Source organism: Larimichthys crocea, chromosome VIII (assembly GCF_000972845.2).
Source record: "Larimichthys crocea isolate SSNF chromosome VIII, L_crocea_2.0, whole genome shotgun sequence".
Taxonomy (NCBI): Eukaryota; Metazoa; Chordata; class Actinopteri; family Sciaenidae; genus Larimichthys; species Larimichthys crocea.
In genome coordinates, this window is record NC_040018.1 from 8,644,025 (window position 1) to 9,190,646 (window position 546,622).

Consider the following 546,622-nt stretch of genomic DNA (forward strand, 5'->3'; position numbering starts at 1 on the left):
GGAGGCAGTTATATCATTAGTATCTGGGATCAACTGAGAACTTACTGATCATTGCTTGTCCCCTAATTTACTCTGAAACCCCAATGGGCATGTCTGGCACGTTGCGGCTGCGGCACTGTTTTGGTCCAACCCCACTGGGAGTGTTTTAGAAGCAGAGTGGTTTGCCGGCCAGACTTTGTTTACTTGCTCAGATTTGGTCGTTTGCCCTTGGTTCATGTTCTTCCAAATATGCTTCTATGTGTGTGTCGATGTGACTTATACTCTGCTTTGTTGTTAAACTGTATCTCTTTTGGCTAGTTTTACGACCAGCAGTTTGCACAGGGCGTTTTTTTTGGGGGGGGGTTTGAAAATCAACCGGATTCTCTATGCTGTTTCTGCGTCAGGCTTCCGGCTCAAGCTGCTCTATGCAGATTGACGCTGGCTGCTTGCGGTGTCCATCAAAAAAAGAAGAGCCACTTCTGGGACGCTTTTCAACTGGACCTTGGCGGAGCACACAAGACTGTTTCACCTGATTAGTGAGTGTGTTTGTTAATGTGTAATGTGTACTCTCTTCCTGGATGTGAAATTATGAATCTGGGCACTAGAAGAGGTTTCTTCCCATTCTTCTTCTCTTTAGTGATCTGGGTCTGGAGATCTTCCAGCTGGGACTTCATGATGCTCTATTTCTACTCCCACTCCTGCTCCTTTTGAGTCTTCTCGAGACCTTCTGTGGCCTAAATGACGGATGACTTGTCTTTCTGCCACTTGATGCGATAACTCTGCACAACCTTCTGCAGAGCAGCCACATTGGTGTTCTCCTGTTTCTGTCCTAGAAAGTTTTGGGTATTTCAGTCTTTTCCAGTGAGGTTCTTTGCTGTACACAAAGGCACTCATTCTTTTTTCAGGGTTGATGTAATGCCCCTACTCTCTGCTCTGTCTTCCTCCAGTATGGCTGGATGGGATGTTTGGGATTGTTCCATAGTCTTGTTTTGCTTCCTGTTCCTTTTCCAGAGTCTTCTTGACGCATTTTGTGGCCTGAATGAGGGATGACTTGTCTTTCTGCCACTCGATGCGATCACTGGTTGTGTGCGTTCAAAATTTCACTGCCAGTACAGCTGCAGATGCTCATTTATCTGGACGGAGATCAGCAGAGGCCTGCTTAAAAACAGGGCAGGACCTCATCATTCTATAATCCTTAAATGCCCTATCATGCTACAATTAGTTTCCCAGCGAATCAAATCACTCAACTCATCTCTCCTCCAATCGTAGGGACAGCTCTCAGTAGGGTGGGTCGAGTTAAGCGGACAGTACTAAGAGTTTTCGTTTAACTCATCTGTCTGTCAAATACTGTCATCTAGAAGGACTCCCCTATTCCTGTCATCTCTATTACACCTCTGCCTCCACAGTTTCCACTGTTTTGATGTATCCAGTCTCGACCTTTTAATACATGTCAAGCTCGCAAATACTTCCTGTGCCCACAATGTCTCTTGGTCTCAGTCGGCGTCTCAACTTCCTTGATGTTCCCCTCTGTCACCCCCATCTCCCTCTGCTGCCAGTTTCGACTTAGTTAACGTTCCCCGGAGATGATGGCAATGAGGGTTGATAGAACATAAGGCGACAGGATGAAGCAGTGTGTGTGTGTGTGTGTGTGTGTGTGTGTGTGTGTCGGGGGGTACAGTGTTAACTTACTAAGCTGTGGCCAGTCAGGCAGTGTGCGGTGCGGTGGCCTGAGCTCAGCAGGAGCTGTCCTCAGTATGACTCGTCTTCTTTCATTCTTTCATCTGGGAGCGTCCTTCACCTCAGGGGACAGCTGGGAGAAAGATGAAAGAGACAGGCTGGAAAAAGGCTGACGGTGGCTGAGGTGGGGTGGGGGTATGGTAGGGACAGGGGACTTTACAGAGTCAAGTAAGTGAACTAACAGGATACCAGGGCTTTTTTTTTTTTTTTTTTACCATCAATTATTATTACATAGCACTCACCAAAGTAATTACTCAGATATCTGGGAACATGGTGACATTGCTACAATGATGTCCAACAGTGCAAAAAATGATCAGTCAGACTTTAAACAAGCCAAAAATGTAAGACAGATTATTTAAGCAACTTTCTCTGGAGGTAACATCGTAAATGGGGACACCAGAAATGTTTGTAATAGTCCCTCAGTGTACGAGAAAAGCTGAATCATGAAGTTGATCTGTGATGGATGGACAGTTTGAATAATATGTTTTACCACTCTCCTTCATTTTCTCGTCCAAATAGGTTTTGCCAAACAGATTTATTTTAAAAACCTGTCTAATCTCCAGACAGCTCGTGTTTTCTTCTCTCCTTTTTGAATTCTTTACAGCAGTGTCACCAAACTCCTGACTTAGTGAGTACGACCCAAGCTGTAATAAACAAGAATGCTTCCTTGACATTGTGCATGGCATACTGATTATGATTAAACTGTGATTAAAGACAAGGTGTTGTTAAAAAAGAGAAACTTTAGGCTTTAGACTGGACAACAGCCACTAACTATACTACTTCTGACACAATGACAGTGATAGCGATTGTTTTTTTTGGAGCCAGAAGTGACCATATTTGGCTGAAAGTGTGGAGTTGGTGGGTAGTTTTCAGGCAGGAAAATAAAATGGTGCCTGATCACAAATGTTACTGTATTGCAGCTGAACAGTAAACTGAAATATGATTCTAAACATATTTTAGTTTGACAAAACAGGCCCAGTTGACCTGGACAAAACCTACTAAGAATGACTTGTCAATTATTAGGTAGCCAAGCCTGAAAGCCGATCCTAGTTTACCGTCTATTCCACTCTAAATGGGCCCGAAATTTCCAAAATGAGCATCATGCTGTATAAAACTAGTGGTTGCGAGCATAAACTTCAGAGAAACGTGTTTACTGAGGTAATAAATCAATAGAGGTGGGGTCATTTCCTCATAAGACTCTATACAATCTAACTTTACTATTGCGGCCAATGGAGCTGCCCCCTACTGACCATTAAAAAGAAAGCAGGTTTAGGACACTTCTTCACTTCAGAGATCCAGAAGGTTTTTCTGTACTGTCAGTGGTTCAGGCATAGTACTGAGTGTAGATCACTCACATTATGCAGAACTGATTGCCCAAATACACAATGTAACTTAAGTTACATGTACAAAGTGGAAGACAATGCAGTTAAAGAGTAAAAACACAGTCATGAGTCATGGTTACACATATCAAGCAAGTTACAAGTGTAATCATCTGTACTGACTCTACTGAAGTAGACCTGTTTTTACATCTGTTAGAGCACAGACTAAACAAATAATATACAGAATATTAATTTAAACAGAGGTGCAGGTAGGCATATTTTTTAATCTAACTTAGTAGGTCGGCTAATTGTCTCTTGCCATGAAAAGTGCCTTTGAGTACCTTTTAAAGAGCTATATAAAATAAATGTATTATTATTATCATTATTGCCTCCACCCTGAAATAAAAGTGGTATAATTTTTCTCATGGAACTCTCAGAAAGAAAGCAAATAATTATTTTCACTCCCTATTGCTTTAATTTCAGCTGTGTTTGGAAATTAAGATTCATTTGGTATCACTTTCTACATTACTGACTGCTTTTATTTGCTTACTGAAATAATGTTTGTTCATGGCAAGTTGCACTTCTATTTAACAAGAAAAAACACTCCATACCCCATAAAGACCATTCACTGAGACTGTTTCATTGGATTCATACCCACAGCCGTACAGTCCCAGTCTAGGTCAGCCAGGCTCATATATCTTACTGTGTATTTACAACGCTTTCTGCATCACTCTCCTTGTCCCTGCCCAGGTAGCTGTTTTCCACCAAATGAACAATCTTTATAGACGTGTGGACGCCATAACAGGCCTGATTTCCAGCACCGGCGTGGGCTGTGTAAGTCTCTGGGAATTGTCAGGCTTCCCGCTCGACAAATCGGCCCTAACATATGATGTTTGGGGTGCAATTTTTATTCCTGTTTGACTGGCCAACTACCCGGAGGTAATGGGATGTTGGGCGGCGGAAAAAGGAAAACTGCTAGTGGGAAATGTATTCTCACTGCTTGTGTGTGTGCATTTGTGTGAAGTCTGATTGATCGATGCAGCGTCCGCTCTCCATTTATATCCCGCTTATTCGGAATTGGTTAAGTTTAGGAAAAATGAATCTGAAAAAAAAAAAAAAAAACAGAGTGAGAAAGAGAGCATGAGGAAAGAGATATGGTGGCAGATTACGGTGAGGCGAGCTCGTACATCTAAACTGGGGCTGGGGTGTCCGTGATGGAGGGGCTGTGAATTGTCTGTGAACGTTAAGTTATCTAAATGAAAATCAATAAAGTGTGTGTGCCAGTGTCTTACTAGTGAGAAGTGTCCGAGGACGACGGCCAACAGAGCGAAGAGGTGGGCAAGGAGGTGCATGAGTGTGTTTGTGTGTGTTAAGGGCATAATTCAACATATCCAAGGCAGGCCTTAATCATCCAACTTCAGCTATGTAGTGTGGGAAATGCCCTGTTCTATTACATCATAACGTACTGAAATGTATATGGATGCTGGGTGCCCTTAAGGAAGTTGTTACGTGCATGTGTTTGTGTGCATGAATTTGCATATATGTGTTTGCATATCTGAACGGAAGCTCACTTCAATCCTTCTCACACGCTTGGCCACTGGAGAAATATTTAGCTGGTCATGGTTGAGCACCCTCCCACCTGTCAGCATCTGTAGAATTATTTCATCCCACTGGCAATTAGCCCAACGCTGGCTGGTGTAACGAGTGTCACCACCACCAAAGCCCACTGCTCACTGCGCTTTTTGCTCAGTGAATGAGCTTCAGGAAATCTACAGATTCTGTAGTTTAAGGAGAGGAATTCATAATCTGCCGTAGACACACTTTTGTCTGAAACAACAGAGAAAAAATAGTAGACAGTCTGAACTAATGAAAACTCAAGGACCAAAACCACCTCAGACCATGCTTCCTACACTACCCTGCCTCTGGGTAGCTACCAGTGTGTACCAACTGGCCCTAGAGGTATAATTTTTGTGCTTTCTTCTAACATTACGATTTTTTAGGACTTTGTGAACCAATGTGTTCCTAATGACTCCATATCATTTACTTACTTTTTAATAAATACCAAAATCACCCAGTGTCAGACACTGTCAGGGCAGCACCATGCCATTTTGAAGGTGATATGTAACATCATATGCAAATTAAGAAAATAATATCTGTTTTGTTTTTTGTCAGATGACCTGAATTACATAACTATTAATGTTTAGGAAGAAATGATATGGAAATAATATTTTGCTTATTGTCTTGTGATATGGGGTTTTATATATCCAATTGACTTTGTTTGACTTCAGATTTGCTTTAGATCCTAAAGCAAATCAGAACATGGGGCAATAATCAAACAGAAAGTACAGTGTCTACAAAAGTGTATTACTTTTCATTTAATAATAATTCAAATAAATGCTCCTTCTGTGAATCAAATTTTCTCAACAAATTGGTATTTACAGAGAAATGTTTAATATATTTTCATAAGTAGTTCAAAGCAGGTAAAAAAAACAAACAAAGATATTGGCTTAAAACATAAAGGCAGCACTTCAATAAGAGGTGAGTGACAGCCAGTTTTTGTGGACTCAGGTCATTCATAACTCATGACCTCATTCATCAGCTGAAATATTAACGTAGAAATTAAACAGTATGGAATAAAATGTGTGCTCAGCATAAATGCAGTAAATACTTTAGTATCCAAGTGATAGGGAAATGATCCACTGTTCACTGACTGGAAGTAGTGAAATATGAAATATATTCCACAATCTCATCAGAGGAAGTGTTCTAGTTGAAGTTATTGTAGTTTAAATAGCTCTACAGATATAGTTTACATAAAAATATGACTCTCTCCAGCTTTAGATGTGCTCACATATCCGCCGCATACAGATGCCCATAGAGGAAGACGTAGTTGGCGAGAGGCAACCTGAGGGGTGGAAAAGTGGGAGTAGACAGAGTGGGACAGTGTATTAGGGAGACGATCTAATGTTAGCCCTCCTATTCTCATCCCCCCTGCTTCCCCTGCCTTAGTACCACCGCTACTGCTGTGGAGCGAGCGACAGAGGGAGAAAGGAAATTTCTCCATTGCAGAGGCAGTCAGGCAGGAGACAGGAGAGAGGGAGAATAAATCAGCCCCAGTCTGGTCTCTGGTGACCACCCGCGGCAAGGGAATAGTGTAGAAAGACAGAGGGAGAGAGAGAGAGAGAGGGGGGATGGGGGAGAGTGTCAGCAGGGGCTTGGACTACAGAGGAATAATGTCCTTTTACTGTATGTCCCTCTCCACCTGGCCCCAGTGTACTGTCTAACTCTACCTTCACTCATTTAATGTCAAACAATCCCACCCCTTCAATGAACCCAGTCATGTCCGCACACACACACACACACCTCCACCTCCTGTGACGAATTAGAATTGCCTCGACTCCATCGCCCAGCAAAACAGTGTCTGATTTGGCAAATGGTCAAAGTGCCCATTATCTGGCAACAGAGAGAGAGGCCATATCGAGAGGAGCCCGAGGAGGAGATCAGGGAAGGAGGAGAAGGACAAAAGGGAAAGTAGGGGACGAGCGACAAATTAGCCCATTCAGAAGTTAGAAAGTGCACTAACTAACCAGAGGAAAGGGAGTATTATTATGAGAAACAATCATACGGCCAATGTCATGGAGGATGGAAACATTTTAGAATGTGTTCAGGAACTATAGTAACGGTTGCCAGCGCACATCATACATCCAAAGACGTGTACACAGACAGACATCATCATTGCAGCATAAATACAGTTCTAGTCAACAAAAACACGCTTCAGAATAATATATGTAATTTACATTTATATGCGTTTCAGCTCACTAATATACATGTATATTATTACTGCAGTGCTTTCTCAAACAACCTCAATGTAGTGATGCAATCCACGACGTGCGGTTACAGTATAAAGTAGAAATGGATAGGAGGGGATTGCAAAGAGAGAGATGTGTATATATAGTGTTTGTTGTGAAAATTAAAATAATATGTGCTTTAATCTGATCTAAATGCCCAATGGTGTTTTTCTGTTATTTACTCAGACAGAAGGCCCAGCTTTGAACCCGTGTAAGACCTGGTGGTGACAAGTTTGGAAATAGTCGTGAAAGTTTAATTGATGGAGATGTTTAACACATTCTGTGTGTGGTACTTCTTATTTCTCTCTCTCTCTCTCTCTCTCTCTCTCTCTCTCTGTCACACACACACTCTGTCCTGCCACGTTTACATTCACAGTTTAAACCCAGGCCTCCTCTCTCCCTGAGCTGTGTTTCATCTTAAGTGAGTTTATTGAAGGCAAGTCAGTGTTTTTCCCTGAAAGAAAAGAAGGAAAGAGAGGCAAACTGAGACAGATAGTGAGAGTGTGTGTGAGAGAGCGAGAGAGAGAGAGAGAGAGAGAGAGACAGAGAGAGAGAATACTTGCCTATAGCTAGCCCATAGGACACATTTAGTAATCCTTCCAATGATGTCCAGGGCCCAGTGATGGTTACCAGACCTGCAAATACCCCTACAAACACACACACACTCACACACAATCCATTTTTATTGTATTTGGGTCTGCAGCGTTGTATTTCCTGCCCTCTCTTAGTGCCACACACACACTGCACTCAAAAACAAAAATCCATATTATCGACCGTCCAGTGTCACCACAATTATTCTTTTGAAACAGCCATTGAAAACAAATTACATCTGCACTGCGTTTTCATCCGATTGCTCTGGGTGAGCAATGCTCAACGGCTGGGTCGGCCCTGCCTTCGTCGACCCTCACACCCCTCCCTATAGGTTTGCTGTCTATAGCATGGTGTCGCTAACGACTGGTTTCTGTGTGTGTGTTTGTGTGTGTATGTGTGTGCAGTAATATGGTAAGGGGTCTGGGTAAAAAAGAACTAAGAAGTAGTTAAGGGTAGATTTAAATGGGAGAATCCAAAAACAAGGGAATATTTGTGTTCATATTCTTTAAATCTATTTGATAAAATAGCATCACGGTCATTAACAGTCTGCTGTACTGTAACTAAACACTGTTTCAAGTAAAAGACCTTTATTATTTGTCATTTAAAGGTCCAGTGTGTCAGATTTATACATCAGGGACTGATTATTATATGCATAACTATGTTTTCACTAGTGTATAATCACCTGAAAATAAGCATCATTCTTTTTTTGTATCCTTGGAACGAGCCTTTTATGTCAACAGACACTGTGTGTACTCTTTCGTGGAATCTACCATGTTGAACTGCCAAGTTTCTACAGTAGCCCAGAAAGGACAACCTAAAAATTGGCAACTGTCTCGAACGTTTTCCGCAAGTTTCACGGCCATCGCAGTTTCTCCTTACCACCCTAGGAAGTAGAGGGTGAGGCAAGGGGGTTGCAATCAGCAACTTAATGTATCACTAAATCCTCTATACGCCTTCAAGTAAAAGTACAAAGGTAATATCAGCTAAATGTACTTAAAGTATCAAAATGAAGATGGTCCCTGTCAGTGTTACGTTATTACCTCGACCAAGGTGGAAACATGTGTAGGCATGGGCCTAGGAAGAACTCATTACATTACCAGTATTTGTTTTTTCACTTATGTGAAAATTGTTGTCGTTGCATGTCAAGACTGAATTATTATCCTTGGTGGGGAAGGTCTTCTAGTTGCATAATACATTATTGGTTTATCATTACTGCTGCAAAGAAGTTACACTTTAATGTTATATCTGGCTGAGGTGATGCTAGTCAAGCCTATTGTGTATACATAATTTTATCTAACTTCACATGATTTGCCTAGTTTAATTTATTGTATATCGATCCAGTGTAGTTTAGAAGCTCGTTCTTAAGATGGGAGTTAAGTAAAGATGTCAAATAGAAGTAAATGGAAACACTTTGTAGTTAATGTACTTTGTTACTTTACGCCACTGGACGTTGATAAATTGCAATATTTTGTTGATTAACTGATTTGATGAAAAACAAAATAATTATCGGCAATTATTTGAATAATATAGTATCCTCTGGTTTAAGTATTTTTTAACACATTAACACATATTGGTTTTGGTTTCTTAATGTGAACATTTGCTTCTTATCCTTGTCTTTGTTTCCTTGTTACATTATTCAAAACGTTTTGATGGTCGGACGAGACATCAATTAAATACATCGTTGGAAAATTAGAAGATCATTTCACAATGGTGTGATGTTTCATAGGCCAAACTATTCATCAATGAATCAAGAAAATAATTTGCAGTTCCAACCCTGACGTGCATAAATTAAGATTTATTTTTATATTTTATTTGACATCTGATCTCTGTCCAGTGAAATGATTGCTTGTCTGTCTTGTTAAATAATCATATTCTGGCACTATCATTGTCATTGATTATTCTGTGAAAGCCATACTGAGGGGGCGGCATGATTGCCACACCACCATCCCACCACCATTACATCTAACTGTGTTACTCCATCTAACAGTATTAGCCCACTGCTCTGCAGCACACAAGCTGCTTCCAATAGCCTCAGTCCAGTGGTGCCATGTGACAATGGGAGAAAACAACAACTAATATCCAGCCGGCACAGTTGGTAATTAATCCTGGCTCGGCTTCCCTCGGCCAAGGAGTACAGCAAAGGCTAGAAGGCAGGATCCCTTTGTTAAGCTCTGACCACACAAGTCACCTCACCGGCCCTCCCGAAGCGGGGAAACGCCAACTTTGGAGTATTAAGAAAACCAATAGCCTTGTTGACATGAACACGGAGGCCTAACCCCCGCAGCCTCCTCATATGAAGCATTGATTTTTCTGTCCGGCTGCGGCACTAAACCCATTCATTCTCTATGGCCGAGCCCAAGACTTGCGCAGATGTGAGTGCCCTACACACACACACACACACACACAGACACACACACACAGACAACACACACAGGGGCCTGGCTAAATTCTCCTTTCATCCTCTCAGTCTTACCTTGGGGGGTGGAAAGTTGAGGCTTAAAGTCACCCCTCCTCCTTCTGGTTTGACCGTCATTCTAGCACTGAACCTAAACACACCTCCACACACAGGTACATGGGTAAACATGCACAATATGACCTGCCCTATGTTGAGAAACCAAAGGGGAGGTGAGGTCAAACATGTTAGGGTGCACCTGCGGGGGGGGGGTCAACCTCTTGATCTTTGGGGATTAAGGTCACCGATTCACACCGCAGGAGTCGGCAGGCATCTAAGCAAACACAATAGCACTGCCCACTGCTGGCGAAACGCGCCCCGTTGCATTTCACACATTCTGACGCAGGTTACACAAATCACCTCAGTTTAGCGGAGAGTTATTTCTTTTCATTCTGTTGTTGACTCTTGTTTCCTTGCTCTCTCTTTCCATCTTTATTCTCTCTTGTGAAGATTAATTATGTCTCTCTGCTTCTTTTAGCCTCTGCATCCTCCATCCCTTTCTTTGTCTGCAGTAAAAAAAAAAAAAAGTATCCATCTTCTTTCTAAGCTCGATTAACCGGCTGCACAAACACCACTAAACTCAGTTGGACAGACAGCTGTGACCTGAACGTGTGATGAAGACGGAAACACATAAAATCCATGAAAAGTGCTCGAACAGAGCAGAGAAGGAGAGGAGAACTCATCATTTACTCAATTAGCATTGGCACATTAGTAAAAGCACAATATCACGGCAGTGCAATTTGGCTCGGCTTCCCCTCAGGACACGCTGTGAGACATTTCGGAGACATGAGCATAGGGTGAGCTAACGAAGAAAAAAGACGAAGGCAAAGGAAATTAAAAGAGCAGCACATTTTCAAAGCGTCGGTCGCGCCCGACATCATTAAACATTTATGGAAGTCTCCCCTCTGTGTGATGAGCAGTTTGGTTGCAGGGGAAGATATGTTGCAGAACAAGTGGTGGTGGTGGGGGCGAACAAAATAAAAGTCATACTTTTATTTTGTTTGCCTTCTTTCTGCCTTTGTTTCTTACAGATCACAGACAGACTTCTCTGTAGTCTTTGGTTTAGTATCCTCTCCGACTTAAATAGTAAAATTAGATTAAGGGGAGAATTCACTAATTGAGCTATGAGAGCAGGAACAAGCCATCACCTGTAAATGACACAGTGGCCTATTTTGCACAGAAATCCCTAACATCCTTTAAATCCCATTAAGATGCAGTGAAAGTGCAAGTCTCTGCCAAGAGAAGTCAAGCTATTTTTAGAGCTATTTCCAAATAAAAATCATTAGCTAAAAATAAATATATCTACACCGGGCTGGATATCTGGATACTTATTTTCTTTATAAGGACAATACACATGAATTAAATGTTAGCCAGCTGAAAACTTTCAACTGTAGTCCTTTGGTGAGATGTTCTAAAACCAATGAAGTGACATGTGATCGAAATACAAACACACTCACATACATTACAATCACTGCCTCTACTGTTCAGCACACACAGTCCGCTCAAATACAACAGTTTTATTTTTAATTCATTAATTTCCTTGACCCGCTTAATCACTTTTACAATGGCCTGTGGCCTATCCCAGCAGGCACTCAGTAAAAGGCAGACTAAGCAGGTTTTTCCATTCATTTGAACAGAGGTACTGCAGGGGGTAGAAGTTAAGCCAGATTCATTCTTTTGGAGAAACACAACTTCACATCACGCTGAGGTGGACTGGTCAAGCTGCTCCACGATCAACCTGCAATGTCACTGAAACTGGGCACTATCCAGGTCCATGGACTAAACTATGATATGATCCTAGTTGTGTCCTCAACTTGTCCATTTCATGTACACAGCTTCTCCACGCCCATCTCTGGCTTGCAGTCTTTGCTGCAAAATAAGGACACAAAGAAGTTTCCTTTGCTTTGTGTGGGATGGTTTGAAAGAGAGAGGGAGAGAGAGGGAGCAATGGTTGAGCGACACAGACAGTGAATGAGTGAGTGAGCGAGGGAGAGAAATAAAAATGTATTTTCTAATTGTTTCATAGCAGTTACGTTTATCACAAACACCCAACCTGCAGCAATTTGCAGCCTATTTCAATTGCTGAAAGAAATCTGAGATGTGAGTGGCGATTCAGATGTCTGATTCTGAATCAAGGCTAAGTTGGTCAGGTTATTCCAGAGCCTCATTTGGGCCATCAACCACCATGCGTTATTTACTTAGAATGGCTGCATTAGAAATTACCATTTGACAAAATGCACCTAAAAAAGGCAAAACATTGATGTGATTCCTCTCTAGAGCTGAAAAATGTATATAAAAAAAACTTAAACCTAAAAACCTTAAATTATATAGTGTACAGTACATGTAGTGTAGGATTCATTCTTCTGGATGAAGCTTTCTTCATCCATGGTAGCCACATTGAAACCGTTTGGTCGACACTCATTGAGATATCTGAATGACATATGCTACAGAGCATTCAAAATCTCCATTCGTCTTCAGACTTGCTAAATTTACACCATTAATTATTTTTCTTTGATCGTTTATCTGACTAATCCTTGCTGTTTTCCTCTCTTCTTCCCCTTACTTAGTTTTTTTTACATTCTCTCTGTTGTCACTCCATCCATCTATTTGCATTTTCCTTTAATACTGAGCCAAAATCTCCTCGCACCAAATCAACCTTGGATCCACATCAAACTTCATCTGATTCCACATGCACGTATACAGACACACACACAATGTTTAATACTGTACATGCACACAAGTGAACACATGGTATTTGTATAGGCTTACACACCCTAAGGCTTATGCACACATGGTGTTACACATGCACACTGCATGGACACTCCTACACAACAATCATATCATCAAAATCATACAATCATAAAAATGTATCACCACAGCCAAACCACATATATGCATGTAAGCACACCCATGCTGTATATATGTAGCATGTTTAGGTCCAGCAAGTGGATCCAAACAGCAAAAATAAGACACTTGTGCTCTAAAAGATTACATACACATCTGCTGCTGGTCCCAATCCATACTGATCCCAAAGCATGTGTCAAATTTTCATGCATACTTTGATCATCCTCTTCACAATCAGCTCGTGGACAGCTACAGAATCTTTATCAATTCTACGATCAAACCAACTTATGTCATTCAGATCAGAAGAAGGTGACACTTACAGGATGGAATGTGATTTTAAATTAAAAGGATGACTTTGGTTTAAGAAAACTTTTGTTTTATTGCCAAAGCTGTGGCCATCAATTATATTGGTTATGATAACACTGCACTCACAGAGCTAATTGGTGAGATCAGGGAACACAGTGACATTGCTACAACATGTTGACGTGCTTAAAACCTCTTGGATTTTCTGGACGATTGTGTTCCTTTGGACCGTGTTTTTAGCAATGTTGCAAGGTTCCCAGATCACAGCAATTAACTTGTTGAGTTTAATGTTATCATTGCTGTCAGCAAGGAAGGCCAAAACTACGATAATAAGACCTAAGTTGTAGTAATTGGAATTATCGCTTAAAGACCAGCGTGACTTTAACCTATTACTGTACTACCAAACTCACTCAGTTTGAAGAGATGCCATTTTCTTCCTCGTCAAGTCCTTTGTGCTGAAGGTGTGCATTAACAGTGAAGAGGAAAACTCACTTGTTCCACTCGACTCCTTTTTTGCATTCCTCTGTTTATTGGTGTTGTCCACACGAAACTCTTTTTACCCCCAGCCTTACACGTTTTTATCACAACGAGGCCTGGGACCTGTGTGCCGTGTTAGATTCCAGTGTTGCAAACAGCAAGAACGTGACACGGATCTTGATCACAGAATCACTTTGGGGACGTGTGCCTCGTGGAAGCAGGCGGCATTCATTTATTTTATTCTCCCTTCTCTTTTTCAACATTATGCGTTGGCCGGTGCAAATTGCAGATAGGGGGAGTTTCGGGAAAAGGCAGTGGTTTGTTGCTGCCCTGGGATATTTATCCCTGGAAAAATTTCACTGTGACTTGTGTGATCTCTCCTTAACTCTGACAGAGAGAAAGAGAGAATGCTGAGGGGAAAAACAGAAATTGTAATCACAGAATGCTTGAGGGAAATGCAAGCCGTTCGAGGGGGAAAAAAAGTCCCATTACGACCAGAGACTTTTCTTTGTGAAAAACTGAAAAGAAACTAGCATTGCACTTTAAGTAATCAGACCATGTACCACTGAGACCATAGGAACAATGTGTTAATGCAGCTTAATCTATAATGCCAAGGGGATACACACTGCACGCAGTTTGACTAGATGTGTCTTTTCCAGGCTCTGTGTAGCTAGTACGCTCTGTACATTATGGAAACAGGGATTTGGAATTAAGCTCATTCCATGAACATGGAATGCACCATGATTTACAACAAAGCAATACACAGTTGTGTCATCAGTATAAAAAAGTGCATATATAAAAGAAAGGATCAGATCATCTGAAGAAAAACTCCACAGATTAAAAAAAGCTCCATTGAGTCAAGGGCAGAGAATTATTTTGGGTGTAATTTATACACAGAGGTTCACAGTAGTTAAAATGGTCACATTTAAATGGAAACCACACCTGGATGGGGTCCGGAGGGAGTCTCTGTACACCCTCTAAGTCGTGTGTCTCATGTTCATGGTGTGTAGGAAAGGAAACATTCTGTGTAGGCAACTGCTCACTCAATATCAATATATAATTTCCAATATTATGGGAATTATCTTCCATCAGAGCAACTAATCACATTATGAGTGATAGTTGTCAATTGATCATGCGTCTCTACATTATACTGTTTTTTAAGAACTTCTAAGAGGACATGCAGAGCTTTGATTCTGAGCTGAGGGTGACTTGATGCTGTGTAATATTGGAATGTGCTCAAAGAAATGACTGACTGTACCTAAAACTGTAAACTTTAGATAGTTCTGAGTCACAAACTGATTCAGAAAAAAAACAGGATTTGGATTTTGACAGAAAACCTCCTCTGTGAATAATGCTGCTCGTCAATGTGCACTTTGATACAGAATGAATCAGTGAGGTTCTGTAAGAGGATGGAGAGACAGAGACCAGTAATGTTTTGGAGCCATGTTTGTGTCTGCAGAATAGTGTAGCATGAGAGCACAACACTGATTTGTGGTATGCTCAGATATGATATGAAATTATATATTCCACCACTGTTTTTACATCTTGATTCCATCTCTCAGTACAGCTCCATTAGTAAATTAAATAGTTTTTTTTTTGTGTGTCTGGGTGTTTTATTTTGAAAATTGACTGGCTTCTCTATGTACCTGTCTTGCTTAACAAGCTCTGTAGTCAAAAACGGGCCACAAAACAGTTAAAACAGCATTGTCTAGAATGGCAGCGATAAACTCCAGCCTGTGGAATCAGGCTGTCTGCGTTAAAGCTGCACTAGGCAATAATTATTTGTTTTAAATTAGTATTCGATAAAATGGCGTGATGATGAAATGTGGAAACAGAAGAACAGTAACAGAAACTGCTTCTATAGCCTCGATATCTTCATTTTAAGCCTGTTTTAGCTCATTGTTTTGTTTTCCAGCTCACATAGTCCAGTTTCATTGGTCCTGTTTCGTTTGCAGTGATAAAGCCACTGAACACTACCTTTCACACTGGATGTCAGACAAAGTTACCAACTAAGGCGGTGCTCATTTAGAAGTTAGAGGAGATCAAAAAATAGAATGGATATTTTGACTTTTACATTATTATAGACAGCTGCATGACGCAAATGAACGCTTATATAACTCCATGTCTGCTCAGCTTGTTCCACCTTCTCAAGTGGCCAAAAAAGCCACTGGAGAACCAAATATTTCTCTCAGCAGCAGGTTAACACTAAAACAGCTAAAAAGACGAGTAACATTATCAGGAGGACAGAAACATGACTCCAAATAACACACATCCCTGTCTGTGGGCAGATTTGGTAACTGTGTCGGTGTATCTGTGTGTGTGTGTGTGTTTGTGTGTGACAGAGCAGACGGCAAGCAGCCAGTCCACAGACTTGCAGACAGGGTGTAGGAGGTGACTGATGACCACCATCACATCACTATCAGCTCTTCATAAGACTCAATAACACACACACACACACACACACACACAGTAAACAGAGAAGATGGCGCTCTAGAGAATGTCCCACCAAGAGACGGAGAAGTACATCTTGACCTGTAAAATCACATTTTAACACCAAATATGCTTCAGACAGCTTCATCACAGTCAATCATTTCAACAGTCAGTTCAACCGATACATTAGTTTGTTTTAGGCCGATTTAGTCTTAATTTACATTTCAGGTAACCATGAACAATTTTTCCATTGTTCTTGAGGTGTTTTGTTTGCATGAATCAAACTCTGTGGTGAAAAAAACAACAACAAAAAAACGCAATCGAGGAAACAAATCATTCTGTGCGCAGAGGTCGTTTTCATCTTCATTTCCTACTTCCCTTCGTGGCATTAAAGCTGCTCAGTCTTGACTGTCAGCAAACTGCTCTTTCAAAAAGCCCTCTGAGTGAATTACAATTTTCTTTTCTTTTCCTGTCTTTTCTCTTGTTTTTTTTTTTTTGCTCTCCTTTTTTTTCTGATGGGCCACTGAACCCTTTCCTTGGCTGTGTATGCACCAGCAAACATGCTGATACGATCTTAAAGGTCATGTTCTTTTCACGTTGACAGAGGCCTTCCAAAACTCTGACGAGGGGGTCCCTCTAAAGGATAGCGCTGTTACACCGCAGCAGCTGCAGCGGCGGTGGTAGCAACTCCAAACTGATTAATGCTCTACATCAAAAGCCCTTTTTTCCTATTCAACCTGCATTTCCAGGGTTAGTCATGCTGAACCACGATGGCCCATCAGCCCCGACGCTCTGTGCTTCCCAATCTTATTCATTGAGATGTAAAAGGATAAACTGATTATCACTGATGAGCAGCACCCGGGCTCACTTCTGGAGCTGCTACACCATCCAATCATGTAAAATGGGGTAAAAGCTATAGGTAGGTGGCCTTCTGATTGAGACTATATCATGTACAGTGCACGGTAACAGTCTGCAGAGTGCAGCAAACAACACACAAGTTGTTTCAGGCGATTGCTGCGAGTTAACACAACAATTAAATCACTTTTTTGTTGAGTGTAGGAATTGCCTCTCAGGTAGTGGATGCAGGCAATGTGTGTGTGTGAATCTTGAACTGTCTTTCTGTATTTGTGTGTGTGTATGTTTGTGTCAATGTTGGACTACTCTCTCTCGACAGCTCCTCTCTTCCCTGCCTTGTTTTTAAAAGGCAACCATAATGGCCGGTAAGGACAGCCTTAAGAGGTGCTGGCAGCTTGAAGCTTGACGCAACCAAAGGTCATTGATTCCCCCCCCCCCTTCCTCAACGCGTGCTCTCTCTTTTTTTTTTTTTAAACAATGCATCGAGATTTTGGCATTTTGTGAACACACACAGGACAGCTCGCCGACAAGCCGACCTTGACAGCGAATTGGATAAATAAACCTTCAATTTAGCCGCTCTCCTCCTCTCCTTCCCCAGTGTAGACTCGCCAGGCTCAGGCAGCGAGTCCCACCGGGAGCCTTCACCTATCCATATCGTTCAGCCCACGCTCGGCTCGGCTCGGCTCTCCCTCCCTTCTCTCCTAGGCCTGTCTAGCGGAGCTGCCCTCAGCGCTGTGACAAACACAGCCTTAAAGATAAGCTAATAGCCCCCTTGCGCTCCAGTCAAAGTCAATCCTCGCGCCACGTCGGAAATTTAATGCCAATTCCATCTCTCAACCCCGTCCATCCCATTTCCACAGGCAATGCCGGCTGTACCCTCCCGCCTCTGTCTCTGCCTGCCTTCATCAAACCCTTTTTCGTCAGACACAAACACATAGGGCAATGCGGGCGCGCGGCTGACACGCATGCAAACACACACTTCTCCATACCTATCAGATGGGCTTCACCATCCCCGGGGGAGAAGCAGGGAGTGAGAGCACTACTCCATAACGGGTAATGACATGGCATTTAATGATACTGTCCAAAATGATCCGGGCCTCTGCCGACAGCTACGGCTGCTCTGCATGGAGGCCGCGCAGCCGTGGAGAGCCAGATAAGCTTGGCTGGGCCTGCTCCTGTATGTGTGTGTGTGTGTGCGTGTGTGCTGGTGTGTTTCCTAACACGGCAGAGGCAATACTGTATCTTTCACTCGTCCTGTCGCCTGATAGGATGTGACATATGCCTCCGCCGCACACTGCCGTCATTCCTCCCATCGCCTCATCTCTCCACCCCCTATCTCCTCCTTTCTCCTTTCATTTGTTCTCCTCTGCTCATTCCTTCTCTTTTCTTATTCTTTACACAGCGCAAAAAAAAAAAAAGAGGTTTCCCTTCAAAATAAAGTGTGTTTTTGTGTGCAGCGCTATAGTAGAAATGGGTGATCGTCACAGGGCTAATAACAACCAGTCTGAACACAACAATGCTCCGCTTATGTGGTGTTGAGAATGTAATATACGAGTGAAGGAGGAAGGGAACATGTCATGAGGTCAAGAAAGAGACCCTGTGACAAAGTTGCATTGTTAATAAGGAAATAAAAAACATTTCTTGCCATCGGCCACTCTTAACACATGCTTTCTTTTGATAAAGACGTCACATGGACGATCCTTTGCTGTGGCGCGATGGTCACTGCCGCTTCACTTCTCATTTCCAGCCCTCAGTGACAGCCAGAAAGCTGCAGCAGGCACCATCGCATCTGATCCGCCACTTGAAAGGGATCCGATTCACAAGACAAAGTGCGTATGTTTCGACTTAGGAGTGAGTTTACGCCAAGGGGCACTGGAGTGTGTGTGGAGGGGTGAAAAATGGTGGTGAAAGCAAGAGAATATGATGACAAAAATATCATTAAGGCCTGCAGTTGTTAATCCATAAGCACCGCTGCTGCTGATGGTTCGCGTGAATCACTTCGATCACAGAGCGTCAGCTGGGTGATAGGACAAAGATAAAACAATCCATGAACATTATGGATTTGATGGAATGATTTTAAACACATTACATATTGAAGTGCAAACGTTTTTTAACAGAACACAGACAGGGCTGTGTTTAAGTGCCTTACTTCCTTTGTTGAGTTATGAGGATTGATTTTGACCTCAGAAAACCATGCTGTGAACTTAAAGTTGATTTCCAAGGGTCACCTCCCATGGTAAAAGCAAAAGAACTGGCAAAAACACCCTTGTTGAGATCTTCATTGTGCCTTTGTGTGACTTCATTCGCTTGCTTTATTGCAAAATCACATAAGGGTTCAGCTGCCCTGCATGGTCCCAGTGTTGTTAACCCTTTAAACAATATTGAAACCAATCAGACTCATTTATGGAAGACCCACAAACCCAAACTGTGCCTGTGATCAAACAGGCTCGGAGCTGACTGCTGGCCCACACAGTACAGCAGCTCAAGGTGACAGTGTTCTAGTGCAGAGATGCAGTGATACCTGCAGATACCTTCCATGTTCTCAGTGCTTTATGTTTACTGGCTTTCGTCCACTCAGACCAACATGTTTCTGTTCTTTCTGCTGTTAATGCCTTCACAGACTCTCCACAATCCATGTATGAACAGACTGCATGCACATCCTCTGATATGACACAGGATTTAATAGTAACTGATCCTCAATGCTTTGGTGGGCTTCCAAACAATCCAACGATCATACAGTGTAGATCATACATTGAACAGCAGCCAGCTGTTTTACTTAAAGCAGATGTGTGTGGCCAGACAATTGCTTTTTTTTCTCTGCCTTTAACAATTGTGTTGGAAAAGATAACTACAGCACTGATATCATTTGCGTTTCTTCTGTGATGTTCTTTGCTGCTCTTTGTTTTCTCTATCAAAATCATTTCCACCCACATTTTAAATGTAAGGTCATGACAGGCACTCTTTGCAGTGGTCGCAGACACAGAAATGGATGTCGTGTATCAATAAATGATTGTTTCACCACACACTACAGAAACAGATCGGATCTGAGTTGAATTTGCATACCTGTGCATAGGCCTGGCGCTTTCCCTAAAGTGTGTGCATAGACCTTATGCATGTGTGTCACCCACTTGACTGTCTCTGACAGCCATAATGACACCTCGGGGTGTTGAAAGTAAAACACAACCTCCAGCTAAAGCCTGTCTCGCTGTGATAATGAGTGGCTTGCTCTTAGCGCACTGACAGACGGAGGAGAAATCCATGTAGGCAACTCAATCATCTAATTAGATTGAACCTACAATGCCAGGTAATAAGTGTTTAGGTAGAGCTAACAGCTACCTTTCTACACCTCAGCTGCATTCATCCTCGAGCAGGTTAAGTGCAGCTTTCTTAAGAGGGAAAAGAGCGAAGAAAGAGGGCACATACTGGAGTGTGTGTGTGTGTGTGTGTGTGTGTCTGTGTGTGTGTGCGTGTGTGTGTGTGTGCCTGCACAATAGGCACGCTGGTGTGTGAGTCTGTCTCAAAGAATTGGCAATACTCCACATGACATTGATCAGAAGGTCCTATGTAAATACAAGCATTAACAAGATTTGTGTTTGCTTGCCTGTGTGTGTGTGCATGTATGTGTGTGTGTCTGTGTGCATTCATGGCTGCATGTCAGGTGTGTGTATCTCCAGAGTATATGAAGCCCTGAGGGTAGCCCAGGGGCTCGCCTCCAGCATCTGTTCTTACACCGACAAGAGCAAGACACACTAAGACTGTACCCTGCAGCCAAGCTATCAAAACACACACACACACACACACACACACACACACACACACACATACACAGTGTGGGAGCCCACTAACCTTTTCAAAAATCATGCATGACGTTGCAAACAATTACAAAGAGACAACCTGGCATGGAATGCCAAGATACTGCAACAGTCTTCTCTGTCTTACAAGCCCACTGCTTTTCAAAGACTGTAGGGCAAATTTGTGAGGGAAAAGGATGTAATGTGGTAAGGTTCTTCTTCATCATCCCTCTTCTTCCTAAATGCGATAAATGAACACTGGCCACAATATTACCGAGGTGAAGCCAGTTTTCATCAGAATTTTTGCTGCAACTGGAAGAATGCTCAACAATTTGACCAGGATTTGATCACAAGGATGATTAAATTCAGAACCACATTATTCAGCAGTCATACCAAAAAAAGCCCCTTTGTGATTGTGTTGATTTTTTTTTCGTTTTGTTTTTTGTTTTTAAAGGTGCGTGGCCGCCAGCCACATATTAACATCAACCAAGCTTCTCCAAATGACCAGTTTGAAATTGGACGATCTAGTTGGGGAACTTTCAGATAGTTTTAAAAAGAAAACAATGGTCAAAATTTAAGAAGCAGACGAGATATCCTGACATAATGGCTCAATCTCCAAAGGACTGGATCTTATATTTCCCATCCAATCACATCTTTTTTTCCGACCCCTCCTCCTTCCCACCCACAGTTTGATGTAGAATTTCTGTTATGAATTTGTCTCCAAGCCTTTCATCACCTGCTCCTCATCATTCAATCAGTCCATGGGATACAAAAGCCCACCTCAACCTCGTCAAAACTCTGCAAGATCATTTAGTCTCCCTCAAATGCTACTACTGTTGTAATCTTTCGAAAAAACCTAACCAGAACTAAGCAGTCCTTTATGAGCATGGTATAAAGTACCAAGGGTACCTGGTCTCACTACAGGCCAAAAGAGTTACAGAAGTGCTAGCCAAACTTCATTTCTCCTACTGGAATTTCTTACTTTTTACACACTGTACAACCAACCCAGCATCTAACAGCAGACAGGCAAAGTTAGAAAAGTGAACGCTGTAGAGAAAGGGGCATCTGACTCCCACCAAAATGCTGTGGACCAAAACAGAGGTAAAAGGAAGGTCCATCCAACAGCTAAAACCGCTTATGCTTTGCAGGGTTGCAAGGGGGGAGGGGGTTCTGCAGTGGAGAACGACAGGCGGGGTATGAACTGGACAGGTTGACAATTCATCAAAAGCCTGACACATAGAGACAAACGTTCACACTTATGGTTAATTTTAGACTCACCAATTAACCTGCATGTCTTTGCCGGATAAAACCCACACATTCACAGAGAACGTGCAAACTCCAAATATGGCAGTTGCCTTCTTCAGGAGGCAAGAGACGTGGATCTCAGAAGTTGCTCTGTGGCTGCCGGATGTGTATTGTGCAAGATTTATTAATAAAGATCACAGTCGCATTAAAAAGACAGCTTTCATGTGCGTCATGAAAGTTTGTTTTACAAGCAAAAGATAAATCCTGACTCCGCTTAAAGGCTTTATATGAGAGAGCCAAAGTAAAATCGAGGTGAAGTTAAATGTGTCACACAAAGTCAGAATATATTATGATACACATTGTCAATTGTTTGTCCGATCAGTGAAATTAAACATGTTGACTTTGGCGGTTCATGGTTTGGAACGTTCCTTACATCAGTTGTGCATATCTTGAATCAGTCAGCAAGACACACACATACATACGCTTAATTTCCATGTATCACTTTGGTAAAATACTAAACCAGATGTGTGTAAAAAAAAAAAAGCAAGGCAACTCACATTCATGTAGTGTAATTGGTTTAATTATGATGGATAGTTAGACATCTAATCTCAGGGAACACCTTCAGATCTAGTGCGTTTAAAGTTTTACCATTTGGTAAGATGGTTCTCTTGCCCCTCAGAAGCCACAGCTGGTGCCTGTCCACCAGCCTGGATTAAAGCATAGGAATGTGCAGGGGGTAGAGATTGCCAGGATTTTGCAAAAATTGGTGAATGCCCCTGGTCCGTACTGACTCGAATCCAGAGATTTGCAGCTAAGAATTAATATGTCTGCTCAACCAAACATCTTCTCCATCAACAGCAGAGCAGACCTGAGTGTTTAACTTTCATAGATCATGAAATTAAGCTGTTGGCCTTGTTATTAGTCGGACCTGCACGTATCACATGCTACACACACCTTTTCAAAGAGACAATGAAATTCAACCGACTTGTGGAAATCAAATAAAGAGCAAATTTAAAATAGTTGGAGATTTTCAGAATGATACAGGCCTGTCATGATGGCAGTCGTGACAGGCCTTCCCGTCGATTTCCTGACCGATCTCTAACCGTTGATCCTCTTGTGCTCAGGTCCACCATCATCTTCACCTCCTGCCACCTGCTTGCCTGCTCTCCATCAACCATCTCCAGACAATCCACACTCTGTGCCTCCTCCATCCGTTCCAACCACTGCTTCACCTCAGCCATTCCCTCCACCTCGTCATCGGACCCTCTCCTTCCCCTTTTCTCTCACATCACAGTAAATCCCCTTCTCTAACCAACTGTTGTCCGAGCCTGCATTTTGGGTCAGTACCTGTGCAACCATGACACAGGCCCACATATCTGTAATCTGACTGTCTGCCTCAAGGCTTCTGGATCACCAAGTTATGACGAACTGAAAACTGATGTCACTGATGTCAAAGAAAGTTCAGTTTTGATAAAGCCAGTACAGACTATCAGTGATTGAGCACACAGTTGAACCCAGCAGCCTCCTGCGTCACAGGTGGAGCTTTTGTAACGTTTTGCACAATGTGCATTATGATCGATGTCCAAGATGCTGATCCTGAGACCCCCCATGATGCCTGTCGGTCACAATCGGCAGGATTCCCATGACTGGCGGGGGACACATTTCAACATCAGTGCTATTTTAGGCTTTGCAATAGACTCCTTGGGTAATGTGCCATTTTTCTGTCTGTCTTGGTCATCTCTGTGCTGACAGGATGCTGTGGGTCACTTGCCACTATTTGCTGATCTAGAATGGGGAAACAAAAATTGCAGGGTGCCAGTTGTAACAACTATTCATGTCGCAGCGCATAGAAGAGTAATCCATATTTATTTTTTAGGCTATTTGATGTAATTCAGGGTGTCCAAGCTCTTCAGGAGCCACAGAGCTGGAGCCTGTTCACTACTGACTATAAAACTGTTTATTTAGCAGCTCTTTATTCAGAATTCAGAAAGTGCCTGTTTATGTTTTCCATAAAGACGTGTTTATTTTGGGATCTTGTGGTAAGGGTACATTATTCAGTGTCAGCAGGAAGATCCAGGAGGGTCTCATTTTTTTTATTCCTTGAAACGTGACACTTAACACTTAAGGTGCTTTTAATAATGTAAGTTAACAGGTAATAAGATGCTTAATAACTATAAGCAATCCATATGTTAAGAAAACTTAATATCACTTATAGAAACTGTTTATAGCAGATATAAGGGAACAATGCTACTACTAATAATGCAAGAATGAGACTAATATATCTTTGATTGTACACTTTAAATCCAGGTCTCTGCAGTAAGGACTTTTAGTACATAAGGCTCCCAGGGCTTCCATGCAGCTACCAGATCTATGCAAGGATCAATGCCCCATAAATACTTTGTTATGCACTTATTAATAGTTAGCTATGCCTTTTGCAGCTCCCACATTTGGAAAGAGCATGTCATGTTATCTAGATTGGTATTCATAAATATTTTATACTCTAGTATAAAGTCATAATAACACATTAATGTTTATAAGCATCTTTGAAGGCCTTTATTACTTATTAACTAATGCTTATCACGTTGAAAGACGTAGCAGCCAGCTAATATTACTTACTGGTCCAACAGCAGTCAGCCCTCGCCAACCGCTAAAAGTCAGCCCCAGGTTTACTCTTGGTTGGCAGATTTTTCCTTGGTCACGCTCTTATTTTCTCTTCTTAGCTTTCTCTGCCAGCATCCTCTTCAGTCTTTTCACCTCTGTGATTATGTCCATACAGGCTGCATATGAGCATTACCGGGCCTGAAAACCTCCTCTTCTTCCTGCTGATCTAACACTCCCCCTGCTCTGAGCTCACAGTGTTTGTAGCCCAGCGTACAGTTGCTGCAGAGCATCCAGCAGACATATAGAGGAAAACCAGAAAACATTTTCTCCATAAAATAAGAAAAATATGAATAAAATAAGTGGAATATGCGGTGGTGTGTCTCCCTAGTGGGAGATCATACTGTGTTACATGCAGTGCAAGAACTGGTGAACAGAGACACCGTCCACCTGCTTATGTGGTCGCAAAATGATTTCAAAGCTGTCCCTCTGGTCATGTCATGCAAAAGTTGTGTTTAATGCTTGTTCTGCTTCTTCGTGGATCTAAAATCTCCCCCCAAAAAATCACGCAAGTATAAAGAAGCACAATGTTCCAGTTTTTTTTTTAGTAGTTTTAGTTTTTTTATAGTGCAAAACTGAACAAAATGAGTCACAAAGACTGGATCAACTCTACTTCCCATCTCTCCTTTCCTTGCCTCTTGTCTCCTTCTTGCAGATTCCTCCTGCTCCTCCTGCTCCTCCTCCACCCCTCTCTACTCTGATGTTTATATCAGATGGACAAATAACTGTAGTAGGATTGTATTAGAAATGCAAGCAGCAGGCCTGGGCGTCACAAATCAGCCTGCCATTCTCCTCTCTCTCTCTCTCTCTCCCTCTGTCCCGTGTCCCCCTCTCTCTTTCGAGTTGCCATCACTCATGAGGCGGAGCAGATATATTACAGCCAGAATTACTGGGTGGCTGACACAAATGAGTGGGGCCTGGGAACCTGCAATAAGCTAATTACAGCCCTGGCCTCTGTTCTTAAAACTGGGGCAGTTCTGCTCTACGCACACCACTGTTGTTACAATACCACTCCTCTACTGCAACCAAGATACATCAGATAGTGTGTGTGTGTGTGTGTGTGTGTGTGTGTGTGTGTGTGTGTGTGTGTGTGTGTGTGTGTAGGGGGGTAGTGAGCTTATCGAGCTAAAATATATTCCTTATTATGAGAAGTCAGTGTTGGCTGATGTCGTGCTGGAACATCACCTTAGGGATCCAGGTTGAGGATAGCTAGAGAAAGCTCATTTGTGTGTGTGTGTGTGCATGTGTGCATGCATGCATGTAGGAGCAATTGACTTATAGACCTTTAACCTTGCACCCAGGGTTCAGAAATCAATAGCACATTTGTATCACTTTGCATCCAGATTCATAAAACGGATGTTTTGTTGTCTGTTTTCATGAATATGTAAAGTCTGACAATCCCGCACCTCTTGCCGCCGCCACACTAAAATCATGTTACAACACAAAGGGAGGCGATTAATAATTCATCCGACTTCAATTAACCCTGTTGTAAGAAGTAATCTTTCTGCAAGTTTGATTTAATAAATGAACAAACAAACAATACACGGCCGCGTATGAGAGATAAACGCTTGTTTGAATTATGCCAGCATCTGCGTGATCATTGTTCAAGCCAAGAGCAGATCAATCATCAGTCACAATTTTCAGAAAGACATCTCAGTCATGTTCTTCATGACTAGGAAAAGACGCTGACAGGAGAAAAAAAGAGAAGCGACTGTGACTGCGTGATGATAAGATGATCACAGCTTTACTAACACTCGAGTTGGCAGTGAAATATTTGGATCAAAATTAGTGGCAGCAAAGACGATTCATCCATCTCACGGTTTTAATCTAGTGCCAAAGTCCAGTGTACGTATAATTAATGTGTCCCATATGTAGTGAGGAGGAAAGTCAGGGTGCTGAGGTGAAGGTGGTGGATGGGTACCTGTTTGCTTTTTATATTTACTCTAACATCACCAATGTGTTCTAGTTGTCGATGCTTCCCTGACCTTACCCAGCAAACGCTGAGTTGTCGTGTGATGTCAACAATATTTTATTATGATAAACAAAACGGAAAATTACAATCGTCATACATAAATACAGCTGCTTATAGATAATATAACAATTTAAAAAACTGACACTGCAGTCAGCTAACTCCAGGATGTCAAACAGCCTCTGACAAACACTGTTTGACCTCTGCAGGAGGCTGTGAATCACAGAAACACAGAACAGGACACACTCCAGACTCGACGTCAACTCTGTTTTTTTTCTCTGTTTCTGCCTGCTGCATTTCAATCTCTCAGCAAATACATGCATAAATATCAGGTAGTGTCTGTCTGGATGTTTTTTCTATGTGCAGAGGATGCCACTTTAACACCTCTGCTCACAACTGTTTCAGAGCCAGCCAACAGATGATCAGACTGGTTGTAAACAAAGTAAACCAGATTATAGAAAGCAGTGGTTTCTGGCTTGTCACCTGTTAAAACAAAATAGTCCCTTCCTTGCAACCCCTCGTCACGGGTTGCATATGTCAATTAAAGAATTCATTTATTTATGGATTTATTAGCTTTTGGAGTCTTGAAAAGCCTATAATAACTGCTGTGCACCTGGATAAGAGACTGGACTTGAGGTGCAACACTGAGGCTGTCTACAGGAGGGGACAGAGCAGACTGTACTTCTTGAGCTCCTTCAGTGTGCACAGCAGGATGTTGCAGATGTTTTACACGTTGTTGCAAGTGCAATATTCTTTGCAGCCATCTGTTGGGGCTTCAAGTGCACCTGAACTGTTGGTAATACATCCTATTTGTTTGTTTAAAACCTATATGATCATCTGACTTCTTATGTTTGTTTGTTTTTTTGTCCAGCAAGAGTTTCATTCACAGTTTAATGCCAAATTTAAAAAAATTACAAACAGCTTCTGCAGGATTGGACTCATGTCACAGTGCTATAATGGACCTCAAATAAACAACAGGTCAACAACATTCTTTTAAAGTGAATCAGTCTTTCCTTGTTTAGGCAGAATTACCATAGACCATACTTAAAGTTATGGATACATAATTCCTAAACCTAAAACCAAACCTCACTTTGCCAAACTAGCAAACTAAACAAACCACTAAAATATTATAACAAATAAAACGGCACTGGACAGTCAGACAACACCACAATGAATAATAATCATAATCATAATAATAACATATCCCTTTTCTCACTTCTTCTTCGATTCCTCCCTGTCAGCGCTTCAGAGTTCAGCCAGAGTTAGTTTCACTGCCCCTTTTCTTAATTGGCGTTAAAGATGCCCAGGGCCTCAGCAACACACACACACACACACACACACACACACACACACACACACACACACACACACACATACAGTGACTCTCTGCTGTTTTACAGTGGCAGAGGAGAGTGGCTGACGTGTGGGAAAATTCGCCTTGGGTGTTAGAGAAAGCAGGAAAAAAGCCTCTGAAGCAGTCCTTTGCCGGATGAAAACTGCAATGATAGCGAATATTCTGCTCTTAATTACTGCCTGTTTACTCTGCCCTCCCCCCAGCCTTTAACCACCCCCACCAGCAACCACCCCATATCCTCACCCCCTTTTTTTTTTTTTTTTTTACGTTCTCACCCCTCACCTCCTTCCTACGATGCACACACACACACACACACATCTGCAGCGGAACCTGCAACTCTTACAAAAGGGATAAAACAAAAAAAGCTTTGACGGTTGAAAGTTTCCCCAAAACACAAAAGAGGGGCGAAGTGAGTGGGTGGAGGTGCAGGTAGGAGATTATAGAAGGGTGTGCAGCTAACTGGTTTTCTCTTTGATGTGAGTCCATTAACAATACAGTCATTAATATTTTACATCTCATCCCCAATAATCAGCTCTGGGAGGGAGCTGAATATCTAAATCTCAGTTCTTTAAAATGGACTTTTGCAATGAATAATTGCCTTGTTTGTGATTGGCAATTTGCACTAGCCACCATCACCTTAATCCCTCTGCTCCCTCAAGACAGCACACACACACACACACACGCACACACACACATACACACACTTGCACAAATCAATCTGGTGGCTCCCTATTGCTGCTCTCTGGAGAGAGGCTCATCTTGGAAGCCACAGCAGGGTTCACAGGTTCACTATTGACCCAGTCCATGGACTCAGACTGAGAGTATGAGTCCTTCTCTTACACACACACACACACACACACACACACACACACACACACACTGTGTAGATGTGCACGGAGGAGTTTCAAAAGGAGTTTCAATGGTCTGATAAGGAGGAGTGTTTGTTAGCCTGGACAGAGTACTGCTTAAGCTCACTGCTTGGGGACTGAGGGACCTGTGTTTGAATGTCAGTTGAAGCTCCACCTGACTAAACTGAGATGACATTACTGACGTATGACTGCAGCAACAGACCCATCGTGATGGCAGCAGGTCGCACCCAAAAGTCTGCGCCAGCATTTGAAAGCTGCAAATGATAGTTGCACACAAACTGTGTGAATAAATGTCCAACTCATCCTCATCAAGAAGCGTTCATCATGTCTGCTTAAAATTTTATATAATGTGCCTGTACAACTGAAGTCTTAAAGTTATGCATAATTAAGAGTGTGGCTGCTTTGATTGACAGGTGGGTGCCGTCACAGGTGGCTTATTTGAGCATTCAAGATTCATTCAGCCCACCTCAGGTCCACCCACACTCCACGTCTTTACCCATTTTTGGATTAGAACTGCCAAGACAGCCAGAGACACACACACACACACACACACACACACACACACACACACACACACACACACACACACACACACACTGAGCTTCACAACGGCTCTTCAGAAACCTGTGGGTGACATCATTTTTACTTTCTATAGACGTTCTATATGCGTAACAACTGGCACTGCTGAATGGAGCCAAGATATTTTTATTGTACGTTAGTGTGCTGAGATAACTAATGAGCGAGTAGATCAGTTAGCAATTTGGTCCAAATTACAAAAAAAGTAATTATGATATTGAAAAAAAAAAGGTTTTAAGAAAGAAAAAATAATTTAATAATAAAAGTAAGTGTGCATGTACAAACTATCATAGTGTCCAATGAGATTGTCTTGACCAAGAAAACATAGATGCACATTTGTACTCTGAGCTCTTACTGTATTTTTTTTTTCATTATTATTTTATTTTTATTTATTTATTTTTTACATGTAGCTGCTCATTTCACATGATCAGGTCCCTCCGTCCTGTGATCTGTGACCATCTCTTATTAATGGAATGTGAGAAATAACAGTTTAAACTGTTGATTTGCACAGGGGTAGTATTGTGACCTCAAGCAATTAAAGTTTTGTGAAACAGTTTGCACCAAAATGACTTTTTGTTTACTGCCTGAGACTTTTTACAGCTTTGAAAAATTACGAGGACAAATATTAAAAAGTGCATAAAGAAGAAAACTTAACATCTGATTTGTTTCACACTGGATGAACTGATTTTTAGAGACCTGATATATGTATGTATGTGTTTCAGGTTTCAGATTTGTTTGGGAGCATTCCGGGTCAGGTGCTGAATGACCACAGACACGTGAGGATATTTCTTTACATTTGTTCACTGGACCGTGAACTTTGCCCAAATAAAATGATGAGGACGATTGTAACAGTCACACGGTTTAGACATAGAAGTGGTTGTTAACTGTTGCAATGACCACAGAACTGTGGCTATGATTACAGCCTTTGAACGATCTGTATGAAAAGTTTAAGTAAACTAAAAAGTTAAAGTAAGTGGGCCCAACTGGTGTCTACTGTTGTCTGAATATACAGGCTATGTAGGACTGTTGCTAAAGCATCCTGACATTTAGGGGTTAAAGAGAAGATGTCAATATCACAATACTATAGATTTATATCTATTTATTCATTTAATTTAAGTATACGATATACATAAACACCAGGATACAGAAACATTTCCAGATATGATAAATCAAAAAATCCATGCAAAAATGTAAGAAAAATCCCCAGAATATAACATGGAATAAAACACAACGTATGCCTGTGATTGTTTGCCTACATCTCTAATGTCCATTCAGTTTGTGTCTGACTTTAGCTTTGCAATCATCTTTAGTTTGACCTGATTAGACATCCACCTCCTGCTCAGCAGGAAACAGTAAATGATTTTTCACATGCAACATTTGATTGATGGCGACACTGAGTATTGTTTCTGCTGCCGGCTCACACGTTCATGTCACATGCTGGGAAGTTGTGGGAATGTAGCCAAGGGAGTGTCCTGAGGAGTCTGATTTGTTTGCTGGTATTGATTCACAAACACAACTCACGCAAGAAAGATCTTTTTTTTTTTCCAAAAATAAAATGTCTGTAATGTCAGGTTTAATGGAAAAATACACACATTTGAAGATTTGTTTTTTTTTTTTTAATCTAGTATGCTGTATGTTTTAATATGTTTTTTTTATATTTTATACAAAAATATAAGAATTAATATCTATTTCCCCTGTTTCTCTGGAGACTAAACCAACATGTGTGGTCATTTAGTGTGGTTTTTCTGTTAAAGCTTCAGTTTCTCCTGTGAGTTTTGGATGGTGGGTGGGTGCGGGTGGGGTTAGAAATATTTCCCTGTCCCCTGGTGTGCGCGATGCTGTATTAAAGCCATATTTCGCATCACACTTGGCAGATATATGGGGTGTCTTAAACAATATGAACTATGTGTTAAGAAATAAATTGCTTACACCACTAGAATTCTTACAGGAACACTTCAATCCAGACCCCAAGACCATCCAGATCATTATTTCTTGCACATTTTCCCCAGTGCAAGCAGACATGGGTACTGATTGTAATAAAACACACTGTGTGGATGTGGGGGGTGGAGAGGGGGAAGGAAGGGGGAGGCTACCGTGACAGTGACAGCGCTGTATGCCATTCATATTCTTAATTTACGCTCCAGGATTTCGATGTTCTGTGCAGTGGCTGTATTCAGCGTGCTGGTTTTGAAGTCAACGTCGCTTTATTTTATTTTTTTTAAAATGGATAATTTTAGGAGTTTTAGCCATCATTCCACTCTCCATCTGTCTTTCTGCATGCGAGCGTGTGTGTGTGTGTAGGAGAGAGAGAGTGACTGAGTGAGTACCTCATCTCATGAGTTGAGTCACGAGTTCCTGAGATGGGATGCACAGAGGCCAATTTTGGGGTTTCGAGTGTGTGTAGGTGTGTGTGTGTGTGTTTGTCTGTGAGGGGATACTTGCCGGAAGAGAGCAGCATGCTTCCTTGGTGTTAACATGCCTGACGCATAAATCTGCTCAACGATCTAGGGATAGCAGCAGAACCTGGGAGACACACACCCAATGTACACAGTTACACTTAACACATCCGCTCCCTCTCTGCTCTGCTTGTTTAGGCTCTTCTCCGGCTTTGAAATGTACAAGACAGCTGTAGCGTTCGTTTAAATATAAATTTAACTAGATTGTCTGTGGAAATCGACAAGATCGCTGCAAAGTATGTGCTGCACAGCGGGGGGGAATATTTGTCATTTGATTTCAGCTCCTGAGCATTCAACTGAAATATGACTCATCACCATCTTGCTACTATATCTGAAAGTGTCTAATTTTACCACAGCGGTCAGTGGGGAAATTAGACAAGAGAAACTCACCAGAAGTGCACCATTTGCATTTTTACGTTTGAGAGCCCAAGGACGATTATTTATATAGTCTACAGTATAGCTCAGTTACTATACTCAAACGTCATCCCAAAGTGAGCCACATGCCGTCTTTACACACTGCAGTGGTATTCTAAATTTACCCTGAGATGTTTTGTAGAGACTGTATCACCTGAGAATAAGTTCTAAGCAGGACAGGAAATAAAATGTGCAGCCTGCTAGCCTTGTTTTTCTAAATGCTATTTAAATTCCTGTCTTTTCTCCTCTTGAGCACTCCACACGCTGTGCATCCGTTTTCAAATGCAACATACTTGGATCGTTGTGAAAAAGCCAAATGTTAGGTTTGCTTTGGCTTCTGTTTCTGTATTAATAATATTAATGGGCCTACTCATTACCAAAGCAAACTGTACAGTCTCTGAGTGCTTTCACACCTGTGGTTTGAGCACAAATTGAAAACATAATGTATCACTTTTTCTTTCTTGGTCTGAACTGAATGAACCAGACTGGCTTTTTACAAATAATATAAGCACTCTACGTATGGATTCACAGTATATTGCCTGCACAGTTTTGGCATGTATACATGGCATGGATTGTACTGCATAAATATATATGGTCTATGTTATGTTGGAATCATGCTATAATCATATTTATACTACCACAAAACCCTGTGATTAGTGTATTTTGCTTTTATACCACAAACTAAGACCCACTCCTCACAGACCTACTTTTATGAGTTTAATTCATAAGTTTCACAAGACACTAAAACAACAAACACATTAACCATCTTAAGAGACACACTCTACACACACTGTGTATGGATTTGTAATGAACTGTATGCAGCAGGAGCGTATAGAAAACAATACACCAACAGATATTAAGGGGTCTGCCTGTACCCTCGGATGAAGCCCCAGTAGCCATTTTGTTCAGATTCAGATTTAATTTAAGTAATCTTTTATGATCAAGGTTTTATTAACCAACAATGCCCACACATAAGTATCATAAACACATGAGGCAAAATAATTTGGGAAACAATGCAAGTGTGAGTTCAGTTGCATTTTCTATCGGAATACTCGTTTCACAGTGAATTGAAGTTGAAGTGTCCCACAACATATGAATGCAGCACAACACAACAGGTGTCAGCAATCTGCCATGCAGTGCAAATAATGATCTTTGGACTAAATAAGAAATAGCAATGGATATGAACAGCAGTTACTAGTTGCATGAACTACACTTATCACTCCACAGTGTGATGATGGCACATTCTTAATAAATCAGAGGGTCGATTGAGTTCAATTAACCACAGCCCCTCTGACAAGACATCCATCTCTTTGACTGTCTTCCTAAATCTCTAAATGTGTCACACCACATCCTAAATTTTGTCTAAGTGATGTATTTGTCTCATATGCCAGGATTCCACTTTTTGTGCAAAGATGATGAGGCTCATAAAAGATGATGAAGGGACACTGGCAGAAGGTGTTTCCACGAGACTATGGCTTTCCATTCTTCACTGCCAAAGTTAAACAAGCTTTAGATCACCAGCTGTATTCATCTGCGCTGAAGGAAACTGGTAAAAACCCTGCTCCACCCGTCAGATCCCAATCCCCCCAGAGATATAACACTCGTGTCTGTCTAATATCTATGACTGCAGCCGCCCACTCTTACTCCCCAAACAGCATTGACTGATGTCGAACACCATCCAACACCCCCAGCACATGTCCCAAAGATTTTTCCACCCTGACACTGAGCCCAAATCCCCAAGCAGCGCTATTATGCTCGCTGTCAAACGCCAACAACCCGTCTTGTTTTCAGCTGTTTGTTTCGATTTTAGCCATCAAAGCCAGAGTGATGCTTTGTTGCGTCTAACCAGGGTTTGTCATGTTCAGGTGATGGATAAGGAAGAAGTTGCCTGGGGCTACAGGTGGTCTTGACCATGAAGCATAAAGGAAAATGCAGAAAATGCCTGTTGTTGAAATGTCATGATTTTCTTGAATTGGAATGTTGTATGTTCAAAGTGAATCTGAAGGATAACATTGAAAAGAAAATGCCTATTGCAGGTCTCTTGAGATTAAAAAGCTCTGCTAAAAATTAATATGTCTATCGGTGAACCTCGCTGAAACTAAAGAATGAAATAGCCTCTGATAAAAAGAAAAAAGAAAACAACAACTTGGATTTAGTTGTCATAATTTTCCATTTTCCAGTTCAATCATTCAGGAATTTACTAAGAAATATGGAATAGATTGAGAAATGACTTCATTGTGCAGTTATAGTTGTCTAGCTATTTTCATACCAATTCCATTGGTCATGCCTTTTGTCAACTTGAGTAATATGATCAAATTAATTGGAAAAATGGGAACAAAGATATAAAACTGCTTGTCCAAAATGTAACAGTGTAGACTTTACTATTTCTCTCATCGGGGTTATCTACAAACAAATTTGTCAAAGAGAGCCTGTGTTATAAACTGGAGGCATGGAGCTTAAAAAGACGTGGCCATTTATCATGCAGGGAGGCTATATTTAAAGACTCATTTCAATGCAAGCAGTTATCATGTAGTGATTTTGCCTCCTTTGAATATCTTTGCACTGTGCTGAAAGGCACACCAAATCCTGCCGTCTGAGACTTCTAAGGTCCTATACGAATTTTGTTGACAACTTTGTTGAAATTCTTTGTTATCTCGACAGATTTTGACCATCTTGTCATAACTGGGACATTTAAGAAAACTGCAAAGGATGTCTATGGTCAATTTGAAATCTTTGATCTGTTGTTGTGTGTGGGCCCATTGCCCCACACACAATCAAGGACTCTCACTGAATTTGGTAAAGGTGTTGATATTTCTAGCGCTGTTGCCAGGAACATGAGGCTTTCTGACCATTTCTGTGTTTTCTTAGATAAACCAGTTTTTTGCAATGTCCAAACCAGATCATTCTGTCAAAGAAATGTACTGCAAGCTTAATATTAGACCGTGTTGATTAGATCCCTGTAAAACTCTAAAAGTAATTGATGCCATTGCACCTGAAAAGATAAAAACAGCCAAGCTGTCACAAATCAGAGGAAAGCTGAGTGCAAATCGAGAGACTGCGATATCTTTAAAGAGAGGCACAATTACAATTTGGAAATTAATAAGGCATGACAATCCCTTTTTCTAACATCATCAACAGACATAACACTTCTTGTGCCTTGTTCGCCACCATTAAAAAGCAAACTAATCCCCCCAATGTGATTAGCCCCTGATTTCCTATCTCTCAATAAGTATAGTGAGTTTGCACCAGAATACTGCTGCATTGCACCGGAGCAATTTGGCGAGATTGTCAACATTCAGTGGTATCAGTATTAAAACTCTGGTGGATATTGTGAGGCATCTAAATCCATCCACCTGCTGTTTTGACACCCTGCCAACTACCTTTTTCAAAAATGTTTTCAGTTGCTTGGAAATGGATGCACTGAAAATTGTCAATGGCTTCTCCTATCAGGCATTTTTCCAAAATCACTGAAAACTGCAGTTGTTAAGCCTCTTCCTAAAAAAAGGCAATCTGGATCCTTCAGTATTGAAATATTGGCTTCAGGCAACATCACAGCACTAAGACTGCACTGATAAAGGTGTTAGATGATATTCGTCTGAATACTGATTCAGGTAAAACATCAGATTGGGTGCTGCTTGATCTTAGTGCAGCATTTGATACTGTGGACCATAAAGTACTTCTTGACAGACCTGAAAAGGTAGATGGGATTATCTGGCACACTCCTCAGTTGGTTCAGATCATATCTCAAAGGCAGAGGCGATAGTTTTTCTTACTTGTGACTATAAATCTGACCGTATCACCATGAAATGAGATAGTCTCCCAGGGTTCGATTCTTGGGCCAATGCTATTGAACCTGTACATACTTCCTCTAGGTCAAAACATACATGACGATAATGTTGCTGATCACAGCTATGCAGATGACACTCTGATACACTAAGAATAATCCTAACATGGTGAAAGACAGACAGTTGTTGTATTTGGCAACAAGTAGCTGAGGATAGGCTGGTCCAGTACCCCGCCTCTTGCCCAAAGTCAGCCGGGCTCCAGCCCCACCGTGACCCCGATGAGGATCAGCGGTTACAGATAGTGGATGGATTGATGGAGCTGAGAATAAACGTTAGTGCTCAGCTTGATTCCAGAGCTGAGAAGCCACATGAAGGTAATAACTAAATCAGCATTTTATACATCTGTCCTTCTGAAAAAGACAACCAGAACCCTTCAGCTCATTCCGAATGTTGCTGCCAGAGCTACCGAGAACCAAACGCGCTAACCACATCACTCTTGTTTTTATTCTGGTTTTTATAGGCTCATTGTCTTTAAATGTCATTTTTTGCCTGTGTAAGGAACTTTGAACTGCCTTTGTGTTTGAAATGCGCTATATAAATAAAGCTGCCTTGGTTTGCCTTCTGGAGCTTGACCCATCCCAGCAACTAAAAGTCAGGATATGTCAGCCTGAGCACATTGATTTTAACTCCTCTGTCTCTTGTGAGTCCCCCAACTTTAGTGAAATACTAATAACTAGATTCCCACTTTTAATGTCACCACCTTGACAGCAACACCAATTGAGTAGCAGGTTATGAGACAGGACAGGGAGAGGGCATTACGAGAGAGCATTGGGTTTATACTGAACTTAAGGAAGAAGCGGTTATGATGATGTAAAATGCATACAAGCTGTGGTTGTGAGAGCCTTGTGGGTCTTTTTTGGCTTTGGATTAAAAAGTGCATTTTAATAATGCAATCATAAATCACAAATCTTTGATTAACTGTTGAAATCAGTAAGGTTATAATTGCAATAGCAAGTGCTCATTTATCTTAGAATATGGATAATCCCAGAAATGCATTTCACATTTTCAGAATGACCACTGAATGACACCCTTAATGAGACATGGCATTGAGTTACAGACGCTAATGTTTCATCTAACACCCACAGTAATGTGAACTTTGGAGGTGTAGTTACAGGCAAGACAGACTTTTTGGCCACATTACAACAGTAACCATTCCAAAAAAAACCCCACCTTTTTCCAACAGCAATACATTTTCATCATTTTCTCCTTCTCAATCACAAAACTGTGACTCCCTTTAATTCTACACCCATATGACATTATGAGAAAAACAAAAGGAGAGAAGGAAGAAGAGGGGAACTAAGAGAAAGACGCGACAGAGGCCTCAGTGACATACTGTCTCCAGACCCGCGGCTCTATTTCTTTCAAACCCTGCCAAACTTTTGAAGAGGCACCCTTTTTCTCAGCTTATAAATCGCCTCCCTATTCGCTCTATCACACACTCCTACACACATGTACTGTACCTAGACACTCAGTTTGCACACACCTCTCCAGGCTGCAGAGATTTTGGCAGATCCCCCCTCTGACAGACAGGCAGGAAGATCAGAGCGAGGTGAATGATGGAGAGGGAGGGAGAGGGAAGAGGGATGGAGGGGTGAGGGATAACAATCAAATGAATGACAGAATACAGGTGTTTGGGTTTGCTAGACAACCTCTCGGCTGCCTCCAGTCCCTCCGGCAGCCGATGGTATCTGACTACTCCAGCGTTATTGGCCGCCAGTCTCAAGAAGCCAGACAGCAAGTCTTTGGCTGGGAGTGGAGAAATTATAAACTGAGGGGGCGGAGGAGGAGGAGAAGAAAGAGATGGAGGAGAAGGAGGAGGAGGAAAGAGGAGGCCAGGTGGAGAAAGAGGTGTTTGAGTGAGAGAGAGAGAGAGAGAGAGAGAGAGAGTGCTTCTCTTCGGGAACATCCCTCCCTCCGTTTGCTAACATTTGGCTGAACTTTCAGATGGGATCCTCCCTCATGACTTCTCCTCTGTAAGGTCAGACACACAGAGAGAGAGAGAATACTGGAACTACAAAGTATAGTGAAGGAGGTGGCTAAGAAAGGTATCATTCAAAACAAGAGAAGAGGGGAAGGACAGGGGTGAGCCCAGTATGGTGTTATGAACTGAAAGGGATGTTTGGTGTGGTGGTAGGTAAGGGAATTCAGGTCAGGGAAAGAATTGGCAGGTTTTCGATTTTTCTGTCAAAGTAGGCAGCAGGTAGAAACTGGAGAATGAAGGTTTTGCCAAAAAGGTTTTGTTGGAAAAAAGAAAAGCAACTTTGCAAAGGTCTTTGGAATGCTTATTGACTTAAATATCTGGCCAGAAGAGTGAGCTTACTCCATCTGAGTGAAAAGTATCACACTGCCACGAGCAATATAAAAACGCTCCTTTTGTATTGCTGGAAGTGGAATAAATTTAGATGTTATCTTAAACTTAAAAGGACGTGAAAGAAGAGAGGCGGGCAGGTTTTCAGCTGGCTTTGGGCTCAACAGTTTTATTTCTGGACCTGGCAACACCGCTCAGGTGTTGCCACACGGGAGTGGCTCTGACATATTTATTAGCGTATAATGTCAACTTTCTTTTAAATGCACAGAACTCCAAGAATGTGCTACTTTGCTGTTAAATATTGTAGTTACAGTAGTGCAAGCCAAGACTAATGCATGCACTATATGAAAAGTCCTAAAGTGTGTATCATTTTCCTACATTTGTATAATTCGGGTGAACAACGTGGCGACAAATTATTGGATTGGGGGAGGCAGTAGGACGGAAGACCTTTCACGCCACCAGCAAGTGTGGCCATTGGTACAAACATTTCACCTTTAGATAAGTCGTACAACCTAGTTAAGAAAACTTTGATTGTATTAAAGTTACATAAACCTGGATGGTTACATGAGTTACAAGCACTTACAGTGTATATGAATTATAGGCCAAAGGAGGGAAGTCAGAGAAGTCTTTGTTGATTCTTTCCTGTTGTTGTAGCACATGAAGTCATCACCTTGTACTGTACGCCATTATGTAGATAAGGAGGAAACTGTTTAACTGTACACAGATAGGCGGACAAAAGCATCCTGCATAACGAGAACAGGAACATTTAGCTTGAAGAAATCAATTTGGATAAAACATTGACCCCAGTAAAGATTAGAGACATAAACAGGAGGGAAGCAGGATACACATAATCCCTTTTTCATTCCATTTTTCTTTGCCTCTGTATTTCCTTTCTCTCGACTGAATGCTAATTCTTTTCTGCAGCACGCCAAAGCTCACAATGGATAATCTGTATGGTAATAGAACTGCTTGAGCCCAACTTAACACATAAATGTGTCAGAAACTCAGTCGGAATACAAAAAAAAAAAGAGAGAGGAGGAGAACATGAAAATGAATCCCCCGGTCTCAAAAACCCTGCCATGATATTCAGAGGTATTAATTTCTAATTCCACATTTTCCATGTTCAGATGTTCAGGAAAGAGGACTAATAGCTGAAATTATATTTGGTAATAATTCATGCGGAGTGGACTCCCTTCGAGCACTGGAGGGACCCGGCTCTAATTCATCAGAAGGAATCAGATAACAGCTCTGTGATATCCGTGTTTTAAAACATCTGCCGCTTGCTCAATGTTTCATCAGGGAACATGTTTTTCAAAAAAAAAAAAATATGACCAAACGAATAGGTGTCGACACATTCCATGGCACTGAGGATAGCAGCGCGTCCATTTCTCACACGTCTATGCAGACAAGTTGTTTGTAGATAATGTGACATATCATTTCTAAAGTGTTTCACAGATCACTCCAATGTCACATTTACCAAGACAAATAGAAGAGTGCATCAGTCGCCAACAGCTGGGTACACACACAGGGTAGAAAACGTGTCGCCATGGCGATATCATTCTGCCTGGACATTTAACCTTGCATCTCTAATACATCTTTACCACACATATAAACATCTGTTGGCTCTGGCTGCAGCGGCTAACATGACACATGGACTTCCAGTGAGAACTGGCAGCTAGTAACAGTGACAACAGCAATATACATCAGGTTAACTCCTGGGTGAAGTAAAAAAAAATGAGCTGCGTCCCAGACAATAAAGAGGCAGCATGGGTTAAAGGTATAGCCGCTCCTGCTGCACGTGTTGAGAGCACAAAAGCTGCCTTCCCTTTAAAACTGTTTCTCTTTCACCAATTTCTCAGCAAAACAATGCACTATCTTATTAAACCTCGGGGCTCTGATCAGACCACTCATTTCTAATAGGTAATTCTGCACTTAGAGGTTTCCTTTTTTTACGGCGTTGAACATTTTCTACCTTTTACTTGTCGTGTTTATGGCACAATGTGTTGATCTCCCTATAGCGGTCAAAGTAGTCTGTTTTCTGTCCCCATGTGCATGGACAATTGGAAACCCTTCAGTACTGTGAGACTGTACAATACTAATGGCGGGTATGTCACTTTATATAGCATCATTACAGCCTAATGTGATGAGTATGGTGAAGCTGGACAGTACCAGTGAAAAGTGTAATGAAATTCAGGTAAAGCGTATGAGAACAGGACCTCAGTGTGACTGCAGCACTGGGGAAACATGACAATATGTATTGTTATTGTTAAAGCAAAGTCCGTCGGGGCAGTAATAAAGTCAGGACAATTATATAGCTACAGGGGAAAAATGCAACACAATTTCATGTTGCATCTACAGTTTAGGTGCTTTATGGGAACATAATAATCAACGGCACCGTCATCAAAGAGAGGAAGATTTAAATAACAGAAAATTCAAGGGAATGTGTCGACGCTGGTAGATTACAATGTTTCGCCAGATCGCTGAGCCAAAGCTGCCATGAAACCGGGGATGACTGGCTTCCACTTGTGTCTGAAAGAAGAGAAAAGAATGGGAACAAGATCCTACAGAACTATACTCCACCAAAACAAGAAACTATATCCTGAACTGGCAGAAATTAATTATGCACTTTGATCATTATGGCTAATAGGAATTAAAGGAAAATAATGAGGGGGGAATTTAATACGGGGGGACTTGTTTTGATTGTAGTCTACATTTAGAAGTGCTGCGTGTGTAAAGCTTTGAGGTTTGTATAGCCTCTAATATTAAAAGAGAGAGGGGAGGAGAGAGGGGAGATAAAGATGGGGGGGCACCACCTCCTCCCCCACCACCTTCACAGCCCCGCTTTGTTAATTAGCCCATGCCACATCAGCGTTTTTAAATGAAACCTTTTGGATATGCCTCATCACAGGGAGATCTTGTCTGCTTATAAAAAAAAATCTAACTGTGAAAAACTCCTGTCCTCAGTCGGATTTATGTCCTGATAGCGTGTGCGTTCTTCAGTCCGGATACCTGTACCTGTGTACTTTTGTACATGAGGGTTCAGGTCTGCAGATCCATGTATGACTGGTGTCTTATTTTGGTGGATATGTGTGTGTGTGTGTGTGAGACACTGAATAGGCCCGTGCCTCCCTGCTTGTGTATACAGGCGGTAGATGTGTCTCACTTCTTAAGCGGGCCGCTAATCACACAAATTATTGCTTCCAATTAGCGCTGTGGTAGTAATTAATTCCCCCACTATCACATCGTTTAGCGCGCTTTCACACCATGGCACCTGTTTTCCTCAATCCTGCCACCCCTGTTTGTTTATTCCGTCGACATTATTTGCATTCAAAGGTTTAATGAACAGTCTAAGCCACGTGCCACTGGCGTAGGGATGTTTTGAAGGCACCAAGGGTCATGGACAATAGGGCTTACAAAGCAGTGGTGGGAAAGACTCCCACAGAGCGAATTCCTTACACTAACACTGACTGCGCCCTCCCTTCCTCCTCCACCTCTCTAATATGGATTAATAAAGTGATAACGCTCTTTGTTAATTAATATGAGCGTGCAGTACTAATTACTTTGCTGTACGACAAGCAAGCTGTTGAACCCGTAAAAGGAATGGTGTCAGATCGGGCTGGCGATGCTACAATGCTGGAGCTGTGTTCTGACTAGTAATGGAGTACAGAGGGCAGACAGAGAGAGAGAGAGAGAGAGAGGAGAGAGAGGTTTGTGAATAATCACAATGCAATCAAGTAGCTGTGATATTCATAAGAGCTGTTGAATATGCAGAAAAGAAGATAGGCCATGCCAGTCAACAGTCAGTGGCAGGCCCACACACACTCACACAGAGTACAAATCTGTGGAGCAGAGAGCAAAGGCGAGCACATAATAGATCTGCTTGTGCTTTACAGCTGCTGGCCAGAATGGAATCACCAGCTCTCAGCAGCTTTATTTGCTAAAATGTGACATGTCTTGCAGTTTTGACTCTGGAAATAGGCCAAAGCTGTCTATGCATAAATAGCATTTATGATTTTTTCAATGCTTAAATGTATACCAACACATAGTGCCATCTGCAAAACCGTGTAGGCTAATGGAGGTCAAGATTTACATTTGGTTGCCCTGATGACACTCATTCTGATGAAAACGCTTTGGACGGCGGCGTTAAACTTTCGGCGATCATATTTATCAACTGACATATGATTGCTGAAAGGCATTTTGCCATAGTTTATGGAGTGGACTGTAAATATGTAGCCTGCAGAGACATTGCCCTGTTACACTTCACTTTATGTATTCTAAAATACAGAAAACAAGTTATAAGGTTGAAGACGCAGCTGAGGACGCTGATGTCATGTCCTCTCAGTGTTTAAGGATCTTGGTGTTTTAATTTACCTAATTTATTTGTTTTGCCTTTATTCAACCGGATAAATCAGTCGACAACCAATGACATGGCAAAGTAGCAGCGACGGGAGGCAAGTCGATACAAGACATTAAAACATAGGAACAGCTAGTGCACCAACACATTAGACAAATGAAAACATCACGAAATATATAGAGTATATACAACACAGAATTATGGACTGTGTTTTCAGTGAAGCGGATTCAAAAACAGGTAAACTTGTAATGAGTTGTCTATAACGTGCAGGGAATTTCAACACTTTTCACTGTACAAAGTAATAAATAAATCGAGGCTTTGGGTTATTTACACTACAATATAAACCCTGGCAGCGTAGAGAAGGCGTAGGATCAGCTCTGATACCTGAAAAAGATTTACAGAAAGTAAAACCAAACATAATTAATAATCTATGAAAATCCAAACAGTTTGAAAATAAACAGATCTTTTTTTGGCTTGGCTTTGACCTGACTCATGTCCTCATTGTATCTAAAACTCCGGTTGGAAAGAAAGTTATCTCCTCCATGAAATGAATCTGCTTATTCACATGTAAAGAAGATATTAGGTATGATCCAAGAAGCCCATCTGAGGAGTGAGACAGCGTACTATAGCTGCAATATTTGTTCCTTAAAGCTCACCTACAACCTACTGTTTTATCTCATCTTCCTCTGTTTTGCCCATTATATTTCCAATCAATATCAACCACTGTGGACACAAAAACAGATTGTCTTCTTAATTGAAGAGAAAGAGATTCCTTTGGCAAAGAAAAGTTTGATTCTCTGTTCTTTGGGAGTCCTCTTTGCAGTCCTAATGTAGCCTTTAGTGGTAAATGTCAGTAAATGTGAGCGAGAACATGTAACTTTTCCTTGTATTACATGAAGTGAGAGGCTCGCTCCTCAGCGAGATTGTTGCTTTCATAACACCAAGATCTGTTTCCTTGCACACTCTTCCCCCTACTGGTGTAAATCCATAATCATTGGAGTCAACCATATGTTGTGTATTCATTAACATATTGATATCTGTTATCTATAATTCATGGAAACATGTTTTGAAATTGATATTCAAAATAACATGCTGTGTTTTGATTCTGCCAGGGTGTGCAGGGAGCACATGTTTCAGCTGTTTAGCTGCGTGCACAGAAGAGCCACATTATTTTTTCCAGTGCTCGTACATTTGAATGACTGTTTCACACTTTCCACATTCAGGGTTTGTGCCGCCGTCTGGTATTGTGTTTGAATAACATTCACGCAGAAAGGGTCAGCTGAAGTCAGTGAGCCTTTTTCGGTGGTATTCATTACACATTTTTAGTTTGGAGTGAGTGAGGGACAGACGGATGAAAACATTACCTCCACGGAGATTTTTGACAATTAGAGCAAACTTAGACAGATGCTCCCACAGAAATGCACCTCACAGCACAATGCCTTTGTTTGCTAGGCTGTGTGTCTGTTCCTGCGCTATTAGAACGATTCTTTCTGGAAGAAAGTGAGGCTGCGATGGGGGGGATACAAGAGTGTGTCCTTGCTTCATGCTTCTCCAAATTAAGAAAAAGAAAAGAAATACAGTTAAAGCATCTGAAAAGCTGACAAAGCCGTCATATCTTTTCTGAAAATGTAACAAATTACAGACTGCCAGCTGAGAGGTAAAATCGTGTTTTTATCGGGGGAAACACTCGAGAAATTATCCTCTTCTTTTTTTTCACACCATCGGTGTTTCATAAATATCTTACTGTAGTAGGTCACACTAGCCGTAAGAAACAAGTTGCATCTCCCCGCTGCAGGCGGCTGCAGAGAGAAGGAGGAGGAGGAGGTGGAGGAGGAGGGGGGGGGGAGGTGCCACTGTACTGCACGTAGAAGCAGAGGCAGGAACGCTCCTCTAAAGTAGGTTTGATGAGAATTAACGGCACTAGAAGACGGTGATTTTTTGACAATGGCTATTAAGAATTAATCAGGCCCGTGCTCAATAATTTATCGTGCTTCCCAAAGTCCCCCATTAATTTTTGATCCTCTCCATCCCTGTCCGTTATTTGCATGAAATCAAACGAAATCTCTAAATAATGTGCCGCTTGAGTGACAGCAAAGTCTTTATCACTAAGATATCTTGATGTTTAAAGCAGGCCGTGAACTGTTGCACTCAAGGAATTGCGAGTTAATATCAGGACTGTTTAACCTTCCCGAAATATCATGTTGTGAAGTCAGATGATGACATATTAACTGTTTAATTCACAGATTTTTTCAAAATAAGTGAATATTCTGTAAGTAGGATGCAAGAATGGCACAATCAAATCTGATGGATGAAATTTTCTCTTTTTTTATGTAGTAAAATTGATACTACTGGGTTGAGCTTCTTTATTATGCATTTATAGGACATTTCTGACACAAATAAAAGCTACATTGTAGTAAATGTATCATCTCAGAGGAGACTCTTTGTCTTATGAAAACGACATGCATATTTGTGCATATTTATGTGTATTTTTTTTAAGTTTGTTAAGCATGTTGTATGTTCTTGAAAACCACAAAGACACACACCTGTATGTGATAACATCGAGGTTCGCTGTATGCAGTGTTACATATTGACAAACACATCTCAAGTTGCTGCTTTTTAATAAGCTCCAAAGCCTGTCTGGAAAATGCTGCATGCTCATTGTAATTATTCCATAACCACCACCACTGGATTCCTTTGATTTACGTAGTAAATGCGTTTTTTAATAAAAGTGCAAGAGGAGAGAAGGGGAGAAAGGAGAGCAACAAAAAGACATAAGAGGAGGGATGAGATGGGAGGAGAGAAGACGAGATGTTGACTCTCAGTAGTAGTCAAAGATAAATAACGGTTTTCCTTTCTCCACAAAATACTATACGAGAAAAAAAAGAAAGAAAGAAACTCACCGTCCAACAGTGGAAGTAGGCTAAGCCATCACGGCTGTCTTTTATCAGAGACAAAACTAATACCCTTGATTCAAAGTAACAGCAGAGTGGTCATTAGGGTATTATATGTAGCCTAAAGCAATGGTGTCAGCTTCCCTATGTTAATGGGCCCATGCCCTGGAAAAATTAGCATGGAGCTCTCTGGGGCACAGAGGAGATCACCTTGCTCTCTGGCTCTCCACTGTTGTTCTCATTAAATATAAAGAGTGGTGCTCATCGCCATTTTTAAACCTGTGACACCTTCGTTTGCCGAGTGATTGCGAGGGATGACGCCAAATTGCAACTTATGGAAACGTTTTAACTGATTTATTTGGAGTACCGTCACATAAGTGAATGTGCATCCCTCTTATGTACTAATGTTTAAAGTAACTATTCTATTTTACTTCTATTTTATGCTAAAATATTCTCATATTTGTAACTTTAGAAACTAAAAATCAATTTAAATATGAATTATTGTTATAAACAAATGACACAACTGTAGATCAAATAGTTCAAACAGTTGTTGTCAGTAGTCATTGTTATTAGTTATTGCCATGACTCCTGACCTGACTATGAATCTATTATTGCTGCAATATTTTACATAACATTAGTCAGAAGGGTTGACGTGGGCTGCAGTGCAGCAGCGGTGCAGCAAACGTCCAAAAAGTCTTTAATCGTTCAATTTACACTCTATATTTAAAAAAAAAAAAAAAGTTTTATTTCTTTGTTAGATTGATAAGCATTGCTATATTGCATATGTCCAAACATTTGATCTTATATTACATATCATGTGACTTTATTATAATTAGACAAAAGAAGCATGTTTGATTCAGCATGCAACATTAAACATAATGGACATTTTGCCAATCCATACTGAATTATTGGTGATTCAAGTGTTACTGTAAGATAAAACACTGAGGCACTAATATTGTCTCTGCATGTGCTGTTTGTTTTCATGGTGCCAGCAGCAACGAGGACCCCGGCATTGCTGTGTTTCCTGGCTGAGATATTGCCTGTCCTTGGTCTGTAGATTCTGTGTGGAAGAGTGGAGTTCAGTGCCTGTGTGTGTGTGTGTGTGTGTGTGTGTGTGTGTGTGTGTGTGGTGAAAAGTGTGTGTTTGTGAATGTCTGTGCAGGAAACCATGTGAATATGAGTGAATATAGATCAGTCTCCCAGAGGCTAAGTGAGATGGCTGCTGTAATATCCCCCAATTACACACAGATCAGCCTCTGACCAACCACCCACTCCTGTCACTGGTCATCACATAGCGTGTGTGTGTGTGTGTGTGTGTGTGTGTGTGTGTGTGTGTCAGAGAGAGCAGTTTGGGGATAGAAGGTGTAAATGTATGCACTCTCAGTTAGCGTGTTAAAACCAAACCATGGAAACCTAAATGTAAGATGGCAGCACTGATAGAGCTCTCCATAGTAATCAGTCCATTACAAGAAAAAGGTGTGTGTGTGTGTGTGTGTGTGTGTGTGTGTGTGTGTGTGTTTACGTGTGGATCTGAGGCAGCAACTGAAGCTTAGCATGAGTGTGTTTGCGTGTGCATATATCTATCTGTGGTCTGTATGTTCTTATAATAAATAAGAATAAATAAACTAAATAACTGTACGTGCTGTATTGTATGCATCAAATGCACTAGTATGGCAGTAACTCTACATGTTCCACAGTGATGGGGGTTGGATTTAGCATTAAACTAAGATCTGTGAGACACAGCAGATTCATTCACACTACTCCACAACATAAAATAGACAAAAGAAAAAAGACTGCGACTGACTGAGCTAAATTCTCTTTTCTCTTCTGTCGACGTCGTCTGCCACAAAACATGTTTACACACTGTTAATCTATTTTTGCCAGATGCTTTGGATGAAACATATTTACTGCTTGCAATAGGGTAGCAACATTGTGCACGGTTCAGATTGTGACAGTGTTACACAGGAGGCTGGATGGATAAAACAAATGAATCCATTGTGAATCTTCCACTGACCTAAATTTTAAATTTACTCTCATCGCAGTTTTTTTTTTTTAATAAATAAATTGTGTGGATCCTTAATAGGAACGACAGAGAATAGCTACAGCAACCAAACATTTATCCAAGATACGAGCCCCGAAATATAGTCCAGACAAAAATGCAAAGCCAGCACAAGAGGGAAAAATCCCGCTGTTATTACGATAAATACGACAATGTTTATTAAAAGTTTAGATTGTATCGTGTGGCTCGTCCTCAAGCAGGAAGTTCAAGTGGATGGTTTGCAGGTTTATATCACGTGCTCGATTTTTTTAGTTTAACATCAGTCGTCGACACGTCACTGTGTCAATGATGTTTCTGTTAGTGCCTTTATGAGTGTGTGTGTGTGTGTGTGTGTGTGTGTGTGTGCTGTCCTCTTGATCTGACCTGTAGGCACATTACCTTATTTCTGCTGAACTCACAAAGAGCTCTTTGAGATGCTGTGGTGATTATAGTGGAAACACACACACACACACACACACACACACACACACAGGAGCAGAAGCTGCAGATCAGTCTGGGGACTAGCCACTGCCGGCAGTGTCTAATTGCTCTCAGAGGAGAAAGAGATGCTCGCAAGAAAACTGGTGCAGATCTACCTCCACTCTTCTTCTTCTTCTTCTTCTTCTTCTTCTTCTTCTTCTTTTTTCATCTGGTGTATTCAGTGCTGTTTTTTCCTTTTCTCTCTCACCCCCCCCCCAGTGTTTCACTTCCTCCCGCGCTGCCCCTCACTTTCTGAGCGGCGACTCCATCATTCAGTCTGATTGCAGAGTTAAAGAGAAAGAGTTGGAGATGGAGAGAGTTACAGAAAGAGAGCGAGAGAGAGAGAGAGAGAGAGAGAAGAGGCCCTTTATTAAACCTGCTGCTAATTGAGATAGCACGAAAATAATGGGGAGTGACACTTTAATGAAGACATGCTACGTGTTACCACTTCTTCCTTCCTTCCCCTCTGCTACAGAGAGGAGGAGGAGGCGGAGGAGGAGGTGCAATGAAGAGAATAAAGAACTGGGGAGGGACGAGGAGAGCATAAAGAAAGATCGAAGGAGGGTAAGAGCTTCAACTGTTTTATTGCAAAAAGGAGAAAAAAAGAGTAAAGACAGAATTGATACCGGCTCGGATCTCATGCTGTAATATGTTTTCAGTGGCACGTCAAAAGTAAGAGTTAAAGGGAGTTATGGGCAGGGATATTGTTCTATCACGTTAAAACACAATTATGTTTCATCAGGGCGATTGCTCCGCACACTGGCAATAGACTGCTCTTTGTACTTTGCTTGGGTGCAACATTTTCTGTGTATCTGCCCCCACCCCCCCCAAAAAAAGGAACACGAAGAAAAACTGTCGAGCAAAGTGAAGCCAAAACAGAGAGCACGATTAGAGAGGATGTTCCCGGGTTGATATTCCTTCTATTCGGTTACCGCTCTCAGAATCTGACACGAGATGACAATCATTGGATTTGGTTTTGGAAGGTGATGATCGGCATTATGAAGAAAACAGCGCTTCGTAATATGTCAATGCAACAGACATCAGGAGAACAATGAAATCGGCTTTTTGGGGGGACACTTTAGAGCTAATAACAAATCACAGACGTTCTGTATTTGTTATGTGTCACACGTCTGATGAGATTAAAAAGTGCGTTATGTGTTTTTAATGCACTTATGTTGGATGCACTGTGGTTCGAGCGGTGTTATTCAAATCTATCTGTTCAAATATTACGCCATGGTTTGACAAAAGCGTTGGAATTTTTAGCCGCAGAAACCATCTGTAAAATACATTTTGAGTTAGATTATGTGCATCTGTGTGTGGGTGTGTGTGTGTGTGTGTGTGTGTGTGTGTGTGTGTTTGAATCCAAGCACCATGTTACTCAAAAGTTTCAAATACCGCAGATGGGAGTAATGTCCTGCTGAGATTGAAAAGTATGACTCAAGGATGACTGTCTGCGCTCACCCCAATCTACAAGCCAACATCCCTACACACACACACACACACAAATATGCACACACAAGCCATGCCTCCCTCCTGTACCGTAGATGAATATGAAATCAGAAACAGGTATAAATATTTATGAAATGCATTATTCTTTGGCTTTTTTTTGCTAAAGCAGAGGTGAGCATGATTTGGCCCTGTCTCTCTCTGTTTTGCACCCTCTTCACAAAGGCCGGGCAATACAGAGACACAGGAAAACCGCAGCTGTAAACCACACACACTCTCACACACACACACACACGGAGCAGCAGCAGTGAAGGAATACATAACCAAGAGCTTAACTGAAACACTGTATCTGTATGTGTATAAAGGTGCATCTGTTACGTCCGCCTGTAAAGTAGCTTCCTGGGAGACCTGCCAATTCAAACAGTTTTAAGCACTCAGCCACACACACACACACACACACACACAGATAAATACACACACACACACACACACACACACACACACAGATAAATACACACACCTAAGTACATATCAACACACAGTGTACACATCCACACACTGATGATAAAAACAAGGATTTAATGAATTTTTCCGGGAGAAAATGCTCCACGAGTATATAAAGGACAAAAGGGTGATGAGATATGGATCATTTCAGGCTTTGTAGAAAAATGTATCAGCGGTGGCTGAAATTTATGGATGATGATGGATTATAAAAAAAACTATAGCCATAAATAATCAATGCAAAAAAAGGCATACAAGTGCAAAAACTAAACCTTAACTTCTAAAACCAGTTTTGCAGAAGAACCTTGTTTCTACCATACATTTAAAAATATATATAATATATATGTTTTAGATTAGTCAAACAGACCTGCAACTATTATTGAACATGAGGTGACTTTTTACTGTAGCAGTCACAGGAAAATGCAATGTACATATGTCAAACTCAAAACTCAAACTTTATTTATATGTACAGCACCTTTCATGCAAACATGCAGCCCAAAGTGCTTCACAAAGCAAATGAAAACAGAAATAGACAACAATGAATAGAATCCAGCAGAATAGATAAATAAAATTACACCATGTAATTATAAAATGTTAAGCTTAACCTATAAGGTAAATAAGGATGATCAAGACTTAAAAAGCTGAGCAGTGAATGGCGAGCTACTTTAACAAAAAAACAGGCTAAAGAGATATGTCTTAAGTTTTAAAAAAAAGAAAATGTCTATAGAGGTGTGGTCCTCCACATTCACAGGCAGACTGGTGCAGAGATGGGGCCATAGTAACTAAATGTTTTTGTGAAGGTCCTCTGCACGACCAAGAGTCCAGCTGCTGAGAATCTAAGGGACCTGCTTTATCTTATGTCTAAAAAAAAGGTCACTGACATTCAGCGATTTAAAAACTAATAGGAGAATCTTAAAATCAATTGTAAAACTAATGAGCAACCAGTGCATGGATTTTAAAATAGGAGTTATATATGGTCTTTGTCTGTAAATCAGTTTAACTGAACTTTTTCTTCTTTGTTCTTCTTCTTATCGACACTTCTAACGAGAGGTGGAGAGTGCAGTTTTGATATGGTATTAAGTGTGTTTCTGTTTCCATTCATGGATAAGTCTGGGAGTGGAAATGAAGGTCATGTGCGTGTGCCCGTTTACACAACAATTGAAATTAATAAAACAGAACCATGAGTACGTACAGCCTCATAAATCTGATGAACAGAATGCATATACACATCCCTGTCTTAATGCGTACGCACAGATTTAGTCGCGAATCAATACGTCTTATACATCTGGTTCCGCATTCTTCAGCAGACCAGTTTTTAGATATTGCATTGTGTAATGGAACAAGCAGGAGCACCTTTTATTGAGCTGCTCTGCAGGTAGCAGGTGGCACATCTCCAAGGTAACCAACTTTACTGTGCCCTGCTCATATGTGAAAATGTACATGGGCAGCGAATTCACAACACAATTGCTCATCACTTAATGTAAAAATGCCAGTTATAGAATGATCTGTACTCTTCTGTACTTGGCTCAGGCATGTTGTATTGCACCGTTCCTTTATGGATCTGCATCTTGATGTGTTTGCTTGAACTGCATTCACTCATAAGTTGTGAAACTAAAGACGATGAGTGACACTTTGCCTGTGATCCACACGTGAACGCAAGGTGCTACACATGTAGTAACCACGGAAACAAGCACAGATATGAATATTGACTAGTGCTAGGTGAGGAGAATTAATAAAATATCTAAATAATAGTTGACGACACATAGCAGCACCAACCACAGACTGTTATGGTTAGTTAGCTAAATTAGAATAGTCATAACTTTATGGTCTAGTTTATGTTAAGCTTAGCTTAGCTTAGGCGGGTTTGTGAATGAGATGACTGCAACACTTTCACTGGATTATACATCCCCACCTGCTTGCTTGCGTCTTATTGAAAATGAATTATGAGCCATGTTAATCGTTCCCCGTCTAAAAAGACCATTACTCATAACGTTCATAAAGCCAATGGAGGAAACTCTGGACGCAATCATGCACACTTAGACACCACCACTCACTCCACTAATGTCTTTTTCATTTATTTATTTTCTTGCTTTTGCCTTTGATTGTGGATCTATCGCAGTGTGTCTGATCCCTCAACAGGCATCTTCAAAAGCCTGCTCAACATGCCACCCTACACGCTGCCAGTCAGCGGGCACGGTTGTCTCGCTCCCCTTTGGTTGTGACAATAACATTTAGGATCACGCTTATGAAAAGCTTTTCACCATGTTGAGCATCCAGCAGTTTCAGGTTGATGAAGACTGTCAGGTGGTTTACTATGCCACAAATGTCCGTAAAAAAAACTCCACATACACACTAATACAAATCATCCCACAGCCGGGTGGGTAAAATCGGCCTCTGTAAACCGCAGAGAAAATAAAGTTATTACGTCCCTCTCTCTCCCAGCCTCTATGTCTCTCTCTTCTAATTCCTATGTCCTCCAGTGTGATGGTAAAAAATGAGGCTCCTTACGCAGCGAGCTGCAGCTTTTTTTTTTTTTGATTGAAGTGAGTGATTTTCCCCAGCCGCACACCTGCGTAAAACAGATGATAATGCTGTTGGAGTCATTTACTGTGACTTTACTAAGATGAATATGAGCGGCGCTTTCTCATCATGCAAATGTGGCTGCGCAAAAAAAAAAAAAAACTCTCTCCCTCTTCTCTGGGGAGAACTATTTTTTTGCAGCATTACAAAGAAAGATTACCCGTAACCGAGTGATTCAACTCTTCATTGGTGAATGTAAACTCTGCCTTTACTATTGCCGTGACTGTTATTATTATTTGTTTTAGGTATAACACTATGTTTAATATGATATTGAGCATTGCGAGGCCTAGCTGTGGGCTGCAGTGCCACTATGCAGCCATGGTTAGATTGATAGGAACACATCATCATTATTGGACAGTCTCCACTGTCACATAGCCTCTAGCTTAAATGTCTCTGTCTTTCTCTCTGTCTATCTGTTCTGCCAGTCTTTTCTTTCTCTCTCCCTCTCTCCCTCTAATAGCCCTTCATTTCGTCTGCCCATTGCCCCTGCAGGCCACATGTAATACTCTGAGTGACCCGACTGGTTGGGAATACACCAAATTTGTCACAGACACACACACACACACACACGTACACACACACATATACCAATACAGAAAATAAGGCGGTTAGCCACATAGGTCTTCTCCTGACACTAAATGTCACCTGTCAACCAAGACTGGTGGAGACAGGAAAGAGAGAGGCTTCAGTAAACAATGCGACAGCCAACACGACTGCAGAATGCACACTCTGCTGCTGATACACAATACCGAAATAGAGCCAACAATGGCGCCGCTCATCACATGGAGGGATAAGCGCTGAAACAGATTCAGCAATCACAAATTGATCATCATGATGTAAACAACCACTGATGGAAATGAAAAGCAACTTGCAGGAGCTCTAACATCTCTAAAACAACAGGGTTTGGTAGTAGGTACTGGGTAAATCAGTTTTTTTTTATTACTGAAAACAGATGCCTGCTGCTTTTGGAAATAAAGCTTTGGATATAGATGTCTGATTGAAGCACTCTTTGCAGGGCCTTCAGGTCTTGTTCGGTGCTGTTTCTGTATCAGACACTGATGTTCCCTTCCAGGATGCTCTCGATGGCACAGGATTAGAAATTATTTGAGGGAAACTTGGAATTTCCTTTCTCACAGTCAGTATATATTGGCCCTCAGTGATGTGGACAGCTTTCCACTCTCTCCACAAAGAACAGGACAGAAAGGTGCAATTCCTCCTCTCCGAGGGGTAGGGTGGGGTTCACTGAGGGCGTTACTCTCTGTTTCAGAAGCACCCTGATCACACACAGTTACGCATCCACCTGTCTGATCCGGTGAGCACTGAGCAGCTCCACTGGAACTGTTGGAGTTAAGGACCTTGCTCAAAAGCACCTCTGTGGTGGTAATGCCTATTTTCACTATGGCCAACCATATTTGTCCTACAGGGTGAGTTACCCGACAACCTTCTGGCCACACTTACTTCTCACCTTTAGGCCCCCAACTATATGATCATCATCATTATCATTTCATGGTAGGAATCAGATTCATGATTATAGAAATGGTGCAAGTAAGTTGAGAAAGGGAAAGAGTTTAATTGGCTATGGAGAACAAAGTGTCAACAGCACGAAGCTAATAATAACCAAGAAGAGGAAAGAAATGATGTGTTGAGCACATGGGCCATTAGGCAGGAAGAACTACTTCTGTTTCTGATTTCTATATCTGATTTTCTCTCTGGGCCCGTAAAGTTTGGAGCGAGTACTGATCCAATATCATCACACAAGTTCTTCTATCAGCACACACTTTAGGCAAAATGCGATTACAATGCTGCAAGACAAACCACACCAGGGATATGGCTGTTCCATCACGGCTGCTATCTTGTTTCATCATTGTCATAAGCGCATTTCTCATCTGCCATTTGAAAACATATTACCCTTACATGATATCGTGCGTTTGATAGCAAGAAGCTCGACTTCCCTGTTTTGATATTTATGAATAGTTGCATCGGGGGATTGGACATTGTTCCCCCTCATGCAAGCATCTCGGTGTGTGTGTGTGTGGGTGTGTGTGTGTGTGTGCATGGTGAGAGATGGAACAGTGTGTGTCATAGGTAACTGACCTGGGACTCCCCCATGTTTAATCTGAGAGCAAAACAGAACTCATCTGTAGGCTGAATACTGAGTGTGTGTACATTCTTGCTTCTCGCTCACTCTCTCTCTCTCTCTCACACACACACACACACACATAGACACACTTATATGACTATGCCAGTGTCAGGAGAATGAAAGTAATGTTTGCCTCTGGAAAAGCCTTTACAAAATGAACAAGGCCGGGTCTTCTAATAAATTACCCCGTGGGATATGAGCTTTCTATTTCCCAGACGGTCCTGCTCCACCTCTAAAACTACTTAATGCTCTCAGCTTTGACTCATACATTGTTCCCACAGTTTAAACTCTTGCTGTTGCCTTAAGATATGCTGTAGGTGTACATTCACTCAGTGTATTAGCCTCATTGGTTTCATACAGCGACCTCTGGACTAGACTTCCACAATAAATGTGAAAAATATCCGCGACCCCGGCTCTTTTCATGAAGTCATACTGTTGGCGGAGTGGTTTAAGATAAAGCGTGTTAACCCTCAGTGATTTGCCTTAATCTAGACCATGATGAATAATGTAATGCAAAAGTTCTACAAGTTGCAGCCGTGATTTACACACATGAAAGGCACGGCATATATTTGAGCTGAGTCTTTCATGCAGTTTCCTCTTGAAGCAGATGCTAATTAGTAATGAGCAACAGGTCCTTTTGTGCGTCCATGAAGGGAGAGCTCTTGCACCAGCTCTAGTCCATCCTGGAAGAAAGGAAAAATAGAATATTGGCATACAGGACACAACAAATCGAAAATCAAACTCAAAACATGCGATTGCTTAGTGTGTTTTGCAATCATAGCTTGAAAGATCAGGGTTCAGTTCTTTTTTAAGATAATTTTTTTTTGGCCTTTTATGCCTTTATTGATAGTACAGCTGAAGATAGACAGGAAGCAGCGGGCAGCTGCAGCGAGGACTATAGCCTTCACACACGGGGCGGCCGCCTAACCCACAACACTACCGACCACCCCAGGGTTCAGTTCTTGGTTGTAGTACATCAGACTTGGCTGTGTGTTAGAACAAACAAAAACTGCAGTTCTTTGAACGTCCACTTGAGGCTGGCTACAGAGCAAGTCCCCATGTTCAAATGTCCAACTTCACAGCAGAAATAAACATGTTTACAGCCTGGTACAAAAAACTGTTTTGGTCTCTATAGCTAATTTCACTGTTCCTCACAACTGTACTGAGGGCGAATTTTCATAGAACTCACCTGTTTAAGTGATATTAAGGCCTAAAGTTATGCAGAATTAAGAGTGTGGGTGACTGATTTATGCTCTTTGCTAATGTTTGAGGCTGCAACTTTACCTGTCAAAGTTCGCCTAAGTTGAACTGAAATGTTTTATCTGCTCTTTCGCTCCTGAACTGGAGGTGAGCTTGTGCATATGTTACCGTGTCTTAAGAGAGAGCAGATGTAGTGATTGGCTAAGGGTGAGAGGACAGTGTCAACACTACTTTCATGTAAAGTGACATCAAAATGTGTGAATTATAAAAAAAAATGGACTTTGGAAAAAGAGCATTTAAAAATAAAACGTTCATTATTGTAAATAGATAAAGGTTACTAACATGCAGAGAGCAGCAGGGGTGACAGATGGTTGGAAATTGTACGTAGTGTATTTTCACACACAATCTGGCAACTTGGGTGACATCGGACAAACATATTTGTGGATCCATGTATGACAATTTATCATAATAAAGTTTAAGAGTCGTGCAAATTAACTAGGAAAAACAATCAAACGCCTTGAAAAGTGTTTAGCTTCGTCTCATCCTTTAAATCACTGGACAAATGAAGCATTTTATGGTGGACTGGTGGTTGCATGGTGTTCCTGTGTTTGGGAAAACTACAGTTAAGTCTGTCCATTGATGTACGTGAGTAACGCACACCTGACAACACAACAGAGGGAAAGGTCAACCACCACTAGTGTCGTACTCCTCTGGCTGAAGCCTCTTCTCAGGTGTGAGGTGGTTTCTGCCTTGTGTTTCATGGTGTTTTCCAGTTCAGCCACCACCAGTGCTAACTAGGCAAGGTTCAACTTTGAGATCTTCTGACTACTCATTTGTGATTAACTCTGTCTTTCCTCTGCTTAAGGAAATCCTGCCTGTCATTCCCTTGCCACATCAAGCTCTGTCCCATCCTAGCAGCTGCTCTTGAAGTTTTCTGCCACCACCGATTTGCACCATTTTTCAGTCACCCTGCTCCTGATTTGTACTATCACCTGTGTTTTCAATGAATTGTTTGAACTGATTGTGGTCCTGGGGTTGGGGTCTGCTACCCTTGATTATAACAAAAGTAAGCACAGCTGATGGATGAAGAGTACAGCGGTGAAGAAATTAAAAACGATGCTCAGCATGTAGCAGCTTCACAATCACTATGATGTTCCTGTGAAAGGTGTAGATATTTCTACATTTATCTGCCCAAAGTCTTCTCAGATGGAGGTCTGTGGATCCTGCTGTGAGTCTGTTCGAGGCTCTGTAACATCCCCGAGCACCGCTGCTTCTGATCATCTGTATGCCAGAGTTTATTTACTGTTAAATAACAGACAAATGTTAGTTGAAACAGTGCACGTGTATTAATCTGAGTGCACAGTTGATGGGGATAGATAAGGGTCTTGATGTTAAGGAGCGGAAGTTAAAAAAAAAGACTTTTCATCTCTCTATTGCTCTTTATCTCTCTCTGTCTCTGTCTCTCTCTCCCTCTCTCCCACCTCCAGTCTGTCGTTCTCCCTGTGATCATTAGGAGGTTTTAATTAAAGACTAGAGGATTATTCTAGTGGCCTGCAGTCTTTCACCTTCTCTCATCATCATTCCCACTCCTTCACTCCCATTTCCCCCCTCTCTCTGTGGTTCTTCAGGTTATGGGTGTGTGTGTGTAGGTGTGTGTGTGTGTGTGTGTTAGTGTTTGTGTCAGGGAGCTGCGTTTGTTGAAGAGTGGTGATCAAAGCCTTCCACCTACAGTGCCAGTGATCTCTTTCTTTCTCCCCCTCTCTCGTTCTGTCAGTAGCAGATGTCTTAAGTCTCCTACATGCCGGGGAGTCGTGTGAATTATTATCAATATTAAACACGGAGTGGATGCAGTGTTGGGTTTGTTAAAATGTTAATTCCTCAACTCAGACGTACTAAAGAGACTTTGTTCAAACATTCACAGTGCTCACAGTCTTTCTCAATATTTCATTTGATGATTTTTTTTTTTGTTCATGATCAAATACCACACGTGCCTGTTTCTATGTTTTATACATCAAATATTGCGTAGAATAGATTGTACTGCAGGGGCCAGCAGTTTCACTATGGTTTTAATTATTTTTCTTTTAGTCATTTGTATCATTTATTCACAAATAAAACATTTTCATTTTTATTTCTTTGGAAGTTAAATTTTTACACCAACAATTTCACTGATTTTGGTAAAACTGGATCAGATTTTATGGAGAAAATGTTTTCTGGTTTATCCTCTGATGTCCTGCTCTGCCTAAACTCTGATTGACAGTTTCCTGATGGAGAGTAAAGTAAACTGCTATGAACTATGCCTGCTGTTAGATAATGTTAGCTCACTTTGTTAGCTGCCCACATTGTGAGCTCAGAGTGTGTTTGTACCACAGGTATTTTGGAAAGACGAGGTTTTCAAGCCCAGTGTGCTGGGGAATGCTGATGGGGAGCAGAGCCGGTATCATACCAGAGGCATGAGGTTCAGCAGCCTCTCTTGAGGTGAAGAGACCAAAGAGGACATTGACGGAAGGATCTAAAAGGCATGAGTGAGATCTTTAGGAACCCCTAAATTCAACCGGACATGACTGTGACACACTGTGACTCTTTGCTCTGCTCCATGGAGAACACACGACTGGTGTATTTTTGATGGATGTTGTGACCAGCAGCACAGAGCGGTTCAGACATAGAAACAGCATAGGGAACCCGTTCAATATTCAACCCACTGACGACCGATGTACAAACCAAATGAAAGTCAGTTTCCATAAGTGGCCAGATTGAATTGGACGCATAATTAACTTATTATTAGAGCACCCAGGTGTTATTCGGCCCGCCTTAGGTCTGCTGATGATCCGTGTTTTTGCGGAAGAAGCAGTGCATCCAACGTGGCGGCGAATCCTATGGGTGACGTCATTCATGCTTTGTCCATTCTTTAAAAACAGACAAAAGGGAAACAAAGTCTGGTGGGCAAAAATGCTCAGCTTCTGAAACGCTCCTAGTTGGAGTACGAATCAAAACAGTGATGCAGGATTAGAGTTATTATAAAATAAATTTAGTTTGTTAACTTGAAAAGAAGCTTCTCTGTCACTCCATGGAGTGAAATACTTCAAACTGCTTTCTGACCAGTTAATCAGTTGACTTGTTGATCATAGAAGATGAAGAGAAGACACATCTACAGTTCATATCCTGCAAATTATGAGTTTCCAATAGCTTCTGATTACACAACAGTGTAATCTCAATGAGAGAACAGTAGTCATATTCTGAGTGTTTCATGGATTTGTGCATCATGTGCTCTAACATCATGAACTCAGACAGAAAACACAGCTTTAGCAGCTGTACCGGAGGGTTTGTGTAATTGTGTTGAAGGTGTATAGAAGCTGCGTACAGAGACTGTCAGCCGGGTGACTGATCCTAGCGGCGCACACACCACAGGGAGCGGACACACACTCCTGTTAAACACACCTGAGATAATCACTTCATATGTTACAGGGTAGCGACAGACATCCGACTGCAGACTTCACCGCACTTCTGAGGACTTCATCTAATTCAGTCCAGTTTATTATGTGAAAAAGGAGATCTTACCCTAAATCCAAGTTGTTACATCAGAACAAAAAATGTCCAGATCATAACGCCCTCACAGGAAAAGAGCGTGAACACACAGCACACACTTTAATCCTTTACTGTGTCACATCAGATGTCCTAAAAAAGTGGTTTATTTTTGTCAAAATCCCAAAGCCCTCAAGCACTCCATCCATCTTGAACTTCCACCCTCCATCAATTACATCGTCCACGGCGTCAGAGGACGAGTACAGCAGACACCTAATCACACACCTTTAAAGTATTGTCCTGTCTGCTTGCTTTGTCCCCGCAAAGAAAAGGAAAAAAAAAAGAGGACAGAAAGAAAACAGAGAACAATAGGACAAAGAGAAATGAGGAGGTGTAAGTTAGGTGGTGGTGGGTGCTGTCAGATGCTCTCTCGGGTTGGTATGGCAACAAAGTGAAAGTCATCATTGCGTAGGGTCAAAAGGTGATAATAAACGTCTTGTCATGTGCAGTAACGAGCTAATAAAAAAGAAGTTAAGTGTCACTTCAAGCTGATAGTTATTTACATTTAAAATGTCAGTAATTAGCTCAGTATTCATCCACCCATCACTTCCTGTTTCTGTGTGTGACTTTGTGTGTCTGGGAGACGAGACGGCGTCAGACAAGCGAGTTTGTGTCCGCGTTCGCTTTAGTATGCGCACATGTGTTTCATGTCTCCACACATGGTTGCACCACACCCTCGCACACTTCCATGGCCAGGAGGTGTTTGTTTCTCTTTTAAATGGGCGACACGCCATATGTGTGGTCATTAGTCTAAAGACCGTCCTTCAGCCGCACCAGAGGACAACGTGTCAATGAGTAGATTAACTAGCCACCGGTGTTCCCCGGCTTTACTAAAGGACCTTGAATTATAGCAACTTTCACTTTGTTTCACTCCCATCAATTTTATGGAAAATATCACACAAATCACAAATGCCATGACGGATGCGTGGCTTAAGGGGGAAAAAAACAGCCCAGCATTTGTTTTGAACATGCAAGAAAAAAAAGAAAAAAAAGAGACGGCGGCGTGGTGACGTGTTATTGCCAGGAAGAGAGGAAATAATTGGAAACGGAGTTGGCCGAACACAGAATCAATTTGTATGTTTGCCTTAACTCATGTTGCAGTTGAACACAGAGAAAGGCACTGCTCTTTGCTCCACTTAAGGTTTTTAACCCCTATTAGACTGAGGCCCGTCTGACACCGTGTCCTACTGTAGCTACAGTAAATTGCCAATTTGGAACCTTATGTCTGCCCCAGTCCTCTCTGTGTCCATTACAGAAGAGTCCTTGGTCCGGGTGCCTACATCTCTGTCACACACACACACACTTACATTCACTTTCACAAACACACAAACACAAAAGCAAACACAATCACGCTTGCATTTTATTGCCAAAAGCATAAAGATACACACATATTGTACAAAGACAGGAGATCTCACACTCTCAGGCAACATGCATTCATATATTTACACCTGCAGTGGATGTTTGTGCAGGTGATGTTGGCATGTCAACACAACGGAAATGTGAAGTGATTTGACCGTGGAACCAGGTGATTAAAATACACGCAGCTACAAATGAAACCCTATGCATATAGTGGGGGGAATTGCTCTATGAAGTGTAAGACTGTCAACTCTCTGATGAAATGTCTCAAAATGAAATAAAATATTCAGATTTAGAGATCATCAAATTAATGACAATTTTTCTGATGTCTTTAAGTCATCTAGTTCTTTCTCCGTTGTTGATCAGGGCAAGATGGAGCACTGAATTAGTCTTTTGATTTCTATTTTAGAAATCTGAATTTGATTATGTAACTTGTGTGTTCAGGGTGTTTTTGTTTTATTTTTAGATTTCTTGTAGCATAATTTAGCCATCCACTGTGAATCCCATGATGCCTTGGGTTGAGTCTGTCAACCAATCTATTCTGATCTGTCGTCCAATCAGAGGTTAACAGTAGGGTGAATCTTCATGGGATGTTGGTGGGGAATAAACATTAATGTGTCAACCCAATACGCAATGGAATAACATGAGATTGACCCTACAATACGACCCAGCTGCAGTGATGATGGTAATGAGCTCATCACATGTTGGCATGACCACAGTATTATCAGACCCTGGTCTCCAGAGTCTGGACATGAAACCTCTGATGTCACGGTCCAGCACTTTGTACACCCATCATCCACCTCACCGTGCAAGCGTAATTTGTAGGAGACAGGGTTCCTTATCCTTAAGCATACAGTGTTCGCATGCATAATAATAAAACTTCCACCACATCATCATCTGCCACAGTAGCATCACACACATACAGACAATAAAGACACATGCACAACTAATATGCACAAAAATCATTCAGTGGTCACCCTCACAAATATGAAAACAACCATTTTGTGTAAGCACCAACATAAGAACTGAAAATACACCCTTATATTCCAACCCAGGTGCACATGTCACAAACACCCTAGCACACACACACATACACACACGTGGAGGATGTGGTATCCACCAGACACAGGGCCTTACCTGGGTCCTGCTAGCCCCGGGCCTGTCACTGTGTATGGACCGACCCATTTATCATGTAATCTGGTGTGGAGAATGGACGGGGCACTATCAGCAATCTGCTATTGATCCACGCCTGGGGCCCCAGCTATTGTTCATCTGTAGCCCTCGACTGGCACCCAGCATTAATGAAAGAAACTAAACAATGCATAGCAATCAGACACCCCCCCAAATCACACAGTCTTCCCTCTCTGTGTCTTAAGAGAAAGAGGACAGCAGCTGGTGGGGGGTGAAAGAAGAGAAACAGCAGAAAAAGAAAGAAGTTTTTTTTTTTCTCAGTTTAGAAGAAAACTTTTGTTATTATGTTTCTCTTTGAGAAGGTGTGAGCAGGGGGAGAAAAACACATTTATCATGTCAGAGATGGCTCATATCATCCCTGACCCTGAGCACCAGACAACGCAGTTGATATTGAAGCCGCCTATTGAATAATGCTCAACGCCATCCTCTGCCTAGGAAATAGAGACGTATGGTAAATCGGTACGATTGAGGGCTCCCAACACCTTTGCAAGTAGATTATTTTACACGTTTTTTACTCTGAATATTGACAAAATACTGATGAAGTTTGGGGTGTTTAGTATCTTAGAGAGACACTGGTCATTTGATGTTCCCCCTGTGTGCTTCGAATGCAGACTTGGCAGGGGTCAAGGAATGTATTTCATTGAGCATGCATGGGGTTTTTCTCAACCAGACAGCTGGCAGGAGCTTCATTTATTTAAAATATGCTCAAGCTCAGCAAATATAAAAGAAATTGTGGTGGTGTTTCTATTTTTGATTCAGTTGTCAGCTTGTCTTAGAAGTCTTACAAAGACCTTGATGGATGAGATTCAAACTCCCGTTCAAATAACAAAACAGGGCGCTGTCAGTGTCCTCCAAAACAACCTACATGATTATTTCAAAAGTGACATGTGACACTGATTTGTCAATTCTCGGGTCTAGTTAAAGGTCCAGTATGTTTTTTTAGTGTATAATCACCTTCAAATATGAATTGTTATGTTTTTGTTATGTTAATGAGCCTTTTGTATCAGCATATATCTTCCATGAAGTCTGCCATGTTGAACCAGCAGCCCAAGGACAAACTAAATAGTTGCTCTACACAGGCCCTTTCATGTTTTTTGCATGTTTTGAGGCCACTGTAGTTTCTCCACCCTTAGAAAGAGAGGTTGAAGTGAGGGGTTGTAATCATCACTTAATGTTATTAAATCCTACACTCTGGTCCTCTAAGGGACTGCAGGGGTTAAGGTTATGTTCTGGACTGAGTGAAAATGAGTAAAGGCTCATTTGTAATAAGCAAGAATATCACCTTGTGTGGAAAAAATATCCTGTCCCAAATAAGTTAACATTTTTAAATGTGTCACTTTTCAGCCTTTAATGTCAAATAAATGTTTTACTGTGACATTTTACATGTAGATTTAAGAAGAAAAAAAGGGAAAGAAAAATGTAGGATATCACGAGAAATATCTACAATTTAAGCTGCTACTTATGTATGAACTTAGTATGATGATATTGTGTCTCAGTATTTGAATTTGATCATTGTTTTTTAAGCAATTTGGTTTTTATAACTCCTTCAAGGTGGTAAATACCTGGAAATAATGCCTGAAATGAGACACAAGGGCTAAATAAAGAGGCTACAGCAGTCAGCGTGGGTTATTTATTCCGAACATTTACTAAAAGAAGATAAAGGAGGGGGACTCACAGTTGTACCATGGCTGGAAAGCCAACCACCCACTGTTGGAGCACTGGGAGTTCTACCTGTGAAAAATATAACACAGACCAAAAGTCCACACTTCAAATAAAAACAGCACAATTATAAAAGGTTCCACCATGAACCACAGCACCACCAACTGCACACATACCACACCTATAATGGGAGGCCACCACCACTAGAAACAAGGAGACAGAGTTAAAACCCTGAACTATGCAGGCTTCCTTTTACAGTTTTATTATCAATATTTAACATATGTAACAGTATTATTTATTTTATGTATGTAGTTATATTTTTTTAAGTCTAAAATGCCTAATTTAAGATTATATAAAGGCAATAAAAGCAGTAAATCTTCACATTTTGTCAACCAGGAAACACACTGCAGCCCGTGTGGTTATACCAGATCTCAGGGCTCCAGCACCTGCCAAATCCCACTTTAACCCCTGGATATTTCTTTTAAGCTTCTGACCCAGAGCCACAAGTGTACAGATCAGCAGTCTCAGCTACACCGAGGGAGCACACAAAGCCCCACAGCCTCCGAGTGTGGAGACAGCCTGCAGTCTTCACAACCACTACCCATGAGCCGACTTATTATTAGTTTGTGGCTCTCATCTGATTGGTTAATGCCCCCTGCATGTGTCCTAGTGTTCCCTGCTACATCTTGTTGACATTTGTTACACTTTGTGTTATCCTGAGCACCAGACAGACATACCAACAACACACATTAATATTTAAGAACACCTGTGTATGTCTATCTAAATCCCTGTAGACTGACATGCACATAAACACACAGCATGCCAGAGAGCTATGTCCTTTCAAATGAATAAAAAGGATGTTACACCTGCAAGATATAAAAGTAGACCTGATCTGGACCAATCAGGGTCCAGGGTGTAAGAATCTGGGCCATTTTCCAGAGCTTTTGTTTCCAGGCAGAAGAGATGCTGATCTATCCGTGGAGGCTCCATTGTCATGTTGCAGTAGGAAGTATGCCAGCTACCAAAGCACAGGACCCACAGGACTCAGGGAAGTTCATCTGTCGCTCCTGTCATGAAATAGTAACATACAACCTGCACTAAAATATACACAAACACACATAAATACACACTGTCACAAAGACCAACCCTTCATGTACACACATAAGATCCATTTATAAAACCAACAAAGAAAGAAGACAGATTGTTGTTGGTTTAAAGGCTCTGAAAAGTAGTTTTTTTCATCCAGCTTCTTAGGAGAAGTGATGTGGCTCGACATGAACACACAGTTTTTTTTTACCAGTTAGTTAAGTTAAAACAGTTCTGGTGACTTCACGTTAGTGATTTTTGTACTTCTGCTTTTCCATTGTGCTTTCACTGGTTTGGAGTGTGTGTGCGGCTCGGCTCGAAAAAAAGCGGTGATGTCACGTTGATATAAATGTGATGACAGTTGGTGGGTCATTTGGCTTCTCTCAGTCAGATCCGATCTCGCTGAAGCAGATTAGTTGAGCATTTGTTAAACATTTATAAATAATTTCCAACTCACACTCCATAATCATCTTCCAAACACACCATCCCGGTTTATTTAAACTGCAAAAAATTTCCCATCTCACCCTCTGCTCTGTCATTGCCGCTGCTGCCCTAAATCAGTATTACTGCCTGTTCTTTCAGCCCCACCACTGGCACCTGCACCTGCATGCTCCAGGGAAGTTTTGTGTACTTGCTCATCACTCCCCAAAATCTGTGTGTGTATATATAGGGAGTGATTAGGTTGGAACCTAAATGCCAAACTCTAACTATTCGCTGTAATAAACCAATCTAAACGTGAGATGTCTGACTAAACTTTGGTGCTTATTTAGCCATAAAGATTGAATGCCTAGTTTCCAGAGAGATTTCACTGTATGCATGTATGTTGTCACTTTCCTTTCCTTCTTTGGCTTTAGTCGAAAATTAAACGTTATTGTTTACTATCAAATGCATTTTTCATTGGAAAGGTATTTACCATTCTTGACATTATAATGGAATCTCAAAGTTTATTACTTGCTTTTTTTCAAGCTTTCAACACATGCATTAGCATTAACATTATTTAGCTGACATATGTGAGAAAGTTATTAAGTAAGTTAATTTCATTTGATAACACATCATTTTCTAATTATTTTATTATTAATATTGTTATATATTTGAATATATAATTGTTTTTTATATCAATAACACGTCAAATAACTTAACTTACTTAACGTATTGTAAGAAGATTCACTCGTAGTAATAATTGAGCTGACTCTGCAGCTTTTCTCTTCAGCTTCTTTCATCTCTTTCACCTCATTGTTTTGGTTTCACGACCCGCAACCTAAGTGCTTTGGTTCAGTCTCATCACTCTCATCAACCTTGTTTGGAAGCACAGCAGGCAGCTGTTGTCAGTGACAAAGCTCAGCCCCCCGCCGCGAGCCCTGAAACAGACGCACAGAGTTAGTGAGTAGTGGAGCATTTAGCGGCTTGAAGAGCCACATATTTCCCTCAGGAGCTGATAGAGGCCAAAACAGAGCTGAAAGGAGAGTGAATATTTGACTCATACATTTGTGTGGTAGACAGAAACACGACTCCAAATGTATGCCCGTGTTGCTCTGTAACCGCTGGATGTTTGAAGAACTAAAAGGTTGTTTTAGGCATTTTATCTTGAATATCAATTTGTTTCCTGGCTCGCTCCTACAATGAATGCTTTGTCATTCCAGAGCTTAGTCTGATTGGTTGGTTGTACACAGATCTCTCTCTCTCTCTCTCTCTCTCTCTCTCTCTCCCTCATAAAGCAGTGTGATTGCCCATAGCATCACCATCTGCCAGCTAGCACGAGGTGAAACACTAAGCACTCTAGTGGGATGAATGAGTGATAGGAGCACGGGTGTTGCAAGTGTGTGCGCCCCCACGTTATCCGCACAGACACACACGCATACTCACCGTTAACCTCGGCGTAAACAGCTCAGTCTTATCATGATCGCTGTTATGTCAGTCTCCCGGCAGACAGACAAACAGACAGAGGTGCAGACAGAAAGAGAGACAGACAATAAGTTAAGCCAGCTAGTCAGGCAGAAAGTCATCCTGAACGACACTGCAATTTTTTTGAAAAACCACAATTTATCTATGGTGACTGATTCCTAAGATTGTGAAGAGTCTGCACTGATCTGTACAAATTAGGCCCAATCTCCATGAACAGTTAGTGTGTTACGGCATCTTGTAGTGTGTATGGATTCAGCATTCGAGTTTCCTCAGTCCTGTATGAACTTTAGATAAATCAGTTCTTTCAAACGTGTTTGGTTTCCAGCTGCAATCTGTAAATTCTGAAAAAAGGCTTGCAGTGGGGGCTGGTTTATTGATCACAATCTGAATGCACTCCTATGACTGTGTATCGATGAATACTCAGTCATTTAGTGTGTGAGTCAATCGGGTAGCATTTTAAAGTCTTGTAGTATTTTTGTTTTTTTTTCTCGGCTAGATAGAGACAAACTGAGGAAAAAGAAAACTACTTTGACGGACTGAGTGACTAAATATATCACTGTCTCAGTCTGGGCTCCGTTTTGGTGTTGGCACACGGGGCAGAGAACATCGCCACTGTCCCAGTTTGGTATCCTGGTAACTCGCCATGTACCCCAGTGTGAGGAGAGACACAGTGGAGGATTTGGATGAGGTTTTAATAGAGGTTTGAGGATGCAAATCTAGCAGCCGTGGTGGCAAAAGTTAGATGTCTCACACAGTCCACTGCTTAGAGCAAGATGACAATTAAGCTCTCTTGTGTCCTTTTACATTTTGGTCATTTGGTGAAGGCACACCCACATAAACCCACCTAAGACCCTTTATTCATGTTTTGCTTTCATTTGTTTTATTCTGATTATTGCTAATTATTAATGTGGGGACAGAAAATACAAAAAATGAATCAGTTATTCCTGCCATATAATTCTCACAGCATTGTTTCTCTTTAGAGCCATCGCAAAGCAGCAGGTATCTGTTTCATCTGCAGCCAATAATTGGAGTGATGTTGCACGGCCACACCATGCTTAGACATGGCAGACAATTTTGTGCAGCCCGGCACCAGCCGTATAGCAAGAATAACAACAGAAACATCTGTGTTTATGTGCACATCAAACATGGCATTTGGATTAATTGCTCTCCATAGTTTCTACTTCAAATCAGCAGTTATGTTAGAGGTGTACACGTTGAAAACGTCACTCTCTGCTAATATCGACTTCAGGACCGACTTTTCCGCAGGGTCATGGCGACAGTATGATCTTCAACATGTCCACAAAACTAAATTCAACTTTAAACTGCTCTTAGTTGTACATTAGAGCTCATGTGAAACTCTGCATGTCCCACACAATAATGAGTTTCCTCTGAGGAAAACTCTCCACCCGGAACCCCAAACTGTCCAAGCAACATGACGGGTGTGATTGTCCATGATTGTCGCACATCCAACGCACCCTCCTCCTGGAATGCATGGTAATATATTGTTTCTGAACTCACCCTGTGCCAGAGTGCCCAGGCGAGCCTGTCCCTGAAATTACCAGAAGTGCATGCTGCTTAGTTCATGAAAATAGAGCTTCTCCTCTTGTAGGCACAGAGCTAATACCGCTATTAACAAACACTCAGAGAGAGAGAGCACTGACAGCTGCAGTGGACCGACAGACCAACAGGACGGACATCTACAGTATTTGAAACATGATGCATCATTAATAACATGTCAAGTAAAACACCATGGAGTAAGTTGCAATCAGCTCATGCTGTGTTAAGTTTGAATGTTGAACATGTGTGAACAGGCTTCGGGAACATTTCTTGTGTACATTGAAACTTGTCCTGTCAACGTGCCTCCCAGTGCGATCTAAGGATTACCATTTTAGATTGATGAACAGAGAATTCAGTGGGTTTCTCTCAAGACTGTAATATTACATCTGAGACCGGCAAAATGTACAGTGTACAGAGGCTGTAAGTGAGAGACAGACAGTTAGTGTGTAAGGTAGGCAGTCAAGCAATAGGATAAGTCAGTCAGAAAGGCAGTCAGGGGCAAAGTCAGACAGACATAGAGTCAGTGGGTAAGGCAGACAGACAGTCTGGGGTAAGTCAGACAGACATGTATCCTCTCCCCGCCTGAGGACTCCAGGGGGAAGGGGCTATGGGAGAGGCAGCAGCCAGCAGATAAGGCTCTCACGTGGGGCTGCTGTCGTGTAATTCCCGCTTTAATACAGCCAGGCCCTGGTTCTCAGCTCAGCCCTGATCTGCACAACCTCTCCTGAGACTCAGCTGTCACAACCCAACCCTGCCACGACTCTGAGCAGCCACACACACACACACACAGAAAGGTGCTTAAGCGTTTGCATGAGTGTGTGTGTGTGTCAGCGAACGGGAGCCAGTTCTGAGCCATGTGTGTCATTTTCCACGAGAAGCTCAGGCAGGCTGAGGCTAAAGCCAGACAAGTTCCTAGAGGCAGAGAGGATCAAGGCACAGCGAGCGTTGCTCAGATCTATGTGCTTACAGTGTATACAACTGTGTGTCGACTCTGTCTCCCTGTCTGGCTTGCGTGTGTGTTCTCATACATCGACATGAAGACACGCCGTCTCTGTTTGCTGCAAAAAGCCAGTCATTTTTACTTGAGTCTTACAAAGTTCTTTGTCTCCGCGCATTCATGAGCCACTGAAGCTGCCGAGCGAACGCGTCTCCTAATGGTGCCGCTCAAGGGTATCTCAGCCAGCACCACACCGGATTTGTACACTGCTACATGTATTTACTGTATTCTGTGCCAGGATATTTTGGTAAATCAGTACATGATGTTAGAATGAAGTCTTATAAACCTACCAGATAAATGACATAAACTTATCATTACTAAGGCAACAATAACAGTGCTTTGAGCATAAATGAAGCAGGCCACTGTTTAGAATGTGTCTGTCAATTAAGTCTCTTTTCTTGCAACATACATCGGCGTATATGAGTCATTTTTTAAAGCTGCTCTCCAGCACCGTATTAATGTGGGAAATTAGCTCTGTCCTCGGATACAATCTTAGAATAGTTTTATAATTTAATATTGAATTATTGAATCTTTAGTTGATGCAGAATGCTGTGGCATGTGTCCTGACAGGGAACCAGGATCAGAAGTTATATTTCTCTCATTTTGGCTTCTTGGCATTGGCTACCTATGAAATCAAGAACAGAATTGAAATGCTTGTATCCTATCATTTAAATCCTGTGTAAAAAAAATTACAGTCTAGACCTGCTCTGTATTGAAAAGTGTCATGAGATAACTTCTATTATGAATTTATGCTATATACATAAAATTGGCCAACCTCCCCACCATGCCTGTAAAACTACGATGGTCCCCACTAGAGATGTAACGATACATTGTGACACGATTAAAAAATCGGTACAAACGCATGACGACTCGCATTGGTTGACAGAAAAAATGAATCGCGATTCTTGGCGAATGCGAGAGAAGTAGGATATGTTCTTTTTTGTCTTTTTTTTTTAAATTAGAAATAGGTTACGTTATCTTAAATAAAGTCACTGGTTGGTGATTCATTTGTTCAACGTCAGGCGTCAAGTCACGTGACTCACGTCACTACGTAGGTACGGAGCACAGAGCGAGGGAAGACATGGCGGCGGTAGAAAATAGCTTTAAAATAGAGGACGCACCGAGCAGTTTGAAATCACCTGTGTGGCGGCATTTTGGATTCCTTATATACACAAATACAACCGTGAGAAACGGACAGACAAAACCAAAACAGCATGTAAATATTGCAAGAGACTGCAACATAAAGCGGCAACACGGGCAACATGCAGCGGCAACACGAGCAACATGCAGCAGCATATCAGCTGCCACCACAGTAAGAAGCAAAGTAACGTTACACCACCTCGTGAGCGAAAACTGCTCATCACACCAGTTAACAGCAATTTACTGTGAGACTGTTTCTAAAGAAAGCAGATACTTGTCATGTGTTTTGTTGTTTAAGATGTAAGTTGCACTTTTTTGCACAGAACACAAACTGTTTGAGAGTTTCTGTAAAGAAAGATTTTTTTCCTACAAATAAAAAGATAATTTTATTTGGTCATAATTTGTCTGTAGCTCATTTTGATTAAAAAAAATCGTATCGTGAACAAAAAATCGTGACTCGAATCGAGTCGTGACTTGAGTGTATCGTTACATCCCTAGTCCCCACTAAACAATTATTTTAACCTTTTATTTGAATTGTTTTACCTTGATTGTACATTGGAAGCTCTACTAAATCATGTTGCTAAAAAATATTCTAACATGTTCTTTTTGTTGCACAAATGGTTATATGTTGTAAGAAAAGAAAATCTAAACAATGTTGGAACAATTTTTGAGCATTTTGGAGCAAATTTGACTCTGCTGTCTGATGAATAGGATTTTCACCCACCGGCAAGTTGTATACATGTTTCATTTGTGATTTATTGTATGTGTTTGTTTGGTGCAGGTAGATGTGAGTGCACCTTCATCTGTATTGCTTGCATGTTCCTTTTTATTATTAATACATCCTACATTGATAATCATATGTGACCATATTTAATGTTACATAGCTCCCTCTGGTATGGAGATATTACAACTGGCCAAGTCATCTATCATACTCTCTGTGTTCTCCCCTGCCCCCACACATACATTCAGACCCAGACCAGATCGTACTGGTCAGCACTCACTGCTGCAGCGCATCGTTTAATTATAAACATATCATGGAACCATCTTTCTGTCACATTCACATACACACATGTTCGTCAAGGAAAGGTCTTCAACAAAAGGAGCTTGCAAATATGTCCACTACTTGAAGTATGTTTCTACAGTATTCCCATGTATAAGACAGAATGTATTGGAGTTACTGAGTTATGAATGTGTTCTTTTCCACTGTAAGAACAGATTGCTAAGAACTGCAGTTATCACTGTTTTGTTTCAGCTCAGGGAGCATGAGCTCAGCAGGAGCACAGACCCAACATATCATAGTGAAGTTCTATTGGTGTGCTTGCTTGTTTTTATCTCACGTTTGTCCTAAAGAATCCAATTGTGTCTTCCAGAGCAGAGAGTTTTTTTATATAAGAGACCCAACATGTATTTACCTAACAACTCAATATCCAGCTCCCATGGTAGAAATCTCTTTGTCACACTCAAACAAAGACCCAATTTACAGTACATCTGCTGTTAACATCTATCAATATTCATCTCGATAGGAAATAAGATATATATGATTTAAATGCAACCAAAAACCATTGAAATTGCAAACACATCTGGAGATGATTTGGGTGGCATCGGATTCCATTCCATCCAGTTCTGTAACCTCACGCTGTGTTTTTTTCAGTAAAGGAATATAAGGTTACAGAATCTCAAGATCTGCTATGGTGTGCTAGTCATAGACGTCATGATGGACAAAGCCAAGCTACCACTCTCTGCTAAAAAGCTTCTCCACAGGCTCTGATTTCCACAACATCTTACAGCGTCAGTTATGTTTCTGTCTTCATGTGGCACATCACCTGCATCTCGCATGTTGTAGCAATTCTTCGAGAGTATTTCACATTGCATTCCTTGACCTGAAAGCACATGTTGGTTGAGTCCACTAGCTCACACAAACCCAGGCCAATAGTGTTTTTATGTACTGCTGTTTTATGTAACCCAGATCCATTGAAGTAAAACCATTATCTCCACCAAGGAGGTTATTTTTGCCGACACTTGTTTGTCTGTCTGACAGAGGATTTCTTGATCATCGTGAAACTTGGTGGAAGGATGTAGCATGGGCCAAGGAAGAAAGCATTATGTTTGGAGTAGATCTGGATGAAGGGGTGAACACACAAATTAATGTTTCACTTTCGTGAACATTAAATAGATGTGCCAGTCTTAACACTGGTGTCTTACTTACTCTTACTCTTACTTCCTTGTGCAAACCTGTCGTAATTAAATGTCAGTGTTGTGTCGTTATAAAAATCATTTTCAGTCAGTGCTCTCTAAGAGCTGTTCTTGTTATTCCATAAGATGGCGAATAAGTTTCATAAAATGAGCTCAGAATGTGGTTTAGACTTTCTTTTCAGAAGTTAAACTGAGTAATATGAAGACATCCTCTCATACCAACTCCGCTCTACTGGGTCGTATTCATAAAAATTACTAAAAACTGCAGTGTCCAGCAGGATGATGTATAGTGCAAAAAAAAAGGAGATAGCTTCTACTTTACAGTGTAAGCGCCTGCAGTGAAGGGAGAGAGAGAGAGGAGAGGAAAGAGAGAACAGTGGGGTGCGGATGGAAGGAAGAAATATCTTTTTTGAACTTTTTTGAGAACTTAGTTTGAAAACTGACAGACTGTTGAGGACAGGGATGGAGACAAGGTGGAAAGGTAACTGGTTGTTGTCACATGTTCCAACTGGGGAGATGCCAGCCACTGTTTGACGCTGGGAAGCGAGAGGTTCAGCGCTTTGCTTAAACGCATTAGTTATGAAGGGAAGAGCATTATTCATTGAGTCTTTGTTAGAGGATCCAAATGTCAAGCTTCTGGTTCAAACTGTCTAATCTGTAGTCTGCCACCACACTACAAAGTTAGACAAGAGAGAAAAGGAAAACCTGAGAGACACAACTAGACACACAGACGGAGCTTCACCACTAGCAGGATTACAGCGGATGGCATCACAGAGCCCTTTCCTCTCCCATCAGCCTCCTGTGCTGCACAGAGGAAAGAGTTGATTTAAATCCTACATCACCTTCCATTGTCTACTCCATCACTAACACTTAAGATTGGATCCACATTCCCTGTTCCCCCCTGCCCTGCCCCACCTTCTGTCTGCTGCATGTCCTCTTACCCAGCAATGATGAGCCTGTTTCCAGTGCTCCACGCTGATGCATTGAGTCACAAAGACATGCACACACTGTGGAAACGTGACAATACAGGACAAATTAGACAGTAGATGTAGTGGATGTGGACACAAATGCATCAGAAGCACTTTGCAATCATAAAATCCTATTTACAGAATGGAGTGTGCATGTGTATGAGAAAGAAGTGGACAAAACACCAGAAACACCATAAGCATTTTGGAAGATGTATGTCCGTTGTGTTATTTATCATGTCAAACATTCCTGACACTTCAGGAATTCAATGTTTAATTTGTCAAGAAAATAGTCAAATTAATTTATACAGCCCAAAATCACTAACATGTAAAGGGTTTACAAACCGGACAACACAACGTTTTAGATAGTCAATCCAGATGAAGCCTGTGTAACTATTTAAGAGGCTAAATGATCACTTTGTGTTTTATGATTACAATTACTACAACAGATATTTGTTTCAAACAAAGAGCTGCAATTTACATAGCATGTCTTTTTTTTTTATTTATTTGACCAGTGACAATAATTACCAAAACGAGTGCGCAACAACTAATTATCAAGAGTCACATTTTGGATTTAACAACATAATAATCAGCTTTGCAAGACGAAGGTGACGTACTTTGTGAATATTTTCTCTGTCATTACCCAGAGACAAACTCTCACTCTGGAAAACACCAACAATTTACACAAAACCTTCAGCTGATTCATGTTGATCAAATGAAATAAAAATCAAAATAACTCGACCCCATAACCTGTTTAGGCTGCACAGTGTTGTGAATACTTACTCTCTGGTATGACAGTTGAAGCAGGACTGTTGTTCTCTGTTTTTGGGAAAAGGTGAACTACATGTAATTAAACTAGTAATTTAATGAGATTGTGCAGTAGCTTGCATCAACATTCATATCTGCAAAGTGATTCAAGTAGTTAAATAACTTTTTTTTTGCCATATCCCTTTGTTAACTACTGAAGTATAAGTAATCCTGAGTCATAAAAGAAAAGTAATATATTTTTGTTTATTGTAAGTGAATAGAAATTGAGCAGGGTACCCTTATTGTTTTATCCTGACCACTGTAAAGGCGTGACCAGGCAATGCATTCATCAGGCAGACAGTATAGACTTGACCTTTGTGTAGTGCATGTGCAAAAGGGAGAGTGGGCGGCCATGCAACTGCGTCATCATAGATACACCTTACAAATCTCAGCCTAAGGGAGAATCACCATGGCAAATACATGAAACATTATATCCCCTCATATCACATCAACACTGACCATTTTGACATAGTAGTTTCAACTGTTTTGCCTAGGCAGCCTTTTAGTGATTTCTCCCTTTGAGAGAGTTTTGCTGTGGGTCATCTTCTTCTTCATTGTGAAGTATTTGGTAGTTTTCAAAGTAGCCTCCACAACAATGGGTGTTCTTCAGTGCTGAGGCATGATGTTACAACAGAGTACTCCTTCTCCTTAATCCAGAACACACAGACACACTTCTCTTTGACAAAGGCCGTTTGTCAAAGTGGCGTTAGTGGCGGTCAGTAAAATACACATTCATTTCATTATTCTCAGAAGAATGAAACATGCTTAGAACTCTCTTCCCACTTTTCACTGCTTTTTATCCGTTTATCAGACAGTGACCTTCAACAAAACCACTTAGCTTAACTGTTAGTTATGTTTCACGTTGCAATTCAGTCGAGTAAAGACATGAGTAAACAGCTTGGTGCACAGAGCCTGATAGTAATAGTGCAAATTGTGACAAAGATTCCCACCACATACTATCTGAGCAGTAGTGTCAAACCTAAAGCAAAAGATGAAATGAAACGAACGAATGAGGTAAAGCTGTTATTTATGGCCATTTGGAAGCCAGCTGTATCAAAGGCCAGTGTACAGACACATATAACCTGCATGAGGAGCACAAAAGCTGGAGCCCAGAGCACCATGAACACCAGCGTGAGTTATACATCCAGATGGGTTTACATTTGGAGAAAGACTAATGTTTCCTTCCACCAGACCCAAAGTGTCTGTGTCGAGCGATTAAACACACATGCTGGTGGGTCTGTACTGTAACAGGCAGCCATCATTCAGTAGTTTGCCCTGACAACTGTTCTGCAGTGTCAGCTGTTTGAGTTGATCCAGATGATGGTTGTTTAAGTTAATAATACCTCAGTGAACACATACTTTAAACTGTTAACTATTAATTTCATATGTTCCACTGCCACCAATCATTTTCCCAAGCATGCAGTGGCATAAATTTAGATTTATGATTGATTTCCTTGCTTCCAGGCAGTCGTTAGCTTTCGATCATGTCAGTGCAAGACAATAAGAGACTTGAAACTAGTATGAAAAGATGATTTTGTAATATGTTTTTCTAAAGCTGTCTTCATTTTGTTGCTGTAAGACCTCACACCATCCTTTTCTGGTTAGCTCTCACTCTCACTCGCAACACAGTGTGTCCAGCTTTGGGTCCATCTAATGAGCTCATAAGGAGTCCCGCTGCAGGTCACATCCATTTAGATCTTTAGCTGGAGGATCAGTAGACCTCATGCAAGAACCACTTGTATGAACAGATTTATTCTTAAGTGGACACATGATTTAAGAGAACTTGCTGCAAATGACCACGTTTCAGTGTATATAGGATTTTCTCTTAGGCAAGAACAAATTTCCCAGGACTTTTGTATGAGTCATGTACACATAGTTTCCCTACAGCTCACTTTGACAGCGCCTGGCCTAGAATGTTTAGATTTTATGACTTTATGGGAATACTTTGGCATGGGAACTTTAGTAGTTTGTAGGAAAATGTTCTCAAACAAAGGATGTTCAGCAGTTACACCCAACTGTGTAACACCGCCTGCTGTATAATATTCTCCTGTCCATCTCCGTAACTGTCACGTTACACTGACAGCTTCCCATCTGAGTCATGGTCCCATTTGCTTTTGGAAACCTAAGATCACCAGCATCATCACATTTAGCTTCACACTGAGGTTCTTCTATTTGGTCTTTAGTAACATTTTTGTGAATGAAAGTTATCTACCAATGTGCAAGTGCTCATGAACAGTGGCCACATTTAAACAAGCAATCCATGAGATGTTTGCACAATTAAGAGAGTCTGTTGAATCTTACTCAGAACCTAACAACAGAACCTATCTTACTCGGACTCTAACAAGCAAACAAACGTTCAATAAGAACACTGCATCAGTTCCAAACAACAGATTCTCAGCAAAACTCAGTGTCATCCTTTTTCTGCATTTGTTTTTCACTATTAGAGGTTTGTTTGGTGCTATTTAACTTTTAACTTTAACTTTAATTGTAACCACTAATTTTGGTTTTCTGACTTGAGAACTGGCTCCACCTACTGCTTATCTTGATGAACCAACTCTGAATATTCGCATAACAGTATTTCTTTTTATTCACGTTTTCTTTTATTTATTAAATTTGGGTTCAAATTTACAGTACATCTGGATGAAGGGAAGTCACCAAACAACAAGTTTTAAACATTGCTTTGTATATTTGTACAGGCTTCAGTAAACTTAACTGAACTTATTCAACTAAAAGCTGCTGCGTCTGTGTTTCTCTATCCTGTACGGTACATGTGTGCCTTCACCAAACCACAAAACAGGCAGCGTTGCCAGATATTCCCTTCCCAGCATTCTCCACTGCAGCCAGGCAAGGTTTTTCACACTGCTCCCACCTCATTCTAAGAGCGGTGGTCTTTCTCAATGCCGGGTCATTATGGTAACATCCTTTTATCATTTGCATATAGACAGTCTCCACAAATACCTGTAGTCACAACAGCACGCTCTCCTCAATTTGCTACTATATTGGGAGTACACACACACACATGCACTGGCAAGACTGTGATTTGTTTGTGACCTCCAAAACTTCTTCTGTTTTCCCTACTTCTGTCTCATAAAAATGAGTCCGATCACACACAGATACAGCAAAACAAGTGTCCAAACACACACACACACACACACACACACACATATCACACACACACACACACACACACTTGTGTTGTGTCCACACAGACCCCAGACAAGGTGAATGAGAATTACCCACAGGACCTTGCCAGAAACCTTCAAGTTGACACCAATGCCCTATGCAGCTTCAGTAGGTGTGTGTTTGTGCGGACCTACGTGTGTGTGTGTGTGTGAGAGAGAGAGAGAGAGAGAAAGAGTGTGTGATGAACGTGCATCCTTTGAAATGTAATAGTGCATTTCAAAATCTGCTACACAAAGCACATTCTAAAACGATGGCTTGTCCATTTAAGCAAACATTGGACTGGGTGCCTACAGGTCAGGAGAGCTTTTTAAAATACATCACCTCTCTCTCTCTCTCTCTCTCTCTCTCACTCTCTCTCTCTCTCCCAGGACAATGCTGGGGGCATCTGAAGGTTGACCCACGTCTGCCCTCGCTCCCTCCATCCTCCGCACTGTCCACCTTTGGAACAGCGGGGTAGGGTCACCATCCTTTTTCTGTTTCATCCAAAGATATTAGCTGTTTGAAAATGATAAATGTGACACTGGGAGAGAATCTGTTTAGGCTTTTATAATCAGAGGAAAATGCTCACCCACCGTCACCCCCACCCTCACCCCCCACACACCCAAACCTTCCACCAAACTTGTTCCAGGCTTGATGACCTTCCAGCAGGTAAAAACAAATTAAACACACAATGCTGTCTTTGAGTCCGATCTGCAATCTGAGGTTGTCTCAAGGACAAGCTGGCTTCAGGCTGCTGTATACACACACACACACACACAGAGACACACACAGATACGCACACATGCACTCTGACAGAGCCTCCAAACCACGCAGTGATGCCCCACAAAGATTCTTTTTTAAGAACTACAGCTGGGTTTCATCCATTTTCTTTCTCTGACTAGTAAAAGGAAATTGTTGGAAATGGCAGCAGTATCAATAATGAGTTATGAATAAAGTAATCAGGTAACAAGGTAAATAAATCAAGCCTGCTTCAAGTGGACAAATTGTAATGAATTATAATGAAAGCTTCTAAACCTAAACTGAAAAACAGGTCATCTGTCACAAAGCACACATGAGTATTTTAAGTTAATCAAAAGGTATCCTGCAGTGTGACAAAGATTCAGCTTCATTCAAATGTCCTTTGACACATGTGAGCAACAGCCAGGGGACAAACAGTCTTGCTTGTTTCAGTTCACTTGTAAAATGTAGTCAATGTCATCCAATACTGTAATATGACTTTAACAAAGTACAATATTCACAAGCTATTTTTTTTTTGTCCATTACCCAGGAGCAGGTGTATCTTCATGGTCGCACAGCTGTCTTTTGTACAGTGTTTGCACGGGACAAAACCAACATTTAAAAGCTGGTTAAACAACATGGCTACGACACAGGTGTGTCTCGGACTGGTCACAGTGAAAGGGCATCGTGAAAAGTGCAGTTTGATCTTGAAAAAAGACGTTAATTAGCCTCTGTCCTGTGGTTATTTCTCATAGGACTCCAAATACCAATTCTTTTCCCAAGAGGGCAAAATCATGACCCACCTTACTCTGCCTCTGATTGGCTTGCCCTAAAATATTTGAACAAAGACATTGGTTAGTACTAGCCAATCAGAAGCAGAGCAGGGCAGGTCATGACTTTGGGCAAAAGAAACATGTCGCATGTTTGTTGAGTGTAAGAAGAGCAGAGCAAAAAATATTAGATTGGATTTTCCCAGAGTGAATGGCGTTGTGAAAGTCTCACTGTGGATCAGTCCGTGGAATACGTCACACTAATCTATTTTGGCTGTAATTCCATTATTATATACCACCACTGAAGAATATCCTACAAACTCAATAACACCCTATACTACATTTCCAATTTCTGATGTAGCAACAACCTACACTAAGGAAAGTGATTTATTTTCCTCAATTTTGCAGTTGGAAACTAAAAACTGTGTTTTTGTTTGTTTGTTTGTTTGTTTGTTTGTTTGTTTGTTTGTGGTTTTTATCTGTGACATAAACAAAGCATGCATTGATCTGACAGATGGATGCATGAGGCACCTTCTTAATTCATCAGGCTAAAGCACATGCCGTTGCATTGTGGGACCAACGATTATTTTAATTGTCATAAATATGACGAGAAATGACGAAGTTCAGGGGACTCGTTGACTGTTACCTAGGAAAAACAATGTTGATTCCGCTTTGGATTACACAAAAAATCCCATATCCAAAAATCTTATGCGTCACAGCAGGATTGTGCACACACACACACACACACACACACACACACTCAGAAAGGAAAAAGCAAACAGTTGTTTGAAGATAAATAGCATTAAGAGCTGGAAATACACACAGTCTGTGTACCTGTTTGCCGTGTTCGCCCGCTGTTGCCAACAAGCCTGTTATTTGTTCTTTTTATTCCCTGCTCTTACTTCATCTGGAAAACTACACTTCAGATCAAAAAGACAAAAGAACCAACAAGCAGCTTTCAGATATTTACATGTGTTGCTGCGTGGGGAAAGGGGTGCGTTAACGGTGAAACTGTGAAATCATGGTACACAGTCATGTAGCGTACATGTACATCACTCACACGCATGAACATGTAAACATGTGTCTGTGCGAGGTAATAATTTATTTTTTGTCACCTGGGGGTTGTTAACACAAGCTGTAAAGCATCTGTGCCCATGTAGATCTGTTTTTGGTCTCAGACAACTTTTCATAAATATCTGGCTCCTTAGCTGTTAATGCTCCACTGCTGTTTGGAAGGGGTCAGAGGTCATTGTTGAGGAGTCAGTGGATGGACAGAGAAAGCTCAAGAAGAAAATTCATATGTGAGATAGCAGACCATCCCTGAACAGACACAGTTTACAATTCATCCGCATTATCATCGTGGTGTGTGAAAGGGGTCACTTATGATGACCTGATGAGTGCCTTCAGCGTTCATTTAGTCTGGTCTGTTGTCCAGAGTCTTCGATGTTCGATGAGGTGACCCCATAGCTGTCCATGGTGGATCCTCAGATGTGGCAAGTGCTGGACTCCGTGTGACTTGAAGACTCTTATAAATTCAAATAAGCCACTGGAATGCTGAATTAGCAGTTTTTATTCTGGTCTGGATGTGAAGGGCATCACCTGTGAGCTTTTCAGTTCTAATAATGGTAACAAGAAACTTTATTAACAGTGGACTTGCATAGATAAAGTGCAAAATAAAAAATCATTTAGCAACCAATAATAGTAATACAGGCTGCTGTGATCAAATCAGGATATTCTTTTAGATATAAGGAGGTTTTAAGAGATTGAAAGAAGGCACTGAGTCCATTTCAGTTGCTTGTATGTTTCCCAAAATGACTGACTTGTGTCCCCATAGAATGCATTCATTTACTTGTGACTCTTCAAATAGGTTTTATTTATTTTATAAAGCATTAACCTACAAGTAATTTGCCTTGTTTTAGATTTAAACCTCAAAGAAATTTTGTTTAAACAAACATAATTTCATCTAGCAGAATATGTTTTCTAATTCCATCATAAGAAAATAATCATCTCATGATTTACCTTCACCAAATTTATTTGATCATGGTTACTTTTTGCCGGTCCATACAGCAGACCCAACCCTTAAAAAATGTATTTTTTGTGTAAATGTAGAATCCAAAATCCTCCTCAGGTCGTTAAATATCGTATACATACATGCAAACAGGGTAAAATACCTGTTTTATCAAGCCATAACTCAGTTTGTTTCCCGTCCTGTTCCTATATGCAACGGTATTAGTGCGGAGGAGGAGGAGGAGGAGGGGGGGTGTCTCCCTGTAATATTAAGCATCACACTGAGGGTTGGAAAGATGATTCCTCATGAAAAGCCACAAAAGAAGAGGTGGGAGTGTGTTTCTGTTTTCCACCCCAACCACCCACCTTCCACCCGCCTCCCACCCCAAGCAAAGACAAAGCGTGTAATAATTACAAGGCCGAGACACAATGTGGTCTCGGTTGTGGCGCGGGGAGAGCTGAGCTGTAGCTATCATACTGGCAGATAAATTCAACGCACAATTATTCATCCGGGGACTATGGCATGTAGATTAATGAGTTTGATAACCCGGAGCTTTGCACTGAGCTCCAGCCCAGCATCGTCATCATCCTCGCCTCACTTTCTCTTTCTTTCTGTCTCTAGCTTGCTACCGCTGATATGGAACAGAATGGAGAGGTGGTCATGAGTAGGTGGATGTGTTTACAAGGACAAATGAGGGAAGTCCTTCAAAGTGAGGACATTTGGTTGGTCCTCACTTCTGCAAGTTCGGTTGGTACCTAACTTATTATTACGCATATCATTCTGTCCTGACCTGATGTGTGCTTTATCAAAGTTATTTTGTGATTTGTGAGTCTCATTTTCGTGTACTCTTTTTTACCTTGAGCTGCCTTCTCTATTTGTTTTTCCGGTTGATGAATATCTACATTTCCCAAAATCTCATTCAGCAACAACTGCAGAGGCAAAAATTCACGAAATTAGGTCATACCTAAAGTCACTCTGTACAAATCAGGTACAGAACTGAGATGAAAGATCAGCAGATGCTAAGTATAGAGAACAATTTTTCAAAGTGAGCTGTGGAACTTCTGCAACTTCACTGTGTGTAAAAGCCAATACACTGTATAACAATTCAGCAAATGGACAAAACAAAGTGTCTTTGCGGTGTTCGCTAACTTTAGTCACCATAAACTAGTCAATGTGGTCAAACCAGACCACATAAAGACAGCAACAAAATCACTGAGTGCTTTATTTGTAAGAGAGAGAATATGTTTTTCTTCTTTGTAAAGTTGGTGTAAACTTCTTTTATTAGACGAACGGTATATCTCTGCTATGTTAGTTAATGTTCTCACTTACTTAGCCGACCAGGCTGGTAACTTCATGAAATAAAAGGCTGAAAGACAGACACCACGCTGGGCTCTGAGGAGGGCTAAATGATGCCTGGGTGCTAAAACAAGCCACCTATAAAGCAAAGCAGCCACACTGCTTCTACGTAACTTGAGGCCTTTATATAATTTAAACAGGTGAGTTAAGTAGAAATTCACAGTTATCATAAACGAGGGAATTAACTATAGAGACCAAAACTGTTCTTTGTACCAGGCTGTAAACTTGTTTAACGTGTTTTAACATGGGGGCTTATGGAGGTTGACTCCTTTTGTAGCCAGCCTCTAGTGGCTGTTTGAGGAACTGCACTTAGCACTTCCCCACTGGCTTCTCTTCACAGCCACAGAGGTTGCTGCTTGGATGCTACATAATAACATCTATATTAAGATTTATGTATTTTTCCTGATGTTTTGTGAATTACCAGGCTGTGTTTTTCTTTTTGTGAGTGTGCATTACTTTTTTGCTCTGTACATGTTAGAGTTCAAGTGTGTGACCATTAGTTTGTGTGCTGTTTGGATTGGAGTGTACATGTGTGTTTACGTGTTAGCTGGTATTTATGGGTGTGTGTGTGTGTGTGTGTGTGTGTGTGTGTGTGTGCAAGTGTGCGTCTACATGTTAATGTGTGTGGGGATTGCGGGAGCATGCTGGTGTTGAAGGGTTTCTGTCCCAGGATGGCCATAATGGATGGAGAGAGAAACTTCCCAGATGGCAGACAGAGGAGGGGACGACCTACACAACAACCAACAACAGGAGAAAAACAAGATAGATACACATGAGGGAGGTGTGTGTAATGTGTGTGTGTGTGTGTGTGTGTGTGTGTGTGTGTGTGTGTGTGTGTGTGTGTGTGTGTGTGGAGGGGGGTTACCAGCTTCAGAAGCCAACAGTAGTTTTTTGGTTGATGGATGAACACCAAGTCTGTTTAAACCTCCTCCAGCCTCAAATACAGAGCACGTCCACTGTAAGCAGCTAAATTTGAAAAATATGGCCTTCCATCCACAAGAAGCCAACTCATATTCCTTTTACACATTTAGCCCCTCCAAAACAAGTTTGCCTTTCGGTGAAACTCCCTAAAAAAATGCTGTGGTGTGGTGTGGACAGGTCAGTCTGTGATATACAGTATATTTCGGCTACAAATGTAGCTGCTTGTACAACACAAGTGTTGTCATTGGCCTGTATTCATGCTGATGTTGGCAGATGACTTCATGTTCATAAAATAGTAATTTCATTAATCTCTCAGTGCAACACTCCAGGAATCTGTGTTATTCTTGGTTTTTATCAACCGCAACCACATCACTGTTTTGTACTTTCTCAATGTCCGAGACAAGAAAGAGAAAGAAATCCTTGTGGAGAACAACTTCATTGACAAATTAAAGTTTGTGACATTGTATAGATTACATCCAGTTAGTTTCAGTTTCACGTTGCAATTATGTGAGCGCACTTAAGACATACCTACTATATTCTGTCATCAACTACTGAATGTAACTGCGTCTCCCTGGACACTCAAGTAAAGTTCTTGGACCAAATGTCAATTAAACATTTGGTTGGTCTCCCCATGGCTCCTTTTGTTTTGGTGTGTTAGTTTTCCTTTCTTCAATTGTGATGATAGCCTTGCACAGATTTCTCTAACTGCTCCGGAAGTCTAAACCATTCAAACCATCCAAAATTCTAATCATTTTTTACACCAGAAATGAACCCAACCATTGTTCAATCTGACCCAGACTGAACCACATCTTTGATCTGACTAAGGGTTGGGCTGTTTGGTTCCAACCAAGGTCTGAGGGAGGTTTCACACCTGTGATTTTGACTAGGATCAAACTGAGAAGTGGTAAAGTCAGAACCAAATGAGGGAGGTGTGAAAGGGCAGGTGATCACAGACAGAAGGAAGTGAGTGAATGAAAGACTGGGGAGCCAAATCCTCTTCACCCAAATGCCCCTCCAGTGACCTTGAATCCTGAGGCGACAAAATTCTAATCGCTGACACACCTAAACCCTTTCTCACAAAAATATGTTTTGAATGTATTTCTGTACCATGCTGTGGAGAAATGAAGATAATTTTATTAAAAGCGGGAGGAGGTCAAGTTAAAAACTACTCCGGTGCTAATGGATTAGAAGGATTCTTTCTTTCTGACAACTGCATTTATACCAAAGAGACACCGGCAAACACACATGAATCAGTATGCATGTACACACACATATGCAGCCACCCTCTAACACACACCTCCTGTCAAACACACACACCATTTAAAGCAGTAAAGTGCAGTCTCATCGGAGTGGCAGGCAGACATCCTGAATAAAATGGAGTGGCATTAATATTAATACCAGTAAAGTGCCTTTATAATCAGACAGTGGCCTGTCAGCTGGCCAAGTGGGGCTGCTCGCATGTTACATACACATACAATCAAGTGAGAGACGCACGCATATATCCACACATATAACATGCAAACAAATACACTCAAACAAATAAACGCACTTTAACCTACACACACTGTATGATTTGAACACACAGGTACATACACACAAACAATGTCATCCAGTGGATCACGGGTCATTGGTGGATTTCTGCAACTTTACTTTCTCAGGTAAGAGACACGCTTTTACTAGAATGTGATTTTTACATGGCGTTCTCTTCACACACCTTCCACCGTGCTATCATTCAAGGATTTTCAAGGATTGCACAAGTATACATGTATACAAAAAGTGAACTCACTACACACTGTCAGCACAAGATGTAAGAAACAGAACAATAAGCAGCATCTTTATATAACTGCTACAGGCTGCATTAGTGGTGTTAAATTACAGGAACATCATGAACAACATGATTAGACACTCAAAGAATGATTTCAAATGCATAAATTATAATAAGTCAAAATACAGGCATGAAGATGCAAATCAACACACGTCAGAAAATAATTTAAAACACAGATAAAAAAATAAATAAGAGAAAGGCGCACAAAGCATACAATAAAGGGTTGGTCAGTACCCGGTCTAGGTGTTTTGCCATAATCTCATGTAATCCAATTTTAGGCTCTCACAGGAGGAGTAAAATAAGCATCTTAAAGCAGGATTCTTATGAAAGGAAATGTCAAAACTGAAGTCCATCACTCTAAGGAAAACATAAAAAAAATCAAGATTTCCAAGGTAAATACTGAATCAGCCTAATAAAACATTACCTCATCACAAAAGTGTCTGAAACAACTTGTAGTCCATCATAACTTTTTAATGTTCTCTATTTATTCTTATTTGTTTCCCCAAGTCATATTTTAGCATTAGTACTGGATGTGACAGGAAACTGGGCGAGTGCCACGTAAGGCAACAGTTTGAGTAGTAGTCTGTCTGAAAGCCAGGTAGACTCATTGATTTAGGCTCTGTTTGTTGATTCAATAGATTTGGTTCATGAAAGTGACTTTAGCAGAAATGTTATTAATTGGAAGTGAGACAAAGTGCAAAACTTAGGACCCATAAATTTAGATTAAGAATTAATTATAAAATAGATACCAGACAAAACTGAAAGTCTTGTCAGGCTGTTTCCCTGCAGATGTGGTCACTGAAACCTCCCAAGGCTCCTGGAATGGTACAGTATGTGTGAAAATGTAATATGTGCTCCTGATATGTTGTAAAAAAGAGAACCCTCTGACACAAGTGAGCCACGGACAAAGCAACAACACATGCATTCCTTCTTGTCTTCAAATCTGTGAGTTGATATGCCTGAATCACAGCATATTCACCACGCGCACACCTCCCACAGTACAGGGAACAGGCCTGGCTCTGAGGTTGTAAATAAAATGCTGGCTGATGTTTCCAAAGAAGCTCCAAAGGGAGACGGGGAGCTCCAAAGCTGGTCGTGTCCATAAAACAGTGAAATAGAGTGAGAGGTGATGGCAGCAGCTATGAGACAGGACGCTCTGAGCATTTCCAGATGGACCTCACCACCACCAGACTAGAACACCCACCACACTGTGGAGAGCAGGAGGACGGGACGCTTTAAAGGTATTCGCTCCTAATAGAAGATGTTTTGTTTGCTATCTGTGAAATTAGAACTATTGCCATGGCAACATTTTGTGGCCAAAACATGAAATGGTAGAAATGGATTTGATGCAAGTTGTTTTAAAAAGCCGGCGTGAAGACAAAACAGACCAGAACTGAAAGGCAACAATCAATCATTTTTACCTTCGTCCAGATCAAACAGACCAAACTACAGGTGTGAAAACAACTTTGTATGACTAAACTTTCCAAACTATAGAGGTGGTAGATTAGAAAACACATTATATTTACTTATAGCCAATCCTAGCATGGCTCTATGGATGGTAATGTCCACCACTTTGGTCCAGACTTTAAAATCTGGACAACTAAGGGACCAAACAGCATGATGCACATGGTGAACATTATGCCATTAGATTTTCTGTAGACTTTTAGTCTTATTTGTTATCAAGTATCATCTTGGAGGGCACTGAAAAATTGTCCGGTGTTGTCACATTGTTGTTGTCACTGTTGAGTGTTTCGTAAAATAAAAATAGGGTGTTTGTCTAAAAAGGTTTGTTGTTGGATTAAGACAATGCTACAACCTCGTAACTTGTCATTTTTCTGAAATATTGCTAAATCCTATGTATGCTTGAAATGAAGTGCTTGTCAAACAGCGTCTTCCATCAACAGCATCAGTCCTGTCTTGCAGCCTTCTTTGGCTCTTTCCAGCCAAACAAGCCGACATGTGTCTTTGATATGCTGCCATCCTGTTAGGTAGAAAACCTTACAAACCAACATCATACAGGTCGATATAGGCAAGAGCTATCGGTTTTGTTTCAGCCATTAAAATCAGCATTGATGTTCACCTTATTATTAAAATGGTGTTTCCTGCTCTTCTCCTCTGTTCTCCTCTCGTGTTGCTCTCAAGACTGCCCTCCTTTGTACGCTAGGTAGGACAGACACCGCTGTGTATTTCAACATTAAATTTAATCATTTAATTTGATATCGTTCCTTATGTTTGGATTTGGCCGTGAACATGCAGACGTATAATGTGAAACGTGCTCTATCTCTTATCATTTTAAGAATATAGCTTAAGCGGTGAAGTCAACTGGTAGATACAAAGGATGTAAGTGTCCTACTTTAAATGAAAGGCAAAGACAAAGGAAAAGAGGAGGGAGGGAGGGAGAGCACAGGAGAAAGAGGAAGTGAGAAGGAGAGTATGTATGGCTGTGTTACTGAGAAAATGTCATTTCCACTATGGTACCATGTGAGCGAGACACTCTTGTCACTCTCTGTCTTTCCGTTACAAGAAGCAGATCACACTTAGACACACACACGCACACGCACACACACCTGAAGACTCATTCATACACTCATGAATAAGGTCTTAAAGAGCAGGTGAATGTCAGCTGTGATGTGTTTCTGCTAAATGTCTCCTCAGGAGGCTGTAAATATTCTATCAGCCTGCCTGTCATTGGCCAGAAGTGAGAAATCATAATGAAGCATGAAGAATAGATCATTCTCTATTCATGTGACAACATTAGCCTCTTTCAAAAGCAAACTCAAATATTTATCAGAATTGAAAAACCATTCAATATCATCAGAGGCCTATGTAAAAAAAATAAAGAGGAAGAAAAAAAAACACATGAAAAGATGGTTTCTAATAATAGTGCTCGGATTGGGTATGGTGGCAGCATTCTGGTTGGCTGGTTTTTATTGCTTGTTATTAGATCCTGGCAAAACAATTATTAATCTTATAATTTTTTTTCCTGCTTTTGTTGGTAACACAAAAGAATTAAAACAGTGCCCTTGGGCTGCTCAGCCCTACTGTAGTGATTAAAAACAGGAAATTGCGATGCATAAACTATTAGACAAAGCCGTAATCAGATCCATTAATTTCCTTCATTTCAAAGGGCTAACAGAATTTCTTAAAGTGATACAGGCTTTAAAATAGAGACGCATCCGGAAAATGTGCAAGAACCGCGCCGGTGCAGAAATGTATCTTTTAATCATATGTGATTTATATCAATACTGATGTAATGCAATGTGCAATATGGTCATAATTACTGATCTATCTATGACCTTGTCCTGATGACATGAGTGTCAACTCAGTTCAGGATGGCAATAATAAGGCTTATATACAGTTTAGTTAGGACACATTGCTTGTCATGTAAGTCTTAACATGTAGTACTTGTAGTGTTCTTTATGTAATCTGATATGTTGCTTTTATGATTTTATGACTTCTTTTTGATAGTTTCAGTTTTTGTTTCTAGAAAACTGAGAAAGATACACTGAAGTCATTTCTTTCAATGGCAGAAAAAGCACATCTGAATCACATGTGATATCAAACATTTTTCAATATACACAGTTAAAATGTTGTATCATATGGTTTTAACAGTAAAAGACAGTAATACCAGAAATATGTGTGTATCAGAAAATGTATGTGATGTGAAAACACCTTTTCAGCTCTGTGCTTTCGCAAATCCTGAGTGTAAAAAAAAATATTTCACAGATTAAACGGGCGTTTCACACGAGGAGCTGTGACTTCAAATGCCATAAAAAGACAACATGTTTTCAGTGTTATGTGTAAGAAAACTTTGATATGTGAACATCACGCAGACATTTTGATTTTTGGATGTGAACATCTGAAAATGACATGCAAAACATAAGAAGAGCCACATGTACTTCTGGATGCATCACACGTGCTCATTTCATGTGAATTATTACATGATTATTAATCTCACGTGAAATGCTGTTCGACTTGTCCATAGTGCATATGATATTTCAGATCTATTTTTTTTATTAGATGACACTTTTTTGTTTTGGCATAAAAGTGCTCCTAAAATAGTAATAGGCAGGATCTGTTGAAGCTTCCTGTGAAACATTTTAAACCTTGTTTTGTTTCTGACGTTCTGGCATTCTGTAATGATTGCAAGCACATTTTGATGAATACACTAACACGCACACTCACACTGAGGAGGAACCACAAACGAGTGAGAATGACAGACAGAAGGAAGCCCTTGAAAACCAGATGAAAAATTAGAACTAGGAATGACCACAATCAATTCTGAAACACTGCACAAAATTAATTAGGTTTCTGCATGGAGAGTGTGTGTGTGTGTGTGTGTGTGTGTGTGTCTGTACATGTGCATCATTTGTCTCTGTGCGTCACCACTGCCACTCCGCTGTTGAGAAGGCAGGAAGGGAGGGAGTGGTGGTGGTGGTGGTGGTGGTGGTTCAGCCCCCTCTCTCACCCCATCTCATCCCTCTTCAGCCCAAATGATTAACTACAAATTACTGATCTCACAACACAACAGTGTGTGTGTTTGTGAGTGAATGTGCGTATGAGAACCATGCATCAATATCAATAACTGTGGCAACCAATGACAAGTTACTCACACGTATTAGTCATACGCAGGGATGCAGACAGCTACAAACTTGTAGACTCAGAGCCACGGCACGAGCACATTTCTGACTGAAATCACTTCATGTCTGCGGAATGGGCCTGATAATTGTTGGGTTAAGGCACAGAGATAATGTAAATACACACATCTTTGTAACTGTAACGTAGAATTCAATTTGGGTGAAGTTACACGAACATGCACTTCTGCAAACTCTCCAGTGCTGACCTTAAGGAGAACAAAGAGCAGGGAGTTCAAAGAAGTGGAAGCGACTCATATTGGCCGCATAAGACGGGAGATTTTGGGACTTTTTTTTTAAATGATCTTGTTGGTTTGCATCTCGTACAGTCCAAACAAGGAGTCACATGCATGCATAAGAACCAGCCCTTTCCGACCAGAGAAAACGACCAAATAGATTTACGTTTATTGTTAGGTGGCAACCTCTAGAGGCCTGAGGAATTACAATGAGTGCAAAGGAGGAAGTCATGTGACCTAAAACGAAGTGTGGCAAAGTCCACGTATAGAAGAGTTTGGAGTGTACAAACACAGACTTTCATCCAGGAGAGCACTGTTTGTTTCCTGTACATGTAACATTAATGTTACTTACTAATTTTAACCCAAACTGTGAACTTTTCCCAAACTCTTTTGGTGCCTAAACCTAACCAAACTGTGATTGTTTAACAGAGTTACATGTTATGTGTCGACAAAGGCCCAGTACATAGACAGTCCGATACGCCTGGTACTCTCCAGCAGTCATATACAGTCGTCCCTCGCTAACGCGGTTCACTTTTCACAGACTCGCTGTTTTGCGGATTTTTTTAGTGTAATTTTGCATGCTTTTTTATGTATGAACGCGCATTGTGTTCTGCGTCCTAAATTGGCTAAGGGAGAACCGCACGTGTTCTGCGTCCTGATTAACTAAGGGAGTACTGTACAAAATGCGTGTAAAAAGGTGTATAAAAGTGTGTGGTTAGGGGGTTTACGGCCTTAAAACATGTATAATTATTGTAAAACTTACTTCGCGGATTTCGTTTATTGCGGGTTATTTTTAGAACGTATCCCCCACGATAAACGAGGAACCGCTGTATATCATTTTTGAAATCACTGACAGTCGACCTATTCAATCGTTTAGGTAGGTGTTGGCAAGAGCACCTAGGTGACATGACACACTCCTGCTGACAGTTCGTTATTCCTGCAGTCGATGGTTGTTGGTTGTGTAATGTCCCAAGAAATGTGTCAGTGAAGAAAAACACAAAGGTTCAAGATCAGCTTTGTGAACGCAGAAAGGAAATGCATTGATTATGTTTGTTGGGCTTCAAGGACGCACACAACACATTTGCGGTCTGTGTTTGTCTACAAGAAAACTTGCAGTAGTGTTATATTTATTTTACTTTGCAAAAGCTAGGTAGCTTTGTGACTGTCATTCAGCAAGGCAGCTACCTTAGCCTGCCAGACACAGTAGCTTGGCAACTAGCCCTGCAAGCGAAGCCACAAGCTCTACGTACTTTGCAAGCACCCTTTTGTTACCCATGCACACACACACACACACACACACACACACACACACACACACACACACACACACTAAACATACCAACATAAGGAGTCACTGACATGCTTTTCTCTCTTTTATTAAACAGATGTCTACACGTGTACGCGCAAACTATTCTCACACTCGCTCTTGTCTTGAACATGTACACACACACACACACACACACACACACACCATACGCACACAAAGGAGAAGGTAGTGTTCTGTGTCTTTCGTTCAGCTATTTTCGCTGTCAGTAAAGATATGCCACTTAAAGTAGTGAACCTTCTGAAGTCCTCATCAGAAGAGAAGTCCACGCTTTCATAGAGCTGAAACGCAATTAAATACGGAAAAAGATACTTTTATCAACACAGCATTTCAACACACACACACACACACACACACATCTGCAGCCTCCAGTCTCCTACCCTGTGAACTTCAATCCATCGCTGTAACTTGTGGACAAAAGGGACCAGAATTTCTTTGGAGTGTGTATGGACACACAAAAAAAAAACACACAAAAAAAAACGATGTCTCGACTTGTCAGGACGCGAGGGGCCAGACGGTTCCAGCGCTCAGGGGGCCTTTATGATCTGATATCTTTTTAATTAATGGTATCCCATTCAGCCACTTGAAGGAACAAAATAAAAAGGGAAAGAGAGAGAAAGAGGGAGAGACTTAAGTTTTGACAGCTCTAATTAATGTGCACGGAGGCAAAAAAGAGCAAAAAAAAAAATAAAGAAGATGAGCTCATCTCATAGCGGACTGGTGAAGGATTCATTAGACAGGCCGGCCCGTCTGAAAGACATCAAACACTCATCTCACTCCCTCCTCTGTGCTGTTTTTTTTTTTTTTCAGTCTTTTCTCTAGATTCATAGACTTCGAGACTTGACTTTTTTTTTTTTGCAAGAAAGTGATGGAACAAAATGGAAGCGGAGGAGATGAAAAGATAGAGAGGAAGAGTACAGCTGAGGATGTAAGAAAAATGAAAGGAGAAGAGAAGAAACAGAGATGGGAGGATAGAGAAGAGGGAGAGATGGAGGTGGAGGAGGAGGCGGAGGGGGGGGGAGTGAGGGACGGAGCCCAGAGCTGCCACTTCACAACAGGGGAGATGAATGACTTTTTACCTCTGGACACTGGGCCTTAATGAAACCTCCAGAGGCCAAACAATGGCATCTCCGATACACACACACACACACACAATCATGCACACTCACAAAAGCAGACACTATATGTAGGTATACACACATGCACACTAGTAGACAAACACTGGAGATCAACACTTCCTACATTCATGAACACACACACACACACTGGAAATGTAAACACACACCTGTGCTTTACTCACACACAAAAAGCACACACATACACAAACATCCACACATGCTCACGTTAACACACTCAAACACAGACAAAGTAATGTGCAAACAATAAATGGGCACAGACAGTATCGGAAAAAAAGTGCACACATGCACTCACTCACAGACCTGCACGTACACACAGAGACAAAACAGATGCACTAGGGCACACACACACACACACTAGCACAGGAGACACAATCACACACACACACACACATGCAGAGCCTCCCTGGGTGAAGCAGGGCATAGCAGCAGTGGTGCTGGTGGTGCAGACATAGTTGGCCACCTCTGGTAAAGCAGGTCAAAGAGACTTGAGTTCCCTTCCCAACATCCCATAATAGCATCAGAGCTGCGGCCCTCCGACCTTCTGCAAGAGAGACACAAAAAGGATCTAGTGGACGTCTGTAGAAGAGATTCTACAGTGTTGTAAATGCTGCAAAGAAAACGTTTCTCCATGCTTCCATGACTTCTTAGCCTCAGTGATGGTGTATGTTTGCATACATATGTGCCGCAGTGCAGGCTTGTTATGAAAGATGCAGATGAGTTGCATTATGGTTAATGCAGGATGCAAAGTTTGAAGATATTGCAACCTCTGCCACTTTGATTTTGAACATTCCTTTTAAAAATATTGACTTGATGAGCACTTGATTACAGATACTCGATTACTGCGGTGCCTCTTTAAATTAAAGGAATATTCTAAAATCTCATTTCTCTCAGTGAACTGGCTGCTGAACTCTGAGGGAATGATGGCCAAAACTATGGCAATAAGACAAACCTGAGACAAAACTGTCCAATAAACTGTCCAATAAGGTGTTGAAATTATTAAATCGTGCATAACCTTAATTTTTCTTCATGTATAGAGCCTTTGATTATTTGCTGTATCTTCTTACTATCAGCCACTCATGACTCACTTTTAATCCAAATACTGCTGACCAATAGTGTCTGCACTCTTCAAACAAAATTTCCTTATTCTTCAATATACCTCACAATGCACTCCCTTGGGTCACTCCAATGCTTCAGCTGAGAAAATAAATTGTCCATGAAAGGCTATATTAAGTTCAAGTGTCTCCAGGTCGCGGCCCTGTCCTGCTCAGTTATGATGATAACCTTTAATCCGCCCGACTGCTTCAGAACTCAGAGGGTTGAAAAGTTTTGGGAGTGCCTTGATTGATTTCTTCCAACTTCCCCTCTTCCTTTTTCCAGACTACATTTGCAGAGTCAATCACCAGCTCGGAGTGATTTATTGGCACTGCTGGCATTTCCGTGGTTTGCCGCCAACTCCCACCCACCTCCACCACCACCACCTCCCAGTCCATCCATCCCTCCCTCTAATACCCTCAATTAATGCATCAAGGCAAGCAATGGGTTATCGTTCCCCTTCCTCCTCCACCCTCCTATCCTGCACTCCGACGTCCCTCCATCCCTCCATCCCTCTCCATCATTCTCAATTAAAGGGAGCTGCATGGGTAGCTCTTATCTGCTCTTATGAATATGCAAGCGCCTCTTATCCATTTGCCAAGCGTTAGGTAAAATGGTTACTGAGGCTCTGCGCACTGCATAAAAATGACTTTCTGTTTGAGGTTTGGATGGTGACGTGGTTCCGACAGGAAACACCTTTGTCCATCTGTGCTATGGAGTGATGCAGTTATAGTTTAATTCCATTGATTCTTATGGCGTTGAAAAGATGCCATTGCCCTTCATCTGTTCATCTGTGCCTGTTTATTTTTGTTTTGAGTCTCTGATATTCTGTTGCACCCGTAATTTAGTACTGCGGTTTGACAGGCAGAGACTTATTATTGGGTTGCACAGTGATTATATTGCAAAATATTGTAATCATGATTATTTGTCTTGATTTACATAAAATCTGTATTTTATTACACTTTCACGACAGGAAATATACTACTTCCCACTTTTTCTCAGTGCATAATTTTCATAAATCAAAGTGTGTCACTGCCCTGTGTTTCAACTTCTCACGTACTAATAAAACAGTCATGTTTTGCAACAATTCATTTTTCAGTTAAACCAATGGGGTTCTAAATTATTTATTTAATTGAAGAAATATGAGAATTTTACCAACCCACAAAGGAACACTTCAGTTAATCTGAAAAAACTCAAAATCACTAAATTAGTGGATTACGTGGCAGCTGTTCTCTCATTATAATCCACATTTGCCAAACATAAAGACACTTTGTGTCCTTTGAATGGAGCTGCAACAGTCAGAGAAACTCGAAAGACGTTGTACTTCCTTTTAGACCAAAGTGAACCACTGTTTCTGAGGGTTTACCATCTGTTCCATTTTACTCATTGTTCCACTTTTTTCCCCCCACAGATGCTTTGTGTACAGTTTATTTGCTGGTTCTTCATGTGAGCATTTCTTTGGTCACATGATGCTTGTTTAAAGGTTGTGAGTGGTCCAACGTAATGAAACTGCTTGATGTACAGTAACACAAGACTTCAAGGAAAATAAAAATGTATAATCTTTTAACTGTACATAATGAATTGAGATTAAAATATAAACAATTCACATCAATACTGAAAGAAAGACGGACTGAAATAAAATAAATACCTTTGGATCGCTTGAAGTTATGACTGCAGTTATGACTTCATTGATGATGATTGTTTTGAAATGCTGCTTTCCCATAATAAAACAGAAATGAGAAAAGACAGACATTAGTTTCAAGCATAAACGTGTGATCTGTTATCTCACTGAGAGGACAAAGTGTTTCTTTGAATCTTTAGTTCACAAAAACAGCAGATGCAGAACAAAACTTGAATAAATCTTATGGTTCAAACAAATTGGTATTTTTTTTACAGTATGTGAGTGAGAGAAGGAAGCATCATGTTAGATCATTCGTTTAGTCCTAGTTTGAGGCACATCTAACAATCAGAGGTACAGAAGAGAATGAAAAATAGTGATTTTCCCTTCAACAAAAGAGAAAGAGGGCTGGGAAATTTACTGAGGACTTTCAGTCATGGGCAACAGCACCATCTATAGGATGTTTGATGGAGTAACAAATAAAAAGAAGAAGAAGAATTAAAATAAAATTACACCTTCCCCAGATCATTAAAATATGTTATTGTGTAGTGGAGAAAGAAAAAAATGGAGACAGATAAGAGTGGGATAATGGGAGAAAGAAGGAAAATAAAGGAAAGGAAAAAGTGAAAAAATCACAGAAGAGAAACTACAAGAGAGGGAAAAAAGAAAAAAAGGGAATGAAAGAAGAGAGTGACGAAAAGAGTGAAAGAAGAACACGGGAGAGGAATGTGAAAGATGAGAGGAGGAAAGGAAGAAAGTGGGGAGGTAGCAACAAATTACGTTAAAAACACTTTTAAAAATGCAAGAAAGGGATGACAGAGGACAAAGGAAGGAAGAATGTGGAAGAAAAATGAGGAAGACCAGTAGCAAGGAACGCAAGCGGAAGTTAAATGGGAAAGCAGAGGGAGGGACGAAAGCGTTGCAGAGACAGAAGAGGAGAAGGGAGGGAGCAAAGTTAATAAGAAGAGAGGAAGGAAGGAAAGAAGTAAGAAAGAAAGCGAATGAAAGAAGATAGGATGAATAGGAAATATTTTAAAATCTCTAAAAAAAAACCGAAAGGAGTGAGGAAGGAAGTAAGGAAGGAATAAAAAAATATTTTTTAAATAACTGTTCAAGAAAAAGATGAAGTTAAAACCATTGTTTGTATAGACAAATGATGAGCTGTATTTATTATCACCTCATGTACTGTAGTTAAGGACTCCAGTAAGTTCGACACCTGACCCCCCCCCTTCTGTCTCATCGGTTTGCCTCATTACCCCACAGACCAAATGGAGGACTGTTCCATGTCAGGGTGAATACGGGGGGGAGGGAATGGATGGAGAGGGCCTGCAGGCTCAGTGTCACTCACATCAGCAGATGTGTCAGTGAATTTGACATATGTCTGATATGTATGTGACACACACATGAACACACACAAACACACACCCCTCAATGCTACTTCATAGCCAAGGGCCCACCGTTGGCTACTCCCTCATTTCACACACTTTAGAGCTGTAGCCTCAGGCAGCCAACAAGCCAACCCCCCTGCTTCAGAACACACACACACACACACACACTCTCACAGTGTGCACAAACACATGATCCCCAATCCCACTAACATGCTGAGTTTAATGAGCACTACACAGATATGTATGGACATGTTTGTGTGTTAGGCCAATGTATTTCCTCTAAATCACACAAATGAGTTGCGATTCCATCAGTATAGATATACATATAGAGCAGTATGGATGGGCATGTTTGTTGTTTACCATCTGAGCCACATGGTTCTCAGATCAGTGGTGAAACAAATCTGAATCAGTTGAGTTTCGTTTTACGCAGCTTTCTGCCAAATGTTAATGAAAATGTAAATACAGAAAAACAGTAGCATCAGTGGGGAAATGTACGTTCATCCTTATGTCGATGATACCTCACTATTTATGTCAGATAACTGCACTGACTTTTATGGTTTTCACCGTGTCAGTTAGTGAGCTTGCATGGGGCTTGGGCCTTTAGACCAGGGGTCTCCACACTACGGCCCGCGGGCCACATCCGGCCCACCTAAACAATTGGAGTGGCCCACTTAACGATCCCAAACAATCCCTCTAAACATGGCCTATTTTTCAAAATTGCATTTTCCTATTATAAAATAAAATAAAATAAGCTTGGCATTCTAATTAAAATCTACCTTATTTACCAACTATTTACAGTACTAGCAAATTTTCATCCCCTCACACAATGGTATATTCCGACGTGACTTTGCTCGTGATCAACTTCTGCGCAATCTGCCTGGGGGATTCAACTCGGTGGGTCGGGGGCAGCCGCACGGTGCGGGAGGATCCCATCATGGGACCTCTCCCCGGCGCTGGCTGGCCTCCGCTGGGCGCATTTCTTCCGCGGCGGTGCACCGCAACTGGCTCTGGGTAAGCTTGGAAAGGCTCGGGGGCGAAGGTGGCTCACAGCTCCGGCTGCGAGCTTTACAGCGCCCTCCTGCCCGGACCTCGCCGCTTTCCGGGGCCGTGGACTTAGTGCTCGCTGCGCCCTCTCCGCGACTGTCGAATCACAATGTATCGCAACTTTCACTTCCTCCCGCAACAAAATCGCAATAAAAATGTAAAAAGCACCGCAACTTTCACCGCAATTTTTTTGAAAACCTCATGCAACATCAGGGATTTTAGGCCGCAACTATTTCAAAAAAGGCCCGTGAAATCCTGGTGGGACTGATATCATTTCTGGTTCTAGACTGACCCCGGCCCCCCATCACAAAAAGGTAAGTTGATGTGGCCCGCACCGAAAAAAGTTTGGGGGCCCCTGATTTAGACAAAACTCTTTATGCTAAGCTAAGCTAACTAGCTTAGGGCTCTAGCTTTACATTTACTGTACAGACATGAAAGTGGTTTTTAATTTAACTCTCAGAAATAAAAGCAACACATTTTCAGATATGTTCAGCTAATAATTTGAGTGCCTTATGCCGAGAAATATCAAGCCATATCTCCACAGAAGTGGAAGCTTTTAAGTTGCTAAAGTGATTTTTTTGCAACATGTTCATTAATTATTATTGCTGCTATTATTTTGTTCTGTCTGTGAATTGATTTGAATTGTTTAAATGATTTTAATGCTTTATACATGTATGGTTTTAATGTAATTTTATTGTTGGGCACTGACACAGACTGTGTGGCGAAGTGTAGTTGCTGCCAAGGCAACAACTAATGGCCATCCCAAATAAACAATACACAACAGAAAAAACCTGGTGTCTGATACTTTAACATGTGTGTTGGCTGGTTTCCACTGATCACTTAAGGACTGAACAAAACTTTGTTAACACTAATCCTGGCTGACCTTTCTGTCCATTGTCTATTTTATCTTTCCATGCAGCTAATAAGCTAATTATAAGTAAACTTTTGAATGGTTACAAAGGGAAAATGTGTGCCCAGTGACTGGGTTCAAGTGCATGGCACAAGCTTCTTTAACAAAGTTTACTTTTATCTTTTGTGCTACTGCACCAAATGTTTGACACGATTTTATGTGCATCAATATCTTTGTATCGATCAATATTTTTCACCTCAAAGCTGTGAAAAAGTTCTGGTGATGCTGAGGCAATCATTTAACTTACTTGAATTCAATGCTCAGCTCAATACACGGTATCTTAATTTGCACAATAAAATCACTCAATCGATTAAACCCCAACCAGCGTTAAATCGATTCTTCTTCTTACATCGTTGATGCCTTAAATTCATACCTGATGTCTTCCAATTTAATGGTAAATAAAAATAACATTTTGTCACACCATTGCCGCTCCTCCCACTGATTACCAGCTTCCAAGTTCACCCCAATTAAACATGAGCTCTGGCTGCCCTTTATGAAACATCACCTTCCCCATGACAAATTAAACATTACTATTAAAGCTAAAGATTAAATTAAAAGAACCTCTCTCTCTCTCTCTCTCTCTCTCTCTCTCTCTCTCTCTCTCAGTTCTTCCAGTCAGCAATAACCTCTCTAATTAGCAGCAGGGTTGAATCTCCAGACTGATTTGGTTCAGGCCAATTTGTCTGTATTATTACCTGGGTGACATTCAGCTCTGCTGCCTTTACATATTTGCATGGTTTATTCTCTAAAAACAGATTTTAGGCTTCAGCAACAGTGTGAACTGATCTTGTATCTTATTATGAAAACCATCTGTACCGGCTGAACCTGTTGTGTCACCTTGAATGAAATTATGAAGACATGTGACAGTAGAATCAACTCATACTGTGTCTACAGATTAAAGCAGCATAGCAAAGGTTTGAAGGCTACCTTCAAGCTTACACAATTCATTTACGAACTCTCTCTCTCTCTCTCTCTCTCTCTTATATATATACTTCCTTCTTTTAAGTAGGCCAATCAAATTTTGTCTTGTCACCACCTCTGTGAAGCGATCATCTTGTTGCCACCAGGCTTGAAAACTGTTCCAGCTGTCATTTTATTGTCAAATCAATGTGATCGACTTAATGCTTACATTACTCTTTTTGACGTCCTATTGTGACAATGATCCTCTCCTGGATGATCCTGACCCAGCACAGATATTCTGCTGACTGGACCTCAGGCAGTCAGTGCAGGAGCGCTTGTGGGTCATCTAGTAATTGGAGGGTTGCTACTTAGATCCCCAGGTCCCTCAGTCCAGTGTTGTTGGGCAGGACACTCAACCCCAAATTGCTCCCGATGGCTGTGCCGTCACTGTGTGTGTGTGTGTGTGGGTGAACTTAGTATCATCGGCCTTTGTATAGGAAGTGCTGTATCGGCAGCCTCTCAGCCATCAGTGTGTGGATGGGTGAATGACATGTGTTGTTATATAGTGCCTTGAAAAAGCACTATATAAATTGTCCACTTTACCATCCTCTGAAAGAAGACCACGAGGGAAGACATCACAAGTCATCATCATTAAGTCTGCAGACCCCAGTTTAAGTTTCAGTATACTCTGATCACCTGAACTGCTCTGTTTTAGACACTGACTCGCTGGTCAAGCTTGTTGGAGATTCCCAGGCCATTTCCTGAACTATACTACCGGAATATAGGTCACACCAATCGCCTTTGCCCCACAGTGCTGTTTTAGCCTGCACTATGCAGGGCCTCGCCTCTGCCTTATTCACAGCCTCTACCTCTTCAGTCTGACTAATACAGCCATCTACTGTATCCTTTTAATTACATGCCAATATGCAATCCTTTTATTAAAATGTACATACCCCAAATGCGTTTTTTTTCTCACATCTGCAGCAGTCCCAAAGTGCCAGGAGCAGACTGACCCCAGGTCTGGTGAGTAACTTGTCCTGGATCCCTCCAGAGCAAGAAAAACAGCGTGGTTCACAAACATTTTAAAAAATCTCTCCACACCAATCAATGCCAAACTATCTTCTTACCTTGATTCATTGTTTGTTGACCACCTTCACTCAGAGATGTTGTGTTGTAGTCCTCACATCTCCAACCATTAAGCTACTTTTGTGGCATAAAATCTCCAGTCCACATTAAAAGATCTGAATAGTATTTCAAAGGTTTCCCCATCTCTTCCTTGACCATAGATGTCATTCTTTCCATTTTTGCATATAGAATACCAACAGTACACAAAGACAGCGTTTTCTTTCCTTGCATTGATGCTCTGGTTGAATCTGCATTGCTTTATGCTTTATTCTTTATGCTTTATACACATTCCACAGAAGTGGGAAATTTGCAACACCTTTAAGTCCATTTAACCCAGATAGAGACATTTCATTTTATAATTTTTCCCCACAGTCTCAGGCATTTGAACTTTGGAGATGCTTGTCCTGTAACTGTGGCTCACCCTGATTCTCCTTTTTTCTCGATCTATGATCAAATACCTGCAATTTAGACCTATTGTCAGTTCATCTTCTCCAGTTCTAACCCCGTGAAACATTTTTATGTCAAAATCTTGGTTTAGCTGTGACTGAGAGGAAGTCCTCATTAAAAGCAACCTATCCCCTCAGCATTAAGGCATTCCTTTAGGATAGGTGCTGCTACTTTCACTTGTCAGTCAAGGCATTTCATCCACCTCCCTCCAACAACTGGACCGCTAGTCAGCCTCTGCCTACATTGTCAACACCTTTCTCGCCAACTGAAGATCTAACAAACCTTTAATTCTCTGGTACGTCATGCATAGAACTGGCTGTGGTGTTTCTTTGCTATCTATTCCTGCTTACCAACCCTTTGATTTGATTTCTGGTCATGGCTGACCTTATTTATCATTCATTTTCATGCCTATTACACAAAATATCAAGCCATAAATTCTAATCATTGCCATACCTCATATAGAGGTACCTTAATTTACTACTCATTTATTAGTCGGTACATCATGTTGCTGGTCGTTGCTCACTTTGTGTTGAATATTCCTGTATAGCTCACGGCAAAACCCTTCGAAATGTCATGATGGGGTCTAATCACCAAACACTTCTCCAGATGTTCCTATTGTGCATACAATAAACAAACAATAATTTAATGAGTCTTTAAGCCTCTCTTTCAAAAAGCAGCCAACACATCTTATTTTAGATGGTTAGCAGGTTAACGTTTGCTAATTAGCTCTAAATACAAACTACAGCAGAGGATGATGGAAATGTCATTGATCCTGCAAGCATTTTGTTATAAACTGAAGCACAGGACAAACTGAGAAACTTTGTTTTTGGAAAATTATATTCCCATTATGAGTTTCATACCAGCAACACGTTTCAAATTCAAATTGGACAGTGGCAACAAAAGACTGTAAAAGTTGTAAAATGCTAAAAGAAAACACACTTGGAGAAACATCTCACGATGAATAAGGGTTAACTGGTAACAGGTTAGCAACATGTAGAGGGGTTGACCATTGTGTGAAAGACTGTCCTGGGAAATAGTGACAAAACAATTTAAGAATAATACTTCCCAACATAAAACTGTAAAGCATCTGTGATGAAAAGATAAATAAATAATGAAAAGATTCACAGACGCAGAGAAATCTCTGTATACAAGGGACAAAGCCAAGAACCAACATTGGATAGCTGTGATCTTCAGCACTGCATCAAAAACAGACATGATTCTGTCGTGGACGTCACTGCATAGACTGAGGAACACTTCCAAAAACCATCGTCTGCGGACACAGTTCATCACAGCATCCACAAATGACAGTTGAAACTCTATCATGCAAAGAGGAAACCATTTATAAACCAGATCCAGAACCATGTTCAATGGGTAAAGGCTCATTTAAGATGAAGGCGAACTGTCCTGTGGTCTAATGCAAAATGATAAATATAGGTTATGTTGACAAATAGACAACATCTTGCTTATTAAGACAACAAGACAATGCCAACCCACGTTCTGCAGATATTCCAACAGCATGGCTCTGGAGTAAACGCGTCTGGGTGTTAAACTGACCTGCTTGCTTTCCAGAGTTGTCACCTATTGAAAATGGAGCATTATGTAATATAAAATACGACAAAGGAAAAGCAAGAACTGTTGAACAACTGAAATCCAACATCAACAACCTACATCAGAATGGAAAAACCATTTAACTTTCAAGATTACAGCAAAGTCTCCTCATTTCCCATGGTGCTTAAAGAGTTGTTAAAAGAAGAGATGATGAGGTGGTAAACATGACCCAGTCCAACTTTTTTTCAAATGTGTTGCTGGCTTCAAATTCAAAATGGGCATATCATTTTCCAAAACCAATAAAAATGTTCTCACTTTCAAGATTTGATACGTCGCCTTTGTGCTATTTTCAATTTAATACGAGGTTTCAACGGTTTTCACATCGCATTTTGTTTCTATTCAGATTTTACACAGCATGTATTTTCACATATTTTCATGTATTCTGCACTGTATGAGGGGATCACCAAAGTCATGAGGATTCATCCTGTGGGCACTGCGGATATCTGTACCAAATGTCATGACAATCCATGAAATAGCTGATAAGATAGTCAAGATATTTCAGGTTGAACCAAAGTGTTGGATCAACACTGCCATCCCCAGAGCTACACCACTAGTGTGCTAAAAATATGATCATCTGTGTGAAGATTATAGCTATTTTTCTCTTTTTTTTATTTAGCATTAAAACCATCTGTCCTTATCATCTAGTACATTCTTGTACTCAGAGGACTGGGTGAAAACAGTTGTTGGGAAATGGTCAGTAAGCTTTGATAAACAGTCCTAACCTGGTCTGAATATGGGCCCCATATTTCCTCAGCTTTTGAACTTGCAACACATAATCATACAGTCTTATTGAACCATTCATTCAAAAATTGTCATCTGGCCTGTAACATAAAAGCCCAGGCCCCTGACCTGCCCACCTATGGCTCCATCCCCGGATTTCACAGCACCTTGAAATATCGAATGCATATTTCACATTTCTGCACAATGACCATCTAAAAAAAACAGCGACACACTTCATCTGAAGCTGTTATTGCTTACTAAATCACAGACGGGCTGTTCAGACAAATTGGTCCGACTAGGATGGGCCGATCTGGGTGGAAGAAATCTTTCAGTGCTCGACAAACTGGCTACACACGGGAATATAGTGAGACACGCACACATAAACGGCCCTGGTTCAAAAGTCTGTATGTGGTGGCTGCAGAGGTGCTGAGATTTTTTTTCCTGAAGCCTAATGGAGTGTTTGCTACTATGTTTACTAGTCTTAAACATGTCATAAACAACGCTAATAGGGTCAGCTCTGCATGTCTGGGGTCAGTGCCAACATCAGAGAGAGCGAGCGAGCAAGGAGGAGAATCACAGCTTGGCGTGATAAAATCTTCCCCACCTCAGAGCTTATGCACTTAGTGTCCTCAGTTTAAGCTATGCACATATCATATATCACGTATAATATAAACTGTGAAGTGGAAAATATTGACTGTATGTCACCTGGTAAATGTCAAATATTGACATTTACAAGGACAATTATGAGAATAGAGGCACGGATATTTCTTACAAGTGTCGCACTGCAATAACATTCAAGGTCAAGGTTCAGGTTGCCATTGGATACACAGCTGTGCCGACTGTAGGCTGGTCCAAAAAAAAAAGGGGGGAGATAAATGCATTTATTTTCACTTTCAAAGGTAATAAATATCCAAACAATGTAAGAATTATCCACATTTCATATTAGAGAAATAAAGTTTAGCGAGGGATCACAAATATCCTCTTTCTTGTGCTGTCATCAACTGTGTGTGTGTGCATGTGCCGTATGCGCACGTTCACCATGAAGAGTGTGCGCGTATATATATATTTTCCTCCAGCTTGCGTAGTGCGTCTAGACATGAATCCAAGTGGCCAGCATGTGCGTCAGTGTGCCTGACTCATTAGGACACATTAACAGTGATTTCATTGGGGCTGACGCCAACGTCTCCGTCTCATCCCAAATGAGAAGGGACGCGATGACAGCGTGCACACACACGGGAGAGGGATAGCTCCTTTGAAAGACAGGAAAAAAATAGTCCATGCTGAAGAAACAAGATTGTGTACGTGTGTGTGTGTGTGTGTGTGTGTGTGTGTGTTTTTCTTTTTTCATCTCTAGATAACAGAATTGCAGTGTGACAAACTCAAAACCCCTCGCTTTCCGCCCAAGGCCACGTTAATTGCATTAATTTGCTCTGACAATTGCACAACAGGAAAAGAAAAGACAAGGGAGTGGGAGTGTGCCTGGGTTTGAGGGTGTGTATGTGTGTGTTTGTTGGAGAACTGCTCTTGTCATTTTTCAGCGATTATTAAATTAGCAACAAGAGTTCTGTCTGGCTATAATCAATCATTACCCTCTCTCCCGTGCCACCCAATATCACCAAAACCATATTTCCCCCACTTGAGGACAAAATGTTTCTTGATTGTGTGGCACACTTGTCTATAAATATATCAGACAGAGCAGTCGCTCCCTGCAGTATTGAGTTTGAGGGTGTGTGTATATGTGTGTGTGGGGTGGAGGGGGGGTTACCTTTGTGTGGAGTATGTGTCCACGGTTCCTTAAAGAGTAAACATGTTTTTCAGAGACAGATCACAGACCTGAGTACATCGAGGCCTCAGCAGTGTTTAGAAACTGTTCAGCACATTAACTATCAGAAATGCACGATGATCAATACCTGCAAATATTAAACACCAAAGAATATTTATAAAATATTATTGAAGACTTGACTTGACTCTCACTTTGGATGAGGACAAACTGCATAATAACCCTTGCATGGAAAGGGGGGGGACTGCAGCAGTTGTTGCATGCACAGAGGAAAAGAAACAGAACTGTGGTATTAAATGTAGAAAAAAGTTAAGTATAAAGTAGGTATGTAAATATTAAGCCATCACATTTCATTGTTCTGTACAATATCAATTTGTTTTGACAGTTTTCTTGAATTTCATAAATGTCAGTGGGTATTTCTGTCCACGTCAGGCAAAAGGACAGCTTTTACAGAAACGTTTTGATAATTACTTCAACGTTTTCTGTAAGTAAACAGTGTGTCAGTGTCACATTGTCGCATACTCGTGTAGTGACAAAGAATTCAAGCACACTAAGCTCAATCTGACAATCTTTTGACTGGAAAGGAAATGCAATTAAAACCTGAGGTTAACTGCACATGTAACTGAGAAGACCAAATAATAGGACTCCAATATTAATTATATAAGAAAATACAATAAGTATACAAGTTAATTAAAAAAACACACACAGACGGATACAATTCATCTATGTCTGCCAAAAAAATACTTTTCTGTCAAAATATCTTTTCGTGGAAATTGTGCATTATGTTCAATGGCAATGTTTTTTTTCCACTTCTTCAGTTCAGAGTGGATTTAAAACCAGAGCCAGGATGTCACACCCAGTGTTCCTCCTGTGGTTAGGTTCAGGGTGCAAATACAGTTTGATTAAAGCTGTTTTAATCAGTATTTTAACGCTGACAATGGATCACATGACTACTTGCGTGTCAAAGTGATAAACCCATAGAGACTCTCTAGCTCCCCTCAGCTCTGTGGAGCGTTTTAACATCTTTCAGCTTGTTGTTTTGGATTTATACGCTGCAATGTAACTGCTGAGTCACTCTTTCTGCTCTGATCAGAGTCATCAGCGATCAGTGTTTTCAGGAAACAAAGCTAGAGAAACTCGCTGTACTACTGCGATGTCAAACATTAGACAACATTAGAGACTAGCTGGTGAACATTTCGTGTAGTGAAGTGTTTAGCAGCTACAGAGCCAAAACAGAGCTAATGAACAGGACAATGAGTATTGGACTTTTATCCGGTGGATAGACACATGACTCCAAATCACTGCTAATGTTGTCCTGCATACCTTCTGTATGTGCAAATAGGGAATTGTTAGCTAACACATTCACTGTCAACTTAATAAGGCGTTAACACATCAAGATTATGTTTACAGCTAGTTATGCCGTCCCCAAGTGACCAAACACAGTTATTGATGGTTTGGTTTGGTTAAGATTCATAAATTATTGTGGCTTGGGCTTTACCAAGACCATGAGCTCCACTTTGACTCTCCAAAACATAACAATGAAAATGTTAATCATATTTCAGTTTCCACATGTGGATGTTGTTGGAAATACAAATTGAATTTATTGTTGGTGGATCAAACGTCCATGTTCCAATTGGGGAATTTACAGAAGCATATATCATGCGGCTAAAAAAAATAAGCTCCAAAAGACATTTCTTTGAAAACATATTTGCTGTTGCAAATTACACAACCCTGTCTCCTAAAAATGTTGTTTATCATGATTCTTCAGAGACAGGATTGCGTAATCCCAGGTAGACTCATAGAAGACAGACACAGGACAATTTATAATAACCGATTCCAAAAAAAATGTAGAAAATCGTTTTAAGGTGGTCCAAAGCTGAGCCTGTTGGACTAAAGCTCGTTTTCTCCGCATGTTATCAATGTGGTCATTTCTGGTGCTTTCAAAATATTGTGAGATTAGGTTTTAGAGATTTTAACTTCCATTTTGATCACATGCAGCGTATTCCATGTCTGAATACTTCAAGACTCAAAGACTCAAGATTCAAACTCATCTTTATAGTTGAGCCCTTACCATGCTTGAGATATTCTTTTTCCTTCACATGAACAGTAATCATTTAGTGCAACTGGTGTATCCCAGCCAGCCGCCGTGGAGCTCCTTCTTCCTGAACCTGTAACATAATGTCACGTCAGAGCCCGTATCAACTTGATCGTTGTGTTCAGGGTCACTGCTGCTGGTGGTGGTGATAGTCAGACAGGGGCCATTGCTTGTTGGGGTGCCGTGGTGCTGTGGTGATTTGTAAGCCGATTTGTTCCTTTATTTCCCCTGGCCATACGCATGCAGTCACAGGGCCTTTATACTCACAAACACACACACACACACACACACACACATAGCAAGCAACACACACAAAGGCCCTCCCAGAGGACAATCTGTTCTGAATTGCATTACAGCCATTTCCCATTCTGTAGGTGGGGACTGGCCCCAGCAGAAATCAAATATTTATCATGTTGTATTAACCCCCACTGCTGCCCTGCACACACACACACACACACACACACACACAAACACACACACACCATTGGTCCTTACACTGCGTCTACACACTGAATTCATTATCCTATTAGGCCATAGCTCAGGCACTGGGGCTAGTGTGTGTGTAAACAGATGCACGTACATGAGAATGTGTCACACACACACACACACACACACACAGAAATTCTCATATTGCCAGGTGCCTGATATTGTCGGGTCAGTTAGCTTTAATGTAGTATATGTTATAAATAATATAAATCACATCTAGTTCTTCCTAGTTGATTTCACATTACTGTCAGTCTCCCGTACATGATCCTTTTTCTTCGAGTTGAGGTGCACAACAAGATTCCAGGAAATGTGCCCGTTCCTCACCTCACCTCATGATGAGAATGGAGGTACCGTCAGCTGCTTCTGTTTTACGGTTTTGGGTTTTTTTTTTCAAGAATGTAATCTTATGATATAATAATATTTGTCTTCTTGTGTTTTATGTTGTTAGTCTGTAATTCATTGTTATTGCTGCCTATCTTGGCAACTCGAAAATGATATTTCCTCCCCTCAGAGATGCTTTCCTGCTTAAATAATGTTTCTTTTTTTTTGTTTTTTAAATGATTTTATTTTTTACTGTGATAGGGGAGACAGATTCAAACAGGTAAAGAAAAGATTGAAGACTTTTCTTTCTACTGTTTTTTATGTACCAAGATTGAAGGTTCTATCTGACAAAGAAATATCATAGTCCCAACAATCAGTAAAATGTCATCAATAAAATGACAGCTCATTTATGAAATAGATCTAAAACTGATATAGAAGAACAGAAATAGGCTCTTACTCTTACTCCAAATGTTCCACAGTTTAACATTGTAAAAAGGTTTTATATTGTGATAATTAAAATACTAAAGTATATTACTACTTTTACTACTGGTGATCATTTTTATTAACTAAATATGCTATAAAACTCCAACTCATATCACTCTGGATAAGTATAGATAGACATAGATAAAAATGTGAATAATAAAAAAAAAATATTTGGAAAAAAAGATGCAAAAGACAAAAGTGAGTGATTCTTCTGACAAATCCAGGACTGAGTTTTGTTAACTTGTGTACTTTAGTTTTGGACATATTCTTATGAACATATTCAAAATGTTAGAACTGTGAATTCAAAGTGGTGCAGTGTACAGACTTGACAAACTCAAACAACAAACTCAAAGGCAAAACTGAGAAATTAATCGACATAATCTGAATATTTCTCTTTATTGAAATTGTTTCCTGGAGATTTTTTTTTACAGTGTATCATCTGCTGTATCCTGGGAATTATCCATAAGTGGAAAAAGTTTGTAGTGAAGTAGTTTGTTCGTTATGAACCTCAGGAGAAGGTAAAGGAGTGGATATATCAGATTTTCAACCAGATGTCCTAATCATAGTCAATCACAATCATCTTTCTCTAACTCTAACCATATTCTTCTTACCATGTATGGATATTATAGGAAGCAGAATTATCAAATATCAATGTTCTTATCTTATAAAGTCAAACAGTCACAATCACAAAACCGCCCCAGCCGTGATCCCAGTTATATTTCTACATATAGTTATATGAAAAAGTCTCATTTTTACATTTTTCTGCCACAAGTGGCAGCACTGAGCACACTGCTGCTGGGACACAGTGGTCTGTGAGTGGGGAAGAAATCCTGCACTATCTTTGATTTCACAGGGTGTGTATTGACTTTAATGGAAGATAAGATACCTGTTTCTGTGGAAATTAATCATATTTTTGTCAGTGTTTCACATGCTGGACATTATTTTTTTTTCCCCCACCGTAAAGGTCAGCAAGCCAGGGGAGTGCCAACCACCACAGTTCATATTTGCAACGTTCTGTAGCAAATGTTATGATCAGCGGAGCGACTGAAATGTCTGGGTTCCTTGATATATGAATAGGCATTAGGCAACTACCAACCCCAATCTCTGCGAGATGACTGATTTGCACAATTTGATGAGGGTTTTTCCTGGAAAATAAAATCAAACCATGACTTTTATGAAAAGACAAATACTGTAATTCTCAACAAAGTGTGTGTATGTCTTGGTTACAGCGATGCAGCTTGGGGTGGACTGACATAACATTTTGTATCACACTGTTCAGTTAGCTCATATGGAGCTGTGGTCTCTAACCTTTCTCCTCGACGGACCCCTTATCTACAGTTGAGTAACCTGACAACCCCTGACTAAGTGACACATTTCATGGATATTTCAGATTATGTTTAATGCATAGCAACACAGCACAGAACGACCGAGAGCCTGTACTAGCAGGCCAAAAAAAGTGAACACAATAACTGCAGGATGTTGTATGAAATACAACTGTCTGTCTGCATCATGTATTTTATGTATTTTTACAATTATGAACAATCATATCATAAATCATATCATTGTTGGTTATTGTTCTTTTAGCTGTTTTAACTACTTTTCTAATGCAGGATGTGACTGTTTAGCAGAGTGGGAAGGCTCTGTGAATGTAGCTTATGTTCAGATCTTCACCTAATTCTGTAAGATTAAGGTTGGGAATTAGTGACATTATTCAAGCAGGGCGTGGATCACTGGAACCGTCAGTCCACTGGGTGATTTCTGTATTCCTCTGTATTCATGATTTCTAAAGTTACAATGGAAAGTTTGTCTGGTTTGGCTGCTGAATACATATGAATGTGTGGATATCTGCAAAAGCGGACATTTATCTTCCTGAGAGAGAGAGAAGCCTGACAGTGATGACTGTGAGGGGAAAAGACAAACACACACACACACACACACACACACACACACACACACACTGCTGTCCTCTCCTGTTCGTCTTTCCCTTCAGCTCACACTCCCTCTCTCTCTCCAGGAGAAAAGTATCAGTGGTGGATACATGACCCAGCCACACATTGTTATAATCAATAAGCTGGTTGTTATGGTGATCAAACTGCATCCGATTTTTTCTCCCCCCTGTGGCAGGTCAAGACTAATGTACCTTGTCACCACATGTGATGATAAAGTGTCTTATTACCCAACACGCAGGAATTTTAAGATTACTATGAATATCTTAAGGAATCAATCTGACTCTGTACAGTCGTTGCAGCTTTTGACCCAGTTGGGTGAATGTTTGTTTGAGCGCACACACACCCATGCATTATCTGTGTGTGTGTGTGTGTGTGTGCATGTGCTTGTGCATGCATATTTGTGCGTGCTTGTGTACTTGTGTTGCTCCCCACAGTCAGAGGGATTTCTGTGCATCTCTGCATGTGACTCTTTGTGTGTTTTCTACGTGCGTTTGTGTAGTTGGAGAACTTTTCCTCCTCTTTGTCCTAAACTCTCCGTACTGGAGGGTAAATAGGCAATTAGAAGCAGTGAAAAACAACAGCAGCGTCTCCCGACAACATTCATCTCGGTCCTGCTGCTACAAAAGCCAACTGGTCGGGCCGTCCACCCCTGTTAGTCGCGAGATGTTAAGGACAGATTTATCGATGTAAATATTTTGACTCCTTGACTTTGGAGATAACTCTGATTTTACGATGTAATATTTTCACCCGTTCTGTTTTTACATTAGGTGAATATTGCACTTAAAACTCCACCATTTAATTATTTGCACCGGCCCAATAAACATGACTTTATAGTGTCCATAAATCAAGCAAACAAAAACACACTTCACACTGTTAATCTCACATATTCCACCATAAAGCACCGTCTATAAAAAAGATGTGTTTTACACCAAATGTGCGTCGCTGAATACCTTAAGTAAATGTAATAAATGTGGCAAGCATGGTGTATAAATCTAACATGCTGCATGTTGTTAATTTGATACATTAGGCAATAATTTGTTATAAATAATTGTTTATTAGCCAGACCATCCTGTACTAAGGCCTAATGATATGTACTTAGCAAGTTTTAAGGGAGGTTCCAATCAGCACACAACTTTCCAGCAGCAGGGACATTTATTAAAAAGAAGATAGAATTATTACCATTTAACTATTCGTGTAATTCAAAACAACCAATCATTAAAAAGGCAGAAATAAATAAAAAAAATGTAATTGCCCCTTTAAACATGGTTCTTAATGCAGTTTTTCAGATGTCTAAAATTTTACGATATCCTCTCAAAACTTAACATATTAGCAGGGAGGCTTTCATGCAGGAGCTGTCCTCCAGGCTTTTTTTTGTTCCCCTTTTTTAAGTATCATATTTTAACAAATGAACTCTTAAGTCCCACTGTGTGTAGGGACCTGTTTTGGTAGTAATGAAATGGAAAACAAATGGAATCTGCCAAGCATGATGTTTGCAAATGTGAACAAGTAGCCCACCTATGGCCCCGCTCTCTGCTATCTGTTCACTTATTTATTAATTCACTTCATTTTATTCACCCGCTCTCTTGATCAATAAGTAATTAATTTCCCTGGCTGAGGGATAACAGGCCCTATAATGTCGCTAATGTCGCACCAGCCTCTGACTTCTCTCTTTTTTTCTTTTTTTGTTTTGTTTGAAAACTTCAAATTTAAATTAGAAGCAAGAGAGGAAAGGCGATAAATAGATGTCCCTCGCCTCGATTTCTCCGAGAAGGGACTGAGTGTTTCTTTGGCTCTGTTCTTCCTTACGGATAGCAGACAACATCTCATGATAATATTGCATTTGTTTTGTTGGAGGGGAGCCAAGGATAGAGGAGTGGGAGAGCAACTTTGAATTGAGTTACTGTACAGTTAAGTTACTGTTAAGGTCCTTTTTTACTTCTTTTACTCACTTTACACTCGTTCAACTTCTTTTTTCTTTTCTTTCATGGGCATGTCGCCTCACCGGCAAAGTCACCTTAACGCATTTAACTCAAAATCTTTAAAAGTGTCTCACAAATGTATAGTCCCAATCATTTAAAACAGCTGGCCGTTGTAGTTTCTGACAAACATTACAAGAGTAGATTTGTTGTGGGACCATTTTCGTCTACAGATTAAAACACATCTGGTTCCCTGTAGCGGGATGCTGTGTGGGGGGATTGAGTCAAAATAAAATATCAATAAAGTGTGTGTTTATCGCAATGAATGAACATCCAGCGCAACAGTGAGCTCTGAGGGAGATAGATCAGTCTTTGGATACACCAAAAAAAGTTTATTGGTCTTGTAGGATTTGTTGACACTGAGAAAAATACAGAAACTGTTAATATTGTTTCATTCATTGCTGTGTATCTTTTGTGTAACTTTAAGTGTAATTACACCGAACACAGAACACCACCATTCGTAGCCAAAAACACCTTGGCTCACACACTGGAACTTCTCCCAGAAATCACCTCCTCTGCAGCCCGGCAGAGCCTGGTCTCCCCCAGTTCCTCCTCAATAACATGATTCATATATTTGATATGGCCCAGATAGATCATGAAGACACATTATTTCCCATTCCTCAAGTGAAAGCATTATTATGCCATGTGGTGGCTGTTGTTGTTGTTGTTGGTGGTGGTGGTGTGTTGGTGTACGAGGAGGACGTGGGGAGAGGGGTCACACTATTTTTCTTTTCCAGGTGAACCGTGGCTGTAAGATTGGCCGGGGCAACAGAAAGAGAAATCACACCAGAGAGGAAGGGAAATCGGATCAGCGAACACAATAAAGCAGCAACTCCAAAGAAAATGACCTGGGAAGCAAGCCACATGCCCACCTCTCAGAGGGTGTGTGTGTGTGTTAGTGGAATATATTTTTAGGGGAAGAAGGACTGCGATACATATAACTACAGGCTGTCGTTTTGTTTGCTCACTCCCGTGGCAAAATGGAGGACATACATCGTCTCTTATTGCCTAAAAAAAAAAAAGAGAAGAAAAAAAGGGGGGCTGGATGGAAGGTGGTGGTGGTGGGGGGGTCCACAATGCAATTCCAGTTGCCCTTGGGTGTGGCGTGGCGCTGGTCACTCAGGGAGTGTGCTGCAGGAGTCACATGGTTCAGATGGATCGCATCAATTTGCCACAAAAACAATATCCCCCCCCCCCCCCTTCTCTCTCTCTCTCCGTCCTTCATACAATCTCCCTTCTTTCTCCCTCTTTCTATACCTTCTCTCCACCTCCAGTCCATCATCACATAATATAAGAGAAGAACCAAATCCACAGCCTGACCTCTCCCTTCATCCCCTCCTTTCTCACCTCTCTCTTTGTTGACTCTGCACACTCGCTCATCCTCTCCTTGTAACCTTTCCTTGTTTTTCCTTTTTTCTGTTTACTTTACTCCTATTCTCTCCATCATTCGCCCCTCTATCTCTGCACAACAATGGGTATTAATGAAATCTATGAATCGATTCATCTGTTCTCCGTATCATGATTCTCCTCTCTAGATTTGATGTCACTTTATTTCCTTTCATTCTCAAAAGGAGAGACGACGATGTCAGCAAAATGAATACTTTAAATAGATGATTGATATCAATTTAAATAAACCACTAATATTACTGTTGTCAGCAATGATATATAAACATTCAATAATAATTTGGTCCAATTCAGATTCTCTCCTGTCTTTGTATCTCTCTGTCTTTGCCTGCTGCACATCTCCAACCTGCCAGAAGGTCACTACTGCCACCATGTGGCACTCTTTGGAAGCGCATGAAAGAAGCACATACTGTAAAACATGGAGATCAACACAAGACAAATTGTAGTTTTGTGTTGACATGATGTACTGAGCATTTCAGCTGAATTAAATTGCTTTTCTATTTGCCATTTTATTGGATAATGACAGTATAGAGGGGCAGGAAAGGTTCAGGAGAGAGGGGATGACATGCAGCAAAGGGCCCAGGCCGGCCTGTGCGGTGACGACTGAGCTGTGATACATGCTACACGCTCTACTAGAACTGTGCAAATAAAGTTATTTCTTCAACAACAACAAAAAGTGCAGTGCAGTTGAAGCTGTGGACACTGCATGACTGTATTTGCAGTATGAAAAACACAGTTGTTGCATCTGAGCCATGGGAGAAAAACAGAAAAACATGAATTATGTGTAATCACATAGATCTTTGCACCAAGCAGACAATATTTTAATCAAAACATGATGACAGCTGCGGGGTTGTGGTTGTTCAAATGTGATGAAACCGCACCTACGCAGTCCTGACAAAGGAAATCAGTGTGAAGACGTTTCATTTTGTGACCTTTAACTACGATTGTTGTTTATTGAGTCACAAATGAATAGCTTGGCGAAATCCTCAAGACTTCCATGCACTGTAGGTATGAAAGCAATTTTTTCTCCTGCAATCATCTTCATATAACCGTGTTTGTATCATGAGAGTACGACTCAGCCTTTGAATACACTTGAGTGATGTTTTTTCTGGCGTCGGAGCAGCAGTGTGAAGTGAGGAAACAGCCCTGATGATGTCATTTAGGGTGATCACAGTGCGGGCTTGGAAACTACAAATTTATAACAGAATGTCTCTTGGTACAAACACTGAGGCATGGAGTTTGGGAGACGTGGCAGGGAGGGACAGGGCAAAGGAGAGTCTAATGAAAACACTTGCATTGTGAGAAGTGGAACCTGTGTTTATGAGCTTTATCCATGCAAGGAACGGATTAGGGATGTCTATCTTTATGGAAGCACACAAATCTCAGGAGTACTATATGTATTATGGAACTAGAGAGTTTCCTGTATTAAAAGTCTTAGTTATTGAAGAAGATAGAGACATGCAGTTGAACTTCCAGCCACAAGTCCAAAACACACACGTAAAGACGGGTAAACGAAACTCAAATAGGACATGCATTTGTCTAAACTTTTTGCTTTTCCTTCTGCACATTTCAGTCTCTACAGTGTGTCCTCTCATTCCCTCATTCACATTCAATCAATCCCCACTCAGCCCTGCAGTTGGAAATAATAACAAACCATGAAATAATAGCTTAAACTGAAGTATTACTTTAATACTTCAATAGAAATAACCTGGTTCCAACATTTTGAAAGGAGCAGGCTCAGTTGCCCAAGGCTACACTGTAATGTGTGAGTGAAAGTATATGGGCTGTCACTTCAGATTAGAGAACAGCCTCTGTGTGCCTTTGACGGAGAGGCAACAGGGGTAATAGGAGGTGGAAGGGATTACAGTTCATAAAAATCACATATGAATGGAGACAGAGCCAACAATGAAAGATGTCATTTTCAGCATAGGCTTGTTTTACACCAATTGGAGCTAAATTACACTGTGTGTGTGTGTGCGTGTGTGTGTGTGTCTGTGTGTGTGTGTGTGTGGGTGTGGGTGGGTGTGTGTGTGTGTGCATACGTGCGTCAATTATGATCATTATTGAATTATTACACATCATCTGAAATATATGTCATCTGGAAGGTTTATCCAATCTATTCATCAAACATGTATGTACAGCAGGGGAAATGACTGCAGTGCTATTCAGAGGTTTTTATGTTTGACTCTCTCTAACATAGAGCTGCACTGCTTTCTGTGCACTTCAACTGAATCAACAAGCACAGAGTATGAGCTTTGATATACAAGCCTCTGTATATGTTCTGAGAATCAAAGATTTGACACACCAGCTGAAATAATCGTTTGATTGCAGAACAGTCAGAGAACATTAGCTCAGCAATTTAAGATGTTTATTTTTTTATTTAAACTATGAAAAGGTCTGTTTCCTGTGTTACCCTTCAATTTTTAGTTCAGGAATCTACATATTCAGAAACATTCAGCCTCAAAGTATTCATGACTTTACCAGTAATGTGGTTGGTGATCGTCGTAAGGTAAAATCGACTATCAAAATAAATGATTTTCATTTAGAAAAGCCTAAATTCTCTGTGTCTTCTGTGTCTTTTTAAGTCCTTCAAAGCATTCTTTGGATATTTCTTCTATGTGCTACAGGATTTAGATGACGGTGATTGTATTGATCATCCCAACATCATCATCATCAGCTCTATCCCAACAGACCACTTAGCGAGGTCGAGACATGATGCTACCCAGATATCCTCATACCCTCGTAAAAACAAGGTCATGAAATATGGAGTATGAGTATGAAATATGCAAATTGTCTGCAAAATCATCTGTCTTTTACACACAAACAGATTGAGTGCTTTTAACTTTGTCAGCTCTGTAGAAACGTCTTTAACATCTCTGTTTGCTTGTATGTTTGAGGTGAGACGTATCATGAATTCTTTGACTTTTAGTCTGACCTCTCAACTCAGACAGTTCATATTTTTTGCAGTATCTTCCCTTTTCATAACTTGTGTATAGTTACAGTATTTATAGAGTGCACAAAATAATTTGCATTCCTGAAGTTAATGAACAAGTAATAGCATTCAATATGTCACAGCTGAGGTTACATTACATTACATTACATTGCATTTAGCAGACGCTTTTATCCAAAGCGACTTACAGAGGAGGACATAAGCTGAGAAAGGTGTAAAGGAGCACAGAGTAGTTGTTAGTTTTGTTAGTTTTGTTAGGCAGGGAAGCATTCTCGAAACAGAAAGGTTTTTACAAGTTTTTTAAAGGTAGAAAGGGATGTTGCTGTTCTAGTAGCCGTTGGTAGGTCATTCCACCATTTGGGGACAACCACAGAGAAGAGTTTAGAGTGACCTTGCTTTGCGAGAGGCGAGGGTACAACTAGACGGTTTGTATGAGCGGAGCGTAACGCCCTGGTCGGGACGTGAGCCTTTAGTAAGACGAGGTCCTCAAGTTTTTCCCAAATTGGCCCTTTAATTTTTAAATTTCAACATTAAACTACCAAGTTGTCCACCGAAATCTCTAAATGTAGCTAACAGCGTGTTCTGATGACAGAATATAATTACCTTGCAACCAGGGGTTTTCTACAAGGCGTCATTCCTGACCCGACAGACGCTTGTTAGGCCGTGTCCAAACCAAATCAAGCATTGTGGCGATTTGCCGCAGGGCTACGGGGCAGTGTGGGAGAGGTGCTTTATTTGTGATGAACATAACCAGTATGAAACTGTAAAGAAAAAAAACTTCTTATTTCACTGATTCATCAGATTTCTTGAAATTCGGACTTCCTCTCTCTCATTGACTGTCTATGTCACTCGACCACAGCTGTCTCTTTTTGACTCTCAAAACAGACACAAACCAAAGGAAACTTCTTGGTGTCACTATTTTGCAGCATAGCCAGACATAGATAATGGGTACATGAAATAATCCAAGCCAGGACATAACTAGCAAAGTATCATGTTTAGTTGATAAACTCTGGTCGATCTGATCATCGTACTAGCCACTACAGCGTGAAGTCAGGTTGCGCTGAATCTGGCTGATTGTGTTTTTGCCGCAGTGCATGATTAGGTCTTAATCCGAAACCTCCAAGAGAGCAGCTGTTTACATCAGTATTCTTGTAATATTGTTTTTAGGAGGAATTGATTGCACTGTGGTTAATTACTGTGATATGTTTTCACTGCCTTGTGTCTTTCCTATAAATAGTGCATTTTAGAGGTTACCTGTGCAAAATAACAAATATTAACAAACAAAAAACACCATCACAGAACACTCCTATCTACCAGAGGCAATATTTCCATTTTACAATAAATGACTTACCCTGACCATTGATCATATCATAGCTTAAGTGTGGCATAGTTAATGGTCATGGTTAAACGAGCGCATGTCTTTGCTTCCTTTTGACTTCTTGTTACTGGCTTCATGTATTCCAGTGATATGCACATAAAAAACTGAATTATTCTCACTAATCACATAAAATAATATGATTTTCATTTTGAAATATTGTTTTCATTCCAGAAATGACTCTGCTTCCTGGTGCACCTTCTCACATTTGTCAGTGTCAGTGTATTAAAATAATAATATGGAGGGTTAGAACAAGAAACGAATTAGGGTTTTACTAAAGTGTAATGGTAATTGTTGTGAAAATGTAGGAGAATTAGATTTAGCAAGTGTTAAGAAATTCAGTCAGTATTTCTTTGGGTGCCAAATCATATTTCAAAAAGCAATTCTTAAAAATATGAATGTGAATAATGGGCACATTTGGAGACTTAATTCATAGATATTCTTTGCACCACACACTTGCTCCTCAGCACTCTTGGAGCTGTCTTTTCCGTGTGCCATCCAGCTACCCAGACCAGCCCTCTGAGAATCACCCAGAGTGAGTCGTCCTTAACAAAGACTCAGTACCCTACACAGCCTCTGTTGCCCTCAGTTATTTGGTTCTTCAGTTCTGACCTCAATACCAGCTTGAGACACCTTTAGGTCATAGGTCATTATGAATTGAGAGTATTGATGGGGAACTTCAACTTCTTGTTACACCCATAGAGGGCGATGGTCCTTAGGTCTTGAGGTAGTCCCAGCCACCTGGAGATCCATGGAAATCAAGACATGGATATAAGGTTGCAATAAAGTGATAATCATCATATTTTATAGAACAGTGGCAGGCTTTTCATGTGCCTACACGGTTTTCAAACAGAGCTTCTAACAAACTGTGGGATAGTTCACTAAGTAGCCTGCAGGCCTAATTAATGGTCATTGTATCTGCATTTTTACTTGTGTACAGTCTCTTGGTTCTCGACAGGATTCCTGACAAGGATGATGCTTTTACGCTCCATTACTCCAGCTCAGAATAACATATATGGTGACTGTCTGGAGATAACTGATAATAAAAAGTATACCCACATGTTTATTAAGAGCAAAACACAGACTGTTAATGAACTGCTATGAATTATAAATGCAACATTCTGGTCAGAAAGACCATATGGAAATAAACAAACTTGCTTTTGTATTGCGCAGACATAGAGTAACCACTAGATGGCAGTATTCAGCTACAGGAAGGGTTACCTGCTTCCACTGAAACACGTGTTCCACAGGATGCGGACCTGTAGTCTGTATGGTGTGGCCTTGTGTAAAGCTCTGTGAACAAGTGAATCATTTAGTAGAAAAGTCTATTTGTTCTGGGAGAGAAATGTAAGGTATACCTGATTTCATCCCATCTCTTCTATGTTTAAGGTGGGGGTGCACTTTAAATTGTGTCAGTGATATTTAGACATTAGGTTTTCCTGTCGAGTTTTCTAAAGGGTAGACATGATAGTTCTGCCCTTTGATAAAGTTTTGTCAAACCAAGGTTTGACTGGACCTGACCAACCCTTTTCAGTCAGTAGCTTGCTCAGTCTATAAAGGCCAGGAGTAAAAAATAAATATTCAAAAATCATTTTTGTCCTTAGACACTGCAGAGTATCACTGAGCTGACTTGAACCAACATGATTAATATGTAAGTGTTTAAAAGGTGTTAAAAGGGTTAACGGGTGTCTGCAATAAAATACAGTACGCATAAAACAGATACATAAAGATCATACATACAGAATTATTATATTATACATAATTAAATCTGTTCTAAGCCTACATGTTTGTACTAATGCTACAGTACAGCCACACCAAGCGTTTTTTATTTTTTTTAAATACAGGCCTGCGTACTAAAATATCATGTTTAATCATATTTAATAGCAGTATGTTTTAAGAAAAGTCTGGAAAAAAATATCTGCTGCATTTAACTGTACTCAGTAAAGTCAGAATCATTTCCTTTTTTTTTATTTTCAAGGTTTTATGTTTTTATTATTTTACAATACTGGACATGAAATACAATTGTGGGACTGTCTCCATGTTACACAAAAAAAAAAATCAATAAAGAGTAATTAGTATAGAATAAAACAGAATAAACTATATAAAATCAGCACTGATGGAACTAAATTCTATCTTCCAAACATATCACGGTGAAAATGAAACCACAATTAACTTGATGTGTATAAATAAAAAAGAGGAATGTGTCTGGAGACAAAATGATCCCAACTTCATGGGCAACAGTGTATGTATAAAACAAAAAGAAGGACTTTGTTATTATAGTTATGCTTTTGTTCATTCATGGAGGGAAGCCTGAGGGACAAAACCGCTCAGTAGTCTGACTATTATTACAAATTTATATCAGTAGCCTTTTTTTAGTGGCTGTAGTGGATATTATTTCCAGTATCCTTATTATATCTGTCATTTTATTTATAAAACTTCACTCAAACTTCTTGAAAGCACAGAGAGTCTGACAAAACAGCGTAACGCCGTATTTTATAGTGGTGTGTCGGTCACGAAACGATCCGGTTCTAAGAGCCGGCTCTTTGAAGTGAACGACGGGAGCCGGCTCCTCGTTGTGAGCCGATTTAAGGAGCAGTTTATTCCAGTATTTTGGTTGATAAATGAATTAAATAGTTAGTACGTTTTATTTATATAGCACGTTTTTACACCGAATGCACTGACCAAAGTGCTTTACAATGTCAAAAATAAAATAAAATAACATTTAAAAATATAAAATAATAATAACAGCAATAATGATAAAAAATAATTAATAAAACCAATTAACAAAACGTGAGGAGCCGTTTGGGAGCCGAAAGAGCCGGCTCCTTTTAGTATGCAGAGCCAAAAGAACCGGCTCTCCAAAAAGAGCCGAAATTCCCATTACTAGTATTTTACGAGCAGCACCTGAAGGCAGCATCGGGGCAACCATGCCCCGATGCTGCCTTCAGGTGCGGCTCGTAAAATACGAACCGCGCAGCCCGCGTTGGGTCACCTGACCCAAACTCCATGTCCACGTGACCGATATTCCATCCCTCGCCATTTTGCAATGTGGGAGAAGAGGGAGGCCACTTTCTTTCTTTCTTTTTTTTTATTTTTATGGCTGACTGAATAAAACACAAAGCAGGTTTATGCGCTGAGGACAAAGAGCGTCGAGTCTCTCCGTGGCAGTGAGTATTCTTGAAGCGACGCTGCGTCACTTATTAACCGAGGAGATCGTTAAAGCGTCCTTGTGCATGCATGTGTGAGGCTGCTAGCACTGTGTCACACTCGTGTCTCACTCTCTCACTCTCTCTGTGTGTGTGTGTGTGAGCTGTGAAGCTAACTGAGGAGCTAGCAGTATGTATGTATGTGTGTGTGTGTGTGTGTGTGTGTGTGTGTGTGTGTGTGTACACTCTCCGTGTCAAAGTGTGTCTCTCCACAGTGTGTGAGTTAAGGGGGAGCTGTGTTCAACTTCATCCTGCTGGAGGAAATATTTTTAGATCCTGACCTAGCAGGTGTTCACTGCAGAGAGGCTACACTGCACACACACACACACACACACACACACTCATTTAACAGCAGCAGTGAAGTCTGATCAGATCTACCACAGAAGGCCAAGTTACATAACTTTTTAGTTACATGACCCTAATTATGTGACTGTAATTTCCAAGCTTGGGATAAATAAAGTATATCTATCTAAGTTGTTCATACATTGTTTAGGTTGGAGATTTCTAACAGAAGGAGTCGGTTACTGTTGTTAATGTCTTTCTTAGGTTTTCTTCCCCTTGATGTGCAGATGCAGAAGTAGGACAAAGAGGAAGGTGAACTTGTGGTCAGAAAGTGAGAACGAGGAGTTGGATTTGCTGACGTTAAAGGATTCCAGCCACACATGTTGGATCACCCCCCCCCCTCGGCTTAGTTTGTAAACAGATGCACATGGTTAGACAGCCTTGTCTGTTGTCAGGGCTTATCATGAGTTATGCTATCACGCTTATGTGGTTATTTTTATTTCTGTTTTCTTCTCCTCTCGCCTCACCAGACCCGTATAAAGTGTAACTTTTCATGCAAAGAGCCAGACTGGCCTTTGCTGAATTCTTACTTTTCAGTGTTGAATGTTGTGCAAAACTGCAAAACTTTAAAATGGCATTCTCAGAATATTTATTACCTGCTGTTTTATTATTTAGCCTACCTTGGTAGGGCAATACAGCAGCAAGTGCTACTGCACCTCTTTGGCCTTTTATGCCTTTAATGATAGGACAGCTGAAGATAGACAGGAAGCAGAGGAGTGACACGCAGTAAATTGCCGTCCGATGCGGGATTCGAACCCGGAGCCAGCTGCAGCGAGGACTATAGCCTCCACACACGGGGCGGCCGCTTAACCCACTACGCTACCGACCGCCCCTGCTCCCATATATTTCAAATGTATGGCAGTAACACTTGTCAGTCGGATGGATTATCTTTGTGCTCAAATCTGTGAGCTGAATCTGAAAGAAATAAACGTTTGTGCATAGAAAGCAGTCTTGGATCTTATCTTGGAGTGTAAACTGAGGTCACTCACAATCATCATGTTTTCTTAGGTGATTGTAGGATTAGATCAGAGTCCTCTTTTATACCGTAACTGTATACTGTACCATATTCAATTTTAGCAGTGATACAGATTCAGGGATGGACACATCCCGTATCTGCGTGTATTGTGTGTGTGTGTGGTGATTTATAGAGCACGGTGTTTGGTGTTAAAAATGTTTTACAAATACATTTTTTTGTTGTGAAAATTGATCCGGCGCAATGGTAAAATACTGTGAGTCAACACAAACTCTCAGTATTTTATTTTTATTAAACACCTTAAAGTGTCAGAAACATGTACAGGCACCTGTTTTGATTACAGTGATCATTTAAGTGTTCAGACTGCATCTGTCAGTTTAATCTAATTGTAAAAGATTTGAGTTTTGATTGGACAAAACAAGTGATCTGGAAGTCAAAGGGAAATAGTGGCTGCCCTGTTACACGTTTTCTAGTACTTTAAAGATGATTATATCAGAAAGGCTCACGTCCCGACCAGGGCGTTACGCTCCACTCATACAAACCGTCTAGTTGTACCCTCGCCTCTCGCAAAGCGAGGTCACTCTAAACTCTTCTCTGTGGTTGTCCCCAAATGGTGGAATGACCTACCAACGGCTACTAGAAAAGCAAAATCCCTTTCGACCTTTAAAAAACTTGTAAAAACCTTTCTGTTTCGAGAATGCTTCCCTGCCTAACAAAACTAACAAAACTAACAACTACTCTGTGCTCCTTTACACCTTTCTCAGCTTATGTCCTCCTCTGTAAGTCGCTTTGGATAAAAGCGTCTGCTAAATGCAATGTAATGTAATGTAATGTAAAAGTGGGTGTGATAGAATTGTTTCGTATGACTAAGGAGGAAGGGTGTCAGCCATTCACCTAGAATACAAAAGAATTTCCGTGAATCACGCCGCCCTTTGCCAGAAGACGACTATCCTACATTAAAAATGTAACTTCTTTGTGCATGAGTTTAAATGTTGCTTCACTGGCACACATACTGATAATCTCTGTAACCGTATCAGTAGTGAGGGATGACATCTGTTCAGGTCTAATGTTCACACGCTCATTTCATTTTCTGCCTTCTGTCTGCCAGGTCATGGAGGAGATCAGCAATGTTGCTGTACTCATCACACACTCGTCCAGTGCCTCCTCTTCCTCCTCCACGCCATCGGCGCTGGGATCCCAAACGCAGCCAGCAGCGGAGGTGGACGCCTCCCACGGCTTTCAGCAGAAACAAGCTGCAGATTCTCTCATCCAGGTCATCGAGAAGCTCAGCAAAATCGTGGAGAAGCGGCCCCAGCGACGCTGTACCATGGCGGGACATAAGAGAGCAATCCAACAGGCCTCTTCTGGAGGAGGAGGAGGAGGAGGAGCGGAGGGGACAAGGGGGAGCAGAGGAGGCTCTCCCTGTAAGAAAATTAAGAGGAACTGTAAGGAGCAGGAGGGCATAGAGGAGGTGAGATTAGATGGCAGCACGGCTGACTGCGCCCTTTCTTCACCTGTGTCAGGTGACAGTAACAACAACATACCGTCAGCGGTGACGGAGGTCTCCAGCGATCCCAACAGCAGCGACCACAAGCGGACGGTGACGTGCTATCAGTGCAGCCTGTGCCCCTATCTCTCCCAGACGCTGCCCCTGCTGAAAGAGCACCTGAAGCAACACAACGAGCAGCACAGCGACCTCATCCTCATGTGCTCCGAGTGTCGCTTCACCTCCAGAGACCAGGGCCAGCTGGAGGCACATGTCAGGCTGCATTTCGACAACAGCGACAACCCGAAGAGGAACTCCGCTCTGTCGGACAGCTTCAGCGAAGGCGCAGACGAGGTTCTCAGAAAGCAGGATGGAGACTGGAGAGGGAGCAGCGGCAGTATAGGAGCTGAGGTGATCAAAAGCTCAGCAGACGGTTCCAAGGAGCTAGCTCAGAAGAAGAAATGGTACAGCTACGAGGAGTACGGGCTGTACCGCTGCCTCATCTGCAGCTATGTGTGCAGCCAGCAGCGAATGCTCAAAACCCACGCCTGGAAGCACGCCGGCCTGGTCGACTGCTCCTACCCCATCTTTGAGGATGAAGACGAGACCCCCGCGAGGAGAGAGGCCCAGGCCACGGCTAACACGGCTGGAACCAGAGAGGAAGTAGTCGTTCTTTCCCCAGTTCTTCAAGATAAAAGCCTGCAAAAGCTGCCCACTGCCTTCAAGCTCCAGCTGTTTTCCGCCCCAGTGGCAGTCGACAACAAACAGGATGTGCTGACTCATCCGGTTTCTAATTTCAATAAAAGTCCAAAAACAGAAGAGGAGGAGGAAAGCGTGTACCCCATCAAAGGTCTGACCTCCGAGGAACCCATGGTGGAGGTGCAGGTGACGACAGAGGCGGAGTCTGAGATGGAGATCGACGGTCACCACCACGATAGTGCCTCCGTCACGGACAGCTTACTGTCATCGGCTCAGAAGATCATCAACAGCAGTCCCAACAGTGCCGGCCACATCAACGTGATCGTAGAACGCCTTCCCTCGGCCGAGGATTCAGTCATGGCGACTAACCCGCTCCTTCTCAGCCCAGACGTAGACCGGGACAAGAGCTTATTGGATACAGAAGAGGACGAACGGAACCACGTGGTAGCAGTGAAGGAGGAGGTGGTCTCAGACTGCAGTGCGACTGACAGCGAGCCAGTAGGAGCTAATATTAAATCCTCCGTTGCTATAAGTAGTGACTCTCCACGGGATGAAAATATTCCCCCAGCTGGTCGAAAGAGGACACATTCAGAGTCCCTACGCCTGCACTCTCTGGCTGCTGAGGCCTTGGTAGCTATGCCTATGAGGACCCCCGAGCTCCCCACCTCCAGCACCAAGGTAAGTCTGAAGAGCATCACAGCCCAGGCACAAACCCAAACGACGACCCAGAAACTGGTAGAGGTGACTACAGCTGGACAGAAGGTTTCTGACATAGGGGCAACAGGAGCTCTGTTGGACTTGGAGCTTCATAGCAAGGGCAGAGAGGAAGATTTGGGCTCACTGGGTCTTGGCGAGGGAGATGAAGAGGGCCCTGCCACCAAAGCCGGCATCAGCCTGTCGCTGCTCACCGTCATTGAGAGACTCCGAGAGCGCTCGGATCAGAACGCCTCGGATGAGGACATCTTGAAAGAGCTTCAGGACAACGCGCAGTTCCAAAACGGAGCTGTGGCCGGCGTGGTCACGGGGAACGGAGCCGGGAGCTACGTGTGCAGCATCCCAGCGATGGACGGCTTGGTCACCTCACCCGACGGCGGCCTGGTGGAATACATCCCCGGCAGCGAGAGGCCATACCGGTGCCGCCTTTGTCGCTACAGCAGCGGCAATAAGGGCTACATTAAACAGCACCTACGGGTGCACAGGCAGAGGCAGCCCTACCAGTGTCCCATCTGTGAGCACATTGCCTCGGACAGTAAGGACCTGGAGAGCCATATGATCCACCACTGCAAGACCAGGATGTACCAGTGCAAGCTGTGCCCAGACGCCTTCCACTACAAGGTGAGGAGACGTCAGCACACACACGTGATTCACAGTAATGTTAGCTTTGACTTTGGACTCTGTGTTGTAGTTAGAACCGGTCGTTTGTTGACATTAGCCGGCTCAGTTTCTGAACTAACATTAGCCAGTGGATCACACTGTTGACACTGTAGGGAAGCGGAGACAGTTGGCACCCAGGAGCGCACATGAAGGAACATCCAACCCAAGTTTAGTACAGTACAGTGCACAGGCTGTTGAGGGCAACCGAGAGAGGCAAATATTTTTTGAAGCTACATTATTAGTTGCTCAACAGTTGGCAATAAAAATCGATTCAAACAAAAACTGTATGTAAAATCCTCCACGATGTTGGAACCTTTCAGGTTCCATTGACTGGTTTTGTAATCTAAACCATGCTTACGTGTCTTCATCATGATAAGATGGACAGAGTCGAGCAGTATATTGTATAAGGACGTGGTTCCTGTATTTTCCAGTGAGCGGTAACACTGGCAGTCCACCACTTTGTTTCCTTAGGTTCACTCGTACCACACCTAACAGCTGGACTCAAGGATCGGAATGTTCACATGAAAATCAGACAAGACAGGACAGACTCTTCTCTTTCTATCTCTTGTTGGCCATGTTGCAAATTGATGAATTTGTTTTCTCCGTCAGTCTAACTTAAAATTCTTGTATTTAATTCACAGGGCAGGTCAAAAACAGATTCACATCTTGTTATTTTATCCACAAACAGTTTTCCACAATCAATCTGTGCATAATTTATGTCAAGATAAACGTTCATACCACAATCTAAAATTATGTTTTTAAAAACTGATTAGTCAATGAGATTAGTTGTTGAACAGAAAACAAATTGGCAGCTATTTAAAGATTATTTTTATAAGTAAAAATGTCAAACGTTATCTGTTCTGAGCTTCTCGAATGTGGATTTGATGCTTTTCTTCTTCGTCTGTGACAGAAAAGTACTTTATGTTTTATTCTGGGAAACGATTATGAGTGTGTTCTGACATTTTTATGGACAAAACGATTTAGCGAGAAAATAATCAGTAGATTAATCAGTAATAAAAAAATAATCTATGATGAGATGAAGATCTTATCCATATCCATCTATCGCATCCGAATAAACTGAAACATAAACAAGTGATTAACATCTTTAACGAACACTCATCACTGCCAGCTCCTCTGTGGGCCCCAGTCACAAACACATGTGAAGGCAACATTCACTGAGCCTTCTCTCTTTTTGTCTCTCAGTAACCCAAACTGTAAAGACGAGTTAAAGCCTACAGAGAGAAGTGAGATCACCTGTGTGCACTGATAGACCTTGTTAGTGAAAGATGAAAGTGCCCGGAAGAGCCCGGCGTAGTTCTGCAGCGACAGGCGAAGGAGAAAACTATCGATTCCACCTCTGTCGTGGGACTCGAACGGAGATCTGCAAGCAAAGACTCTTCATCATTCATCAGTTTCATCACATCACACAGCAGATTTGGGAGTCGGGCTGAGAAAGTTTCTTAATTGTGAGGGCTGCTATGATATCTGCTCCAGAGGTGGCGTTAGTCTGTTAGAGGGTCTGTTAAATGGTTCATTAGTTCACTCTAAATGTCCACACTTTAGATATTCATGCAATACTGTCACAGCATATTCAAAAAGAGGACTGTCTCACTTTTTGTAAACACCTCCACATCCACTGTGCCTTTTTTAAATGTATTTCTTATTTCAAATACATATTTGCTTTGCGGCCTTGGTAGATTTAATTCACCTTGCCTAAAATGAGCAGGTTCACTTACTTTACTGACTGCATGTAGGTAGTTTATGTTTGTTCATAGTAGAAAAACATCAGACTATCTGACTAAAATCTGTTTTGTAATGTCAGCTGCAAATATTGCCATTGTTGTGTCGATATCTCATGGTATGTTTTGTATTTTCTTCTCTTAGAGTCAGTTAAGAAATCATGAAAGGGATCACCACAGCTTCAGCGGTGACGTGGCAGCCCTCGCACCAGTCACTGAAACCGTGGCCATGGTGGAGGAGGCCGAGCGGGTAACAGATGAAGGTAAGACTGGTCAGTTTTTTTTTTTTTTTATGGGCGCGTTGTGCTGAGATAGAAAGATAGATGTAACGTTGTAGATCTGTTTCATTCGTCCATTTGTGTTACAGAATGTGGCGTGCAAAAGATGTACAAGTGCGACGTGTGCGACTACACCAGCTCAACATATGTCGGGGTGAGGAACCACCGACGGATTCATAACTCTGACAAGCCTTATCGGTGAGTAGGCCTGTCACCAATTCAGAGTAATTAAGTGTCCACAGCTCCTGAGCTGATTAAACTAAAGCAACTTATTAAATGTTTGTTCTTAATAGATGGTTACTTGTTTACATATGTTGTTTTTGTTTGTTTGTATACTGGAGTATTGTAACAAAAAATTATTTCCCCCTGGGATTATTAAAGTCAGAATCAGAATGTCTCTCCTTTAAGAGTTTTGGATTTGTTAGTTTTTCTTCAAAAGTTTAAAGTTGCTCCTTTTTATTAGTTTTAGCTGTCACAATGTGTTCTATTGTTTGAATGTTAATGGCAGTTGCAGTAATTATATCTGACGTTTAGAGATAATGACGGCACGTTCAGGAAGCAGACATCAATCTCTGTACTTTTGGACGCGGATTGCCTGTTTCTTATCAGCTGCAAATTAAAATGAAGAACTTTAGACTTCTTTGTTAATGATTATACACACACCCTGCCTTAATGGGCCTTAATATAATAACAGAAGATGAGCTGTACATTACACAGTTTCAGACAGCTAATATTAGATGTGCGGCTTTAAGTGAATGTTGTTTCACTTCTGTGTTTGTGCCCTTTGTAGCTGTGTTAGTGGTCAGTGAATAAAAACTTTTTCAGTTTTCGGTTCCTCTTTCAAACCAAATACTCACCAGACGGTGAGATTGCCCTTACTGTAAGATGTGTGTGAGCTGTGCTTGTCATTTCAGGAAGGTGCATTAGGTGGCAGTACATACCCGCTAATGCTCAGCACACCGGCACAGTCACACTCTCACCCACACTCGGCCTTTGTGTTAAAACAAAGCTGCCCTGAGATGTGAACATAAACCCTTGTTACCGCCAGCTTTCTTAACAGTATGCTGCCACCTGCGTTCTCATGTCAAATGTACATACAAAAACACACACACACACATATATATATAAACAGAAAACAGGTTTCTTCTCTGCTCTGGAAAAGGTCAGGCGCCACCTAATTGCTGTTTTGTGCCGGAATTGTCAGTCATTGTATTAGCCAGGGCAAAAGTGGAGATGGGAAATATTGGATGATCCACATATAAATATTTCAACATTAAGTACGTGCAAAGGGGGTGAAAACAACACATTCAAACCTGGCTAACAGAGATGATTAGGCCTGTGTTGAAAAAATCGATTTTCCGATTCTGAATCGATTTGTATATTAATTCCTTAAGATCGATTCGTACATCCAAAGATCGATTTAGTTAAATTATAATTTTAATACATTTTCCCCCCGTGAACTTTAACCCCACTAGTCGCGTCATTGAATTGAAACAGGCGTGCACCGTGTTTAAACTACACTACGGCGTCTCACACATGCGGGGTGCGTTCAATGGCCGTCGGAATGACTATGATGCGTTCATGAATGTGGGAAAAATGGAAATTCACCGGAAATATAATAAAACTAGACAAAAGAACACTCAAGGAAAACTCTACAACTACCAGCCACTTCTGTACGTTCTCTTAAAATAACTGAGGCGATTGCGGGTTACATTTGCAAAGATATGCGCCCGTATTCCGTTGTGGAAAACGAGGGCTTCAGGCGACCAAAAAAATGGTTTTAATAACACTAACCTGAATCAAGATCGGATCAGATTGGATCGGATTATGATAATCGATTCTAAGTCTTGAGAATCGGAATCGAATCGATTCTTGGAATTTGAATCGATACACAGCCCTAGAGATGATGTCTGCATATGCTTGAATAAAGCTTCATGGCCAAAAGATGTACTTTGAATAGTACAAGTATAATTGAATGAAGCTTTAAGTGCTGTGCAGACAGATAATGACATGGTTACTGTTCTACACTCTCCTCACCCAGTCCTCATGTAAATGGCGTCAAATTAAAGCTGAGTTAGCGCTTCACCCTCATAGTCATCGCTGACATTTAGATTAGCCGGGAGGTGGAAGAAGCAGTACGCCTAACATGGCAGCGACCAGCGCTGCAGATTTTCGACTTCAGAACAGCGTTTCAGAAACGTGTGCGTGACGTCGCTCACTACCGTCATTCTGTCATTGAGTAGCTCAACGTGGCCTCCAAAGCTCAACAGGTTACATCTTGCTCGGCGGTGATAAGACTGTGATAACACACGGAAGAACTACTCCTGTACCATAATCTACTTCTCCACTGTACATGAGTATGAATACATTGTTCCAAAAAGTAACCAGCCAAATACACAAACTTCCATGTCATGCTCTTGCCCTCCAAATGTCCAGAGGATGGTAGCAGTGCTTTAAAATGTCTTTCTTTCTTATGACTTTCTAATATTTTATGTTTTATAGTGTATTATATGACTATATTTTAGCTGCTGCACTATTTTATGTCTTAAATTCTAATGAGATTTTGTTCTATTTAATATGTTTTTTCTTTCATATTTGTATGAGCACAATCAGTGGGGCCGTGTGAGATCTTAAGGACTTGAACTTGAATATTTGCCTCTAAGCAACATAAAAAAAAGCAGCAATATCCAAAGTGCAACAAAGTAGAAAAGCTGTTTTTATCGGCGGCGATTTCCTCCCTGTTTTGTTGTAAATTCCTTATCTCCGCGCGGGCTACAAGAAGTAACACGGTGACCTCAAAAAGGCAGCTTGTTTAACTCGCCGCTTTTTATCTCCGCGTTCTCTCATCTCTCGCCGTCTCCTGTCTCTGTCTGCCAGGTGTTGTAGCTGCGATTTTGCCACCACCAACATGAACAGTCTAAAGAGCCACATGAGGAGGCATCCCCAGGAACACCAGGCCATGCAGCTACTGGAGCAGTACAGGTGAGAGACTTTGAAACATACATCCGTTACTGAGAGGGACGATAAGAGTGATCACCACACCTCCGAGGTGAGAATGAAGGAGCGGTACCTTGCCAAGAGAAATCTGAGGTTATCTCAGTCCAATGCGGGAACCCGGTGTGATCACATTTCTGCTCTCTCACGGTGCCAACAGCCCGGACACTTGAAATGGGCTTCTGATTGCGACAGCAATGTTTGGTGGGTGGAAAAAGTGAAGGGGAGGTAATGTCGTCCTCCTCTAAAATGTTAAATCGACCCCTGAGTGAGGCGCTGATTGCTGATTTCCATTTGACTGAATACTTGTGCCGTATATTATACTGTCATCAGTACCTGGAGGGCCGCAATGCCCGTGCTTCCATACAGTAGAAACAGGCACCAACAATGTCTTTTTCTGTAAAGGGGCTAATTATTTAGCACTGTAGGGTACTTGAGAGAGAGAGATTTAAAGAAGGACGAGGTGTCCTGACTTTCAGGTCACTGTCTTCAGTCTTCTGTCAACTTTATTAGCTCTGATTCAGGTAACTCCTTCAATGTTCCTTCAAAAGAGCTCCCATAGAAATAATAAAAATGAGTCCATATGTATACAGTGGTCCCTAGTTTATCGCGGGGGATACGTTCTAAAAATAACCCGCAATAAACGAAATCCGAGAAGTAAGTTTTACAATTATTCTACATGTTTTAAGGCCGTAAAACCCCTAACCACACACTTTTATACACTTTTCTCAGACAGGCATTAACATTTTGTCACATTTCTCTCTTATTTAAACACTCTCAAAGTTCAAACTTTCGCAGATTTAACAAAAATAAGTACAATACTGTATTAGTAAATGAAACCAAAGATCAAAACCTGTTTTCAAGGCCAAATATTTTTAACAAATTTAATTTTAATGATCAATCTACGAGGTTTGACACATAAGAAATTATTACCAGTAACTCACGCGTATTTCACAGTTCCTCTGACAGTGCTGAACACAATGTGCGTTCATACTGTACAGTACACTGTAAAAAAAAGCATGCAAAATTACACAAAAAAAATTTGCAAAACAGCGAGGCCGCAAAAAGTGAACCGCGTTATAGCGAGGGACAACTGTATATGTATTGTCAGCATATAAAAATGGTGAAAGGACAAAAAAAAAGCCAATAAATGATGCATGTTTTGCTGTAATATTAACAGTTTTAACTACCCACAGTACAGGACACAAGCTTATCACAAGCATATCACATATCCTGATGTGTCTCATATGTTAATTCACTTGTGTTACCATATAACATGTGATGATGTAGAATATAAATGCTCCCTAGGGTACATTCAGACAGGATCAGGTACTGTGGCAAATCGCTGCAGGCTTGTGCTGGGTACATGAAATATACAAAGGCAGAACACAACAGGGAGAGTATCAGAATTCAGCCCATGATTCCACCCGGAGAGTTTTTCCAAAAGTTGGATCCGGCTCAACTTAGACATACAGTACTGCTTCCTGATGATTCATTAGTTACATATCAGCTATGACCCAGTCCGTTGGTCAGTCTTTGCTTTCATACCACTAACGTGTTTGGACCTCGTTAACATGTTGGTTCTGGGTTTGGTTGTTTCACGGAGATCAAACAAGGCATTGTTAGTATCTATATATGATCAAGCTTCAAAAACCCTGGATCCTACACTTCCCATAATGCAATTAGTAGCGTATTCTCATTGAACCCATTAGACCCCAACCTTTTAAACACTACTTATGCCGGCTTTGTTTTTTGTTTTTTTTAAAATCTGCAGTCTCCTCGGCCATGCTGTGATAATCCTGACAATGTGTTCACGGTTATCATAGAGTATTTTCTCTGACTTAACAAGAAGACGCAGGTTTCCACAGCCGGAGTACTTACACCCCCTGACAAGTTAATTATGTTTAATACGGGTGGCATTCCCCTTTTAAAGGTTTGACGTCCACCCAATCTGTTGCTTAAACCTTTAAAATCAAACTTTTTTTTCTCTTAATACGCTTCAGAGACAACTTCATGCATTCACTGGAATATTTCTATTGGATTGACGGCAAAAACTATTTTGAAATAAGTAACATATCATTTTTGTGCTGTTTAGTTTAATGGTTCAAAACTAGAGGCACTGACAGTTGGACTAAGGGATGGAATTAATACTTTGGGAAATGTCGAGGGGCTGAATTCACTGTCAGTGGGTTTTCTTTGCCTCTTCTGTGGTGACTGATAGTCGGACTCTTGGAAGATTCGAGGCATTAAGCATGAAGCGTGAAAAAGTACCACTAAAAGCGCAAATGATGGAAGAAAAGATGGAAACACGCAGGCTGAAATGGATGTGCATCATAGTCCATTTCCAAAATGCACCAATTGCCTTGAATTTCCCAGCATTCTCTGACACTGATTTGAGTCACATCGAACCACCCATCCACTCCAAAAGTGTTTTTGTTTTTCTGGTGCCATCAGACCGGAGTGTCTGAGCAGCATGTCAACCCAGACTAAACATCTGATCACATCTTAAAGACTCATGAATAAAAAAAAAACAAGCTTTTCTTCGGTAGGAGATAAAAATACCATCTGGTGGGCAAAAGTCGCTTTCCAGAATATTGCTCGGTTATCAAGTCATGTCTCACAGAAAAGTCGAAATCTTCAGCACCACACAGCAGCTGAGTGCACCGTTTTAGATATGCGTATTGAGAACTTTATTTTTTTATTCCCTTTTTTTTTTTTGCAGCGACATTTCGGTGTTTTATGATTCACCAGATCTTATCTTGTCCGCTGTTACGGGGGGAAGAGCGTGCTCGAGTTCCTTGGCCTAAATGACATTAGCAACTTTAAGCATTTGAATATTTAATAAAGACACCATCCATAATTCTTTTCATTTTGACAAATGACTTCACCGGTGTGCTCCAAATCCTATTTCCTCTCTCCACTCTTTGTCTCTGCCTCTCAAGCTCGGTGTCCCCTGTGGAGCCTTGAGTCAGGATGATTCCTCTTGATAGAAAGTAGAAGCATTAGTAGAACCTCGGTATGCATATTAAGTCGACCTCATCGCCTCTCCTTTTTTTTTTTTTTGTTTCTCTTTCACCCTCCTCCCCCTCTCTCTTCCAGGTGCTCTCTGTGTGGCTACGTGTGCAGTCACCCGCCGTCACTCAAATCCCACATGTGGAAGCACGCCGGAGACCAGAACTATAACTACGAGCAAGTTAACAAAGCCATTAACGAGGCCATCTCCCAGAGCAGCCGGTAAACGCAGGCACACGGCGCTTTCTGTTCTTTGACTCGCTTTCAGGTTTTTCGTTTCAGCAAACGTCTCCAGTGTATTTACTTGGCAGGAAAACACTTTGTAATACGTACTGTCGAGCTACAATGGCCATTAATACAGCCAAAGCTGCGTAATGCAATCTTTTTAACTTTAATGTGATGTTTACAGTAAAAGTGTTAGTGCCACCAGCTTTATTTAAAGTATTTATCAGTCTTGCAGGTTTTTAAGTGTTGCACTTTCAGTGAACACAAATTGTTGGATTTCATTGGCACTAACAAGCTGTAAAAGATTGTGCTTAAAGAAGCTAAAACTTGTCAGATCAGTTCATATTATTATTTATTTAACTGAGACAATGCATTTAATGCACCGGGTATAGCTAGAAGCTACATTCAGCCAACCTAAATTTTCCATGATTCAGTTTTTTCGCCACAGTCGAAACAAAAATGGGAATAAAGTAGCCCAACACTTCCCTAAGAATGAGCTTTACTCAGGCCTTTGATCCTGTGTCTCCCTCAGAGCTCCTCAGAAGTTGTCTGCGGTCCTGGAGACGGTGGCAGAGCGCCCTCCAGTGGCCCAGCCCTCAAAGGACAAAGCAAAGTGCCCAGTGGAACCGATGCTAACATCAACAACAACAACAATGACGACGGCAGCCTGCCTGGCTGTGGACAGCTCCGGGGGCCTACCCCCCACTCCCATCACAGACCCTTCACAGTGGCCTGTCGAATCCCAAAGCCCCCAGGGGAAGGACCCAGCACAGCTCCAGCTCCAGTCCCAGAGCCAGCCGCGCACAGGCCAGCCCCCCATTCCAGGCCTCGGCATGGAATACTGCGTGCTCCTTTTCTGCTGCTGCATCTGCGGCTTCGAGTCCACCAGTAAAGAGCGACTGATGGAGCACATGAAGGAGCACGAGGGAGACATCATCAGCATCATCCTCAACAAGGAGCAGCAGCAGCAGCAACCAGAAGCCCAGCCAGGCCTCCAAACAGCAGAGTGAGACGTGCCCTTCCCTCCTTCTCTTTATATTAACACTGACCCTGCCCACACGAGTATTTCATTCTGGTTCTTTACCTCAAGGTGATTGCGTTGATAACAAGAATTTCATGTGTTCTGTATGATAAAGAACGTTCTGTAGTTTGCAGAAGAGACACCTTGAGCAGCCGTTAAGAAAAATGCCGTGACAGAAACGTAAGAAAAGGAAAAAAAAAAAATGTTATAAGCCGTTAATATATGCGTCAAGTAACTTGACATTAAAGAGACACGAAATGTGTCCGGAGGGAAGTGAGTCTGATTTCAAGGGACAATCCCCGAGCTCTTACCCAAGTCTGACGCTTCACTTTACAGGCAAGACAAGTTCATACCTCACAAAAACCACACAATCCCTCAGCAGAAATGGAAGAAAGAGAGAGAGAAAAGAAAAAAGAGATTCACAAATTTCCAGTCTGATTTCATATACTGACCATAAGGCAGCTCTTTTATTGCTACTGTAATATTTAATGTATTTAATCTGACACAGTTTGAGGCTCTAGCCTAGTCGAGGAGGTACATGTGCGAACTCACCGATGCCTGAAAGGCATGCATCACAGCTTGAATATGATTTAATATTTATCAGTTTATTTTTATGCATGATAGTTTCCGTTATGCCAATTTAACAAGGCATGTTTTTTCTTTGTTTGTTTGTTTGTATGAGTAATTTTGCTTGTTCGATCTGTATATAAAAAAATGTCTTTGAGGAGAAAGTCGGTTGTCAAAGGAGTGGAAGTTTGACCGGAGCAAAGCAGAAACTGGTTTTTGGATTGGTTTGGTTTGGTTGTAATCTACCAGCGACAGAGGTTTTGGTTTACGGCATGTTGACGAAAAGGAATGATAAAAAGGGAAGTTGGCATGTGTTGGGCTTTTCTTTTAATTGAATGGTGCCTCAAATATTTGGAAGCAGTAATGTTGTTGTTGTATTGAATCCGAATCACCTGTTCTCACGTGATTGTGGTGCTATAGGCTCGCTTTAAGAGTTGTCATGGAAGGTATAGTCCAAATTGTTTTTATAGCCCATGCAATTTCTGTTGTGTATATAGTCACATTTTTTATAATAACCTTTTTTTTGTCAGTGTTTTTAAAATACAAAGTTTCTAGTGTCAAACTCGACTTGAACTGACTGCTGTCCCAGCTAACAAACATGCCTGAAATCCGAAATACATGGATGTAAAAAAAATAAAGTTTGGAAGGCGACGTGTTTTTGAACCCGTGTGATTGACTGAAGGCACAGGTCTTAATATATTTACCGCAGCACTGATGTCTGCACAGTGTAATGACGATAAACCGGATAACGTGGACCCACGAAGGCTTCATGTTTAACGTGATGGATTGTCTCGCTGCGTGGAAATTATTTTTCATAAACTCTTAATATCTCAAACGATGCTGACTGAGCAGGAAAATAAAAACTAGAATGTAAGGGAAATGAGTACTGGCACAAATCTAACTTATCTAGTCACACAGATGCGTGTTCGGAACAACTGACACATGCCTCGCACTTTAACGTCCATTCAAACTGTGCCATTCTTTCGGGATGCAGAGTAACAAAAATTGCTGATGCTTTCGAGTTTGATTATCGGAGAGCTTTTACGGGACAACGTTCCTGATTCTGCTCCAATCTTGCCTAGAAAATCCCATCAAAATTAAAATGAACTGAAAATTAAACATTGATTGAAGATTAGGTTGAATAAGAGATTATTCTTTTAAAGCAGGTTTCGACTCATCTAATGCATCATGCTGTCCTGTCATGCAGAAAACACTGTCAAGTTAATTCATCAGTATGCCATCCCTTAACTCCCATCCGCACAGACAGAGGCTGAGGAAATGAAGATAAAATGGAATATCCATAATTCATGTTACCCCTCCCTCTTCTCTGCCCGACATAACAGCTTGAAATTGTGCCTGCACGTGTGCGTAGCGCAGTGGATAAAACAAAATTAAATCTCTATCTCAAAGACCCGTTACCTGGCCTGGAATTCTCATTATCAGAGCAGGTAATTATTGTTTGCCGGTTAATTTACAATTGAATTACGGAAGATGCTTACATGTCCCAAAAATAAATAAATGAATAACTTCGGTACCCCTCCTGTCTGATTTAGCGTGCCATGCGTATAAATGAGCAGTGACACCGGACTGATCGGAACCAGTCACAAACACATGAATTGTAATTATTCCACTCCGAAAATATATTCTGGTCAAAGGTTCCCTGTGCAGATTTTGACCTCTAGTGGCTCTGTGAAGCTGCTTTTCTATGAGTAATTACACATTTTTCAAGATATGCAGCAATGTGCACACATGGACGCATGATTTAAATAAATAAATAAAAAAGCTTTAGGAAACAGGACACATTTGTCAGAGCTCAGAATTGACCTTTACCAGCACGTTGCATGTTTGAATAAACCATGGAAAGAAGTTGGATAAATAAGTCCAACAAAAGCAACAGCCAGAGTTAGCATACATACATAGACATACATTTATCAACACCGCCATGAATATATACTTTTGTAGTATTTTTAATTTGATCAGTTTGGCATTGTTTGTTTGACAAATGTCACTCAAGCCAGCCGTGAATTTATTCTAATACACTACGGTGCTAATGCAGAGGCATGTCATGCAGTGTAATGGTGTGTTTGTAATAAGCCTACAGATACAAAACAGTACTTGTTAGTCGGATCAACTGACTTTTATCTACCCATGAGAGTTGTGGAAAATAAGAAAAAGATATAAGATAACCAGATTTTTCACACTTACACTTTGTGTGTAGTATTATCAATAGAAATGATGGACAAAACTACAAGTAATAAAAAGAAGTAATAAACTCGATATATCTGAATGGGAATAACTGCTTTAAACTAATCACTGCGGTGTCGGCCAGACATGGAAAAATGTAACGTATACATACATAGACCATGGCCTGCTATCGAGTTATGATTACAGAAGAGCTCATGATGATATTTAAATAAAACAAATATGCACAGATAGTTTTCGAATGTGAGCTTAACAACAAGTGAAAACAAACCAACTTTCAAAGTTCTGCTAACAGCTGGCAAATCATTCTTTTGGTGGGAAATGGGTCAAGTGGGATTTTGCAGGCAGTGATATTTTCAATCTGGTGTTACAAATTGCGAAAGTGTGTCAACACAGGCAAGCAGACACAGCGAGCATGAAAGCACGTGTTGTGTTTACCCCGTCTCAGAGCATACGGATCATCGTCGCCCCGTTCACCAGTTCCATTTCATTTACAGAGTGTCACAGAAACCTACAGTTGTGCCATATTCAAAGCAAAAAATAGTTTGTTTTAGTTTATTGTGCCTTTTTCAGTTTAAAGTGTCATGTGTGTTTTGAAACTAGATTCATGACCTCTCCAAAACTTCAGTCAGTTATCCGTATTCAGAGGTCCATATTCTGATTCAGGCGCAAAATCATGGAAGCAAAAAATCTTGATTATTGCTACAATGCTGGGTATTATGATGTGAACACCTCAATATGTTTTACAAAGAGGTTTTATTCAGTAGTTTTGGGGGGATGTAGAACCAACAACAGCAAACAAAGAATGTGAAACAGCCCTTTTTTTATATATATATGACTGGCTATTTTACCTAGTAATGAGCTCAAACACTTGGTACTGTATTTTAAGTGTGTACATATTGTAGATGAAGACTGCAGAACCTTAAAACTGACATTTTTTTAAAAGATAAAAATCTATTTTTTAATGATCTTGTTAAGAAAAAAAAAACAACCGAGACAAAAAAAAATACATTTAAATTTTGGCTCTGATCTTATTTACTCCCAGTCTGTTTGAGGGAAGTGACAGTTTTAAGCTAAATACAGTTAAATGAGCTATGTGTATTTAAACCAAAGGAGGTGGGGACGATATAACATGTCTGTCAGTGTATTTTTGCTCATATTTTGTACTGGATGTTCAATATGGAATTGTCTCAGACAGCAGCGTGACGCTTGGCTTTATGTTTATTTATTTTTAGAACATCATAGGCTTTATTACGTCACTACTTTGCCATTGTATTTTTGGTAATAAAGACTGAGGAAAAAAAATTAAAATGCGGTTTTGTCTCTGTCCCGTGTTTGTGACATGATGGAAAGTTATGAAGTCTGAAAGCTGTAGTCAAAATAAAATCCATGAAATTTCCACAATGAATTGAAGTAAAATCTGAATATATTATGAGATATAAGAATCAAACAACTTTTTTTGGTATAGAAATGTGAAAAAAAGGTTTTTATTAAATATGCAAACACAAATCTGTTATTATATACAGGTAAGAGCTGGACAACAATTTATAAACAAGTTAGATTGTTACTTTAGAGCTACAGGTGATGCAAGAGTCCATAGCAGTGTGAAGAATGCTAAATGAGTTACTTCATGTGTAGTAGTAGTAGTAGTAGTAGTAGTAGTAGTAATAATAATAGATTTAATTTATAATGCACTTTACATTTGAAGCAAATCTCAAAGTGCTACAATACACACACGTAATATACACACACAAAGCGACAAGTACTGTATATCACCACAAAAGAAATGACGTTAAAAACGATATATGGAAAAAAGGAAAGTTGGAAGTACTTTTTTAAAACTTTCAAGGGTCTGTGATGCCCTCAGATGGATAGTAGTGGATTGTAAGCATGCAGTATTATGGAGAATTACAGGGTTATTACCAATGAGAGTATAAAGAATGGACAGCACTTGAGTGACATCATTCTAAATATGCGGCACGCTGCCTCTTCTGTCTTCTGGTTAATCTAAAAAAACAGCACAGACGTGAATCATGGGCAGACCTAAGGCGACAAATGATGCCTGGGTGCTCAAATGAGCCATCTGTAACAGCGCCCACCTGTCAGTCAAAGCAGCATCACGCTGTACATGTTACATATTATTCACTTAATAAATTCATTCTGAATGAACAATAGGCAGTTTTATATCCTGTCATGTCTGAATTGAAAAACACTGGTTAATTATAATTATTACACTGTAGGATCTGTCTAAACTCTTTATATATATATTTCTAACAAAGCAAAGAGGCCTCAGGCCTTTCACATCTCTGCGCGCTCCCACCAATGAAAGAAGCACCCTTGTGTCAGGGCAGGACATGCAGGCAGTTGGCCTTCATCATGTGTTTTCATTAACCCCTTACAAGCTGTGAAAGGGTTGGGTTCAATGTTAATACATGGTGACTGAAAGAAACTGCTTCCAGCTTTTTTTTTTGCATGCTTCATCTTGAATCAGAACGGAGCCATGAATTATATAATGTGTTCCAGACCTGCACAGCATGGAACAAAAGTTTCCAAACTGTCTTGTATAACTATAGTAAAACATGTTTTGTCCTCGCTACTTCTTTACACAACATGAACACAGGAGCGAGGTCGTGTTTTGTCCTCTGACAAGGCTTAGTTTTTAATTTGAGATCTTTTTTTTTTTTTTTTGAATAATCCAGAGAACACCTGTTACCCAAGGCTCTTTGCAAGGTAAACATTTGATTCAATCATCTGGGCTCACAGGGGCAGCTCAAATGCAATTAACAATCATCAGTTGAGTTTAGATGACAGTGACCAATCAGACAAAGAATATGGATATGAAAATTAAAAAAAAAAAAACTATTATCTATATATATATTTCATTTTAGTAGCTGCCATGATTATTAATAGCAGTTGAAGTTGTCAACAGAATTGTCCTTTCAGTGTATCTGAGGACTGAGGAAGAAGAAACTAAAGGGCAGAAGGAGCTGGTTGAGGTGGTTCGGGCACCTGATCAGAATGCATCCTGGGCACCTCCCCTCAGAGGTTTGTTTTCTGTGCACATATGACTGGCAGCAGACCCTGCAGTAGACCTGGAAACACACTTGAAGGATTATATATCTCATCTGGCCTGGGGATGCCTCAGGATCCCTTAAGAGGAACTGAAAAACATTGCTGGAGAGAGGACTGTCCAGATGATATTGCTTAGCCTGCTACTACTGGAACCCTGGCGCGGGCAAGTGGAAGAAAATGGATGAATACCACTAGAAATATGAAGGGTTTGGGTCCGGACAGCAGTAATGAGTTGCTCTAAATTGATGAAAAGTCATAGAGCACATATGGAATGGATAAATACTTTTCATTTTGCCACTGTACAGACTCCTGTCTACAGTAATGGTCCAAATATTTGAAAAAAAAGGATACAGTTGGTGGATACAGGCGGTGATGGAGAGGTCCAGATGTTTGGATCTGGATCATCCCCCAGGAGATTCAACCTTTCCTCTTCTCTCTCCCACTCTCTGTAGTTTGCATGCAGTAATGTCTCTCTGTTTGAACGCTGTGCTGCCTCCTCTGTGCTTGTGTGTCTGTCCTCTTTCAGGTCTCCATGGCTGAGAGAAGGTCATGTGGCTCAAGTCCTACCTATCCAAGCTGCTCAACGTTCTCCTGGTTCCATTCTCTTCACATCTGTTTTACAATCTACATATATGTGTATTTTTGTTCGCTTATCCTCATCGGGGTCGCGGGTTGCTGCAGCTGACTTTGGGCGAGAGGTGAGGGCACATAAAGACAAACAACCTTTTATACTCACACACACACACACACACACACACACACACACACACACACATTAACCTACTAAGTGTATGTCTTTGGACCGTGGGAGGAGAGAACCCACACGGACACGAGGAAACCATGCAAACTCTTATATAAATTAACAGTAGAACATAGGGTGTCTGTATGCTGAAGTCTAAAGTCTTAAAGTCCATTGAGGTAACTTGTGATCTGTGATTCTAAACTACAGTATATACTGTAAAAAAACACTGAAGAAGCAACCTTCAGCTACCATGGAGGGTGACGTTAGGAGGACACCAGTTATTGAAGTTATTCTTAATTCTTACTAAAAACTGAAAAGAGGTTTTCTTTTACAGTGACACGCTGAAGTAAAGCCTTTCAATCCTGATGAAAGTGGAGCAGGTAAAGAAGTGACTTGTTAATTTTGGATGATCAAAGAATGTACTGTCAAAACTATTTGGCGCAGATGTGACAGAGTTATGTTGAATCTTTTTAACCACACAAAATTTCACATTCAAATTCCTCATTCTAATTAAAGGTGTAGTAGGATTTAGTGGCATCTAATGGTAAAGTTCCAGATTGCAAACAACTGAAGACTACTCGCCTCACCCTCCCGTTTTAAAGAGAAACTATGGTGGACATTAAAGCCACAAAAATTACACAAAGTCCTATTAAGTCAGTGTTTGATTAGTCTATTCTGGGTTTGTAGAAACATGACGGTTCAGGTTAATATACAGTAATAAAAACATAGTTATGCTTATTGTATCACATTTCTGCTAATAGATCTCCTTGTTACACACTGGACCTTTAACTCCTGTAGACATTTAAACATATATGAATAAAGATATAAAGTAAAGTAAAAGCAGTAAGAGTAATATCTGTCTAGATGAGATGGGCTCAGTACAGACAGGTTAGAACCCCAAAAACACAACTGAGAGACCAGGCCGGTAAAATAAAATTGTTTACCCAAGGTCAAAAAAACAGGCCAAAGTCTAAAACAGGCAGGCAGGGGAGATGAAACAAGCTGATCCAATAGAGGCTGGAGAGCAGGAGTCCAAAAGGCATGCAGGGGTCATAACAGACAAAACTCAGGCAGGCAGATAAAATGGCTGGACCGCTAAGGCAGAAATGCAAAAGACGACTGGTGGGGAATCAATCGAAGCGGGCAGGTATATATGCTACTGGGCGGATGGGGGACTGGGAACAGGTGTGCAGGTGGGCGGGAAGGTCAGCTAATGGAGAATGGCAGGAACACAGGGGTCGCTGTAGGGCAGCTGGGAGACAAGAAGAAAAAAATAAATAAATTATTCAGAATAAAAAAATACAATGTAACCGCAGATAAACAATGTCAGCAGGGCTTTCTGTAAGCCTTCTGGAGAAGTAGTTAGAAGCCACCTGAGGTATACATCCATGGCTGCATTCAAAGCAACAGACAAATCTTAATATTTATGCACTTCTTTAATAATTTACCATGAAATACAATATCTCAAGGTCCCACAGTGCAGTGATAAGCCAAACTAGTACCTTCTATTACTTCATACATACACACACAAACACACACACACGCACATTCTTCCGTTTTGAAAGAAAAAAAAAATCTATTTCTGTAATCCCTTTGCTTTTACATGAAACCCTGCACAAGCAAGAAAAAAAAATCCCATCTTCATTTCTTTACAGGATCAAGTTTTTCTACCTAAACCTGTTAAGGGCTCACCATGAAAGTGGAGATTAAACGTGGGGGTGGCAAAGAAATAAGGGTGAAGACAGGGCAAACGGTATATTCCAGAATCAGTAAGGAACTCTCTATGCCAGTCTAGTTAATTCATACTTTTTCTTGGTCTACAAACCTTGTTTTGTGTTGAAAATGGAAGAGGATTTCGGATTCCACGCTGGCTAAAGGGAGTCAGATTGGGCGCACAGGGAGAGGCGAGGGTTATCTTTAATAAGCCATCTTCCTGTAGTCTCACTTCCTTGCTTTGGATCACAAGGGTTGGACTTAGAGCAATTAAAGGAGGGAGGGGGTCTAAGTGTCTCCACAAGGGAATGATTCAAGGACTAAAGGGACAGAGTCAGGGACTATAACCATTAAACAGCAAACAAATGTTTTCTTATCCAATAATCCTTTTTTTCCCCAAAAGAAGTCAAGCCAATTTATTTTCTTAAATCTCTTTGATAATCTTTAGGTCTTTCATGTCAGCTCTTGCACAAATACGCTTCTTTCCATCTGAATGCCTTGAGTGTTTTCCCACTTGACCTGTTTGGTGTCTCAAGAGGGCTCATCAAGATGGTACAGCCTGTTGAATGTTTTTGATTAACTGATGTGATTTATTTGGGTGGCAGTGTGGAGGTTATTTTCAATATGGATGTGTAGATGTAAGATAGATGAGGAAAATTTGCAGACCACAACGTCAAAAGTTTCCATAGAAACTTTTTCTTTGGTCGAAATTACAGCTGTCAGCAGCAAGGTTTATGAATTACCCTGAAAACATCACTGATATTGTTCTGGAAAGAGAGATTGCTATTGAATTTTTCACTTTTTTAGTTGCTATGGATAATTTCACAGACCTCAAAAGTGAAAGTGTCAGGAGTCCAAATGTAAAAGCAAAGAGGTGCTTTCTCTGTCAAATCATGGCTAGACTCAAGGTTTCTAAGAGGGAACATTGAAACTTTAAAAATACTTTGCAGAAATGTTATGAATTCCTTCCATTGATTATTGTACTGTTGTTGGACTGTCGCCAATTCAGCCAGAGTGTGGCCCTGCTTCCTGTAGGTTGTGCCCTGCAGATTGTTTTATTCAATCTGACAATAAAGATTATGTCAAAATATCACACGTTTCTTATGTTTTTGCCATCACAAGAGTCAAACACTTGACAGCAGGTGTGAGCAGTGGAGACGGGATCTTTGACAAAGACACAGGCAGACTTCAAATGAGTCCACCAAACCTCCTGATTCTCCTTTCTTGAAAATAAGATACAGTGGAATAACAACTAGAGCTATATTATACAGAGATGAATGCCTCCGTGTCTTTCAGTGAGTTCCTTGACACAGGAGCTATCAAGGTTAATTATCAAACATAACCCTTCAGGTATTAGAATGAACTTTTATCATTTTTACAGTTTTACATCTCACTCTCGAGTAAAGTCTTGCATTCAAGTACCTGGAAAAAGAAGGGTTGAAATCTTCACATTTCAAAGGACGCTGTCACTCATGTAGGAGCTGGAACAATGCTGACGTTATAATGACAAGCTCTTAATAATGACATGGCTTCCACCTGTGTATGTCTTTATCAGGATTCACTTGATGTTTTTCACTGGTTTAACAGAATATGTCTGACAGATGAACAGTAGCCTAGGAAGCCACGAAGAGCCACATTCCAGGTTTGATTAAATATGACCATGTTATGGGTCACACCTGATGAAATGCTATCAGCCCAGTCAGGTTCTGCCTTCTGTCACTGCAGCAGGAACTGTTTGACCAGTCCCAGTCGGACAGTTTCCCTGCAGTGCAGCCACACTGTGAATGTCAACACAGTCCTGTCCTGAAAAATAAAAGGCACCTGTTTGGACCCAGCGCTGCCCAGACAAAAACAGTGTGCCTCTGTATGTACTCAACTACCAGGAGCTGTCACAAGTAGTCTGTGCCATGGAGTCAAGGCACCTGTGTTGATGACTAGAACCTGTCCTCTATGATACCCTCCTCTCCTCTGTGTGTGGCCAAAACATGGTAGAAAAAAGACGTGTTGGTTTGTGAAGAATATCTTGTTGAACAAAAGTTTGCTCTCGTTAATTTATGTCTTATTTATCGAAACCACCTATCAAAAGTAGGAATCTTATTGAAATGAGTATGACAGACATGTAAACGTGACATTTAAGCTACTGTAAGCATAGAGGTCTATTTTTCACCTGGTAAGATGCCGCAGTGATGGGCAGACATATTCTTGCATAAATGTATAGAACCTTTTAATGTAAATGTAAAAACCTTAGAGTTTTTATACTTTTTGCGAAATATGGCGAAAGGTTTTCGACATGGCACTCTTATTTATTGAACATGTACGTTTCACAGCTAGTGCTTCCTCCACAACACTTCTGAAGCAGTACCAGACATCATGTATGAGTTTAATGCACCGATCCAGCATCCTATACTAGACAGTAAAGAGAGTTGTTCCAAAAGATTTGTTTGTTCATTTTCACCCATCGCTAAGATGCTGACAACAGCCTCCCTTAAAGTATTGCCTCTCTTTCCTTTTTGATAATTAAAGTCGCATTCATTGCATTTCTTGGCCATTTTGGAGCAGTAACAGCCACATGGCCCAGCTGGTGTCTTCTGTCTACCCAGTTAGACATCCAGCAGGCAGATAGCAACATTTTTTTGTTTTAATTAAGTCAGCCACCTGATGAGTCCAATTACGGAAGCCCTAAAATACGGAAGCCCTAAAAGGCCATACATACATACATTTTATTCCACCCGTTTTCCCGTGATAACGAGATAATTTTCCTCCGTTTTCTCATGATAACAAGATAATTTTCCTCCGTTTTCTCCTGATAACGGGATAATTAATTCGAAGATCTCAAGAAAACAAAACGATAGTCTAGTGTATTAAATCAAGTGCGCCCGTATTACAGAATGTATGGCAAATGCATGTAGTCCATGATACGGAGCGAGCAAACCTATTACGCCACTGTAAAATCCCTTTGATCCATAATTTCTGACAAAGGTTGACCCTTGATCTCAGGACCATCCTGACTGTTCACTCACTCAGTATAAAGCATATTTACTGTATCATTTTGGAGCAATTCATCCTCAAAGTTCATTATTTTGAATTAAAAGGGCATTATGTGCAATTTACTCTACTCGGTAAAATCCTTTGATCTATAATTTCTGACTGTCGAATAGAGTGTGGACGACCGGTTCAAAGAGCCGGCTCTTTAAGTGAACGATGGGAGCCGGCTCCCATCCGTCCGCGAGCCGTTCTTTTTGTTTTTTCTACCACCAAGCAGGGAGGGGCAGGGGTAGCAGCGGCTGAGGGACAAGAGGAGGGAGACGCTGAGGAGAAGAGGAGGGGTGTGTGCAAAAATATATTATTTTTTACACTATACCAAAACATTTTGGTTTTATTTGTCCAGTGTCAGTGGTAGGCATTAACAAAGCACATTTACTTGAGTGTTGTTATTTAATTTCTCTTTTTTTCAGTACTTTGTGGTGTGTGTGTGTGTGTTTATATAAGTATAAAAAAATAAAATGTCAATAGCTGTCCTTTTTTTAAAATTTCTATGCTTGGGTTTTTATAGGCGTTCTATCTGCTTTGTGTAGCAGAGTGTTCTTCAAGCAAGTTAGAGCATTCATTGGGCGGTTTCAGGAGTTACAAGGATTTTACAACTGTAATGCAGTTGGCTACAGCAAATTATTGAAATTCAAGTGATATGGCATTCAAATACAAAATCACACAAGTAAAAACACGCGCTAAATTTGCCTGAATTATAAAAGGTAAAATGAAGAGCCACCTGGGAGGCCGGCTCTTTGAGTGAACGACGGGAGCCGGTTCCTTGTTGTGAGCCGATTTAAGGAGCCGTTTATTCCATATTTTGGTTGATAAATTAATTAAACAGTAGTAGTTTTTAATATGATGTGTCTTTTTTTATTATCTGGCGCGAACGATCCGGTTCTAGAGCCGGCTCTTTGAAGTGAACGATGGGAGCCGGCTCCTCGTTGTGACCCGTTTAAGGAGCGTTTATTCCATTATTTTTGGTTGATAATTAATTAAATAGTTAGTAAGTTTTATTTATATAGCACGTTTTTACACCGATGCACTGACCAAAGTGCTTTACAATGTCAAAAATAAAATAAAATAACATTTAAAATATTAAAATCATAATAACAAGCAATACAGTGGTCCCCCGTTGATCGCGGGGGAGTCCGTTCTAAAATAACCCACAATAAACGAAATCCGCGAAGTAAATTTTACAATTATTATACATGTTTTAAGGCCGTAAAACCCCTAACCACACACTTTTATACACCTTTTTACACGCATTTTGTACAGTACTCCCTTAGTTAATCAGGACGCCGAACACAATGCGCGTTCATACTGTACAGTACGCTGTAAAAAAAGCATGCAAAATTACACAAAAAAAATCCGCGAAACAGCGAGTCTGCGAAAAGTGAACTGCGTTATAGCGAGGGACAACTGTAATAATAAAATAATAATAAAAATTAATTAATTAATAAAAAACAATTAATAAAATGTGAGGAGCCGTTTGGGAGCCGAAAGAGCCGGCTCCTTATAGTTATGCAGAGCCAAAAGAACCGGCTCTCCAAAAAGAGCCGAAATTCCCCTCACTGAAAGAGATGACCCCTCTCCCCTAGTGATGTGTCGGTCACGAACGATCCGGTTCTAAGAGCCGGCTCTTTTAAGTGAACGACGGGAGCCGGCTGCTTGTTGTGAGCCGATTTAAGGAGCCGTTTATTCCATTATTTTGGTTGATAAATTAATTAAATAGTTAGTACGTTTTATTTATATAGTACATTTTTACACCGCATGCACTGACCAAAGTGCTTTACAATGTCAAAAATAAAATGAATCAAATATAATAACATTTAAAAATATAAAATAATAATAACAGGAATAATAATAAAATAATAATTAATTAATAAAACCAATTAATAAAATGTGAGGAGCCGTTTGGGAGCCAAAAGAACCGGCTCTCCAAAAAGAGCCCAAATTCCCATCACTAAAAGAGATGACCCCTCTCCCCTAAAACACACGTCTCTCTTAAAAAAAAACAAAAAAAAAAAACAACTCGCTCTTTTAAAGTGACACGCTTGCGCTTTTATTTTGAAGTCACGCTCTCTCGTGTTCCGGTTTTGCACCGCGGTTAAACCCCCAGTGCGGTAAGAACAGAAGCTGACCGATGAATTTTAACAGAGGGGGGGAGAGAAAAAAGAAAAAAGAGGAGAGAGAAATGAAAGAGCGAGGCAGATAGAGAGGAAGAGGGAAGGAAAGAGAGAGAGAGGGAGAGAGGGGAGTGCTGTCGGACCATCCTACCGAGCAGACCAGGAGGGGTGAGGCTTATAAATGTAACCGTTGGCTCAAACCGTTTTCGTCTTTGTTACTGTCAGGACAGAAAGAAAAGCTGGCGTCCATAACTGGGACTGCGCCTTTATTCATTCAAATACGGCACTCCTCGTACTGTATAGGTATCCTGTGTGCCTCACTATAATCGCATCACTAACTAAACGTCCCTTATGGTCTCCCATTAGTCTTCATCCGGCGTCGATAAATGGGGGGGATGATGGGATGTGATGTGATGTTTGACGTTATCGTAGCAGCGACGTGAGCAGGAAATGCCGCTGTGAGCAGGCAGGCAGGCCCCGCACAGTGTCCAGGTCCACCACCATCATCATCATCTATCACCACCATCATCTATCAGCAGAGTGTGACTGAGTCAGAGGCAGCAGACAGACAGACAGACAGTGGTGCAGGTTTGCAGTGGTGCACAGGTGTTTGTGTGTTGTGTTGTGTGTCCTTACCTAAATCAGATATGTTGGTACCCTCCCCTCCCTCTTGTCTCGTTGCAGTGTATGTAACATGACGGGCCTGCGTCAGAGGAAGGGCAGCAAAGGGAAGGAGCCCCCTCTCAGTGCAGAGTTTCAATCCCAACAGTCCAACTGTTGCACCGATCATCACCCGGAGAAGATCTTGCAGGGTGAGTGAACCATCGTCCTTCCACCCAGCTTCCGGGGGGCAGCAGGAAAAGCAGCAGTGACTGTAAAAAGCACGATCTCGAATTAATTATCTCGTTATCACAAGAAAACGGACGAAAATTATCTCGTTATCATGGGAAAACGTAGGAAAATTATCTCGTTATCACAAGAAAACGGAGGAAAATTATCTCGTTATCACGAGAAAACGGGTGGAATAAAATGTATGTATGTATGGCCTTTTAGGGCTTCCGTATCCAATAACTCCTTTCAGCTCTGTTTTCAGTCTTTGCAAACTCCTGAGAGAAATATCAGGGTTTTTTTTTGCCTCGCAACATAGTCTGCTCCATCAATCTACAGGCTGTGAAAACCAAAACAATGAGCTAAAATAGGCTGAAAAGAGTATCAAACTAAAGTGATATTACACAGCACATCTTGCAGGGTGAGTGAACCATCGTCCTCCCACCCACCCCCCCCAGCCAGCTTCCGGAGGGCAGCGGGAAAAGCAGCAGTGACTGTAAAAAGCATGCAGCGAGCGGTGAGGCACGGTTGGTAGCTGTCCACCTTGCTTAAAAAAAAAAAAGTTCCTCAAGCCAGATCTTGCTCCCAGGGTCGGTTTCTGCACCTGATCTCTGACCGGCTGTGGGTGCGGAAAAGGAAGAGAAGTTCTCAGTGGGGTTTTAATGAAACACCACGTTTTCACCTATCGTGCCTGTGCATACTGTCATGATTTGCTTGTGTTGCATCCTCTGAGGACAAGCAGGCACGTTGAACTGACATTTTGTGAGTGTCATGGGGATTTTTTTAAGAAGAACCTTTGAATAAGGAGGACTGGATTCAAAGTATCAAAGTTTAAGTTGAATTTAATATTCTTGTACAAGAAGGAGCATTTAACAGTGCAACACACAAGAGGGTTACAGAGAAAAAGGCTCCCTGAGGAGCTCTGTCAGGTGGTTTTTATACAATTCATTCAAAATGGGCTGTCTCGAACATCTTCCCACTAACGATTTCCTTTTTTGGTTTTCCCCTTTGTAATGAACATTATGTTTCTTGTCCAAAATGACACTTCCCTTAGTCTGTCTCTCATGTCCCTGAACATTTTTTTTTATTTCCTTTCCCAGGCAGCTTCAACAAACACATGCTAGATATGTAAAAAGACAAAACACACATACACCCCCTCTAAGAGTTAGAACACCTGCAGCCCAGTACAATCCTATTTTTTATAACAGTGAGCTTTGTTCAGATTCAAATGATTTGAAGTCAGTGTCGTTCATATTATGAGTAACCTGTATTTCTCTAGTGTCCACTGAACTAGAAACATCAAGCTACTTTACCTGCAATAGACCCTTTTTTTTCTTACAGCAGACAGTTTGACTTGTCATGGTTGGAAACATGCAGGACATTAACAATGTCTGTTGTTCCCTTTGCAAAGACCAGATGCATTTTTTTTAGCCAGCGGTCCAACTAGGGGTGGGCGATATATCGAATATACTCAGCTTGTTCTACGTGAGATGTATGAAATGACTATATCGCGACCATCGAGTACTTGTCACGTAAATGTTTTATGACACAGAATGAACATAATAAACTTCCGACCCCTTTCAAAATAAAACACAATACACAGTTCATGTAGCTTATCACAACTTCACATCAACGTTACGTCATGACCCGTGGCACCAGGTCAGCAGTCAATCGATCAAAGTGTCTCAACATGAACAAAGAGAGACTAATTGTTGAAGTGGAACAACACACAATCATTCATGACACAACAGATGCTTTTTATAATCTCTTCCATGTCGGAGAAGCAAAGTCAGCTGTTTGTTGTTGTTGTTTCCTTTATACACAGTTTATCGCGGGGTCTCGCGTACGTCCAGGATTCTTGCGTGATCTCGCGTGAATAAGGCCGGCTCGCTACGCTGCCAATATGCACCCGGTGTGAGTTGGCGCAGGGCAGAGGACGCAGCTAAAACGCGGTGCAGCCGTTACTAATCTAATAGAAGGGTCTACTTGAATCATCATACTGATGTTATTTTTTTGCATCAAAGGGTTGAATTTAACATTCAGAGTGATTTACAGGAGAAATAAAAATGTTGAGATATATATCGTGTATCGCGATATAGCTTAAAAATATCGAGATATTGGTTATAGGCCATATCGTGCAGCCCTAGGTCCAACAGTAGTAGCCAACATGCCAGGAATTCAGGCCTGAATTATTAAGAATTTGTTATAAACAGTGTTTAACATAGTCAACAGCTAGGAAAATATATACAAATGTAGTCTGGGGACTTTCTCCATGGGTGACAATGAAGTGTCCTATGTTGGTTGACATGTTTACCATCAATAACATGTCTCCTTTCATAATTTCAGAATTTAAAGCTACACAGAATATCATTGGCACAGCGATGCTGCAGCAGTATGATTAGGAAAGAAACAACTTGACGTATTGAATTTGAATTTTGATTCTGAATTTACAAGAACGCATGAATGATTATGAATTTCGCTGTAGGCTTTTCTCAAGTCTTAAGAAGTTCCTCCTCACTCACGAACACTCAGAATTGCATGTGTCTGGAAATAGTTACTAGTCAAAGGGTGAAATCAGTTGTATCGGTTATTCACAAACATCTGCTGCTTATCTTGGTAGGTAGAGCCAAAACACTTTGTTTTGATTCTAGTGAGCCAAACCAGACAGTGTGTTTCTGAGTGTACTTGCAAGAAGTCAGTGGAGTCCTTCAGAGTGGCCAGGAGACATTAGCTTACACACTACTAGAAGAATGTGGCCATGAGTGTCCCAAGACCACCTCTGAATGTGGTTTAAGTGATTGGATTTCAGTGTGTCCTCAATGGGTTTTCCGACGTGTTCACACCTGTATGATAGAGCTGTCCGGTTCTGATCGGATCAGCCAAGATGCAGTGCGGCAGCCAAGCTGCCAGTATATACCTTTCTGAAGGCCTGACCGACAATCCGACATCCACACTCACTTCATGCAGTGATTGGCTGCCTGTGCAGAGGTGATAAAGGAGCCAGAAACTGAATTTTTACTTCCAGCTTTTTTTCTTGACAAAACTATTCCTGTCAATTTTCATGTGAACAACCAAGTGCAACACGGCGAATGCCCTCCAGGAGAGAGTGTCTGAAAATGTGTGCTGTTATCCCCATGTTTAAACAATATGTCTCCTCCTCTCTATGATGTTTGGCTTTTTACTGTGCCTTCCCGCTCCAGAAAAAAAAAAAAAACTATAAACACGTTTTTAATGTCCTAGTTCTGCTGGAGAATAACCCTGAATCAGCATGCACAATATTAGGACCTTGAAACTCAAGCAGCTAAATGGAATTCATTATATAGTTAGTGCCATAGTTCATTTTATTATTCACGCCTGGTGCCTGTTTTTTTTAAAAGTCGTTAATACTTCATTGACAGCAGCAACTTAATGACTTTTCAATGTTGTTGCAGGTGATTGGTCATGGGGGGCAATAATCTGGACATCGGTCGGTTGGTCTGTGTCTGTTGGTCTTGGCCTGCTCTGCTGTATCTACATGGCCACACTACATGAGAATGACCTGTGGTTCTCCAACATCAAGGTAAAGGGCCTTTCACTGTTACAATCTTAAACAGGTTATACATCAAAATCCTGTTGATTTTGTTCATCAAGGTCTAACTGAGTTAACACACACCACTCAAAATATATCAGCGCAAATTAAGTTTATCACAAGGTGTGTTGTTTTTCGAATGCGATAATGAGAAACACATAACACAGGGGGCCCCAAACTTTTTTCGGTGCGGGCCACATCAACTTGCCTTTCTGTGATGGGGTCAGTCTATAACTGAAATGATATCAGTCCCACCAGGATTTCACAGGCCTTTTTTGAAATAGATGCGGCCTCAAATCCCTGATGTTGCATGAGGTTTTCAAAAAAATTGCGGTGAAAGTTGCGGTGCTTTTTACATTTTTGTTGCGGGAGGAAGTGAAAGTTGCGATAAATTGCGATTCGACAGTCGCGGAGAGGGCGCAGCGAGCACTAAGTCCACGGCCCCGGGAAGTGGCGAGGTCTGGGCAGGAGGACGCTGTAAAGCTCGCGGCCGGAGCCGTGAGCCACCTTCACCCCCGAGCCTTTCCAAGCCGATCCAGAGGTGGTCGCGGCGCACTGCCGCGGAGGAAATGCGCCCGGCGGAGGCCAGCCAGCGCCGGGGAGAGGTCCCACGATGGGATCCTCCCACACAGTGCGGCCGTTCCTGACCTGCCGAGTTGAATCCCCCGGGCAGACTGCGCGGAAGTTGATCACGAGCAAAGTCACGTCGGAATATACCATTGTGTGAGGGGGTAAAAATTAGCTAGTACTGTAAATAGTTGGTAAATAAGGTAGATTTTAATTAGAATGCCAAGCTTAATCATTAAGTGTGGATATTTTATAATAGGAAAATGCAATTTTGAAAAATAGGCCATGTTTAAAGGGTTTGTTTTGGATCGTTAAGTAGGCCACTCTAATTGTTTAGGCGGGCCGGATGTGGCCCGCGGGCCGTAGTTTGGAGATCCCTGACATAACAGATAAGATAAGATGACTTTCACAATCCCACACCGTAAAAATGGACTTGTCACAGCAGCTTGTTTACACAAGGTGGATAAGAAATTACTCACAAGTACGAAATAAAGAGTGCTGAAGAATCTGACAGCTGTTGGAATCAAGGATCTATGGTAGTAGCAGTCTTTTGATGAAGCAGTTTTTTTTAGGGCACCCACAGTCTCAGTTACATGATGATCATCACGATTATCAGCTTTGCTTACATTCTCCTCTCCCCCACTTCCTTTGTGGAGTCTAGGGGGCAGTCCAGGACAGAGCTGGCCCTCTTGACAAACTGCTGAGGAGTGCCATTCATCCATTCATTGTGTAACATTGCTGTTTAAGACGAAGAATGGCAGCTGGGATCACAGTTTGAAGACACTCAGTGTATATGTTGTAATTCCAAATTCACAGGCTGACATGAGCAATCAAGCTTGGATTGCAGATAGCGTTTTACAAGCTGCTAAATGTAATATTTGCCTGTAGCAGGGCTTTAAATTGGCAGATTTGTGAAGGGACATTTGTGACTTTCTCTTTATATCAGAGGGGAACAAATTAGTGGTGCTGTTTACAAGAGTTGTGAATGTCAAGAAGTGGTACAAGTTAACAAACATTTATGGCAAATCATTATGTGACGACTTGTTGCCAAGGCCGTTGTCTGCCGATCATGTACCACAGTGCAAATATATCTCTGTGGTTTAATATGTCTGACTGACAGTTTAACCCCGAGTATTTCCACCGACTCTGTGCCAGCCCAGGAAGAAGATCTGGGAATGGTGACAACGCATAAACTCTTTTATCTCTTTTATGAGGTACTTGTTTAAAGGCCGGATCGATGTATCTGATACTTTTATATGGAGGTTATCTGAGGATTTGACATCCACGTGTAAGACTCATCAACCACATCACAGATGGAAAATCTCTCCCGGTTTTAACAACTCAAAAGAAAAAGCACACATTTTTTTCTTGTATCTCAAGAGGAACCACAGCATCAACCTAAGTGCCAATCAGACACGTCCCCTCATCCAGTTTCCTCTGTAAAACGGCATGCAAACACGTCATAAACACTTCATCCTGAAATGAGATGATTGTTTTTCCATGGACTGCACAGGATTGCTTTTCAGCCCTGTTAAATGAACCACATGAAGTCTTCAAACACCATGGCGACTGGTGGTTACACAGTCCTTTTTATAGTCTGTTCAGTGTTGTACGGCAACAGAACATTGTGCCCTGCCAGGGATGACGTAATTTTAAATCCCCTTTCCAAAGCTTCACCAGCACTCCGCTTCAAACTGAGATATACATAGAGGAGTTTGATCGTGTTGACACGGCAGAGTCATAACTGTAACATAATGTAATGAACACTGTTGCTGTTTGTTGTCTTTGCCTCATTTAGCAGTGCACTGGTAGTCATTTGTTTTTTGGTGGATATGCGAGTCTACAGCTTGTTTGGATTTGCATATGATACGATATAAAAAATGTTTGACTATGGCTTGGGCTGTAAAGCTTTTACTACCAGTTAACTGTACAACAATCAGAGATATAGCTGCATCAGACCTGACCCAAATTCAGCTTCAAATCCAAATAAATCTGTCACTCTTTCTCTTTTTCTGTGCTCTTGTTCTTATAGATTGTGTGACTCGTTTAGGGCTGCCACAAACGACTATTTTGATAGTCGATTAATCACCGATTATTTTTTTCGATTAGTCGACTAATCGGATCATACATTGACTGTAAAACATACAGCTTATCGCACCAGCATGCAGCTGATCAGATCATTAGCTTTCAGCTTAAAGTATGAGCTAACTGAAAATAAAAACAATTAAGATGATAGCTCATTAACCCTTTAATGAGAGTCCACTGTCCCAGGAAACGGCGAGGTCCAGGTGGGCGGGCCGGCGCTGTAAACACCTGCGCCCTCGAGCCTTTCCAAGCCGACCCAGAGTCGGTCGCGGCTCACCATCGCGGAGAGGTCTCACAAAGGGATCCTCCCGCACCGTGCGGCCGTCCCTGACCCGAGTTGAATCCCCCGGGCAGACTGCGCGGAAGTTGCGGAAATATCGCGGTGATTGGTTAAAATTACAACACCGCCCTGAATTTACGGGGGTTCACTTAAGTTGCGTTGAAGTTGCAAATCGCAACATTGTGAATTCCTGGAGGGTCTGTGTTATGGTATCATTTACGGTACAGACAGGCCTGACGCCGATTACCACTACTGCGCATGTGCACAGGTGTAAAAAAAAAAAAACCAACAAAAAAATGATTCGTCGACTACTAAATTAGTTGTCGACATAATCGTGACTAATCGACTAATCGTGGCAGCCCTAGACTCGTTCCTTTTTTATTAGCCAGCTAACTATGTCCCCTTTGCCAAATAACTACTTTTAGCAGGCTGCGTCCTTAGAGCAATTTCACATGGAAAATAATGTCACTCCCCTGTGTCCAACGGCGCCTCAAGTCTTTATATCCTAAAATACGCTGTTGGTGTCGCCGCTGGCGGTTAGGTTACTGAGTGGAATGATCAATAAGCAGAGTAACGCTGGAATTAGCAGGTAGCACACTGAGCTGTGGGCGAACTCCCCGAAAGTAATAACTGAAGCCACATCACTGTTGTTACAAATTTGGACTATGTTTCTAGATTCGTATTAAACTGTCTCAGAAGGATGGATACTGTACACACGCTTCATTTGGCACTCCAAATGATATTTCTATTTAAAAGGTTCTATAGGGGATTTTTTTTTTTAAATTTACTTTAAAGCAAACTAAAGTTAATACGTATTAAAGAGAGCAAGGAGATTTTTCTGAATCTGCAAGAAAGTTTCTCAGTTCTCTGCTCACAGGGAGTGATGAGTCCTCATAGCAGATTATAGCAGAGAGTCATCTGCACATATTGGTTCAGATTTTGTTGCATTATCCTCATCACAGAGGAAGGCTGAGGAATTAAACAAAACAACTGAGCAGGCAGGCCCTCAAAGAAAACACACACACCTCAGAATTCATTTCATCTGTGACACACGGTGGCAGCCAGGTGCCTCATCTCATGCAAAATGCGCCATACGTCTTGACCCACATAGAGGTAGTCTGCACAGGCTAATGCTTGGGTTTTTGTCACTGAGAGACAAAGCAGCACATCTGGTTAATTGAGTGGAATCTGTACGGACACAGTTTGTGGTCGTGGGCAGACAGATGCTTTCATTCATTATAAATACAGGTCACTTTACAGGCCTGCTGAACATTTCCCTGAAATGTTCTCACATAAGTGGGCTCCTAGCTGACATCATCGCACATTGCACACACATGCATGCGTGTGTGTGTGTGAGAGAGAAATGCTTCCTTCTGGTAATGCTATCAAAGTCGATGTTCACACAGAGCTGCTTGAATCTGAAAAATCTTAACAGACACGCTCGCCTCATCACTAAGGACATTCTCAGGAAGGCACAGCAGAGGCGGTACTTTAACTGGTGTACCATTGAGAGTGTGCTGGCAGGCTCCATCACAGTGTGCTTTGGTAGCCCGACTGTAAGAAAGTGAAAAGACGGCAGTTAAAATCACTGGCATGGAATACCAAAAATAAAAAGTAACCCATAACGTCACCAGCCATCGTGCCCTCAGACTGCCCTCACTTCTTCCATCTAAACAATATTACTGTCACACCACGCGTCTCAGTAACAGTTGTTTTCCAAAGGCATAGTGGAGCTGCTGAATAGCTGACACTCCCACATGCACTGTAAATAGTACATATGCATTGTGGTGAGGGGTTACGGCCTTTTTAAATGTTCTGGTCAATTGTCTGTGTTTATTTATGTACACAAAGGATGAGAGAGGCCGTGCTTCGAAAATGTCTGTAGCTTTTTCCGAAGGCGACACGCTGACATGAACTTCACACAGTACTTGTTGAGTGCAAGGTTTGAACTTCTTTCTCAAGCTCTGTGTAGTTGTGGTGCAGATCTGAATAACCGAGGACAACTCTCTTCAGAAGAAAGATTTGCGTTTTCAATGAAGTCAGCGTGTTGATTCAGTGACACAAAAGGATCCAATATCAAGTGGTTAAAAACGTTACGTCTACCTCAGAAACTGTGTTTGCCAATCAAATATATGCACGTGCATATTCTTTAGCTTACTTTTATTAATGTGAACTACATATTCGGTCTGTTTATCTTGCAATCGTAGAGCCCCTGAGCTGGTTAAACCTCCGTTCACTGCTCTCTGTAATCACCTATACCAACCATATCTGAAGTACTCCATAGAGAGCCTTGTGGCTGTATAAAACCGATCAGCTTATGATTGCTACATCTACTATGCTTTGACATTATGACATTTACATTGAGTGACAGCAGAGAGGGTAAGAAACGACAGACGTCTTCTTAAGTTTACCAGACAAGACATTTCTTGTTTCCCAGACGTTTTGTTCTCCTCTGCACTGAAAGGAAACAGCGGCACTATCAGGTTTATTTACTCCTGAGAGAGTTCTTAAAATCTGTTTTGTGGTTAAAGAAAATGAATCATTTTCATATTTAATTTCATAGTGACACACACACACACACACTTTTCCATGCAAATGGTGTAATGTGCAGCTAACACTTGCTTGTGACTGGCCGACCTTACCTTGAACCGCTTAACTGCTTTGCTGTTGCTTCTCAGCCAGCTGAGATGATGTATTTAGTTTCCTGTCCTTCGAGATCTCTCGCTCACTTTCACTCTTCCACTTACTGTCTCTCACACACACACACACACACACACACACAACACACACACACACACACACATAAGCGCTAAAAACTTTGTACAGGTCAAGTAGGATGGAAAAGGCCATGAAACATACTGGAAAGTAATTTGGGATCTTGGGAGTCCTCCCCGCTGCTGCTTTGTGGTGGGTTCTGCTGCCTGACGTGACTGATGGTATCGGAGCGCTGGCAGTCTGCGGAGGAGCTGTTGTTTAACACAAAGAAAACTGGTTTTAATAACCTCACATGTGGTTTTCCCCCCCACCAATGTGTTGTGTTGAGGAAATGTGGTATCGGTGTAAGCCTGAGGTTATAGAGCCTGCAGGGTTTATCATCAAGTTCTTCTCACCCCTTCGCTCTTTCTCCCTCTCTCTTTCACACATGCCTTAGAATGCTTATTATCGACGCTCTTTCGTATGCAGTGAAGTGGTTGCCTCATGGAGTTTGAGACGTGCGCTCACAGCTTGACACCGGTTCCAGATCCAGAAACCCTCTAACAAATACTCAGCGCGTTTTCCGAATGATGTTCCAACATGTTCTCGTCGCTGCTCCCCACCCCCACCCCGTCTGATCTTATTCTTTTCCTGTGTGCATGTGTGCTTTTATAGACAAGAGGTCACCAGTAGTCAACCCTCTTTTCTTCCCCTCCCTCTGACTGCTCCAGTTATCTACAGCCCATCCAGTTGTTCGCAGTCTGACTGTGTGCCTCGTGTTTTATGTTCGCTTCTCTCTTCATACTTTGTCGCTGATTTGTTGAGGAAGATTGCTTTTTGTTTTGAAGTCTCTGTTGGAGATCAGAGGGGAGGCAGCAGTTGGTCTGGAAGACATAAAGCAGAAGCAAGGCCAATGCTGGATGGACCCGCGCTCGGATTCTTCAAGCACCACATCAGAGAGATGAGTTATTCAGAGACTCATAAAGAGGAAAGGGTAACAGAGAGAAACAGAGAGAAGAGGATCGGTGCCTTCTGAGGAGTGAACTGGCTTTCAGGATAATGAGCAATGTGTGAACTTGTTAACCAGGCCCGTTCTCTTTGACCTTAATTTAAACTGAGGATTAGCCATCTCATCAGAGTTCTTGGTGAGAAGCCAAGGCTTGTTTTGCCTCGAGCAAACTCAAAAGGATTGGGAAGGAAATCAGCTGCTCATTCCCTCAGAGCGAGCTTTTGCATATTTCCTTTGGCAAGGAACTTGAAGCGATTAAAAAGCTAATTTATTTGGAGCGACTTCAAGAAAAGAAAAACACACCGCATTTACGTTTTAGTGCTGTAATGGATTTGGATCAGTTCTATAGCTCAACCCAGGAGCATGCTGCTTATCTACCTGGATTCAGCTCATCAAAGCATCCAAGAACATATTGATAATCTCTGTCTTCTCAGGCAATGGAGCTTCGTAAGAGAGTTAAAATGAACAAGCTAGAACATAATTTGGGCCTCACACCAGCTGAAAGGAAATGCAGCAGAAATGTTATGCGGGGCACAGAAAGGTCTAACGCCCCACAGGGAGGGAATGCAGGGGAGTCTTCTCAGCTTGGAGGATCCGGTACTTGTTCCGGTTCAGACATTCTACCCTTGTGGCCATGGCGACAGTGTGTTTCCATGGCAGCAGGGCTTTTATTGGCCGGGCTGCTGGCACTGACTCAGGCCTGGTGCGTCAACGCCATACACGAGAATCTGCTGTGGTTCTCTGAGCTCACGGTAGGAGTCGTGATACTGCTTTACTTTGAACCTTTTTAATTACCGAGCACCTCGCAGACAAGCTCACGCTCACAGTTTGTAACCTGTGGAGGAAGTGTCAGCAAAATCTGTTTATATTACATGATATGCATGACACATTAGTGATTGCCGGTGACTTGAGCTCTGGGTTATTCAGTAATTTCGGAGGTTAGTGGTTCAATCCCATCTCCTCAATGAAAGCGCATGAGGGATACAGCTGGAACTGTACTGGGAGTCTCCTGAAGTCACTAAACATAGAAGAGGTACTTTACAGTCTGTACGTGTCCACTGTGTCCTGAGAAGAAGTCAAGTTTAGTGAATACCTCTGTGGGTGGACCATGGGATAAATGTAACATTTTCTATACAAAGTGCATTTAAATACATATTTGTGTCTCTTTCAGCGTAATAACTTCAGTTGTAATGCAGGCAGAAATCAGTAGGGTTGTTGCCATTTGTTTGTTTTCATGAACTGTTTATGGAATACATCACTATGGTTGAATACTCTCCTTTTAGTGGAGCACAGCTTGAAAGACTATTCACAGACTGAATATGTTAGGCTGATGATTGACTTAATATTCTGCACTTGGTTGTTCACCGTTTGCTCTTTGTTTATACCGCCCAGTGGGACAGTAATCATGCATGGAAGCAGAAAATCTCCTGGGAAAACATCCCGCAAACACAAACACACACACACACACACACACACACACACACACACACACACACACACACACACAGTCACACACTGTGTCACCTGTCTTATTGTTGCTGTTGAGGATTACGAGTGTATTAGCTGCTTTGCCTCTATCCCACATGTTTCTCTCATGTCTTGCCAGGATATCTGTTTTCCATATTATAGAGAACAGAAGCGCTCGATTTCAAACAACCAAATTCCCCTTTTTTTTTGCTTTCAGGAAGTGGAGCGGGAGATCTCCTTTCGGACTGAGTGCGGACTCTACTACTCGTACTTCAAGCAAATGTTGCAGGCCCCATCCATACAGGAAGGTACAGGCTACGTTTCTGATGCTGCTCTCTGATTAAGTTACATCCCTGCACCTGAGAACGTGTTATGTTTTGACACACACTGTCTCTCCTGGAGTCATGTTAGAATGTAGCAGCTGTAAGATGTAAAATACATGTTTCTTTATCTTTATTTCTCTTCTGTGAGGAGACTTTTTGTCTGGCAGGTGCAGCTTTTAGCCCAACGTAACTTGCTTGGAACCTCTTTGTGGGTTTTTCATTGGCAAAAGTCGTGCATAGTAACTTTTTTTGCTATCACCTCAGTCTGAGTTTTCAAGCAAGCTTAGCCAATACTTAAAGGTGCAGTGAAAAGACTCCAGACCACTGATTGCTCAGAGAGAACCACCAAGAGAATCCAAGCGACCACAATTGACTCCCAGTTGTTTGTGGGTTTTCCAAACTCAAACATACTGAGAATCAAGAACACCATCCCTTCGATATCCTCCACGTTCCTGCATTTGCGTGGGGTTGAAGATGATGTCTACTATGGATGCACCGAATATTCGGCAACCGAAAGTATTCGGCTGAATATTGCAAAAAATGCCACATTCGGCTTTCGGTGAAGTGGCTGAATAGTAAGGCCGAATAGTGGCGTGACGCAATTGATGATGCAATGAAACAACGTGCGCGGTGATCTGGCCAGGGTTGCTGATTCTTTTCTCATTCACACACAATAAACCCACGATGCAGGATATAGGAAAAACACATAGAATACATCATACACTGCTCTTTAGCGAAGCTATATACTTCTCTCTAAACTACGGCGTCTCACACATGCGAGGTGCCTCCATGACCGTCGGAATGACTATGATGCGTTCATGAACGTGGGAAAAATGTAAATTTACCGGAAATATAATAAAACTAAATAGTATTTCTTTCAAGAACAAATTAACAGTGATTAAAACAACATGGGCTTTCTAACAATATAAATGAAATAATAATTACACTAACTGGAAATTCTACTGGAATATTTGAAGGATATTAAATAAACATTTACTTTCTTTGAAAAAACATGTCTACAAATTTATTCTAGGCTATTTATTCTAGGCTATTAAACCGGTTTCGGTTTTGGTATTCGGCCAACCATTTAATTTTTATTCGGTTTCGGTGCATCCCTAATGTCTACATTGCCCACATTCCAGGCGGTTACTACCTGCCGTGCAAAATAAAATCAAGAAAAATACCTAGTCGAGCTGAGCCGTCCGTGCAGTGGAAACAAGTCTTTAGTGTGATGTCAGTTATCAAGCTGTCAGACAAATATTTAAGACCCTTTTTACAGGATTGTTGTTTTAAAATGAGTCAACTGGAATAATGAAAGAGTTGGCCAGAGGCAGCACAGACAGCCAAGTAATCAAGCTAACATTAGCTTAATTAGGTAGCTAGCTACAACTGGTAAAAGCTGCCAGTGTCAGTCGTTCTTTTGAGCCAGCAAAGCCCACGTTAGAGGACTGCTTTTGTCTGAAACTGCAAGTTTTGAGTCGTAAATTTGTCACTGTGATTGTGAAAGCTTGATGTGCAGAACCACAGTAAAGGAAGCAGGGCTTGGCGAGTTTGTCAATTAGTCATACATTTTGATAGTTTGTTGTTTTTTTGAGACTACTATAGTTAGTGAAACATAATATTTCAAAATGGTCAATTCTTTTACACGGCTGAAGACAGCAGATGGCTGTATCCACCCACACTTACAAAGAGGAAGAAACCCTTTCTGTCTATTTTCCAACCAGACCAAACAAATCACTGCAGTTTCTCATGACGCACAGTCTGGTCTGAGGGAAATTAGTCTAATTATTTTGTTCCCATTATCATGTACAATTCCTAGTTGGAAACAGGCCTAATTTTCCACTAAGACAAAGAACTGAGCTGGAGGCTAATCAGTTGAAGAACTGGCTGACCCTCCCTTCTGTCTGAGTTCACTTCTTTTTCTGTCACAGCACAATGGCTTCACATGCAGAAGCCACAGTAGTTTAAGTGCTAAGTGAGGGAGGAGAAGAATATCGGGATGAAAGGAAGGAAGGATGGAGTGATGGCATAATGGAAGAAATTAGAAAATAAAAGATTGATTTTTATAAAGGAAAAAAGTGAGGAGGCAGAACCTAAGCAGGGATGAAAGAAAAGGAAGCAAGAATGGAGAAGAAGAAGAAACAGAAGCAGGAGAGAGGAAGGAAGGGCTGAGGGAAGGAGTAAAGCAAAAATGACAGTTGATAGAAAAAAAAGACAATAAAAGACGATAAAAATGAATGAATGAAGCTGGATGGTGTGTGTGTGTATGTGTATGGGTATGTGGGTGATAATACGTACTTTGGTTTATGGTTTTTATGGTCTTTTCGTGGATCAAGAACACAGCAGTCATCAGGCTGACAGATCCCAACCTGCAGCAGAAACTCAACTCTCTGCTGATAGTTTGGTGTCACCCTTTATTTCAGTCAGACCAAAAAAACCTCGTCATAAAAACTGCATCCATACTGCGTCATAACGTCAGCACCAGTCTTTTTACACGGTGTGATAATGCCACTGCTAAAGAAAACTCTGGTTTATTACAACACAGGTCTTATCACATGTAATAATAACTGTAATAATACCAATGAATCCTACTGCGTTTGCTGGAGCTTTACTCAATTTCCCCCCTGCGATTAGGAATTATTACCAAACATTCAGTTTTACATGTTAAAATAATCTGTGCACAACTTGTCTGTTGTCTCATATTCATTTCTCTGTTGAGCTTTGTTGTACCACTGTTCCCAGATTTCAGCATTCTCTTTGGTTACTGGCAACTGTTTGACTTTGTCTATAGATGTTCAGCACGTAAGTATAAGTACATAAGAGTATTTAATTCAATTTATTATTTTTTACACTTCGCTTCATTCACAAAGAAAAAAAAAATCATAAAAGAACGATCATAGTGAAATATGGATTTTCTTGAGCTCCTACGATCGAAGAAGAAATATGGACAGCTGTACATGCATTTGTTCTGATTACATTACTTATGTTAAAAAAAACGAATGCGTCAACAACTTTGCTAACAGCCAAACATCAAGCAAGCAACAACACGAGACATGGCAGCCAGCTAATATCACTTACTAGTCCAACAGTCTTACAGCCTTTTATGTCACAAAGCTCTCGCCAACGACTAAAAGTCAGTCCAAGATTTACTCTTGTCTGGCAGCCTCTTGCTCGGCCACCCTTCTTAGCTTGCTCTGTCACTCTCTTCTTGTCTGCCATGCTCTGCTGACCGCGGTTGCGTTGCCCGGTAGCTCGGCTCCGGTTTGGTTGCCAATTCCAGCGTCGCTCTCTGTCTGCATTACCCCCTGCCCTGGCCCTGGAACTCTTTCCTCTTCCTGGAGATCCAGAATGCTTTATGGTACAAATACTAACGCTCCCCCGGTGCTGTGATGAGTCCAAGCAGCACAGCTAATTAAGTGTGCTATAGTGAGAGATAAAGAGTGGGAATGGCATCAAATGATTGTAGAAAAGTTACATAACGATGCCTTGTTAAAGGCATCTCATTAAAATATGATGTTTGCTGTGTGAAATAGATGATCTGCTTTTACCCCCTCAATGGTTTTTATGATGTAATCGGTGGAGGTCGTCTTCCCTCGTCCTATAAAACACTGCAGCAAACCCTGACACACTTGCTGTTTTCACGGTCAGTTATTGGTGTAAAAGTTTTGGATAAAAAGCAGTGCTTAGTTTTTTTTTTTTAATTCAAAAGAAAGTCGTGTTTTGAGGGCTTCCAAGGTTGACTGCACTGATGGGTTCAGACATCCATTGTGCTTTCAGCAATTAAGGACCTGAAGCAGAACAATCTGCGGTTTCAGCGGTTGACAGAAATGTGAAACTCTGTTATTGTTCTTTAATAGCGTTCTACTCTGTAAATGAGCAAAGTGGGCTTTGAGAAAAACACTCCACATCCCATCCTCTTTATCACAAAGCAAAGAATAATTATCAGTCTATGTCATTGTGAGGAAATGGTGGCATTTTCAAAGTGTGTGTGTGTGTGTGTGTGTGTGTGTGTGTGTGTGTGTGTTTCTAGGGCTCTCAGATTTGATCCATGACAACTTGACAGAATCCAAGAGGACCATTAATCTCCTACAGCGAATGAATATCTACCAAGAAGTCTTTCTCAGCGTTCTCTACAGATTGTTGCCCATACAGGTAGCACATCACTCAGCTGTCAGCTGTTTACAAAAGGCTTCTAAAACACAGCAGATTAGAGTAATAACTGCCATTGTCACACAGTGATTGACTGCGTCTTAGACTTTTCTTGTCATTTCAGAAGATTCAAATAAAGCACTCTTCTCTCTGAATGAAAAATGTAAAAATAATACTCTTCTATTTTTTATTCGCTCTATTTTTTTCTCCTTTTATCTTTATTATTATGAACCGAGTAGGCACATTAGGAGGCTGTCAGGCGTTTGAGGTGCTGTGGCATTTTACATTTTGGTCTTTTTAGCTGACATGGCTTGGGACACTTGCACTTGTCACACTGGAGGAAAAGGTTTCTGTATTGGCATATCAATTAACTGAGAACCAGCTACTTAGCTCCCTCAGCAATCTCACTGTGACAAGAATGCCAGGAAGTGAAATATCAGACCAAACTTTGAAAATGCCACAGTGTTCCCCGAGTCAGTCGCTGTCACCATAGTCAACTGTCCATTTGCAGTGCCTAATGAACTAATGGTTTGTGTTTGTGTGTGTGTGTGTGTTTGTGTGTGTGTGTGTGTGTTTGTGTGTGTGTGTTTGTGTGTGGTCCAGTCTTTTCTGGAGCCAGTGTATTTCTACATTTACACAGTGTTCTCGCTCCAAGCGGTGTATGTGATCGCTCTGTACCTCACAGCATGGCTCCTGTCTGGTTCCTGGCTGGCTGGTACGCTCACTGGAGTCTGGTACATCCTCAACAGGTCGGTAATAACAGCGCGTTCATGCATGCACATGAGACAGTGAAAGCGGGAGAGTGTTATATAACTTTGAGACGAGCACACAGTTAACTGTCTATTTCACACCTCAGCATAGGATGAAGAGTTTACTTCTTTCTTTTTTTTTGGATGACATCCAGGTTTATGCTTAAGGTCTGTCTGATTCAGTCTGTGTAAACAGTTTGTCGACTGCAATATCACTGCAACAGCAGTTGTTGTTTTTTGACAGGAGTGCATAGGAAACCAAACAATGAAATGGATCTCCTTTAAAGTGAAATTTAAGGAGATGTTTGTCAAAAAGAGCCTTAATGCTTCAGCCAACTTCCTGCCCACGACTCAATAATGTTTCTGTTACTCTTCTCCAATTCTTCAAGTGTTTTCAGATCTTTAGTGGCGAGAGATTTTGCAACATCTCCCATTCAGACTGTTTTTTATTTGCCACGGAGTTTAATCACCTTCAGGTTTTTCTCCCAACACAACATACAGATACAGTGGAGAACGTAATCCGATGGCTGGTGTTGAAGGAGCGATTGTCCTTGTGAACACCTGTCTTCTCCGCGCTCGATGAGGCGCTTTATCGTATTCCCAGTATTTTCCTAAAATTGTCCTTCTGCATTTTGTGTGCCACATAAAATGTTAGACTTTAGCATGTTTTCTCATGCATGACCTGTCAACTCTGTCAAGTACACCAACTCCAGCACCGCAGACTCGTATGTAGCTGCTTACCTGTAGCTGGAGTAATGGGCCAATAAGGCATTTCATTCAATTGAATAATGCTTGTGGTGACCATACAAAGTTGGATAGAAGTACTAATACCAGCCCTAATAATCACACACGGGTATTATTATACGGTATTTAAACAAATAATGGGACACATAGATGACAATTACTGTTGGAGGTGCAGGAAGGAAGCAGGCTTATTAAGAGATAGGCCTCTTCTACCACCAGGTACTGTGTATTTAAACAAACACTTGGACTCTCAGACACTTCAAGGATCGTTCTGTGCTGCTCAAGAGTCAGAGAGATTGTTTTTGATGAGTGGTTCAGATAATGACAGACTTTTTAAAGTAATAATTACCAAGCTTTTAAAGTCTGGTGTCATTTAATGTACCGGTATATAAAGAAAGGGACACAAGGGAATGTAAATAAATAAATGATTCATGAAAATGTGTTATTTCACTTATGTGGTGCTTTATTATCTCACGTGTGGCTTATTTCCCTTCGGTTAACTAATATACTGTGCTAATACATGTTGTTCAGATTGCTTTATTACTTGTTAACGTTGATTTACTGCAGTATGTTGTGTTGTGTTGCTTTGTTTATCTATTAGCAAATGTAATAATTATTAGCTATTAGTCTGACTGTGTCTGAGGGGCTGGCTTTTCCCTGTTCCTCATAATGGATTCTTTACTAGCTAATAGTATTTTAAGCAATGTGTTTTGTTTCCTAGTGCAAAGGGAAAAAACACTCATTGAAGTCTCTGCTGCATTTCATGTAGTTTTTAAGCAGAACTCTCTCCATGCACATGGTTACTCAGGATTAAGCGCCTCTTTCATTTCTTTTTCTATATTTACTTGAGTGTTTATCATTTGTGGTCATCGCTTGATATTATACTGAAGTCATTTATTTCTTTGCATGCTTTGAATATTATTCAGATTGAATTATGTTCCTCCCTGGAGAACTCTGTCTTGATTTCTTTCCTGTTGTAGTCTCTTAGTTGCACGTTTGTCTCAGATTCTTTAAAACACTCCAGCTCTCCTTTCTTTTGCCAGAGCGCAACAAGCTGTGATTCATGTTCCCTGCACATTGTTTAAATACTACACAAGTAAAATAAATCAGTTTAATGACCCACTTGAGCAAAAGAATTCTGTGAACAGGCCGTAAATATTTTCAAAGATGAGCTTTTATTGAAGATTCTTTGTCCCTGATGCTTCAGTAAAGAAAACAATAAGTCCCCCTAAACTTTTATTGATGCTAACTGTTTACAGAACAAATATCCAGCAAAGCAGCTCACCTACAAAATCAATATTATGTGAGTGGAATAGGAATTAAATGAGAGCCAGAATTTAATGATTTGGTCTTCTGAGCGGGGTTAAGGGCTCTTCCTTTTGGAGGCTCTGGTTGCACCGGGCATCTGGTGGTCAAGAAAAACCCTTTGAGTTGTCTTTCAGTGTGAGTTAGTGGTGTACATGTTGTTTTTTTGTCTGTGTATTTTTGGAAATGTGCCAAAAGCTTAAATGAGTTCAGAAACCCTGCTGGCATTTTCTCTACTTTTTTTTTTTTTTGATCAATCCAGAGACACGAAGACCCAAAAGAGTGGAGTTTAACAACTTCAGAAAACTTGAGCTGGCACGATCAGACAGAAAACGCAGTTTGAAGCGTATTAGTGTTTCACTGAGTGGAACCTCATTACAATTTTGTTAGTTATCACAGTAGCCATCAGCAAGTCAGCTGTGGTTACCTGCTCCATCAGCACAAGCACAAGACAGACAAAATATCAGAGCAGGATGTTTTATATTATTTAGTCTTTAGTTGTGACTTTAATCTTATTATTTTTTTAAATCCATATTTCCACCTATATCTCTCCATTCGTCCTTCCCTCCTTCTCTCCCTCCCATCAGGGTAGATACCACTCGTGTGGAGTTCACCATCTCCCTCAGAGAGAACTGGTCTTTGCCCTTCCTCGCGCTGCAGGTCACAGCCATCACATGTTACCTCAGGCCTCGGCTCACCGCCTTACAGCAGGTACATGCAAACCCACGCTAAATCAAAGCTCACCACATAGTTTAACCTTGGCTTGCGTACGCAACCCGCCGGCAAAATAACTAGCGCTCTCTAAAAGAGCTTAACAGCACATCAGTATCAGTTCAAGTGTCTTAACACCAGTGTTTGTGTGTGTTTCTCTTCACAGAAAGTGATGGTGTGGCTGATGTATGTGACAACGTTCTGTTTCTGTCTGACCTGGCAGTTTAACCAGTTCATCCTACTTGTTCAGGCTCTCATCATATACACCCTCGACTGTGTCGACTTCTTAACAACTGCACAGGTATGGCTACAAGAAAGAAAAGACCGGATACTTGAAGGGTCAAGTGCCATGGATGTGTTGCAGGAACTGGATTGTTGACGTTCAGCTGAAAATCCACCCAGTCCGTAGCCTCCTCCAGGCTCTAGGAAAGTTTAATGGAGCTTCCCTGGATTAAAGAAAGAGTAATAACTGCTTGTGTATGCAGTTCAACAATTTGATCGATGTCGCGTTAAAGGTGCAGTGTGTACGATTTATGGGGACTAAATATGGGGGAATATGCTTCACTCATTATGTATTTGTAGCCTTAAAATTAGCCACAGAGGGAGCGGGTCCTCTTCCACAGAGTCCGCCATGTTGCACCACCCATGTTTCTACAGTAGCCCAGAACAGACAAACCAAACACTGGCTCTTGATAGGGTATAGCACATTTTTCATGGCCACAGTAGCTTCTCATACAAGGGAGAGTGAGGCAAGGGGTATTCAGTGGGTTCCAGTCTGCAACTTAACCGCACACTGGACCTTTTTAATATTGGTGGCCAGGTCTGTTCCTAACACAAAAAGCAGCATTTTCATTCACTTGTGAGTAGAATTTTATCCGTGGTGGTCACAGGAATATAAAGTTAAACAGAAATTTGAATTCTCCTCACTCTCCTTATATATAGAAATATAAACTATTAGAGATATTGTAGATATTTATTTATTCTTCAAAAGAGGATAAAACAGTTTTTGACACATCTGTGGAAAGAGTTGATTGATGTTTTACTAGGAGCTACTGACTGTATCTTATACACTACAAACACTGATACGAGATGTTTCCTCTTTTGTAGCAAGTAAACACAGCGTTGGTGTTTTAATATTTGAAGCCTTGCTTCACAACATTCAACATTTGGGTGGACCCGTTGTGCTCTTAAGAAGATCGGGCTAACATACTAGTCTAACTAGCTTCCACTGATTTCCACCAGATGTTACTTAGTCAAATTGTTTGAACACCCACTGAGTCACTGGCAGCCCACACACACTCAGTCTTTGTTTCCCCCCACGTTATATGAAAGAAGAAGTTGGCTGTTTTCCTTTCATGGGTCCTGTTGTCACAGTAAACAGTATCTTTAGTTGTGTAACCTCAGCAGGCAGTCACGACTTCTTCTCACTTTTCACCTGAAAGAGAGTTGTTAGTATTTATACACAATGTTCTCTTACTGCTGTCAAGTGACGTGCAGGATACTGGCTAATATCCAACAAGTAATGGCTGAAGTTTGAGTAAATCTTTAGGGAGTATACCGTCTTTTTAAGCCCACAGGTAGTAAACGCTCTACACATTCCTGAACTGTCTGACATCAGCATCACACATGACCTACCCAAACTGTTAACAGTACTACTGTATGTGTGTGTTTTTATCCAGGTGACCACTCTGTACGTTGTTCAAGTGAGCGGTCTGCTGAGCGTGTGGCTCCTCCAGTTCTGTAACTCTATGATACTGGGATCACTCGTCCTGAGCTTCATTGTAGCTGCCCTGTTCGTGAGACACTGCCAGGTGTGTGTGTGTGATATAGAGAATAAAAGTGTGAGTTTTAGATGTGAATGCAGAGAATTATTATTGCTGTTCAAAGTCATGCACAGAAAGATCCAGACAGTTGTAGCTTTTTTTTTTTTTACAGATATATAACAAAACACAGATGGAAGATTAACCTACGCTTTGGTTGACTTTTTTTCAGAACATAATTCTAATTTGAATGCTGGAGACACATTTTCCTGTCAGGTCCAAATGTAATTTAGTTAAATCGGATCTAATCACAGCCACAATTACAGAAACATTTACTGTGACAGGATGAAAGTGGAAGGAAGAGAAAGCTGAAGGAACGATGAGAATCAGAAACAGGAGATTATTATACCATAATTGTCAAATGTTTTGTTTAAAACAGGCGTGTATAATCCATTCTAATATGTTTTACAGGCGTGGACTTGAGTCAGACTGGAATTATGAATCTGATGACTTTAGACTTGCAACTTGATACCAAAGACTTGTGACTTTGCTTGGACTTAAACCTCTTGGCTTGGAATGACTGGATATCCTCACAAGCCCAAGTATTGAAACCTATGTTGTAAAAGAGTGCAGCGTATCAACCCTTCATGTTCCTGACAACAGACTGAACAGTTTATGCACGCAGACAAGCACATGATCACATTAGGAAAAAAGGAATTTTGAGGTAAGGAAACTTTTTAACCTTCGCCAGTTTAAATGAAAAATGTCTTCGACAGCAAATTACATAAGCTGTAGCTAATTAATGTTAATGGCTGCTTGTCAGTGGCATGCTGGTGTGTGTGTGCGCAGCCAAAAATCATTTTGGAGATGAAAGAAGCATCACTCTTCAAAATGACTAATATCCTGAATGGATGATGAGTTTTTGTAGCTCAACAAGAACAACAGTTGCTGAAGAGATCACGTCACTCTCAGCTGTCACAAACTCACAGTTAAACTTTCCATCATATCGTTCATGATCAGCTTACTTAGGCTTCATCAGCAACTTAAAACGAGAAAACAATGAAAAGTATGGATCCAATTTGAAGTTTTATAGATTGCAAATGTTGAATGCTGAAGTCATACACATTCAGTCAGACTAAAAATTAGATTCAGAGTTGACAACTGGATCTGATCTAAACCGGCTTTATGGAGTCCGGCGCTCGCTCACTCATTGGCTGCCTATGTCTCTCATCCAAAACACTCGTCCGACCCGACTGTGCAGGGTTTGCCCAATCCAAGCGTCTGATTCGGACTGTGCTTTTCAAAAGTTGGATCCGCCTTAACCTCCGCCACAGGTGGGCACCCCTGTGACCTGCACCACCGCAGCCAAAATGCACCGCCCCACTTAAACGAATGCACCACAGCACTGGATCCTGTCTGAATGCGCGCGTAAAGGACTTGAAACACAAAGTTTAGGAGTTGGACTTGGACTTTGAGATCGACTCTGACATGCTTGTCACTTACACTGTGTCTCACCTCTGCGTTAAAACACAGAAAGTGGCTCATTATCATGTAAAATGTGTATTTCATCATCTGAAAATATTGTCAGCCGGGGAAGACAGCGTTGGCATTTCACATCTAGATGAACAGAGAGAGAAACACAGGGTGTGTGCAGGTGAAAACTGTGTGTGTGTCGGCTCCCCACACATTTCTAAATGTAGAAGTGCACTGACAATATTTAACGGATGTGTTGACTCCGCTTCTGCAGACCGGTTTGAAGACGGGAAACCTGCTGGTTCGTCTGGGCAAACTACTCCTCCACAGCGCCATGGTTCTCCTGCTCACCTTCACCATCAACTACCTGGCCAAGGTGCTCTTCTCCTTCCTTGTTTTTAATCCTCTCACCTCCTTTCCTCATCATTCCTCTCCTGTGTTTTTTCCTTTAACTCTCCTCCTTTTTTTTTGTCCAGCCCATTTGTTCTCAAAGTCCTGTCACCTGTCTGCTCTCATTTTGTTCACTCCACCTCATCTTCCCTGCTTCACTACACTGCCACCTCCCTCCATTGCAGCCCCTGCTCGGTCACTATATCCCCCCCCGCCCCATCATATGCATTTACTTATTTGAACATGCTGATCTTTTAACGTTGACCTCATCTGCGTGTGTGTTTGCAGAAAGCACTTCAGCTCAGATCAGACGAACACATCTTTAAGTTCATCAAGTCAAAGTTCGCCTTGGGGCCGACAAGGTATGAACACACGCCCGTAGACACATACACACACCCTCAAACATAGTTCCACGCGCTTCTCTTCTGAAGTGAAGAAAAAAAAAGAAAAGGTGTGCACTCACACACAGCAGTGCATCCTCAAAGTCTGCACCTGTGCTCAACCTCTTGAGTTGATTCGGTGTGACTGTATTATTCACTAAGCGCCAGTGTTGTAGCACCTGGAGCGTGAGTGCGTGTGAATAATAGATGGAGGGGGTAACACCAGCAGGCCTCCCATTGATCAGATACTTTGTGTGTGTTGAGCAGCTCAGCCAGTGGATAGCTGCTCCGGGGTGGCAGATAACACGGCTCACAAGCCAACGCCACACAACCGGCCCTTCAATTATTCAGGAGGCTGTGGAAAAATGCAGTGCTTATTCTCTGCTCTGTCTCTGCCTCCATTCCTCTCACTCGCCGAGGCTTATTCCTCCTCTCTCAACTTGTTTCTTATTTTTTTTTATTATCCCCTGAGTTTTGTTCCGTGTTTCTTTTGCGATATCTCAATTCTCAGTTCAATTGTTTCCCAGCACGGCTGTTTATCAGAAGCTGTATTTGCAGATGTAATGTGCAAAATGTACGCTCTGAAGGAAAACATGAGTCTATGCTGTGCATTCATGCCTTATTGAGATAATAAATTCAGTTTATTTTAAAACAGTTGCTATATGATAGCACACATTTCTGCCAACCTGACAGAGAGTTTTACATTAGGAGACATGGAGATAACTTGTTTCTTTTTAGTTTTGTAATTCACTGCTTCACTCTGAAAGAAATATGAAAGTAATAATGTGCCAAATATTCATTTTCATTTGTGCAGCTCCCTACAGAATATGAAGGATCGTATTGCTGTTTCCAGGAGAACTTTGTTCATACATAACTTATCTTTGATTGGACAATATCTAGATTTTTCCAGTGCTTCAAAGGCGCTTGAAAAATACCTGTTGTTCGAACAAAAAAATTCAGACTGAAAAAAATCATGACCAAGACTTGTCAGGGTAAAACCCATACATGAAACAGTAAGGGTAAGAGTAAACCAGTGGCTCCAAGAAAAGAACAGACATGAGGTTTACTTGGATGAGGGTTAAATTCAACAAGCACCAGCCACTTATCATGGATCTCCAGCCTGTATTCTGTATTCACTCATAAGAACTTATTGTTAAAATAGAAATTATGTGAATTTCATGTCCATTACTCTTACTACTACTTCATAAGTGCATGTGCCATATTACAGATCGTGTTAGTGCTGATCTCAAAAGTGGATTAATAATCAAAACAACTTCATTGTCAGATTGACAAATCATTCTTGAACAAGTTAAATCCTGGACAGTTCACAGACCACAGAAACTTAACCTTCATCAGCTGAATATCCAGAAGACAACACACTGATTGATAGACAAGTGATCATCAAACACTGTGAGACACATTTTCTCTTTTACAGACAGTTTCTGCTGCCAATAAGTAAGCTCACTTCCTCCTGTGTCTTCTTCCCTTTTCATTCCATTTCTCTCTCTCTCTCTCTCTCTCTCTCTCTCTCTCAACTTCTTCAACTCCCTGCAGGGATTTCGATGCCAGCCTGTATCTGTGTGAAGAGGCCTTCGGCCTGCTGCCCCTCGACACACTGGAGCGCCTGGCTGGTACCCTGCTGCTATACCCCTACACCCTCACAGTGCTGCTGCTCAGTGGCATGTTGGCAGTGGCCGCACTGCAGAACATGAGGTAGGTGCTGGCTGGTCAGGAAACGAGTCAGGGAACATGGGAATGGTTGATGTTGATGGAACCGTTTTTCTGTTACAGTCCAACATTCAGGCCAAACATTTGTCATATCTTGTAACTCTTTGGTCAGTTATGTCTGTGACTATTTAACAAAAATGTCTGCCTGTTATGTATCATAGTACAGCTCTGACTGATAATTACAGTTAACCAGCAAGATTCTATTATATTAAGTGGAGGTCTACACTCCACTGATGGCATGTTTAGCTTCTTAAAGCTCACATTTTACTGTGTTACTTCATCCCTTCTCTCATCAGCACCGTTTCCAGATGCAGCAGGCAGATGTTTTTAATGACAGAGCGCCAATGATTCAGCACTTTACACCACCTTCCCAGCACCAACTGGCACACAGACAAAGATAGTGACTAGCTGGTGGAGCATTTAGCAGTTAAAGTGGCAGATATTTCCCTCAGGAGTCGGTGAAGAAAACTTCTAGCTTATCTAGCTTAAAACCCCAATTGCAAAAAAGTTGGAACACTGTGTAAAATGTAAAAAAAAAAAAAAAAAAAAAAAAAAAAAAAAAAAGAATGCAATGATTTGCAAATCTCAGAAATCCATATTTTATTCCCAATAGAACATAAACAACATGTCACGTGTTAAAACTAAGACATTTTACCAATTTGTGGAAAATATGAGCTCATTTTGAAATTGATGGCAGCAACACATCTCAAAAAGGTTTGGACAGGGGAAACAAAAGGCTGGAAAAGTATACAGCACAAAAAAACAAAAACAACTGGAGGAGCATTTGACTGTTAATTAGATTGATTGGCAACAGATCAGTAACATGACTTGGCACAAAAGGAGCATTTCAGAGAGGCAGAGCCTCTCAGATAAAAAGATGGGCAGAGGTTCACCAATCTGCGACAGACTACATCTAAAAATTTGGAAATCACTACACGGGCTCAGGAACACTTCCACCTTGTGATCCACAAATGCAGGTTAAAGCTGCATCATGCAAAGAAGAAGTCATATGTGAACATAATCCAGAAATTCCTACATCTTCTCTGGGCCAAAGCTCATTTAAAATGGTCTGAGGACAGATCAATCAAACATTTAAATTCTTTTTGTAAACCATGAGCACTTTGTCCTGCGGACTAAAGAGAGGAAGGACCATACAGCTTGTTACCAGTGGACAGTTCAAAAACCTTCATCTCTGATGGTATGGGGTTGTATTAGTGCCTATGTCGTCAGCAGCTTACACATCTGGAAATGGCTGGCATCCAGACAATGTATCTTTCAGGGAAGGCCTTGTATATTTCAGCAAGACAGTGCTAAACCACAGCATCATGGCTTTGCAGGAGAAGAGTATGGGTGCTGAACTGGCCTGCCTGCAGTCCAGACCTTTCACCAATAGAAAACATTTGGTACCTCATAAAACGAAAAATCCAGCAACAAAGCCTCGGGACTGTTGAGCTGTTAGAATCCTGCATTAGACAAGAAAGGGACAACATTCTTCTCCCCAAACTCCAGAAAGTGATCTTCTCACTTCGCATGTACAGACAGTTGTTGAAAGAAGACGGGATGCTACACAATAGTGAACCATCGCTCTGTCCCAAATTTTTTGAGATGTGTTGCTGCCGACAATTTCAAAATGAGCTCATATTTTCCATGAAATGTTAAAATGTCTCAGTTTCAACATGTGATATGTTGTTTATGTTCTATTGGGAATGAAATATAGTTTTCTGAGATTTGCAAATCATTGCATTCTGTTTTTATTTACATTTTACACAGCGTCCCAACTTCTCTTGCCGCTCGAAAAACAGTTAATGCAGATTAAACATATTCTGTATAGATCAATTATTATGCACATTCATATTGTGACGTTTAGCCTCACTGTTTTTAGCCACCCTTCTGCCAGAAAATTAGAACGTTACTCACAAGAATAAAATGAATAAAATTCAAAATCATGTTATTAATGAGTTTTTAGACCTCTTGCATTTGTAACAGCTTCTGGTTCAGGAGAGACTGTAATTGTTCAGCAAAATGAAAGCTCAGGTTATTCAGCCAGTATTTTAGTATTTTATCCTCAAACTTGGCAGGATTGAACAAGTGAGTGCGTTCCTATTAGCACAGGTGCGTCAAAGGAGGTAGTGAAGTGTAAATGAATGGCAAGTCTCAGCCCTCACAGAGAGAAAAGAGTGTTTTTGAGTTTAGAAGAGGACATCAGGACAGCTATCAGGATGCAGAAAGCGCATCACGGTGGTCGTCATTGTTGCTCCGGCCCACATCACTGAAGATTCACTAATGGCAATTGTTGCTTCATGCTCTGCAAAACAGAATATTCTACCAGCTCCCTCTCACAGCTTCGTTTGCCTGTGGTGCAAGGTGAGGGGCCGCATTGAACTAATCACATTAGCATATCAACTCGCCCTCTGCCGTTGGAGGTCTGGAATACTAACCTCGTAGAACAAAGGGCTATTTGCCAATTCAGGAATTTAATTTAATCCAGTTTACCCCACCACATGTTAGAAAGAAGAGCCAGATTGGATTTGTATTCAAATGGAAGCCCGTGTCCATCTCGTTTGGTGTGGGAGGCCAAATCTCGGGAGTGGCATCATTGCCCTCAGGTCTTGCTCTGTTTCTCTGTGTGCTGACTCCTGCAGACACAAACGGGTTGTGGGTGTGCATTATTGCATGTCCGCTTGCTCACAAACAGCTAATGAAATCTGAATAATTTGAATAATATCAATTCCACCCACATCCCCCTTCTGCCTTTCTTCTCAAGCGGTCTGGCTGTAATGTTTTATGTATCACTGTTGCCTTTTGTTTGTTTGTTTCTCAGCAAAGCTAAAGGAGGATCAGCTGAGGAGAGGAAAGGAGCCGGAGTGGCACGAGCGGTGGCTTTTCGTCCGGACGTGGCCTATAATCTGTTGCATACACTGTTCTACGGCCTCCTGGCTTTCAGCACTATGAGGTGAGCTCATGTAATTGCAGGATCGTGTACTGTCATTTACCTGGATTCCCACGCATTCCCAAGTAGTTACACTGATTTAATTCCCAGACAGGGACTCTTCAAATGTACTTTTCCTCTTGATGGCTTGATTTCGGCGCGCTCCTGAGCAGATGCTGCAATCCAAGTGCCTCTCAGATGTTTTTCACCAACTGTCTGAGTGGTCCACTTTAGCCTTGATCAACCCTCCACACCAAGTACCATCCCACAGTGCCCATTTAGTGTTTGGAACAGTGACACCACTCACAGCAGGAGCAGAAAGAATAGATAAGAGTTGGAGAACTGATAATTAATATAACAGCTACAATGTATGGCTGACGGCCTGAAACATTACCATAATGTTTGTGCTAACGTTCGTACATTCGCTAAACACTGCTCTCTGTGGTCACTGTTCCTACAGCTGTCAAGACTGCACATACATATATTGTTTCAGTTCTTAGTCACTTTTGGAAGAAGACGTCCTTAATTACGACAGAGATCACAACTGCTGAAGGCATCTCATTTCTATCTGGGGTGGATTTTGTAGCCTGATTGCAGATGTCATCATCTTTAGCTAGCTGAATCGGTTCTCTACATTCATTGAAAAGAATTTTTTTAGCTTTATTTGAGAGATACAGCTAAAGAGGGACAGGAAAGTGGAGAGAGCGAGACTTCTGTGGCCCGCAGGTTGGAATCAAACCCTGTGTCGCTGTAGCAAGGACTGAGCCTTTATAGTTGGGGTGAACACTATAGGTGAGGTGAGCCAACCAGCGCCCCTGAAAAGACAGTCTTGTTAAAGGTGTGTTAAACACACACCTGACCAGTGTTGTCATCTTACTTTTAAAAAGTAATTAGTTACAGTTACAAATTACTTCTGCCAAAAAGTAATTGCGTTAGTAACTCAGTTACCACACTGTAAAAGTAATTAGTTACTCAGCAAAGTAACTGACATTATTTTTTGTGTTCTACAATGCTATTATGTTCTATAACATCTTTAACATCAAATATGTTTATAATAACTGATTGAAGAATAAAAACAGTACTTTAGAACATTTGGTATTTATTTGAACTTAGCTTGGAGCCTGCCATATGATATGCACAGAAATAAACACACAAATGTAAACTTGGGTAAAAAAACAAAAAAAACAAAGGAAAATCTAGCCATTAAGGTAGCCATTGAGGCATTTAGCCATTGAGGTAGACGTGGATAGTATCTTTTTTTCCTGGGCATAGCGTGCATGATACATATACATTCTTGCCTTTAATTTCGATGAGGGAAAAGCAGTGCTGATACTTCCAGTTTGAGAACGTTGTCTTTGAAGTTCCCCGGCTCGTTGCTATTGTCCCTGTCTGGTGTGTTCAGAGGTAGTCATAGATGGAAGTCACAGCGTCAGTGAGCGTGCAGTGAGACAGCGTAAGCATGGCATCCGCCCACCTAGCCAATCATGATCGCATTTGCATCGGCGTCATCATCATCCCCACTAAATGCTCTCGTCAGGCAGCTGATAAAGCCAAAGCTTGACACCTCGCGCTTCATTCAACCAAATTGTAGTAAATGTCATCATGCTAAAAGACTGAGGCTAAAGGTTCTAGCTTCCCAGACAAAATGTCAGCATCCTCACCAGTTGACGATTCATGTAGAGGACATAGAAATAAACAAGAGGGCATTGTTCTAGAGTTGCAGTATTCGGTTAGTTATAAATATCATGAGGACAAATATAAGATCAGATTTTTTTTGTTCTAACATAACACTGTTTGACCGCTCATTTAGTGAATGTAACCACCACCATAGACAACGTTGACTGGAGTTGTAATACATAGCAGGATAGAGCAAAACCAGAACATTCACCTGGCCTTCGGATGGTCTTTTTATGTAACCCGTAACCTCACAAACTAAAGTAGTAAGTAAATGATGCGCTCTTTGGCTACTCAGTCAGACGTGCTAAATGGAGCAGCTCACACACTGTTTTAATTTCTTCTTACACTCTTGCTCTTCTGTTTTTAAAAAAAAAAAGATTTCACCACCCTCCAAACTGCTTTAAATACAGAGCATCTCTTACTCCAGCCCCGTGCACACTACCTCTTCACGCGGAGAAATCCAAACCCCGACGGGCCTGCTGTGCCTACTCACAGTTACTTGGCCATGATTAGACAATCGCTGTTTGGGGGATTGCTTTAGTTTAGTGAACACTCAATTGCGGTCATATAACTTCTGTTCATTCTGTGCAAGACTCTTTCTTTGGGTGTTAAGAGATTCTGTATGTAAAGCACCTTTATTAGCTCATTTGTACACCTATACACTAAATTGGGCTCGAAAGCTTCCTAGGCCAATTCCCATGCAAATTATGAAGACAAAAAAAAACAAACTTAACAGAAGAATGAGTATGCCTTTGTTGAAACTGTGATCCACGTGTACGAATATTTTGGATTCCAAAAGCAAAGCAGTTATTCACTGAACCGGAGGCTGTTTTGCTTGTTTTTTGGCTCAGTCCCTTCATGTGTCAGCACCTCTGGACTCTGTTCAAAGGGTTCAACCCACGGCAAATATCTTTTATCTGAAGATGGAGGTTTTGGGGACATGCTGTGTCTCTCTACTGTCAAAAACAGTTGAGGAGAATGGAAAAAGACATATTTTCAGTCTTGATCTTAATTTTCCCTCTGTCAGCTCGCAGGATGTGCTTCATGCGCATTTTAGGGAAAACAAAAAAAAAAACATCAGTGCAGTTGTTCTTTTTGTGTTTGGCTGTTTGCTGGAAGATATTTAATCTTGTGCACTCCTTAAAAATTAGTCCCGTTAACCTTCCCTCGCCTTATTCTCTCATTTTCTGTGCCTCCTCTTTGTTTGGTGTCCTGCTGCCGCACATTAACACTGTGGTCTATTTCTTCGCTTGACCTAACTGCATCATCCATTGGCAGGTTCCCTCTGTGGAACAGCACTACCTCTGAGGTTCCAGCTCTAGATGCCAGACTCTGGCTGTGGGTTGAGAGCCCAGACACCAACGCTGGCACCGACTGTAGGCTTTACCAGTCAACAGAAACATCTTTCTTGCGGTCGACTCTCACATCCAGCCACCTCTTACTAAGTTCCGGAATGTTTTAGCTCTCCGAGCTGGCAGCTCTTCACTGCCGCCGTGACACAATGACTCTTGGTAAATTTGCTCTCATTGGTCACACCAGACCTATGACCTCTAAACATCGGCTGACTGGTTTCAACCTCTGCAACACCTGGCTCACTTTTCCACTCAGCTGTGTCCCTTTAGCCAAGTTATTTTATTTATCTGTTTGTGATATTGTTTCAGTCAACGTCCGGATTTGTGTGTGTTTAAAGAGCAGGTTAACTCGCTCCTGAAAATTATGTCTTTGTTCACCTCCTGTGGTTGAACTTCTCACTTCTTACTCCGTGAAACTTTCCACCAGAGAGGGCAGCAAAACACTGCTCATAAACTTTGTTAATTATCAGTAGTCACAATGAATATTCCATCAGTTTATTTATGATTCAGGGGGTTCCCCAAAACTTCTGGGGATGATGGTGCAGATCAGTCACCATGTGTCAGTTTCCAAAAGATGCCGACCAGTATTATCGTGAATATTGTATTTTATACTCTAGACATTGTTCATCATGACCATATTCTGTTATGAAATAACAAAACCTTGTTGTTCCTCCATGACCTTTCCACAAGTTATTAATTAGATTTTGCTTTTATTATTTATTAAGTTTATGTCTTTAACGAACTGCTGCACACAGTTGAAATATCAGTGCTCGTGTGCTGCTTGTGCAGCCACTCCTGCACACAAGTTATTTCATAAAAAATCAGTAGCTACTTTCAGACTTTTTGAACCCGGTAACACTTCTATCATCTTACCGCTTCACAAACCAGACTGACGTGTCATAGTAAGTGGTATACAGTGCTGCATTTGCACATTAGCTCAGCAGCGTCACACAACTTGACTAATATGCCCTGTGGCTTGCAGTTTTTTTTTTTGCCTATTTCACATCTATAATGTTAAGCACAACAACCCTCCCAGACCTTTTCATCTGTAATTGTCAAGTGGCGTTTGTTGCTCGCGTCATCATCATCATCATCATCAGTAGATTTTCCAGGTTGAGCATTTTTTAAAAGCTGCAAACACAGGCTGCCATGCTTGACATCCATGATTCATTATTGTGAAAGCATAATTCCCATTAACTTTAGTCTCTTTGTGAGCACTGTCAGGAGAATCGCACAGTTTACAGCCAGAATCATCACTTCTTTTCTCTGTATTAAAGGAAACCTACAATTACACAGTCAAAAAGACAAAAGGGAATATTCTCGTATCCTCTTTATCCATAGCAACAATGGTAATGCAGGTTTTCAAAGGTTCACATAAGTAGCTTCATTTGAATAAGATTTTGCAGTAGAGCAAGTAGCCGGCTCACCTCATTACATGTTAACGTTGCACACCGTGTTCTCGAGGTATCCCGAGTATATATATGATGGGCAGCTTTTGGAATGACATGTGATATACGGTACATTTAATATGTGTAGTCCACACAGTGCATCCCCTGTTACAGTCAGGAATTAAGGCGCTGATTGAATGCACACAAAGGCAGAAGAAGCTGAAAGCTTTTCACAGCAGCAGCAGCAGCCAGCCAGGTAGTGCAGAAACTGACACTTTTGATTTCAGCACTTTCTCTAATATGCTGATGAAGAGCGAGAGGCCAAAAGTGCAGAAAGCCATTCGTTTCTGTCAGGCAGCTCCTTTGCATTAAAAAAAGTATTGAGATTTATTTCTGTGAGGCTGCACTACCCGCCCTCTCTCTCTCTCTCTCTCATGCCTCCGTCTCCGCACCTGTCAACCATTTCTCAGCTCATTTCATCCCCTCTGTCTTCTCTCCGCTGTTCATCCCTCTCTGTTTAACCTCTCTCTCATTCATTTAGAACTCTTACTTCATGTGCTTTGGATCAGAACTACGATAGTAATGGTGCATTTTAGACACTAAATGAAGTTTAACCTCACTGGAACCATTTCACTAAATCACCTGCTGATGAATGTAATGACATAAAATCCCAACAGAAAAAATAACTGTCCTGTCTCATGAAAAAATATTTTGAACATCACTTGACATTTCCTCTCTCTCCACTCTGTACGCAGGATGAAGTATATATGGACGGGCCATATGTGTGCGGTCGCGGCCTATGGCATGTGTGGGACGGAGATGTGGACCCTGCTTCTCAACGCTCTGCGCTGTAACAGCAAAGTCCTGGTACGAGCTCACCGCAACTCGACTTCTGCTGTTTTCTTTTTCTTACTTTAGTTTGAAAAAATGCGTTTATTAGCAGTTCAGTTCCTCACATTTACTTTTAAAGGTGCGCTAATCAATATTTTTTGTATTATCAAAGAATGACATAAGAGTGTGCCATGAGAAAGGTGTTACTGCTCCGCTCTACAAAGCTCATTGTTGTCTCTATTGTTGCCTACAAACCGAATTACAATGCTAATGTCGTCTCTCTGAATAATTAGGTGTGTAAATAGGCAACTGTACTAAACATATTTAGTGCAAAAACATATATATTTATATATACGTATGAAATGTCATATCATATGTGTTTTCAGCCCGTTCTTTTGCCACCAAAAATGGTTGTTGCAGCTTAAAAGTTTTTCTTTAAGCTGCATTTTGACTGATCCAGGGGAAGCGTCTGTAACTTGAGTCTGATTCAGAACATTTCAGTACAAACACTGAGTCTGAGTTTTAGTATCAATACGTTTTTTCAGCGCCTTCGTTTGAGGAACGGAGGCGTGTTTTGCTACAAAACCCTCACGCTCCCTTTCAACAAAATATGTCAAACGCCACAATGTGTCGATGTCTTGACAGAAGCACTCTTACAAGATGAAATGCAGTCTCAGGTTATTATTTAGATCGTAAAACATTTATCGAAGAAGGTTCCGTGAATCTGAGCAAGAAGCCTATGATACAGTCAGTACTGACATTTTGGTGAGTACTGAGAAAGTATTGAGGTTTGATGCCAGTTCCAGTGACATCCAACATCATGTCCGTCACCTGTCTCCAACAAAAAGCATTTATCTGTATATCTATATTTATAACATTTATCTCTAACTTCAACAGCACGCTGTGAGACACTCTTGAAAGATGTCACATTTCACATGAAGGAGAATCATTCTGCTGCCTAATGTCCAGTTGCGTTTGAATCCACAAGGTGTCAGTGTGGTCATGACGTGACAACAGGCACGGATCAGATAAGAAATGATACTCGTGAGCGACGCCGCTCTGCCCGTCAGTTATCTTCTCCTGCACTTGTCCTCGTTTTTAGACGGCATCTCACCGCCTGTGCCTCTGATACGATTATATTCTCTCTCCTCACTGTAACTGTTCTCTTCCCCTCATTCTGCAGTTAAGGCTTCTCAGATATGCAGTTCCACTGGTGATGATCGGTTGGCTGTATTACAAGGTATGCCATTTCCTCAGTGGTTTTATGTTCAGAACTGCCGAGACCGTTTGTACAAACTGTGTGCAAAGATGAGAGAAAAGGAAATATGCCTGATAACAAGCAATTGGATGATGATTACAAAAAGAGTCTAAATGGCTGTCATATACGCTGTTCTACTCAGTACAGTAATGAGACGTTATTTAAGATGTATGACTGGGTTTGATACTCTGCTTTACAGCCTTAACGAACACGAACTCAAGGTTTTCCATCACTTGTTTCTCTCTGTTTCCCTCTAGTTCTGGCCTAAGATAATGGAAGAGTTATCAGAACTGAGGGAGTTTTATGATCCAGACACAGTGGAGCTGATGACCTGGATTAGGTACATACACAAGCACACACACACTCACTAATCCAGAGCATGCATAAGATCGAAGAAAATCTGATTAGCTTGTTTCCGCAGATCAAGTTTCACTTTGCCTGATGTCCTTGATTAGTCTGCGTACGTGTGTGTGTGTGTGTGTGTGTGTGTGTACACTTGTGTATCGGCGCTTGTTTGCCGGAGAGTCTGGCCTGACGAATGATGAGAGCCGATGGGGCTCCATGAATAAGACTTCAGGGGTGCTGGAAAGGACCCAGCTGTTGGCAGAGCTCACCCACCTCAGGGGTCTCCGCTGCTGGGCTTTCGATCAAGAGATTCACCACGATGGGATCAGAGATGGAGCTGTGATTTGGAATGGCTCCTTACTGTGGCTGCGGTGTGTGTGTGTGTGTGTGTGTGTGTGTGTGCATCATTTTCTGGTCATCAGGTTGGATGTGAGGCATCAGACCTCCTGTTGGCTTAGCAGCTACACTCACCGGCTACCCCATTAGGTACACTTGTACAATCTACTGTGATCCAACACAACAGCTTTGCCTGCACAGAGAGAATGAAGGCCAGTTTAGAGAGGTTTACATGTAACTATCTTTGTTGTTGAGTTTGCAGCAGTGTTGAGCTGGACTGCATCATATCGAGAGGGGTTTCTAATAACATGAGAGGGCCATAGTAATAAACGCACCTTTGCTACCAACTACGACATTCATTTTGAAAAATGGCAGAGCTGTGGAGTGTAACGTGTACTTAAAGAAGTGGCTGGTGAGTGCATATAACAAAGCATGGAACTGTGCAGCCACAATGCCTGGCCGAGGACACACCACATAACATCCAGTCTCCCATATTCCTCACCACTTCTGTTCAGAGATGTATAGTAACGAAGTGGAACCACTTAAGTACTGTACTTAAGTACTAAAATGCAGCATCTGTACTTTTTATTTTTTTCCCCAACTTCCACTTTTACTGCACTACATATTTTTGATGAATTTAATACTTTTACTCCGATACATGTTTCATGTGCTGAATCGTTACTCGTTACTATTGTAGCGCCCAGCCGGACGTGTGATGAATGACAAGGTGATATTCAACAAACCTGCATTTATTGCTGAACGGTTTGGTTCCAGGACTCGGTGACTGTCGGCCAGAACCACGCCACAGTCCCGGTCTCACACATCAACCTCGCTCGTGCGCCGTACATCATACACCTGACTCACCCAGGCGCGCTCTCTCTCACCTGCTGCCCCGCTCCCTTGCTCTCGCATTCATTCAGACGCATTCCATGAACATTGTAACACTGTAACATTAGAAGTTGTGCCTTAATAAATATTTGAAATAATATAAACAACAGTACTTTTACTTGTACTTTTACTTTCAGTACTTAAGTAGCAATTGTTTACATACTTCTACTTGCAATACTTAAGTACTAAACATTTTGAATACTTTTGTACTTTCACTTAAGTATGGTGTTTAAAGAACACTTCAACTTCTACTCAAGTCAGTTTTTTCATATAGCACTTGTACTTCTACTCCACTCCTTTACTCCAGTACTTTATACATCTCTGCTTCTGTTCCATTTCATAGAGATCCGTGCAGTGAAGTGAGTTTAACATGAAGTGATGGTTGATCTTGATGAGTGGACGATGGCACACACTGCTCAGTGTTGGCGAATATTTCTATTAATAATAAATATAAATGTAGTAATAAATAATACATTTCTATTAAGCATGGAAAATAATTAAATAGCATTACAGATGAACATCAGTCAGGATTTGATTGTTTCTCTGTAAAGGTTCATTGATGATAACTGATGATTTATATTTGATATTTTAGCACATTTTATTTATGAAGAAAGCGTTTCTTATTCTTCTTAACTAAAAAAGTAAAATATCCATCAATTATCATCATCAGGGGTCACGGTGGGGCTGGACCCTATCCCAGCTGACTGTGGGCGAGAGGCAGGGCTCACCCTGGACATGTAACCAGTTCATTACAGGGCACAGAGAGACAAACAAACATTCACATTCAAACTCACATTCACACCTATGGCCAAATTAGAGTCACCAATTAACCTGTTAAGTGCATGTCTTTGGACTGTGGGAGGAACTATGTGGGAGTACCCGGAGAAAACCCACACAGACACGGGAGAACATGCAAACTCCACACAGGAAATTAATAAAATATAATAAAAAAAAGTCAATTCTATAAAATTTGAATAGCTGCCTTAACAAAGATAATAAGATACAGTTTTGATTGACACTGTATTTATTCAACTACATGTTTATTATTGAGGTTATAGTTTACATGAAAGAGCCATGATATTATAAAAACCTTTCCATATAAAGCACCGGTACAACACCACCACCCACGACCTCAATAATAAACATAAAGTAGAATTATTACCTCTCTGACAAAACGATAAGCTTCATAAAAGTGGAATTCATTTGCAGAGCTGCTCAGGATCACATTAGACTGTGTACGGCTGTACCTAATGAAGTGGCCGCCGAGTGCATGTCGATGTGTGTGTGAATCCTGAGTTGAGTTGAGCGTATGGCAGTCGCATACTCTCTGTGAACAAAGTGCGCAAAAAAACATCGTTAACAATCAGAGAAAAAAGGAACTTCCACTTCCTGTGCTGCGGGGTTGGAGGAAGATTCCCATTATTTCAGTATTCTATGAAGCACGTATCAAATGTTTTTGTTTGTGCTCATGAATTTTACATCCATGCACGTTCGCTCGCTGCTGTATGCAGTTTTCCTGTGTGCGAGTGCTGTAATGGGGCTTTTCAACAACTGATACAAATGGTTTGTAACACTGCTGATTGCCATTATTTTTGCAGTAAAGCGAATATGTTAGAGGAGCGTTGTCTGCATGTTGTTCATGTCATAATTTTGATAAATGGCCAAAACTCTCCATTGAAACAAAAGCAAAATTAGAACCAGTTTAGACTCACGTCTTTCCCAAAGATGGTCGCTGTTTGGTTCACTTCTGTGCTTAATAAGTCATAATTCAAAGCTCATTATTTCCATTCCATCATCTTCATAATGACACTGAGTGGACCAGATGTGATTTTTTTTTTTTTTTTGGAAAAATGGCCAATTTTGGTCTAATCCAATTAGATAGATAGCAGAATGAGACCAAGAGAGGGAAAGAGAGATGGAGAGCCGGACAGAGGAGGAGAGGTTGGGATTTTGAATGTGTTTGTGTGTGTGACATGGGTTCCCTTCCCTCCGGAGTTAATCCCATTAGGCTCCGAGGATTAGGGGCTGCCTAGAGTTACCTTGGGTTGTTGCTGAAAGCAGGGCGGAGCACTAAGCTTCTTGCTGCTGCGCTAATTACATTCCAGATGAAAGTGTTAAGATGGAGAAGAGGGGTTCATCTTACGCTGTATTCTCTAGCCGACAGAGGCCAAGGCTGTTTAGTCTCATATGGAAAGATCGCGGGAGATTCTCCCGACTGTCTCATTATGAGTGGCAGACGCAGAGATAGATTCATGCATGTATGAGAGAGCATCTTTGCGGACCAGCCAGCGTATTTATGTAAAGCTGTGAGGGACTCATTGTGATAATTCTAGCTGCAGGGGCTGCGCTTCATGTATGAATCATTTATGACTGATAAAGGTTGCAAATGTTCAGAAAAAGGATTTAATGTGGCCCGTTGTTGAAATGAGAAGAAACAGGGTTGCGTGGGATTTTTACCTCTGTGGCTAGAAGACTGAAAAATGATTAAAAGTTCATAAAAATCACTCCTAATTAATTGTACAAAGTGTATCGAAAAAGAAATTGGAAAACGATAAAGATGTGTTTTAAGTTTTAAATATGGTGTTTACAGTTGAGATTAGGATTTGATTCTGAGCTACTGATGCTACATGTTCAGTCCCCTGGTAAGAAATATATGTGTTAAGACAGGTTGATGAGGAGGTTATCATAATCCCCAGAGCAGTCATTCATGCCCACGGACAGGTGTGAAGAACTAAAGCGTACGTTAACACTACAACAACCGGTAGATGTTCATCTGTACTTTGCAACAACCATAATTCACAAGTTTTCCACTTGATAACAGCAGCGGTTCCACAGCTCAGCTGTAGGCTGATACTCTGTTTAAACGGAGAGTCGATAAATCAATAGCAATGCCTGGTCGTTCCACTGCCTCCAACTCCTGAGTTATAGTTGTGAGTGTGCAGTTTTTAAAGTCGCTGATATCACTCCTGTCTTAACCCATGTGCTCTGCCTTCTCTGCCTCATCCTCCGTCTGCATCCTCACGTTCAGAGTTGCACTGCCAAAGCAGTATGCTGTCAGTGAAGATGTAATAAAAAAACAAAAAAAAAACAAGCGATGATCAGCAATAGCTTCAGTGCTCTGCTCTCTGACATATAAACTCCCATGTTGAGCATGAAGAGTTCAAGGCAAGAAGTGTTACATGTGCGGCATAGAGAGGAAGCAGCTTAAGCTCGGGGAACATGGTTTAATAGAAACCGTCCCCTCTCAGACTATCAGTGCTCACAGATAACCAGAGTCTACACTCAGTACTGTCACCACGCAGCACACTGCAGCGCACTGCAGGCTGTAGCTGGAACAGGGAACAAAGCTCACATGTCACATTTCACAGCACGGATGAGTCAGGAGCGGGTTGTGTTGCATCGCCCAACGTCGCAGTTTTGGAAGTTACAATCAGACAGTGCTTGTAAGGTTTGTATGAGTATCATTTCTTCTTTGTGTTTACCTCTTCACTGGCGCAGAAAATTTGACTCATACGAGCCAAAAATATAGCGGTCGAAGAATCAATCAATTCCTCCTCTCTTTTCCCTTCCTCTCTTGTTTTCTCACACCAAAACAGCGCTCCGACATCAGATAATACCAGTCTCGCATGAATCTGCCTCTCAGTAGTCTGAGCTCGTATATTTTTTGTTTTGAAAGATTCTTTCCTGCTGCCCTTTCCCCCCCCCCCCCCCCCCCCTCCTCCTCCTCCTCCTTCTGGGTCGAGATCTACAGTCTGTGGCCGAGAATTATGAAGGCTGCAGTGAAAATTATTAATGAGAGCTTTGACAGCACTTTCGCTGCAAATTCAGGAGGGCTCATCTAGCTACTCAGCATGGAGACCCATTCAGAGAAGGAACACGCTCAAATGAAAAAGTCAGCATATTTGACTTTGTTTATCCCATAAGCTCTCACTCTTTTTTTTTTCAACAAGAAAATCAGTTGTTTGCCTTCTAAGGGACCATTATAACCCAAAAACTGACTCGCATGAGCAAAAGAGTAAAAGTTCCACGATGTGGATGAATGAAGTTAGTTAAACAACTCAAATGGAGTTTGAACCGAAATATAAATAATGTCCTTTAACCTTCAGTCAGTTGGTTAATAAAATATAATAGCAGTGTGGCTAGTTAGTTTAACTTTAAGCACTGGCGTCTAAACACACTGAGGACCAGCCTTTCCATAAAACTACACCAGCTAGAGATGGTTATATTGTTCATCCATTATAAACTCTTTTCAGTGCAATTTAAAAGGTCCAGTGTTTAGGGCTTACTGGCATTTAGCGATGTAGTTGCTGGTTGCAACCCCCTCTCCTCAACCCCCCTGTTAATTGCATGAAGGAAAAAAACCCTATATGTTACACACGTGACTTTTTTAAAGGGTCATTTCACCCACATTACTGAAACTATCTTACGGTTTCACTTATCTCTAGTGACATCTGTTCATGTCGATAACTTTCTGGCGCCTGCAGCATCAAAAATAATTAGAGAATTTCCAGAATCTGTGGTGGCCGTTACAGAGGAGAAGAGCAGATAAAGCACAGAAACATGGGAGAAAGAACAGTCCCTCTGAATCCTGTGTAGTGAGTCTGTGGTAATCCACATTCACCACCGTGCCGGTCTGACAGAAATCTCAACAGTAAAAAAAGTATTTCACTTCAGCTGGTTGCTGAAAGTTGGCAACCCTGATAACACTATCTTCGTCTTCAGGTGTCACAGTAGACTTGAAGACACACAATGTAGTGTGTGTCTTCAAGTCTACTCTGTGTTTCTTCCTGACTTAGGATTCCTTCAGGGACACATTTCAGACTAGAGGACTTCATTTGGGACAGCTTGACAAAAGCCAGGTCTCCAGATGTGGGATGTGTGCATGTGTTTGTGTCAATATTAGTGGAGTAAACTGCATAGCTAGCTGTTTTAACTGAAACCATTGGCATGTAAACACACTGGAGACCTGCCAACGTCAACTAGCTGAAGCTAACCTTCTTACTAAAACTACAGCATCCAGTGCAGGTGACATTAATCATAATCTGTAGCATCAGGCTTTGGGTTTGTATACACTAGGCCTGTGTTGAAAAAATCAATTTTCCGATTCTGAATCGATTTGCATATTAATTCCTTAAGATCGATTCGTACATCCAAAGATCGATTTGATTAAATTAAAATTTTAATACATTTTCCCCCGGTGAACTTTAACTCTAGTTGCGTCACTGAATTGAAACAGGCGTGCACCGTGTTTAAACTACACTACGGCGTCTCACACATGCGAGGTGCGTTCAATGGCCGGCGGAATGACTATGATGCGTTCATGAATGTGGGAAAAATGGAACTTCACTGGAAATATAATAAAACTAGACAAAAGAACACTCAAGGAAAACTCTACAACTACCAGCCACTTCTGTACGTTCTCTTAAAATAACTGAGGCGATTGTGGGTTACATTTGCAAAGATATGCGCCCGTATTCCGTTGTTGAAAACGAGAGCTTCAGGCGACCAAAAAAATGGTTTTAATAACACTAACCCGAATCGAGATCAGATCGGATTATGATAATTGATTCTTAGTCTTGAGAATCGGAATCGAATCGATTCTTGGAATTTGAATCGATACCCAGCCCTAGTATACACCCCACTCTAGTTCTTCCTTCTGCCCTTACAGGGAATGGACAGTCATTATTAAACGTCACAAACAATGTCTGCTTGAAGCATTTGTTCAAATATCCAATGCTGTCACTTTTGGGGTGTGTGCAGCCTCCAGTTCATCCTGTCTTTAAGTAAAGAAGCAAACAGGGCTCATCACTCTCTCTCCAACCTCTTCTGTCTTGTTCTGTCGATCTGTCTCATTGTGTCCATCTGTCTGTAATCAAAACAAATGATCTTATCCATTTTTAGGAAACATGTGTCACTATTCATTAATCAGAACTTCGGTTAAAATACTTTTACCATCTCTCTCTGGGAAACTGTATCCTCGCCGTATTTTACATCCTCTGCCCACGTCTTCTATGACTCACTCTCTCACCCCGCTTAATTGTCTTCCTGTCATCCTTCTCCTTGTCGTCTTTTAAATTGTCTAAATTAGCAGCATTTGGCATCAACCTTCAATGGGGAAAGTGCAGCACGGTGTCTGTGTGTGAGAAATGTCCTTGACTGAACTACACACCTCTCAAAGCAGCAGTAGAGACTTCAGTAGAACATCTATGAGTCGTCATGTTCACGAGAACACTCCCAACCGCTTTCTCACTATTAGTCCCCATCATTATTTCCACTCTGTACCATTTCACACTTACCACACCACATGCACTAATAGAGAGTATGCAATTATGTCACTGTTTTTTTCCCACCACCCCCAAAAATCTGTAAATCTGTGTACAGTATAAAATCTAAAAGCGTGTTCTTTGGTCTGTAAAAGTGGATTCAGAAAGAATTCAGGCATGCACCACCAGCCACAGTTCATTCAAGAAAAAGTGACCTTATAAGTAGAACACCTATGTTAGATAAATTAGTTGTCAAAACAAGTTGTGAGGAGAGGGCAGAGAGCTGTTTTAGTCCTTGGGTGACAGCAGGTGATCTGTTCCCAAGGCCAGCATGACTCTTAAAAGAGCCTTTACAGTCATTATCTTAAATATCTGTAGTGTAGTTGTGTTGAACAGTAAGTACATGGTGTGAAGAGGGGCATTTGTCCAGCTTTTCTTCATTTGTAGTCCTCCTACGCCAGACGGGTCGAGTCATTTCCTCTGTATTGATTTGATGCTTTTAAAAGGGAGATATTATGCCCATTGTCAGGTTCATATTATTTCAAGGATCTGTCAGAAAATGGTTTTCCATGCTTTTAATTTCTTCATACTTTCCATTGCTGCAGTATCTCTCTGTCTCTTTAAATCTCTCCGGCATTGCTTAGTCACGATTAACTACTTGTAGTCACTTGGAAAACTTTTGCACGTTTTCCTAGTCGGGATGTTAAATGGAGCAGGGATCTGTACTATGAAGCAGGAAGTTAGCGAGGTGAGTTCAGGACTAACCCTGGGTTTTCATTCCTATGACTGGGGCTCACTTGGCCATGGTAACGCTGAACATCCAACCTGCTCCAGAGCAGGTCATGTTTGAGATCAGTCATTAAAAAACACTGCTTACTGACCAGTCTCTTAGAGAATGACATCCCCATTCATAGAAGACCCTGTGGATGTATTCATTAATAAGATCTAAGGTCTAATAATACATCCATGAGAAGATCATAGCGTGGTGTGTGGATGATGAGATGGTCACTTTGGATGGTTCATAGATCTGATATGAAGCACTTGTACTTGCCTGTCGCAGCAGTTTAAACAAATTGTTTAATTTCAATGTTTTTATTTTTATGTTAAAAAGTATGAGCATATATATTTTGTTATTCAGACTATAACTTTAGCTTGTTGTTAGTTATTTTCTTTAGAGTGAGACTTCGCACAGGTAATATTTCAGTCAAGTTTTTTCTGTTTTGAACATTTTTTTTATGGCATGAAAAGATTTTCCCTTCATTGTTCTATGCAGTTTATTCAGAATGATGTTATGAAACTTTTCAGTGGGTTGACAAAATTAATTTTCAAGTGTCAAGAAGGTCTTTAAAGTTAAGAAAACTGACAAAAGTGCCCACGATTTTGCCCAAGTCAACTCTGTATCATGAAGTTTGTTACGTACATATTTAGACAGTCGGCAGTGTTTTATCAGCTTTCCTTCTTGCAGTTGGCAGCTGTTTTACTTTTAATCTAAATTATTTGATTAACCTCTTTGTATTTCTCTGATACTAAAGCCCTTCATTTGTAAAATACATCACTCTGCTCAGACTTGTCCATTTTGTGATGGACTAGTTTAAAAAGCTGTAGGCTCTTTTCCTAACTTTTTATTGTAGTTTATTTACAGAACAAAAACATATCTGATACGGTAAGTACACATATAGGGAAAAGTGGGCCATATCCAGGTTTTTACTCCATTGTTAAATCTATCATTGATACCTTTTTGGGCTCTAATTTTTGATATATCAATGATTAATTTCATTCTCAATTCATTAACCTGTGATCACATTAACTGGTGGCGATTAGGCCTAACTGAATGTGTCAAAAGAGGAGGACGCCTCGTTATCCTCTTGAATGCTTTTTGTCTCAGTCTAATTAAATAATTCTTAGCCGTGTATGTGAGTGAAACGGTGTCAGCAGGATTCACTAGCTGCTTTGAATGTAAAAAAAAAAAAATCAGCAGCATGTGGGATTGATTATTTCTCTCCTAGCAGCGAAAAAAAAGAAACGTGTCCGAGCATTTACTCTTTTTCCAGCGTGGAGCCAGAGCTCTCCTCTGGAGCAGCCTGTAAATCCTGTACAGGCTTGTGTGTGTGTGTCCTCACTTCACTTGGCCACCTGATTTGTGTGACCTGCTTTTAAATTTACTTGTGACACCATGCACGTGTTGTATTGAAGCGCGCTGTCACTCACAAACTAAATCTAGCTTTTATTCGAGTTTTTGAATATTGACTATATTAATCATGGACATCCAATTATCAAATGGTATATAAATGGAAAAATCACACAGAGCATAACAATACATAACAAAGCATAATATGTCCCCATTGCCTGGTGCATATTTAACAGAACACACTGTGTAATTTGCCTATTTGCGCATCCAGCTGACAGTGGGCAGTGTTAGAATTCATCCTCACCAACTCCTGACATAAATATCTCTTTTTTCTATCTGCTCCGCTATGTTTCTTAAACGTTTTCAGCTGGGCACAGCTCCCTGCTGTGGCTGAAATCGAGCTTGAATCAGCTGAAAGAAGCTAAAATGCTCAGAGGAGCTGAGGGAAACTGCAGCCGAGGGATAAACTTACCACATTACACAAGGTTATTTGATTCATTCTGAAAATCTTGATTAGAGCAGGTTGATGTTGTTAATTATGCCAGTGCTTTTCCTTCCTGTGTAACGATGTCTTTAATGGAAGCAGTTCTGGTGTTACATTGTGTTATTGAAATATTATTTGGTGTACAGGATTTGCCCAACTCTCTTTTCAGTCAATTCATCTTTCACTCTCATGTTTCACTTCCATAATTGTGCTCTCTGATGTTAAGCATCCGATACAAATAAACACTTTTACACACACACACACACACACACACACACACACACACACACAGAAAAGTCACTATAGTGAATTCCCTGCAGCCACACATGCCTCACCCCCCCATATGACAATTAATGTCATTACTTCATTTTTATAATGTCATTGGGGTGCATGCCAATGCCTTCTGGCATTTACATACGAGAATATAAACGTGAAATTAAATGTAAATCAACATGGAGGGGATGGGAGCTATTCCCTGGGATGCAGTGAGCGATTACATTCGCACACTGACGGAGGAAGAAGACAGGCAGAAATGGAAATGACCCACTTCTACCGCAGGTCAGGAGGCCCAATACATCAAGCCACACATCCACCCGAGAGCATGTATGAACACTGATAGTCATATACATCGCAGCATACGCACATGTGCACATCCACTCGAGCGAATGCCTTTTTTATTTCACACGTAAGACTAGTCGCATCGTACACACAGAGCATGCAGCAGCCTGTGCTCGGTGTTCCTGTGTAATTGGACTGGAACCAGGGCATGTACAGTTTATCTATAATGGCTTTACAGAGTGTGCATGTGTCCGCTCTGGTACTTCTAATTGAGGTTTGAAGCTCCCTTTTCCTCATTATCTGTGAATCGGAGTGGAACAATTCAAATGACTTCTGTAAGATGGTTAACTGGGTGTGATGCTCGACCTTATGTAGCAGAAAAAGCTTCGTCACACTGACCTCTGTAAGTAGAATGATTCAAATATGTTGCTTGTGTGACCACACCCCAATGTAACACGGCAGTGCTGTGCTGCTTTTGTGACTGTGTGACAGGAACACATTATGAATTTGGGTTTTTTTTTTTTGTGTCTTTGGTTTAGATTTGGAGGATCATTGTTGCATTCTTTGTATCAGTTTGTCCATTACGTCTACTGCTAATAGTAGTCACCAGCATGGCTGTAGAGTCTTGTTGTTTTCTGGTTTATAGTTCCATCATATGAGATGTGAGTTGCATTGCTGCTTTCACAGACAGTTGAGTAAAATCCTTTTAAACATCTGAAAGAAAAATTGTTTTGGTCAGTAAGTCATCCTTTAATATGATGGCTGACAGGGTGACTGTCCGTCCGCATGTAGATCTCACTATTATTAGTTTTTGCTACAGCCCTATATATTGGCATGTAACCAAACACATCCTTGTATATATACAGTATATACACAGTCTACATACATACAATACAATATACAGTCTTGTACATATCAGAATGTGTTTGATTATGCTGCAAACCTTGTGACCTAGTCCTGTCTCAGTATCACAGGTTTGGTCTTGTGGTGACAATATGAAGTGTCAAAGTGCCTGGTATTCTTAGCTCATGGCATAAGTGTTGTCACTCCTCGCACTGCCCTGTGTGTAGGCATGAGTTTGGATTAAAAATGGCCTCTAAGTTAACACTACAGCTAAGTGTGCGCGTGTGTTTCCATGTGACCTTGTGCCTAGATATTTCTGCACCACAGTAACTTCAGATCTTTTGTCATCTCTCTGTGATTTTGTACATATACATCTGAATACGTTCTTGGTACACAAAGCTTTGGCAACACAATGACAAGATAAAGCCTATTGAATTGTATTGAACTGCATGTTTTTGTATTTAGTCAAGATGCAGATATCCGTTGTCCTTGAAGTTGCATCCCTGAAAGCGATGTTTAAATGCCATCAATATGTCCCAGTTATTGTGGCAAATGCAGAAAGTGAAACCATGTGGGCTGAATAACAAAGCTAAAAAATAAACGAAGACAAAATGAAATCAGACTTTTGGGTTAACTGGATCCTCCTGTGCATATTTGCCAAAGATTTTCATCTTTTCAAACCCAAATCTTTTTTTTTTTTCTTTCCTCTTCACTCACAAATCTCTGGAATGGACTGCAGTTCATCAAAAACATTTCAATGCTATGAGTTATCTATATATTTATAGCGGTGAATGATGTGTCCTTCTCTCTTCTTTCTCTCTGTGTTTGTCCACAGCACAAAGACCCCCAAGCAGGCTGTATTTGCAGGCAGCATGCAGCTGCTGGCTGGCATCAAGCTGTGCACAGGCAGAGTTCTCACCAACCATCCCCATTATGAAGATAAAGACCTGCGGGAGAGGACCAGACAGGTAGTGTAGGCTGCACTTTACTGTCAAAGATACACAGGGGTGTGGGAACCACCAGAGGAGCTCCAAGACAACATGAAAAAAACAATGTATGAAAATGAAAATTTTAAAGTAAATAGATGGCAATTACAGCGTCAGCTATAAAAGTCAGCCATGTTGATTTGAATGCCAATAAAGCAGCAAGCGAGGAGTGAGAGTCATTAATGTGTGTTCAGACAGAACACGAGCTGGACTTTAGAGGCAGTGTGGGGAAGCACGGTTAGGCACATGTTCGCCTGAGTCAGAGCAAGCGCTTGTCTGTGAGAGATGAACATCCATCCATCTCCCCGGCTAAATTTCCCAAAGCTGAAAAACTTTTGTTACAGGAATTTTTAAAAGAAAAATCCTTCAATAAGGAAGACTGGATTCAAAGTATTAAAGTCTAAGTTGAATTTAATATTCTTGTACAAAAAGGAGCAGTGCAACAGTGCAACACACAAAAGGGGTTACAGAGAAAAGGCTCCCTGAGGAGCTCTAGCTTTTGGTTCTTATACAATTTTCTTAAAATGGACTGTCTCGGACATCTTCCCACTGATAATTTCCTTTTTTGGTTTTCTGCTCAGTAATGAACATTATGTTTCTTGTCCAAAATGACACTTCCCTAAACCTGTCTTTCTTGTCCTTGAACTATTTTTTAATTACACACACACACACACACACACACACACACACACACACTCTATAAGAGTTAAAACATCTGCACCCCAGTATAATCCTGATTTTTATAACTTTAATTCCTCAACTTATTGTGTGCCTATCACTGATCTGCAGACACTCAGGAACATATATGAAGCTCATTTGTGTGTGTATCTTTTTTACAAGATTCTTATTTTTCAAAACTGGATATCACGGTAAAAGGTCCAGGAATTTTCAACCAACCAAGCTGTTGTCCTTCAAGGGGCCACAAATATGAATTCCATAATGTGATGACATCGTTTTGAAAGAAATTTTGTGACACAAAAACATGATGGTTAGTGTTATAGAGCTGCAAACTGTCTCATTTGGCTCTGTGACTACGGTGGAACCGGAGATTTATTTTTTTGGCTCGTTTTGACATTGGAGAGGTGTCTCTATCTTTTGGCTGAAATCTTTTGTCCTCAAGCATTCAGTGGACGAGTCTCCTAACCGACAACTGATGTGTGACAGCTCCGACTGCCAAAGTTGCCACGATTTCCACTTTCTCTTCTCTTCCTCCAGACCCTTCTCCTTTCTGCTCCTGCCTCTATATTCATGGTGTCAGTGAAGGCATGAAGAACCGCATTTTCACTCAAGTTGAAACATTTTCAATGAAAGCAGACCTACTCCGTCTCCGCCTAAATTTGAGGCGCCCACAGCAAAATTTCTTGTTTGTCTCCGCTCTCATGTTTCTATTGACTTTGTTGGAACCACACTGCCTCTAAATATCACTTTGTGCTGTGGAAATGCAATTTGAACAGCAGCATTCGCATTTCTTATACCTCTGCGCCGGTGACAGCCAGGGGCATTATGTTTTCGGTTTGTCCATCTCTCTGTCCAATTTTTATGAACGTGATATCTCAGGAACTCCTTGAGGGAATTTCTTCAAATTTGGTCCAAATGTCCACATTAGCGTCACACTGTACTACCTGTACATACAAACTGAAACAAAGGAAAGGTCCCTGTTGCCTTTTCTTCTATTTGTAGGGTAGCCAGTATCATATACACCTCCACAGTTTGTTTAGATTGTTGTTCTCAGGAGTTGGCCCCTAGAAACTTCTCATGAAAAGTAATGATTGGTGGCGGAGCGACGTGTTGTCTGCCTCGTCTCTCAGTCATGACACGGCAAATTTGTATAACTCGATAATCGCCTAATTTGACGTTGTGAGAATCTTAACAAACTAACACACTGTGTAGTCTGAACCAGACATGTTTCAATAGTGATAGAACTACTTGGTTCCACTAGGGCTGTCGCGGTTAGGGAATTAATCCTGCGGTGCACCAGAGTGGCTCAACAGCGCGGTATAGACAAATAACAGCATCTTGCTGAAATGAAAAAAAGTACCCGTTTCTTAAAACACTACAAAATCAAGATGGATAGCATCAAGAATCAATTAGGCTATATTTTAGTGCAAATAACAGCTAAAAAATAAACGGTGTCTGTCTTTTTAAACATCAATAACCGCATCTTGTTGAAATGAAAAAAAAAGTGTATCTTAAAACACTACAAAATCAAGACGGATAGCAAGAATCAATTCTAAATATTTTAGTGCAAATAACAGCTGAAATAAGTGCCTTTTTTTAAAAAAAACAGGCGATACGAGGCAGATTCACATCACAAACAAATTAACTTAAGGATATAAACGAAAAACTTAAACCTGTTCAATGTCCTTGTTGCGCGTGAGGTTTGAGAGAGGATTGGAGTGGAGTTAGAATATTTCCAGCGGCACTGAAAACTCTCTCCGATGGTGCACTTGTTGCGCAGATGCACATGTATTTTCGGGCGACTTTGGAGAGGAGAGGGAATCTACTCTGGTTGTCGCGCCACCATGCGAGCGGGTCTGCATTGGAGTCGATGGGATCCTCCTGGAGATAGCGCGTGAGTTCGGTGTCGACTCGAACTGTCTTGGGTATGGCTGCAAAGGTGATTGTTTGTGGCTTCAGCAGGTCTCCCAGGGTTTTTCTTTTAGCCACTGGTGGCATCACTGTTTGCGCCGATGACTGCTGTACAGTAGCTGACGCGCTGGCACAGCTTCCCCCGTCTTCTTCCACATCTAATATCTCCTCAATTAGCGCTCCCTTTGCCTTTTCCGTGTCTTGAGTGAAACTCGAGCAAAGGCTTCGGCTACTCCAAGTTGTCGGCTGGCAACTGACCTTAAATTTGATGTGTTTCCTCGTTTTACTTGAATTTTTTTGAGGCAGATTTTACAAATGACTCATCTAAATTAGCTGGTTCTCCTTTTCATTTGGCTGAAAGCCAAATTGCTCCCAGAGGGGTGAAGTTACATTTGGCCTTGGAACAAGCACAGCTACCATCTCTCCTTACCTTGGTTACGCGGTGTTGGCGGTGGCCCAACATGCACTGCGGTGGGTCTCATAATATCGCGGTGATTAATTTTTGCGGTTATTGCGACAGCCCTAGGTTCCACACACTTGACTGCACAAGGATTTAGTGGTAGTTTAACCAGTTGTGCTTATTTTTCACAGTTTTTTTTTATGTTCTTATGCTAATAATACGGTGGATTCTTGTTAATGAGCTGAGTTGCTCTACGGTAACTTTAAAGAGCCTCTAAGGGTCACGCACCCTCGTTGATCCAAGGTCTTTGTGTTTTTATTTTTCTATGTTCACAAGAACATTTTCATTCTGCATTTTAGTGAAACAAGCTCATTTTATTTCTTCTTCTGGGTGTCTAAAGCCTTAAAAAGGGGCGGCTGTGGCCCAGAGGTAGAGCGGCTCGTCCACTAATCAGATGATCAACGGTTGGATCTCCGGCTCCTCCAGTCTGCATGTATACCGATACTGAACCCCAAGGCTGCTCCTGAAGGTTGTGCCATCGGTGTGTGAATGTGTATGAATGGTTAGCTCCTAATACTAATGAGCAGTTGGCACTTTGCATAATAGCTAATGCCATCAGTGTATTGGATGAGATATGTAGTGTAAAAGTGCTTTGAGTGGTCGCATGTATACGCTATACAGTAGTGTGTAAGTACAGTCCATTCACCATTCACCATTTAAAATGTGAAAAAAGGGATTGAAAAATAAAATGAGTGAAATGTGTCACCTGAATGTTTAAATCAGATCCCATCATGACCTGACTGTGCAGTTACACTCATAGAAAGACTTAAAAGCTTAAACTCTGAGGGTGTTTAAGTTTAGGGATGGGAATTGATAAGATTTTTGCGATTCCGATTCTTTATCGATTCTCATTTGGGAAAAAAAGGAGAACAAACAGTTTGGTCAGCATCATCTAGAGGAGGTAGTGAACTGGAGTGAGTACTAGTACAGCTGCAGCCTCTGAGCCAGCCAGACTCTCTCTCTCGTCATGGTCATCTTCTAAATGTAATGCAGAAGGCATTCGTTTAATGTTAACTGTTATAGCATGTTTTACAAAGAAGCACATGGCGCTAACATGGTAGGCAGTGTGTTATTTACCTTCCGTAGTAACCGCAGAGGTGGTCATAGCCTGGCTGCTGCCGCTGCTGCTAGGTTGAGATTCATCTCCAGTCCGAAGCGTGTCAAAAACACGACATTCATTTAAAAATATTGCATGTTGTGTGCGCAAATGTTTCTGCATGTTCGTCGTGTTCCCTCCCGACGCTGTTATCTCCACTTTGCAATGATTGCAAGACGAGCTGTTGCCGTCTTTTTTGGTAAAATGCAGCCAAACTTTGGAGCATTTGAACCGAGTGGGTGACATTGTTTACTACTGATTGCATGGCACGTGCCAAACTTGCGTAAGTTACGTGCCGTAATTTGTCGTGCTTGCTGGAATCGAGCACGTGTAACTTGTTGCGGAAGTTACGTGACGTGATTCGTGCTTTCTGGAATCGATAAGAGAATCATTAGATAAACTGCCAAATGATTCCATGGAATTGAAACACACGGAACCGGTTCTCGATTCCCATCCCTATTTAAGTGTAAACTAGTCTTTATTTTCTTGTTTGGTTTTGTTTTGTAATAATGCACAACCTTTTAGATATTATTTTTAATTTCATTTCTGCCTTTTTCCAGAACTTTCTGCAGCTCTGACCCAGACAAATCTGTATAGTGCAACCGCAGCTGAGGCCATGTTGCCTCGCCCATCCACCTCACTCAGCTCCGCGCTAATGTCCTGTGTGAAAGAGCGGGGAATTGTCTGTAGATGGGGGCCAGTGACCTGCAGTGATTGTGTGAATGAATATGAGATCAGAAGATGTACTGAGTACAATGTGCATCCATTAAGACTGACTCAATGGTAACGTCAGAAAAATGGAGCCTAAAAAGGCTTCGCTGAGATGAATGGTGGCGCTTGCACTTACAGTAAGTGCATCTTAGTGATATATGTGAACTGTAGAGGAGCATTGTTTTTTTGTTTTCTATTAATGTGAATGCAGAAGGCTCTACCCATTAGGCTGAGTGAATGTTTCCATTCCATTCTGTTTATTTCACAAAAGAAATGATTTGTTAGATGGCATAGAAAATGTCGTCATAGCCACATCTTTGTTTTGTAGATTCTCTTTGCATCGTGTCTTTGTGGATTTTTTTCCCCTTTCACCTTCAGCTGCCTGTTATTACACGTCCAGCCAATAAACTTAAATAATTATGTCACTTTTATATCGATTGGTTTCTAAGAATCTAAAAGACGGAACAGGAATAGAACTAATATAACATGCCTGATCACGCCATTTTAAAACATGCTGTAAAGCACATACGACTGATGAGAAACCTTGTAAAAAGTTAACTTTCGTTTTTTGCTTCTGTATTCTGCGTGTATCTTCTTCACAATGAGCAGAAAGTAATGTGTGGGTCATCTCTTGGGTAGCAGAGCCTACGTTTTGCCTCCCAGCGGGTAGTCAGCCATGCTGAGCCGCCGGCGAGGCCTGAGCTTAGTGTGGAGCTCATTAAAGATCCACGACACTGGTGCAGATCTTCTGGGCTCCGTGTGTGTGCATGTGTGCTACTGAGGAGGAAAACTGTGTAAATGCATTTGCAAACATTTGTAAGAACCTTAATGATGTGTCCGCTTCTTTTCTGGGCTCATCACTACAAAATAATTCATTAGTGTACAAAGAGCACAGTTACTGTTACCTACATGCTTTTTTCCCCATATTTTTGAATTAATTCACATACCCAGCAGGCACATTCTGAAAAACTGTGGAGCCCAAAGTTCATTAAAACCGGTCATAAATATCTTCTTTCATTTCTAAAAAGGACGTTATCGGAAACAGTTGGTCACTGTAGTTTTTAGCGAAGGTTACTGAAGCAGGATGGGATGTTGCATGTGTTGGACTATTTTCAATGGTGGATTAATACACGTGTTGCTGTAGAGTATGTGGCTTTGACTCAATTTAAATTACAGTGTGTGTTGATGATAATACAGTGAAATGCCACTGGATGCGACAGTGTGACTCACTGACGTGTTTCGTGTTTATTAGCTTTGGAAGCTGAAGGAATAACTTCTCTGGTGATACACCGAACAATCTTTTCATGTGACATGTAAAATCATTCACCCGTGTTTATTTTTTACCCCTTTTTACATGTCGAACCTTGAACCTGATTTTTGGACAGTATCATTAAAAAACAATCAAAAAAATAAATACCGTATTTTCCGGACTATAGAGCGCACCTCAATATAAGCCACCCACTAAGTTTTAAAAAAAAAATAAACATTTACATATATAAGCTGCATCGGACTACAAGCCGCCGATATCCAGGTTGAGAAATAAGATATTTACCGGACACACAGAAAGATTTTGTACCGTAAATGTTTATTTATATACCTGAACTGATTGTTTCCGAACAGCGCCTGTAACCCGGCAGTAAAAGTGCTCACCATGGATTACGTGCAGCAGTTCTAATTCCTTCCTGGATAGCCAGATCGATGGCCTTCAACTTAAAAGCTGCATCATACGAACTTCGTGTGCTTTCCATGATGAGGGGGTGGAAATAATTCGTCGTGCGTGTTGTGTTGCATGTGCTAAATATAAACTAGCGTGTTCTTCTTTGCACTGACTTCCCCTGTCTGTCTCATTTTTGCACTTCCCGTTAGAGCGCCCCCTGGCGGCTGAAGAACAATCAATAGAAAAGCTGCATCTTTGTATAAGCTGCATGGTTCAAAGCATGGGAAAAAAGTAGCGGCTTATAGTCCGGAAAATACGGTACATAAAAATGGCTGCTAGACTTCAACATGTCAGCATTGACTTATGGGGTGCTAACATTTCCATTAAAGCATGACTGTGTGCAACAGAGCTGCAGGCATAGCTGTAGTTTTTAAATATTTTACAGTTTGCTCTGATGTAAAAATGGAATTGATTAGTTTACCATGGAAACACACTACTGACTTATGATTCTGAAGTAAATGATTGTGTAATGTTTACAATTGGTCTCACCTTCACTGTTAAATTCTCAGTGAAATCAAACACTTCTACTTTTTCTAACATTCCACCCCGACACCAGCCCCCCGCTACAGTACACGTGTGAAGCTATGCTTTGAGGAACATGGAGAGTGATCCCCACACTTCCCTTCACTCTTTCTGTGTGACATGAAGCTACATCCTATTTCAGCATCATCTGTGTCTGAAATCACTTCCTTGTTTACTCATTCACCGCTCGAGTGAGCAGTCAACATGTGACATGTTGGACGCCTATGAATCATCATCTATTGTAATCACTGACAGCTGCCGTGCACGATCATTTTCACATGCCATGCGCACAAACTTTTATAGGAATCTTTGGAGGGTTATGTATTGCAAAAAACATCATACAAATAAACGTGCGGGTAAATATAGTGCCCTCTACAGGAAACGGGAAGTGTTTCCTGTCACATTAGGTTTTTATCCGGCTCATAATCTTGCAAGTTGCTTTGTCACCTCAGTGTTTCTCTGCTCATTTAAAGCAAAACCCTGACAAATGACTTCTTACAGCACTGACGTGTTGCATAATTTGTCCATTTAAAGCTGTTGTATTTCAGAAATCCGAGCTCTGTTTGCTTAACACTTTTGTTTTTGCTTCACTCATACTTGTTTTCCTTCGCGTTCTTTCAGTAAACATGTTCTAATTGAATCTAAACCATTTTGTAATTCAGAAAATAAATTTGCCTGGTGATTGAGTTCCAGGAGAGAAGTTTTCTCCTTCCAACTATATTGGTATTAAATTATGACGCCAGATGATCTTTAGGCAAAAAAGCAATCATAACTCCACCCAACCCTGAATAAATCAACTTCCAATTCTGTGTGTGTGTGTGTGAACAGGTGTATCAGGTGTACGCTCGCCGATCCCCAGAGGAAGTCTATGACATCCTGAGAGCTGCCGGGGCCGACTATGTGGTGTTGGAAAACAGCATCTGTTACGAGCGGAGGCACAGGCGAGGCTGCCGACTGCGGGACCTGCTCGACCTGGCCAACGGACATGTGGGTGGCATTTATTTAACATGACTCATCGTGTTTGTGTGTGTGCGTGTGCGTATGCGTGTGCCATCCCCTTTGCCAACTCCTGTGACTGGGTGAAAGCTCTCAGCCTCCGCAAAGATCAATAGTCTCACTTCTCATCTGCACGTCACTGTCTCTCACTCTCTTGCCTGTCGCTCTCTTTTTTTCATTCCCTCTACCTCTCTCCCCCCCACCCCCACCTCTCCTCCCCCTTATTTTGATGTGGGATGCGGCGCTCTGGCTATTTGGATTACCAGAGGCGAGACAAGCTTCAGTCTGGCTGTCTGGCTCGGTGTGGTGTAAGACACATGAAACACAGAGTCGGCGTGGATGTGTTTGTGACAGCGTAAATGTCACACAGCGCCCACGACATCTGACATCTAGACAGCTTTATTGAAGGAACGCCGGCTTTACATCTGTCTGTCTCTCTTATTTCTCTTTCTGTCGTAACACTTTGCTTTTCTTACTTCTTTCTCTCTTTTCGTCCTTCTCTCTCTCTCTCCCTCTCTCTCCCTTCATTCTGAAACCTGTTTACAAACCGTGAATGAAATGACATTAATCATTCTTATATGTGTTTTTGATATTAAAATATTACACCTCCTTCCTCACCGAGAGTTGAAACCAGTCGAAATTCTGCCCTGCTAGCAGACAACAGGTGTTCCACATGATTCACGTGAACAAATATCGTTGCTGTTGTCGTTCTTTAGTATAGTCGCGTATGGAAACGTAATGACCCAAACAGCTTTTAAAGCCTCGTAAACTTTGAAATAGTCATCTTCCTCCGGATGGACAGTGTCCTAGAGACATAAAAACATCATGTCTGCATCATAGGGTCTGCTCTGTTTCTACAGAAGCTGAGAACAGACAAACTAAACACTGGCTCTAGATGTTTTTCACGAGTTTCACAGCCAACGTAGTTTCTCCGTCACAGGAGGAAGGGGAGGGTGAGGCGAGGGGGTTGCAATAACAAACTAGATTGCTAGATGAAACTAAATCCCTCACACTGGTTTTTTTCGAAGGTTGAGATTGGTACAGTACATGACATCACCTTTTTCCGACAGAGCAGCTCACCTCAAAACAAATCAAAAATTAGAAAAATCCCTTGTGTAATAAACACAACTGTTACAGCTTTGGAGAAGTTGAAAGAATAGTTTTTCAAGGCCTTGAAAATGGTCCTTGATGAGCATCTTGTTCATGTTTCAGTTCTTTGTAGCACTGCTGAGTTGTTTGGTCTCTATAGCACTGAATATGATTCAGCTGCGTCGTCACATTTTAAAGCTAAAATAATTCGCCAATTTAGGCGTTCTGGATTCCAAACTACTAGAAGATATTCAATCAATATGGCAATCAAAATATTAAAAACATCATATTTATGAGGAGCGAGAATCCTGATGCAGTCCTGCAGAGTTTCTGGCAGATCCAGCTGGCACGAGCACAAAGTGAAATCAGAGCCCGGAGAGGCAGTCCATCACCCTGCTGGTGCTGTTTATTTACGTCAGATGTGTTGATGATGTATCGATCAGCACATGTCCCCTTTAAGAATATACCTCAGTGTGCTCTGTCACTCCTGTCGCTGTTGATGATGACGTGTTTGTTCTGTGTGCCAACAGATCATGGACGGACCGGGGGAGAACGATCTGGACCTCGTCTCGGCCACCCACCCTCGATTTTGCGAAGCTGTCAAGACGGACACCGCGGCTTACACGTCTCTGTTTACCAGAACATTCCAGAACAAAACCTTCCACGTGTACCGGGTCAAGAAGAAACGCAAGAAAAGCACCAAGAGCTCGCCAGAGCCCAGTGAGACTCAGTAGCAGGAGCCAGCAACCCCGTCAGAGGCCAGAGGAGAGGAGGAGATAAAAGCCGTAAATCCTGGCTCTCCCTCTGTCTCCTCTCTGCACTGTGCCCAGCTGTGATCATGCCCATTCTTTTTTTTTTTTTTTTTTTTGAACACATGACTCTGTGAACTGTGGTGTTAGGGGCAGTGGGCCAGCTCCAGCCCCGGAGCTGCATTGTTTTAGCTAGTGGAGTGTGGAAGCACCTTTAGGAGATCCACTTTGGGCTATTTCTGTCTCCAACCTGTCCACCCCGCCCTCGTCCCAGCTCTCACTGGTGCAGATGAACAGACACAGAAATCATTTTTAGACGTCTAAGCAGAGTGTGGAACACAAGCAGCTACTTATAATTCAATTTGATCTGAAGGAATCATTTCACACAGCACCATGAAATGAACAAAACACTACTACTACAGTGATATCTCCGATTATTGTTTTCTGTTTTCGTACAGAGCCGACTGGAGGTTCAATAGAATTTATCGAATCTGCTCATCAAGCCAGGATGCTTTAATAGAGCGTATCACAGATTTCATATCGAGTTCTTCTTTGCCAATGAAAGTAAGGAGAGAAAATAAATGATCTGTTAAAACATTTGTTCATTTAAACCAGGGGCCTCCAAACTACGGCCCGCGGGCCACATCCGGCCCGCCTAAACAATTGGAGTGGCCCACTTAACGATCCAAAACAAACCCTTTAAACATGGCCTATTTTTCAAAATTGCATTTTCCTATTATAAAATATCCACACTTAATGATTAAGCTTGGCATTCTAATTAAAATCTACCTTATTTACGAACTATTTACAGTACTAGCTAATTTTTATCCCCTCACACAATGGTATATTCCGACGTGACTTTGCTCGTGATCAACTTCCGCGCAGTCTGCCCGGGGGATTCAACTCGGCGGGTCAGGGACGGCCGCACGGTGTGGGAGGATCCCCTCGTGGGACCTCTCCCCGGCGCTGGCTGGCCTCCGCCGGGCGCATTTCCTCCGCAGCGGTGCACCGCGACCGGCTCTGGGTCGGGGGTGCTAGGGGGTGAGCTGGCTCGAGCTTTACAGCGCCCTCCTGCCTGGACCTCGCCGCTTCCTGGGGCCGTGGACTTAGTGCTTGCTGCGCCCTCTCCGCAGCTGTCGAATCGCAATTTATCGCAACTTTCACTTCCTCCCGCAACAAAATCGCAACAAAAATGTAAAAAGCACCGCAACTTTCACCGCAATTTTTTTGAAAACCTCATGCAACATCAGGGATTTTAGGCCGCAACTATTTCAAAAAAGGCCCGTGAAATCCTGGTGGGACTGATATCATTTCAGTTATAGACTGACCCCGGCCCCCCATCACAGAAAGGCAAGTTGATGTGGCCCGCACCGAAAAAAAGTTTGGGGACCCCTGATTTAAACAGATCTGAGGATTTTAACCAGCATACAGCCTGATCCTAAATGAATCAGGCTGTTGAAACCATAACGTTTTATGAACATAAAACATTTGTGCACATTGCCAATACAGTTCTGACTTCAAGCAACTTATCAAAGGTCCAGAAGTTAAACATTAGTGACCCATCACGTTATAATGTGAATATTTTATTGTAATAAGATATTTTGTTTTGGCGTTGTCAGAATAATTATACTATTTATCTTGTTGGAACATGATCGGTCATATTATTACGCCCATTCTTCTTTTCCAGACGGGGCAGTGATACACCGCCTCGGGATTAAAATAAGCTGTGAAAGAAACCAAACAGAAAACATGTTCACTGCCAGTTCTGAATCTTGTTTGATTTGATCGGTGTTAACACTGAAACAATGCTCTCTTTGTTAATACCCCATAAAAGACTCAGTAATTGCTATGGAAGGAGACGTTTCCAACTCAAGAGGCACTTCACTTTTTTTTTTTTTTTTTTTTTTTCTGTAGTTTTCAGCTGCATCAGTGGATGATGACTTTGGTTTCCATGGAAATGGATCTGTTTGTAGCTGTGGCAACTGCTCACACCAGGAAGTGGCACAGCAAATTCATCTGTCTGTCTCTGAGAAATATTAGGTTCTAGATGTTTGCTACTGGAAAGACCAGCTGCTTATCAGCTACCGCACCAGCCAGCCAACATGTTGTCTGTACTGTGCCGAGGCGTTTTGTTCATTCGGTAAGTTTTATGGAAGTTTTTTTTTACATGGTTGCTACACTATACTTTGACAGTAACTGACCACAACAGTTTGTGTTTTGTGGAGCAGCCCCCTGTGAGTAGACAAAGGGAGGTTAAATGAAAGTGGACAGGGCCACACAGCTTAATAAGCTACAATCGCCTCCTCTGTTGTGGACTGTGCGGCTCTCATTTCCCCTCAAAGGTCAGAGCTGTCAGGATGACTTGCTATTATTGGTCAAAGTCACAAAATCGTGGCCCAAAGTTCACCAAGTTGAAAAAAAAAAAAAAAAACTCACAAAGATCGACTTCAACCTCAGACGTGAATCCACAGATCACAGCAATTCCAATTTTGTTTTTAACCACATCAGTCTGCAAAAGTCACAGCTGAAAAAAAAGATCCATTTCCACGAGAACGGAGGAAAACACCAAAAACCAAACTCTGATCATTCATCCATTTATTTCTTTTGATGTTACCAAACACTGGCTGTGTGCTCGTGTCCTGTTTGTACCTGAGGTAGATCTTTTTATGAAGACGGTCAGCTGTCCTGTCTGTGTGGGGGAAAACAAGCCGCACCGCATAAGTTTGACCGTTAGCTGGACTCAGATTAGCTCTTTTTCGACTGGCCACATTTGGCTCCACGGTGATAGATGTCATCAATTATCCCTGAAAAGAAATAATTTGGTTAGTTTCGATTCCCGCCCAGGTGGAAACGGGTTCCACTGGTGCTTAAATGTGTTTCTGCTGTAAAACTGAGGTCAAAGCTGGTATCAAGTGATATTTGTGACAGCGTTGTTGTTGTCGCCGTTGTTGTTGTGATTGCTGTTGGCTCGGTGATTCTCATCAGCAGCAGCAGCTTCAACCTTTTCACTCTCTTCTCTCTCTCTCTCACACACACACACAAAGCCACAAATACACATGAATAATGTAAGTGGCGAAGGAAATTGCAGCAGGCTGATTCCCCACCGCAATCCAAAATAGTTTGAGAGAGAGAGAGAGTGTCGGGGAGGGTGAGGCGTGGGGGACGCAACACTTGCATATCAAACTGAGCCTTTGTGGTTAGAAAAGAAAGTGGGGAAGATCAGGGGGAGTGTGGAAGACAGGAAAAGGCTCATGTTTAAATAGCAGCGGAGGAGAGATGAGAGCGCATCAAAACATGGAATCACAATGATTTTCTTTTTCTTCTTTTCCAACCAAAAGAGAGAGAACGCACAGGAGGGGGATTGAAAGGCGGGAGCTGTGGCTATAATTGTGGGCCGGGCCAGTGTGTACGACACACACACACACACACACACACACCATCACTTGCTCATCACAGCCTGGCCTGTGTTTGTACACTTGTTAATAGGGACCTCTGTCTTTGATAAACCGCACGCTCGCAGATGCACGAGCTCTCCCGCGCGCAGTTGTTGTGCAGCTTTTTGAAAAACATGTTGTTCGTTAAACCGCGCAGCCTCTCGTCGTGATGCATACCAATCGGATCAGCACACACCGCCCCCGACCTCCTCCTCCTCCTCCTCCTCCCGTCTTCATATTGGATGTTTAATTTAGGAGATGTCTGATTGCGTTATTGGAGAGCCAAGTGATTCCATTATGTTTGCCTAATAAGAGTGTACTAATGTAATATTTTTTTTCAGCGTTCTTAATTTCCATACATATTGGGATTAGTAGTTCATTGGGAGGCGCGCGGCTCTGCCTATGGTTGTCTTAATGAAAACGAGGAGAAATGAAGAAAGCCATTAACTTGTGCGCACGTGTAGAATTCAGCTCAGCGCTCCGCTCAGGCTCCTCTTTGACAGAAGCTGCTCAAACAAACGGGACTTTGGATTCAGATTTTTTTTCCAGAGGAAATGGAGAGAGACCATACAGCAGACTAAACAACTACTACTTTCCTCTCTTGTATTTTGCCTTTTACACTATATAGCCAAAAGTGTGTGGACACCCTCTCATGACACCCATATTGATAAAACAAGTTTCCAGTTTAGTTCTTTAGTTTGTAGACGTCTTTCCAGGATTCTGAGCAGCTCCTGGACTTCTGACCCATGTCGGGTCCATGATGCTCTGACCAAGTCTCCTGTTTTAGTTTTAGGTGTGAATAATTCTTTCTTTACATCTTTTTTTTTTTTTTAATATATTTTTGATCCTCCCCTAAATTGTGGGATTACTGTCTTTGCATTTTTTTTCAGTCGCTGAGTTTGTCCCGTTTTTAGTTTGTTTGAGGAAAAAGAAGCAAGTCATGTCTGTGAGAATTGAACTGTCATGCTTAATCACACACGTGATTGTTGTACATGTCTGTTCTGAACCATAGTGTGTGCTGCTGAACTCCTACAGAGGCTTTTGGAACCTGACTGCAGGGACGATCCAGTTCAGCCAAAGGGCCATTAGTGAGGTCGGACACTGATGTTGGTTGAGTGATTGTGGGGAGTCTTATTTTTTTCTAAGCATTTTTTTAGCACCACGCTTCACATTTGTAAGACACACGACATGAAACATAAGCAGAGCAAATAAATAGATAAAATAAAAAAATCTCACTTGCCAAAGTTCAAGTCTCGTTAACATTCAGCTTAAGTGTTGTTTTAATCTGTGTTTGGAGGCATGTTGGTGCTGAACTTGGATGAAAATACATTTAGATTTTTTTATTCATTTAAGAAACTGTGGTTACAATGCATGTGCCAGTCTTAGACAAACTGTTTGAGATGATCCCACTGAGCCAGCGCCATGTAAATACATGCAAACTACTTATGAACGTCGTTTAAATGAAATGTGTTATGAGGGAATATACTGTACACACATTGGTACTTCGGAGGGGGAGCGATTTTCTATAAAGGAGCTTCCTGGAACGTTTTAATGAGCCAACATGTGGGTCACTCTTGAGCGCGCACTGGGCTTAATGTGGGCTACTGATGCACCTTAAAGGCTTCGCAATTGCTGACCCTGAAAATCATGATTTCATTGACCAACAAGGACGTCTATCAGCAGTGAGAAGTGCTCAAGCGTTTATCTTCAGAGGAACGTTGTGATGCGTATGAGCGTGCCTTTGGTCATTTTCTCCTTTTTTTGCTTCCCCCCCCAGAATTCACTCACATGTTGAACAGCTGACACGCTATGAGAAACCATCCATTCTTCAAACGTTTATTGTGCAACCAAGAGTGTTATTGTTGGAAGGGAGGTGAGATACCTGAGTTGTATTAGATATTAGACATGTCTGATCAATAAAAGGATTTTTTTTTCCAACAATGTGAATTCCTTGTTTGTCATTGTGTGAGGGGAGAACCTTGTTTTATTTGAATAATCTGGTGCACTCATGATTCAGCAGTCACTGGTGCAAATAAATGAATTTATTGAGAAAAAAAAAAAAGATCAAAGCAAATACAAAACACTTACATAACCGTCCAAAGCTCATCACTATCATGATGATTAAAAAAAGATATGTTTGGTTTTGTTTATTTTTATTTATTTATTTTTTTTCCTCAGAAGCTGCACATTTTTAAACCTATGGTGCTTTTCTTGACAAAAAGCAATAATCGTAATTAATCTTATCTCTGTATTTACAAATGAGGTAAAAACATTAAACTTTGTTCACGACAATGTCTGCACCCAGAACACAACATTTAAGAAGCCATTATATGGTACAAATGAATGGTGGTGGCAGAGAGAGAGAGAGAGAGGGTAGTGAAGCGTGAAGCGTCTTCATCCACCGCTCTGCGTGGCTCAGGCTCGGCCCTTCTCTACAGAGGAGTCAAAAAAAAGAAGAAAAACCACCAGCATCCCACTGCCTATAAAAAAACTAAACTCAACATTCCACTGCACCCTCACCTGACCGCCACGTCTCTTGTTTTTAAGAGCTTTTCACAAAATAGCATGTTTCTGGAAAGCCGCAATCTGGGAATCAAGCTCGTCTGTCGTCTTTTTTTTTTCTTCAGACGTACTCCCGCGATCCTTTTGGGTTTTTTTTTTCCAGCATGACAGCAAGCCATCAGCTCCTATTAGGATTAGCTGCCTGACGTGTTTTCACACACTCCTACCCTTTAAACCGTTCTCTGCCGACAGGCTCGACGAATACAAAAAAGAGCACGATGAGAGCTCTGCTGCTGCTTCCAGCAGAATACAGCGCCTGAATTGTCAGGTGAAGCCACCTTGGCTTCTTCTTCTTCTTTCCTATATCTATATATAATATTATATACATATATATATTATATAGAGAGAGAGAGATGAGAGAGGAGAGAGAGAGAGAATTGGAAGGAGGAGGAGGGCGGTGGGGTGAGAACACATGACTTTTGTACTCATGCCATTTTGCTGTGCAACAAACCGTTTCTGCTGAAAACCATTACTCAGAGCGTCTCCTTGCCTCTCCTCTCTTACAGCTCCCTACAGAGCTACTAAGCTCCATGGTGCACTGGTGGCACATTTCACCACAGAGCCAGGCACTTGATAAGATGTTCCTCTGCCTCTCTTCCTCATTTTTTTGCTCTCTAATTCAACCCTCTACCCCTGTGATCGTCTCTCTCATCAGAGGTGAGAGAAAACAGGTCTCTTTCAAAGTCTTCCCCTTCACTGACTCTTGTTGTTCTTTGCCTTTTTTGTTCTCACTGGTTTCACAACAACAGGGAGTCTTTTTTTTTCTTCTCTTTTCTTTTTGTAGAGAGAGAAAAAAATAAAAAATCATCCACCTGAGGCGACAAGGCAAACACGAGGACCGCTTGCCACTGTGCTGACAATTCACAGCCCGGATAATAACTGCAGTTATTATTTCCTTGCAATTTTCTATCAGTCCATTTTCCCACAATCACAATTATCACGCTGTTTCAGTCGAGAGCACGGAGTAATAGATACATGTGTGCGAACTGCATATGGCACAGGTATCACAGCTCAGAACTCTATATGAATAATCATTGTAAGTCCCCCCCCACACATCTGTTTGTATTTATTAAGTAGTCACCTTGGAAAGCCATTTTGACATAGTTTGTATTCTACCGAGCAATCGTCTGTTGAAACAGTCTCTCGCAGCGGCCGCATTTGGTATGCCTGAGGAAGAGCGTACGCGGAACGGAGCAACAGAGCGAGTATTTCCTCCCTCCATCAGTCCGCTCCCCGTTTCTTCATTACAAAGCTGTTTGAATTTTTCGTGCACCCTCCCTTGGGTGTGGAGGAGTGCGAATGAGAATGAGGAAATCACACAAAGACGAGGGTGCAGTAGTAAGTAGAAAGCTTGATGTCTTACAACCCACGGAGCGTTGAAACTTGAAACACCCAACCAATACAGAATTACTGAACCCAGCGAAAGACACATTACCAGAAAAAAACAAAGGAAAGAAAAATCTCACCCTGCAACCCAGTGATGGTCAAAGCACTTTTTTTTTCTCATACAAACATTGACAGAAGCTGTGTACAGCCAGGCAGCGAGAACACAATGTGTCCACTATATACTGAAAATCCAGACTGGGGCTACTCAGTATGATCCCACTCGTCTTCACTGTCTGTTCATGTAACAGCGCAGCGATTAAAGAGACCGTCATTTATTTACAAAGACCTCCTTCAGCATTAAGGTGCTTAAAAATACGTTTATGTTGGCATTGATCTGCTCAGTATATATATATATATATATAATAATATATATAGATAGATATATATAAAAGAAAAAAATTTAGGCCTTCAGCTGACACTCCAGAGCAGCTCACAATGAGTGTTAGAAAATAGAGGAGTTTGGGGGTTTTAGTGGCTGTGACTGGAACAGATTTTTCAGACAGTGAAGTTAAGCTCCATCATGATGAGTAGCCCAGGTAGAGGGTGACGTTCTGAAGCTTTTAACCTGACTGGCAGGTTTGATAACGTCTGCTCCTGCAAAAATTGTCGTCCAAAGGTAGAGGGAGTGCTCTTTTCACAGGGAACACTTTCATCTGTGTTAGGCCACCATGTTGATTGACGGGGTCCATCATCCGGTAAAATACAGCGCCTTTCTGTGCCAGTCGTCAGTAAGTGAGGGGTGCAGAGCGAGTCTCTCTGTCAGTCGGTCTGTCGCCCGTTTTTCCCGCCTCTGTTTGCCACAAAGCGTCTGCTAAATGATTGTTTTTAGGACGGCCCCGTTATCAGTCTGGTTCTGAGTGCGTCTCAGCTCAGAGGTCGCTGGCCTCGGCTCGCTCGTACAGCGCCCGCAGCTTCTCGAAGCGAGGCCCCCACTCCCCAAGCGTCTCCTCCCTCCTCCCTTCCCCTCCCCCGTCTCCGCTGCTCCCCCCATCCAGCCCCGCTGAGCTGAAAGAGCTGAGGGAGCCGGCCGGTGAGCCCCCTCCCTCGGTGGAAAAGACCTGCAGGGAGTCGAATGGCCCCGTGTCCGGATGCTGGTCAGCATCGCGTATAATCTCACACAGGTAGCGGGCCAGGTCCTGGCTGGAGAAGGACAGGGAGCGGCGAGCCAGCTGGGAGGGGCGCGCCTGGCCCTGGGCTGGGAGTCTGGTGGGAGGGACATCCCTGCGGAGGCTGGTGGTAGTGGTGCCAGTGGAGGAGGTGGAAGCCGCTGAGGGAGGCAGGGTAGTGGAGCTGGCTGTCCGGCTGAGGGGGTCCAGGGGCTGGGTTGAGGCCTGGGTGGGCGCCTGGTGCAGGAGGTGATGATGGTGGTGGTGGGGAGGAGGAGGAGGGTGGTGCAGGGCTCTGGAGCGACAGTACTGCACTGACTGGGCCGGGCTGGGCTGGAGGGACTTCTGCAGCTCCGCCATGTCATAGGCATTCTGGACACACACAGACACAAAAAGCCTCAGTTAACACAGAAACTGTAATAACAGAGAGATGAGAGAAGAGCCGGAGTGAAAGAATGAATGTTTAGGGGCGAGAGAGGAGGAGGAAGAAAATGAAATGTGACACAGAGAGAGCAGAAAAATGAAAAGAGAGCAGAAAAACAATCAGATCTCCACATTACGTTTACTGTGGATGTTCCACCTATTTAAGTTTCCAATCTATCGCCATTTACTGTCGCAGAGAAGTCACAGTAATTCTGAGAGTTTCTGTGTGTGTGTGTGTGTGTGTGTGACACCAAGAAGATAAAAAAAAATATGAGTGGAGGTGATTCAGAAAGGAGATGAAGGGTGTCTCTCTTTTTATCCGTCTCTTATGTGCACTGGTGCATTATGGGGTTTATGAGCCGGCGTTACCGTCACATATACTGTAACAGCCAATCACTTCAGTATGAATGTGATTCACCAAAACTGTAACCACGGCAGCAGAGATGGAAAAAAAAAAAAAAACAGAGTCAAAAATGGAGGGATGTAGGAGGAGGAGGAGGAGGAGGAGGAGGAGGAGGAGGAGGAAGAAAAGAAATGGAGGAGGTGTGGGTCGCTTTGTAAAACTGATTATGTGATGAGTGGAAAGTGCTGTTTTTATTCCCCCAGAGAGCTTTCAAACAAGACTCTTGAGAATTAACTGCAGCATCTGTTTTGCTATAGGGGATCAGGACTGTGTGTGTGTGTGTGTGTGTGTGTACAACCGTACAGAGAAAAAGATCTTGAGGGTTTTGGGGTTCTGACTTCTGTGTGTGTGTGTGTGTGTGTGTGTGTTTTAGCCACATGAATTTGTTTCGATCAAAACTGTGATATTATGAAAGCTCTTACGTGTTGTTGAGTGCTTGTGGGTTACAGTGGCTGTTAAAGAGAGGAGATAAGGATTTCGCGTGGGCCTAATTAAAACACTACGACACACACACACATACACACACACACATGCCGAGAGGAGGATCCTATTCCAGATAGAAATGAACTGAATCCACTATAAAGATGCTACCTTACATCCACTGAGTGTTTGTTTCAAATTGAAAGAGATCCTAAAATGATGCAGCTAAAACTCTTCACCTTCAGTACACAAAACACAGGAAGTTTGTTTAGCACTGCGGATGAGGATGAAGAGAATCGGGGTGTGGCAAAAATACAGAACTACAGCTAGCTGACAGACAGCTGCTGAGGCCAGAGGGAGATGCAGAGGAGACACCCAGAGGCTTCTTGAGGAACAAACACCACTGACAGTCGATAGAATGGATGGCGGATGCATGATGTCACCCAAGGGTTACTGAAGAGCCGGTGTGAAGCTCAGAATGAGCAACCCTGCCTCTGTCTCTAAAAAAAATTGGCAAAGATGTAGAATATGGGCAAACCTAAGGCAGGCTGAATGATGCCTCAAGCAAAAACCGCCTGTAACGGGCAAACCAACTGCCAATCAAAGCAGCAACTTGGACAAGTTGGACATTTTAACATGGCTGTTGAGAAATTGATGAAATCAATGGCACCAGGTGAGGAGGGAAGAAAGTGTTTAACCCCTTACAGATGGCGCCCAAAAATAGTCAAAGGGAATGTTTGTACTTATGTTGGTGTTCAGCATGTTCTAGTCTGAGCCACTGTTGTCTGTCTGTTGGTGTTAATGGGACGTCAATGGTTAGCTACCTATTATGTCTAGGAGGACAACACTCAGTTTCTTCGACCCTGGTCACCAGGCAACACTGGCGCCCGCTCGCCTCCAGCACTCCAAGCAGCGTCCTCACATACAAAAGAGAGAGAGTCTTCTCTGATATGATTTAGTGCTGTCACTGGCTATGACCTCAACGCCCACGCACTACCCTGTGCAACAGGGCTGTCGAAATTGCTCCAAAATGACATTTGAATACCCCCCCCCCCCCCCCCCATCCCCCCCCCACCACCCCACCCCGCCCCCCGCCCCCACATCCCCCCCCCACCCCCCCCCCCCCCCCCCCCCCAAAAAAAAAAAAACACATAGGTCCGAACCATTCGAATATCTATATTTGTGCATTATGTCAATAACAGGAGGACAAACTAATACAATGACTACTTGTATAGGTATTTTTATTTCAGTTTCAACATGTCTCTGAAAACATACCTACATACTGTATTACAAAATAAGTCAATGAACTAATGGCCTATACCAGGGGTCCCCAAACTTTTTTCGGTGCGGGCCACATCAACTTGCCTTTCTGTGATGGGGGGCCGGGGTCAGTCTATAACCGGAAATGATATCAGTCCCACCAGGATTTCACGGGCCTTTTTTGAAATAGTCTAAAATCCCTGATGTTGCATGAGGTTTTCAAAAAAATTGTGCTTTTTACATTTTTGTTGCGATTTTGTTGCGGGAGGAAGTGAAAGTTGCGTTACGTTGCGATTCGATAGTCGTGGAGAGGGCGCAGCGAGCACTAAGTCCATGGCCCCGGGAAGCGGTGAGGTCCAGGCAGGAGGGCGCTGTAAAGCTCGCAGCCGGAACCGTGAGGCACCTTCGCCCCTGAGCCTTTCCAAGCCGACCCAGAGCCTCCGTGCGGCCGTTCCTGACCCGCCGAGTTGAATCCCCGGGCAGACTGCGCGGAAGTTGATCACGAGCAAAGTCACGTCGGAATATACCATTGTGTGAGGGGATGAAAATGAGCTAGTACTGTAAATAGTTCGTAAATAAGGTAGATTTTAATTAGAATGCCAAGCTTAATCATTAAGTGCGGATATTTTATAATAGGAAAATGCAATTTTGAAAAATAGGCCATGTTTAGAGGGATTGTTTGGGATCGTTAAGTGGGCCACTCCAATTGTTTAGGCGGGCCGGGTGTGGCCCGTGGGCCGTAGTTTGGAGACCCCTGGCCTATACCGTGAAACTTTAAGACCGTAGACCTCTCTCTTGCTGGTCCCCTCTCTCTCTTTATGCACATACTGATTTAAATAAACAATTTGACACCATGTTTCCATCCTTGCTGAGCGAGTGCTGAGCAAGACTTGTGCGAGCAATTAAAGGTCCAGACTCTTGTCCCTAATATAGGCAGGCTTGATTGAAGATCAATGGTAAGCTAACTGTAGCTTACACAACTTTTTTTGCCGTCTTCTGACCAAAATCTGAAGTATTTCCAAACGGAGAAACCACCCTCTCTGAGTTAGGCTCTGAACTTTCTGCCATTTCGTTTTTTCTCTCTGCCATCTGCATCTGCCATGGTTTTCAGCAGTGAGTGACGCTGTGCAAGTCCTGTGACCCGTCATGCAGTGCGCCCACTCACAAAGCAGCCGTTGATGTGTTTTTTTCCCCACAGTCGAATATTAATTTATACAATCGAATCTCTGTTTTTTTTTTAAATATTCGAATATACAGTCGTCCCTCGCTATAACGTGGTTCACCTTTCATGGTCTCGCTGTTTCGCAGTAATTTTGCATGCTTTTTTTTACAGCGTACTGTACAGTATGAACACGCATTGTGTTCGGCGTTCTGATTGGCTAAGGGAGAAGTGTTTAAATAAGAGAGAAATGTGACAAAATGTTAATGCCTGTCTGAGAAAAGTGTATAAAAGTGTGTGCTTAGGGGTTTTACGGCCTTAAAACATGTAGAATAATTGTAAAAAATAAAGCTGATTACTTCGCGGATTTCGTCTATTACCGGTTATTTTTAGAACTTATCCCCCGCGATAAACGAGGGATCACTGTATATTCGAATTTAGAATATTCGTTGACAGCCCTACTGTGCAACCAAAAGATAGAAAATTCCATAACAGTGGGGACCTATGGAGACTGACTCAGTGTGTAGCCAGCCTCAAGCGGCCATTCAAGAAACTGCTTGATAAACGCCCGAGTCAAGCTGGATTCTTGAACTTTTTGGTTAAGAAGTGTCACAGCATCGAGGGTGGGTCCCTTTTAACAGTGTATACTGTTAAAAGGGACTGTTTGCGTCTTTGTTAAAGTGAGTTTAATCCCCAGCAGAGTTTGTCTTTGTAACTCCCTCTGTTTGCTTTACCACAAGGTCGATGAAAGAATATGCGTGCGAGTGTGAGTGGTGTACCTGGTCCTCCTCCCCGCCCCCCTCCTCGTCGTAGTTGAGGACGTTCTCTCGGATGTCCTCCCAGCCGTCGTGGTGAGCGGAGACGTGGTAAACGCCCTCCTTCAGCCCTTTGTAGCTCCTCCAGCGAGTGTAGAGGAAAATACCCAACAGCAACACTGCAGTTAAGACAGCCAAGTGGCAGAGGTTCATCAGTGCAGACATTAGCATTACAAATTAAATGATTGAGATCCCTTACCCAATTATGGTGTGACCCCAGAGAGAGGTGTGTTTGATGGGGTTGGCCTTGAGCATCATTTTACAAAAATGTGAGCTGAAAAGTTTGAACTTTCGAGTGATAATGATGATTTAGGCTTATTTTATGACTGATATTTCACTTAATATATTTCAAGGAGTGTTTGAAACAGGCAACTTTTTTCCTCTAGTGATCTGTTGGGGGACGATGGAAGACAAACTGCTCCCTGGCCTGCCAAAATTGGCATTAAGAGTATTTGAGCATCCCAGGAGACCAGTTCCACCTGAGCAGGTGTTTGGAGCAGCTGAACTGGCTACAGCAAACAGACTGTGCTCATGACTCAACACTAATCACATGTTGATATGGAAACAGTGTTAGCAGACAGCTACGGATCAACATTAACATTCATCTGGAGTCGTGTGTCTGGCTACAGAACTTTGTGACACCAAGAATGAATTAGGCTTAATTTGTTTTTATGCCTTCCACCATTGTGCTTACAACCTGTTTGGAAATAAAAAATGCTATTTCATAATGCCTTCATACTGTATCATGTGATAGCAGAATCATGCATCATAGGTTAATGTCAGACTAACATAAAACACAAATACAGTACGCCTACACACAAGACCTAAATGTTCGTTCACACTAACACGTTTATGGAGTTGAGTTTAGTTTGCTTTGTTTGAAAAGATCTTGACGTGTAATTCATGTCCTCAGCTAAATCTGCACAGAATGTTTAGTTGTGTTTAATCTTTTAAATGTTGTTTGGGCATTATTGAGAAGTGACAGATGGACAGATAGAGCTCAAGCAGCTTTAGTGGGGGGTGGGAAATAAAATAAAATGTGCTCATCAATTCATAATTCAAAGAATTTACTTGTGTTTATTTAATTTACGGTTCACAAAATGCATGCAGTTGGTCCGTGCTGTGAAAATTGTACATGTTGAGTGGTTTAAAATGAGTAAGGAAAATGGCTGGAATCATATTTTCTTCATACTGTTTGAATGAAGGACTTTTCAACTTTTCATCATATGCACATCATTTCTATGTATTTGACATTTTCTTTTGCAGCCCACATTTCTCTTAATCATTCACATCATACTGGTCACGGTAAGTTTCCATATATTCAGATTCAAAACTTATGAATAATTGTGTCATAATGTTGCATTAAAATTATATCGTTAAAAGTTTCACCCTCAGTTCACCCTTTATCATTTTGACCTGCTGGTCATTAAATATTGAATTATACAGAGAGCCTCACATGACTGGCCCCGACTATCTGATTTTCAATTAAAGACCAACACTGAAGCTATTTAAATGATGGTTCACGTGTGCAAATATGCTTGTAGTTAAGGGTGATTATAACTGTGACGGTAAGTCAGGCCCTGTATGCACAGAACATGCTTCAGATTACAGCTACTGCAGTGTTTGGCTGTAAATGATCAAAGAATATTATTAATTGTGTGGCCAACGGGAGCACAGACAATTAGTTTGCTGTACTGTATGATCCCGTCTGACCCTGTTTGACAGCTCTGTGAATTCTTCACATTTCACAGACTGCGCTCGCTTTCACTTCAGAATAAAATGTTCAGGTGATTAAACTTTCGTTAAAGCAGACACGCACACACAGTTCTATAAATGTGCATGTTTCCCACTGTAGCGTTCCTGTGACCTTTTCAGATGTCCAACAAATCCCCTGCACCCTGCCACATCCCCATCACATCTTGCCTTAGTTATCACTTCATAATTCAGTAGACTTTCTATAATATTAACCTGCTTTACACCCACGCAGTTTTTTTTTCTACTTTAATTCAGCTGAATAACTGAATCAAAGGGGCTTTTCTTTTTTTTTCCCACAGCAAAACTCAGAAAAGAGATAACATGTAGGATCTGGAGTACAATGTTGAGATAATATTTAATAATTTACAACCACGTTTCGTCATTAATACAAGCTGAACTGAATTATTTTCTGGTTTCAAACAGAGACTTTATATAGAAGTGCTGGGATTAATCACACATGAGAACAGCAGCAATCACGTACCAAAAACGATTTCAACTGGCAGCATTATAAATACCCTGGCTGTTCAAATCCGATTAATCTGAGGTAAGACATCAGCGAGAAAAATCCGTGATCTTAAACAACTCAATCACACCTTCTAAACATGTGCTGCTGCTCGCGTCTCTCCTTCTCCATCAAGCTCTGCTTTTTCTTTTTTAATCTACAGGTCTTTCTCCCACATCACAACTAAAACTCAGCAGCCAATCCATCATGTAAGCACACCAAAAGACGGCACTCAAACTCCTCATGAATTGATAACACCCCATTAAACAGCCCAACCTCTGACAACTCTGTAAGAGTAAATCCATTCAGCCAGAAACCGGCTGCACAGTACGAGAGGAAAAATCTATATTCATTTACTGTCAACTTGTCCCCCCTCACCACAACTCCAGTGTCTGGCAGATTTATAAGATGAAATTGTTTCAAGAGATTCACTGTTTCACTTTTTGAGCGGTGTTATGGCTTTTAATGGTGGCGAACAAGAAGGGAAGAACAGATAAGGAAACTGAAAGACAGACTTTTGTTTTGTCAGGAGACACATGCGAGACTGACTGCTGCAGAGAGTGGCCCTGATGTTAGACGGGCAGTGAATTGGCAAACACAAGGTCACAGGTTCAGTACAGTGCCCCGACTGTGATGGTCCTCATGTACTGTGGCCTGCCCTGAGCTTCCAAATTCAGAAAAATACGTGTTGAGAAGCAGCTGGTCCAGCAGCCTAAAGGGGTCCACAGCCATGATACCTGCCTGAAGATGGCTGGCTCATAAAAACAAGAGCAATGAATCTCCCCTGTAATAGTAAAATGCACAACAACAATTTGAGTTTGAGGAGGGAGCCTGTAAAATCATCCATCTGTGGGGGTCACATATACATTACATATATATATTACAATCACAAGGTAAATGCTGAAGGATAATTAGCTGTGTGGATGGAGCTTCACTCATAAATCTGACTTGCTTCGAAGAGAAATCTGGTTCATTGCACACTGCACACACATATTTCTATTTTTGGCCATTATTCCTATTGGTAAAATTGCACTCACACACAGTAATGTTGCTACACAAGCAGTCTATTTTGATTTGATTTGATGGTACGAGGTGTCTTCTGTCTGTTTATTTCATTCTTTCATTTTATTGTTTGGTATTTATACTTTTTCCTACCCTGGACTTTAATTTGTTTAATCCAGAGAGGTTCAGGATCCCTAATGGGGGGTTAGGAATTCATTTGCTTGGGTCGCTAAATGGTAGAAGAGAATAAAATATAAAAAAAAGATATTGGGGCAAGTAGTGTGGAATGAGACAGGAAGCAGCTCTCAGTGATCTAAACTCTTTAATGACTTTCAAGTCAGGGGACTCAGAACTTAAAACTCTATGTACTTGTTATGTTAACAGGCCTAGTTACCTGAGTAACATGAGACTGTATTTCACAATATACTCTAGATTCTTGAATTCCTACTTTTTCAGAAGAAACTTGTTTTTTGCTTTAATGTGCTCAACACTGATGGTGAATGAAGCTCTGGTAAAAGACACACGTACATATGATACCGTAGGCTATGTGGATGTGCAAACAAGAAAAGGACTTCCATAAGGACTCCATAAAGACTTTCTTTTTCTCACTTGGGTGAGAAAATACAGCCAGAATGCGATGTGAATCGAGGCACACAAATCTCATCTTGAGCTGCTATGAGGATGACTGTACTGTACTGCGCTGTGCTGTGCTGAATGGATCGATATCCTCTGTGCATTAGCGTGCACTATATGAGTACAGCCTTTAGGTAGACTGCAGCAAAGAAACTGCAAATATAAGAGGTCTGTTACTGCTTGGTGTATGGTGGTGGAGTTTATGTCTTCATGTGTTTACACTTGATTTCTGCTGCTCCCATCTGCTGCGTGCATGTGTTTACACTTGATTTCTGCTGCTCCCATCTGCTGCGTGCGTGTGTACAGTAAGTGTGTGTGTGTGTGTGTGTGTGTAAAGCAATGGCTAGTGAGTGAACTCCATGGGGAAGTGAGCAAGGAAGCTGGAGGTCAGGGTGTACAAGATGAATCTGCTCTGTTCAAAGGCCTTCTCTGGAGGGCAAACAGAAATGGAGAATTTGATCGGTATTTCTGACAGTGTGTGTGTGTGTGTGTGTGTGTGTGTGTCTGAGAGAGCGAGGAGTGGAGCCTGAAAAGAGAGATTATGTGTTTATTTGTTTACACTGCCTCCAAGGTCCCGTAGACTCTTTGACCATCACTCCTTTTTCTGTTTAACTTTCTCACTCCCTCTGCTTAACTCGTTCTCCTGCCTCATACTTACCCTCCCTCTGCCTAACCGCCTTTAACTATTTTCCTTTTTTCTTTTTTCTTGGCCTTTAACAACAACCACTACGGTAGGTCAAACCCCCTGAGCTACTTCTGGATCTCCAGCAGATGCCTTGGGCTATCTGCACCACACTAGATATTACACACACTCCCTCAAAGTCTCACCCAAACCAATTCGCTTCCAAATTGCTGCAGTCATTAAAAAGCACTGGAACCGAATCGACTGATATTGAGGGAATACATCGCAAATCCCAATTTTGCGTGCAAGCACAGTTAGTTAAAGCTAAAGGGAAAACTTCTCAAAAGTGTAAAGACGGATAACGTCTGAACATCCTGCAGAGGCTTTTCAGAAGCTCTGCACTGCCCCTAAGACTGGATGCACAGTGAGGCGGTATGCTGCTATCTGATGAGGAGGGAAATCCATTGTACCTTGAGCAGTTCAAATGGCGCTGAATGAGCGTGTGTGTAATAGGATTTCCAGTCAGACAATCAATATCCGGGCTGCCCTGCAATGAGATCAGTGTCTATGAGTACATCAACACAAGTCAATGATATAGTATGGATTTTAGCCTCATCAAACTATAATTCTGTTTACTGCAGCCATCTGTCTCTACACGCTCAATTTATCACTACTCGTCTACTCACTGCTCTTTTTTGTGCCATTGCTTGACTGATGCAGATTTTTTTTTAAAAAGGCAAATGCCAATACGTTGCCGCTAATAACCTTCTCCAAACCTTTTACAGGCACAACGAGACTTTCACTGGTCCCTAACATCAACTAAAACTATAGGCAAATTATTATGTTGAACAATAACAACTTGCAGATTTATCTCTGGCTCACACACCATTTAGGAACACACTCATTCGCTCAATTGCTGTAACAGTCCTTCCACATCGACAATTTTTATGCCAACAGAACTGCAAGTAAATGTGTCCCCGAAGTATTTTTTTGGATCTGTGTCATTCATTTACGTCATAGGGTAGTAAACCTCCCCATGGAAACCTTACATAATGCTTAATCCAGAGCCAGTATCTGTCCAATATATCAGCTTGGTCCACATCTGCTCTGACCTTTTCACTTCTTTTTCTGTCTCTTTCTATCTTTTCCTCTCTTCATTGGTCTCATGGATTTAACAGTGTCCTTTCTTTCTAGCACACTGCTCCTCCTTCTCTTGTAAAGATAGTGTCAATAGTGGCACACTTGAATCTAGTTGTATCTCAGTCACACGTCTTGAATCAATGAACTCCGTTATTGTCAAGTCCACGAGTAAATCCACCTCCTGTAGCATGTGGAATTCAAGATCCATCCAAAGCAGCCATTGAGGTGTTCAGAGAGTCATTTGGCCACATTACCAATAAAAAAACAAATGCAACACAAACAGGAATGGCAGAGACGAACCGTCAACGGATGGTTGAAATTTTAAAGAATGTGCTGCAAGAGGATGACACTGTTACGTTAATTCTCTGTATGTTCCTATGAGTCGCTTTCAGTGACAAGTCTACAGATCATTTTCAAAGACTCAGCAGTTTGGAGCATTTCAGTGTCTTCCAGCTCACTGTTTTGGTTTTATGGACCTCAAGCTGTTTTGTTCACTCTGACCGTTCTGTACTGAATGCTACCTGACAAGTACCAAACAACAAAGAGACAGTTAGTAACTAGCTAGATAAGAAAGTGGGACATTTAAGAGCCAGATATTTCTTTCAGGAATTGGTTGAGAGGCAACAGACATGAGCTTACAGTGACAGCTAATAGAAGACTGAACATTGGACAGGTGGCTAGACACACAGGTTAATTGTAATGTTGCATCTGTGGATGTAGGATTAGCCAAATCTTTGTTAACATGTTCACATTATCAACTTTGTAAGAGAGACGACTATTTCTTTAGACAGTGTTTGGTTGTAAAAACTGGTTATCTCAGCTATGAGAAGCCTAGTTAAGATCTGAAACTTTCTATTATAGAATATGGTCACTTACTGCCAATTATAGGCTGCCACAGACTAGGTGATTAACCTCTGAAGAGATAAAATAGTTGGCCATTTTTAACAAGATAATGTTCCCTGTCATAGTGCAATGATGATCTAGCAATTGTCTGAAGAACATTCACATGAAATGACATTAATTAACTGGCTAACAAAAGGCTCTGATATCAATCCAATTGAACCACACAATGTACAGAAAAGAGCATCCACGTATTGACCTTGGGAAGTTGAAGACTGAGCCGAGGTTTCCATCCATCACAGCATAATAATGAGAAAAACAAACAAGTCTAAAAAGCCCTATCCAACATCCAAGGCATGAAATCATAAAAAATACCATCAACACTCACGTTTTCTATCCTGTGCAAGGCATTCTCTATGGTGCTTTAAAATAAATTCTGCCTCATAAGTACTGTGTGTGTTGGAAAAAACAGAAATAATAAATGTAATAAATAATAGATAGTAAACATTGTCAGATGTCGGCTGGACACAGACTGCCCTCAACTAAAACAGAACTTTTGAAGTTTTCAGTACTAACAGTCACGGCAACACTTGCTGAACCTGTATGAGGTGCTGGAAGCAGAAGTAATATAAGTAGATGATTTAGATTCATAAATTAAGTTTGAATTACCCTCTACATATTTTTGTCTTGTGTTCCCAAATATATCATGTGCAATGAGCCAATTCTGCAATGTTCCTTTAAACAGGATGTATGGATCCCCAAAAAATACCAAATATAAAATATTACCAAAAGCCCCTCAAGAAATTCAAAAAATGTATTTTCACTGGCTTTGAATAGGGATTTTTGTGATTTTTCACATGTATCTCTTTTCTTGCTAGGGAAGTGAGGGTGAAGCAACAGGGTTGCAATCAGCAACTACACCACTAGATGCCACTAAATCCTACAGGATTAGAACTGATGTAAGTTGGCTGGTGCACTGGTGTTGCTTTTTTTTCCACTAAAAGACTAATGAGATGAAAAGTCAATACATTTTTTCCATCCATTGTTTACAAGCTTGTCTGGTTTAGGGTTGTAGAGATCCTGAGCCTATCCCACGATTCACTGGGTGAGAGGCAGGTAAAATCAATGGATGTAAGAGAAGTGGATATAGCTGCAAGATGGTAACCCAATTAATCAAGTTTCTCCCCTAGTGTGTATACTGAATAAGTGCATTATTACACTTTATTACTACACATATGTATATACGTTTATTCCAGTCTCTTTTTGTATTAATATTTACATCTATGTCTGATACTGAATCAATAGAAAAATTAGCATCAGTCTCTTTTTATGAAGTTAAATGATGTGCATTGTATTTGTGTGAGGAGGCAAAACACATTACAATTATGTACTGTAATGACTTTCAGTGGATACATGAGCTACTTCACCTTCCTTCAGCAGAAAACAACTTCCATATCAGACTAATTCTTTTTGACTTACATTGCTTGGGTGGATCATAATGTACTTATGTCTTCCTCAGCAGTACATCCAGCTCCACATGACTTAAGTAGGTATTAATGTACTTTCAGCTGGAGAGATTTGGGTATTCTGCAGAATATGAAGGAGGATCTGGAGAAAGACTCAATAAGGAGCTGTCTATGCTGTGTTTAGTCAAGATTAAAATGGGTTTGGCCCCTGAGCTTGCTGCTTTGCTGTCGGACCACTGCCGTTCGGAGCACTTACACAGCAAAGACTGACTTCACTCTAATCATTTAAGTGAAATTGACTGTGTTTTTGCTTTTGGGCATTGCAAGCTGATTGTCTGAATTTTCTGAATGTTTGTCGATGGTGATGTCACAGACAGATCTCAGATGAAGATGTAAATTATCTATCTGCTTACACTCAATCTGAAAAACTACCATCATGTTCTTGAACTGTGCACACCAGACTTCTACTGCTGGTTACGCTTGTCTCTACCATATACAAGACAGTGATCTTTGAAGGTATTAAAAACCACTGCAATCTCGTGGGTGTTATGATTCCAATAAATTCCTCTCACATGGGTTTGCTCAAAATCGTCATTGTGAGAGTTTCTTTATGTTTCATTTACAATCTCACTCTGAAACAAGATCCACTAATCCCAGTTAGTTCCAACAAAATTCAAGAGATTCTTTTGTGGACTAAAGACTAAAAGATTTGATAAAGGTTTAAAGGAGTTTCAAAGCTCAATCCTGAATCCAGCTACTAGAACAGGCAAAATTCTGTGGCTCTAGAGGCTCCTGAATCAAGGCCCATTTTAAATATAATTATAAATAACAGTTTTTCTCATGCTTAGTCCTTCTCCAAAGATTACCTTGGAAACATCCTCACCTTGAAGGACTTTGGTATGATAGAATCAAGGCAAGAATCATGGAACTGACTGCTTAACTCATCTGGGAGAGGTGACTCTACGGATATATTCAGTGTGTGATTCACTGATCAACATCTGTGCCCCTAGACTAATATTATATCCTGTTTTAATTCTAAGATTGTATGACTGCTTGAGGTTACTGACCATAAATAAAAAGGCAGTTTATCAAGACAGCTGTCAATGACTGAACGGAGAACCTGGCTGCTGCCTGTCTCATGTTTTTTTTCCACCATCCATTTGTGCTGACGTCTCCATGGTGATAAATGGGCAAATGTACCAGAATGCACCATAATGGCATGTTTCACAGCTTGCATTAAACTCCCAACATTCAAGATTTTAGACGACCATTTAATGTTAGAAATGACCTTATAACTCCCACTATGCTTTCATTTGCGATGTTTGAGATTTTCAAAAAAAAAAAAATATATATATATTTATTGTTTGATGTTTGAATATGTCTACTTAAAATTTGTGCAGCAGCTGTAGGTACGGACATTTGCTGTCATACTGGCATACAGTGTCAGTATGAAGTGTTAGATTGTTGCTTATAAAAGTTACTTGAAACACACCTGATGCTTTTTTGTTTTTAAAAGAAAACAACAGAGGGTAATGTGGGAAAGAAACAAAATTCTGAATCAGTTTCAATTTAAACTCTTTCTAGGTTTGCAATTCCTAAAATATTAGTTCATGATCTTCTTTTATTTTTAAATAAAATGATATACCTATCTAAAAATATATTATGGCTTGACAATGAAGAAATTGGTCATGTTAAAGAATAAAAATACCCTATCATATTTATTTTTATTTTGGCAGTTCGGTTGAAAAAACAAGTCATCTCCCACTTACTTGCACTTTCCCTCTCAAAGAGGAATAATAACACTCTGTGTCTGTTCTCTGTCACTAGAAAATGGATGCATCAAACATGTATTACGTATTCTGCACAGGTAACGAGCAGGAGCAAGAAAAATAAACTGACAGTTCCAGAAATATAGGCAAGTATGTACATTTCAAACCGACATTAATAAATTAGGTTAAGAACACAGAGAAACAATGTTGAGAGAGGGAAATGTCAATAGAAATGCAAGATGAAACGAGATATTTACACACAGCTACAAACATGTAGAAACCAAAATAAGCAAACAGGATGGACGTACCCATCGTCATCAATCATTAATATTGTCAAGAGAATGCAGATTGGACTTTGACTCAGTGTGTAGCTGACATTTCTCAACTAGAAACTTTGTTCTGAACTCACAACCCCAGAGGAGCACCCTGGGGACTGCCACTGGGTCAGCTCTGCCAGTCTCCCAATCACATCAATACAAAGAGTAACAGAGCAACTCCAAGACTTCTCTTTGGGTGAAACTATTCAGACCAGGGGCATCAACTCAACTGCATAACAGATTGCAAAGTCACTGCATCTAATGTGTGACTAAACTCATAAAATGCGAAATGTTTCTCAGCAAGCATTTTGGAAGTCTCATCAGTCGTTGCATATTTATTATTGCTGACTTTAATGTTGAGCCTTACATGACCAGAAAAGATACTAGAGGAGTTTGAAGCGCAGGGGCATTAACCAAGCAGCAGAATTTGACGAGTCAGGAGTGAGAACACGTGTTGACATGAATGCCTGTACCAAAATTCATGGAAATCCATCTAATAGTTGTTGAGACATCTCGTTCAATACCACAAATGTCAACCTCAGTGTGACATTTGTGGTTTGCTAGAGGAAAGACAGGGGTTCACTAAAACTGTTGATCACTGTGTGGACTAAATTTAAAAGCAATCCTTCCAATAGTTGTTGAGTTATTTCTGCCTGGACCAAAAAGGAGGCCCAGCTGACCATCGTCGTCATCCAAGTCAGCATGGCTAAAAAAAAAACCCAATTAATTTAGACTTTCTTCGGTAAAAGGCTGTCATAGAGTAATATATATCCTCACTTTTTACAGCTGACCATATGAGATGAAATCTATTTTGGAGTGGTTTTGTGTTTAATCTTCACCAGAATGATCAGAATATTGTCAAAAGCAGCCCATTTTTCATTAGAGAGTTGCTGCCCTCCTTTTGTTCTGGATATTCAAACATTTGGAGTCCGTACAACCAATATTGGATGAAGGCATTAAAAAGAAAAGAAAAAAAAGTCCCTCTTGCTGCTACTTAAATTTCAGAGTGAGAAACGCTTGACTGATAGAGCAGGGAATGCTCTACCGATTGGCATTACTACCAAAGCCCCTGGAGCATTGATCTCAATTTCTGCAGGTTTGGGTAAACAGCACCTTATACGCCTACAAATCAAGTAATTAACACTTAAAACAGAACAGAGCCTTAGCAGGATCAAGGTCAGATGTCGCATTCAATATGAGCCCAAAGCAAAGTTTGAAGGGAGACATTGTTGAATGGAGGTGAAGAGAAGAGACGGAGAAATGATCATTTGAACTGTGTCTGTTTGGTCTCAGGGTGGGATGGAGATATCGGCTCTGAATCACCAATGACAAGCAGACGTGGCCAGCAGCAGTGTGACATTGACACCTTCCTTCTCAGCATTATGGACCTCCTGCCTTCCCTTGTCTTGCTGTGTTGCTGCGTGCCTCCACACCTTTGTAGTCTTTTCACCTCCCTCGTGTTTTTCTTTTGGTGTTGTGCTGTGTCCTGTTTTATTCTGCACTTCTCTAAACCGTTTTTTCCTCTCTTGTACTGCTCTTTACTGTTCTGTTGTATTGTCCTCAATTAAACAAGGGGAACATGCCATTGTACTGACAACTCATTCTCTGTGTACGACTGCGCCTGAGGCACTTTCTCAACAGACGATCCTTTAGGAATAGGAACATAGATCTAAAGGTACAGGCAGATGAATATTCAACAAGCGAAAACAGACAGCCAGGCAGCCAGAAAAAAAAAATGGGGATTTTAACAGCCAACCAGACAGATCAGCGTGTTGCAGTTCATCCACCCAGAGGCTAGAGGAAGTGCTTGTATATTACCTCCACAGAAGTTTAGTAGCAATAGTGCTAACCTCCGATTCCTCCTGAGACTTTCTGACCTTTCGGATGTGAAAGTCTGACTACAGTGAAACTATGGTCTGTTCATTACTGGCTTTAAGCTATATAAAACTGTTCATTATGGAGGCCAGGGACACTTCAATATCCAATCTAAAAATAGGTTTAAAGTTTCCCAAATAACAAAGACAACTGGTAAAATCATGCCCATAACTTGGGGGACTTGGGGGTGGGGCTGTGTAGACAAGCAGTATGGTAATCAGCTTCACTTTTAACCCCCGTTTTTCAGAAGTGCATCATCAGAAGTTCTATATGTACTCATAGACATACAGAAAACTGGATCCTTAATGATACTTAAGGAAAATTCAAAATCTGATGAGGAAAAATGTGGAGTTCTAATGGACGTCTGTTCATGAACGATAATGAGCTTAGATAGTTTTCGGATTGTTGTTCTAGAATTAGTACAAATTTCAGCACAAATTGCAGTATAAGGCTTTTGAGTATACAAACTGCCCCCATGAGCTGTGTGTCACACAAAATACAAGAACTAACTTATCATTGTTTCCAGAACACTGGCACTTAACCTCCCTTCATCTCTCACAGCAGTATCTTTGCCTCAGTATCTTTGTCCCTGTTTTTTGAGTTTTAGTGACTGTCCAGTGCGACAGCGTTCTATATCGGGGCTGTGGACACAATGAACGGTTCTGACATTTAAGATAGATCCCTCAAATACATTAGGGCACCCAATATATGTCACTAATCAGTCCAATTCAAAGCTGTGTGTGTCTGAGTGTGAAAACATCATCGTTAAGGTCTTGCTATATCCACATTCCTGTACAACAAGCTCAGAGCTGTGCTGTACTGTAACACACTTGTCATTTTTGTGGTAATAAGGTCTAGCATTTGTCAATCTCTGTAACTGCACAGTGAAACACATCAACCTTTGTGTGAACTCACTGGCTGTCCTAACCTGCTGTAGTGAATTTTCTATAATAGGAAATTTACTATAACAGCTAAAGGAATTCCACGGATCTACTTTCTGTTTAGTAACGGTCCAGTTTGTTTGTAATGATCTCCGTTAAAGTACATTCAGTACATTCTGTCTTCTGGGGTGGGGGTGTAAGTAGAGCTGCAACGATTGATTCATTCAGCTTCTCAGATGTAGATGATCAGGTCATATCATGACAGTAAACTGAATATGTTTGGGATGCGGGCAAAAGAAGACATTTGAGGGATGAGGGCTTTAGGAAAGAGCGATAATCAACACATTTCATCATTTAATAACATTTTATGGACCAAGGTTAATTGAGGTCGAAACAATGACTGACACAGTAATCCATAATGAAAATAATTGTCAGTTGCAGCCCTGTGTCAGGGTGTTAAGGTTATTTTTACATGTTGCCATGGTGAGGATCTGGTTAAAAATGCAATGGGGACACAGTCGACTGTGTGGCAACAGGGTTACTAGTGTGTGTCTGTGTGTTATGAAAAAAATCATACTGAACAAATAAGAACGGACCAAGGGTTGACAAATACCTGTGGTGGGGGGTAATTTCTGATCCTGGCTGGGTTCCTTTTCAGCGCTGTGCTTCTTTAACATCTTTGTTTCATAGGAAGAGGCAAGATGCTATCATCGCCTCAATACACACACACACACAAGCTTGACAAAACCCCTCATGCTGTGCTGTCTTTTCTCTATTACGTCCTCATTAATATGTGTAACACGCAGTTTTACCTAGTAAAGCCATGAAGCAGATACAGATGGCGAAAAGGGAGCTGAAGCTCAGGCCCACGTCTTCCCGGTAGATTGCCAATGTTGTCTCGCAGTGGCGTCCTCTGTAACCCTCCGGGCAGTGGCAGGTGAATTTTGACGGTGACTGGGCCACGCAGGTCCCCCGGTGACAAGGCCGTGTAGCACAGAGTGTGTAGACACAGGACTTCCTGGTCCCATTGACACGGACCATGTGGCCAGGAGGACATCTGCAAAGAAGGGTTGGACAGGGACGGGAGGGAAAGAAGAGGGAAACAAAACTATAACTATAAATTACATGTAGATTAAGATCATTTAGATGTGCATGGCAGCAGGATGTGTAATAATTCCAAGCAGTTACAGATGCATCAAATAAAACTAAAAAAAAAACGGCATGCAAAAGAAAAGAGTGGAACAAAGATAAAACAAATGTGAGTGGACAGTCGCAGCATTAGAAACTAAAATGAACGTGAATATACACGATAAAACAAAGCCTTTTGGATGTTTATTACCATTTCCCCACAGTGGAAAAAAAAAGTTATTCACTCTCCTTTGATCAGTGATCTCACACAGGTGCACGCCTCAATAGAGAATGAACTGGAGGAGATGGAAATGCTGACTGTGGCACTGGCAATAACTAGAATGATTTTTATGCAGACAGGGGCACATTTTCTGCCTCACTTCAGAAAGCACCACTATAATTAAAAGCTCATTTGGGTGTAACAGCTCAAACAAACATTTTATGAGCCCATTAATTCAGTATCCCATTCAGTATCTATGGAGCAGCTCCAGGCTGTACATTTTGATGACATCAGAGATGAGTCTTGCCTCTGGTTCTCTGGAGATTTGTTCATGCTTATAAATATTGACTCAACTTGACTATGAAACAGCAACATTAAATTTAAAATGCTACTCTAATTTATCCCATAAGTGTTTTCTCATCTACCATAAAACTAATCCCGACAAGACACTTAAGGGTTAACTTACTGCATCTTCTCTAAAACACAAGCCTCCTGTGAATTATGTTCATATGCAACTAATCTGCTCTTGCGATTTACGTTCACTGGCAACATTACAGAAGTCTGGGATGTTGCGCGGTGGTGTGTAAGCATCCAGCACTGACATCCCCGTCTCCATGCACCGTCTCGTAGTCATCCGTTTGGGTATTTTTCATTCTTGACCATAATTTTGCCCTCTCATTTAGTGTATCCTGTGTAGCTGTGGTTTTTGACCTCTAGTCACGCTGTAGAGCAATGTACGCTGCCATACTACATTTCATCACCCAACAGTGTGTGCACATGCATACACAATTTGTTCAATCCAAAGAGTACAACGAGAGGACCTCACAGTTGCTGCAGAGAGATTTCACCTGTTGATATCACCGCTGAAACACTAGACGCATAGTAATGTACATCATCAGGCAATAGTGTGCTTTAATTATTAATACATTTATTAATTAATAATATATATTATCATTAATAATTAATTAGATTTAGTTTTTCTTCAACTTGCCTCATGATACAAGCACAAGCAGCCTATACTAACCTATTGCAGTTCTTGCAGTCCCCACTGGGTTCCTCAGTTGCTGCTGTTAACACTGATGTGTAGTTACATTTTTGATGAAGCACACAGCTATGAAATAGTCTACACTGTAAGCTTGGAACCTATATACATGGTTGTAAGTATGGTGTAACCCCTTAACTCGCTTTATTCAAACAATACAGGTTTCAAAAACAAAATATATTCTAACCATTCTGCTGTGCTGCATGCATTTGAAATAGGGTCAGCTAACAGACCGGCCAACAGACAAATAAAAATGTCCTTTCCAGCTCTGATTTTTCTTTTCCTGCTAAAAAAACATCAGCTGCTAATTGCTGGGCATGCTGTCTACAGTGAGTTTATCTGAAGTTAGTTAAGATGCCTTGCACCATAAAACCAAAACAATGACCTGAAAGACACTAAAATGCTCCATACAGCTGAGTGACATTCTCTTTGGGATAGCTACTACAACTACTTGTGACTCCCTTCTCATATAGTCATAGATCCTTTGTTGTGCAGCTTTATTCCTAAACCCCACTGCACACGTCTCTGGCATGTAGTGTCTTGATCTGTCCTACATGTGACTTCAACCCTCACAGGAAGCGTTTCAGAAGCGGAGCGTTTGACTTTGTTTACTTGCTCAGATTTGGCCATTTTCCCAGTGTATGTTCTTCTAAATATGATTCTACATGTGTAAATATGCTATGTAGTTAATTAGTACCCCGGCAGTTTGCGCAGGGTATTTTATTTTGAAAATCCACAGGATTCTCTTTGCTTTTTCTGCTTCTGCCCGCTCGAGGTGCTCTGTGTAAATAGATGCAGGCTGCAAAAATAGAACAGACACGTAATTCACACGGAGCCGAGCAGAGAGAGGCTTCTGGGATAATGACCATCCAGGTGGATAGCGAGTGAAAATCCAAACGTTAATATATTAGATTTAACATGAAAAATCATGAACAATTAATGAAAACATATTTTTTCACTAGAACATAACGGCACTTATAGTACTATACCAGGGGTGTCCAAACTTCTTTTAAAAACGGCCAAATTTGATATTGTGAAGATGCCCAGGGGCCAATACTAACATTTTAAAAATGAAAAAATGAACAATAAAAGTAATACTAACATTTTAAAAATGAAAAAATGAACAATAAAAGTTACATGCAAATGCACTGTTGTCTAACAATTATCTTTTTTTTTTTAATGGCAATGTAATCTGCCAGCCATACAGTGTCTGACAATCCTAGCATTCCATAAATAATATATTATAAAAGTGAAGCTTCGGGCCGCATGAAATCTGTCCGTGGGCCATGATTGGCCCCCCGGCCGGAATTCGGACATACCTGTACTATACTGTTACACATGTTTTTCTGCCATGGTTCGTGTCTCTGTGGAGATATTTAGATTTTATTTAGATTTTAATAAAATGATACCCCGTTACCACGATACCCCCGTTTGATATCCTTATATCTATTTTTGCTGGCTCAGGACTACTTGTTCATGGAAAACTCTCTCCTACACCTGTATCTTATGTCCATCTTGTACAGCATGCAGGCATTAGATGAGTTTAACCAGTGTCAAAAAGAAGGGAACACAGTTTAAAATTGTTTGCTGTTCAACTTCCCACCAGCTGCAAAACTGATTTCAGGATTTTATTGATTGCTTTTCCAGCATTTCAACATGAGCCACAGTACAGAGCCTTCAGACTAGAGCTCCAGTCTAGAACTAAGACTATGTGATTTTAGTTTTTCAAAGTAGGAAATGTCTTTAAAATCCCTTTTCTAGGCCCCATACTTTTTTATACTAAGTAGTTTTAAATGTCAGTAATCTTGGTAATGGGGAAAAAACACTGACCTGTAGCTGTTTGAAACATTTTAAAAATGTAATTAAGTGTGGGTGGGATTATTATGCTGTAACAAAAGCTCAGCATTCCATATTCATTATGCCTGGTTGGTGTAGGTGTTGAATAAAAGATGCCTGTCAGTCAGCTACACAAAAGTGCTTCTCTTTTCTAGCTCTCATCATTGCCTGTCATTAGCCATGAGTGGAGTCAGTACTGTGACGAGTGTCTTCTAAAAAACAAGATGAAGATGCAAACGCACTCACGGTCTCAGTAATTAGTGACAGGTGTGGTGTTGTTGGAGTTTTGGCTGATCGCTTCTGGTTTGGACCAATTTTCTGAAATGAGACCACTCTCAGGAGTTTTGAGTCCCATTTTAAACTGTCATTCGATTTGTGTTTTATGTCGCACAAAGGACAGTTAGGGGAAAAAAATGCAACAAAACACAAAAGAACCCCCAGAGTCCTTTCAAATAATAATAATGCTTAAGACAGCGCTACTGTAAACTAATATTCAACATTATTTTAGCTTTTATATTAGATTTTCTTTGCTTATGTGTCCATCCTATTAGTTTTATACTCTAAATCAGGGGTCTCCAAACTACGGCCCGCGGGCCACATCCGGCCTGCCTAAACAATTGGAGTGGCCCACTTAACGATCCCAAACAATCCCTCTAAACATGGCCTATTTTTCAAAATTGCATTTTCCTATTATAAAATATCCACACTTAATGATTAAGCTTGGCATTCTAATTAAAATCGACCTTATTTACAAACTATTTACAGTATCAGTAACTTTCACTTCCTCCCGCAACAAAATCGCAATAAAAATGTAAAAAGCACCGCAACTTTCTCCGCAATTTTTTTGAAAAACTCATGCAACATCAGGCATTTTAGGCTGCAACTATTTCAAAAAAGGCCTGTGAAATCTTGGTGGGACTGATATCATTTCCGGTTATAGACTGACCCCGGCCCCTCATCACATAAAGGCAAGTTGATGTGGCCCGCACCGAAAAAAGTTTGGGGACCCCTGCTCTAAATAGACCCTAAGCCTAGCCCTACCCGGCTCTCCAACCCCCCTTAGTTTCTGTTGCTATGCATCTCAAGCTTATATTAGCACATATGAAGTTTACAATAGCGGCGCCATTGAAAACCTTTGTAACTTGAAAAAAAATGCATCTTCAATTTGAGAACAACACAGGGTTCTCTTTTCAAGGCAGTGATTGTGACAATTGAAATGAGTTCACATTCATTCAGTAAAATATCAAAGCTTTACAAAGATTTATAGCTATAGTTAGCAAGCTTTAGCTAACTCTAATTCAGAACCTTTTCTCTAACTAACTTCATGTTGTCTCAAGCTAAGTCATTCTTAAAACAAAAACCCATAAAGGGACCTGCTGCACATGAAGGATGCATCTTCACCAACTTAATAGAAGACAGAAAAACCGTGCCGTACATTACTTAAGATCAAATCAACCTTATGGTAAACGTAAACCTTGTTTACCATAGAAAATTATAGGAAAAAGAAAAAAGAAAAAAAAGAGTTACTCTGAATTGTGATTTAGTAGTATCTTGGCTCGCAAACGTTGGATGTGTCAAATCTGGACAGACACATGGATTAACATAACTGAAATTCAGCAGAATAATGTTGTTAACTAATGATATGCTCTTTGACCTTGGAAGTAAGTTACTACTGTAATTAAGCGAGCATTCTAATAATTATACTAGAGTGAATAAACACACCATTTTCACTGTGTACAGTCATAGGTGTTAATCAATGATAAAATGAGTGAATGAAAAAATACAAAATGTGTATTTGATCCCACACTACCGTTGTATGGTATTATTTGACTATTAACTGTGGCCCCAGAGTACAAGGTAACACTTTCTCATGGAGGACGCTGCCAACACTTACTGTTCTAATCACTTCTAAGGTTGAAGTCAAGTGGTGAAAACAGAACAAGGTGAACAAGAAAGCAGGGCTGGGATGGAGAGGGAGATTGTGAGTAAGTGTGTTTAGATGTGTATGTGTGTGTAAACGGCATGTGGCAATGGTACTAAGCAGGAGTGAGCAAGATGAGAGCCGTACAAACAAAGAAATGGTGGGGCAGAGTGCAAAACTGAGAGCCATTGTGGAGAAAAAAAAAATAGGATGGATGATGTCGGTGAGTGGATCAGAGAAGTAAGGGAAAAAAGAGAAAGGCAAGATTAAAAGCTAGGAGACTGAATGGAGGCTGATGTTTCCAATGGCAGAAAAATTGCTGAGATTAGTGTATGTGGCTAAGAGCACTCTGCGTTTCATTTGGTCTGTGCCACCGGACAGGGTTTTTCGTTTGCTGTGCCTTTTCATTGCACGACATTTCCCATTTCCCTCTGACAAACAAACTAACCCTCATAACAGAAAGTCATACAGTAGTGCATGTGAAATGTTGATGAAGCAAAAGTGTGAATCCCATCAGGGTCAGAAGGGCTTGGAAAATAATTATCTCCAACATTTTAGCCATTTAGCCTAGTGACTGAGCAGATGGGGTCCACTGTCTTATTCATTACCTTTTAACAGGAGACATGGCTGGTGCTGAACACACTGGCCCTTGTGGGGTTTTTACTTTTAAGAGTCTCTCTGAGGCCATGTTTAGACTGACAATAATACTGCCTCCTCATTCATTTTGAATGAGTCCACAAACATAGGATATTGGGCGGGTCGTGGCAGAGCGAAAAACGAATAAACGTCATCTGGCAAAAAATTGATCTCAACCGGCAAATCAGTGAGCTTGGCCAAGCTCGTTTACCTCGCAAAGACCAAGGCACAGAGGAACATTGTTCTGAGTACTTGCCAGAGTTGTATCAACTGCCCCCACTTGTCATTATTATATTTAGTAAGCCTCAATACTGGATGTCCTGGTTTGTATTTCATGTTCTCACCAATAACCTGTGGCAACATATGCAAATACACAGCCTGCAACCAACTAAGTCTCCCAGGTAGTCATCCCATTTAGAACTACTTTTCATTTGTAGAGTAATGCAAATACATTTTTTTGGTGCTTTTGGGGTTTGTTTGGAACAATTGAGCCCAAATCTAACAGGCTGATTCACCAACAGATGTGAGGAGGAACCAGTTAAAATTAATGTGTGATGTCATATGAAGCACTGTAGGACTGACTTTGAAGCTGCGCCACAGTATTTCTTCTCTGTCAGGCAGGCTGAGGGAGTAAATGCTAATCGGAGTTCATGTGATGCTCTGCTCGTGACTAAAAGGCTTAATGAGTTTTCATTTTTTTCAAAGATATCAATTTCAAAAGAAAACAAAATGAACAAAGTATTCTGTGGTGACCTTCAACTAGTTTGGCACTTGGAAATTGTCTGGCAGTCACCTCACATTTCTGTCATTACAACCTTTGGTTTTTAATCAAGAAACTGAGCAGCCAGACACAATCAAATCAAATTAATTTAGGTTTTGTATGTGCAATAACATCCACAGCCCTGAAAAGACAGTCAACCAGGCTGACAAGCCTGTGGAAACAAAGGGTAGACTAAGGTCAGAAAGAATGTTGTTAAAGGACTGAGACAGAATTAACAACAGCATGTGATCTAAGTCATCTTTTATTCAGAGCAATTACTTTAACACTGGGGAAGGGGATCTACCACAGTCAGCTTCCTCAGAGCCACTGACACAATCAGTAATCACCTGAAAGATGTTTTGCAGTGATGTACTACTGCACCTCTACAAAGTTGTGGGACTTGCAAAGACAGACTATAAAAAAAATGGATGCAGCCGAGGTTGAGATTCTCTCTAGTCGGGTCCTTCCCATAACGCAACTCCATCGCATAGTTTTGTTAGACGTGGTAAGATTTTGTTGCAGGCTTTTAGTTGAAATGCTGTTACCTTCACAGTGCTTCCACCGGAGTCAAAGATGACATTATACAACTGTTTTCAGAGGAGTAGTTCTCCACATGACAAGAAAACTCACCCTTTTGTAAAATCTGTGGCTTATTTTTGGAAGCACTTTCCAGACATGGAATAAGCAACATTGCATGTGTCATCTGTTAAAGTGAAAGCTTTTTGTTATTCAGACATGGGTGACTTTACAGGAAAGGACTGTGTGCAGTAGTGATATTTGGAACTTGGTTCCTGAAAGGCAGCAGATGGAGAGAGAGGCTGAGGATGGTTATTGGTCTTTTACTTTCTTATCGCTATATCCACTACACTTTTATACATCACATTTATCATTTAACATCATTATAGAGCAAATTCTGCTGCCTGGCTACCTGTTAAGCGTTTTGTTATATACTTTTATTCATACATAAAGTTGGTTGAATAAAAATGGGTAATATATGGCATAATTCTCATTATACAAGATTTTTTAAAATCTTTTCTGCTCCAGTCGAATCAGACACATCCTGTATTATGGAAATGTTTCTACAGTAGGTCCACACTTGTAAGATTTCTGTTGTGATGTCCATTTTTCAGACAGCAAGACCAGCATGTTAAATTTCCATCCTGTTTACAGAAACAGCTGCACATCTGAAATGATCACCTGAACTGGTTATACCATTTATCTGTTTATCTGTCGTCATTCTCACGCCTGCATGGACTTTTTTCTTGTTTTCTTCTTCATAAAGTGGATGGTTATTGGTTATAGGGATGCTTTTCTTTTACAATTTTCTCACATTCTCAAACAGGTAAAAAGCCAGATTCATTCAAAGCACATTTATGTGGCTGTGGAAAAAATAATACCATGGTCAAAAAGCTGAGAAATGGCTTCAGAGGTCGACTGAGTTGAAATGCATGTGTCTTCATGCCTAGGTGTCAAAATGATGAGTGTGTGAGTGGAACAACCAAGTGTGAATGTGCTCGACTGTGTGGTTAACATTTGGTGTGTCTGGGTTTGTGTATGTACCTGCATTCGTGTACTCTCCACAAGTCAACACAAGTGAAGGGTGGACTACACTGATTCTTTTTGCAGGAGTCGGATGAGCACCCAAGGGAGAGGCCTTGCATGCTGACCTGGGAAACCCCATCTCGTGGCTGGCTGTCCATTGGCATGTAGCGACCATTGAGGCGTATGTCCCTCATGCAGCCTGTGGGCAGAAATACAGAAAAGATGTCAGTGGAACAAGAAATGCACTGTTAACTACAGTCACCTGCACAGACGCTAAATTAAATCAGACAGACTTTTACTTCATGTACGTGGTGAGCAAATCAACCATATGATAGATTACTGGCTCCGTTTCTGTACAGCATAAATCCACCCAGGATTTAAAGACCCAGACTGCTCTGACTTCTCTTTTTCTTTGTCAGAAACAATGTTGTTGAAACAGGTTTATTACAGCATCTGAAAATGGCATTCATACAGTTTGAGCAGTTTGAGGAAACCTCTCACAACAAACACTGAAAGGACTGTTTAGAATACATGTTGGATACTGTATAATGTGCACCATAGTGCACGATAACTCTTGTTTCCACATCACTGCTTCACTGGGTTACACGCCTGAGACACTCACCAAAGGGGAATGAAACATATCAGACAGGCTCTTTGTGAAATGTTGCACACAGATCGTAGAAAACACATTGTTCAACTATAATAACACTGAAAATAGGGGCTAATGTAGTGTGGACTGGTAGCTGGAGAGGGGTCAGTTCGCCTCTTGTGCCCAGGCAACGCACCAAAGATACCAAACCCTCTGACTGCTACCAGGGTACCAGTACATGTCAGCCCATCACTCAAACATGTCTCCACATTTGCATGTCTGTAAGCTCCATCTGTGTGTGATTGTATTGTGTAAAAAAGATTTTCCCTATTGGGATTAATCTTTTTAAATGCTTTCGCTTGGAACAAACCTTGATGGGTCTGGATCTTACTTGAAAGTAAAAGACTTTTATTACAATTTTAATCAGTTTGGTCAAAATCTCTACCGTTTATTACAACAATACTTACTTGTATAAGTATTTAATGAGATCTGAAACATGATGACATGAAGAGCAGTCACATGATGAGACAGATTTCAAACATTGCCCAACTATCCATTGTAAACATCCCTCACAATTAAAACACAGAATTACCTGCTCAACTTTAAACTACTGGACTTAGCCATAGTTTACTCGATGGATTATTTTATGAATGTTGAATATGAAGAGCATTGACATTTGGTTTCTATATTCTGACTGTGTCACTAACTGATACTTTGGTCCTGGTTATCATTTATTTGTCTCTTGTAGATCATTGTTTTTCTAAAGTTACCCGTCTGAACAAGCTCAAAGGCTTTGTTTGATCAGTGTTTTTGTGTGTAAATGGTAATTAATGCCTACGTGGGTGTGCTCACATTGATCTGATCTTGTGAAAAATGATGCTGCTGTATTGTCACGAACAGAACTATCTTTTAATTGCAATAAATGACACTGATATTGAATCCTGTAAAAGGAACTCAAATAAATGACAGTAATGTTAAATGAGGTCTCTAATTTGCATAGCTGCAATGCACAAACTTAATGATGTACATCCAGCTGATCTAACTAGAAGCTAATGCGAATGTTGAATTAATAAAGTCATATTTATACTGTACATCGATCTAAAATCTAACTATCAACAGATTTACTGTCAAGCAGAGTTTTCTTTACCAGTTTACAGCTATTCAAAGGTTTAGAATAAGTCATTATGTCTAACTCAGTGGAATGAGTGTTGCTAAGGTGTTACCATGGAGCAGGAGTGCCAATAAACTCCTGAAGACACATATGTCTAGTGTTAATGTTCTCGTCACGTCATTGTGAACGTGTATTCAGTTATCTTATTTCCCCTCTGTTACAACTGGAAAAAGACAAGTAAACTAGTGCACACACACACCGCCTATTGCATCTGCCACTGCATCTGAAGGGGAATGCTTTTAAAGTCCATTTAATAAACACATTCATAGTCTTTTACTGCCTGAGGCACAGCTGTCTACACCTCTCACCGTCTAACTCCAGGGAGCGCTCTCTCTCACTTTATGTCTGCAGCTCTCAGCTGTATCCCCACCGGAACTCGTTTTCTCTCTTCTCGTTCTGTCTCTCTTAAATCAAGGTTGAACAACAAACTGATAATTTACCAAATTATGTACATGTATGGCTCAGATACAGACTTGAATTAAATCAAGTCAGTGTGCTTGGCATATGAATCCTTTCAGATGGGCTGTCCTTTTTTAGCCTAACTCAAATCTTTGTGTGCTTAAACCTTTTGTGTGGATTTCTTCCTAACAGAGAAGGTGGAGTTGGGATTGTTCCAACAGTTGTAAAGAAATAATGATGTTTTGTGAAATTCGCTTCACGTTCTCAGTTGTAAATAAATCCACACAAAACATTGAACTTTAACAGGGAGACCTGCTGTTTGTTTCCCATTTCAAAACAGTCGAGCATTCATTTTTAAACAGTCATGTCTAATGGTTTTGGAAAGGGAGTTTGATCAGAAAACACTTCTATGTGTCATTCTTGGGGGGCATGGACAAACTGTTTACTTTGTTGTTTAATTGGGACGACTTAAAAAACTCTGGAGATGGAATCAGTTAAAAAAAAAAGGCAGAAATGTGTCCAAATCTATTTATAATATTACAGAGTTGCAAGAGTCATAAACAAGTGCCTAAAAGGATTCTTAACTATTGAATATTTTTAGATCAGTGGTACTCAACAAAAAATCTTGTGGGGCAGATAAGGTGCCAGGTGGCACACAAACCATTTTCTAATTCACAGTGAGTTTCACAGAAAAAAACGCTAGCTTCAGTGCCTGGTGGCATGGCAAGAAAAGAGAAGATTTACCACTTTGAAGTTGTCTTTTACTCTGACACTCCACTGATCCTAATGTTTATTCATTTTATCTGAGAATTATGCACAATGTTAATAATTAACATTAACTGGTCCTGGCCTGTTAAAAAACAAACCCTAACCCTGTAAAAAATAAATCCATAGTACAGGAACTTCTGTTCAGTACAGGAATAACAAGTGGTAAAGTGCTAGACAATTTTGTGCAGATGTGGATTTAAACAAATGTTGTGTCAAGGATATAAATACATACAAAAAGTGGAAACTTTGTAACAAAAGCTTTCTTATTTATTGTATACTAACATCTCTCTCTCGCTCACCCACACACACACACATGCTGAAACCTTCCCAACCATTACTCTCTTGCCTCTCCATAAACCCAGCGATGGGGATGGCTATCATCCCAGCTAACAGGGAAGATGCATTTGGTTGAATTAGCCATTAAACTGTCATATCAATCATTCAATACCACATAAAACGTCACAATTCTCATTTGCAAAGAGTGAGTCTGAATAGATAAAATGAACTATTTCTGGTAGCACTTTTCAGAAGAAAACCGTCTTGTATAAACGGCACAGCACATCAAACACCACATTATCTCATTCTCCCACAAACACACCCGCACACCGAGGTTATATACAGTATAGTCTGGGTGGTGTCTGGATGGTGTATAGCAGTTATTTCGCTATTGTATAATCTGTCAGTTCTCTACTGAAAGGGACATTCAGGAAGATTTATACTGTTTTGTGTCATAACCTTTCTCCCATTCTCTGCAGAAAATGTTTAACTCTTAACAACTCAGCCCAGCATTCACCTGCCTGAAACTGCACAGAAAGACTCACTGAACGATGAGCGAAATGTCACTGATTTTTGTTCTGCCTTTGTCATAAAATCATAAAATGGATCTCGGCAAAAACATCAGGATGAAAACAATCTTACTGGGGTGGTTTGCACCATCGATTCTTGCCATTAGAGATGAAAAATAAAAATAAAAATAAAAATGTTTTCTAATCTGATTGTCTATCCAGAGAAAACACAGATGAAATGTGTGTGCGTATCTTAGAGGAAAACATTTTTTTTTCCAACCATAGTCTTATTTCTATTGTTTTTAACCAGTATTTCCTCTATAGATCTAATAGACCAACTTTACTGCTGACCTACTAGGATGAAGCAACTATGTCATAAGTCCATTCTTGTCTATTTCAGGATTGTTTGTTCTTTTCTGAGATTTTCTGACAGACTATATTACCTCTACTGACAGGCGTGAAGTTCCAAGCATTGTAATCATCTGTGGGTCACACCTTCAAATTATTTTCAGTCCTGTCAAGGTGACACAGCATTTGTATAAGACTGTATTCAGATCAAATCAAGCGTTGCTGTGATTAGCCGCAGGGTTGTGCGGCAATTTTGAGGGTGTCTATTTTTGAATAAATTCTCTGATTCACTGGCTTTCTCACTACCGGCAGTCCCTTTCCTCATTTATTCAAAAAACAAAGGAAACTTTTTGGTATCAGTGCAAGCCAGACAGAAATGTTGAAGCTGCATGTATTGAATAAACCAATTGGACTCAACTGGGAGAGTAGCGTATTCTCCTTTCCAAACCCAACATGGATCAAAATGCCAGCCAGGATGCAGATGTTGCAAAGACGCTTATTATCAAAGTGTATCATTAAAGCCAAAGCAACATCACTACTGCTGGCACACCTCTATCTCACATAGGATGCATTATGCTGTAGCATGGCAGGCAGCCAAAAGGCCATAGCTACCGACCTGACACAATTATTTCATCAATTGATAGATTAAACAATAGCCAGTTTATTAACTAAGATTTTGATTTGAGAGCAGTCCACAAATGACCAATGATTTGTTAACAACATTATGCACTGTTGCTTCAGTTATACCATAACCAGTAAGTTACTACAATGCTCATACAGTGGAAACAATAGCTCCAGCGTAATAATGTATGAGGCGAAATAAGGGCACTGGGGTACATTTCACTATTAAAGCAAAAATGCAACCTCACTGGTGGGTTAAAACTATAAATCAACATAAAAATATTTAAACATTAAAAAGTCATTTTAATTTGCATTTTAGGACATAAAAACAACAAACTACACATAACTCCAGCATTGCATGTTGGAAAAAGTAGGCCACTACAGAATTTTAACCTACATTACAGACAGACGGACAGAGAGAGAGAGAGCCAGCAGCAGTATCTGCTCCGCTGAGGTTGCAAATTGTGGATAAAGATATTATTCAGTGCCTTTTTTAAAAAAAACTATGGATTTACCGTGCCTTTATGCACATTTTGTCAAAAAAAAAAAAAAAAAAAGACTTGAAGCATAAATGCACGCTTCATTTCACGCCGTGGTTACGCCCACAGCTGAGATGCGAGCATGTATGCCAAAGCAGACTGTTGCACCAAGACTAAAATGCACACCCTCTCTCAAACCCACAGAGAATTAGAAACGGCTTGAGGAGCAGGAAGGGAACCAACTGGAGGATGTGGAGAGGATGGGGGGCAATCGAGGTGGGCAGACAGCATATGCAGTGCAGGGCAAGCTGTTCCAATATTTCAACTCAAACCTTATACCGGGCCAACTCTGGCCCACAGGCCTAATTTTGGGCAGCCCTGGGCTTGGCTTCCCTGTGTATTTTACATGTCCAAGCAGAAATCAGCCTTCTCAGTTTTGCTTTGTTTGCAGTTTTTTTTTTTTTTCCAGCTTTGTCACCCTCTTCGGATGTGCTTGTAAGTTTGATTGTGCCTTAATGGAAGGTTTTATTCTAAGTGTTTATTTATTTATTTGTTCACAACTGTAGAAACACATTACTTTATAAAGAGTACCCCACTTAAGAGCTAAAACCATCAACTGTGACCATCCCTAGTAAAGAGGAGAACAAGTGAAAGCAGAAAATTTGTAATAATTCAGTCATTAGAGCACTGTAGCTCAGAAAACCTATATAAAACTGTATCGTAAGAAGAAAGTCACAATATTAGTATTTGTGGAATAAAGTATGGGGCCATTATTTAATGTAAAAGTGATTCTAGAACAATGTGTTTTCATAAATGAATTGATCAAAATATCTGGCCATATTTCACAGTTGTTACTTATAGAGATAAAGAAACCAGAATGAAGAGTGCAATAGTCAGGCAGCTGTCCACATCTGGTGAATCAAGGGACCCCGAAAATCCACAATGGGAAGGTTTTGATAGAACTCTAAGCAAAGTCAAGTGTTGGTATCTATTTGTGCTATTGACATGAAAAGACCTTACTTATTATCCATTTACTAAGTTGTCCTTCAGCCTCTAGCTGCTCCAGCTGCTCCTATGCAGATGTACTTGACAGCTCCCATGAGTGAATGCAAAGTGAATTGAACTGCACTGACACAGGCAAGCGCTGCAGAGAGCTTGGGATTCAGTACAGTATATTCAAGTCACGAAAACCTTCACATTCGTTGTTAGTAACACCTGGTGTTTGGAAGGTTTTTTCCCTAAGAACAATCCTTTGATGTGGACAGTAAAATTAACTACTGTACCAGTGAAAACACTTTGCAAATTGGAAAATCTCTTAGTGTATTCCCAGTTCTAGTCAAAGGTTAATGAAGAGAAAATTCAGTGGAAACTTAACTCCATTATTGATCTTGTTATGAGCTAAGCATGCCTACCCTGGAAGCTCTTGTTGATTCCAGAGGGGAAGGTGTTTCCCAGCATCACCACGGTGGGGTCGATGATGATTTCTCGACTTCTGCCCTGCAATCCTGTGACTTCCCGCTGCCCTCCGCCACCATCCATTTGCAGCATCATCTCGTTGTCATGCCGATCTAGGAAGATCTCATGCCATTCACCATTGTCAAGGCGATAGGTGGGCAGGGTTAGATTGTAGTCACCATCACCGAGGTTGTAGAAGACACAGAGAAGGCCCTGGAAGATCTTCAATGGGAAAAGGGGGACATGAGGTTTACAAGTTTGACTTCAGATGTTTGGTCTGGGATTGAAAAAAAAAAGTATTTTCGTTTTGAGCCATTTTAACAGCTACACAGTAACCATTACTAATGGTTATTAAAAGTATTTTTTTCAAGTATTTCAAAATAACTCAACACACATCAAACAAATTCACAGCGGAATGAAATGATTCATCCTGACCATCATTAACTTATTAAGTCTAATTAAAATGCACTGGGTTGACATTAGCATGAACCACTAAATACTGACAAAGTGGTGGCAGCAAGCCTTTCATCTATTTATCATATTGGTTCATTTGAATCTTTGCCAAGTAACTAATTCATGTTCAATGTATTCTATTTTAAACATTTGTTGAGGCAGCTACATGTAGAAGCTTTCCGTCTAGCTACTCCCATACATTTTACTATGTGTTAAGTATGTTTTTCGTCAGGACAATCATTTATCAGTCTGATTTTTTACATCAAACTGCAACAGTCATTATTGTGGGCTTGGCAGCTGACCAAAATAAACCTGTATGCTGAGCCAACTTTAGCAAAGCATGGCTACTGGCATTGTGTTGTATGCTCTAAATGTGTGGCCTAGCACAGCGATACAGCAATACTAAAGCAAAGGGGGTCAGAAAGCTTGGCCCGTCCTCCTTCGACTATACATGTAGACTATCTGCAAATTGATTACTGTAGCATAACTGGACAGAGGCCACGCATAATAAACTCTTTCTCATGAATCTTGGCACAATATACCGATCAAAAGCATTACTCATAATCTTAAAATATTTTAAGTATATACACTTTCTGGAGTTACAAAAAACAAAGAAGAACTAAGAACAAAGAACTCGAACATGTTGCTGCAATGGATCTTGTGGATGTAGTGAACCATGTATCATGCATTTTAAATTACTAGCCTTTATTTACCTCAACAGATGAAAGGAGCAGACCATTGTTTGCCAGCTGTCTCTTAGCAGAATGCTGCCGAATATTATTTGAGCTTTGGTACTCAGTGTATCCAAAATTACATTTGAAAACTGCAAAGTCTCATTACAGAAACTTTCTCTGGATTATCCACAAACCTCGTTGTGAACAGTTTTCATTTAGGAGAATTTCTCCCCAAAAGGGTAATTGCCATCTGTCCATCTTTGAGCAGAAAGATTCACCCAATTTACCCAAAGTATTTTTTGATGCTTTAAATTGCACAAACCAAATGACATTCAGCTTTGTTGTGTTGGGACAATGGCAGAAGTCTCGGTGGCACAGATCTCAAAGCCTCAGCAAATCAAATCAACTATCTACATGGAAAGATCCCAGTGAGAGCAAAGGGAACAATATTGAACTGACTGAGTCCAAGTCTCAGGTTTTAAAGCTAATGGGGAACACAAGAAAGAAAATACTTTACTTGGTTGGGAAAAGACTGGATCAATAGGCCAATTTGGCCAGTCGACAATAAGCCAGATCAACTCCCTAGAGGTTAGCAAATAGGGAAAATGAAAAAAGACTCTTGGTAAATTGAGATTTCTACAATTTGATGGTCGTGTAATCAGTAAAAGCAAACTTCTAAAAAAAAAAATTGAACCTACAAAGGTTTTAAGACTAACACCTCCAACCCAAAGCAGATTTACACAACAAGCTGTTTTTAACAAATCCAGGAAACCTTGAGACAAATATACTTCCATTCTGGTTTGGCTATTTGGTTTAGCTTTGCTTACGCACATGTTTATCACAGAACAAGATTTATTTGAAAAGAATCCAGGGACAAATATTTCTTTCTTTGTCTGTGTGTGTGTGTGAGTGAGTGACAAAAAAAAAAGAAAGAGTGAAAGGGAGAGAGAGCGATAGTGAGTCCAAAGGCTGATTTAAAAGGGATGGGTGGGTCGTCTTCATTTCAATTTCAAACTGTTACCACCTAGTGTCCCACTGAGCATAATTTTCTACCCCTCCATCTTCCTCTACCTCCACTGCCATGTAAACAGAGGACTGAGAGGAGAAGGGCAGACAGAGAGAGAGACACACAAAGACAGAGAATTTAGAGAGAGAGAATTTACTCTTTATGCTTTAGTAATATTGTCTGTGTGACATTCATGCAAATAATTTGAATTTAAGATAGAGAGAGAGAGAAAGAGAGAGAGAGAGAGAGAGAGAGAGAGAGGAGAAGCGGGCAGCTATCATTCCTTGCCGACTTAATAAAGACAACCCAAGTTTTTGAGAGGAGAACTTTGTCAAGACAATCCACTCTAACCACCCCTTGTCAACCCTCTCTGTACCTTTCTACAAATTTCCCAGTCCTCTCTTTTTCCCCCCATTACCCTCTGCCACATTAAGCCTCCTCTCCTCCACCAGTCTTTCCACTTCCCATCTCTCAGCTGTTTTTTCTTCCCTTAAAGAAGTCAGGTAAAATGCTGAGGTTGTTTAGTTGGAGAATCGTGGCTCATTTCAAAGCTCTGTGATGATGAAGTATTATTTATATTTAGGATCGGCAGGGGCAGTGCTTTTTAACCACACTCACAGACACCTGATTTAACCGCCAATTAAAGCTGAACGGACCAGAGCCGAGCAATTCAGGCCCCAGCTCAGCTCCCTGGGTGGCGTATGAGTGAATGTTTTAATTGTGTGTGTCTTTACAGGAGTGTTATATACTTAGTGTGTATGAAGGTGTGTGACTCCATTTTTGAGTAAACAGTCTCACTGCAGGGACAGTTTGGTTCCCCAGATGCTTGCCGTGACAGACTGCTGCAGCCTTTTGGAGGTGCAGGCGTGGAGATGATGTGTTAATCTGCCATATTCTCATGATTAAATAATGTGGTGCAAATGTAGGTTATGTATATGACTAGCTTATGCACCATAAATTATACTGGGATGATAATCGAACCCAATGCTCATTACCAGCAATACTGCGCTTCAAAAAATAACATATGGTATCCAACATATGTCATGCCATAAAGAAATGATCAACATAAATTTGGGAATATAAGTAAGTGAAGAAGTGTGTTCACTAATATCATTCAAGTATATACACTGAACAAAAATAGAAATGCAACACTTTTGTTTTTGCTCTCATTTTTCACGAGATGAACTCAAAGATCTAAAACATTTTCTGTATACACAAAATTTCTCTCAAATATTGTTCACAAATCTGTGTAAATCTGTGATAGTGAGCACTTCTCTTTTGCAGAGATAATCCATCCCACCTCACAGGTGTGGAATATCAAGATGCTGATTAGACAGCATGAATATTGCACAGGTGTGCCTTAGGCTGGCCACAGTGTTCACCTCCAAGATTGTCTGAGACCAGCCACTTGGACAGCTGCTACAACAATCGGTTTGCATAACCAACGAATTTCTGCACAAACTGTCAAAAACCGTCTCAGGGAAGCTCATCTGCATGCTCGTCGTCCTCATCGGGGTCTCGTAACCGACTTGAGTGGGCAAATGCTCACATTCGATGGTGTCTGGCACATTGGAGAGGTGTTCTCTTCACGGATGAATCCTGGTTTTCACTGTTCAGGGCAGACAGTGTGTGTGACATCGTGTGGGTGAGCGGTTTTCTGATATCAGTGTTGTGGATCGAGTGGCTCATGGTGGCGGTGGGGTTATGGTATGGGCAGGCGTATGGTATGGGCAGGCATATGTTACGGACAACGAACACAGGTGCATTTTTTTTAATGGCATTGTGAATGCACAGAGATACCGTGACGAGATCCTGAGGCCCATTGTTGTGCCACTCATCCATGACCATCACCTCATGCTGCAGCATGATAATGCACGGCCCCATGTTGCAAGAATCTGTACACAATTCCCGGAAGCTCAAAACACCCCAGTTCTGGCATGGCCAGCATACTCACCGGACATGTCACCCCCTGAGCATGTTTGGGATGCTCTGGATCAGCGTATACGACAGTGTGTTCCAGTCCCTGCCAATATCCAGCAACTTTGCACAGCCATTGAAGAGGAGTGGACCAACATTCTACAGGCTACAATCACCTGATCTGAACCTGAACTCTATGCGAAGGAGATGTGTTGCATTGCATTTTGTCCTGTATGTCAAATGTGAAATATGTGTTTGCCATTCCCCAGTCAAGGTAATCTGCCTTGTAAAAATAAATGAGTCAAACAGAGTGAACTTAATGAAGCAGTAAAAAAGCAAAGTGACTTCTAGCCCAGCACGATTTTAATTACTTATTTTAATCAATGGTTTTCTAGTCATTAACACTAGCCAAGCAGCAGCCATGACCCATCAAACTGTTGATAACATGCAACATATGTGTAGTAAACCAAACTTTTGGTTGTTGTTGACTTTAACTTTTGTGTGCTCAAGATGGTAGAGTGGATGGCTGCCTCTGTGTCTTGGTATACATTGTTTTGCCTTGTTAAATTTGTTAATCTGGTATTTTATTGCAGTACCCGAGGTTCTTTTATCAGAGAAGAGATCCTGAGCATCGGGGAAACAACTCCAGGGGATTTATTTCTCACTTTCTCTCTTTTTTTTTTCACATCAACCAAGAAATTATTGGAAATTCTGGCCTAAGGTGTTCCCACCTGTCCCCCGCTGGTACGTTTGTTTAACTGCAATGCAGCAGATTTCTGCCCCTCGACACACTGTTCTTTTAGCATCACATAATTTTTTTTTTCTGTTTAATATAATGTAATGTAATAATAATGTTCATTAGTCTCTAGTGACCTCCTGCCTGACAGGCAACATTTTACTATTATTGCACCTGTATGATTATATATGACATTAAACTTAACTTGACCTTGGGAAAAGCTTCAGTAGAAGAGTGCACAGGTATTCGTGTTAATATCACAGCCAAGAGGGATTTTTTTTGGTAATTTTCTACAAAGTGAATTTGGTTCACGCCTTTCTTGTCCATATAGATAAGTTAAATTTGACCAAATTTGCCACAGTATGAACCTAAAACACCTTCCATCCCATCAACACATTATCTTAACTCCCATTTGTTCTTCTTATCCATGAATCAAATGCTTATCATTTGCAGGGTCACGGCGGTTCTGGACCCAATCTCAGCTGACATCCTAAATACCTGACATTTAAGATTTTGTTGTATTAACCACATGCATCATAACATAATCATAATAATAAATTATACCCATGCTAATGCAAGTCCGAACAAAGGAAACTGAAAAAAAAAAAAGATGAAATGAGGACAGGTAGATGCCTGAGATGCCAATATAAAGCCCAGAAAGAAGTAGGATTGATTCAAGAAGCAATGATGGAGAAAATAAACATACAGGATGTGGTCTGAGAAAGTGAAATAGTGAGAAAAGAGTGCAGCTCTACTGAGCTAAGAAGCAATAATGACATCTTAGACTTGTCAAACCTGGTTGCCAACAACACACTACTAAACTTCAACATTATTGTACTTGACAGAGCCTCCCATTGCCTCACATTCACTAACTTTCAAAGTCAAAAAGTGAATACATGGCTTATTCCCACTCTACATATTCAGTGCTTCCTAGCATATATACTTTGTATTAGAGGTCAGCCCACCATCCTGTAACCTGTTTTTTGTGAAGATATTTTATATATATATATATATATACATACATACACACACACACACACACACACACACACACACACACACACACACACACACACTCCTAATCAAAATCTTAAGACCGGGTGAAAATGTACTAATATTCGCATTTCGTGCTGGTGGAACTTCACCAGATCGTAAGTAGAGCTTCAAAATGCAAAAAGAAGAAACAAGAGCAAGAGACAGCAAAATTTAATTTGCATTAAAAACTGCATTTAAACTTAAACAGGCTGTTTATCAGCTGATCAAAAGTTTAAGACCACAGCATTAAAAAGTCAAAATCTGGGCAAAAATCTGGCTTTCATATCGTTTTTTATTGGGCATTCATGCTGTCATGACCCCCTGATGGCAAAAGCAAAAAGATTTTCTGTCTTTGAATGTGAGCTGCACAAGCAAGGCTTCTTGCAACGTGTCATCCCTGCCGAGCTTGGACGCAGTAAGGCAGTCATTTTAAATTTCATAAAAGATCCTGAGGGTTATGGGACAAAAAAAGTCAAGTGACAGGCCCAAAATTTTTTTACCTGCACTGAGCTGGAGCATCTGACGGGCTGTACATGAAGGCCGATTCTCGACCCAAACTAACTGTACTGCACTTTTTGACTGTAGCCTAATCACCATAAGACGCCATCTGCTTAAAGAACAAACATTAGAAGGTGGAAGAAAGTTTTATTTTCTGACAAGAAAAATGTAATTTTTAATCTGTCCTGATGGCTTCCAGCATTACTGGCATGACAAGGAGATCCCACTGGAGATGTTTTCTACGCAGAAAAGTAGAGCATGCTCCATCGTGATCTGGGGTGCTTTTCTCTACAATGTAAAAATGGAGCGTCAGTTTGTGCAGGGGTTTAAAATGTGGCTGGCTCTGTGTAGATGTTGCAGCAGGGACCCCTCTTGACTGAGAACCCTCGCCTGTGCAGTGATGACTGGGTCTTTCAACAGGACAACACTTCAGTTCACAATGCCTGCCTGACAAAGGACTTCTTCCTGGGTTAGGGTTTGGCTCGTTTGGACCATCCTGCATGTCCCCCTGATCTAGATCCCACTGAGGACGTTTGGTGATGGATGACAAGGGAAGTTTACCAAAATGGACATCAGTTCCAGACCAATGGTGGGGCTACTGAGTACTACTCAGCACTACTGTCCATTTTTGACACTTTTAGATTTATTATTTATTATTATTATTATTTATTATTATTTATTTAAATTTATTTATTTATTTTTTGGGTTATTTTGGGCTGTGGTCTTAAACTTTGATCAGCTGATAAATAGCCTGTTAAGTTTAAATGCAGTTTTCAATAAAATGCTGATTCTATTTTGTTGGCTCCTGCTCCTGTTTCTTCTTCAGCACAAAATGCAAATATTACAAATTTTTTTGATCAGGATTGTGTGTGTGTGGTATATATATATATATATATATATATATATATATCTTAAATATTCTAGAGAGAGAGAGAGAGAGAGAGAGAGAGAGAGATTGAGAGAGAGAGCACACACAGGTTGAAATGTTGAAATGTATGCTGTGATGACTGCAATGGAACCACTTTAAATTAAATTGGGAACATGGTCAGAGTAATTGAAATTTATCAAATGCATACTTTGGGCTTTTAACCCTGTAAGACCCACTATTGCAGAATTAAAACAATTTTTTTTCTGGTTCAACCACATTAACATGCTCATTGGGTCCTATTTTTCAGTCTCACAATGCTATTGGGTCATACATTTGTATATAAGGCCTGCCCTCAGGTCAAGAAGTCACACAACCTTCAAACTTTTGATTGAGCATCATCCCTTCGATACATATACAAACATACAAAATGTAAGTAGAGACTATTTAATTAATTAAATTCATTGTAACAGCTTCATGGGTAATGTGGTGGAATCTGATTCAGGTACAGTGAGTAAAGGCATAGTCCCCTCAACAACACACAGGTCCAGATAAGAACCACATGGTTGCAAACATGTAAGGTATCTCACAGGTACAGATTGTCAAGAAGGGAATAGATGGCTTTAAGGATCCACAGAGTTCAGTGTTTGTGCTGCTGTGATTTGGGGTTCCTGGGATCTAAAATGATTTCAATTTTTATGGTTTCTTTTTGGTATAGGGATTCCATTGTTGGAAGTGGTGGGATTGTGCATGAGTTGTTGACTATCCACTGGAGTCTTTATTGTGTTTTGCTATCTGAACTACTGTATAGTACCAGACACAGTATGAAGACATAACATTTTTATGTACTGTACTGTGTGCAAACACTACCTCTGAATACACCTGATGATCTCAAACACATTAAGGAAGGAAGAAATTCCACTAATCAACTTTTGACAGGACACACCTGTTAATTGAAAACCATTCCAGGTGGCCTCATGAAGCTGACTGAGAGAATGCCTTTGTTTTAACTTTTTTGTTTCCTACATAATTCCATGTGTTCAATGTCTTCAGTAATATTAATAATAATAATCTACAATGTAGAAAGTAACAATAATGAAGAAAAAAACATTGAATGAGAAGGTGCGTCTAAACTTTTGACCGGCACTGCATACTATGCTACTAATCCCAGCATATTCACATTCATTTGAATAACTATGCTATATTGTCTATAAACCAACAATTAATGAAAGCAAACTTAATAACTAACTACTTTTGCGTTAAAGTGCAAAAATAACTTTGTATATATCCATTTTTGAAATAAGGTTTCTTCCTCTAATAGCAGAATGTTCAGTAATCAGTAATCCATGGGGGGGAGTAGCTTAGAACAAAGAAAATGTAATATATTTCACAAACCATGTTGTTGGAATGCAAGCCACACACAAACAGCAGAAACAAAGAGCGCCTCACATTGTGAGTTTGAAGCCAGCCAAGAGTAACGCATACTAATTCCTTCCTCTGATTAAAAGCAAACAGAAATATTACAGTGAAAAACATAATCGAATGCAACATGGTTATATTTCTATCAAGCAACATTGCAGGGTTTCCACTGTTTCTCCGAGAGGGGCGAAGGGGGGGGGTGTCTACTTGATAAGATTACACACATTTTCATGCTGTCTGCACCCCGGAATAAATGCACTATTTATGCTGGATAAATGATGTGAACCCACTCCCCATGTGGCTCTGCTGAGGGAGCAATGTGACATTTAAGAGGAAATGTAGGAATGTATGAATAGGAAGCAGAGACAGATGGATGACAGGCAGGGATCAGAGGAGAGGTTGCACTATAACGACAGCAGCTGTGGTATGGATAATCATCATCATTTTAGACAGTGATGTTTGATCAATACCTGCGGTCGCAGCGTGGGGTGAACAAAAAACAGCAAGAAGGAAGGATCAGTATTATTGGATGATTCCAGAAAGTAAGTCAGGAGTGGAAATGATGAAAAAAAAAAAAAAAACAGAGCGAGGCTGGAAAATAAACAAATATCAGAGAACTATTCAAGTGTGAGCAGAGCAACCATGGGAAAAGAGGAGTGAGAAAAATGAAGCCTTCAAGACAAATGTCCTGGCAGTGTGCTTTCAACGTCAATCTAAATCATTTTTACTGCTAATGCACCATATTCTTCTTCAACTATAAGTTTAGACAATGCATTGTATTAAAGCCTGACATCATTTTAAACTGGGAGCATATTCATTGTACATTATAGTAGATTATTGAACATGAAATTTTAAGGGTAATACAAATAATTAAATTTTAATAGAAGGGATAGCTCAACATTTTAGAAAATACACCTTATTTTTGCAGTAAGCATGGTGGTTGAGCGAGGGCATGTTTAGCTTTGCGGTCAAAGAACAGGTACAAGGCTGAGCCTCCACGCTTCATGCAATAGGTGGACATAGTTAAAAATAAATAAATGAAATCTTTGCAATGGGAAAGGTTGATTCTCTGAGATCTAAAAAGCAAAGTGCAAGAAATAGACTAGTGCAAAAGGATGCTACCTTCCTTTAGCCAGTAATGAACATCTGACATAATATTATTATTATTTAGCAGGTGTTTGACTTCTTTGTTTTTTCCATTTATCATGTTTGCCTTTGCTGTAATGGATTTTATAAAAAATAAAAAAAATGAGTTAAAAAAATGTAATGTGACATGTAAAGATAATGAAGTGGAAAGCTGTGGATGTATCTTTTTTTGTAACAGTGCATTTGATAATCAGGTTATTTGCTGTCACCACAAATGAACCCAGGAGAGAGAGAGAGCTAATGTGGGACAAACACAACACTGAGTGTGAAAGAGCTTAAGAGATTAAAATAAAATGAATGGAAAGAAGTAGTTTAAGTCTTCCATCCATGGAAGCTAGACAACCTAGGATGCTTCTTGAGTGTTGGTAAAGGAGAGGGAAACATTTTGTGGGCTCCTTGTTCTTCAGTCAATAACAAACTATGCTAGTGGCGCTCAGGATGTCAGCCAACCACTGCTATTCACCACAGTGGTCTTTTTTTTTTTTTTTACCCAGAGTGGGAATCTCAAATACTGTGTTAATATTTCAGAATTCATTTTTTGCCTTTCTTATAGTATCGTGTAACACTATCAAATGTCAATGTGGAATGCTGATGTTAGTTATAGTCCAACACCAACTAAAGAGTTAGAAAATGTTATGTGTTATCAGAGGAAAATGGCCACTGTGCTATTTTGGTGAATAGATGTCCATGCAGACACTTTGACAACATGGATATGTCCAAAGATAGTTGCAATCTCTTTTTTAAAAATTGACTGCAACATTAATCCAATGTGAATTTCCTTTCATTCAAAGTGAGAAGAACTGCTGTTACAGTACTTTTCAGGATGGAAGCAAGAATAGACATTCACTATACTTAAAACTGTGCACAATGAACTGGATTTATTTTTGCACACAACAAAAATATACCAGAACCACATCTTACAATAAAGAATTTTGGAAATGAGAAAAGATCTCCTTTCAAAACACACATGCACACACACCCACACTCACACAGGAGTCTTACCTCCAGTCGTATGTATTCACTTTGCTCCTTTGAGATCAGATTTAAGATGGTGCTGCTGTGTTTACGGGTTCGAACCAGGACCTGGACCCATGTCCTCCGGGCTGGCAGCGGGGATGCCAACTGGAAATGCACGTGACTGTGCCCATCGAAGGAATACTCTGGGACCTCTGGTGTTGGTACACATGCACAGAAGACAGTTAGATAGTGCTATGATTGAGAATAAACACAATTCAGATTTTAAATGTAAGACTTAACATTTAATCTGATTAGAAGACACTTCTCTCCAGAAGGATGTGACCTCAAGTAACTTCAACTAAATAAATCAGTTTTCACAAGTCCCCAAATTCCAGCCATATGCAGAAAGCTGGTTACAGGACACAAATATGCAAAACACACAAGATAGAATATGTATGTGTGGTTTAGCTTGGGTTATGCTTGGTTCTTCTTTCTTAGACCCATGTTCCCAGAAGTGGATTTTGTGCATGCAAGGCAGACTAAACCAAGTACACCTAAAATGTTTTCAGAGCCATTCTTCCATCTCATAGCATACACAAGTTAAATTTTCTTTTCCGTCTATCACTTCCACACCTCTCCCTCTTTGTCTCTCTTCCATGTAACTTTGACAAAGTTGAGCGGTTCATGAGACCCCGTGCTTAAAGGCAATGTCAAATCACACATTTCTGGTTCCTTCTAGGCGTGCAATATGCAAATCAGTCTAGTCAAATCTTCTCAAAACTCTACCTTATGTTTTACTGCTGTGTTCATCAAGGCCCCAGGGCGGTTTGTGTGGGATATAAAACCATAGTAACACTATCAATTTCACACTAATAACCTACCTTATCCCTGAATAAGCTCTTTGGTATAGACGGGGTATACTGTGGTGAGCTAAACTTGCAGAAATGTGGATAGGTATCAAATCCCTGGTTGACTTTTTGAAGCAACTGTCACAAAAGGAAAATCATCTTTTCATACTGCTACTTATATCTGTTCTAGACGCTCTTTCTTCCTGATATTACCCTGCATTATGAAGAAGAGAACGTATTTCAATACAGCAAAACTACATAAATGCAGGCCTAGAAACAGTGTGTGTTATTGTTGATCCAAGCAGTGGGCTTTAGATGGTATACCCTGTCAAAATTGAATCTTTGGATGCATTCAGACCAGATCTTTGCTTTTTGTAATTCCTGATTATCAAAGTGAAATCTAAAACAAATGCCAGCAAGTAAATGCCTTTTCAGAGCAGTAAAACCTTTCCTTTTAATAAGAAACTACTGTGCAGTGTTGTGGTATCTTTCACATTTGTTCCTCTGACTCGACTTTTTGGATCATATCTGATCATCTAACTATTACCTGAAACAACACGCCCCCACCAGCACAGCCTCTTGTATTTTTTTTATGTACCTTTGAGGATTTAAATATTTCTACAGTGCAAGACATCAACAATTAATGTGAATACCAGCAATACTTTCTAAGGTGTAAATATACCTCAGCTAGGTTATCTCCAGACATAATGTGGATATAAAGCACAAACAGACATAAAGTTTTCTTTTTTAAAGTTTTCTTTTATGCCTATAAGCTACAGGGACAGACCGTAAATAGGGTCTTTTTTTTTTTTTTTTTTCCTTACAGGTTGCAGCACGGCTCCTTTTCATGGGCTCTTAAAAGTAATCCGGATAAATGACACAAAATGTCTGTATGTGAGAATCGTGTTGCAGAATACACATTAGTTTTTTCTGCTTTCAAAGACTGGTTGTCAGAAACAGCCATGTGTCCCTAGTTGGTCATTGACTGCAGAGCTTCAGTCACCTCATGAATATGGAGAGTGATTCATTTACATTCCTTCATTCATTTATTCATTAATTCATTCACCTAATTAGTCATTAAAATATTGTCTATCTGTCCCATCTTGGCTGTTTGGTAGCATGACAATAGGAGTCACTGTCAGCACAAAGCAATGCAGTGGTTTAAAACCAACAGTTCTAGTTGGTGAAGGTGCCTTCTCCAAGTACAGTTGAATCATTAAAGAAAAGCATTCCTGGTGTCTCAAAATAAATAACATTTTGTACTCACTACTGACCTAACATTGATTTTACACCCTTGCATATTCAACACTAATGCATTTGAGAGTTCTGTCAAGGAGGGTCACCATGTGGTACGAGACAAGAACCAAGCAATACTGTAAAGCTTGGCATAGAGTGCTGCAGTCAGCAGAAAGCATCTCTGGAGGTTCTCTACTCAATCTGGAGGGCTTGTACAACAGGCGGTGCAGGGCCAGGGCGATGAGGGTCATTAAAGACCCCATGTCAGTCCAACAGCAGTCTGCCAGGCAGAAGGCTGACACAGAGGAGCTTTCTTCAGGCCATACGTTTTGTTATTATGGATGCTGCTCTGAGTATAACAAGAATTACACAGCAGCACTGAAGAATCCTCTAAGGGAAAGGCAAGTGCTCAACCTATATACTGCACACATGAATTTACAAATAAACTACGTCCCACCTGCATATATAAGGCAAATGGTATTGTATACAATTAACATTAGAGAGGCACATCACAACAGTGGGTGGCAACATGAGTAATTAACCACGGTTGGTTAAATCCAAGACTGTCTGCAGTCCACTCAGGCTTTGTTCTCTTATAATTTAGGTTACACGTTTACAAAATAGGAGGTTCCCACACTTTACGTTTATGAGGATATTCACAATAAATTCATGACAGCTAGATTTAATACAGCCTTGAAGACTTTACACTCCAAATAAAACAACCTGCTTCTCATCTCAGAGGCAGGGAAAGAAAACAGCCTGTAACCTGTTTATATCTCATTTTATCCTCATTTATCCCCACATGAAACATAGCATACATTTTTAAACAGATCTAAATGCTACTACTCACTATTTTTTTCAGTTACCCATTTTGCAAGTATGAAATATCTGTACTACTAACTGTGCTTTAGTTAGACATACTATGAGCATTCAGCCAAGGGGCAAACGATCTTTCTGGGAGACTCATGGATGATGTTGTTGATGCTACAATCTAGCACAAATTTGATGTACCATAATCTTTTAACGTGGGGAAGTTTGGCTTACCCTCCTCACACTGGTGGCCCGTGTATCCTGGCACACACTGGCAGCTGAAGGAACCCCACTCGCCGTGACAACGACCCCGGTGGCCACAGGATGGATAGCCCATGTTGACACAGCTGCTATCGGTGGTCAGGCAGCCTGGAGAGCTGGACTGCGAGTCGGCCGGGGAGCCCAAATCATACAGCTGAATGGAGGAGATAGAGGTGAGGAGACAGAAGGGTAGGAAAGGTAGAGAAGATGAGAGGAGGAGAAATGGAAGGGAAGCAGAAAAAAGATGAGTGGAGGGTTACAGTGTAAGAGAAGAGCATTGAAAAGGAAAGGAAAAATCAAGAGTGGGGAAGGGGTGAGTAAAATTAGCAAAAAGGAGACAAAAAGACAAAGTAACAATAGAGAGAAAGGATTGGGGAAGACACAGGGCAGACTCAGGCAGGCAGGGGGTAAATAGCCAGAGGGGGAGTCAGAGTGAAAAGGAAATAATTCAGGGAGGAAACTCTCTAATGTGTTGAAGGACATGGGCTCTGGATACACCTGGCCTTCCCTTCTCTTCCTACAGTGATAAAACCAAACACTGGACCAATCTTCTAACAGGCAAACATCATGGCCGACTGCACACAAAGCTCAAAGGACGGTGGAACCTTGGACGCCTAAATTTGTGTCCCTCACAAAAGCGTGCCATAAAAGACATTAATATGTTCAATCTCCTCTCTGCCTTACCCAAACTTTATGGGTTCTGTTGGTGCTGGGGCGAGGACGTAGGAATGCAAAAGACCATAAAATTTGACAGTGAGTCATGCCGCTAGGGAGCTGCTGATTGGCTCTGACCTCCGGCAAAGAGGCATCTTATTGGTTTCTGACCTTTAAAAGCCATAGATCCTCTGTTTGTTAGGCTTGGACTGTTGATTGCTAAGAACCGCAACACAGACATTAGCAATCAATGACTGAAAGACACATTGGGGCGTCTGCAATTGATTGTGTGTGCAACTGTGTCAGTGCGGTGTGTGTGTCTGAGCAAATCACTTGGACCAATATGAGTTGAATGCAAAAATCCACCTGCTTCTGCTTAAATTACAAATTGTGTCTTCAGCTGAGAAGACTGTCACACCCCCACACAGAGACACTGCAGGCTGCCCTGTTTGCCAAGATTAATTTCAGGTGTCGGGTATAAAAATGTCTCAGCCCAGAGGAAGTGAAAAACAAATTTAAGACCAAAACACAAACTCTGCAGTTGTGTGCAGCGTTTCACCAAAACTGTCTGAACGTCATAGCACCTCTGTCTCAAGACGAGGTGATATGATGGAGAGTGACAGACAGAAATCAAGTTGAACCTTGCACTGAAAGAGCACACAATTTGAAGAATTTGGAAACACAGATGAATACAAAATTACATAAAAACCCAACCTACACCAAGTTGCCTGAGTAAAGCTTGGTCACCGGAAAAGCTGCTGTGCTCCTTGACATTACACAACATGGCCAAAGGTTTGTAGGCACACAATTTTGCACCTGTGTGTAATTGATAAACCTCTCATTCTACATCCATAGAAGCAATCTTTAGGGATTTGCTTCCACAAGAGCATTTGTGAGGACGGATGCTTATGCTGGTTTGGAGTTGGTGTTCCAGTGTACCCCATAGGTGTTGAGGCTCAATCTATAGCGGCAACAGTGGCTGTGAAGTGAAGCCTATGCAGGAGTGCCAAAAACTGCAGTTCCTCAAGCATCCACTTGAGGCTGACTACAGAACGAGTCAATTTCTATAAGCCCCGATGTAAAAAAGTCTAACTTCACAGCAAAAAAACAAACAAAACAGGTTTACATCCTGGTACAAAAATGGTTTTGGTTTCTATAGCTAATTTCCACATTTATGACAAACGTCTTTGCCTATTTTTAGATTAACAGGGAAAAGGCTGAGGCAGGACTGCCAAGATGACATTGTCCAGATCCAGCACACTCGGCTCTTCAGAAACCTGTGGATGATACTATGGGCTCAGTGCAGGCCAATCGTGTTCTTCAACATCAGACTTGATTTGGGTGCATGTTGGCATGAAGACAAGATCTTTATTAAACTTTTGATACAAAGTTGGAAGTACACTAGTGTCTTAAATATCATCATATACTCTCTTAACTGTAAATTATGATATAATTCTTTAAATTTCAGTTATGGTTGCTGTGGTGATCTCTGTGAATATTGTGTTTGATAGAAAGTGCATTACAATTCAGCTTTGGTTTTGACATGATGAAAATCACAGTACATTTCTCAACTAACTTATTCAGGTCTTTGCATTTTTTATTTCTTTTGGCATGACAGGATAAGGTATTTTTCTGAAATTGCTTCTGGTGTGTGTCTGCCAAACGGATGTAAAGTAATGCAATGGAACATGTAGACCACGATTTTCCTGAAACACACAGGCAGCAGATCCTGTCTCACCATTTCATCTGACAGAGCAACTGTGCATGTTTTCAACATTGGACCAGAATTTTCTATACAGTATAAGTCAACGTTTTAACTGAGAAAAACTGCAAATCCAACGTCAACTCTACGAGCATTAAAAAATATGAGGGCTTTACAATCTGTACAGGGAGTGACACCCTCTGTCCTTAGACCCTCGGTTTGAGTGAGGAAAAACTTGCCCACAAAAAACCTTTAACAGGGAAAAAAGGTGGAAGAAACCTCAGGAAGAGCCACAGAGGAGGGATCCCTCTCCCAGGACGGACAGACGTGCAATAGATGTCACGTGTACAGAACAAATCAACACAAACATATTGTACAATTACAATGACTGATAAAATGACAATGAATTACAATGAATGATAAAATGATTACAGTAGCAGTGGAACCTGTGATAGAGATAGAGAGACACAGATGCACAGCAGCAGCAAATCATTAACTAACTATAAACTGTAATGGAGATATGGTAACAATAATGACAGTATAATATATGTAGTGGATGACATGCAGGACCACAGCAGCAGCCACGATCCACGAGAACCTGCTGGACACGAGAGAGCACAGAAACTCCGGGGAAGAAGAGAGAGAGAGTTTTCAGTAAAGGGAGATGTGACTGCATCTTCAACCAATACCGTGCCTGACTAGGCATAACCCTGAAAGAGAGAGACACACACACACACACACACACACACACACACACACACAGCTTGCATATAGCACGACTTCTCACTTCGACAGGTTTAATAGAGGTGACATGGTCCTTGCATGCTCTCTCTCTGTCTGTCTCTAAACCAGAATCATGCTAACATAAAAAGTACAGACAGATACATGGAGACATGTACAAAGAAGTGTTATAAAAATTAGGATTTATACTGGGCCTCAGATGTTTTGATCATATAATCTGTTTCTCCTGTCTTTTGCATGTCTTGTGCACTTCCCTTATTTGGACTGTGTTTTGCTGAGGATGGCAGGGAGAGATATCAGTAGCTCAAGGACTGGAGAGAAAAGGACGTGAGAAACAGGTCCGAGAAGTGTCATTTTGATACATAATGTTCATTGCTGAGCAGGCTCATCAGTGAGGGTGGTGTCTGAGACAGCCCATTTTAAGAAATGTATAAGAACCAACTGTTAGAGCTCCTCGAGGAGCCTTTTCTCTGTAACCCCTTTTGTATGCTCCTTCTTGTACAAGAATAATAAATTAAACTTAGACTTTGATACTTTGAATCCAGTCTTCCTTATTCAAGATTTTTTTCTTTAAAACATCCCGTAACAAGAGGAAACAGTAACAAGTGTTTCTATCAATGCAAACCACCTTTGTTACATCACAGGCACTCACACCTCAAGTGTAACAGATGATGTTGCTATAGGAACAACGATGACACAATAGCACATTCTGTAATAATGAGAACAACACCACCAATTGAAAGGAGAAATAAAAAAAATCATACAATGCCAGAACATGTCCATCAATATTATTAATCATCAGTACGCCTACTGTTGCTTACTCTTTGGAGATGTATTATCCTCATGTCCACCCACACGCATCATGCAGAGTTCTCTCATTAGAACATAACGTTTGTGAAGTCTCCCGCTACGTCTCCAGCAAAGGTACACCACATCAACTACAAGCCTTTAACACTGCAGCAGGAGAAACAGTTCCTTTTATATGCCCACTCCAGAGAGTCAACATCTTGATAGAGCTTTAAACTACTTCTGAATGGATACAGATAAATTGTGCTTATGGAGTAACAATACTACAGTTCTAACAGCTACACTCATCGCCCCTCAAGGTCCTGTGGCTCCTTAAGCGTGACCAGACTAAGAAAACTGATTTTGATTTGTCACTTTTATATATATATAATTTTATATATAATTAGAATGATATGCTTGAAATGCAGATATATCATTAGTGTAAACGTCATACATGTATTAAAAAAAATAAAAATAAAAATCTAATTTAGTAAAAAACAAGTTGCTACATAATTTAAGGCAGATTGAATCAGTCAGTTTACTGAATGTTGGTCACATTATAGAGACATTAAAGCATGGAATATGTATTGACTCATATTTACGATTTATTTCCTTTTGACTAACTGCAAAAGAACAAAACCTTTCGCACTACTTCTATTTATTAGCAATTCAACTGTTTCTTACTCTCTCTAATGTTACTTAATCGAGACAGTGTGTGAGATGTAACCAGAATTGTAAATAAAGAATGTTAAAAACCTTGAAAAAATAACTCACATTATCCACAGAAAGTGAGAGCTATGGCATTAGTTTAGGTGTCTATGTCTATGTGCTGGAGATTTATTTACAGAAAGCGTCTAGTCTGTCCTCACTCCACCATGAGAATTAACCAGGTGGAGCAGAGGGACAGAGCTGCTGCTACATGTAGCTGACTGACAGCTGCTAAGGCCAGGTCCCTGGCTGGAGTTATAGAGGAGAGACTGAGGGGCAGAGCTGGAGCTCCTTGAGGAATAAACACCCAGAGTCACATCAGTTTCTGCTCTGATCGGGAGTTGTTTAGCGGTGGGAGGAGAGCACAGAGTTTAGTTTTTAAACTTCAGGGAATAAAAAGTGGATTTATCTTCACTCTCACTACTCAACCTGTCTGCAGCAGCAGAGGTGAAGGCATCCACTATTGTTACTGTAGCTGTCTGTGGGCACCTGGAGCTCTATGATACTACTTCAAATTTATACCAAGACGGACCAAAAAAAGGAGACCGGAGAAAAGTAAGCAAGAAAGTTGGACTACCTGGTAGGTGTTAAAAAAATGTGTCTGTCACGTGATTTGAGTTTGACTCTACTATGAGAAAGTTAGCATATAGCCCTGATCGAAACAAACATTACTGTTACGTGCATGTGACCAATAATTACATATTGCTCCTATTACAATTTTGGAAAATTCCCAGAACAACATGTAATGTATGAATGTTGCCGCTGTGTAGTTAAAGCCTCATTACATGCACAAGAATGATCTAAATAACTTCCACAATGTGGCCACAGTGATCAGATATACACTGCAGGCCTTTCTTTACCCTGTAAGGTCATGTGGTTGGATAAAACAAACAAAAAAAATCTTTAGCTACAGTTGTACTTGGCTGTATGCCTGCATGATATTTTATCTCTCAGGCTTTGCTGGTTTTTCATACCAAAATATGCTTTAGTAAAAAAAATATGTGACTCAGCTTTAAATAAAGTATGGCTGGCCATAATTTAGTGTCTCTGCTGACTTTTTTTTTCAAAATAAGAGTGTGCATTTATCGAAGATCCCACACTTAAACATTTGAAGATTCAGAAGTACCAGCAGTTGCTCATTTCTCTTATCCAATATAAAGTATCCACAGTGGCTATTGAGTGCAGCTACTATAAAAACAACCTGTCCTATCATAAAAATGAGAATTCCTTCGCTCCCCTCCCACCTGATTCCTTTGTATGGAGAATTAAAAAATTCCATGATCAAACTGAAAACACTTCTGAATGTAGAGTACATTTCATATCATGTGTAAATTAAGTCTAAATCATAATGCAATTATACAGCTTTTGAACAGATGCAAGCAACAGCAGAGTAAGCCATTGTGGCTGTGGCAGTAAGAAACAAAAGTAACATTAGTTCTAAAAGAAGAAAGTTTCACATTGCCCATATTGAGCAGGATGCTAAATATTTAAAACTCAAACATTCAGTGTCTGACTTTCTTGGTCTGTCTCTCATGATTTTTTTAAGAGGGAACCCACATCTAACCTTGTCTGCATCACTGGGAATACAGTCCTAAGAGATCCTGACGTTTATGTCTAAATACCAGTTATGTCAGGTGAGGCTCAATGGTTTTGGACTGGCACTTAGTTGGAGGGTTATTTGATAAAACTTAACAGGTAAAACTTAAGCGTAAAATACAATTTTAACCAAAATTTCAGGCTTCAGGAGGCAGTGGGTCGACAAAAGACTATCATACCTGAGGCCTGTGTTCATACAGAAATGGTTTGGGTTTTGTTGAGGTTGTGCTCATATTGTCATGGTTGGGCATGGAGTGCTTGACTTTTTAACTCCAACAGAGCACTAGAAGGTTACTTGAAAGTCTCAACTTGAAGTCATATTGGGCAGGAGTGGAAGGGTTCATATTCCATTTCACCCTTGGAGTGCACGGGGGTAGTAGTTGAAAGCGCTTTGAGGTTAAAGTTAGAAGCGTAATAAAAAACATATCTTACATGGCACAAGGGTACTGTGAATGTTGAAACCTTTTATTAATCCATTTATCAGCTAGAGTGCAGGTGTGAGTTTGAGTTTGCTCGCACGCTGGTGTGCTAATGGTCGTGTGGTTGGTGGATTGTGTGTTACCTTGCTGTCGACGATGAGGTTGCGGATGCAGCCAGTGAAGTGTTTATGCTGGAGCTGAGGATAAATGTATGGTATGTCCTCATTCACCCCACCAAGCTGGAGCACGTGGCTCATGTTCAGATGTCTGAAACAGACATGGACACAGATATTTAAACAGGCACTACTGACAATCAAGGCTCATAGTATAGATGCATGCACTGCAATATCCATCTCATTTGGGTACAAGTTGTAGAAATGAGAATTTTGTTCCTATAAATTCTCTAAATACACTAAAATATAATAATTATACGTTAAAAAAAATGGAGTGTATCTTTAAGATTAAGCATTTTTCCTTTTATTTGTGCATACTATTAATTACACACAGCATTAAAAATGGACATGAATCTATGGTCCCTCATCTGGCAACGTGCAAGTATGTGTGATATGTGTGGTCCATTAAAACCATATTTAATAACCCTGACACCCTCCTACACATCCTCACACATACTGTCAAAATTGCCATTCATAAACGAAGGTGTGTATGTTGTGCGTTCAGGTGTTTGTGTGTACCTGTCAGTGTTGGGTGTTACACCGGTCACTTCACAGGAAGAGTGATCCTGGGTGGTCAACCAACTGCCCAGTCCCTCCATTTCCATTACCGCTGCCCCTGAACAGCGATCCAGGGTGAACCGCACTTCCTGTAGAGAACAAAGAAACAAGGGCATGCTGTAGGCCTATAGAACAAATAACAGAGAAGCCAGTATCAGAGAAAATAAAGCCATCTATTCTTCTTCAGTATAATAAGTGTACCCCCTGCTATTGTCAAGTGCTCTTTTAGCATTATTAGTATAGTGGGAGCTGCCTCTCTGACTCACATTTCTTTCATTAGTGCATATTACTCTGCTGCTACCTGCTATGGCTCATGTTAATGCACAAACAACAAAAAAACATAACATCTTCTCATCTTATACCACCATGTTCCAATAATTTTGCAATTGGTGTATTTGCATGTAAAAAAGGTGGTTAAAGCTGAAACCATGACAACCTTTTTCAAAACAGTTAGAGCCATTTATTCCATGAACTGTTAAGGCTCATTGAAGATCGTTCTGTTAATAGTGCTGTAAATAGTAACGTTTGTCATTAAAAAATACGGAAAACGTTAAAGAAACACAAGAAAGGCAAACAAAATACACGCAGGCTTAATTATTATACAGCTTGGACTGAAGCTTGTGGTAGGAAACATGTTTATGGGTATTATAAAAGAACAGGGTCTTTATAAGGACTGCAAATGTTTGAGGTTTGTTTAGTTTGCTCCATTGGTTACACTACCTGATGCTTAAAAATTTCATGGGGATCATCACAATTAATCTAGTGAATAACAACACCCTGAGTATGTACCAGTGGTTTAGCATATAATCCCAGCCATTAGTACAGAAACAGTAATTTAGTACTGTGTTAAAAACATCACCTTTAAACAGCCTGTTTTCCACATCAGTGATAAAAGCTTTCTGGAGCTTGCATTGTGGACTTTGCTTGTATCTGAAATGTTTCTTGTTTTTTTTTCTGGGTAAACCTTGGGTTTAGTAGGCCTTAAAAACCAAACCATGCCACTCAATGTTTTTAAGAAGACCGCTGAGAAATATGTCACCATGGCTCAAGTGTGCTATTTTTTGGACCAGCAAAAGAACTTCTACACAACCTTGCTTGAACAACAGCTTCAAAGTTTGTGTTTAGTACATAGATGCTTTCTCAAAGTTCTGAAGACTGATGCTTTGTCAAACCAAGCTTTGAGTCTAGAAATGACTCCAAAGAAATTCGATGATTGAACTCATTTAAAACTTGGTCCAAGAACTGTAGCGAACCCATACCAGAGTTAGACACAATTTGCAAAAGTTTCATTTACAATCTCAGACAAGACAGAATGTCTGGAAGCCCAGAGATGACATAACATTGTTGCAGATTGCATTAAAAGAAAGACAATGTCTGAGTTTGAGAAAAAAAAGGAAGAAAGATATTCTGTGAAAATCTACAACTGCATCATTTAAAGTAGAGGTAGACTGAGGCTCACAGGATGGGGAAGCCAGTGACACCATCAGGAAAGCCCCAACACACTGTGGTCAGATTTCTGCAGTTGGAAGCAAACTTGATGTTTTGAATAAGAGTAAAAACATGAAGGGCTTTTAATTTAATCAAGTCAAGTAAGGAAGGCAATGGCAAGGCAATGGCCAATGCAAACTACTTGATAAACAAGGAATATAAACTGTTACATTTTGAGACATTTCAATATAAACCTCTTTCTAAACAAATCACACAAGTTCGAGTTCAATAGAAATAAACACAAGAAAACAACGAATAAGGCTGCGTTAATAGTTAATTTACTGAAGCTATTGAGGGAAAAGGAATACACTGTACAGCAGACATGTCTCAAATCCTATACACCATACCCGTGGTGTTTATAATATAGAAATATTCTGTCTGCGAAAAATATGTATTTCTGTGAAAATGTAAGAGAAGCAGATGGAAAGTTAGAAATCAGTTGCTGCATAGTGAAAAGACTACCCCAGAGTTACCTTCAGTCTCTTAAGATGGAATTTTTTTCTTAACAATCCATTGTTCAAGTGAACAAAAAATATATTCAGCTGTTTATGGCAATATTTCTGCACCCCCTGTCAACAAGTGAAACAGTTGATATTGCAGACACTTGCAGACACTATTTTGTCTATGAAAATAGGCATTGCACCATATGATTTAAAAGTTGCCAAAATGACTCCTCTATCTAAAGCAGTCGTTTTACTAACTATAGTCCAATATCTATTTTGCCATGTGTTTCAAAAATATTAGAAAAAATGTGTATATAAACCAAGTAATAATTTCTCATCTTGATTCTAATTTATTTTTGCTAATTGTTTGCAAACACCAGTATGGTTTCCAGAGAAGTCATCACCAATACATCACCAATATGGCTCTGCTTCACAGTCACCGCTGCACTCAAAAATAACTGATTGACTTTTCAGTAGCTTTGGATACAGTCAACCATCATATTCTATTGGAAAAGCTGTATAAATATTTTGGTTGTACTATGTTTGAATGATTAAAAAAAAAAAGTCACCAATAGAAATACCAATTGTGTCAAGGGTCGCACTTTCAACAAAGCCAGACCTCTCTGTGGGCTTCATCATTTTTAGTGGAAAAAAATAATCATAGGAGTATTATAAAGTAATATTTGAGTCTGTTGAGATGCCTCAAGTTTCAACTACAACATTTTTTTGTGGATAAGATTTTAAATTGAAAAGGACAAACTGTCTGGGAAGCAGAAAAATATAAATCTATTGGTATATTGAGTCATCTTCTTTCTGCAAACTGTATCTATTCTCTTTATTATCGTCTCATATTATGATATGGTGCAAAATAAAACAATTAAAAAGGTACCAAAATTAAGGAATAGCTTTACCCAGCTGGAAAAAAAGCTCTCTCTATAAAATATTACAAAAGATGCTTAAAAGACCGTTTAACTGCTGTACACACACAAATGCGTGTGCACACACACACATACACATATATTTGTTGTTGTTGTTATATATACTGTATATTCTTATTATTAGTTTGACCTCAATTTAGGCAGTGATGTTATTCTCTACATGTTAATTTACTGTTTTCTGTAGTGAAGTTTTAACTTTAGGAGGCGGATGCTTTTCTGCCTTTTCCCTACTAATTAATGCATAAACATGACAAGAATAACTATATATATTGTTATTCTTGTCATGTTTATGCATAAATTTTTCTAAACTGTGCAAAAATAAAACTTATTTATAAAAAATATTTATGCCTAATTAATTTATATTTAAAGTTATACACTTGTGTAACCCTAAAAGGCTAGTTTTCAAAATTTTGGATAATGCTATGATTTTTTTAATGATTAATATTGGTGCATATGCAAGAACATTTCTTTGGTTCATTTTTTAAATCTCTCTTACCTTTCACGTTTGTCACGAATTTAGCAGAATCATTAGTGGTATCAGGGAGCAGCACAGTACAGACATAAAGCAAAGTGGTCCGTGACTTAGATGGGAAGCAGTCAACGAAACATGACAGCTGAGGGAATGAATGAGAGAATATTATGTAGCAGGTGATGTTACACCGTCTAGCTGAACTAAGGATGTTTCCCTGGACTGTGACTTGCTTAAAGATCCTGAAGCAGCTGTTGGGACTGATGGAATCTTTCTTACAACTACTTAAGCTGTAGTTGTAGGAAGATTCCATCTGTAACTACTTAAGTTGTAAGGAACAATTTGCTGTACCAAAATCATAAAATAACATAGACATGCATGCTTGCCACTTTCAAACCAGGTTCAAACAGGAGGTTCATGTGTCAGGAGACACCAGCTGTGCCAGCTGATTGCTCAGTGGCATCAATTATGGTGATGATGTCACATAAACAGTGGCTGTTTGCAAGATTAAACATTACCACAAACAAAATTATGCAAACAACTTTGTCTTTTTCCAGACCACAGTTTCAGAAGGCTTTGCATCCATCAATGTGTCTTCAAGAAGTTCAGTGATTCAGTGTTTGTATTAACCTATTATTTCTACAGAATATTGTTGTATGTTCTTGTAATTTTTTGTACAACAAAAACACATTTTTGGTTAGGTAATGTAATTCGTGGCTGAATATCTTGGCTGTTGAATTATAACAGTAAATCTCCAGACAGCAGCTCTGTCCTTGCTGCTACTGATCTCACACCCGTCACACAACAGCAGCTTATCCAATCAAGTCACACAACCAGGTTGGGTAAGCTGCTGCTGAATATTCAGGACAAATGAATAGATTCATGTGTGTTTTTGAATAATATGTGATACAGAATAATCCCTGTTGTAATAACAAAAGTCTCAGTGCATTGTTGTTCATGCAATTCCAAACAAAGCCGTTGTATTACCCAACGTCTAGGTGCATCCGTGTACTCGCTTGGCTGTTCTCATTCTCAGTACTGAGCGAAGGTGCTCTGTGTTTATGCACGTGTCAATATGAAGCTGACCATTGAGCAAGTTTTCTTTTTCTTTTCATTCAAAACACATTTAACACATAAAAAAGATGAACAAAACAGTTTTCTGTCAAAGTGATATGTGTGGTACTGAATTGAACAGCTCTGTGACAAGGACATATTGCACACGCATTTCAGTGGCAGACTAAAGGCAATGTAATGTTCCTGATGGCATGGCCTTCATCAAAATGGTTAACCTGCACTTGAGGTAGTGAAAGTGTTATTTTAAATTATGGGTCCTTTAAGTAATCAGACAGAAGTGTGTTCAGTTTTAGATTCTGAAGAGGCTTTTGATAATGCTGACTACGGAAATTGTAGCAAAGATTGGACCCAGACCTTACTGAAGTTGTCCTTGTCTATGTGAGGATGATTTTCACAAAAAAAGGGGGTTCAGATACAAAGCCAGTCTGGCAGCTTTAAAGTGTCCTAAGCTCAGAGAGACTATGAAGCTGGGTTGTATCAAATACTCTAAAAATAGTCTTCTTGATATTCAAGAGCACCAAGAAACTATAAAGCAGTGGTTATGTGCGAGTCCTTGGAGGTGAAGAGCTCCAGGCAGTCCTGAGTCAAATGAAGATTAGCTTAATTTCACTCTAATTAAATTTGTTTGAAATGATCCTGGGTAGAGAATGTCAAAGGAGGGCTATTGCCATAATTCGTCTCACTTTCACCACTATTATCTCCCTTTGCACTGTACAGTTCTACAATACTAAATCACCAACTAACATCTTCTCCATTTGGATCCCTAATACTCATATCAAACAGACTTATGGTGCCAAAAGATTAATACATTATTTGGAGTCCATGCCATGAAATCGTTTTGGAAACGCTGTCAGTTTAAAATGAAAAGATTCATTTTTCACAACAATGACATGAATCACTAATGGATTGCGTGGAATGAGAATTATTGCTCCGAGGGTTGTGGTGTTCAGCAGGATGACACATATCAACTAGGATTACAACGATGCTTTTACAATTGTTCATAGACATGCCTAAAACCCCAAGTTGCATAAATGGAGCGCAAGAATTTACAGAATTTACACCTACATGTGTTAAACTTAAGTTTAAATTGACTTATTCAGTTAGCTCACTGCTAACACGTAATGAGAACCAGCATCACTGAACAATCCATTTTACTTCACATCCGTAACATAAATCAATGTGTCTGCTCTGACTTTTATTTAGCTGTGTGGAAACAAACTAACAGCTGTGACCTCACACTGCTGACTCGATCTGCCACTCCACAACTTTTAAACACCAGCTACAGGTAGTTATCACCTTTATATGAATAAAACTCAGAAATACTGAATGACGTAGGCTTTTTTTTGGTGTGAAAATATGACTCATATTATACAGAACTTTATCCCATGGACTTGTTAAAAAGGCAAAGAAAAATGTGGAATAAATCATAATATTTACTTTTTTTTATTATTTATTTTGAATTGTGGTGTTTAATAATGACCAAAGGTTGTCATTTCTGAATGCTTAAAGGACCTATGAGATTTAAAACATTAAAAATGTTTTGCTTTTTATAAATATATTGTGGAGTCATGGTGTCCTAAGCAGAAAATTAAGTCACTCTCAGCTTCCCTGTACTTTCGTAGCTGGTCCACCCACGCATGTTAGTGCATGTGAGACTTTTCCCTGTGAAACTGTTGGAAAAGTGGAAAGGCTAACAAAAAAAGTTGTAGGTGAGTTTTAATTTGTTTCTGTCGAGTTTGAATGAAGTGTGTGTTTATGATGTAAAATGACTGCTTTGTCAATGGAGTCTGGTGGGTGGTAGCACTAATGTGGAGCTCTAATCTAGACATAAAGACGTATATATACCACCTGCATCAGCATCACTAAAGTTTAGTCGTCTTCTTTTGGGCTGGAAATCTCAACTCACATCTTCACAGTATTCAGTTTTTATTATGCCTCTTGATGTATCTAGGTGACTACTGTATATCATATTTCTTATTACATATTATACATATTTTTTTTGATACATTATTTATTGTCAAACTGGTAATACTGTACTGTAGCTATCCAGTTTAAGTATCACAGTTGCATGCAACATGCAATTTCCCATAATAAATGTAGCTGCCAAAGCCAGATTCATTACTACCTACCTGCAGGCTGCATGAGCTGGTGTCATACTGAGGCCAAAGGTGTGGGTGGATGTTCAGTAAGTGTGAAGCAGCCGCCTCAACAAGCCAACAGGTGCAGCCCAGCACCACAAACATATTGTGTTGGTGGTTGGTAGTGTCCTCTACTTTACAGCTGATATTTGTTTGAAAGTGCTTATGTACAGTCTCAAAAGACATCAAGTATTTAGGCATTCACATAACTGCAGCTCAGCTGAAATGCACCCTGAACTCTTCTTCATGAGAAGTCATCGATGATCACTAGCAAATGTAAGTGATGTAATGTAGGGAAACATATATATTTTAGTGATGAAACTGTGAAAGAAAAACATGTATCTCAGTATAAGTATACTTGGAGCTTAATTGCTTAACAAATGGTGGTTGGTGTTATATAGGTACAGTGTCCCACCTTGCTGTTGCTGCGGACATCCAGCCGATGCCACCGCCTGTCTGCCACATTCACGTTGCCTGGCAACTGTAGCACCACCGTGCCAGAGCCATGGTTGATTTTCAAGGTGGGGGTCCCATCTATTAGCTCTAGATGAAGAAAGAGAAAGACAGACAGGGAGGATTGGTGGAGGTTGAAGTTGCTTTGATATCATTAGGTTTTAGGGAAATATTGAGTTCTCAGAGCTGCAATCAATAGACAACCAGTATTTGGTGCTGTGAAACAGAACAGAAACAATTACAACTGATTAATACATACCAAAGAATTAAGTGTAAAAAGTCTGATACTGACAGCATACTGACAAATTGCTAATTGTCTCTGTATATTATCTTTAATGACGATTATTACGCATAGCCTGTCCCGATGTTGTAGTTTTTTTCTCTTCCCATTTCAAGGCAGTCAACAAACATCAGACAAAAGTTATTACATTCTATTTTCTGACTTACTCAAATGGGAAATTAAAAGTTAATGAAGTGGCTAAGACTGCTTGTGTGCCCGGCACCATGTGTAAGGAATTATGGGAACGCATGTCTACCAACCAGCATTGGCAATCCATCATAGTCCATGCTGAACTTCAAAAGTTCATGCAGACACATAACACTGAACATTAAGCAGCTTTATGTTTCTGCTTATATACTGTGGTGGCTGCAGTGACTTCTTGTGACTGCATGCTACAGCAGCTGGTATTCAGAGACAGACACAACTTTCTAAATGTCAACTTTTTTTTGTGTCCTCTAATGGGTACCAGGAAGTACATTATAACATATTATCCCGGGTCTTTTTTTATAAAGTCAGAAGGATACGCTGGTTTCATTTTTATTTTTCTTCATGTTATTGTCTGTGAAAGGTCTGCAACAGTGACACGCTGCATTGACTCATGCAATCCATCATTTTAGTGGACCGAAGACTTTCCTAACATGACTATCATGCAGCTCATCATTGCATTAAGGACCGGTCCACCTTTACATTAGTCCACAGTCTGACTTCTTGTGGCAGTGAGGACAAAAAGGAAACTTAGGGCTGCAGTGACTTTACAAAAAAAAGTTGTAATTATGCTGTTTTGAAATTATGGCTTATGTCCAGACTGCAGATGGTCTCTGTTGGCTGTATTCAATTAAAAAATAATAATAGGCCGTCACAGTTCATGTCCAATAGCTCATTCTTCTGATTTTTCGCGCTGCCACCCTATAGCAGTCCCACACATGCTGCCTGAATCAAGGATTTCAGTTTCCACACAAGAATTTGTTCTTGTATTTCATTTTGAGGACTCACATTTGGCAGTTTCCTGGTTAACTCCTCGTCTTGCAATCCGAAGTGGTTACAGTGTATGCTGGAATTACAATTAACACTGAGACAAAACCCCAGTGTGAATTTCTCTAACTTCGGCACTATGACATTTGTCTTCATGCTCGAGTCAGAAGGAGCTGGATTTCAAAAGAGGCGGACAAGAATCAAATTCCCATCTTACAGCTCTCTGTGTGTCTGACTTGGGCTGAGCTTTCGTCATCCCTCATGCTGCATGTCTTGCAATGTCAGTCTGTCTACCTTTCATCTCCCGTCTCTCTTTTACCTCATGCCTTCACTCAATCATTAACTTTTTTTCACCATAACTGGCATTTTTACACTGTACTGCTTTCAAATTATTCACAAACGTTTTCTACTGACACTTTGCTTTTTGCTGTACCTTTATGAAGCCACTTTTATCCCATCAGGCTTACTTATGACGCACTGACCAGAGTGTTGAATCTTAATGTTTGTGAGCAATAACTGCATCACCACTAGGGCTGTGCCAACAGAACATGTATATTTGTCATTTAGGTGTTGCATTGTGTGGCATGAAAATTTGACCTGAGGCTCTTTCCCCATCTCTCTCTCCCCACATTTCTGTCACTCATCAAGCTGTCTCTATCAGAAATAAAGGCCAAAAAAAACAAAACAAACAAAACAAAACAATGAGCCGGTACCAGAAAATGTTATCATGATTTGAAGTTACCTATGTTGTGATATGAGATTTTGGTCACAGCCCTGATAATCACCTTCTCAAACGATTTAATAGCATGCCTCTTACTGCGTTTTCACCTAAATGCAATTTGATGTTTGTGAGCACACGAGATGCTGCTCTTCCCTAATTCCCCTGTCAATGCTGAGATGTGTCTTTGTGATGAGTGCCCGGTACTTCATTATGCTGCCTCTCATATAGGTAGAAAAAAATCCAAAGCCCTGCCAATGTAATTTTTCAAGCTGCAGTGAGTGCAAGTCTGTTGTTAGTGTCTCTTTTCCTCTCAACTTCCTTTCAATTACCTGCAAGTTGATTTAGCCCACTCCAGCTGCAAGATGAGCTGCTGCTGCACTTCAGGGATGATCCAATTAATTTTAATATATTGACCAAGGCCAGACAATTGAACAAGGCAAAATCAATATATCAATTCAGTCCAACGACTCTCTCCTTTGTTTAATTTATACATTGTCGTCTTTAGGCTCTACCTCAATCCCCCCACATCTCTATAACCTCATTCATTCTCTTCTCTCATTTACTGTCCCGCCTGGGACCTCACACCTTTTTTCCATCTTTGCATCTAAGCCTTTCAATGTCCATTCTTCAAGCTACCCCTTCCCCACTCTCAGGGGAATTTCCTTCTTTCTTGAACCCCTCCTATGCTGACGCTATCAACCCTGATCCTCCTGTTACACTTCCAGCATAAGCCTAAACCTTCACAAACACCATATACCCAGTTAAAAAGGTAGATTGACCAACCATGGTCTGGCACAGCTAAGGAGCATTCTTGTCAAGATTGACGTGACATTTTCCCAAGAGCTGAAGACAGACTTCAGAGCTCTCAAAGGAGAAACGCAGGGGTGAAGGAAAGCAGTGAGAAGAGAGAGAGAAATGGGGAAAAGTAAGGGCAGAGGAGGAAAAACAAGAGTGGCGATTTAGAGAGGGAAGATTAGGAACCGAAGGGAAGCTGAGCATAAAGCTGGGAAAAAGGCCAAGTAGCAAGATGGGAGATGACAGGTGGGATGATGGACAGTGAGGGAAATAAATGAGAAATGAACAATGCAGACAAAACAAAAAGGGAGAAACAGACGGTGATGAGTAGAGAAGAACATGATGATGGATCAAAGAGGGAACAAATAGAAAGCAGATGGAAGAAGGAAAGGAAGAAATAATCTGAAGATACGCTGCACTCCAACTTCATCAAAGGAACAAGAGTCAAGTTTTTCCTTTGGCTGATTTATTGATTTTTATTTTTTAATGAGATAAACAGGTTTGGAGCAATTAAAGCCGTATAAGTTAACTGTTCTTTGTTTCCAACAGAGAATGTTATGAACATTAATTATTCATCAGTGATGCCTCCCAAAGTGAAACTGGCACAGATTTTTACCAAGAGCTGTCTTTGTACTATCCAGAAACTATGAAAAGTAGAAGTAGAAGCCAGACTGATCATGTTTGTGTGTTACGCAAATAATAATAGTAATGATAACTGTTGTTGTTAACCCCTTCTAACAGCGTAAACAAAGAACTGAGATTAAAACCAACAATGAATGTGGATCTAGTAACAGTTTATAATAACTGTCATTAATAAATTGTAAATTAAGTGTTAATTAAACTTTAATAATCATTTGCTTACAAAATACTATTTTATCATTACTTTATAAATTATATATTGTATGTACAATGATTAGTGAACAGTTATTTTTGCACACAGCATTTTATATACAATATTAAATATTTCCTAATGATTACCAAATAGTTTAAAAATGTATTACATATATAACATTAAATAGGCAGATGCACCAGATATTTCTAACACTTTGTTTATGGTTGATGATTAGTGTGTCTATGAAACCATCTATGAAAATAATTCGAATGGCTTTGGATTGTTATTGTGTATAAACACAACATTGATCTATCTTAAGTTCCATAATTTACATTACATATTTACATTAGATATATTTGTCTCCTCTTTGTCAATGTTAAACCCTGTTTACCATTTGTAAGTACATCTTAGTCCAGCAGACCCTTGTGAGCAGACCATGCGGTTGTCTGTCCTGCATGGCTGCCAGGTCCGTGGCAATGCTTAGGGTAAGACTTTAGATGAAGGGGTGTGCATCAGACATACATGACACGGTCATGGTTATGACTTGAAACTTGTTATGAACATAAAGGAGTTTGAGTGTCATAACTCTTGCCATTGGCTTTTTATAATTATATAATTTTTAATGAAGACTTGACTTTGTTTGAGATGTCCTTGTTTTTTGAATGTAACATTAACTGATAACATAACCGTGTCTTACCAATAAACATGCCATAGCGGGCCTAAATAAACTACTAAGTTTATGTTCCAACATGACATTACAATGTGTTGGTTTTGACATTGGTGAAATGAATTGGTAAACCATTGGCATTTCATTGTTTACTAAGAGTTTGATAATGCCGGCTGTTATCAAGTGCTGCCATGTATCCTGCTAACAAGTAGCCAGAGCTTGAATTTGAATCTTATCAGCCTTTGTGCTACATCCATTTTGTGCACAGCAAGAGGAAGAAAAAAATAAATGGAGAGGGGCTCTGATGGGGCCTGATAATAATTAAACAGATCAGCCAGACTGGGCTGATGATCATGACATATTTTAGTGTTTTCTGTTCTGCTCCATTCATCTGCAGCTGTGTGGCCATTTGCATTTGTAAAACTACAGTTGTTTATACTCACTTGCTGCATGCGCCTCGTAATGAATGCAGTTTAATGTGAAGGCAGTGGTAGGCCTTTAATGTGAAACCCAGTGTTGACAAAAACGTAAAAGCAAGTGTTACGAAGAAGTTTTATGCAGAATGTGGGAGGGGTACTCATGAGGCATACACTTTGAGCCCAGGTATTGTAATCTATATCAGACAAAGACATTTCTCATTTCATCTGTGTCATATTGCACATAGAAATATGAACGTGATAAAATGACTGTTGATGCCTGCTACATACATACATTAGAAATACAACATGAATCTGTTGGCAACTAACAAACACTCTTACACTTTATAGTCTCTCTATGGCTCTCTATATATCACTCTATGGCTAATAATAACTGCTGAACTTCTCTTTTATCACTTTGAAAGGAACTTAACTGAGAGCTACACTAACAGAGACATACAAAATACAGACTGAGAAGGGATAAAGGAAAGAATGTGAGAGGTTAGCTGGAAAGGCCAGCTGGGAGTGCAGTAGGCTGGCAGGCCGAATGGAAGCTTCTTTATAGGGGGGGACTTTGCTCTTAAAGGGCTCATCCACACAACCAGGTTTCTTTTCTGCGGCTCATACGTAATTCATTACCTCCTTCTCTGAGGCAGAAAAGAGTATGAGAGAGTAAATGCGTGTGCTTTGTGTGGAAGGGAGAGCTTGAACTCCCACAGAGTTGGGGGCTCTTAAAATATGAAAAATGTCCTCGTCTTCTGACGTCCTGAGGATACACAGGAGTCAAACTGAGAGCATATGGGCTACATAAACAGCATTACAAATAACAACGGCTACACACATACACCCACTCGCCACTACCCCTACGTACACACAAGCAGTCACATATACACTAATGCCCACAAAATTCAGCCTGTGTACGAATCAGCAGGCGATGCAGCGAGTGCAGAGCGGAGGGCTTCTTGTATAAACGATCTGTCAGCTAGCTAGCCAGCCCCGCAGCCAACGCATATTGGATCTTCGAATCCAGAAGCGGTTCCTGTTTGAAAGCCGTTGCAGTGCTGGGCTTGGGGGGGTGGCTACTGCTACAAAACAACTCTGTGGAAAGTGAACATAATGCCTAAATCAATCAGTCCTCCTTTCTGATAGCAAAACCATGTGAACAACTATATAAAGTGTTGAGGGCATGTTTCTTTTGGCTCAAGGGAAGAGTTAAAAAACACACATTCATGCCAATCCTTATCTGACCCCCTGCTGGCAAACTTTTTTCCATTCTGCAAGGGTGTTGTAATTACACAAATTTAATTTGTCCTGTTAATTTGTGTATTGATTAGACAAGCGCTGGCCTCTGGCCGGTAGTCCTTGCATGCGTGTGTGTGTGTCGTCCTGTGTGTTCGCTCTAGCACCTCAGTGCAGGTCTAATGCTTCCAGCCATGTTTGACATTTATTGTTGATCTCTCTGGACACAAATCATTACCATGACAATTAATCTCACTAATACAGCCGAGGTCAGTGTGTGGCATTTCCGGGATCAGGCCAGGTAGTCAAGATGCTCGGCGAGCCAGTTCTATTTGTTTGTGGTACCCGGAGTATTGATTAAACTGTATATCTGACAAGCTGCCAAAGTGCTAAACATGGAGAAATGATGTAATGTCTCTTTGTTACTAGTATATAATAACAATGATATTAATACTCAACTCATTCCAAAAGAGACACAAGATGCAATAAAGATTATTAAAGGAATAGTTTGGTTGATATGCTTATTTGTTACATGAGGTTCAGGATGAGAGACGGATAACACTCTTGTATCTATGCTGTATATATGAAACCTTTGCCAGCAGCTGATTATCTTAGCTTGGCAACATTATTAGTCTCCAGGAAATCGAACCCACCAGGAAACAGTCCAGTCTACCATTGGACAAAGTCAGATTAGCTGACTGTAGATATGTATATTCTCTAAACTGTCAGCTGTTTCTTTAACACCAAGAACTGGGCAAAAGAATATTGACTAGTTAATAGATTTAAACGTTCAGTATTCAGACACAGCAAGCTAACAGGCTGTGCAAAAAACAGTCAACAGAATTACCAAAGATTTGTACAAAAAAATCATTTTTGTGGAGAGATTTTTCATCAGAACCATATGAGCAGCTTTTTTATTTTCTTAAGCAGAGCAAATTTGCATTGCTGTTTATTTAACTGATAGTTCTGATTGTATTTCTTTAGACCGCCATACTCATGTATCTACAATGATGTCAGTAGACATCACAAACAATCTGTGTAAATAATGCTAGAAAATATTTGTGAAATTCTTTTCTATGCAGCCAGCAAATATGTATGATAAATTGGATGCCGCCTGAATATGATAGTGTTTCTTCCATACAATTATTTTAACTGATGTTAATAGAGGTATAAATACCTTATATTACAGATCAGATCACCACGGGGAAACAGCCCCACAGGTGGTGACAGGTTGCTGTGACAATGTCAAAGTAAATGCCAGTCAGACAGGTGGTGGGGCAGCTAGGACATTGGCATGCTTGTCAAAAAAGTGCTGTGAAAATGGAGGCAAGAGGAAGTGTTCACTGGAAACTTTTTGGGCCATAAATATACCGAGAGAAAGTGATGCATATTAAATTTTCCTCAACTAAATCATATTTGACACGAGCTGGACACAAGCCACATGTCAATGACAAAGGGTCTCTGTTTAGTCCTTCAAGCTCTGCAGCTGCACTTTCATGGACATATAATAATAAAAAAGAAATCTCTTCCTCTGGTTACAGAGTGACAGACATTCATGCATTCAATATCACAGGTGTAAGCCTTGTGGTGGGGAAGCAGCTTTAAACAAACAACTGAATATTCATTAGAAATGAAGTGTGTGCCAGAGTTGTTATTAGCTGTAAATACCTATTAGTTATTCTAAAGTGTCGTGGTTGATAATGGTTCCCAGCCAAACTAATGATAATACTCAGGTAAATTAGAATGCAAATACAGTTTGCTTTAAGCGTTGGCTGCAGATTTGCATTCTGTTTTGACAGCAGACCACATATAACTCATTTACCAAAAGCCGACGCGGTTCCTGAAAAAAAGTAGTCCTGATAGTTATCAAAAGTGTTTGCACACAAAGCGGCTGAGTTAGGCTGGCTCATTCGTGGTGTTTGTGTCAAAGGCAGCACTTCATGATCACTTATTTTAAAAGGTTACTCTAAACTTGTGAAAGTACCTCTACAGTGCTGTTAAACTAAAGTACTGACTAAATATTGTTCTTTGAATTGCTGCAGGTTTTGTGCTGGGAATCTACATGACTTCCAGCCTGAACTCTTAAGTAAACTCATTTAAAGGAACATTCCATGATCTTACCTAGAACACAAGAGGTCAGTTTAGGCATGGGTATTATTATGTCCTGCACACACACACACACACACACACACACACACACACACACAAACTACATCAGTGGTGTGTTACATTCTCTTATCCGCCAGCGGCTAAAGATTGGGTGCAGTACAAAGCAGTGTGGGTCTGTGTGAGAGGGAATGCCTTACACCTTCTCTGGCCTACATGGCAGGACTGGCTTGGTATAGCTGCCCTGCGGCAAGATAAAACGGTGGATGAGTGGGCGGCTTTGGAAAAGCTAACCAGCATCTCAATAAGAAGCTGAAGGTCTGTGTGTGGAAATGTGTGTGTGTGTGTGAAGGTAGTGGGGCAATCCGGTAGGCTCAACAGGGCAAAGTCATTTAACAAGCTTAATAACAAGGTGAACAATGTCTTAGATACATACACAACCTCAAACACATGAAAATTTGAGGTATATTAGTAACTTTGTGTGTCCCACTTGACATTCATAAAGGGAAAAGCAGTTCACGTTGTAAAACAGTCTCCTTTGCAGACACCTGACATTTCTTTTTGCCCCCCTCTCTTCCTTCAAATCCATATTTCATCACTCTTAGATTTCACCTTTCTTTCTCACCAACTCCCTCAAACGATTATTGTAATACGCTTCTCAAATGACACCTTCAACTTGAAGCCATGCAACGGGAACAGCGTGTTCCACTCCACATCATCATTTCTCGAACAGGTCTTGTACTTATAATACATTCATGTCAGGATGAGACCTTCTGCCTTCGGTTCACGCATGGTTGATTTGGGAGTGAACAACCCTGTTTTGCCTGATTCCTCTTGTAATTACGCACCAGTCTAATATAGCTCTTTGAGGATCAACATGAGGGGTGGATGCGTGAAGCTGTGTTCCTCGGTTGACGTTGAAACGCATTCCCTGTTCCCTTGTGCACAGATAATCCTATTTAATCAAAAAGTTGTTTTAGAGACGACAAGTTCAGATTCTGGTGAGGGAAAATTCTTTGTTCTTTACGTTATTTGTTCACTGTCACACTGACAGTCACAGCTCACTGTTTTGGCTGAGAAACTAATAGAAACGCAAATCTGATCAGTTATTTTTATTTTGTTTGAGTTTGAACTTTTGGCCTGTATATGCTCTGCAATTAGAACAAATCTATTCAGCACCAGTTCACAATGACAGCGAGGATGAATGAAAGAATCGATATGCTTTATAGCATTTTCTTTTATGTGTCTCAGGTAAAGTACAGTCAATACTTTACTAGCTTTTGTCTCTGTAATATGTTTTTGAAAAAAAACATATCTGTCTTTGTTTGATTAGTGAGGAGTATGGATTGTAGTATAGGTGGGCAACTGCAATATATGGTGCCAATATTATCCTTTTTTATTAAAAATCAGATATTGGCCATTCAGTGTTCTTCATATCAGATATGATGGAGGTTTATCCCAGACTGTGGCTGCTGAATATGTTTTTTTAATAATATTTGTATATCAGATGGGTTTGTGCATTAGGTGTCCAAGATAAAAATAAATACAATAAAATCCTTGTGTTGTGTGGGTGGATTACACCTGAGTCTAGAAAAAAAACAAAAAAAAAACAAAACAACAACGTAAAAGCTGCTATACCATTAACCCCAAAAACATTATTAGTTGTTTAGAAAGTGATTGTTTCATGATAGAACTGAATATTCAACTATCAGTATTGTGAAAAAAGTTGTGAACCAGCCCCGAAACTCATTTGATGGACAACACAAAGGTGAACTGTAAAATTGTGTCACACATCAGGCTCAACTTTGACCCACCGTACCAACAAATGAGAAGCAGTTAGTCTCTGGATCTTTTGGCAAATACACGGGAACCTGGAAGTGACACACTATATACAGTATATCATACACAGGCTGCAGTATGCAGAGGATCAATAGGGGAACAACAGAAAATTCGTCACGACCACTGCACTGTTCAATGTTCCCAGATCTCAGCAATTCCTTTTTCTTCAGACCGATAGAATAACGTTATAATGAACTAGAATGATCCTTTAATGCTATTGTTAATGCAAATGCTGAATCATATTCATAATTCAAAAGTCGGTACAGAGATTACCGGCATAAAATAATGACGCATCATCAGCTTCCACCTTTAAATATCAGATAAGGGTCTCAACAAATCATTTTGACATTAAACTATTCATGCACTGATAGACTTACATCCATTCACATATATGCTTTAACGCAGTTAAGGTTGAGCGCAGTTTTGTCATGCCAATGGATTTGTTTCATGCAGTAGGTGAACCTTGAAGCAAGTTAATTAGAGCTCTAAATATGTACAGCCTGACTAATTACACTCTGCACAGTGACGGATCAGCCTCAACTCCACAAACCTATTAACTCTTTAGGATCCAATAACACATGACTGGCTTTCCGATGCACACAGAGCCTCTGACACCGACCAAAGATAGAGAAATAATTCAGGATTTACACTGTAAACCTGCATACACACACTTACACACAACTCGTCCAGGTCTGCAGGCAGACCTCACCTCCCACACATATTACTTTGGCAGTGATGGAACAACAGCATCTTTCCCGAGAGAGAGGACCGATGCAAGGGAAGAAGTAGCAAGAGAGACAAGGAGGCGTTAGTCTCTCAGATTAAAACACTAAATATACCGAGACGTACAAGACATTTTGTTCCCTGTTTCCGTCTGTCTATAATTCCTGCCTGCCACGCTCAATTCAGCATGCTCTATTGTCCTTAAACTTCACAATATTATCACAGCAATAAAAAAATAAATTAAAAAACGATGTTTCCTTGAGAGAGAGAAAGATATGTTAACCTGTCGTAGCTTATTTTACACATGTTTAGATCTTTCTAACCAAAGTTCACTGTATTTATCATACTGAGCCGCAGGTGTGTGTGTGTCTCTGTGTGTAGTGGACTGTCCGCTACACATTTTTCCTTCTTTTATAAAGCAGCATTTGTGTAAAAACAATGTTTTAATGGGAAGCAACACCTACACATCAACATGCATGGAGTGTCAGCTTTAATAAGATCAAAATCACTGAGAGTGTGTGTGCGCGCAACTGTGTAAGTGTGGCTGTCACTGCCTAATCCTTAGGTCGTGGCAAGTTAATACACACAGGGAATTAAACCTGAAATGGATTTCCGTTCTTGTCTAATAACAATGCTTAGTCTTTAGGCTAAATGAAAAGGGGAATTTGAGAGGTGCAGTAGGGTGTATTTCTCCAGTTTGTCCATTTGTACTAACACTCTGCCTCCTGAGGCAGAAACAGAAATTAGGTATACCTAACAATGACCATATGCTTTAAGATGGGATGTCCTTTTTATAGCTGTCATACCTGTTCTTAAAAATCTATGTTATTATATAAAATATAGTCATGCTTGGTGACATAGTGACTATACTGGCAGGGCTAATTAACTGCTGTAGTTGGTGAGCTAATGCAAAGACACCAGCTGGTAATTTTCCCCTGTCCTCTGCTGTTTACCTACCATGACATTTTGTTCTCGGGATTGTACATGACTTTGTGGAATAAGCTAAAAGGTTATTAAATAGAGAAAGCAGCTCTCTAACTAACAAGCTGAGCTGAACACAGACATGAACTTATTGCCCTGTTACCACGGTCACTAAAAGTTCCCACATAGTATGCAAAGAAAAGACACAATATAAAACATGTATTTCTACAATCGACCACCTGTATCACAACTGTCTGAAAGCCAAGCCTATTTTTTACAATAGCCCCAAAGCTTCCTTCTATTTCCTTTGTACTAGGCCATTTACTCCCCTGGGTAGTTTTCCTTTGTATTGTACATCCTTTCATTCAAGAAATAATTTTATTGATTAAAAAGCTCTGAGCTAACAAGCACGACAGTTAGCAAATGTGTTAGTTTGGATCCTTACTTACTTACTAAAAGATGTATCTATACCATCGACTCCTGACTTCTACCTGTGTGCAAACTATTTTGACAAAGGTAGTTAGTAATTTTACTTTAGTAAAGTTAAAGCTAATATTTGACAGCTTCTTTCACTGTAAACTCTGTTCACTCAAAGGTCAGTGCTGTCACGACTGCTTGCAATCCAATTTGCCAATTTTATTGTGCACTCACAATCCAAAGGTGTTACAGCTGACTAGATTTAAACAAAATAAAAATAAAATCAGAACTTTTTTTTTTTTTTTTTGCAGACATATGGTCTGTGGTACAAGTCCCTCTGGTTAGGAATTACTGCTGTAGGTTGTCTGGATTCTGCTTTGCCTCAGTACAGCTTATTGAGTAGAGTGAATACCTCCTATATTTATACTTCTTTATCCTCCCACACTAAATCCCTCCATTCTACACCTCCCCTAATAAGAGCCATGGATTTCACTTTTTACTTTTTACCTGTACAGCAGCAGCTGCACCTACAGTCATCACTTTCTGAATGACACCACCCTCATTAGGCTCATCTCTAGAGGAGATGAGTTCATCTACAGGTGGGAGGTTGACCATTTGGTGACCCAGTACAGCCAAAATAACTTGGAGCTCAACACTGTAAAGACAGTGGAGAAGGTAAGTAGATTTCAGAAGGAATCCAGCCTCACCCGAATCACCCTGTGTGACTCCCGAGCTGACACCGTGGCACAATCATCACTCAGGATCTCAAGTGGGAGCTGAACATCAGCTCTATCACTAACAAAGCCCAGCAGAGGAAGTACGTCCTGCGGGAGCTGAACAAGTTTAACCTGCACTTCTACCAGTCCATGCTCACCAATTGAGATACTGCTGCCACTGCTAAAGACAAACGCATTGAGACACAAAGACACTGCATCATTTAAGGTTTTTTTGGCATCAATTTGCCACCATGTACCTCTACATGTACACCTGCAAGACCCTGAGGACCACAACCTCATGCCACATGAACAATTCCCTCCCAACTGAGCCTGGCCTCATTAATAAGGGTCGGGACTTCTCGCCTGACACGGGCTCCTATCCCCCTCACATTAAAGTACAGTCTCCACATGTCACAATGAATTACATTACTGCACATCTTTTGGAATATTCTCTCTGTACATTGTGCATGTTCCTTTGCATATTCCTGCACCAACCTTAAAACTTTTTGGAATTTTTTTAAACAGATAAATACTTTTTGTCTATTTTATATTTATGTTTCTCAACTTTTCCAGCACTTTTTCTTTTACGTTTATGGTATGTGAAAACTTATTTGGCATCTGATTTAAGTCAATAACCCCCTTAGGCAAGACAGCTTTAAATTTCTTTTTAAATGTTACAACACAGCATGAAGCCACATCAATCTTTCAAGTATTGTTGAAATGAAACCAGTGTAGTCTGAAATGCTCTCTTGCAGTTTCTCAGAGGAGATGGAGCTGAGGGAAACAGTCTCTCTGAACCCCTCCTCTGCCTCCCTACCTGTCATACAGAGTGCCTGTACAAAAATACAAGTCAATTAAATGCATTTCTCCATCTCATCTCACTGACAGTCGTTCTCAAACAGTGAAGAATTTGGAATCAGAGCCAGATAGGACATGGTGTTAAGCTTTAGATGTTCCTACCTATGGCCATGAAGTCCTCGTGGTCCCAGGCCTGCAGCTGGGCTAAGGGGCCGCTGTACAGCAGCAATCCGTCAGCCACGTCAGTGATGAACTCCAGTGACACATGGCTCTCGAAACAAGGCGTTATGGGTGGAAACCAAGCATAGCCGTTGCCATGGAAACTGTGCTTGTTCTGCTGGCACTCAGGCCCCTCGAACTGTGCTGGGCATTGGCACCTTGGGGAGAAAAGGGAATCAAGAGCCAAAATTACATGAATTTATGAATGCAATAAGCAGATGACTGAGTATTTTGGTGCTATTCCTTGACAATTTGGTTCCAAGAAGAGAGTCTTCTGTAGTCTTCTAATCTCCGTCCCCCTATTTTGAACCACTTACTGTATTTTGTTCTTTCAACTATTTTTCTTTTCTTTCACACTCTCTGAATCTAGTTGTTTTCTCCTCTCATACAGTCTTGCCCTTTGGCTATTTCTCTCTCACTGTCTGTTTCACTGATGCAGATGTTCTCATTAGTGGTGAAACCACAGGGAGAACCACTACATCACTAGGAAACTCCACTCTCTGTATTTTCACACATTCAAGTACTCATGTCCTGTTGTTTCCTGTCAAAACTTAACCTTTCGCCTGCTCTGCTATCATTTTCTAAATACATACATTTTTTTCTTATTCTCCTGTCTTTCAGTCTTTTGACGCTTTCATTCTAGGATGCTTCCTATACTGCAAACATACATTTTTTTTGGCCTGTGACCCATTTATCTCACCAGGGAATGTCCAGATTTTCAGAAACAATACAGACGTTTAATATATTTGTTTTATACTACATCTACCACTGATTTAAACAAACAGATGTGCAATAATTCCACTTGACCAAAAAAACATTATGAAATTTCAAATGTACAGACGTGTTGCATTCAGTAGGGTTTAATATAGAAAAATATAGTATTGCTAAAACTAACTATTGAGTGAGAGTTGCAACCATGAAGCTAAGTGCAATGTAATCCTTATAGTTCACCGTCAATTGACCTCCATTAAAAGTCCATGTTTTTACCACTGATAGGCTCACATTGTACATGATTATATATAAAATTATTACAAGATTATACATGTCTGACAACATTATGGAAAGGACGGACCCTACAGAGAAAGAGCTTTTCTTTAAAGAGTAAGATCCTTTATGTTTTAACATTTGCTAACCTCCTTCTCGTTCCTCTCTTGATATTTTTAGTATCTTCTCCCTGTACACCAACAGCTGTACCTCCAGCCATCAGTTTGTGGATGACACCGCCCTTATTTAGGCTGATCTCGAGTGGAGATGAGTTTGCCTGCATGTGGGTTCAGTCTACATATAACATCACACTATTTTTGTGGGTGCTGTCTGCAGCACTCTCGCTCAATATTGGACCAATTTCAGAAATTGGTGAGAAATGTCTTTTGAGCAGCTGTTTTGAAATGCTATATTATTAGTTCCATAAATAATTATTGTTGGTTTAAGAAATCATTTTACAGACTATTTAATTTGTCTCATAACCTTGGAGCCTCTCCTTGCCTCTTATATGTGCACACATTTTCCAGCAAAAGGGCTGTACAAAAATATATGATAGTTTGCACTGCACAGGATCATCAAGCAGCTCCATCAATTCTTTTGAGATTTTAATTAACTGTAAGTAATAACTCAGAGTCTGGGAGATGACCTGATATGGTATATGTGATATATTAGAATGGGCTTTTATTCTACCTGCTGCCATATTTTGTTTATTTACTTCAATAAATAGAGAGTAAAGTTCATGCAAATGCATCTATGCACACTATAATACCATTAGTGCAAATATTGTGAGACATTCATGTCGCCCCAGAGGAAACTGAGTTTAGACTTTTACTTACAGTAAAAGTTACAGACAGATTTTATGGAGCTCAGCCATTATCCTGAGGACAGCTACTTCATTCCAAACAATTTGACTGGATGAACATGGGATCTCTGTGTTACAGCTCATGTGTCTGAAGTACAGGATGCCATTTACGATGATCCTGACTGATCTGGTCACAGTGATGGTAGAATTAATGATTAGGAATAAGTAATGAAAGTGAAAATGATAAGTAACTGCTGCTGTGCCACATGCATAAAAATGTGCACAGCCTCATTATTTATTTGGAGACATTCCAGCTGAGGTGTGATGGCTTCAGCTTTTTAACACATTTTAATATTTCCTCAATGAATGTAATGCTTCAACCAACTGAACATCAGTACTGAAAGGAAAGGTGTTGACTTGAGATGGTGGTGGTGATTTTTGAGGTGTGTTTGTGCGTGTGTGTGTGTTTGTGAGTGTGTGAGCTTATCAACTAAAACCAAGCAAACTGCGACTTCTACGCTCTTTGTAATGTTTAAGGAACCGATCTCTGAAGTGGAATATGTTCTATGACATCCAGACATCGTGCTGTGTGCAGAGGAAGCCACAGCTACTGTAGTTGGTGTGAGTTTTGTTTGTGTGTTGTGGACTGGACTGACTTAATTCACCAAATCACTGTAATTGAACAGAGAGCTTGCCTAGAGATCACCCAGAATTTACAGTACACAAAGAGTCAATTAAACTAACAAATAAAACAGCATGAGGTAAATGTATGCTGGAAATTCTATGTTATTATGTTATGTATGTCACTCCAATCATGCACTTTTTATGAAGGCTTAAAGACATTTTCAGCATTGAAAAGGACTAAATGGTTCAAAATGACATTAGAGTAGAGCAGAGTACCCGATGGTTTGTCATTACTGTTTCACATCCTTGAACAAGACATATCTAATTATTCAGTCTGCAATCATTTTTAACCTTTTGCATGTGGACTTTTAAGGCTCTGTGTATAATTTGCTCTCATTTATTAGATTCTGAAAAACACCACCTTATCATCCATTTCTGTTTAATAGCCATATATGGATCTGCTAAGAAAGCCTTGCATTCCTTCAAACCAAATTCCCCTCACTCAGTCCACCTGTTGTTAGTAAACGTGAAATACACAAATTGCATACACAGCCTCTCCCCTGACTATACGCACAAACACACTGCCCAAAGAAACAAGGTATTTCCCCAGGGCTATTCCTCAGCTCTTAATATGTGACTTTTTCATTGGTTATGTTATTCACACTTCAACTGCTTCTCAAGATACTCGTTCTGTGGATCCTGGAAAACCCACACAGAGATGTGTGTTTGAAAAACCATGGGCATGCACTGACACACACATCTCATTGGTGTTCTGCAGACAGCTCATTTCTCATCCAAGTATTCCTTTGTTGTACTGCTAATTTTCCTGCCGCTGCTCTCTTCCAGGACTGAAAGAGGAAAGACAAATGTGCACACACGTGGACACGCATATACAGTGAAATAACACAGCCATGTACATGTATACAGCATGTACAATACGTGCCACAAATAAAAGAGTGACATGTCACTTCACTGCCTTTAGACACAGAAACACATAAGCATGATAATAAAGCAACATTACATGAGAGTGTGCTTTACTTTCATTGGCACGATGAGTTGTGCAGAGTTGTGTAGTGCTAATACTGACGGTAAAGTACACCCTGTCATGTAATATTGGGATTATACAACAATTACCAACTTAAATAAAACATAGAATCCAAAGGTATTTGTATTTTGGGGAAATCTGCTCTCATAATTCTACCTTTTTTTTTAATTTATTTTATTTTATTATTATTTTTTTTTATATTTTTGCTTGGATTATCTCCCTTTGCATGGAGACACACAGGGTTCAACTAATACCTGGAAAACAGTCAGGAATCGGTCATGGCAGTAGTCTCTTATATGTATTGGAACCCAATTTACTACTCCAACACGTACAGTAGTCTGACCCTTAGTAAAGACCTGGATAAACACCACACATATGAGCACCAAACTACTTTGTTAGTTTTTGTTTTTTTTGGGATAACTCCACAGTGTTCTAAAGTCCAAAAGTCAAAATGCATGTCTTTAATGCATTTCCTATACATGTATAGAAACTACCAAATACTGAGAACTGACAAGGAGTACAATGACTCCTTGACGGAGTATGAGTATGATGATGATGATAAATTGATGACACAGAGTAACCAAGTCATTGAATAATGTAGGAAGTACTGAAAACACAGATGGAATGAAGCAATGGCTATGTCAGCCTCCCATCTGGTTAATTTCCTGCGTTTTATAATTGCCTGCCCACACACATATTGGACCAATAAAATTACTGGACAGACATAATCATCCGATTAAAAACAAACAAAAAAAAAAGTGTAAACAAAGCAAAATATTTTACATACATAAATTATGTACATTTTATTTTACATTCTTCAAAGTAACAACCTTTTGCTTTGAGGACAGCTTTGCGCACTCTTTCTCTCAACCAGCTTTATGAGGTCGTCAGGTGGAATGATTTTTAATTAACAGGTGTGCCTTCATAAAAGTTAAATAGTATAAAATTGAATGAAATAATTCAACCACTGTAGTAATTCTTATTATGGCAAGATCTGCTCAGCTAAGTAAAGAGAAAAGACAGTCCATCATTACTTTAAATCATTAAGGTCAGTAAAGCCTGAAAATTTTAAGAACTTCAAAAAAAAAATCTTCAAGTGCAGTTACATCAAATTATACGATGAAACCAGCTCTTATAAGGACCGCCCCAGGAAAAGAAGTCCAAAGTTACCTCTGCTGCAGAGGAAAAGTTCATTACAGTTGCCAGCCTTAGAAATTGCCAATTAATAGAAACTCAGAGCCCACATAAATGCTTCATAGAGATACAAAAGCTGTCATCAAAGTGGATACTAAATCTAAAATACAGAACATATTTTGCTTTGTTTACACTTTTTGTTCACCACATAATTCTAAATGTGTCATTTCACAGTGATGTCTTCAGTGTTAATCTACAATGTGGAAAATAAGTTTAAAAAAACAAAAAACACACTGAATAAGAAGGTGTGTCCAAAATGTTTACATGGGTATATATTAGTGTGTATGACTGGAGGCTCAGAGGAAACATCTATGCCTGTATTTCCATGTTGGCAATGCCCCCCTAATTCTCTAAGCACCAGACAATCTGAGACATAGTTTTAGTCACAATGGGCAAACCCTCCAATCCTCTTATGGCAGCTTTGTTTTGCTCATTCACTGTCTCTTGGGAATTGCGTTTGTTAACATCGGCCTGGCAGCTGTAATCCCACCCCCAACCCCCTCATTCCCCTAATCTCATTATTAATCCCAGCGCCTCTTTTATCTGCATGTTCCTCCTTCAATCTTGGGCCATAATCTCTTTTTGTGTGTTGGTATGTGTTGAGGTGGGGGTTATAAAATCCTCTGGAACAGAGAACTATCTTATAGTAATTATATCATGTATGATCTCTTATTGTATCTACATTATTTTTTTCTCCCTTCATCTCTCCTGTGCTTCCTCTCTTCTACTTATATCCCTCTGGTCTTCAGCTTTCCTAGTTTTCTTTTATTCTCTTCATTACTTTTAATCCCACTACGTATATGATTGCTCTATTCTTTTCCTGAATTAATTTATTCTTTACTTCTCTTCCCCATTTTACCTGTATTTTTTTCCATCCTTGACATCCAATTTCTCTCCTCCTCTAAACCCAGAGAATCATGCAGCAGATGTTACAGAGCTCAGGTACTGTAGTGTGATTGAAAATGTGACAGTCATGCAGCACCTGTGTCTCCAGGTTGACAACTTTGCCTGGTTCTCTCCTTGTCATGTATTTGGCTGATACTTCACAAAGAAACATTTTCTGCACTTTTATTCTGCCCTACATTCACTTTTCATAAAGGACATGCAGCAGATATTTTAAAAGGCAGCAGAAGCTGCAATTTATCATTCATACCATTTTAACTTGTTCATCACAAGTAAAGGCTTAGTCTCCTGCTTTAGAGGAGACATTTAGAACAATGGGGTCAATAGAGAAAGCTTACCTTAGACCCTACTTTTCACTCTTTAAATAATCATGGTTAAATGAAGATGAATTTGTCCAGCATTACTTTCAAGTACACGATTAATTAAATGGAGAGGAAGCAGATGTCCAGGCCGAAAGAGGAGTGTGTCACGATAGGTGAAACAATGCAAGCAGAGGTTTTACAGTGCAGATACAGTGACACTTCAATATAAATGTTCAGGGAGGTGACACATTTAAAGAGAAATCAGTCACTTGCTTGCTTGTTGCTTGACTACAGCAAGTCTCCAGAACAATTTCAGTACTCTCTTAATTCTCCAAGTCTGAACTCTGCTATACTAATCAACAGAATTCCTCCCTCCTTCGTGTCCAATGATGGTAATGACACACATATATCTGTATATCTGTATTTCCCACTATTAAGTTGTTTCAGTTAATATTGAATTCTGCTTCAGTTTTTTTTCTGCCTTTCTTTCACAGCTTACAAAACCAGATTTTTTAATTGTGCATCTAACAGTTTGAAGCTCTTCGGGAAACAGTCATAATGACTACCTACCCTTAGTCATAAAAGGTCAGGACATTTAACAAGTGAAGCACAGCAGAAACTCCTACTTTCTGCTGCAAATGCACTACACAGAGCTGAAGAAAGTGCAGCAAAGACTTCACGTCAAGGTTTCCCCTATCACTGAAAGGCATAACGAAATGTTGTCGTCCTGGGACAGAGAGTATCTACACCTTTGGAATAACCGTGGTATGGAAACACCTCAGCACAAGACAGGAAATGCCTGGACAAACAACAGTGACCCTTGCTGAAATATACACCATAAAACTACAGAAAAAGCAACACAATGCTCTTGATGACTTTTCTCACACTTCCAACCACACATCCCAAGTCCCCCCCTTCCTTTAACAGACTGAAATGTATTAGAATCAGGACAGCAATGTTCTGTACCAGTTGTGCCTTTAACTTTTAATTCACTGTGACGTTATTATTTCTGTCTGTAAGACACTGTAAGGGGATGTGAACATCCTTATGGGAATGACTGCTTGTTTTAATTATGTATTATTATTTCCATTCAGTGACACCATGTACCTAGTATAAAATCATCTGGATTTGTTTGGAATAACAGTAGACATACGACATCTAGATTTTATAAAATACATGATCATTCCTCACCTAGCCACAACAGTTAGGAATCTACAAATTCACTGGGATAGGAGGATGAATCTAAAGATAGTAAATGAAACACAACTGGAACCAGGTGAGACCAAGAACAAAACGGAATACTGGTCAATATTGTTATGATGTTCAATACTGCAGTGGATCTCACACTAATCCGATCTTGCTGTAGAAAATGTATAAGATATAGTATAATTGGAAAAATATGTTGCTTGATGACTTAAGGAAGCGGCGAGTAGGATTTAGTGGCATCTAGCAGTGTAGTTTATGATTCCAACCCCTTGCCTCGTGTTCTTCTTTCTAGCATGAGGAGGAGAAACTATGGATACGGATGCAAAATGCATGAAAAGGTCTCATCAAGGTCTCACAGATCTTACACAATAGAATACCTTCATTTGTGATGCCTATAGCTATAAGGATATCTAAGTAATACTAATACTAACTAAGTAATAAAAGGCACCTCAACATTCAAAACAATGCAACATTGTTTGCAGGAAAATTAACAGGGAGAGAATGAGAGGAGAAAATGTCCACCTCAAATGCTTGTGTATTCATGTGCGTGTATGTGCATGTGTGTAATCCAGGGATTATGTCTAACGTGTATCCAGCCAGTCATCCTGCTCTGGTCCAGCAGTGAGCTACATTACACGCTGGCTCCGGCCAGCCAGAATGAAATCCTGCCCTTTTCACTCACTGCTTCTAATTAAATGAAGCTGAAGGGTAAAATTAACTTCTCCAACACAGCAAGAAAGCTTAGTGGACACGTGTGCAGTGAGACTTTATGTTCATCTGTGGTCACATATGTTCAAAGGGGGTATGCATGTGTGGAGCTGAACATCTATGTCTATGTCTATGCTTCAGAATTGCATATTTGAATATCTTAAGCATAGAACACCTGTCACAGCAGCTGGGACAACAATTTTTCTGCCAGTGGTCTGATGTAAATGTATATGTGCTTCACTGGTTCCCTGTGCAAATGTAGATCTCTCTACATTTTCATTTCAAACTTAAATCTGTCATTAATTTCAGTTGTAATCCTAATTTTAGTGTTATTAGATATGAATGTCAAACAGATTTTTCTTTTTTTCCTCAAAATTAAGTACTTATATTTGGACTCAGTTCTACAGGCTAGACAAATTAATAGCTGCTACTACTACGCCCATTGAGCAGCTTAACCACTAATTAGCAAATGTAAAGAACCTCAGTTTGTTAAATGGTGTGGCCTTTTCTTTGATTGTCCACCAATTTTGGTCTGTATTTAGCTTTAAGTTACAGTTACCAGTGCAAGTTTATTTATATTGTATCTCAGACAGGTTCACAGGCTTAACTAACATGGACAGCATATGATTTGAGCACCAAATTTACCTGTTGGCAGATAAGACAGATCACTTTATCCTAACCACAAAGTAAGAGTTGATCAGTGTTTTCTTAAACCTGCTTTGATCCTGATCCTGGTGGCTTTTCCATCTCACTACCACATTAAACTATTGAAATCGCTAGCTTAACATGACTTTAACACAATCTTCCTAACAAAGAAGCCAAAAAAGACAAATAGCTCATAGTGCAATACCACTGTTGGAACTATGGACAGTTGTACATGTATTATATTATTTCTGATCAAAAACTTGCGATTTGACAACTTTGCTATCTTAGAAAAAAACATGGAATATTTTTTTTTTTTAGCTAGCTGTACATGAAGTAACCACAGCTAAATTCACTACACTGTATGATCAGTAGTATAATCAGTGTCAGGTCAGCTAGCCACTTAGCCTCATCATGCAACAAATATTGTTATATACAACATGAATAAACAAAAGCTGCAGTAGTTATAGACAACATCAAGGTCTGGATGGTTCTACCATCTACATTGTAGCGCAACCAGGGCTCTAAATTAACACCCGCCAACTCGCCAAATGCGGGTGAAAATACATTTTGGCATGTATTAAAACAAACTCACTAGCCAGCTTGGCTGGTGATAAATGAGGCCCTTTACCATTTATTTCGCGGGACACGTGATCGCGGAACCCGCACAGCCCGTGCTCTCACTGGTCAAACAGGCTTCCCGGCGCGTTGCGTGAGCATGGCGTATTTGGTCCGTCCTGCACGTGACTTCAAACCCCACCGGGTTTTAATGTTTTCTTTTTATTGTTATGTACAAAAAAATTGGTCATATTAGACCCTGAATAGTATGTAAGGGTTAATGAGTAATAAAATGTTAGGATCATTTTTGTATGTAAGTTCCCAACTTGATTGTAAGATTAATTTAAAGCTTTAGTTAATAAAATTATCAAATTAATTCAGTTGCTCTCATAATCTGTCTTTTTTGCACGGGAAAAAATGTGGCTAGTGGAAATTCTGATTAGCTGGTAACTTCAGAAACTTACCATCCACATTGGCTGGTGATCAAAAAAGTTAATTTAGAGCCCTGAGCGCAACTGTAGCTTTGTTTAACTATATAAAATGTCACCCCTATAGAGTTCAACAATATGCATCAGAAGATTCCAGCTTGCAGTGTAAAAAAATGAGTCTTAATTTCATCATAACTTTCAAAATCTGGAGATATATACAGTTGAGACAGCGATAAAAGCTTAGGTCTCAACATTGGCGTTTCATTTAATTGGTTGCAAAGAGCCCTTCACAACCATTAAAGATCCAGGCCTGAGGACACACAAAGCATCAGGCTGAATTACACAAAGTTAAACAGGGTCATGTCTCGTCTACCACTAGAAGCACCAAAGAGCTTATTTCGTCATCATGTTTGTAGTTAAAAGGATTTGTTGAAACGCTCTCACCCCAGTTTTGGCCTTGTTTACAGAATGATTTATGCTAATGAAGACACTTTCCTTCAGTTCACTTTGAAACAAGAACTGGCAGTATGTGACAGGATACATGCTACATTTTTTCCTCACCGGGTAGGAGGCTGTGAAAGATTTGCTTCTATTTATAACACTAGGTAACACAGAAGCAAACAAGAGCTGTATTTTAAGTCAGACCCCGCCAAGAAGATTCTAAGAAATATATTTTTTCATCTGCAAGTCAGTCTCCATAGTAGTAGAAAAGCCAGGCAATTAAACCCTGTCAGGAACTGCAACACTGATGGTCTGCATTCACCAAGGCCTTGTGAACTAAATGTTATGAACACAAATGTTGCAAAATCTGAGCATGGTGACACTAATGGTGAGACTTCAAATTAAAGCAAGTGCTTTCATGTAGGAAAAGTGGGGGAAATGCTGATTTTTTTAATAATGAACAAATGGATGGACACATGACTAGAAATGTAAATCTTGGATTTGAAGTGGGACAGGGATAAATTGTTGTTTTTTGGTTGCCTAAGGAAAACTATGACCAAACTAATCAGACAGTGTTTGTCAAAGTTTGCAGGAAACATACTTGTGTTGCAGAGTTGATGGTATCAAAACCCATCATAATTCTTGGTATGTACTTTTCTGACTTGACTGTGTTCTCTAACCAAAATCTATAAATTTTCAATGGTGAAGGGTTTAATTTAAGGCATGTTTTTAAACTCTATGTGCAGAAATGTTACCCATTCTTCAAGAACAGAAGGTATGTAAGATTTGTCTCATTCAGGCAGATGGAATTTCAAGCAATCACTTTCCTCCTTGCATATCTGCTTGACATTTTTGTGTCCTCCCTGTATCAAGGACAGTGGCTTATTTCTCATACAATCTCATACATTTATTTTTTTTTGCCGTTTTTCTTGGCATGTGAGTGCCAATATGCAAAATTATATACTGAGTAGGTGAGCTTTGGCATTGGTATTAGAGGATGAATGGAACAACCATTCAAGTGTTTCATTGTTAGTGGAAGGAAGGGGGACAAGCCATCCTTGGTGTTTATACATTCAGAAATATAAAAATTTAGCCTGAAATTAAATAGCTGGAGCAAGGTTAAAAAAGAAAAAAAGATTGTTTTGTGGTTATATCCTGTGGCTAGTTTTCCATTTTCACCCCCCTCTCTGCTGTCTTAGAAGAGCACAGAGAACTGTTATGACGTCTCAGTGCAACACTGTCTTCTACAAATAACATTCATAATAGGAGGTCTTCCCAAAAAGTTTTGGGCCTGAACTAAAATAGAAGGGTGGAAAATGTAGCATGTGCCCTGTTTAAAATAGACCCCATAATAAACAGACGTCATCCAAAATGTGTTGGACCAGAAGAGACCCAAACAGATAGAGAAGATGAACACTGGCAGCAGCATAATGCCCCACCAATTAAAAAGCTGCTGTGAAACCTGACCTCAGAAAGTGAAATATGTTTAGATCACATGACCAGACTTGACAGTGAGTCCACTTGGACTCACTCTATTTGACATATTGACACGAGAGGCTCAGCAGTACAACCAACTGAGTTGGGTCCTGAGTCTGGTCCCAGTTGCTAGGTATTAACTCCACTACCTACTTTTCAAATTTCAATTTGCACCTACCTTTGTAACCAAACCTAGACAAAAAGCTAAGGGATCATCTTCACATCTAATATTTCATAGCAATTCAAGTTTCAAGTTTATGTGTCGTATAAGTTAACACAGGGTCAACAATACAATGAAATCTGCTGGTCAAGAACTGGTCAGCTCAGCATAAGAGCACTAATTCATCCAATAGTTTGAGATGTTTCAGTTTTCAACCAATATTTGTCATCCCTAGAGCAATGCTGCTAAATTTTTAGCAGGTCTCGCAATACTGGTAGAAACTTGCCAGACATCAAGCTATGCACTTGTGTCTAAACAACAGTGGTTCAGATCAATCAGCATCCCACGAGGAACTGCTGGCAGCTACGGCATGAGCTATAGGCAGTGTCGTGTTTGAGAAGCGAGTGTTTCCTTATTACAGGAAAAGCAAAGAATGACACTGAAGGTTTTTCTGGATGGAAAACATGTTCACGCTCCTTTTCCGACGGACTACAGTAAGAGTTTCACTGTGTTGTATGGTTCGTTGATCTGACTGGTTGAAATTAGCCAGTGATAGATGGCGATGAGACAGATGGTTCATCCAATCACCTGCCCTGTATTTTATTGAACCAGATGGTTTTGTGTAACAAACCATCTGCTGCAGTCAGGTTAACATGCTGCTACCATGTAAAAAAAAAAGAAAAAAAAAAAGTATTATGTTTTCCCAAAATGCATTTTGTTGATGCAAATGGTTGTATAACAAATAATGGATAATGAATGCAGTTATGTGGTACCTCAACAGCCGTGTTCTTACTTGAAAGTAAATTAAACTAAAGGTGAGTAAACATTAGAAATTAAACTCCCTCAGACATGCTTAATATAACCACACCCTCCTTGCCTGAATAATGTAGCTGAAGCAGCCAACAGCTGTATGTGTGTACCAAGAATTCCCTTCAGTGTGAATAAAAATACTGATCGCATTCACACGTTAATTTATTCATTTAGAGTTACAACAGGCCAGTGAGAAGCAACATACTCTGCTGTTAATGAGTAAAATAAATGTGAAAAGAAATGGGAGTTTAAATTAAGAGCTCAGTGGTTATGGGATTATTTGAACATAGTATTAAATAAAAAGGTTTCCCTATATCAAACCATCTTTTGTTTTGATTGGTTTATTTCCATCACATTTTCTAATCACCAACACTGTGTGAGCGTGTTTTCCTCTAAACTAAACGCAGCATGAACACGCCGGCGCAGTTACATGCAAACACCGGAGGCATGTTGCCTTCATCTCCTCGGTGCAGTATCAAAAGCATATGCTTTGAGGTTATGTTCACTCCTTTAATTTCCTTTTAATTTCTCCCCGCACATCCATATTCTCTCCTGATCTCCTCATAAAATATATCAGTCTCCATTCACCATGGCTAGACAATACTGAAAGCTGGAAATGCCCTTAAAAGCATTAATGTGAGAGCAGTTATTGTTTTCGTCCTCATATTCCTCTGATACACACTCCTGAGCTACTTTGTAGTTGGTATGTCAACGGCAACAGCCAAACCGGAACCTTATTTATTGTGTCAAACTTCTTTCCTACAGAACCAAACAGCACATCACACATTATAAAGCTCTTAAGTCTAGAGGCCAGGTACTTTACCAGCTACGCTTCAGCACTGAGATTTCTTCAAGTCCAGCAAAATCAAAAAGTTGGCATAAAGCTAGCACCACAAGATGTTTACTGATCTTGATGTACCAAGAGGATGCATTCAAACCTCAGGACAGGCCCGATATATCAATGTGTGTTTTCTTTCTCAGTATCAACACATCAGCATGAGTAGCTTGGGATTTCTCTATATATACACCCTGAGCCTGATCCTGTACACCAGCTGTAGGATTATCTAAACAGCATCAGCGGCTTACAACCTCACCTATGTATTGACTTTTCAAACATATAACTAATGCCCTGAGATTATTTATTCATGAATTCATTTCCAATTAGTTGACTATACTCGTTCATTATTAGAATTTTAAGCTTCTCATAGTGGGAAAATTGGTGTGCCAGTATTACTGGAAATTGCATGAAAGTCTAGTATGTGCATCCAGAGCTGATGTGTCAACTGGCAGGTTAATTCAATGATTTAGATGATTTCCTCTTAAGTGCAAAGTGGTCTCAGTAAAATCGTGACTTTCCAGTTTTCATAAATGTACATATTTGAGTGTCAATATTAGATATTGACATGCAGTCAACAAGCAACTAACTTAAAGGTTTTTTGCAGAAACATTTTTGTACTTCAGGATAACCATTTCAGGGAAGTACATTTAAAGAGCTTAGACGTGGCTGTGAGTATCAACAGTGGAGGTACAATCTTTGGATCATTAATGAAGCGCTGGAGTCAGTTTCTCAAAAGCCATATATACCGTCTCAGTTAATGTACGGTGAATAATCCTGTTGGTTCCACATCAGGTTCATGCCATTTAGATATAACAAAAATAAAAACAAGGTATGGAAAGATGTCCAGGTTTTCAGCATTATTGATTATACATTAAATTAAGCACTAAATTATTGCACAAATCTGCTAATGACCTGACAACACTGGAAATCGAAACAGACAGCAACTTTAAAGCATCTCAGCAGTTCACATCAGATGAATCATTACAATCAACCCGACATCCTGTTTCACGCAGAAAAACATCAGACCATGGAGGGAAAAATATATATAGTGTCAAATCAATTTCAGAAGACCTTTAAGTTGCTATGTCTTCATGTAGGTCAGTTATGCTACAGTACGGAGACCTATTACCAAAAATCTTTTATGAGTTTTGGTAATAGAGTGTTGAATAATAACAATGTGTGTTAGAACAGTGATATAATGATTTTGAACAGTAGTGGTGTACTAATTTTCCTGTGATACTTGTGCTATGCTAATGAGGATAATTAAGCAAACATGGTTGAACTTTGGCATTTCAAAATGACAATGCATGGTGATTTATTAAATCATTATATGTATAATTCAAGAGTATTGCAGTCTGTGTACTGCCGACCAACTTGCGGTAAAACAGTTTTTGTGAAGTGAGACCTCATAACCTCATAATGAGGCTTCAACTTTATAGCTAACAAGGCAGCTCAAACACAGACTATCCAACATGAACAGAGAGACAGAGGTTAAAGTAATTATCTCAAATTTTAACCTCCATAACCAGCCAACAGCAAAAACAAAGACAGCGAGAGACACAAAATAAAAAAGATTTGCCCGAAGTATTAAATGAGTTCTCTACATGGCTTTCACTTCCACCTAAATCTCTAAACACACCACGGCAGAGAGCGAGAGACACATGAGACAGAGAGACATGTACACATACTGTAGATATCCAATGCAGTGTACAATCATGTAAAAATTTTGCCTATTTTTTTTCCATCACCAGCCCACTTCTATTGTTATCAGCTCACTTCTCACTCTGCTGTTTTTTGTTTGCAAATATCCACTTTTGAATGCAAGTGATCATTTTCCATTAAAATCAAACCACGAGGAAACAACCCTGTTTACATGTAAACAGTTTCAAAATATTGCATCAGTCATTTATTTATACTTTTAAGCAATTTCTGCTTCCGTCATATCTCAGCTCTATGCTCTGTCCTGTTGGGTAACTAAATGGCATTGATGTCTGAGGTTATTGTCTTTTCAGGCGTCATCAACTGAAAGGAGGATTTTTTTCAAGTTCTTTCATAGATGGATTCTTGTATCAAGATTTTGTAATTGCATCTATAATGTAACTGGAATAACAAAAGTAAATTCATCTTATTTTTATTTCGTGGTGTTCATTTTCAACTCACCTGTAGCCATGCTGAGTGTCCACACAGATGCCACCATTGAAGCATGGGTTTCTGGGATACGCCGTGCAGGGCTGGTGGGATTGTTCTCTACCTGGGCAGGCGCACACAGCTGTGGATTCTACTGTCACAGATACAAGACTCATAGTCCCGCAATCCACCACTGTGGGTGTGTCCCGCACATTCAAAGTGTTGGTGCAGCCACTGGCCCCAGCGCACTCGGAACTAGGACACTCATCGACCCGGATTTGGAACACGCTGATCTGCAGGAATGACTGGAGCTGGATGAAGAAAGGCAGAGCAGAGGAAACCAGAGAGTGGCTTGATGATTGACATGACACTGGTGAAATGCAAGTGCCTCCAATTATGAAAAGTCAAGTCAATGAGGACAAGTTTGTTCCTAATGGCCAACAGGGGGCAACTCCATTGGCAAAAAAAAAGACTATAGAGTTTTGCAGTAATTATCAAATTTTCCAATTTTCCACTAACATTTACCTTTACCTGACACTTACCTTTGCTGCATAACAGCAGTTTTTTTTTTGTTTGTTTTTTTACTGTAAATGCATGTGTATGTAACAATGTCTGACTAATCCAGTTTATACAGACAGATGAACATGTTGTGCTAAAACAACAACACAAAGATAAACAACAGAATACTAAGGTGAAAAAGTGCATTCAACATGTGAATGAATTACAGTACAGCAGGCAGTTTAAGTCTAATAAAATCAAGCTGTTTTGCTGCACGAGTTCCTGGAAAAGCGGGCAGAAAGGAAACTATGACTCTCTAAGTTGAGCAGTTTGATAAAGCCCTGGAAGGGAAAATAAAATGGAAATTATGAACATGTATTGCAATATGTGTTAGTGGGCTTTCAATTTGATGTACTTACATACTCGTGTATGTATAGACCGAACGTGGCCACACATGGCCACACACACGTGAACTGTGTTGAAGCGAAAGAGGGTAACTTCATGTTCAATGTTCTGGACCGATTCGACCCCATTCAGTGGAACTGGATTGTGCCCACTAAACATGCAGTTCACATCTATTTCACTTCCCCCAAAAGATCATTGTTATTGCTCATTGATGTGCAATATCAGTGGTGCTTCCATCCATCCCATTGTTTTTTTTCCGTTTGCTTCTATCCATTGGTTTCTACTAATGTTAATGTTGCTGAGAGTATGCATAGCCTTGTGCAGGTTAAATCAAACATGAATGGGTGTGTGTGGGAGTTTAATGACGGAATGGGGCCTACTGTTTATAATAAATATCTAAACCCTCTTCCCTGTGTTCTTTGTGTCAATGGGTGTTACACAACAGTTTATCTTGCTTCAATACTCAACCAAACATAATGTGGAGGTGGTTTGCCCTCCTTTGGACAAATTGATCTGCAGGACAGTGTAGCAACTGCAAACAGTGATTAAAGTTGTGGTTTGTGTTATTGGGATATGCAAGTGTAATATACAAGTGTATATAATACATACACTTGTTTTTGTATTTTTAATGTTACTGGTTCTATTTAACTGCTATTTATACATGTGTATATAGTGTGTATATATTGTTTAAAACAGGATATTCTATAGGGTGTATTGTTAAAGTTTTGTTTTCTTACTACTGTTTTCTTGCTATCACTTACCGTTTGGGAGCTGCGATAACAAAAACAATTTCCCTATGGGGATTGATAAAGTACTTCTGATTCTGATTCTGAGAATCCTGCAGACCAGACTCACGCCGGCCTGGCCACATGTTGCGCCCCTGGATGCGTGCGCCCCCATCGGTCTGTCCGACGCCCCCCTCTGCCTTGTCAACACCCCGCTCCCGGGGCGCCCGCTCCGCTAACTTAATGAGCGGTATCGAAATTTGCCGAGGTTTTTTGCTTTTTCGGGCGTTCGTTCGCCCCCCACGGAGAATGCGCCCTGGGCGGCCGCCCACATTGCCCATAGCTAGGACCGGCCCTGACCAGACTAGTCTATCAATAAACATGGTATGAATATAACTAAGTACAGTACATACTGTTTAAGTGTCTCCAGTTCATTTGCAGGCTTCAGGAGCCAAGTAGTATCTTAGATGTATAACTTAGGTGTGAGAAAGTGTCTTGGATCTGTTCATCTCAACAAATCCTATGAAAGCATCAAAACTAAGAGTGTCTTTTTAGTGTCCTGCTAAGGATTGTCCATTGATGGCCTCACATAAGACATGGAGTGCAACACTGACTTGTAATCAGGCAAATGGTGTCTGTCATTCCCACTCTGCACGCTGAATGTTTGCATATTGTCACACAGCACCAACCATGTCCGCTCGCAAAACTTTCCCCTGCTCGCGAGGGAATGGGTATTTTTAGTGGGTGGTTTTTTGTCAGTAAGGGGCGGGCCTGGGGGCATGCCAGTTACCATTGTATCACCGAATATCATTGGTTGAGCGACTTCGACAATTGGACAGCAAGGTACGGCAACACCACTAGGACAAACGGGACAAACAGGATTTGGCGTTATATGAATTACAGGGTCGGACCCGAAGGGGGGCCTTTACTGGTTGGGCTTCCACATTTACCGATTTATAAATGTTATGATACTAAAATATAGATTAAATAATAATAAAATATATCACAACTACCCTAGAGTACGTATCATAGCTACTACTTCATGTTATCTTAATCTGAAGTTACAGGTCACCAATATGTGTCAAAATGCTACAAAATGACAAAACTATAAACAGCTAAAAAATATTGTGTTAATGTAGGCAATAGCTTATATTTTTCCTGCATGAATGCTCAAGTATGTACTGAAGGTTTTGTTTTTTTTTAGAATTTTTTAATATTATGTTTCTAATTTTCAGCGAGAAAGAATTACATCTTGAATATGAACAAAACAGTTTTACCAAAATAAAAAATGTACATCTATGTGTGCAACAGGAAGTTACAAAAAAATGATCTGTGTTTTGTCAGATTAATGTCAACGATGGAAGAAACAAAAGACAGTGCTTAGACACACATACTGAAGTACATTGCTCTGTGTGACATTCAAGTCAACACAATGTAATTCAAGTCGCTCAACCAATTATATTTGGGGATACAATGGTGATTGGCATGCCCCCAGGCCCGCCCCCTTACTGACAAAAAACACCCACTAAAAAAAACCCACTCGCGCGAGCAGGGGAAAGTGTTGCAAGCAAGCAGAAGAAAGTTTTGAGAGCGGACTCTGCGCACGCTTAAGCGTGTTTTTCTCCTCGCTGGCTACAATATTGCTCCAGGGAGCAGAGATGCAGGATACAAAATAGCTCACGAGGGCTTTGAAAGCGCTCGAAAAAACAATATGCGCGGGTAGGTCTCATTACGCGAGTGCAATTTATGTGTTTTAATCCCATAAATACATAAAATGTTTGGAACATACTGAACACAAATAGAAAGTCGAGAGGTGGATTGAGCTACAGGGGAAGTTCCTTTGGATGTATTTCTACTTTTTTGATTGCATGTGGAATCTATTTTAACTGATCCATTTAAACTGACTGTGACAGACTGAAATACCACAGCTACATCTTTACACGCTTAAAACATTTCTGGGCATAGTTTTACTGCAAAGTAAAAAGCTCAGGTTCACTATGTTTATTACGCAACATGAATGCATTACATTACTATACCGATGGACAGATGTAAGGAAGAAAAAAACAAAGCAAAGAAGGGGATGAAGTCGGGTCAGTAGGGTTTCTCCTTAATGTAGGTCAAGTTCTTTGCGGTCTCCTTCCCAGCACAGGATAATGGATCCTTCAAATCCTTGACATTAAAAGCCAATGAGACACACTCAGTCTAGAAATATCTGCAGTTGGAGGAGGAGGTAGGGATGAGAAGGGGGTGGATGATTATGGGGGGGCAGCAGACGCAGGGAGCACAAACGGGGGAAACATTTGGAGCTAAGGAGGGTTGGGGTTAAGTCAGGTTATAAATCACTGTCCAGCAGAGATATGAAAATAACATTTGGATGTTGTTCACCACGCCCATAGCCAAAACATACAGGAAAATGATTACATTGGTCACATCCGTTTCATGTTTTCTTGTGAATTTGGGATGCTAAAAAGACATTTTAAATAAAAGAACAACACAGTTAAGAAGTAAGGAATAAAGAATACTTTAGGAAAGGTACAGTATAAAATATATTTCTCCCTGCTAGTCCATCTAAATGTATTTCTTTAGAACATATTTTATCCCGCATTGGAGTCTTTTAATTCCCAAAGCCTAAATGGTTGAAAAGAAATCTGCACGCCCATCTTTTGTATGTACTCTCCCAAACGTTCAGGAGCTGTACAGAGAGACATACACCGAATCGTTCAAAGCCTGAACAGTATGTATAGCAAGCAACAAAGGACCAGAGAGACTTATTGTTCCTTGGACTATTGTTCGAATCCACAGAGAAGCTTCCACAATCCTCTCCACTGCCCTCGGGGCTAGATTAATATAATAACAATATGAACCTTGGTATGAGAGCACCATACCAATGATTTTTAAAAAGTCGAAAACCAATGTAGTGTCATTAAAAGTCAAGTGGAGCGTACTGGATTGAAAACACTGAGGGATAACTTCCATTATTGAGTAAGAGCAGGAAGAAATAGAAAGACATAGGGAAAAAAATGTTTTTGTTTTGTTTTCTTTTTTTTAAATCTCTTACTTCTGAGGCATTACCGCAGAATTGAGAACATTAATAATAAGCGCCTCCCTTCCTTTTTCTTCCCCCCCTCTATCTCTCCGGCTCCCGTTCATCCTCTTCATCGCCACGCTTCACATCTCATTCTGATCAATGTCTTCTCCAGAGAACCTGGCTGAATTCAGATGAAACGCTTGGTGCTCTCCTCACAAATCACACCTGAAAGCCTTGGCTACCACTCCACTTACACATCTTTCTCTCCATCTCTGCTTCCCATCCCAAAAACTTCATTTATATACCTGCATGTTTTTTCTCCACAACTCTAATTTTTCACCTCTTCTCACAAAAAAACAAAACAAAGAAAGGTTAACCGGGAAAGAAGTTAAGAGAGTCAATGTATTGAGCAAGTTGATTGACTTGAACTGACCATATACTGCCAGGACTGGTCTCTGGACGCACAGTTTCTCCCTAACAGACACACACGTACAAATACAGAGTGGTTCATCATTCCCTCTGAGGACACGGGGTCAGCTCTCTCCCTTTCTCTCCCTGCTGGCAAAATACATACAATTCCACTATGATTCATGCACGCGCACATACGCACACACATGCACGCACACCCCTTATACCTCCATTGAGACTTTTGGAACGTGAAATAAGGTCTAACTGAAGCCAACGGCCAGGGAGCTCCACTGTGATGAAGGGCAACATTTGTGTTTTACTACCTCTCCTACAGTATATAATGATGATATGCTTCTTTATGTTTTTAATTTTGCTCAGCCTGCCCTCTCTAAGCACTGAAATTTCTGTGAACAATTTTTGATTAAATATTTAAAGATACGCCACTTCAAACATCCTTTGACATAGCACAGTTCTCCTCTTTTTCTTCTTGTGAGTGCAAAAGCCAAAGTATTACAGGCATAATCCACACTGTATTTCTGTTTGAGTCAAATTGGGTTGGATTTAAAATGATGTTCCACACTCATGGACTATGAATATAGTAGAAATAAGTTTTTTTTCCCCTGGACTGACCCAGAAACTGCCCAGGACAATGGTCTAAATCAGGCCTCATTTCCTCGTGTCCTAAATAACAGACATGACTCATGTGCCTATTCTAGGTGGAGGTGGATCTGTGGAGACCAGCATATATATATATATATATATATATATATATAAGAAAGTGTGTGTGAGGGAAAATGAGTCGGTCTTTTGGGAAAAGAGGTGAGAGTGATTTGGCAAATTAATTAGCCATCAATTAAGGAATATTTCAGTTCAGTTTTGGCTTAAATTTGACCATAAAAAAGATAGTGACAAAAGATACAGTAAAGTCATATAGTACGGGTACAATGGCAGGTTTTCTTTTGACACCACAGTCCAGCACGCTGGTTTTGTGTGTGACTCTCAGCTTTTAATTGCAGAGTTTTTAAATCCACATCAGATGAACTGTGAACTGTAGTTGTGTGTACACAGTCCCACAATTTCAAGGGACAGAAAATAATTGGACAAGTTAACATCAAATCTTCATGAGACCATCATATTTAGTATTTGGTTTCAAATTCTCAGCATGAAGTAAATGACAGATGTTTAGTTTATGACCCATGGACATCAGCGTACCAAAATCTGGTGGAGATTAAGCAGCTGCTCCCTGGTTAAGAGAGCTGGTGTCGTAACCATTCCATACCTAGAGGGGGATCGTTCAGACTCATTGCTGGAACTTCTAAAAAACAAAAAAACGGTGTAGTGAAAATTTTGCAGCTACCTTTGATCTGCCTAAGGTTTCAAGCCAACAGCTCTCCTCATTCTTCAAATACATACTCCTGCCAATGTCCAAGTATGTCGACTCCAGATTAGACCTGCAATGTCTTTTGAGTGAGTCACATCTTTCTCAGTCAGGTATTTAGCAGGTTTATATATAGCTTTGTTTGACAAATAAATGACTGGCAAATATCAGATAATAGACAGTAAAATAAATCTCCCTGAAAAGTACTTAGTATATTATTATTTCATTCAATTCCATTTAATTAATCGGTCACATATAATCATAAAAGAACAACTGTAGTGTATGTATTTCCTTGTGCTCCTACCATACATCCTTCATGATTCCAAATAAGTAAAAAGAATCATAACTGTTATGGAATTTTCTATCCTTAGGCTGCACATGGTCACGTGTGAGCCTTTAGGTCCTCAGCAGTATTAATTGTTTGTCTTTGACTGGGTGCCACCATATCTCAACACTGGGGTGGCCGGGGTCGAAGAGACCTGTTGCTGCATTCCTAGACATAATAGATAGCTTGTTGTTGACATTCCAATCTGTGTAAACAGACATCTGTGTTTCCAGACTAGAATATGTTGACAATAACACCTCCAAGGGTAAAGACATTCTCTTTGACTAATTCTGGGCGTGTAGTATTTGGGATGTGATCTTTGGGTTTAAAGTTTATCCACCATCACGAGTTTGTCAGAATGCGAGACCGACTCAAGCACTTCAGGTGTACTTCGGGAGTGTCTCTAATTCTCTTTGGCCAAGCGTCAATAAATAATACAGCATAAGACATCAGAGGCTCCTGAACACTTTCTTCCGTCCTGACCTCACCATTGACCTTTGACTTCAGCAATTTCTCCACAACAATAATAACAGCAATAGCAATAGTGTCCTCATTGAAGAAACTAAAGCTGAGAAATGGAATACAGCCATCATTCATTTTATAATTTTATCTGTACATTTTTATAGTCTAATATTTAATTAGATTAAATGATATTATTCATTTATTTTTGTTGCTGAAACAGTGTGACAGAAGGAAAAAGACATAGGAGAAACAAGATGGACATAATTGACAGACAGGCAATAACATAAAATAGTAACAACGATGGCTGTAAAGACATGATAAGAGTCCAGGAGTATGAATTAAATTAGATGTGATGAAGAAATTATATGTAGGTAATGTGACTGTGCATATTTTTGGAGGTCGGGTGTAGAGTAAGAAGCATTGTCCAACCTATACATCAGTCAACACATACATTTTTTTTTTCTTGGCAAAAAAAAAGCTTGTGGAAATATATTGTGTCAGGGTAAAGTTTATCCAGCAGAATACATAACAATTTACAAGACTGAAGCGAGCAGAGCAGCAGTAAGCGAGAAGAAGGAGCTCAGAAAAATTCAACGAGAATTGGTTGAAAACGTTGAATTTATTCAAATGTTGACGCATATTTCCCTTAAATATTGTTTGAGAAAGTCATTCAGGAAAGCAGCCTTCTGAGTACCTTTGCAAATCTGTACAAAACCCACATAAAAATGTCTTCATCCTCAATCATACTAGTCTAAAAAAAATCCATATGAGTAAGGTTTTAACAAAAACTGAATGCCAAGATTTGCAGATCCTTTGAGACTTATGTTCAAATGAATTTGAGTACAAAGAGAAGATATGTAATGTTCAAACTGATAAACTTCATTGTTTTTCATAAATATACACTCATTTTGAATTTGATGCCTGCAAGGATTTGCAAATTGCAAACAGCCTTCTGTTCATTAACGTTTTACACAGCGTCAGTTAACCTGCAGGTCTTAGGGCTGCAGGAGGGAAGCAAACCGAAGCATCTGGACAAGAGCCATGTGAACATATGGAGAAAATACAAACTCCACACAGTCAGGGCCTGGTCTGATATTAAAACCCAGTATCAGCCATCAATCAAGCTGCTGTGCATCCTCTGGTATCAGTGGTCTTACTTTTTACATATTTGTTTGTACTGAATAATCTATGCTTAAGTAATGTTATGACAGTTGACAGTGAACAAGAAATGAAGTTGATTAGTTTGGAGGTCAGTGCTGGCATATGTCTCTCCCTATGTACATTACTTGCTGTTTATGTGACATGATGTAGATAAAACGACGTAAATTCACTGTGGCATCCTGTTTTCCTGGCCTGTACAACTTTGAGCAAAGAGGTGAAAATGAATAGATAAAGTTGTCAGGACAAATAAGTGTCAGTATATTGAACTTGTTTTCAGGTTTTGTTTTCTGCTCTATGTACATTGGTTTGATAAGTCTGGAATGGAGAGTTGTTTTCAGGCAAGAGAGCTCAAAGGAGAAACCCACGTGGGAACCCAGAATGCAGAAAGCCACCATAACACTGTCATTAAAGCAGGTGGGAGACCAGTTAGAGTTTATGGATGACAGACAGCTATTGCTCACAGCAATACGGGTGTCAGTACTGTGTTGTTCTAAAGAGTTTCCTGTCCTGGGCAAGTCCAATATATTTGACACACTGCTTTGTCTAAACATATTTATTATAATGCAGTTGAGTTTCTGCACTGGGTTTGCTGTTCAATTTTCATTTTTTTCTACATTAAGCAGACCATGTTGTCCCACATTGATACTGACATGTTTGATTTCTTTGAATTTAACACAGGCTTCAGCCAAAACATTACCAAAAGCAAAACTGCTGCCTGGAACAAACAAGTGTGAGAGCAGATATATGAAGGGTTTCTCTGTGGGTCAGTTCTGTGGTCTTAGTAGAGAACACAGTCACAAGCCAACAAAACAACTAGTTGACAGAAATGAGTCTATCTTCAGTGTCGATATGGTTAAAAGAACAAAAAACAATGGCCTACCTTTTGTTTGTGGGCAGCCAGATATCCGTGCATTTTCTCGGGCTGAAGGAAGGATGGGCCACCGTGCACAGCAAAGCGAACATCCAGCATTCGGTCCTTCACATCCATCAGGCTAAAGATGTTGACATCATCAGGCGGAACGGAGAGCATCTCGGAAAGGAAGTCCACCAGCAGCTCGTAGCGGCTCCGCTGCTTCCCTCTCAGTTCAATGAACTCCTTTGCTATGATGTCTGGGAAAGACACACGTGCACACAATAGGAAGAGTAGACTGTTTAGAAGTGGGCTCATTATTTTCACTCCTGTTCAAAGATAAATCCAATTATTTTCAAACTGGACTCAAGTGCTAGACTAAAAAAAAAAATAGTCCTGAACACTCAAGATTGGGGCTGTGATGATAAGTTATTGGAAAAGGCTCACTTAACTGACAAAATCCTTTGTTTGGAAGGTTATTTTGTAACTGTACAGTATGTGTGTGTGTGAGAGAGAGAGACAGAAAGAAAGACAAGGAGTGGGGCAATAATTGAGAGTTGGATTTCAATACCTAACTGCGCCAATTACAGGTAATTACACTCTTGACAATTTGTGATTTAATTTCTAATCATACTCAGCAGCAGGCTCTTGAAGAAAAACAGAAATCCTGTTCTGGTTTTATTCACCAACACCACTCCAGGACTTGGTGGTTTAACATGTCAGATTTAAGGACCACATTTGAGGGTTATGTCTTTACTGTCAACTAGAAGCTTAATCTTTGGACCTTTCTTAGAAATAAATGTTAAGCTGCTGCTCTATCCTTCCACACTTTTGGGCCTCTCATCTAGGCACATGTTTTATATTAGATGAGTTTCACCTCCTTAAAAACCTCCACGCCTTGGAATGGGGGAAAAAAAAATCAAATGAAAACTTTGATCTGCTAGTTGTGCGAGTCAAGGTAATGGTGATGGCACTTGAGGAAAAGCCTTAAGATCGCCAAATGTTGGTTTAACCCCCGCCCCTCCCTCCACCACATTGCTTCTTATTAAATTATTTAAGACCCAGGCAGAAATGGAGAGTGTACATACCAATTAAATGTTGCCGATAGAATAAGATAAACTGTTGTCACACATTTGTTTCACTAAAAAGACGAAGCACATGACATAAAATTTCCCTAATAGAGGGGAATTACCCTCATATGGATGATCATTTGGTGTGTTTTATTTCTCCATTGAAATACAGCCACATCAAAGGAATGTATGTATAAAAGATGTCTCCCACACTAGAAGAGGTTGCACTTGGATTTATTCAGTCCACTCAGCTGCGGCCGGTACTCTTCAGCACATCTGAGAGAAAATAAAGTGAGTGGGAGGAGTGAGAAGATTTTTATCCTTTACTCAGCCTTTTGTAATGATCTGCTTAACGCTGTGTTGACAGTTATGACTGGTCTATACTTAAATACATTCATTCCTTCTAAAAAAAAAGTGTTTAATGATGATTTTAAACAGCTTGCAAGATAACTATCCAATGTAAAATATTTTTTAATACAACACGAGGCAAGGCAAGTGTGAAACCATGCATGTTTAAACATTTTACGGTCAATTATCTGTGTCCAGTCCTACAGTTCTGCAACCCGACCTGAGCCAGACAGGTCCAGGTCAAGCAATGGACTGAATTTGGGCTGCTTTGTTGGTTAAAGCAGGGTACGACTATTTGAAAATGTAGGATATAAATACGAATATCTCTCTTTATCTGACTGTCTGCATCCATACATGTCATGTATTTCAAGTAGAATAACAAAGCAGGAAGGCCTGAAAAAGACAAAGCATAGTCCGTGTACAGTGTTAGAGCAATTACTTACTAAAAATATAATCTTGAGAATTTGGGTCAGTTTCAGGTCTCTTGGCGGATTTGGCAGAACCAGTTAGGTTCAGCCAAATTGATTTGTTCTGCCTCTCAGGCATTTAAACTGAATTTTAATGCAATTAACAGTGTATACTTTCAGTTTCATGCAGACTTTTATTTTGACGTTAAATGCAGACTTATTTTGAAGTTGTTTTCTGAGCTAAAACCGAAGTAGGTACAAAGATCTCTGCAGGCTGGTGGTGATCAGTGCAGTTCATTACACCAGACTCACCTGTTGATTCATCAGCATTTTTGTATGTATGTATGTTAATTTCATATTGTAAAAGCGAGTATTACCTCATGGATATGTTAGCATTACCAGTTGGTTAGGCTGTTTCTAATTCATGTAATGTTTATGAATCTAGGTAACTTAATTGCAGTATTTTCAGTTTTTTTCCTAGTTTCACTCTCTTTTATCGCATCTCTTGTATGGATTCAGTACAATGTGAGGAGTGAAAATAAACCTACAAACAAAACTACGGCATTCTTCATGTTCATGAATACAGAGAGTTTAACTCACTGTCTCGTTGGAGTTATCACACCTCAGCGAGGACAGAACATGATTCTTAAAGATGCAGGTGGTCCTGGATGCGGGTTCTAACCAGTGCAGAACGAACTTAAAGCAAAAGTACTGTTATAACCACTCACACCCCTCTACCTCAATGAGTTTCCCATCCTGATTTGATAGCCATTATTGTCTCCCTATATATACTGTGGTCTAGAAGAGATCCCTTCCAAAATCCACAATCCTTCTTTGATGTGAAAATGCTTTCTGAAAAAAGTTCTGCTACCAACAGCAACAGTTATGCAAATTAGTCAGTATGTTCCAAAGTTATATTCTTGTTAGTATGAAATTGCCCATTTTTGCTTCCCAGGACAGTGTTTCCTGGCTGTGGTGGAGGCATAGTTACCTAAATGTGAAATTTTGTGCTAACAAAGACTGTAACTTTGGAAAATACACAAGGACCAGGACTATGAATCCCTCTCCCATCTGTTACCCTAAAAAACAACATTAGGAAGGAATTTCTTCGAGGCCAGCATGGACAGGGGGAGCAAGTACTGTGGCCAAAAAAATGATTGGACATGCGGACATGTGAGTGTTCTTTCAAGACTTGAAGATATTACTCATTTCCAGGACTCAGAAAGTCAACTTTCTAAAACTCAAACTGGTTCTCACAGTGATAGAAGTGCAATAACACACACGAGGGTTGGGCAGGGTGATTAGGTTTGTGGGTGTGTAGAGGGAGACAGAGCTTAGGCATTAAGAGACAAGACAGGGGGCTCAGAACGGGCTCAGCGGATACAGCGTGAGGGATCGAGGCTAATGTCAGCTCCCATCAGTCAGTCCAGCAGGAGAAACAAGGACAGAGGCAGACAGAGAGACCGTCAGGAGCGATGGGGGCTGGGGTATGTAGTAACTCCTAACGCAGAGTGGCAGCCTTTGCACCTGGCTTTGATCCAAACTCACAATTCACTGCTGCTTTCCTCTTTCCCAGAGGCTTCATTGGAGCCGGGTATTAAGGTGGTAGTTCACGATGTACTCACACAAATAGAAATAAATATATCTTACTCATGCTCGTACTGGTGTGAAAAAGACAGACATTATTATCATTGTTTGTTTTGCTTCTGCCTGACAAAAGTCAAAGCATGAATCAGACTTTATAAGCCTTTAGACCATTAGACCACCAACTCAAGCAAGTAAGGATTTTAAGACTTTTGAAGTTTTAAACACTGCCTTTTTAAAAAAGGACAGAAACATGCAACAGCATTCTCTCACAAGAAACAGAAGACTGCTGTTACTTCCCATGAAATTCTACTTAAGAAATATTTCCTAAATAAATAAATAAAGGTTTCCTGCATATTATTTCAAATATTAATAGAAAATACCAATTTGTAGAGATAATCTTAGTTATTCTGGCATGTGTTTATGAAAGTTTCTATACCCTGTCTTTCTCATTTCGATATCACAACAAAGAAAGCACATGTAGCTAATGAGGCCAAGAAAAACACATGTAATTAGCATAATTGTGTGCACCCCCGTGCAGATGGCATTCAGCTGAAACATCAAGCTCTCCTACCTTAAATGTTGATTGTTTTCTCTCAACCAAATGCTACAATTCAAGATTTACTTTAGTTTCTCATGGGTCGCTTGCAAAGAACAGACAAATGTGTCGTCTGCGATACCATGGATTTAAACCAATTTGCTTTCAGGAACCTACTCAGTGATTAAAGGAACATCTGGTGGGAACAGTAGAGAAACTTGGGCCACCTTGCCCAGAATCAGACAAGAAGGTTGACTTTAGTTTACACTGACAGATCCCACAAGTTTTAATTGACCACGATAACTGCAGGAAGCTGCTTACCCAACTGACTAATGGGAAGGAACTAATTAATCTTCATTAATGTTAATCAAAAATACTAAATATCTGTTTTCTGCTTTTCAAATACAATATTTGCTTTTGTTTTTTTGTTTTCCTCTGAATATCTCATAGATTTACAGATTTATTGAAAGGAAATGAATTAGTGGTGTACCATAAAGTTGGAGAAGTTAAACACAAGAAATGTCAAATTCAATATAGCAGAGGGCGTGATATAATGACTTTCGGCTCTGACTGCAACAAGATCTTTTGTTAGATCCTCTCTGCCTACAGTCATGAATAGAAAAACCTTTTCAAACTTTAAACTTTGTGTTTGGACTGCTGGGCTTTGTATTATGAATGTATGCTCTCTAAGCCTAAACAGAGATAACCTGATGACACCATCAAAGTTTGCTTTCTCATAACTTTAATAGCTCCCTCCAGAGTTTTCACAGTATTTTTCATGACGAATAAACTTGCTCTTTGATTGTTTTTTTAAAATAATCACCGGCTGCAGCCGTAATCTCATGCTGAAAGTGGATGCAGCACATTTGTTGGCATGAGGGTGTGCAGTACGAGATCTTAACACCTTCCCCATGCCATGTATCTGCTTTATTAAATGCATAAAGACAAACAAAAAGAAAAAATAAGGCAATGAGATTTTGTGAAATTTCTTGCACTTGTCAAAGTTGCATTTTAGCCTCTATTTTAATGGAGCAATCATAGATTGAGATCCACCACAGGGACCGTAACAGTGGTAATATAAGAGATGAACTAAGTCTAAGATCAGTGAGGGAGGTGGAGGAGGTTTCAGCTATCACGTATAATCCCGGGAGTAGCAAACAGATATTTTCCCAATTTCTGTGTATTGATCCCATACTGCAGATACCTCAGAGGGCAGATGTGAAAAGACAGATAGCGAATTATTTTGGTTAACAACTCGGCACTGCAGCTTCTCTTAAAAGACAACCTCCTGACAGGAACGCTCTATGAACCCATTCTCTCTTTATCACATAACGCAAACTGCGTCATCCCGCTGTATGCTTTGTATTAACTCACCACGTGCTTCTGCCTTCACCCCGAGCGCTATGCATTTCACTCTAAGCCATTGTTATGTGGACATTTCAAGGACTTTTTGTTGATCACATTTTTATTTTTATTAAAAACAGAGTGACAGAGGGAGGAGAGGAGCCTTAATCTCAACAAGGCAGATTTAACAAGTGCCTTCTTTGTGCGTCCTTATTGCATTCCACATTTGTTCTTGAAATGGGATTTAGAATGTCAAGGAGGGTGTAAGTAATGCTATAAGTGGAATATTTTCATAATCCCCGAGACTGAGAATCAATGAGACTGTTTACTCCAGAGCTCGTCATGGAAAAATAAAATCCTGGAAATGGCTTCTGTTACATATCCTCTGTGTGCAGGCACAAACACACGCACCACTGTTTGGTAGCATGTCTCCACCTGAGGATGATCTCAAAGTCATTAATCCTTGATATTACAATTCGCCGAAACCTCAAACTTACATTTCTGGTGAATTTGTTCATTGCTGAACTGCAGGTTAAAAGCATGAGTGATTTTGACAATGTATTCACAGCAGCGCCTGACACCAGTGCTCTCCAGCTCTCAATTTAAGCCCCTCTGTTACAACCAGGGCCTATTAAATCAATACACCTGCAACCCTTTGATGACAGTGAAGCCTTTTAAAATTCTTCAATGAAGTGACCACCCGACAGGGATAAGTTGTTGACGAACCTAACCGTATTATATCAATCTCAAAAACAAGTAACACAACTGGGAGCTCTTTCTTTCATTATGATGTCCATTATTTATCTTAACACATTTATCATAACATTCTCTGATCTACATTTTGGGAATGGATTCATTTCCTTTATATATTGAGAATGTGGGCGCCATACCGTCTCGGTGTTTGGCACTGATTAATTTACTTCATCCCTGTTTTCCCAATGAGAATCAAATCTCTCTCTCTCTCTCTCTCTCTCTCTCTCTCTCTCTCTCTCCCTCCCGCTCTGCTTCTATTTCAATATCTCTGAAATCATAAAAATCCTTCAGCCATGTCCCATTTCTCTAAAGCGAATTTAATTCTGAGCAGACAGCCGATGTGCTGTACATCAGGTGATGATGGATGCTGCTCAACACGTGAGGAAAATGTGCTGCCTGAGCAAAACCTCTGGACTAATTATTTTGCCGGAGTAAGTAATGGAAACAGGCTTTTCTCTGTATGTACCGACGACAACTGAGACCCCATGAGTCAGGGGAGAGGGATTAATAATGGGTGTAATCTTTTGCAAAGGAAACATCTTTTAACTGAAAGTGTGACAGCTCTTTGAAACACTGCAAACAACTAGAGTAAACAGTAATCAGGCCTCATTAATTTTCTATGATTGGTGACAAGTTTGCAAATAATGACCACGTTCTCCAACACTTCCTTGTCAGCATTACTAAGTTGAGTAGTTTTAATTTAATTTTCAGGCAACACTAAATTTTAGCCGGTAATCACACATTGGTCTTGCTATAGGTCTGACATGTTCATGAATGTCATAGACCATCAATCAGAGGCACAGCAGTGATGTTTGTGGCAGCTGTAAGCATGGAGGGTCAAGCACTTTAGCATGAATGTCAAAACAAAACTGATACGAAGGAGCAGGACACGAAAGAGCCCAAAGCTGAACTGGAAATTATAAAAGGAGGACCGTCTGTGTCTTGTGAACATTGGAGTAACTGGATTTACAGTGTCAGTATGTATGAGCAGAAAGGTCAGGCTTAGAGTTAGTTGTTACTCTCCTGTCTCAAGTTCAAAACTACAAATGATACAGCTGTACAAATGAGGTCTACTGAATCCATTCAAGAGTGCTGCTGAAAGAGTAACTGGAAATGGATGCTCCCTCACGATATAAGCAGAAGGAGGCGCCAATTTGTACTTCGAAAACCAGAAAATGGGGGTGCCAGCTGAGCCTCATCCAGTAAAAAAACAACATAGACAAAAGAATGTAAATATGACTTTTGTGTTTGATTTCATGCATTAATGTTAGGAAGGTTACGTCAGATCTGTGTGGAGCGATCACAGATTTATTATAGACACAGGAGCAATGAGGAGACAGTCGGAGCAGAAACAGCTGATCAGTCATGTAAGTAACGCTGTTCTCTGCTTCATACAGACACATGCAATGCAAGGTTTGTATGCAAACTAACTCTTTAGCACCATTACCCTGCAAAGATCACACACACACCTTAAATTGGCCTTAAACAGCCACACATGCAGAGAGGAAAATGTGTGTTTCATGTCTCACACAGACTCTTTCTTGCATAACATGCACACACATACATGTTCTCTTTCACACACACCTTTTGTGTTTTACAGGTTAGTGCATGCATAATTATATTGTTAATAAAAGTGTGTGTGTGTGTGTGTGTGTACACATGCTGGCGTGTTTAATGTTACACAAAAGTGAACGCTGCCAAACTCTTCTCTGTTGAAATCCCTTGGTTACCAACTTAGGTTGTAGTTAATCATTTAATCATTAACCAGAGTTCCAAAAAAAATTGTTTAGTGTATTTTATGAGATTCAATGAATTACTTAATTGTCTATCATTTCTCCTTCCCTTTAATATAATTTAAGGTTATTATTTATGATTATTTACGCTAAACTTTAGAATCAAAATTAATCAATTGCACCTACCTGGAATCCCCAACACTGAACACCAGACCAAAACCATACACAGCATCAACTGGGAGAAATTTCATTAACTGGAGTCAGCAGATGACCAGAAGGATCAAGGACGTGACATGTGACACCAGAGACGAGTTTGGACAAGGAGACGGGTGTGTTTGTGGGTCTGGAGTGTTGATCTTACCTGCCAGACGCAGAGAGCCTGAGTTGTAAATGGCTTCGTCTCGCAGCTCCCTCACGTGAACAGTGACAGTAGAGACAGCATCTGGCCAGACACCATCAGACACACGGACCTGGAACTGATAGGTGCCGGGCGGGGCGTTCTCCTTGATGATCAGGAAACCTGTTCGCTTGTTCAGGATAAAGTAACTGAGGGAAAGAGCAAACACCCACAACAGTTAAAAAAACAAAAAAATAATTTTAGGCATTAAAAAACATTTCAATGCCTTTTCAATACATAATTCACATAATTCGCTTGTGTGACGCTGATTAGTTATTAGGTAATTACCAGTGTCTTAGTGAGTCTGATCTGTAATTTCAGCTATTTGCCCTTCAAAAGGTCTACATGGTAATCAGCAAAGTGGAAAGAAATGTATGTCTGCATGTTTATTGTATACAGTATAAGGCCAGCCACACCTGCAATTTACATTTGCTTTCTTATAAAGTCTTATAAACCATAACCAAGTGTTGTAGTTGCCTGACTTCACAACTGCTGTAGCAAGCAAGCAGTCAGTCACAATATGTCCCTTATGTTAACCATTTGTAGTTGTCATGCTCATATATTGTGGAAAAGTGAACATTTTAGAGCTCAATCATATATATTTTTCCTTTAATATTGGATTTTTGCAGATAGGTCAGATACTCATGCTTTGAATATCCATCTGCCACTAAAATATCAACCTCTTTGGGTCTGACACACCTTGTTTTTGAGAAATTACTTAATACTTATGTTCCCATTTAATTATGAAGTTAATGACATGATCTAGGGAAAACACTAGGGGAAACATATCACTGTTGGAGTTGTAACTGAATAAACACTCAGGGTTGTACAGTGATCTCATGAATGATCTCTGGCTGAGTAAAGACAGCAGACCGCAGGGAGCACTTTAACCAGACAGCAGACACATTTTACTTTTGGCCTCTTACTCACTAAATTAACATTAAAGCCACATTTGCCAATTTACCCAGCGTAAGTGATGGTTAGCACTGCCTAAAATGAGAAACTGCTATTTGAATGTTTTGTACAGTGCCCTTTGCAAATGAAAAATTATATGAAAGTCAGTGAACAAGGGGAGGGAAAGGACTGGATCTTATTAATATATGCCTGGATCAGCCCTACAATTGATGCTAATACCAATCGTTAGGATCAATTGTAATTGGAGGTAATTTAGGATTTTACAGAATTTCCTAACATCAATGTCTGGAACCAGGGTCTGTAAATACTACATACATACAAGTATACTTTAATATTAAGGGAGCAAATATTTATTGTCCGAAATAATTTTATCAACCTAGTTCGGCAGATGTGTCTGTGTGAGCTATGTGAGGCTCGGCACCCTTTGTTTGTTGCCAGCAGGACTTGTTCCAACTGTCCAAGATGAAGACAGACCAATACAAACACCTTTTTTATTCCTCTCAGCCATGTATGTATCTCAGTGTCATATTCTGTGTTTTAGTATTTACTCTGTTTTCTGCTGTCAACCATCCAGGACAATAACAGAAAGTGAACAGAGACAATGCATTAAGGAGAGGAGGCTAGGGGGGAAATGAGGGCCCACTAATAGGCACAAAGACATGCAGGGAAGCAATTTCACTTGGTCCTCGTCTCCATGCTCCCCTTGTACAGTAAATGAGCTCATTCAAGTTTAATTACAAAGGAAATCCAAGGCAGAACCTTGGCAAATCAAATAATAATCCACTTGTAGAGACAAGGGCCACATTAACTCATTTTACAGCTGTGGTGTATAGATTATGTCTTAGGTCTAGCACTTGATTCCAGGTTTCATTGAATGACACCTTGACATATCTAGTAAAACTTTCCCACTTTGCTGAAACCTGCTTTTATTGACATTTCTGTTGCCATATTGGCTGTTTCTATTCCAGTCAAAGTAGAACACTTGCACTTTTCTCAAAAAGCATTGATGTGCTGAATCAAAATACATATTTATTTACTGTGCAGTTTGTTTAAATAACATCGCAGATACAACTACAATACAGGTTGATCCGAAACAACAACAATGGAAGCATTGCAACTGTTGCTGATATGATGCACTGAAAGAAAAGTATATAAAGCAGACCAGATTGAGCTATGATAGGCTCAGTTTTGTAAAAAGCCAGCACAGCAGTGAGAAGACAATGTGTTGTGAACTCAACTAAGTTTGAAACACCAAGTGATGAAAGCTGCCATGGTAATGGTTCATATTATACCCAGTCCTCTTTATAAGACTTTGAGAGCGAAGGGAGAAAAGTTTGTCATTTTGAGTTCAGCTAAGTTATGGAAGATGATGTGGGGTGTTGTGGGGTGCTGAAACATCACTGTGTGTGATTTTTTGAACTGCTGTGTGTGTGCGCGCATCTCTTTGTGTGAAAGTGAAAAATGTATCCGCTCATTGTCACTTTTGGCAGACAGAATTCACAAAGAGGGATTTTTCAGAAACAGACAAGAACCCCCAGATCCAATAGAAGCAAAGTAAGAAGTGGAGGAAATAAGGAAAGTAGGCATTAAATGTTCACATGCAGTTTTCTGTTATGGTTTCATTAATATTTCTCATTATGTTGTGTACTTAAGTGGCATCATTACATGGCATGATTAAGCTGAGATGTTTGAAATATATACTGTACATACATCGTAGGATGATTAATCATGATATACGATTTTGTGTCTTGACCCTGTGTGTCATCTGGGACGCATCGTGTCCATACCTCCCTCAGTAGGTTCAAACGTAGCCCATTGAAAAAAAACCCTGCTGCTGGAGAATCATCACGTTTTAATTTGTGACACTAACTCTCCATCTGAGTGGTGTACATTCCAGACAAATTGAACACAGTAGCCTATCACATATGAAGAGCTGTTTCCTGTTCTGTTTCCTACACAGCAATAGGCTTTATGCCACCTGTGCACAGTGATGTACTGTACTGGTATGCGCCGCTGTAACGCATTGAAACTATGTTGATAAATGAAACAGGAAGATGTGTTTGTATTTTATTGTCTTCTGTTAGTGTTTTTTTTTTTTGTTTTTTTTACCACCATCTACTGCAACAAGTGAATCTGTCTAGAAAATGAGCAAATCACAATCGCAATTATTCAAATGCTAATATAACAGAATAGACACATCGCTTCATTGACAAACTACAGTATAATAGACTCATCAGGCGTATGGGACAATTTCATTAACCAAAAATTATACAACCTCTTGGGAACAGCAGATGTCCAACCATCTTTGGCACTCACTTGAAATTGTTTATGACACAATTCTGTTTAGAAAACCCTGATAAAAAAAATGAATTTCAGTGCACACATGAGTGTGGATGGCCTTTTCCTAAGTCTGTTTTAGGCTGAATAAATTGATGCATATTTGCATTTACCTAATAGTACAGCTTTCTTCTCTTGTGTCATAGGTCTAAACTGTGAGGAATTCAGCATGAATGGTTGACAATTTTTACCTTGGCACATGTCCTTCAAAGACGTACGTCTTGTTGTCCCAGTCATCAGGGTCAGGAGAGTAGATCTTTCCAAGCACTGTAGTCGGCATACGGCCTGATAAAAACATAAAAAAACATCAGTTAACCATTGGCATAAGGACAATAAAATGTATCACAGAAAAGGCGAATGGGAAATCGTTCTAATCATGTATGGAGAACTGTTGTTACATTCACTTGCTTTACTTCTACTCCTTATTTTCTGAACCATGTGGGAATTAATCCAAGGGTACCCCCAGACTTTAAAGAGAGACCTTGACATGTTGAATTTTAGCAATTAAACAACAACATTGGATTCATGGCTTTCTATGACAAAAACTGGTGATGCTATGGTAATTTCCCAGGTAATTTAGCTGCAACAATATGACCAAAAGATATGGACCATATATGGATAAACAGAGAGGTGACAAGGCCTTTTATTATTTGATGAGATTGGAGGAAAATACATGTTGATCTTGGAGAGTTGGTGAAATCTAATACTTCTAATACCTAAATCAACTGATCAACAAAGAACGGATCAACATGTTTGAATCTGATGCAAAATGATGTGCAGGCTTTTTGTGTCAAAATTTGTGACTCAGTCTGAGCCCAGATAGTGTGCGGTTTGTTTGTTAGCTACCAGACATATAGCTGTGATTAACTGCATATAGAATCTAGCAAGGGTTTGCCTTTGTGACCTTTAGAACAGCACCATGGGAGTAATTGTGAATAAACAAATCATGCGAACAGAGATGGAGTGACAGTGAGTGGGTTGAGGCAAAGGTGAAAACAGTGTGCGTCTCTGTGTTAGTTTCACCTACATAGGTAGAAAAATACTTTTGAGAGCAATGTTCAAAATGCGCTTAAAAAGTCTCTTTATCACCTTATTAATTTTTTTTTAATTAATTTTGTCTACACTACATCCTAAAGACAGAGAAACCGTCTTACCTCGGTGACTATTGATGAAAATTTTCTTCTCCCCCGCCACGTGTGCATGATCATTTTGGTCACCGATGGTCACGGTCAGGGTGCTGGTCACCGTTTTGGCTGGACGGCCACTGTCGCTCATAATAATAGGAATGAGGAACTCTTTCTGACGCTCACGGTCAAATGTCCTTAGGGCTGTTAGTGTTGCCGTGCCGTTTAGGTTGTCCTGGAGGTAGAAATCATTGCTGTGGCGATACTCTGAGTGGACAGTAAAGTGGAAGGGTGGGCCATTCTCTGGAGAGTCCTGGTCCACAGCTCGTAGGAGGGTCGACGTTTGGTTCAATCTTACTACCTAAACAAGGAGAAAGAGCATTAGGTCGGATTTTCTCATCCATACCACAGAGGAAGGACAATTTCTTCTTCCTTCTTTTCAATGAACAATAACATTATATCAGTCATTACATATTAACTTGTGATCAAACCCTGTCAAGCCTACCTGTGGTCCAGCCACATTCTCAAAGACTATTGGGGAGTATGCCGCCTCAAACTCTGGTCCATTATCATTTACATCCAACAAGGGGAGCTGGACAGTGGCACTGCCCGTTAGAGGTGGAACCCCATGATCCATTGCTATGACCACCAAGTGATGCTGTGGTATCCTCTCCCGATCTAGAGGCCGGGCTACAGAGAGTACACCCGACTGGTCAATAGTGAACAGTCCTTCAGGATCTGAGTCCTCAGATAGGCTATAGGTGATGTCGCGGTTCTGGCCTGAATCAGAGTCACTGGCCACCAAACGGGCCACACTAGTTCCCACAGAGATGTCTTCAGGTAGAGGGGCAAGAGACAAGAAATGTGGAATAAAGACGGGAGCATGGTCGTTGTAGTCCTCCACTTCTACCACACAGTGCAAAAGGCTGGAGAAGTCCAGGTCTTCAACCTGAAACAGGAACCAAGAGCTTGTGAAAAGTCATGAAGAAAATGAATATAACTTACCTAAAGTGACCAGGCCCATGCTATCAAATATTTTGTTCTTTTACATCTTTGGCTATAAAGCAATATCACACCATCTGCCTTTGTGTGCACAAATGTGCTGCAGCTGATTTTTATATTGCCTTATAGAATTTCAGGTTATTTTCCAGTAGCTACCTCACACTGCCACCAATATGAAAAGTTGCTTTGTGGCGCTTTAAAGTTCCTGTCTGTAACTGACAGATGACACTTTCTGTTTGACTGGCTTTATAGCATTCCCTTCACCTTGAAATACTTTGTGTTGGCCTTTGATGGATGGGCTGACTGGCTGGTTTGAGAGATTTATAAGCACTAAAGAAAAACAAATATCGCTGAGATCAATGCATACAACATTTCACAAAACCTTTTCCATTTTTCCCCCCATCACTTTCAACGATTCTCAAAACTTCCTAGGAATATACTGTATGTGAATGTACACAAATTTCAGATGGCTTCCTGAAATCCATTTCTTATTTTCAACACTTCACAAAATCAGGCACAACAACACTGTTCATCTAGCTACTAGCAGTCTTGACTCGGACTCTATATCCCCCTCACACATGCTGCATACTTTTCACTGAAGGTTCTCTCCAAAAAAGTGAAATTAAACACTGTGAATTAGAGTCAGGGACATGATACAGAAGCTGAATCAATCAATCTTTAATAGTGCAAGACTGTGTGGTTGATCAGGGCTTTTGGAACAGCCTCAGCATACCTTCAGAGTGAGGTTAAACCTCTGTTCACTGTGTCGTTCATAGTCCAGACGTTTCTTAAGCCTCAGGGTGCCACGCTGCTCCTGCTTGTGACTGACCATGTAGAACTTCTGCTCTTGGTCTCCAGCCACAACACTAAAGGTCAGCTGGGCATTTTCTCCAGTGTCTCGGTCCTCTGCGGCAAGCTCCAGGACCTTAGACAAATGATATATTCTGTGAATCAAGTATGTAGGCTCTATTTTCTCAGGATCACTGGCTTCTTATATTTTTGCTTTTGATTACATGAATTGAAATATCTCTAAGGTGTTAGTGTATTCCTGACAAATGCAAAGTAGCAGAGTTCGAAAATGGAAACAATGGCATCTGGTTACAAATTGTATTATGACAATATACCTTCAGATTCAACAAAATTCCACAAGTTCTAAAAATGAAAAATTGAGGAAAAAAATGGATACAGAGTAGAACTGTGTTAAAACATTTGCTTCGAAAGGCAGCTTTTTGGATTTAATGTGGTAACATTTATTGTTGTGGTTCTATGTGGGAGCACTAACTATAGTTGTTTTTTCACTTTGTTGCTTATTTTATTTATTTTTTATTTTCTGTTTGTCCTGTACTGGGCAAGAAAACTGCATGGTTTAGTCTATGCTCTTCTAGGGAAAAACTCTCTTTTTCCACTCTTTTTGTTTGTTTCTGCCTCAGTCCATTATTGATTTCAGATGTCAGCAGATGCCATATTTTTCATTCTTATACTGTATCTAAGAAATCCCATTCAAATTCAAATTTAAGGTAGAGTAAAAGGTGATTTAAAATGAATTAAAGAATATGGATTCTCTGAAATAAGGTAATAAAAAAAATGGTGCCTCATCAACAGGGAAGCCTCTTCTGACCCACCTCTGCGTTGGGCTCTGCATTCTCAGATATCCTTGCCAGGCAGGAGTGATCGATGAATCTTGGAGCATGGTCGTTCACATCCTTGATTTGTATAGTAGCAGTTCCAGTTCCTGTCATTCCTCCCCCATCTCTGGCCTCCACAACCAAGAGGTAGGACTCAACCTGCTCTCTATCCAGACCACCCATGGCTACACTGATTGTCCCTGTGGTGGGGTTGATAGTGAACATTTCTGAGAAAGCAGGCACTCCTCCCACCCCCATGTTGGTGGCGTCTAAACTACCCATAATTCTGTAAGAAAGCACAGCGTTCTGCCCAACCGCTGAGTCGTCCAGGTCGGTGGCCGTCATCTCCATCACAGATGTCCCCACAATCGAATTCTCTGCCACATCTCCGTGACAGCTAGGGGCGCAGGTGAAGACAGGCGCATTGTCATTGATGTCCCACACATTGATGATGACGTCGGTGAAGCCTGTCAGACCTTCGCCGCCCTCGTCTGTGGCCAAGACAACAAAACGCCACACAGCACGTTCCTCGCGGTCCAATGTCCGCTGGGCGTAGATCTTGCCTGTGACCTCATCAATGATGAATTCACTCTCGGCACCCTGGCCATGGAGAGAGTAACGCAGGGCCTCCTGGTCAGCATCTTTATCTGGGTCAGAAGCTGTTACCTACAACATCAAAGGTACAGAGAGACAGAGGGTGATGAGAGCGTAATCACTTTTTTTTACACTATTTAATTATTGATATGCTGCTGACTTGGAGTGATATCTTGACTGGAAGCACTTCACAACTGCTTATGAACTCTCTGGTAGGTAAACCTGGCAATGATCCAAGCTCTTCAACCGCAACCCCCACCCTCTCCTGCCTCTCTTCTTCTTCTTCTCCTTTTCACACTCATCCTCAACACATCAGCACAAATTACACCCTGGGCAGTGCAAAGATGTTTCAATTTAGCATGTTAATTGCAATGTGATGTAGAGCCAAAATGAATCTGTGTTCCGTTAAAAGAGTAAGACATGTCCTCTTACATATGCAGAGAGGGGAAACAGCACCAGGCTTTGTATTAAATAACAACATATATGTAGTAGTAGAATTCTGTATTTTGAGTATGTTCTCATGTAATAGAGATGTGCTTAATGATGGTGAGTTAAAATAACTGATCTTTTCCCCAGAATGATTCATTATGAATTACATACTGTAGCTGCAGCATTAAACTCTGAATGGTCATACAAGGGACCATATCCAGCCACGGCTGCACAGTAATCACTTAATAAAAAAAGACTTTGATTTCTGCTGGTTTCTAAATACGTTTGAACGTTTAGTTCAAGTTTGAAAGCATAAGTGGATGTTGACGGCAAAGACTTAAAATATGCTATGAAACATGTCAATGTCTAATACATACTTATATTCCGTGACAGAAACAGTGTCTTCTTTCTAGCAGGCCACTGTTGATTGGCCAGCTGAAATGTCACTCAAAGGTTTTAATCAGCTGTAGCTAACCATCTAAATGAGCAAAGATTAATTCCCTGAGTTTATTGAAAAGGCAGTGCCTGTATACATTACCTATTTTAAGCTGGATCGCATTAACAGGGTGTTAAATATGCATATATATTATAAATTGAAATATACAGTACATGCATTATATGTGCTAAAACACAAACTGCATGTCTCAGGCAAAATCCTCACCAATTGATGATTCATGGCCGGAAATCCAGAACCAGAATTATTCTTGTATTGCAATGTATAACTAATTAGCCCTAGTCTTCAAGTATGATAAGGGGAAATTTAGGTATGTCCTTAGTGAATGGAGCAGCTGAATAATGATTGGACTGTACCTGTAACACAAACACCGGTGAGCCATCCAGCTCCTCTGTTACACTGCCGTAGTACTCATTGACAGTAAACACCGGAGCCTCATCATTCTTGTTCACCACGTTCACAGTCACTGTCGTGTAATCCTCCCACTTTCCATCCGAAGCCAGTACATGTAGCTTGTACCTGAGCAGAAGCAAAAACTTTTTTTTCTTTTTCTTTCACAAGATAAGCAACAGATCCAACAACAACAGGAAAAAAAATAGTGTATACTGTTAGCTGGAATGTGCTCCTACCTTTTGTTCTGTTCATAGTCCAGAGGCTGGGCAATAAAGATAGTGCCCACCTCTGGTTCCACATCAAACACCCCTCCTGTGTTCCCTGATGTGATCTGGTAGCGCAGCTTAGCATTTCCACCTGCAGAAAGGGAATATATGTGGGTTGAATGAAGAATGACAGTTCATACAATGAACCTCAGTTACTGACAAAGGAGTGTATATTAAGTAAGTCTTGTTACGGCCATGGTCGTATTTGTACCTGATCCCACATGAATTGGAAGTCCCCATCTAGTCTGTTGCTGTCTGTTTTTGCCAATCCAACAATCTGTCTTACTTAACTGAGATAGATAGCATCAGCCTGCTTTAGCTGTCAGATATGGAGTTCTTGGTGCGATCTGATTGTTATTAGTCTTTCAACAATGGCAGCCTCTACCCTTACAAAAGATATCTATCATTGGATATCTAGGATATTTATGAAAAGAAATATTTAAGGATGTAAAAGTCAAATATTTCAAAGCCATGCAGAGGAAAACGATTGCCTATCCCAACAATTTGTATTGTAATGGACATCTAACCCTTAGGTTCTGATAACCTCACTGAAGCTTTTTCTGTCTTTTCATGTTACAAACTGATGTCTTCCCACACAACACTTGTTAATCTTCTTACTGATTTGCATCCATGCTCTCAAACCACAACATCTCTTCAGTTGAAGTTGAGTGGCGGTTTAAGATGAGATAGTGTACAGCTAATACATTTAAAGACTTTTAAACAGATAACAATTCATTTTTTGGTGTTATTGACAGGACCATGTTCAAAACACAAAACAAAAATGAAGCATTTCAAAGAAAATTGAATTATTGGATTATTATATATTACTTTATATTTAAAAGGAAAATTTCGAAGGGCATTCGAAATTTGCCCTTTTGGCCTTCAATAGCTGACAATGACTTTTTTTTGTCGAAAGTAAGATGGATTCTAACCCAGATAATCTGAGCAAAGTCCTCCATTAAAAGTTCAGGTGTGTATATATATATATATATATGCGGTATTTAAACGAAATAAGAAAAAGAAATGTGTTATCACTTTCCCCCTAATATAGACAACAATGCACTTTCAGTGGAGAGTGTCCTCTGATACATATCTCTAGAAGGGACCAACGCATGTAATTGTTACTATATTTTTTGTTTGTTTGTATGTTTTATTTATTTATTTTAATCAATGTTATGTATAAGTTCCTCTATCAGAAGTGTTAATTGGCCGTTAATTGGCACATGTAGAACATTTGATAGCTAAGGATATAATTATCTATAACTCTTCAGCAGTCCCATTACAAGTGTGGTAATTGTGGATGGGTTCAAACATCAGATGATATTCATAGAAGGTACCTGCAAGGTCCTGAGTGTTAAAGCATGTAAACATTGGATATACAACTGTTTTTTGTCTGTCTGCACAAGCTACCATATTTGCCTGGAAAACAGCACTGAGCTTATGCAACCATGAAAAGAACCTGCACTAATCATTTAGATCTAATGTCTTTCATTGCAGGTACAAGTGCCACAGCTATAGCAAACTCACTAGCAGAGCAATGCGACAGAATCCAATTTGATGGTGTTTATAATGACAGAGGTATGGCGAGTTAAGTACCATTTATACAAGAATCAACTTTAACAAGGCTGTTAAGCATGACACATGGTATTATTATACCCATGTTTAGAATCTAATCAGATCCTATGTCTGCTAGGACTTAAAGTGCCTTTATGTTGCTTATCAGAAGTCTGTAAAAATAAAAGAGATTAAACACAATATGAATGCATTGATTTTCTATTAAATAATTAATACTCCATTGTTCCAAGCAATCTAAAATCATATTGCAGTGAAATTCCCCTCTCCTTGTCTCCAAAGTTCTCTCCCGACCTCACTTAATAATCTCCTTTCTTTTTAAGCTCTGCAAAGCATTTTTAATAAAGTCTATTAGATGCTGATCAACAAAATGTTCCCTCTCAATGCAATTACTGGTAAAGCCAAGGTCTGCATCTCAATCACCATTGCATCTACCACCCCTCATGTTAATATGAAAGGGAAATGAGAAACCTCTGAAGACAAGATGAGATTCACAGCTTATTAGCAAGATGAAAGTAAAGGAAGATCCAGATCGTTTTGTACCGCCTGTCTGTTGGCATTTTAAATGAGACGTTAGGGGATATAAGCAATTGCATCCTTTCTTCTTTCTCACCCTCTTTCTCCTGCTTTTCTAGTTGTCTCAATCTCTTAAGTATTTAAAAAAAAAAAAAAAAAAACTGCTGAGACCCAAGGGACAAAAGAAACAGCACAACTGTTAAAATAAACAAACAAATGGAGATAATATGAATGTCTTTTCCCAGTTGTACCAATTTCAAAATGCTTTTCATCTCCCTTGGTACTGTACTTTAAGAAAACTACAGTATACATTAATACCAGATTAGAGTATGGTGTACAATGACCTACGACTTTTGGAGATGATGTGTCACAGTTTCACTTACATACAGATAAGTATGCAGATAACCCAATTCTAATAGAGCACTCTCTGAGAAAGACAGAATGTTTTATCCTTGACATTTCAATTTTAAAACTCTTCTCTGACACTAATACTGCAACTTTCACCCTTTTGACTTTAGTTTGAAAATGCACTCTCATTTTTCTCAGACTCCTAGACATTACTATTACAGCAAAACATTACCCAAATGCTGCTTTCCCCCCATTTTTAAAAATGGTATCAAAATAAAACATAGGAAATAAGGAAAGAATGTACACATTCATATGCATTTATAGCCAAGACAAGTGATAACATCTCAGGTTGCTACTTCTGACGCTGGTTCTTCTAAAGGTGCGGTCATGACTCTATTAAAATGACTGCATGCTCGGGGCGGTCGGTAGCGCAGTGGGTTAAGCGGCCGCCCTGTGTGTAAGGGGCTGTGGTCCTCGCTGCAGCCGGCCCCGGTTTGAGTCCACAATCGGACGGCCATTTGCTGCATGTCACTGTCCCTCTCTCTGCTTCCTGTCTATCTTCAGATGTACTATCATTAAAGGCATAAAAGGCCAAAAAAAAAAAAAAAAAAAAAAAATCTTAAAATGACTGCATATTTTAATTCTAATTCTGATCTTTGCATTCAGTAAAGTCAATAAAAAAAGACAACAGACTGGAGCTTCAAGTTTGACATTTGAAAAATGTCAAATTATGCTTCTATCTTGTGGTATAATGATATTTCATGGACTGGTGATGAGCAGTTAATTCATATTAATATTCAGTGGGGTCCAAAAGCATGAGACCACTAGCCAAGATATATGCATTTGTCTTGAATGTAATACTTTTTTCTTTTCTTTTTTTTTACATGGAAGTAAGCAACACGTTCAGACTTAAATATTCCCAGCAGCATGTTTCACTATGACTTTGGCACATTGCTCTCCTTACATGCACCCTTCTGATGCCATAACTTTTTTTCCATGCACTGAAAAATTCTTGTGTCTCAGTGTTTGGTCTTGCTTCCACCATGCAATAACCCCTTAAAAAGCTTGAGTCTAGCCATGATTTGATGCTGAGCAAGCCCCTCTTTGCTGAGAATAACAATTTGACTTCTGACACTTTCCGTTTTCAATCCTCAAACTTTTTGATTATGTACAGGTTTCCGTGAAAATAGGGGATTTTCAATGTGGTCTCAGACTCAGGGCCTTTGTGTATGATATATTAGCTATGGTAGCTCTACAATATGCACATCTTCGACATGCAACAACACATTGTCCTCATTACTGGCAGGAGTGTAAAATCTCTTCTCCAATCTATTCCTCCTCCACTAACTTAAGCCTCTATACACCCCTCAAAAAAACAAAAAAGAAAAATTACACTTGCACACACACACACACGTTACTGCTTCCTGCGTCTCTCTCAGTTGGTGGTAATAACCTTATTTTGGACTCCAGCAGGTTTCTTTGAACTCACACAAGTAAGCAAGCAAATAAGTGATCTTATGTGCATGTGTGTAACCGACGAGGGTTATTTATCTCCCCGGTTCACAGCAGGCCTCTGCAGTCTGCTATGATAAATGCCAGATAATAAGAGAGTTATATCTCTCTCTCTCCTTTCTCCTCTTTACTCCCACATCCACAATGTCCCTCTCTATATATTACTATTAGCAGATTCTTGCTTCTCTATTTCCAAGACAAACCGATCCACTTCACAATGGCCTTATCACTTGTCTTGTCTATGTGTGTGCATGTGTGTGCGTGTGTGGTAGAGACACCAAAGCCAGAAACACACTGACAGGCAAACTTTCATAAGCTGACATCAGTGTCTGAGTGTCACTACTTAGTTACGTCAATCTAAATTTTTATATATTATATAAACAGCATTACCAACTCGCTTACATGCAGAACTCATTTGGACTTTTTGCTAAGCATAAACCCTAGCAGCAGTAAATACACTGAATGAACACCACTCCCAGGCTCTTCCTGTGTAAAATTCAATTGGGTGGCTACCCTTTTCAATCCAACACTGGCTTTCAATCTCTCTCTTGTTTTACACAGAGGGATTGCTTTTACAATCAGGAGGAGTACAATTTTCACAGGTGAACCACGACAGGCACATAATAGGGCCTCAGAAGTGTACCATTTGATCCATTTAGAAAAAAAAAAAAAAAAAAAAAAAAAAGAAGGTACAAGATGGTGTCTAAAAGTCTAAGGTAAGAATCTGTAATTCATACTGAACTAAAGGAGCAGTTAATAAAGTTAAGGTCTCTGCTATTTATTTTTTTTAAATCAGAAAAAAAGGAGAGAGCATAAGAGTGTCTTGCTGAAACAATGACTAAAAAACTATTCATCACAGATCACAGGTAGAAAACTCAGGCTTCCCGTTTGTAAGCAGTAGATGTTGTGGATAAGCTGCTGAAATCAATGGTCAATGGTGAGGTCAGGAGGGAAGACTGTTCAGGAGCCTCTGATGTCTTATGCTGTATTATTTATTGGCACTTGACCAAGGAGAATTAGAGACACTCTCAAAGTTCATCAGAAGTGCCTGAGTCGGTCTCACATTCTGCTGAACTCCTGCTGCTGGTCAGACTTGAAACTTCTACAGATAACACCACAAATACCAAAGAGAATGTATTTACCCATGTTTGTGTTACTGTCAGCACATTCTAGTCTGGAGCCACTGTTGTCTATTTATGTTAATGGAACGTCAACGGCAAGCTATCTATTATGTCTAGGCAATATTCAGATGATTCGACCCTGGTCACCGCAACGTCGAGATAGGCTGGCATCTGCTTTCCTCAAACAAAGCCAAGCAACTACTACCGCTGAGGACCTCAAGGCCCACGCGTGACCCTGTGTGAACTAAACTAAGGATAGAAAATTTCATAACAGTAGCAAAACCATGCCATTTCAAATATGTCTTTTTTAACAATGACAGTGCATCATTACACCATTTGAAATACAGCAAGCTAAAATTTGACGATATAGAATTTTAATTTCAAATACTAATACAAGGGATTATTTTGTTTGTCCTTTCCATGTTCTGTGAGAGATGAATGGGATTTCTAAACATCCATAACAATAATCAGAGCAAAAAAATAAAACTCACTGTCAGTGTTAAACTAAATGACTTGAGTCATAAAAAAAAACTTTCAGCTGACTTTCAAAGTATATATATATATATTTTCTAAATCAGAAGTGACACACATTATGCACATCTAATAAGAGTAAAGCGTTGCTCATAGTGTCAAAGCCAAGCCTTTTAACTGCTTTACAGCTGAATATGAAATTAGCTAAAAGGAGTTTTTTAACATGTTTTAGCCCATGATACACATTCCTGCTCACCATTTCATACTATTCTACTAATCAACAGGCTAGGCTATAATATGCCAGCAAATGTGGCAAAAGACCAACAAAGGCAGAGGAGAAGATTGTTACCTGGTAGCCTAAACAAGGGTGCAAAAATCTGACTTTTCTAGTGATTTATTAAGGAAATCCATGAAAATTCTATAAAGCAGCTTTAGGGCTACTGTATTTTTTGTGTCACCAGTCATGGTAGCTGTTTTTAGTTAAAAGTCTCAGATTATCAAAAGTAACAAAAACAACATATTGTGAAGTAGCTTTATCTTAGAATGGTTTGGATGGTGGAATACATTCCTAAAATCGGTTCAGTTACTATATTTAAAACATATGGGATTATTATATTTATTTATAACAAATATATTAAAAGCAATTGCAATCATGGATGTTGTCAGGATGTCCCTTATCCTAATTTTCTTTAGATAGTTAGTGTTTTTGTTTTTGCAGCAAAAAAAAATGTGTCTGCTACTTGAACTCTGCAGCATCGATGTGGACTCTAATGTGCAATTAATTGCAAAATTTGTAAGGCCAGTAACTGTAATTAACTTGAACTCTTGGTCTTTCTTTCCTGGGGCGGTCCTCGGTCAGTTTCATCATCGTATTTGATGGTTTTTGTGACTGTCCTTGAAGACACATTCAAGGTTGTTGAAATTTTCCAGATTGACTGACCTTCATGTCTAAAAGTAATTACTATATCATTTCTCTTTACTTAGTCAAAGGCAATTTTGACAAGGCACACCTGTTAATTAAGAACCATTCCAGGTGACTCCCTCATGAATGCCAAAATTGTGCAAAGCTGTAATTAAAGCAACAGGTAGCTACTTTGAATAATGTAAAATATAAAATGCATTGTGCTTTATTTACCACATTATTTATTGTGGTATTTTCCGTAGTCCAGTTCTTACGTTTCTTAACTCATATATGCATATAAACGCAGTTGTGATGGCTAAATAAAGAGCCAATGTGCCTAGTTTTCAGTTGTCTGTGCTCTGTTGAAGTAGAAACATTTTTTAGTTCACTCTCATTCAGCTGCATCATGATGTCTGTTGCAATCACCATTTTGTTGCATAAGCCCTAGTCACATACAATGAGCAATTCTCATTTGATTTTGGTGTTGATCTTCAACTGCCAGACCTTTTCTCATCTGAGTCCTACTCAGTTTCTAGATGCATTTTGATAGCGTTAGCCACAGAGCTTTAAGATATGAGAGTCTCTTTTCATTCCTCAAAGTAATAATGGTTTTGCCTTTTCTGTTGTGAACTGACTTTTGCCTCTGGTCATGACAGCCGAGTCCCTTGGCATGATCCACCACAGACCTAAATCTTTGTATTTTGTTATCTTGGTAAGCTCTCAGATTCTAATGAGGCCTCTTAATTAGTTTTTTTATTAAAGGTTAGTGCACTGGAAGGGTCAACAAGTTAGGCCTGTGTAACTAATAGGGTCTTCAACAATTCTAGCTTAAAAGTACTGTACTTACTAAATTCTAGCGAATGTCCCCATTTTCAGTCCTTGTTGTGTTACAGCTAGCTCTATTCAGGAAAACTGAATCAACGGTCATAAACCACATTATATTATATTATAGTTTATGTTCTTCTTCATAAGATTCACTCGGTGTCTCGCTATGGGATGCAGCCTCCTGCAGCCCTGATAAAAGCATTTATCTCAATCCGCCAATCCTGATTGGCCGGTGAATGTGTTCATCCGCGCCGCACCCAGTAGTCCCATCTACTATATATAGTGTGCGCGGATAACATTCCCCTAATTCAAAACCTCTTCTCACCTGAGAACTTATCTCACGTCAGAGCTTTTCGCTAGCTTAACTGTTCACCAGACGGATCTTTGCTAGCTTCCGTCACCGGACGCTAGTGTTGTGCTCTGGCTTCTGCCTTGTCCATTCATACCAGACCGGACCGGTAAGTATCCTTTTCCGTCCCCTCCACGGACGCTCACACGGTCAAGCTAAGTTAGCACACCAGCTACCCTCTCGACCCCACGCTAGCACACCAGCTAGCCACGACCCTTTTCTCCACTAGCACTCCAGCTTGTTGGCGAAATGGAGACCACTAAAAATCCTCACACCAGAGGAGACTCTCGGCTCTGTTGCTGCGGGAACAAAATTTCAGGACGGGACACCCACCCGGTGTGCAGTACCTGCCTGGGGGTTGACCACGCCAGGTTAGCCCTCGAAATTCCCGGGTCCTGTGGACACTGCAAAGTGTTCACGGTCAAGAGCCACAGACGCAGGCTAGCCCGCCAAGCTAGCCTCGCGGACCGTGACCCGTTTCTCCCCACCGCTGACCTAGGCGCAGCCACGGAGGAAGACGAGATCATGGCCGGGGAAGTTCTGGAGACTGGCTACGACTGGGCCGCCCAGTGCGAGCAGCTCCGAGCTTCCCCGTTTCCCGAGGAAGACGTGCTGGAAATTGGCCTCACAGAGGATGACGATGACGCCTTGTTCCTCATATCAGAGGACGAGGAGGAAGACGACACCTTCGTGGCCCCAGCCCTGGCTGAAAAGCCGAAGCTGCCCGAGTCTACCAACAGGGAGGACGGCGGGGTGAGCTCTCCAGCTCCCTCCCTCCATGTGGACCTGCTCAGCACGTGCAAACGTGCGGCAGAGAAGCTGGAGGTCCCCTGGCCGGTTGCAATAGCGGAGCCTACCCGGTCCCGCTATGAAGGCAAGCGGCTCCCCCTGGCCCGTAGTGCGGTAAAACAGCTTCTTCCCGTCTTCCCCGAGTTGCTGGCCGAGCTGTCCAAAACTTGGAATAACTGCCCGTACAGCAACAGGAGCCCCATCCCGGGCGCAGCATCCCTCGACTGCGAGGCGATGGAAGCCCAGAATCTCATCTCGATGCCTCCGGTGGAAGCCCCCGTAGCTGCGCATCTCTGCCCGGGCAGCACGAGCCAGCTATCTGCGGCCTCCTCCAGGCGTCCGACGCTGCCAACCAAGCCCGAGCGGTTCCAGTCTGCACTGGCCGAGAGGGCGTATAAGGCAGCCGCCCTTTCGGCCAGGGCTCTCAGCGCTCTCTCCATCCTCACTGCCTATCAGGCAGAGCTGTTTGGGGCATCCGCTGACGAGCAGGACCCCGACGCGTGGGAGGAAACGGCGGTCATCGCCGATTTGTCCCTCCGCATCCAGCGCGTCTCAGTCCAGGCCACGGGCAGGGTGATGGCGACCCTCGTCATTCAGGAGCGAGCGAGATGGCTCAGCCTCGCTAACTTGACTGACAGGGAGCGGGATGACATACTGGATATGCCAATTGTCCCGGAGGGTGTTTTCGGCTCTGCATTGGCCACGATGCAGCAGCGATGTGAGGCAAAGAAGAAGGACAACGAAGCCCTGAAACTTTGTCTCCCTCGAAAAGCACCAACACCGTCACCTCCAGTGCAGCGCAAATCGTTTGCTCAAGCTGCCTCTCAGCCGCCGCATTTCAAGATGCCGAAGCGGCCGCAGCAGCTCGGCCCGCCCCTCCCTCCGAGGAGAGAGCCCGGAGCCAGCTGGCACAGAAAATCTCCTGCCCCGACCGCAGTCCCGCCGCCGCCCCCAGCCGCCGCGGCCTCGGTCCCCCAGGCGAGGAAGAAGAAGAGAGCGGCCTGACAGCCTTCCTCTCTTCGGGTGGAGCGTCCTGCCGTTCCCCGTTATGCAGGCCCACCGTTCTGGCTTTTTCGTGTGCGCCCCACGCCGCCGCTGCCCACCCCAGAGCCGGTCCGCGGGAGGAGAGACATCGCCTCGGAGGTTTGCGCTGTTGCGCCCCGAGCAAAATGTCCGCAAGCACACACATACACACATGTCCCCAAACGTGTGAAAATAAAAAGAAATCTGTCACAGCCAGGCCACGAGCCGAGGGTGCAGATAGCAAAAAAAGCCAAAATGAACAAAAATACCCTGTCTATAAGCAGTGTGGCCACCAAGCCCTCTGCGGCTCTGCCCCCGGGATAGGCATCACCATCCTCGGGGAGCAGAGCGACAGGTCCCGCCGCTCCTGCGGCGATGCCCAGGGGTTATTTCCCCGCTCTACCGCAAGGGGGCACCACAGCACCGCTGTCGGGACCTCCCGTGATAGAGCAGGGGCTGCAATGCGCTTCTCCTCTTTCTCTCAAGTGGGAGAATTGGAAAGCAACCGCAGCTTCACCGTGGGTGTTACGCACAATTTCTCGGGGATACAGGCTCCAATTCGCCGCTGTCCCTCCCCGTTTCTCCGGCGTAATACAGTCACGAGCACAGGGAGAATTAGCTCGAATCTTACAGGAGGAAATCCTCTCTCTGTTAGAAAAAAGAGCCATTTCTGTCGTATCTCCCGAACACAGTCTGTCAGGTTTTTACTCCAGATGTATCCTCGTTCCCAAACGGGGGGGAAGAGGAATCCGCCCTATTCTGGACCTGCGGGCCCTGAACAAATTTCTGCGGAAATACAAATTCAGGATGCTGACACATGCGGCACTGCTGCGTCTAGTAAGACCGAACGATTGGTTTTCGTCCGTGGATCTGAAAGACGCGTATTTCCACATTCCCATTTACCCCCCTCACAGACAATATCTCCGATTCGCCTTTCGGGGGGTGTGCTACGAATACCGTGTGCTCCCATTCGGCCTGTCTCTCAGCCCGAGGGTTTTCATACGGTGCACAGAGGCCGCTGTGGCCCCGCTCAGACGCCGGGGCATACGGCTGGCCACATATTTGGACGACTGGCTCCTGCTGGCGCAGTCAGAACAGGAGGCCAGGGTTCACACGCACATTGTCACGGAACACCTAATAAATTTGGGTTTTGTGATAAATATGGAGAAGAGCCAACTCTCTCCGACGCAGGAGATATGCTTTCTAGGATTATCCCTGCGCTCCGTGCCATTCACTGCTCGCCTCTCGGAGGAGAGAGTGAAAGCTTTCAAAGCGTGCCTCGCGCGCTTCAGTCGACACAGGTCTGTCCAGTTCAGACTGTGTCTTCGGCTGCTGGGTCTGATGGCTTCAGCCATCCTCGTGACCCGCCTCGGCCGTCTTCACATGCGGGAATTTCAGCGCTGGGTCGCTTCGCTCAGGCTGGATCCCGTGCGTCATGGTGCACGGTGGATAACGGTCACAGCAGACTGCGTGACGGCTCTGCGCCACTGGCGGGCCCCATCTTTCCTGACTCAGGGGGTGTCCATGGGCACTGTCTCGTCCAGAAAGGTGGTCACCACGGACGCCAGCCTATCCGGCTGGGGTGGCATTTACGAGGGCAGGTTTGTGAGAGGACGCTGGAGCCAGGCTCTCCAACGTCTTCATATAAACTTTCTCGAGCTCTCAGCTGTGTTTCTGTCTCTGAAACACTTCCTTCCGTTCCTCTCGGGCCGCCACGTCCTGGTGAGGACGGACAACACAACGACAGTAGCGTATATCAACCGTCAAGGGGGGTTGCGCTCTCGTGTGTTGCACACTCTGGCACGCAAACTGATCATCTGGAGCAGTGTGCACTTTCTTTCCCTGAGGGCGACTCACGTCCCGGGGACCCTGAACACAGGTGCCGACCTGCTGTCCAGGGGCGCGCCGATGTACGGGGAATAAATGCTGCACCCGCAGGTCATGGAGCAGATATGGGCGCGCTACAGCCGCGCCAGAGTAGATCTGTTCGCGTCCAGAGAAAACGCTCAGTGCGAGCTGTTCTTCTCTCTATGCACTCTGGACGCTCCCCTGGGCGTAGACGCACTAGCGCACGCTTGGCCGCACGAGCTGCTCTACGCGTTTCCTCCACTGGCCCTGATACCCCCCACTCTCGCCAGGGTGAGGGGGCACAATCACAGGCTGATCCTGATAGCTCCACACTGGCCAGCGCTGCACTGGCTAGCGGAGATACATCAGATGCTATGCGCCCAGCCTGCCGGTGCGCAGGGACTTGCTCTCGCAGGGCGGGGGGACGGTGTTCCACCCGCACCCGGAGCGACTGCAACTGTGGGCCTGGCCCGTGAGTGGTTCAATTTGACCACTGCTGGGTTTCCGCAGAGTGTGGTTAACACTATACAAAACGCCAGAGCTCCATCCACTAGGTTTCTGTACGACTCTAAGTGGGGAGTGTTTGAGCGGTGGTGTCTCGAACGAGGCCACATCCCTTTTCAGTGTTCTGTGCCAGCGATACTGTCGTTTTTGCAGGACCTGATTGATAAGGCAAAAGCCTTTTCCACGGTTAAGGTTTATCTGGCGGCTATAGCGGCCTGCCATATAGGATTTGGGGACAAAACAGCGGGCCAACACCCTTTGGTGTGCCGGTTTATGAGGGGCGCGCGTAGGTTGCTCCCTGTCTCCAGACCACTAATACCTCCGTGGGATTTAGCGGTGGTTCTGGAGGGGCTTAAAGGCCCCCCATTTGAGCCATTGCTGGAAGCGAGTCTCAAACACCTGTCCCTTAAGACGGTGCTGTTACTGGCTCTCGCCTCTGCGAAGCGAGTGAGTGATATCCATGCGCTCTCTGTGAGCCCTGCGTGCGCGCAGTTCGCCCCGGGGAACACACGTATGGTTCTGAAGCCCAACCCGGTCTTTGTACCTAAGGTGGTGGGCTCATGTTCCCCGATTGAGCTCGCAGCGTTCGCCGCTTCTCCTGGAGAGCAGCGAGCGCACATGCTGTGTCCGGTTCGAGCTGTGCGCTCTTATATGGACAGAACACAGAACATCAGGAGGAGCGATCAGCTGTTTGTCTCCTGGGCTGAACCCCGAAAGGGACAGCCGGTCACAAAGCAGCGCCTCGCCCACTGGGTGGTGGAGGCTATAGCTTTGGCGTATACGAGCAGGGGATTGCAGCCGCCGGCGGGTGTGCGTGCGCACTCTACCCGCGGGATGGCCGCATCCTGGGCTTTATTTAGGGGAGTGTCTGTTCAGGACATTTGTTCAGCAGCGAGTTGGTCCTCGCCTCTGACTTTTGTCCGGTTCTACATGCTTGATGTGTCAGGGCCGTGCGTGGCAAGCGCGGTCCTGGAGTTCTAGCTGGAACCCATGGACCCTCCCCACTGGCTGGTACTTGTTCGATAAGCTGTCTGGCAATACGGGAGCTACCATATCCCATAGCGAGACACCGAGTGAATATTATGAAGAAGAACGTTTGGTTATCTAACATAACCTCAGTTCTTAGAATAATATGAGCGAGGTGTCTCGCCAGACGACCCTTCTTGCTGGGCGGTGAGAAGAGGTTTGCTTATTGAATTAGGGGAATGTTATCCGCGCACACTATATATAGTAGATGGGACTACTGGGTGCGGCGCGGATGAACACATTCACCGGCCAATCAGGATTGGCGGATTGAGATAAATGCTTCTATCAGGGCTGCAGGAGGCTGCATCCCATAGCGAGACACCTCGCTCATATTATTCTAAGAACTGAGGTTATGTTAGATAACCAAACGATATTGTAGCTCTCTATGAGGTTCAGCAATGTGGAGGCATGTGCCACACAATGACCTTTGACTGAATTATCAGGTGTGTGTTGCTTGTAGTTGAACAATCATCATTCATCAACATGGATGGGTAGTGACTCATAACAAATAACAACACACCCATTGTAATATTTTCCTTCTGTTCATTGAAGGAGTAATCACACCCTTAAAAATATTAAAATGGAAAGTAACTTTAAGTACTTAAGAGGTAATTTATTAACCAGGTACTTTGAGTCATTTGTTATCAGAGTTATTGTACTTTAACTTGAGTAGACTCTACTCACCACTATTCATCAACTTAACTTAAAAAACTTAAAGCACCACTCTCACAATCTTGGGACTAAAAAGCACTTGATCATTTTAAAATATAACCCGTTTTCTATGGAGGAGTAAAAAATACCAGCCATGTCAGAAGCGTAGTCAGCTGCTCCTCGAAAACCTTTGCAAAACCTTAATAGTAAGAATTGTTGCATTTCAACACCCGAGAGTTCTTTTCCTTGCCATCTATCAAAAGGTTATATTAAATGGGTCTGATTCAAACTCACATCCTGCTGTGTTTTTTATGACTTCAACAGTTTTTTTTTTTTGTCCTTCAAAGTAAAAGGGGTCAGACAATCGCAACAAAGTGAAAGGTGAACATTTTTCTTGCGTGAGAGAAAGGCAAAACTGTTTAGCAATGTGCTAAATTATAGATTTACAGTACCAGCCTCCCCAACGTTCCTACACTTTCAGTTCTATATCTACTGTACATCACCCCATTCCAAGAAACATACAGGCACAAATTCACATACATATTCCTTTATCCATGTCACTCACCTTCATCTCCATCATTGGCACCGACCGTGAGAATGGCAAAGCCTACGTCAGCGTCCTCGTCCACATCAACTTCATAGGATGCCTGTGCAAATGCTGGCTTGTTATCGTTCACGTCACTGATAAAAACACGAACATATGCCGTGTCTGAAGACAAAAAAGGTAAGGAAGAGTACACAGAGAAAAGAGGAAAAGAAAAAGGAGATTATAAATGTGGTGGTGTTTTTATTCTGTCAACGTGAACATGAACATCTGTCTATCTCTCTTTGGATAGCAACTATTTAGTTACTTTTAACCAGCACACACAGGAAACTTATTCATGCACACAGGCAGAAAGAAAATTAACTTTTCTTCCGTCAAATGTTGTCTACCACATTTCTATTACATCTGTCATCTGTCTCCACAATTTCTGTCTGTTTTACCATTAAGTCCAGCTGTTTCTTTTTTTCTTTAGCATTCAACCGCAGGCTGAAGCGGAGTACAAAGCACCCTGGAGGCATAAGTGTAAGGCTGAGTAGTTGAGCAACCCAACATAGTGTGCTTCCTTTGATATCAGTATCAAAATAAGCATAATTTACAACACACGATTCAGGATTAGATAAATTATTTAAGCCAGGGTGGGAGAGATGATATACAGTTCAGGGCACAGATAGCAAACTAATGCAATCCTTGGAGCTATAACAAAACAAGTCATGGATGCAAGGGTTTTACACATCGTCCAAAATCCATCGAGAGAGAGAGAAACAGAGACAGAGACAGGTAGGGGTCGATGGAGGAAGAAATCAAAGCCTAAAAGCAGATGTAGCAGCCCTCATCTTCCTTCTCTGCTAATGCTGCCACTCCACGTTTTCACACTTCCAGAAACATGTATGTAGAAAAGAAAAATAAATAGATAAATAAATAAAGCACATGCCCATCTCACATGCTCTAGCTTGTATGTAGTGGGAAAGCTTGTTTACTGCATTGGGAAAACGGTGTTCATCAAGGTTATTTTTTTATCACTTAACAACATTCTGCCGTCTCTCGTCTGCAAGATCTTGGCACCCAGCAAGTGTGTATGTCTGTATATGCATATGTGTTAAATATAGCTTGTACTTCAAATCTTCTTTTCTTCTCATTATTTTATCAAGTAATAAATTAATGTCAGTATATAAATGAATTACTAACACTGTCGTACATGATTCCACTGTAATTAGAGGGTTGTTAGAAGAGGCATAGAGGAAGACCCTTTCAGCTTTTGAACAGAACATGTGAAAGAAAGAGAAACACAACAACATAACACACAGGAAACACACTCATAAGTCTAACAAATCACCAGTTATTAAACGGAAGAGACATATGGACCGACTGTTCTATCTAATATAGATAAGATATTTCACCAACATACAAAAAAAAGAGAAAAAAAACAAAGATTATTAATCTCCTACCTACAAACTAGGTAAATATTTTAAACAAAGTATCGCATTAGACACCTGATGAAAAATCAAGCTTATCACAGTTTGAGGTGAAGATATAATTCATGTCAGATTTGCCACTTATAGTTTTATCAGAGTGACATAAATATCCTCACGTGACCAAAGAGATATCAAATGCAGGGGAGCATTCAATCAATACTTTCTCTAGTAATACAGTAAAGATGCAGCTTTGTGCAGCATTATACAACTATGGGTGCTAAAATTATCTTGATGCAGACTCTTAATAAATCCTGCATGAGAGAGTTCATTATTTGAAAATCCTATCCATCCATAAATAGTCTCTCCTAAGCCTAATGCAACATGGTGAAATATATATTATCATCCAGGGAAACCATGTGACCATCATGCTACTGCCATGATAATACGTCCTGGTGTTGCCATTGTACATCCTGTCTATCTCTGTATACAAAATATACACATTTACTAATTTAAATTAATGAGCAGACAACAAAGTCCCATTACAGTTGGAACTATATATTGAAATATATAGCTGAAGTACAAATAGAGGCTTCAACAAATCAAAATATCTAATAAAAGAAGGACCTTAGTTGTTTCTGGAGGCAAGGCCATAATGTTTAAGGAGGGACTTGTTTCCAACAAAAATACTGGTGTTCACCAGGAGGTAAAAAAAAACACTTAATACTGGGGACGAGCAGCCCAGTTCAAGCAATGGTCACAAGTAACCTGGAAAAGATTTTCAGCTATTTAATAGCCCAAAGTATTTCTTACTTAGGAGCTCAGAGCTTTGAGAGCAGAATTTGATCATCTGTAACAAAGGAAACTGAGCAGGAGGGGAAAAGACAGCCATTGATCTAATGACTGTCAGGGGATAAATCAGATTTATATCAACCTATTCATTTTAAAATGGATTCTTCAGAATCTTTGGATGAAAAAAATGTGTTCTCAATTTCGTCATTGACTCAAGGGATGGTTTGGTTTTCTGCATTCTTTTTAATGAGAACAGCTACCTGCCACCCTGGTATGTTGCCAAGCTTATATGTGATTTGTGTATTTTCCAGCAGAAACCAGGCTGATTTAAGAGCCTTTGAGGTTAGCAGCTCCTCAGCATGTGGTGAGATAGTATGTTTCATTACACGTGTAACAGATTTTGGAGTAAATTCACTCACACTACATTGAAAAGATTTCTCTGTGGAAATCATTACATCAGAGATTGACAACAATTGCAATTTCACACGCTCGTGAGAATGTGCATCCTCGTTAAGTATCTGTTAATTTGCCCATCACCAATCTTTCTTCATGCCACCTCATTTATATATTCATGATGAAAATAAATAAAATAACTCCCATGGCTTCACTGTGGTCTCTCAGTCTCTGCTCTGCTTAATATTTAACTTCTGTTTACGTTGCCACAAATGCCATAGTGAGACAAACCTAGAGAGAGTATCCATGAATAATCTATGATCATATTTATTAAACATATATCCTGGTCTGTTTTGGTGTTTCTTCAACACCTCTCTCCATTCACCCATCTGTCTCAACATCTGTTCATTTCTTGGTGTCTCTCTATTCTACCACTGGAACATGTATGTGTTTCATCTGGCAGCAAATGAGAGAGAAATGTGTAGATGAAGGAAGAGACGGAGCCAGAGAAACAGACCATCAGAGGAAGATGGCCTTTAGTCTTCCAAGTAAGGAGAGATGAGCAGATGTGGGAAAGAGACAAAGAGGAAAACGGAGATTAATGCTGCCTTTGGTGAAGATTTAGAGCCTTAAATGAAGTTTACAGAGCAGCTGTCTGCAACTCTCTCCCCTTCTGTGCTTTGTCCTAGTTTTCAGTGAGTAGAAACCATCACTAGATAAATTGGATTACAACTAGAATATCAACAGAATCTGGTTCATGGATTTTTACATACAGTAAAGTTACTGATCCAATCCATGACATGGTTTGAAATGAACTGCTACTACTGAACAAATACATAAAAAAAAAACTTAAAATAATCTACTGCCGCATCTGCCTTCCTGTCACATACACACACACACACACACACACACACGCACATGTGCAGTAGTGGTAATCGATGTCAGGCCTGACTGTACCGTAAATGATACCATAACACAGACCCTCCAGGAATTCACGATGTTGCGATTTGCAACTTCAACGCAACTTCAGTGAATCCCCGTGAATTCAGGGCGGTGTTGCAATTTTCACCACGATTTTTCAACTTCCGCGCAGTCTGCCCGGGGGATTCAACTCGGCGGGTCAGGGACGGCCGCACGGTGCGGGAGGATCCCCTCGTGGGACCTCTCCCCGGTGCTGGCTGGCCTCCGCCAGGCGCATTTCCTCCGTGGCGGCTCTGGGTCGACATGGAAAGACTCTGGGGCGAAGGTGGCTCACGGCTCCGTCCGTGAAGTTTACAGCGCCCGCCCACCCGCACCTTTCCGGGACAGTGAATTCACGCATGATCCGATTAGTCGACTAATCAAAAAAATAATCGGTGATTAGTCGACTATCAAAATGATCGTTTGTGGCAGCCCTACTAGAAACTGCATTCAATGCAATTGCTGCAGCTAAATAGCATGTGTTACCTGAAGTATTACTTCATACAAGTATGCAGACAGCCAATTAGGGTTCAGCTGCCTCAGCTGATGCTTATAGATGCATAAAATTAAGTATGCAGCCATGCAATCTGAATTTACAAACATTTGCAGTAGAATGGGTTGTAGTGGAGAGCTCATTTACTTTTACTGTTGCACTGTCAAAGCATATTATGTTTCCAATGCACCCATTTGACCCTGCCCAGTTTTTTTCCCAGCTCAGGAGTGAAGCAGTAGGCCTTGCAACCGAGAGAACTGGACTGACCCACTACAAACAGCACAAACCCGTTCCAAACTGCCTCCAGGACCAACACTGGCACAATAATGGTTTTTAGGCAGCTTCATGACATGGATTTCCGTGGCTGAGCAGTGACACACACGCCTAAGCTCACCATGCTCGATGCCAAGCCTTGGTTAGACAGGTGTAACGTAAGATTGGGCAAACTGGGTTTAGCATAATTATGTCAGGAGAACACTATATTTGAATGTACAGTGCCAACTGCGTTGTGTTGGACAAATAATAGTCTGGTTTAAGCATCTGAGTTCTGATTATGGGAAGTGTGCTGCAGCATACAATGATACTTTGGACATCAGTGTGCTTCTCTTGTTCCAAAATGAAACATATCCTTAAAGAGAGGTTCCAAAAGAAGGTGGAAACTCTTCATAGAAGAGTGGGGACTACTGTTAGCATTAGGTACATACGATGTTCAATAATCACATATGCATGTGATGTTCAGGTGTCACCATTTTGTAAGATAGTTACATCGTTTTGGAATACAGGCAAAATCCTATTGGTTGTAATTTAATATAGAAAATGTCTCCTGAGTGAAAAAGTCTCAAGTTTGAAAGTTTCGCCTTTATGTCCTGCAGTTTCTCTTCACCACTGACTGCTATAACACTAACAGTTCAAGCCTAGCTACTTCATAACAGCTTTTACAATTGCTTTTCTTAACACTCAGGCACAAGACGTAATACTAGACAAACTGCAAAAGCAAATGCAATCAGAACTTACAGTAATCATCAGTTCAGTCACAGGCTGTTCTGTGCAGTGTGAGTATTACTTACCAGAGTTCGGCTGTCCATGTTTCCCAGGCCGTGCAGATTCCCAGCCATCCACAGACTGAACTTCCAATAGGTAGGAGCTTTTGGTCTCACGGTCAAACACAGTCTGTGTGTAGATGAATCCCAGTTCTGGGTCAATACGGAAATACTGGTGGTCCCCACTACGATCCTCCAGTAAGGAGTAGGATATCTGGATGGTGGCACGTTGGGGCAGATACAGGAAAAAAACAAGTTGTTAACATCTCTTTCCAATGACCATGCTGGAAGAGGAACATTAGCACTTTTACCATATTTGAGTGTGCATATGTGAGTTTGTTTTCACCTTGCCATTAAGACCCAAGTCGAGATCATTGGCCGAAACCTGGAAAACCAGAGCTCCTGATTCTGCCCCTTCAGTGACTGAAGCCTCGTAGATGGAGGAAGTGAAAAATGGGACGTTGTCATTTACATCTGGAGAAGGAAGAGTTTAGGAAGAAAGAGTGTGCTTAGGAGACACAGAACAATTAAGTGATGTGTGTCCAGTGGATTTGATAGAAAAAGTAAGAAACTTCAGCACAATCTTAAATACACAAATGATTATTATTATGTCCACTGCACTCTTCTCAGTCTGGAAACACATTTAAGCCACATTTGCCAGCTCATGCATATACAATAATTTAAGGGTTATTCCTGTTCAGTTAAGGAGATAAGTTTATATGACAGCAAACATACTGTGCAAATACTGTTGCTGCTAAAAAACATAATTCAAAATTTCTTTGGAATTCAATGTCAGGCTAGATAAACTTGAACCTTTGAATGATCTGAATGTCAGATATACTTTGACGAAAAAAATCCATCCAAAGCCAGAGCTGAAGCTCTAAATTCAGTTTGACAATTCTTGTTTACGTGTCCCAAATTTTTCAACTCACTATTTGTATAAATAAATTACTTAGCATTGTGCCTCACATCCATCTGTCCTTATCTAATTTATTTGTTCTACCAGCACCAATACTTAAAACAAAGAGGTTTTTCAGGGTGCTGATTGTTGTAAATGGTCCTGCATGTTCAGGTTTGGTCCCTGACCATTCCCTGCTTTCTGAAACTAAGAGATATAATCCTAAAATTAGATGAACATTGCCTGGGAAAAAAAGACCAAATTCTCGATCATTTATCTCTATTTTCACGTCTGAATGGTTCTGCAAAAGCACTTTGGCATTAGGACTAGAATGTACCGGGATGGTTTCTGGGCAACACCAAATGCAGAGAGCATATTTCTCCAGTTCTGGCTGCACTGCTTTTGACTTCCATTGCACTTTAGAATTCAATTCAGGGTCCCGTTAATAACATTTAAAGCCCTTCGTGGTTTGGATTCCTCATACATTTCTGATCTTTTTAACCCCATATTCTGTAACCCTACTCTTCAGATGTGATGACAGAAAGCTTTTATAAGTTCCACAGTCTGGCTCAAAACAAGGGAGATTGTTCCTTGCTCTAATTCAGTGGAACAGCCTTCATCCTAGCATTAGGTCAGTCACAAACAAGGCTTCTTGTACTTGTAATCTTGTAAGATTTGATTTTTTTAGTTGATGTATTTATTTTTTTTGAAATGATATTGTCTCCTCACCCCTACTACTATAAATGAAACACACGTAAGAACACAATGAAGCCCCATCTAGCATCAAGTATGTGCAAGCATTCATTCCTAGTTTTACTGTAGTTTTCAACATTATCCAAACTGTGTTTAATGTGATTGAAAAGGATCCTTTTTAGCACTTAAACATGCAGTATGTGGCATTTATACATGTCCTATAGCCCTGAGAACTAACAGTTCTATGATTTTTGCTGTGGTGGTTGTTTTTCCAAGCCCTGTTGGTGTCAAGCGGAAGGTCAAAACTTGCATTAGGCCAATCAATAATGGACACAAAATGTGTAAAACTGGTTTCCTTGAACCATAATGTGAGGAGAGAAAAGAGTAGAATACAAGCTACTGAGAGATAAAACAGGTAGCACCAAGAACCAGTGAGACAGAACATGAACTCTCAAGCTTGACTGAATAGCAGAAGCCAAATTTTAACATAGCTGATTTAAGGCCAAAACCATTACAGAAATGACTTCAATAGTGCAACACATTAAATCTAATGCTGCTTCATGTGCCATTTTTCCTACTCTTTCTTCTCAGCAAATGTCTTAATCTATGAATTAAAAATGGGGCCTTAAATCCATTACAGCCCTCACTCTCTCCCTCAGCCACACTGCCTCTGGAGGAGTCAGAGAGCTGCCTTATTAAGACAGATAAGGGAGATCAGGAGGGAGCAAAAAGAGCAGAAGGGGAAGTTAGGAGAGGGACAGAGAGGCAAGAGGGAGAGGGTCTGTGCGAATTAATTATTTCTCACTGGATTAAGACCAATTTGATGGAATAGGGTGTGTGCGTGTGTGTGCGTGCGCATATTGCAAGGGGATTAAATGTCAGGGAGTATGGGGGATGTGGGGGTAGGCAGTTATTTCCAGGAGCAAGGTCAGGGGCTACCGATCACAAGCATATTTAACAGTGATGATGGCAATTTAAGCCTAGTTACCAGGGTCTAAGCATTAACTGAGAGTGAGTGGCACCAGAATAATCAGAAGCCCCATGAGACATGACAGAGGATGATAGAGATACTGATATTCCTGGACAAAGATAAGAGATAAAGAGTTATACTCTGGGTCATCTTCTTCAGAGGTGGGACAGTGGGGTTAAAGCATATAAGTTGCACTCTTGGACTCATCACAGTCACACCAGCTGGTGAAATGATTTGGATTTGTCTAGCTTTGGAATCCAAATAGAAAATCACTTTGCAACAGGACTTAGAGAAAGCTGTGATACGACTAAACCGTCTGTTCTTCCCAAATGTTCTTGATTTTGTGTCTCTCCAGGGTCTCGGATGTTGTGAGAACTGTTGTGTTGTACAAGCAGTTTAGAAAGAGCGACACTCTCCACTGTTGAATAGTGAGGATCAGAATAAACAAAATGAGCATATATACATCCAAATGTATAGCAGTGATTCCAAACACATTAGGTGATGATGCTGAAAACAGATAGTGTGTGTCAGTAGCATGTTCTGGGAATGCACTTTTGTAATATATGAGCTGCTAGACCTTAACTGGACCATTGAGTCTTTGAATACGCATGGTGCCTGGTGATGCTCTTCACTTAAATTCCATTAAGCCCATTTTGTGAATTAATGAAGCAAAATCTGTTGTATTCTTCCATTAGCTTATAGCTCAGCCATAAAAAAAAAAATGATACAAACACCCAATTTGTCCTCAGTTCCTGCAAGCTTAAACAAACACACTGCTGGTCAATGTGCTGCAGTGAGTTTTATAACACAAAGCAACTATGGAATATCATTCAAAAAGGTGTCCTTGAAAACAGGGTTTTGTAACTGTGACCTTAGTTTAGTAAACGTGTGTTTGTCATGTTTGTATCTGTACATTCTGTACAGCATACAGAGTACATACTGAGTGAACACTCTGCTGTGTCCCTGTGCGTGTGGACTGTTTTGTGAGTTGTCATTTAGTGCAAGACTGTATTCTCTACCTGTCAGGCAGAAAGCGTGTGTACACACACACACATGTTTACTGTGTGTTTGTGCGCAGTTCTGTTCAGCAAATTCAACTGGTAAGGTTGATAAATCTACAGCTGTTTGTACCTGTGTATGATATTTTTATTCCCTCACAAAACTTTTGTGTTTCCTCAAGGAAATCGGTCTTCACCCACAATACATCGTCTGCATCTTTGTATGACTCTTGTCTTTCTTCATATACACCTTTTTGAGTGTATGCTTTTACTTCTGTAAGAATTGTTTAATCTTACATCTCCGGATTAAATGGTTAATTAAGAGTTTATTCATCATAGCACGTGTGTAAACATGACATAAATTGAATGCTTTACACAAGAACACAAGTGTTAGGGGGCAGTGAAAGATAGATTGGAGAAATGACAACATACTTCAACAGTTACATTTGAGGATTGTTAAAACAAATTCAAGTAAAACCAAAAACAATGAAAGAAGGCTCACCTGTGACATTAATGTAGACCATGGTGAAGGCCGCCAACGGTACTGCAGCGACATTCTGAGCTCGTACCCGCAGCATGAAGTTCCTGGTGGTCTCGTAGTCCAGGGGCTCTGCCACCAGGATGGAGGCTGAACCATCCTCTCGATTGGGGGTCAAGTAAAAGCGAACAGGCATGTTCGTCTCCGGGACCATGCCGTCCTCCAAGTTGTACGTTACTCTGGGATCCCCAAGTGGGGAGGTGGCTTTAATGGTCTGTTTGGAACAAAGAAAAGGATTGAAGGAAAAATATAAATACAATTCACAAATTTTAGCCTGTAAACAACAAGAGTTGTTGTAGCTGATTTACAATAACACTACTAATGACAGCTACACTAACTGCCACAGAGTTGTCCTATTAGTTGTCTTACACAATTACTGAATAAAGAAATTAAAGAGAGAAATCTCCAGAGCAGATGAGTTTTTCCTGTGCCCACACTAACATACAGCCATACACTCTGTCATATGAACATGGACCAACACTTGTATATATAGTTTTCTCACTTTTAGAAGTTTTGTTACACGATCACTTTCTGGTTTAAGGAAAAGATGACAAACAATCCAAAATTTTAAAAACTGACAGCATGTTTCCAATTATCAATTTTGAGAGCTTGAAAAAGTGCCAAATGCCAGCAATGATCCTAAGGACGGGAGCGGAAACAAGGACAGCTGCTGCTGCACTTCAACTGAAGCGTGCAATCTAAATAGTGAAAAATGATCTGCCCAAATGGAAAAGTCTTTTACAGCCCATAATAATGAACACTAAAATATTAATGCAGTGAATCTCAAACACTACACAACAATCCACTAAAGTCCTGCGGAATACACTGTTCATTCTTCCTAAACTAATTAAGGAGAGGCTACTCAAAGCTGATGCCACACACACCCCAATTAAAATCAAGAATGCCATCTCGGACGTAATGCGGCTTGCATATGGGTGACCTAGCTGTATCCTTTCAACCTGCAAAGCACACCAGCTACAATAATGAGACACCCTGTCAGGCACACAGAACTGGCAAACATGCCTGACTACTGTATGTGCTGATTTAGGCCATAAAAACTCAAACTTTCCATGGTAGAGCTATTACAACCTACTGAGAGTAATTGTGTCTTTGCATAACAGTCAAATCAACGCTGAACTGCTGTCTCGAATAATACACTGTAGCCTACTATAGGGACCACGCTCTCTCTCTTTTCTCCCCCGCTCTATTTGCAAACACATTTACACGTTCACACACACACTCATGTAAAGTACCCATCTCTCTCTTTTGGTTTTAAATATTCATCAGCGACTTTAATGGACTTAATTGCTTTCAATAGATCCTTAGAAAATACTGTAGATTAGTTGTGGCTTTGACCTGAAATACAATTGATAGGCTGCATCATAATTACACAAATAATGAAGCGTCATTAATGGAATTAATAATGTCCGCATATGTGGCTAAACCTAAACCTGTGGTCCCCCACCATTTCACAGGTTTGTTATATAGTAACACTCTTTCATCGCTTACCATTGATTAATGATAACTTAACAGCCTGACACACTTGTAATAAGAAACTTTGGGTAGTGTTAGACAAAATAGATTGTTGTTACTCCTCTCCTAGGAAAAGCCATTTATTGCTGATATTTGATAGGGGATGGTAGAGAGGGACAGGGACGACCATCTCTCGCCAAAAATGAGCTGGTGATTTTGCAGTACTGTATCTGTTTTAGCTGGACACCAGGATATCAAATATTGTTATTTTCATTTTGAATGAACACAGGCAGAAATGTTGGTATCAATTTAATTTAATAAGTATTCAATTAATTTAAAAAAGCAGTTTATTTTTGGTTTATTTGTTGCTACTTGGCAAGAGACACTCATTTTTATATCTCTCCCCCTCCCTTCGTTCAACATAGACTCTTCTCTTGTTGCCAAACTGTTTAAACATGGACTCATCAGTCCACAACACTTTATACCAATCTTCCTTTGTCCATTCTTGTGTTCTTTTTGCAAAATATCAGGCGTTTCACTCTATGTTTCTCGTTCAGTAATGGTTTCTTTGCTGCTATTCTGCCAACAGGTTCCTTCTTCACCCAGTTTCCGACACACAGTTCTTGAAGATGCTGTTGCACAATTAGTCATTGTGGCATTGATTTCGTCGCGCAGTTCTCGTGAGGTCGTTCTTCGGTCCCTAAGACTGAGAATTTTGAGATGCTTCACTTGTCTGTCTGAAAGTATCTTTTTTTCTACCTCTCCCCTTTCGGTTCTTATGTGAATTGGTGGCATCATGGTGGTCTAATGGGTACTTTACAGTTCTTGGATTGCATCTCTAACCCTTTATGTGGCGGTAACTCCAGCCAGCATTGAAACGGGCCTTTATTCAAACCCATGGCCCATGTTCAAAGAGCAACATGTGCTTCAAGACTACTTCTAGAGGCTTTGAGTTGATACCAATTGGTATCAAAACCCTGATGATCACTTAATGAGCAGAATAGGCCTTGTACATTTAAAAGAATCACACAGCTGTGTCCTAACACTCTTGCATCGCCATCAATTTAACCATGATCACACCTGACAATGATGACACAAGTAATTAGGCTCTTTTTGTAAAGGAACATGATTGTGTGACACTTCTTTTTGTAAAGAAAAGAAAATGGCTCTATTCTGTAGTTTACAGAGCACTGATGATTTTGTAGATATTTAATTTGTTTTACGGGTGTTTTGATGGCCAATTCAACAAAAACAACCGAAACCTCTTAAACATGCCAAGTGTCCTGATAATTCTGGCCACCACTATACAGTATACACATTTTTTAAAGTAATAGTGGAAAATGAATAAGCATGTAAACTGTGGCCAGCAGGTCTTATAAATAATTATTTCACCTTGAATGAAAATGTTTTCGCGAAGCAGAAAAATGCAAGTGTGCGTGTGTCTTTTTTTACTTACACTTGTGTGTACATGTGTCATTTTGTTTGGATTCTGAGTGCTTGAAAGCATTTTACTGGAAGAGTGCCGGCTACAGTGTGTGTGTGTTTTAGTAGTACCTTGTTTAGGTGTGCATGTGGGTGCTTACTGCTGCACTGTAATTGCACTACAACTGTATTTCTGATCTATTACTGTTATTTTGTCTATATGTATTTAATTTAGTCCTTTTTTTCAGCTAATTTTATTCCATTTTAATTCATTTTATTTTTATTGTTTCTAAAATTTTGCTCTAGTGCATTTCCTTGCCTCATGTGAAGCACTTTCTTTTCTTTTAACCTTTATTGATTTTGGGAAGTTTCACTGAGAGCCAAACTGGCTTTTGCAGTTGTGGACACCTCAGTGGTCGTAATGAAGGAGGAGCAAGCATTGCTTTTTCATTTTCCTTGTCCAGATTCAACCTGCTGATCGGAGGACTGAACGAGCAACAAGTTTGCTACTCTACCCTTTAGGCAGCCACCACACCCTTGTTTGTAAGATGCTGTATAAATCGACATGCCTTGTCTATTCTTAAGTGTTAAGATTGTACAAACACCCACAAAACCATGTGTGTTTGTGCATCTACGTCTTTTGTGTGCCAACTGTCAAACCCCCACCCCAATGTACCACGATGGGTGTATCTCGGACAGTGTTTTCTGGTATGACCATGCTGTAGCTGTCTTTTTCCCACTGTGGAGGCTGGTTCTTCACATTGGTGATGGTGACGGACAGCTCCACTGAACTGCTTCTGTTCCCTCCGTCTGTTGCCACAATTTCCCTGGTGATGTAGGTCCTCTGTGGCAGAGAATAGAAGAGAAGCTTCATTGCATGATCTTATGCTTCAGATTAGCGTGACAGAGTGATAATTATAGCTTCCTTTAAGAGTGATAAACACTGTGAATCTAGATCACACATTTCAGCAAGCAATCCATTTTCCACACTTCAGTGCAGGGAGAAATTGACTGTAGGCTGTATTCGGATAAACACAAACATACTTAAAGATAATTGTATTGATTGAGCAGACTTTTGTAACCCCTACAAGAGCAATTAGTTTTAGCCACTGCAATCAAGGGAAATGATCCGTTTTAGGAAGAAAAGAAAATAACTTAACCAAAAGCCCGTCAGTGTTGGTTAATTGGTGTATATTAGATAACAAAAACAAACCGATGACACAAGTTAACTTTCTCAATTTTGCTCACAGCCTTCTGCTTTATCCACCATGGTATGAAAGTTCTTCACAAATTCTACCGTTTTAAAGGTGTTTCATATTCACAAATGCCAAAAAATACTTTTCTTAGAACTGGGTTTTCATGCTTGGCTCTATAAAGAAAAAAAATTGATTTTTAAGATTTTTTGGTTATGTAGTTTTCAAATTCAATCTTTGCTCTGAGCAATTAAGACAACTGAGATCTTCACACTGGCAAAGGCTGAAATAAACGTGTAGGCAGTGCCTGCTTGTGTATTATACTTTATGCAGTTGTACTCATTAGTGGAAAAGTTTTGTATCTGGAAACATGGATATGTTCTAGTGAGCCATTCTCTCAGGCAAAAATACTGGCATGGTGCCAGCTGTGAGTGTAAGATGCAGGGTGCTGAGGATACAGACATGCATTCCTCTTGGCACTGGAAGATGGTGTGTTGTTGCTTTTTTGGGGCTTTTATAATTGTGGCACTCATCTGAGACACAGACTTGTTTTGAGCAGACTATGTGGAAGTTTCCTCTATTGCTTGTTCATGTTCCCACCAAGATTGTTTCTCTTACTGCTAGTGAAGCAAGAGGTTAGAGGCAGTGGAGTGAGGAAAGTATCAACAATGTTATTTCTCCTGATGCCAAAGAAAAGGCTCCAGTGAAGACATTATCGCATATTCAGGCTGCCTGTGTGCTACTGGCCACTGGACTTCTGCCCCCTGACTGTCAGCAATAAAATGCTAAAATGCAAATATACTTGCTTTTCTGGCCATCCACTGGAAGAAGTAGCATTGCTGGAAAGATTCATGATCTGGATTCAGTGGGCTCTGACTCCTAATGGTTTACACCCTCTTTTCCCCCAAGCTGATTGGGAGCATCTATATACAGTACATAGCTGAACTGTCCAATATTCAGCTTCTCCACCCATCAGACCTCTGCATCAAAACATCATTCAAGTGCATCCATGGCATAAGTATGAGTAGCTTGGGGATTAAGTCTCACTACAATATTCCAAACAGTGGAAACCTTTTCAAACATACCTTTATTAGATACAAATCAGACTGCCAGTTCCGATGTAACCTTGCCCATTGCATTTAAAGTGGTGAACAATCTCAAAAATGTCATTTTAGTTGCAATCTGAAATTCATTGCTTTTGTTCCATTTGCAGTGCTCCCCTCCCATAAGTGCGATTAGCCCTGAGGGCATCCAATCATCCCCATGAGATGAAGATTTGATAGGTTATTTGCATATTTGCTAAATTATAAACACAGCAGAATGTCCTATAAACATAAAATTAGAAGGCTGAATTTGCTATTATTGGTTTGTATATAGCAAAGTGTACCTGTGAAATGGGCTGGTTGACATACACCCAGCCTGTCAGAGGGTTGACCCTGAGGTACTCCGGCTGTTCACTGGACATGGAGTATGTGACGGCTGCATTGGTGCCAAAGTCATCATCGTGAGCTGCCACCCGCAAGAAACTAGTCCCAATCATTGTATCCTCACGAAGGAAGTCTGTGACAGGAAAGACAAGAAGTGTGCTGTACGCCTCAGTGGTTCTGTGAGGTCTTTATCTGTAGTCTTTACTGTGTCAGTACAGTGGGAGAACAAGCTCAATGCTTTGCAACTGAAGAAAATAAAAAACAAAACAGAAAAAGACACGAGCTAATGGAGAAACGTATTCACTAATTTGACAAAAAAATGTGACAAAAAGGAAAAAAATGTCAAATACACAAAACACTGAAGTATGTCAAACAAAACAACAGTGGAACTCAGTTATGAACAATACTGATATTAATAAATAGCTGATGCCAGTACCCTGTATATTTTTAATTATGCCATCATAATGTTACTAAAGAAACTGGATAGAAGATATTTCCTTCCTTTGCTTGTTTTAAGTCTTAAGTTTTATGTGTTTTTACACTGTTGGGTTTCAGTGTTGAGCTCTCTTAGTCACCATATTTCATTTACACCATTTACAACATGTACTTACACTCGTATCGGATGTTCTCGAACTTGGGACTGTTGTCGTTCTGGTCCAGGATGAGGATGTTGAGCTGACAAATGCCAATCAGCGGGTCAGCTGCCTGGTCAGTGGCAGTCACCGTCACCGCATACTCCCGTTGGCGTTCGCGGTCAAATTTCCTCGCTGTCACAATTACTCCTAGAGACAAAGAGATAACGCAGTTTGGTTTCGCGTCCCGGCTGCATTTGCAATTTAACACTAAAATGATTTTCTCTGTTTGCCTTAAAGCTAAACTTAAATATACTTTATTAATCCCGCAATGGGGAAATTCTTTTTACACTCTATTTTTATATGTTACATGCATTTTAACCCAGACACACACACAAAGACAGCAGAGAGGATGAGGAGCAGAACAGGAAAGAAAATTAGTCTTTTAAAAGTAGTTATCATCAAATCCAAAGAGAACTAAATTATCTCTTTTAGAAATGTAATGACATCTATAATTGGCATCTGCATGAAAAACATTAAAAATACTGTTGATATGTTTTGTATCTACAGGAAGACACTGAGTTTCTTACACTTCAAATAACAGATAGATTTTTACTTCTACTTTCTAAAGTTTCACAAAATCACTGACCAAACATACTGATCCATAAACCCTGGAGAACAAACATTATGTTGTGTTAAAAATACTACTACTAGAACAAAAAAAATCAGTTTTCAGCCCTGAACATCAAGAGGTTCACAACTATTCATTCTGTCAATATTGTTCTGTTTACACATGCTGACCAGGACATTTCATGTCGATTTTTACTTTGACTTGTTTGTGGAATCATTGTTTTTTAAATCAGAATATACAAGAATGCATCAGAAACACTGAATGTGGAACAAAATTCTACTGAGTTGGTAGGTCATCCCTTTGCTGCATGTGTCAAAAAAATATGTAATAAATCAAATAAAATAATAATAAATAATAGTAATATTTATACTGTATCCACTAGGCTTTGAGTTGTGAATCTTTAGCAGCAAAATAACAACTACCATTAATTTAATTGGCTGGTATTTAAAAAAAATAAACATCTTTAAAATGTAGACTCATAAAACATGCAAGCGCACTACATGCCTTGTTACACTACACCAAGCATTTTATATTATAAAATAAACCTGCATAAGAATCCCCACTGGAATAAAAGTATGTGTACTCCTCTGTACTTGTATGTTTGTGCAAGTGAAGGTGAGTATGTGTGTGTTTCAGTACCGGTGTCTGGGTGTATACTGAATGCCGGCACAGTGGAGTCTTTGTGCATGAAGCCGTATGTGACCCTGCCATTAGAGCCCTCGTCAGCATCCACAGCGTGAACCTGCAGAACAAATGTTCCCGCTGGCTGGTTCTCCAGGACTGACGTGCTCTCTCGGTACTGCTGACACTGAAGAGAATAAGACAGTGGGCAGAGAGGACAGGTGCGAGGAAGGGATCAGAAGATTGTGGCAATATAAGTATGAAGTAAGTGTGCTGATCTTTTGGTAACCAGTGTTTTGGTAAAAATGTGTCTCTCTTCTGAGCCAGAGAGCTTCATAATGGATTCACTCCATTGAAGGCAGCTAATTTTGAGTAAGATGCAAGATATACCAATTACACACTTTCATCTACATTGTATGTCATTTACACTTGCCATGTAAAACAATCTAATGTCATGCCGTGTTTGTGATTTTATGACGACAGAATATTTTAGTGCACAATAAATTTATGCTCATACGGACAGAAAAATATGTATATGTGAGACAAAATAAACTGAATATAACACGAACATTTACACCTATAAAAGTTACACTGCATCCATTTAACACATGAGAGGATGAAATATATTCTGTGGGAGTTCATTTTTTTGTGTGGGAGTTCATAGTTATGTGTGAATATGCGCTCAAATCTTAAAAATCATCATGCATACTGAAAGAAAAGGCGCTTTGTCCAAACTGTGTTAACCTCACTATGTAACTGCCCCCAAACATCTGCCCTAGCTAAATATTAGTATATAGGTGTGGGATAGAAATTATTCAAATTACAGTGCAGTGGATTCAAGTGGAGCTGCACTGGTGTTATGTCTGAACAGGCGGTGGGTGAGCAGGCAACATAAATTAACTTCTATATATATGGTTTTGTGAAATAAAAGGCTGAAAGACAGACGGCGAGCTGGACTTCTTGCTGTTGGGCAAGTAAGTAATATTCATACGTAGTTGTTGACTAACTAGTTTCTGGTCATTATTAATATAGTCATAACAAATGCACATGTACAGACCCTTTCAATTGCTTTTGTATCAAGGGTGCCTGCTCAGACACCAAAGGGTTAAAACTGGTGAGAGGATATGCTGGACAAAAGATTCTGTATGTCTGGCTCTGAGATGTGAACTTCTGAGAGTAAAGTCTGTACCACATAATTTACTTAACATGCTGTCTGAAGGTAATGTTGGTTTTCAGGACAGAAGAGTGATATATTGAATGGAAGTCGAAATTCAACCCTAGTCCCACTCTCCATTTAACGACATGTGGATTCTTGTAGTCATCAAAGATTAATTTAGCGCTTCTGGTGTGATGCAAGTTAGCTGCTACGTGTTTTGGTTCTCAAAGATTTTGTCAATCACTGAACTTGTCAGACACACAAAGACCTTTATTATCCTCATTTGAAAGCTGGCTGGGTTTCACTTACTCTCTCTAACCCACTTTCTCTCTCTCTCTGATCTCTCATCTTTCTCCCGCTTACTCCATCCCCACCATCTCTTTTCCTTTTTGTCCCGTCTCAATGGAATGTTGATGCTGATGTGCCACAGACAGCGGAGAGGAAGGAAACCCTCAGTACTGCTGTTTGATGCTATTCTTCAACATCTAATTAGTGATATGAACTTTAAGGAACTTTAATCACATGTCCCCTTGCTTCCTGTCTCTTCTCTGCCCTCCATTCTTCTATCATGCAACAATGCTTTACCTTTCCATCTCTATCTCTTCAAGCTTTTAATCTGCAGTTATCAGAAGGTTTTAATACCTTTTGCCTCCAGTGCTTCACATTTTGCTTTATGTACCAAATATGGTGAAGATATGCAGGTTGGCATGCAGGCATTCCCCTGTGCAAGTAATGAGAATGGCCAAACAGAGTGCTTTGTGTTACAAATGCTTAGTCAATGTGAAACAAATTAGAATGTGTCAACCACACATTTTGTACTACACATAAACACAGAAAGATGCTGTGAATGCTGTGCCTTGTCACCAATTCTGTGATTTGCATGAACAAAATCTCGAAGGTGGAGGAGTGAAGCCTGTCTGGTTTGGTGACTTCAGGATTGCATGCCTGATATTTGCAATACAATGTATTTTTTTTGTTGTTGTTGCTGTGTAGCTGCTGGGATGACAGTCTGGAGTTTAGGTGTCTTGCTCATGAGAGTAAGAAGGAATGTGAGATTGATAGGTGGCTTATTTGGCAGCAATGTGCTAAAGACGAAGATGCATTTTAAGGATAAACTCTTGATATAAGATGATCTACATTCTTACCCTTACCTGTGGTCACGAGGTTTGGGTAAGGACATTGATGACGACGTTTTGTATGACCAATATTACATTTGCTTGAAAAAAAAAATCAGCAGATTGCATCAGTGCATCCCTACAAATCTGCTGCCTTGCATTGTAGGATGTTTATTGGATGCTTATTTCTGTCCATGTTTTCCCTGTGTATAGTATTTAAAAGTCTAGTCAGGCATGAAGTGAGAGATGAACTTTTCTATGTAGTCTTTTTTCCTACACATTATATTATAAATGCCCAACCTGGGTATTCTGTAATAGTACAAATATATGTATTTGCATAACCTAAATAAGAGTGGGTCACACGGGTATTAATGGCTAATAAATAAATGTATCAATGCCTATGTGTTTGTAATCTGCCACAGGGAAATCTGGCTATATCCAAGAGATCTGACCTATCTGTATCTGTACGTCTCTGTGTGTCTCTCTCTTGGTCCACTGAACCATCCCAGAGTTGCAGAGAGGCTCCAGTACATTAGGAGCTTGGGCATCAAAACAAGATAAAAGGATCTGCTTCAGTGTCCTGCTGCTGGCTGCTAGCTCTAGTGGAAACACCAGCTAACCTCAGACGTCTTTACTAACCGACAAACTCGACACACTTTCTCTGGCACGCCGCCTCTTTCTTTGTCAGTTCATACATTTGTATATGCTTTGTTTGTCGATTTCTCTTGACTTTTTTTCATGTTTCCAAAATTCTCTCTTTGACTTAGAAAAGGCATGGTGAGTGGGGGGGATTGAAGGTTTGCTTTTCCGTTGTAATCAGTATCCTGCCAGCAGAGAGAAAAGAGTGAATCATAGACAAGGCATAAGATGCCAGCAGGAGGATTCCTGAGAGAGACAATTGAGCATACAGCGCACATGAAAATACAGAGCACATGAAAAACTGTGGACCAGGATTCCCTCTCTTCCCTCTCCTATCTTCTCTCTTGGCTCTCATCTTGTCCCCCTGTTTCTTCCTGCAAAGAGGTGAAGCTGAAAGGGAAACACTTGGTGCTCACTTTTCCCCAGGAGAGAGTGAGTGAGGTTTACTCTGCAAGTCCTTGCTCCTAATGTTGGCTTGTAATACCTTGTGGGGCTTGAAAAGTCACCTCATTTAAAATTGAGACATGGCTAGAAAAAAAGCAGGTGGAGACGTAAGCGCCTCCAGAGTGGGTCGGCCGGGATTTCTGCCACATCCCTCAAAGCTTTAATTAAAAGACTGAGATGATGTAGGAGAGGGACGAGAGAGCAGAGACAAGGGGTCAAGTCGGCTAATCGCTCCTCCAGAGAGGAGAGATAGAGGCTAATAAATAGCGGAGATAGACAGACAAAGAGAGGGAGACAGAGGAGTGATGAAGGGGAGTTACACTGGATGGATAGAGGCAGAATAAAAGAACCAATAAAGAAAATCATAAAACAAGAAAAAACAGAGGAATATTCAAACAAGAAAGACGAGAATTGTAATTAGAATTGCATCGCAAACTGAGGGAGCAGATTTATCCAACGCCATTTGAAACACATGCAGATAATGAGCAAGATAAGGTTTAATGATGTGTGTGCCGTGTAGCTTGTCTTACCTTCTCAAAGACAGGCTTGTTATTGTTCACGTCGTCCACGCCCACTATGACCTGAGCTGTGGATGACAAGGCCTGAGGTCCGCCTGAAGCGTTGTCATCTGTCGCTGTAACGTTGAGGACATATTCAACACCCTGGAGGTGAGGAGGTGGGCTGGAACGCAGACGGATTAAACCTTCAACCAAAAATAAAAAAATGGAAAAAAAAACAGTGGTTAACACACACAGTCAGTCAGCTGTTACTGATATAAAGACAGTTAATACTGGCTATTTGTTCAAACTAAGCTTGAGAAAAACAGGATATCATTACAGTGTTTACAGTGGTAACATCCAGCTGGAATTTGAAAATCCAAAAGATACAAACACCTTCTTCAACTGACCTGATTTGACAACATGTTTACCAGATATGGTAATGAACCATTACAGAACATTGGTTGTTACATTTACGTTTGTTTATAGTTTTTCACTTTTCCCGCTCGATTCAAACAAAGCTCCACTTGAAAATCTCTTCTCATTTTATCAAATCCATTTTCATTTATTTGGTCCTACACTATTATTAACTACTAGGACCAGAGCAAAGGGAGAACAGGTAAAAAAAAACAGTGGCTTTCAGTATTTTAGTTGTTAGATCATATTTGGTTGATGTGTTCTTGGTAACTATCTGTGTAACTGAGACTAGCGATGACACCTTCTGTGTCAATCAGTTAGTCAATATGCTCTTGGCCTAACAAGCATTATTTACATGGGCATGAGGGACATCTGCAGACCTAATTTATTGTATTTTGAGTGAAACTCAACAAATGTACTTCTGTTTTAATAACTGTATGGTTTTAGTCAGCTACACTACATTGGTCCCCAACCTCAGGACAGAAGAACGAGTAAATAAAGTTTATTTTGATGCAACATGTGCATACTTTGAATTTCTACCTGATGAACCTCAATGATGAACTGATAACGTTACTGGTTTTGTTTTAGTGTTAATTTTGTTGGTTAGCCTGCTGATCTTCCATTTAGCACATTTTGTGGCTACGTGGCTTCTTGCCCAGTCGACTAATCACCGATTATTTTTTCGATTAGTCGACTAATCGGATCATATGTAAATTGACTGTCCCGGAGAGGGGTGGATGGGCGGGCGCTGTAAATATCGCAGACGGAGCCGTGAGCCACCTTCGCCCCCGAATCTTTCCATGCCGACCCAGAGCCGCCACGGAGGAAATGCGCCCGGCGGAGGCCAGTCAGTGCCGGGGAGAGGTCCCACGAGGGGATCCTCCCGCACCGTGCGGCCGTCCCTGACCTGTCGAGTTCAATCCCCCGGGTGGACTGCGCAGAAGTTGCAGAAAAAAATCACGGTGATTGGTTAAAATTGCAACACCGCCCTGAATTCACGGGGATTCACTGAAGTTGCGTTGAAGTTGCAAATCGCAACATTCCTGGAGGGTCTGTGTTATGGTATCATTTACGCAGTTTCGAGAGAAAAGCAAAGTTAAAAAAAAACAAAAAACGATGCGTCGACTACTAAATTAGTTGTCGACGATTTTGTTCTAAGTCGTGACTAATCGACTAATCGTGGCAGCCCTATATTAGTTACATTAGAAACATTGAGGGACAGCCAGGAGTAACTGTGTCAACATTAAGCTTCATTTTATGTTTTGACATTTGACAGATTTTAATTCCATCTTAGTTGCAATAAGTACTGGACTGTGCCAGTGTAACTGTGAAAGTTGAAAATTCTGGGTCGACATTGATTCAGCTTATCATACTAAACAAAGGCTATAACAAATAATCAAGGCTGACTTTGCAGACAAAAAAAGGATCTCTCACATCCTCACGTGAAGATCAACTGTGTTAGTAGGAAAGAAGATGGAGCTGAAGTGTTCCCATGTCCCTCATCTCGTCAGTATTTTCATTGAAGTGAAGCCTCAACATGCACTGAAGTGTCTGTGATCTTAAATGGAGGCTAAGGTTTGTGGGTTTAGTGTTTTGTTTCTTTTGTTTGTCTTATGTCTGTGGTAAATGACTGAACACATGCTTGGAAAACAAATTCTTAAGAGCAAATCATCATTACTGAGTTTTTGAATAAAATAAGACCTTACACGAGACACTCGCTTGTTAAAGGGGACATTTTTTAAAGGTCTGAATGACAGAAAATTTCAATTTTTGGTAGCAAGAGATGCTTAATAAATGAAAAAAACACTCAACTACAGATTCAACTATCACTGATCATCTGTGGATACAGTACTTTTGAGATGTGAAATCTATATAATGAAATTATAAATATGCAACACAATCAACATGTTGCCATAGAAAAAGGAGTACCGGGCTGAAAACGATCCCTAACACTCAGCTTTAGCAAGGGCGCATTAGTGTCTTCTTGTAAATATAGAAAAAAAAAGCAAAGCCTAGATAGAGAACGGTCTTTCTTATTTTAGTTCTTCATTCTGAGAGAGATTTCATTAATTATGGCTACACAACATATGAATAGTTAAAATGATTGGTATTCCCTTTAAGCGCCATCATTCTGGCATTCCATTTCATCCCTTCTCTCGTTCTCTCTTACTGACTCACTCTTTCAGTCTGGTGTAGGCGTCTCATCTGCATCCCACTCTCTGCTTTGAATGACTCTCTTCCACTCTGTATTCATCTCACCCTTCGGTGCTCTGTTTACTTTGTCTGTGTGCGTGTGTGTGTGTGTGTGTGTGTCTGTGTGTGTGGGCTAAAAGTGCAGACACACTTATTACATCCTCCTTATCTTCAGAGGCAGGGGGCAGGTGCTATGGCTGTCATGTGTTCATTTGGTTGCTGTTTCACAAGAGCCTGAAATTGGAATCATATGTATGCTTATCATAGATACATGTGTGTGCCTGTACTATTCATCCTTCTATCTCTGTTTACCAGAGCAAGGAGACAGATGAGGCAGATTACATCCAGACAATATATGATTTTGGATTTTTTTATGTGTGTGCATCCATAGCTATTGCACCAACATGACACATGTGTCTTAGAAATTAATGATAAAGGAAAGCAAATGTTGTACAAGCTTTTAATGTTTGAACTGCACATGTACAGTATGTCCCTTATGTTTGCCTTTCAGCGTCCACAGGCACGGGTGTGTGTGTGTGTGTGTGTGTGTGTGTGTCTGTGTGTTGTTGCACAAGAGATGGAGGATTGCCATAGAGGGGGTGTCTGCCTTGCGGTGTTTGTCACAATGGATGGTTCCCTGGCACTGCTGTCTATGGTTAAGGGTATGAGTAGGTGTGTGTGTGTGTGTGTGTGTGTGTGTGTGTGTGTGTGTGAGGAAAAAAAAGATAAAAATAGACAGGGGTGGAAAGAGAGAGAGAGAGGGAAAGATGATTCCAATTTACAGTCGTAGAGGTGTAAGGGGAAGAAGCTTTGCCTCAAGAAAGACGTGTCACATACATTGTGTCAGACACATATAAATGCATAAATATGCTCATACACACACAACTACACAGTAAAATACACACAAAGGCACACATACACTTATATCCAGCAAACGCTGCTGCAGAGGTTTATGCCGAGTACAATGATGCCCAGAAGTGGGTGTTTATAGGCCAGGCTGCAGCCAGCCACACAACTGAGGGGATATTTTGCTAAAGCTTGTATGTGGATAATTAATATGCCTCATAACCTAATTTAATGTCGTGTTATTTCACAGGGACAACATTTTGAGTTAAGGGAATGGGGATTTTGTGGTTTAACACAAATTCACCACATGCCTGCAGTTTCAGGTCATTTTCAGTTTTTTTCATTCTGTAAATTTGACCCATTTTTTTTTACATCATTCTGCGGCACAGTGCTGACATGCTCTGTCAGCTCGGAGTTTTGAGTCTTTACCGCTATGAAACACAAATGCCTTTAATATTAAACATACAAACAGCATAATTTCTAAATGGCTCCTGCTAGGTTGCCTACATTTTGACATTTTGAGGATCAGCCAGTGCCATTGGAACTGTGCTACACAAAAGAAGCAGATGGCAAACAGGAAGCCATCCACAAATTCCTTGAGGAATTTGTCACATTAAATTATGTGAGAATTTAGTCTGTGCTACATTATTAAAACACAGCATCACAGGGCTTTGCTTTTGTGTGTTTGTTATTCCCAGTGCCAAGTTGATATATTGTCAAGCTCACAGGAAACCTGGCTACTCCGTCCCAGACAGCGATACTCCTTTGTGATTCACTGATATAAAAAATAAATAAAGAAAATAAACATACTTAATTTGAATGTTCTTAATATTAATAGCATAGATAAATCTAAGAATGTAAGACTGTCCCCTAACAGATGTTTATATTGGACATGTTCCCTGTCCCCAGGAAGAAAGGACAGCCACTGCATTTGCAGGACCAACTCTCGATACAATACCATAACAATGCCTTATTTGATATGTACCTTTGAGGAATATACACATATTTTTCAACCAAGCCCTCTAGTCTTGGTGTTGAATCTCAGGCCTCCACCTCTCCAGCCTTTACCAACATTAGGATATACTGTACCATTTGGACCTACACTTTTTAACCACCATCAATTTGTGCCCATACTTTATCCACCTGTTATGCTGTCTTGTGTAAGTACAGTAATACACTAGACAGCAGCATCAATATGACTAGTCTCTGCAGATATCTGCATATGAATGTAAAATCTGTAGGCAAGAAGAAGGGACCTGATTTCCGTTTGTATTTTTTGACGTAGTATTGACCAATGACTTTTGGTCACTTTTCAATACATGTTTCATTTTTCTTCCAATTATTATTGTTTCCAGCGAGCCTCTCATCATTTAACAGAAAAAAATACATGAAACAAACAGCACCAGGATTAAATAACAAGTGCAACTTTTCCAGCCATGTGGCAAGTTCAAACCTGATGGCAAGTTCGCACCTTTCTGCCATTAGCCGACTATCACACTGTTAATAATCAAAGGGAAGGTCTCAACACCAGGTTTCAGCATTGATTTTCACAATGAGACTATATTCATGACTTTGTACCATTATGCAAACCAAAAACTTGAAAACGATTACAAAGTTTCAGGGCGTCCCTGTAACCATAGTAACTCACTGTTAATACCCAATATCAGAACAACTGAGTGGTAACCATAGTAACGCACTGTGCCAGAGGGGAGGGAGAAACGCTGAATGAAGCCAGTACATGTGAAAATAGTTAATTGCGTGGGTCTCGCAGTCATTGTGTGTGAGTTGGCAGCCCCTGAGCCGGTCAGTCAACTTAACACCGTACCCCGAGTGAAGAGTGAGCAACAAAAAGTGAAAGTGTGGCCCCCCTATCAGTTGTGGCCCTGAACAATCGCACAGAACGCTTATGCCAGGGCCTCACCCTGAGAGGAGGCCATGCTAGCTAAGCAGCTTAACTTTAACGCAGATGGTCCGTGTTCAGATCCCGCCCTGGTGCGGGTCACGCACATGCACGCTGTAAACAATGCCATTGGCTATAGAGTGTGACAATCTGCCAATAAAAATATCAGCCCCCCGCACATTTCTTTTCTCCTCAGATCTACATTGATCTCATAAACGGCCTCTGTGAGCTCAATAGAAATCATGATGGAAACACTTTTAAAGACCCAGGCCAAATTCAATATTTAACTGGAAGTCTATTCAGCATACTTAGTGTCTAAGGCATAAACAATGACCTGTACACAAGCCTGCATCACCTTTCTTTGCATTTCAACCGCAACACCGCTGTATCCTCTCCTCCAGTACAAACTAGTCTGTGTATGCAATTCACTCTGTTCCTTCCTTGGTGATGCAGACCAGACTTTTAATAATCAACACTCAGTCAGTGTTTGTGTTGCTAACTTTCAGTTCCCAGTTTGGCCACAGCAGCAGCTGGGTGTATCCAAGCCAAACCACCTATCTGGACACCTTTACTAAAAAAACATTTCCACGATTTCCAAACAACAGAAACCTGGATGTTTTATTTCCGAATTCTCATTATACAAACCCAAATAGGCTATTGTATGGTGCATGGCTAGGGCTGATAGGGGTTGCATTGTAGAATGGGCTTACAAGAGATCATGATAAATAAATAAAAACAGGAGTTACAATGAGGCCAAAATTAGAACAATTGTTCTAGCAATCGACTTGGGTCAATACATCCAGTCACAAAAAATAAATACATAAATTAACTATCTGTTTAAATATGGATTAGTCCAATACTACAATTAAAGTTGACATCTATTTGCACGTTAGGATGTATTAATATGAATAATAATGGCAAGTGGTACAATAGGGGCTTAGTATACAGTAAGTGTTATGTGTGCCCATACATGACATGTGTCGATGTTGTAGCACTGTCTTCACAGGTGCTTTATAAAAAGGTTAGCCCACTTTAAAAAAAAGAAAGAAAAAGAAGACTGAGACTACACTTGCTCTGAAATAAAGGCTAATGTTTTGAGCAGGTTCAAACGGTTTACCATGATCAGAATGGTAAATATCAGCACAGCTGAGGCGAGTGGAAACTACATTTTTAGCAGGTATTTGATCAGAGAGCAAACCTTTGGAGAAATTTAAATATTTGTGCTGAATAAATGGTTAATGGATCATAATTTATCCTGAGTGGGACATAAATGTCTGTACCAAATTTCATAACATGTCAAGTTCTTTACTGTGTAAATATGCACAGGAAGGTGTACAGTAATGATAAAATCAGTGTCAGTGAGCTTGAGAACTTAATTGGTTACTGGTCCAATAGTTAGAGATATTTCACTAAAAACACAAATGTTAAGATCATGGTGGTATCCACCATGTGCCACCAAATTCTGTGGCAATTTATCTGACACACACACATTTACCTGATGAGATATTTGACTGGGTGTGTGTACTGCCACCAGCAAATTACAGGAAAATCAGGGAAACACTAAAGACATTCGGAATAATCCTCTGGGGACAATCATAAATGTCTAAATAAATGTAATGGCAATCCATCTAATAGTTGTTAAGACATTTCAGTCAATAATAGTTTTACATTGCCATCCCGTTTTATTTGCCGACTTTGAGATATTCACAGATTTCTGCCTCCACTCTGATAGAATGGAGGTGAACAGATCCATAAATAATCTACAGACCTCAAAGTGAAAACTCTCCGTTGAAAGTGTCTATGAAAACTGTTGGCTCTGTGTGCTCTGTGGATTATGAATGTTGTTGTTTATTGCCCTGAGCGCCTCAAATGAAATTCCATTCACCTCAGTAGTAGTGTTGGAATGAAGACAGAAATATTCCTCAAAGCATTTTAATTAACACCATCTCTGGTGTGTGATTTTTTTAAACTAATTTTACAGTAATTTCAGTGGACAGACCTTTTACATCAGTAGAAGCAGTACTGCAGTAGTAAAAGTAGCCACAGTAATGGTAGCAGTAGGTTTTGCAGTAGTGATGGATAGACGTAGTAGCAGTAGTCATACTAAAAAATAAAGAAGTTGGACTCTTGCCTGGTAGAATGGTGAATTAGAATTTTATAAAATTCATAAAATAAACAAACAAACACGTATATCCTCCAAATATGCATTAAGAGTGTAAGGACTAGTCCACCCTACTCTCTCTCCACCCACACTGCTTCAACAGCGCTAGGGAGTGCACTCATGCTTAATGAATTGAGACAGAAGGCCAGATAAATGTGACCAGTTCACTAAAGGCAGCAGGCAGACACAGAGAGGCCACAGCCTGCTTGCTGTGTTACATATACAGGGAGCACCGGAGGCGCCCTGTAGTCCGATCCCTACTTTACTCTGCCTCTGGTTGGCATAAACATCTAATAGGGCCTAAAAGCCTTAGATGAGAGCAACACATGCTGGGTAAGTGGTTGAAAATGGGACATGGAAAAGGTTTTAGGACATTCCAAGAACAAAGCATACAGCGAGCGTCTCTTCTAATCTATGAGATATGTGTCCCTGTAGTATGGGTTACGGCTGTGTGTGTGTTCAGTATGTGTGTCTCTGGGTGTGTTGACCTGTATGTGTGTGAGATGCATACATGCATGTTTGGTGCTGTGTGTAATTCTTTGTATACACGCAGGTGGTTGTTCATGTTATGGTTGTTTCTGGGTATATCTAAATATGTGTGTATGTGTACAGTATGTGTCTAATGTGTAACAGCATGTGCGCATGTTTTTGTCGAAACGTTATGTGTATGTGAAAGAGAATATTTATTATGCAGTAAAATGTGTGTGTGTCTGTGTGTGTGTGTGTGTGTGTGTTGCAGCCAACAGGGCCAGCACATATCATCGCTTATCAGAGATGGAGAAGATGTTTCCTCGGGGGTCAGTGAGCAGCCGTCACTTCGCATAAAGGCAGCCAGAAGGGAGGAAGAATAAGAACGAAGCAAGGGATAGATGAGAGATAACAAAGAAGATGGAGGAGAAAGGGGTGGAGGGTAGGAGGAGATGGACCGAGGGTGTGCCTCTACTAGTCAGTATCGTGCCAAAAAATTCCAAGTGATGATAGAGTGACAAAAAAGAAGAAGGCGGCGCTATAAAACACAACAGTTTAGGAAGTGGAATAGCACGGTAGAGAAAGAGAGAATAACAATATATTTGCCAGAGGGAACTATGGGAGAAGAATGAGGGCAAAACAACGTGGGCTTGTTACATAAAGCTGGGATCACATGCGGGTCAGCACATCAGACCAAACAGTAGATAGGAGGCAAGCAGTTCAGGAGAAAAAACTAAATAATAGAAATAAAACAAGGCAACAGGACGGCCAATGCTACAACAACGGTTATCTAGCAGTCTTCACTGCCTCCCTCTCAAAGAAATACTCTTTTCTGAAATGCCATAAAACTTAGCTGAGAAAAGAAGGAGTTGATCGAAGCCTATTTATTGGTGCCAGCATTTCCCCTTAGCTGTCAGTAAATACTTCCTCCCCTCCAACGGAGCGGGTGTTTCTGTATTTATGGGTTTTAATAGGAAGAGCGTGATCATCATATTGACCGGTCTGCTCAGATCCTAATGGGCGCCTTAAATCTCTGGGAAACACACTGTATTCTGGGGTGAGTTACAGGCAAATTAACATGGAGAGGGAGGCCGGCAGAGCTGCTCCTGCCGGAAGGGAGGAAAACAATCGCTTGAATGATTGTCGGACATTTAGGATGAGTAAGGGGGGCGGCAATGAGAGGGGAGAAGAGGCAATAAACGATTTTCATCAGTAGCAGGGAGAGAATGAGATGGGGTTGGAGAGGGTGGGAGGAAACCAATGTGTTCGCCTTCCATTATGAGAATCATAAAACAGTTTTAATGACCAAATATTGGGCTCTTTGAAACAAGATATTGGATCATATTACACGTATTATGGTGTCACACTTTGGCTCACACACTTTGATGCAGACAAATTGTGTAGTGCCTTTGTGTGCATCTGCATTACGCTGACTTTCCACTGTGTGTGCACAAGTCTAAATATGAGTGGTGGATTTACTGTAAATCCATCGCTTCTAAAGGTGTGCTTAATCAGGACATGTGCTGTGATAATACAGAAAAAAATGTAGCAGCACAATCGAAGAAGCTCAGTATTGTGCTGCAAATTTGGAATTTTGTATATTGGCTGTTTTACCTCACATTTTGTACACTTATAAAGAGGCCAGATTCATGTCTGACAAAGGAATTAGCTGAGTCAAACCACCACTGAACAGTTTCCTCCTGTGTTTTTGGTCTCATTTGCAGTTTCAAAGCTTCTACCATGCTGCATTATTTTATTAATTCTTGTTCAAGACCAAAACCAAAGAATATTACACCTTAACAGACAGATACACATTTGGTGCTCGAGTGAGTATTTAGGGCAGTAAAGTCAGTGTATTACAGACCAGAATAAACTACAGTATCTGTGTTCATGTGTCACTAATGTGTGTCCATCATTTGTGGAAACAATGGAGCTCTGTGGTACAGGGAGAGGGATATATCAGGTTATGGATTCACAGGATATACATAGTCTTGGTCTTGTCTTAGGATTTGTTGACAGTAAGAAAAACATCACCAGGCTTATCCTTTAAAAAAGGCCCTGCAAACCCATGGTTTCGGGACTGTGTGGGTGTGCACAGACTGTGTTTGACTGAGACCTCTCTGACTCTGCTGTAAATTTTGTTGTGCCTATTAGGTTGAGCTCTGATCTAATTAGCCACCTGTGTTGGGATTCAGGGCCTTCAAGTCAATAATCAAGATTCCAAACCCAGGTCTTTTCCTCTGAAGATATTTTGACATATTACAGTGGGAAAAGCACAGGTACAAATACTGAAATTAATCATGACTGAATTCCATTTAGCTGCTTCAGTTTGAGGGTCCTGGCATTGTGCATTCTGGCTCGCTTACTGGGATGGAGCCATTGTTACCATTATCCATAACAGCTGCTATTGTTTAAGGTCTATTGGCTGGTTCTAGATGATAATAAAATCTAAAGTTTTGCTACTTTTTACTTGTTTCAAACCAACAATGTGAAGACATCACCACAAGATGTATTTTCAGACTTCTTATACACTAAACAGTGGTTGCCAACGTGCAGGCAGAAGACCAGTATCAACCCACAGTACATTTGCTACCAGGCTGTGAGAAAAATTGTATTACTTGGAAAAAAAAAACCCTGAAAACTTAAATCTTTAGGCTCTCTGTGAGGTAACTGCCTTGAATTTGGTGCTGCCTGTTTGTGATCTTCTTTCATCACTCCCCTTAACGGCCAGAACATGAGGATACTTATTTTACTATAAACTACATCATCAGTACAGTAGTTGTATACTGGTTCAGTTAATAAGGAAATAAGGCATAAGGAATGTTGTTCAGAATTTTTTTTTTTTAACTAAAATAAATAAATGGCTTAATCGATCAATGTGGACTAAGTACCATTAGTGTGAATAGACACACTAGCATCTAAATTGCTGACCAGAATGTACATGGAGTCATAAACACAAATTTAGCAGGCGAATCAGAAGTTGCCTGACATCCAGACAGAATTTGAACTTTGCCTTTACATGTGACGTTTAATACAAAGCCGTTCGATCTAGGAACGCAAACTTGGAATAAAAAGTTAACCTTTAATGAGCGATGACAGGCAGAAATTTGGTCAATGTGACCACATGCAAATTAGAGCCGAACAATAAAAAATGGCAAAGCAAAGCCTGCGCTCATCATCTGATAGACGATGGAATCGAGTTATAAGCTACAAGTCTTCTCCCCGCTCGATAAAATGACCGCCACTATCAGCTGACAGTGAATGTCATTGCTGGTGAACAGAGGAAATTGTGCCTTGAAGTTTTGAGTAATTGAATTTGTAAAAGTCATCATATTACCCTATAATATGATATGCAGATTCAGAGGGGGTTGTAATTTACAAAAGGGTCGAACCACTATGAAACTGCCACCACTCCCCTATCCCTTTTACCGCACAGAAACACACACACATACACACTGCGTCATTAACGCAGTTTCCCATTTCACATTGCTTCTGGCATTGCTGCTCCTGCCTCAGAGGAGGTTGAGATGTGTGACTATAAACCTCAGATGATATTTTGTTACAAAGTCAGTGTGGAAATGCACCTCACACATTGGCTGATTACTCTAACGTCTCCATGACACGACCTGTCAGGATTTAAATATCCTTGACAAAGCTTCTTGCAGTATAAGAAGGGGCTGGTGAAGCATCCTCATCCACAGAATAATGAACACGGTGAAGGACATAAAACTATATGCACTATGTGAAGCATATTGTCAAGATCCTCTGAGGCACACTTGACAAACTGCAGAGCGTTTACATTTATACAGTGTACATATATATAGCAGGGAGAGCAGGCAGGGTGAAAATAACTGCAGAAAAAAAAGCAATCTTTGTGGATATTTCATGATTTGGGCTAAATGTATGCAAGTGAATAGCAAAATAACAACAGGAATGTTGGAACATGAAAATACACACATGTCTGTTGGCACTGCTTACAAATTCATTAATACTTATGGAATGAGAAGATTAAGAGAGCAAAGGACAGATGATTTGAAAAAAAAAAAAAATCAACATGTCTAACCTTTTTGGCTGTCAATGACAAAGTTACCCTCCTCGTTTCCTGTGGTAATCTTATACGTGATCCCATCTCCATCAGGGTCCTTCGCCAGCACTGTGGCAACAAGTGTGTTAGGGCCTGCGTCCTCAGAGACGAACGTCCGATATCTGATGAAACACATACAAAACACACAATCAACACGCTTATCTGTGGAAAGACACATGTCCAAACCATGGCTGTGAAGGTGAACATGAGACACATTCAACAACATTAGATCAATTCCATCAAATTCATGTCTGTAGTAGAACAAAGAGGCTCATATGGAAACAAGCTGCAATATCTACAGAATAATATTGATTGATATGAATCATAAGTGAGTCACAAGTAAATCCATTTGGAGTTCTACCAAATGCACCAGTACTTTTCCCTTACTATGCATTATAACCTCATTAGTGTGATTTCTTATTCAGCGGATCTTTGAATATCAAATTCAATTAGTGCAAACAAACAAACAGGGCTGGCCTAATATCCTGTTAAAGAAAAAAATACTTAAAAATACCTAAAAAGGACGAAGAAATAAGGATAAGAAACAAAGGTAAATGCAACAACGCATTCAATGGCATGCACCAAAGGTCTTCAGGGTAAATTGCACTGCATAGACCATAACAGCCTAATGATCAAAAATCAAAGCTTTGGCCGTGTTAACATGTTTTTTTTCTGCCATTTCTCAGGACAAACATCTCTTAACCATAGCAAGTCATGACTTTGTTCAGTGTGCTGAGCAATAGCTGCACTAATCGTTGTGTTGCACACCATGACCATTTTCATCCAGTGTTACATCTACAGCCTCAAGGGGCCCAACTGTGACTTTCACATGAGGTAAGAGGTTCTTAGACGTGATCCTAAGTGTACAGTTCTGACACATTAAGAACAGGTTTCCAACATGGTGAACAAACTCAACGTACCAGAGACATCATCGGTTTTAAGTGCCATGTGTTTAATGAGAAGTAGCTTTCCCAAACACAGCATTGTCAGTTTCCTGTTACACCAGCTAGTTAATTGGTTTCACCATGAGCCCCAGCTGTGAACAGCTCCAAAAATACAAACCAGCAGAGTCATGCATTGCAGAATTCAAAATAACCTCAAATCTGGTCACCACCATAACTCATATGGACATACAGTGAAAACATACAGAACATTTTCCTCCAGCGTCACAGACTCTTGAACCCCCACCCATCACACAACCCATCTTCCGAATGACAGCAATCATTTCCCTGGTTGTGTTGGCCACTGGTCTGCATCACTATCCTGGAGGACATCCGGAATGGCTGGACACTAATCAAATTATAAGGTTGTGTATGTCAATTGCTGGCTTCTAAATCAGTGGACAAGGGGCAGGGGAAAGAGTGTGCCCTTGACAGCAGCCTAGACAGCAATGCTTTTACAATTCTCCTTAAAGCTTTTAAGTAATGTTTTCCTGAGCAACGCACAACAGAACCGACAGGATTGTAAGCTCATCTTCTACAAACAGAGGCGTCTCTCGGGTTCTCTTAATCAATTCCTATGATCAAGTGATATGATTCAAGGACTTGTGTGTAGAATCGAGTGGCATCAAGTAATGAAGTTCCAAAGGAATAACCCCCACCTTCCAAGTGTGTAGGAGACACAAAATGCACAAAATGCATGAAGGGGCCTATCTAAAGCATACTGTAAGTATGTATGTATGTATGTAAAATATATAGAATACTACAGAATCATATGAATATTATGTATAGTCAAGGGGAAGACAAAAATAATATATTTACAACTGTCTGTATTTGACATTTATATCAGTATCTTTTATGTATGTACCCATTAAAGCTTACTTGTCTTATTTCTCATCATCCTCCCGCACCAAACGGAGCTCAGCTTCAGTTTTGTCTTTGTATCTTACAGTAGCACTTTGAACTTCAGCTTTGAACTTCAATGGCCTTACACATTCATCTCTGAACCACTGATGTGCCTGAAAGCAAAACTTTTCTTGAAAGGCTGGGCTTTTTACCTCGCTGACATGTGGGTCACATTCTACATTCTTGGGACAAATTTTAGCTGCACTTATGGGAATAGCAGATATCACATGGGTTGATACGTCCAGCCAGCTGTGTTAGGATGAAAACATTTTAACTAATACATTACTTACAAATCCTGGAGTACCTCCTAAGTAAGACTTTTCACACTTATAATGATGGATTGCTCTGAAGCAAGCACGCATCATACACATTTGAAAAGTCTAAATGACACACTATTTAAATTTTTTGGAAATAAAACTATTGGCTAGCCTAGGGCAGCAAAATAAAATTCCCAAATGGACAACTCATTTGTTTAAAAACTTGGGAATCAAACTAGTCACTCTTGATACAGTAGTATCAAGTGTTACGTCCCTGTCTAAGGTGTAGGGAGTGTAACATAAATAGTCCACACTTGTTGATGATCAAAAACATGAAGTTTATTGCTGCTACAGAAAAGGCAGTTCACTACTACTGCGTCAGTCTAAACAGTTACTATTTACAAGCAAGGTGATATGCAAGATGGCACCGTCCTAGTGGGTGCCTGTTGTAGTAGCTCCGGGTATTACTGTCGTTTTTGTATTTTTATTGGCCGGAGAGACCCACCATACCAGAGGAAATAAAGTGAAGAGCGGGGGTTAAACAGAGGATGAAGAAGAGGAAGTTTAAGCCCTAGATCCCTGCAGTCATCACTGGAAACGTGAGGTCATTGGAAAATAAAATGGACAAACTGGAAGCTCTCGCCAGGGCACAGAGGGAGTACAGGGAGTCCAGTATCATGTGTTTCACAGAAACATGGCTGCACGAGCAGATACCAGACTCTAATGTCACCATTCCTGGCTTCCAGACGGTTCAAGCCGACAGAGGGACCACCACGTCCAGCAAGAAGAAAGGAGGGGGACTTGCCATGATAACAACAGGTGGTGTAACCCCGGGCACGTCTCTGTCAAAGAGCGGGTCTGCAGCCTGGACATCAAGCTCATCGCTGTCGGACTTCGTCCATATTATTTGCCAAGGGAGTTTACCAGTGTTCTCGCCATCACTGTTTACATTCCTCCATCTGGAAACGCGGATGCAGCGTGTGACGTCATCCACACCGTGACTGCAGGACTTCGTCATCATCAAAGGTGACTTTAACCATGTTTCTCTCCCATCCACACTCCCAGCCTTCTACCAGTTTGTCAAATGTTCCACCCGTGAAAATAAGACTGCTGTACGCAAATGTTAAGGATGCGTACATCTCCACTGCCCTGCCACCACTGGGCAGGTCAGGCCACAACCTAACCCTGCTCTCACCATTATACAAGCCTGTGGAGAAATCAGTTCTCAGCCAATGACTCTGCGGCTGTCTGGAAAGGGCTCAGGCAGATCACCAACTACAAGCCTAAAGCCCCTCACTCCAACAATGACCAAAGCCTAGCCAATGACCTGAACAAGTTATATTGCCACTTTGAAAGACCCCACCTCAGCAGGGGCCTAGGCACCTCCACCAATGCCCACCTTAAAGGTCCCCCCTCCACCCCACCCAACCCACCTCAGTGATGGCTCTTTCCATCCTGGAGAGGGACGTCAACAAACTCTTCAGGAGACAGAGCCCCCGGACAGCAGCTGGACCAGATTCTGTCTCCCCATCCACCTTGAAGCACTGCACTGATCAGTTGTCTCCAATCAGATATCATTACATTTGCTCACATGAAATCCTCCGCTCACATATACTCATATCTAACCAACCACTTTAATAACATGGCATATTTAAACTGTCAGAGCCCTCACTTATCTTGCTATATCCAATACTACTGATCTATCTATCTATCTATCTATCTATCTATCTATCTATCTATCTATCTATCTATCTATCTATCTATCTATCTATCTATCTATCTATCTATCTATCAACCAGAACACAGGGAAATCTTTCTCTGTGCATGTGGTGAAAAAAACATGATGTACTCAGTCAGGTTCCCATCATCTCTGGAAAGAACAGAGTTGGGAGTATTTCTTTGCAGCAATTGAGTATAATTTTCATCAGTATGTTTGCATTAGTGTATAATTACCTGAATATATCACATTTTGAACTGACCATTCTGTACAGTAGCCCAGCAACTATAACTGATCTAGATATGGCCTTTATGAATTGATTGATGAATTTGGCAGCCAGAGTTTTTCCTACACGCTTAGAAGGAGAGGGTGAGACGTGGGAGAGTATTCAGTTGTTTGCAATCTGTAACATCACTGCCACAGCTGGACTGAAGTAAGCTTGGTGGATCAGCATCTTAACAAAGATCCTCAGAAAGACAGGAGGTCACAATCTAGTTCAGAACAAAAACTGACACAAAAATGGCTGGCTGAACACATGAAAATGCCATTCAATGAAAAAAAAAACTAAATAAATACATTTTAAAAATTGGATCTGTCCAATAGATGCAATATTTCAGTACAAACTGACAAAATGATACTGTTTTTTTTTTTTTACTTTACTTTAAATATTGAGACTAAAAGCCAAGACTAAATGATGTTCTTTCTGCTGTCATTTGTCAGTGACTCATTGCCAGTGCACATGTGCATGCACATTCAAAATGCAGGTCTAGTAACTCCGACTGTCTTACATAAACATATATCCATCAGTCACTCCACCCTAGCGACGAGGCATATTCATATTTCACTGAAAACAAGGTACTCTCATTAGGAGTTGAACATTGTGATCATGTTCTGTCACTGCTGTCTTTCTGCCTCAACAATTGTTGGACTAGTTCTGCCTGGGAAGATCAGTGATGTGCCACTCGTTTGCTCTGTTTGTGGAGTGTTGAGTAATTTCAGCACACACTCTGCAAGCTGCACACTACCCTGCAGATCAATATGAAAGTCAGGAAAGGGGAGATGCTGTGCGGTGTTTCTTTATTATGCAGTTTCTCTAAGGGTACATAGGGCACATTGATCAAACGGCTTCCACTTGTGGTCTAAGGAAGCTATTTGAAAGATCATTAGATAATTGCTTGTATTTATCTCACCTGAAAGCCAAAAAGAACTAAAGCCTCCTTATGCATTTCTGCCTGCAATTTGATGGCAAAATTACAGATGCTGTCTGAGCAGCTGAATTTATGCACAACTCTTTCACACAAGCTACTAAGCTTCTTTTGTCCTGACTCCCCAAATTAACTCTACTCGTGCATTACAGATGCAGGCAGAGTAATCATTACAGATTCAAATGGAGTTGGCTTACAATTAGGCCTATGATTACAAGCAGCCTGAAACGGCAACAACAGCTAATGTCGGCATTTATTGGTCTGCAAGCCTCATCATTTTTTGTTATAAGTTAACATTTCAGTAACACTTTTTACCTATACCTCATCTGTACTGCATTATGGGGACATTCACAGTGAGATGGAAGACATTCATAATGTTTCATGACCACACAAAGCTTTCTGATGCAATAGCATAAAACATACATTATTATAATGGACTATTAGGTTGACTAATCAACTAGTTATAAACTAGACATTGACTGATGGAGCTCATGATATACATTATGACTACCTATACTTACCTATAGATCAACAACTACCTGTAGTAAAGCCCCATAGTATGCTATAACAGTCCATGATTGTATCTATTAGGTACATATTAATACATCTATAATAATGCATGCTTCATCATAACATTTAATTGTTGTTGGCAAGTAAAGCATAATCTTCATCTTGGGCTGTTGGATATTATGTTTATCTGACATATAAGATATTTTGCAGACCAAAACAATTAATTAAAATAATTAAAAAACTAAGGAGATTAATTAATTCATTAAGTTTGCAACAGGCATTTTATTTGTAATGTTGCGATATTAGATATTGAAATAAGTTTTAAAAAAAGCTTTTAGATCAAATAACACCATGTTTTTTTTTTGGGGGGGGGGGGTTTAAACAGCAATTGTGCAAACTACGTGCTGAAAGAGATTGTGTACTACAATCAAAAGCTGCAGAACAGCTGCTAAATGAATTTTGTGGTGAGATTGTTTTGTCAGAAACAATTGTTGGTTCCAGAATTGATATAAGGTAATTCATCATCCTTTATTGTACATTCAAGGACCAGTGTAACAGAAACTTTGTCATCAGCTCTTCTGCCCCAAAATGTGCTATTGTGCTAACACAAGTACTCAATGCAGTAAGTAAAAAAAAATATTAGATAATGAAATTATGTCTGTGTTGACAATGAAATGAGGGAGTTGAGCCTGATAAGAAAGAAGACAAATGCACAAACTCTGTGTCCAGCATACCAGAAAAGCAGACTTAGGAAACACCTAGGAAATAATGGTTTGCTTCCATTGCCATTTTTTCACAAGGTGTTGGGGTTAATCCTACTTGACACCTACAGTATGTCAACCTAACTTCAACAAATACCTCTCTCTAATGTTTGCAAGCAGACACTTGTAGGTGTCTGAAACACTGCCTATGTGAGTGCCAGAGCGAGACATTGGGACCATGAGATGCCTTTTGCAATCACATTTGGGCTCTACCACAATTCTAATTTGGCCCGATCAATGTTGCAATCAATGGAAAAACCACCTCAGACATACACCACCACACCCCAATTACTTTTTAACCTTTTTTTTTTTTACTTTTTGTTTCAGTTTGTTTTCAGTTTGTTGGTCCGCGGGAAAAAAATAGATGTGTCCCTTAGGGCCAGTGACTAATGTCAGTTGTGAAAATTAATTACTGAATTTAATTATTTAGTTTGTTTAGTTTATCCAGATAAGGAAACAATGGAGAATGGAGGAAAGGGAGGAAGTAATAGTATGTGTGTCTGTGAGAGTGTGTTGAATAGCTGAGGAGTCAAAACTGTCATCTGATCTGACCAACTGCTCCTCGCTGATTGTTATTTATTTGCTGGTATTCTTCCGATCGGATTCCCTATTAATCAGGAATCTATTTCCATTTGCTTTGCTCAATTTCTACTCACATTTTACATATTATTCATGTATGTAAGTAAATAGAGCTGGCACCTGAATTATGTCACTTCATCTGAGTACTGAGTGGAAGAATTGACAGTATTGACAAAACAATTCCCACTCAAAGCATTTGGGTAGATGCAGTGGTGGATGTGGGGCTGATGGTGAACAGTAGGGATAACCTGTATCACACATGGCTACAACAGAAGCACTGAAGCAGTAGTATTTGCTATAGCGAGATACGTGAGGGCTCTAACAGTTTAAATATGCCATGTTATTAAAGTGGTTGGTTAGATATGAGTATATGTGAGCGGAGGATTATATGTGAGCAAATGTTATGATATCTGATTCTGTCAATATCCCTATGACATGTCCGCTGGGTTCTGGTCTGTTTACCTTTGCATGAGTCTGAAAGCTTGATCTGTTGAATCTTTAGTGTGTCTTTTTAGGGGAGAACCTTACAGGCTGGTGCAGTACTTTTACATGCAGACAAGTATCCAGCTAGGTTTTCATCATATTTGAGGACAGATATTTCCATGAAGCATAGAAAACAATAGAAAATACATGTGAATGTGTGAGTACACAATTCTAAGAGTAAACAAATTTCTGCGTTGTTGCAGGCATGACAACAACATTGCCTCAGCTGTTGAGGATGAACTTTCCTCTGTCTGACTGTACTCTGTTGCCTTCAATATTCTGCTAGATCTGGTCCTGTTCTACTGGTTCTGCTGGCCTCCTCCCCCTGGTCACCAGGGATGGAAAATGAGAGTGACAATATATTTTTATTACTGGTGCCAGACTTCTGCTCTAATTTTAGCATGTAGATGATCACTACTAGTTTATCACATATTTCCAAGTAACTAGTACCTTAAAATATAGTTAAAGATACACTTTGTAGACAGTGATCATAAACCTTATTATGCCAAAGTATGCATGTTGCTGAAGGAGCGCTCCAACTCACATTTATTATCATTGTTGTTTAATCCGTTGATCATTTTCTTGATAAACTCACTGTTCTTGTATTGCAAGACGTTGTCTTGGAATGTATTGTTTAGTCCACACGATATTCAGTGAGCACGTACAAAACCAAATAAGAAATATTCACATTTGAAAACAGAAATCAGATCAGATTTTCTAAAAATTATATTAACAATTCTAACAATACTATTAATTATTCTAACAATACTATCGATTAAAAATGAATGGATTAAGCAACTAATGGTTGCAGCTCTTCTACAAATAGCATATTCAGGTGTATCAAAACCAGGATCCAGGTTCCTAAAACAGTCATTCATGTTAAGAATTACTTTCTCAAATTTAACAAGAAAAGTTTCTTCATATATACTGTATAACATTTTTGGCCACATGTCAAAACATGCTTTATGCCTCCATGATGAACAGAGTGGGAATACTTTATTGCTGGCAACCTGCTGTGAACATCTGTTTTTCTAAGGTCAATGTTACCATTGCACTGTGGGGACTATGTCATTTCTCTTATTAACTTAATACAGGGAATAAAAAAACACAGCGAATGAGAAATAAAGGTTTTTTTAAGAGAAATCTGATCTGGAGGAAAACGTCTCCCAAAACAATAACGGGTGATGCCTGAGCAAGAGTTATATTGATGTCTCTGCTGCCATCTCTTTATACCAAGATACCAAAACAATAAACTAAAAGAAAGATCATATCAGTGACTTTGGTCATCAGAGTCATGTCATATTAAGGAAAATCATCAATCACACACACTTTTCTCATCTCTTTCACAAACTCCCCTGACCTAGGAATAGCAGTCCCTTAAAGCTTGCGAGCTGTGTGCATGGGGTTGTAATAAAGTAACATTTAAGGAATTGATTAAACTTTGTGTTCATCATGAGAAGCTGCAAACATTGGTATGTTCAGCTAAGTAGATTTATTTGCCTACAGTGCTAACCTAACATTACTCTCAAGGATGAATAGAAACTAGCTCAAATATATCTAACAACAAAAATACTATATTTAGGATTTCCTGTTGAAATTCTCTGTCCATTTCAAAGGCTTAGCAGTTGAGACCCATTCTCTTTAAGTAGTAGCCAATTTAGTTACCTTTAAGAACAACTAACTTTTCAAACACTTTATTTCTGGTGTTGAATGCCCCCTTTGCAGATGTAATATTATTCCTGCAAATGACAACATTTTATCCCCTGGAGCTGAAGAGGTGTGTGTTAAATTGACCGAAAAAGGAGCTTCATCAGTGGGTACAGCTCCAGAGAAAGCTTATGCCTTCTGGGGTGCACCAGAAAATGAAGGGTCTCTAACTTTCTACCTTTTCAAATTAAAAGCCCTCTAGAATTTTATAGACTGTCCAGCCATATACTAGGTTTTGACCTGGTTTTATTTATTTTTTTATTTATTTATATCTTTTATGAATAATGGCTAGAATATTTTGATCATTTTCAAAATAAAAGTACTCCAATCTAAAGTATCTTATTTGCTTGCTTGTATTTGATTTGTTTTAGTGCTGTCAGATGCAGGTTGCAGTACTACAAGTACTTTATACAGTAATGCATTTAATAAAATAAACAAATCCTGCCCTTTACTGTTTGTATTGGATTTGTTAAGTCAAGATTATTTTGCCAATTTTGGCTTCGTCATAAACCATTTTCTCATGCAAAAGTGGAAAGTACTGCTTTGGAAAACTAACAAATCATAAATCTAAGCTCTGGATTGTGGTTCTGTTTGAAAGAAATAAAATAATGTAATACAGCACATAACTAGCTCTACCCTGCAACACAAGGCTGCTCCTTTATTTCCATGCCCTATATGCTGGAATTTTACCTGTAGGTGTAGCTTTCGTTTCAGCCTGTTCTGCATCATTATTCATTCATAATTTCTTGTTTGCAGCCATCAGGTTCATGTCTAAGACCTTTTTGTTGGGTTCTAATAATCATGTCAGACTGCACTCCCAACCAACTCAAAGAGTTTAAATTAATTAGCACCCAGACGCAGGTGATAATGTCTGCAAAAAATTAGAAGTCTGCTTTTGTCCACCGCTGTCTGAAATCAAGAAACCAAGTGCCAGTTGTTAAAAATCAGTGATTTCAACGCCAAAATCTGCCAGTTATCATTGTGAACTGCATCTATACAGCGATAAGCAGCAACACACCCCTAATAATCAATTCCACCTGTTGTATCATGTTGCAATGTGCATGCTTGCATGCTGTTCAAGATGATTGTTCATTATTAGCACAAAGGTGTCAAATTACTGCAGTCGCAAAAATGCAGTCACAAATCACAGAAAAATACAGACCTGAACACACAAATACATACATGTGAGGTGTATAGACCCACATGCAAGAACAGCACAAGAAGCGTTCTGGGGTGGTTTCTGTGGCAACAGGAAGGTGTTGGTAGGTACAGTAATGGGGTCCTGGTGGCAAAGTGACAGCACATAGATGAAAGGCTGCTATTCTGTCATTCACCAGGAAGCGAGAGTCGTGCAGTGAAGGAGTAGATCTGAGGGCATGTGAGTGCATAACTCATGGAAACATGAAATAAAAAAAAAACAAATAGGTCTCCTTTTCTTCCTCCTGCTTTCTTTCTTGCACTCTGTATCAAACATTTACATCATGATCATGGCCGGTTTCAAAAAGCAGCAATGACTCCAACTTCAAAATAACACTGTTCATGATTATTTTTCTAGACTTGCAGCCGACATTCAGCCAGAATTGGCAAAACACACAAACTCATTATTGTATGCTTCCAACTCCAAGAATCGATACCAGTAGACCAGATTTTCTGCCTGGATAATGATACATTTAATGACCACACTCTCTCCCTTTCCTCTGTCCATCACATGCATTGACAACACACACACACACAACTGGGCAAACATGACATATCTACAGGGAAACTAATGAATTTTATCTTCCCAAACTGTCCCTGCTGTATCTATTTCTTCAAAGATATAACAGATGTGTTTGCTTATTCCCGCAATTGTGAGTGTGTGTGCATATGTATGCACATTTGTGCCTGCATGTATGAAGATGTGTGTGTGTGTGTGTCCAAGTGATACATCATAGATCGTCCAGTAGTGTTTTTGTAGCTGTAGTGGAGGGTTGAGGGCTACAGAAGAAAAACAGATTATTCTGCTGTTACTGACAGTAAATCAATACGACCCGCGCACACACATCCAAATTCCCTCTCGCTATGAACAACATGAACACATGCATATCAGATGCATGATGCATGAATGCACTTTATAACTACATCACTCTGTCCATACCAACATCCCACTTTGCTGGGGCCATCTCAATTACTGAATACACACACACACACACACATACACACAGTGCAAGCTCAGGGCCTCCTGAGGGTGTTGGTGGGCACGGCTGATTGACCCTGCCTCACCAATCTGCCCAGCTCTCTGCCAGAAAATCAACCAATTAAAAGATGCAGGCACCACAGCAGCACTGGGGGGGAAAAAAGCACTGGAATTGTGGGTAACGGCAGCTGCGATGTTGAATTGGGAAGCAGCTGTAAGGAGCTGACCTGACAAGACAGGACAGACACACACACACACACACACAAACTCTCTCTCTGCCCTCAAATAGCTTTGGTCGTCTGCATTTTATGTGCTTCGCTCATAAATTGGTATGCATTTTATCTCTGACCATCGCTCAAGTGGCCCAAGTCCAAAAGTCTTCAGTTCATTCAGTTTAATCTTTTTCTATTTTCACCACACATGCATTATCTTGTAAAATGTACAGTCACACTATTCTTAGGTGTGTTTAAAGTGCATCTTTACAGGATGAAGACAGAGCTAAGGCAGAAGGAAGAACACATCACTTAGTCAGAAGCAGAGGAGAATACGTTCTCTTTGACCTACAGGAAATCATTTTAGCAGACGGTGGCAGAATTTGAACTTGGGCTGCATCTAAAGATTTTTTTCAAAATCAGTTAATATCAGGGCCTGTTTCCTCAGGCTACATCTGAAAACCCAACTGTGTGCAGCAGCTGTAAAGCTTGAATGGAATACTGTTTATGCTAATGTCTGCAGACTAACCTAGTTGGATCATCCTGGCACAACAAAGAACTTAACGTAGAGAGATTGACCCAGATTGTTTGTTAGCAACAATGCTGTCTAGTGCAGAGAGTCCTATGCTCCGTCCTATTCTACAACCACAACTATTGACTACATAACATGGTGCTGTCACATGATCCTGCTCACAAGAATGACCATCATTCTCTCCTGTCTCAAACTAACATAAGGTTTTCACTGCATCGCATAAAACCATTGTGTTTTAATCTCTTTGACATTGAACAACTGTGTGAGAATCTTACTTACATATGCTGGGAGAACTCAGGTGCCTCGTCGTTGACGTTAGCCATTCGAATCCGCACTGTAGTCGTGCCAGTGCGAGGGACCTCCCCCTTGTCAATTGCCATCACTACAAACTCGTACAGGTGATTGGGCCTCTCGTAGTCCAGAGGCCCTGCAGGGAAAATGGTCCCATGTGGAGAAATGGTGAAGTCTGGACTCAGGGTGTAATAGGTCAACTCTGCATTCTCCTCTGAGTCGCAGTCATTGGCGGACACTACAGATAAGAACATAGAGATCAAAAATAAACACATAAACATTAGAAGTAAAAGTACTGTTAATAAGTCAGTAAGTCCACTTCTTGTAGTACTGGTGCATGAAATGCAAAACCATTCCAATACAAGCTAATAAAAAAAATATATATGACATTGGAAAAGTGTGTGAGTGAATTTTTGTTAACAGAGCATGCTGTTTTCGTGGGGTTGAATTACAGGGAAGTTTTTGTGGAGAAGGCAATACAGGTGGAGTAAAGGCTTTGGGCCTTTTTTGTAGTCAGGTCAAAGTGTTAAGTTGAATTACATTCCAGTGTAAGGTCAGCATCTCTTCAAAATGAATGCACACAGTTTTCCAGACAGATAGATTTAGTATTTCAACAGATAGCAGGTGAAAAAGTATCCCAGAGACACAAAAGTTACAAATTGAAATTTTTTAAATATTTTAAAAATATTACATTCATCCGTTGGATTGGTTTGAGAAATACTAATACAATGCTAGATCACCGTGTTCTATTTTTCACGCTTTTATAGTCACGGTGGAGGAAATATGTTTATGTAAATCATTTGCCTTTGACCTTATATTGCATATTATGCTTGATATTGTGTTTACTAATGTTTAGTGTCTGATAGTTATACTTTGCCTCATTGTATTGTTTATGTTTATTGTTCTAACTATGTTTATGCTGCCCTCTTGGCCTACTCTTGTAGTAAGATGACATTTTAATCTCAATGTGTTAACTAAATATTGATACAGAAGCTGAATTAATTAAGAAAATATAATTCCTTCTCTCATAAAGATTAATGCCGAGTTTGTTCTTGTGTTATTATATTTGAGCAGTATCTATTAATTTCTTATGTTAAGTGACTACAGTGAAGTTTGAAACAGAAGTCATGACTGACTTAAATGTTCAAGTCTACAACCCAAGCAGAGTAAGTGTTATTTGCACGGACTGTGTTGAACTGACCGTCATTTTGCAACATTTCTGTTTCTACATCGCACATTGGGAATCCATGAAGCCAGAACTCGCTCGCCACAAATTGATTGCCTTGCTAAAACTGAAAAAGACCACGGGGGATTTGAATAAGCATATTTTCCGCTAACAAGTCATTTCAACATCAAACTCTCAATTCTCCAATTCACCTTACATTGCATTTGGCTCATGTGCCCATACACACAAACACCTATGCACATGAATAAACACGAGCAGACGTACACATAAATACTGTTTACTTCAACTAATAAACTAAACTATTGCCATAAAGCCTCAGGGAAGCACAAATTATCAATTTTAACAAAATGTCAACAAAACTAAATATCTCTGTTTAAAAGCGGGCTCGTAAACTCAGTCACTGTTTATTTACATGATTTGTTTAATTTCAGTACGGGTCCAGTTTCATTTAATTGATTTTGAAGTGTTGTGGTACTGTACTGTGGCCTCCAGTCTTCCAGCATCCTGTGCAACCATCAAACTAAACTAAAATCAATTACATCTTTAAAACACAGTTTTCCTTCCCCATGAAGCTGCAAGATGAAAATGTAAAATATGCCTTCTTCTGCCCTAAACCACAAAGAGCATCAGCTGCAGAGAAGAGCAACCCATTACTACTAATTACTGAACAGGAGCACTAATGAAATTCAGGATGACGATACTCTACAAGTGAAGAATCAGAAAATGTAACCTGGTTTGGGCTGTATAGCATTTGCCTGCACAGCATGGAAAGAAGAGATGGCAGGGTGATTGTGAAAGCTTTTAGTATGTGAGCAAATTCCTAAAACTGTTATTCAGTCAAAGCTTTTTCAGCTGCTAGTTGATAAGCTGGAATTTTCCCAAAAGACTCTGTAATGTATTGTAAACACTGGGAGGAGGAAGGATGTTTCATCATTAAATTGCCATAAAGCATTGGTTTACAGCTGCAAAAATAGCTTCTCTATCTACTTTGTCATATAGCCTTCTTTTTAGCAGGGAAGAAATTGCAATACACAGCTGAAAACCCCATTAAATCAGGTGTGGTAATGGCAAGTTTTTGTCCAGAATTGGCCACGCTTTTTGTTACTCACTATAGTGTTAGTAATTTATGTTATTTAGATTTATGTCAGGCTTGCAAGTTAGATAAAGTGAATCTTTACCCTGCACTACCGTACTGGTTACAAGGACTGACATTTTTCTCAACTGTAGCTGAAGTGCAGCTGTTTTGCTGCTGAAAAGTGATGAATAACCTTTTATCCAACAATGAAGGGTAGAAAATGAACTGCAGTGCGAGTGTCTGCCCGGAGTCCAATACCATCCAGTGGTCAAACGCATGTCACATATGAGTCAATATTTAATTTACTAAGTACAGATTTTTACTCTTCAGAGCACCGTTTGAGCATGTATTTATCAGTAAATCCTGCTGTAATCTTGAATCAGCATTGTTGTGCTGGCATCACAACATTGAAGGGCGGTGGGGGGTGCACAGTGCATTACTAGCTGAATCTCCCATGTCTTTCTGGCATATAATGATTTTTTTTACTGAAGATGGAAACTGCAGGAACCTCAGATCTCTACGGAATGCAGGATAATTGGCCTGCTTGGTACAGTATTTTTTCCCCAAGCTGGCGAAGTACACATTTGTCTACTCTCATGATGGAACTGATTATAGGATTACTAGCACATGATTTAGCAAAACGATGCTGGATTCCTATTTTCCCTGCTCATTTAATTTAATACTGTCCTTTTTAGCCTGTTTAATCAATTGAAGGGACATGACTTTATTTCAGGAGGTTGGGCTATTCATTTTCATATTAGGACTCAGAACTGGACCTGACAGAATTAATTGTATTTATTATTACATACATTTAAACATTTTAATTGCATTTCTTAAACGAATAAGAAAAACAGATGTTTTTTTTGTTTTTTTCTGGCAAAGGTGCATGTGCATGTTGTGTTTTTTCCACCTCATCAAGTTTAAAAGCTAATTGCCTATATTCAAATTGGAAAATTGGAAACACCAGAAAGGTTCTGGGATGCATACGGTTTTAGATTTAGATATGCTAATATATATAGTGCTAAAGATGCTCCCAAAAGTACAGACAACAATCTTCAAACCCAAATACGCAAAAATATACATGCACGTGTGGGCACACGTACACACAGCAGCAGCACAGCAGGGGGAAACTTCTCGCCTCCCTTGGTGCACCTGTTGTTGGCAGCAGTTGATGCCGCCTGCTGTGCCTCCTACACCATACACCTCACTCACTCATTTACTTTCTCTCTTACTCACTCACTCACTCACTCACTCACCTCTCACTTACTAGCATTTACTAGATTGTTTGTTCTGGTGTTCCATAATGACAATTTAGCAGACACTTAGCTAAATGATCCTTTGTTATTCACAAACCTTTGTTTTGTTATTTAAATAAATAGCTGGTGTTTTTAGAAATGCTAATAAAATGGCTCTAGGGATGGCAATCTGTTGGTAGGTTCTTCTACCTTTAGCACAAACAGACTTCCAGTTTTTGACTAATACTTGGCCAAATATCTGCTTTATTACTGACACTCCAATTAGCCTAAGTTCTACTTGTTTCAGGCTAAAAACAGTGGCAAATGCATGAACTATGATGATGCATTATACTTGCTTTAACGTGTGTAAGTACAGCTTTGAAGAGGCACAGGTGTGGTTGGAGGCTCTCTTTGGAACAACAGATAAACTCTCTTTTTGCATTTGCTCTGCAGTAAGCTTCTTTTTGGTTTGTTGTTGTATGTTCACTTCCTGTAGAAACAAAGCTACAGTCATGTGGTGGCATACAAGAACTTAGACAACATGACATATCTCAAACAGTTAAATGTGTCGTCTCAGTTTTACATGTTTTACGCTTAAATCATCTAAGAATCTTCTGATCACCGGTAAACTCTGTACTTTTTTCTCTGCTCTTACACTGGGCCAAAAATGAATGTTTTTGTGTTTGTACTAAATGGATTCATTGCACACAACCTCTCTCCGTGTAGTATTCATCATGCTGTGCCCTATAACTTTTCACTGTGTGCAGAGAGCTCTCACCAGGCCCACAACAAGCATTTTGTTCAGCCCTCGATTCATATACAGGATAGTCTTTGGCACGCACTAAAATGCTGTGGAGTACTGTGACTTGGTGTACCACAAAGCACTCATCTCCTCTCACTCTCTCAAATGCAGTATTGGCAAAGCACATCCCCATGAGCAAAAACCACTGAATAAAAAACTATGGATAAGTATTAGGCGTTGACAAGGAAATAAAAATGTCAATATCAATAGAGCTCTTCTGTTTACTGTTTATTTTTTGTTGATGTTTTCATTTATATTTTATTCTCTCACACTATCTCTATCCATGCAAGCCACCACTTAGAGAGACTTAAACCACCCCGAGAGGCACTTCCCTTTTTGAGACTGCTGCGCAAATACTGCCAGCTGGAGTGACAAACAAAAGGTAATATCATAAAACTAATTATGGTTAGGGACAATATAAATAATAATTACTCGTTTTGTCAGCATGAATTCTTTACACTATAGATGTTCTAGTGTAACTTTTCACCTCTTCTTACTGTTAAGAGGTTAAAGTTGTAACCTTGAACATTAACATTATCATTTCATAATCAGTTATGAACAGAAATATCTCCAGAAGATGTACAGGCAAGCATCTGTCCATATGGGAATGGGACTACATAATCAGTACTTTGGCAAGACAGTTACAGTTCATAGCTGTTCTATTATTTACTGTGACATTGTGTCGTCTGTAGACTGTACATGTATCTCACTTCCTCCCAGTATTTGAGTAATGGTAATAATGATGATTGCAATGGTCATAGCACAAGTATGAAAATAACAAATCTTTGAAACGTGAATCCAACCCAAAACTTTTCTGCCTATGGCTGAAGTTAATGAGCACTTCCATTGAGGTGTCATAACTGCAGTCATTAATAATTTACGTACTGCATGCAGGGCTTTATTTCCTTGTGTTCTGTTCTTGTCAGTACTGTAGCTCTGTTGTGGTTTCCAGTTTTAGCCTACAGTAAGTAAAGCTGTTTATTTAATGTTAAGCATTACTTTGTTTTCAGCTGTAAACACGATGATCTTGAGCAGCTTTGAAAGTGGAAATATTTTATTCATGGTGCAATTCTGATCAATAATTACAATTTAAATGTATTTTGAAATATAATGCGGCTAACGTAGTACTCTTAATGCAGAGTGTAGAGGAAAAGACAAGTGTGAAAAGCTTTGCTCTCAGTTTCGTTGGCAGTCTGTCAGAACCTAAAAAAGACTGGGCTTCTCGGCTTAAAGTCACAGTGTGACAGATCAAATTGTGATAAGTCGTACCAACAACAGTTACCATTACCATTTCCACACATAGGATGAAACTTAAGTGATCTCCATGTGGAAATTGGGTCGTTACGGGAAAGGAGAGGCAAGAGCAACAGTGCTGATGGAAACGCTGGTGATTTCACGGCTGCCAGTGCTGACAAGTACCTACTCAGTTTCCTGACCAGTCGAAACACATGAATGTTAAAAAAAGCTCAGCCACTTTTCTTTTGTTCTGAGAGTCACTACAGCAGGGACACTCCGACATTTACATATCACAAACCCCACACAGGCACACATTAGCCCACAGTGCTGCCCCTGCTTTAGCTTCAAATATGCATTTTATTTTTTTATTGAATACTGAAACTATCTCATATCGACATAGGGTACATCAACATAATCTAATGAATTTTAACCCATCGCTGCAGTATCTTCCACCTAAACATCATCATGCATTCTTTATTGTGTTTATCAGATGCGTTTTAATCTAATCTTAATTAGAACGCCCAAACGTTGCGTGGGAGTTTTTAATTAAACAGAAAAACAACAAAAAGCAGACTCTTTTAGTACATCCTTTTTACCCTTTGCAAGTATGTACAATCAAAAACAATGATAATTAACTATGGGGTATTTTTGGTGCAAGATAAAATAAAGTAATGCACTCTGTGACACTGTGCAGGACAAATAATGGGAGTTTAATCACAATGCAGGGGTCATGAGAGTCTTTTGAGATCTTCCCACATATCTCACCTTGCAGCAGGGAGGTTGCCGTGGTCACAGTCTCTGGTACACCATCCTTGCTGTAAATGGACTGGAGGAATTCCGGAACGCAGTCATTTTCATCAACAATAACAACACGCACCTGGAGGAGAATGGAGGAGGGGAGAGCATGAGATTAAAAAGACAAGAGAGACAGGAAGGAAGTAAAAGGAGGGAGATGCGGCCAACCTTCATCACACAAGACTTTTCAATTAAAATGTGGCGTTGGAAACACACAGAAATCCAATCAAGAGTACTTCTCAAATCCAGTGGCATAAAAATCTGTCAACATGGTGTGATCATTCCACCCATTTTCGGAGAAATTCAATTCGCTTCAAGGATTCTTCTGACAAGATATAAATGTTGAAACGTGAACAAAAGGACACATGCATGTGTATAGATGTGTGTTTATGCTTTGGGAGAAATTAATTTATATCACCGTCCAGTCTATCTGGAGCATTTTACTCAACAGAAACTTTTTTTAAAGAATGTTGGTTTATATGTTTCAGTGATGCTGTTATTGCAATCTACATGTGCTGCCGCCCAGGCAATCACAAGTGGAAAATATAGAGATTAAAAGTCACACTGGGTTCGTGTTATGAAAATTTAAATCTGGGATTACTACTTCAGGCGCCATCCAGAATGGGTTTTTTTTTCAGGGTCCATAGTCGTTTTCATCTGCGAGTAACCCAAATTAACCCTATCCCTAACCAAAAGGAAGCCTCATCCCAACCTTCTTCAAAAGCCGTGCCCTGACCCTGATCCTTCTGGTTTATTTACCCCTCCTGAGTGAGGGAGCTGCTGCAGAGTCGGCATTGTGGTCCCTTCAGTAGATCAGTGGAGAATGCAATCTTGTGCAGTTTTTCAGAAGCCCTGAGCTAACAAATGAGAGTGGATCAGTGTGCAAAGATGAATTTGTATGGAGTGAGCATATAGGTGTGTGTGTGTGAGAGAGAGAGAGACACTGTAATGCTGTTCAGTTCATTAGGGACATGAAGGCAAACGCAGCACCTTCTACCAGATGTTGACTGCCGGCTTGCAGCATTCAGGAGGAATAAATACAGACATGGGCTGGCAGATGAGCCTCACTGACCCCCAGCTCTACTTCTTCTCTTCCATATAAACATGGCATATCACTCTCTGACATACACACAGTGAGTGAATGGTGTGTAAATACCATTGATATTAAGTTCTGGTAGGTAAATTGAAGTTCTGTGATATTAGTTAATCCTTAAGCAAAGATCAGCTTCGAAGCAATGGACAACAAAATAAAATCTGACATGTCAACTCCCAAAGGTGATTTGTGTGTGTTTGCCAATGACTGTTAATCTTTGTTTGCCTCTGTGTGTGTGTGTGTGTGTGTGTGTGTGTGTGTGTGTGTTTGCATGCCAAAGTGAGTGAGTCCATGTGCCAGTATGACAGGAAATGGCAAAGCTTTGCCAAGATATATGAACGGACAGTATATGTGTATACAAGGCTGAGGAAAAGCAAGATTGAATGAGAAGAGAAGGGAAGTCAGCCGTAATAAAGCAAGATGAGCTCAAACACACGCACACAGACGTGTGCGAATGCACACACACTGGCAGCTGCAGGCAGGTCTCGGGCTGGTTAGGTAACTAATGGTGCCGATGAGCTATCACTCCTGGAGGGAGAAACTTGGAAACTACCTGCAAATTAAAGTCATGCTCAGTGACTCCAGTCCACACAAATACACCACCTCTGTTCGCTATTTTGGCAGACAGAGACAGGTTGCTGAGAAGCAGAATAAAACCAAAAGCAAAAAGGGATGGCTACACATATTGAAATGGTGGCATTATTTCTACAGTCATTTTTACCCTCTATTAACACGTATAGTAAACTTTAATTAGAGAAAGAGGGGAAAACAGAATGCCTTAAACCGTCATGTGCAGGATCAACATTAACCATTTACAAATGGAAGCAGTTCTGATAACATACTCGTTTTATTAAAAAAAATACACATGGAATCTGGCAAAATGCCATAGGTTAAAGTACATTTTGGCATGGTCAAAGGTCGTCACTTTTAGTTTTAGGCTGTTCTCTTTCTCAAGGCGGTGGGTCTTATGGAATACGAGCCTGCCTTAAGGCAAGTAGAGCTGAGGGAAGTTTGTTTTTTGAATGAAAATAGAGAAGCAAAGCTCAGAGAACTGAGTTAAAAGCCATTTGATGGGTGTGCTGCAAGTCTAGAAGACTAACCCTGACACCTTTAGGTCAATTCCAGCTGCTGCATTTAGATGGATGTACATTTTGTTTTTATTTAGTAAAAATCACACTGTAGAATTCCATACAATACTATACTATTGATTTTAATCAGTAAAGATTAAAAGTGTTCTGAATATATATAGATGTGACTTATAATGAATTATAACTTGAATGTGTCTTCAGTGTCTTATGGAAGCTCTGGACTAGTTATAAACTAGAGGTTGACTGATGGGGCTTATCATACATTATGACTACTAGTTATGAATGGATGGAGCTGAGATATCTGGAGGAAAACAATATGTTGTAAAAGCCATCATAATGAGGAATGATCTCAGAATGTAGCAGACACATAGCAATAGATAGTTTATATTGTTTTTAGTTAGCTAAGTATACACTGCCCTTTATAAAGTATCTTTATTTAACATTTTCACTTGATAGTATTTCTTCCCCTCATCATCCTTCAGCAGTCTGTTAAAACATATGCCTCAGATCGTTCTGGATCGCAGTCTATTGCACATTTTAGCTGTGTTTTGGGTGTTTTTTATTCCATGTGAATGCACCAGTGGAAAAAATGTAGACTGTTGCATGCTTGCCAATGTGGAGGGAGCTACAGTGGCATCATATCCACGTTCTCCAACAGTAACAGACTAGTATTTTATCCAGAGGAAGTTTGTTTTCTAAAATATTGAAGGACGTGAAGAAAGGTTTTGCAGTTATGAGCATGCAACTTCATTTCATTAAACTTTTATAAAACCATTTATAAAATTTGTCTATGGTGCATATTTCATCTTAATCTAAATACCACGTTCCTTTCTAGCCCATGACGAAACATATTTTGTTGTCATGCTGTCATGTTTGTACAGTATATTAAGGGTTTATTGTTTTGTCTTACAATTTTTCTAAAAGAAATTACCCATCAGTTACACCAACACATCTAGTAAACACCATTTGATCCTGGATTTTATGTTGTTGTTTTTTTGTTTACAAAAATGTTTCAAGTAAAAGACTAAAGGTCATTCATAATTAAGGTTTTGTCTATATTTGTGTTACAGATTTATCCAGCTATCACAATTTCTCTCACAATTCTCAACCGTAAACCATTAGCATGAAGTATTTTTAACTGCGTGCTAATATGTTAGTGTCAGATGTAATGTACTATTAATCCGCGGTATTAGTATGGAGCACACGAGCCAATGCACTTTAAGGTACAGTTGCCTCTTCTTTCGAGCCATGGCCTAAGAAAGACTGTGGGGAGAAACTGGTCCACGTTCCGGTAGCTCTGTATTTCACGTGGAGTTGGCTACTTTATCTGTTTTCAGATCAGATGACCAAGAAAATGTTTAAAAAGGTATGAAGATTATTTTTGGGAAAACAGTAGGGACGTCAATGGAACGAATATTTAAACAGATGAGTGTGGAGAGTGTGCATCATGCCTTGTCACTACCATTCACTATATCAATAAACCACTTAAGCTTTGCTGTAGCCATTCAGCCCTCCATTATCCTCCCAATTGTTCCAATGTGATATAATGACTGATACTGTAATTTAGCTCAGACGGCAGCAAAGAGCAAGTATAGGGGCATTAAAGCCAATATAAAGCATAGAGCATGTGTAAAAGGTTTACCCTGTCAACAAGATTAACATTCGCAACACCATTTTTCCGCTGCTGCTGATGCAGAACACTAAAACACTCACGCGCATTGGCTGGTAAAATGTTTTCTAGTAAACACAGCATTAAAATGTATTTTTTGATTCACTAATTTCTGATTCAAAACAACTTGTGTTCAATATTCACACACAGATTCTGTCGGGTGGTGTTAAACTGTACAGGTGGCAGCTGCGAGGGAAGGAGCTGCAGTGTGCAGGTGGTGTTGGCTTTCAGTGTGGTTGGGACTGTGCTTGTGGATGTTCTAAAAGCTTAGCATGGGCTGAGGCTGGCAACTTAGGGCATCAGTGTGAGCAGACTAGGGCACACACCAACTCACTGCTAATTATTTGTTTTCTTTCTTTTACTCTTCTTCACTCACTCCCTCTCTCCACACAGACTCTTGATGCTCTGTAGTCCACTAGGTCCCAGAGCAGAGCAGTTGAGGACAGATGGTTCAGCAGGACATGTTTTAGCCTGAGGCCAGAATAACGATAGAAACCAGACCAGATGCATCGATGCCTTCAGCAGTCAGCCGCAGTTCACTCTTATTTCCTGACAACATGGGGAAGTAATTGAGAAGTCCTGTGCACTCATTCCAGACAGACAAGTCTATTTAGTTTTGACTGAAGACAATACTCAACCTTTCATCCCTTAACAACTCATGTAGCACTGAATTCAAAATACTAAGTGTGGACAGATCAATCTGAATATTGGTTATTGTTTGCCAAAAATAAAGAAAATGTCGATTAATAAAAATAAATGTTTTTTTCATGTTCACACATTCATTTCCAACAATAACATGTTCCATGTTTAGAAACTGTCATGTGTGTTAACATGCAGGGTAAGTATTAACAGGGGAAAGCAAAAAAAAAAAAAAAAAAAAGCTTTGTTCTCACTCTGAAAGTACTACATAAACTCCATCTTTTAATAGTAAAAAGTAGCTGCATTAATATCAGTGAGTCTGGTTCTGTATTAATGCCTACCATTAATAAAAAAAGAGGATGCTACCAGGGGGCCCTAGAAGCAGATGATGATTTTAAATGAAACATTTACAATTATTACCATCCATCAGAGGTGTTCACAAGTCATTTCTTACAAGCTCAAGTCAAGTCTCAAGTCTCTCACCAACACTAAATCAAATTCAGATTGCCGTTCAGGAAATTAAACCTTTGAATATATTGAATGAAACCTTGAATATATTGAATGAAGTCTGAATATATTGAATGAAACTTTGAATATATGGAGTGAACCTTGAATATATTGAATGAAGTCTGAATATATTGAATGAAACTTTGAATATATGGAGTGAACCTTGAATATATTGAATGAAGTCTGAATATATGGAATGAAACTTTGAATATATTGAATGAAGTCTGAATATATTGAACGAAACCTTGAATATATTGAATGAAACATTGAATATATGGAATGAAACTTTGAATATATTGAATGAAACTTGACTGACGTCAGACTTCACGGCATTTTGTGTAACGTGTGGATGCTATAGCTAAAAGTGAGTGACAACGAGTCAGTCCGCTCACAATCTCGTTGCAGCAATTTTAAACTATGAGGACATCATTAACACTGCGTGTACGGGCCAAAATCCCCCCGATACCCCTGATCAATACCGTTTTCCTGACAAGGAAGTTCGCTCCCTTTTTAATCGTGGCAGACATAAAACAGGCCAGGCAGCTGTTTATCAGGCCAACCTCAGCATGCCTTCAACCTCACAGGAGGGCCCCACAACACCCAGTGCAGGCTCGGACTGGCAGTCTGTGCTACCTGGCAAATGCCAGATGGGCCAGTCCATCTCGGTCACATTTGGGCCGGTGGCCTCCGGTGTTTTTTTGTATGTATGTATTTGTTATTTTGTAGCCTTTGCAACATTTGCCCAGCAGCCCAAAATGGACCATTTGCATCCATTTGGAATAGGCTTTGGGTTGCACTGGCTAATATCGGTTAATATTTGCCTTTTCATGACAGGTTCAGAAGTTACGATTTACACCGCCCCTCAAATGGATGCGTCCATGCAGCCGCTAGGTTTATGTGAAACCGAAACAGGGATAGACTCATATACAGTCTATACATAAACTTCATACTGTATGTTGCACAAATATTAATTACAATAAATTATGGACGACAGCGGTTCTAAAAAGAGGAAAGGAGGAGCAGAGAAAATCCGAGTTAAGATGCGGAAAAGGGCCGCACAGCTCGGGAGTCGAACCTGCAGCTCCACAGCGAGCCTTCACATATGGAGCGGTTGCTTAAGCTACCGAGCTAAACACCAAATGGCTCAAATGGTAGGCCGGTCCCGAGAAAAAATGCCGGGGACGGATCTTGTTCCTAGTCTGACCCTGACTCAGTGTACAATCTCCACCCATAAACAAGAAAGGGTCCAAGACACTATATGGTTAGCTTAATATAGTTTTCAGGTGATTTAATGAAGGTAAAACACAGTGAATGGTCGTGCGTAATGGCACTGCGCTCTGACGCGGCACTTCTCCGGGACTGGAGAAGCTACTGCGGCTACAGGGATTTCATGAACTGAAAGAGAAGCTCTTCATAAATTGTTTAGATACAATAAGCATCACCCACATTCATAGACCAATGCAGGGTGAATATTTAGTTTAGTATTGAACGTATTTTATGATCCGCGACACATTGTCAGCTTTGGGCACACTACTCACACAGCGGACTGCGGACAGACAGACAAATGCATAATGAGATTATGGCGAAACTTTATGCCTGTTGTAGGCCTGCCACGGTTAAAAATTGAGCTTTTCGGATTTCGGCACGCATTCGCAGTGTATTTATTATGTCCTCAATGCTTAATATCGCTGCAACTAGATTGCGGGCGGCCTGACTGACTGTCTTTCGCTTTTACAGACTGTTACACAAGATGGCTGCAGGCACTGCCGCGAAGTCTGACGTCAGTGAAGTTTCTTTATATATATTCACGGTTTCATTCAATATATTCAGAGTTTCATTCAATATATTCAAGGTTCACTCCATATATTCAAAGTTTCATTCAATATATTCAAGGTTCACTCCATATATTCAAAGTTTCTTTCCATAATATTCAGACTTCATTCAATATATTCAAGGTTCACTCCATATATTCAAAGTTTCATTCAATATATTCAAGGTTTCATTCAATATATTCAGACTTCATTCAATATATTCAAAGGTTTAATTTCCTGAACGGCATGCCATAATATATATTATATATATAGTTATGCAACTTTGTGTTTTTTAATAATTAGTAGCTAAGCCACTAAGTTAGTGGCATTAACTAACGGAGTCGCGGTGGTTTCCTGTCTGCACTTTCAAAATAAAACCTTTGCTATTGTGCGCTTCTTCTTCTTATTGTTATTATCAACAAACAAATTTGGGGCTTGTCAATTACGGGAGAAATGACAAAACGGTAGGGCAGCGGGAGATGGGCTCGAAATATGGGAGAACCAAGGAAAAATGGGAGTGTTGGCAACTATTTTATTAGCATAAAATCTCCGGGATTTTACTACTCAATTGTTGGCTGGTATGACAGACTAATCTTCTGACACATCCTAGACCTGGTGAAATGTTAACCCAAAGTTTGTCGCATCATATAGCAAATATGCAATCTGCCTGTTGACAAGCATCAGTACACAGTTTGTTGTGGCTAGTCTGATGGCTAATTGCTAATTTTAACGTCTTTCACGTTAGCAAGTGACTAACCGGTTAGGGTGCGTTTTCAGATGCCGGATGAAGTTTGATGTAGTTGAACCACAGTGTTGTATCTTTTTGCCGCACTCTTTGCACACTGCCCTTCGCTTGTTGGCTGTCTGTGCGAAGGCATTGTATCCAAACGTAATGATCCGAGGAACTCCTGGTGAACTTTTTGCCCTTGCCATTGTCAATGTCTGATACTGAAGTAATGTATCAAATGTATGATACTGAAGATGTGCGCTTCATTGGCGTTTACATCAAGCTCAGAGCCAGAGATCATACAAAAAGATGAATGACAGATAAATAATGAGAACAATAATAATAATAACATGAAATAAAGGTTGTTCGCGGGTCTTGATCCTCGAGTCCAAGTCGAGTCTGAAGTCACAGTTTAGTGACTTAAGTGCAACTCGAGTCCGAGCTCTGCCACCCATACGGCAACTGTAAATTAATAACATAAAATCCAACGGCACTGACCAGCTCAAGGATATTTCAGAGTAGTTTGAAATTTTATGACCGTATGTGGTTATTTTATTGTCTGCGAGATCGAGCATAATCACCACATTTCAACAGCTGTCTTCCAGCCAACTATCACTGTACTACTGGGTCAACAGTTTTCCCATGAAGTGACAATAGCTTGGAACACAGCAGATCAAAGTCAGCTGTGCTGCATGAGAAACACTTATGACATAAGGACATCACCCCACTGGACTTGTTAATTTGAACACTTGTCAGATATTGTTTTGCAGTATTCTGTACAGACTGCAAAACTTGACGAGACAACCTTGTAATGTCAAAAATCTTTGTTGAAGACCAGTCATTGAATTTGACAGTGCAATTCTGACTTGGAAACACACACACACAAACGCACACACACATAAAAACTCATACCTCAGCTGCACTGCTCATGCTGTCCAGGCCCTCGCTGGCTCGCACCAAAAGCAAGTAGCGATGCTGGTCGCCCTCATAGTCAATAGGGCGAGTCAGGCTGATTTCGCCAGTCTCTGCTGAGATGGAGAAGAGACTGCTGGGATTGATGAGAAGGCTGTAGCTGATTGGTTTCTTCTGGAAGGACACAGCAGGTGTGACCAGGAACCTGAGGAGACATGGAGGAAAAGTACACCATTGATGGTTGGGTAGAAAAGTTAAGAATATATATCTGCATGGTTACATGATTGTCTTCCAAATGGTCTTGTATCTTAGAATGGTGTAGAGAAGAATTCTGTACAGCTGGTAGGCCACACTATGATCTTTATGATCCACTTTTTGTTGTATAGAGTTAATACCAGTGTCTGGTCTAAATTTCATGGTAAGAGCTGCATTGGAAATGAAATGAATACCTTCAATATCTAGTTTTGCCCATTTTTAGTTGCTAGTTGTTTTGGAATAATTTGGACGACAGAAAAGAAATAATAAAATAATGACACTATGATCTTGTTAGAGTTCCACTAATAATAAAATAATCACTCAGTGCTTTAGGAGCAACTCAAGGACAAGTAGAGCAAAACAAGAGCACACAAAAATAAAGCAAACTGTTCAAGAGTAGATGAAGTTAAGTACGGTAGTCAAGTACTTTCTGCACCAATGAAGTAGCACTGGGCACAGCAAGGCAGTGAGGATGGGGGTATACAGTGTAAAATGAGTCGAATTGGTGCTTGTTATTTATGAGACGTGCCATCCAACCTTTGCATATTTTTCTTAATGAAAATCGTCGTACACAACAGACTGGAATATCCACTTTACTGGTTTGCCAAATGTGTCAGTCAATCAAAAGAATCTAAAGGGGATAATGAGACCAAGGACACCAGTCATAACTGCACCACTTCAGTCTAGAAGCCGTGTGTGTCTCCTAAAGGAAGTGCTTTTACTCATGTTCTGCTTATGCTCAAGGCTAAACGTGGAAACACTACACTACTTACACAAAGATGCATTAGACAGCGAGAGACAGAATTCATCAGTTTCATCTATCCTGAATCAATCATGTCTGTGGTAGAAACAGACTTCTGAAGCAAAATGTATGTGTGCACACGTGTGAATATGTTCAGAGAAAGGACCAGGCTATGTTAATCAATTCCACCCCTGTGTGTTCATGTGTCGACTCACGGCTGTCCTTCAGGAGTGTTTTCTGGTATGGCAATTGTGAATGAAGCATTGGTGAACTGTGGTGATCGAGCTCCAGCCACCACAGAGACGACAGCAGGGGCGCTGCGGCTGCCAAGCCGGTCGGCAGCTACCACCGTCAGCAGGTACTCCCTGTCCCGCTGCAGAGGAAGGCCTGTGGTTCGTACCTGGCCACTCTTCCTGTCCACTTCAAAACGGCCATCACCACCTGCAGATAAACGAAATGGGTTTAGCATTTGGAGCAACACTTTCTACAGAAGTTTCATAATCTTACCACATCATTGCTCACACAGAAAATAAATGGATTTGTTGGACAAGGTTTAGAAGAGCAATAGATCAAAGACAAGTTATCTAAATAAAAAACTGCACAGATAACAGTAGAACATTAAAAGGAATAAAAGGTAATCAAAGGCAGGTTTAAAATAACCTTTTTTGTAAAATAGATAACCCACTGCAAGGAGACAAGGACAGAATGAAACATTAAGAAGTCATTTGAAGGAAATGTTGCGATAACAAGAACTCAAACACTGAAAGGTAAGTGGCAATGTTTTTACTTAGCTGTTATTCAATAACAGATCTTAGCAGATCAGAGTATTTCTCACTGAAGTAATGAGCAGATAAACAATAGAGGTGCAAAGAAATGTGTCATAATGAGTTCATCTGCGTCGATCTTGATCCTCTTCTTTGGTTTCATGTTGAGAAGGCTTTCAGCATAAAAAAGGGAAAAATGGTGAGACAAATAAAAGCCTGCATAGGTCACAGGCTCAGAGTCAACCAGTGCAAAGGAGCGCAAAGCACAAGGCTGTGTAAATACTGCTGCCTCCAGGGGTTGTCAAAAAATATTGTAAATGCATGCTGAGCATGTGCCAATAAAGTGAGAAATGTGACTGGACAGTCAGTTTTCCAAGCTGTTGAGATGTGAAATGCAAAGAGCAGAAAGACTGGGATGTTAAAATGCATGAGCTGTATGTAACATAAGAGGGTTTGATAAGATCCAAACTACACTGCATTTACAACATTCATCATATTGACTCGGTGTGGAATCTACCTCAGCAGGATGACTTCTATCACACAATCTTGCATTCACAAAATAATTAAACCGACATCAATTCAAACATTTGAAAAGTTTAGTCTGGAAACTAGCATCAGTGTTTGTTTTTCTTGTAATTTGTCAATTCATTCTGTGTCATCCCCATGGGGAAAATTGGAAGAGCGTCATTTTATAGGCAGTGATTTCACAGATACGAAAAAGGGGTAGACAAAATCATTTCATAGCAGACAATAAGAAAAGCTATTATTTTGTGTAGCAAAGAAATGAATTACATTACACAGGAAAATAACTGTGTGTGTGGAATCTTGGCTCAAAAGAGACTCAAATTTCAAGGAGCTAAAGAAACAGTTTTGGTTCTGCACATGGGCGGACTGGGACAAAAAATCGGCCCTGGCATTTTGGACCAGAGCATTATTGGTGTGATTCGGATTCAATGTGAAATGGGAACACAATGTTGTTCATGTTTGTTCAAAGGATTTGTATATAAATCAATGTACTTACAGTACGTTATTTAAAAAAAAAAATATATATATATTTTAGAAACTTTATTGATCACATTGAACGTGAAATTACTTATTTAACACATCCAGGCTGGCACCTGTTGGAACACACACATGCACAGGGTCACACACTCAAATTGACAGATGCCAGATTCACTTGGTGGACACCAACTCAGATGTGGAGCAGATGTGGTGGTGGTGGTGGTGGGGTACGGTGCCTTGCTCAAGGGCAACTCGGGCATGACAATCTTTTTTAAGCAGCGAGAGCGGGGATCGAACCACCCTGGGGGTTATTGGATGAGCCACTCTTCCACTGAGCCACGGTAGTATGGTGAGTAGAAAAAACTAATGTAATGTCACGAAGCTGAAATGCTTCAAATGCTTGATTCAAAACCCAGTTGTGGTGCCTTTCCCAGGTTAAATATCGTTTAGCACTTTTGTCTCAAAATATCATTCTGCCAAAATATATTACCATGTCAACCAACGTGCACAACACCGGGGTCCTGTCACTTATCCACCTACCCATTGCTCAAGGTATGCACGTAGGAAAAAGAAATTTCCTTTTTGTCAAAGAAAATGTTAAACAACAGGACATGCAACAGAAAAGAAGAAAAAAATAACCTACCATCAGACAAGAAGTACTCCACTTCGCCATTGTTGCCTTCATCTCCGTCCAGAGCGTGGAGCTTGTAGACCAGCGAGCCAGCAGGGGAATCAGGGGAAACCACAGCAAGGTAGGGTGCAGGAACCATGCTCCATTCTGGGACGTTGTCATTTACATCCGTCACAGTCAACTCCACTCTGACCAAGTACCACTCTGGACCTGAGGAAGAATTAAAGACAAGTAGGCAGAGGATTAATCATGGTGATTGACATGGTGAATTCAAGACAGATGTCACGTTTGATAGGGTTGTTGAACAATAATTAAAAGTTCGGATAAAGAAATACTTCTTGGATTTCTGGAAGTGACATTAAACTTGAAGAACACACTAGTATTGGATAACAACAGAAAGCTATTTTTATGCTAGAGTTTGAAAGAGCTCGAAAAGCTCACAAAACATTTCAAGTTACAAATGCAATGCTGCACGTACAGCTACCTTTATACCAAAAGACATGATCGTCAAATTGGAAATATCAGTAGAAACAGCCGATGTTTCTGGGTTACTGACAGATTTAGACAAAGTGGATGAGGGTGCTTGGTTCAAATGTCAGGGTCTTTATTACACCTTTTCTCGTTGTTTGTCTCAGTGTGGAGCAGAATTTTGTTCTTCTGTCAGCCCAGCAACTCATCCAGCAGAGCAAACCATGTGACATAGCCTACTGTTTTACTCCCAATGACTGCTCTTTCTAGCAGTGCTGCCAGCTTTAAAATAAAAATAAACTACTGGCAATAAAAGTGAGAGAGAAACCTACTGTTTTGTATGTATCATTAGGTATTTGTCATGTACGAACTGAATAAGATTAGAAATTGTGTTGGGCATTTTTTTAACATTTCATGGCAGATTAATTATCAAAAAAAAAAAAAAAATCACTGGTGGATTGGCCGGTGTCTCTACAAAAGCATTGGTGCACCTTAACGCCTAGCATTTAAGACTGTTGAGTATAGCGGAGCAGGTGTTGAGACATGCAATTAAAGCAGGAATCTAAAATAATATATTTTAATAATAATATTTAATTAATTATTGCAACTATTATTGTATGTATTTTCTGCTTAAATTATGTGGTTTTCTCTACCACAAAGTAATGCCAAAACAGAAATAGTACATTATAACAATGGCAAAATCAGTCAAAGTCATACTTCTTATTAACTCCTTTTATTTACTTACACCTATACAATTATAATCTCCCTCCCTTCATTTCTTCCCTGGCTGTGTCAGGTGGACAATAGACCACAGAAACTTAGGCGGCCATCTCAGCATCTCAACTCATAATTCTAATTAGTACTGCAGTATCTGTACCCATAATAAGCAGCAATCATATTGAAACTTGCAAAACATAGCAAGGTCCCACAGAGACCCAAGCTTTATTTTCCCCCGCTTTGTTTGTTCCATCCAGATATTTATATGCTTCAACATGACTTTATGTCTACATTTCTCCTAGATGAACTGAACACATTCTATGTAGACTTTGAGAGCAACTTTCCAATCACTTTCTCTGACCCTGACTCATTTGATGGACTACGATTTGCATACAAACATGTGAGAATGCTGTTCATTAACTATAGTTTAGTATTCAATACAATTGTGCCCTCCAAGTGCATCATGAAGCTCAGAGACATGGGACCAGGATACAAAATTAACTTTCTTGTCTACTGGCCAAATGTTTAATAGACAATGGCTGTTCAGATTTTACCAGACACTCAATAGATTACCATTGCTTTTTTCGCTTTTGGCTCATGCCAATTTTGTAAGCTGCTTGGGGACTTGACACCAACCAGTTTGATTGGATCCCGAGCTTCCTGGTGGGCAGACCCCAGGCTGTGTGGACAGGCAGCACCCCATCCGCCACCCTGACTCTCAACACCAGTGACCCTTGGAGCTGTATGCTCAGCTGCCTCCTGTTCTCCCTGTTTAGGCAGGACAGCATGGCCACCTGGAGCTCCAACACAATCAGAAACTTTGCTGAAGAGGCGACCAGCATCGGCCTAATCACACACAATGTTGAAACTGCATAAAGAGAGGAGGTCAGAGACTTCACATTCTGAACAACAACCACCACCAACCCCATCTCAATGCTGGCAAAACAAAATGAGCTGATTGCGAACTACAGAAAGCATCAGGAAGGGACACAATCCTGAGCCCTGACCCTTACCCCACAGTGTGGAGAGAGTTGGCAGCTTCAGGTTCCTCAAAGTTCACATTAGTGAAGACCTGGACCAACCATGTAGACACCATCACAAAAACAGCAAGACAACAGTTCTTCTTTCTCCTCAGGCTGTGCAGACTCAACCTGGGTTCCATGCACAATTGAGAGCATCCTGACTGTCTGCATCACAGCCTGGTAGGGCAAATGCACCGCCGTCAGCCAAGAGACACCACAGAGGGTGATGAAAACTGTTCAGCACATCACCAGAACAATACTGAAATCCATAGAGGACCTCTGCACTGAGTGGTGCAGGAAGAAGGCAAACAGAAACCCACAGCCACAAACTGTCTGGCAGACGGTATCGTAGCATCCAGTCTCAGGGACAGCTTAGCTGAAATCTTGAGCCCTCAAGCTTATTATTGCCACTGTACTTGCACCATACTGGTACAGTTTAATTCATGCGTGCTCACATCACAGTTTATACATAACTCTCATTTTACTTGTGGTGTTCTTTTACATTTTGTACGAGCGTTGTTGGAGGGAACACGAGAATTAAGGATTTCATTGCCAACGACCGCTTCACTGTAATTGCTGTGCATATGACAAATAAAGAACTTAAACTCAGTACACCCACACGCAGTCTCACATACACACACACACACACACACACACAGCTGCACAGCAGTGTTTGCTGGTCACAGCAGGGGAGCAGAGGAGTAATTTCAGGGCTCGAGTCAGAGGATTGCTCTCTCTGTTTTTTCAACAGGTCCCATAACTGACAGAGACGATTCTTTTCTGGAATGGTTACATAACAAAATGGCATCACTATAATTTGTCCTACACTTATTTACATTATTTACACACAGCCAGTCCAAATGATTTTCTATTTACATTTCATCTTCTTTGTAATAACAGATGCAAGCGGTAAGATGAGAAGACGCCTTTATACAGTATGATGAAAGAAGTATAGCAAGAGGAGAGCAGGAGAAAAAAAAGCATTTTCTGAGTGAGAGGGTGCAATCAAGTAATACAGAGCACAGCAAGACAAATGAGTTGAGTGATTAGTTGTTAGTTGAGTGTTACATGAGCAGGATTAAGAGTGAAACACAGAAGCTGAGAAATGACCCTGTGGTTGTTATAGAAACAGCAGAGCAATGAAATGGGGAAGATAGAAGAAATAAGAGAAAAAGAAAACAATGAGCAAGCAATTGCATAAATCAATGGCATTAGAGAAGATAGGGGAACAAGGGACCATTGGAATGAAAAAAAACATAAGTGGACATCAAAAGAAAACAGAAGAGCGAAATTAAACAGCCACATCTTACAAAACTCATAGCACTGCACTTGACTCTGGAGTTCAACCAATGTATTGTTGTTGTATTTTTCTCCCCGTCTCTCTCCAGCCCTCTCTCAGACACACACTCTCACTCCCTCTCTCCCTCCCTGTGGTCGTAACAGATTCAGAATTAATTGGCAAAAGGACAATGCAGCTTTGGGGAAGAAGGGACGGCATTACCCAGATAATAAATCACCGGGCTAATATACAGAGCACTATGCCAAAATGCATCTTACAGATACACACATGCAAGTGCACACACCTTTCTCACTAATAACGATCATCAGTGGATTAGTGGCTAATGAAGGACCATAGGGAGATACAGCTTGGTGCTATTGCCATCCCTCACACTAATGCATCTCACTGGATCTAATGATATGTTGCAATCCCTAGAAACAGTGGGACCTGCAATTACTAATATTGCTACAGAAGGCTTTTCTTTAGCCACAGACCTCATTTCCTTCAAGAGGTTGCGAGTCCAAGCATTGCGATATGTTCATTTTCTCACAGCCCTATCTTGTTATCTTGTTCTCAGAGCACATGCAGCGTCCTGAGACCCTACACAAACACCTCTAGTGAAAAATGGAAGTCGTGTTTGCTTCTTTTTGTTCATGCTAATGAATTTGTGTTATGATCAGAACACAAAGTAGTCGACGTTAGAAAAAGTTAGCAAGTTTTTCATCATGGCTGCCTTTGGAAACTCATTAGCTTTTCATTGCATGCAAAAATCATATTATCAGTGTTTGAAAAGTCAAAGTGTCTGCCACTTATTCACCTTTAGTTTCACTTTCAAAGATTATATTGATGTATATTAATGTAAATGTTTAAGTCATAGCTGCCACTTTGTTAATCTGTCAATTATCAAGGACAAGCCCCACTATGTACTAGCCTGACAATACTGAATTTTTAGGGGCAACAATCCCAATATTAAAAAAAAAAAATTCTGATATATCAACCAATATTCGTGGTATGTATAGAAAAGATTTTTTTTTTGCAATATATTGTGACAAAGAGGCAGGATAATAGTTTAACAATGAACTTTACTGTCCAAAATTACACCAGTGCACTGTGAATGCACAGGTAACAGTACACCTATAACACTGTTGGACATTATAGGCATTTTTTGTTCTAATCAAAACCTGTACATCTTTATAAACACATGATGCACAATGCCACCTCCAGTTTCTTCTGGATGTGTTATGTTTGTAGCAGCTATTGTAGCATTTAGCAGCCAGCCTCCAGCAGAAAGGTGCAGCAATATGATTTTTATTTTTTCAGATTTGTAGTCTTCTTCATTTGTAGTCTTCCCACGCAAGTGATCCCTTTAGGCAATTTATCATATTTCACACCAAGGAGATTAGTTAGCTTTTTCATATGTACTTTGGGCGGCAACGTGCCATTATATTCAGATTAGATTTATCAGTTTGTCTATACAATAAGAAATTGTGAAAAACGGCCATTATAAATTAATAAAAAGAGTGACAAAAAGTCCACCCCAAAGATATTCACTAGCAAAAAAAAGACAAATGATTATTTGATTATTAAATTAGTTGCTGATTTAATGCGGTGACTAAGCTAATCACTGCCATTCTGTATGCAAGACATATAAATAGGCTTTGGTGTGTTAATTCGTTGTCGGGTTCCCCTTCAAGCTTTTCGGGGGGTTTGACAAGAGCAAATGTAGTGGAAGCAGTAAATTACTTTTAGAAAATGTCTGGGCAGTTTATTCACTCAACCAAAATTAAAAAGAGAACACTTGATTCAAGTGGTCAAGAAACAATAAGATCTATAGAAAATGTTAACTTATATTTGAGATACATTAGCATGCTCAATACCACTGCCAGCTCAAAGAGGCATCATTACTCATGACCTAGGACTCATTCACTGTGTCACTGTCAGTGATTCATTTACAACGGCAGGAAAAATGTACAACCCAGATTATTAAAAAAAGAATGCACATTCTGCTTAATTAATTTTATACAGAGACTATTCAATGTTCAAATACTTTACTGCAACTGCTTATGTAGATTAATTTCTAAAAACACAATATCACAAAATCTTCACATCCAGATCTGCATGTAAAGGACGAGGCCAAAAAGAGCACATAGGCTCAACGCTTTTGTTGCTGACACAGTTCATTGCTGCAAGTTAAGACTCTACTCTGCAAGGAGAAAGCCATCAACAACAACCAGAAACGCCACTCTGGGCTCAAGCTCATCTGAGATGAACTGACTGAAATGTGGACTATTCAGACTACAGCAGACTCTCACTTTCCAATTATTTTTGGCAATAATTGTGTGACAAAGTGGGTGTATACACAGTGTATCATCCATATCACACGGTTTAGTTTAGTCATGCTTGTTAATTGCTGTAACATTTTGTTAAATCTCATTTCAACATCTTTGGTTGAATAAAAGACAAATATTGTGAAATGTAGTTGTAGTTTATCGGTTTATTTCTGGTTTCAACAAAATAAGGTATTCTTTTTGTTACTTACCATATGTGGTCTAGGGACAAAAAGAGGAACTGCTACAAGACTTCCTGTATTCATAACCTGGCTAACATAATTGTGATGTCACTGGACTAGTCCAAGTGCAGGGTAAAGGTAAACTAGTTTAAGAGTTATTTAGGGTCATATGATTTCATTTATGGTTACAATGTAGATTAAGGTAAATGAGGTAAACGTGTTCCTATTGTAAACTTTGTAATTCTGTAAGGTCCTTGTATCAGTAGAAGTAGTGGAGTGACCTCTGCTAGTGGTACAATCTGAGGTAATGCCAGCTGAACAGAGCTCATTTAAGCATTTGTTGTTTTGTCTGTCAAAACATAGTAGATATCAGGTGTGGCTCTATGCATGAGATATTTAGTTGTAATTTGTGTTTCTATGAGTTGGGTTTTGCTCATTACACGGTTGCAATTTTGTAAATAAACACCTTCATTTGAGTTTTTTTGGACAAATCGCCTTGAGTCTGCCTCCGTCTTCAGCCACTCTGGCCAGGCTTCCTGACAAATGAGCATCATGTCCTTGGGGACAAAGAAAAAATGGACTATCCAAACTTTTACCAGCTCTAAGTTAAACAGCACGCATCTGCTATGATCACAAACTTGTGGCTTTGTAATAATGAGTGTAGTAATGCGTGCAGGCACTGGTCTACCTTTGAAAAATGTGCATGCATTATGAAGATCAAAACACAACAAGGGAGACCCAGAACTGAAGTCATATAATCAAGCAAGTTCCAACACAAGTGTGACACAGGAGTAAACATGACCCTGTCCAAACTTTTTCGAAATATGTTGCATCAAGTTCAAAATGATCTTGTATTTGTAAACCATAATTTTGTGTGTGTGTGTATGTTATGTATTTAAAGAGCTCTCAACCCTGATGACTTCCTGAATTCATGACATGTCCTGATAGCTGAATAATTATGGTTTTCTTTGATTATTGTACTTTGATCCATTTTGAATTGTGGATGTCAAACTAACTAATTCTTTCTTCTTAATGTCATCCTTTTCTGTAAAGCACACTGTAACCTTGTTAAAAAAAAAAGCTACCTAAATACAGTTGGTTATTTTTATAATATAATGTTGAGACTATAAAATGACCTCAAACACTTCTGATGTGCTGCATAACTTTGCTTGTAAAAGAGCTTTCATTGAATGCTACCTGTTTTTTGACCTCTGTTTTAGCCTTCACATCTGTTGAAAACTACACAGTAATGACAAAAAAAGAGAAGAATAAGAAAAACTGCAAAACTTAACTCAACACTGAAAAAAACTCCAGTTTTCCTCACAATAAAACGTGTGTCTCACCCACCCATCAACAACAATGCAATTTGCATAAAGGGTTTTGTTCATTGATCCCTCTGGAAACTTTGCTACACACTTCAGTTAATGTTCAATCAACCAAATAACATTTTACAACTCTACTAGCAGGGGGCCTTACTGCTTGCTGTACCTCACACCAGGTCAAAGACAGAAACAGTAGTAGACTCTAAGCAATAGTAAAACCTCTATGCTGTGGTAAGATCTATACTAACTATATATACATACCTGTGGCCATTTTCTGACGCATGTGCTTTTCATGACAAAATCTTGTGTTTAAGCATCACAATAGCTCAAGGGATTTCTGATTTGCGTTTAGATGAGTGGACAGTAGGGATGTAACGGTTACCGGTATTACGGTAAATCTCAGTGAAATTTTACATGATAAAAAATTGCGTTTATGTTTCAATTAACCTCATTACCTCGGTTGATTATAGGGATATGTAATAACAGCCTCATCAGGACGAAATATGGAGGTCTAGGTGTATTTTGGGTTTCTTAGGAATGCAGAGGGGTAGCTGGTGGAGGACAATCCTGTCTGCACAGCAATTAAGAATATTGCGATAAACGTTTTGGTCACTATAATCAAGATGTCAAATTTTCCATATCGTTACATCCCTAGTGCATAGGACTTAAAACCTGAAACTTGTCTACATGTTAATCAATGGACTCACTCGTATGTACTCACACTTCTCTCATTTCCCAAGCTTTGAGCAGTCTCAGATATTGTCTGTTTGTTTTGACAGACATAAAACTGTCCACCCTGCTGCGTCCAATGCTGCTGCTGCCCAATCATGACAATTGTCTCTTGCAAAGCAACTGAGCTGTGAAACAAAGCAGACAGTACAGTGTTTTCTAGCTGGCTACACCATTTATTACACCCATTATATCTAAAAAACTGTCAATTCAAGCTTTCATTGAGATACGAGACATATATACGCTCATTGAAGCAGAAGAAGTAGTATGTAATGAAGTGCCAGTTGAGTTTGCACTTTCATGTATAAAGTATATCTAACACTTTAAAAACCAGCTTGGAGGTATGTGAGCACTAACACAGATGAACAGCAGCTTTTGCTGTGGCCTAGATCCTGTAGTGTAACTTCACTTATCTCTTGAGAAATAAGCTTGCTTCTTGTCATTTGTTTTGTTTGTAGAAGTTTTTTTTTTTTTTTTCAGATTAATTAAAAAGAAAAATCTGAAACATAAACTTCTAACCCCGTTGCTATAAATCTTGAAATCTAGCCCAGGTGCCTCTATCTTTGCCTTTATCTGGCTCATCTTTGAGATGTTGTCTGGGGACCACTGGTGGCAAATCCAATGGAAGTTCTGTTTGTTTGTTTTTTCTTTTTAATCCATTTGCAAAAATGTCTTTTTCATTATGGGGTACTGTGTGTAGATTAATGAGGGAGTCAGCCATCATACTCACCCTTATATTTCCCTGCAAATGGACAGAAAGCTTTTTATGCTTCTGCTCTTGGCTCTCCTCATTTTTTAGGTTTATGTTTATACTTTCATACAGAGTTTAAGATCATCATTTCTTTGTTGTCTGGGTATTTTTGCAAAGATCTGCCTCAATTAGAGACAAAGTTTAAAGGAGACAAACAGAGGTAGAAAACTTTTCACTTCAACAGCTTTACCAAAATATGAAAAGAAGCAGTGGTAATAATTACTCACAGAGTTGTTTTGGACTATTGGTGCAGAATTATCATATTTTGGTTGCCATCCTTATCAAATTTGAGAACACTTGTTTGGCTTTTGTTAGATTTTCACTGTTTTTGATTATTTTAACTGGCATTAAAATCTGATGCTTATATTTTTCGGTTCATGCCTTAGATTGCCTAATTGTTTTTGCCTCTTTGTGTATTTTGTTTCTGGAATACTGAATCTGCTTTAATTAGACAGTGTGTTGCTGTGTTGGTGGCTACTTTACAAATACTGGAATGTGCCATTTGGAAAGAGAGGATAGACAAAACAGATTTAGGAGCAGAAAGCTGCTAATTTTGGAATATCAGATGTGACATTTCTGCGCATACTCTAATTTGTTTTAATCACAGTGTTATTTTGCCTCTCTGTTATGTTTGGAGCTGCACAGTCCTGTAAGAGTAGTACAAATATCATGCTTTGTGCAATCTTCATAAAATTCAGGCAGCTATTGAGTATATTTGTCTGCCATCCTACTTCCTCATCATGGTTCCAGTCCACTGGAAAAGTTTAAGAAGCTGCACACCTTTAAGTTACCTTTTGTACTTACATTACTGAAAATAATCTCTTCCTCTGCCCATCTGTATGGGTACATTGTGGATATAAAATACTATGATAAAACACATGGAAAATATTACTCTTAGCCATGACCACATTTTAACTTTTTATAGTGCATTTGTTACGGCCGCCGCCGTTTCACCCCATTAGGTCTCTTGTGTCTATCCCAGTAGGTAAATGCCGGTGTGCCCTCTGCATCCTCTCCCGGCCAGCCAATCTGCTATGTCCAATTGTCCTGGCCCGGGCATTTAAACTGCAGCAGCCTGAGCATCGTGGCGGCTTTGTGTTTGGTGTAATTTTGTAAGCTCGCCTCGTATTTTGTGTTTTGAGAAGGTTGGTGTTGGAAGTTCTGGGATTGGGCAGGGTTTAGTTTTGATTTAAATACTGATTACTCATGAAGAGATTTTTTGTTAGATTCATTAGATTAAGGGGTGCTGTTTTCAATGTTTTTTGTTATTGATAAAAATAGATTAAATAGTGAGGTTTTTGTTTCTGGTTTTGTTCTGTGACTTAGTAAAGAATAGGCTCTGGTAGAGTTCTCTTTTTGTTATATTTATTTGAGATTTTATTTACATGAGAAAGTTTTTACTCGACACCTGCAGCAGACCCAGAAGCACCATCTACACAAATACCCTAAACCCAGGCTGGTCAGTATCAGCTATATAATTCAATCCAGTCCAGTTACCTGGCCACGCCGGTAACATAACTAATCAGACAGCACCAGATTATGACTAATGATATAAAGCCTTTAGACGAGGAGTTTAAAACAACATTCTACGTTCAAAATTGAATCTTAATTAGTTCCATTGTCTTGGAAACTACTGCCTTATACACCGTTTATAGTTGCTGTGTGTTGCAAATATCCTAATCCTGTTTTTCTGTTTATTATCAATGAAATGCCTCAAATGAATTAGCAGAAAATGCATCTCATAATAAAATGACATACGGAAAGATTTAATAGCTTATCTCTGTATTGCCGACCTGTACACACATTCAATAATGTTTACAAATTGGAAAATGATTGAATGGGTCCCGAGTGTCTATGAAATATCTTAAAATGAATCATCTGTCGTCAGCTAAAAAGTTTAAATCTCCGGCATTTATAGAGATCAGTGGTAAATATTTAGTTTCTTGTATGAATACAGATGTACTTCTCAACACACAACATGGTGCAGTGCAGCCCATTACATTTCCAAAATTAATCCATCAAAGCATGGCCTGAGACCTTCTGGACTAAGCCCTAGGTATCCACTGACCCTAGAAAGGCCCTTAGGAAACACTACTGTATTCTTGCAGCCAGGTAGTGGACTGAGTTCCAAGTTAAGACTGGGACACATTAAACTGTGTGGGTTCAAACTCCAAACTTCTATAATTTTATATATGCATAAAGGCAAAGTGGCCCCCATCTTTAGTATGCACACCTATCAACTTAGGCTGAGGATATTTATAGTAGCCATAGTGTCATTAATTCATCTCACTGCAATCCATCATCAGTGGTGACAGCTCCACTATCATCAGCACCATCAAATGTAACAAAGGTCATCACGTTTAGAGCTACACAATGAGAACAAAATGAAATGTGGAGAAACATCTGAAATAAATCCACCCAAAAAAGGAACAACACCACCAATGTTGGTGTAGTCTTTTACAACCTAACACCATGACAGTGCATATCTCTTGCCTGTTTGATTTCCACTTCACCGTCTCACACTCGACTCACTCTACAAAACCAAATGTATGCTTAGAAGTATGTGTAAGGCTTGTAAGCTCTCGCCGCACATTTTTATTAATACCAGTTTTTTGAAAAAGGTGTGTGAAAGATTTTGTGTGCGTGAATTGCTTAAACGTCTGATATCCTGGAGTGCTAAATCCCTCCCCCGTCTTCGAACACAGACGAGACCCAAATTTTCAAATGCTATCCGGCCTGAGCCACTTTGATCTCAACTTTTTCCGAATGTGCCTTAGCTTGAATAGTGAACCATCAGCTAAAATCTGACTAAATGGTACTTTTTGCTGCCGTACACTGAGTGCCTGATCTACCGTAGCTCCGTTTAGACCTGTTTTTCCCTCTTTTCTGCTCAATGAGTTGAAGCTCTATTTACTCTATGTAGTACATTCTGTGCTTAAGATGATCTGATGCTGCCAAATGTCTACCTTCACTCATTGTGCTGTCTCTATCAAGAACAATGAGCAGTAATGCACTTCAGGTCTTTCATCTGTCAAATACCATACATGTAAGATCTGTCTGAGAGTCAGAAAGATGTGTAGAAGAAATGTAAAGAGGTGTGTGTATTTGTATCGTCTCTGTGTATCTTGAGATTAGTTTAATTTTATAATCTCTGTGCGGAATTTGTCTGGCAGCACGGTGCATTATGGAGCCAATTACAAAAATGACACCAATTCACTAGAAAGTACACATCAAGGATACACAGGAGATCGTGGAAACCTCAGCAAAGTGTTTAAAGCACAATAAATGGGACACAGACACAAGCACCCTTGTGAAGTGTCCTTTTGTCAAGTAAGTGAATCATGAGTCATATGAGTTTTTAAAGAAGCGGTGTGTAGGATTTAGTGGTGTTTAGCAATATCTCACATCATGCTCGCCCTCCTAAATTTAAGGAAGGAACTAAGGCTGCCACAAAAAAGTGTGCCAGTGTTTAGTTTGCAGCATCTTTAGAAGCAGAGAGGGTGGGTCTGCACAGAATGCTGGTGAGATCAAAATATTGATTGAGATTGACCTGACGAAAACTGTGCTGATGACTGGCTAGGGCCAGTGTGTGTGTGTGTGTGTGTGTGTGTGCATGTGTACGTTCAGAACTGTGCTGAGTGCTTTCTTGATGAGGGCCAATTGTTGGAGCTCAATGATAAATCGATAACGTTACCAGCTCTCTGTGCACATACAATAGGGCGCTAAACTTTTTTCTGCTAGAAAATAAAAATATTCCTGATAAATCCGTTGGCTGGGTCTATGCATGGTCTATATGTAAATTCATGTATTATATCATTACATATCATGTCCAAATGAATGTATTGTGAATGTGGCTATCAAATTAATAGCTGATGAATTAAACACAGACCAACCCCCCCCCTCTTCTGTTCTCTTCTAATGACCCCAATCAGCACCTTTCTGACCCTCTGCTACCTCATTTTCTCAATCTCTCTCTCTTCCTCCTGCTCTACATTGTGCTGACAGTAGTGAAGGCATAATGTAGAACTCCTCATTCCCCTTTCCCTCCACTTCTCCTTCAGGGTTAACATGTAGTGCAAACTATTCCAGGCTTTTAGCCTCTGAACAAAGAGTTTGATTATACCTGACCGTACGTGCACTGTAACTGACTGTGTGTCTGCAGAAAGAAAGAAAGACAGACGGACAGAGAGTGAGAGAGACAGACAGAGAGAAAATAGCAAAGAAGGCCAGTTAATTAAATGTCCTCTGTGAGGATTACAAAGGGCTATTTGGCCCTCACTGGTAACTGTTCCATCCATAATCTGTTTAAATGGAAGGCTGCCGCTGTTTTTCACATTTTTACATGGGAATGCCAATTAAACCAAGGGATGAGAGTGAGAGAGAGAGAGAGAGAGAGAGAGAGAGAGAGAGAGAATCAGGCTTTAGTTCTTAGACTAATTGCAAATGATACAAATGGTTAGCCAATAGTTTCACAGCTTACTCTTCCAGTACAGCAACTCATAATTGAAAATCTTCACGCCGCCAGTATTGTGCTCAAATAAAAACACACAAGTCGGCATGTCTACTTGAGAGACAACACATTCACAGGAGCGCAACAGCTCAATTGATATTGATATTACAGTTGTTGATATTACTACTATTACTTACATCAGTGACAATGAAATTAAACTGAATCTGCACAAATCAATATTCGAATATTAGCAATGGATGAGACATGTCCTGTAAAAGACGAGGTATTACCATCTGAATCGGATTCCTTTCAGCTCTATGAGCATTTTTCAACTGTTGTGCTTTGTTGGCCCACGATCTGTTTTACTCTCAGAGCTGTTTACAGAGACAGCTGACTGATAAACTCACTGTGAGAATATATGAGGCTGTGTTTACAGCTTGTGGCACTGCAAAGATTTTTTTTCACATGCAAAATCAATCAAATTAAAAATAAGATCTATGACACATCTCTCGCAATTGTCAAAATATTAATGATAATTCTAGTCTCTTTATTGTTTTCACTGATTACATCGTTGGGCTGTTTTAAATATTTACAGTGATATGAACAGTAACATACTGAATCTGGATCAAGTTTTGTTTTGGTTTAGTTTTTTTGTCCACTTGTCAAAATGTATGACGTGAATGTGATTTCAGGAGATTGAACAAATAGTTTGTGCTCATTTTTAGACCTACAGCTATTCTCTGACAGAATATGCATTTATCCAACATACTAACAGGGCTCAAAAGAAGATTCATAATATCTGTCAACTGCACGGCCTGGTGTTTTGGCCTTCCAAAGCCAATGATTGGCCAATCCCTTCCTGAGATTATTGTACTCAACCATCTGCATCTAAGATGTCTTACAAACTGTGATAACAGCTATTGTTTACAACCTGCACTCTGTTGCTCTAGTAAGGTATTAGCGTTGTTACCGCAGGTGACGCAAAGCTCACAGCACAATAGGCAGACCAGTTGTCTCCTATTTAACAATCGACTAATTACTGGATCATTAAACTAAGAATAGTGTAGTTGAGCTGAACATGTCTGTGTGTGTTTGAACTTACAATCCAACTGAGGTTTTCTCTATGATCTCCATCTTTATTAAGTCCTATTAAGGTTTGCTGGGATTCTGAAGGGATTATAACGCTCTGTCTCTCTTACACTTTGCCTGACCAATCAGAGATTAATATGAAAGTCAATGCAGCATTTTTTTTAGCAAAAGTTTCAAATGCAGCAGCTGTTCAGACCGTGTCAAGTGCTCAGAGGCTGATGCAGTTGCCGTTGGTCTTTGACCTCAGGCCTCATATTATCACAGTCATTTTTGCTAACAGCAGTATGTGAAGTGACGAGGAAAATCTGAACCTTAGCCCCCGAGCCAAAGCTGAGTATTATTTTACCCAACACCAGAGTATTCTTCCTGGTTTAACCCAAGTTGTGCTTCCTTGTTCATAAAGTTCCTGAACACTGATTTTTAAAGCTGAATTTTTTTTTTTTTTTTTTTTTACAGTGTTACAGTAGACACAGATGCAAAATATTTTCTCGTTGAAGCTCCAGCTTTTCTTTGACTTAACTGAATATCTTTAACTTGTGGACTTTTGGATCTGACAAGACAAGGAAGGAAGATGTCCCATTGGACATTGACATTGTGCTTTTTCCATTCATTTCTGATATTTTCTAGGCCAAAATCTTAATTGGTCAATCAAAAAAAAAAAAGAAGAAAATCAGTAGATGAGCCTATCTTGAAAATAATTAGTGAGTGGCAGCTCTATTTTCAAACATATTTAAATTGCTGAACCATATTTAAAATTGACCTACTTCAGGCCACATCTGCACTGTGCAGCTGAATTATAAATGACAAATATCAGATACTCTGGATTATTTAAAGGCTCCAAATCAAAAACAAAAACTGACTCCCTAGTTTTTTTTTGTAAATGACATATAATTCAGTTTAGATGATTTTTGCTCTTAACCCTAGAACACTAACGTCGGGTGATTTTCACCCACACAGTACTTGTCATGTGATTCTCATTGTGTTGCTGCTGTCTGAGTTGCATGGGTATTTGGGTAGCTTCAGGCTGCTCACTGATGTCATTAACGGTATGTTTCTTTCCCTCCTGCCATATATGTTTTTTTCAAGAGGCATGCGTTTGGGTGATTTTCACCCGACGTTAGTGATAGAGAGTGCCATTTTTTTGTCTATCTACAATTTGATTCAGAAAGACTGTGCCTTCACCAGACAAGGCTCACATGTCCCAGAAATGGGTGGACCGAAGAACAAGTTCTCAGCTCCATTATTTTTTTTTTGTTAGGAAATTTCTCGTTAAGGATTACCTGATTTTTCAAGAATTTTGCTGCCTTTTTTTAAAAAAGGGTCCCCCATGGTACCTTTTTTTATTTTATTTTATGTGATATTGTATATTGGGAAATTAAAAAAGAGTACTACAATTTGGCATAACGTTAGTGTTCTAATGTTTGAATTTACTACAATTTGGCATAACGTTAGTGTTCTAATGTTTGAATTTTACTTTTTGCTATTACACACCATGGTCCAAAACTAAGATTTATTGAATGATTGAATCATGGTAGAATCCGAACTGCCATCATCAACTTAATCTATTGTATCCCTTGAAGATACACAATAAAGTCAGTGAAATGAGTTTTCATGCCCCTAAGCGACAAAAGATATATCTCTAGTCCTGCTATTTGAGCACAGAGGTTTTAATAGAGCCTTGCCCTCTAGTAGAACTTCAATTAAAGACAAAACATGTCTCAACTCCATCACTTCACACAAATCTGCTTCTTTCTGCTTGTCACTAAATCAGCCATTTAATTAAACAGAGCTCACACATGATGAAGACATGTCTGTCTCAGACAAATGCACAATGGTGAAAGTGTGACTGCCTTTGCAATAAGAAATTACAGTTTATACACTCATGTTCATGACTGTAATATGCAAGTTAGGCCGCAAAGCTCAGAGATTTATTATTTCTTATAAGCCTGCCAAGTTTCTGTACATCATTATAAATTTATTGAATTAAAATCTTAAGCCATATTTTTGAGCAGTGATTCCCAACATATGGTCCAAGATCCCTTCAGCAGGGCACCAAAGATCACAGGGGGGTGCTCGAGGCTTTGTCTGCTCTGAGGTTGTCAAAATTAGATTTAGAAATCATGTTAAAAAGGTCCACAGTGTAAGACTTACGCAGCTCCATTGACAGAATACAGCAGAAAAGAACTATAATATGCATAACTATGTTTTGATTATTGTATAATCGTCTGAATCTGTTGTGCTTTTCTTACCTTCAAATGAAACTTTGATATCTCCAGACTGTGTGTGTGTGTAGGCATAGTCTATAGGGTTGTTCAAAGAATAAAGAATGTTAAGTTTAGACTACAAAAGAGACATTTAGCAAACGTTAACTGTTGAAACCATATAAATATGTTTAATCATTGTTCATTTTTGACAATTAAGATTTAAAATAGTATTCTTGTTGTGTGTTTTTGTTTCTTTTTTCAGATACAGATAGGGGGCCTCCAAGGAAAAAAGTTGGAACTGTCTTTGAGGACAAAGACTCTTTGTAACCATGCATGTTTTACTCTGTCTATAAATGTTCAGTGTCTGATTTGCAGCAAGTAGCCCATCACCACCTTTCAATGACAGACAAAAACAGTATTCTTAAATATTATTCTTTTTTATGTAACTACGTGTATGCTTGTTAGCAACATATGCAAACCTAAATATGAATACAATACACTGTGAGAACACAAAACACCATGAACCAACAACCACACATTCAAATACATGCACTACAATTACCCGCTAGGTGGCTACATCTCTCCTCTCTTGCTGTTGATGTTGACAATAACAAAACTTAAAAAACAAATCCAGCTTCTCAAAGAAAACTTCTGCGACATTATTTTTTTTGCACTTCTCTGCTCGGACAGTTTGACTTCACTAATTACGCACACCTGCACCAACTTTTTCTATGCAGAGATAATATAACTGTGTACAGCTTTGTTTACGTCAGCCAAAACCGGATATGCATCTAGCTGAGGAGAGGAAATGCAATGCATAGTGTGATAGTAACGCTGGTTACTCTAAGCATTAACTATAAACTCGACTTTGACTAAATTAAATGAGTTATGGTTAGCTGTGGGTGAAGCAAACTGACGGGGACAACAATAACTGAACACTCACTAACATGTGTCACTCCTCCAAGCAAGGTGTATCATGAAATATAGTTCCTGTTCTGAATTAAGGAATAGAATACAAATACTTCTGAAATAAATTATACCAATTCTCTAATAATTTCAAATTTAAAAATAAATCTCATCTTACATTCTTCCCTCTCTTCAGATGAAATGTCTTTATTTCAGCAGTTACAATAGTATGGGTTAAGTGGTTTGGTTTATTTCAGTTAACTGTCATAAGTTATGGCTTAATGTGTGTAAGACAGCTGTACTATACTAACAAACACATGGCATTTTCAGTCCTACAGTAAATGAATTGATGATCACAGTAGTTGCTGGTTGATTTTCGTTTGTCTGACAATTAGTTTCCCCTCTGAATTCAAAGATAGTGCAAATTATGCTGTTATCATTTTAATTGACTCATCTTATTAAAATGACAACAGCAGACCTCTGATAGCCACCGTCACAGAGGTTATAACTCATCTATCTATCTTTCTGGCTTACACTTTGCAGCCTCAGGCTTTTAAAAAATATAATAAAATAATAATAAAGAATAAAGAGGAAAAGGTAGATATGATTTCCATACTTCCTCTTTCTTTTTGGTTCTGTAAAGTCCTCCCTGCTGATTATAGAAAATGGAAGTTAATTGTTTCATCTCTTCACTCTGTTCTAGCAGTTGCAGTAGGCTTGTAGACTGGGCCGGGAGTCTCAGAGATAATGAGAGATAAAACCATGGTGGATCAGGCAACCCGCTTATTCGGACTCGCTGGGAATGGCAGTTGCAAGCCAGCATGCTCTGTAAAAGTACTGTGTGGACACCAGTCCAAAACCTTGAGTCTGGTTTAGTTCCATCTGTGAGTAAAATAAATGGAATAAAAGAGAAAAATAAAGAAAGACAGAGAATCAAAGAGAAACCGGGAAGAAGAATGAGTTTAAGGAAGATGGGGAGAAAAGCAAAAGCAAATGATCTGAGGTAATTTGTGTGTGAATGGTGAAGCTGTCTTCATGCCGATTTTCTCTATGTTTCCTTGGGCAGTGAAACATTCTGTGCACACACTCACAGTATGTTTCCTTGGGCAGTGAAACATTCTGTGCACACACTCACAGTGGGTTAAAAAATATAAATGTAGCCAACTGTACTTTTTTTTTTTTTTTAAGGTAAGTGTCTGGCTGTGTCTGTTTCGGCTTGAGTAAAGTAACCTATCATCAGTAATCAAGGGCTGGTGGTGGAGGGTTGTGGGCTTGGGTGTGCATGCATGTGTGAAAGTGAAACGCCACAACTCCTCCCTGCACTTTTCCACAGCACGATAATGCCAACAAACAGCACAGCATGAAAGCGGCTAAACGGATTATTAACCGGATTATTAACGAGCAGGCGTTAGAGGATTAGCCATGTTGCTTTGAAGTCAATCTGAGGAAGGAGAAATTGACTTGGAACGCGCTACCTCTCTTTTCTCTCATTCTCTTCCTCAGGCTTTCTTTTGCTCTCTATCCTTTTTTCTATTTTTGAGTAAATGAAAGAGGGAAAAAAATATATTCAGTGACTTAAAAGTATGTGTTTTCTTATTTATTGGGTGAATCCACGCCATGGCAGTAGTCTTAGATGCGAGCAAGCTTACCTCAACACTTAGGGAATGGCATATGGAAAGCCATTTGAGCATTTATTCAATGTCCTTGATATCGGACTTAAGGTCCATGTACTAGTAAGCTTTTTGTCCTCACTAGTAAGACAATTTTGCACACTAGTAGAACTACTAGGGCACACTAGTAGAACGACTGTGTCTTACTAGTAACGTTTTTACACTACTAGTGCCACTTTTGGCCTGCTAGTGCGCAATCAAACCCTACATGTAAACTACTGTGCTGCACTAGTAACACTACTACGCCCTACTAGTAGGCATGTGTCACGCACTAGTAGCCTCCTGGACCCTACTAGTAGCACCAAAATGCCCACTAGTAGCAAAAGTAAGGCATTATTTTCAGCATTTATGTAGAACATTTAAGCTTAATTAAATTTCTCCTAATCATGCTACTCTGGTTAGACTGCAAGACAAATCAATAAAAAAATAAAGGATCTTTGAAAAGCAAGTAAAATCAGGATCAGGTGTCAGATGTTCATCACAACAAGTTTTACATTCAGCAATGTCATGAAAAATTAAGACATATACTGTGTCAAAAAATAAGGATTCGTTCTGCATTTCTCCTGATATAAACATCTATACTACTGGGAGTTGCTGGTATTGAGTTGCTGTATTTTTTCTTCCCTTTGGGCCCAAGGTTTAGTTCACCCAGATGACAAAGAAAAGAAAAAGAGAACAGAAAAACACAACTAATTTACCTCTAGTTGTGTCTAGTTTTAAATGCAGAGGATCTGAGCCATCCATCAGAGGTTTCTGCCTGCAGCACTGAGCAGCGTGGAAAAATTAATTTTAAAAATATAACTGCAATGTGTTTTTATACATCAGTGGAAGAGCATTTCCATTATACTGGAAAATCACAGAGCATGCTTTTAATGGAAGACAAGGCACTATTTGTAGAAATAGTTCAAATGAAGGCTTGTTTTATCACTGATAGTCTTCTGTAGATAATCAGGAGTAATCAGGACACTGTTATTAGTGTTTGGTCTTGAGCTGTGTTGTAGTCAAGACCACCTAAATCAAGACCAAGTTATAAACAAGAACAGAGTGTGTTGAAGACAGTACTTTGTGGGGTTGAGACCAAGACAAGTCCGACTAAGCTAGGGCAATACCAAGTCCAGACAGTCCAGTTTGCAAAATTTCTTTGGGTGAGGCCGTCTCAGCAAGCATTCCATTGCAGGTTTACCTGCACAATTTTACAGTCCATCAATACTCTGATTGGATGTGAACTTCCTGCTTCAAATGCAACTAATTCTCAATTTGACTCACTTCTATTCCAAAGTGTTTGTTACCGCCCTGGGATCACCTCAAGTGAAATCCCATTCACCTCCATTGTACTGCGTTCTCAAAGACTGCAAAACCCAGACAAATAAAACCCAAACTTTGTAGCAACTAAGCAACAAGTAAGAAGTATATGTTTCCCTTAGTTTAGTTCATTTAAAAGGTAACAACAAAATGAATATTTTTTTTACACAAAGCTCCCAGGACATAGTCTTGTGTTCAGACAGGGATTTTATGATCAGACACACTAAACAATATTTGTTGTGCTGCAGCTTGGTTTGAAGTCTTCATAATGCCTCCTGTCTAAAAAAGTGCTAAAGTCTAGTTTGTATGTTTGGTCCAGTCCAGTCAGTTAGTAATTCAACAACAAACACTCTTGATCCATTCTACTCTAATGTCTTTCAGCTGGAACCTGAAGCCTCACTGAATTGCTACTGAAATCACTAATGATTAAAAAAGAAGACAGCATCTTTATTTTAGATAGACATGAACATCTTCTGTGTCCATCATCACCAGAATTCAAAATGATTCTTATCAAAGCTGCAAAAAAAAAAAAAACAGCGAGGGGCAACTGTGGAAGGACAGCTAGACAACAAAATGATAGGAGAAGTAGGAACCCCACGTCGGTGAATTGTGTACATCATCATCTTTCTGCTGACAGAGGAGTGATCAGACATCAGAATAATATCTGCACAAATAAGGACACTCAACATCATCTCAGTGGGTGGGATGTGTATATCTCTGCTGCTGTCCCAGCTTAAAGTAAGTACCTTGACCAATTCTCATTTGGAGCACTTAGTATGCAGTCACAGTATATCACAAGCAGTTCTAACTCGTTATCCCATCTCTTATTCGTTCTCTGTGTTCAGGGTGAAGATATACAAGAATGTAATCCTCCCTAAGTATCATAGTCTTTTAACAGCATATCCATGTCACTAATTAGACTCATCATTTTTATTTATTTAATTTTACAAAGCCCTGTTCTCATTACCCAGCATTGACGCTAATCAGCACTCTGATGTTGCTCAATGTGTGTTGGCAGTGTGTGTGTGTACGCATGAGTTATGGCAACAACATCCAGTGTTTGTAGGTCATCCTAATCGCCTCCCACTCTGAGACTCTGGGGCCCCGTGTTGACCATATCTGTCCAGGGGGAGCACATCTCCCAGGAAGCAAAGGTATACAAGGTTAGCAGGGTCACTGAATGCCAGCCAACATTTCATTGAACTTCAGAATAACTCAAGGCACGAGAAAACATCTCACCCAGCCTCACACAGACCTGTGGTCTATAGCCAAACAAACACAGAGAGTACTTGAGAACACTTTAATTAAATTGGCTCTCATTAATCATCAGTTCTAATTTATTAGAACTGAAGATTGATATACTGCAAAATGTAGCTAATTGAATATATTTATCAGGGACCAACATAGTTAATAAAATTGCATTGAAATTAATTTGTCTGATTACATTATGAGATGTATATCTGGGCTTCTAATGGCTTTTTAAACTGTTTGCAGTGAAGATTATTGTATCCATGAAACAGTATACATGTAATACAAACACCACAAAACACTCTTACTGAATACTAATAAACCATTTTTTAAACTCTTTAATCTCTTCAGTCATAACATCTATTAAAATACACAATGCCAGTCTAATTGACACGATTTGGGATGGTCATCTATGTTGTCGTCAAATTTTTAGCAATTCATTTTTCTTATGCCAAACCTATGGCGAGAAATTGTGATTATAGATGGTGAGATTGTAATCCTCTCACATTTGCACAGTGGATTAGGGATATGCTGTATGTTCTTAAATTGAGAAAAGATTAGGTGGGGTTAGGTTCTGTTGAGTTGTCGACTGACAAGTTTCCTTCCCTTATATATAGTTTTTGCCACAGTTTTGGTTATTTAACATGACATGACAACAGTTTTAATGGGACAGTTGAGAAAAAGTAATGTCATATTCTATGTAATCAAAGTTGTTTCTTTTAACTGTAAAAGGAATGTGTGTGTTTTATGAGTGGGAAGAAGAGTTTTCAGAAAGATACAGTAACTAATTAATGACTATAGGGTCATATGCATTTCAGACAGTAAGCAACTTCTCTCTACATATGCATGGCCGGGGCTACAATTCAATAAATCAATGAGGTGTCACTTTCAGTGCCTGAATAAGATGAATCTCTGTTTATTCTCATTAATCAGTATTGATTTAAGATGGACCCATGTGAAATAATGGCTGATTTCATTGTTTTTAAAGTATTCGTTTGGACTTTTAGCCTTTATTAGATAGTGATAGTTAAAGAGAGACAGGAAAGAGGGTGAAGAGAGGGTGTGATATGCAGCTAAGGGGTGCAGGCTGGAATCAAACCCAGGCCGCTGTGTGAGTCTTAATAAATGGTGCGCATGGTGAGTTTCCAAGAGGGCCCTGATTTATTTGTTCATTGCATAAATGTAATACAGAGAAACCTTCTTACTGAATTCTATCAAATGTACAGTCCGCTTCTGACGGAGATTAAAGCACTCGGCTGTTGCGTTAACCTGGCACATCTGAAGTGGATAACCGAGACTCAAGTCTACTTCAGCTGAGCTCACCCCGCTGTAATCCAAGATTAGCCACCTTGCAGAGTTAAGACTATTTTAAATTTAACCCAGTTAACCAGAAGCTAACCAGAGGTGAAAAAGTGGGGAGGGGTGATGGTGTGGAGGGGGGCTTATTTAGCAGCCTTAACCCACCCAGAAAGAATGCACTGTGAATTTACAATGTGAGTGGTGCTGACGAGGTAAAACCTCTCAAAATATAATATCCTTTTTCACTGATGCTTACTCTAACCTCCAGCCCGCTGTGATCGACCTCCTGCCTCCAGCTTTGACATCTTCACCAAGGCCCGAGGGATCTATGTCTCCATTCTCGCAGTCTCTGGCAAGAATAGATGTGCTGTGTCACAGTATCAGCATCACTCAAGTCATGAGACCTTTTTTTTTTTTTTTTTGTTATAAACATCATCTACATCCATGTCAGTAGGTCTATCTGCTTCTCCATCTGTATGGTTTGGAGCAATATCATGTTTGTGTCTCGCTCATCTGCACAGAGTGATGTGAAATGGCAAGTCGTCAGACCGGCAATCCGCTGTGGGCGAGGAGTGTCTGTCATTACAGACGAACCCAGTTGTTCAGTGTGTGTGTGCGTATGTGTGTGTGTGTGTGCATCTTGTTGTGTTTCAGGCAAGGGATTGCTTGTTTGTGTGAGTGCATATGAGTGTGTGTAAATTCAAGTGTATGTGAGGAGGGTTCAGTTTAACCCAACAAAGCTCAAGAGGGAATCAGTCCGACACACAGAGCTGGTGCCCTCCATCACTGGGCCACATTCAAATAAGGATTGTGCGGCTGCTAAACCTACACAAATAAGACAAAAGACAAACAACTAAATGTGGAATATTCAGAGCATCCACAAAGGTTAGAATTACTTTATTAATTTGGATGACACTGATGTATTTTTCTTTAATTACTTTATTTGTTTCATTCATTAATTGTTTTATCTCCATCTTTTTAATGTTGTAGTTTCACACTGCGGTGTCCTGTCCATCAAAACATGTGTCCAGCATTGTAATGTATTTTTCTTTAGATATCTGTGTCTGAAGTTTGATTTTCTGCGGTAGGTCCAGTGCTTAAAACTAGGATTACTCATGCATAGGACTCTAAATAACATTCAGTTTTTAGGTAGTCTTATCAGCTAGTGTGAGAGTGCGAACATGCAGTATATTCATAGTTGTGAGATTGAAGATTAAAAAACATTTATATCACTTTTAGTAAAATATCTGATTAGTTCTTCTGGATGGATGAGAACAAACTGCACTTGTATGTGCATGAAACAGTAAATTACATGACATGATGTGACAAATAGCAAAGTAAAAAACAGCAGATATATATAAAGCATATACAGCTGAGCAATTGATTACGTCACATTACATACTGCGACTTAACCTGAGACTTGACTGGCCACCTAATTATTATTGGCCTCTTGGTCTTATTATTAATAGTATCATGCTCACAGCTTGTCATTTGTGCTGTGATTGGTTGCCAGCTGGCAAGAAGGTGGGTCTTACTTAATGAGTCTACTAGAGGGTAGAACCCAGGGAAAGCAGAGACGCAGAGTTGCTGCTAAGCAACTTTTTGGTTGAAGCTGCAATGAACAATGAACAATAACCCTAATGCCTTGAATCTGCTTTATTTTGTGTATGTGTCTGTTTGTAAATAGTAATCAATAAGGAGTTCAGTGCACAAGTGGTGACACAACAATAGGGTCAGAGTGAGCTGGACCAACCACGTAGCAAGCATGACGGCCTGGGTGGCTAACTGGAGTTCAGGTAGGGCCTGAATCCTTTCTTACTGTTATCAAACAGGATATTCAGTTTATGTCGTGGCCGGTTAGTAGTTGGTTCCTGTAGACATAAAGCTTAGTGGTATAGAGCTAAAAAGAAATACTGTTACCAGTAATACCTGTGCCAGGATAATAATACTATCTGATACAGTTAATGCGTAATTCATGCATAAGTAGCCTACAGCTGTGGTCTTTGTTGATGTGTGGGTTTGTCCTTGTGCTCGAGTACAGAAAATAGGAGGATTTATCTGCTGCGGTGGTGGGGCTTATTTTGTGCTTGATAAATAGTTCAACAACATGATTTGAATATGTTGGGAATTTGAAAACGGCATGATAAATGTGTTGATAATGCAGGCTAAGACAAGATACTGACTTGTAAAAACAATGTTTACAGCCCTAAATTATATACCATGTACTTTATATTGTTAATTAAAGGGGTGTAGAGTTGATTTTCTTCCTTTGACCTTGATTTTGACCCAAACCCTGGGCTCCAACCCACAGTCAAAGTGTTAAGACTGTAATTTTTGACAGGTATATTTCTGTAGTTCAAAAGAGAAAACCTAGAAAATCACATGAGAATAAAACAATTGGAAAAAGGCAACGACATGCACAACTATAATCAAGCCAAAATTTCCAGTTCATGAACTGAGATGAGAGAACTGCGTGAGGGGTTGTAGAGCGTATCAGGTCTTTGTAGCTTGCTTTTCATCTCTGCATAAAACTAGCACTTTGCTCCAAGCACAACAGACCTGAATCTTTGACCAAACTGCCGTCAGTCCAGTTGCATTGTGGGTGATGCAGGCACTGGGTTTTGACATTAAAAGGATTTTCTGAAATCAAAAGATAAAGAGTCTCTGATTGCGCGTAATTCATTTTGTTTTAGTCAACTGTCCGTTGTGATTCAGATGTAACGCTTTTCATCTGTGGATTTAAATGTCGCTGTCCATGGTGCTGAAAAAAGTTGTATGCCAGACGGCAAATAAATGACAGCAGCAGTGCAATGAAGGCTTTTTTTTATCTGCTTCTAGTCATCACATTAGGTACAGTATGTCATAAAAATGCAGCCTGATATTCAGTCAGCACAATCTTCAAGCTTCTAGCTTGCTGAATTTTATATGACACACATTACTTGGTTAAAGTAGGTATACAAGAACTGAGTGCACTTTGACTGATGTGGCTGTTTTGAGGCCGACATTAAGCACAGACATTAAGCCCTTAAGCACAAATTAAGAACCAGCCTCAAATCACATAGTGACGGTTCTTATTAGCTTCTGCAATGGGGGGAACATCTACAATTCATGTAAGTTGTTTTCACTCTGTCAGGGACTCAACATTCTTATATCACAACTCTATCAGCAACTTGAAATTTTCTGTCAAAGAAGACGAACAACAGTCTACAGACACAACAGAGAGGGAGAATATATGGGATCAGATGATCAATAAAAACAACATTTAAGCTATATGCAGCTGAAAGTAAAGGAACAAAGACTTATCTTGTTGACCAGATTCAAGGCCACACCGACAAATTAGGATGAAACGAAATATAGGATGACACCGGCAAGAAAAAAAAAAAGTAGCCCACACTCTCCATCAAAGAGCTTTGCAGTTATCACTGTGACGGCTATGCTGCACATCATTGCTGTCTGGGCAATGACACCCTTACATGACTGAGCGGAGGAAGAGAAGAGTAAAGAGGAGAAAGAGGATGGTAACACGAAACTGGCAGTCTTGAGATTGACAGATGTGGACGGTTTGAGACAAATCGACTTTTTTATATTTTTATACAACAGAATTATTTTGTCTGCCTATTGTTTTCCATTTTCAGGCCTAAAAAAGTTCTAGCCTGTGCATAGGGTTTTTTTTTGTTTTTTTTTTACTTTTTGTGGGTCAAGTTGATATTCTTAGCCTGGTGCATTCATGAAAAAAACCCCAAGATTCAAACCCAGTACCTTTTGAGAAACCCCTTATTGAGCCATCATGTCTTGCCCTTTATTTATGTTGTCCTTGAACGAGTATAAATAACCCACAGATTGTCCCTCTTCAGATTATCTTTGCAGGCAGACTGAGTGCTACACAGGTGACAACAAACCCCAGCATTGATTTCACCTCCAGCAAATTAATGACCAAAGAAAGAACTAGTGTGAAAACAGTATTTCACCTTCTGTGGCTTGTAATCTACTCTCAACTCTGTTACTTTTCATTTTCTCTCTTTGCCTCGCTCTTTGTCCGGGTAACTAATCCTGCAGCTTTGCAATCCAGAAAAACAGGTAAGAGGCTTGTTTTATGTTTGTGTGTCGGTGCATGTTTGCTTTTAAACTTTCATCTTTGTATGGACCGGTTTAAGGTTGAGGAAAGACAGATAAGGTGTTGTTTTTTTCAAATGGCCCTTTGAGGGTTTAGGTGTGTTACAGCAGTTCCACCAGGACAATTGCATTCGAAGTAATCCGCTATCTGACTTAATCATGAACAGGCTGCTCTATGGTGTTCAATCTATACATCAATAGACCCTTAGGAGCGACATGAGCTGTCATGCTTGGGTCTACCAGAGCCAGCTGGAAATTGCACCAAAACTGGAACAGCGCATTTTGATTTGTCCATAGTGTCCCCTCATTCTTTACAATAGAAATGAATGGATGATGGAATTAATATCAACAGGGTAGAAGTGAAAGATACAGGCTACCCAATATGACATAAACATTAAACACTATCAGAACTGAAATGTTGGAGGCAGTGTGAAGTACAAAAACACATACAAATCTGCACATAGTACACACACATGCACACACACACACTCTCACACACATAAAGACTAAGTCCCTCGCTTCGAGTCCCCTAGGAAATGGCCATCACTGTCAATTAGGATCATTCTGCACAGTGGCCAATGTACTTCACTACAGAAAACCATTACACCGTCTCCCTCTCTTGGTTTCTCTTTCTCTGTCGCTCTCACACTCAAAAATAAAAAAAAATAAAATAAGACACACACATTATGAATTGAAAAACCTCATGGGATAGTGAGCCACTGACAGCCCATTACAATTCCACAGAGACTGAAGATAGTTTACAGGCACTTTAAGGACATATGGATGGTGCACACACACACACTCCACATACACACACATTATCCAATCTACTCAGGGAGATGTGCAGCATCTCTGTTTAGCACAGTGCAGCGCGAGACGCCAGAGGCACTTTAATATATTTTCAATTGAATTGTGACAATAGTGTAGTCCTGTCAGCTCTGGACACTAAGAATAAAGATCTGGTTAGATACTCTTACATTAAAGCTGCACTAAAAGCAAGATTTCATGTAATGATGCACCCATCATATAGGTCTAGATCGCTCCACCGGCCAGCAACACGTAACTGATATGTAACAGATTCACTGTATTTATACCAACAGATATCTGATGTCTGATAGCTCAGTCACGCCCAAACTGACTGCAGCTCCATTAGCAGTGACACAGCACATTGGATCTTATTCCTCCACGGTTGCATGAAAAGATGCTGTACAGTACTGGTAAAGTTTAGAAGTTTTGATCCTGGTTGAATTAGAAAACTATTCACTGCTAATTAACATTTTACTGAGTGGAAAACAAAATCAACTGGCATGGAGCATATATTTGCATTTTGAAACTGTTAATTTTACAAAATGTTAAAAGATCAAGCTGAATTTATTTCCTATTTTAAAAGTTTGCTGACATTTCAAATCGGTTGTTGCTTTTATTTTATCACAAACAAAATGTTGTAGCTTTCTACCTTAACCCTTTTGGTCCAAAAAGAAACCCAGTGTCAGTGGTTCTCCTTTGAATTGCGTTGAATTTAGAAAACTTTATTTCTTTATATTTTAAGAGAATGCCTGTTTGTTTTTCTATTTTACAAGTCGTTTGGGTTCTTTAAAATATGCATCTTTAGCTATGTAACCTTTCTTAATCTTCTTCCTCTAAATGCACATAGAGTCTAAAAGTGCAAAGAAAAAGTGTCTTGTGCCGACGGCAACAAGAACATTGAGAGTGCTACTTTAAAGTTAGAATCTGGGAGATTTACATAAAAAAATATATCTGTTACATTGCTACCTATCGCTGAAAAGGTGATCGAGCCTAAAGCCCAGTAATGACAGCCACTGCATTTCAACCTGTAAGCAACCAGGCTTCATTCAGCCTGCCTCAGCTCCACTTATGATCCATGTCTTTGCCAATTTTTGGATCAGGATCATCGTAGTGGAGACAGGACTGTCAAGTTCGCAATGGCTAGAGGGATCACACTCTGATCTTTACAATGGCTACGTCTATGTTTTATATAACATTCTTGGAAAACTGCTACTGCTCATACATCTACAAAACTCATCATTTTTTGACAGCGGATCAGTTTGAAATATTGTTGAGTACTATAGGGAGTAAATGAACAAGAAGGAGCATCCACAGTGAGCTGTTAGATGAAGAGTTGCAGGCAACAGGCTGCACACCTCCAACTTCTCAGCGAGGTAACCCACTCCTTTCACTGTGCCCTGCTGTTCGCACACCCATGCCGTGTGCAGAATAAAATCAGATCACGGTTGCTCACAGAATGATGGAAAAAAAAAACTATTGTTGCTTTCCTTATTAAAATGAGTGTTCTCCTGCCTGCTTGCTGTTACCACCAGTAACCACAGGGGTCCACACATTGATCAGGACTGAAATCTCCAGGATTGTTACTTCGAAATCTAAACACTCTGAAGGCTAAAGGCTTCAGCATGAAGTAGACTGAGAGGTTTCATTCTGTTTCCTGTATGAACTGCAGTTTGATAAAAGATAAAACACTAATGTACTGGACTACTTTTTAAAGTGACTTTTTTTTTAAACCTACAACATATTAATCACATTAACCGGATGTGCTTTCCATCTATTCAGCTACTGTATGTGTTGCATCAGTAGTACTACAAAAGTAGAAGTTCTACACAGACACACACACACACATATACATACATGCATACAGTAGATAAACATAGCCACAAACATCATTGTTCTTGCCTTCTTCACACTCTATGAGGCTTTCTTTCCCCTGACTCTCTCTCTCTCTCTCTCTCTCTCTCTCTCTCTCTCTTTGTCACCTTTCTTTTTCATCTGTCTATCGCCCACCCACCACACACACACACACTTCTCCTTGAGAGGAGAGCAGGGAGTAAACACACAAAACACTGTGCCTCTATGCTCTATGTGTGTGTGTGTGTGTGTACTGTGCTAGTAAGTAAACATGTAGAGAACACTGTGAAATCATGACAGTAAAACAAGACAGAGAGAGAGAGAGAGAGAGAGAGGAAACTAGAAATGTTTGAGTACATTTATGGGATGCATCATGTCCTCTTCTTCTGCAATGACACACACGCACACAATTGTATCTTCTTTTATTGTCATCTCTTCTGTCAGTCTTTCACATACAAACATAGATACATAATATTACTACTAACTTGCTAACTACTGAGTATTACAGTCAGTGGTCATGTACAAAAATAAAACAAAACAAAATACCCAAATGTTCCCTCAGCTCTGTGGTTAATGTTCAGTTTGGTTTGGTTTTAAAACAACAGGCAGAGAGATTCTGTACTTAGTATTATATCCTAAAAGGACAGTAACTTTGGAACTGGACCCATTTCATTTGACTGAGGCTGTTCAAGCCTCAAATTGCCTTCAAATAAAGTAACAAGGACTGTTGATTTTGTTCCCTGTGTCTTAAACTGAAGCACATGAGAAAGGGATGTGTTAATGACCAGTATGAACAAGAGTTGCATGGACTAAAAGCTTAAACTGTTGCTGATGGTTGCCTGACTTTTGTTTTAAGACAGACTTTAAGAATGTGAACCTCTCATTTCAGGTGAGGGAATGATCACTGAAGAAACTAAAGATGACTGTAACTACATCAGAAAAGGCACGCAGATGCCTCTCAGTTTTTATTGACCCAGCCATTTACCTTGACTTCTTCTCCAAGTAGTGCAGTGCCATAGCAATGCCATGCTGCTTCTTTCTTTGCTCCTGACTGACAACAGTGATTATTAACACAGCCACGGACGGCCTCTTTCAGGCAAATATAAATATGTGACTTAAACAAGCAACCAATTGTGTCATATTCCTGGATAAAGCCAGACACTCACAATCTTAAAAAAAAAAAAGTAATTTAAAAAAATCTTACTGGCTCTACCAGCTTCAGATCCTGATGCAGGGAGCTCCAGTGCTCACGGGCCCTGACTGGAAAAGCCCAGTCACCTTTATTCTGGAACCAGGTTTTTCTGAGAACAATCATCAGATCCCTGTGCAAGATCTTAGACTACCCTCTGGCTCATGGGGGACCAGCGATTCAGCAATATGGCTTGAAGCCAGACAATGAAGTGCTTTTATGGCCTTAAAAATTTTTTTTTTTTTCAAAGGGGTGCTGCACAGTTTTTCCTGCCAGAGTTACTGTTTTGGTTATTTCACATGAGAGATGATTGCATTTGTTTGTGCTCCGCTCATTTTGGTGAAGTAGGTGGGTTGATGTAATGTACTTCAGTCTACTAATCAGGATTCTTGGAAATCTGATAGATTGTTTGCTCATGTTGCCACGGAAATGTCAATCAAATCTGATCAAATGACACCCACACAGCACTGGTGGAGAGTAAAACTTAATATCTAAGAAGGTTTTTCCTAAACATTAACACTGACTGTTGTTCACAGTCATGAACACGTAATGTACTGTATAATAGAGAAATGTTCTGGGGCTTTAATGTAATCAACTGTCTGTTAAAAAGAGGCAAAAAGAAGATGAATATGATCAGGACTCTCTGAATTTGTTAAAAGTGAAGCGGCTGCATTTTATTCCAGATTAGTTTTGGGTGAATGTAAATTAATGTAAATGTGAAAATATAAAAAAATGTATAACCTCAAGAAAGGAAAGACCTGATTTTTGAGATGCTCCACAACATCTTCCGCATCCCATCCCCCTCCCTCCCCACTATACCCTCCAGCAACTGTTGGCACCCGCGACCACTGATCCCAACACCCCAAGCCAGACTCCCATTTTCGTACCGTCGACCCAGATAAGTGTGAGTGAAGACTATTGTTTAGAACAGCAGCCTGTGTAATTTCACCATTAGTCTCAATCAAAGACAACCAGCCTTCAGGCCTCAGGATAGTGTGTGTGTATGTGTGTGCGTGTGTGTATGTGTGTGTGCCGCTGGACGTACTAGTGTCTAAGACAGAGTAATAAGGCACCCCAACCACTATCCTGAGGCCAGAGAGCTAAAGGAAAAAAAAAAAAAGATGAAAAGAAAATGAAGAAAGAAATAGACACAGAAAGCAAAGGAAGGAAGGAAAGGAAGGCAGGGGGGAAGAAAGAATAAAGAGCCAAGGGACACAAAAGTGAGATAGAGAGTTAAAAACAAACAGGAAAGTAGCATAGATATATATATAAAAAAAAAAAAGTACGGGTGGATGAATAGAAGAGAAATGGGGGCAAAATGTGAAATGGGGCACCTTAAAACCATTATGTTTACACACTGGTGTCAGGATACACTCTTGCACACACACACACGCTCACACATACACACCACTCAGAATGGCTGCTGGGCATTTTGGCATCTTAGTGTTGCAGGATTGTGTATCTCACATTTCTCTAACCATTGCACCATGTAGCCTTAATCTGTTATAGGCCCCTGCTTATAACCTCCCCTCACACAAACATAAACGCACACACTTGCCTCTGGCTAAGTAGTATGTTTGTGCCATGGGAAATTCAGATGAATTGCATGCAGCTAACACACACACACACACACACACACACACACACACACACACACACACACACACACACTAACAAACAATCAGGCAGGCAGTGAACGGGGATGGACAGAGCTTATGTGACCTTCGGGGATTTAGCCGCTCCTTGGTTGTATTGCAGCTTCTAGAAGCCAAGGGATTTGATTTAATAAAGGGATTTGTGAGCTGGGAATGGGAGCTGGGTGGGAGGAAGGAGGGAAGAGGTGAAGAAGGAGGTGGTGGCAAAACAAATGGCACGGAGGAAGGAGGATGAGCGAGGAGGAGCGAGGATGATGAGGACTGCAGTTATAGTAATGATAAGTGATGACCGAGCTGCTGCTGCCGATAGTGATCGCAGTGTTGACTAGAATAACGATGAAGACTCTTTTAAAAGACAATGGCGGCTATGGTGATGATGATGGTGGCAATTTTGCCGGTGTTTGTGACCTTAAGGGTGATGATAATGACTGCAGGTGCTGCAATCGATTAAAGTCGACTAAAGTTCTGCTGGAAACACCAACCAAGAATTTCAAACACACTTCACAAATGACCTCATTCTCTCTCCAACAGAATAAACTTTGGTCCCCTTCAGAGACCACACAGCTCTAATTTTCTCGCGTTGTTTATCCTGACTCTCAGTATTACACAGTGGACTAAAATGACTGAATAACGTTTAGCGTAAGATTGGAATGGGGAAACCATCTGTTTTCCCGCCTCTAAATCCCTGGAAAGTGGACTTAACTTTAGACTGAGAGGGTGTTTTTAGGACACTATCAGCGGGAGGTTCACACAGCATGTCATTTCATCTTCTCGAGCAATCATTGTTCTTTGCTCAGCAACAGGGACTTCCCATCAACCCGTGAACTTGTGGCCAAGAACAAATTGGATTCTAATCCCAAAAATTACTGACACACACACACACACACACACACACACACACTCACTCAGTCCCTTTACACAACAACTGGGAGCACACGTCTAAATGAGCAAAAAGAGGTCTACTTAAATTCATGAGGATAAAACATGACGGCTTGTTTACAGACCTCAGTAGTCCTTTATTTATATAAGCCACAGAAAGTACCTCTGTCTCGTGACAAGACTGCAGATATGACGGTTTTTAAGTCTTGGATTTTTCTTGACTAGTTGTGATTAGCTCAGACTTCCACGTGATTTAGTGTGAGGAACTTCCTTGATTTTCTGTAATAATCATTTTCATAGCTTTAAACGACTTAGCAACTTGCCAGTGACCAATTGTCAGTGTTGTAAAAAGTTTTTCTATGTAAATTACTTTGGTATTTAGTAAAGCATTGACATAGAACTGACTTGCATATAAATCATACGGACTGATGTTGATTCTGGTGGCCATTACTCTTCTTTTTTTTTTAATTGTATCTATCTTAATTTGTTTTCCTCCTTGTATCACAGATGTTTCCATTTAAAACAGCCATAGGGAATCTGATTTGCATGATTTATCTACATGGGTTGCTGTGGTAACGACGTAGGCACCAGCAACTATGTACGGCGGTGACGTGGCTTTACAACATGGACACGGTTACAGAAGCTTTTTTAATTTCAGCATCTGTTCATGGACTGGTGTTGGGGTGTTCTCCGTATCGCTCTGCTCATAGCAGCGCAGTTTCTACTCGGCCACTCTGATGGACTTTGGATTTGTGTCGTGGTTTGAGCGACTCAAAAGACACTTTGACGATGTCTGGACCAAGACACATCTGCAGAAATCAAACCACCTCTAAATGCATTTCATGTATTTGTTTTTTGTTTTTTTTTCTCCAGACTTTATAAAATCAATCTAGATATTCCAAATAAACAGATTTGGGCTGGCAGTCTGAACAAGGCCAAATAACTGATGGAAATGATGGAAGTTAAATGAGCCATTATCCTGTAATTGACAATTGTGACCACATTGTTAATTACAGTGGACCACTGCTGAACAGATGTTTTGGTCGTGCTTTAAAGTCTGACCGCCGAGCCACAGGCTAAGGACATTATGAACAGTTCATCAATCACAGTACTACATATCACATAATCAACATTGGCAAACTGATGAAGATAAAGCAATCAATACCAATCAAAAGCATCCATTTTCTGTAACCGCTTATCCTTCAGGGTCGGTGGGGACTGGAGCCTATCCCAGCTGACTTTGGGCAGTACACCCTGGACAAGTTATCAGATCATCACAAGGCACATAGAGACAAACAACCATTAACATGCTACGGGCAATTTAGAGTCACCAATTAACCTACTGTGACTTGGACTGTGGGAGGAAGCTGGAGTACCTGGTGAACCTCACATAGAAAAGGGGTGAACATACATACACCTTCTTGCTGTGAGGCGACAGTGCCAATTAAGCATCCCACTTCTCCCGACATCCAACAGGCTGGAGCTAATTTAGTGACGTCACCAATAAGAACAAGGGTCAGCGAGGAATGTGCCCATCAAACAGAGTGTACACACCCACACAGTCCTGGGAAGAGATCTAATCAGGCATAACACGCCTGATTAGATTGATTAGATCACACCTGTGTGGGGGGACCATGGCCTTTAATATGCTTCACAATAGTTGAATTAGTCTTTAGATGCTGCATTTTTCTCCCTGAAATAGTATTAAACTTTCCTTTGAGTTTCATCATCCCTGTAGAAACATCTGCTTTTTTGTCCACATAAGAATAAACTGCAGATGTTTCTGCTGTCTGATATTCCTCTACTTTTATTAAGCTGACACTTTTATCCAAAGCAACTTACAATAAGTGCATTCATGTACATCAGTTTCATCATAAACTGCTTCGAGTGCTACATTTAGAAACAATAAGAGACGGAGAAAGAGCAGCCTTAACATACTAAGTTCATTAAGGGCATGATTAAAGGATTTAGGCTCTGGTCTCCTTCTTTAATCAGTTTTGTTAATCAGTTTTTAATAAACTGATTTACATAACCATCAAAACAGCCACTTGGTAATTACCATGCGGTAAACATGGTAATTTCCTCAAGAGGCTTCATCAGATTTATCAAACTCCCATAGTGAGGGAAGTTGTTGTGAAGCTGCTTTACTTGCTCATATACCTCATGTCTTTTTTTTGTCACATCAAAAGCAGGATTATAGATCATTTCCTTTGATGATTATGTGCACCCTGCAAACACATGAAAAATAGCTGTAGCCATCAATGCCTGGACAGTCCTAGTACATGATATACTGTACATCTCTCTCTTTTTTTTTTTTTTTGGTGACCTCCTCAAAATCAAATGTCAGCGTTACATTTACTGTAAGATTGCTAAGCTCACCATAACAAGTATATGAGGTTTACATATGGGAATGTGTTTATATGTGAGTGTGTGAGACATGGTACATACCACTGTGTACAGTGCACCCTTTTCCATCTGGGAAGGGTACTGCTCGAGTAATTGCTTTTGTGGCACAGAAGATGGTTGCTTGTTACAAAGTTGGAATGAGCTGGAGGAAGAAACTGTAGATGGACCTGTCTTTCACAGTGTGTACATGCATGTGTTTGTGTCTATGTGTGCAGGGCTCTGCTGTAATTTGTCCATGCCCGGTTAAAATGATGGCAAAAGCTCTCCTCTCCTCTCCTCTCCTCTCCTCTCCACATTGGAATAATCCCTTGAAATTCTTTGCTTTGTTTCCTCCAGGCAAAGTCACCTTTAATGACTAAAAAATTTCATTTGTAACCTTGGTGGTGCCAGATGAAGAAAACAGTACCCATACAGTTTTTTTAATGCTAGCTCCATGATTATCTCACCTTGCTCATCATTACAAGAACAGCCTCTGATGGAAACAATAAAGTCCTTCGGCTGTGTTTTCTATCCATTTTTCAACATTTAGGTTCAGTTTTTTTTTTTTACTTGACTGAGTAACTGACTTAAGATAACTGACCATGAACATAGAAACTCTGTTCTCTGTGAAACTATTATATTATCAATGTTCTCACTCACATCTCTTGAAAATATACTAGAATAGACTAGACTATGGCACTCTATGTACCCATGTAGTGTCGGTTTTGCACATGCAGAACTTTGGGGACAATAAGCAATAATAAATATCCACTTAGACTTTCAAAATAAAGCTTGCTAATAAACATTTCATGGTGGCAATAATAAATATGTGGCTAACGTTGTGAAATGGCCACAGTTTGGTTATTTTCAGGTACCAAATCTACTTGGTTTGGGTTAAAATAAGTATGTATAATATGCTAGCTACATAAATAAAGTAACATAAGTTATGTAAGATGTAAGTAAAAAAAGAAGTGACTTTTGGTTTCACAAAGGACACAAACGTCCTGTGTTTGTCTGAGCGATCCATCCACCTTCTCCATACGCTCACGGTTCTCTCTCGTTATACTGTCACCTGCCTCCCATGGCACAACAAAACAATATGCAACCTATCTTTGTCTTTTTATTGTTGCTGTCATTCTGTGAAAGAGTTAGGAGTCTGAAAGGAAGAGAAAGAAATCTAAATGAAATGTTGTCGCTGCCGTTCTCCTTGTCCACTGAAGGAGACCCAAGGATCATGTCTTTTTATCTATCCAGCCCAAAAACATACTTACCAAATACTTACCAAACACGGCACAAAAGCCTATTTATTTTCCATGACCAAAACAAAAAGTGAACTTTTTCCATGGGTGCCTGTTCTCAGCTTCAATTATTTAGTTACTGCTTGATGTGAACATTTTCCCCATTGACATTTTCTTGTACTTTTTTGTAAGTTTCACATAATTCATTTTGTATCTTCAGGTAGCGGTGAAAAGTGTATGAGCACATATGGCTACACAACATAAAATTATTATAGCACACAGAACAAAACAAAACAAAGACAATGTTTCTGTTTTGCTCAAATAAAGGGAGCAGACTTGAACTTTTCCTCACTATAAATGCAGCAAAATTGATTCAAAACCATTTTCATCCCTTCCTCCTTTTTTTCCATCCTGATTTCTCACTGTTGCTCTCCTCTCACCTCTCAACTCCGTTCTCTCCTTATCCCCTGCGACATATGTCCTGTGCTCAGCAAACCTCCTCTCTACGTTCTCCCTCTTTCTGCTCAGCACTTTTTTTCCTCTGGTTTTCTTCTGTCTCCAAATGGTGTATTTTTTATCATTATGCGTTCTTTGTTACCCTTTTACAGACCATTTCCCTTCTGATACTCAGCGTCGGAAAGGGTAGAAAATTGTGCAACTATCCAATAAAGGAAATTTAATGAAAGCTTTGTGCCAAGTCATGGGCTGTGGTACAAAAATCCATCAATATATCCAGTAAAATCAAATACTCACCATCACATTACATGGAGGAAAGTAGAGGTCCAAATAACTCACAACTAGGAGCATTTTAAGAGGCTTCTTTATTGTATATAACATTTCAAATTAATTTATGTCTGCATAGTTTATAGAGTAGAATAAAGCACTAATATATGATGTTAGCATGCCATATGCCATTCTCAGCATTGTAAAATTGTAAGCAACAGTAAACTTGATCATTAGTTCTCACTTTATCCCATGCAATATTTCAAATATAGCAAAAAGTCAGGGCATATGGAAAATCATATTTAAAGCTGATATCTTGGTACACAGCAACATCTGTATAATGAAAATCGACGTGGTCTTTGTGACACCATGAATAGGTTCTGGTGGCCACCATCTTGCAGCTCTGCCTCCGTCAGCTCCCAGCTGATCCAAAAAAGAGAAAAGACATGGAGCATGGGTGGAGCTGAGGCAGGCTGAATGAAGCCTGGTTGCTGCACCAACCAATCAATTGAGCATAAGGAGTCACATGTTTTGCCAGTACAGTACAGTAATGTGTCACGGTGGAAATGCAAATAGGACCCAGGTTAAACTATAACCAAACTACACATGTGTTGGACCTACAATTATGCCAAAATCAAAATCAAAAGATTCACAATGTATACTTCATAAACTTTCATCTGAGTTTATCTGTGAGCATTATAATAAACAGTATAATGTGGAGCAACACTGCTGTAAGTGTTATTTCTGGTGATTAAGAGCTCAAATTTGCCAGCATCCTTCTATTCTGAGCAATTCATTCTGCAAACTACAATCCATTTATAGATTTAACTGTCACATCATTTAACAAGCATCCATCTTCAATGATTTAGACCCATAAGACTGTGATACTTTTGTTGTGTTTGATTCAAGATGACTTCAAACGAAGGCTGACAAATTCAGCTTGTCTACCACTTGTTTAACTCACAGCTGCATTCATCTCGACATGAATTTATGACACGAATTAAAGCCACACAAAACTGGAGTCTACTTTTAACATCATTGAATACAGAACAAAAAACATCTGGATTCATCACAAAATTTCTGACAGTTGATATTATTCAAATTGGCAATTGCTGATATCTTGCTAGCACAGTACACTCTGCACCATCTTGCTCTGATTTAGAAAAGAGCATAATAAATTCCAGTTCAAAGCGAGGAAAATAATAAACTCCACAAATTAAGTCACTCACTGGCATCAGATGGAGAATGCAATCAGCCTTCACCGACTTCATCATCTGGGTGAAGGAAAGTGAATGTGAAGATTCTGAACAAACGCTTGCACAGCAAACACTGTCTGTGTGCACATATAATGAGAGCAGCAAGAACTCAAATATGTCAACACCAATTCACGGTGGAAACATGTACAGCAGCTTTGCACAGCTGACTGTCCTGCAAAGGTTAGAAAGCATGAACATGTTAGGCCAAGACCAAATGATGTTGGATACATTTCTGCATTCATCACTTTCTCAAAGATCCAAATTTCTAAATTACTATTCTATTCATAAACCAGCAGTGTTACTCAAGTCAGTGCTGCGCAAATACAAAATGATCCAGAGATCCTTTGAAGTGCATGTGCTGTGTTCACACATCTGTTATCCTGTCATCATGTGACACCAGAGTAATGCTTCTTATTCGCCCACAAACACAAGAATCTGCACACCATCACACAAAATAATAACAAGTTGCACATCTGCACTCTGATCATGTCTCCGCCGAGCAGGCGTACAATCAAAGTTTAACGAGACTGATCCATCACACAACCACTGGTGCACACACACGTAGCGCACAGATAATCTCAGCTTCATAACTCACCAACTGATACTGTGTGAACTTAATGTTTCAGTCAACAAACCGTGCGTGGTGTACATACAGGTGCATTCACAGGCTTGTTGCTTTTTGATGCTGCTGTGAAAAGAACCAGAGACTTAGAAATCTGAAGAAAAAAAAAGTCCTACTCTGTAACACTTCAAATCATTCAGCGGTCACCACTTTCACAATAGCAGGATTTGGCGGTATGAGCAGTGAGCAATGTGAAAAATGGCTATCCTAAGTGGCAGGTCACACCATAAAATGCCAAATTAATTTGTAAGTCACATTAAATGCTGGAGGCTTGGACATGTCCTATCTACGTGTGGATACTGGTGGCTGCTCAGCTAAAATGTTGGCCAGCCACAACATCCCACATAGCTCGCTGTTGAGCTGACTGCCAGTTATTCAGCCAGACTCTACAATATGCACATGCACAATATGACAAGGACAGAAACAATCAGATTCAATGTATTCAATTCAGTTCAATCAAAATACATGAGCAAACACTTGGAGAAAAACCTCTTTTTAGAGGCATCCACCACAGCAGGTACTATAAAAAAACTGAAACCTTTATGATTTCAACAAAGTTGATTTCAACAAACAATAATTACTCCCATCAAAAGAAAAAAAAAGAAAAGCTTCCTTGAAACTTTTTCTTGTGCAGTCTAAAAACAATCTTCCCTCTCTGTTCTGCTGTTATTACAGACATGTCGGAGCTAGCTGTGATATCTTGAGACATTGACTGTGACATTTAAACTGTGAAAATCTTAATTGGGCTTATGGGGTTTTTATGTCATATATGCGTTCTTTCGTAGTTAGACATATTTTGTATTACTGTTATGAATGTTTAGAAATGTGATATCAATATATTATAATCTGTGCAGCCCTCCTGATAATAGGAAAGAGCTGTCCGTCACAGGTGGCAAATTCTCAAAGATGAAAAGTGTGGGTGGAATAACAACACACCTGCTTCAGGATTGCCACAACCAGCATGGCGGTGGGGGCTGGTGCAAAGGGGAGAATCAATTAAAATCCATGTCACAAACATAGTCTGGTAGCATTGTGTTACAATCATACCATTTTATCACTGGAAAACGTTTTTCGGCTTATTGAGTTGAATAGCCTTTAACAAACTTCAGACCTCAATGTCATTCTCAAGAAAAAAACATTATCTTTAATTATTCACAACCAAAATGTGTTTTTCATTCCACCGGTCCCACAATAACATCATCAAAAATGACAACGTAATTAGAGAGATAGATTAGAAAGAAACACACAAACAAAGGTGTGAAAGAAAGACTTACAGTCTAGGACATCTCATCTCTTTCCACTGCTCTATGAACATGATACTGACTTTGTTTAGAGAGGTTGCGAGTTGTTTTGCAGTTTTAGTGACAATATTGGCACGTGGATAAAAAGATTATGCAGATGATGCAATTTACTAAGCAGTCTATCAATGCAGTGCTACGTTGGTGTGAAAACAAACTGCCCCCAGTGCATTTTGGAAGGAATCACATCTTTATTTAGAGCTGCCAACCACGGCAGACTCACTTGAACATAGATGCACTGTCATGGATGAACTCACACTCATGCCTGCAAGAAACCAATGAAAAGTGTGACCTTTGTTTGTATGAATTCATCATTGGCGCAGTGTAAAAGAAAAACAATTGGCCAGATAATCGGCAAAAACACAGACCAATAGCTTGGCAGCTGCAAGCTTTTGGCTTTTCTAATTTGTGATTAGCTATGCTTACTAGCCAGTGTTTGAGAAAAGTGAAATGAGACTCCTTTAGATTTAGATGTTTTTTTTTATGTCGTTTTCCATTCAAATGCATATGAAGACAAAGTTGTTATGTTGAGAAATACTATAATACATGTTTTCAAATGTTTTTATCTAAAGCATCCTCAAATTATATGGTAAACATTGCTTCAGTCCAAGTACAACAAAAAGGTCATAAGTATCAGCATCCGATATATATCCAATAACACAGCAGCACGAACATAAAATGTCTGTCCCGATCTGGTAGATTCTACCTACAACGTGACATTGTCCATCTACTGCAGTGGCTAAGCATCTGCAATGCAGTGTGATTGGTGCTGAGACAGATCCGCAGCCTCAACCTTCTCATTGAGCTTTTTAAGGGAATATTCAAGCCGTTCCAGGTATGCTTCACTTTAAAAAAAAAAACTTTCATTACACTGCCAGGCATTGGCACGCTTTTGTTCTATACTTCATTATAATACACTTACAGGTAATTAAGAGCCCTACAGCCAATTAGAAATTAATCTTCATTCAAAAACAGTGTTATAATTATCAAGCCTGACTATTGCTTAGAGGCCAATTACTCACACATGGGTCCTGTGCTCTTGTGCCAAAGTACATGCACACACACATATGCACACAGATATGCTGTAGGCTACAGTGCACTACATCACCTGTGACATCCAAGCACGTGTGGGTAGTAAGCTGTAACAGATCTAATACACTGTATTCCTGCAGACTAAAAATACATTGTTTCACTGTCATTCCTGACATGCTCATGGTCCGCAGTTTGAGTATTAACTAATTTACTAGATATCAGATGGTCCCAGGAGCCAAACTGAGAAAATTACAAAATAGCTGCAATGTGTAAGAGCATTACTGTTTATAAGCATTGTTTAAAGCAGAGGATGAAACATTTGGTTCATCTGTGTTGATTTCCTTTCTGAATCATCTGTAAGCCACCGCAGGACTATTAGCAAGGACAAATATTTGACTGACACATTCAGCACGGTTATAAAAAATAAAACCTTTTGATGTTGGACATAATGCGCCTTTTATGACTCCTCAGAATCTCATCAGCCACGGAAATTAAAGAAAGTTCCAAACCGACTTGACAGAGGTCACCTCTTCATTAGTTCTATTAACTTCACAAAATTGTTTAACATTTTTTTGTAAATGTCGATATTGAAAAGAAACTGCATTCCAGCTTGGGCATCATTCCAACCTCATCAAGGCCAGCCTTTCACCTGGGAGGGCAGGTAAAAGGATCAATTCTTTGTATGAGAAGGAGAAATAAAACAACTACTCTTGGGGCTAAAGGAAAAAGATAAGGTATTTTTATACAAGGAAAACCTTGATAATAATGAATAGCTTCAAAAGTTTTAAAGATTGTAAACGTAAATTCAAATTCAACATTTTCATTGTGACAGAATGAGAACAATGATGAAAAGGACTCGCACACTAGAACTCAATTAAACATCTTTACACTTTTCAGATCTTTAAGCCTACGTTATGCACATTAGACCATCAATAATACATTTATAAAAATACTTTGTAAACACATTTGATGTATTGCAGTAATAATTATGCTAATATATATCACACATGTTACCTGGGTTAAATACAGTATGAATTTGATCAAGTACATTGAAGAGTGTGAGGAATGGGAGCGCAAACGCAAGCTATAAATGTGAGAAAAAAAACACTGCTGCTTTGAACACCTGGTACAACAGACAATGTCAAGAGGGAAGGGTGCAGAGAGTATTCACTTATTATTGTATTCACGTCTTTCTCCAGTCATTGCATGTCATTTCCATGTGCTTCTCGTGTCTGTCCTGAAGTACTTCTGTTCGAATAGTGTCATAAAAGAAAAGAAATGCAAACACCAGAAATCATAGTTCTCCTTTGTAACAGTGCTTCTATGAGACTGCTGTCTAGGCTTTACAGCTTTGTAAAGAAGAATGAATGATTAGCAGGTAATGCTTTTGCCTTCTCATCCGCATTTTCATCTGAGCACCATTCCATTAGCATGTGCCTTATGCATGCAACCAGAGGAACTTTTACATATTCTGTGGATGAGGACCTAATATGGAGCTCACCAAGCAGCATGTTCTTACTCTATTAGCCTGTGCCCCAACGCTTCAGACTATAACATCGTAAGCACCTCTAGTGTCATTTCTGGATGTGCCCGTCTGGCATTAGATTTTGATGGGCTGTTGCAGACAGGTGATGAAATCGACCACGTGTAGAAGAAGATGGGCTGGAGGGATGTGCAAAAAACACAGAACTTCCACACAGAACAGCACTGTCTGTGTCCAGTATGAAGCCAAAAGTCAACACTGACTTTACTACTACTTTATTACTCATGTTACATACGTGTACTCATTTTAACCTAAACCTAATTTTTGTCTCTAAACCGAACCAAACCATTAAACACATAAACAAAGACTAACATATCCATAGGTGACGGTCATTTACAGAAAGAAGAGGTGAAACAGCAAAAGTTCAACAAGTTGGTTGAAATGTTTGCTCAACTTTACAGTGACTGAAGGATGAAAACTGTAGGGAACGACATGAACCAAAAAACACGTCACCAAATGTTCATAATGTAATGTATCAAACCTCCATTATACTTTACCCAAGGACAGACAGTCCAATGTGATTCATTACTCAAAAGACAGCATGTTCCTACACACACAGTCAGTAAAGGAACAAAGCCTATTTAGTGATGATGATAACGACTTAGCCAATTCATTATGACACTCATAAAGGTTTTTCTCTTTTAATTACAGCGTCATGCTGATGGCCCTGTGACATTTAAAAAGCCTCTAATTATTCTGCACAATGTAGGGACCATTAGAGGGGCTAAACCAAAAGCAATTTTAACATTTTAACATGGCCTTGTAGTGCCATTCATAGTTTGGCTTGCAGCAACCAATAACAGACAATGGTGTCCTGGGGGAGATATTTCAATATGTTTTCATCGCACAAAGGCAGATCATCTACAAAGTTCATATATCTCCAAAAGTTGTAGTTTGTATCAAAAGAGACTATTTTATTTAAATAATAATAATAATAATCTGTGGCCTTCAGTAAAGCTGATTAAACAGAGTGTTGTGCTTGTTATATAATCTCAAGTTGTCATTGTGTCTAGCAGACAGACATGTAAGGAACGTCTCACACAAATGCTTTGTTTTTTTTACATTTAATTTTGTTGCCAAGAGATAGATGAGGAGTTGAGATCATTCAGCTGGAGCTAGCAGCCAGCTAGCCTAGCCGAGCATAAAGGCAGACAGGTGGAAACAGCAGGCCTGGCTCTGTCCAAAGTTAAAATGACTGTTAGTGTTGTGACTTCCTGGAGTCGGCTGGTTGCCTGACGACCAACAGTGACGATAAGACCCCAGGACATCAATGAAAGCCAGGGAAAAAAAGACAGAAAACCTCATGAAACCATGGCTTGTGATTTTACACTTAGGTTTCTGTACAGATGCAACAAACGAGACATAACATGTTTTATTATTTACATGGCAGATTCATTTTTAGGTTTGAAAAGAGCCAGGTTAGCTGTTACACTCTTCACACCAAGTTAATTTAAGCCTGCTGCCTACAGCTTCATATTCAGAGCAAAGATATGAGATAAAACACTTTGATTTGTCATTCTAAGGCCAGTCATAAATAATGTATTTTGTTGTTTAATCAGGAGGACTTGTTGACAGATTTCGGCAAACACACATATCAAAGCACTTGCATTTTTAATCATTCAAACAAGAATGTACAGCTACCAGCAGCAGCTCTGTTTGGGGACATGCATCAGTCATGAAATGTTAACTAATAATCCAACAGACAAACAAATAGAACAATACAGCTGCACAGGTTTAATCTCTATATTTAATGGAGCAACACTGCATGAGGTGCAAAGCAGAAAACATGAATGAGGTGAAACACGTGAACATAGACTCTTCAGGACCTAATCGTACAAATGCACCTTTGTGCAGAGCTTTTAGTAATTATAAGAGGTAATGCTGTTGGCAGCCCATGCCAGAGAGACAAGGTTAATGGTCACGTTGCTGTGTAGCAGAGGGAAGCAAATCAGGATTCTGGCAGAATGATTAAAAGGTGCCAGCTGCTTTGGCTGTGGACAGGTGCTGGTGCGAAAAGTCTGATTTCAGCTGCTGTGTAGAATACTGCTTAGTTCACCGATTACAGTCTGCACTGTACTAAATTGGAAGCTGAGTGACAAGCTGTGCTACATCCGCAGTCAAAATAATGCACTTCCTATCTTGAAGGCACCTGAGAATCAGTTTGTACTCGTTGACAGATGTATTGTGAAGAGTAACAAGTTTTTGGACACCACTTCACCGTCTGTGGAGTCTCCACAATTCCATGGTGGGATCAAGAAATATATGTTGTTCTACTTTTAAATATACCTCCTCACCCCATCTGCTTCTGCAGCATTTGTTTGTTTGGTGAATTGGGAAAAAAATATGCCAGTGCAGAGAAGTACACTCTGTACATAATATCAGGGATATCAGATAATAAGCCTGATATCAGATATGCAAAAAAAAAGGTTAATTAAAGTAACACTGGAACCTTCCTCCCATAAATTAATTAATAAGATTTACACTGACTTGTTTTCGGGTGAATAGTATCTGTCATTCCACTCGCACAATCCTGCTTCTGGACTATGTATGTGTTTTGGATAGGATAGTCCTCGAGAAGTGCATAATACTTTAAGTCACATACCACCATTTATTTTACTTATTTTGGTAAAACTGGATCACATTTTGAATATGAGTGTGAATGGTTGTTTGTCTCTTGTTTGTCACCTTGACCATGGTGAGGATAAGTGGTTACAGATAATGGATAGATGCATTATATTTTATGGAGAAAATGTTTTCTAGTTTTCCCTCTAATAACCCTATAAAGTGTCCTGATGGACACACAAAAACTATGCAAACTATGGCTGCTGTTAGCCAATGTTAGATCAGCTCTGAAGAAGTCTTAGTGTTCAAGTGTTCAAGCGCTTCGGACCAACGGGAAGAGGAGATTTGCAGGCTCTTGGGCGAGAATAGGGAATGCTGATGGAAAGTAGAGCCTGTGTTATATCAGAACTGGAAAAGTGGGCAATGAGGCTCAGCAGCCTCTGTGGACAAAATGGCAGAGGAGAATAGACTGAAGAGGACACTGACAGAGGGAGCTAAGAAGAGAAAACGAGGGAGTGACCATGCAAGAATCCGCCAGACACGAGTAAATCTGTGACTGACATAAAGTAATATTAGCTGGTTGCTATGTCTAGTGTTGTTGCACTTACTTGATGTTTGGCTGTTAGAAAAGCTGTCAACATGTTAGTGTTTGATCATTAACAATGTAATCATCACAAATACATGTTGACAATTGTCCATATTTACCACAGTATTACACTAGCAAACTCCAAAAAAGAGTGTGCTGAAAAACTGACCCCCCCAACTGGGAAAATTGAAGATGAAAGATATGATGATATCATTTAATTAGATCTCAGATCAAATAGATGCGCTTTAGTTAGATATTACTGAGGCAAGAGAGCAACAAGTCCACTTCTGTAATAAAGCAAGGACTTTTTTTTTATTTTTTATCATTTTATCTCGCCTTTCTGTTGATTATCATATTATATCAGGCTCATTTTCCATGTCAATGCATTTAGAGGAACAGGATATCACACATTCACATACATAATACACACACACTCCACCTACACTCTGCAGAGCTGTTCAGCACTTTGGGGAATATGTAAATGTAACTGATGTGACTGGTTGGAGGAAGAAAGTGTAAAAAACAAAATGGATTTTCAAAAGAAGTAGGACCAGAGAAAATGACTCCCCTTGAAGCATTGAGTTTCAGAGAGATCTGCAGTCGAGTTTGTCTCCTCTGATTGCTCTCCACACAAGATATCTCACGGCAGGAGGAAAGCAATCCGTGAGAGGAGGCCAGAGTCACAAAGCGACAAGAGACTCAGTACAATCAGACAATAGATGCAAAATGCCGTGGGACCAACTAAGCACTCTTCAAACAACACATGGGAGGAAAAAGAGCAAAAAAAGCGAAACATCTGATGGCACCTGGGGCTCTTGAGCTCTCGTGCCCACCCCAAAAACAGAGCATGGTGCTTTGATGTTCAGAGGCAACTGTTCTCTTAATGCACTGCTCTACTAGTGGCTGATATTATTGGAGAAGACAGATAAAAGGTCTGGAGGGATTTTGACAGGTAGACAAGTGCTGTTTAACAAGGCAATCTACAGGGCAAACGGTTCGATGTTCCCTGACCGCATTGACTCTTCATCCCTCTGCGACAAAAGGCTTTGAACTCGTCTCACACACACACACAGAACCATGGATTTATCCCCTCGTATGAGGCCATTAAGTGTCTGAACTGGCTGTGTCTGGGAGGCTGGATCAAGGAGTGAATTTTTTTTTCTTCCTAAACCATGAAAAAGAGCTACGTTGGAGCTGCTACCACTGAAACTTCTACGCACTGGCAAGAAAGCTTTACCAAGAAGATACTTACTTAACATTACAGGGTCAGCTCAAGGTCAAAAAGAAAAACTTATAATGACATAAACACAGGCAGACACGGCGTGAGAGAAGCACATATTCATCTCTTTTGCTGTGGCTGGTGAGGATGTCAGGATAAGAGTATGTGTGCGACGCAAAAAAGTGATAGTGACAGCACATACATTCCACTGAAGATGAAGGAAGAATAAACTGTATACAACATTATATGTGTGTATATATATATGCACAACATTTTTGCAGTTTTATATATTTAAATTTTTTTTAACAGATGACCAGAATTTGTCTATTTCCATGGATAAAATTTAACTTGACATTCTTTTATTCAGTCAGCCAGGTAGACTGTCACTCAGGCTGGTTTCACATCTCTGAAGAATTGCATGTTTTCACTGTTTTCTTGACGCCTGTTGCAGAAACAACCACCCAACACAGAAAAAAGTGGCAGTGAAATCAACAGAGCTGAATGGGTTTGTTAAGTGAACTTATAGAAATAACAACCCTCAGCTCTTTGTTTCATTGTGAAGAAAGTTAACTGCTCCCAGCAACCGTTACTGCAGCTTCTGAGTCGACTAAATGACAAATATGTCACCCCAACCCAGTAACCCGACGACACAAATTGGCAAGAGGAAGAGGGAAGGAAATGAGGACAAGACACGACAGAGCAGAATATAAAACAGTGAGATAAAGAGCTCAGGACCTGACTGATATGGATATGGGATGTTGAAAGTTTCTAAGAAAAGCATTTCAAACCAACACAGGACTCTTCACCCCTCCATTAAAACATGAATAAAAAAATCTTTCTAGGTTGACAGCATCAGACAAATCCAGTCATTAAACTTTAAAGCTAATTCCATTTTTTACTCTTATGCAGTGTTTTCTTGTCTGAAGCAGATCAACTCCAGTTTTTTTTTTTTTTACATTTAAGAGCGTGGTTGTTTTTAAAATCATACGAGAAAAATCTTTTCTCTATTTTGAATTCTCTGCTCCTTTCCGTTCCCTCAAAGGTCAGAACTGTCACAACAGTTTAAAATGATGCAAATTCACAAGTCAAAGCAAAGAAATGTGTGAATTTACTTTGTCTCTGCGAGCAGCTCCGCTGATCACCATGATCTCACTGAAATATTGATTTTGGCTCAAAATGTTATTGATATAAATGCTGATGAGCCCTTATACTAAAAAGTACTTCATCTGTTTACTCCAGACTGACTCAAAATATAAAATACTTCCCCTTCTGTTTGGCAGAGGATTATTTTCCCTTTAGAAACTTATTAGACTCAGGGTGCGGCAAATGTAAAAGCTTTCATGAACTAGCTGCAGGCTGAATTATTATTGTGCCGTAGCAAAAGAGACACATGGAAAATCAAAGAAAAACGCAGATGTAATTGCACGTTTTGTCTTCAAATTCATGCAATAGCCTTTTTAGAGTGTAATGATGTGAATATGTGTGAGTGGGTGTAGGAATACATGTGTGACGTCCAGATTTCACCATCCATGGTAAGAATTTCATGCTCATGTGCTCATAGCTGTGTGCTGCACATGTGCACGCATGCATAAATATGTTCGTGCCTCCACCCGATCGCTCACATCTCTCCGGCCGTTTGCGGTGATGAATGACAGCGCAGCAGCCATTACCGAGTGTGCTTGACACAGAGAGGTCACGCTGTAATGTAGACCCCAACGTGGTGCGGCTGCACCATCAGTCACGGTCTGCGGGTCAGACGGAAAGCAAGTGGGACAAGCTCGGGCCTCAAACAGATAAACGACTCCACCGCACCATGGAAGCAGCCATTGTTCTGCTCTGGACCATTGCCTTTCTCCCTCCTTGAGTAGCTGGGTGTGGGGAGGGGAGTGGGCTATTAGCTGTGGGTGGCAGTGAAAATAGACACATACAGTATGAGCACACACAGACACAAGGGTGTGTGTGTGTGTGTGTGTGTGTGTGAGTAAGTATGTACGCTGTAATTTTCTCCTGACAAGCTAGAGAATAAGTCGTCAAAATAAATTGCAATGACTGGCAACTCATTTCCCGCAGGGAGAAGAGAAGAGAAGAGAAGAGAAGAGAAGAGAAGAGAAGAGAAGAGAAGAGGGAGATGTTATAAGAGATAGATGAGAAAGAAAAGGTAAAAAGAAGCAAAGCAGAAAGTGAGAGGAAAAGAAGGGCAAAAAGAAAAGAGAGGTGAAAAGACAGGAGAGCAGTGACTACTTCTGAAAGGTCAGTGTCTCCTCTCTTCATTTGTCTCCCTGATTGAACTTGCCAATTAGCCACAGAGCGCTACACTCTGCACAGCGGATGGGAAACAACCTAATCAGGGCTGTGGGAAAGACTGATGGAGACCGACTGGATGGAGAGAAACCTGAACAGTGTATTGTTACCTAGTAGTCATTCATATACATTACTGGAATTGTACTTTATTTCAGTGATTTAGCATTTGTGTGACAGTCTTTCATATTGGAACTGAGATGGGTTTGATGGAGACTGGTCTGCAGTGGAGCAGACTAAAGGCAAAAGAGAAATCAGGCAGAGAAAAGAAAAAAGAAAAAGAGAGACAAGAGCAAGGCACCCCACTTTTTCCAAACACTGACAGGTAGACGGAGAGGAGATCAATGAGAGGATATAGTCTGATGATGCAAATTGGCATGAAGAAAAAGGAAGAAAATGAGAAGGAGACGCCACAACGCAGAATGTAAAACGGAGAGACAAAGAGCTCAGGGTCTGACTGATGTGGATGTACATTTCTGGACGTAAGCCACAGAAAGCTAATATTGTGTACCCATGCAGAATATATTAACGTGTAAAAGTTAAGAATTCTAATTCTGTCAGGATTTATAAGCTTCTGATTTGTCCAATGAGCACTCCCCAGCTCTCCAGTGAAAGACTAGTAAAATCCTTTCAAGGTTGACAGCCCCTTAAAGAGCAATTCCAGCCTTTAACACGATATTAAAAGCAGATACTTTCATTAGGAACTCTGTTTATGTTTTTAATTGTGTTCTTGTCTTTTTTCAAGCGCATCTAAGTCATCGACCGAACAGTTTCAAGCCAATGTTCAACAAGCGTGCAGGGAGAAATATATTGTAGAAAAGCAAGAAAAACACTTTCCCCACCAAGAGCAGGTTATAAGCCAGAATGTAATGCAGCCGAGAGACAGACAATATCAGCTCCTCAGTTTGGAGGCGGACGTCTAACTTGATCTGGAGTGGGGAAATTCTTGACCTCTGGCTCTTGGTGTTAGAAAGGACGGAAAAATGAGGCAGGTTAAGGTAAAATGGCAAAAAGTGAAATACACCTGATAATATCTGTAACAGCGTAAAGCAGGATTACTCAGCCTTTGGAAGACACTATGGAACTTTGACCAAAAACGGTACTTTGGTAACTTGATGTGTGTGTCAGATGGTTTGTTACACAGAATCAACTGGGGGGCACTTAAAACTTGAAAAAAATACTTGGCAGGTCATTGGATGAACCATCTGTCTATCGCTGTCAATCATAGGGGAACTTCAACCAATCCCATTATCGAACCATTTAACAGTCAAACTCTAACCAAAGCCATCTTTTCCACAAAGCGTTCAGCGCTGTCCTGTGCTCATCTCTCAGATATGTAGCAGCATCTATTCTAACTTCTTTAGCGCCCGCAATTGTTGTTTTGAGCAAACAGTCTCTTCTCATGCATGCCGTTGCATTCACCTAGCATTAAATTATTCCCATAACTAATGCTGTAGCTCCCAGTAGTTCCTCACAGGACTCTGACTGGTTTGCAACCGCTGAGTTCAGAAGACAGGTGCATAGCCTGACACCTGGCAAGATGGATTCTTGAACTTGTGAGTCCAGCTGCCTTGCAAGGTTACCACTTTGGTCCAGACTGAATTATCTCTATTAACTAGTGGCTATAATGTCATAACACTTCAAATGGACATTGATGACACCCAGAGGGTGACCGATGACTTTGGTGATCAGCTGACTTTTCCTCTTGTGCCACCCTGAGGTTCACACTCTTGGTTTTGTGTGAACAGCAGATTGATGGATCGATATAGAATTTGGTATAAACATTAATTTCACTCATCCAGTCTCCATCTACTAGATGGACGCTGACATAAAATGGACGCTGTGTTCTTTTTTGCTCATGTTCATGTCAGGATGAATTGGTGATCCTCTGATTTTTCATCTTACACAACCAGCAGGTCAGCTTAGTCCAATACCTGAAGTTAATAACCTTCCCATCTGCCTCTGGTGTGCTCTGTGTTGGCACTAACAGTAGCATGATAACACATTAAGCTCATATGGTGAACATGGTACGCATCATTATCATGAATATGCATCTTATTTCCTTCCCTTCATTGGGTTACTGGGTTGAGGTGATATATTTGTCATATGTAGTCAACTCAGAAGCTGCAGTAACGTTTTTTAGAACTTTCTTCATGATGAGTGGAACATATTCATATTAGATAGTCATAAAAATGACTAATATCTGATTTTTGATAACAAATAACAGTGAAGTGGTACATTCTGCTCTGTTGATTGAACTCTTTGCAAAGACAGCCAAGAATTAAATGTTGAAAACAACAAAGATTGAGTGTCTGACAAAAAAAGATCACAAAGAACACAGAGACCAAAGAAAAAGACGAGTAATTGGATAAAGTTGAAAAATCTGTCAGTCATATTTCTCCGTCTCTCTCATGTTCTGTTACCCAATCTTGTAGCTGCATCATCATGAGCCGGATCAGACACTAACCAGAGACGGAGAACAAGGAAGACAGAGAGAGGGAGAGATGAGGAAAGCTAGATCCAGAAAATAGGATTCACCAACTCATCTGTTTTCTTCTTTCATTAAACCATCTATCCTCCACCCATTTCCCACTGCTCAGTAATTGGCTACTGTGTAACATACACACACACACATGAAGTCATTGATGGGCACTAAGCATTGCTGTGATCTCTCAGTCAGTGATATCGATCTACCCCAACTGGCAGCCTTTCTCTCTCTCTCTCTGCCTCTGACACACACTCACACATGCACTGATAGGAAGATGGTGATGACAATGACAGAACAGTCTCATCCCACTGTGGCTGTCAGAGAACATCTCGCCAGCAGATAGTTTGGTGGTGTGTGTCTGCAGGCATGCTGTGAATACATATATACCTGTGTGTGTTTGTGTGTGTGTGCGGTTGCAGCATGGAGGTCCTTTGTGCAAATACAGGCAGCTTTACGGTCGATTCTCTGCTCCTACGTTGAGTTAATATCCAAACACAGACTATAACCCCCCCATTCCTCTTTAATCTTTTCAATTTAGCATTTCCCGTACATGAATGTATTACAGCAATTAAAAGCGTGCTCGCTCTCCCTCACTCCCTGTCTCTTCCTCTACACTGAACATGACTGTATAGCAGTAATTAAGAGTGTGCCGTGTTACACACCACTGCTAATCCTGCAGAGCCAGCTCAATCCACTGTGTTAGCAGATTACAGCTCACGGCGTGGGCTCTTGTTATCATACTTCGGCGCACACGCATGTACGCACAGATGCACCCAAACACATACACCGCAGGCTCTCCGAAAAATACACACACACAATGAATTGTTTATGCGCTAAACTGGGACTGCTTCTTCTATGACACCCTTCAGGCTTTTTTTTTTTTTGTGCCTGCAATTAGATTACCCTGACTACGCAATTTAGGATGACAAGTGTTCCCTAAATCTTTCTGAGAACATTCTTTGTGGGTTCGGTTGTATGCCTGAGTTTGTGTGTTCACATGCTTTGTTTGTGCTGAGCTGGCAGTGCAGCTGGCATTACCTGTGTGTTTTCACTCTTTCATGTTAAAGGCCTTATGTACATATCTGAGATAACCTCCTGCAAGTGTTTCTTTGACACTGTCCTCCCAAGAAAAATGACACAGTCCTTGGAGCAAATGCTCAATAATAACGTGTGTGCTTTTATATAACAAAGTTCTTTACTAACTATGGAAATTATGATTGGTGACACAACGTCTGCAGAGGCAGGAAGATGGGGATGATTGGATGGATCAACAGAACTCAGAGAATAGAGAAACTATTTTCTGATATGACACCACTAACGTTTAATCAGCTTGGTTAAGGTTCTGGCTATGGTTAAAAAAAAAACCTTTGCCAACTGTTGGTAGAAAACAGAAAGTGAATAGAAGTCTCCCGCAAGGTTGTACAGTCCTGACATGTTTTGTGTGACTCTTGGTTGCCATTTGAATCCACCAACTACTGTGAAACCAAGCTAACAAAAGCTGCTCTTCTCCAAGAAGGAGGAAGGCTCCAAACTTGTCAGACCTCCTTTCAAAGCCTACAGATTGTGAACACTTCATGCTAAAAGGGAGATTTTATTCTTTTAAGTACGTATTATGGAGCTGAAACCAAGGCTTCAGACCTGCGTATCTTTCTTGTGTAAACCTGTCACCTTCAGCACATTGTCCTTTTTATCCTCTATGACATTATCTGGTGAAGTACAAGCAATGTCTGAACATCAGGGAGTGTGTTTAGTAAGTATCAGTGCTGATGAAACGATGATGTACTTATTTTTCTCTGCCACTGTTTTGTTCACATTAAAGGGAAACAAAACCAGATCTAAAAAATAAAAGCACAGCATCACTGAGGCAGTTTCAGCACCCTTATTCCCTCTGTTGAGCTCAAGAAATGTCAATACGTTTGAGAAAGTTAGAGTGCAGTTCATGTTCAGCTGCCGTATCTCTGCTGAATTTAGCTTTGCAAACAGACTCTGGTTTTGGAAATTCACTGCAGGATTTCACTCATCTGTCTGTGGTCGAAAGTTTTGGAGTAAACACATCTCAGGGGGGCTGTGGTAAACCTTTCAGAGGAACTTGTCTTGAAATTCCAGCATCTACTACATTATAGACTAGTTTGCTATAAAACAAATCTCAGAAATGCAGTTTTAATGGATACATTGTCTAATAGTATTTCAACTCCATTTCCAAACAAGAACATTGATATTCAAGGATTTTGCACAAGGCCGGATTGCGTTCAACCAGCTTTTTTTTTTTTTTTTTTTTTTTTTAAATATCTGCACACAGAGATTACAATATGTTGAGGGAAAGATTGTGGCTATGATTCATAAAAAGTTGAAGGTCAATGTTTTGTGACCACACAGTCATGTACCACTATGACCTCACACCCTTTTGCTTTACATAAAGGATGTAATACTTTCTGCATTGGCAATGAATGCATGCATTAGATGAAAATTGTGAAGTATGCAATGCAAAATGGACATCATACTGAATCACTGGCTACCTCATCTTCTTCACTTTCCACTTATTTTCACTTACGTTTGGCAATGTGCCAGTTTTGTGGTAGAGAAAACCCCCCAGAAGTGATTGTCCCTTCGGTCCTTCCAACAGTTCAATGATTTTAAATGAAGGATTAGAAGAAGAGGACAGAGGAAAGCTGCAGGAGCAACTGCAGCGAGGTTTGGAGCTCTACAATCAGTTCTATAGTGCATGATAATACCACCAAGACCATGTGTATTTATTGGTGGCAACTCGTGACTGAACTTGCATGTGATGCATGAACAAGCATCAAGAAATTCTTGACATCAAAATGACACCGTGGTGCTGAACTGCTTCAGATCGACCCTTTTTGCAACTGTCCTCCCACATAGTTGCAGTCAAGTTCACACTGAGTCGCTGAAAATACCAAAATGGGTGCTGACAAGAAAAGTAAAACCTGTGTGTTTGTAACAAATAAGTCACTTCATCTGCACAGAGCTGTGCCATGCTAGTGTAGAGCCAGCTTCGCAAAACCTGCGAGACATAAAGTCAATCAATGGCTCTGACCCAGTACAGGGGGCCTGCTACTCAATAGATAGATCATGTCAAGCCAATCAATATCTCTGTTGGTGACAGCATGAGCGCTAAAATCTCTGACAGCAGCATCCGAGGAGAGGAGCGTGTTCACATAGTGCCAGAGTGCCTCGCACACAGGAGATCTGTCACCACAGAGAGAGAGCAAAAGAGAGAGAGAGAGAGGCTGACCCTCTCAACGGGACTTTATTTCCCCAGCAGCGTAATCATGAGGATAAAACGGTCAGGTCATTTAAAAAGCAGCAGGTTTAAACAACTGAAATTATGCATGAATTAAAGAGATCGAAACTTTCATGCTGCATCCTGTCAACAGGTTGACAGTCACTACCATCAACAGTCAGCAGGCGTCATGCATGGATGTATGCTTGCATAAATATCTCACAAGCCCACTGCATCAACATATGTAACATATGTACTGAACTGCATATTTAAAATATATATACTTAATTATTGATCTCCAGTTGTATTTCTATCACCTACAATACTGCAAATACAGTTATCGCCATATATATGAGCGAACCATTCAGATCACGGTTTATTACTGTTAATTATTTTGAATTGTGTTGACGGTTGCAGAAAGACTTAGTGCCTCTAGTATGTTGCTGAGACCTGATTTAAGATCTGAGGGCATGTTTCTTAACATCTTGAAGCAAATGGATTTTTGTTGCAGCAGAATTTCTTCTCCAAATTCCTTCCACTCATATATGAATGAAATGATTTGTATCCTTATTATGAGTCTGTACCCTCCTCCTGAGCCTTGATTCTATTTCCCCTCCTCACGTTTTGTCCCTACATGCGTTCTCACAGTCGTCTGTCGTAATACTGCGAGACAGCTACAGCTCTGACCTTTGCATGTTTTCTGTTGCCTGCTCATATTGTTACTATTGTAACAGTCGACGTTCCATGAAACCGCACTGAATAAGAATGTCAGCTAAACATATCAAATGTAAATGGAGAATGCTCTTGCGATGGGGTCATTACATTGGTCTAATTTAACTGATTTGCTGCTGCTGCGCTCTAGCCTCACTGCTGGAGCAGTTTCAAGCTGACAGATGATCTGACAAACAGGATCTTACACCGCGCCAGCTCCCACAGCGGCTGCTACAGTAGTGAGTGGATAGATAAGAGATCAGGCACTTGCAGGGCATTATTGTATGTGTGTGCGTGTGTGTGTGTGTAGGTGTGTGTGTGTGTGTGCGTGAGTGAGCGAGGCAGAACGAGTGGCTTCCAATCTTTGATTCTCAACTTGTCTGTCTTTAATCAGATGAACTGACTTCCTCTGGCTCAGACAGGAAATCAATCGCAGTGAAGCACACCAATCACTGCTCCTGTCTGGGTGACCCTTACAGATGTCTGGAATGTGTGTGAATCTTTTATGTTCATATCTAAATGCAAAATCTACTTATCTCTGTTTTATAAATGTGATTCCATATTTGTTTAAGATATTGTGTATATGTGTGTATTTGCACTGCAATACTTTAACAGTGTGTAGCACTAAATACATGTGTGTCTGCTGGAATTCTTTTCAACATATACTTGTGTGTGTGTGTGTGTGTGTGCGTGCGTGTGTGTGTGAGAAATGATGCGTGGAGAGGGGTTCCACATATTCAGACACTGTCTATTGATCTGTTTGACAGTCTCCTCATGTCTTTAACATGCCGCAGGATTGCACAATAACTCACATTGATAGCATGAACCAGTGAGAGAGGGCGAGAGAAAAAGAAATGAGTCTTTCTTTGGGGAAAAAAAAAGTGACGCCGAAAAGAATAAGTGAAGAAAAGGTGAATAACGCGAGCATATATCAGCGAGTGTGGAAAAATGTAATGGGTTGGGAAGAACGAGGAGGGGGAAAGGATCAGGAAGAGACAAATGTGAATGTGATTAAAAAAAAAAAAAAACAGCTGGTGGTGGTGTGGACGGCAGGAGAGACAGATAGTTGTAAGGGATGGAAGAGGGTGCATGCAGCAACAGAAAGAGGAGAAGAATGAGGAGACGAGAGAAGACAGAAAGGAGATTTGGTGGATGATATGTAGAAAATAACAGTATGGATGCGACCATGACTCATGTGCAAACACATGCTGACACAAGATAGAAAGAAAGCACTTAAATCATATTTTACATCACTGAAGAGGGGGGAGAAAAAAGAGTAAAAATACATACAGACCGACAGAAAAGAAGAGAGTAACAAGGAGAAAGAAGAGCAAAAAAAAAGCCTCTCCTGTGTGCTCAGCATATTAGAGGAGGTGCTGTGAGGCAGCAGTTAGACGGTGGGGGGGGGTCTAACAACACACACACACACACACACACACACACACAGATCCAAACACGCGCGTGCTGACCCTCCCACACACACTTGTAATTACACACAGACCCACACACACACAGACATTAATTGATCCCGCTGCAGCAAAAGCCGGCAGAAAGGCTAGACATGTGAAAGCCACCCTGTGGCCTCTACACACACACAAATAAATAGGCTACTCATATTACAGAGTTCCACACTTCAATTAGGGAGCAACTACAAAGGCTGCCGGACTTAAGCGTGGCAGAAGACCTTCACTGAAGAGTAGGAGGTATGGAAGACAGAGGCTCTAAACATATTAACATCCAATTTCTTCTAATGATGTGGCTTTTTAATGAAGTGCCTCGGGCAACTCTTTCCAGAAACAGGTTTTTCATGTGGTCTTTATTAAGTCTTTAAAACCCTACTCATGTTTAAATAAATACATGAATAAATAAAAATCCAGACAGGTGATGTAACGACAAGGTCTTAAGTTATTTTGAACCCTAGAGCCATTTTCTCCTTAGCTGAAATTATTTGGATGGATGAGAATCCATGATACAGACCGAGACTTGAGTAGGTTGAGAAGGTATTCAGAGTTTTCAGAGCAACCATGGGGCAATTTTTTTCGCTGTGGAATATGAATATATGCACCAGATATTGGCAGTGAAAGCAATGATGCTCTATTCCCTCTGATGCTTATTTTACCCCTTACTAAAGCTTTGTGTTATTTGCCTCTCAAAATTTACGATCATTCAGAGAAAAGACTGCTGTCATGTGTCTTTCTTGATAAATTAACAATTTGCTGTGTAATGCAACCCAGCAGGAACACTTGCCTTAATCTGGACATTCTTACTTTCAAGGAAACCAAAAGAAGAACAAAGAGAAAACAAAAGAAGCAGTGAACACTCTCCACCCTGGTTAGCTCTAATTTTCAACTGTCTCTTCCAGCATGATACATCATAACTGTGACTTAAAGGCAGACTTTAAAACCCCCCAAAAATACAGCAATTTTTCTTTACAGGAAATATCTGATCACTGACAGCAATCGTTTTGAAATCTAGCCAACCTTGACTTAAGAGCGAGGTTTTCTGGCAAGGATTTAATCAACCAATCAAACGCAAAATAGTCCTCAGCTCATGCTATATTTGAGGCAACAACAGTGCCAAGTAGTATAAGAAGCAGGAAGTATTTAATAATGACAAAAGTGAAGCACTTGTCAAAAAGTTGTTTGCTATTGGATGGCAATATAATAGATCATTCTTGTGTGTGTTAACAATTATTTGTGCATGAGGCTATGATACATTTAGTATTAATCAATGTATGATTTTTTTTTTTACATGGCAAGCCAATGGCAGTGTTATCTTGTTATTCCAACTGTTGATTTTGTCTGATCTCATTCCTGACTGAGTTCTTTTCTTCTTCTCGTTGCCAATGCTGGCAAATACTGCCTGAATTATGCTGCTAACAGTGTAAGATATGAAAAAAAAAACAATCCATTAACACAATAATCGCACACACCTAGATAACAACATGTCACAGTTATTAATGGCGACATTTTCGGTTGTTTAATTTCCTTTTGATTGTTGAGTTCTGAGTTAGTATTTCCCACACTGAGGCTTATGTTGCAATTAACAATAGTACACCGGATACAAATCAGTGTTTCCTGTATTTTATCTTGTTGGCCCTCCTATCAAGGTTTGTTTCTATAACACAAGATAGATTTAAGTTATTCAAATTCACATCACATTTCAGAGCCCAGCAGTTAGGACAAGGAGCATTGAATTGGATCTGACAAAGACTTCCACTGTGAAGAAGAAAAATAAAATGAAAAATTACTCAGCATTCAAAAAAGTTGACTTTCATACAGTCCTGCCTCCATTCACCTCTGCATTTCATTCCACACTTTAGGTATACGCATTCATGAATCCATAAACTCATGACAGGCTGTGATATATTGAAATTAATCTTCCATTTTCTTAAGTCACTGAAGTATTATATAGGCACTCAGTCTGTAAACAAAGGAATGAAGCCTGCCTAGATTGGTTCTTACCCAACACCCATTTTACAATATCTTTTATTAGCTATAAGCCATATTAGATTATACCAACCCGCTATTTTCTGCACTCTACTCTGTGTGCGGTTATTATATGTTCTACCTCCTCAGCTAAATGCAATCATAGAAAGGACCAGCCTCACCTATTGAGGCACTCCAAGGATTAGAGATGTTATTTAATTAATGCTTAACACTTCAGATTGATACTGTGACTTCATTTTAAAATCGAATTTAAATGAGAGATGATGGGATGGGCACTATGAGGAGGAAAATTCAGGTGGGTAAAAAATGAACAAATGACAAAAGAGACAAAAAAGCGTGGAGGGGCATGTAAAAATATGGATTTGGTATTAATAGCTGCAGGCACAACAACCTGACATCTTACTGCTTTACATTTATAATCGTGATATTTAAGTAATATGATGAAGGTCACTGCGAATCAAGCACAGTGCAGTTTGAACTACGCACTAATGCTGAAATATGTTGATTATGAACACGGCTGATGATACTGGCGTTAAAATAGATAAACGGCGCACCATAACTCAACGACATAAGCATGGTATAAAAGGAGCAGAGGTGAAATTGTAAAACAGTCGAAATTCCATTAAAATGGCAAGCACGATGCTAAAAATCAAATTTATTGCTCAGAAATTAGAATTGATCTTGGCACAAATCGTTGCTGCCAACTACAATGACTTATTCATACTGATTTTTTTGGAAAATGTTACTATGGAAATGGCCTAACACATTAACACTGGGAACCAAGATCAGAGGTATTTCTGTCCAGCTTTGTCTGTACGCTCATGGAAATGAATTAGTAATCAAGTCATTAGAATTTGCATAATTGTCTGTCACCGCACAGACAGATAGATATATAGATAGATAGTTAGACTGATTAATCTGTGTTACTTGGTGCTGGTTTCTGTGTGCAGCAGGTGTGAAGACTCTGCTCCTGTCCAGCCAGCTCTTGGTGTTTGTGACCTGCTGTTGGGATGTCTGCTACTGTGGTGGCGACTGCTTACTGTTCTGGGAGTCATCTGTTTTCAGGTCTGTTAAGCATGAAGCACCGGTGTTATGTGATGAATAGTTCTCACACATTTCCCATCACTGATCAGTTTCAGCTTTGGGTGGTTTGGCTCTTGGCTTGTACTGTACCTTGTTCATGGGAAAACAAGGAGGCAGTTATGAATGTGGGGACATAATTAAACTAACTATAAAACTATAATAACATTAAAGATATTGTGGGACAGTGGTGTAGAGAAAGTAGCGTGTGCTGATTGAGTTATTTGTAAAAGTGGAAGTAGATGTACGGTACTGTACCAACAGCAATTCACAGCTTATTCACACATCAAAACAATGGTTACGTATTACGATGTATTTTAAAGATGTCTGTGATGAAAGTTTTATGCCCTGTGTAAAAGTGTTTGTATTCTTTCATGAGTTTGATATTCATAAATCTGGTAGAACTCTTGACAGAGGCAAATATATAGAGGCAAAGTCAGATATATTGTTGTTGTTATTGTTGTTCCTGAAGCCCTAGGATGAGCAATGAATCAGGTCCAGAAGATAACCATAAATGTTCAGCAGTGAAGGAGGGCCAGAGATGTGTAAAGATGTCGACAAATGTGTATTTAGGGTTGTATCTTTCCATGTTGAACAGGGTATCTATGATCTCCTCAGTGCTGATATTGAACTATCAAATCAACTTGTTGTCTGTTGGGGACTTTTGGTCCAGAAGATCCCTCCTATCAATCCAAAATGAAGTTTATTATGACAGGCGTTATAGACAATGTACTGTCTTTTAGAACCTTGCTGTTTATTTTTCAGATGTTTAACATTCAGTATTGACAATATGATTAAAGCTGTGGTATTGCTCAAGCTGGTATTGTTTGTCACCTCCCTTAATGTAGTTGAACAGACCAATACATCATGTGTGCCCCTTTTAATTCTTTAAACAGAACCTGTGCCCTTAGAACAAGCCACTTATCCCCTCTGTCTCTCTGGTGCATCTCCTTAGTCTGGCTGCTGTTCAAAGGCTGAAAGCCTCAGTTATGGACATCTTATTGTATTCTTTAGTACTCAGCTCCTGCCCTTGAACATTACTGCACCAATTAAGCCATCTTACTGACTTGTTCATCTGCTTCTCTGTATTAGTTTCCAGCATTTCAAAGAGGGCACTGGCTAAGGTTTTACTTTGTGATCCTTAAACAAACAGGCTGCAATGACTTGCTTTCCTTGATGTAGGTTTAATCTTGTTCTTGATGCATGAAAGCAACGACTGCTCACTTTGTGCATTGGACTGGCTCCTTAAATTGCTGTGTAAATGAAGCATATCTTAATATGGACATTTGTGTTAAATGTGTGCATGAAATGTGGGCGTAATCTGTTTCCCCACTGTGATTGAAGGATACATAAATAGAAGTAGCTTTCTGATACTAAAATAGAACAGTGGTAGGTAGAATTCTGAGGTTTCAGGTAAGGATTATGTTATATTTTCCTTTAGTTCCGGACCTTGAGATATGTTGTTTTTCATACGTCTTGGGTTGGCAACATGACTGACAAACTGGAACGTTGTTCCATGATAATTGGTCCAAATGTTCTAGTATAGTATATATCCTATTGACCTTTCCTCTGGTGCTAGCAATTTCTATTTATTTAATAACCTGGTACTTTCTAAATTTGCATGATGGCTTGGATAGTTTGGGTTTTATTTGTTTCTGAGATTTCTGCTGCTGCAAATGTGTGTGAAGTGGAACAAATTTATTTCATCCTGCTCGTACCACTCAAATAAACCATAACTCCCCATTACAGGTGATGGCATTAATTACTGCAGAGGAGAGCTGTGAGCAAGCAAACCGAAGAGTGATGCATGTTCAGTGGCCTGAAGAGACCACCTTCTCCAGAGCATTAATCTTAATAACTGATAATCTCCTGAACTTTTCATCTAGCAACATCAGCAGGTCAAAATTTTACTTCTGTCTGATACTGGTCAAAAATGAATGACTTTCTCATCTTCTTCAGCTGTTTAGTGATGATTAACAAATATTAGCATGCTGATGTTGGCATTTAGGTCAAAGCACTGCTGTGCCTCAGTACAGCCTCACTGAGATATTCCTGCGGCTGGTAACTCTTAGTCCAGTCAAACCTCAGCCCAAACCATAGCTAAAGTTTCAAAGGTATGCTGTTGTAGCAACAAAATACGGTAGTGCCTTGATTTAGCATAGCATCTTTACCCCGAAACCCCACCGGGAACGTCATTGCACGTGGTTGCACCGCTGTTTTAATCTGTCCTGAAAGACCAGACTTTCAGACATTTGCTTGTTCATATTTGGTCATTTTCCTTTTGGACAATGTTTAGAAGAACATTTATGTTCTTCTAAATATGCTTCTACATGTGTAAATATGCTACCTAGTTCATTTGTTTCGCTTTTGTCAGTTTTTACAACCGGCATTTTGCACGGGGTATTTTATTTTGAAAATCCAGATTCTCTATGCTTTTTCTGTGTCTGGCTTCTGCTAGCTCAAGGTACTCTGTGCAAATTGAACAGCTGAGTGGAGGCCCACTTCTGGGACGCTTCTGAACCAGACCATAGTTGAGTCGGTGTGGTTTGAAACATTGACTAGAACGGCCGCTTATCACTGCGGCAACTGCGGCACACATGCAACGCTGCGCGTCTGCACCTGGTGGAATTCAGGGGTTAGGCTGGCATCTTTATTTTAGTGCTACCCACAGCTATTCCACTTTGGAAAAGGCCAGAAAGTCTATTGATACTTTACCAGCTGTGTTTATTTTAACACCAGATGTGTACCGTTTATGCAAATTCAAAAAAATAAAGGAAATATGCTAACTACTTAAACATTGTAAATTGTAGGGGCATCCAAAGCCAAATGGAAATGGAAATATGGTATTCTGAGGTATACTTCTACAATCTTTGATCATTAGGTGACTGCTCTTCAAACCATAAAAGGCTTACTTGGTCACTGAGCAGAGGATGGTACTTAAAATTAAAAGCAGCAATTTGACTTTTGAAAGGTGAGAAATTGAAATGGCCACTGACATACGCAGTTGCTCACATGTGCTATTAAATGATGAAAAAGCTTTTAAAGTTTCAGTTGAACACTGAATGATTGCATTTCAGAGCTGAATCAGGGGCACAAGACTGTATCCAACCATTTTCAAGCTCAGAGAATGTTGGCAGTCGCTCTGCTGGCCTCTGCAATGAGTTTGGATTTAGATGCAAAAATCTGCCAAACTGGTCTGTGTCACAAAAAAAGGAAGAAGGCACTGTTCTGCCTGAACAAATGATGCTGAATGAAGCTTTAGGAGTTTCTGGTAATGACAGATGGTGGAAGGAGTGAAGAGTTGATTTAATAAAACCACTCCATCATGTTTATCTTCTGGAAAACCAAACAGAGGAAGACAGGAGGGAAAAAGTATTACAAGATTTAAGAAAGAAGAAATAATACCACAAATAATGTCACAGGTGTGTATATATAGGTACAATTTTAAATATATATATATATAAATATATAAAAATATTATATTATGTTTAACTTTCTCAAATGTCAGGACTTCTATCAATTCCTTTCATTACTTACACTCAACCAACATTTTTCATTTCAGATTTATACTTCAACTCCTCTCAGTGTTTGAGCTTCCACTGATAGTATACTCAGCTCTATTGAGCAGCACACACACTTTAAACCCTTTTCAACATTTCCATTTAAACCACCATTTCAGTTCCTTTCAGGAATTCTGTTTTAACCACAATTCAGCTTCTTTCAGGGCTTCAATCTCAGGTACAACTTTATTTCCTTTAAAGCTTTTACTGTCACACAAAGACATTTCAGAAGTGCCAAAAGCTTAAGAAGACATCGAATTTGTTTCGTAAAGTTCCAACTGCAAATTTTCTACACCAAGAAAAACTGCATTTTTTTAAACACCTCCAAGTACCTCTTCAGCTAGACAAACTCTGCGCGACTGAGCTTTTGTTTAGCTCATTTACTCATGCCGAAGTAAAAGTAACAGCATTTTCCATTCCTCTCTGTGCTCACAGCAGATCATACAGTAAGTCTCTATCAGCCATTTAACCGGAGAACTGTGCCAGCAATTCCTCAGCACATTTGACAGTATGTGAAGCTGAGAATTGGGACTTCTACAAAACTGCAGTTGGCAAATCATTGGTGAAAGACATGGAGTTACCAATGTGAATGTGAGCTAAGGAAACTCAAATTGAATGTGTGTTTCTCCATGGGCTCTGCACCAACCATCAGAGGCGCAGAAAATGAAGCAAATGAAAAGAGCAATTGGAAATGCCTGTGGAAGCTGAATAATTGCAGTGATGGCAGCCCTCAGACTTTTGACTTTTCTGATTCTGATTTCTTAATGAACCATTTACATAAAAAGACACAAAGAAATGAAAAAATAATATGAACAAGAATTATTGGGCACTGAAGAGAGTGAAAGGGAAAAGAAAAGCAAGTGGTTGAGTCGCAGTCGGGAGATGCAGTTTAGGGGTGAAACTGCTTGATAAAACCACAGAGGTGAAATCACAGAGTGTGTTATTTTGTGTTTTGATGGGAAAAGAAATGCAATGAAATGAGCAACAGTGAGTGTGTACTTATTGTATATAGACCAAATAAATGCTATTTTTGCTCTTTGAAGGAACAAATGAATGCAGACTCTGTTTCATCTCAACAACCAAAAGACGTATAACATGTGCAGCTAACAGGCTTCTCCACCGCCATCTGTCTGGGTATAGAATAGTAATTTGGCAACCTAATACTCACAATAAGCACAATAATGTATTTTATGGGTGAATGTACAATGTGTCTCTGTGTGTGCTTGAGATCTCAGATAAGTGTATGCAGAAGCACTCCGTGTGTATTTTCATGACTGGGGAGTCAGTTGGTTTCACTGTGAGCAGCAAAGATCTGTGTGAGATCAACAACTCACAGTCGTCTTGATTAAAGACTACTGTGACCAGCTGTTTGTCTTCATTAACCAAAATCCCATACCGACTAGAACACACACATGCACACGCGATCTGCACACGCCATTATCTTTGCAAATTGTGGTTGGAGAAAATGTTTTCTGCGTTTCCCCCGTGATGTACTTTGCATCAACTTTTCCTGTGTTTCCTGTGCACAGATGACAGCTCTGTTACAATAGCATGAATGATTCCCTTCCACACATAAAAGTATGGACACATCTTTACACTTGGCATGAATAACAGGAAGTAATTGGAGACGACAAAAGGGGAGAAAAAAAGTAAAAAAAGAAAAAAAAAAAGAGTTGCTTGTCTGGCAGCTTGTGCTGGATTTCAAAACACTTCACATCATTGCAAAGGAATGCGTAAATGATTTGTAACACATCTCTGACTAAAGCTAAAAAGTGTCAAATGGCTGTGTATAAATACTGCAGCAATTTAGAACAAGTCTGACAAACACTATTTTTGATATTAGCGCAAGAAAAAATGACTCTCGCAATATGAAGGGTTTACTAATACTGCTGATCCCACTGAGAACAGCACAGTTGCATTGTTCAGCCATCAGTTTGTTATTTAGGTTCATCAGTCAATGCGATTGATTCTCATCAGCTCACACGGTACGTGCAGCATGTTCCATCACCATACAAATGTAAATGAGTGGTAAAGACATCAAACATAGATTTTTTTGAGTATTGTTTGATCTTTTTTTTTTTTAAACTGATTTTCTTTCAATACCTCAATTTGAGGAAAAATTTCAATATTTCCTTCAATGACTTTTCTATCACTTAACAATAGAGGCCGATGTTACATTTTTTTCTGAATACAAGCAGACACACAAGATCTCTGACAAATAAACCAGACCACAAATCTCATCAGCCATTCGATTCCAACTTAATAGTTTTTGAAAATGTGTTACACTGCACCAAACAAAGGTTTGATACCCAGCTCAGCCCAACATTTAACGGCGTGTTCAGGAGAAATACTGCCAAATACTGGACTTACATTCCACATATAGCAAGAATCCAGTGGAGCACCTGTCACTTTGTTGCTTGTATGTATTAGGACAGATCAATATATGCTCAATCACTTTGGAATTTGGAAGTCATGTCAAAAAAGATGAACATGTGTATTTGCTACACAAAATGATGCAAAACACAAAAAAATAGTACTGAGCTTTTTAATGTAGCTAGTTTAAGTTGTCATCAATAACCAAAACCTCGAATCTAAACCATTACATTGATATTTATGATTTTCTTTTGTTGCTTTTCACCCAGTATCCACAGTAAATCTAAAAATAGCTTCACCAACAAAGACCCCCTGAATTTACAACCCTATGGAAGCTGTAAGATCCTGACCCACCCACCGTGCATCGTGAAATCCTTTCATCTCTTTATCGTTTATTGTAATTTATTGTCCTTTTATAATTGCTTTTATCACATCTCTCTTAATTTATGGCATTTAATCTGTTATGTTTTTCCTTTTTACTTTTGACATCACCTGTGTGGCCGTCTTCTGGGTCAGCTGCTCTGTAAAGCTCTTTGTAAACTTGTTTTTCCAAAGGTGCTATATAAATGACTGGATCGTGTTGACTTTTACACATATAATCCATTTCTTTCTCATGTAGCTGTACTGTTTTTTTTTGTTCTTATCATCTTCCAACAGTTTTATTGCCATTTGATTTTTAGTTCCTGATGTGTTTTTAGGCGTTGTATCGAACTCAGTTTAAAAAGCTACAAATGCCACACATTACAAAAAAAAAGAAAAAAAGAATTGTGATTGCAATTTCTATTTTCTCTGTCTATGAGATGGAGATGTTTGATGATTGAGCAGGAAAAAAAATGTTCGTTTGAGGGATGTCTGCAGCAACAGTCAGGGTTAATGACAATAGACAGTTAAGAAAATAATGCATGACGAACCAAATTAAGTAATTTAACTAATTAACCAAATGAACTATTTCATTAAATACTATGCGAAAAGAAATGACTAGTCAGTGGCTGTTTTAGAAAGGGAGGAAGAACCTTTGGGGAAAATGAGTGCAGGTGTTGGCACATTATTAAATGACTTGTGAAAATGAAGCTTTAAAGATATCAGAGGCTAGTTGTGTATAAATACACACAAATAAAGTTGTATTATTTAGTTTGAAATGAAGAACATCTGTGCATTACAAAGAAATCCTGGAAAAAATAACGGAAAAGGAAAAGATTTACTTGTGCACGCAGGGAAACTTGTTTTTGCTGCTCAGTGTGCGATGTGGCAGTGACTTTAATCATAACCACTGCATGTTTAATTAATGGGAAAATAGTTTACTCTGTGTGGTGGCCCCCATATGGTAGGTGAGTCCCCACAATGTGATGGTGTGAACTGATCTATGTCCCCACAACATGAGTTATACAACCTCTCACACACAGACACACACGTACTTCGAAGACTCATGTCACAATCTCTCTCTCTTGCTGTGTTAAACCGTGCCTCTACTCAAACTAAATCCCTGGAGTGGAAATAAGAGCGAGAAAGTAAGAGAGCAAGAGCAGGAGGTAGAGAAAGCGAGACAGGGAGACAGACAGAGAGAATGAGATGGGATTACAGGGATAATGTGAGCAGATGGAGGGAGGTCGAGGCTCCATCAGGACTCTCCACTCCAAACGGATTAAAAGACTTCAACCGAGCCACCGACAACTGAACCACAGCGTTTCTTGCACTTTGAGACACCGAGCTGAGCCCAGCTTGCCCCCCCAGCGCCCACCTCTAAGCCCGGAAATGAAAACTTGACATCTTTCAGCGTGACGCAGTAAACAGTTAGGTCAGGGAAATGTATTTCAACCTGCTGTCCCTTTTCCTCTCTCCTGTCGAACACATAAAAGGTTAGGCTTTTGGGCTTTACTTTAAACCCATCCATTTAGGAATAATTTACGCTGATCCCCCACTTTAAACTTTGTATTAACATGCATCCTGTTAGAGCAACACACTTCAGACCTAGATGCAACCAAGGCTCATTAAAGATTCTGTCCCCCAGAGCAACACTGATCAGAAAGGGATTTGGCCACATAAGCAACAACATGTGACGTGTATTAAATCTTCATATACACTAAGCCATTTTACACCTCATAAATAACTCATACTTATTGTATCTAGTTGGATTTAGCTGATGGATTTAGCTGGATTACACATTAAAATGCTCTTCCTATGCACTCAACTCTCATTTCATAAAAAAATCAGAATAGGGCACCTGTCACTGCCTCTCATACATCGTATTTACATATTTTATAATTGACAATTTTGATTGTTCCTCTGCCACCAATATCCTGACAATTCATTCTTGACAAGAAATGTTATTATTTGAGCTGTCTCCTGTGAGTTTGATTCCCATTCATTTATAGAAAAAAATATAATAATGCAGTCTGTCAGAAAAGATGAAACTAGTTTAACTTTTGACAGACTGCAGGGGAAAAAACTGTCATTTACTAACTCATTTCATTGGCTGGTGAAATTAAAAAGAGTTTTCGAGAAGTGCCTACAATAACGCAACTTGGGTGACCGTGGATGGCAAAAGTCCCAGCTGAGTGCCTCCTTGAACAGCAGCTGAACGTATGCGTTGAAGCTTTATAAAGGAACTCCCTGAGGATGCTGTAAAACTGCAAGTGTATGGCAAAAAGTAACATTTACGACTCAAAGTATGTGGTGTTTCCATCGATATTAATGTGGTGTGATGGAAATGATTGTGACAAACATAGCATGCAGTTATTGGGAGTGTAAATTAGCATTGTGTGCCAAGAGCAGGCTCAGCGTCTTTTCTGCATCAGGATAGTTCACATTACAGAGACCAATAAGTCACATTGATTGGGTCAGTCCCCCAGTCAAATGCTGTTAACCGGTCTTAATGGAACAAGCAGTGAAACTACATTCTCCCAGTCAAGTTCTACAGACAGACAAACAAACAGCCAGACAGAACAGACAGAATTTCAAAGTCAATATTAGACTCTTTCTCTAGGATACATATTGTTTTTGCTCTCTGTATTCTGGTCTCTGATGCTCAGTGTCACAGTCAATTAGCCCAGTGTTTCATCCCTCCACATATGCATTTATTAATGTGAATGTGTCTGCATGTTAACTCCCTCTCTGTCTCTCTGCTCTCACTCTGCTTTATCCGCAGGTGATAATTAACCTGTTGGTACGGTGGCCGTTACGCGTCACGCTTCTCCCCTGACATCCCAGCATCTGTTGCTGCTGGCAGCAGCAACAGACACATTTACGCTGCCCTAATTTATCTAAGCACATGAATCATCATCAACACTGATGAATGTCAGTCAGTTTAACCTCTATTGTAAACACGGGGCACTCTGACACTGCTTACAGCCAGACTCCCCAGAGCAAAGGCTGATCTTGTCTCAGAGTCAAAGAAGTACTGGATCTGGTTAGTCCATGGATGGTAGGCCACTTGGGAATACTGGTGATGTAAACTGAGGTAACAAGGCACCCAGGATGGCAAAAAAGCAAAAGCATCTCAGGTTAGAACCCCACCGGTGCTGAATGGGGCTTTATGTGTGTGGCGTGGGGTTCCTTACCTCTCCCTCCATGAGCTTCCACCAAACACCAAAGTCAGCACAATATAATGTTCTAATATGTTCTTAGTTCTTCTCTTTATTATCATGAAAAGCATATAATGTAGCCTGTTCAGTGAATTCCAAACTATGGTCCTGGAACCATTAGAACCATAAGGGAAAAGTTCTAGAAAATTAGCTTTACATTAACATTAGACCAAACCTTTTTTTTTTTTTTATCCAATCTAGAAAGATGTTTTCAGTATTGGTCTCTCACTGTCTAACTATTAGAGCTCCACTTACAATGTGCAGTGTCAAGAAAAGAAGTGTTTCCCTGGGGCAATAGCATCAAAACTGATGAGAATCAAATCCAGGCTCTTCCTAAAGCCACTCTCCCTCTCCGTGCGTATTTACGCACAAAGTACAATGTGAAAAATTCAAGCAAATGACACAAGAATATGAAATGATAACAGAAGAGATCTTTTACTATTTAATATTTTGGACATATGTTGCCCAGAGTGTCTCGCAGAGAACACAAACGAGAAGTGCACTCTGAAACCGTCATATCCAGTCCCCCCCACCCCTCTCTCTCTCTCTCTCTCTCTCTCTCTCTCTCTCTCTCTCTCTCTCTTTCACACACTCTATCACACACACACAGACGCACCTCACAGTCGCTCGCTCACACATGCGTGCTCGGTCTTTCGCTCACCTCTTTTATCCTGAACTTTGACAGTGATCTCCACCAGAGGCTCAGTCTCTCGGTCCAGTCTCCGTGATATGACTATATCCCCGCTGTCCCGGGTCACGCTGACCGGTGAGCTCTCCACGTCGGGCTCCACCAGCTCAAACGCTGCCGACTGAAACCTCACCGGGTTCAGGTTCATCACCACTGAACCGATCCCTGCGTCCTCGGACACGTTGATGAAAACGGGGCTGTCTGATTCCATTACTGACCTGGACTTTCGCTCTGGTACTTTAATTTGAGATTTAGGTTTCCGTCTCTCCTGTTCGGGGTTCTGCGAGGGCGCCACGGGCCACTGCCGTGGATTGATCTCCACAGCGACGCTCTGGCTCGTGCGTGGTGGCCACCCGCGGTCCCGGGCAAACACTTTAAACTTAATCGGTTCATCCAGACCGAGGATGGAGTCCACCAGGAGGATGTCTCCGGTTTTGGGCACAGCGTAAAAACTCCCGTTTTGGGGCCGGGCGAAGTAGATGAGCTCTGCGTTCTTGCCGCTGTCATCGTCCCGCGCGGTGACCGTGTAGATCGATGTGCGGAGCGCAGTGGCATCATCCAGGCTCAGTTTCACATCGGCACCGGGAAACGTGGGCTGGTGGTCGTTGGTGTCCAGGACGTCCACTTTGATAGACGCCACCTCAGCGACTACCGGAGACTCCCCTTCCTCTTTCCGGGAGAGCCCCGCGCATTGCCCGCAACACAAACCAAGACCCAGTGCGTATTCACCCCGCTCCTCCCGGTCCAGAACCCCAGAAGTCTTCAATAAAATATGCCCCCGTTTGTGGTGCGCAAAGACTCGGAAATTCTCGCTCCCGTCTCCCATGAGTTTAAAGTGTGCTGCCGCTGTGCCGGATTCACCGGTACCGCACAGCCTCTGCGAGTTGAGCCGCTTTAACGGGACGCTCAGTCCGTTGACCCGGGAGCCCGGAGATGAGTTCTCAAATACATGCCCGTGAAAGAACGGCACCTGCTCCACGGTCCTGTTTCCGAGGGCGCACGAAACCAAAAGGGGTAAAAACGCAACCCAAATCATGTCTGGATATCTCAGTGACTCCACTGCACTAAAGCGCTCGTGCCACACCGAAATCCATGGGTGCCCTCGTTCCTTGGGGATATTTCTCCTCTTTCCCTTTATGATCCAAAACTTCCATTAAATTGGAACGCAAATATTTGTTGGCTCCATACTTCATCTCGACGCAGAAGAACTTTGTGTTTTGAACTGTGTGTCCTCCTCCTCTCCTGCTCTCCTCTGTTTGCTGTTTCACCAGCAGCGCTGTCTGTCTGTGCGCGTCCGAGGAAAAAAATGCTTCTTACAGCTCGAGTGCGCGCTTACCTCTCTCTCTCTCTCTCTCTCTCTCTCTCTCTCTCTCTCTCTATCTATCTATCTATCTCTCTGCGTGCGTTGTTTCCGACAGATCTCACCCGGGTATCACACTTAATCCACCTTACGTTTGAGTTGCTGCAAAGTGTGCGCAGCACACGTCGGCTCTGATTTTGAAATGGATCAAAGCTCTCATTGGAAGGAAATCAGTTTTGTTTGCCACGCAAATGGCCCGATGGTACGTGGTTCATCACGAGGATGTCACACAGAACCGGCTGTTTTACGCATGCATTGCCAAATCATCCAGCGCAATGCATTTGTAGCAGAGTGATGCAGCCTTAACGGAGCCTCTCATCGGAAATTAACTTCTCAGCAAAGGTTAGCTGCGAGTGGAATTAACTCGTGCTTGTGCGCGCGCACAAACACCAACACTGTCATAGACAACAATTGTCTGTGTATGTGTGTGTGTGCGTGTTTGTGTGTCAGGGCGATCCTCGGGGAAACAACCCAGCCACCCTTCTCCCTGTGATCAATGTCCAGTCTTGCACGTCCAGATCCATCACTCCTCTTTCCAATAACACGTCAGGCCATTGGATTAAAATAATGTAAAAATCGATCATTTTAAAACGCCTCCAGGGAGGCAAAGAGAAAATAAAGGCTTACAGCTCCAGGCAGGGTCTCACAACGACTCCAGAGCTGTCTTTATGTCACAGACAAGTGCCCTATTTGAACATGTTCATCACCCACTCTGTTTTGTTTTGGAGTTTTCAGTCTCCGGGGGCGTCTGTGAAAGTTTCAGACAGATCCCCAGTAACATAAAGAACAGTCTCAAATTTAATATAACAGATATTCACTTTCACATCAGCTCTTTTATATCCCCTCCCTGGATGGAATTCAATACTGAAGACCAAGAACAAAACCATTTTTCCATGTGTATTCCTGCTATTAAATATGTTTGTGGACCCAAAGCATGCTGCATGGTCATTATCTCATTCAAAGCACCAGTCTTCTGTGTGCTTTTGTGCCGTTTGAACTCCTACTCACTAAAACACTGCAACCTGTGCAGTTTTAAAGTTTAAAATCAGCAGTCCTTGGATAACACGAGTTTCAGGCTTTACACCAAAGCTGTGTTCATATATTCAAGCAAAGTTTGGTTTCGCGTGGGAGTGAAAATCCTTCGGTATTTAGCATAACATTTAAAATCAGTATGTCAAGGTGAGTTCACTCTGCAGTGTTTCACAGGTGAATAGCACAGTTTTGATGTCAAGGGATACATATAATTAGGAAATCGCAGCACAAAGAAATGCACCACAGTGAATGATGTGGTAGACGATTGAGCCATTACCTTGACTTAAAATTTCAGAATTATACACTTCAGACATCCATTATATGCGTCTGTGCAAAACTATTTCCGATAAATAAGCAAAGGTTGTATAACACAGATTGTGGCCTTGGCCACATGAAACGCATAAAATTGAACAGGGAGGTATTCATTTGAATACAGCTTTACCTGCTCAGAAAGGGACCATGCTGATCAGGTTGAAATCACATGACTGATTATCTTGACCCACAAGTGGATTTTCCTCCCTTGTTTAAAAAAAATATCCATTATGAGTAATACTGAGTAATGTTTCTGAAGTGTCTGTACTTCAACTTAAGTAATAAATTCAAGTTAATACAATAATTTAAACGCAGGACTTCAGCTTATAATTGAATATTTTTTTTATTGCATGGTTTAACTTGATGAATCATTTTTCCTGCAATAGTTATTTGATTAAAACATACTTACATACAGTAATAATAATAACAATGATTTGATTCTCTCTTGCTCATTAATTTAACACAGCTGACTGGTGAAATTATTTCATAAATTAATTACAAATCAAAAAAAAGCAACGGACTCTTTATTACAACACCTGGTACCTTTATAAGGTCTTATTTACATAAATGTTGTCCGAGGTTTGGTTAGTTAAGGTTAAGATTTGTACTGTACCTCTGTCCCCTGTATTGTATTTTATTGTATTGTGCTGTACAGTAGTGCATTATATTGTGTTATTTTGTCTGGGTTAGTCCTTCATCCTATTCCAATTGAAATCTATTAATAGACAAAAGGGAAAGGCCGATTTTTCTCTGTGGTATCATTTCCGTCATATGAAGTGCATCGCCATAAACACATTTTCAAAAGGAAAACAAACAGAGGGAGAAAAAGAAAGTGACAGACAGAGATAGATTTGGTCAGCTGTTAAGTCTGACTGTGGAGTAATATTCCCCACTGTGGCAGTGACAATGGCCCAGTGAGCAGCAGACTGAATCATCTCTTCCTCTCATCTCTTTCTGTATCTGTGTGCATCTTTGTCGGATTTTAAAATAAAACTCAATATGTATAATGCATCCCTCCCGTAACTGTTTGCTTATTCATGTTGCAGTCCAGAGACTGTCAGTATTAAAGACAGCTCTTCAGATGATCACGTCTCTGGAAACGTTACACATCCCAGTCTCCAAGCCAATAGACATTTGAAGATACAAGTACTGAAATCATGACAACAATGCTGTGACACACTTTCTATTAAACTGGACTTTTCTGTGCTGATATGACATTGGGCAAAGAAATAAGATTGCAGTAACACTTTATTCAGACAGGGTCAAAACACCTGTGGGTGTTGTGTATGTGACTGAGTCTACCCGGCAGAACGATGTGCCAAAAATACAATATGAACACTGCAGAAGAAAATCAAAGGGGCGGCATAATACAGCACAATATTTCAAAAGCATCAATGGTGCCTTTAAACAAACATTCATTATTTGAACTGTCTGAAGTGTGGAAAAGATTTATTTGTTTTTTGTTTTTTTTTAAATTAAAAACACATATTGAATATTTGTACCATCACGTATTAAAGGGCCAACCTTGGCCTCATTCAATATTTTTTTTTATGATCGTCAGCAAACCTAATGAAAACACCAAAGCCAACAATGCATTAATCCGCCTCTCTCTGTATTTTCTGTCCTGCTCACCCTGGCTGTGGCACTCAAACCTACTGGCTCTTACTGAACACCTAAAACCTGTATACACTGTAATTTTTAGCAACATTTAACATGGATAAATAATGCAATTGTTTGGGGACTATTTTCAGCAGCGGATTAATCACGGTGATCAGCGAACACCATCAACAGTTTAGAAAAACACAGTCAAGACTTTTTAATTCTACATGTGTTAAGTACAGAAACTGAACTGAGTAACAGTGCTTATGAGTAATAAGTGAAGTGAAATAATTCAATAATATGTATTATGTTTTGCCCAACCACACTTATATTTGATACAGTTCAATTAGGATCATTTGTATCTCAGAAACAACCTGGAGACAAGAATCGTGCCCACCGATATTGTCATTTTTAGATCCCTTGGCTACCCTTGTCATAAAGTTTGGCCGCCTTAGACAGTGAGCAGCAAAGTGAGAATGGTTGGCACTGAACCTGTCATCTTCTATTCATTATCATGACAACTGACAGACTGTGCTGAAGATCATTCAAATCCATGCAGACCCACTAAATCTCAATAAAGTGGAACGTCAATCTGGCTCTGGCTCTACCAAGCAGTTTTCACGTCTGGGGTTTGTCCCCCTAGAACAAGAACAAGCTGTTAGATTGACACAACACACACTCCCCTAACTGCTATTGATTATTCTGCCTGCCCATCTTAACAACCCAACCAGTCTTAATTCTCTTTCTATCCGTATTCATCCTCCTCTCGCACTGTCCTTCCCATTGCAAACCCAAATTTCAATTAGTGGATTATCAGCTGTGGAACACATTGTCCCCAAAATTCTTTTTTTCTTTCTTTACAAACGAAGCATCAGCTTCAGGTCTGTTGAAGATGTGCACACATAGGGACTGGATAGCATTGCTGTGGTTTACAGAGTGCTTGGCAGAGAAAAAAGAGGGAGGTGTGAGTTCATTATCCAGACATACAATTTCTCTTTCTCCCACCTGCAACAGGCTAGCCATCAGGGGAAATATCTTGATAGGACGATAAAGAAAACAGAGACAGGGAATATGCTCAATAGCGCTTTGGAGAGGCGCCAATTGGACTTTGCTGCTAACACAATCTGGAGATCCACTGGGCTGTAAATTGGCTGGGTATAATGTCGGTGTGTGTGTGTGTGCTTGTGTATGTTATGTGTGGGTGTGTCAGATAGTGGATAGGGACATTCAGGAATGCTAGCCTGGAGCTTCTAAGGAAGCAAACAAACAAACAAACAAACAAACATGGAGTTTTGGATCTAAATCCTTGTCATTTGTGCCATAAGGCTTAGTTACACATGGTTTTCATCTGACATGTTGGATTTCTATGTTACACACAGGAATTTTTTTTCATGTGGGGGTCTTGTTCGACTACAAAACAGCAAAGATCTCAAAATCAGTCAAAAGAAAAGCAAACAAAGCCATACTTTAGATATGTCCGATATCTATAGTGGAATATGGTTTAGATACTTGACGTATGGTAGAACAAGCAAGACTAACATAGACTCAATTTTTCGCTTTCACTTTATATGTAAATCATGTCCTGTTAATGACTTACACTGTCACTTTAGTTCATAAATTCATAATTCATGAATCTAAATGCCAGTGAAATAACGTAGTGATAATGTATAAATACAAGAGAAGGAAGATCAGATCTGCTTCCGTGTGGTCACACCTTTTGACAGGACAGACTTAATTAAATCGAGAGTGCCATTTAGAATCTGATCTCAGCTTCAGAATCTTCTGAAATGTCACTGGCGCCTTATGGTGGACTTATTTTTTTTGACACCAGTGATGTGGAAACAAAAGTTCTGTAAGCTGGTCACCAGTTGTACCTTTTGTATCAACTTGCTCAAGCCTGAACTGAACAGGACAGCCCATCTTCACTTCAGAGCACTGACACAACAAAGACAGAAAGCAGAAATGTAGCAGTTGTGTCACTGCTCAAGTCGTGAATAATCAGGGGTCATCTCCTTGGGTCTCGCTCCACCTCAGCCCGGTCAGTCCCACAGGGCTGGCCCTCTGGGTGCTTGGGGCTAGTGGCATATCACACAATGTTGTCAGTTGTAGCAAGAGTGTAGAAGAGCATGTCGAATCTCACTAAAATCAGTGATATTCCTAAAGCGTAAACAATCACTGTGAAGCTTAGGGGACTTCCAGTGCACATGACTGTGCATTTAAGACTTCCTGTGGGAAAGAGTGCAGAGAATGTCTGACTTTGTAGTCACAAATGCCCAGATGGCAATAGGAACCTGGAATCTATTGACTGATTCCACTCTGCATATGGTCAAGGTAGCCTCATTAATGACAAGGTTGATTTGAAAGGTAGAACATGAGTGTAGAATCAGAGTGTGACTACTATTCTTTCTTGGAAAACATGTGGTTGTAAAGACAGACAAAAGAAAACAGGCGATACCTTCGAGAGTTCTGCACACGCTGCATCACAATGTATGAATCATGAAGTCCTTTGAAGCCGAGATGTCATAGAGACATCCACGCTGCAATTCCTCGTTCTCCCCGATCATGAGCACCAGTCTACCTAACCATCAAACTTGAATATGTGCTATAAGGCTGGTAATTTCCTCAGATTGGGTTAAATATAACACAAAGAACAGTGAACAGAAGTGCATGTCAGATGGTCAGACGGCACTGAAAAATTTGAAGGATTGTGTCTGACCATTTTTATAACTTTTAAAACCAGCAAGCATGACCTCGTCAGGCAGTGGCCTGTCTAATGTGATATGATGGTTACAGGATTTGAACTTGTTTCTCAAGTTCTCTTCATTGTACACAACCTCTTCTCACTTCTCATGCTACACGTTGCATACATATGAACACCACCGAGGAAAGATTGTCCAAAAGTGTGCAACCATTTTCCATTTAAACAATAATTGCATTTCTTTCTTCTCTATGATGGTAGGATTTTTGTGTGTTGCCTTAGGGACCACTGCAAACACTTCTATGTTTAAATGTTGTGGGCTGACATGTCATTTAATTTGCTTTGAGCACAGTCCAACTTTAAATCAGCACTGTACACCTGCTTATCCAGAGCAAGAGGGCCATAGACTGTGCTCTAAAAGTCCAAAAAGAAAGTGACAAGAATATTATTATTATGCTAATCCTGTTACCTCTAATGACCTGTAATGACCTGAGGTCATTGGGTCTCAAATACTTTTGACAGGCTCACTGTCACATGCAAAACATTATAACGCCCAAACTGTGAATGAGTTGTAAGTTGGGCAGCAGGCAAAACCCATCCTACACTTCAGGTTCAATAAAGTCAGCCAGCAGATCTAAATGCTGTAAACATTGCCACTGACTCTGATGCACGCTCCATTGTCACTGATCCCTGGCATCAAGTGTACTAAAGCTGGCAGAAGAAAGATGTGCATGGGAAAGCTGCTAAACACAAACAAGTAAAATCAAGTGAAGTTAAAAGCCATTCTTAACTATATTTTTCCAGTATTATAACAAATATGACAATATTCCATATTTTATATGTAATGTAATCTGTACAATTTGAAGTGTTTAGTATTATATATTATTTATTCTGAATGTAACATTTTCCGATTAAGACATGGGATAGCTGATGATAATATTTAGGTTTTATGAGCATTCTTTGGACAGGTGAACAGCACTTTGATCTCATTCTGGGTTTTTACTATAGCCATTTTACGCATAGCCTCTTGCCTGTTTATGGTCAGATCTGTGCCATGTAAACAAACCAATGCACCGCTGGATTCTCTTAGTGTTACTACAAACTTGACTGTTACTGATTTAAATCATTTTCGGGCTGTGGGTGAAGCTAAAGCACAGGGACAGTTTCCTCTGTGTAACTTGGTCACTTTATTGTCCGCTTCAATCGTAGGACAACTGAACACGACAAATGTTATACGTCACCTCAATATTTTACCTCATATCATATCATTTTGTGACTTTGGGCTATACAAATAAAATTGATTTGATTTGATTTGATATCACTCCGCCGGTCTTAACCATCACTTACATTATAGGCAAGGTATACCATAATATATAGTTACTGGTCTAAATAAAATACATCTACAATAGTTATTATTCATTAAAATATGCCAGTGCCAATAAACAAATAAATAAGGTAATCTATAAAATCTAAAAAAGTCTTCACAAAAGTACATCTCATCTTACACCTACAAGAAACAAACAAACAATAAATGCCCATATTTGTGGTCAGAAGCTAAAAGAAACCTACTTATAAATATGAAAGACTTGGCTATAAACAGGCTGGGTATATGTGCAAATGTCACAACCTTTTCATTACATGAATTAATTAAACAGGAATATTAGTGGGGATATTCAGTTTCATTAGCCATGTACACAACTTAGTAGGAATATTGTCATTTCTGGGATAAGGCCTAAAACTGGAATATTGTTTGCATGTAACTGCAGTCATTGTAACATACTGCATTAGCATATATGTTAGAATAAAACATTGATGGAAAAAAGAAAGAACTCAATCAGTCAGAATAGTGCAGCCCACTCACACTGACTGGTTCACTCGAGAGTGCACATTTACAGGAAAACCAATCATCATCATACAGTGTCAAACCACAGACTCACCTGTGCTTAGCTCTTCAGCAGACTACTTCTGCTGCTGTTCTGTGCTGTCATTAGTCTTAATGCTTTATTCAGCCACTTTCTTCCTAGCTGCACCTGCTATGTTCCGCTTTTATGTACCACAGGGGATTATGCACTGCTGGTCAAAGTCTAATGCAAGTGCAGCATTTGGGAGTAAAAGCAGATCTCACAATCCCCACTGCCATGTTTCACCATCAATAAGCCTTTTAGTGTTAATATGTGAACATGTGCACACACCCATTGCTTTCGTGATTCATGTTTCTAAAGACATTATCAGTAACACAAACAAAGAATTAAATAAAAACAAAGGAGTCATCATAATAGAGCACCTAATGGAACATAAGAGTACCTTTAGAGCATCGGCCTGGAAAGCTATAAAAATGAACTGTACTGCCTGTCAGTTTCACTGGGCAGGATGTGGAAACTCAAAGCGCTCCAAACTGCTCTAACTACTAATTGAGTCAGAGAATCATAATTCCAAATTCCCTGTCCTCTTACTTCGGAGAATAGAGCAGAAACTCAGTGGATACAATTCTGTTTTTACTTCCTTTTAATAATGCATGAAAGCGAATAGATTCATTTTCCCCCTCTGTTCAATATTTAAGTGCACAAGGCTACCACTGATCCTTAGTGAATCTGTTCCCCTGCTTATGCTGCATTGAGCACCTCCTCAGTAAGTGCCCCAATATCTCAGTCTTGATTCTCTGACACCATCTGAGGCAGAGGACTAATATTGTATGGATTCCCTAGTAAAAAGGAGCCCATATATCACGGTTACTGGGCCAGCAGATAATTTCCTCAAGCCGTGCTATAGAGGATCAGCCGGCTGAGGTATTAAAGAGAGGCATAGTTCGGCTGGTGAATTGAACCCCATTACAGCTGGATCAAGTCTCTGCCACACCTCTCTCTCTGTCTACAGTATCTACTCTATCTAATATTTTACTCTTTCTGCCTGCCATGTGTGTCCTGGCTATACTACTCCTTTTTAAAGAAAGCAGTGCACACAGTGAATATTTCCGCTTCCTCTTTATAAGAAATTAGTAACTTATATAAGTTCACATTTCCACATTATGGCTGCAAATGAAGAATTAAATGGTTTTATATGTAATCAGATTAAAGTAATGGTCTATAGCAGGGGTGTCCAAAGTATGACCCGGGGGCCCACAGCTTAGTTTTTATAATACATTATTTATGGATTGTCAGATACTGTATGGATAAAAGATCTGGATTTTTTGGTTAATATAATGAAGGATTTGGATGCACTTAATGCTAACCTCTAAGGACATAACTGCTGGTGTTATATATCTGTAGATGTGACACAAAATATTACTTTCTGAGTGATCTTGTGAAAGAAAAGAGCAAGGTTGAAACATTTTAAACTTAAATGTTAACAGACTCTACATTATTTATAATAAGTCATGTTTAGAATGAACATGAGGTTAAGATTTGTATCAGCTTTATGAAAACTCATGAAAAAAGAAATGATAAAAGGACAATTACTAAACATAGAACATTTATAGATACAATTTAAAAATAGAATAATAAAAAGTTAAAAAAAAAAAAAAATTAAAATTGACGACATCACAAGAAGGCCAATCTGTAAAAAATTAGTTTTAAGAAGTGATTTAAAAGAATTTACTGATTTGGCGAGCCTTAGCTTTTTGGGCAGGTCGTTCCAGAGTCGAGGGGCCCTGATCGAAAAGGCGCAATCAGATCTAGTTTTTAACCTTGACCCTGGAACAACCAGATCTGCCCCGAGGATCTAAGGCTGCAAGTTGGTTCATAGGGGGTTAACATGTCTGCAATATAATTAGGATCCAGACACTCGCAGGCTTTAAAAGTGATCAGCAAAATCTTAAAACCAATCCTAAAATGCACAGGAAACCAGTGAAGTGAAGCTAAAATTGGTGAGATGTGATGTTGTCTGTTAAAACCGTTTAGAAACCTACTGTAGCTGCTAAAATGTTAGTATTGGCCTCCAGGCATCTTTACATTGTCAAATCTGGCTCTCTTTAAAAGAAGTTTGGACACCCCTGGTCTATATGGAACATAATGTTTCAATATCTGAGTCAATAATAATTGTAAGTAGGCAAGTAATTAACAAAATAATAAAAACACAGAAGATAAATAAGAATTTATGAAAATGTGCTTACCAAACCGTTTCAAGGACAATTTAAAATGTTACTGCTGAGTGATCTCTTAGTGATGATCTATTACTACAGCCGTCTCTACACACACACACACACTCAGAAGAGGTAATGTGAAACTGGCATAATGCAAAATAACTCAATAATGGAGCTGTAATGAACTTGTGTGAGGAATAAGACTGAGTCAAGGATGCCATATTCACAGTTAATCCATATTCAGCGTGAAAATGAAGTAGGTGTCTATTTGTGTGGATTCCATGTATTTATAGGAAGATTCGGGCATATGTAACTAGAGATTCTCATACAGCACCAATATGAATAACCCATATGAATGAATAATATGAGTGTTAAAGGTGATTTAGTGCTGCACTTCCATAAAGGTGTTACTTACTGTGACTTACAGAAGACAGAAAGACTTTCCTCGACCACAGTTTGTAACACTTCAGATTTATAGTAGACATCTTCTAAGCCCAGGACAAGATGAGCATGATGACATCATCAGGGTTTTTCTCTCAGACTACAGAACAACTTCCCTCAGAGCCAGAAAAGACATTAAACAACTGTTTTCACAGGATGAATAATACACCCTGTGACAAGTAAAATGAACTTGCTAAGTAAAATTGGAGTGCCGCTTTAAAGCAACTTAATGCTTTCCTCAAAAGCCTCAGCCACACTATTAGATGCTTCTCCTTTTTATTATCGCCTTTTTTTTTACTCCAGAAGACAAGATAAAAGAGTGGTCAGAACTGCTCAGTTTTTTTTTCTTAATCATTTTGATTTCATTGAACACTTAGCTCTAACTAAACGCTCCATACGCACTATGACTGTGTATCACCCACAAAGCACTATAACAATATTCTTCTGTAACTTTTGGGGATTTATGTGATTTTTTTGCTTTTTATCATGATGAGATTTTTTTTATGACTCATTGTCTACCTTTAATTATTGGTTTATTAAACACTGGTGATTCACTTTATTCTATTGTGTGTGGCATATAGGTTCTACATTGTACCTACTACCTCAGAAATGTATCATGTAAATTAGCTGTTGTTTGTTTTGAGACTCAGGCAGCGAGGCAGTCTGACCTTCTGCATGAAAAAAAAAGGATCTTGTCAGAGGAGCAGAGGTTTGCTGAGCATATTTGCTCTTTTTGAGGAAGTGGTGGGAGTTAAAGGTCTATGTTTTCAATGGTGTATAATCACCTAAAAATAACCTTTGAAACATGTCAAAATAAACCTTTTATATCTACAGACACTGATGGTCCTCTTCCAGGGTCTGCCATGTTGAACCAATATATTTTAAAGAGGGCCTACACAGGGCCTTTTACATTTCTGGCACATGTTGCAGACACTGTAGTGGAAAGAAAAAGGCAATAACAGCCATCTGTTAATGTTACCTAATTGAAAGCAATATAAATTTTCAGTGTAATCTTCATTTCAGTTGGATCATTGCTACATAGCCCTGTACTGTCTCTGCATAATACAGGCATAAAAATGTCTTTTATATTTTTATTGAGACCATATTTTACCCGTGCAATGAGCCCTTCACAGGATGGAATAAGCGCAGCATACCTGAAGTATCCAAAGGGCACCTGTATGTGATCCCCATTAAGACCCAGCAGTGTCTTCTCATATGTGCTTACTGTGTGATCTATAGGACAATACAACGTGTTCACAGAAGAAATCAAGCAAACAAAAGCAAATAAAACTGTGATATGTGATTGTAATTTAGTGGTTGTCTTTCTGTGAAATAATTGGTTTGCATTCATTTAATTGACATGCAACAGAATGCCACTGCTGCCAAAAGCAGTTAGTTTGAGCTGTTTATATGATTGCTTCTACAGATAATTCCTCATAACATTCGTGTTTATATAGCTGTTACATAACTCTGCTTAATCAGATCATATTGCAATTAAAAATAGCTTATGGAAATTGAAAATGTGCTATTGCCAGACAAATTGTTAGGAATGAAGAGATATGTACGCACGAAGAATCTGGTGTTTTTCTATAGATGAGGATGCAGGCGAGTCCAGAGGACTTTCAGTAATGAAGAGAGTACACTTCTAATTGATTTCTTACTGACTGTGTGTATATCTAATACATCCCCAGGATGTCATCATCTCTCACCTGATGGTTCGCACTGGGAGAACTCCAAAAGGTTCAAACGAGCCAGTACAGAATGACAGATATTTGTTATGGTTATTCTGCAGCAGTCTGGTGTTGGTTGCACACGATTTCATCAAAGTAACCACAATGGATCACTGTGAGAAATGGCGTTTGGTGAAGCACTTTTCAAATTAGAGGCAACAGATGTAAAACGGATTCTCATAGGAGTTTAGTACAGACTGCTACACGCCCCTTTTCCCTGATGTCTTTGGAGAAATATTAAGAGCTATTTGGACATCCTTACATGTTTTATATGACCCACTGTGTGTTTCTTCTCCAATTATTGATTGACTTGATGATTGATTTGTTGCTTCGATAAGAAAAGTAATGCGACTTGCTAATGACTAATGACACCGCGCTTTGATTTATACCCCACTTTCCCTGACACTTGCACACATACGTCATAAGTCAGTACACCTAATAAAAAATAGGTACTGCTTATTTAGACATGCAATCATGACCTTGTACTCCTGTCTATACATGTCTTCTAATTACAGCATGTAGTTCAGTCAGTGTTTACTATAAGAGAGCAAAGCTAATGCCAACCTAATGCACACTAAGTAATTGCCAAATGCTGATATTTAGTTCTAAATTTCCACACAATAATAAAAATGGGCTTTGGAGATCATCTGCTGCTATTCTGCAAATGATTATCAATATATAAAATGTGAATCTTTTGGAACAGCTCACCCAGTGTGAGAAAGCACAAAAGCTAATGAATGAATAATGAATGAATGCATGCATGTGCTCTGTGCCAGCTGTCCGCAATGTTTTGCACGTTGTCGGGGCAGTGTGAGTGTGTCCGTGCCACTGAAATGATCTGAACTAGAGGAAACATGGAGGATGCCTCTGCCTGTACAATCTGGACATGTCACTGTGATTTTATTTATTTATCTGTTTACTTTTTAAAACATTATTTACTTGTTGTGCATCCCTACAGTATTTTGCCCATACTGCCCAGCAGCCAGCTTGGAGGATATTTGAGTAGCCCTAGGTCATGAATCTTATAGTAACGTGTCAAGCTGGGATGGAATTTAATTTAAAGATACTTGCAGGTCAGGTCCAATACTGAGGTTTGCAGGTGCAGCGTGTGCAGGACAGAAGATGAAAACTGTCTTCTCATTTTTATTTATTTATTTTTTTCGCAGCACACAAGCATGTATAAAATGTGTAACATGTAGTTGACAAGTACATGTTAATGTGTACAGGATAGATTGTCAGGTCATAGAATATTTCTCTCACTGACTAAAAGCTGATAAAACATCTGGCTAATGTAAATCATCCTATTTCTTTTTTTTTGCTGTTATCTTATACCTTATTAATGTGACCCGCATACACTGTTATGTGTATTAGCAGGCATGCGACTCAACTCATTTGGTCCAAGTCATTTTTTTCTAAATCAGGCTTTGTTAAGGCAAGATACTGCAGGCTTACCTGCAGTATCCACTCAGAACCTAAACCATTAATACCAGTTTTCTATCATATTATTGTAAAATGTATCTAACCTGTTGAAAAAAAGTGTGACATTGTATTTTATTTGTATTATAATTGCTGATATTCAGTGAAATAAATGCATCAAACATCAAAACAAATAACAGTAATGAAGCTTTTTTCTTCTTAATCAAAAAATATTCAGTGAAACACATCAATATGCCCCTGTTTTGCCTCTATGAACAGACTGATTCAGGCTCAGGCTGCATATGTGCGGATTTCTTGTTCCCGCTCTCCATTTGAATAAACTTGCATGGAAATAAATCAGAGCTGACAGAGTCTTTAATCTCCAAGTCCGAGTCGAGGATCAGGTCATTTATTTTTTGTCAAATGAAGTTTCCATCCAAATGGTCACTGGACGCCACCGCTCAGGTATGTGGGTTGTTAGCAGAGTTCTATCAGCCTGTGGAGAGTCAGACTGTTAGACTTCTAATATTACACAAGTAGCAGAGATTCACAGGACTAACTTCGTTACCAAGGTCAGCTGTGGGAGAGTGTATTGAGTTTAGTTTTGTTTGCAATATTGTGTATTTGTACAAGAGTGTGTAAGTCACTAAAGGTCACTATTCTAAAAATGAAGCTTTAAAGTCAATTTCTGTTGTCATGCACCAAAAGTTTTTAACATATTCATAGCAGACCACTAAAGCTCTCATTAAATATATCCTACCGTTATTTGGGGTCATCAGGATTGGTCTGCATGCAGGTCAAAAGGATGCACATCTGAACAAATACAAATCCCTCCTTCTCTCAAGGACAGTCGTGTCACAGTCCTTGAAACTGTTTTTGCACGTTTGCATTTCAACTTTTTTTCCCTGAAGCTCGCAGAGCATTACCGCTTATTTCGTGGAGAGATACATTTGGGCTCCCAAGTTGTTTCTTTGGGACCATCACCATCGTCATCACCATCATCATTGCTGTGATGGGACTGTTGTTCTGCCTAAGTGACTCCATTTGGCCAATTAGCCCTCGCCAGGAAGTGCTCCTCTATTATTTTTCTCCCCTCCGCTCTGATGAAACAATGTCAAGCAGAGGCATTTGTTAGCTGATTATACTACCGTGACATTCAGCCACATGACTCTGTTTAGAGAACGACAAAACCTCATAAAACATGTAGCGGAATGAGAGTCGACAGTCGGTGATAGATTGAGGGAGGGAGAGGGGGGAAAAGACGGCGAGAGGACTGAGTGTGTTCGCCCTTGGCTCCATGCGGCAGTTTTTACAATAACAATTAGAGTGTGTGAGATATAAAAGCTAATGATCAGGTCTGTCATATTTGCATATGCAAAGAGCAGTGGGCTGATTGCTTGCACGAAGCGGCACTTAGAGAGCGTAATTAGAGAAGTCTGGCGGTGGTGATGTCGACAGCCAGAACAGTGGAGAGATTCCCTCTTAATGAGGCTTGTCACGGTACGCTCTGCCTCGAGTCCCTGCTCCGTGATCTGACACACACCTACACGCACACACACGCACACACACACACACACACACACACACACACACACACACACACAGTTAACCCCTATCTACAGTCTGTATTTCAGTTTAGAACACATTTTATGGACTTTTACATGAAAGCGTAACAACTCAAACACTCACAGGAATTCAGGCACGCACATATACAGAGGTCAGATGAAACACACATGCACAGACTTCCAATCCAGCTATCTGTCTAATTATAGGACATGCCGATATGAATCAAAACTCCTCTAAACGCCTTCCAATTTCGAATGCTGAAAGGAACCGATGATCTTCATGCAGGCACTCGCATTTTTCAGAAATTTCCCCATTAGTTTATTTTTCTAGCATGGTGGCTGTTACCACTTTTATTCCAAACAAACAAGAGACTAAAAACATGTCACTTCCACAGCAGCTGAGAATCTTTCTGGCTAACAGACACTGTGAGCCAGACTCATACAGCTCTGTGGATATTCCAGGTTTAATGACTGTGTGTACACATATACACATTTAAAACTCTAACTATTTGGAAACTGTATGTGTTGTACATCTCAGTCATTGCGAAATTCTGTGAACAGGCACCAGTTCAACTCCCATTGCCTTTGTTGTCATTTATGGGTGTCTATATGCAGCATTTTTTTCTAGTTTTGGCACAAACCAGACTTTCTCTGTCCCTGGACTCTCTGGTAGCATTAACCAGAGCCTGCTTAGTGTCAGTTAAAACAATGATTACAGTACTTTACTGTGAAAGAAGGTTAAGACCATCCTCTCATATGCATTATTCTGATCAAGGCTGTCTTCAGCAGACAAAGAATGGACATTTGGTCCAAGACAAACAATATATGTCCTGACCTTATAAACAAAGTTTGACGCCTGTCCAACCATCATCATCAATATTGGATGATTTTTTTAAAGACCTGCATTACACCCAACAGCAATGTTTTCGACATTCAACGCCAATGTTTCAAAAATATCTAATTTCTTCCAATGTGTGGCAACTAATGGTTAAGATTGAAGGTGAGATAAATAAACTACAGCTATAGAGTAGTTAAGGTTAGGTAGCTTGTGGTCATGGTTAAAAAAACAAGGCTACTTGTAGGAGATGGAATATGAACAGCAAAGATATGATGGATCTGTTGCGGTTTGTTTCAAAAAGTTTGCATTGGTCGGCCGCTGACCTGCAGTGGTTCTGCGACAACATTGTTACGTTCCAAAGGCTGCTTCCTCCCATCCTCACTCCTCCGTCTCCCAGCCAGTGACCCGGAAATTGATCGAGGTCTGCCATCAGTGAGGATGCTCCAATCCCCTAGATGCATCTCGGAAGAGAGGAGGCGAGAGGAAGCTCTCAGGAGCTTAGAGCGAGGAAGATGCAGAAGTTTCCTTAATCAGAATCTCTTTATTGATTGGTCAGCTAATATGATGGGACAGTAAAAGGAGTGACCAGGCTGTTGTGGAAACAGCGTTAATATTAATATTTCTATAGATTATACAAACCATTTGTGACAGCAGGAATAATGGGAGCACCAACAATGCCAGTGTGAAATCTGAATCATGAAGGAATCATAAAATCACTCTTGATTTTTTCTTCATCAGCAGAAAGGCTTTCCTTTTCCTTTTCCAAGTCATTTTTGGCTCTTTCAGGCAAAATACCGCTATAAAGTTGTGGTTGTTATTATTATTGATTCTTTGCTATGAGACTAAAAAATCGAAGCGGACGTTAGACTTACAGTAACTGTGGTCTTCCAATTAGACTATAGATTTTATTTAGAACATTTATAACTATTTTGGCTCCCACACGGCTATTCTTTTCCTGCAGAAATATGCATATTTTAGTTTTCTATTTGTGTTATTTCAATCAGTCACATTGTGACACTCTGACATCTCAATTGATCTATAATCAGCATTGGACATCAGGTGTTCATTTTCTAAATTGTTACTGTTTCTTATTTCCACACACTTGACAGCTGAGATGCTGTGCGTCATGAGTAATTGCTGTCTCCTCAAAATGAGCAGTGAGGAGTGAGGATGGCCATTTGCTATATAAAATAAAAAGAAGCTAAGACGCCAGGAAGACACTTTAGTGAGGGAAATGAAGAGCCGTGTGGGTACATCCCAATTCCCTTAATTGCATCCACATTTTCCTCACTTGCGTCTTTTCCTTCCTCCTCCAAAAACTGGTGTGGTTCAAACTGCCTACATTTAAAATGTAGATTTGCTCAAATAAATGATTATCCCTGTGTTGACTCACACCTGATTAAAATATTTCAACAACTCATTTCATGATGAAATTCATTGCTGGTTTTCATTCACAAAACTCAAAAAAAAAAAAAAAAACACTAACAGAACCAGTTTGAACTTATTTTGTTGGGAGTTCCCTTGCTGAGGACCAGTTATAAAAGGAGTCTTGCAGAAATTATACTCTACCTAAGATACGCAAGTAAATGGTAAATAGTATTGTACTTATTTAGCACCTTTCTAGTCTTCTGACCACTCAAAGCACTTTATATTAGATATCTCATTCACCCATTTACACACATTCAATACACTGATGGCATTAGCTACCATGCAAGGTTCCAAATGCTCATCAGTTTTAGGAGCTAACTATTCATACACATTCACACACTGATGGCACAGCCTTTGGGAGCAATTTGGGGTTCAGTATCTTACCCAAGGACACTTCGACATGCAGACTGGAGAAGCCGGGTATCGAACGGCCGATGATCTGATTAGTGGATGACCCACTCTGCCTCTGAGCATCAGTACTCTTTTGATTTGTGTTATTCCAAACTGTAGACGCGACACCCCAGAGAGAGCTGCTGTCAGAGAGTCAGTGATAAAGCAAACACAGCCATGTCCACATAATTGATGGCGACAGAGTGAATAATTTAATTCTTATACCATCTGTTCGAGGGCTTATTGGGATCTGCAGAAGGTATGTGTATTTTTTAATAATGTACCAATTTAATGCACTTTGTAAAAGTTACAGTATGATAGTGATGTTAGCAGATCTCTCAGTATGGAAGCAGCTTTGTTACTTTGTACTGGTAGTCTCTTTGGTGTTGTTATCTATAATAAAACTACCGTGATATGATACAACACATGCAGTCCTAAACCTGCATTCTTTCTCACTCTGTTTGAGTCAGTCTGACTCTACTTCCCACATTGATTTATTATGTCAGTAAACACTTTCCTCATGAGTTTTTTGATCTCAATCACTGACTTTACATCGCCTTCTTCACAGCATGATGTATATTTTGTAAATTATGGTCCAATTTAGAGTAAAATAGGTGATAAAGTAGGCTATAATTCAGGACTTGGCTACCTTGTGATTGACAAGTCACTCTCATTGTCTGAGTCTGTCCAGTTCACCTAAGGGACCTATGAAACTCAAACTAGACAGTACGGTTTAGCTCTCAGAGAATCAAAACCAAGCAATACGTCAGTCACCAGCTCCATGTCTCATCCAAACATGTTTACTTCTTACTCCAGAAAGATGGAAACGTATATATAATGCCAAACCCGAGGCTTCAAAGTGGTTGTTCACAAACCAATGGGTGACTTCACGGTGGGTTCCTAACTAGTATAAAGTAAGTTGAGTATATCCCTCTCTATGATCTTAACAAAATGTGAAAACAAAGTACAATAGGAGTATGAAGATTTCTAATTCATCATAATGAACTCTGTCACTTTTATTTTGAATAACTTCTGTATGTCAGAGTAACCAACAAATACCTTTCTTACAGATAAACTTCCAAAGATACCTTCCTGCCATCTGAGTCTATGTACAGTACGTTACAGCTGAATAGAATAGGAGAGGTCATCACCTTAACAAGTGAGCGAGAGTGTGATGAAACAACACATTCAGCTAAAAGCATGAAAAGTTCTAATAGGGTTAAATTAACACATCAAGTGGTTTGTTGTTTGTTAAGAAATATATTCATCTTTTATAACAAAATGATTTCAACAAAAGCTGCTCCGCCTCCTGTCACAATGTATCCTTTTCAGTGTAACTGAACTCTAGCAAGACTAAAGAAATGAAGCATTCCATTCACCTGACATCTCTTGAGTTTATGTTTGTGCTTTCGTCAAAAAAATGTGCCAGTGTAAAATATACAAGGTCTATTTGTGTGTCATATAGGAAACACCAGAGAGTAATATGCAAAGGGAGCTTAAAGAGCTGAAGCAGCATCATGGAGGGAACCTCAGTGCTGACTGGTCTCGATAATGTGAGTGTGTGGCGCATTCTCCTGACATACAGCCTCAGACTGAAATAGTTCTAAACTTTTCAAACTCCTGAGACTTAAAACAATAACGCTAAACAGAGGGGTAACAAATGACAGAAAGGAGTTGTTCTATTAGTTTCATCTGCAATTTTATTAAAAGGAAAAGCAAAAGTTATCGTCGTACTGTTACTATAATGTGTGTAACACCATTTCCTTGAATCTCCCTCGGAGATTCCTTGGATTGGACTGGATTTTTAATTAGTTGGTGAATCTGGAAAAAAAAAAAATCTAAAACTTGTTTTTGAGTTGGTTCTGCTTCATTTGAAATAAAACTGTAGTGATGTTGTTACCCAGTTTCAGATCAGTCCAGTCTGCTGCAAACCTCTAATCAATAACAGATTTCCGATAAAAGGGAGGGTCGGTCTGATAAAAGACTTCCGTGAAAGTTGCCCTCGTGTATCTTCGCTCATGTCTCCTCAGAGATCCCTCCTTGTTCTCTAGGCATAAATAAGAGTATTGCAACAGCCGTCATGATGGTGGACCAGAATGATTTCAGGGTGAAGCGAGGGATCAAATAAGGGAACTGGCATGTACCCTGTGCCTCTCTCTGGCCTCCTAATCCCTGCCAAGACATTATCGGTTGATGCTACCCAACTGTCGGCCTCAGATCTGACCTTAAATGGAGTGTTTAAGACAGATGTTGTCTGTATATTGCCTTTGCTGCTTTTTTATTTTGCTCAGGTTGTAGTTGGGCAAGACTATGCTGACAAAAAAAGATAAAGGTGTAATTTGTGCAATCTAAAAAAACGGGATGTCAATCAAACAGCCTGTACACACACAACCACACAGACCTAATAAGAGCTCTATCCAGCCAGAGTGAATTCACTTGAGAGGGTGAACCATAAGTATACAGGACTTAAATCTTCACACAGATGATTGTTTGTTCAAATACACTCATGCTCTGTGCCGCCTCAGTCATAGTTTTGACGTCTTTCTGTAGCAAAGATAGATTGATTGGCTGTTTACTGTTCAGTCTTGCCAGAGAGCACTGAGAAAGACAGAGAAAGGTAAATAGGAGAGCGAGCAGAGATGTTCATCAACATTCACAGCTGTGGGGGATTTGCAGAACAGTTGCCATCTGACTTGCATGTAAGAACAAGGAAAATTGTGCCAAAAAGACAAAACAAAGCAACCAAACCACTGATGCTGTCCTTCTGACGTGACGATTTGGACATTCCAGTGACTGCAGTGAATTCAGAACACAACTTTGGTAACTGACCTCCAAAAACCAACCCTTTACGAATCACAGACATACTTCTTCCTGTACGAAAAGAAAACCAATGGTATTCTAGGAGCTTTATCCTCCAGGGGGCATATTCTTGCCACAAGATCGATTTCTCTCTCCTTTTACCTTTATCAATCTTTCCCTCCCACCCTTTGCACCCTCCCCCCTCAATCTATCTCTCTCTCTCCTACCTTCCTATTTATTCTGCCTTCCCTCAATCTATCTCTCTCTGTCTCTTTTACTACCATTTATCTCTCCTTCCTTTCCTCAATCTATCTCTCGCCCTCCTCCATATCGCTTTCTCTCTGAGTATTAAAATGCCTCATTTGGACCCCTTCTCAGCTCCTACATTGTAGCTGTAGTTGCCTCGGTCAAAACTACAGAGCATCTCATCAGCTTTGTGAAGATCAATCTGTCTGTCCTTTCGTTCCTCTGTTTGCCTCAGCAATGAGATTAACAGATTATCCCTCCCTCCGACGGAAGAATGTCTGTTTGTCATGTTAAGTCAGGGCAAGAGGTGAAGGGAAAGCAGATTTGGGCTGTTGAAAGTGTAGGAGCCTCTGGAAGTGGGGCGGAAAACTAAAAACGTCCAGTGTTTAAGATTTGATGGACCCATTCACAGAATATGTCAGAAACAGAATATGGCGTTTAACTATGTATTTATTAGTGTATAATCAGCTGAAAATAATAGTTGTATTTTGTTACCTTAGAAGAAGCCTTTTCTATCTACAAAGACAGCCGGTCCTCTGACTCTTTAGAGTGAGGTTTTCACAAGTTTCACTGCAGTTTTTAAGATGAACAGTTTCTTGTTTTGATTCTTTATATGTTGGTGTTTACTGGTTTCTATTCAGGTTACAGAAACAGCTGAAAAAAAACAATGTAAATATAAATATAAATTCAAAGACAAAAATTATGACACTACATTTCCATATGTTTATTGATTTTCCTTCCTCTGTTATCTCCTCTTCATTTTGACCTATGTCTCATTATTCATTTCAGTCTGTCAGTGTGTCAGGTTTAATATTCACAGATTGTAGACTGGTGGTAAATTGTCTTTTTCATACACCAGTCTCTGTATTTTTAGAGAAAGTGCTTTCACTACATGTCAGCCTGGAAATGTGGAAACACTTTATTGCTTGAATTTCATAGAATTCACCAAGGATGCATGATCAATATACTGTATAAAACTGTGTATTATTTATTGATAAAGATTCATGGATAGGCGGTGTCAGCTGATTACCATCATAAGATGGATAAATTGCTAGTTTAGTCTCCAAAACAGTCGTATTATAACTAACACAAGGGCTGTGCCTCCTTGATGATATTTGTAATGGGGATTCATCCCTAGGAGAGTGAAGGAGTCTGTCTATATACAGAAGGCCTTTGGCATTGAGGACTGAACAGAGATGCATCACCAGACTGCAGATCTGGTAGTTACAGAAACAAAAGCTTGGTTGCGAGGATGGCTGTCACACGGCCTTCGCCCATGCTGAGAAAAGGTTTGATCTTCAATATCAACATCATCAGAAGATGTCAAGTAGCGTGCAGAAGAACCCCCTAACCAGTCAACTTAAAAGATCATAGCTACTCACACTGTGTCCACACATGCTCCATGATGAAAGCAGCAGGTCAGCAGAGCAACATCCTCTGTCTTCTATTAGTGAGATGTGATGCAGACAACCTGCCAGCGACTGTGATCACTCATATAGTCTATCTTTGTTGGTTGGAATGTTCCTCTGTGATCCCTCAGGGCTGGAAAAAGTCATTTTCAAATGCTGAAGGCTCCAGGTGTTGTTGGATTGTTTTCATTTGAGTTGGCATCTTTGCCACATGGCAGAGACTGTGTCACATGACTCAGCTCAACTAGAAAAGCGCTAATGTCCTGGAAATCAGCCCTGATTATGGAACCTCAGGCTTTTTTGTATTAACATGCAATCTGTACCTGGATATCTGTCTCGTTTGTGCAAGCAAGGTAAAGCAAGAAGAAAAGAGCTAAATGCTGACACTACAGGAGGCAGAGCTGGAGCAGCCCAAAAATATAATTACAAGACTTACAGTATGTTGAGGCAGGCGAGGGTCAAGAGTGCAAATGAAAAGGAAAGGTTGAGAAAAGCAAAGACCCCAAAACACAGGGGGCAAAACACAGAGCTGAACACTTGACACACAGCAGAACAACAAAATGACACGGAAGCCAAGGAACACACACAAGCGAAGTCAGGATAACGAGACACAGGTGAAACTAATCAGGAACAGGTGAAACTATTCAGGGTGGAACAGACAATTAAAAGAGTCGAGAAAGGCAGAAAGTAAAGTTACAGACACGAGAAGGGGAGACTTACAGAATAAAAGAAGAAACCCAATGCTGTGACATCTGAATAAGGAAAAACTCATGCAAGAACGGAATGTGATCATCTGCCTGTGGTCTGTCCTTCAGTGTCATTGTATGTCAGGGAAGTGTACAGCTAATCTGTACGGCTTCACACATTTCCGAGAAAAGAAATACCAACAGGTTGAGAGGTTACCTTGTATGTTTCTTTCAGCTATCTCAAGGAGCTTGACAGAAGGTTTTAGACAAGCCCTCGTCAAACACAAGGGTCACATGACTGACAGAGGTAGCTAAAACTAGCAAGCTCCCGTCCTGACTCTGATCACCTTCTTACTGTATCCACTTTATTCTTAGCCCAGTGATAACTTACAGCATTCCTTCACTGAATAAGTCAGTCCAAGAACACAGCTCGTCACACCTTAATGTGATCATATCTGCCACCTATGAGCAAGGAGTGGGAGGACGACCTGAAGTGGTCTTGGGTAAGTAGTATATTTAGCTACTTTCTTGATTCTGTTGCTAGTGAAGCAATGATCACTCTGGAAATCTCTGAGGAGCAAAAAAGCCAAGTGCATTTTTTTTTTGTAGGAGGTGGAACAAAGTCATGGCTATCTCAAAGCAGAGCCTCGTCACTTAACTAATGCTTAGCTACTTTGTTACTGCTATCCAAAGGTTACCCTTCGATGTAGTAGAAGGCTGAGATATGATCACATTATACTGTTTAAAGAAAGGCTGAGAGTTAGATGTGGAGATTAACACCCCTTTTGTCACATTGGCAGTCGTGACTGTTGTTTTCCTGTGTCCGCCTTTGTTTGTTTTCCCCCATTCTTGTTTACTTGTCTGTGTTGTGGGCATGGCACGTTTCCCTGTTCCCTCCTGGATAATCACAGATGAAGCAAACCTGCCATTCCTCAGCTCACCTGCCTTCCATCAAGTCATCACTCCAGCTGCATATAAACCCTGGCCTTCCTCCCACGCCTTGTCAGATCGTTTGTTCGGCCATTGTGGTAGTTCACGTTCAGACCGCCTTAAACTATTGTTCCTTGTGCTTCCCGTCGATTTCCTGACCGATCTCTAACCGTTGATCCTCTTGTGCTCAGGTCCACCATCATCTTCACCTCCTGCCACCTGCTTGCCTGCTCTCCATCAACCATCTCCAGACAATCCACACTCTGTGCCTCCTCCATCCGTTCCAACCACTGCTTCACCTCAGCCATTCCCTCCACCTCGTCATCGGACCCTCTCTTTCCTTTTTTTTTCCCACGTCACAATAAATCCCCTTCTCTTACCCACCATTGTCTGAGCCTGCATTTTGGGTCAGTTCCTGTGTAACCATGACACCTTTTTACATCTATACATTAACTACGGAGGAACTGGCAGCAGCCAGATACACGCGCTTAGCACAAAGTCACTCTTAGTGGATACATATTTTCCATACAGGCAATGAGAGTGAATTGCATCTCCAGGTATCATGGGACTAGAAATAAGGTGGATAAGTGACGTTAGCCTAAGGATGTGCCATGTTCGTTGACAAGCCTGTCAGCTTCACCTACAGCATCTAATTTACATATTTAAGTCTGATCTCAGAACTGCAATAGAGAGAACACTCATGGGCTACTAGGTGTAAATGCAAATGCCTGTGATATGATTACATACAGTTTACATGTTAATATGAGGTATAAATGGGATCTCAGGAACTCAAGATTTCAGGATCTCAGAGGGTAGATTCAGGTCAGGTTGTGGGGCATTGGCCAAGCCTTTTAATTTGTAGTTCATGGGAATTTCTTAATTCTATCTGCATGTGTCGTACTTCTCCTATCAACCTGCTGTAGAGTCTTGTGCTGCTGTAAGAGGTGTCATTCAGTCAGCATACCATTACAATAAGAGCCCTGTTTGTATTCCACACAGTCAAGCTCTTTCACGGTGAACAATAATGGTGTTGGTTCTGCCTTATTTCAGACAATTTAGACATAGAGATGTAGTCATGTGTTGTTGATTATTCATGAAAGCACTGCTCTGTAATGCAGTTATTCACACTCTTAATGTTTTCCTTGGGTGAGGCCACATGTCCATGCTGTCATGTGAGCTACATGGGGCAAATGAAATGCAATCAAATCTTTAATCCGTGGCTTTTGTCCCCTCAAGATATGAAAAAATGATTGTGGTCTTACCAGTGGGGTTGCACTGTACACAGTGTCCACCTTCATATTTTGTATTATGCATAGATGCAAGTGCCTTCATAATATGAGGTTATATACAACTTCTGATTCCGACTGACGCGAACCAGTATTATCTTTTAAATTTCATCATAACTTACAATTGCATAAAGCAGCGTTTCAGGCCTCTAAAAGCTATATGTGCGTTGACCTCTTGACTGTGTAACAGAGCTGCATGAAGAGTATTCAATATTCAATTTTGTTTAAAGGCCATCCCATTTACTGGCTTTCTTCTCTTTCTCTCCTTTTTTTTTAATTCCTATTTTCTGCCACGCTCTCTTTCCTTTATATTAAAGCCTGGCACTGCTTGAGTCTTTTTCCCGATGAGCTTTTGCAGTTTGCCCAGCCCGGCAGTTGTGGCTTGGCTGCTGCAGCATGAAAGATCTTGTCACACATGAATGGACTATTAAGGCCAGTTTTTTTTTTTTTTCGCTCTTTTTATTGGACTGTATTTTTCTTTAAGTTCTGTGCATGCTTTGAACAAGTGCATTTGGATGTTGTACTCGGTGACATGACAATCAGATCTGCTGACTGGTGTTTGGCACAGTTAGTGCCTGCTACGTTTGGATTGGTGGAGAGCATTAGCTTAATTATGAGCAACTTATTCAGTCTGTGGGAACACTGTCGTTGTAGACCTCCTGATTACCATTTGTAGTGTTGTTTCATTCATGAGAATGTTCTTGTTTTTATCTTATTATTCCCTTTGCTGCTATGTACTCAGCGTGTGCAAATAAGGTACAAAATAAGTGTGAATGCCACCAGTGAGATGGATGCTAAGCAGGCATTCCATAGTCCATAAAAGCCCACTTGTGGTGCTTAACAAGCACATCTTTTAGGTGAAATTGTTCTGATAAATGATGGTGAAGCTGATCCTGGATATTGATGTACTGTATAATGTGACAAAATGAAATAGAACAAAGTCTTAGTGCTAAAATAAAATAAAGACTTTTCCGGTTTTACTGTTCTTGTAGAAGAGCCCAATGAAATGTATCAAATGATCTACACACTAAATCATCTACTTTGGTGCTAAAATGTTTTCTTAAAATGTTGATGTATCTCACTTAACTATTCTGTAAGTTCCTAAAAATAAGTATCTTGTTCTCATCAGTATCTAAACCTTTTAAAGATCTTAATATGTTGAAGCTGTGAAGATATGTTATATAAGAAATTGTAATTGTGATTTTTGTTTTCCATGTAGGGCTTGCAAGAGTGTATTTCCTTTTTATATTGAAGTATCTTTAAAATTAATGACTTAATTTTTTTTTATGTTTATGTGAAAACACTGTAGGCAGTAGAGTGTGAGGCTAAAAACATTGACAAATACATATGCAATGCAATAATACATATACTGAAGAAGTCTTCATTGCGATGTCAAAAGAAAAATCATGACCTTATAGTTTTTTTACTGAACTGTATGAATGACATACTATTTCCTTAACTTGTAAAGGAAATACTAATGCAGAATCATTACATTTGACCATATTCACTGAATACAGGGCCATTTCATAGTGTTCCAGCAATATGATGGAAATGTAACAATACAATTTTGAATTTGATTTAAATCATTTAAATTATAATTCCAATACCAACATCTTATCTCTATTGTTATTACTGTTGACACAACACAATTGCTATCCTGTTATGCAATGTCTTCATTCATTCATTCATTCATTCATTCATTTCATTCATCTGTTTACAGCCTAATTTAATTGTAAACAGTTCCTTATCTGTCTTATCTGAGTTGTTCTAACTCTACTTTGTATAAAACATTTCTATTTCTACAGTCACTTTATATTTTTAATATAGTTTATAATTGTATAAAACATTTCTAATTCTAAAGTTACTTTCTATTTTTGGGGTCCAAGCAGCGAAGCTGCGGCAAACCATTGTTTTTCTACTTATTATTATTATTATTATTATTATTATTATTATTATTATTTCTTCCGCCAATGCCAATTCCGATTTAGTTGATTTAAGGACAGTTGCATCATTAATTTCACCGAGTTACATATTGGCAGTAAACACGGTCTAGCGCCACCAACGGGTCAAAGTTTTAGATACATTTGTGCATGTAACTAAGCACCGATTTTCAAAAACAAGGTATTGTTGGATTCCTTGGATCATACCGTGTTCAACGCACAAATTTTGACTGATTCTTACGAAAATCGCCGCAGACTATCTTCAGACCAATCCACACAAAACTTAGGAGATGGATTTTCCAATTTCAACTTTGTTTGCCCGCTACAGCCAATCAAAATCAGCGGCGAAGGCGCCAGGCTCGATGTGTGCTCATATCTCAGGAACGCTCCAAATACTGTGGGCTGCCCCATTGATAGTTCATGCCAACGCCGCCAAACAGGAAGTTTGCTCATATCTCAGCGACACTTTGACTTCCTTAGACCAAATTTGATCACATGCATCAAGACTTCCTTCGAAGTGTGCCAAAAAAAAAAAGTGTCATTTGTCCACTAGGGGCTGCTGTAATTAACAAAAATGCATTTTTGCACCTTTCTCTTGACATGTTTGGATTTGACACAAGATTTTCATGTCTGCTGATACTGTGGAACGTCTAAATTCAGGTCCTTTCAAAAAAATGGCAAAGGCAACAAATGGGATCTGAGCTTTTATCTCGGGATCGGTTTGACATATCGAAATAAAATGTGCTTGTACATCTCGAGACCCCATCTCGAGGGGACAGGCCAAATTTGGTTCAATTTGGCCACTTGAGGGCGCTGCAGTTAGCAAAAATGTTGTGTTGTTTCGTATTAGGTGATGTGTTAGGATTCAGAACTAAATACTCTTATGTACTGTAAGTAAGTACTATTATTCCATGATCGAACGATTAGCTTGGACCCCTCATTACTGCTTGCAGCTATATTTTATATAGTTTTTGTATAGATGATTAGCACGGGTTAACTTAACACAGTTATATATTAATTTTCTATGCAAATGTTTAATTCTTCTGCACATTTTTTAACTTTAACTTTTAGAGTTTAACTCGTGCACATTTGTGATTCCTCTGTACATATTAAAATCCTATGCAAATGTTTAATTTTGCTACAAATATTTAATTTAATTTCTTTAATTTCTCTGTAGATTACATTTATCTCAGGTCAATTTCAACGTATGGCTACTGTTATAAGTTAATGTATGTTACTGCTCTCCTCTTTGTATATAGTATAATCTAATCATAATAATAATAATAATAATAATAATAATAATAATAATAATAATAATGAATAAAAAAAAAGTCTGGCAATAAAAACCTTTTCAATGCTAATGCTGTGTTTGGTGCTTTTCACAAAAAAACACACTTTTGGAAGGTAGATGGTGTTCTGCGTTTTGCAGTAGAAATGGTATGAAGCGACATGTTTCTAAGATGTTTAGCACAAGCTTCTTAGACAAAAGCTTCAACACAGCTTCAGTGAGTAGCTATTGTTGATCTTGATCTTACAATACCTTAATGGGCCTTTGTCTGCATGTGTGTTTGTGTGTGTAAGCGAGACCACGCTACCCTAGATCGATAGACACAGAATATATTTTCAAGTTAGAACACAGATACACACACACACACACACACACACACACACACACACACACACACACACATACATGCCTGCATGTTTTACAACCTGCACACACAGAATTTAATGAGTCTTTCGAGAGTGCAACAACAACAACAACAACAAAAATCTATTTAATACAGTATGTTTGACAGAGTCTCTACTCTTATTAGCATATATTGATACCTACATTGCTATCCTTCTTCATGAAGTTCATGAATATAGTTTAACTTATAAACTAACTAACTAGAAATTGGGCAAAACAAACAAACAAAAAACAGGTTATTTGTTATTGCCTTCCAAAACAACATGTTCTGATGTGCTGGCCCTTGACATAGGTTGAAGGGATAATATCTAGTCCTATCTTCATGCAGGAGTTTGCATCACAAAGGTGCCTTTTTTATTACCATAACTATGTAATTTCCTTAACCAAGTACTTTTTGTGCCTTGACCATAGAAATGCCAGTCTAGAAAATAGTCATATCAGTATTTTTGTGAGTATTTTGGAAGTCGCTTCTAAACAATGTAGTCCTGATGAGAGCAATGACCAATATGAAAATGCTTATATGGGTTGTTTTGGAAGGCAAAGACAAATTGAGGTATCAGAGCCATGATATTGACTTGCCAGTGTCTGTGTTTTAGTAAAGAGGTAACATCAGATTGTTATATCGGCAAAGTAATTACACCCATCTGTGGCTCGTGATTTTCAGGACAAGACAACATTAAACAATTGCAACATTTTTCTTTGTAGCAGTTTATGAGTTTACATTTTTCAAACTGTCTCCTGAGTAAAGATTGTATAATGGAAAGTAGGAGGTGGGCAAAGTGTAGTATTTGCCGTTATTAAAGATAAGTCATTCCACAGAAGACCCATTGATCAGTGTCAGGATTAGGGCCTCTGTGCATCCAAGAGGCCACAGACTCACATGGAGATTTAGCGGGAGGAATCTTTTGGGGTAAATGGTTCATCATCCCCAACCCACCCCCCCACCCCACCCCCTTAGGAGGTTAACCCAGCCATGATTAGATGCAGGAATTTTGCCACAGCTCTACAGAAGTGTTGCAACAGAACCCCACCAGAGCTGCACACCCGCCTACTCTGTGATGAGACTTGTCTCTTCGCTGCTCCATCTGCCCGTCTCAGCAACAAAGCCCTAGCGTCTATCTGTGAACAGCGACCCAGGATTTTTTTACTCCGAAGAATTAGAAGGTTGTAAATCTGCAATGTCAAAACCTTAGCTTTCCCTTTCTCTGTTTTACATGCCTTCTTTATCTCACCCCCTCCTGTTTCTCTCTTTTAAAACACACAGAGATGACACAGAGTGATACAACATTACACATGCACAACACACGCATATCATCATGCAGTTCAGAAAAGAGCCAAGGAAAACACCCCCACAACATACAGCTGATACACAATAGGAGGCTCTCCAGTACAGGCACTATTTGTCACTTCCTATTTCACCGCTGCTTGTTTTAATCTTGGCCTAAGGTGCCAAATGTATAAATCCACCAGAATTTACTCTCACATGCTCTGCTGTGTTTCTCCAACACAACACACAACAGAAGGGCAATTTTCATATGTGTAGGCTGTGTAGGCGAACCTCTCTGCATGTATTTTACATTAGTGGAAAAACAAACACAGAGCTCCATGACAGTCATATATTGTACTATATTCAGAATCCAAATGTTTAAAAATATATTGTTTTTATTCTCAAAGTTTGGCTGTTGAAAATGTGGAAGAGATCTAAGTGGAATTAAGTCAAAGCGTCATGTGTTCAAGCAGCAGTCACAACTGGAAAAAGCCACACAACATTTTGGCAACCTGGTGTCAAACTTCCAAAACAATCATTCAGTTTATCTCACGAAATAGATTCACAATCATACATTTGTCAGATGTTTGTTCCCCTTCATTCAAATTGGATGGTTTGTATTTTGCCATGAAATTTCACTCAGCCTTTATGTCAGTGTATTTTGGCATTAAGTCAGACACAACATGCTATTAAGAGTGTATGAGTGACAGCTAGAGAAGCTAATAAACATAATTGTGCTCTATCTGGTGCTCTCAACACCGGGGGGTTTAAGGTGATGGAGAGTGTTGTCAGAGTGTTAGTTACCACCTTGGCCTTCAGCACACAACCTCACACTTCGGGAGCACTATCAGCTCATTATCCCCACATATTCATGCACACACACACACACGCACACCTGAACACACACCGCATCTCCCACAGTGGAGGCAGTATACTGATAGTGTTATACAGAGAACTAATGAGAACATTCTTCAAGTCCATAACCTTTACCTGTGTGTATTTGTGTGTGTGCGTGCGTGCCCGTGCACTTGTGCATGTGCATGTGTATGTGTGTGTGTGTCCCTTACCAGTGCCCGATATCTTGACAGGTGGGGAATAGGTTGTCATTCAAAAAGAAAAATAACAATAGGTGTTTACGGTTTGTCAGCAAATTGAATCTGTAGTGGAGCGTTTGAAAAAAAAAAGAAAGAGAACGTTTCTTTTCTTCTTTGCAGCGAGTCTGCTATGTGATGAATACTGTTACTGCCTCATCAAGTAGACCTATTGCAATATAGTAATTAATGTCAGTAGTAGATGGGCTGGTTGACATCTCATTATCTGGAATAAACAGATATTTCAGCATTGAAATTCAGTAGTTTCTTTTTGTTTTTTTCACATTTTCTCAGCACACGTCCAAATGTTTTTTTTTATTTTTTTATTTTAGACTTTTGATTAAGCCTTTTATCCTGTTTTCTGCATACTTTGAAGTAACCAAGCGCAAAGCTGATGTTCGAGTCAACCGTTGTGTCACTTACGTTCTAAAAATGATTTGAGAACATCATGTGCCACAAGCACTCCTGTCTGCACATTTTGTTTTGCTCTGCTTTAATAACCTTGTACTTAATAACATGTACTTAATGGACCAGTGTGAAAACTTTGGGAGGATGTATTGGCAGGAATGGAATATAATATTTATAACTATGTTTTCATTAAAAATAAAAATTAAAAAAAGACAAACCAAGCAGAAGATAACTTCCTTTCCACTTCCAGCAGGTTATTCTACACACCTGAAAGGGTGAGGCGAGCAGTATTCAGTTGATTGCAATCTACCTTTCAATCGTGCATGTGGGTCCTTTAAACTGTGGTTTAACTACATGTTGGACACACACAATTTACACATTACACATGGTACAACACACTTAAACATCTATCTCCCCGACAGCCACACACAAATTCCAGGAGAGTTGGCTTCTCTGAGCCATTAGTTAAACTACAACACAGGTACCACAGAGAAACATTTACAGAGAACTGTAAACGTGCTTCTAGTGACTGCTGAAGCTCTCAAACTGATTCCAAGGCGTCTGCCTCACGGAGAGTCTGTCTGCAGCTGCTCATGGCTGGTTAGCTCAACTGGCTCTGACTACCCGCTCGCTCGTCAGTCCCCCACTTACACTGGTCAGTGTAGAGGTTGAGAGGGTGTGAGATAGCAGTTGCATTTATTAATGTACTGGAGCCTGTTTTCATCTTAAAATATAACAGACTGTTGCATCGCCACAGATCATCTGAAAAGGTAAGGAATCTCTCCCTCAGAGTTGCATATAGGGCTCCCAAACAGCTAGAAATTGTCAGGCCGGACTCAAACAGGACTCAGGCGCAGAGGTGTCAATGAGCGTGTTTATTGAAATAACAGAAAACCATCGACAGAGTGAGGCTATAGCAGGCTATAAAAATAGGCCTAAACTAGGAAAAAACAAAAAAATCACTCCAAAGGAGGAAAAACTCTAAACTACTTTATGAAAGGTTATCAAAATCACTCACCAAGAGGAAAAACAGGCTGCAAAACGTTAACTGAAAGCGCTCCGAAGGATGCTGAAAAACACTACAACACTATGCACTAAGAAACAAAAAGGCTAGATTAAGAATTTACAACAAAAAAAATCACTCAATCGAGGAATATAAACAAAAGAACACTTGAGCAACAAGGCTATGACAAGGAAACAAGGCTTTGGCGATCGATCTGATAACTTGACCTCACCGCGGTGTGACAGGAATGGCCCTGAGTTAAAGTGAAGATTCGATTACAGCATAAGTTCTCTCTCATGCCTACACAAGTCCTGCAGAGACTTGTTACCATGACTGCATCACAAGTTGCTTGTTATCATACATGCATGTTGTTTTACAGGACAAGTGTGTGTCATCTAGCAGTGTAGCTGCTGAATGCAACCTATGCTTCCTCACCTGAAGAGAAACTCTGGTGGTGACTCTGGTTTCATTTGCATTCCTCTCTCTCTCTCTCTCTCTCAAATTCAAATAAGCCCTGTTAGCATTTACGTTACATTCTGCTACATCTGTAATTTAGTTTTCATCTTATCTCACTGACAGGACTTTTACTCCCTTTTATTAAAGACTGTGTGATTCCTCTCCACTGTCTTGTGCTGTCCCACAGGGCTCCGTTTTGGGGACCCTTTTACTTTCTTTATATTTTGTGCCCTTAGGACAGAGCATAAAAACAGAAGAAGAAGAAGAAGAAGAAGAAAAAGAAGAAGAAGAAGAAGAAGAAGATTTACTTTATTGATCCCCACTGGGGAATTTCTTCTAAACAGATTAAATATTTGAATATAATTCATTTGTGGATGTTATTCAGAACCGCATTCTCATTCAAACCTGGTGAGGATATCCAAGTTAGACTGTCTTGTGTACTGGAGACTGGATGGTAGGAATTTTTCTTACAGCTCAATACCAATATGACAGAGATTCTGGTTGTTGCTCCAGAATAGATTCATGCAAAGTATTGTGCCTCCTTCCTCTGTTGCAGAATTTAGGGGTAGTATTTGTTAAATGTCTGCTGAACTAGAGCTGCTTATACATTACCTCAGCTCATGTTCTAGTATGTATGCTCAGGATCATCTGCAGACATAGCAGAATGCTACTCACTATGTTAGACTGCTTCACATTACCCCGATACTTTCTCTCTTCACTGGCTCCCTGTTGTGTGGGATCCAGTTAAAAATTCGAACACGTTCTTACAGAGCATTGCACGGTCAGGCTCCTGCATATGTGGGCAAACTACTTCACCCATACTCATCAGCTCCCTCTCTAAGGTCAAATATGCTAAATTTGCTCCCTGTCCCACGCATACGCCTTAAGACCCGTGGCTTGCTCTGCCTTCAGCCTGAATCTGTGGATTCTTTTAAAGGGCATCTGCTTAGACAGGTGTTTGGGTAACCTGTATGCAGGGTCAGCATTTTATTTGTTTATTGTGAATTGAGTTTTTATTTCATCATGTATTTTGCTCCTGGTTTTGCACTTTAAAAAAATGTAGCTGTGAAATACCGTGCACACAAACACATTTGACTTACTTACATGTTACTGAATAATTACATTTTATAGAAGAATACACATTATACTATCTCTGCCTCTGTCTGTCTTCCTCGCTCACTGCTTTGATCAGACCCCAGTGTCTCTCCCTCAGTGTGTGTCTGATAAAACAGTTTCTACAGAAAACACATTACACATATGCCTTTCTCAGACATTACATTTCAACAACACAACTTTGTCTGCGGTCATAAATCATGTGCTGAGAGTATTTGTATATTCTCTTCTTGCACATTTTGTACCACTGAACAAGAACGCCTTAAAATATAAATTGCATGAGCCCAAATGTACAATTTTAACTAATCATAATAATAATAATAATTTGATTATTTAGCGTCTAAACAAGGGCAGGAAATCTTTATCCCTAAGTATATCCAGTGTGTAATAAAAATAGAAAAATGAATCAGCAATGAATTCGGTTATTTCAAAAAGAGATGAAAAGTTCATTGTAAAAAGTTTGAAACATTATTGCAGGGGTAGTATGATTTAAGGAGGTCCAGAGGTTCGCCGCATCATCATGTTTGAGCTGCAATAATTTAATTATACATTAGAATTATTTGATGTATATTGAAGCAGTTATTGTATCAACGTCTACACTGTGTGAAGTCAATGACTCAAATAAAAGAAAACTATAATTAAACATCATGTTAACAACATTTATTTTTAGTGCAACTCTGGACTCCGGAGCGCTACATACAATAAGAAATAAATAATAATAATAAAAAAATAAAATAAATTGTATTGTCTCTTTATTTACTTCCTGGAAGTCTCTAAAGTTCACTGGCAGCTTGTGCATGATCACATCAGCCTTTCACCAATTGTAGGAGCCCAAGCAGCGCTTGCTCCTCTTGGTCCCTTTCATCTTTCAGCTGTGCTACCTCAAGTCACAGCAGGGGAGCTAACAGCTCATTTGTATGCTGCTGTGATCTGTCAGTTATTTAATTTGGAAGATCAACAGAACAGCCTTGTCTTACAACAAATTTGGTGCTAAGAGGAGGGCTGGATCAGGAGACTGACAAAAGAGTAATTGAGTATAAATGGTGTGAAAGGACCACAGATCCTTTACTTAATCATTTTGTAAAGACAACAACTTTAACACTGGACCCGACTGAAGCTCTGGCTCCACACCTCTCTTCAGTTGGAATACAGCTGTGTTTCTGGTATGAAACATCCAGCGCAGCTATTTGACACTGAATTCTACAATGATAATTGCCCAATTTACTATTTATTAAAGATGTGTGATGGTGACAACTGGGTGGGAGATTTGCAACATTTTTGAGCCAATTAATTTGTATTATTCCGAGGAGGAGAGGATTCCTGCAGGGGAGAGCAGTAAAATGAACCTCTCCTGTTGATTTATGAAAACAGAATCTGCATAATTGCCCAATGTTTTAACGGCCAGAGGAAGTAAGTCTTTGAGGTAAGCTGTGGCTGTTGTGTTAGTGCTTCACAGGCAGCGCCAAGCAGCACAAGATTGTTATCGGGAAGAAAAAAAAAAAACATCCTAAAAATGAGCTCAAGTGTTCAATCTGAAAATTACTTTTCAAATATCAGAAGATTTAAATATTATGCATCTCTCCAAGTCACACTGAATTTTTAGGACTCCCCAGCATTATTTAGATTACATTTGTTTCAGGTTTGAATGTCCAGGCCTCTTCCTCAGCTGCTGCTGGGAATTACAGTCCTGTTGTTTAAAGAACCCCACCGTGTCGTGAGAATGTGGCATATTTGAATCAGGAGTAAACTCTCTTCCAGGACACATGGGAATTAAAAGACAGCATGCTGAGCAGACCTGGAATTTTCTAAATTTACCTGGCCTGCTGCAGGGCAAGTTACCACAAAGGCCACATGTTAAAACATGTGTAAATTTGTATTCACTTAAGAGATTAATCCATTTCTAAAAGCATTAATTAAATAGAGAACAGTCAACCACATCATGCCATGTTGCATTTTGGGTAGTGGTCTCCATATGACTATCATATCACTTAGGTGTCAACACACCACAGGACTTAGTTGAACTTATCTACTGGAGTAGTCAGCCACTTATAGTGACTTCCATAACAGCATGAATGACGTGCTCTTAAAAAGCTCTTAAAGATCTTTAAAATTAAAGCGTTTCCATGATTGCATTTTAATCAAATCATACCACATGTGTTGATTATGTTACCATCATGATCAAGTATTTGGCATAAGATTTCAAGAAGATCATCAAGGCTCTTTCATTTCAGGTTCAAATGAGTGGACTATATGATTAGCAATTAAGGACTACTTAACAGACGATTACTTGAAACCTAAATATAAAACATGCCCAATGTTCAATCTTTTCATATTACATATTTCTCATGGTAGGCATGCCATATGCTGACATTATTAAGGTCATGGATAAAACATCCTGAAATCTTTTCATAAGTATGGCTGTCTGTCAGCTAATATTCTTCTGTATAGTGATGTGGGGGATGCAGCTCCTATTAGGCAACACATCAGAGCAAAGCCAACTTCTATTTTAGGAAGCAGACTACATGGTAAAGTATGGCTGTGCCTGAGACTCTTCCTCTTAACTGCTTCTTTGTTAGGCTGTTACATAAATTATTATGAAAAATTTTACGCTGCAGCTGCTCCTTTATCCAGCCTGCTTACTAATAGATTACTTTCATTTGCGACACTGCTGCACTGTCCTCGCAGCTTTTGGTTTCAACATTATTTTTTGAAGAAGTACGATATGTCCAGTCTTGTCTCTACGGGCATCTCTTTTTAATACTATTTGTAATGAATCAGAACTTCCGATTAAAAATGAATTTGTGATGTGTTGTTCTCTTAACTCCCCACATCAGTGGAATGCTCAATACTTATTTTTATTTACTTGATGGCTGTCAAACACAGCTAATTTGGAGCAGAAGGACTCATCCAGTGAGTATGAAAGTAATCTATAATCAATCACAGATCAAAGTTTGCAACGCTTCACTACAAAGTGACTACAAAAGCAGCCTAATAGAATCATTCTGATCAAATTCTCTCATCTGTATTCGACTCAAGTAGCAGTAATGGCACATTTGCAATATGCAGATCTAAAGAACAAGTCCTAATTTACATGCTCAGATGCGTTTAATCTTCAGCGCATCAATCATGGTAACAGATCATCTCTGTAAGCAAGCCTGTGATGTTTGTGATATCTCAGCTTTGTTGGAAGACTCATCTGTTTCCGCTGTTTGACCACAATCGAACAAACAGCAGCTCTTTTAAACAGAGAAGCTCTCACAGCATGAAGATAAATAAGTAAAAAGCCTTTGCAGCCACATCTCACAAGTTTCCTTTTTGCATTCGTTTCTAAGCTTTCAACTTCTGTGATGTTTCAGAAAGTCAGAAACTGGCGAGTCTTTCTGGGCTGTCTCTCACACTCACACTGTGATTTCTGAAGGCAATTTGACTTTCCTAACTAACTGGTTCCTGTTCATTGACCCAAAGCATATAGCACTGACAGAATCTTTATTACGATGAAAGATTTGCTCAAAAAGAAAAGACAAAAAATGACATGTAAATTGGTTAAAGTTCTGTTAAATGGGTTGGCCGTAATTTCAGTCTTTGAGAAATGATGAACAAAGGTTTGCATGCTTTCTAAATATTCACAAATACTTTTCTGGAAACCATAAATTCTCAAATAAATTATTTAGTCAATTGTGGACGGAATGAGCTCCTTTAATTGAAACAGGATTATAGTTGAGACAGACCTTCATTTAATTTTTCTCTTTGCTTTTTTCTTTTAATTTTCAAGAAGCACTACAGAATTTTCTTTTATCCAAAATGTTGCTATTTGCTATTACATTGCTAATATTGCTATTGAAGATAACTATGCAATAATACACTTTACTTTTGTAGCAGCAAAGCATATAGAATATATACCTTTCTGCCAACACAATAAGTCAAAATGAATGAAAATATGAGATCATCCTCGTGGATTTAGAGGCCAGCTGGTGTCTTTATTTGATTTTTTTTGGCCTTTCTTTAGAAACACAGTTGATCATATTTTGTGTTCACTCTTTACAATAAAACTCCCTGCACCAGTATTTCATATTAAAATTTTTCTTCCAGCTTATGTAAAGGTTATAATCCCTCCCTCTTTCTGTAGGATTTTAATGCATCTGCTGTGTTGATGTGTTTATTGATGGTAGCTGAACAAAAGAACAGCAAAGGAGGTGCAGTGAAAAATTATTTCTCGTTCAACTAACTCCAGAGACTAAATTTAGACCGACAGATTGATGAGTATGACACCTTTCTGGATCAATGAAATAGGTGTTGTGGAAATGTACATTATGTACACTTGTTTATCATCATCTGGCCATTATTTGTACCAACTATGTTGGATCCATTGAAACTTGTCAGCTTTTGTTGTCAGCTCAGTCATCTTTTCTTCAATTTGAGAGAAATGTATTGTGGCCAATAATAGTTCAAGGTTCAAGGTTTTTTATGTGTGTAGGATTTTTACTAAACCTTAATGTGTTCATATGTTTAGACCTTTACCATGTCCATTCATCTGTGTGCTGTGAGTACATGCTTCTGTTCCAGCTAGTCGAATTGATGGATTATTAGAACTTTTCATATCATTTCTCTGGTAAACGTTGTTATTCATCCAGTGTACCACAGGCCAAGGATGGTAGAATTGAAAATGCACTTCCATGTAGAATTCTGAGAAACCTGATATATGTGTACAGTATGTTCCCCACTCGCATACCAGCCTTTAATAGAGATTTTATAGTGCATACAATATTTCTTCAGATAGTCACTAGTCCATAAAGTCTGGTATGGCTGTAAAAAGAAAACACCGTGATGAATCTTAAAAAGCCCAATCATATGTGTGTTTACAGATCCATTGTTCTGCCGAGGTTCATTTCACATGTACGTGACTGTTGTTCCAAAACAAAAATGAGCCGTGTGTGTAGAGAGTTTTGAATCTTTTGCCGTGCATGGTTTTAGACAGACAGGGAAGTTAGGGTTCAAATTCAGGGCACATTTAACCCACGCATCCTCCAGGACCTTTGGTGAGTCTTCACCAGTCTACCTGTGTCCTCAGTGCGTGTTTGTGTTCGAGTGTGTTTCAGTCATTACCATTTCAGTGCTGTCCGGAGTTTGTTGTTTTGCTCTCGCTGGGCTGGACAGATATCAGATCCCCATGTCAAAGAGAAATATTGTCATGTAATTACTCGCTCCTGCTTACATGCATGCATGTAAGCACACACACACAAACACAGACGCTGATTACAACACCTATCTCCTATTTTCACTGAGCATTTACTGGTTAACAAATAGTTTATCCCCACCTCACTCGCCCCCCAACCAGGGCATCTTGCTATGGGCAAACATTTTTTTCCCTCCCTCTGCCGTGTCTGTCTTCCACTCTCAGTGTGTGTCTGTCTCTGAAAGATGCACACACGGTGCAGCTGTAACACTGATGCTCTCCTCTTCAAAGGAAAACTGTGATCTTCCAAGTTACAAGAAATTTGGATCAAAACAACAATTTTTGAACAAATGTTAAAGTCATTGACTCATTTTCACATCAGAAAGTCAATGAAGGAGTCACTGTTTGGAAATGCAGCCGCTGACATGACTCAGTATATGGCACAGTTTCTTTTTGTCATGCACTTTCTAAGTGGGTTTGGATATTTCCAAAGGCTAACATAAAAGGTTATCACACTCTCAGTAATGCAATATCTATTGTTTCTCTGCTGGTCATATGATGATTAGCTGCTGCAGCACAATACAAAAGCTGGTTCCATTTTGAATCCAATTCGAGGTTGGCAAAAAAACCTGGATTTGCTGAGACACTAACAAATGTCTTATCCCTTTATTTGTCTTTGCTCTTTTTTATTTGCAAATGCACACAAGATTCAGAGAGAAGGCTTGTCATTTTCAGCCAGAGCTCTCAGCAGCTTTCGATATTTGAAATGAGAAATGTCACCAGATGTTTAATATTGGGTTGTAGAGTTGGATATTATGTCTACTAACTAAATTTTGTTTTTTATCTGACACACTGAGATAGCAATAGTTGGAACTATGAAATCTGACAGACCTTACTTTTTACAAGCTACTGCTACTGCGTCCAAAAACTGCAGCTCTAAAATATGTTATCTGTTTAAATGATTGATATGTTATGAATGAAAGATTAACTGGCGAAAGCTTCTGAAATTGACATATCACTTTTTTGGAGTTGCTGGAACTATTGAAACACTTTTGTGAGTGGAGGTTCTCCTCTTACAGTTTTTTTTAGTAAGCTACCCATGGAATTAATGGTGAAGCAACATTGTGTAAGTGTTGTATCATAAAATAACAGATTTTTAAACCATTTTGTTGCTACACTAACTTCTAATCATAAATGATGCCTCTCATTCCCACTATGCACCCCGTACGCCTGTTTCTGCACAAATATCTTTGTGCTTGAAGTTACACACCATCGACTATTTCACTGATTCTGTGAAACTATCGTTCTATTATCGTATATCGTTCTATCTTTCTGTGATTCACAGAGTTTCCTGATGGACAGTAAAGCAAACTGCTGCGAGCTATAGTCACTGTCAGTCGGTCACTCGGTTTGTCAGCTGCGACCTCAAAGCACTGTGTGTTTGTACTACAGGTGTTTTGGACCTCCAGGAGGTTTTCAGGCCTGGGAGGGGAGTTAAGCTGATGGGAAGCGGAGTAACAGGACTGAGCAGCTCCTGTAGACATAATGGCAGAGGTGAAGAGATCAAAGACAACATTGATGGAGGAAGCCGAGAAGAGAAAAAGAGAGAGTGACCAAGCAAGAAGTGTGCAGTCAAGAGCCGGGCACCTTGCTGTTGGACTTTTAGCTGGCTGTTATGTTGTTGCACTTGCTTGATGTTTGACGTGATCAACTATCCATATGTACAACAGTGGTATTGCACTTAAAATCACAAAAAAAAATACCAATATGTTGCTTAAATCTTAAGCAGCTTAAATTTCACCAACCTCACTCACCCAAATATGTATACTCTATTTGTCTCTCACACATGCAGCCCAATGCTCACACTGTGGAGCAGGATAAGACCGGATTTCGATCAGCTTTATTTGACCAGATCCGATGCATTAAAAATGTCAGGTTCGGTCCCAACACTTATCCCTCGGATTGGCTCCAGACGTCTCTATGAAAGACATTAATCATGCTTTAGTTTCTACAGGCTGACGTTGTAGAGGAAACAAATGAAATGCATTGTCAGTAAATGTTTTCCATATAGGTTGAAACTTGGCAGATACCTTAATGGAAACATTTCCCCATTACATTGATAAACATCGTAATTTAGGCTGTGTTATACTTACTGCTAAGCATATTTTCTATTTTATATTAGTAGTACATGAATGTATATAGTATATGTATATGTAAACATCATTTTTAGAGACAAGTAATAAAGAGAGTGAGGCAAAAATGGTTTGCTTGGAATGTTAAGAGCGTGTATATTCATCTTTTCGTATGTCTGGCTGTTCATTTCATTTTCATGTTGTAGCTACAGCTTGTGAACATTAATGTGTATAGAAACATGTAGTGTTTCAGCCTTTTCAAGAAAAATGAAACGATTAACAGAACAAAGCAGACTTCTTAGCTTCACTCGTCTGGAAGTAAATTACAAAAGTTTGATGAGGGATTTCAAAGGGCCAAGTGGATTCTAATTTCTAATATAGAACGCCTTTCAATGTATTAATTTACTTTGGTCGTTATAACATATGGCAGCTATTAATTGACATGAAATAAAAGTAACTACTTCCTCAGATAAATGACTTATTCTTTTCTATTTCTATACTAATGTCTGTGTTTTGTTCTCCACATGCAGTAGACTTCAGGTTACTTCAGTTCTGGTAAGGGGCATGCATCCAATTCAAATGTCACAGCTTTGTCTTAACTTCCCCTGCCGGTTAGATATGACACAGGCAGTTCTTCATAAGCTAATATGTGAAGCTTTATTAAGTGGCCTGTTTAACCTCTGGTGTATTGCAGCTTGAGTATGAGTTTGAACCTGTTTTTATTTCAGCAAAGAAAGAACCAAGCCCTGGTAGTAGTCGGATAGAGGGAAAGGAGCGACATATGTACTCGGGATTATTACAATTAGTTAATTTGACATTTTATCTATTATTTTGCCATTACTTGACTGACTGATAGATATGCTATTATCCAAACATCCGCTATTGTCACGTTATCACGGTCGCCAGACGATCTGTTTACGTTTGAAGTTTCCCACCATGGCAATAATTACTTCTCTACCAATACCAGCTTCTTTGAATTGTAAATTAAACTGACAAAGAGCGAACAAGGAAAGCTAAATATGAATAGAGACAGAAAAGGCACGAGTCACTAGAGGAGAAAAAGGAGAAAACCGACAGGTATGGAGACGGAAAGAGCGAGGGCTGAAGAGAGGGAGGGGAAAGTGGCGTGTGGAGGGTTTGGGTTTGATGGAGATGGAAAAAGAAAAAAGGAGGCAGTTCCAGTGAGAGTGATTGCACTGTGAGAGGAGGAGGGTTTTACCCAGCCAATAGAGCACACGAGGGGAAAGCAAACTACTCTCTGCAGCTGCAAAAACAGCAATAAGCCTTTCTTCAACACGCAGCACTGTTTTTCTGCAACTGTTGGTAGCCTATATTAGTGCTCTGGGTAATATAGGAGCTGGGTGAGTCATCTCAAGCTCAACCTTTTACTCACATGCACATCCGATCATTGTGTAGCCACCAGGTAGAACATTTCTAAAATCTTTTATTTATTCAAGTTACATTAATGTTCGGGTAACGTACTGTTTTCCAGCACTTACATTCACTTCACACAACTGGACCACTAACTGGGACTGCTTTGTTCAAAGCTGTTTGGTCACCCTCTTTACAGACCTTTGCTTTTAACCAGAAACATTCCTGCACAAATCACAGTCAGACACATTTCTTCTTTTCTATGTCTAAAATGTCAAACCTCTGGGGAAAAACACTTCAAGGATGCCTACTGATTATGATTTGGCGACAGGTTCCAAGAGTACAGATAACTTTAAAATCGCATGTATTCTATATTAATGACTTGAGACACCGAACATGCCTTGATAGGCTCATTTGTCAGCAATGAAGGGGAAGAAACACACAGCGCTGAGAGGATGAATCGTATCACGCTGTTTCAAGAAAGAAGACTACACAGGATAGTTGACAAAGTCATTAAACACGGTAACACTGAATGAATTGATTGTCACGGTGTAATGTGCAGAATCAGCTTCATTTCCCGAGCATCCTGTGAGCGGTAGTGGTGAGGGGAAGAAAAAAAAATCGATTCACATTAAAATCATGATTCTTATTTCTGTGATGACTAAGTTATGTGATGGAACAAAGAAGATGGAACTCAAACGCAAGAGCGCAGTAGGTCATTTTCGAAAGACATGGTTTCCTTTTGGATTTAATAATTCAATAATTAGCTCTGCATATTGAAGGTGAAGTATACGTTGTACCCCATCACCCAGAGACTAACATTAGCAGTTTACAAAACTTCCAGCCGACTAAGGATGGGGTGAAGAAAAAGACTCAGTCCTATGGGTGTTTTATTTCAAAAGACCTGCACCTGTAAGGCGTTTTAGATAACAATGGCTTTCGCTGGTACTAACGTTGCAGCATAGAGGGTTTCTCTCTGCTGCTAGAGATGTAACGTTAATAACAGCACAGCAGAGCTGTGTATATTCTTTTCCTTTTTCCCCCCACTCACATCAGAACACACACACTATCAGCAAATTACAGGTTCATTTTATTATCCTGATGCTACAAAGCCCTTCTACATTACACACATGCCATTTTCCATTGTTAATATAAAACATTTGCCTACTCTAGCTTTGTAATGAAACTGAACACTAAATGTCACCATGCTGCTGTCTGTGAAGTTTTTATCACTGAGATAATCAAACACTCAAACGCGTGCTTCAAAGGCCTTTTTCACATTATCACACAACATTTTGACGTGCTTTTGTCTGTACAGTAATAACTCTCTTTATACTGTTGCTATTGTAAGATTGTGGGGCAGCATTATTGGTTATTTGACTATTTTTTATTCATATTTGCTGGTGACTCATGGCTCAGTGGGTGAGTTTCCCCCCCAACTGTCCAATATCTTCAACAATCTTGCCTTTCACCACATGCCTTCTTGGACCTAATAGGCTCCAGCTTCCCCCATTAAGTAAGAAAACGTATGGATAGACATTTCCATTAGCCAAAAAGCTTACAATTAACAAGCATGTTCAGCTTATTTTATATTGCTTTTTAAAGAAAACAAATTGTTTAATTAAACCACCATCTAATTAAACACTAAATTCTGTTGCTAACGATCTGTTTTTGCAGGCCACTGTCAGCGCCTCTTGTGAAAACAATGTCTACATTTGCTTTTAAATGTGTTCCCGACACACAGCGCTGACAGCAGCAATCATTAAATGAAGAATGCAAAGAAATGCCCTCCTGGTCCTATATCTTTAAAACAGTCAGATGCCCCAATCATTCAATCCCACTGCTCTGTGTTGTCGGACTCCTTGATTTCGTAAGCGACAGCTGCCACACTACACACACTTCATCTCCCACTATGTATTCTCCTCATCTCCAGAGAGCACCGTTCTGTCACTTCCTTCCTGCAGCCAGCCTTCTCATCTTTCCGCTCAAATCTTTGCCACACTCGCTCTGCTCTCTCTCTCTCTCACACTTTTTTTCTTTGCATCTCTCTCTTTCATCTTTGACCCATTCTCTTCATCGGGTCATTGATCTTTCTGGCTCTCACCTTGCTCTCTCTTCTCCAAAGCTCCTCCATCTCTCTTCCTTCCCTCGCTTGACCTTTTCTTATCTGTTTTTTTTTTTTTTTGCCTCTGTCTGGCATTCGTTAAAGAATATCAAAAAGTCGTCGTCTCTGTCGTTTCTCTTTCTATCTCTGTCCGACCTCTGTGTCGTTGCCTTTCTCTCTCTATGTCTCTCTCTGCCCTACAGATCATCCTGTTGGGCTGTCTGCCAGGTTAGACTAAACCTTTGCCAGCCAGGTGGCACTCATAGATAAAGAACCCACGTGTGCATGTGAGCGCTTGTGCGTTTGTACCTGTAGGTCTACTCGATTGTGTTCGTTTCTGTGTCTCCCTCTGTGTGTATGTTTGCATTTGTGAATGTGCACTTGTGTGTGTGAGAAAGAGAAAACACATTGAGAGAGAGAGAGAGAGAGAGCTTTGATTCCACTGCATTTCTCTCCTGGAGGCATTTGCTACCTTCTCCCAATCTCTCTGTTTATCAAGCTAAGATGCTCGGCAAGCGGCTGCTGAGGCAACAAGATAACCCCTGCGTCAACACACACACACACACACACATTCGCACTTTCCTCCATCCTCCCGGCATCCCTCTTCTCAGCTTCCCTCTCAAAAGCCAAGCCATAATATACAGAGCAGCACACAAACACACAGAAACCACAAATACCCTAGCCTCTTCACCTACACACCATCCCTCAGACACACTCGCTGAGTGCTGTGCTATCCCGAGGCAGTGTGGCAGGCACACACAGAGGCTTAAGATATGAAAGGGGAGGTAAAAAAAGGGAGGAGACATAATAACAGACTCTATCATCAGACATCCACCTTCCCTTTGCTTGTCATTCAAACTCCGTCTACCAGAGGACCCCACGTTTTCACTCAGAGACACACTTTCAGCTGCCAAATTGGGCTTGCGCCTCGGTTTTTTACGAAGCGAAGCAGCTGCCAAATTCTGCAGGGTTGGCGCCCAATCAGAAAGGAAAAAAAAAGCATGATGTTTCAAAAGACGCACAGTTCTGACTAATTTAAGCAGGAATGTCTGCAGAACCCGAGTAGGATCGCTGTGTGTCTATACTGATTGTCAGAACATTGATTGCGCCTGAAATAACAATGGTGGCAGTGGTTTACAAGCCCAGAGAAATTGAAAATTGAAAAGTTTCTGATTAGCCAGCAGCATCTGTGAGCGTGAACTTGTCAGTTTATAACATGGGAACTCATAAAAGTTGAGGAAATTCAGTTCAAAACTATGTGGACACGTTGTCCAACAGATTTAAAGCTAGTAATTATCTCTAGGGATGGGAATTGATAAGATTTTTACGATTCCGATTCTTTATCGATTCTCATTTGGGAAAAAAAGGAGAACAAACAGTTTGGTCAGCATCATCTAGAGGAGGTAGTGAACTGGAGTGAGTACTAGTACAGCTGCCAGCCTCTGAGCCAGCCAGACTCTCTCTCTCGTCATGGTCATCTTCTAAATGTAATGCAGAAGGCATTCGTTTAATGTTAACTGTTATAGCATGTTTTACAAAGAAGCACATGGCGCTAACATGGTAGGCAGTGTGTTATTTAGATTAGATTAGATTCAACTTTATTGTCATTCCACATGTATAAATACAAGGCAACGAAATGCAGTTTAGCATCTAATCAGAAGTGCAGATAGAGAAGTGCAATAGATACAGCTAAATGCAGTATTTACAGTAGTGCAAAGGTGTAAGGTGTGTGTGTATAGCTATGTGCAGAGTATGTACAGATAAACAATGTGGGCAGTAGTTATGGGCAGATTATATACAAATAACTTATGGGAACATAATGTACAGGTAGTGCAATTAATAAATTAACAGAGTGCAAGATACAGATGTGACTAAACTAATATTCAGATGTATTACAATACTGAACAAGAGTATGAACAGCTGTGCAAGCCCAGGGGTGATCATCTTTGGGCAGAGTTCAATTGGGTGATAGCTGAAGGGAAAAAGCTGTTTCCTTTTACCTTCCGTAGTAACGGCAGAGGTGGTCATAGCCTGGCTGCTGCCGCTGCTGCTAGGTTGAGATTCATCTCCAGTCCGAAGCGTGTCAAAAACACGACATTCATTTAAAAATATTGCATGTTGTGTGCGCAAATGTTTCTGCATGTTCGTCGTGTTTCCCTCCCGCTGTTATCTCCACTTTGCAATGATTGCAAGACGAGCTGTTGCCGTCTTTTTTGGTAAAATGCAGCCAAACTTTGGAGCGTTTGAACCGAGTGGGTGCCATTGTTTACTACTGATTGCACGGCACGTGCCAAACTTGCGTAAGTTACATGCCGTAATTTGTCGTGCTTGCTGGAATCGAGCATGCGTAATTTCTGGCGGAAGTTACGCGACGTAATTCATGCTTTTTGGAATCGATAAGAGAATCGTCAGATAAACTGCCAAACGATTCCAAGGAATTGAAACACGCGGAACCGGTTCTCAACAAGAACCGGTTCTCGATTCCCATCCTTAGTTATCTCTAAATATTTTGAATTTCATCGACATGCCTCTGTAGCCCTGTTATGTAAAATAATAATAATAACAATAATAAAAACTGACCAGAGCAAACCAGAGCCACCAGAGAGTCACTGAAACAAATTTAGAAATCTTGACCCGGCTTGACTCTTTGATGTGACATACCTTTGGCTATAAACATCTGTTCACATAACAATAATTATAAGACTATACTTTGTCTTTGATTGGCAAATGAAATTAGTAATCAAGTAAAATCACATGAAAACAGTTTTAAACAGCTACTTGAACATACCTGTAGTGACTCGTCCTGGTTAAGGTCTTACAGTATGTTTTTTTTTTTTGGTCTTCCTGTTTTATTTTGTTTACTTACCCTTTCCTCTCATTTCAGGTGTCTTGACTTCCTGTCCTCATGTTCTCCCGTGTGCTGATTGGCAGCAGCTCCGCCCTGATTGTTTTCACCTGTGTTTTTGTCTCCCCCTTCCCTTGAATATTTAAGTCCCGTGCTTTGTGCCTGTCTTTGCCAGTTTGTCTTGCACGTCATGTCGTGCGTTACCGCCGTTATCCTTGTGAGTTCATTTGTCAAGCCAGTAGTTCTAGTTTCTAGTTGAGTTTTGTTTTCGTCCTGTTTCTGCCTTGCCTCAGTGCATTGAATTTGAGTTCTTTTGAATCCATCTCTGAGTGTCGAGTCGTGCAATTGAGTCCTTGTCATTGATCCTTGTCACTAGCAAGATCAGAACAGACCCACGATGGTGGGGGGGGGGGGCCTGTGAGGTAGGTGGAGGATGACTCTGTTGTGGATTGAGGAGGCAGTGGATGTTTTTTACGACACAAAATGGAAGTAAATGAGTAGGCAAGAAGCAGAATTCTGGATGTTTACTAATTAAAGACTTGGAGAGAATGCTGTTGCTGTCATCAAGTCTCAATGTGGTGAAGGCAAAGAGAGGAGGCAGACAGTTTTTCAATTAAGGCCTGTTTTAGTGATGTGTCTTACTTTCAAAGATTACTCCAAGGTAGATGTGCGAGGCAATGATGATCGTCGCAGATTTTTGTCAGAGTTTAGTTTGAGAAAGTTGCCATGCATCCATAATTTCTTCTCAGTGACTCAGCTGGTCAAGGTGGAACTCCATAAAACTCTCTAAAATAAGTAATGCAGAAGCTGAATGCTTCAATGATTTAAAGGGTTACAGATAAAAAAAAAAAAAGATGAATGTCCAATATTGGACATACTGGTCTGAGGTCTGTTCTAAGGAGCTTGTTTCCTTGATTATCAGAATAACTTTGCCGAGTAAAACCTGGAACAACCAGTTTACCAGCATTAACAAACAATACACTGTGCAACCATACATTGTTCCTTTAAGCAAAGACACTCTAATGGTTCGGTTAAATGGGGAAAACCACACCGCTACACACACTCAAATCGAGGCTCAAACCCAGATGCACACACAGGTACTATAAATGACAGCTACACTGACACCACAGACACAATCTAGAGGCAGGTAAGGTGTGCAAGCGATGCAGAGCGGGAGCAGCTTTTTTGAAAGTCGGTATGTTGATGTTCGCTCTCGCTCCAACATACCGCTCTATCCCAGAAGCAAGTCTTGGTTCAGATGTAACAATAGCAGACCTCCGTCTTGCCATTGCTTCAAATTTGACAGTTTTTTTTAGCCACCAATAGCCAAAGGATGAGCTCCCTGACTGACTTCATACAAACAAACTGTGTGTGTGTGTGTGTGTGTGTGTGTGTGTGTGTACTTGTCTGTTATTCCTGTGACAGCTCAGACTGACTTCCAAACTTGGAAGGAACTGAAGCTTTTTCTCTTACTCTCTATAAAACTCAATAACTCATCACTGAATGGTGCATTTAAATACATCAATTCTTTCATTTGTGTCACGTGTGTGTCTGTTTCCCTTGTTGTGTAATCTTGTTACTCTTGTTTACAGCATCTGAATATGATTCACTGTGTTGCCTATGGAAAGAGTTTTCTCTCAATAGACAGAGCGCAAAGAGAGATAGAAGATACAGATACTCATCACGATGCAGATAGAAGACCTGAGAAAAAAAGTGAAGAGTCTGATGGTTCAGTCTGGTACCATGACTTCCTCGTAACCTTAGCCTCTTGCTTTATACTGACAGAATGTTCCTGCAATGCTTCATGGGACTTAGAGTTGACCTATCGTCTTGTACTTTTTACCATTTGTCTATGAATGCATGTGTTTGCAGGGAATCTCTTGATTTATGATACGACACATTAAAAATGTGAATGTGCTCTAATTTGTTGATGTTTCATTTTTTTTCAATTCTGCTGTTTGTGTTATTGTGCATACTTGTATATCAGTTGCAGAGTCCTGATGATGCACTGCCATATTTGAAAAGAACAAAAATAGTAAGTAATGACATTCCGTGACCATTTCTTGACAGCAGGAAAAGTCACTGGTGTAACCTAAAATCATAAACACAAAAACAACTGAATTCCATTTAGCTGTTTCAGTTTCAGGCTCCTGGTGTTGTGCATTATAGGTCACTGGGACACTTGATGGAACTATTTTTAAACTATTATTTGTAACATTTATGCAACATTTTCTAAGTATGATATGTTGAAAAGTCTCATCACAAATGAATAATGCATTTACAACCATGTTATGTGATACACTGCTTTTTTCTTTCTTTTATATTTCAGTTATATCCATTTTATTGGATAAAATGACTTCTGTTTTATTGGAGTAAGCTGGAAATATGGAAAGTATCTTAATAGTCAGTTTTCTGTAGCTTCCAACCAGGATTAACAAAATGTTGCCCTGTAATGTGCCATTCAACTGGACATTTTTTTCATATTAAGAAAAACATCTTGTGCAAGCTCTTATAAATGCTGATGTGTGTATGTGTGTGCACAGCAGATAATATGAGCCGACAGGCTAAAAACAAACTATATGAATAAAACATGGAAGATAGTCTTTTCATCTTCGCTCTGCTTTTCTAATGCTCATTACTTTGGCTGCAGTCTCTTTCTGTGGCTGTTTTCTTCCCCTCTGCCTCTTTCTCTCTTACTCCCCCTGTATCTCTTTGTTGCTCCTTCTGTTCTGCTCCTAACTTCTGTTCAGTCACACTAAGCCCAAGGGCACAACCTTGAAACCCTGGCAAACTGTGGCACCTTCATTAGGAAGTTTTTACACACACACAAACAAGTAATTAGTTAGGTATCGTTTCCCTGAATTTCTTGTATGTATTATTTATTTCAAAAATGATGGGTATTTTTTGAGTGGAAAACATTTCATACTATAATAATAATATTAACATAATATTCTCAAAATGAAAAATAGTTGAAAGCAAATTCTGACAAATTTAGATTTAGGTCTTATTTTCCTTTTTGCTTTCATGATTAGATAAATAAACTCAGAGAACACACATGTCTGCCAAGGTGGCACAATTCCCAAAAATATTTTTTATTAGTTTTTTTTTTTTTTTTTTTCAAAAAAAAATTTTTTTTTTTTTTTTTTGCAATAGAAAATTCTGTTATTATTCGTTTGCGTCTAGATCAGCAGTACAATTCAGTTTCAGAGGATGCCTAAATCCTGTAATCATTAGGGCTCTTACAAAAACAAATTATGCTAATTTTTAGGAGGTATAGCCACAGTCAGAGTTAGATATTTTCACTTTTGATATCTGTTTCATGTAAATTGTGTTGCAGGCTTTCAGGAATTAGATGAGTATTTATTGTCAATAGAGGCCAGAGAAACGTGGCAGCCTTATGGCGAGAAATTTACAAATAACTTTGTGGTTGTGCAAATATGTACCAAGGTGATAAATCTGCTGAAGTGTTTAGCAAAACAAAATCTGTGAAGGCAAAAATAGTCTCATGACGAAGATTGTTTTACAAGACAAACGCACAGTAAGTGCTTCCCATAAGAGCTGGCTGGTGTCTGTTTTCCTGAGAAAGCTAATCTCACCCACTAAACACATACCTGAACATTAAGTCTTAAATCAACAGTAATACATATAGCAGACAAGGAGGAGGTTGAGATGGTGAAGAGAGCAAACATCATTTACACATGCATAGCTGCAGTGTCAGCCTATATTGGTTACTGCACCTGCATGATATGGTTGGGCATTGCTAGACAGCTGATGTCAGTCAGACAATCCAAGTGTGACTTCAGTGCTCTGCCTGAACTAGAGCTATGCTTCATTTCCACTTGGTTGTATGTGAGCCATAGATCAAACAAAGATTTAAATAACTAAAAATCCGAGTCAACTTTCCATCCATCTATGCATCTTAAGAGCAAGCCAAGCATTTCAAACATCCCTCTACCTTCGACTGGTTCCGCCTGGGAACTCATACTGTAGCTTCCAAATCATTTGAACTGGTTTCTCACAATGCAAATCCAGTGACTCAACAAAAAGTTCCACCCACTGCAGATAACCTCACTCCAGAACATACACAGTCAGGGTTATGGCAGCATCAGTGCAAGGAGAGCAGCACCAGCCCAGCCCAGCATAAATTTCATCCTGGGCTTGGATTCTCTAGGTGATGTATATCAGATTGCAAGCTCAAGAGTACAACTTGTAATTAAAAGAGTTGGTTGTAGAGATTTATTGATCCAACTTTTTTTACTCCTGATACCCTTTTCCAGTAACTCAACTCAGGGTATCTGCCAATACAGAGAACTGATCCTATATCAGTGCTTTCTTCTTCTCAAACTGTGTGGAGCTCATTGAAATAAATAGATAAACATGAGGCCAGGACTGTTATGGAACTAAAAGTGAGTCAGCAGCCTGCTGGGACTTAATGCATGCAACGATTGTAGCGGAAACACTTAACTTCATAATGGCACTGACAAAGACACTGTATTTAATTTGAATGTATTGAATTTGTCATGTCATGGCCGATTCCGTAACAGTATCGCCACAGAAAGTATGATGCAATCAGGATCGGCCTTTAGAAACCCTTGTTGGCCAAACTTTACTTGATCTACACTGGTTAATCATTGATTGATTTATAATGTGTGCAGTCATGTCGTATCAAACTGCCAAAAAAGAAGCGATCATGCTCCTTCCCCTCAAACAAAGCTGTTCTCTCTCAAGTCTAAATCCCCTTTATGTTCACTGCCATTGTTGTTCCATCATGTGTTACAACATCTGCTGGTACCATACTCCCCATGCAGTGCTGTTGGTTAATGCATCAAAGCCAGGATTCTGCGCTACGGGTTTCAAGTCCTGGTTTGAACTTGAAGCAGCTGCAGAGGGAAAGATTTTGTCAGCTCTGAAGTCACAGAAACTCAATGGGAGATAATACTGGGGTGCCCAACGAAGACTTACAACTGAAAAATGTATTTCTTGAGCTTGTCCTGAGCCATTACAGCAGAATTCTTCATACTATGTTGTTTGAATCTGTTTTTTTTTCTCTTGTGCTTCTGCTTTAAAGGGCAAAGGTAACCCTGTGAGAAGTTTCAAAAATGCATTATCATACAGTTTTTGGAATAGGACTCAAAATTTCAGCTTGCATCAGGACAGCTTGTTAAAAGTCTTAATGCATTGCACCTTGCAGGGAAACTCTGAGAAAGCCTCATCTGTGCTAAGTAGTAGTCCTATACCTTTATAAAATATATTTTTATATTTATAGCCATGTGTGTGTGAAAGTAAGAGAGAGCGGAGATAAATAATTTAGTTGGATCAATGCTCATTGGGATAGAGGCAGCAGGTTTCAGGGTATCAAGGGCAGGGGTTAGAAAACTCAGATATATCAAAGACATGTCCACAGAACGTACCTTCACTGCATTTATTGATAATCTATGTCCAATACCAACAGATCAGAAAGTGCAGCCACTCCCTCCATACGTATATATTAAACACACATCTAAGCATATTAGTCCCTTTACTTCTTTGGCTATTTCCTGAAAAAAATATATTTTGCGTATGCGTGGTATGTGTGTGTAAGAGGATACACACACACACACACACACACACACACACACACACAAAGATAACAATGACTTTAAGAGCAAAGGGATAATCTGGATTTGATTGCACCCTCAGTATATCTGCCTTTACATTTCCACAGCAGGATTTGAACACCTATTGTTCATCCCTTACTGGTTTCGCCTTTATATGAAACAATGAGGAAGTCTAATCTACAGAACATTATTTAATCTTTTTCATCACCCGGACACACAAAGCAGAACTAAAGGCAGGAACATGCGTCTCCATTCACAGACATTGGTGTAGCAGCTTTCTTGTAAACTTCTATGGATTTTGGATTCAGAGTTGTTTCAGTATTCATCTTAAACCAGTTTGTTTGACATTCAGGGTCAAATTATGCTTCGATGAGATTCGAGAGATGTACACAGAGCTCCTCTCTGTGCCTTTGCAACTTGCGAAAGAGTCGCTGAGCTGGTGCGTCCCGCCAGATTAGACGCCGAGCATACGATAATCGATTGTGTTGTGTCCGCTCTAGTTATTCTTGTGTTCGGGGTGTTGAGTGTGGTAAAGGTGCAAAACGTTAGCCCGGGCATACAGGTAGACCAGGCTGAATTAGGTCTTTATTGGCACCTCCAGTCTTCGTTATCGGTAGTGCCTTCACTCATTTGTCTGTCCATGTTCGTAGCTAAGTGTGATAGTAACTGATTTCCACAAGTTTTCTTCGTTTTTCAGGTTTAGAAAATGTGACGATCGTTTCGTATGTGAAAATGAAATGTGATTTTGTGTTTAACAAAAAATATATTTTTTGTCTTAAGGGGAGGGGTGTATATGTGTGCATATGTGTATGTGTAGTATTTCCCCTAGGTAAATGCAGGTGTGCGGTTGCCGGTCCCAGGTTGGCCCCAGCTGAAGGAGGCGGGGACAACACGTGAGCTGTGCAGGGCCGGGATTGGCGCGGCATCCTTTCCGCGCCGTCAATGAGAGAGCCCAGCAACGCAGCATCACGGGCATTTAAACCCGAGCCGCCTGAGCATCGTGGTGGCTTCACTTGTTAGTGTGGTGTTTGTGAGCTCGCCTCATTTATTCGTATCAGATGATACTCGTTAGTTTGTATTTCGAAACTGTCAAGGTTGGTGTTTTCTTCTGGGACTGGGCAGGGATTAGTTTAGATATATATTTACTGATTACTCATAAGGGGATTTTCTGTTAGACCCATTAGTTTAGGAGTGCTGTTTTTGATGTGTTTTTGTTATTAGATAGTAGCTTAGTTAGTGAGGTTTTCCTTTCTCGTTTTGGTTTGCTACTTAGATAGTATAGGCTCTGTTTAGAGTTCTCTTTTTGTTATATTTGTTTGTTTAACAGCACTCGCTCACCCTTAGTTCCCCTTTGCCTCACCTCCTTTTGTTTAAACGATCTGAACTTTCATTTAATAAAATACCTTTTGTTTAATAACCTTAAAATCTGGTTTTATGTTACGTCTTTTCATACCCTTATATCGGGTCGTAACAGGTACCTATAACACCCTTCTCTGCATTGATCCACAAAGACGTGGATGTATTTTCATAGGACTTTCTACAAACATGGTATTTCAAATGGGGGCGGTGCCTTGCGTCCTGCATCGCACACAGTGTTATGTGTCTGGTGTGTATTCTCATCAGGTTCGGTCATCTCATCACTTTTTGGATAAGCAAAACCATAAACTAAAAAGTTTTTTCCTAAATAAATCATCGCCTTAACCCCAAGGTTAAAGCTGCAGGAAACCTTACATCTAATTACAAATCCAACCACAGATGATTTTAAAAAAAATTGTGATCATCGATTTATGAAGATGCAGTCACAACTGGACTTCCCTGCCGATTTTCAAATGACTTTTGGACTGTTGACAATCATAATATATACATTCTTCATACTTCTGAATTATTATTGGTTATTTAAACCAAATTAATTCAGTATGTAGTTGTATGCAGGTTTCCGTATAAAGCAGCCCACAATAAAACCAAATGCAATTTATTTTCATCATCTTCCAGGTCACAGTACCTTGATTGCACCAGATGGTTTGTTATACAGAACCATCTGGAAAAGTCATTGTTGGAAACTGTTTGAAAAAAGGCAGGCACTTTTAAAAAATACAGATCAGGTGATTGGGTGAACCATCTGTCAATCACAGGTGGACGTATCACCAGGTTCCTCAATAAAAGGTTTCTGTTCTGTCCATTTGAGCGTCTCTAACATGTTAATGTTTGGGCATTCTCAGCAAAATGCATTTCACTTGGTGCAATCACCAGAGGCAGTGCATGTTGCAACTCTTTGGGTCATTTGGATATATTAGTCTTTGTGATTAAAAGTAACTGAAGACTCTGTCTTATATCACGTTGCTCATCCCAAACAGCTAACAAGACACAAACAAGAATTATCTCCATGTACACAGATGCAAGACATTACATTACAGAAATTATAATAATATATATGACATACATGTGCAGGAATTTCATATTGAATGTGTGTATTATTCAGTATTGTTTGTCTCACCCTTCTCACCAGACACATATTTCACATATTTCACACCCTACCTCTTTGAAGATTTCAATTTGTGTGCGTTTGTCAACACGTGTTTATCCTCTTCTTTGCCTTGCTGCAACATTTGACTGATCTGTTAGAGATAAATACAATCCATTGATAAAATAAAAAAACCCTTAAAGGCAAAAAGGTGTCATGTCATAAAGGTGAATTTACATTTTTTTAGATATTCTGTCTTTTCCTTTGTACAATGCTTTAGTAAGACCATTTCACGACAGATGAAATTAATGCAATAGGCTAATCATGTTTTGCATTTTAACAAATAATTTGCATTTAGTTTATTAAGTGACAAATCTTGAAAAACTCCACTGCTATTATGAATATAACTGTCACAGGGTTCAATTTCAAACTCGTTCAACCTATTTGCAAAAAGTTCAGGCTTAGTTGAAAATGTGATGGTTTTTGTTTATTGTCCAACTTGCCAAGGTACAAACAGTGCCAATATTTACACAACCAAAAAACAAAATATGTGAATGTGTGACGGGGCAGCGCCGTCACTGACTGCGGCCAGCGCACACACACGCAGCGCACACACACAGACACACACAATCAACACATCTTCCCCGTTCTCTTCTGCTCCGCGCTAAACAGAACATAACAAAACACACATCCCTCTTCCCCTCACCGGACAATAGCACAGCCAAGGGTGCACACTTGGCAGCGCTAATTCAATGTATTCATACACACGCAGATGATAACTTACGGGGTGTGTTGAAATACGCCCGCCACCACTTACCTGTCCGCTTCCAGCGGAGAAACAGGGCGTACGCATCACCGTCATTATAAAGGAGGATGACGCGCGTAATTGGACACCATGTGATGCGGAGAAATATCTTCTATGGAAGATAAACAGTGAACATACTGATATAATTTTCATACAAATTGTTGTCATGATCACCTGCATATGAAATGGCCGTCATAATGGGGAAAAGATGTTTATGTTGTTTTTAGAAAGGTAGTAGTCCGAGTGGGAGGAGCTACCACTATAAAAGGGGCTGCCTGGGCCCTAATCGGAGAGTGTGTGGTTGGTTACAGAGAAGGTAACAGTGGTTGATTTGTTGTTTGCGAGCTGAGTTATTGAAGAACTCCTTTTTCTTGTTTGTTTGTTTTTCCTTTCTTTTGTTTTTTTTTAAATTGTATATAGAGCATTTTTGGTTCATTCACTTTATTTTTTTTTTGGTTTGTACATATTGGCACTGTTTGCACCTGGTGAGGTGGGGAATAAAAACCCAGAAAACCATCATTTTCCGACTAAGCCTGGATTTTTGGAACGAAAGACGAGGTTAGCAGAAGAACCCTGCAACCAGGGCCAGTCTTAGCTATGGGCAATGTGGGCGCACGAGCGCCTGAAAAAGGAAAAAAACCTCGCGAATTTTCGATACCGCTCATTAAGTTAGCGGGGCGCAAATGTGGCCAGGACCAGCGCTGCCCGCAACAGAATGAATCAAAATAACAAAATACTACTTAAAAAAGGAACACAAGCATGAGTTCTTCAATAACTCAAAATTACAAGAAAACCAATACTCTCTCAATAGCTGTTACCTCCTCTGTAACCAAAGACAACTCACCCAACTAGGGCCCATTCAGTCCCTTTTATAACCGTAGCCCCTCTCATTAGCCCTAATTGTTCTCTAGGAAACAAAAAGATCTTTACCCAAATACATCACACATTTTCTGATCATTTGACCACAATAAATGTTAGACAAAAATATACTATATTGGTCCCTAGTTCCCTTCTGTGGAAACTAAATTAACATTATTAACAAAAAAACATCACATGACCAATGAAAGTGTGTCATCATCCTATTTAGTGATTCTTATTATTACACCCTGTTTTTCCCCTGAATGCTAGAAGTGGAGAGTTAACTATATGACAAGCACATTTTCACACACCAGGTAAGTTACCATAATCTGTATGAATGTATGCGTACCTGGACCTAGAGTGCGTACCCCTGGCCACGCTACTGAACAGTAAGTGGAAGAGGGATATGTGAAGTGAAGCAGTTTATTTCTTCAGTTCTTCTCTGAATGCAGGTTTTACAGATTTGAGTCCATCCACAATGGTCTGTCTTACTCCTCTTCTGTATACATCCACCATCCTCTCTCCTCTGAGTCCATCCACCGCCTCTCTTCTGTCTTCAAGGGCGTCAAGGGTAAAATATGGAGACTGTGTGTATGTTAGAGGGAGAGAATCCCATGAGTGCTTGGTGCAATTAAAATGGCAAATATGTGTTTGAAGGGTAGGAAAGAGTCTTGAAATGCTCTGCATTCGCATAATGGTCCTCTGAGGTCCACAGAGTGAAAGATAAGGGATTTCTCATGCCTTTCTCATGCACCACCATCTCTGTCCATGACACCCTGGGCACTGAAATGAGAGGCAGAAGCGATGCTCTTTAGACCAGGGGTCTCCAAACTACGGCCCGCGGGCCACATCCGGCCCGCCTAAACAATTGGAGTGGCCCACTTAACGATCCAAAACAAACCCTTTAAACATGGCCTATTTTTCAAAATTGCATTTTCCTATTATAAAATATCCACACTTAATGATTAAGCTTGGCATTCTAATTAAAATCTACCTTATTTACGAACTATTTACAGTACTAGCTAATTTTCATCGCCTTACACAATGGTATATTCTGACGTGACTTTGCTCGTGATCAACTTCCGCGCAGATTCAACTCGGTGGGTCAGGGACGGCCGCACGGTGTGGGAGGATCCCCTCGTGGGACCTCCCTCCAGCACTGGCTGGCCTCCGCGGGCACATTTCCTCCGCGGCAGTGCGCCGCGACCAGCTCTGGATCGGCTTGGAAAGGCTCGGGGTGAAGGTGGCTCACGGCTACGGCCGCGAGCTTTACAGCGCCCTCCTTCCCGGACCTCGCCACTTCCCGGGGCCGTGGACTTAGTGCTCGCTGCGCCCTCTCCGCAACTGGCGAAACGCAATTTATCGCAACTTTCACTTCCTCCCGCAAACAAAATCGCAACAAAAATGTAAAAAGCACCGTAACTTTCACCGCAATTTTTTTGAAAACCTCATGCAACATCAGGCATTTTAGGCCGCAACTATTTCAAAAAAAGTCTGTGAAATCCTGGTGGGACTGATATCATTTCAGTTATAGACTGACCCCGGCCCCCCATCACAGAAAGGCAAGTTGATGTGGCCCACACCGAAAAAAAATTTGGGGACCCCTGGTTTAGACAGTGCAGGCAAACAGTTTTTTGCCAGGTTTGTAGAAGGACTGGTACATCACAGCTTTTGTAACTTGTTGCATACCTGTATTTTCACCTCTCATAATCTTTGAGCAGTCACAGTATCAGACATTTTCATGTAGAAATCCTAGAGATGTTTTTTAATAAGTCTCTGACTATTGTTAAAAAGTATTTAAAAATGACAAGAATCTAGGGAACATGCTTTAAAATGTCTCAGATGCCTAAAAGTCAGATGGAGTGATAAACCAACAAAAAATGTAATCTCCAAAAGCAGTTATGTTCCTGTCTGCAAGCTTGTCCTTCATCACAATAATTACTTGGTCAGTATTTCACTCATTCGATCACATAAAAACATGTTTAACTCTAGTGTCCTACATATTGTCCACTTAAAAATTCCATAAATTTCCTAGACCTTTATGTTTTGACGAGATGTGACTTTGGTTGACGTTGAATATGACCTGATAATGGCTATGCAGTATGGTTGTCTGCAAGGCCATATCACTTTTCACCTTTTCCTCATAGGAGTAATTAACACTGAATGAATGCGTCCATGACACTCTCTTTCTCTCTATATATAGACCTACAGCACTTGGTTTTTTAGTCTATCTGAGCTGAGCCTGTCCTCTGTGGAATGCATAGAGATGTCTGGTTTTGTTACTACATATAAATTCTGCAATGGGTTTACAGCCAACTTTGGTTCATACAAAAAGGGGGCATGAAATATTTAGGCATTTTGTAGCATCCAGTAGAATCCTGTCTCCATATCAGTGTAAGAGCCTGGTCTGTTTTCCATGCTGATGTATAAAGAGAAACTGACGAGAAGTTATTTTGTCCCTCTGTGCAATTCCTAAAGTGATTGCAGTAATCATCTTCTTCCCTTCTGTCACTTTCCTCTCCAGGTTTCTCTGGTCAAAAGCAAAGGAACAGCCTGCCACTAATAATAATCCACAAATTAAATGAAGTATACCGTATCTTCCCAAGTATTATTTCCACATGAAGAAGCAGGACGAAGTGATTCAAGTGTAGAACAGACAAATGGTAAATGGAATGTAAAGTTTTGGTGTAAAATATAGGAATAATGCTAAAATTCTCATACACTCAAATAGCTGAGAATCAATCTTTATGTAAAAATGTTGTTTCCAAGTGGTTTTCATGGCAGGCAGAACACATCTGGTGCCGTTTTCTGTGCTGATGAATTCATTCTTGGGGATTTGATTTGCCAAGATATTCAGTTGACAGGATGTTAAGAATAAGTGGCAATTCCAACAAAATCAGGAAAACAAAAAACAAAGCACAACCAAAATACAGACTAAAATGAAAAACACCAACACAAGAACCAGAGAAAGTTATAATTTTTTTTTTTTTTTATGAACTGTGATTCAAATAAACACTGAATTATGCATAAAAATTAGAAAAGGATGCTGATCGCCACAAAACACAGCATGCAGCCACACAACACAAAAAAATACCAAACCTTCTCTGGGTAGCACATAGGTGATCATGCACAGGGATCGCTAGGGAATCTGGTTGTTTGTTTTATATTTGTGAAGAGAATCCAGAAACGTGCAGTTGCATAGCACTAAGACAATACGTTTTCAGATGATGTTGTCTTGTGTTGTAGCAAATGTAGCGCTGGGTTTATAATATTTTATTTATTTTACTTTTTTCCAATGCACTCCGAGTTGTACCAATGCAGGAGTTTCATTTAAATAAATTATGTGTTTTCATACAGTGCTAATGATCTAAACATGGCCTCACCTAAACATTGTGAAGATGAAGGCATGTTCAGTAATTGCTGTTGTTGAAAAATAGATGGTGCCTCCCTAATATAATTATATAAAGACATGTTAAAGGCTGTGAGTTCATCTCCATGTTTTTTTGGACTTTGATCTCTCAGTCATTCATGTAGCGTGTTATTCTACAGCTATTTCATTATATTGTGAGACGATCAAAGGAGAGATAGACAGGTAAACAATGGAAGAAAGAAAAAGATCTTTAATTTGAGAGAGAAGATCAGAGAAGATCTCAGCATGAATTCTGGAAATTTAAGAAAATCAAAGACGCACAAAAACATTCTGTCAGACCAAATCATTTTCTTTCTTCAAAAGTTCTCTTTCATAGTTGTCTATGTGCAATTGGAGAATACATAACAAAGACTGGTCGAAATAATGAGCACTTTAATGTATTGTAAGCCAAGCAGGAGGTTCATTTCAAGAGTGTTTGAAAAGGGATCGGTGCGGGAGGCATTTCTCAGGCTGATAATCGCTCCAAAGAGCATCTGCAGCTGTATGTAGGGCAAACAAACAAATGGAGAGAAAGTTAAAATCAGTATTCACGTGCCTGTTGCACATACAGGCACACACAGAGGGATGGACACCTGTATTTTAATGGCAGAGGGGAGAGAGCACAGAGAAAAAATGACAATTAATAGGAAGTCTTATCTACATTTTTTTAGCGTTGTTACTCGACTCACTCACTGGATAGAGACTCAAAACCCCATTTCAATTAAGAAGGACATGTTTCTACTTTCATTCATTATTTCCTTTGTGTGTTCTTTCCTTCAGTGATTCTATGTCTGCTTCATTATACAACAATAGTGCTGTACTGTTATGAATGGAAAAGATGGGGTCATTGTTTTCATCCTCGTCCTCTTTCTAAAAACAAAGTACTTTAGGCCGACAGAGTTTTTCTGTGAGGCAGACATGCATGTAAAGTGAAGGCCAAAGGGACCTTGTACTCCCATGTGGATTTTTCTTGAAAAACAAGTGAATGTGTTTCAGTATCAGCAGCCCTTCAGGGCAATGTCACGTCATAGCTGCTCTTTGAATGATAACAGATTCATGTTGGCATGTTATTGCGGTGGCACTGGAGACCGGCACTGAGTCCAGACATCCTGGCCATGATGCCAACATTCATGTCCAGATTTCCTGGAAGGATCCGTGAGGCTTAGAGTCGAGGCAAAGACATGGAAGCGATGGAAAGGGTCAAGGGATGCTGGTGTACGTGTGTCAAGGCAGAGCGAGTTTGCACTCAAGTGCATTGGAGGGATTGTCAGAGCAACAAACTTGCTCAGTTGTACTTCACAATTGTAACAGTTTTATTCCTCTGGAAAGACTTTTACTAAACTTGCTGGACTGACAGTGAAACTCTCACAATAACAACTTTTGTACTGCCTTTAAGCAAACTGCTGAACTCTGCTGACCGCTCCAGTGGAGCTGCTCAGTGGCCAACAGTAGAAGATTGTACTAAGCAGCTGTTAGATGTGAAGCTGGTTGCAGCCAAATAAGTTCCTTGTCAGTTTTTAAAAGTTTTTTTTTTTAAATAGTTGGCATTCATGACACATGCTGCTGTATACATTGACTTTCAGTTAACTGGAACTTAAGCTGCCTATAAGCATTTAAGTGTGGTGTGCAGTCTGAATTTCATTCTGCACTGCAAGCTCTTCACAGAAGTTGTAGAAGTCTTTTGGTAAGAAACTATCTTCAATAAATCAGCTGTAACATGGTTTAATATGTTTTCTATGTTGGCAAATGTAACCAGACATAAAACAATGACAAAACTTGCAACTTTTTCAGCAGAACTTCAATACTTTTTCTTGAGGAAAGTCACTGATATTTCTCAGTGAATGTGGTGTCAGAGATCTCCATAGACTGATGAGAGGGAGAGCAGAAGCAGCAGCCCACTCAGTCGACCAATCAGCAGCCAGACAGAAACGTAAATAAATGCACCCAACAAGCAATGACTGATTCATCCTGTGTCCTGGGTTTGTTCTTATTCATCCTTATTCTAAATTAATTATCATTAATTATTTAAACTAACTTTTTTCTTAAAACACAAAGTTTCACAACTTTATTCCAGGGTCTGGATCCTCTATATTCATAAGTCTTTATATAATAATGAAAATTAAAAAAAGAAAGAAAAAGTTCCACAGTCAAACATCCTCCATAAAAAGGATTTTGAAATCAGCTTGACTTGAAACTCTCTTTCTAGAGACTTAGTTACTTTAGATGGGATCACCCTGGCCTCCAGCTCCACTGTAAAGAATCTTGGAGTTGTCTTTGATCAGGATTTGTCCTTTAACGTTCACATAAAACAAATTTCAAGGACTGCGTTCTTCCACTTACATAACATCGCCAAAATGCAGAAAAACTAGTCCACGCATTTGTTACTTCTAGGCTGGATTATTGTAACTCTTTGTTATCAGGCTGCTCTAATAAGTCTCTTAGGACTTTGCAGTTAATTCAGAATGCTGCTGCACGTGTTCTGACAGGAACCAAGATCAGAGATCACATCTCTCCCATTTTGGCTTCCTTGCACTGGCTACCTATTAAATCTAGAATAGAATTTAAAATTCTTCTCCTTACTTACAAAGCTCTCCATGGTCAGGCACCATCGTATCTAAAAGAGCTCATAATACCTTATTACCCCTCTAGAACACTGCGCTCTCAGGACGCTGGGTTCCTTGTGGTTCCTATAGTTTCCAAAAGTAGATTGGGAGCCAGAGCTTTCAGCTATCAGGCTCCTCTTCTGTGGAACAAACTACCTTTCTGGGTTCAGGAGGCAGACATGGTCAACACCTTTGGGAGTAGACTTAAGACTTTCAAATTTGATAGAGCTTATAGTTAGGACTGGCTCAGGTCATCCCTTAGTTATGCTGCCAAAGGACTAGACTGCCAGGGGACTCCCCCTCTCTCCCCTCTCTCTCTCTCTATTTTTCTCTTTCTCTCTATCTCTCCCTCTCTCTCTCTCTCTCTCTCTCTCTCTCTCTCTATCTCTCTCTCTCTGTCTGTGTCTGTCTGTGTCTATATCTTTTAGTGTTATGCCTAGACAGGCACGGTATTGGTTGAAGATGCAGACTCATCTCCCTTTACTAAAAACTCTCTCTCTCTCTCTCTCTCTCTCTCTCTCTCCCTCTCCCTCCCTCCCTCCCTCCATCACCATAACCACCACCATCTGTAAACATACATGTCTCATTAATGCATGTTGATAACTAAACTTCTTCCCCGGAGTTTCTGTGCTCTGTCGTCCAGCAGGTTCTCGTGGATCGTGGCTGCTGCTGTGGTCCTGCATGTCATCCACTACATATATTATACTGTCATTATTGTTACCATATCTCCATTACAGTTTATAGTTAGTTAATGATTTGTTGCTTCTGTCCATCTGTGTCTCTCTATCTCTATCACAGGTTCCACTGCTGCTGTAATCATTTTATCATTCATTGTAATTGTACAATATGTTTGTATTGATTTTTCCTGTACACGTGACATCCATTGCACGTCTGTCCGTCCTGGGAGAGGGATCCCTCCTCTGTGGCTCTTCCTGAGGTTTCTTCCACCTTTTTTCCCTGTTAAAGGTTTTTGTGGGCAAGTTTTTCCTCACTCGAACCGAGGGTCTAAGGACAGAGGGTGTCACTCCCTGTACAGATTGTAAAGCCCTCAGAGGCAAATGTACTTTGTGACTTTGGGCTATACAAATAAAATTTGATTTGACTTGACTTTAAAAAATCCGTTCCGTTCCGTTCCGTTTTCTTCTGCTTATCCGAGATCGGGTCGCGGGGGCAGCAGCTTCAGCAGGGAAGCCCAGACTTCCCTCTCCCCAGCCACTACTGCCAACTCTCCCAGGGGGACCCCAAGGCGTTCCCAGGCCAGCCGAGAGAC

At 40.3% G+C, this 546,622-nt stretch overlaps 3 protein-coding genes across 6 annotated transcripts; 2 read left to right on the forward strand and 1 right to left on the reverse strand.

Moving 5' to 3' along the window:
* The first annotated feature begins 121,163 nt into the window (after positions 1 to 121,163).
* znf507 (zinc finger protein 507) lies at positions 121,164 to 139,592 on the forward strand. The gene is made up of 7 exons (XM_019261553.2): positions 121,164 to 121,330; positions 123,793 to 126,204; positions 128,128 to 128,245; positions 128,350 to 128,458; positions 131,138 to 131,242; positions 134,354 to 134,488; positions 135,024 to 139,592. The coding sequence occupies exons 2-7, from the start codon at positions 123,796 to 123,798 to the stop codon at positions 135,499 to 135,501; spliced, it is 3,354 nt and encodes a 1,117-aa protein (XP_019117098.1). The 5' UTR covers positions 121,164 to 121,330; positions 123,793 to 123,795; the 3' UTR covers positions 135,502 to 139,592.
* Positions 139,593 to 148,858: 9,266 nt separating this feature from the next.
* Positions 148,859 to 208,025, forward strand: dpy19l3 (dpy-19 like C-mannosyltransferase 3). Of its 4 annotated transcripts, none has more exons than XM_010733962.3 (19): positions 148,859 to 149,132; positions 149,649 to 149,776; positions 153,224 to 153,351; positions 161,680 to 161,770; positions 165,816 to 165,937; positions 166,538 to 166,683; positions 169,320 to 169,443; positions 169,610 to 169,744; positions 171,123 to 171,254; positions 172,951 to 173,052; positions 173,355 to 173,428; positions 175,001 to 175,159; positions 177,996 to 178,127; positions 183,276 to 183,387; positions 184,535 to 184,591; positions 184,867 to 184,949; positions 197,290 to 197,422; positions 205,364 to 205,522; positions 207,151 to 208,025. In XM_010733962.3, the coding sequence occupies exons 2-19, from the start codon at positions 149,659 to 149,661 to the stop codon at positions 207,352 to 207,354; spliced, it is 2,211 nt and encodes a 736-aa protein (XP_010732264.1). In that variant the 5' UTR covers positions 148,859 to 149,132; positions 149,649 to 149,658; the 3' UTR covers positions 207,355 to 208,025. The 4 variants fall into 4 exon arrangements, with proteins under 4 accessions (XP_010732264.1, XP_019117101.1, XP_019117100.1 ...); XM_019261556.2 differs by having other exon boundaries at positions 148,866 to 148,961; XM_019261555.2 differs by lacking the exon at positions 148,859 to 149,132 and adding an exon at positions 149,438 to 149,552.
* Positions 208,026 to 215,139: 7,114 nt separating this feature from the next.
* On the reverse strand, positions 215,140 to 482,293 carry LOC109139107 (neural-cadherin). Its single transcript, XM_027281561.1, has 37 exons — positions 480,757 to 482,293; positions 409,401 to 409,598; positions 407,207 to 407,432; positions 405,995 to 406,199; positions 397,519 to 397,630; positions 391,208 to 391,457; positions 378,925 to 379,067; positions 366,910 to 367,082; positions 363,044 to 363,212; positions 361,813 to 361,983; positions 361,162 to 361,334; positions 359,258 to 359,425; positions 355,651 to 355,900; positions 351,936 to 352,063; positions 351,617 to 351,803; positions 346,524 to 346,667; positions 332,473 to 332,593; positions 332,200 to 332,362; positions 330,364 to 331,032; positions 329,475 to 329,666; positions 328,245 to 328,688; positions 327,770 to 328,100; positions 326,807 to 326,900; positions 323,328 to 323,512; positions 315,220 to 315,449; positions 305,983 to 306,260; positions 290,645 to 290,859; positions 277,003 to 277,130; positions 269,999 to 270,126; positions 269,450 to 269,573; positions 262,674 to 262,854; positions 259,591 to 259,757; positions 248,797 to 249,061; positions 242,243 to 242,423; positions 233,952 to 234,196; positions 220,302 to 220,456; positions 215,140 to 216,229 (listed from the first exon to the last, which is right to left on the reverse strand). Exons 1-37 carry the CDS (start codon positions 481,817 to 481,819, stop codon positions 215,621 to 215,623), a joined length of 8,865 nt encoding a protein of 2,954 aa, XP_027137362.1. The 5' UTR covers positions 481,820 to 482,293; the 3' UTR covers positions 215,140 to 215,620.
* Between the last annotated feature and the right edge of the window lie 64,329 nt (positions 482,294 to 546,622).

Coding starts and splice junctions, on each gene's coding strand:
- znf507 (XM_019261553.2), top strand. CDS start 123,796: ATGGAGGAGATCAGCAATGTTGCTGTACTCATCACACACTCGTCCAGT. Junction 126,205..128,127: donor CAGACGCCTTCCACTACAAG/GTGAGGAGACGT, acceptor TTCTTCTCTTAG/AGTCAGTTAAGAAATCATGA. Junction 128,459..131,137: donor AACTCTGACAAGCCTTATCG/GTGAGTAGGCCT, acceptor TCTGTCTGCCAG/GTGTTGTAGCTGCGATTTTG.
- dpy19l3 (XM_019261554.2), top strand. CDS start 160,433: ATGGAGCTTCGTAAGAGAGTTAAAATGAACAAGCTAGAACATAATTTG. Junction 171,255..172,950: donor TGTTCGTGAGACACTGCCAG/GTGTGTGTGTGT, acceptor CCGCTTCTGCAG/ACCGGTTTGAAGACGGGAAA. Junction 173,429..175,000: donor TTCGCCTTGGGGCCGACAAG/GTATGAACACAC, acceptor AACTCCCTGCAG/GGATTTCGATGCCAGCCTGT.
- LOC109139107 (XM_027281561.1), bottom strand. CDS start 481,819: ATGATTTGGGTTGCGTTTTTACCCCTTTTGGTTTCGTGCGCCCTCGGA. Junction 361,335..361,812: donor CGAGAACATCCGATACGAGT/GTAAGTACATGT, acceptor TTCCTGTCACAG/ACTTCCTTCGTGAGGATACA. Junction 352,064..355,650: donor GGTCTACATTAATGTCACAG/GTGAGCCTTCTT, acceptor TTCCTTCTCCAG/ATGTAAATGACAACGTCCCA.